General features: G+C 37.8%; 14 protein-coding genes across 36 annotated transcripts in view; 7 read left to right on the forward strand and 7 right to left on the reverse strand.

Moving 5' to 3' along the window:
• Window positions 1–49,132, forward strand: part of lrmda (leucine rich melanocyte differentiation associated) — a 294,439-nt gene extending 245,307 nt beyond the window's left edge. The window contains exons 6-7 of the mRNA XM_081351866.1: window positions 10,008–10,095; window positions 47,099–49,132. Coding sequence (XP_081207992.1) covers window positions 10,008–10,095; window positions 47,099–47,178 — 168 coding nt within the window. The 3' untranslated portion in view covers window positions 47,179–49,132. The remainder of the gene's footprint in view (window positions 1–10,007; window positions 10,096–47,098) is intronic.
• Window positions 49,133–67,841: 18,709 nt separating this feature from the next.
• On the reverse strand, window positions 67,842–247,858 carry kcnma1a (potassium large conductance calcium-activated channel, subfamily M, alpha member 1a). 4 transcript variants are annotated; one of them, XM_081351034.1, is made up of 31 exons: window positions 247,772–247,858; window positions 246,394–247,324; window positions 198,122–198,286; window positions 154,558–154,619; window positions 142,148–142,241; window positions 141,867–141,978; window positions 130,852–130,927; window positions 129,825–129,900; window positions 129,247–129,417; window positions 126,960–127,051; window positions 118,308–118,418; window positions 117,912–118,017; window positions 117,628–117,710; window positions 116,391–116,460; window positions 115,493–115,648; window positions 111,318–111,427; window positions 110,822–110,890; window positions 105,490–105,576; window positions 105,279–105,355; window positions 95,316–95,348; window positions 89,968–90,061; window positions 85,056–85,179; window positions 83,970–84,194; window positions 83,307–83,499; window positions 80,126–80,239; window positions 75,732–75,862; window positions 73,280–73,474; window positions 72,807–72,925; window positions 71,279–71,512; window positions 69,932–69,960; window positions 67,842–68,139 (listed from the first exon to the last, which is right to left on the reverse strand). In XM_081351034.1, exons 2-31 carry the CDS (start codon window positions 246,676–246,678, stop codon window positions 67,988–67,990), a joined length of 3,645 nt encoding a protein of 1,214 aa, XP_081207160.1. In that variant the 5' UTR covers window positions 246,679–247,324; window positions 247,772–247,858; the 3' UTR covers window positions 67,842–67,987. The 4 variants fall into 4 exon arrangements, with proteins under 4 accessions (XP_081207160.1, XP_081207161.1, XP_081207162.1 ...); XM_081351035.1 differs by lacking the exon at window positions 95,316–95,348; XM_081351036.1 differs by lacking the exon at window positions 69,932–69,960 and having other exon boundaries at window positions 67,974–68,139.
• A 4,186-nt stretch (window positions 247,859–252,044) lies between these two features.
• dlg5a (discs, large homolog 5a) lies at window positions 252,045–316,928 on the reverse strand. Of its 6 annotated transcripts, none has more exons than XM_081351403.1 (34): window positions 316,168–316,928; window positions 298,504–298,572; window positions 296,065–296,227; window positions 294,977–295,120; window positions 291,835–292,018; window positions 287,693–287,952; window positions 284,868–285,180; window positions 283,758–283,988; window positions 281,947–282,131; window positions 281,740–281,865; window positions 280,040–280,172; window positions 278,840–278,967; window positions 278,556–278,731; window positions 278,337–278,440; window positions 276,803–276,895; window positions 274,727–275,605; window positions 273,855–273,975; window positions 270,861–271,005; window positions 270,125–270,249; window positions 269,918–270,007; window positions 266,562–266,730; window positions 266,063–266,140; window positions 264,352–264,514; window positions 263,660–263,793; window positions 263,402–263,566; window positions 262,822–263,005; window positions 261,014–261,162; window positions 259,359–259,529; window positions 258,218–258,414; window positions 257,974–258,117; window positions 256,556–256,683; window positions 256,205–256,314; window positions 254,352–254,461; window positions 252,045–253,761 (listed from the first exon to the last, which is right to left on the reverse strand). In XM_081351403.1, the coding sequence occupies exons 1-34, from the start codon at window positions 316,463–316,465 to the stop codon at window positions 253,658–253,660; spliced, it is 5,973 nt and encodes a 1,990-aa protein (XP_081207529.1). In that variant the 5' UTR covers window positions 316,466–316,928; the 3' UTR covers window positions 252,045–253,657. The 6 variants fall into 6 exon arrangements, 5 of the variants coding, with proteins under 5 accessions (XP_081207529.1, XP_081207532.1, XP_081207531.1 ...); XM_081351406.1 differs by having other exon boundaries at window positions 296,065–296,218; window positions 316,168–316,899; XM_081351405.1 differs by lacking the exon at window positions 266,063–266,140 and having other exon boundaries at window positions 266,562–266,712.
• Window positions 316,929–322,767: 5,839 nt separating this feature from the next.
• Window positions 322,768–344,036, reverse strand: anxa11a (annexin A11a). Of its 4 annotated transcripts, none has more exons than XM_081351914.1 (16): window positions 343,837–343,904; window positions 339,294–339,337; window positions 336,975–337,245; window positions 333,953–334,026; window positions 331,471–331,671; window positions 331,284–331,371; window positions 330,251–330,345; window positions 329,510–329,623; window positions 328,982–329,072; window positions 328,741–328,820; window positions 328,479–328,535; window positions 328,294–328,387; window positions 325,683–325,778; window positions 325,144–325,202; window positions 323,492–323,614; window positions 322,768–323,385 (listed from the first exon to the last, which is right to left on the reverse strand). In XM_081351914.1, the coding sequence occupies exons 3-16, from the start codon at window positions 337,234–337,236 to the stop codon at window positions 323,326–323,328; spliced, it is 1,494 nt and encodes a 497-aa protein (XP_081208040.1). In that variant the 5' UTR covers window positions 337,237–337,245; window positions 339,294–339,337; window positions 343,837–343,904; the 3' UTR covers window positions 322,768–323,325. The 4 variants fall into 4 exon arrangements, with proteins under 4 accessions (XP_081208040.1, XP_081208038.1, XP_081208037.1 ...); XM_081351912.1 differs by having other exon boundaries at window positions 331,471–331,809; window positions 343,837–343,902; XM_081351911.1 differs by lacking the exon at window positions 339,294–339,337 and having other exon boundaries at window positions 331,471–331,809; window positions 343,837–344,036.
• Window positions 344,037–344,597: 561 nt separating this feature from the next.
• On the reverse strand, window positions 344,598–352,968 carry mocos (molybdenum cofactor sulfurase). 2 transcript variants are annotated; one of them, XM_081350553.1, is made up of 15 exons: window positions 352,764–352,968; window positions 352,347–352,436; window positions 352,157–352,223; window positions 350,811–351,461; window positions 350,650–350,726; window positions 350,371–350,570; window positions 350,080–350,196; window positions 348,123–348,518; window positions 347,847–348,009; window positions 347,114–347,198; window positions 346,806–346,930; window positions 345,612–345,708; window positions 345,263–345,404; window positions 345,074–345,178; window positions 344,598–344,953 (listed from the first exon to the last, which is right to left on the reverse strand). In XM_081350553.1, exons 1-15 carry the CDS (start codon window positions 352,891–352,893, stop codon window positions 344,837–344,839), a joined length of 2,562 nt encoding a protein of 853 aa, XP_081206679.1. In that variant the 5' UTR covers window positions 352,894–352,968; the 3' UTR covers window positions 344,598–344,836. The 2 variants fall into 2 exon arrangements, with proteins under 2 accessions (XP_081206679.1, XP_081206680.1); XM_081350554.1 differs by having other exon boundaries at window positions 344,706–344,953; window positions 345,070–345,178.
• A 5,125-nt stretch (window positions 352,969–358,093) lies between these two features.
• Window positions 358,094–372,583, forward strand: LOC308681608 (poly(rC)-binding protein 3; the record flags this gene model as incomplete). The annotated part of the gene is made up of 12 exons (XM_081350660.1): window positions 358,094–358,177; window positions 359,816–359,839; window positions 359,986–360,018; window positions 361,315–361,431; window positions 362,161–362,292; window positions 365,022–365,150; window positions 365,515–365,604; window positions 367,131–367,172; window positions 368,642–368,717; window positions 369,587–369,639; window positions 370,278–370,447; window positions 372,226–372,583. The coding sequence occupies 12 exons, from the start codon at window positions 358,094–358,096 to the stop codon at window positions 372,581–372,583; spliced, it is 1,308 nt and encodes a 435-aa protein (XP_081206786.1).
• Window positions 372,584–390,085: 17,502 nt separating this feature from the next.
• On the forward strand, window positions 390,086–411,365 carry vwc2 (von Willebrand factor C domain containing 2; the record flags this gene model as incomplete). The annotated part of the gene is made up of 3 exons (XM_081350771.1): window positions 390,086–390,754; window positions 393,446–393,575; window positions 410,389–411,365. The coding sequence occupies 3 exons, from the start codon at window positions 390,086–390,088 to the stop codon at window positions 410,538–410,540; spliced, it is 951 nt and encodes a 316-aa protein (XP_081206897.1). The 3' UTR covers window positions 410,541–411,365.
• A 19,691-nt stretch (window positions 411,366–431,056) lies between these two features.
• spmip7 (sperm microtubule inner protein 7) lies at window positions 431,057–438,272 on the forward strand (the record flags this gene model as incomplete). The annotated part of the gene is made up of 9 exons (XM_081350774.1): window positions 431,057–431,588; window positions 431,710–431,768; window positions 433,338–433,414; window positions 433,953–434,091; window positions 434,167–434,234; window positions 434,465–434,506; window positions 434,682–434,789; window positions 434,881–434,982; window positions 438,146–438,272. 9 exons carry the CDS (start codon window positions 431,057–431,059, stop codon window positions 438,270–438,272), a joined length of 1,254 nt encoding a protein of 417 aa, XP_081206900.1.
• A 9,387-nt stretch (window positions 438,273–447,659) lies between these two features.
• ikzf1 (IKAROS family zinc finger 1 (Ikaros)) lies at window positions 447,660–473,058 on the forward strand (the record flags this gene model as incomplete). Of its 3 annotated transcripts, XM_081350975.1 has the most annotated exons (9): window positions 447,660–447,969; window positions 454,426–454,479; window positions 456,645–456,764; window positions 464,675–464,950; window positions 466,018–466,050; window positions 468,817–468,984; window positions 469,134–469,259; window positions 469,673–469,798; window positions 471,498–473,058. In XM_081350975.1, the coding sequence occupies 9 exons, from the start codon at window positions 447,672–447,674 to the stop codon at window positions 472,214–472,216; spliced, it is 1,920 nt and encodes a 639-aa protein (XP_081207101.1). In that variant the 3' UTR covers window positions 472,217–473,058. The 3 variants fall into 3 exon arrangements, with proteins under 3 accessions (XP_081207101.1, XP_081207099.1, XP_081207100.1); XM_081350974.1 differs by lacking the exons at window positions 447,660–447,969; window positions 454,426–454,479 and adding an exon at window positions 455,464–455,497; XM_081350973.1 differs by lacking the exons at window positions 464,675–464,950; window positions 466,018–466,050 and having other exon boundaries at window positions 447,672–447,969.
• Window positions 473,059–474,589: 1,531 nt separating this feature from the next.
• Window positions 474,590–481,020, reverse strand: fignl1 (fidgetin-like 1). Of its 2 annotated transcripts, none has more exons than XM_081350402.1 (2): window positions 480,870–481,020; window positions 474,590–479,279 (listed from the first exon to the last, which is right to left on the reverse strand). In XM_081350402.1, exon 2 carries the CDS (start codon window positions 479,260–479,262, stop codon window positions 477,262–477,264), a length of 2,001 nt encoding a protein of 666 aa, XP_081206528.1. In that variant the 5' UTR covers window positions 479,263–479,279; window positions 480,870–481,020; the 3' UTR covers window positions 474,590–477,261. The 2 variants fall into 2 exon arrangements, with proteins under 2 accessions (XP_081206528.1, XP_081206529.1); XM_081350403.1 differs by having other exon boundaries at window positions 477,028–479,279; window positions 480,832–480,896.
• A 1,261-nt stretch (window positions 481,021–482,281) lies between these two features.
• ttl (tubulin tyrosine ligase) lies at window positions 482,282–490,269 on the forward strand. Of its 2 annotated transcripts, XR_014029118.1 has the most exons (8): window positions 482,282–482,971; window positions 483,973–484,051; window positions 484,291–484,523; window positions 484,619–484,754; window positions 484,863–485,132; window positions 486,017–486,160; window positions 486,942–487,400; window positions 489,325–490,269. XR_014029118.1 is itself a non-coding variant. In XM_081351737.1 (7 exons), the coding sequence occupies exons 1-7, from the start codon at window positions 482,803–482,805 to the stop codon at window positions 487,123–487,125; spliced, it is 1,215 nt and encodes a 404-aa protein (XP_081207863.1). In that variant the 5' UTR covers window positions 482,324–482,802; the 3' UTR covers window positions 487,126–490,269. The 2 variants fall into 2 exon arrangements, 1 of the variants encoding a protein (XP_081207863.1); XM_081351737.1 differs by having other exon boundaries at window positions 482,324–482,971; window positions 486,942–490,269.
• Window positions 490,270–490,688: 419 nt separating this feature from the next.
• On the reverse strand, window positions 490,689–531,476 carry klc1a (kinesin light chain 1a). 4 transcript variants are annotated; one of them, XM_081351733.1, is made up of 17 exons: window positions 531,090–531,476; window positions 519,693–519,969; window positions 519,515–519,580; window positions 518,198–518,362; window positions 518,015–518,093; window positions 514,949–515,174; window positions 514,014–514,101; window positions 512,343–512,444; window positions 508,530–508,703; window positions 507,512–507,611; window positions 506,322–506,374; window positions 506,118–506,185; window positions 505,878–505,986; window positions 504,841–505,002; window positions 497,174–497,304; window positions 494,415–494,478; window positions 490,689–493,108 (listed from the first exon to the last, which is right to left on the reverse strand). In XM_081351733.1, exons 2-17 carry the CDS (start codon window positions 519,966–519,968, stop codon window positions 493,043–493,045), a joined length of 1,929 nt encoding a protein of 642 aa, XP_081207859.1. In that variant the 5' UTR covers window position 519,969; window positions 531,090–531,476; the 3' UTR covers window positions 490,689–493,042. The 4 variants fall into 4 exon arrangements, with proteins under 4 accessions (XP_081207859.1, XP_081207860.1, XP_081207862.1 ...); XM_081351734.1 differs by having other exon boundaries at window positions 504,868–505,002; window positions 531,090–531,466; XM_081351736.1 differs by lacking the exon at window positions 494,415–494,478 and having other exon boundaries at window positions 504,868–505,002; window positions 531,090–531,466.
• Window positions 531,477–532,077: 601 nt separating this feature from the next.
• coa8 (cytochrome c oxidase assembly factor 8) lies at window positions 532,078–537,622 on the reverse strand. The gene is made up of 5 exons (XM_081350383.1): window positions 536,765–537,622; window positions 536,150–536,347; window positions 535,823–535,886; window positions 533,253–533,343; window positions 532,078–532,768 (listed from the first exon to the last, which is right to left on the reverse strand). Exons 1-5 carry the CDS (start codon window positions 536,903–536,905, stop codon window positions 532,663–532,665), a joined length of 600 nt encoding a protein of 199 aa, XP_081206509.1. The 5' UTR covers window positions 536,906–537,622; the 3' UTR covers window positions 532,078–532,662.
• A 463-nt stretch (window positions 537,623–538,085) lies between these two features.
• bag5 (BCL2 associated athanogene 5) lies at window positions 538,086–553,001 on the forward strand. 4 transcript variants are annotated; one of them, XM_081351687.1, is made up of 6 exons: window positions 539,099–539,197; window positions 543,120–543,260; window positions 547,311–547,584; window positions 547,668–548,096; window positions 549,101–549,324; window positions 550,362–552,738. In XM_081351687.1, exons 2-6 carry the CDS (start codon window positions 543,250–543,252, stop codon window positions 550,885–550,887), a joined length of 1,464 nt encoding a protein of 487 aa, XP_081207813.1. In that variant the 5' UTR covers window positions 539,099–539,197; window positions 543,120–543,249; the 3' UTR covers window positions 550,888–552,738. The 4 variants fall into 4 exon arrangements, with proteins under 4 accessions (XP_081207814.1, XP_081207812.1, XP_081207813.1 ...); XM_081351688.1 differs by lacking the exons at window positions 539,099–539,197; window positions 543,120–543,260 and adding an exon at window positions 538,086–538,177 and having other exon boundaries at window positions 550,362–552,999; XM_081351686.1 differs by lacking the exon at window positions 543,120–543,260 and having other exon boundaries at window positions 538,979–539,197; window positions 550,362–553,001.
• The last annotated feature ends 9,619 nt before the right edge of the window (window positions 553,002–562,620 follow it).

The raw sequence follows: 562,620 nt of genomic DNA on the forward strand, positions 1-562,620 counted from the left end.
AGATTAAAAGCAGGGCCCAGTAAAACAAAGTTGGGCTGCCTTAATCAGGGGACAGACTGCATGCCTTATAAATAATATATCAGGCCTGGATATTGAGAGGCCTGGGTGTTATTAGAGAGCATGGCCTTTTAAAGCAACAAATACAAGCCAGTGAGAGAACTATGGGTCTGTTCCAAAACCTTCTGAGCTGTCTACTGTCTACACGCATACATAGGCTAACTTTATAAGTGACAAATTCTACTCACATGTGATTTCAATAGAGCATCAGCATGTTGCTAAGCTAACTACACGTAACAGCAAACAAGGCACACATAAATGCTCTTTGAATAGGGATTCTTTTTAGTATTGAATGAATTGTTCAAATATTTATAATCAACATTTCTCTTGTCTTATCGGCCATCTTGAATAGATTTTTTCACTGAGCTGGTGTCTGAAGAATACATGCAATGCTAATTTAGATTTAGATTCTTTTGGCTAAAAGAAGCATCTTACGAGGTTTGAAAAGCCTTAAAATGCTGTCCATATAGGCACTAGGTTCACTGGGTTTTAGAAAAATGTGTGTTTAGACATCTAGACAGTGTTTAGATGTGTTTTCTTCTTTCGACTTATGAGACATATTTTTTAAGATTTTGTTGCTAATGCTACTTTCCATGCTTAAAGAATGTTGTGATAGCATGCCCAGTGCACTCTTTTCATTTCCCAATGTTTCATTTTTTCACTTTTATGCTAAGATTTTCCTAAACTCTTATGCAAATATTATTTTGGCTAACCTTCCATTGTGTTGAGACTTTTGGCATAAAACTTTCCATTATGCTAAGACTTTGTTGCTAACGCTTCATTACATTACTCAAGCTCAAGAAATATTGTGATGGCACGCTCAATGCACTCCGACCTCTTAATTTCACCATTGTTATTGTTTAAATTGATGCTCTGAGTATCATTTATGTTTTTCTTTTTGTTAGATAACACTGAGGTTATTTCAGCGAGTTATTTGGCATGCAAATGCCCCGCAGGTCAAGATGCAGCATCATTTCAATGCTAAAACATAAAACAGTTTTTTATGTTCCTCTTGCTCCATAGGAGAAGCGTCTCTCTTTAACTATGATTAGGGTGAAGTCAGGGGAGAGAAGACAAGATTTAAATTTCTCAGTGTCATTAGTTCGACATGGGGTCACAGCTGGGCCTCTCCCACCATAATTGCAAGGCTTGATTTATCTGTAAAGAAGCTAAAATATATATAAATCTCCGGGCTCATCTTTGTTGCAGGATTCCCTCTCTGATTAATGACCAGAGCAAAAAAAAAAAAAAAAAACACAAATGTGCTGTGAACAAGTATGAATTATTCATCTCGATGGTCTGTTAAATGTGTATATTTCCTTAAGAAAAGTCAAGGTGTTTCGCGGCTATCTCCCGTTTTGCTGATGATGGAGAATGCGAGGTTGACCGCGTTCTCGGAGCTCTAATAAACTTTATTTCTACCTCAGCCATCAACCGCGGGCCCCACGCATAAATATGCTTTATGTAAATCTGTCAGCACCTGGCCTGTACCGACGCTTCTGTGTAGATATTGGCCTGTCTGGAAGTTTATGACGAAGTTTAAAATCATTCATTAAACTGACCCGCTGGTAAATCCACTTACTGGAAAATTGCCCCCGCTCTCCTATTTGGTTTGTAGATGCGATCATGAGTCCATTTTTAACTTAATTAATTGGCCGTTTCTGTTGACAAGAAATTTATGCAGTAATAATTTGCTGGAAATAGATGCAGAGAGTTGGAAATGAGATATCAATCACCGCCTCGTGTTCCAGCAGCTGCGGCGCGGCTAATATGAAAGTATTTCAGCCACTGACGACCCCGCTGTTTGTGCAGTCAAGATTATATATACCCACGATCCATTGCCTGCCTGAGAGGCGCTCATGGAGGTCTATGATAACAAAGAGTTTGTGATTTATAGCTTGCTGTGAAAGCAGAACTTGATGAGATTAAACAATTCCATAGCACAAGTGTTTCTCAGACCTTCTGATTTGTAGTTGTGAGCCGATAGTAAATCAAGTTTATATATCTGAAAGCCTGCTCAGCAAAGCAGTGCAATTACTGTTTAAGACAGCTACTTTTTATTTAATTTTTATCCAGGGTTTGTCTCCTTTATTTTCACGCCTGTCAGGGAGGCGCTCACCTTCACAAGTCCTTCTCTCAGGGAGGGGAGGATGCTGGGAGAAAAAGACCTCCTGCTATCTTTCCCTCACAGCTTTTAAAACCGCACAGAAGGAAGAGCTTGGCTTGTCTTGCTCTTGCGGTCACTAATTTTATATTGTAGTGCATTCTTTAATATTACATAATATAATGTGATAGATGTTGACATGTAGGGTTTGTTTTTATTAAAGCAATAGTTCACCCAAAAAACTAAAATGCTGTCATTAATTACTCACCCACATGTTGTTCCAACCTCGTAAGACGTTTGTTCATCTGAGCGATTTCTGTCCATCCATTGACAGCTACGCAACTACCACTTTGAAGCTTCAAAAAGTCCAAAAAGAGATCATAAAACTAATCCATATGAATTGAGCGGTTTAGTCCAAATTTTCTGAAGAGACACGATCGCTTCATATGATGAACAGATTGAATTTAGGCTTCATCAATACACACGTTAGATATGGTAAACAGAAGCTCAAGCATGTTTGCTTGACGTGTGAAATCCAATGAGGTTCATTCTCGTGTTATGCAGCACGTTTGAACTTCAGCAAGAGGTTTCTCGCCTGTCAAGTAAGTTCAGTTGAGCTTCTGTTTATGTTCGCTGATCAATGTTTAAATTAGCCTGGCAAGCCAGACCTACATCAAGATGTTAGGTCTGGCAACTCACCATAGACACGGCTCAATCCGAGGGGCGGGATAAACGGCTGTCTTTCAAATTCACTCTGCACGCAATAGGACAGCGCTTCAACCAACCAGAGCGTTTCCCAACAGCGGAGCTAATGTTAGTTGATAGATTAAACTTTTGAATCTGGCCGGCAAAACTACGAACACATCTTCCTTTTTAAGAATGACTTAAGTCCCGTTCTTTGCTCTTTTCTCAAAGAAAAACTTAACTCCAAGTCCTCCAGAGTCGCGGCCAAAGCCGATTCGAAAGACCACTGTTCGCCAGAAACAGCAACTCTTCTTTGTTTTCAAGTAGCAGGGAACCGTCGCAACTCTGTCGTCATTATGTTAAGCCCGCCCCGCCTACTCTATACGCGGTGTGATTGGCCTGACCCAATTTAGGTTTTTACAGCTCCGAAAGTCAAAGGAGAGTTGCTAGACAACCCTGCCTGCAAAATACATTTTGCTGCCGCTAGGGTGCGTCTAGATTTCTAGGCTATGTTTAAATGTGAATAAAAGACTAAATTCAGTCTGTTCATCATATAAAGCAATCGAGTCTCTTAAAAATTGGACTAAACCGCTCAATTCATGTAGATTAATTTCACGATCTCTTTATGAACTTTTTGAAGCATCAAAGTGGTAGTTGCGTAGCAGTCAATGGAGGGACAGAAAGCTCTCAGATTTCATCAAATAAAATCTTAATTTTTGTTCTGAAGATGAAAGTCTTACTGGTTTGGAACGACTTGACAGAATTTTCATTTTTGGGTGAACTATCCCTTTAATAATGACAGAAAGGGTAAAAGTACACAATTTTTATTGAAAAAAACATTTAGTTAAAAACAATGTGTGTGTTTGTACAATAGCATCATCCCACTGCCCATGTAACTAATCGATTATCACCATACTGTAACATTTATTTGTTCTGCCTTATACGCTGTAGGCTGAAATAGCACTTTCAAACTAGTCGACAACCTCACCCTTTATCTCTCCTGCAAACATCAAGAGATCTCATTATTTAGACACATCTCAGGGTTTTTTTTCCTCCCATATGCCCCAAGTCAAAATTAGTTTTCACTCCCTCTGTGATCTTCTCTGACTGGGGTGCGCTGGAAGTAAAGAAAATGGCTGTCTTCACATCAGGGCTGAGTCAAAGACGCACTTCACAGAGCCGTTCTTCCAGCTTAAGCATTGCTAAGTAACCTTCACATTTCACTCATGTAAAAAGCTAATTTCCTTTAAGTTCGCATGTCACTTTCTGCAGGTCTGCTTTGTGGGTACTTTTCAAATGTCTCGGAGCGTCTAATTGCGTAGGAAACATCCCAGACAACCTGGTTTGACAGTCCTACTCACAGAATCCTCAATAATTTAACATCCCACACACTTGAAAACATCCCTGACATTAGATAAAGAACATAAAGAGCCACCGTGTGTCATACCTTTGAGAGAGACTGTCTGTGAAATGGAAAGATATAGAGAGGAGAAACACATGCATGGGCAACTATAGAGCAGTTGATAAATGCAGAATTTGAAGTAAAATGCAGAAATGATTAAATATTTTTTTCCAGCTGCTTTATCAAACTATAATTAATCATCTACTAACAATTATATTTAGTTAATAGTGAGTATGGGCTAATAACATATAGATCCATAGACAAAAGCAGCTGTCAAAAAATTTAAAGCCAAAGTGTATAATTTCTCGCCATTTCAGTTGGTCAAAATAAATAAATAAAGACATTTAATTTGATTTTAATATGAATTTTGACTATAAATGTTATTTCTGGGGAAAAAGGATTTTTTTATTTTTTTTTATGTATATTATATGTAATGTGTATATACTGTATAATGTTTTATATTTTGTTGTTTGTTTTTTGAGGGGGAAAGTGAGAAACCTTTTTTTTTTTTTTTTATCAGCCTACAAATGTCTTCCATATCTTACAGTATATGGATACAATTTTAATTGTCTCTAAGTGTCATGAATGAGAAACACCCTTCAGTTTTTAGTTTTAAGTAAAGTTAGTTCAAATTTTTTTTCCTTACATTTATGTTCCTGACAGAGTCATTCTTTATAAAGTAGCTGATTATAAAGGTTTTTTTTTTCTTTTTTTTTTAAAGAGCAGGTTGGCTCTTTTAAGTTTAACCCCTGTAAAGCCATGTAAAGTGTTGTGCCTGTTGATATGGGTGATTAACTTCCTGCTTTTTAAAGCTGAGCTATACATAGAGTCCCGTCTCCGGAGAGAATTTGGGTATATGCTTGAGGCAAAAGCTGTTTCACTTGTGATCACTGATCATATGATACATTTACGTAGCACAAGTGCATTGAAGTAGAACTGGTAAATCATTAAGTACTTGCTCAATGCAGCTCACACTGTGATCACACCACAGAAAAGACTTTTAAACCCTCCGAGGGCAGGCACCATTACATCCAGCCTTCTCTCCTTACTCATTACCTAAAAAAACAGAATTAATACAGTTTTATGCACACTACAGCCATTTAAAACACATTACTGCCACACATCTGAAAGACAATTATGAAGGTCAAAAGCATTAAAGTGCTTCTTCAGTGATTGGCACACTGTTCTCAGCGTGACATTTATACTGCGTGTAATCACAGTCCGTGCTTCAAATATAATTGACAGGTCTGACCCATATACGATTTAAGTATTTTTACACAAAGCATATCATGTTTAAATGAACTTAATGAGTAAAAATAGAAAATCAATATCAGACTGACATTTCATTGACTTAAATACACACAAAGATGTTTGTTTTCCCTCTGATCTTGGGCTCATCAGAAGAAAAGAAAAAAAAAGTCTTGCACAAAAGACAAGGAAAGTTTCATACCCACAGAAAACATTTTTTTTTCTTGTTACAGACCCAGAGAGAAAACATATCAAAAAACATTTTACTACATGTCTTTTGCAAGCACAAAAAGCTGAAATGGTGTCAAGAGAAAACAAAACAGAAAGCTTGTTTCTTCTAACAATTGCTTTAAGCTACAAAATCTCCTTGAATCCCAAGCCTCCCGTTACTGTCGAATTTCCACTCTCTTTCTCTCGCTCGCTCTTAAAGGGAAAGCAGGCCCTTCTGTTGGGCCTGATAGGTTGTAGGCTGATGCTTAGCAACAACATTCCTGTGCCTTAAGTAGCAGTAAGCCCCTGGCTGAACTCTTTGAAGTGGCTGTCAGGCCACATTTATTTCGTTTTAGCACTTTGTCTACTTGTCCAGATATATAAGGAGATAAAAAGCGCTGGTGTTTACACTGATCTTTGCCTCTGTTTCTCTCTCCCTCTTTCTGTCTCACTCTATCTCTGTATATCTCTTTTGCGGCGCTGGTAATTAGATTGTAGTCCTGATCAGGCATCGCAAACATGAGACGTGCTGCGAGTTGCGCTAGACATCAGGCTCAACTCTTGATGTTTCAGCGAAGGGTATCTCCAGCTTTGGGGGTTCGCACCAAACCAAATCAGAGCGTTAACTGCATCTTAGCCACCCGTTCACCTCTTCCCACTCTCTGGGGTGGAGATTTGTTTGGAGTTGATAATCACAAATGGCTGGATTTTTCGTCATTTATTTGTGGGGGAGAAAAAAGGACATGCGAAAAGAAGAGGGAGCATGAGTATGATGTATAATCCAGGAGACGAGTCATATTTCACAGTGACATTTTCAGCAAGCAGTCCTCCCTTTGAGTGCAGAGCCCCTGTTGGGCTGAGAGCTGCTGTGGCTTTCTCTGTTAATGCCATTATTAGAGACTTTTTTCTTTCTCCAGCTTGTAAATTTCTGCTGCATTATCATAAAGTGTAGTGATTACTCAGTGTATAAAGACAATAATGATGTGAGCAGGCAGCATATGCCAAGGGCCTGGAGAACAAGAGCTCGACGTGCTGAGATGAGATAGATGCCTATGCAAACCTGACGCTGCAGCGCCCCCATCTGACCAGTGCAGGAAAAATGCTCACGGGTGTATGTGAGTGGGTGGTGAGAAAGAGAACGAACAAAAGAAAGAACTAATCAAAGAAAGGAAGAATGAATAAGTGCTGAAGATGAACACCGTGTCGAGATTGGAAAAAGTGTCTTGGCATTTGACCTCCCAAAGATCCAGATTTCTCTGAATCAGGGCTGCCAGATTTGGTCTACGTTTAGTGAAAGAGGTCTTCTGTCGCCTCAGTGGCATAACTGCATCTGAAGATGTCTTCTAGACTCTAGATTGCATGCTCACTCTCCGTGTCAACCTCCTGCCTCTCTATTCAGACTCACAGATGAGTCGAGGAAACTTCAGAAATATGCGCAATATGTTTATTTCAGTCGCTGCTTTATATATGGCCATTTGGGTTTTTTGAACTGCTCTTAAAAATGTATCACTGTCATCAAATCAGTTAGCAATCAAAATAAATTGAATTCAAAACTAAGACAAAGACTAGTTTTCAGACACCGTTAATGTGTTGAACTACACCTGTGGGTAAATTGCCAGGTCACGAGTGTGTATTTATAATAAAAAAACACTGTGACTCCAGTTAGTTAAAAGCAATTCAGACATGGCTCAGAAATATGTTGATTAGTTAGTTTTCTTAGCCTTTGCATTGTTTGTTTGCAAATGGCACTTGCTTTGGTGTTTTATCTAATGCAATAACATTTAGACATTTTGAACTGCCCAAATACTTTTTAAGGGCCACTGTATTATCATTCATTATAGATGGGCAGATCTAAGCTCACAAGTTGCCATTTATTTGATGGATAGTGATGCATATCTTTTAAAAGCAAAACAAAGTGCTTTGTGGAAGGAGAAGCTCTTAACTGCCTGTGCGTGCTCAAAGCTCCCAGACTGAATGAATTCAAAGGGCCCGGGGTGACCCCTTGGCTTGTGATTATGTTTGTGTAAAATCTTAAGGATGCCGATCAAAGCAAGGCTCTTGTCCGCCTGCCCTTTTTTTGCCAAGAAAGGCCCAGATAACAGCTGGCATTCAAACAGAGTTTTCCTTTAACTTTTTTGTTCGCCGGGATTCCCATTATGAGCCAGGCCTTCTTTCTCATCTCGAGGATGGCTCATTGAATAAAGAGAAAGAGAGGAGTGGATGGGAGGGGAGGAAGTGGAGGGAGGGCTCTGATTAATCTTCTTCCAGGGTGGGGGTGTTTGATCAGAGGACTTGGCCCGGGAGGGGTGGGATGGTTAGGAGAGAGGGGGTATCTCTGATGTTGACAGCAGGCGACTTTTGCGCACGGCATGTGATTGACGTGCCTGGCCGCTGGGCTGGAGGGGGGGTGCTCTGTGTCCGGTGGGGCATAGCCGGCCCCTGTCTGTGGGTGGTGGTGTTAATAATGTGGCAACTGGGAAGATTAATTGTAGACAAGCTGCAGGATTACGAGCGGCTTTGTGGCCGGGACAGGGCTATTTGGTGGGGAAGGCCTCTGATCTGTCAGGTCCAGAGGAAATTAGTCAGGGAGGACTGAAGCTGACACTACAAATGCTGCTTTAGGATATTAAAGCCAAATGGCCAGAGGAGATTGAAATGGTAACAAGGAAACTGCTGACATGCTCGGAAACCCCGATGCAACTGCACCCCGCTGGATTCTTGTAATTAGGGCGATAATTAGTCATGTGATAACAACGAGAGGAAAAAAAGCTTTTATAAGTTTTAAAAAGAAAAATATTTACTCCATTTTCTGTTGCTGGGCAACGGTAAACTGCCTGCAGATAGAAGAATGTTTTAGAATGTATTATTTTGATTATCAGTTGTTATTATTTGTTAAACATGGGTTTCTATCATAATTGTTGCTATATTTACACTTTTTCTATTTCAGTCAATATAAATCAGATTTAGCTTATTATAAATAATGTAAATACTACATAGAAACACAAAAAAAGTGACAGTAAAGACATTTGCATTGTTCCAAAAAAATTCTGATGCTTCACAGTTTCCACACAAATATTGTTTCTTGAGCAGCAAGCCAGCATCTTAGAATGATTTCTGAAGGATCATGTGACGCTGAAGACTAGAGTAATGATGCTGAAAAAATACTAAAATGAAAACAGTTATTTTAAATTGTAATAAATCTGACAATATTACAGTTTATACTGTATTTTTGATCAAATTGATGCAGCCTCAGCGAGCATTAGAGACTTCTTTCAAAAATATTCAAAAACATTACCGACCCCAGACCTTTAAGCACTGTATGCATAATACGTTCTCAGCACTAAGCTGAGTGTTTCCAATGAATGGAAAAATAAAATATGCCACCTCTACTCTTTATTTGTCATTTTGGTCCTTACAATGATTAAATGCTCTGAGAATTCCTGCCTGCAGAAAAGCACAATATTTTCACAAAGGCATCAGATATCAACACATCATGATATACTGTGTTTTCGGTCCTTGAAAGAAGACAAAGGAGGTTGAAAACAACACTTTTGACCTACCAGAAGCACACAGGCGATCTGTATTCTCTGCAGCTCCTCTCATGTTCTGTCTATGCGGTGGCCTTTATGTGAATATATTTGTATTTTTAAGGTCGGCCAGTGAGAGATGAGTTTACTTAAACTCAGGTCTGGCCTTTGGAGAGCAGTAATTTCATGCCACCTGTTGGATTGTCAACACACAACAGCGCGTGTGAGTGAGTGGCAGGCTGACCCGGGCCTGACCCGTGGGGCTCTTCATGGCTAAATGGTGGCTGGGGCCCTTCCCCTGGTGGCCCCTTCTCTTAAACAGGCAGGGGACAGGTAATCAAAGCCAGGGCCCCGTCCTCACCTTTCACTCCTCTCCCTGCAAAATAATGAAAGTCGCCCTCGTCCCGCGCCCTGATAAAATAAGAAAGCCGCTCCTAACATTTCCTCTCCTCTGCGCTGATGAAATTTATGGCATTTAGACAATCAGTCATGGAGGTGAAATCTCACCCGCATTCTTTTGTTGTCTCTCACCCCGCCGTGCCTTTCCATTCTCTCTCCCTTTTGTGGCATCAGTCTGGGAAATTATTCCAGATTGCTTGTGACAAATGAGTTCTTTTCATTGAACTCAATTAGGATCATTGCAAACAGAAATCAATAACCAACATTTCTCCTGTCGGTGTTGGATAATGAATCGTCGGAGACGTTATAAATGTTCGCAGGTGTGTAAACTGAGCATGGTGAATTTATGTTTGTCCAAACTCTTTTTTTTTTTAAGGACGCCTCCAGGGATCTGAGGCCCGAATCCGCCACAACGCTGTACACCCCGCTGCCACGAGGATCCAGAGATGCCCGAAACCACAAAGGTAGTGTTATTTGGACAAAAAAAAAAGTGTGAGAATGCAGAATGCATACAAGTTTGTCTCGGATGACAGTTATCTAAACAAACGTACACTCGATTGCTAACAGAAGCTCTGCAGAAGAGATGGTTGTGATGTGTTAGACTCTATGCGAGGCTTTCATGCCAACTACATTTATCATGCTCTTTTGTCTGTGCAATGCAAAGCGCTGTTTTTATGTCACGGCCATGGCGGTGGTACTTTCATGCGAGGTCAGCTGTGTGCTTCTCAACCCCCCACCAAGGACAGATCTATTTCACAAAGGCTGACCTGCACCTCTCAAGTGATGTAGAGGAAAGCCCAGTGCTTTGTCAAAATCATGCTGCTTGAGAATAGTCCATTAAAAGGTGAACGGAGCTGACATATGAAATATTTTTTCTCCCTCTTAGATTTGGGCGAGCTGACACTCTCCATTTGTTATTTTTACGATACTGTACTGCAGCGTTAGATAACACAAGCCCTCATCTTCGTCCTTCGCCTCTTTTTATTCCTCTGCCTTTATCGTGCCATTTTTATTTATCTTGACTTATTGCCTATTCTATTTGCTTAATGCATCGGCTCTGACACTGTAACTCTTTACTAAAACTCACCTTTGGCTGTGCCATGAAAATGCTTTAATAGAATAGCCATGACACTAAAAGATGCAGTTCACCTCCAAGACACTGTCAGTGGAAATTGGGCATTGTGTTTGGATTGGTGATAATTCATGGGGTTTCTGTGTAATCGTAATGCAGTGCAAAAATTACCTGCTCATATATTGTAGTTTATTTATTTATTTATTTATTGTTTGTTTAATTGGAGCATCACCAATGCTTTTAAAGGCAGGTTAGGTGATTTGCCCCAGAAACATTTTTTGTTATGCTGGTTTAAAATCTCTTTACATCCTGATAGCAATCATAAGTTAAAGGAATAGTTCACTTCAAAATTAAAATTCTGTCATCATTTGCTCACCCTCAAGTTGTTTCAAACCTGTATGAGTTTCTTTCTTTTGCTGAACACAGAGGAATATATTTATAAGAATGTCGGTAACTAGACAGCTGATGTACCCCACTGACTTACATAGTAGCAAAAAAAAAATACAATGGAAGTCAATGGGGGACATCAACTGTTTGATTACCGACATTCGTCAAAATATCTTATTTTGTGTTCAGCAGAAGAAATTCATACAGGTTTGAAACAACTTGAGGGTGAGTAAATGATGAAAGAATATTTATTTCGAAGTGTACTAATCCTTTAAGTGGTCTAAATGTATTTATATATACAGTGCTATGCATAAGTTTAGACACCCATGCTAAAGTTGACTAAAAAGAGGAATAAAAAATCATCTTTTGGAAATTGAACTTAATGCCTTAATTTAAAAAATGAGGAAGAATCCAACCTTTAAGGACACCAATTTTCTTTGTGAATGAAAAATGTATCGTAAATAAATAAATGTTCTTCCTTAAAATACAGGGTGCATAAGTTTGGACACCCCTATGTTAAATTCCCATAGAGGCAGGCAGATTTTTATTTTTAAGGGCCAGTTACTTCATGGATCCAGGATACTATGCATCCTGATAAAGTTCCCTTGGCCTTTGGAATTAAAATAGCCCCACATCATCACATAGCCTTCACCATACCTAGAGATTGGCATGGAGTACTTTCCAAAAGATCATCTCTCAATGCAAATCAAACTAGCTATTAGGCTAACTGAAATAAAACCATGCCAATCTCTAGGTATGGTGAAGGCTATGTGATGATGTGGGGCTATTTTAATTCCAAAGGCCAAGGGAACTTTATCAGGATGCATAGTATCCTGGATCCATGAAGTAACTGGCCCTTAAAAATAAAAATCTGCCTGCCTCTATGGGAATTTAACATAGGGATGTCCAAACTTATGCACCCTGTATTTTAAGGAAGAACATTTATTTATTTACGATACATTATTCATTCACAAAGAAAATTGGTGTCCTTAAAGGTTGGATTCTTCCTCATTTTTTAAATTAAGGCATTAAGTTCAATTTCCAAAAGATGATTTTTTATTCCTCTTTTTAGTCAACTTTAGCATGGGTGTCTAAACTTATGCATAGCACTGTATATATATAATCTGGGGAAGGTGTCGTTGACTGTCAACCGCATTGATTTCGGTCCAAATGCAATGATACAATGTCTGCCTGTCAATGTATGTATTTTCATACCTCCGCGCAGACATCACACATCTTCAGTGCGTTTCATGCTATGTAGAGTTAGATAGACGTCAGTCACTGAACACCGCAAATGGAAACAGCAGCCACATTTTACAGTTCCTCCTGAACCAAAACCACGAGCATGCTGTGCTCACACCATAACTACTGTAATTTGGAAGAAATGGAAACCTGTGACGTTATATTTGGAGCGGTTCATGACTCGAATTTATGTTTTTCAGTGGCAACACTATCAACTGCGAAATGAATCTGCAGCAGTCACGTGGTACAATTAGAGCTCTTTAAGTTGTTTACGTTTATTATTATTGTAATGTTATGTGCTTTGAGACATGAGGTAGTTTAACGCTGTCTCTCGTGATGCTTTTGTTTGCTCCCTGCTGTACGCGTTCATGTGTTTTGAAGGAGGCATGGCTTTGGAGACGATCTGAAGGGAGGGTGGGATCTTATGCAAGCCTCTCCAAAAATTTAAAGGAATAGTTTACCCACAAATGACAATTCTGTCACCATTTACTCACCCTCATGAAGATGTTTTTGTCCATAAAATGAAAGCCAATGGGGTTCAAACCAACCCTGACTTTCATTGTATAGAAATGAAAAGTGCTCTGCTGATAAAATAATAACTGATTTAGTAATCATAAATTCTCATTTAATCGTAAATGATAAATTCTCATTTTTGAAAATGATGCATGAACACATAAATTGAGACACTTTTGTAAAAAGTGTATCTGTTAACATATATAATGACACCAAATATATTTTTCAATATTATAAATGCATAAAATATAACATTGTCCATCAATCTAAGATTTAGGAAAGTCTATATTCAGTAGACATACAGTATAAGCAGATGTCTGGGATAATTTTAATCCTGACTGTTCTGAATTTTTCAATATATGCAATATATACAGTACAATATTATTTTTATGCAGAAGAATGGCTGAAATTAGGACATGCTTCCATAGGTAAAAGACTAGTCCAGTCACATTTGCTATATGTTACTTGCTTCCTTGCAGTGGCCGGCAGGAATAGCGACATCTATGACAGCATGCTGTCTCAAACAGGGACCCTCTCTACCTTTTCTCAATATTTTTACAATTGATGTCACCTGCGCCAGGCCCCCAGAGCCAAGGTGCCATGGGTAATTACAGCAGACAGAAGGTCTGAGGAGGGAAGAGGGGAAACTAGCTATATGCATGGCATGGGAGGTCTTGGCTTTGGGTTACAAGACCCTTGTCTGCTGTTTTGGGGGGAAATTAGGAAGTGGACAAAGAGCGAGCAGACAGGAGAGGCTCAGAGGAGAGAAACGGAGGAGGGAAAAGCAGAAGCTAAGAAGGGAGGCTATGTGGCAGGCCCGGCGTGACACGGAGAACCATGAGTCTGGAGATGGAGGGGGGTGGAGTGTGTGGCCGCAGGAAGTAGCGCTGCTGTCAGCTCCCACCAGCTTTAAACTGGCCTGTCGCCTGAACCTAACCCAAAGTTTCTTTCAAGAGACACATGTCGTCTTAAAGGAACAGTTCACCCAAAAAATGATATACTCACCCTCTTGTCGTTCCAAACGTGTATACTGTTCTTTTTTTTTTTTAAAGGAAAATCTTCACGCAGAAGTTGACATACAATGACGGCTCAGTCAAGCTCCACAAAAGCAACGGTTAAAAGATAGTGTCAGGTAAAAAATAAATAAACAAATAAATAAAGTAAATAACAACTTAACAAGTAATAATTACACTAGTGTGATTATCCAATCACAAAGGCAGGAAATAGCATTTTCAGGAGGCTATTCAGAGACAGGAGCTCTGCGGGTTTCAGAGTGAAGAGCAACACTGTGTTCACATGAGCAGCTCATGATCAGTGTCTCAGATCGCAGTAAATGCAGCCTCACACAAACTTATTTCCACATCTGGGTCGATTATAACTTGCATTTGGGAACGCAATATGTGCCAATCTATCTTCCTAAGTTTGTAATGAGAAGTGCTCATAAACAGAAGCTTTTAGGGCTCCCTGCGATTTTTCGCCAAAATAAAAATTTAGTCTAATGTTTAAAAAAGATTTTGAATAAAGACACCTATGAATGTTTGTATTGTAATTTTGCAGTTGTACTGTAAAATACAATTATATATTTTTCCTTAAATAATCTATATTTACAGTGAAATATTACAATAGTAATGTTGCTTATTATTTTAAAGATTTGAAATTTTTTATATTATAATAACAATTATTATTATTATTATTATTATTATTTTATAGACATTGTGATATATAGTCACAAAATATGTGGCCAAAGTGTGTAGCCCTATACAAACAAGCACAGCAAACAACACAGTTTTTTTTATTATTGTAATTGCCATTTTTATCTAAAAATCATTGTGCAGCCCTATTATATACTTCTTTTTGTTTGACAAATGTAATTTTTTTGATGAATTGTTGCTTTGAATACAGATCTCCACTTCTAACCCAAACGACATAAGACAACGTTTCTCTTTCCTCCACAGGCGCAAATAAATACAAAAATAAAGTGGAGCCACTGCTCTCACCTCTGTCACATTCTAGATAGCCATTGTAATAACAATCATTATGACGGGTCGCACAACTGCCCTAGAACTTCATACATAATTGAAATGGAAAATATACAAATCCTTTTGTTCGTCTATGGACATTTTAAGGCAGCAACCACCACTTTTGAATTCCCATCATTCATCTTCACCGTGGCGAGCAAACCAGAAGCCATCGAGGGTGAAACCATACTCCTCCATCAGCCGCACACGCACCGACTTTAAACGCTCCTTTTCTGGGCCCTGCTCCAGCTGAGTTGACTGTATTTTAAATGAAACACAACTAAATCCTTGAGGCAGGCAGCCTTCAAAGAGAAAATCTTAACTGAAGACCCCCTAGGGACCATGCACTTTTTTCTTCTTCTTTTTTTTTATTTTTTTATTCGTCATTATGCCGTCGCTGATTTGCAGCCCCTAAACGGGACTGCGTATGAAGAATAAATGACTTTACAGTTGTGGTACAACTAATAAACAAACATCTGGAACCGTTCAGAGGGCGCCATTAAAACAGTACATTTCTTGCCCAAAATGTGAAAATGATGACAAATGTGCTGTCACTGGGGCTGGGAGAGGCCAGATGATGGAGCAGTGGGTGCTAAGCACTGACTTTTAGAGCTCAGCAGGACGGAGAGAGAATTACACCTGCTGTTTGTCTGCCTACCCTCCATTAACTTACATCTGGATAGCGTGCATCACTCAATTACCAAAGTCTGGATCTGCACCCGTATTGTTTAGCTAAAATGCCATGTTTAACATACAGCCCTAGACAGAGATATTTATGCCAGCGATCCTGTGTAATTGAGATAAATTTGATTGGTGTTGGTGATGTGCTGTTGCTTGTCTAGTTTTACAGCCCAATGGATATGCAATAGCCCCAAGCTTTGCCTTTGGCAGAGTTGCCTCTTAATTATGGCCTGTCGAGCAGTTGTTCCTCTCTGCCGTTTTATAAGCGTGAGTCTGCATGTGTACAAACTGCATATAACTGAATCCTGCAGGCCGAACTTGACGGTAAGTTTGTTCAGCCGTCATTCTCTTTTCCATCAGTGTGTCAATCTTTGAATATACCCTTAGTATTTGATATCGTAAAAGTGCTTGTACATGCTCAATGAGATTCTAAAGGCTCTCTGGTGATGGTTCTAGCAGTGATGTTTTTCCCTTGACGGGTTTTATTCTCAAACCAGCTCCAAGCTTTGGCCCTGTCAAGCATTATGCTGACATTGTGATGGGGATTTTGGAATCTTGACTTATTGGCTGTTTTATTAGTATTTCTTGGAGATTTGTTTATATAACCTTTTTTTTTTTTTCAGCATTGCAAAAGTATGCTCATTACAGAAATGGTCTACTGTATATCCTAAAATAATGCATGAATAGGGGAGCGCGGGGCACAACCTAACGCGGGTGTCAGGTTACAGACCAGGAGACAGAGGTAAGTGAATCAAACACAGCTTTATTTACAGATGATCAGAGTGCGAGGTGAGTATTCACTCAATTTAAGTGCAGAAGTCGTGAAGGAAACTCGTTGTGGGGTGAAAAGCAGGTAAGCACTTTCACTTTGGATAAGTTGACGTCAAGCAATCTCAGTTCAGTAATCTTTGTCTCTTCTCTTTCAGATGCAGATCGGCAATCAAACAAACTCAGTTGAAACACTGGAAACTCAAAGGAACACAGGATCTCAGGCAGCATGGACTCAGACAGGATTTCTGAAGACAGCACAACAATGACATAAAGGTGAGTGTTTCAGGTAAGTATACATTACAGCTTGAAGTCTGGATGTGTCAGAGGAAACGGAGACAACGGATTATGGTCTGTTCCTGTTGGAGGCTTGACCCAGACTGAAATCACAGGGAATGTTTTATGCGTTGACTGATGAGGTTAATGATTGGGAACAGGTGCGGGTGATTAATGATCCTGAGAGTGAGTGCAGGTGTGCTAGAGGGAATCTTGGGTAATGTAGTGCAGAAACCAACGGTAACCGTGACAGCGGGGCTAGTTGTAACACACTTGTTTTAAATACTTCCACACATGCTAGCATGACGAAACTTGGTGCATTTACTAGTTGCCATATCAACACTATATAGAGAAAAAATTGCGCCAAAATTAATTGGTTTTTGGAAGATATCCATAGACATTTTTTAAACCATAGCAAAAGTAAATTTCTTACTTAAGTTAATTTTTCATCTCTATTTTTTTGTGTTTATTTAAAATTAGACAAATCTGATATTATTTTAATCTCCAATATGTTATTTAACAGTTGAAATAGTTCTTTAATGCTTCGCTAACTAGCAGAAGACACTAGCAGGGTTTAAATCCCAGTTGTGCAGGCGGGGTATGTTGTAACACTGCGTTACAATGTGCCCCTATTAGAAATATGCTATTATATTCTATACTTTTATTAATTTTATTGAGAAAACGTGAGAAAAAGGTGAATAAAGACTGAGAGTCAGTGTTCAGAAATTACTAATTATTTCTTTGTTTTGAATTATGTTGTATAGCTGTGTTTTCCTGTGTTCGTAGTCAAAACTCAAAAATGAGTTTTGAATAATATTTAATTATCTGTCTTGTATTTTTTTTATTAGATCAGATAACATTTTAAGCTGTCATATGTCATGTTACAATGTACCCCTCACATGTTACAATGTACCCCACCTATGGGGCATGTTAATTGTCACATTTCACTTCCATTCTTTCGGGGTATATCCAGAAAAAAGTATATACTGTATTAATAAAACAAAACCACATAATTGTACTAGACATGTGGGAAATTAATGTGGGAAAAAATAAATACTCTGAACCATAAGTAGATTTACACAAACTGAGAAAGTCAAAAAGCGTTACTTTGTGCCCCGCTCTCCCCTATAGTTGCTCTGTATTTGGAGTGTAAGATACATTAATACCTTATTGGTTATTGGAATTATTACATTTAGATTACATTTCCTGTCATCTAACATGACAGGAATATTCATTATGAATGTATCCGTTATCAGCCATAACATCATAAAATCTATTTGTTAGTATCAGCCAGAATTTTAATATTTGCACATCCCTATTAATTTTGCATTATAATTGACATTTCTCACCTCTTGGATGGATTTTTCTCTCTCTAAGCTACAGAGCTTTATAAGATTGCTTTTAGGCAGCATATATATGAATCCTACCTTTTGGAACATCACTGTAAAACCCAACGAGTTATGCTAACTCATTTCAATTGAGGAAACCAATTGCCTCAATTCATTTACGTTTAGAAACCAAGAGTTATGAGTACTGTGAACTTATTTGAGTTCACTAAAAGAATATTTCCTAATTTACAATTAAACTTCACTCAAATATGTTATGTTGCTGAAACGTCACTATAATTATTAAAACCACTCAGTTCAAAAACGTTTCTACCTTCTTATATTTGCCTGCTAGCTAGCTAGCTAGCACACAGGTGACAAGAGACTATTCAGGTCTTGCTTTGGCCCATCCTCGACTTGGAAACCATTTTAAATCCCATCATAACAACATTAAACCTTTACAGATCTCCCCTTATATTAATATTGTAAAACACATAACAACATTTACTCTTCTTACAGAGTCTGAAGCAAAGCATGCTGGGAACTAGAAATATGTTTTAACTGATTCTGCTTAATGTAATCAGTTGAGTTCAGTCATTTTTCTATTAAGTGCAATGAATTTTCAGTAATATTTGAGTGAAATGAACTAACTTAATTTAATACATTTTACTGTTATGTTTTACAGTAAGGTTTGGCATAGGGAGGACACCTATGATGTCCTGAAGACCAGTTCAAATATGTTGAGGAACAAACCTGAGAGTAGTGATTTTATTTTCTACAAATCATAAATTTGTTCACCGTAGGGTTATGTGTGTGCTTTAACAAGAAGGAATTGAGTATAAAATCCTGAAGAGAATGCTGTTTATTCCCTTACATAGTCCTTGGCCAAATGTCTCACATATGTTTTCAATAGATCTGAGTGAGGGAAAACTGTCTTACAGATATTTTTGCTGCGTGACAATGTTATGATCCAAAGGGTTTTCCAGCTCTGATGAGGTGTTTAGGATCTCCGTATAATGAGTTTAGGGTGTTTTGCGGCCATCTAAAACCCCTTTATTAAACACACCTATAATTTCAGCTGCAGCTAAGTAATGAGCTCCTATAAAACTTGAATGGCCATCACGCAAGTTTATATTGACTTTCAGATTTACACCTCGGCTCTCCTCAGATCAGGTGCCAAAACATAATGGATGGAAAGTTGCGTGTTTAAAAAAAAATTGGGTAAGTATTATATCGATTCGTATTAGTCATTTGATGTAACTCCCATACATCTGCTTTGGATAACCTTGGTCTTCTACAGCCCTGATTAATTACTTGCAATGGCTTTCAATCCGTCTGTGGGAGACCACCACTTTAAATTGACTCCTACAGGCCTGTAGGTTTATATAGGAGATGCCAAGGGCTGTTTTTGGGCCTCTCTTTGTGAGGACTGCTTTTGTTTCCTTTGTCGGAGAGAGATGATATGATATGATTTCTCTCAAGAGGTTGCGGTGGGCCTCCCAGGACTGCTTTGGCACAGGAGCATGAATATCCATTAGTCTGGAGATGGAGATTAATGGAGGAAGACAGAGGAAGAGCCAGACCGTTCCAGCCATTCTTCACCGTCTATCAGAGCAAGAGAGAAAAGAACACAGAGATGGGGTCGGATTCTTCCATGAGGCAGTCAGAGTCCTGTTTATCACCGAGTCTGGAACGCACCCCCTTTCTCTCCTTTTCTTTCCTCGGAGCAGGGTAGATTAAAACACCAGGACAGACTTAACTTCCCTGACAGTTTCAACTGCTGAACTCGGGCTTGGCATCCCGAACTCTTCTGAGATGGCTTCTCTGTCTTCAGTGTCATTATCTCCATATGAGATGGCACTGCATTCGTTGAATAATTCTGTTTGTATTGGATTTGAAGATGTGTCATCAACACCATTTTTTTTTTTCTGTCTTTCTTTCTTTTTCCCCCCTCTTATACTTTGCTGTTTGATGTAGTGGAATGAGTCTCTGAAGGCGCAGCTGAAGAAAGGTTTCAACATGACGCTTTCGGGATGGCATTGTGTTTATTTTAATATCATTTAACATATTTGTTTGTACTTTGGTGCAATCATTGGAATATGAAAGCGAGAGATCTTTCTTTTTAATGATTCAAGTTAATAAGGCATGTTAATATCAAATGGTAGCTGTGCTCCTTGGGTTGCTCAAAGAAAAATGCTCTCAAATGTGTTTATAAATTAAAATGGCTTTTAAAGAAGTCCTTCCAACCCTAGTCTCAATCTCTAATCTGATTGGCTGGTTTTGCTCAACTTCTGTGAGTCAAGGCACTCTGATAATTGTATCATTCCGTCTGGAAACAAAGTTGAAACTGCAAACGCTAGGAAGAACTAATCACCGGATTTGCCAGGTTTCTCCCCCCTGCCCTCTCTCTCTCTCTCTCTCTCTCTCTCTCTCTCTCTCTCTCTCTCTCTCTCTCTCTCTCTCTCTCTCTCTCTCTCTCTCTCTCTCTCTCTCTCTCTCTCTCTCTCTCTCTCTCTCTCTCTCTCTCTCTCTCTCTGTGTGTGTGTAAAGGTACTTAAACTAGTTAACTAGATATCCATAAATAGTTAATGTATCATGGTTTTCACAAAAAAGCACAACTGTTTTCAACATTGATACAAATAAGAAATGTTTGCACATGTTTGCTTGCACATCAAATCAGCATATTAGAATGATTTCTGAAGGATCATGTGACAATGAAGACTAGAGTAATGGCTGCTGAAAAATCAGCTTTGCCATCACAGAAATAAATTAGAATTTATTAGAATAAAATAGAAAACAGTCATTTTATACTATTTCACAGTATTGCTGTTTTCTTGATCAAATAAATTAGAGACGTATTTAGAACTTTTGAATGTTAGTGTATGTTTTTTTAATCCTCAAAATTTGGCTTTAATACAGGCTCCCACCCCCCACAATCCCATGGTATTATTAAGTACCGTGTGCAACGTTGATTATATCACTGTACTATAGTATCACCACATTTATTTCCAGAGCCGATCCTGACCTCCCTGGGGCTCTAAGCAAAATTCAGTTAAGGGGCCCTCCTACCTGACCCATGAGTCATGTACAGTAAACCATTTGCCATTGCCACACAGTCACACCTGACACCCCAGTGCTCCCACTCCTTTATCTACTAATGAAGATGTAATTCCTGATATCAGAAATAGACATTGTTACTAGAAAAAGTACATTCTTAATATCAAGAAAATAGTACAAATTTAATGATTGATATCAAAAATGCATCCTGTGAATGAATAAAAGCTAAAATTGCTTGTCATAGCATGGCGCTGTGTTTTAAATGATAAAAGCAATACTTGATACTTGATGGTTATTATTTACTGAGAGATTTGCATCCATATTGACCAGTATGTCTAGCCAATCAACATTTTAAATGCAATATAGCCTATAAATCGATAGTCAATGTCAATACATTGCTTTTCCATCTTGCTTAATTGCAGAGTTGTAACTAAACTGACCTGTGGACTAGATAATCATTGTCTTGTTTTAAAAGTATGTGCGCCTATAATGAGGAGTGCCATCACGCTCATATTGTACTGGACCCCACAGATGTTTTGTTGGAAAGTGCACGTTTCATTTTGTGCACACGCATATGGACACATGTTAACGCGCAACGCGGTTATCTTTTCCGAGCTGCAGTTTATAAACAAACACCATTCCCCTTGCGTTTATCAAACGTAATAAATACTTTTTTTTGTCAGGCACAAAGTCACAGAACACAGCCCTGGAAGTGGCCGGCATTAGCAAGCAAGACACAAAGACCAAAAGATGCACTGCCCAGCTGGGTTAGCAAGACAGACAGACTAGAGATACAATAGATGCACATCAACTTAACGTTACTGTTCTTTGCTGACATCAAACTTGGAGAGGAGTCTGCCTGATTGCTGTTCCCGCAATTCACTCTGATTCGCTGATCGGCTCTGTTTATTTCAAATGATCAAGCATTTGAAAATAGGCAGTCGTGGCCTAATGGTTAAAGAGTCAGACTTCCTGAAGGTTGCAGGTTCAGTTCTCAGCACTGGCAGGAAATTACTGAGGTGGCATTGAGCAAGGCACCTGACCCCCAATCACTCCCCTGGCGCCACAGCAAAACTACTCACTACTCACTACTTCTAATGTGTGTGCCCTAACCTGGATGGGTTAAATGCAGAGGACAAATTCCGAGTATGGGTTACCATACTTGGCCTTCACATGTGACTTTCACTTTCATTTTTAGCATTGTTTAAAAGTGTGATTCAGCATCTCAGTAACTCTGATTTCTGTGTGTAAAAAATGTTTTTTTGCAACCCAGATCCTTTAGCAATAGCCCACCAGCAGCAGTTTATTTACTGCTAAAGCCGCTGTCATCACTTCAGAGACTTTAATCAGTAATGCTTTGCTTCATAAAATTACAGCACTGTGATGATCCGTCCTCCTGGATGATCTATTAATACATACACAAAAGAAACAAGTTAATTGATACCTCTGGATGGAGAATGTGTCAGCATGATGGACAAGGACATGAATTCAAGCCAGTCTGCCCAGCCCACTCGCAATAACATACTTGTGGTTCTTGGGGCTTTGGTCTGCTTCCCAGTCATGCCGGACCATCTCAGGAGACTGACAGCAAATATATCATACAAATGGATACCCCATGCCTGCGTTCTAATCAGCTTTAAAAGTGATTGCTAATGCAGTCTAAGCATTATTCATATTTGTGCGTGATTTGTTACTTGAGTTTGGGACATCTGAGATGCAGGATAGTATTTCCTGTGTGCTTCTAGTCCTGCCAAGAGTTTAGAGCAGGTTAGCGTGGCTTTCACAGTCTCGAACCACAGGACTTTATCATTGTAATTTATGAGGGAAGAGGCAAGCCATATGGTTTAGATATTTTTACGGCGGGATCGATGCGGGGTCCTCGAATTTCCCTCCTCTTGCTTAGGTATGGATGGCTGTGTTCATGTCAGGGGGTTTCTCAACCCTCTCAGATGCTGAAACACAGAGTCCTGGCAGATGTTGAGCAACTTGTCTTTCTGATGGCGAAACTGATCTGTGCACAATGAGCTCTGATTGCATTATAATGATCATGTGACGGGCCAATGGAAAAGTTTATGAAGACAAATGCTGCTTGCAGGAAGAGAAAAACACACCGAAGAGTTATAATTCAAAACCGTAGAAGATACATGCTGGAACTATTTATTATTCATTATTATTCATAGCGAGGCCTTTTTTGGCAGCATTTGCTTTTGTTAGTGCGATTCAATATACAATCAATTTACAAATGATAGCAATTAATTTGGTGACAGCTTCCATTTATTCTGTTTTAATTATGTATCATGTGTTTTTCAGGATTATTAATCATCAGGAATAGATGGAAACATGTTATGAAAGATATCTGTCCAAGCCTCTACTTAAATGTTGAAAATAATTTTTCAAAAATGCAATTCATACATACAGTAACTAATATATTACTTATATGATAAGCATGAGAATGTCAAAAATAATGTTTATATGTTAGGGGGGACATAAAGTCAAACATGTCAAGCCGATACAACGATCCTGATAACATAATAAAGAAAATGTCAATGTAATTTATTCATGTAATGGCAAAGCTGAATTTTTAGAGGCCATTAAACCTGTCACCTGTTTGACTTTTTATTAATATTTGGGGAAAATAATAATAAGAACAACTCAACTTTCATTCAACTTTGCCATCATACAGTAGAAATTAATTTCATTCTATGATTTATTTACGTTGAAAACAGTTATTTTAAATTGTAATATTTAACAAAATTACTGTTTAACTGTATATGTGATCAAATAAATGCTGCCTTGGTAAGCATAAGAGACATTCAAAAACAATTCTTACCAAACATTTGAACAGTAGTGTATATATGAAGAGTTCAGATGCAAAAGCCTCTAAGTGCCATCTGAAATTTTCTTCTAGAATGCTCATTTTTATCAAGCTTGTATGTTTAAGTTAAGTAATTTCACTTAAATGACAATTAATAGGTCATTTTCATTGCCATTTAAGTGAAATTACTGAACTTAAACATACAAGCTTGATAAAAATTATCATTCTAGAAGAAAATTTCAGATGGCACTTAGAGGCTTTTGCATCTGAACTCTTCATATGTTTTTACGTTTTACTTGGTTACACCACATGACATTTTTAGAGTCATTAAACTTTTCTTGAAAATTATACAAGAGCTCCTTTATTGCTTACACTGTGTGTCATTAAACCATTAGCATAAACAAAGAACAAAGCACAGTGATGATTTAATAAGCAATTTGAATCAATGACTGCATGGCTCACAGTAACCTGTGTCCCCCGTTCCCCTCTTCAATCCACACATATTCTTGGGATGAATTCATTGTGGTGGAAGGGACTGAACTCATCTGTCAGTTAGAGCAAGCTCCATTGGACTGTTGTCAAAACTGTGTTCTTGCTCCCTGGTGAATTTACTGATTTGTTGTCAACTGTACCTCAGCACACCATCACGAGACACCCCCGCCCACGTCTGATGTCTGAACACTGGCTATTACGGGAGGATCAGCATAGCTCAAGTTAATGACCTAGCACATCGTTTATTCCATGTGAATGCTGGGAAACGGACAGTTAGCGTTCACTGCCATGCAGCAGCCTCAATGAGGGCGTATCCTCTCTGTCAGAGATTCCAAGCACAAATTGATGAGAATTTGACATTTACTGTGGTTGATGGCTCGCTCGAAAATGGAGCAGGACTTTTGGCCGAATTTGAGCAGGCACTTGAACTTAATGTCATAATTTATCAAAGTCAGTTGAGGTCAGGTACTTTGAGCTGTGCTGTGCACTCCTTCAGCATATTTAACTTTTCAGCTCGAATAATTGTTGGGTCAGTCAAAATGGTTCTGAAAATAAACAGATAACTAGGTCAAACAAGGCTTCACATCTCAGGCAACTTTTTATATCTGTCAAAATGATTTGCCCATGAAGTCGAATGAAAGAGAGCAGGTTTCCCCATCATATTAATGTAAGCGGACACATTGTTTTACTGTCATAATTTGATTGGGTGATCATTTCTGACATGTTGTGTCGCTATAAGACTGTTGAGTTGACTGAGTCATAGAGGTCAGACACTGAAATGAATTCCAGATTGCTGTCATTTGAATGAGTACTTTGCTAATTTCCCTAGGAAATCATGCCTCTTCAATCTTGCTGCTGGTTTAACCACTCAACTTCAGGTCACCTATAGCCAATGTAAGATGTCAGGAACAAGTTCTGCTGCTGTCGTACTCGGTTTAATGAATGGACTGTTATTTAGTGCACAAAATGGATTAGCACAAAGAATTTGGCTGCTTCATGTTCTGTTGTAAACCTCACTGTAGCTTTGGCTAATGTGCTGCATTAGATAATATCTGTTTTAGATTTAGTTATTTTGTTTCTAACCAGCTCACAGTTGTGAATTTGGAAAATAACTGCAGAGAGATGTTTTTAATTTAGAGTTTGGCCTTGACATGGACAACTGAAACTTGTGCTATACCCCTTTTCTCATAAGTTTGCATAGTTCATGCAGAATCTGTACTGTATGTTACTTCAAATAAAAAATGTAATTGTACATATTATTTACAATTTAATCTCTTTTATTTAAAATGCTAAATATGCTCAATAACTTGCATATTCTGCAAGGTCTAAACTTATAATAAAACCACGGCTACATTTATTTGATCAATGTGAATGTTTACAATTTAAAATGATTTACTATATATAAAATTGTAATTTATTTTAGTGATGACAAAGTTGCATTTTCAACATCTTTACTCCAGTCGTCAGTATCACGTGATCCTTCAGAAATCATTTTAATATGTTTATTTGCTGCTCAAGAAACATTTCTTATTATAATCATTGTTGAAAACAGTTGTGCTGCTTAATATTTTTGGATGAATAGAAATAAGAAAAAAAGAAAAATTGTATTGAATTATTTAAAAAAAATGCAAAAATGTGTTCTTGCTGAATAAAAGTATTCATTTCTTACAACACAATTTAATATTTACACAATATCAATTTCCACAAGTCAGCAGTTCACATGCCTTTGGTTCTTTATATTGTGTTTCCTTCACAGGCATCTCCACTGGCTGCTTGTAGCCTTTTGTGATAGTTGTGTATGATAAACGTCTTGTAGATTCTGTAAAGGCTGTGTAAACTTCTGAACAGAAGTGTATTTGTGTGTGTCTCTTAGAGCTCAGATCTTCACAAATACTCTTAAAATACGCCTCTGCACTTGACACCATTAAGCCTCTGTTAACCAGCCTCCCCTGAGAGCAGCTTGAAATTGTACCACCTCCAGCAAACTAGTTTTCCATTCAGCATCGCCTGAGATACAAGCTTAACATGGTTTGTTCTCAGGAAGCAAGAAGCAAATAAAAGACAAAAATGGCATGAAATAAAACACATCGGAATGAACACACATGTCCTGAAGTGCAATTCCTCCCTCAGCAAGGAAGCAAGCAAAGGCGTGTTCATATCCAGTGACCCGGCTGCCCCGTTCATGTTGTGACTCAGGGCCATACTTTGTGTTCATGCCTTAAAGTAACCATAGCTTTTCCCCAAGAAAACTGGGAGTGCTACTCTCAGGATATTAAATCTAGTCTTGTAAAAGTAGCAGTCAATGGAACGCTGTCGGCTGGAGGACAAGCCGAAATATCACTTTGGTTTTCACATATACAGCCCTGTTTATCTGAATACAGCGTAATATATGGTGATGATGACCAGTGCGGAGGCTCGGCTGATATTAAGATAACCTTGGGGATGGGAAGGGGGGTCTGGAGAGCCACAAGCTCGGCTTCCAGAATCACTAACTAACAGTGACATTTGGGCAGTGCAACTGTTCAAGTCACTGCGCAAATCAGAACTGATATTTGCTGAACTTTAAGCTCTGTTCAAGGTAGGTTTTGTTCTTTGGTCTGACATGAGCACGCCACAGCTAATAGGTATTATTATGCTCCAAAATCCCTTGCAATGGGCAATCCCTTCTTTATCTAGCATGATTTTATGCCTTTACGATATGGATATAGATATATGAATGAATGAATGAATGAATGAATGAGAGAGATTATGGCGCTAGACGCATATTGGATGATATCTGACTTCATTAGTTCTGATGCCCTTAAAAGGCCATCCTGGCTTTCTTATATTTGGACAGCCATCCCCTGTCCTTCCCTTCGTCTGCCCGGACTCACTCATGCAGCCAAGCACATAATGCGCTTGGAGCCCGGTAACATGTAAGATTATAATTAGCTTTGTCAGGTCCTAGCCCCTACAACCCCCATGCAGATAATATGATAATACGTCTTCATAACCGACTGACCTTACATGCTCAATATTTCTCCCCTTATGAAGATTACATGTCAATAAAGTAATTGAGTCTCGGGCTGTGTGGCAAGTGAAGATTTAGGTTATTGGACTTTTCGGGGGCAGTGATGTATGACCGTTATTATTCCACCTGTCAGGGGATGTGCAGGGTGCTGACGACGGTCCGAGGATGTCGAGGAGAGAGAATGAAAACGGGGGGAGACGTCCTCTTCGGCATGAGTGTTATGTCGTTAATCACCCCCTCATCTTCTCCGCTCCATTCCTCCTGCATCTGCAAACTGTATGTGTCTTATTAATTAGGAAGAGGAGACTTACAGTAAAGCCATCCATTAAAAGGGTGCGAAGAGGGCCTCGACAATCGCGTCTCATCATCGCTGGCCTGCCTTCATGTATCCAAACCTCCTGAGATCATCCATTATAATTCCCCAGGATATTATTTTCTCTTTCTTCTCAAGTGTAAGGTCTCTATCTGTAGGCCCCTGTCAGACGGGAGCGCTTTTGTAATTGCGACTCAAAGCCTTGCGTTGGATTTAGCCTCTGCTGTCAGTTTAATACTATTAGAGTCATTGCAATCCCTATCATTACATTCTTGGGCTTCATTACTCATTTTTCAATTTTGGGTTTCAATTTTACTTTAGCTGGCGTGCAGTACTGTGAGGTCATTGAAATCCGCCTGAAATTCATCAGGACACTGGAAGAGTTTGGCTATTTGTTGATATTTACATCCCCTTTTTTAACAAAAAAGTACAAAAAAGTTAGATTTTAACTAACTTTATTTTTAGTTGCTCTCGAGTGTTTAACCTCTATGTAGCTACATGGTTTTATTACTTTATTGTTTTATTTACAGAAATATAAATGACAATATTTATGTCAGACGCTTCAACTGATTCATTTAAAATATGTTAATTCACATTCACATTCAATTATGGCTGATACCTATAAAATCAAGTCAGCGTCACTTACAAATTGTTTCAGAGATATATCAATACCATATCATTATTGGCTAGTATCATAGATTGTTTTTAATGGATTGGTATCAGATTATCCATTTTTCATACTGTACATTTATAATGTTCTCATGCTTAAAGTCACTTATACTGTTGTGTGTCTCAATACTTTATTATGATTGACTGGAAGGTGTGCATTAAAACCATTGAATCCACGGGTAGTTTCAGTCAGTTTAGTTCCCATTCTACATTAATGCACTGCCTTTATTGAAGCACTCGCACAAACAGATACCGTCGTGAACTGTATCTGTTTGGCCAGTGATCGGCCATTGACTTTTATTAATAAAGTAGCTTCACTATTGAAATATTTTGTGGTAGCGTCGCTGTTTTTGAAGTGATTGCCATCGGGTGGTTTTTAACCTTCACATTGCGCATTCAAATAATTTAATGCTTACTTAAGGTGCTAAATTTGGACAAAATTCTGTCTATTGTCAATAGTATAGCAATGCATGAAACATCGCTCACACAGAGGTCACTTTCAAACCAAGCAGCTTTCTGTTTTATTTAACAGAAATAAAATTGACAAATTGACAAATTTGAGTGACCAACTTGAACCTGATGCGAAATCTACATGGGGAATTTTTGGGGTAAATTTCAATCGCACAGGTTCCTAATTAAATGACCGGCTTTTGAAAGCAAAATTTCAACTAGTAATGACCTCACCTTTAGACCAAGCTGCAACCTTCCGGTCTGTCTCTTGAATCCAACACGGAAGTGACTTAAACTGCAATTCATCAACTGGCCCCTAGAGACAGGCTCCAAAAGAGAGTCAATCCCATAGAAACCCTATGTTAATATGCCCAACTTTACAGCAGAATTTTTTTTTTACAGGCTGGAACAAAAAGTGGTTTTGGTCTAAATAGCTAATTTTGCCCTTCATGACAACTGTGAAGGGGGTGATTTTTTTTTTTTATTACTCATCCATTTAAATTATATTAAGCCTTAAAGTTCTAGATAATTAAGGGCTGTCACTACTAGCGTCTGTCTGCTGTCTGTTAGCCGTCACGTCGCCTCAGCTAATCCCGCCTCTTTGCCCATTTTCAGTTATCCGGGAGTGACATGCTGCCAAGATGGCGACTGCCGGCTCCACCCACTTTGGGCTTCAGAAATGCTCTTTAGAAACCTACGGGTGACGTCACGGACAACTACGTCCATATTTTTTACAGTCTATGCTTTAGATATGGATTATCCTTCATTTGTAAAGTTTGAAACTACTATGCAACATTAGTATCCATATAACAATAACTGTAGAAATGGTATTTCGGCAGAAACTATCATATATGTTTTGTAAAGTGGACAATGACAATAACATCACATTAGCATACCATTTCATACAAAAGTGTATTTCTCAAGAATGTAGGTAGCAAATTGCAATACGAGCTGCCACGCTAAAGATCATCTGGCAGTTGGATACTCAGAAAGGGGCGGGAGGGCGGCACACAGTGTTAAAGGATATTTTACCGTGTCCGCTCGCATTAAGGTGGGAGATTGATCCTCTCCAGTCAGATGAAGCTCCGGTCTGACTGATGCCCCTCACCGTCATAGTGACACCAGGCTCCGGGACGCGAGCTGTGGGGCGAGAGGAGCGCACCCAGAAGCCACACAGAGCCCAGGCCAGCAGCGGCTTGACTCAGCCCTTGTTCTTTTCCCTTCATGCCCCCTCTCCATGCTCTCTGTCAGGATGTCATGACAAATCACTGTACAACAGCGGGCTCCGCAGCCTCAGGTACCAGACCAACAGGCCTCAGACGCCATGCTGAAATGAATATAATAATGGGCTTGGGAAAATAGCACAAGGCACTCAAACACAGGAAGAGTGAGGTTGTGTGTGTGTGTGTGTGTGTGTGTGTGTGTGTGTGTGTGTGTGTGTGTGTGTGTGTGTGTGTGTGTGTGTGTGTGTGTGTGCTCTCTGCAGGGGGAAGTGGCGAGCAGACACATGTCCCACGGTGAGGCAGGTGCAGCTCCTCTCTTCTGTGGCTGAGGTGGCAACAGGGGCTGTCAGATTGGTATTGATATGTGTCACTCCGGGGAGTGTCAGGCGCTTTATTTAAGACAGCAAGAAGGCCGTGTGTCTGTGCGGTAATTGACGGTTGGCTTCGGGAAAGATCAGGCTGTTTGTTGACCTAGCAGAGCAGCTGATGGGAGACCTAGCATGGTTTATTGCTTTCATCCAAACTGGTTCCTTTCCACTGTGCTGTAGATTTTATAAAGTGAGTTAGTTTGAGAGGCGTAGGCAGTGTAATTCCACATAGAACACAACTATAGCCCAATTTTTACCACCTTTTAAATTCTTTAGAAATAAAGATATTTGGTTTCAATGCAGTGTTATTTTAGTACCATTGAGAAACTATTATATTTGTATTAACATTTTGAATTTTTACATTTACCATTTTCATTTTAAAGTTTAAAAATGTTGTGTTTTTGCCATTTTTATTAGTTTTCTTTTTTTATATATATGTCTATAGTTTTTATAAATTTTTAGAATAACTACAACTCTAACAACTTATTTCAAAGTTTGTCAAATATTCATTTGAAAATACATTTATACATATTTTAAAAACATTCAAAAATGTTTATTTTTTGACATGTTGTTGTTAGGATAAGCTTTGTTTGTGGTTCCTCTCTTTGAGTGAAATGAGCACTGTGATATGTTGACATGTCCATTCATTTCCATGGATTGGTGGCCGTATTATGTTTGACATTAATCCCAAATGGCATTGAGCAAGGAGCCGCACTGCACTGCTTACTGATGCATGAGGTCTGTCACATCCTTCATCATTATATTTAGCATCAACACACACACACCCATGTGACCTATCTGTCCAACTGCCCGCTTAAGTTAGTAATGTACTAAACCTGCATCCTCAAGTCAGAGATTTCTGTCATCTCGCTCATAGTTGAGCTTACACTGATTCTTGAGACATGATAGGGGAGAAACAGGCGAAAGAAGTGAATAAAACAATCCTTTGGAGAAACAGAAGTTTATGTACAGAGGAAATATTTTGGATTCATCTATTAACAAACATATTCTGAGGATTTAATTTAAGCCAAACTTAATTGAGTCTGTAATTAACTGTCATACATGTTATGTCATCAGATATATAATAAATAATTAAGTAAAATACATAAATCCAGAGTAACTGCAATTAAGAATAAAAGGAGAATAAAAGGAGAATACTGGAAGAAGATGACTGCTTAAGAATTTTTATTTTTATTTGTATTTTTTTTATCTGAAATTGTTGACAAAAAAATAGTGTTAGAAATAGTGTTGGGAAACTTCTTTAAGGTAATGTTTCTAAAACTTAAATTGAAATGGTTAAAAGATTCACATTTATGTTGTTTTTGTATTTTTTCCCTTAAATTTAAATATATATTTATATATCAAGTGTTGAGTTATTTTCTGTTTTAGTAAGTGATAGTGTAATAATTCTAATGGCAGATGAAGTGTGGCTGTGGGACGGGTTCTGTCTCAAGAAACAATGTTATCTAGATTCGACCAGACAATACATTTCATGACAGAGATTTCAGTCACAACCATTTGAAATATTAAACTCGTTTTGAGTCTTGTAATGATCTCGCATACAGTCATCAGTCACATTTTGACTTTGAACAGGTTTGTTTTGATAATGACCTTATAATGTTTCTCACACTCTTTTTCTTCCTCTGGTGTTTGTGGTGGATAATTAACATTTACTGCTCACTGATTTAGACCCTCTTTAACTCGAGCCGACCTCCAATGTCAAAGCGATTAAAAAGTGCAGCGATCTTTCCGCGATGATTAATTTACCACCACATTGTTATTGAATCATGTCACTTGGATTCAATTTGAAATGAGCAACTTTCCCATCAGCCTTATTAATGGGACCATTACTGAAATCAGCAAACTTTTCACAATTTATCGAGGTCTGAATGACTTATCAGCTTTTCTTTTTAATTAGGAAGCGCTTGCTAATGATGACTAAAGTCAGTCAGCCCCAGAAAATGTTCGTTCTGTAATACTTTATTCTTATCAAATCACACTTAATGTCCTTGACACAAATGGTTATTAAATCATAATGACTAATCAGGTCACATGAAGATGCTGCAGTGGTTAATTAGTGTGTGGCATCTTTCTGTTGTGACCTCACACCCAACGAGACCTTGTCACCGCTCAATACGATCAACAGCACCACGCTGACATGTACTCGTACAAATCCGTCTTTTACAGTGGAAGTGCCAAAGCCATCCCTCGTGCTGACACAACCAGCAAGGGAAATTCAGACGCCGAATGGCTGTTAGCCGGCATGTAAGTCTCCTTATGATAGACCATGAGTTGTTCCAAGGAGATTAAGGCTTTGTAAACTGCTGGAGCACCCAACCTCAAATGACTTCCCCTTATCTCCAGAGCCCAGAGCCACTGTGTGCCTTGCGCACACTTGCTCTATGTAGAATAAATGTCATTGAAATTAATTTCACCAGACTTGAATTAGGCTGCTGCTATAATCTCTTTCTTCAGTCAAAATTTATGTCCTCCAGAATTCAATTTCCTCTTGAACTTCATAAGTTGGAGTACAAAGAATGATAGGCCCTTATCAGGTGAGCCGTTTGAGGACTTCATTAATGAATACTGCCGCTTTCAATTCATAATATTTGATTGTGGTAATCTCACGAGGGTCTTGTGCTTTTGCAGTGCTGTGTCCTCTTAAAAGTGAAAGTGTGGAGGTTAACGCCATTGAACGGACAGCCATTAAAGCTGCATAATGGCTAATGGTTATTTTGCAGGGTGAAATAGAGTACAATCAACAGCTCTGGTTATATGAAAGGCCTGTAGCGCAGAATACTATGGGAAATTCAACAAAATATCAAGATTATGTTTTGCTTGGGTGGAAAAAATCATGTGGCAAATCAAGCTGGTATTGATCAGAGCTTTTGAGGCATGAACTAGCTGCTTTCTCCTGACAGGCCCTCTAGCTAGAGCAAATCTCTCAACCTTTTCTCATTGCCAGACCTCATCCATGCTTGACTATCATGTTTACCTTTGTTGCTTTAGGTTTAGAACTGACTTAAAGAGCTGTATTCCAGGGAATTCATGAAAGCCCAAATCTGGTTTTGATAGAAAATACGCAGGTTGAACCTGTCAAGAAAACAACCAGGGCAAATTTCGCTCAAATCAAAACATAAAAAAAACAGACACATTACGAAGCCTCTTTTAGATCATTTTGTTTCAAACTAAAATATGTAAAAAAAAAAAAAATATATATATATATATATATAATTATAAAAAATCTTAATTTGTCCCAAAAATGTCCTATATATATTTATAACTGTGAAATATGACCAAGACATTTTGACAAGCATTATGAGATTCACCCAATCAGCCAATAATATTCTGAGAACTGGGTAAATATAAATCTCATTAGCATGAGACCCTCCGGCAGATCGGTGGATGTCATAGACTTGCTAAAGATAGCAAGGACAAAGAAACTCTGTTCAGACCCCCACCTTCAATGTATCAACCTAACCCTCAGTCTTAAAACTCACAGACAAATGATACAGCAGAATATACTGTATATAATATACTGTTTTACAACAGATGTTCACAGCGCTATGTGGAAATGAACAATTATGTGAAATTATGACTTATATAAGTGAAAAACAGTAATAAACAACAGCATTTAACTACATCGTTGACTATAAAACAAAGACCAATAATGTCTTATGAACTCAAATCTTGTTATTAACTGTCCAAACTCACTGATTCTCTACAATAAATCAATGAATGCAGACTTTCCAACGCTAAATAAGAAAGAAAGGACAAATCAGGAAGGTGTGTTTGTTTATCACCTTAGCTCACTCTGCCGTAAAGCTGTGGGAGCAAACAAAATGACGTTAAAAACAGTATTTGCTCGGAAAAAGTAGCTTATTACTGGAAAAGCTATTTTAAAACAGCTGAAGTACTGTGACGCTACTGAAAATGCTAGTTAGCTGGATTGCTATTTTAGTTACTCCCCGATACTGGTTATTGTTATACTCATCACTGCACATAATCCTGTGAATAGGTCATATACACAAATTAGACCATGTTTGATCACCATATAATCAACAGTTTTTTTTTACGCAAAAACACATTTATATCAGATAATAAGATGTGCCCCACATTCAGTATGATGATAAAGCATATGAAAGTTTCCAATGGCTCAACAAATTAAATGAAAGTTTATGGCAATATTCCTGTTCTAAAATTAATAGACTAGTAGTGTTCTTACAAGGCACTGTCATGGAGGAAGCATTAGTTTCATTAGGAATACTGGTTCAATTATGTGTTTTCGGCCTTGGTAGCATTTTTAGCTGCTTTCTCTTTCCCTAAGCCACCGGTCTTATTTGTATGCGGTGCAATTTTCAGTTCCCATTCCCAAGACTGAGCTCGAGTGAAAAATGGCCTGCATTTTCTTGATAGCCCATGTGGATGTGGGGTATAAATGGCTAATGAATTACAGATGAACATTGACGCAAATTAATCTTCCTGATGTCCCTGGGTTATATGGCAACCATTTAAAAGTTTAATCAATACGCTAAAGTTGAAAACATGCAGGCGCTGCAGTTGTTTGGCTGTAATAAACATCAGTGGGGAATGGGGAGGCTTGCATCCAGTGCATGCATCATAATGACAGGTATTTATGTTTAATGGACTAAATATTTTTTATTGCATGAGAACAAATGTCAGTTTAACTCGGTAAGTTATGAATTTAGCTTCCCTCGGTTGCTCCCAACAGATGATTGACATTCTCAAAGACACACTTAAGACTTCTTTTTCTCCGTCGCTTTGAGTAGAAACTCCTACACTTTTGCAGATTCAGAGCAACTTTTCCAGAGTAAAGTACAGATGCTAAAGTGTTTCTTTTATTTCAAAGCTCAGTCGTATTTTGCGAAGGAGCACATTTTCCCCCGAAGACAACAAGCCTCTGTCTTAACTTTTGATGCCTCTGATTCTTGACCCATACTTCAGTGAGACGTCTCTGTGTCTCGAGTTCTTCTCATGTCTGTGCTGATGAAAACCAGCCTCATCCTTTCAGTGCCACACATCTGCATGTGTGTCAGGAGTGGTCAGTAGTTTGTGGTTCATCGGAGGCTTTGGGCTCAAAGCCAGTCCACTTTAGCTGCATATGGCTCCATTTGAACTGCGGCCCAGTACACCATCACAACTTCAGCCTCCCTTTTGATTGAATAAGTGACATTATCCAGGGTACTAATTTAATATCCTCCAACATTCCCTTCTTTCTTTCTTTTCTCAGGACGTTGAGCGTCTCTCGCTCCGAGCGGAGGCAGGGGAACGCAGCTGCTCTTTGACAGTGCATGTGGATATTCATCTCTGCTGGTTCCTCATATTTATTATCTGTGTCTTTGACCTCTAAGTGAATGCAGTAACATGCAGAGCGTTGCCTTCAGGATGTCATTAAAGCTGTCTTCTGGCAGGCCAGCAGTAGTTTCTTATTTTGGTTAACAGACATGGCTGTAAAAATCACATAAAATACAGCTTCGACTTTATAGCAGTTGTCTCCAATAACAACTCTAAAGATCTGTGGACAAAATCAGCGAACTGTGACATTTAAAGTCATGAATTATCATCAGCAAGTGTTTAAAAGATGATAATTCAGATGCTATTTGCATGTCAAAAAGACTCTTGAGGCTTTTCTATGTTGGAGTAGGTCTGCAGTGGTGGGGAGCGATACTTTTAAAAGTAACATTAATAATCTCTCTCTTTCAGTGCTATGCTTGGCTTGCAGGAATTTTTACTTTGGAAGTACTGTACCATCTTTTTCAGTGTAAAAGTTCATTCCAGACAGTTTGCATGCAAAGCAAATATGCTTCTTGACTTTTTAATGCGGCAGAAGTGTATTTGCACAACAATTGCAATTGCCCTGAATGTTTTGACCAAAGATTGCCATAATAGTTTCCGTCTTTTTTTTTCTGTTCTCGTGTCCAACAAAGAGAAAACAAGATGCTCATTGAAGGCTGCTCCAGTGATTTCAGCGATGCACCAGTGATGACAGAGCAAGTCTACCTCTGAAGCACATATCCTGTTATTTTATCAGCTACAAATAGCAAGTACAGCTGAATTCCACTGAAGCACTTGGATGCATTATAGTGTCGATTCGACAAGTAATGCATTACCTGAAAAAACAACCTGATTACGCGTTAGCCCCAACAGCTGTAGGTCAGAGACAGTTGTTGTAAGGCCAGATAATGAGGACTCCATCACAGGATGTTGCTGCAGACTGATAAAGGGACTCAGGCAGATATATTGAGGCTCATATAATAGCAAAAGCTCATGGCTGCAGCTGCTCACAGCCATAACTCACCCTCTCGCACCCTCGCGGATGTCGGTCCAGCTTCCCTTTGGGTATTATTTCAAGCTCGTAAGATAATAAGGAAAGTTTAATTGCATTGTTAATTGATTTTTTTCCCACAACATTATTACCCTGATTGATTGCAGGGCTGATGAGAGCATGGGATACAGGGAGAGCACAGGAAAACGCTCTGAGAAAGAGGGAGCAGAGAAAAGATAACCTTGATGTTAAGAGCTACATCCTTCGGATATGTCTTTCCTTGACATATTGATGGCCCTTGAAAAGAGAGAAGCTGATTGTATGCAAATCACTTGAGCAGCCATTTGATGAATTTGTTTTTCCTTGTTTAGAGGAGCTCAACAGATTCTGGATTTTTTTTTTTTTTTTCCAGTTCTCCAAGCCTTTAAAATGTATAGTTCACCGAAAATTGAAAATTATCCCATAATTTACTCACCCTCAAGCCATCCTACTGTAGGTGTATATGACTTTCTTCTTTCAGCGAAACACATCCAAGCTTTAGAATGGGAGTGAATACTTACTTAGGCTATATTTTGAAGCCAAAAATGTGCATCCATCCATCATAAAAGTAATCCATAGGACTCCTGGGGGTTAATAAAGGCCTTATGAAACGAAGTAATGTGCTTTTATAAGAAGAAATCCATATTTATACCTTTATAAACTACAATCCCTGGCTTCTGGCAACGGCCGTACGTGAGTCTATTTCCGGGGGAAGGGTGACCTCTGACCCGATGTAGGAGTAGTGTAAGCTTATGTGAGAGTAGACGCCTCTCGCAGTTCAAACAAACTGGGCTGAGTAACAAACTCAAGCTCCTCTGACATTTATTTCGTTTTTTTAGTTTTAGACTTCTAATTCATGACCAGTTTTGTTTTGCTCTATCCTCTGCGCTTCCACATTCATCAATACGTCATGCGTATTGGTCAGGTCAGAGGTCAATCTTCCGCCGGAACTAGACTCGCAAAGGACTGTTACCGAAAGCCTGTGATTATAGATCGAATGGTTATAATATGGATATTTTTCTTATAAAAACGCATCACTTCGCTTCAGAAGGCCTTTATTAACCCTTTTATGATGGATGGATGTGCTTTTTTTGGCTTCAAAATCAAAGTTATAATTCACTCCCATTATAAAGCGATATTTTTTTTTATATAACTCCGATTTGGCTGAAAGAAGAAAGTCATATACACCTAGGATGGTTTGAGGGTGAGTAAATTATGGGACAATTTTCATTTTTGGGTGAACTAAACGTTTAAGTGTCATTTTTTGAGAGTAAAAAGTTTTACAGTTTTGTCTCCAGTCATATCAGTAAGCTACTAAAGGCTGATTTATCCTTCATGAAGTTGGTTGCCTTACGGGTGCCTCCATTTAAGAACACAATTCCTGAGTTTGTGAGTCTTTTGATTGATTGATTCACATAACTGACTCATAAGAATCAACGTGTTTTTGAGATGTGTGCACTGAACTACTGGTTTTGCTGTGCTTTCGCCTTATCAAGGTCCCTTTAAAAAGCCATAAAATGTCTTGAATTATATTTTAAGACTCAGAAGTCTTAATTCTCTATTTAAGAGGGCACAGAAAAACAGGAATCGTGATACGCCATAATGCGATTATTAAACTTCAAAAGGCAGTGATTTAATGAAAAGAAAGTAAGTGCTGCACGTTCAAAGTAAAAACAGGCTCACGGTTTCAGAGCAGTTTGCTATCAATGAATACTGCGTATTTATGCCAAGTGATTGCTTATGATCTACTTTTGATGAATTATAACAATGTTTATTTTATAGCATTTATATTGTAGTATGTTGTAGATCTCCCTGATCTGTTTGAGTGAGCAACTGGAAGTAGTAACCCAGCAAACATCCCAGCAAGCAATTTTGCGTTTAAAAGACATCTACTAGCCGTCCAAACACAAACCAGATGTCTAAAACAAGGCAAAATTTGGGTTGTCAGAGAAAATTGAATAGACGTCTAAACCATATCTAATTTTTATTATCTAATTAATAATTACTCTACTCTTGGGCTTTAGACGTCTATTCAATTTTGCATACTGGGAAAGCATGTACATTTCAAAAGTCCCATGTATAGTGTATTTCAGTCTTGTTTAAAATAATAATAAAAAAAATCCTGCATTATGCATAAAATCTTTTTTCCTGATTGTTATTGCTATTTAAGCGACACAATTTATTCATTTTACTAGTATCAACACAATATCTTTTCCTGTCTTTAAACACATTATTATAGTATCATCAAATTTCATCAAAATCAATCAACCTCTAATTTGTATGCATTGAAATATTCATACAGAAACCAATTTCAATACATATATTTCAACAGATATTAGGCAAATATTATTGTCTCTGTATTGTTCACAACTAGAATTCCATGTAGTTTTTCTGGCACTGTCAATTCAGCGGTGGCACTGCAAAGGTGCAGGAAACACTCTAGAGTAGTCCAAGTAGTAAAACAAGCTTGTATAGTGTGTGAGTTTTATTCCGTGAAATAATTCCGAGAAAACTCACTGGTGCTGGCGGTGTGATAAATGTTGGCTATTATGATTTCACCGGAGTTTTGCCAGAGGAAAAAAAGCAAAGACAGCAGATTTCCAGGACGTCAGGCGCTCTCTTCACCGCCTGTGATAGTAGGTCACGGAGAGGCTGTGGAGGACTCATGTTGTTTCTAATAAGCTTTGAGTGTGCCGGTCCTGTCTCCACCTCCATCTCTCATGAAAACAACCTCCTCTCCTCACGAAACATCCAGGTATGACAGGACGGGAACTATGCTTTCAACCTTTCCCCTGCCAGAATATGCAGCCTGGAAACATTAGCTTCCTGAAAACTTTTAATCTGTCACTGTAATGGCTGTATGTGAGTGTCTGGAATAAAGAGGAGAACAGGCCCTGACACAGTGGTTTTTTGTTATATTAGCTATCAGCTCATCAGCCGTCCCCACGGGTCCAAGCTAAACTCTGCTTTCCACTAACAGGTTATGTAAGAAATAGCTGCTTCTGCATTTTACCTTTTCTCTCGCTCCTCTTTTTTTCCTGATGTAATAAGCGGAGTGTCCAGCTGTGGAAGCTGGCTGCTGTGTGCAAAATTTGCAGAGGGCTGCACTATATCACGCTTCACCCTAGCTGCCAGTTTACGCTAAACATGCTTCCCTGGCCCTGGCAGGCCTATGTGTGTTTTCCTCTCTCTGCTCCCCAAAGAGGTTGTTTAAAGAAGTCAGTCTGCAGTCGGACAGGATGGACATCTCCCAGACCTGCTGCATTCTCTGACCGCTGCTTTAAGCCCCTGAACATGTGAGGAAGCAGTCAGGCTGCAGTATTACAGCTTCAGTCGGCACCAGACATTGAACTGAGCCACACTTTATAAATCTCGTGCTGTTCTCTACTGCTAGATTTAACGCATCAGATGCTGCACTCATACAGGGTCAGTGACAAACAATGCCTGAAAAATCGTTATCGTTTTTTTGTATTCGAGTTTATACCGTACATTATTCATGTATATTTATTAGTTTATACAGGAAACATTTTCAACCAAAATTTTCATTTAAAGCTACACTGTGTAATTTTTGAAGTTGATTCTTAAGAAAAAACAAAATGATATGTGCTCATTCATGTGTAATTACTTCTACCAACTAATCAAGTATTCTCGTAAGCGTAGAATCTGCCATTTAGAATACATACGAGTGAGTCGTTTGAATGGCGGCAGCCATGTTGCGCCTCCATCTTGAAAATACATTAGCCAAAGAGGGACATACCTGGAAATGAAAGCTTCGCCTTTTGCGTTTTTTCACGCAGTGGCACCGCGACGAATGCGAGGGGGAGATTACTCGCGACTGCCGGCAGATTTGAAATAATACGCCACCATAGGAGTTAAAAAGTCCTCGGAATGGGAGGGGCTAGTAAGTAATATTCAGTTGGTAGTCATAAACAATTTCTCCGCTAGATGGGAGAAAATTCTACACAGTGTAGCTTTAATAACTTCAAAATATGTAGTGTAAACAAAAATTTGTAAAACATTTTCCTTCCACCTAAAATACTCTTACTTAACTTTATTGAAATTACAAATTACAAAACAAATAAAATAAAATCATTTTGATCAGTTTTCTGGGTACTCAACCTGAAATAACTTTACCTTTTTTTTTAAGAAATCAAAACATTGAATATTGTTTTCATTCAAAATTTGTATTATGTATTATTTTATTATTCATATTATTATCTGAAAAAGTAAAAGTAAATAAATAAAATGTGTATGAAATAATAATAGTCATCTTCTTATAATGACAGTCCTGAGGGTCTACAGGGCCCTCTTTGTGATTTTTATTTCCTGTTTTATGGTTGTTTTCTTGTCATATTTGCTCCCTGCATGTTGTCTGCATCGAGTTTTTTTTTTTTTTTGTCAGGTTATAATGCTTTTCGATATTAATGTGATCTCTTTCACTGTCACTGAAGGACTGCTGCAGCATTTAGGATGATATCACTGCGGGTGGGGCTAGTCTTATATCCTGGTGAGGTGAAGTGTACGAGAATCTCCTCAAATCAGCGCTCTGATAGTCAGAATGAGCATACAGGGATCCAGCAGCGGTACCTCCATCCCCAGGGCAACTGCAGCAGCTGGAGTGCAAAAACCCTGTCACCCCCTCAGAACAAGTACTTGCACTGGCAGAGCTGTCCGCAGAGCGAGGAGGGGGGGGGGGGGGTGCTGACACCGGTGTAGACGTCTGATCTGATGCGAACAGACATCTCCTCACACTTCACAGTTTGGATCACCTCGACTCGTGAGGATGGCAGGGAAAATGAGCGTCGCTCGACTACAAAAGTCCAAATTTAGATTGACTGAGTTTGTGTCCGGGCCTGCGGGCTGACACGAGCGGGCCGCCACTAACTCGTTGCGGAAGGAGAGCGCGGGACTGGAGTGACACGTCAGAGAGGGCTGGTTGCCGATCGCTCGTTCGTTGTGGGGGAAGGAGAGGAGAGGAAGAGGGGAGGAGCGGCTACTTTGAAGCGACGGGTGAAGGAAAGTGTCAGATTTGGTTAGGATCCAGACTGGTGTTGGAATATGCTTGGCACTAATATGGCACCAGTATCTCTGTCCTCATCTCTGTTCACTGTCAGTACGTGCGATTCCGGGGCCCGTCTCTCTCCGGCTCTGACAGTGTCTTTTCGGATTATGTTAGTGGCGCGCTCGGAGCGCTGCCGCAGCTTGCCCATCACTCACACGCTTTGTTTGAAGCCTGCCCTTTTTTGTCATTAATGCACTTGATGTCTATTTAAAAACGGCGGCAAGCATGGTATCTGTTTTCCTGTCAGGAGATCATTGACAGCATTAATGCCACTTGTCCTTGCCTCATTTACTAAAGCGCTGACACCTAGCTGCAGTCTGCCACATCCATCAAGCGGCTCTATTTCTCTCTCTCTTTCTCTTGCCAGCATGTCAGAACGATCCTGTCTATAACACACTCAGACTGGGCTGTCTCGACACATCACCTATAGGCCTCACAGTCGACTAGCATTTTCAGCAAAGCAAAAAGATGTAAACAATACAAACGCTGCGGTCTCGTTCCTAACGCTGGCATATGGTTTGCCAGGACATGTATTGTTGATGTATGAGATAAGGGAACGGACACTCGCACGCTCAATGAGTTATGACCCGTCTCAATGCTTAGAAGGAGAAAGTGTGTGGTGTAGCCAGATTAATCTTTGCTAATTTTCCATTCATCACTGCTTGATGATGAGTTTTGTTTTGATTAAGCACCATAGCAACACCTCTAACATCCTGTCTATAGTAACATCTTCAGGGATAGAAGATCCCAGAAACCACCTTAGCAACTGTCAAGCAAGGTCCTAGCAATCATCTAACAACACAGGGGCCATCCAGACATCTTTAGCAATGCCCTAGCAACCAACCATAAATCCTTAGCAACGTCCTAAAGTTGCTTGGACGTTGCTAAGGATTTATGGTTAGTTGCTTGGGCATTGCAGTCAAACACTGTAGCGACAAGTTTGGCATGCCATTTTAGTTATGTCATTTTTACATCATTATGAATGACCATGTGTGTGTGTGTGTGTGTGTGTGTGTGTGTAAAAGTAAAACCTGAAATCACCTACATTGTGGGAACCAAATGTCCCCACGTGGAAAATGGAATAATATATATATATTTTTTTTGAAATGTAAAAATACAGAAGGTTTTGTGTGATGGGTAGGGTTAGCGTAAGGGGATAGAATATACAGTTTGTACAGTATAAAAACCATTACGTCTATGGAGAGTCCCCACAAAGATAGTGAACCAGTGTGTGTGTGTGTCATAGTGTGAATGAAGTCGAAACATTAAGAGAAGAAAGTCGTAGCAATTTCGAGATTAAAGTCAAAATTACAAACGTAGTCTAATTGACGTAACAGTCCTGCGCCAGCCGCCAGTGTAGTACCAGTTGAACAGGGGGTCGAAAACTTTCACCGTCCATCAGGTTGGCTTAGTACTACTATAACTCTTTTAGTCAATGTTTACACATTTGGGTAAATGTAGTTTGATGGCATTGCACAGGGTAAATGGTGGCGTTGCGGGTAAAACCATATTGCACTGTCATTACCATAAAGTCTGGACCAGGATTGTGGTACCTCAAGTCTTCGTCTATAGGTCTATAGGTCGCCATCTGGGTTGAGTACACTAAACAGTAACCGTACTGTCTCCCACTTCACCGTAAATCCTTTCTGGATACATTTTAAGCGCATCATTCTGTATCCAATCATTTGGCCGGATCCCGTGATTTCCTCAGATATAAAGCTGGCTACCTCCATCCAGTCTGAAAAGTGTTTTCGCCTGTAAAGTCTATTCCGGCACAGTATATTTTGTAACATCCAACGTAAAAGACAAATTGTAATGCCATGTTGGCATTCACCTGTAGAATTTCCTTTTGTTGAAAGCCCAGATAAAAGTAAGAAGCTACTATAATATTTAGATCCATGTCTGAGGCAGTTCGACTTCACAAGCGCATTTATTTACTTAAAAAATAAAAGAAGAAAAAAGAACTTCTACGGAAGACTGTATTCTCGTTGTTTTGAATTTATTCTTAAAATATTGCTTTATTCTCTTAATGTTTTCAACTTTAATCTCTAAATATTTAGACTTTATTCTCTTAATATTTAGACTGTAATCTCGTAATTTTAGATGTATTTTTATTTTTTATGTATTTTTTTTATTTTTTATGTTGCGGTTTAGGGCTTCCGTAGTTCACACAGTGTATCATATTAAAAATAGTCATCTGTGTTAAACATCTGCGTTCTTGCCTTGTAGGAGTGTTAATGCTCCTTTCAGGGCCTGTCACAGTGTCTCTCACACACACCTTCAGAGTGCCTGGACAATGTATGATGGACAATGAATGAAGCAAATGGTCATGTTATCAAACATTGGATCAGTACAGTGAGCTCACTGTTGATCTACACCGTTACAGTTTCATATATCTCTCTCATTCTCTCTCTCTCTCTCTGAAGAAAGCAATCTCTTGGCTTGTTATTGTCTAGACAATGCCCTCAGGCTAAATGTTGTCTCTCTGGTGTTCTCAGACTTTAGACGGATGCACTGTCTCCCTCGACACACCTTTCATGCCAGAAATTTGAGTGAGAAATGACAGATTCTGGAGACAGATTCTGGGTTTTATATTTGCAGCAGTGTGTGTACTTTACTGACAAACGTTTTCTGATGGATAAATGGTAACAGAGAACTGTAACATATTTTTGGTTCACAGATTCAGAATCATAATACACATGCTTTTCAAAAGTATTGATTTGTGTCTAAAACAAAAAAAATCACTTTATTGCTGATCTGCTTGTATTATGTCGGCTTGAAATGAAAATATTCATTGTTGTCTGTCTACCTATCTGTCTGCCTGTCTGTCAACGGACAGATGTATGTAAATTAAATACAGGGTTTCCGCGGGGTCTTAAAAAGTCTAAAATTCTGAACTTTAAATTTAAGGCCTTAAAAAGTCTTAAAAACGGCCAGATTTTCATCCTAGGTTTTAAATTTCATTTAGTCAGGTCTTAAAAAGTGTTTACCCTCGTTCATTTCCAGAAACGCTGGCCGCAGAAAGTTATTATAAAGTAGCAAAAAAGTATCGAGTTGTAGCCTACAAAGCGGAGCTCTAGCAGAGGTCCCCAACACGTCGCTCGCAAGCTCCAGTAGCTCGTGGCTTGATATAAGCTAGCTCGCCAGAGGCCGTTCACATATCGCGTCTTGTTTGTTCAAATGTAGGTAATGTAGTAAATGTAGATGTACGCGCACATTTTTTTACCAGGCGCAACGAGATGAAAAAAATCTAAACTTTTCAGAATGCCGCAAATGCACCGCAGGTCATGTGACTGGAACCAACCAATCACCCCTTTCCATAACAACATTGAAAGCTCAGTCAACATGAAGGATGGGGGTGCACCCAAACACTACTAATAAATATAAGCTAATGTGTTAATGTCAGTAATTTATATTTTTTGACTCATTCTTTTTATAAAAAAATATTTAAAGGCTGAAATATGAGGTTTATCTTTGTATAAAACCTTTTTCATCAAAACTCTATTTGAACTTGTACATGTTAGTTAGTAGATAACATGTTGCAAGACACTCTTTTTAAATCTGGCCATCATTTTTAATGGTATTTTAATGTTTACGTAAACAAAGTGCATATTGATGCTAATCAATTTATTATTTACTGTTTTTCGACATAAAACTTGTTGAATTGACTTCATTCTGTACAATAATTGTTTTTACAGTATAATATGCAAAAGTACAATTTTCTATTAAAAAATATCTACCTCTCCCTCTTTCTCACACACACATCAGATAATCCTAGATAGATAGATAGATAGATAGATAGATAGATAGATAGATAGATAGATAGATAGATAGATAGATAGATAGATAGATAGATAGATAGATAGATAGATAGATAGATAGATAGATAGATAGATAGATAGATAGATAGATAGATAGATAGATAGATAGATAGATAGATAGATAGATAGATAGATAGATAGCTTAGCATGTGTGTCATGGACTGCTCGGAGACGCAAAGGCTGCAGTAGTTTATTAAAGGGTAATCCAAACATGTAATCCAAAACAGGCAAAAGTTCAAAACACATGCAAACAATCCAAGGCAGGAACTGGATTGAAGGCAGGACTGCAAAAACAGGCAACAATGGTAAAAGCCGATGCGCTCTGATGCGGTATTCAAGATAATGTGGATTTAATGTGCATTTAGTGCACTATGCTTTACTTCCTGCGCGTGCACACGCTCACAAGTGGCCAAGACCGCAAGTGTGGGTATTTGGAAAGGCCCTCGGACTGGTAACCCGAAGGTTGCAGGTTCAATTCTCAATACCGGCAGGAAATGACTGAGGTGCAGTTGAGCAAGGCACCTAACCCCCAATCGCTCCCCGGGTGCCACAAAATGGCTGCCCACTGCTCCGGTGTGTGTTCACTACTCTCTGCTTCTAATGTGTGCACTAACTTGGACCGGTTAAATGCAGATTCAGAGTATAGGTTACCATACTTGGCATTCAAATGTCACTTTCATAAGAAAAGTAGGAGATGGAGAAGGATGGAGGGAAACAATGGAGACGGTTATACTGCTTTGTTTACTGTTTTGTGTCCCTCTTTCTTGGATTACTGCACAGTACATCACAACTGTGTATTGCCACTTAGGCCCCGTTTACACGTACATGGTTATTTTGAAAAACGGAGACATTTCCCTTCGTTTGCGCCCTTCGTTTACACGCAAACGGAGGATTCGCCAATGAAACCGATTCTTTCTAAAAACTCCGGCCAGAGTGGAGATTTTGAAAATCTTCGTTTGCACGTTTGCATGTAAACAGAGAAAACCGGAGTTTTAGGCAGCGACGTCACAGAATGTGACTATTTTCGGGATTCTGATTGGTTAAGGTGGGCTTGAGCTTCTCGTTACACTGCCACCTACAGGTTTGGCATGCTCTTGACAGCATATACACAGGTTCGTGTGCACGATGTTATTTTTGAAAACGAAGAGGGGTGAAATGTCCGTTTATGAAAATAGCCACCTACGTGTAAACGTAGCCTTAGTGGACTCTTCTGTCTCAACATTCATCTTGGGCATGCGCTGTTGTACACCTTCTATTTGCCTTGTTGAAGTCTGCGCGGTGTGTGTAGATGTCTGCGGACTCTCCTGATGACCAACATTGCATCGGAGTATACTTCAGGCTTAATGAAACATTTATCATGTTATGTAAGTCCTTCATAATCAGTTATCATTCAGTTAGAAGGTATATTTAAATATCAACCTGTATCAACTTGTGTGTATTTTTGTGCTAATAAAATGGAACAGTCCAAACAGGACATGAGGACATCATCTCATAGGTACACAGCAGAATTCACAGAGTTGTTTTGACATTGACGTTGTTGTTAAATGTCATTTTGACATGCTCTTCTCTCTCACTTTCAGGAGTTTTCACCAAGTGCCGTTATGTCTACTACGGGAAGCACTCAGAGGGCAATCGATTCATCCGCAATGACCAGCTTTGACTGACAGACGGGTCAGTGGATAGACACGCGAGGGGGCTTTACAAAGATATCCTGCGCATATTATTATAAATATACATGTTGCCACACACATTTTAAGCAGCCAAACACAGCCCTCTAGTGCCGTCTGCTGAGTGTGCCTTCCCTGCCACCTCCCATCGCTCTCGCTCCGTCTGAGCAGTGCCATCCAGATTGACATGATTGCCTTTAAGCAGCCCCGCTATGCCGCGGTGACAGACACACACGCGGCTGAGTGCTCGTCCTGACAGCCGCGGCTCTATGATGGATTGCCTGGTCCAACTGCTGCTCTCCCCAGGTCAAAGGTCCCACCTGAGGCTTCAGGCTGCCCACACGGAAGCCCAGGATGAGCTCCTCTCAAAGTCAAAGCTAAAGTTAAAGAGAAACATCGGGGAGAAAGTGTCTCTTTTGTTGACGGTTTACACGTTATCTGTTATTAAAAGTAAAGCTTATTACATGGTTTTGTAACCATGTCATTTTCTGTCCCTTACTGTAGGCGTAATGTCAGTTTTGAGTCATTGGATTCTTTTGTTCCCCCAAATAAGTGCAAAAATTAAAAAAAAGGCTAATGAATTTAAAGATAAACATAACATTTAATTTTGTTTAAATTTATTTGCCTTTTTTAAGCTTAAAAAATTAAAAGGCATGATTGAGGGTTTAATAACATATTTTCCTGTTTTATATATACACACACACACACACACACACACACACACACATCTTTAAAACAAGGCTTTGGATCATATATATAAATCTGTTATGTGTTAATGATCCAAAGCTCTATTGAATGTTTCCAGCATGAGTCCTATCAGAAACTCAGCTGAGGCCCTGCCAGACTCTTGACTCTGTGGCATGTGTATGTTTGCGTGTTTGTGAGGTGCATGTGCATGTCGTGTGTGTGAAGTTTGTGTGTTGCGGGGGCAGTTGTTGCAGAGCCGGAGCCTGGAGGAGCTGTGAAAGAAAGAGGTAATGAGCTTTGCTTTATTTCATTCTTTCTCTGGAGGGAGAGAGCAAAGAAAGACAGCAGCTCTGGCAGTGGAAATGGAGGAGGTGGATGTATGTATGTGTGAGGGGGGAGTCAACAACTTTCTCCAGTCTTTTTGATTGTTTCCTTGTGCAGTTTTTGGGCATATTCACGTTTTTTTTTTTTTTTTAATCAATTAAAAAAATCCATAATGGCCTTTGTTGTGTTTGGCAACAGAATTTACTAGCAGTGGGCAAATATTTGAAATATCAACTCCATTAGGTGCAGTGAGGATGATAAATGTTTTATGTTCGTCCAATTTATTTTGCTGCCTCTTGTGTCACACTCTTTCTTTCATTCTTTCTTCCTTTCTTAAATATTACATTCCACATTTCAAGCTCAGTTCTTGCGCTGAAGTTTGTATACAGTAAAACTATCCAAAGATCCTCTGCAAACAAAAGTTAAGTTTATATTTAATCAAGTGTTTACTGTGGAAATGCAAACGATTAGCGGTTACTTGTTTTAAAGATGCGATTTAAAATCAATATTATTGATGTGAGATTTGAGATTAGTTTGATTGTTGTATAGATCCTCTTTATATGTCAAACAATGTCCCTCAGTATGACATGCTATACCATCTAAAACTACTGGAACATTGTATGATTACAAAAAAATGATTATACATATTGTTTTTATGACTTCATATTGATTCAACAGACTATGTAGTATTTGTATTTTTGAAAAAATATTTTGCTCACTGCAAGACTATTTAAGTGAACTGCAAAAAAAAATAATAATAATAATTTAAACTACGCATATATATATGTAATTCTATAGTCTTACTGTGTGACATGGAAATATTGTATTGTATGTAATATAGGATGATGGAAAATGAAGCTACTTTTTATTTACCTTTTTGATTAAATATTGCTGTGTTAATCCACTGTCTTTAGCAATAAATAAATTGTCTGGGGGAAAATCTAGTGTTCTTTCAATTATTACATTTTATAATATTATATTATTATTATTTTTAAATGACTGAATCTTATTGTTGTTTCATCTTTGTTTTTCTTGTAAGCATTCATTATTAATGTCATAATTTTGCCTGGCACCATCTTGCTTAATTGCCGTGTGTTAAACAGCCTCCCAAGTATGCCATCCAAATTAGCCTGGCAAATGAGAGACGTGGTTTCAGATGTGAAAGAAAGCATGTGTACCCGGAGCAGCGCTCGGCAATGTGAAGCACACAGGGAAAGGTCAAAGATAGCCCAGTGAAATGATTTCGTGTGCACTGGCTGTGTGGGTTTGACTGAGGGTCACAGGTTGAGTGCGTCTGTGCCTTACGCACATGTCGGTCCAAGTGTGTGCGTTCTGTGTCTGAGAGGGACACGATGCAATGGGAATATTCTACTAAATGTGTGTGAGTGTGTGTGTGTTTATACAGTACATTTGTGTCTTCGGCCCTATGCTTGTGCGTCGCTCCTGTCGTACTGCTGGAGAGCATGGTCACTAGTGCGGGCGTTTCTAAATGACAAGGTTTATTTGTCGGTGTTGTGATATGTTTTGAGAAAAGTGGCACTGACAGCTGGTGGAGGCAGCAAGAAGGAGCCACAACAAGTCCCCCCTCCCCACCACCACCACCACATAAAATGTCATCTCTTCCCCGGCTGGCTCACCCAACCATCCCCATGAAAAGAACAGACATTTAAAACTTTGTGACATGTGTCAGAGACGCTGCCATTGAGCCACTGCCGCTGATGTAGCCAGAATTGACAGCACCCGAGCCGCTGGAGCTGGCTTGGGGACATACCGAGTTTGGTGAGTGTCAGTTCCCATCCTCGTCAGGGCCTCATCTCAAGCAGCTCCGCAAATATAAACAGCATTAGAAGGCGGGCGGAAGTGCAGCGGCAAGACATATGCTGACACACACACACACACGTGTTCGAGAGAGAGATGGGAAAGGCGCACGGCGGGGACTAATTAAGGTGTGAGAAGTCGAGAGCAACCTGTAGGCTCTGACCTGGGACTCCCTTCAGGCAGGGCTTCAGGAAACGCTCCTCGGTAGGAGGCCCGAGGGAAAGGAAAGGGTGGGACCTAAATCAGCATCAACTGAATGAAAAGATCATCTCAGTTTCACATGATGTTTACACAACGATCATGGTTTACAATTTTTGAAACTGTGCACGCTATTGGCAAATGCTATTATTCATAGTAATAACACAGTAATAACATAGTAATAACAGGTACATTTAGATTCTAGCTGTATCTTGATTTAAGGAATACAGTAAACCAGTTAAACAAAAACATTGTTTTCATCAATGCTGTTAGAGATGTGACGTTTGTCAACCAGTGGAAGATGGGAGGAGTGTTCTGGAAAGCTGTTTGAAAACGATCATTCTCTGATATGAATGGCTCAGAAATGACATTTAACAGCAATCACAATAGTAACGAGAAAAGAGGCAAAGACTGGGCAGCATGCGAAATATGTGTTGTATGCAGTTCCCCGAGTTTCATCAAAAAGCCCAGGGCTGTACTATAGCAGCACACCACTACTATCCAACAGTCAGCACGGATGCCCGTCAAAGCTGCGCGGGAAATCATCTGTAGTCATCAGTTATTAGGCTACTCTCTCAGAATGACTGACGTCGGTGAATGCAAATGAGAATGCGTCCAGCGCGCATATATCGGTGATTGACAGCTGTGCGCTGATAGCGTATGCCAACCGAATGAGTGAGAGGTGAGACGGGGAGCAGATCGCTCTCCAAAAGCTCACGGCTCCATCTTTTACGACAGACACGAGGAGATATTAGCCCGGGCAGACGGGAGAGGGAAAAGGGCAGGCGGGGAGAGAAAGAGCTTTATTTCCGGCGCGGTTTCAGATGAGTAGCATTTGTCATGGAAGGGGAAGATGGTGTAATTAGCTTGTCAGTCTGCTTTAGGCTGAGCTTGCCAGCGCCGGTAAGAAAGATGGACGAACTGCCACGCGAGTTGACAGGCAGTCGATAATGTGGCAATTAATGTCATAAATAATTCCTCTACCAATTATATTCGAATGGACCCTGCGCTTTAAAAAGAGAATGGTGTTCCCTTATCATTTCCTCTATCGGCAAGCGCATCACCATCATTTCCAACATAATTATTTCTCTTTAAACATCTCAAGAGAGGATGACCCGTACTTTCAAGTGTAGAAAAAAATACTTCAAAATTCGGAACACTATTAGAATTGTGTGTGTGTGTTTTGTAAATGTCATGGTCGGGTCCTAGACAAGATTACGCGCTAATGTAATTTCAAAATATGGAGGGCATTAGATAAATCAATTTGGCTTATGTTAAAGGTTGCCAAAGCCTTACTAACATGCAGCGTATTGATCCAGCACCACCTTCTACTGTGGGAAAATGTTGGTCCACCTGATCTCTGAAGTCAAAGCAAATGTTTCCCAGAATACATAAATTACTGCAAAAAAACCACACATGCCAAACATCCCCTCAAAGGGAATGATATTCAAATATTTACATCAATCATGCAATCACAATCGGTCATGTTTCCAGATGACAGGCTATTTAATATTTGTCTATATTTTGTCTTGTGCATGTTAAATGACAGATATACTGTATGCCTGATTAACAGTGGAATTCATGGAAGTCCATCAACACTATTACTGTCCAAGTGAGCGCATAATAAATGGTTATGGCTTCCACTTTCTCACTGTATCAGTGGCTTTGTGATTATTAATTGTCTGTCTGAGGCGAATCAAATGGTGGTGGGGCTGTTGTAAACGGCTTCCCATCCGTTGTTGTTAAACCACTCTTGAAATGAATGACCAAATAAAAGGAGCTCAACTCATGCAAAGCGTCAGTAATGTTGTGTAAAACCCTGTTAACTACGTCAGATGGATCTTGGGTCTGGGAAAGATGGCCGCAGCTGTAATATATATCCCGGACCGTGATGGCTCAAGGTCACATCAGCCACCTCTACATAATGCATGAACCCCCTCCTTCCTCAGTCAGTGTCCAATCACTCAGACCCAACCTTGGGATGAAAATTTTACTAAGTAAATCAGTGAACATGCTGGCATTTCTATTAACCTCCAATGTGCAACCGACAGCAAGATGAATAATGCTAAATAATAACATGTGGCTGTAAATCAGCTTTACAGCTTGAAGGAGAGCTAAAACTGCACTGTATACTATGTGCCGCTGGCCATTATTTGCAGTGCTCTAAAGCTATAGGCCTTGCTCGGGTACAGCGAATGATCGTACAAAGCTAGTCACATGCTAAATGAAGCTGTTCTGCTGTACGGAAGGATTTAATTTAATATCTCGGAGCCATATCAACAATGCCCACGCCTTTTGCAAAGTATGTCGCACTGATTTTAATATCTGCCACGGTGGGAAAAATGACTAAAATGCAATGTTATTTGTTAAAGGTGCTCTAAGCAATGTCACACGAATTTTAGGCTGAAATTTTTTTTGTCACATCCAGCAAACATCTCCTCACTATCCGCCAGCTGCCTGTCCCCTAAACACACTGTAAAAAAACGCGGTCTCTGTAGACAGCCCAGGCTCCACAGACGGCAACAAAAACAAAACGAAACATAACAAACAGTGTTCCAGCCAATCACCGACAAGAATGATTTGGGGGGTGGGGGTTGGGGGGTTAGTGCGCGTGCACATGAAGGGGGGTGTGGGGAGTGGAGGAGAGAGAAGCTTGAAGAGAGAAGTTAGCTAGAGGAGAGATGTCCACGACAACGACTAACGTTAGAATTATATTGTCTTAAATTTTGATATGGCCGACACACGACCAAAGAAACAACGTTCTGATGAACAAATAGCAAAGAAGAGGGAAAAGGAGAAGGAACGCGTCAAGTCCCGAATTGACATCGGAAAAGCCTTCGAAAGGTGGTGAGAACTCCGCCGGCAGAAGGGCTTCCAATCCGACATTCAGGTGTCTCTGTTTCAGGAAGCACGGAAGGAAGGGGGAGGGGACGGGATGAGGAGGAGGGAGGGTCGAGCTAGCCTCCGTTTTGTTTGACAATACTTCGAACGTCAACAAGAAGTGACGTCACCCGACATCGCTTAGAGCACCTTTAAATATGATGTTATCTGGTAATTCATGTTTATTTAAAGGGACAATAAGTAACTTTTTAGGTATTTTATTATCTAAAATCAATATTTTTATTCATAAATATGTCCTCAATGGTGTACAAATACCTCTGCCAATGATCTGACTTATCCTCGTAAACGAAGAATTTATTATCTTTATATACATGGGACGGGTAAGTCATAGACAGTAAAAGAAATGGACACAGCGACCCCATTGGAACTCAATTGAGACAAGTGAAGCCCGTTTTCAGCGATTTCTTAGCACTTCCTTTCCTGACGCGCAGACTCAAACCGAGCAAAGCGTTACACGGACCACGTGAGCAACCCGTCTGTCTTCTAGTAGCTGTGCCAAGAGAAATCTGAATCATTCCCTTCCGAATCTTGCAGAGACGGAGAGTGTGATTAGGAGCTGTCCATGAGCTTGGAGCAGGAGAAACTTTTGCTAAGTATTCTGATTAATTATATTGTCATTTTGCCTCCACGTCTCCCCGATTGCCCGCGAGCTTCTCCTCCCGTCCATACGGTAATCTCTCTAGTGTGCGACAGAGAGTCGCGTGGTTATGACGCAATCGTTAGCCTACTTTTACAAAAACTGCTTCTACGGGGACATAACATAAGCTACAAGGTAATGGAGCATTTTATACATTGTCGTGTTTCTTTAGAAATAAAAAATGGACAAATGGAGTCTTCAAACGCCTCAGATGTAAAGTTATTCGCTGTCAAAGTGACGCCAAAATGAATGGAAGTCAATGGGATTGCTAACGCAAGTGAAGTTCTGCTACAAGATGGCGGCACCCGGTCGACTTCAACTTCCGGTCGACTTCCTTCCCGCTTGGGGTAAGTCCACGGAGGCTTCCATGTAGTTCCGCCATCTTGAAAAACTATAATAGCAGAGAGGGACAAAAAGTACTAGGCCAACACGTTTCCACAACGTGTTTTCGTTCAGAGCCCGCGTCACGTGACTGAAACCAGCAGAAACGGAGCAGAGCAGTGAGAGGCGCTTTTGTCACTGCCCCGGCAAGTTTAAAAGGCTGCACTGCACGGTTAAGTCACAGGATAACGAGTCCTCTTCGTCGAAAAAGTCCACAATAAGACCGTAAAAGGAAACGTGATCAGAGATTACAAAAACAAGGGTTATTATAATGTCGGGATAGCTAATGCAGGAGAAAGCTTTCAAAAGAGATGCTGAAGTTTCCTGCTTTCTTCTCGACAGGTAAGTCAATGTTAAGGTCTTAATTACAGGCTTTTTATTTTTATTTTTTTATTAGCCTATATAGACAGGCGTTTCCCAGCGGGGTGACGCGGCACCCTGGGGTGCTTCTGGCAGAGCAGGGGTGCTGTGTAAAAAAAAAACAATTTTTACCATCAATCTCGGATCGTCGGAAGTCTCTAATAACAACAAATAATGCGCACAAATTTATAATAAAAATGCAAATCATAAGTTTTCGGCGTTGAATTGCGGAGGTTGCGCTTGCGTGTGATTTTATTCCCGTGCCTTATTCCCAGTGCGTCCACATAAAGCTGCCTATTTTTCATTGATGCGCTTACAGTCAAATACACACGAAAACATTGTCACAACGTCCGTCTTGCCGCGTATTCACATAAACACATCGGTTATGTCCGTGCTGCTGTCAACGCAACGCGTGCGATTAATGTTTTTCAGTTTAACACGTTAAAAATATTTAACGCAATTAAAGCAGCATTTTTTTTCAGTCATCCTTTGGCTAGCGTTACATTATATAATCACGTTCTTCTTCATGCAAATGCTTCTAACATGCAAGCGAGAAAATACAAAAGAGAATGCGCTGTCCTGTGATGCTGACACGACGCGCGCCAGACTCAACTTCTCTTTCGCTTTGAGTATCCTTATGAGAGCAGTCTTAAATAAGTTAAATAAAGTCTTAAATGAACGCTAAGAGTTGTGAGAAAATGGGACGCGTGTGGGATCCACATGATGTGACAGTGCAGCAGTGACATCAGAATCAAATAACACTTCATTCATAAAAATATGCCATTAAACAATTATTTGAAATATACTGTCTTTATGATGTTTCTACATTAATTTGGAGATTTACTGTGAAATTATTAGGCTACATAAAATACAGTAAAAACAAGCTATCTTGTGCAGTTATAACAAAATTATCCCAATAATTATCACATTATCCCAATTATTATCCCAATAATTATCCCATTCACCGTGAGCAAACATTTAGGTGAGATTTGCAATGGTAATTGAGCAATGTTTATATATGAATAAAAAGCCTTAATTGAATATGTCATTATGTAAAGTGATCTCTTCAGAAGAAAGTAATGATTTCCTAGATTTTAAATGGATGGACAAAAAAAAGAGAAAATAATAGATAAAAATATCTATATGACAGTAGGCCTATAAGTTCTTCCCTGTGGTATTGGAAATTTATACATTTATTTATTTATTTATTTATTGCTCAAGTCATACATAAATGTTTCATTCATTCATTCATTCATTCATGCATTCGTAACATGCATGAACGAAGAAAAAAAAAGGAACAGGAAGAAGAAAATCTTATGGTACCTGTCATTTATTTGTGCACATCAAAAATTAAATAAAAAAACCCAGCACATTTCAAGGTATAGTATCAAAGTAGTATCTCTAGTATTGAGTGAAGTAGAGAAGGCCCTATAAACAAGGTTGTAAGTTTTGTTTGGTCAAAACTGTAACATTCGTTTGTTCGTTGTGTCAAGTTGTAGTTTGTTTGAAATAACAAACCAGTTCACCCGAAGGAAAACTCGATGAAGTGCTATTAGAGGACATCCTGTCATAGCTTTTTGATACATAATGGCTACCGTAGATGCAACACACATTTGAAAATGCGAGGCGCTAGAGAGCACTATTCATTTGATTGCAAAATACAATTTCACCACTAGATGGGAGAAAATCCCACTTAGTGTCCCTTTAACACTTAAATAAATAACGTTTAAATATCGCATTCTGTTTTGGATTGAGTTTGCTATTAATTTGTACTTTTAACTTTTGTAAATATTATTGTATATAGTTTTGACAACGTAAGGGATGTACTGTAGGGACGAAACGCCATTTATTTTGTATATTGACTTTTTTCACTCTGTTTTTGATTTAGGGGGGTATAGGGAAGTTGAGCTGTGTCTTATGTGCTTTACTTTTCTTTCAGGTAATTTAGAGGTTAACAAAAAGTTTGTTTTGTTTGTTATTTTGGCCTTGTCTGTCCCTGAAGTTAACTCTTTCCCCGCCATTGACATCATTTTCCGGCTTTCCGTGTCTGCACTCTTATATGGTAGGGGGTGCTATTACACATCTTCTGTAGAGTAGAGAATCTCCAGGTCAAAACACAAACAAAAAAAGGAGCAGAAACAAGCGATAAAAGCATTGCTTATACATGTTGTAGTCGTTGTATATGCATAATGCATGTTCAGATATTCATATAACAAAATATTACGGGGGCCATGAAATTTTTGTGAAATTTTTTAAAAAATGCTGGTAGTGGCTGGCAACTTAAAAAAAAAAAAAATATGCTGGCGGGAAAATAAAAGTTAAAACCCCTGTTAAAAAAATAAAACTCTTATTATTTTTTATCTCACTGGTATTGAGACTCTTCCTTTTCCTGTTACAACTAAAGGTTTGATTTAACAGTTGATAAGAGTTTTCATATCATGTATATTTTCAATGAAAGACAAAATTTGTATTTCAACCTTTGTCTTAATTCCTCAGGCCTATTGGTTTACCCTTTGTTAAAGCCTTTTTTTTTTAGGCCTAAAGCTGTTATTTTATATGCTTGACTTGAAAATCAAAGCATTCATAAGACGGTGGTGGAAATATTGGCATTTTCTTACATTTTCATAGCAGGACTAGGAGGGCAGATTACTCAAAACCAGTGATGTGCATGATTTGCCCTATCCACCAGATTTTCACACAGTCTAGATTTATTTTAGGTGTGTAATGTAATGTTCATGAAATTATCTACTCAAAATAATAGTAATAATAAGAATTAACGTTGTTGATTATATTATATGAAATGAAACATATATGTTGTGAAACATATATATATATTATTTGTCATTTGGTTTAATAACCAACATACTTGCATGTATATTGGCACATATTGCCTGCTGGTGAAGGATGCAATTGTAAAGCATAACCTTTAGGATAAAGTGTTTTAGTTTTTCTTATAGATTATTTTTTCTACAAGTAATTTGTCTAAAAGACTTTGACATTTCCCAAAATTTACTTTTATATAATATCATTTCAAGTTATCTTTTGTTCCACGAAAAAAAAAAAAATGATGACAGTGTTCATTTAAAAAAAAAAAAAAAAAAAAAATCTTAAGAACAATCTTTTTTTTTTTTTTTTTTACAACATTTTTAAGTTTTTGTGGGGCAGCTAATAGTTTAGAAAAATAAGGCATTTTCAGTTGTTAAGACATATGGACATGGAGACAGCTCAAAGTCATCCCATCTGTCAACACTGTAAAGGTGAACTGACTTTAATTTTATGGTAGAGTAATTTTGATGTTCACAATACAGACTTTCATTTTATTTTTCTTTACTCATGTTTAACTACTTATGACATGATATTTCCTCACATTTATCTTCATGCATGCAGTGACAATTAATATTGTTGTAAATATCACACGTTACAGGGTGAAGCTGCAGAGAGAAATCAAGATAATGGATTTGTATCCATGCTGAAGTGTGTGTGTTTGTGTTTTCTCAATAACATATTATTAATGACACAGCGCTGGTAGGGAGAGAATTGGAAGCACACACACGGCTTACACATTTTCTCTTCAGATTGTGTTCAGGAAAGCTTGCTCTACAAGACAATTACATTACTCCCTGTGGATTTGTTTTCTCGCTGCTGTTTCACATGTAGACAGGCAGACTAATGCATGTGGAGAAAGAGCTTGATTGACCATTGCCAACAAACATTTGTTGAGAGGAGAGGCGATTTTTGATGTCATGTTAAATTAGTCATGATTTTCCTCCCAGTCTTCATGCTGAGAGAAATCTTGTAATATTAGCAAATGATAGGCCAGGCGTGTATAAATAACGGCATGGCTTTATTTATACCCATCATCAACATTAATTTGTTTTGAGCATAATAACTTCAGAGTGTAATTTCATGTGAAAACTCTTAAGCATGTGGATGTTTGGCCATGACCTGTAACATGTTGTTTTATTAGTTCCATTGACAGGTAAATCCCAAATAATGCCATTTTCATCTCATACTGAATCAATGTTAAAACATTCAATTTCAACAACAAAATAATATTTTTGTTGTTGTTGTTTTCTAGCCTTCCAATTTTGTATTGCCATATGTATACATTTGTGACAAATTAATCTATTGAAGTATTTAAAATTGATTGTCAACTAAAAATTCCGTCTATTTATACAAATGTAAATTTGTATATATATATATATATATATATATATATATATATATAGGTACATTATTTGCATTTACATGACATTCATTTTCCCCTTTTTTATTTAACAAAGATTTTTATATATTTTAAAATGGATATAAATGGGTAATGAAAAGTTCTTCAACTTTTCACCATTTAGATTGTTGTCCTGTTTTGTTCCAGTTCATTTTATATGGTCCAGTGGTGAGATGACAACAGGAATGTATTCTACAATTATTTAATTTAAAGGCAGGATAGGCGATTTGTTAGTGATTGCTTTCAGGATGTGAAGAGACTTTCAACCAGCATAAGTGGTCTAAATATATATGGATAGATCATCTGTGGAAGGCGTAGGACCATAAAATGTTCATCCAAACACTGAATTCAATCCGAATGCATACGATTGATACTGATACGATGTCTGCCTGTCAACATACGTATTTCCATACCTCCGTGCAGACATCACACATCATCAGTGCGTTTCATAGAGTTAGACACGTCAGTCACTGAACACCGCAAATGGAAACAGCAGCCACATTTTACAGTTCCTCCTGAACCAAAACCTGTGACGTTATATTTGGAGCGGTTCATGACTCAAATTTATGTGTTTCAGTGGCAACACTATCAACGGCGAAATAAATCTGCAGCAGTCAGGTGGTACAATTAGAGCTCTTTAAGTTGTTTACGTTCATTATTATTGTAATGTTATGTGCTTTGAGACATGAGGTAGTTTAACTGTGCGTTCACACCGGACGCGAACAGCGCGTCAAATTCGCGCCTGCCGCATCTAGTTACACGCTTGACCACTTTGTGTGCATTCGCGTGTCAAGAGCGAAATTGACGCGCGTAAAATCAAAAGTTTGAATCGAAATTTACGCGCGTCAGAGGCGAAAGTTTCGAAACCTGTTGGCGGCCATCTTTTTTTAGATGTTTATCGAGCATTAGCATTAGCATTAATCGAGAGAGTCACCGCTCGTATATGCTCTGGAGAGCAGAAACAGCAGCGTAGGGGACATCGTCGCTGTACTCGGGTCCACCAAACCCTCCGGAGGGTTTCAGGAGTTTAACAATTTGCTCCAGGAGGTAGGTTTGGTGGACCTAACGATGAGGACGCTGACGAGGACAGCGTAGGCCGTATAAGCCTCGGCCTCGAGTGGTGGTCGCTGCCTGACGAGCCCGCGCTGTACAGCCCGGCGCGAGGTTCACCCTCGCCCCCACCTAATCTGTCATTTATTTTTGTTTTGATAATAAATGGAGCCAGCCTCCAAAAGTGAAACCTGTCCTGTGATTTTTTTTTTTTTAGTTTTTATACACTAAATTGTGTTTGTTGTCTTTACATTAGATTAATAAAGTTTCATATAATCTAGAATAGATATGGAATAAATAGCATTCAATAAAAAATGAGTATTTCTCATATTGAAATCGAGTTTTTATGTGAAAGATTTGCTTTGTTGTGCATTTAGTCATATTACAAAATAATGTATTGAGGCCAAACATAAAATAACATTATAAACTGTCAGTTCACCACGTGATGCAGCAAGCACGCTCCTGATTGGTTAACGCGGCGCGAATTGACGCAGAAGTTCAGATTTTTCAACTCGGGCGGCAGACGCGAATTCGCGTCAAACGTGTGAATGCACAAAAAGCACTAATAAAATCATTCGCGCGTAACGCGCTTAACGCACCAGACGCTCAATTCGCGCCGTTCGCGCGAATGGCGCGAATTGAGCGTCTGGTGCGTTAAGCGCGTTACGCGCAAATGATTTTGAGGCGAACCGCGCCGCGCTAAACGCCTCATTCGCGCCGCAGGAATTTTTTACGCGCGTAACGCGTCTTTGCATTGACTTAACATTGAAATCACTCGCGCCTGACGCGCTGTTCGCGTCCGGTGTGAACGCACCATAACGCTGTCTCTCGTGATGCTTTTGTTTGCTCCCTGCTGTACGCGTTCATGTGTTTTGAAGGAGGCATGGCTTTGGAGGCGCTCTAAAGGGAGGGTGGGATCTTATGCTTATGCTTAGCTCGCTGTTGCAGCCTCTCCGAAAATTGCCTACCCTACCTTTCAAAATGTGTATGTCATTTAATGAGGTCATATTTATTTATGCTTATATTGTAAAATAAGGACCAAAATACTGTTTAAAATGGAATACTTTTGGAAAGTTGTCGTGTTATACTTTGTGCCAATGACCCATCTTTAAGAACAGACTGGTAAAATATACCACTTCAGCTGTAAATGTGTGCCTGAAGTGAAATAATTGTTTTTCGAGACTTCTTTTTCAATAATCCGGGAGATCATTGACTTTTGTGTACATGCTCAATCTCAGTCTTCTTGTCTGATAAAAAGTAAATCAAGATTAGTGAGTATAAGTGCGCTCTATTAACACTAAGCAATTAGGCAGCTCCCAAGCGAGAGAGCTTAATGCCGTGCGATTTCAGCTATCTGATCGCACACATTTGCACAGACCACCAGTCGACTCCACCAGCTCAGCATTGCAGTAACCAGCAGGGCACAGGGGGATGAATCCCAGCTGACAAAATGGATAAGTCAATTGGATGAGGCTTACACAAATCTCACCACAGGGCCAGGGAGAGACGCACGCTAAAACAAATTAAAAGAGCGAACCAAGAGCATATTTTATGCTAGCGATTTATGATGTAGAGGATCCTCCCCTCTCTCCTGTTCCCTTAATGATAAATCATCATCTTCCAGAAGAATGGATGGAGAAGGAAATCAAAATGTCAGTAAGAGAAAGCAAAAATGGCAAATGCGCCGAGCTTTTGTTGTTCCTCTTAAATTCTGTTAATCGCCTCAGGTAAAGATTAACTGCTGCTGCCAATTTAATTCAGCTTCAAATAATGCAACAAGGTCACTGTTTTCCTTTCGCTCTTTTCTCTCTCTCTCTCTCTCTCTCTCTCTCTCTCTCTCTCTCTCTCTCTCTCTCTCTCTCTCTCTCTCTCTCTCTCTCTCTCTCTCTAGTGCAGGATTGAGTTGTCATGTAGCTCTAATAGGCAGCACAGGGAATCATTAGTCCGGCTCAGCTCTCTGACTGATGGGCATTTCACTCCAATCATCTGGCCGTGCTCAGACGGCGCGGCACTATTGACACGTGTCAGAGCTGAGAGAGGATGGCTTAATCAGCCGGGACACTCTCAGCATTGATTTGACAAGCTGCCGTAATGACCTTCTTGTTTTTGTAAAGGATCACTGTTTATCTGAGCTGGCACTGATGCACTGAGCACGCTGCATCGTCATGGAAACTATTATCATGGCCAAGCTGGGGCCTTGGAGGGCTCCTAAAGATGATGTCGAATGTGACTCGAGGGGGGTCGCCGTGGACGGGGGTGTGTTGCCACGGTGATAGCTACTCCTCCTTCTGACTGCTGTCTGTCCGAGACACGCGAAGGACTCCTGGAGAGACGGCGGTTTGAGTCAATATCCGATCCGAGGGGTGACTTTGACGAATAATAGTAGGATTCTCGCTAGAAGAAAAAAAATTGTCATGTTGAAAACAAACCCCATCAAGTGTGCAACACATTGATTGTTAAGTGTTCAATATTAGAAATTTCTCACTTTCATTTACTCCACTGACAATCCACCTAGAAAATTGTTTTTGATTTTAGCACCTATTGATTTGCTAAATGGCCCATAATGGCCACTCGAATGTATTCATGTGGGAAAATGCCCACCTACGCCTGACCTCGTCGGCTTTGATTGTTGAAGCCTCAGCCCTGATGAGACGAAACTCCGACCACCTCTCTGCATTTCAATAACGTGTGAGTTATGCTTTAATTCATAATAAGCAGCCTTACGGCGGCACCCGAGATGTTCTTATGAGTATATTTGGGGAAGGATTCAGGGATGAGGACGCTGTCAGGAGGATGAGTGTAATCAGCCCGTCCGCCCTCCACCCCTCCGCCTCCTTCCCAATCTCCCCCCACAGCCCATGTGTCAGACAGTAAATATTACTGGCGTACTGACAGGCCTGGAGCCGTGACTCACCGTGTAAAATCGTTAATAAGCAGCATGATGGGGCCACTACATCCCAAGGTGAGATTGTAGGGGGCTGTTTTCATCCACAATTATCCAAAGGACAGCATGAAGTGTCCATGGCGGGATGATTTGTGAGCTGAAAACAAGAGTGCTTTGTCTCGGCAAAGAGATGAGGGCTTGGGAGCAGGCAAGGGAGATGGAGAGAGGTCAAACGGACAGGAGTGAGTTTCTGTATTACAAATCATTGGTCCTTACTGTTGGTTTGTAATGCTTAAAAAAAAGAACAGCTGTTAATGCAGTAGGCTAGTATACAACCAGCAGCCATATCACCCAGTAACCCAAGACTGGTAGCCCACTGAAGCTAAGCGGGGCTGAGCCTGGTCAATACCTGGATGGGAGACCTCCTGAGAAAACCAGGTTGCTGCTGGAAGAGGTGTTAGTGAGGCCAGCAGGGGCGCTCACCCTGTGGTCTGTGTGGGTCCTAATGCCCCAGTATAGTGATGGGGACACTATACTGTCAAAAGAGCACCGTCCTTCGGATGAGACGTAAAATCGAGGTCCTGACTCTCTGTGGTCATTAAAAATCCCATGGCACTTCTCGTAAAGAGTAGGGGTGTAATCCTGGTACCCTGGCCACATTCCCTCCAATGGCCCTTGCCAATCATGGCCTCCTAACAATCACTCTCTCTCCTCTCCACCTGTAGCTGGTGTGTGATGAGCGCACTGGCGTTGTTGTACTGTGGCTACCGTCACATCATCCAAGTGGATGCTGCACACTGGTGGTGGTTGAGGAGAGACCCCGACATGATTGTAAAGTGCTTTGGGTGTACAGTAGTACATATGAAAGCGCTATATAAATGCCTCATTCATTCATTCACAACAAACCCAGGTCAGACATTTTGGACCCACTTTATACATATGCGCAAATAGCAAAAAGTGCTGTGTGTTTGTACCCAAGTGGGAGCTCATTATTTTATTGCCATTTATTAATACATTTTAGATAAACAAAACATGAAGTGGTTAGAAGCAGTATAGATAGCAGTATAGTTTTGGTTGTGCTATGTGGCTTGTTTCTGTTTTATTGTAAGAGACTGGGAGAATAAGTCTTGCATGGTTTCGTTCAGTAAACATACTGCCAAGTTAAATGGCTGATCAATCAATTTCACTCGAATCGATCTGAATCAGTTCAGCTTGCGTGCACACACAGGGAGCCACTTTATTGTAAATCAATCATTTTGAAAACATCTCACAAAGGGGCCAGTCCATACTAACAAGCCATAAATTTAAACCTACAGGGTGCCACCCTTATCAGCCTACAAATCAGGAGCGCAGCCAACATCTGTTCTGCTTCCTCCTCTTTATTTTGGCTTGGTGGGTCGAGCTCAAATCCGTAGTTTTCAAAAGACAAGGCACGTACGATCAGACTAATGAAAGGTTTGAAAACACTCATAGTTTTTTCATAATCATAGATTGAGGGGAACACGTTTTGTAACTATAAAAGTGTGTCTTTGTAGATAGAAAATGACTTGGAATTGAAATCCTCACATTCTTATGTAGGCGATGTGTGCAGTAATTAAATTGTGAGAGGGGTTATCTGTCACTGTAAGCATTTTTTTTTTTAAATGTTAGCAGATGTTTGGGAAAAGGTGTGTTCTCTGCATCCAGTACACCCCGTTTCCTACACCACCACATATTTTCGGACTGTCCATTTGTCAAAGATGGATTGCCTAATTTCGAGTGTAAATCAAGTAATGACGCAATATACCAGTCACCTGTAGAACACAAATACATCAATTTTAATTGAGAAAATACAAAAAGAAACCATGTACAATTTATGTACAAACTTTTTGTACAAGACAGTATGTTTATCAGCAGGTTATATTTGACAGAGTCAGGTAGATCAGCTTCAGCACCATCAATTTCTTCACGTCTGGTAGTCAAATCAGTCATATTCTGCTATGAGAACCTCCTTTATCCTGTAATGAATATGCCAATAATTACATGTATATATGGATGTTTTGATTATTTATTGAAGTGGAAGAAAAGACAGCAACAAAACAGTAATCCATATGCAAGTTCAGCATGTTAAGACTTAATTCCCCTCCAAGTATTTATTCTGTTACAGTGTATTTTCTTTATACAGTTTCTAAAACTTAAAACTGTCCTTTACAGTAGAATAAAATAGCCAAAATATGACAGTTGTGTATTACATAGCACATCAGTAAGGTTGCTTTATATGTTACTTTAATTAGAACACTCTTGAATACAATGACAGGTGATCGAACTAAACATTATAGTCAGTTCTACCCAGCATCCTTCAGCCATGGCTGTCCCCTTTTTTGGACTTTTACAGTATCAATAACCAAGGTGCTAGGATTTCAGCAGCTTGTATAGGCACATATGTCATATGCCTGTTTGAATGCCACTTTTCGCTCTAGTGGGTCTTACGGCGTTCCTCCTTTGGTTTTTTCCTGCACTGCCTGGCACTGTCCTGGCATGGAGGCAAGGATGGCTTGGATGTTCTCCATGCCAGTATTAGATGCCACAATATTCATCCACTGTTGCAAACCAATGACTGACTGATGCTGGTAGACAGATACATTTCATGGCACTGTAGAAACTGAGATATGTGTACACTGTAGTATCTTCACAAGATGTACAAATAAATTGCATGATACTAAAACATTGCACATTTGTTGCAGTGGAGAAGAAAATATCAGTATCACCTCATACTACAAAAGGTAACACAAGAAAATGTAAGCCAGCTTTATTTTGTAGCTTTGTCATCAGGATTGCTACCTGAGTATGTGTGTTGAAAGAAAGAAAAAGGTCTGTAAACAAACAACCAGGTTTGACTATATGTGATTGTAATGGATTGAAATGCTGATGACAAAATGGAATGTTAAAACCTGATGGTTAATAATCCTCGAGAAGAAAGAGCTAGTTTGCTTTCTGCTTCCCTCAACGTGCATCTACACTTTTCTCATCAAATGAAACCTGCTGTCTTTACTGCGCCATCTGCCTTTGTAGTTTCATTACAGGAAAAGGACCTTACATAGAAGAAAAAAATATTTGAAAAAAATTGGACATTTAACTCCAATGGATTCCTTTTTTTTTTTTTTCAGGCTAGCAAGTATGTTGACAATCCAATTATACATACAGTTTACTCACATTAGTATTATTCTTTTTTTTATTCATTTATTAAGAAATCTACTTGCTACAAAGTGTAACACCAATGTAATCACAATTCAGAAAATCACTTCAGGACCAAGCCTAATTGTCCAATAGACAATCAATAAAGCTGAGATCCTTTTACTTGAGAAAATAAATGTGGACTAGAACGGGCAGAATTTATACACCAGATTTATATTCTTTTGCTCAATGGGTGGACATGTGCTAATGTCTCTTTTCTTACATCTACAATCATATGGCTATTAGCTCACTGCTGATCTGATCAAATTACGTTTGCACAAGTGCTTCAGCATGCTCTTCTCTTTACAGAGACCTAATTTAGGTCAAACATGGCTAATATCACTATAACTCTACCCTCATTACAGAAAGAGCAGAGCCCCTCCTCATGCACATCTCTGAGTTCATGTCTGTCTGAGGATCAACATCACTTTACCTGAAATTACAGAAAAGTGTCATCAGTCATTCAATATGGGTTATCATCTCTGTTAGCTTATGAAAATGAAAGCATATATGCTGTTTTAGTAGTAGAGCTCAAAGTCCTTCAAAGCAGCCCATGTGAGTATCAAAGAGCACTCCAGATGGAAAGCTGAAATTGTACCGTTTTGAATCGGGTTCACAGATGTTTGACGTGTCCCAGTTGATGGTATGTGATATGTTGTGTTGTCAGGGGTAAAACTGAACTGCTGTGCACTGTAGCTATTACGATATCTTTAAGATACATTTAGAAATAAAGTTCTCTGATATGTATAAAAATAAGTACAAAATGATTACGCTCATGGATAAAAAATAAGTATGTACTTATGTATAAATCTGACAGAGCACTTGAAGCAAAGTTCAAAGGTCTGTGAAGCATATGTATCAGTATAAGTTCTACTTTAAAGGTACAACTTAGTTGTGTAGCCTTGATAGAAGTGAGTGACTTTCAAATGCATTCAGTCCACAGCAAGAATCATCCACAAATTACAACTTTGACTGATAATTGAACATTATGATTGAGCTTATGCATTCGGTCTAGAGTTTAAGGCATCACAGTTGGTCACAGGGAACATCCAAGCACTTTTCAGCCCCTGTGCCAACTCTGTGTCAGGCAGTGGCTACACCCAAAGGAGGAACCAATGATGCCCACTTTTCGCAATATGTGGCATTTTCAATTGTATATTTTTATTTCAGCGTAAAAGCTCAATCATTGTTGAATTATCAGCAGGTGACAGTAGTGTTTCATTCAGTTGTATTAATAGCAGAGCCGCAGACGCAAACAAACATGTTATAAGCCTCGATGATCACAGACAGTTTCCCACATCAACAGTCATGTATGATGGAAAGACATCAACAGAAGTAGTGCATATCCTCAATGTATTGCCAATTCCGAAGAGCTACGTTGGGGACGACCATTTGCATTAGGTACAGCAAACATTTCCATCTGTATACGTGCCTAAGTCTGTAGGGATGCAAATGGGCATCCTTTCCTGAGCCAAACGTTCAGGCAGCTTTCGGCACACACCATGCATGAATACAGTCACGTTTAAACACCCGTTTCCTTGAACAAAGCCATTCGTTTAACAGCCTCAGCCTGTGACTTCAGCCCAAACTCAGAGGAGAACCGAGGGTAAGCTTTGACTCTTCTGTGAGCAGTGCTTGAGTTATTACGCGGTAGTGCAAAATGAAATGGACGACAGATACGCAACTCAATCGGCGGGGCTAATCTTTGGGTAGTGTTTGGATGAAGTGAACGACAGTGACCCTCATCCTCCATTATAGCACCCTCTGCATGGAGTCAGGTCACGGCAGAGGTGAGATATTGCAAAGAATCACAGGAAGTACTATTTGTTTTCTTCTTTTGTTTGCCTGTTAACATAATTTCAAAAAGTGCTAGGGGGCTGTACAATCCTTACTTGATTGTCATTATGTACATCACTATGTATACATATATAAAAGTATGGAAGTAACATTAAAGGTATACACATAGGAAGTCCTTTCCAGTTCTCGATCGCTTCAGACCCTTGAGTCGAACAAGGGAAGGACAATGTGTCTCCATCATCAACAGTCATCATTTCTTGATTAGCGCTCATCTTTTACAGCAGGATGACCCAAGTCCCTCTGTGATGGTAAAGGCCGGGGATTCGTTCAGCATTCATCTTCAACTTCTCGAATAGGTGGAATCAGACTGCTAGTGGATTTGTACTGATTTACTTGGTTGGCCATGTGAGTGCTCATGGGCTTGATTTGAATGTTCCTTGGGTATGCATTTTCTGCTTCATCTGTAAACCATCTCTTTTCTGTGAGACAGCCAGGCGGGAGAGAAGCAGAAGGCGAGAGAAACAGTGTTAATATCAGATCTTTAAAGCAATGTCATGCATCTCTCTTTAAAAGAAAAAGAAAAGAAAAAAAGAATACCACGCTCGATCTTTCTCTCTCTATACATGAACTTTAATTCACATTCAGAAAGACACAGGGTGAAACACACATTGTTGGATCTGGATTTCATCAGGCAGCAAAATGTACGGTATGTAAAAGCATTTACAGCCCTCAAACAAGGGTGTATTGTAGCCAAAAGGAATGACCCTATCAAGCCGTGTACCAAGTACCAGTTTTCACGTGATCTGGTCTTTGAAATTAGGTGTTTTATTCTGAAATGTTTTCTACATGGACTTAAGCCACACGCAGGGCCAGCATCTGTCCTCATCATATTCACATTCTCCTAGGCGGTGTCATTTTCCAGCACTCCAACATTTCCAACTATTCCTCCAACTTGAAATGTGCTGCACACCTTGGAGTGTCAGGCTGCGACGGGCCACGGGGGGAAGAGTGTCACGGCGAAGTCGTTTGATGTAAGTGGAGCTGTGCCTGAGGTGGTGCAAGGAGTCAGCCACCTCGCTCCGTTCCCCTGAGTTTACTACTGATGCTGGAACTTACATCGCCTCGAGACATCCTGTGGCTCCGCAAGGGTTAAAAGAGCCAATTTCAGCAGCACAGGGACTCTCATCATGGTTCCCCTCTCACACGGATATTTGAGGTGAATTTAGGCTGAGAGCGGAACGTGAAACCACTTTCGCCTGGTTTGAGTGGGGAACTTTTAACGGACCAAATCTATGTTTTTGAGGTTGTACAGTATAGTAATCTTACTTCCATTAAAAGATTATAGTTAATAGGAATATAGCAAAGCTGCAAATATGACAAAAGCCACCACTGCATCATTAACAATTTACAATATTGTGCAGACAGGTTAATCAACCAATATCTGGAGATTGCAGATTGATAATTTGTAAAACAAAATCTATATACATTTAATGATAGAAAATTAATTGAAATGAACATGTATTTCACACAATATTTATCCAAATTTCAAATCAGAAGAAATATCTACTGTCAACACTATCAATAGATAATGCATTTTTTTACAAATATTATATAAAATACATGTTTTGTGAATCTTTGCAATAAATTTGAACAAGAATTCTACATTTTACATTTAATACAATTTCAGATTTAACTAGTTATATTTACATATATTAAGCTTTTTATGTAACTATTATTAATCAGTTCATTATAGGATTTAATTGAACGGCTCTGAAAATTATTCGGATAATATTATATTATATGTATATTTTCCAAATACCATTTTTTAATTGGATGAAGTAACAAACAAATACATTTTGAGTAACTACCTGCAGAAACAATGTGCAGACACACTGACCTCTCACACAATGCAGTTTTTCTTAGAGAAAGAAAGAAAGAAAACCTAATGAGAGGTAAATGAACAAGAGGAACTGAAATAAGTCAAGGGGACTACTGAGAGAGATCACTGGAACCTATCAGATGGACGGAGGTATAGAGAGAGGATGACAGTCAACCGCATGCAATGCTGGGATGGTCCTGAGCATGACAAGAGTTAGGCAGTAGCAGCAGCCATTTGCTTTCAGTTAGAAAGCAAAGGTGAAAAGTAGGCATGATTTTCTTGGAAAGTAAAATCAAAATCCCCTCTCATAACAGTGCTCCACAAAGGACAAAGTTATGATTAAAAGATCCCACAACAGGTGCTGTATCATGCAGAATCATTAACTTGCATACCTGGGCCCATTCTATTCATCCTTGTTGCACTTTAGAAAAAAAAGTGGTCTATGTAAGTTTTACAGTGTTTAAGGCAAGTAACAGAATAACTGACATCATGTGTCTACATTTTTAGTCTGGTTAACATATTGTATATATAAAAAAAAATCATAACCATCTTTATTTTACACTAACGGGGAATGATTCTTAAAAAAAATGTAAAATGCTACTTCAAATATAAATTCAGTATTTAAGATTTACAAACTATTCAAAATACTTCTTTAAACTTCTTAATTTTTGTAGCTAGTAATAAAGAAAACAATGGATATAAAATAATCAAATGTTATCCAGATAGTACTGTAAAACTCTTTAAAAGGACAACATTTGCATCTCAAATCTCGAATATTAACTAATATAACCTACTTTTTTCTCTCACAGGGGGAATATATTACAAACTCTAAATCTTGTTGAATTACAACTTTTAGGGCACGCATCGTAACAGGCACTGAAATCAATGCAGGGTTTTACAGCATCCCATAATGCCTTGCAGCTCCTCCATTCTGGTGAGAGACAAGTCTCAACAACAGCTTCACGAAGACTGTATATGTAGATGATAAAGATTTCAAAACAGTACATTTTAAATGATCCACAATTAAATGCTCCAAAATGCCACGAGAAATACACACCATAAGGGTTTCTGCACCTGCAAGGCATGTAGGGATGGTGTGAAACTATTTATGCTATGATAATGGCTCTATACCCTACCTGGAACATTAAAATAAAATCACTAGAGCATAACTAAAAATAAGCACAGAATAAAAACATGATGATGCAATTTGCAGTTCTCACACACACAAACACACAACAATGATTGGACAAACAGAAATGCAAGACATGAATTAATGCTGTTTCCTCACACAAAATAATCCATATTAACTATACACAATTAAGCTTAATAATGAATATTAACTAAAATTTTCTAGAGGTCTGCATGGGACCTGCAAATTTCAGACCATTATTAATCATTCATATAGTTAACATTCCAAAATTAGGTTGATTGTGTCTATACAAGTGCAGCAGCGATATGCAGACTGATGCTGGCATGGTCCTGGCGATGTGGCGATGATCAAATGGTCTTAGAGCTCAGTGTGTGGTCAAGGCAAGGGCCACATGCACATTACAATGAAGCAAACTCACAAACAGAACAACAAACGCTGGGTACAAACGCACACACACACACACACGCGCGCGCACACACACACACACACACACATCCTTTTTGTACGAAGTGTGCTAAAACCACAAAAGTTAACAAGCGCACACATACACACTCTACTGGGTTAAAAAGAGAAATAAAGGCCAACTTACTTCTGTTTGTCACGGGCTTCACGGGCTTCACGTGCTTTGCTGCTGCGGTTCTGTCGGTTCGTGGCGGGGATGGAGTGAACAGACGAACTCTTCTTGCTGGATGAATGAGAGGAATGGGAGGAGTGGGACAGGCTTGCTCGGGACTGGCCCGCGTTGTGGTCGAACTGCATCAGACAGAATATCAGGTCCGTGGGCACCAGCTCAAACTCATAAGGCGGGTTTGTGATGACATATCTGTGCACATGGAAAAATGACACTTATGTTCAGGGATATCATGCAGGAGGAAATAAAGCATTTACTTCACTTTTTTTTTATTTTTATTTTTTTATGATGTTTGCCTTTTTGCACTTACAATTATATTAAACAGGTTTAAATATTAAGTGTGTATTTAAAAAAAAAACTTTATCTTTGTGTGGATAAAGAAAAAAACAGAAAGAAAGAAAGAAAGAAAGAAAGAAAGAAAGAAAGAAAGAAAGAAAGAAAGAAAGAAAGAAAGAAAGAAAGAAAGAAAGAAAGAAAGAAAGAAAGAAAGAAAGAAAGAAAGAAAGAAAGAAAGAAGACGACCATACTGTATACCCTCACGACTATCAGAAACTATCAAACTATTTGAATATATTCTATAATGTTAAGTATTCCTGTGACGGTAAAGCTGAATTTTCAGCATCATTACTCCAGTCTTCAATGTCACATGATCCTTCAGATTTCATTCTAATATAGGTGCTTATGAAACATTTCTTATTATTGTCAATGTTAAAAACAGCTGTGCTGCTTAATATTTAGTTGGAAACTGAGATACATTTTTGGAGAGATTCTTTGATGAATAGAAAACAGCATCTATCTGAATCTTTTGTAACATTAGCCGCTTTTCCACCGTCCAGCTGAACGGTTTTAAAAATAGTAAGGAACGGTTCCAGTTATATTTCCACTTGAGCTTAGTTCGGCATGACACAATTACAAACCATTCCCAGAATTCTCAGCACGATAGGCTAACCATGCAGAACCGTGCTGGTAGAATGCATTAAGTGCCATTGCCACTCAGGATTCTCAGTAGCTGAGTAAGCGTGCTATTTAAGCAGAGTAAACACAAGTTAATAAAATTAATTTCTGACCATATATCGCATCAGCTCTGTAATCAGCTCCACAGTGGAAAATGAAACCATATCCGCACTCGCTGGGCCGGATCAGCACAGGCTAAAACGGTTAAGCAATGAGAACAGTTTGGCACGATGGTGGAAAAGCGGCTATTGTAAATGTCTTTATTATCACTTTTGAACAATGGTATGTCCTTGCTGAATAAAATTATTGATTTCTTAAAAAAAAAAAAAATTGTGTATCTTATAAGCAAGCATAATCTTGTGAAGATTTGTGTCAGGTGTTCCTCTATGTTGCCAAGGTAGGGAGCTCACTAGGTGCTGGAACTGAGTTTATAGGAATAATGTAGGCTTCACTAAAGCTGGATTACATGCCTAGTGAAATAAAGGACAAAAACTACTGACACCGAGGTTAATAGGTAAAATGGACAGCTCACCTTTTTGTGCACTGGCTTGGTGCACCTAAATGTGCATCTCGCAATCTATAGATTCCAAAGCACAGCATGTTGTACGTTTTTAATGCTTTACAAAATAAGTCTCCGTAGCAACCACCATCCTGAAAAAGAACACAAAATAGTGCTTTAAGCGTTCATTCATAACATTTAAATCAACTTATGCTTATTTCAGGCATGACAAAAGCAACTTCAGCAAGTGCAAGGGCAGGTGTTGTTTGTCTCATTCTCAGCATTTGTATCCTAGTACAATGTCTACACTGCTATAATGAAATGTGTTGCATTCTTACTTGGATACAGAAATATCATGATTTAAGGCAACATTATTTTTCACCCACAGACTTTGCGTATTCAGCTCGTTCACTTTGTATTAGCGGGCAGAGGAGGCGTCGGACGGGGAACGAGCCCTGTTGGGCAAAGTGCCAAAACTTGTCAGCTCCTCTTAACCATCCACTTACCCCCAAGTCTGCGAAGGGCCCATCGTATAGGGCCAGCTGGGCGACCCGACACCTGTCCCTGTTAGCCAGCGTCTGTGGCGTGCTGTAGCCACCTCTCAGCGCGTTCTCCTCAGCCAACAGGCCCTCCAGCTCCGGAGTGGCGCCTCCCGTGACCAGCGTCCGGATCAGGGTGAGGATATTATCATTGAAGTATGTCTGCCAAGATAAAGAAGAGGATCCGGACGTGAGCACCATTAGAGTCACAACTCAAGACAGTCAGGAATTTGGAGCTGTCCTGAGCACTGTTATCTAGACCCTGATCTGTCTTTTCGCATTTCACTCCCTGGGAAGGGAAGAGACACGGGAATGCAATTACGCCAGCTGTTGTTGTTGTTGTTGTTGTTGTCGTCGTCTCCTCCCCACGCACATTCATTTTGGTAACACCAGCCACGCTTAACAGGGGAGCGTTTTGCACACGAGGACATTTTAATTATCATTATTGTTGCTAATTGTAGATTAGATACAATGAAGAATAGATAACACAACAAGTCGTGGACATTTTTCTTGTACAGTGGAGTCCAGAGGTCCGAGACCACTGGTGCATTTTTCTAACAGTTTGAGAGAATAGTTAGATTCGGAGATCTGAAGCCATTCAGCTGCGCACAATTTCAAGATCATTTGCGATTTATACGTACATTTGAGAAATGATCGCAAAAACAAATGTAGGACGGTTTCTATCTAACATTTTATAAATGAGGCCCCATATCTTTAATTAAAACCTGATGATTCATGATATCTGGCATTTGTTAACATGGCCAATGTTACAATTTGATTAGTGACCAACAAATAGTTATTATTCACATAATTTCATTTACATACTACAGTTTGGGGCAGGTAAGAGTTTTTATGTTTTTAAAAGAAGTTGACCAAAAACAGTAAAACAGTAATATTGTGGAATATTAATACAATTTTAAATAAATGTTTTCTATTTTAAAATATTTAAAAATGTCATTTATTTATAAAGAATTTGGATTCATTTAAATTTAGCTGCTGAATTTTCAGCAGCCATTACTCCAGTCTTCAGTGTCACATGATCCTTCAGAAATCATTCTAATATGGTGATTTGATGTTCAAGAAACGTTTCTAATTATCAACATATTTTTGTGGAAACCATGAGAGAATTTTTTCAATGAACAAAATTCAAAAGGCCAGCATTTATTTGAATTTTTTATCTTTTGTAGCTTTCGTGTAAATATCTTTACTGTCACTTTTGATTATTTGAATATGTCCTTGCTGAAAAAAAAGTGTTAATTCTCACTGACCCCACAATTTTAGACAGTAGTGTGTTTTACATGTTTTAAATCCTAAAACTTGGTAATGATTGCAGGTTTAAATAAGATTTTGTATCTTACACTTTCGAAGCGATCTCTGACTTGTGGACCCCACTGTATCTTGTCCATCAAATATTCTTCAGTGTCACTGATGATAAAGTTGTCGAATGATTAACGTGTAAAAAATATAAGATTCTACTAGGATCATGAGGTCGTTTGTTCGAGCACGAGAGGGCTGTGTCGCTGCGAGCTTGCGCTAGAGTGACACCTCTCTGGGCCCCTGACAGCAGCATTCAGCCCAATGATGGATGAGAGCTGTCTATTAGCAGGCTTCACCTTTGTCCACAGTGAAATGCACTTGAAGGCTGCTTTGTTCTAGCTTCACTCAAAGTGAAAGCTACTGGAATTAAGCCATCATATGGATAAGGGGATAGCAGCGGTCGTAGGTGGTGAGGGGGAAAAAGCTGCAAAGAAGAAGAGAGAACGAGGGGAAAAGGAAAAAAGGTATCTTTCCTAATCTACCCAAGATGACATTGTTAGGAGATTAGAGCTTTTGGACCCCAAAGCAGCCCACCTTGCGTGTCAAGGCATACCATTAAAGAAAACTTGAGCACTTACCTTGTTAAAAGATCTAATAAGACTCTTGAAAGTTTATTTCATGACACATTATATGAGGAGTCTTGGCAACAACTTTCCTTTTGATGTCACCGCTGCTGACAGTGCTGTCTGATCAATGTGGCATTTCATTTACCAACCTCTGCCTACTGGTAACGTCTGAGCCCTACATCTAAAGCACTGCACAGCCGGAGGATGTCTCTTTCCTATACATTATTTCAGAGGATTAGCAGTGAGACATGCCTTCATGTAATTCTATATGACATGCCATGATGGGAGAGAAATGACTGTGCACCTTTTGACAGGTTGCTTTGTTCACCAAATCACTGGCTGCTTTTGAATGCGAACGGAAAGATCATCTGACGCCTAGTAGATAGTATGAAGGATCCTTCACACAATTAAAGGATCTAAATCGACTTATTCAGCAGGGATAATTTATTTAAAGGATTTATGTATGCTAATCTGTTTAAAGGAACTCAAATCAGTAAATAGGTGTCAACGTGGCAGCTGTTTAGCCACTAACTCACCGCACTCATCAGGGAGTCCAACACGCTGACGGCGAAGGCAGTACCACAGGCAAACGGTTGGGTCAGATACAGCTCCGTATCTGGGTCGTCATCATCGTCTTGGTCCAAAAACTGAACGTTGGAGTCATTTACTGCAGTAGAGAGACAGAAGTTTTACATCTGTGCAGAAGAGACAACCAATGTCCTGCAAATGGTGAAGTGGTGTGTCTCACCAACCATTGGTAGATGGGTCCATGAATACAAATAAACAATGAGCATAAAAAAATTAAAAAATTGCATGCACGTCAGTGGGCATGCATTCTGGAGATACCTATATATTGAAATATTGATATCTGCACAATGCAGTGCCCAAAAATGGTGGAATCCAACTTGAAATGAAAATTCTGTCTTCAATTACTCACCCTCATGTCATTCCAAATGTGTATTATGAAAAATATTGCAATTTAAATCATTAATCACACTCAAAAAAAAAAAAATCGTACAACCCAACTACACTTGCCAAGTTCACGAGAGAAGTCGTGCTGTTTGATCTACAAATGGATCGTTATTTTGAATCAGATCTGGTCAATGACTTGTTTGGTTCTACTTCTCAAAACTGATCTGCACGATTTGCTCATGAATCTGATGCAATGATCTAGTCACAGCCGTTAACAGATCACAAGAGGGGAAGATTATCGGTGGATAATGACTTAAATTTATATCTGTTTCTCAGACAAAACTATTGAATGACTTCAGAAGATGTGGAATATAGTGTACAAATATTATGACCCTATCTTTATTAAGCTTCTTTATCCTTTTTGGAACTTGAAAGCCTTAATTGCAAGGAAAATTTCTCCTTTTGTGTTGCACCGGAAAAAAGAAAGTCATACGTGTTTGGAACAACGTGAGGGTTTATGAATGATGAAAGAATTGTTATTTGTTTGGGTAAACTATTACTTTAAGTGATGCACAATTGCCAAAATGCCATTGTAGAGTAAGAGAGAACTCTTGCATTAGACAAACTGTAAGAATTTAGGTCCACTTATATAAAACAACCAGCTTGGTATCTTTGGTTGGACAGCAGAAGCAGCCAGATTGCTTTAAGGCTATTGTTTATGGTCTCAGCGGCCAATGTATAGAGACAATGCTCTGAAATCCCGTACGGTTTGAACACAGCCTCACACAATCTTTGTTTCACCCCCTTTCAAAATCTATGCTTCAGAGATTAGGGCCAGCACCAAAATAAATAAATAAAAATAAACAGCTTAAAGCAAGGTTTGATCTGGATGGGTTTTTTTTTCTAATTTGATTTCTTCCCAGACTTCCTGTGAGCTAAGGAAGAGAAATGTCAGTCTTTCAGACAGGCCGCTGATGAAAAGGAGCCCGGGCCAGAGAATTGAACTGCAGGGAGATGCTATGGAAACAGCCACAAGGACAGACTCGCATGATCAAAGGCCTCTGAGAAAGAAAGAAAAAAAAATCCTTAAAAAGGCCAAAACAAGACAGTCAATTTCAACCAGAACTAAGGATAAAAATGTGTTCAAAGTGATGCCATGGGAGCAGGCCTCAGCTGCAGTGAGAGAAATCAAGACAAGCCGATGAAGGAGGCAGTGCATCAGAGTAGTGGAGGACAAAGGCGCAGCTTACCCAGTTCTGTTATCATTTGTATGTTGGTTCCACTGTTTTTTTCCTGACTGAATGAAACCAAAGGCAGTAGTTTGCCAGGCTTAGCTAATGATGATAAAACAGTGTTGAGGGGAGACAGTTATTGAAACAAGTTCAAAGGCAGAGAAAAAGAAAGCATAAAAGAGAGTATCATGTCAAGAGTGGGATTAGAAATCTAAAGGTACAGCGTCAGGATGAAGCGCTTCTGTAAGAACTCCATGGAACAGTTCAGCCGTGTTTGTTCATGATAACGGGGATGTTGTGCAAGCTTAGGTATCTACTGCACTGCAAATAGGGGAAAGATTACTATGAACCATTTAGAACAGAAAAACGTGTAATGTGTAATCACACATATTCCAACACTGATACTGCAGGCCTGATTTACCAGGAGCTCCATTGACAGTCAATGATTCGCTTGTGTAGAGAACTGAATATGTCCGGTTTGCTGGCAATCTGCTGATAAAGATGTGTTTAAAAAAGTAACTGTGAATTATGTTTAACTGAATTGTATGCTACCTTTACACACTTCAAACTGCAAAGAACTTCTAGTTAAATTATTACAGCAAAACCTCAGTATCAGTTTGATCCACTGAACCGATGATCCTTTCCCATGATGAGTTCTTTAAATGGCTGATGGTGATACCGACATCTAGATAGTGGCCGATAGCCCACATATTTATTTATACTATAACTTAATGATGACAAGAAGACATACATTTTACACAATGTATAACAACAACAACGTGTGTGTGTGTGTGTGTGTGTGTGTGTGTGTGTGTGTGTGTGTGTGTGTGTGTGTGTGTGTGTGTGTGTGTGTGTGTGTATGTGTTGCAGGCTGCTTTTATTTGATCAAAATACAGTAAAAGTAGTAATACTGTTAAATATTATTACAATTTAAAATTGTATTTTTTATATATTTCAAAATAGAATTTATTCTAAATGGAATATTCAGCATTATTACTCCAACCCTCAGTCACACGATCCTTCAGAAACCTTTGTTTTCTTTTATCCTTTAAAGAATAGAAAGTTCAAAAGAACATCATTTATTTGAAATAGAAATCTTTGTAACATTATATATGTCTTTACTGTCATTTTTGATCAGTTAAATGTGTCCATGCTAAATCAAATTATTTTAATTATTTCTTTCAACAACAACAACAACAACAACAACAAAAAAAAAAAATCAAACTAACCTCCCAACTTTTGAATGGTAGTATATGTTATCCATTGATTTTGATCCATTGATTCCCCATTGACAATTATAAATTATACCGAGTGAGTATTAATAAACATTAATTAAGTAATTAATTAACATGCACTGTCCCAATCAAAAAAAAAAAAAAAAAAAAAAAAACTACATGTACTTACTATAGGGTTAGGTTTAGAATTAAGGTGTGGTTTAAAGTTCGTTACATGTAATTTATAGTATTTACTATTGTAACTACATGTGACGTGTAACAAGGAAACTTTATTCCATTACTTCCGTTACTGACTTGTTACTCAGAGTCAGTATGTAAATGCAGTTACACTTTATTTTAAGGTGCCGTTGTTACACTGTAATTATACATTTAAGTAATGAGTAATATTAAGTTACAACATTAACTTACTATAGGGTTAAGGTTTGGTTTGATCTAAGAGTAATTGCATGTAATTTTGTTAGTTATTTATAATTATTACAATAGTAACGGCATGTAACATGACACTAAAATAAAGTGTTACCGTAAATGCTAAATGTTTAGGTCTTTTAGTGCTTTAAGAATAACTTTTAACTCCATTTTGAGTACATTTTGAGAGCACTTCAAATTTCCTGTGAGCCATGATCATCTGAGTAGCTTAGGAAAACAACATGTGAATAGTTATTTAAGAAATAACCAATTCACATCACGATAAACAAGTGGCAATTTATGTTAACTACACTTTTAGCATGTCTACAATTCTTCTATTATTAGATTGAATATCCAGCTTCTTGCTTCTTGAATTACAGAAGGACACTGTCAAGAGGCTGAAAATATCCTCTCAACACCAAGTCAAACTCTAGCTTTTAGATTAGTCAATGTCAAGTATTAGTCAATGTCTTTAAGGACACATGACATAGTGAGCCTTTATATAAGATTCTAATGATTATACTTGAGTAAAATAAAGATATTTTTTATTATTATTTGTTTCACTTCTACCAATATGAAAATGCCAGCAAACCATTAGTAAACCAGGCCCTGTGTGTCCCAGATGTAGGACTTTGTAACCCCTCAGGGAGGAGGACTTCTGGATCTAATGTATGTCTTAGCAGAACATATGTGTATGTGTGAGGAGCGTGTTTTGAATGAAGTTTTAAGTGTCTGTAAGGCCCATTCTCTTTCGCAGCCTTTCTGGTGTAACATGCTGTAATTGGGTCAGTGGAGAGTTGGAGCGGTCGGTCTCTGGTGCTTTAGTGCCCTCTGAGATCTAAAACTTTCATGAGTCCCCCGACCATGGGAATAGTGCCACCCTCATTGTTATTTATAAATGAATCCATTTTGCTACTACATGCTTTTTTTCTCTCCCTGTAAGTCTAGGTCTCTTCCAGTGCATTAAAGACACAACTGACGAGGACGCGACATTGACCCAGCCGGTGAAATATTCAGGTGTGCCATTATACACATCACAGACACATACCTCATAAGAAACACATCAGTGTAACTTGATAGGGGAGTTTAGATTCTAATCACACTTGATTTTGACATGTTAGCAGTATGACTGCAGTTGCGTCTCACCAAGTTCAGTTATGATCGGGATGTTTGATCCCGTGGTGACGGATGCCTGCCGCACTAAGCCGTGCACTGGACTGTTATCTGGAGACGACCTATCCATCCCCGGAGGTGTGAAACCTGGAAGAGAAAGAGGAATGAGACTGTCAAATTCTCTACTCTGCTTACAGTGCCCAAAAAAAAAAAAAAAAAAAAAAGTTTACAATGGTGAGATTAGATTATTGAAGATTTTCTTTGTACGATTCTAAATGTACTGAACATACATAGAGTTTGTGGTGGTAGGATACGAGTGGACTATCATGCTAGTCTAAAACAGTGAAATATAGATCATCCATTTCTAAGGGTCAGCTCAGCAATGTTTAGCATTTGCTGCCTTCCATCAACCAGCAGGTATAAATTTTATATGCTGTTCATTTTGTTACCGTAAAACTGGTGAAGTGGATCCTGAAAACCTTTTATGCGAAATGCCATGAAATACAAGCAGGAGTGACAAGAGTATGAATTCACATGACTTGACACTTTTGCATTTCCTCAAGCTGACAAGTAAACACTTTAAATCAGTAATGCTATATGCATAATGCATTGGCCCTGTTTTGACATCCATCGACTGGAGAAAAATGCAAGCGTATAGTTTTTACAGTGACAAACATAATGCAGGGAAAAGATTCAGGTCAAAGTTTTCAAAGGCCTGCAGAATTCTGTACAAGAGGTTGTCCTTTTCAATGGAGAAGTTCAATAGACTAGCTTTCTTTATAGCTCTTCTAACAAAAGAATACACAACAGAGAGAGAGACTAAGACTTTGTCTTAAATGTGCAGAGAATAATCACGTCTCCTGTTGTGTGAATTGTGAAGACATCAGATATGCAGTGACAGTCAGAGTCAACCATCTGGCATTCTGAATAACATTTACTTCAGCTTATAAATAAGAGCAATTTGGATGCTGGTACACAAGAGCGATAGTACTGTTGATTGTATTGTTTTTTTATTGTTTATTTTTCATAGATTTGTTGGATAAGTGTACAAAAATGTCACATTATAAAGCATCTCAACAATTCAATGACTGCATATACATGCACGAATATTATTATTAAATCAGAATTTGGTCATATTCTCTCATAACCAGATTAAGTAAATATTCTGATCTCTATAAAAATAAATAAGGCAGCTGGTATGTGCCTGTGTTAACCAGAATTTTGGGTCAGAATATTCAGAATGTCCACTGAAACTAAACATTAATTCATATTCGAGCAACTCCAAACAAAGATAATACTATGTGATAGTAGATAAAGACAGTTGTGAAGTCAAGCAATAGTATTGAGGAACATCTACAGTACAATATTTCCAGAAGAGATAAATATTGTGCATGTTATAGTTTCTGATTATATTTATACAGGAATATGTCAATAGAATTTAAACACATTAAAACTGTCGTATCTTTTAAAAAGTGGAATAAAAAGTAGTAAGCCAGCAAATTTTCAAGACCAAGTCTAACCACATCTCACTTGGTCTTGTGCAACTTTGTGTTTATTGTTGCACATCGATCACACTTCATAAAGTTATTCGCCCTCCACACAGACCTTAAAGTCACGCTATAAATTCTGCTTTAGATTGTTTTCAACCGTAATGCATTATGTAGCCTGGACTTTGTGTACTTTATTCAAAGACGCCTTAAGCACTGATAGCAGTGTCCTGAGCAGTAGTTTCTCCTGGCAAAAGGCTTGCTGATTTATTCAATAACACCTTCTGTGCAAGTTTAACAAGCCGCACTGAAACGGCGAGGTGGTGAGGGCAAGAATATTTACCATGATGTAAATGTATGATGTAATTTATTACACCTGTATCTCATTTTTGTTAAACATTTATATGGTTTATTTTATTTGATCAAAGAAAATTGAATTATGATGTGTAATTATGTAACAAACAATAATAATAAAACTAGATATTTGCCAAGCTGGAACTACAATCTGGGGAAAAAACATGAATAATTTGTTCTTTTTATTGCTGCAAAAGTTTACTTGGGAATAAACGGAGAACAAGAAAACTGTTCATTGCGGGATAAATTATGTTTTGTTCTATGCACTGTTTTAATTAAATAAATCTTTATTACACAACATTGCTCTGCTGTTGATCATGCCAGATGTTGAGTTAAACTAATTGAGAGAGTAGTAATGACCAAGCACTCATGGAATCTGTGCACAAACTAGAAATTAGTCTCAAATTTCTACACATAATATTTTGGCTAATTTAATTATGCGTTCAGTCACTAATAAGGTTGAAGTACTTTTAACTCCACTTTGAAATCAGAATTCCTCAAAATCAGCATAGACAATTCAAACAGATTTATTCCGGGCCTGGTAATGACGTTTTCTTCACGTGCCCAAAGAGTATGATTACCATATATTATCATCCACAGCAGAGGGATGTGCTCTTCCTCAACACTACACACCGTTCAGTGCGAGCCTTTGGGACAATATTGGACACATTTAATCTGACAGCTGTCATTTTGAAGCTTTAAATCCATCTTTCTGTGCAAAAAGTAGATACTCAATAATGGTTGAAATGTTAATTGTTGTGGGCCAGCTTGTGCGGTGTGTATAATTTACGTAATGAAGAGCAGCTGAGAGAGTGAAGCTGCTGATTTGTACAGTCTGTTTAATGATGATGAATCCTGATGGGCACAAGAGGGTTACATGTTTATCTGAATGCATAAACAATCTGTTTGAGTCAATTTGTCGGCAAACAAATCTGCTGCGGTCCAGCAATTGGAGGCAAATTTGCAATCTGCACAAAAACATTAGGGATGGGGTTTTTTTTTCAGAGCTTTGAATACAGGGGAAAAATATAATTCACGTGCTCAGAATTGCATGCATTTTCCAATAATGGATATACATATGCATGAAATGCAAATTCTTCAATGTATAACAGTCTTTAGTTTCATAGACATTTAATGTTTGCATAAAGTGTCTAAATGACTGTTTAATTGTCTTTCCTAATGCACAAACATTTGAAATGTCAGTCGTGCTTTTATTCTTAGATAATTCATGTCTCCCCTTGTTTTATTAAACCATTTGGGCATATAAGTGGACCTTGTTGTCTTTGAAAGCACACAGTAAAGTGTTGGTTTCACAGTCTAAAGCTCTTGAGAGGTATTCTCTATGTGCTGAAGTATTCTTGGCCACTCCTTACCTTGGGAATTAGCCTGCAAGACCCCAATGCTGTCATCAAACTGCATAGATTTGATGTTAAGAGATGCCAAGATGCATTCCTTGTCCTGCAGTGAAGCATCGTCGATATTGTTCTGATTGGCTGACAGGATAACGCACATGTCGCAGAGGTTGATGTTGACGGCTCTTAAATCAGCTCGACTTAATGGCGTACCCTTCAGCGGAGAGAGAGGAAAAAGAGGAAGAAAGAGAAAAACAAATTAAAGACGGCACAGAGCTCAGGGAAATTAGTTAACAAGTATTTACTTTTCTAAAGGCAGTGACATTCAGCTGATCTAACTATGCGCTGAGGGAAGAAGAGATGTAGTCTAATCTAAAGGCTAGCCTTTGCTGATGGCAGCTTTTTGGCTTCGTTTTTCATACTCAGTCAAGGCGATGCTAACAAGCACTAGAGCAGGAAGCAAAGCCTGAGATTCACACGACCCACAGGAACCTGCCGCCAGAACATCAACACTTGAAAACAAATTGTGGTGGTGCTATTCCATGCAAAGAGCTTGTAAAAGGGAACATCTGCTGCAAAATAAGGTCTTACTCCTTGAGTCACATGAATGCATAACGTTTACAGACAGCTTGTTTTCTCCAGGTGTAAAAGCTCTAGGCTCATTTACAATGCGTGTATACTCACAGGTAAGATGGAGACTTTGGGGAAGTTGTGAAGGGTTTCCCACTCTCTCCTCAGATAATCTAATGAGCCCACAAACACAATGGGCTTTAGCTCGTGGTAATGGAAGTTGCTTGCTCTCAAAGGCATCACCAAGTTTCGAAGCCCCACTAAAGCTGACGTGACATCTCCGAATATACAGACTACTACATGCCCACTTAAAACCGTCATGGAGGCCTCGCTGCGTGTCTGTGGTGAAAAAGCCAGAAACAAACAAGACAGTTACAATCTCGTCAGCAAGAATGGAATAAGAGCTCATATACTGCCACTTGATTACAGGGTAAATATATAATGCACTTGCTCAAAATGGCATATTGTAATAATGAGCATACATATGCACAATTCTAAAATGTACAATGGCTTTAGTATCATAGATATTTATTTAATGTTGACTCAGTAATTGTGTCTCTAAAAGTGCAAATATAAGAAATGTCCATAGACTGTACAACATACACACTAACAAAACATGTCACACTTCTCAAATACATTCAAAACTAGAGTGACCTTGGGTACTTTGAGGAATCATCAGTGATTTCTGTATAATTATTCCCAAATTGTGCTACATGACAAATTTATAATACTAAAAATTATACACATTTTTTTAATTGTTTATTATTTATTAATCTTATATATATTTTTTTTTATTCTTATTTCTCATATATATGACATTCATTTAGTTTTGTGTGTGTAAAAGAACATGATATTATTCTGTTTTCCCTTAAAGTAAGTAAAATAAGATTTCATAAATGCGAGATTTAATAATACTTCTGCTTTTGAAACACTGGATTCAGCATTCAATTTGAGCATGATTGATAATGAAATGAGATGTGAACAGTTTTTATGTGTTTTTTTGTTTGTTTTCAAATGGACAAAATCAGTGCTATCATAGTGCTACAAGAACATTGCATGAATATGAATGATGTAAATATGGTATTATTTCACTCTCAGATCTTAAGATTGCACTCAAAATGTGCTTAATTCTGAAACAATAGAGGTAAAATTCTTGTGACTAGGTGATTTATAACACACTGCAGTTAAAAAGATACCTACCAGAATGACCTTCTCAATTTCTTTGGATGGACACCAGTGAAACATTCCAGTAGAGTCGTATCTTTTCACATTAGCATCCATGTTCTCAATCTGCTCGTTTCCCGGAATGAGCAGAGGGTCATGTCTGAAAAGAGAGCATAAGGAGGAGAAAACGTGTAAGAAGAAAACATGTTCGCTGGCCCTATTTGCAAATGAAGGTTAGTAAAAATGCAACAGTGGGTATTTATCTTCTGGGCTTAATTGTGACATTTGTCAAAGGACAAACTTTCTGCACATCTCAATAGACGTCTATCGACAATAAGCAGTAAACAGCCTTGTGCTGACATGGCTTATCATTGTCAGATTGAATTTGTGCATTGGACTCCATCATAACTGCAGCCCTCTCCTGGCTGCCAAGACTGCGGAGTCATCAAAGTCCGCTCCGGTGACAGCACTGGAGTGGAAGAGATGGAGCCAGAGCACTTCAGTGACTGAGTGGCACCAGAATGGAACGCCAATTACCGGCTTTTACTCCGCATCACTCCTGACGTGATGCGTCCAACGGTAAAAGCTTTAACAGAGGCGCACTTTAAATATTTTAGGAATTTGCCCAATCACATTTTGCTCCCCCAAACTGAAGGCCATTAATGTTTCAGCAGCATGTCACGTCTAAACAGGCTAACCTATATCAGCGCGCCCTGCTGAAGCTGATCTGAGGGGCATGTTGACCGTGAAAGAAGTCCCAGCACTTGGGTACAGCTCGCATTCATTTTAGTGAACTCCCTTGAAAGCTTTCTAAACTCAGTAGTTGAACTATACAACTGAAAAACAGAATTCACAAACCAAGTGTGTGGCCATGTTAATTTGATGCCTGGTCTATGGATGTTTGGTATGACTAGCAACTCAAAAACATATAGTGGAGTGCTGTTTTGAGCTTGTTATGGTTGCATTCTCTGCCTCAAATACAGAATTATTGGTAGAATTCAATATAGACATGCCTGCACAGTTTAATATACTCAATACAAGAATATATAAGACCAATCACATTTTTTTTTTTAAATGTATATTATCAGATTAATAAAGTGTCTATTCTCGCTTTTGACTGAATTTCAAATCCCATTTGTTTTCTGTCAAATTCAAAAACAATGAAACTTAAAATTAATTACTGCAATATAACATTATTATTGTTGTTATTATTCAAACATTCTTTAAAACAGACAAATAAAATCTGTTGTTTGCATAAATATTCAGCCCGTTATAGCAGAAATGTATGCAGATAAAAATATAGCAAAAAAATTGCCAATAAATTTGAATTATTAAAATAACTACTAGGGATAGGCAACGTATTAAATATTCACAATATATGATTTAGATGGCAATAATAAATTCATGAAATTCTTGAGTCATTTCTTTGTGCTATGGGTGTATTTTAGTTCAGGTATATTACAATTTGTTTTCCCTCAGTGACTCTTGAATAGATACTCACGATTTCAGGGCAGTTTTTGTGAGAGACCACAGAACCCTTGTAAATGCATAAAACTGTCAACTAAAACCCACAGTGCCGCATGTTACCGGGCCTGAGATGGGCCAAAAAGGCTGCCTTTGAGGAAATGGCCTCGGGGCAGACAACAAAGCCCCATTTCTAAGACACGGCTGCAGGGGAACATGCTCTCTCAGAGTCTGTTCGACCCAGCTATTGTGATAGTATTATCCACAGTGCTAGATTAACAACCATTTACAAAGGATTTCAACAATTCATTATTTTTAATTTTTTTTAACTAGTCCTGTCTGATAATGATACTAAATAAAACGTTATTACATGAAACAGCTCAGCTTTATAAGTTTTGATGGTCTGAAGCTTAAATATAGAGCACGGCCAATAAATTACAGGATTTATCACTGTAATGAATAGCTATTTATTTATTAACACCAGGGTGTATTATTTTATCTCATGAATGTGATGTAATTTAACTGACATAATAATACCGTGCCTGTTATGCCTTGTTCTGCAACACCCTGTAATTAAAACAGCACTAAATGAGGTTTGTAAATTGCATTAGGCCCTTGTTAATCACTCTAATAATGAATGATGGGACCTCTGCCTCACCTTCCATATTTGCATAATGTCAGATAATATTCCAGAAAATTAATTTACACTTAAAATAACTGCACGGTTATGTGAAGCACAAATACTAATTTCAATATTCAACGACTGCACAGACAAAATGCAACAACAGATTTGTGGAAATTCTAGTCATATTACAAACCTCATGATTACTTTTTCCCTCTATTCCTCTCTCACCTTCCTAAGCAGGTTAATTCAGTGAAACGCGCCGCTTAGACTGTTTGATTGCTAAAATATCACATCAGAAATGTGTCAATTAGCATGCGTGCATGAGATGATATCAGACTGTGTGCAGGTGCTAATAACAGTGAAAGCATTTAGTGCTTTTACACCCTGACTGAATATTTTATTACGTGGCGCATGTTTCACCACTCACTCTACGGACCTCTGTCATTTCAATCTCCGCTCAACATACTGACTGGCGCAGTGCACCTCTGCCAAGATAGCTATATCTCACCCGCTGTCAGAGCTGCCTGCCAGTCACAAGCACAATCCAACGCGCCATGCCACTCCAGAATAAAATATGTGACGTTACTCCCTGCTGCTAGGGAACCCGACAAATGCATTGTGACTTCCCACAATTAGACGTGTTGTGTCTCCTTTGAAGTGTCCTTTTGAAGCACGATACTGTCATTGTGTAATATTTCAGACATTCTAAATCAACTTTCGCAACTAAAAACATCCAGAAATACATTTATTTCATTTAAAATAGACATTTAAGCTAAAAAATAAAAGGTCTAGAGAACTTTATAGGAAATTATCGGGTACCCTAAGCAGGACAGAAAGTTCTCCATTTAATTGGTATGTCCAGAGGAGCGTCCTAGACGTGCATTTGGGGAAAGAGAGAGCGAGAGAGAACAGAAGTTGCCCTGAGAGCCGGGCGAGCTGCTTTTCAAACAGCGTTCAGCTATTCCAGCGCATCACTTGGCAGTCACTGGCTCCCCGAATCCCTCTCCAGCAGCCTATGAAAGCAGCTCCTCGCTTTGAAAATTTTCCCTATCATGCAAACTGACAAAGGCATACTTTTCAAAAACCCACAGCCAATCTGTTGATCATTATTTATTTACGACAGCCTGGAGGCGCAGAAGCCTGTAAAAACCATACTTGATATGGTATACTCTGGCTGTTTTTCCCTTTCCTGCTTGTTGAATAAAGTATCCCTAAGGCTCCCTCAAACAATCGCTTTTCATTTTGCATAAAACGCACCTTGTAAAGGCGAGGTATTCAATGTATGTTGTAATATATTGACAAGGAGGGCACAGGTTGAGGGAGTCCACGGGTCGGTCTTTGGTAATTTTGATGTTTCGCTCCAGGGCTTTGGCTTGAAAAAGCTTACACCTAGAACAGAGGACCTGTCATCCAGTACCCAAGAGCCAGCTGAACACACAGGCACCCTAAAGCAGAGAAAACTTTGACACCGCTTTGAAGCGTTTCAAAACAGGGTAAATAACTCCCAAGAATTATTATCACTTGTAGATCAAAGAGCCGATGCATACATTACATGGCAAACGGGGACCTTCAAATCTGCTCAGAAAAACAGTTTTGTGCTGTAAGTTGAGGAATAAAAAGATCCTTCTGAGCAATCGCTGAAAGCTATTTTTTTTTTCATTCCTCTCGCAGTTTATTGTTTAAAACTGAGAGCGAAAAGAAACAATTGAACATTGATCATTTTCACTTGGAAAGCAGACTAAAGGGCGAGATCCTCTGCAGGGCTGACAGTTTACAGTATGTAAAACTCAACATAATTGCTTCTTTTGGGGAGAGATTCATGTTGGAGACCTCTGTCTGGGTTACTTTTTATACGCTACAGCGAAATGCCTTGTGGGTGGCACACAAATGGAAATAAACCAAATAAAATGAAATAAAAATGTTTAAACAAAACAATAGAATGTTAAAAAAAACTATAATTAAATTAAAAGTAAAACATTACACAAATAAAAGTAAATCTTAGACAAAAATAAATAAATACAATTAAAACTGCTGTTTCATGTAAAAGATTCATTTAAATATTACATTTTACAACTATTATTAAAGTAATAATAAGCCTGCAACATCATGCTGGCATTTTATTATATTACAACTGATTTTTCGAAATGCGAAAACAAATAATATCAAGCATGTTGGCTATCACTTTGCAGAAAGTTGCCCCTTCCTCCAGACCTTCAGCAACACTTTCTCACATGATGATGTGCAACGGAGGGCATTGTCTCTGTCTGCATTTTTTACAACCTCTGCATAAACGTCTCCTGGCCACATGGGCGGAAAGCAAGTCCTTTTATCAGTCAAAATCAATTAACAGCATTATAATTCCAGCGGACAGGATAAAAGGAAGGTAATATTTGAATTCATTTTTGATTGCGATGATACATTTCACATATGGCCTTAAGTACGAAAAACACTCCTCACAGGGGTTCCCACAATAGATGAAGAGCCCCGAGGCTAAGTAACCATGCTGGCGTCTCTGATTGGTTGGCACCGTCATTAGTGCCACCGCTGTTTAAGAACTACATGTGGACGGGACTGGGGGGAGATGACAGCTGAGACTTTAAAGCAAGAGTATTTTTCAAACAGCTTTTCATAGCTGCTTTCATGACAGAAATATTTCAGCTCTATCATTAACCGCTGACAGGCTGACAGCTCAAACGCCTCGGCCTGAAAGGCCTGCTCTCCCCTCCCCCCTCTCTCTCTCTCTTTCTCTCCCTCCACACTTTCTTTTTCCTTCTCCCACCATCCCAGCACCATCCGTCCTGTCTCTGCCTCTCTTTCCTTTTGAAGGGTGGAGGGAGCGTCTTGAAATCAATGTCTTACCTCGTCATTTTGGGTGAGCAGTTGGGTGAATTTCGCATGCCTCCGTTGCGTTGCTTCTTTTTGGGTGACAGTGTTGACGGATGCTCATCTTCGACTGCAAACACATGCAAAGAGTGTCAGACTGTGGACAGCTGGGATTGTAAAGTGTGCTGGAGATGACATACTAAAGAACACAAAAGCCAACACTCAATCAATCATTGCAAAAAACACTCAAATCTGAGAAGACCTCCAAAAATAGAAAGATAAGAGTGTTAGTATGGACAAAAGTACACTTAAAGATAGCAAGTACAGACCTGAAGGACAACCATTAAGTTTTACACCCTGTTTTCCATGAATTCTCATGAGTTCTGCTTTTCAAAGAGTTGTGCGGATCTATTTCCATCTGTATCGAAATGATCAAACTCTCTTTTACCTCTCTGTCATTGTTTGGAGGTCATGAGCTCGAACAATGACAGAAGGGAAGAAAAAAGAAAAAGAAGAGTAATTTGGTGTGTGTTTTTTAATGGGTGACTACATGGCAAAATCAATCCTCATCACTCAGAGAGCCGTGAGTGATGGCTCCGCTGTGAGTCTGTCCCCCGTACCACAAGCACTCTCAGCACTGAACAAGCACCCTGAACTGAGCCTTCTCATTCTGAAACGCCTCTCCAAGAGGACATTACTGAGGGAACTGTGAATGTCACAAGCTCTCCGCCTTATAAACACATCATGTGTGAGCTTTGAAGCTGTCTGAAGGTTGAGCTCCTTAAACTTTCGGAGATGATATGAATATACTAATCTGAAATATTTGAAAACTATAGCTTAACTTAAAGGAATAGTTCACCCTAACATGGAATGTCATCATTCATTCACCTTTATTTTCCAAACCTATATGACTTTTATTCTTCCAGGAGAAATTATGAAAAATGTCCTTGATCCTCTTTTTATACGACAATAGCGTCAAATTCTGACCCACGCATCAAAACATTTACCATATCTGAATTGAGCATGAGCACAAATGAGATTTGTGAGTGTTGGAGTAAAATTAAACATGTTAAATAAAATTGTATTTTATTTTAGAGTTGTTGTCACTGCATGAAACAAAAGCATAGCCATTTTTAAAAATTTCTCCTTTTGTGTTCAACAGAAAAAGAGACAAAACTTTTTTTGGGTGAACTGTTCCTTTAAGTAGGTGAGAAATTATTCAATATGATGCAATAAAAACTAATAAATGTTTTCAGCCCTGGAATTTTGCACCAATTTCCATGTATACCACAGTACATAATGGTTTTTTTTTTTTTTTGGAAATTATTTTATATATCTTATGCTGCACTACTATATTTATATTATACAGTATTATTCAGGGTCTTTTTTTCTGCATAGCAATGGGTATTTGTGTATGATACCAGGTACTGATCACAACATTTTGGTCTGATTTGTATTAGAGACAAACTAGTAACCGAAAACCAAACTCCAAAACACTGCAAACTTGCTACAGTATAGTGTGGCACTGTTAGAAATCCATCAGCAGCACGGCAAAATATTAGAGACAAATACGGCAAACACATATACTTGTATATCTCTGATTTCCCTTTGTCATCTAATTGTTCTAATGAAAAAAGACAAATTAAGCAAAAAGACGCTGTCTGTGTCTTCACCAAATGCCAGTGCTTGACATTTGAAATTACACTGTGGAGGGAGCAATGTGAGACGGTAATCAACTTTAAAAATATCACTACTGATAAGACAGCGGTGCAGTGGCCCTTTGTTCTTTACTATGGTTGTTGAGCGAGTGGCCTGGCTGGGCCGGACCGCTCTCTCCTGCCCTTGCTCCTCCAAATTAGGCGGCAGAGATTTACGAGCTACAGTGGTGCCCTTCAGTAAGAGGCTTAACAATGAAATAACTCCACCTGCAACACAGCCATTTCAGCAAGTCTCTGCTTGTTCCAAATTACATTACGGCACTTTTACAACCTCAATCAAAATAGGATCAGCCCACCAAAGTGTGATTGCTGTTCCATACCACGGGCACCTATAGCCCTCGCTTTTTTGTGTCGCCGATCAGAACGATTGAGCTAGACATCTGTCTCCTCTGCTTCAGAAAGACAACTGGCTGATGCAAGCTTTAACGCACAACAGAGATACAAGAGAAATAAGAAACACTACAGTCCTGAAGATTTTGTTTGTACAACTTGGGGTGTCTATGACAACGAGTTTACAATGAGGTCTAAAAGTCTGAGATCACAATTATAATCTATTTTAAACCTGGAAATAAACCCAGACTTTGGAAAAAAGAAATGAGAAAGAAAATAGAAAATAGAATAGAAACAAACGCACTAAAAAAAAAAAAAACATTTTAATTAGTGGTCTTGCATCTCACGGTATATGATGGGTAAACTAGCTATTCTGGTACTTCTATACTCCCATTGAAGGCAGTTGTGGTTACACACATTACACACACACACCCACACATTTAGTGCTGGGACAGGGGGTACATTAGCCACTAGCTGCTCTACATGCACGCGGCAGTGACTGCAGGGACCCATGCAGGAGGAAGGGGTTGTTTGCGGTAGCACTGACTAATGCGTCCTAAAGCACAACCTACAGTGCGTGGGGACGAGCGTGGAGGACAAGGTGCTGGGGCGGTAGCGGTATTTTCCGGGCAGGCTGCGGGCCCGGTTCAGTCCAGCCAGGCTGAGGCGTGACTGTGAGGGCGGTGCCGGAGGGAGCAGACTTCCTTTCCGGTTATTAACAAGAGGGACGGCAGTCGTGGAGCACCCCACAACCGGCAGCACACTGGGAAGAGTGTTGGGAACAGCCATGCTGTTGGCCAGTTCGATCGAGCGGTTTTGACAAGTCGCTCTAACTTCCTCCTTTACTGTCAAACAGTGGAAGACAAAACAATGAGAGATGACTGTGATTTCGGTCAGTGACATATACCATTAACAGGTTCCCACGAAAGAGAAAAGAAATATTTTACAGATCTTAGAGTTAGAGTTATATTCTTTGTATTCGTATTAGTTTAATATGGATTTGGAATTTTTTTATTATTATTATTATAATGTAATGACTCAATGTAAAAATGTCATGTGGTGTAAGCATCAAACAAAATGTACTAACATATTTACACCTTCAGTGTGACAATCTGAATCATTTAAAAAATAATAATTTTAAATATACTTTTCAGGATAATTTCTTTTTAAAATCAATGAAATATTAATGCAAAAATATAATTACGTTTCTGGGGAGTCGAACCACATGACATTAAACTTGTCACAAGAAAAGTTGATTATCTAATATTTTTCTAATCAAATGATTTATTATTTTAAGAGACTTATTAACAGACAGTCAGAGGCTCTGCAGGGGTCCCACAAAAATGTATTGCAAACATACTGCTATCAACTTTAAATTAAAACCAAGTGCCTTGTTAAATAATAATAACAAAATGTAAAATAGTTTTAAATAAGATTAAAAATTGCTATACAAGTCGTCTAAAAGCACATGCCATTAGTGCTTCTAAACTAAATATATTATGATTAAAACACTGCAGCATTCATAATTTATCACTGAACTGCATGAGAATCACATAAATATTTAAGTATGAAAATACAAGTTGACATGATTTTCATTGTTGAGCCATTTATTTCACCCTTTCGATTACCATTTACAGACAGATCCACAAATCTGTGTGCCATAAAGGTAACCACCGTATTTTTGAATAATTGACGATGACCCCTCAAGTTTTATAAAACACTACTTAACCACTTGCCAAGCGCTTTAGGTGAAATGTTCAATATGACATTTGCTTTTCCATTGCTAATAAACATTAATTAATTAGAAGCACTTTCTTCCCTGCCTGCTCTGCGACAAGACAGAACAAAGCATGAACATATTATTCCTGATAACCGTCAGAATGAATCAGGTCACAGTGCAGGTAGGAGATGTGCTTGCACAAGGGAACACGGCAATCTCTTTACAATCTGCCTCAATATACGGTAAAGCAGTGTTAAAACAACATATCTAAAATGTGTGAAAATCAATACTTCATACAACACACGAAAATGTCTTAGATTAAGCTGCGAAAAGGACCAAAATAACAAACAATCTGCTGTCTGACAGACGGGAGTATGCAATGTGTATAAGGGACCTGAAGTGTTCCACACAGGGAGTTATCAAGCTCACCGCCTGCCACCCGAGCCATAAGACTCCAGCCTAATGCTATCTACATAAAAGGCAAGAGGTTAACCAATATCTGGTGTAAGTGGAAAAGCAGTTTCCGCCCGCTCCCCAAACCTTGCTCAGAGCAATAAATAGATGGTTATTTCTGCCGTCAGCTGCCGCATAGATTTAAAGGCCGCCACAGATAACTCCTGGATTCATCTGGCCCCTGTCAAACACGAGTAGCATTATACAGAGAACATCCGCTGTGGCACTTTCACTGTGGATTTACAGTAATCCAGACGGCAACTGTCCCTTTATGAAATGCAAATCCTGTGACGAGCCACAAATGTGCATTCTTATCAAGGCCATTGTTAAATTATAGAAAGCACATCTGTGAGAAAATCCATTTTGAAACTTTATAGAATTTGATGGTGTCTCTAAATAAATAAATTCTCTATACATACACTTGCCATCATTTTACTTCACCTAAATTCTCCTAATTATTTTTTTATTATTATTTTGCTATTAAAATCATTTTTTGTCCTTCAGATGCAGAAATATAACACAAAACATTTAAACAATAAACACTCACTTCAGCTTATTAACTATGCAAATACATAATGAAACGATTACATATAACATTAAAACACATCGAAACGGTTACATATGAAATGAAACTTAATAGCAGTAAAGCTAAACCTCTCTCAGCATTAGTTTGGCGTCTGATTTACCTAAAACAAATTTAGCTGCATGTGAACCGAACCCCAGACTCTGGCTGTGATCCCATTTCCCTGGAGTTGTAGCGCCATCTGCTGTTGATGGCGTCACAACACAGAAACGTATCTAAGACTCCACACATGCGTGCAATACATCATAGCATTTCTAGCTCTTCAATCATCCCTCGCAAGGACACGGAGCTCTTTATGCAACATCTGGATTTCATATGGATGCCTCTATTCAGCACCTGACCTTTCTCATGCACATGTTTTAAAGTCGAGCAGCCCCTCTGATGCATTTGACCAGAACCCAGTGCTGAGAAACTGTCATCACGGCCCCCCTTACCATCAATCGCCAGTAATCTACAGAGAGCTGAGGATGGCAGCTTTTGTGCTGTAATGCTAGTTGGGGTAAAATCAAAAGCAAAGAGCCAAAGCAGGCAGGTTGCACGAACGAATGGGGGAATGAGGAAAACAGAGAAGTACACTTACGTGATCTGACATATCCGTTAAACTTATATTTGGCTGAGGGGAACGCAGAGACCAAAGTGTGGATACAAAAAGGAAAAGAGAGAGAATGAGTGTGAGATAGACAGCAGAAAGACAGTACATCACACTTACACAAGGACAGAGAGGAAGAAAAGTCAAGTTAACAGCAGTTAGAAGCAAAAAAAGGATGATGAAGATAATCATATAAGCAGGAGATGATTAAAGAAACCAAAAAAAACAAAAGAGGTGATTAGTGAAGGGACTGGACTTAAACGAAGCGATGAAAATCAAGCTGCCTGTTCAGTGTTTCCACATCACGGATCCATTTTAAGAGTCAAATGATGGATTCTCGTCCCAAGACCGATGACGAACATGCTGCCCAAATCCGAACAACCTCACAAGGATCATTATGGTATTTGGAATTTGGCTGGGGAAAAGAGAATGCTTTGATAAGTCATCATTTTATCCTTGACACTCAATTTGATGAAAACCAGTGAAACCGATCAAACAGATGTTAGCAATCTTGAGGCTTTACCAAATAGTTAAACAACAAATTACAGATGTCTCCCATCACATAATTGCTTCCGTAAAAATTAAATGCTGCCAGCTGATCATTTTTGATCAGTAATTACTATCTTGTCAACTGCAGATGAACGCCTAACTGTAGGCATAGCATTCTGGAAGAATCAAGATACTGTATGCAACAAATTTGTGACAAAGCAAACAACCTTTAAGCTATTAAAGTGAATATTAACTGATGTTATGAATGCATGATTTGCCATTTTCTTTCCGTAATGTTTTGTATTTCTAAGTGAAAAAAAGTCACCAATATTTGTGATATTAATATAATTTCATATTTAATATTACAATATTTTTTATATTACATTTTTAAATTAACTATTGTAGTATTTTAATAATATTTTTTAATTAATATCAAAATATTTCAATAATAAACTAATATTTTAATAAATATTCACAATTATTTAGCCTACTTAATTAAATATATACAGTATATATATTTTTTTTAAATGTGTGTGGGACTTGATTGGGTTCTTAAAAAGTAGCTATTATGGTATTGGTTAACATTATGCAATAGCCTGTGAAGCCTAAGCATGTTTTCACACTGTGTTTGATTGCCTGGTCCGAACCAGAGTTTGATTGCTTCCCCTCCCCCTCCCCCCAGTGGATAGTGTTCACATTATATTTTTGCATCCGAACCATGGTGCGTTTGCATCGTCAACCAGCAGCTGTTTACCCGTTGCATGGTAACGACGATGCAGGAGAAGGCTGAAAAATGCATAGCGTTACTCCCCTAACTTTTACATTTTGGCTTTTGAAATACATTTCAGAGGAAGATCAGGCCATTTTGATTAAACATTATGAGGCCAAACTATTTTTGTCTTTGGAATACAAAGTGATAAATCATTTAAAAAATAAATAAATAAATAAATAAATTGTGTCAATTTTGATTTCACGTTGACTTTAAGCTATGTCTATGTTGCATATAAAACTTGGAGTTTCAGTTTATCTTGCAGACAATCATAATGAGGGATGTGTTCAGAGGCATGTAGGATGTTCTATACTGCAGCCCCCATCGTTGCAAAGTCTCATCTTTCGTTACAAGTACTGTATCTGATGCCATAAAGGTCACATCGCAGGCCCAGGGCGGGGCGGTGACACAAGCGCTCAAGCAGGGGCCCCGCGCCGGTCCTGGCATATGTCGCTTGCGATCTGCGGGCGCAGGAAGAGTCGGCCGACTCTTTGGCTAGCATCTGTCCTACACGGCGGAGGGAATGACCGGCCCTGCTCCTGCCTGGTGGTAAGGAACTGTCAGGTTGAGTTTAATGACACACCAGCTGAGCTGGGGAAATGAAAATGCAAACATAATTTTCATGTCAGGCTGCATAAGAGCCGACGGTGCTGAGTTCCACCCTGCAAGGAGCGGACAAGATCCACTCTCTGGGCTGCGCCGTGCCGCCCCACCCAGCCACGCTCGGCACATCCTCGGCAAACTCCATAACCAATCAGAGCAGGCAGGACAAGAGGGAAAAAGGAGAGAAAAAATGCCCCGAAGACTCAAAAAAAGCAGTGACCTCTCTCCCTTCCCTCTCAGTATGCCAGCCTTGCCAGGCGATTGTTGTTTACAAAACAGGCATGTCTAAGACTGCCCTGCTGGAAACTTCCTTGTGAAGGCTCATAAGTTCAAAACAGGAATTAATACCCTTTGCAATGCTGAGCACCTTGAGAGTCTTTAAAGCTCGTGTAATGAGGGGATAAGTCTCGGCAGGTGGAGCGGAGGGACTGTAATTGTCATTGTAACTTAGAGTGGAGGCAGCTAACTCACTCGCACAGTATATTTGCTCCCTAAAGCCTGCACTTGCAGAGATAAAAAAAAAAAAAAACCTCTTCTTAATAGTGTGCAGTGCACTAGAGCTATAATGAGTGCTACATTGCTCCCTACTCCTTGTCAAAGACTCTATGGGCATTGATTGCAGCCAAAAGAGTGACAGTGTCGGCTTTTCACACATCTCATGTTCATACTAATAATTCTTTGTCTGGCTTTGGAAGAAAGGAGCATTACCATCCTGACTGATGCATGCAAAGAATCAGAACAAAAAGTGCATGAGGGCTATTTGAGAAAGCGCCCACCAGGGAACATCACTTCTGTAAAACAGAGTGCATTTACTGTCACGTGTTTCATGCATTCAGCAAAATTACTGCATCCAGGGGAGTAGTATTTATTTCAGTAATAACTGAGCTACTATAATGTGCAGGTATAAAACCACCATATCATGCTTAGAGTAGGGATGTGGTGATATTTATGCTTTCTGAACACAAGTGGTGAGTGCCAGTAGTTTTGTTTCCATTCAAGTTGTGAATGTAATTTATGAAGAAATGTAGAAAAAAAATATAACAAATAAGGTAGCACTTCCGCCCCACATGCTTAAAAGAACAAAATAATAATCTTTAGGAAAACTGGTGCAAAACAGAAATGCAAATGGAAGTTGTTGTCACAGAGGAAGCCACTGTGGCTTGCAGTGTGGAACGTGCGATCTAAACAAATGTAAATTAAAATAAAATATATAGAAAGAAATTTTAAAGAAAGAAATATATATGTATATATAAAGACATTTTCAGAACAAGGTAAATAACGATGAAGTGCTCAAAGAATTTCATCAGAAAATCATTACTGATTGAGCAAAATCAAAATCAGATGGAGGAACTCTGTGAATTCCTCATCATAGAGATGTAATGCTAGATCTGAGGCAGAACCGATGGGAGTGAGTCAAACAAAGCCGCAGCTGGCATTAGCTGTCAGCCTTGTCGAAAACGCACTCAATTCAGAAAGAAATCGGCAGCAATGAAACCAATGAAGGATGACGCTACATGAAGAGATCAGCAACTATGTAATGACCAGTAACTGGTATCCAGGGATATCACCACAGACCAAAACACAAGACACAAAGTCAACCTCATCATAGGGTTTGATGCTAATCTAAGCTGATGTGGCGAACAGTCGGAAGGCAGTTGTAGAGGAAATGCGATCGCCTGAACTGACCCCTGCTTTTATAGTAGGTCGCACCGCTGCCATTCCTAATTGACAGACGCTTTAGTATTTCACATCTGCTAAGGCTTAATGAGAAGACCCCTGTTCAGCGCTGTCCTTTACACAACTAACTGCGTCAGTCATCTGACCTCATCCAATCGGCTGAGTCACCGCCATCTCAATTGAGTTCCTGTCAGGAGATCTCTTTTTAACTTTCCCATTGAGCCTGACAGTCCCACTGTGGTATACAAGGCATTAAATAAAGCACATTGACTTTTTCTCCCCTGATTGCTGGCTAAGAGAAAATCATCGAGGAGGATCAGATCCTGTGGAAAGGGGGAGAGTTTGACGTGTTTTTTCAATTGCACCTAAATGTGGACTTTACTAAAGGAAGAGGTTTTATTTCAGCCAGTGGAAATGGTGGAGGCATTAATGGCTTGCGGTTGTAAAACATGATTGTCCAAGAATAGCAGAAAAGACATTGCCAGTTTATACTTACTCTTTATGAACAGAAGAATCTCACTTAAGATCCCTTTCAATCACAATCTAGCGTTTGGCATGTGAATTAAAGATGATTTTAATAAAAAACAGACATATATAGTTCTGACTGTTTTACATTTACTGATATCCTTCCGATTTTGCTCAATTACAAATATAATCAAAAGGGATCTTGACCAGTGAGATGGACATTTGAGTTACATTTGCTTGTTTCTAATATTTGAAATAGGAAAAGACGGCATGTGATAATTGAACACATTCAAAATTCAAAGACCAAAATATTTTGGGTACCCAGTGTTTGAACCTGTGGGGAAAAAACAGTTAGTCATTTGTTTGCATGTTTCCTAACCTGAAGAAGGGTCTTCAAAAAAAAAAAAAAAAAAAAATCACATGAACATGAAAATATTATCACAACATCATCAATGTACACAATTAGCCCATGGATTCGATTAAAAGCACATCATACAGTTCATTTAACAGATACATGTACACCTGCCATGTAAAAGTGTAAACACCAAAACAGTGACTGCAAAATGTCACCAGCACCGCACAAGTGCTCCACTAACACAGCATGCGCCAACACAGTCCTACTGCACCTACTGCAGCACTAACACAGAGAAGCCACGTCACTTCAACTACCACCAATTCACCAAACGAAAAAGAATATGTACTAGTGTACCATCCAATAAGCCACAGATACGGAAATAATGGAGGAACGAAACAGACGTAAAACACAGCATATGAAACACGGCACAGACACGCACACTCACACGCTCACAGGTCACGGACATCGAACGGCATGTGGTTTGTCGATCGAACTTACAGGCACGTAAACTGGTTGAGCAATCATGAACAGAGACAGAAGAAAGTGGGAAGGCCCTCTGAAGACTGTCCATGTTACTATGTACACTGCCTGTCATGCACGAGCAGTCGCGCTCAGAGCGCCCGCAATCAAAACAACATGCCAGTTTCATTCGCTTGTAGACGGACATCTTGGCTACAGTCATGTGTTGGATGAGAGGAGAGGAAAGCAGCAGGTTAATGGCAAGGATCAAAAGAGTTTTTCAACCAGGGAAGTCTGAAGGTAACTTTTTCAAACAGGAACAAAAAGTGCAATGCCTTAGCAGCAAGCTCTGACAGGTTTGACCCGCAAATGGACCACTGCACTCCTGCTTGAAGTACGCTTCGGATAAGCATCCGATTATGTTCCCACTGCACACGTGAAGTTCGATCCAAATTTGAAGGTTAATACCAAATTGGACTTTGAAAACATCTAATAGAGGGCTTGTTTAGGCAGGAAGCAGTCGTCTCATTGGGGTCAAGCCGTGCCCTAAGGCTGATCATGTCATAAAAGGTTAAAAGGTCAGATATGACAAGATGATCAGAGGTTGGGGCAAGGAACATTCAGGCAGAGAGGAATGGGTGAATGTGTTCAGCAGTGAAACCTCTTTGGATAACATCCTCTGTATCTAAATGAGAGGATCACGTACCTGTATCCCATCATGCAGCAGCAGGTTATCGGCATCACAACGTGCTACAGGCTCTATCGTGGGAGCTCTATTCTGTTCGACAAACTACGCTCATCACTGGACTCAATTAGGGATCGGTTGGGAGATTTATATGGTAAACATGCCGATAGGCTACTTCTCATTCCCTGATTAGAAGATGCATTCACATGCATTGCGCATTTTATTCAAACATACATTACGTGGACAGTATGTATGTGTGTATGCAATTTTTATTTATTTTTTGGTTCTCAAAGGAGCTGTGGTGAGAGACTATAGCAGCATGATTGCTGTGAATCGGACTAAAAACAGTCCCTGGTACACATTCTCCCGGTGCCACCTCGCTAACGGACCGTAATCAAGTCTGGCACCCTCAAAAGAGCAAACAATCCACAGGGAAAAGCCTGCTTTTGACTTCCATCTGAGGTTATGAGCCTGAATTAAGAGGCCAATTTCAGTTGTATGCTGGAGAGATAATACGGTAAATGACTTGGCCTTTAAAGCCATAACCTCAGGGACTGTTATTCTAATAGAACCATGCAGAATGGCTGAAATTAAGGAGAACAGGCATGCAGTGGGAGGCGACCGCAGTCGTATCTCTTGAAACGGCAGCCCGGTCGACTGTTTACGGGGCTGAAACAGATTAAGGCAATGTGGAAACATGCAGCAGCGGGGTTTCTACTTCATTTCATGCTGAAATCTATCGCTTCAGAGTTTGAGGGTTGACATTCATCGGAGCACATAGTATGTGGTTATGTTAGTCAGTGAGACATGGAGGGCGGAAGAGACACAAGACAACATGATGATGTGAGTGACTGAACACGACTACACAGAGAGCCTAATTACTGAAGCCTCTTTAACAGAACAACCCGATTTAGCAAGAATGCTCTCAGCACCCCTATCGTCTTTCCTCGCCCTACAACGTCCTATAATTCAAAGCAGACTACGTCATGTGTTAAAATACTAATGGAAAGGAATATATCTGAAGGATTTATAATATGGTCATATGCACATTATAGCCAACTTTGAGCTTATACTTACCAAAAAATGCTTAAATCTAGAGTTATATTAGATACAGTGAAGCCTTACGTTCTTAAAATACTTAAAACAAACACACCTCCATCCGTAACCGATGTAAAGCAAACAACACCCTGGCTCCTTGGGAAGACCTACATAAAGAAACCTAGGTGACAAGTGAGAAGACCCTACAGTGCACATTGGCTGATAGCAATCTTGCTAAATAGGTTCATGAGGACCTCAGTGTTCCCATTCTGTTCCGTTCTCATTTGTAGAACTACAGTGGCATCTAGTGGTCAGCATTGTGTACAGCAGCTAGATCAACACCTCCGTGAGCCTAATGTTGAGAGATGCACCTATCAGTGAGGGCAGTGAGTAAAAAACGACCCAACTACTGAAAAGAATTGAAATTCAGAATATTTCAATTCGACCGATGGTTCTTGTGTCGTGTATAGAAGCTGGGCAGGGGCCGGATGGTGGAGACAAAGGGGAGGCTGTAGGCAAGAGGGAGACCAGATTGTTTTGATTGTGTTTTGGAGACGATGCTCGTTAAGTCTAAGAATTTGAAGAACTTCCCACAGAACTCTTTCTGCTCTCTGAAAATACAGCAGCATGCGAAATTGTCTTTGACAGCGAGGGGACGGATTCAAGTGGACTCAACCGCCCCCCCTTGGCACTGGTGAGGTCCATGACTAATAGTAGCAAAATCAATCGGCTTGTTTGACTTTTTAGATTGTCATGACAGGTTACGTTGAGTTTTCGGGAGAGTCAAACAACCTCTGAAATGAATCACCGATTTCAGAATGGTACTATGAGTAAATCTTTGGGAGGAACTGTTATTGGTCAAGAACTTGTTCTTCTATCTTATTAGAGACTGCTTTTTAGGGGTTAGGACAGGTAATTTTCAGGCCCGTAAATTCTGCTATATTACTGTTTTGGGCTGAGGACAGTGGAGAGATGAGAGGTGTAGGAAGGATGCAGCAGCTAGACTGATACATGCAACATATATAGATATATATATAGAACTATTATCAGAGTGAGACAGTCAGACTGTACTCTGGGCCACAGGAAACCCGTTTTTACTCACAATATGTCACTATCAGTGAGAGGTTAAAATAAAGAGGCGGTATTCCAAGGCAGCAAGGAAGGAAATACATCAAAAAGTATGTCAATGATCATAAAGAGGGTGAAATAAAAGAACACAAACTTCCATTACAGCAATGGAAACCTCATCTCCCTTACTGTGAGGTTATTGGCCTCTTCTCGGATGAAATTTAGTTTTGGGAGAGTGCATATCATCAAAACATGATTGGGATGACAACAAAAGAGAATAAAGTAATACAAAATTTTAGCTCAAAATTTCACTGTTGTTGCAAGGGTTTGGGGTCAGTAATTTATATAATAATGTAATAATACTTTTATTTAGCAAAGAAGCATAAATGTTATAAAAAAAACATTACAGTAGAAAACTGTTATTTTAAATTGTAATAATATCTAACAATATTACTGTTTGTACTGTATTTTTTATCAAATGAATGCAACCTTGTTGAGCATAAGAGACTTTCAAAAACAAAAAATCGGTAGTGCATGTGCAGTCAAACATAGTTTATCATCTGAAACATCATATATAGTTTTAAATAATTATATTTAATGTAAACAAACAATAACTAAACAAGGATGCAGTTAAAGGCAGCAGTTTAAAAGTGCACAGTGAAAGGTCACTGGGAATGAAGCTGAATTATTCATCTTGTGGTTAACTGGTTTGGACAAATGCTTATATAGGTCATGTAATAACAATACATCATTCTAATATTAATGTTAATGTATGCTCTATGTAACATTAACATTGCTTCATTCTACCAAGCCAACATTAGCAAATGACAACAAACATTTAGGTGCTGCCACATCTACGTATATATAATTAAGAGGGTGTTTAAGGAAATGCAGTTCAATCAAATGATGTGAATGTCTGCAGGAGCTGCTCTGACAGTGGACTACACTCTGAGCTATTAATCTCTCTTCTACTTCAGTGACTTCCTGTCAGAAAGTGTTTTTGCCAGGCTGAAGCAGTGGGACATGACAGTGGCGCTTCCAAACGGCAGTTGCGTTGGGCGTTCTGGGTAAACTGGGTGGATATGATTGGTAAAATGATCCTGGGCCAAGATGTGTGTTTTCGGTGTGTCTGGCAAGGGTGGGCCAAGCTGCTCTTGCCTTTTGTTTTTCCACCTGACTGGTGTCATTACCTCCGCCTTTCTCCCACTGATGCCACCGTGAGCTGACAGCCTCTCTCTTCAGCCCTGCTAATCATGTCATTCCCTCTCTACATCTGTATCTCTCTTCACCATTAGCATACTGATGACTGGCTTTTCTCAAGACTCTCTCTCTTTCACCTTGTCATCTTTCTCCCTCTTTTTCTAGGTCTCTAATTTGAAGGTAGTCTGTTTTTGATGAAGGCACTAGTTTCTCCAGTTCATCGCTCTAATATTTTTAGCATTTTTCTTTTTAGTGATTGCAAGGCAGCAATGTGTTTTGTATATAGTTGTAGTCACGTGACAAATTTTTTCACACTTTCGAAATATGTGATTTTCTTTGCACATATACAATCGTTCAAAGATTTTTTTATGTATTGAAAGAAGTCTCTTAGGCTCAACAAGGCTTTACTTATTTAATAAAATCACTGTAAATGCAGAAATATTGTGAAATATTATATTACAATTTTAAAATGCTATTTATTCCTGTGATGCAAAGCTGAAATGTCAGCCGTTACTCCAGTTTTCAGTGTCACATGATTCTTCAGAAATCATTCTAATATGCTGATTAATTTCTCAACAAACATTTCTAATTATTATCAATTCTGAAAATATTTTTTTGAAAAATACTGAAGCGCACATCTGATTTAAACTTTACTATCCTAAATGAGAGAAGGGTAGCCATCAAATTCAAAAAGTTGAAAAAGGGCAGAAGGCTGAGTGGCTCTTTTCAAATGTAAGCACTATAGTTACAAAAATTTAAATTGTAATTTATGTACTTTACCAACATAATAATTGTAAGTTTTTTTTTATTTTATTTTTTTAAGATTTAGTTTTTGTGAATTGAATAGTATGTGAGCGGAAGAGCAGAACCAAAACCTAAAATCTGAACTTTTTGAATACTATTCTTTTGCTGCCTTGCAAGTTTTTTTTATTATTATTATTATTATTCTTTTAAGAGTGAAACTGACATGAGCCTATAATTTTATTTATAATACGTAATGAAAGCTTTCAATGTAACTTTAAAAAAAAAAAAAAAAACGGACATTTTACACAACGTAGCAGTGCCCTACAAAGTGAAAAAGAGTTGGTGGATACTTTCCGATCAGACTGGACACGACAGAAGGGAGGGATGGTCGGGTGTACTTACTTCTCTTGCAGCCACACTTTTTAATCCTTTTGGGATCTGTGATGTCATCATGACATGCTTTGCAGTAGAAAAATGCTCTAAAGAGAGACAGTAATGAATTGAACATTTTGCTTCAAATGGTGTCCTTCAAATTTCAGTTTTCATTTGTATTAAAAATCAAAAATCAAACACAAGAGTGCATGTAATTCTGATGGACTGTGGACATATTTACCTTTTCACCTCTTTGGCGTCACTGGCGATAAAGAATCCCAATGTCCCCTCTTGCATCTTAACGTGATTTCCGGGGTTGATGAGAATACTGTTCAGTCAGAAAGAGGGTCATTCTTATTACCATGAAGAAAATCAATCTTGCACATGCAAACACTCTAATCAAGAGGAATGGTACACATGTTTTTGGACAAAAAAGCTGCAGGGAAAGGGACCTATTCAAGAAATACTGCTTAGGCCACTTGGCTTCACACAAATACAGTACAGCACACAACAGCATGACTTGCCCATTTTAATTCTTTTCTCAAGATGGTCTTAGATTTAATTGTCTAGGTGATGAGACAAAAGAAAGAATTAAAATTGGGGTGTTCAATTGCAACAATCTAGGCGTTCTGGTTGACGGGCCTTCAGAAACACATAGTGCGAGGTCTATTGTCACACAGCAGTGCTATTGAATTCCTGTTTTAGTTCAGTGGAAAGCAAGAGAATGACCAGCCCACCAAGAGTTCAGGATGCATCCTGGGTCTCTGAATCTGCGATAACAGCGCAACGAAGCCAATACATGCCATGCTGTTTTCAAACAGGACAGGCTAATTTGGAAATTATGTTAAAGACATTCTGATAACATATCATTTGAAGCTTCAGCTCATGGTTATTATTTTTACTTTCGTTGTTGTTGTGTGGCCAAATCATTTTTAAAAAAAGCACTGAGGCAGAGGCTGCACTACCAATAATCACTATCTGTCACTCAAATGGACTGTAAAGTTTCTGTCATTGAATATTTTTTCCATCATGTTTAACTTTACTGACTGTTATATACAGCAGAAATGCTGTATGTAATATCATCTTGCTATAGTATTTATTATCATTATTAAAATTGCAGTTTGTTTTAACATGGAATAGATGACCTTCAGTAAACCATGTAACGCATATTTAGATTAAACCAGGACCAGATTAAACCAGGCTTTTATAAATGTGCCTTAGAAAAAAATATTACTGGTGTGCTTCTTGAGACAAAACAATGGCACTGACATATTTTAAGATAATCAGATTTGTAAAAAAAAATGTGTTTTGAAAGAAGTCTCTTATGCTCGATGCAGTTGTGTTTGATAAAAAAAAGAAATATTACTGCAATTTAAAATAACTATTTTATATTTTAATTTGTTAAAAATAAAATGTATTCCTGTTATGTCTTATCTGCAGCCATTACTCCAGTCTCACGTGATTCTTCAGAAATTATTATAATATGATAAACAGATACAGAAACTGAATAAAAAAATTATAAATTGATACATTTAATTTCTTTAAAAATGTACTTTTGCCCATTAACGTTCAAATGGTTAAAAAATAATCAATTCAAAACATGTAAAGATGGCAACTGTAAAATGAGAATTCATAGGTTTAAATTGTTCTTTTTATTGTCAAAATGACAAAGCCTTCTGGATCAAATTAAGTAAATAACATGATTTGTTTGGTTAAGGCAACCTCTGCCTCTAGGTTTGGCTCCCAGCGGTTGAACAATCCCAGGCTATTGTGAAAAATTACTAGTCACTGCCAAACCTAAGCTTGGTGGGCGAGGAAATTTTGCTGATTATGAATTCAATGTCAGCTTCCATATATTTGGGAGAGTCTGGTTTGTAACTGTAGAAGTTCAACAGTGTAGACAGAGCCACTATTGAACCACTGTATCATTCCCCATTAATTAGACAAAGACAGGATGACACAACACAGCCATCAATGGTTGCCAGTTGTTAGGAATCATCAATGAATTAAGTGGTGGCTGCAACACTTGACAACTGCCCAGCCTGACTAGAGAGTCAAGGCCAGAGAGCCCAGACGAAAGGGAAAGGTGCATGACAGACATCCCATTATTCCATAGATTCAAAAAGGTGGCCAGCATCACTGGCTCTCCAAAATCCATATACTTATTTACCATTTGATACATGTAGTCTATCAAAATCCTTTCCTCTGGGCTCGTCAAATAACCACTTCATTGCAAATGAAGGCCGAAAGAGGGGGATTTAATCCATTATAAAGCGGATGTTGGCTGGTCAGTTAATGAAAATGTCAAAGCTCACTGTATTGCTTGAAATTATTGTGCTGGGTTATTTATCACTGAGCTTTACATCTGATTAAATAGCCCCCTTAGCGAGAAGCAGCATATTTGACATGCTGTTCAGAAGATGAATACAAATGGACTCATTCACTGACATATTCACATACATTGCTCCCCAAATTTGAGATTTTCACAACATTTGACGCTAAATCAGACAGAAGCCTTATGCAATGGGTCGATCACAGACTGATTGCATGGAAATGGAGGCTTCCGCTCATATCAAACCTCATATTATGGGAAACAAAGCAAGCATCACACATCACGTGATAGAATACGGGCATGCGGTTACCAAGGCATCACAACCAAGCACATCTAAAAGAGAGCAGGTGCAGCCATCGCACAGCGACACGTAGATGCAAACTGTTGCAGTAACTTCTGTGCAGTTGGATTGTTGTATAGAACACCAAACTGACAGGAAGTGACCTCACTTCATAAACATCTACTCAGAGACGCACAGGCATTTGGGGACATGATGAAAGTCAGTTCCAGACAAACTTTGACAAACAGACCGACAATTCAGTCACACGCACTCGACAGAATCAACATATCATACGCACATACAAATACAAATCACACTCACTCCGACACACAAATACACACAAACGCAATACAGTGTTAGAGTGGTAATGACAGAAAAGGCAAATATGGTGCCATGAATAGTGTGGCCTTTAATAACCAGTCAAGTGTTTAGCGTTTAAAACTGCGTGAAGTAAAACTTGCCATATTGAGACATCAGTTCTTAATGAAAAAACACTATTTTCTGATATATAATGCACTGAGTACAGTTGTTTTCCGATTAGGGCAATTTTCTCTGTGCATTACGAAATAAGTGAGAAAAACATGAAGTACTGTTGGCATGGAGAGCACAATGCTGAAAAAGACACGGACAGAAATGATTTGCAGCTGATGAAAACTGAAAAGTAATCGAAACAGGGAAAAAAGGAATGGAAAGGAGAGGAAGTCTAGAACAAAAACCAATGATGCACGAACATGGAGTGGATAAACGTTGTGTTGATATGTGAACAGCACAGACAAAGAAACAAGTGAATCGAACAATAGCAACTACTCTCTCTGCCTGCAAAGAAGTTAGTGCATTAAGCACAAAGAGAATCACAATATAAGAGATAGCGAGAAATTTTGGCCATTTTTGAGAGGGAGGTGGTACAATATCCTTAAGATTTTCTCCCACAGTTGATCTAAAGTGTAGAGGGGTGAGATAATGAAGAGGGCATACCGCTTTCTGCTTCTGCAAACAACAAGAAAACATTATAAATCAAACATAGACTGGGAAAAAAGGAGGCGAGGTGTCAGTCATCTGTATCTGCACAGTAAGATCAGGACTCTAAAGTAGAGGGCAAAACAGTCACTTTCACCATTAAAAAAAAACAAAAAAAACACTTCGCATTGGTTAAATCATCTGTTCTACAAAGGGAACAATATGGTCTAAATCCCAAAGTGCTCTTCTAAGTTTAGACCAGCCTAGAACACCAAATTGAGAGTTTCGCTAAAGGATAATGCTGTGCCCTCTGAACGTTTTTTCATTATGTGTGGTATGGCAAAGTTATGAACCAAAGTCTAATAGCCATCCATTAGAAAGTAATCAAATAATATGAACTGCAACACACAGAATGACAATTTATTTATTTATTTTTTGTGTGTTGGCACAGATAATACTGGACACGAGTGGCACTTTTATGTGATATCGGGAAAAAATAAGGTTCTGTTTAAGATTTTCAGTAGGCGAATTAAACGACGAGAAAAAAAAACTAGTTCATACTGTAACTACTGTAATGGTGGGCGGTACGAGCAAACTTTAATATTACTGTGAGAGTCGTTTTATTATATGGTAACAGTATATTACAATATTGTTTTTCCTGCTGGAAATTCAAAAGAAAAAATATTTGTTTTTATGTCTATACTTACTTTGGGATAATCCAGAGAATTACTTTACAAAAGAAATACAATTCATCTATTTTGATTATTTTGTCTTTTTAACTTTCACCTAATTGGAAAAACTAAAAGATCAACTTATTCATAAAAATGTAACAAGTATGACATCAATGTAAAAACATATTACTTGAGTGTAACATCATAGAAATTATAAAACGAATATAAAATGTATAGTTACGACTATAAATTAAGATTGGATTACCCGCTTTTAAAGCTGTCATAAAATAGATGGACAATATTCAGTCACATACCTGTGACCGCACATCAGTTGAGTTCCATAATAAAAGCACCTTGAAATGCTGCAACTGTGTAAACTGAGTTTTGCCAAACAAATACCATTTAATAAAAACTTTCATTACAAAAATAATTTTAATTTCTTCCATACACATCCTATACTTTTTTTATACAATTCATTTATCATTCCTCCATGAAATCCTCCATGTTAATGTAAATAACGTGAAGTCTAGCCTATCCAATACAGTATATCCATCTACAGTGGAATAAATGGAAAAGCAGAATGTTTACAGACACATTTCTAGTGTCCCATAATATATTATCATACCGCCCATATACCACAAAAAAAAAAAAAAAAAAAAAAAAAAAAAAAACTGCTTGCGAGCTGCATATCATGAGTTATTAGAGAACAAACAGTACCAGATCTTCTTCTTAGTATTCAGTGTGTGTGTTTTCAGGCCATCTTGTATTCTAAACCACACTCATTAGTGCTTACTGTGTACATAAATGTATTAGTAAGAGTTACAGTGTACAGAAACATTGGAACACAGGTTGTGGATGTAGGAAGGGGTGGTGGGGTTTGGCAAAGTCGAAGTTACTGAGACAGAGTACTTCATGTTATTAGTTCCAATGGGTCACTTAACAGAATGCCACAGAAGTGCTATTGATAGAAGGCTCTTTACTCTGAGAGTAAACCCTCATCAATACAGCACGGTGAGTCTGAGCAGATGTCATGGCTCTTTGGCTTCACAGTGACTCTTACAGACAGTCAGTCAAGCTGAGGCGAACTTCCTCCAGTGACAGAACGTAACATGCTGCTGTCTCAATGAGAGCGATTTAAATTTGAAACCAGATTAGATCAGAGATTTGCAGAGAGATTTAATGATGAAAACCTGCCAGCCTTTTCTTGCAACATAATTTCTAGCAAGTTAAATAGGAGAACTGTAATGTAGGACCAATGAGGGACACAACTGCTTTGCCCCTCTTTGGTCCGTGTTTTGTGCATGGTGGAGTTGAAGACCAAAAGGGGACAAACCTGCTTTCCCTTTGCTCTGACTTGTACTCAATAGCAATCAACAGCAACTTGAGCTTCACATAGCACAGCCTGAAAAAGAGAACAGACATTTAGTGTCCAGAAGCAGCTATTTAAATGCATAAGTTTCATTAAATTAGACCTTAAAAACAATTTCAAGTTCATCTATTGCAATCAGAACAGTCTATCACCATAAAATCCCATCGGTTCAAAATCCTGCTCCATATACTGTAACAGTACATTAAATATCAAATTTGATTGTCTGTAATTGTGTCAAGCAGCAGTTTCACATTCAGCGTAGACAGGCAAATTGTTTGTTGTTGAAAATCACATCATGCGAGGACACGTGATAGTTCAGGTTTGCAGTCAATTTGGCATATTAAAATATTATATTATATTAAAAAGCAAGACTATATGAGAGCCTTTATGATACTTACTATTATGTGTTTGTAAAAAAGTGCTGTAAAGCTCCCATGCTTTAGAGCATAAGCATACTTACTCACAAATTGTAGGAAATGAAAGCCCCACAAAGGCACTGGACAGGTATTCAGTGTACATTTCATTAGCTACTCCCTCCAGATAATACTTCTGCCAGGTATCCTCCTCAATCTACAAGGCAAAAACAGTTGGATTCAGATACCAACAGTCAGGGAAGACACCATATTTCATTTGATGTGAATGGATTAATCAGCCATAACAACATTAAATACTGTACATGATCAAATTCTTTTCAGTGGACAAAAACCTCTAGAAAATAAGGTGTGACTTAAAAGGATAGTTCACCCAAATGTTTTAATTCTGACATCATTTACTTAACATGTTGTTCCAAACCCATAAAACTTTTGTTCATCTTTGAAACACAAATGAAGGTATTTTTAATTGAACCTGAGTCATTTCTGTCCCTACATTGAAAGTCGATTCACCCACAACTCTGACAGTTCAAAATGTTCATAAAGAGAGAGAAAAGAAATCCATATGAACTGAGAAGTGTTAATCTAAGTCTTTTGAAAAGACACAATTGCTTTATTCACCTTATTTTGCAACATGGAAGTAAACTCTTTTCTTTGAATGTGTGAAACCTCTGTTTCATTAGCCGCTATAAAACAGTAACTAGAAGTAGTGCAGTAAATGGTAAAACTGTCTGCACTACAAACCAGTGTGTTTTTGATTATGGCAATGCATCTAAAATAATATGATAGCAATTAAAAGTTTGCAAGATAAAGCAGCATAACAGACTTTATGTTTTTGTACAATTAAAATAACAGGAAGTGAATGACAAATGGCCACGCCCGCTCGTTCAATAAAGATAAGGTGGATATGATGAACAGATTTAATTTAGGCTTTAATTAATATAGAAACATTAATCAATGAACATATATAGAGCTCATCACATATGTTAAGTCAATCGTGTTTGCTTGACACACAACAACCAATGAGGTTTGTTCTTGAGCGTCAAGCAAGTACGGATGAGCTTCTGTTTATCATTGAGGTGCTCTATGTATGTGCATTTACCAATGTTGATCAATGTGCCTAAATTAAATGTTCATCTTATAAAGCAATTGTCTCTCTTCTCGATTCATATAGATTTGTTTAACCATCTTAACTTTTTGAAGAGTGAAAGTTGGGTAGGTACAGAAAACTCAAAGATCAAAAGCCTTAAGTGCTTGGAACAACATGAGAGCGAGCAATAACAGCCATTTCAGTTTTGGGTGAACTATTATTTTACAAATGTGTCATTCCCAAAAAATTGCAGAGGACAAAAAGCTGTTGGTTGTGAATATTACATACTACTGAACATATAATTAAGTCACTAAAAGCCGTGTTTTTTTTCATGCGCATCAAATTAAATATGGCATCAACTCAGACTAAGTGTACAGTCTCATACCAGAACACAGCATACACACGTCTTGCACTCTGAAGTTTCTCTCTTTCTCAGTGTCATCCTTTCACTTGTTTAACATTTCAATCTTTTTCAGACTTGAGAGTGAGAATAAAGGCCAGGCATATTTGCGTGTCTGAAATCCCAGCTGGTCCCTTCATCATCCTCTCATTACATGCGTCTCGGGATGTGGGGCGGGTGGGGCTGTGATAAGCAGCGGGGCTATTAGGCAAACACTCTGCCATTAGTCAGCCATCTTGCCAAGCCAACGTCTATCTGACAGACAGTCAAGAGAGATGCTTTCAAAGCCAGGCCCAACTCTCTTTCCCTCTGCCAGGCTAAGAGCACTCGCATTCCGGAGCAGGCATCTTTTAGGGCGGCACTAATGGGTAGACTTTTGTCATTTAGTCCTAAAGAGATGGCAGCCATTTACCATAGGCTCCCTGCCTGTCAGAGCTGATGCAAGTAAGTGTTACGGGCGTGTTCTCTCGCACCGACTGAACAATTATTTCCTCAAGTCCCTCCAGAGAGCCTGATCCGAATCCCCTCTGCTTATTGCTTTTTTGTTAAACCTGAAGAGACCAGATAAAGGAGTCACGCTGAACGTTCTAGCGATATGATTCTTAGTGAACGATACAACACATCAGAAATTTATACTTAGGACAACAGACATAATGCAAATGTGTTTGTGGCTGTGTGAATGTGTGCATCTCTGGGGTGTGGGTCTCATTAACACCTCCCGGTAACACCCTTCTGCTCTGCTTCCTGAATGCCCACTCAAATCAGTCATGTTGCCGTCTACACAAGCGGCCCTCTCTAACCCCACTCATTCAGCAGACAGACTGGGCCTTACACTCTCACACATTGTCTATGTTGTCTTGTTGTCTCACTGTGCCTTATGTGAAGTTGCTGACAGAAATGGACTGAAGATATTTCAGATGGGATCAAAAAAAAAAAAAAAAAAACACCTTAAGAACAACAAGAAATATTAGCTAGACATGTTTAATACCACTAGAGATGCTTTGTTATGGTTGCCAATTACATTTAAAGGACCAATCTTTATACTTAATGATTATTGAACATTAAAGTGGATAATACAATTGATGAATGAAGTAAAAAATTGTGTTTGCACTACAGAACTGAAAATAGTACTTCCCAGTGCCTCTATCAATATATCATAGGGAAGAAGTTTGTTTCAAAAATAACATCTGATATCACATGGTTTCAGTATTAGTGTATATATATTTCTATGTTTTATTAAGTGGTTTTCAAACTGGGGGTTTGTGGGAAGTGGGTTGTTGTGGGTAGAAAATAACAGGATAATTAATCTGCATATTATGACTAAATATTACAGATATTTAACAATCTTTAATAAAGTTTTAATTTTAATACAGTGACAATATAAAAGCCAACTATACTGCCATTCAAAATTTTGGGGTCTGTAAGATTTCCTTTAAATATTTTTGAAAGAAGTCTCTTATGTTCACCAAGGCTACATTTATTTGATGCAGTAAAATAGTAATACAGTGAAATAGTATTACAATTTTAAATATCTTGGGTTTTTTTTTATTCATTTTTTATATATTATAAAAAGTAATTTATTCCTGTGATGGTAAAGCTGAATTATCAGCAGCTAATCCAATCTTCAGTGTCACATGAACCGTCAGAAATCATTCTAATATGCTGATTTGGTGTTCAAGAAACATTTCTTTTTAAATATAACTTGCATACATTTTATGGAAAATAGGATCTTCATAATGTAGACAATAAGGCAGCTAATATGGTATTGGGACAGAGTCTATTTTACAAAGTCCTTTCATTGCACAGATGATGGAAATAATGGAAGCTTTCCAGCATCTCTATACATTTTATGATCTCACTGCTCGGACCCATTAAGAAATGATCAGCAACCATATTGATACACTTTCCTTTTTTGACAGTTAAAGAAAGTGTTTTGGTGTTGTCTTTTGTGAGTATGGACATGGGTCAGAGAGGTTAGAAATGTGTATTCGTACAGTGCACTCTGGCATGGGTGGTCTGGGCTGTCTCTCCTCTGGGTTTTTATGAGAAGAGTGATGTGCCCTGCAGATGTTTCCACACATGCCACATTTACACAGTCATTATAAAGTCATTCCTCATCTCTTTATGACACGAGAATGTTGCTCTCCATGTTGAAAGCCTGCGCAGTCAAGAAAAAAAATCAAAGAGAGTAAAATATAGCCCTTTGCGGATTTCAGAATACGTTTTACAATCTCTGTGAAATTCTTTAGTCTGATCGCTCACTCATGCTCTCTCTTGATCTCTCTGTTTTTCCAAAGAGCTCCATCCAAATCTGAACCACCTGATAATAACCCACCACCTCACTGCAGCCATTCAGGCCTCAGACCGTTTTATTTAGTGTTTTCTTAAAAAGAGCGATCCATACGTCTCTGAGCAGTCTGGTTCAGTTGGACGATAAATAAAGATGGCTTTGGGGTGCCGTTCATTGACTATGAAACATGCACATGGTTCGCATTTTCCAGCTCTATCGGCACGCAGGAGGACAGTAAATTCTGAAAGAGGAAAAACCACTAATTTACATCCTCACTTCCACCATGCCATTGACTCATATAAATTACCTCATTATGGCAGCTGCATTGCTGTGTTGCCGTCCCGAGTACGTCCCAAATGAGACCGCCAGGCTCAGAAGATGATTTACTCAATACTATAATGGCTCTGGTGATTGAGCTGAAGTGGGGATGGAGGCTGATTCTACTCTACGGGATTTATCAAAGCACAAGACGGGCTGACGGTACCTTGATGTATGACCTCATGGAGAAGAGATTGGCGAGCATAGTGGACAGGCCCTGTGCCAGGCAACTCTGGGCTATGAAGCCAGCCTTCAACTCGGCCAAGCAGATCGCATCATCACCCTCCTTCCAGTTCCAGCTGGGAATGTTTAGCAGATGGGCCTGAGGACACATGGGACGAGAAAAGGGGAAGTTAACAATGTCCCCAGCTGAGATGTCTAACAAGTGTAGTAATGAAAAACACCAGAAAAAAAATTAAATCAATATATTTCTTACAGTTTAGAGAGAAGTTGTAGTTTTCTGTACTAACTTGTAGCAAATAAACATGAATTTATTATACATTATATTAAGGTTTGTACAAAACACTGTCAAAACACAACGTGTTACAACAGCCCCTGGTCTCCCCAGCCTTGTTGGATTACATAAATCTGTCAAACTGATAACGCAAATCTCATAACAGTAGCATGTCACTATCATATCTCATTGCTAAAACAGCAGGTTGTCTGACAGTCCTCTAAAACAGTTGTCTACAGTTGACATTCAATTGCTCTCGAGTGAACTGTCCCATGAACAGAAAACATCCATCAAGTCATTAACATCCATCTCCTGTTCCAGCGCTCCCTGATGAATACAAAGCTGTGTTCATGTTGGTTTAATAGGGCATAAGCACTAAACATACTCTGTATTTGATTCCCTTGAACTTATAAATTTACCATTGTCATGGAAAGCAGAATCTGAGGGCCTGTTCTCATATGGAACATTTATTTGACACAAGTCACGTTTCTGATCACTTTTATAGCCTCTTTGTAACATTGTATGTACTGTAATCTTTCTGCTAAGGTCTTCAACATTTTATTGTTGATTTGACTTGACAGCAACAAAACAAAAAAAATAAACTTCCTACCTTATTGTGGTATTGCAACATTTGAGTGATTATTCTGATCTTTGGATGGTAGTTCTTGATAGATATTACTCTGTAAAAAAAAAAAGGAGAGAAGTCAACATGAAACAGCATTTTTGCAGCAAGGGAAATAAACATTTCTGCCTTAAATAGAATATTCAGGGGGAAAATAATATGCAGGACAGAACTTAATTTTATTCATCAGAAATTTGAGAAAGTATTTTGATTGGAGCGCAAATATATATCTAGGGTTATATATAATCAACCAAATGCTGTTCTTTGAACCTTCTAATTATCAAAGAATCTTGAAAAAAATGTATTGGTGCTTCCACAAAAATATCAATCATATATATATACTTTGAATCAATTTGAAACATTCTTGCTAAATAAAAGTATTATTTTTCTAAAAAAAAAAAACTCCTTTTGAACAGTAGTATATGAACAGCACTTTCGAGAAATATCATCAACATGACTTACACTCACATGAGAAAACTCTAGACATTAATCTTCTAGTAAAATCTGTTTTATTCTGCATGGAGCAGGTCACTCCCACATGTAAACAAAAACGTACTGAGTGCACCTTTAACCTCCAGGACTGTCCCAGTATTCACCATCGTTAGTCACTTTGGATTAAAAGCAAGCATCTGCTGAATGAATAAAAAACCAATTCATCTTTTATTTCCATAGAGAAGCCTGTGATATGTGGCAGAACAGTGTGACTTTACTGTGAAATCTAGTCTGGATTTCTCTCCAGTCTCATAAGAGAGGTGCAGAATTTATTTCCATATTAAGCTGCTCTATAACACATAGTTCAAAAGAGCATTCCAAGACATGCCTAAATTAATATTTCATTTTCCAAACAGGCCAGACTGTGCGCAATTCTGTGTGTTGCATGGCTAAAGAACATCTTCAGCATGAAAAGAGGAAGTGAAATATGTTTGCCCTCCCTTCACACACTCTTTCAGAGCAATATTAGTTGACTCCATCCCAAAGGAAATTCCTCCTGGCTCTTTTCATCAATGTTCAGGTATATAACATGTGCGAATCTGACCTGAGACGCCGACTATCCCATTCACACCTTTCTTTAACAGCACAGGAGGGTGAAAGACATCAGCTTTCAATACATCTGTTTTACAGGAGGATGTCTCGAGTCTAGTGAGTGTGATGCTGCTGCACAAAACAAGATGTGTTGAAATGTGTCAAGAGTTGATAGACAAATGTAACCCTTCACCGAACTGACCTCATGATATTAGAGGCATCTTCAGCATCAGGGTCTCCACAGTATTTGTTTGCAAGAATCAAGCAGGCATCAGCTGACTCGATCTGTACAAGATGGAAAAGAAAAGGTGAGATGGCAGTGTTCAGAACAGCATCAAAAATGAACACTAACAACCTCCTGCATTATTCTCTACAACATCCCTACGATTATGTGTCTGTAATAAACAAATTAATTAGATAATGTATCAGAGTATAACACCATTATTAAACCAAAATGGAAGAAATGCTATGTTTTTATGACGTTACCTTCACTCTTGCTAGATCATGTGGGTTAAGGACAGATCCTTGATAGAATTCCACCTGAGTGAAGTGACGTTTGAACAAGGCTTCCAGCTCAAGATTAGGGGAAATACTAGAGTATGGCAAAAAGAGAAAGTATGTTATTAACCAAGTGATGTAAAGCTCTGCAATTTTGAGAATGTTTTCAATTCAAAGGAACAATGTTACATGTGTGCGTAAAACTAAATAATGTAAAAAAAAAAAGATTTAGTAACTGGCTGATCTCCTTGTTATTTAAAAACAGGCAACTATACTGTATGTGATTTATTTGTTTTTTTAGTAACACACAGTCATTATATTCTTTACAGTGGGCAAAGGCTCCATCAATCTCATAAAATGTATTCCGAAGGGAATTGTACTTACTTATGAAGAAAAACTATTTCTACATTGACATCATCCCTGTCCTTGTGTAGGAAGTCTTTAAGGAAGTTGGAAACACTTTCGAGCGTGATATGACCACAGACCACAATATGCCTGTAAGGGGGAAAATTCAGCTGAAGTGCGCAACATAAAATAAAACAAACTCTGGCATATCCTAAAAAAAAGCAAAAAGTCCAGAATAATAACCAAAAATGTCTTGAAACCATTAAATGTTGTGGCTTTCAAACATTTGCTGTCTGTTATAGTCATAATAGCACATGTTGCTTTACCTCATATTTATAAACATGGTTTAAACACTAAATTAAGTGCTTTGAATTTTTCAGGGCAAACAAAATTTAATCTTACTTTTTAATGTTGGATTGTCAAATGTCCTTAATAAGCTATGTCTCTGTAGCCAAACCACCCTTGTGCTAAGACGCATGTTGACATGTACATCAGTACTAACTGACATGTATCGGAGCCCCTGTCAAAAGCGGTTAAATTGTTTTTGGATCTGTGGCTGCCTTGAACTCTAACCATGACTTCTCTGGACAGGCACCGAATGAAAAACTTGTGATACATCAGATGGAACAAACAAACAGACTCAAATGGATTGTTCCAGAGGTCACGGTCTTCTGGGGCTCATTTATTCTGCCTCTATAGTAAGATCTAGTTTCATACTCTAGAGCTGTTCCAAAACCTAGTAGAGAGTTGCCTTGACATCTACTGGCTATATAGGCAGCGCTCAAATAGCACGTCTGTGCAGTATTAGCTAAAGTTAAAGATGTTAAGCAAATATCACTCAAACAAGAGTCCTGTTAACAAGCTACTTCATATTGAGTGACTTACATTTTAGACACAACATTGTCAGTTGTCTATTTTTGTTCCACCACTCGCCATGTTGTTACTGTCATGTGACCTACCAGTGCACACTCCAGAATCTCAGCAGAAATAGTAAGTCATCAGGGTACTTTTCGCCTACCGTTTTTTCGAATACTGTGTATTCGGACATGCTATTTTTTTAGCGTTTTGTTTTTCGCATACTAAAGAAGTATTCGATTTCAGACGCAGCGACTCATTTGTTTCATTTCTGAATGAATCACTGTGTTTTGAATCAGTTTAGTCAATGATTAAGTGACTCACTTATAAATGACACTTGATTAATTTCTGAATTAATCTGAGTATGAATGAATCAGTTTAATCAATGATGCAATGATTCACTCATAAAGACTGTCACATATTTCAGTGCTGAATAAATAAGTGTGTTTCAACAAATAGATTCAGTAAATGACTCAAAGTAAGTAACTTGTCGCCACCAACTGGCACAGCGATGTAACTTGCAAAAAGAGTCACTGAGAAATCCCTCAACTGAAGGTTGTTTTCAAGCCTTTAAACTATATACCATATTACACACTAATGCACTTTAAATTACACACCAAAGTTGTTCTCAAGAGTTTTACATGTGCAATGATCTGACTCATATAAAAGATTACGGCCCATCATTACTATCCTAACAACTTAATGGCCACTTCTATTACTGTTGCAGAACAATAACCATGTTTTATTTGTCAAGCAGAGCTTCTATGCAACAGGAGGTTAAAGAGTTGAGCTGTAGCCATGGGGTTTTGCGGATCACTTCACTTCCCATGCTGGATGACTCCAATACTGCTGTGGTCAAAGTCTCAAGAGCTTTAACCGTGCATGGTAATCAATCTAAATCTGTCCAAACTAACTCTCCCTTCAGCAGACCCAATGTGTACAAAGAACAGGGGCTGCTGACCTTAATTGTAACTGGGTGTATGTGCCTGTGCTCTCTCAGGTACTGGAGAGATGTGCTTATTTGTGCTGAGATCCAGGGCAAACATTAAGCGGATCTCTGTTTGCCGGAGGGACCCGATGAGGCTTTATGAGTGCAGTGTCTGGATGCTATCACACATAATGATCTTCACAGATCTGGCCTCTTGTATTTAATGAGTGGTAGTAATTGCATGCTTGACTGTCCTGGGATGAGAAGACTCTGTTGAGTTGATGGCTTGGTCTAAAGCCAACAGTGTCTGGCAAAGGGGTGGTTTGATGAGAGACATATTATTCATGTTTTCCTATTTCCAAAAATGCCCATTTGTGAGCTTTAGCTAAATCGGAGGGTTTTATATGACAATGCTCTCACTCTTTTTACTCTAGAACAGCAGAGTCTCTGGCAGAGATACAAACACACTCTGTCTCGGCTTATGTCAGACATCTTGTCTCCATGTTTGGATGAGCCATCAGTGGTGCGTGACTGTGCTACTGATTGTGTTTCACCACAGTGGGGGAGTTTTTTGTTTGTTTGTTTGTTTTTTTCCTTTATATTTATGGTACTGCCAATGAAAGCAATACAAGAAATAAAACCAGGCAAAAGACTATTAGGTTAGACTAATGTCATTATGGGCTGTATTGGTGTTGAAATGATCAGATATAATTCTGACAGAATAATTTTACTTTTTTTAATTTAAATTCTTTATAATATTGTAATTTGATCAAAGGTTGATTCTTTTTTGTTTGTTTGTTAAAGAATAACAAGACAGCAGCAAACATAGAGGTAAATATTTAACTAGTCATGTCATCTTAACATGTGGGCATCAATGAGACCCATTGTAAAATAAAGCAGCTTTTATTAGGCTGCCGATATGACTAGTCTTCATGTGAGTGTCTTAATCTTAAATTACTGAGAGCACCTTTAAAGACTTACAATAGCACTTGTAAGTCTAGCATTTGTCTTGGCATTTGTTGCCTGATTTATGACTGTATAGCCACAATATTCTTCACAAATAGGGGAAATAATTAGTTTAAAAATAAATTAAAGTTTTTTAATCACTGATTAAAAGTAATATGAGTAATAAACATCAGAACATTTTAACAAGAAAAGAAAACTATATTTAAAATATAAAAATGTTTAAAAAAAATTAAATACTACTGGAAAAACTTCATATCTACACACTTAAGATGTCGTCAACTTAAAATACACACACTAAAACACTACACTGTGAACAACACACAGTGAAGAGAACACTTGGGTTACAACACAATGTTACGCACGATAAGGTGAAATAAAATGTTAAAATAATATGCACAAACAGAGCAATCAAATGCAGAAGGGCAGTTCCCGGCATGCACTGTGAAACATGCCAAATAAAAATGAAAAAGAATATAAGCAACAAAAATATGGAAATCGTAACCAAAATTTGAAGAAATTAAAAACAACAAGCTCGAACATCAGCCTCAGCAGCGAAACCATTAATACTGCTCTAATCCTTAAACTGATCAATCATTTCAGAGCCGAACGAAAAGCCGGTTTCCGCGCATAAACAACATTTTAGGAACAGATAGCTGTGAGGAGAACGTCACCTGATGAAAGGGGTGAATGCCTGCACTTCTCTTCAAACAAAGAGAGAACAGAGCTTGAGATGGACATGTGTAGTCCATATGGAGCCAGGGCTCCATCATCATTATGACTTGATGCAGGAGAACAATAATGAATTTAATTTGGCAACTCTTTAGCCAGTAACACCTCTTTAAACTACTGTAATTATTCAAAAACACTTCATTATGTCTTTGTTTTACTGCAATTTCCCAGCATATGCTGTAAGGCTTGGTATCGCTCAATGATAACCAGATATCTAACACTAGGGGGACCAAATGTAAAAGGTTAAGAATCGACCATTGACGCCTATGTTTCTTGATTGGTTAATTGTTACACATCACAAGAGTGGATCAGTTTTAATCTCTCTCATAAGGTTTGTAAGGTCAGAGTGTTTGCTTTGACTACCTGCTTTTTCATTAATTAAACTGGAAAAATGAATGTACAAATAAATACGAATCAATGCAATATCCCAAGTCTCCAAGAACTGAAAAGAGGTTTAAGCAGCTTTTATGGCCAGTCAATGTGGTTTGTGATGGGCAAACTTTTTGCATATGAATTCTAAGTTAAACTATATTTCTGGGACCCAGCAACTTATGTTTTCCTCTGTAGAGGACAATTGGTTTCCCAATTTCCCAAAATGGTTTCCTGAGTGTAAAGATACATTCTAGGCTTTACAGTGATACCAAATGTTTAGGGGTTTGGCCATTACAATTCAAAAAAACTTGTATGGCATTAGGAGCATTAGGACTGTTATTTCGCAGTGTCTATTTACACCAAGTACAAATAGCCTGCCTTGTTGGCAGAGGCTATTTACACAAATTAGACTAACTTTATAACATTATAATAATATATACATTACACTGAAGTGCAAATATTATCTGTCACTATATGCACTAAGTATAAATAGCATCTAACTACTATTTACACGTAGTGCAAATAACAGCTGCCATATTTTGTTATCATCAATCATAATTGGACACAGTTGGGAACACCCATTTTTGTCCATGTTAATAAAAATTGTGTAATGAATAATCAGAAAGTGAACATTATACAAACAAATAATTCTGTAACATTTTATAACATATTTGAGAACTTAAATGGATAGTTCACCCAAAATGTAAATTCTGTCATCATTTCCTCACCCTCATGTCGCTCCAAACCCATATCAGTGCTGTTCTAATATTACTTCTATATTCTATTATTAATATATTATATTTCAGTTTTAGTTTCAGTTTCAGTACATGTTATTTAAACTTGTTATCAGTTAGTTGACAATGCAACATTTCTAATTCCATCTAATATTTTTATTTTATTTTAATTAATGAAAATAATTTATTTGAAAAATAAATTTGAAAGTCACTAAAATCTAAAAATGACATTTTTAAAAAAATGTTTCTCTTCTTTTTGTGCTCCAGAGAAGAAAGACAGATTTGGAATGACGCGAGTTATGACAATTTACATTTTTGGGTGACTATCCATTTAAATGCAAAGTCTGGATCATGCATGTTTAGTTGAAGTTGACAAAAAACTGTGTCAAAGTGCTGGAAAACACTAATTTGCATTAAACACCAATTAAATTCAGATTCTGCTCATTCATATTTACACTCTTGATCATTCAAAGACAATTGAATATATTTTAATTTAATTATGCCTTGATTTATTTTCCTCAACATACTTTTTTTTTTGTCATATGTTTTTCATGCAGCATATTTTTTTCTTCTTCTGCTGGGACCCAGGAGGTTATACATAAATATAAGTTTCTGTTAAATCTCAGCCTTATAACTAGCAGGAGAATGTTCAATGCAGTAAGCTGTCCAACATCACAGACTATACATCAAATTGTCAGCTATGCATGGATAGTTCCCCTACACACCTAAGCAGAAGTCAGGAAGCCAGATGACTAAACCTCCATTGATCTCACTCGTTTTAATGCGTTGTGAGAGCCATATCAGTAATGGCATTTCTACATGCCATTTCACCCTCTTTTCAACTCTTACTCCATGCATGCTCCTGCCAACACAGACCTGGTCTGACTGCTGCGGGGCAAGCAGTGCCGGCTCCACATACTTGGTGTGGCTTCGATTCTGGAGAGAAGCTCAGAGGAGGCGCATGAGCTCAGAGTTCACTCAGGGTTTATGTCAGTTTCATCTGCTCTCTAATAGAAACCACAGAGACCCCGGCCTGATCCAACAGAACGCTGCTCTATATTACAGTCATAGATCCAGATCTGATGGCTAAACATCACCAGAACACTCTGCTGACATAAACAGCCATCACAAACCTGGCTGTGGCATGGATTCAATAGCAGAGATTACTCTTCAAACTACTGCAAGGCTCGATACGCCATGACCATGGTGTCAAGGCTCAAGACAAAAAGAAAAAGAAAAAAAATGACTAAAGAGCTATTGATTTCTAAACGGAAACATTTAAGCCAAATTACTTTTGTAGTTGACAAATTACAAAATCACTCATTAAAGATAGCTGTTCAGTGAGTGCACAGCGTCTTTAGCTTTTAACAAAAGACGTGCTGTGTTCAAAGGACTATAGTATATGGACTATGATTATGATTTTGTATACACTACTGTTAAAAAGTTTTTGGGGCGGTAAGATTTTTTTTAAATATGTTTTTGAAAGAAGTCCCTTATGCTCAACCAAGGCTACATTTATTTGATCAAAAAACAATAAAAACTGTAATATTGTGAAATAAATTATTTTATATTACAATTTAAAATAACTGTTTTCTATTTCATACATTTTAAAATGTAATTTATTCCTGTGATGGCCAAGCTGAATTTTCAGCATCATTACTCCAGTCTTCAGTGCCACATCACATTTCAGAAATTATTCTAATATGCTGATCTGGTGCTCAAGAAACACTTCTTATTTTATTTTTTTTTAACAGCATTTATTTGAAATATGTAGAAATGTTAACAATATAAATGTCTTTACTGTCACTTGCATGCTTCAGTTTAACCCCAAACTTTTGAACAGTAGTGTACATATAACTTGAAGCTGTCACTATAGTAATTTGTCCATCACAAACCACATTGATCATAAATACTGTTTAAGAATATTTCTGTTTGAAAAAAAAAAGATAAGAAAAAAAAGAATAAAAATAAAAATCACACCAACTAGTCTTTACTCCCAAAGTTTTGTCACTTCACTATGATAAACAACCATTCATACTATTGGTTCAGACATTAAAAAAACTACTACTTACAGTTCAGTTATTAACATTATCTGGTGATCTGGAAAAAAAATCGCATATGGATACACTAATGTTTGCACACTAGATAATTATTATAATTTTATTTGTCATATTTGTGACCATTTTAGTCAATCTGGAACCCAGTTATTAAGCTAACAGATAGATCTGCATATTAAATAATTATGCAGAAAAGCAAAATGGAATAAAATAGACCTGGTTTAAACCTGTTATTCCCACAAATATGATAAGAATACTTTTATTATTAATAATAATAATAATAATAATAATAATAATAACAACAACTATTTTATCCACAATAACAAAATAATCCATAATCTTTAATTCAAGCTAAACTCTACACTTAACATTAGTATAATCAGCGCATTTATATAACATTTATGCAGCTTCCAAAGCTTATTCATAAACACCTACTCATGGACCGTTTTTTTTTTTTTTTTTTTTTCTTACTTGAGGCTCTTGTACTTTTGTGAGTTTATGCAGAATTAGACTCTAAACGTATGTATTTTGCACCAGCCTGAGCTTGTCGGAAATGTGCTGACAGTTGAAATAAATATCTCGACACATTTATTTCGAGGTGTCGTGATGTGTCCGTTCATGAGCACTCAGTCCCATGCATATTTAAACAATAAGGCAAAGCCTGGTGCCTGTCTCTCTGCTCGGCCAGAGAGCTGGAGCCTACTGTAATTGCAACCAGATGCATGCATAGCCAGAGAGAAAGAAAGCGAGAGAAAGAGAGAGGCTCAGCTCTTTTGACAAGGCCTTCTCTCAACACCAGACTGCGAATCCAAACGTGGGGCCGAGGCCAAACATAACATTTCATCAATCTTGTTTCACTGACAGCGAAACGGCATCAAACAAAGGGGCTCCTAATGACTTTCTCCCGGCTTAGTATTTGCCCTCAAATTCAGATGATGAAAGCCGGACGTGACCGTGGGCCTGTTTCACGCTGCGTAATGGGTTGGGAAATAGTGCGCACGCTAGAAAGAGAGAGAGAGAGGGTTCTGGAACTTAAGACGCGGGCGTTTGGGAGAATCGCTGTGCTGATGACAGGGCCGTGTTTGAGCCAGAAAACGAGTGGGGGGAGTGGGGGGGTTAAAATATCCACATTCACATTCAGGGGTCATCTTTGAAAAGGAAAAGAAAAAACGGAACATGATAAAAGTACCAAGCGGGGCAAAAAAGCAAGCCAATTGCAATGGAGCAGCTCCAGTGCGAGAGCTGAGGCATCCAAGCATTCAGGGTGTGCGCTGACTGAAGATCAGGGCCAGAGTCATGTCACACGGAGATGAGGTTATGAGCCAGCAGTGACGCACAGCCAGAGAGGCTTTTCTCACTGCAGCATGCACAACCAAACAAACAAACAAACAAAAAAGCCAACAGACATCCATTCAACAGAGAGCATGCGAGAGATGGATCAAGCATGACGAGTAGAACTCAAAGAACAGAAAACTGAATCAAACACAAGACAATGATGACACTAAGTAAACAGCGTCTTGTATCTGAGCATCATAAAACTAGTTCTATGAGCTAATGATTTCATTTTCTATCATTTACTGTGCTCATTTATATTACAAATACGAAACAGACACCCATTCTACAGCAGCACATAACGAATGGAAAACCAACAGCAGTCACTGTAATGAAATTAAAATGCAGCAGATGTGTTACGAAAAAGAAGCCACGGACACAGAGCAAAGGCATGGACATGTGGCTTCGATGGCCAAGGTCTCCAGTCACAGTGTGACTTTCATTTGTCCTAAAAATTTTTTGTCTGCACTAACCCCCTCTCTATCTGAGAAGGGGGAGTTTGAGTCACACAACCACACCTGGTTCTGGATTTTGACTTACTTTCTGCCTCGTGTCGAGTTATAACTCCCTCCGTATTTCTTCCGATTAAGGATGAGAGCAGCAATTTCTGGCACGTAGCGAGCAAACATGGCCTACATGCATGGAACAGAAAAAGAAAAGGGCATGCAAAGAGGGGTTCTGCTGTGACCGAGGCCACAGAGGCACCTTGAATACTTACTTTCTGCCATTTACCGCACTATAGGAACCACCATATTTCTTGCGGTTTCCTATTAACTCTATGATTTCAGGGACGTAGCTGGCAAACATGGCCTAAGGAGAAGATGGGAGACAGAAGCAGAGGCTAAAAAAGAGTGCGGAGAGACCCGTCTGAGTCTGGATTTTTACCCCCAACCTCTGATGTGCAGAAATTGATAGGGACGCGTGTTTTGTCGGGGGAAAAAATGGTGTAGCTTGGTAAAATGTTAATAATTTTTCTTTAAAAGTTTTTTTTTTGTTTAACGTCCATTGTGCTTCTGAAAAGATCTGAAAGGATCTTTTTTATTGAGGGGGAAACAGAATAATGGACAAAAAGCCAACTTTGGAGACACTCCACTTTTTTTCTTTTCTTTTTTTATTGGTGCTGCCCATCTGTTTTCTCTGACAGCACAAAAAAAATATCTCGTGAAAACGAAGAGAAAGAAGAAAAAAACCTACATGCCATGTTTTGTCCAACAAACACTATTGCAGTGGCAAGTGTATTTGAATAGTCCAGCCTGATCGCCCACAGCTGCAAAGCACATTAAGACTCATTAGTGTGCTTTAAATGAGCTGGATGCGCTTTGCAAGATTGCAGCCTTGACTAAGTTCTGTTTTATCTCTACGCAGCATGTTACTAGAGATCTTAATCCCTGAGATGTCAGCCTGACCTTCCGAAGAGAGTTGTGAGCGGTTCTTCACCCCTCTCTAGGGCCCTAATGAATTATGACATCTGTCTGATCAGACCTGACGGTTTACAACATTTCCATACTGAAGTCATTAATTGAACACCTGATATAAAGCAGAGCAATGATTATTTCCAGTCCTCCTCAAAAACAAAAAGAAATAGCAGATTGCTATGGAAACTTCTGGACAGCTGGAACGTTCTGTCCAGTGATAGGAATGGAGCGCATCTGTCCTGCGTTATGTTTATATGAACTTCACATGAGAGTTATTGAATGCCTGTGGATGATCTATACCCTGGTCTAGAGTCTGTTAACCACCAAGACCCTAAGGCTGGACGGTATATATTGATTTTTGAATTTGTATAATTTCCTTAAATCATTTCTTTTTAACTTTTCAAAATGACATCCCCTTAAAAAAACATATTCACTGTAAAAAGTGAAAATGAGCTACCTTAAAGAACTATTTCTACCTGATCTGACCCATTCATTTCACAAGTGTAACCAAATGTATTCATGTTCACGCAGTAATATGATGAAACTACATCTGACATGAAAATAATTTTAAAAAAGATGCCACAATATTTTTAGGTTCCTTATAAAAAAAAAAAAAAAAAAAAAAAAAAAAGATACTATATAATAGTGAAAGTTTTATTTAAAAAAATCATTATTCATATTATTCTGGTCATGTGGAAAACGTCCTTTTTTAATTCGATTTTTACAGTATTTTAAGTCTTATGCAATAATTATTATATACATGAGAACAGGCCTATCTGAAAGGATTTGAATGACAGTATTTATTATATAATTATATATATTTTTAACTACACTTTTTTAAACTAAACTTAAATGTTAATTGCAGTTTGAAACCGTAAACTGATCAAATCTAATAAATCTACTAATCCCAGCTGCTTATCTCTCATTTATTTGCTGTTCTCCTCTTCTAAATCAGTTTAACAAAAAATTCCTGCAAAACATACACAGCTAGTTTTCATCTGTGTTATTGCTATGTATATTTTTCTGTATCACCATCCGAAGTTGCGCTGGTGTAAATGCACTCTTTGAGAGTTTGTGGCTGCTGTTGCTATGGAGACGCTCAAGCAGGACTATGGGCCATCCGCCTGCCACTGTGTTTGTTGGAATTCGGGGAGGGAAACAGAAGGATGGGATCTCCTGAAACCGCAAAACTGTTTTAAGACAATAGCAACAACATTATCGTCAAAATACATTCTTTAAAGACTATTTTAAATGTAATAAACATGAGTGGTAGTGTCATACAGCATCTACAAGAATTTACACAATACATGTACATTTCATCTTAACTTGGGCTGTAATGTTATAACAAGGTAATGGATTTTAAAGGCAGGGGTGCAAACGTTACAAAGACAGTGGACGTATACAATATGGTAAAAACAGCGTTGTAATTTGGGCCATTATGAAGACTGTGGAAAGACGACAGTTATGAGAGTCAAATCACAGGAATTGTCTTATTTTTACATGGTAGTTGGAGCAAGGCGTTTGCATGGGGTAGGGGAAGGGGTGCAGGAGGGGTGCATCGAGTGCCAACAAGAGGAAAAGTGTTTTTACCAGACCACCAAGAATGAAGAAGACCATGAACAGGCGTCCAAGAGTGGTTCTTGCATAGACGTCTCCATATCCCACAGTGGACATAGTGACCATTAATAAGTACACACATTCCCAATATGAGAGCGGTTGAGAGTTTTGAAAGTTTTCCCATGGATCCCCTGAGTTTTCCACCTGCAGTGGAGAGGAGCGCAAAGAGAGAATTACTGAGCGATCAAAACACGATCCTCTACAGCCATCTAGTGTCCATAGAGAAAATCACAAAAATTAATTGTGAGAGAAACCAAACTGAGGATTTAGTGGCAATCAGAGTCTTTACTGCCATCTAGTGGCACAGATGTCCTCTGGCACATCCTGATTAAAAAAATAAATAATAATAATAATAAAAACACGGAAAAGGAACAACAAAACACCAAACCTTTAGATGAACTACAACACAAACCATATACGGCACAAAGGGACAGACGTGACGCTCGTTTAGGAGCTTTTTCCTCCCACGAATCTGCACGTGCACTCCTTTCTTTGTCAGTTTCTCCTGGGGCATAGGGAGAGGGGGGGCGTGTGTGTGTTTTTTCACTCACCAGATGAATGAATCCTGCAGCAGTGAGCCATGTGCTTATGAAGATGGAACACAGGTTCACCAGCTTGATGGAATTACTGTGAGAGACGAGAGTTACATCAAACCTCTCAAAGTGAAACGCATCACACTGACGTACAGATCAGTCAGTCATCTACTGAGCCCAACACACACACGAGCGGGCCGCTTCCAGCCACGCCTTGCCGTAACGCTGCTCACTGGGAGTGAACACACAAGTTATCAGCAAACAAACCAGAAGACAGTGGGATTCCGAGGATGACCAGCGCATATCTAAAGAGGTCTACAGCGTGTCAGGGGGTGGACTGCATGCTAGTTCTCTCAATGGTAGTCGGCACATCATGTCGCTGTGCGTTTTGTGTAAAGACGACCCCAACTTTGTTATGTCGGCAATGGTCCTGATGCTCATGTCACCTCAAATTGCTACTCTCACTGAAAATGAAAGACTTCTGGTCACTGCAAATCGCCGTCAATGTGAACACCCCTCCTTTAGCAGCCAATAAGAGAAAATGCAGTGGTGGAAATGTAACGTCCTGTTGACAGCTGTGTCAGTTCAGTGTGATATATCGGAGCAATTTCCCCCCGAATGAAAAACGAGATAGCAGCTAAAATAAATGAAACGTCCAGAGGTTTTACAACCACTGAGTTGGGTGCTGACTGCTTTTTCCCCACTTCCTTTCTGATTCATTGACTTTTTTTTTTTTTTTTACGAAATACCACGAGATCTGTCATGTGTGTGACAGCCTGCCGGAGGAGGAATCAATCAGAGGCCTGTCTGCTTCATACTCTTGCATTCATCAGGGTGGATGGCGGCCCTGTTCTCTTACCTACAGCACACTAAAAGCGCACACAGTGTGGGATTAATGTAAAACATTCGGAGCAGACTTCTGGGTCAAGTCTGGGTAAGTGAAGGAACGGACATCGGAGACCGTACAGACTGTGTGTTGATGCCAGCGGAGAGGAGCTTTTGAAACGGACAGTGAGAGAGATGCGTGATATGTCGACGGCCTTACCTTGTTTTTAAGATATTCAAAAACTGTAAAATTTCTGAGAACTGTATCAATCTCAAGGCTCTTAGAAACCTCAGACCTACAAGAGAGGAGAAAAGCAGAAAACAATGAATAAAAACTTGTTATTGTAAAGCAATCTGTATGTTCAGAATGGAACACCAACTTATGGCATACTAGATTCTACATTTGTTTTTAAAGACCATGAATGGCTAGTAGTAGTCAAGCTCAGTTTTCTTTCTGGCTTTGATGTGTTTAAAGTTGGGGTGGAACATCTCAAAAGGGATTTTTTTTTTTTATTGTTGTTTTTATTATTCTTATTATTGTCAAAAAGCTTTAGTTTAAATTACAGCCATGCACTAAAAATCTGTATTAGTGTTACTTGCTCGTATTTTTAAACCTTACATTTTTATGTATATCCAAAAAAAAAGTTATTATACAGTAGAAAAAGTCACAATTATAAAAATTTTAGAATCTGTATGTGAATCAACATGCAGTATGCAATGATGAACATGTCAAACAGCAGTATAATGCTTCAACGGTCATTGGCATATCACACACAACTATCATCACACAAATTTCAATGTAATGTTAAAATGACTATATTTTAGTAGCTCAGTCATTTAATGAGTCACCAATAAAACAGATTTTCAGTCCATTTATTCTTCTTGAAAAGGGAAGGTCAAGCACATTGCATTGTGAGTTACAATAATCCATGAAGTGTACTCTGCATTCTGGCAAATATAGTAGTTTGTTCAGATATTTTCTGCATTAGTGTGCAAACACTGCATTCCTAGTAAGAGTAGTATGGTACTTTGCCATTCCTAACAAACAAATTTTAGACAGAATGATGTTTTACAGTAATATTAATCATTACAGTAATATATATATATATATAAATATACAGTATATATCTATATATATATATATATATATATATTATTTTTTTTATTTTCTTATTTATTTGTATTTATTAATCATTTTTAAACAATTAATTATGCATATAAACATATTAATTTATTTTAAGCAAAACTACTGACACAACATGACCATTTATTTTAAGCAAAACTACTTAAAGCAAAATTTTAAGGAAAGATATTGTTCCTCATACTTTTTAAAAACATCTGAAATATGACCTGGGCATGTCCCTGAGCTGTTTTGGTTGTTGTTATGTATTGCAATCAGTTGTTAAGCATGTATTATTTTAACAATTTATTTAGAGCTTAGAGTAGCGAAAGAAGAGCCATGGAACAATCACACATATGTACGTGTGTGTGTGTGTGTGTGTGTGTGTGTGTGTGTGTGTGTGTGTGTGTGTGTGTGTGTGTGTGTGTATCAGGAAGCAGATTAGAGAACAATAAATCACCTGCTTCAGCAGACTTCTTACATAAACATAATTTTTGTCCTGCTTTCAGCCTCAAAAACATCATCTATTCAGAAGCACATCACATCATCTTAGTTTTGTACATTCCAAATTTGTACAAAAAATTAGTCAATGTTCTTTAACCTGTTGAATCTTCCTCCTTTTTGAGCCAAAACCATGACAATGTTGAACAAAGATGATGTAGGGCAGATCTGGCGAAATCTGACGTAAACAATGGATTACATTATGTCAGCATTTCACAGATTTAACACTTTTGGACAAAAAGTGCTATTGGATGCTTTTAATGGACGATTGACTTGAACAATTTACCCAAGTGTAATGAATTGGATTCATCTCGCGATCACAGTTTCATTAGTCTTATTTAGATTCTGCATGTTTTCATTTGTATTTCTGATAGAAATTACTATATTACTGTTGCTGAAGCATTTCTATCATAAAACATAGAACAGATACTGATGCTAAACCCATGGACCTTTCAATATATAATTTGTCAACATTTGTGTGAAGTCGGGCCAGAGAGCGCGGATCAGGTCCTGACAGGATTCACGCTTTCTCTTTGTAAAAATATTTGACTTCAAGTTCGAGGTTATCTTCAGCAACAGGAAACAAAAACACTTCAATAAAACTTCTTACAGTCATTAAGTGAAAAACCAAAAACAGTCTTAAACTAAATAGAAGTTCCCCAGAAAGGATGTCTTACCCCATTTAGACAGCACATGGAGGCAGTAAAAAAAAGAGCTCTGACTGTCTCTCCTGCCATCTCCAGTCTGGCCTGGGCCCAACTTCACACGGTAACCGTTATGAAACAGCTCACCACACGACTTTTTGCGCCGTACGCTCTCTTGAATGGTTTCCGTGACCAGAGCACCCCGCGGGCCCCGAAAACAGATCATGATTCTGAGATCCTCAGAGTTGATTCTGTGATCCTACTAATTTATAAATCCAGATATGTAGAATGTGATATTTCCTCAGAACTTCTAAAATGTGCAGCCTCAGATTTACTTTACAAAAAAAAAATCTAATTTGGACTCAGAGAAAAAGAGATAGAGCGTAGAGAGTCTCATAGATCATGAACGCCAGAATGTGTCTAAAAGACTGTACTAAAAACCCTTCAAGCTTAGACTGAGACACCTGTCATTGGATGAAAATCTGATTGCAGCCACAATCTCTGACGTATTTGGTCTGATCTTTTCAATATTAAATTCCCACGCACGTATCTTGCCTTTGATCTCCTCTCTGTTTAAGCGAGGTGACTAGCTTTTGTATACACTGAACCCTTCTAGAGATTTAGATCTGTTAAAATGAAAACGGAAATGGAAAGAAAAAAACAATCCTGAATTAATCACTGGGGTTTTACTAAGTGTTACTTGAGGTTTTTTATTTGTTTATTTTTATTTTACTGATAACTGTAATGCTGTGCAGTAGGATTGTTCTGCTCGAAATTTCATAGCAATAATAGCTTTCTAAATGAAGTGGCGTAATCCTGCTGTTGAGCTCATCTATATTCACTGTACTTCAAAGGTGTCATAAAAGATGATATTTTGATATGTTAAAGGTCCCATTGCATGGATTATTGTATTATTTTAGAATGTTTCCTGGGGTGCCCTTATAATGTTAGTATGTTTTTAGATCAAAAGTTGTTATAATTTAGAAATAAAAGGCATATTTCCTAGCCTGCTTTTAGCCTCTGATTTGAACGCTCTGTTTGAAGGGGCGTGTCTGCTGTGAGACTTCAGTGTAAACGCCCACTGCTGTGATTGGCTGACATGCTTGCATATGAAATATCTCGCATTACATGTGTAACTCTCTCGAAAACTTTTACTATTACAGCTATTATACGTTTTTACTATTACAGCTATCGGGATTAACGAATCGTGAGAAGTTTTTTAAGTATTTAGATCTATTCCCATCACATAAAAGGTTGCAGTGATGAGCATTGAGCAGATGACAGTCTGTTGATCGTGTGAATGAAGATCTTATCATTGCAACGCAGTTTCTGCACTCTCACTAATGATTTCAACAATGCAAACATGAGGTAAGTACAGTAAGAGCTTCGTTCTGCAGTGTAACAGCATCATTGATTTCATAACGAGTTTTGGCAAGTGTCCAGATAAACTCGCGCTGTGTGATTGACAGCTTGGCGATTGGAAAGGGATTGTTCTTTGATTGCTTTCTGTATATATGCAAGATTATTTTCATCCTACTAAGAGAAACGACGTGAAGTTGATCGTTTAGTCACTGGCTGGATTTACTGATGCATAAATAGTATTGAACGATTTTGAGAGAAAGATTATCTGTCTGAACTTGAACAATTACACATCAGAAATTCACATAACCCACTGGTTCTTCAGAGGCTCGGATGAAGGAACTAAAAAAATACTTTTGTGTTCATTTGTACATCCAAACACTGAGCAACTGCCATGCTTCGCTCGTTTGCAAGCCATGATGTCTCTCGAGGAAAAAACAATATCATGCTCGCGCAGCTCATTTTCTCATAGGCGGGCCAAATTCTTTTTGCAGGCAAAGAAGAGAAAGGGGAGGTAACCTTTCCCCTTACATATACATATATATATATATATATATATATATATATATCAGAGTTTCCGCAAGAAAAAAATGGTGCCGGTCAAAGTGACCGGCAGAGGTTTCGTTTTCCGGACATTTCAATGATATGCCGGTCAAATATCGCCTCTTAATTAGTCAAGTTGAGGAAAACTGGAGGCAGGCTATATGTAACTTAAAGCAGCACTCAGTAGCTTTGGGATTTCTTCGCTGTATTCTCGCTTTTTGCTCGCAGGTTTCTCTCCAGAGCTCCCCCCACAGCTTCGGAATAGATATTTGACAACACTGTTGTAAAAACTCGTTGGTGATTCTCAGACACCAGAGGCTAGTAGATCAACGACATCAAAGCAGATGGGACATTCTTTAAAACGTCTTCTTCATTCGGGTTCGGACAGCGTGAGGGAGCGCAAAAATGACAGTATTTGAGCAGATTTCTTTTGCCATAAAGCAATTGTTTACATCGCGAGACCTGATCTCACGCGATACTTTGATACTTCAACCCGAAATAAGTAATATATCCATTCCAATGACTCCGAAGCTGTTCAGTTAAGGTAAAAAAAGTTACTTAGTTCACCTTTAAAAAATGACATAATCAGGCCGAATGCAACATGTTTATTAGCCTAACTTTAAAATAAAAAAATAAAAAAACGGAAGAAAAAAAACATGAACGTCCGTTTGGCGTCAATCAACGCCAATTGTTAGGGTTTCAAATTCATAGTTTAACAAACCAATCCCCCTTCTCCAAATAAAATATCTGAAGCCTATTGTTTTTACTCAAGCGAACTTCCCAGTGTCTCTCTACAACTTGCAGTGCGCATAAGCCGCGTAACCTTGTTCTCCGCAAGGCGACTTTACTGCTTCGTCTTGATCCGATTCTGCAGCGAGAACCCCCTCTCTGCAGGAACACTCGAGACCCATTTTCTACGTTTCTTCATTCGGATCTATTTGCGATCCATTCCATTCTAAACAAACAACGCAGTTTATATGCTTCGTCCTTGTTTCATTATTCATTAAGATAATAATTAGCCTAATAAATGCGCGCATAATTATCAGTGAACTTGATAAATGTTGCAGATATGTTTTGCTATCCATGCACAAACAAATGCCTTTCAACTTATGTGTGCAAAATTCAGAATAAAATGAATGTGCAGCAATTTGTACAAATAGAGAGTCTGTCTACTATACGTGTTGTAGCCATTAAATAAGCTCATTTAGTTTAATATTTGTTAAAATATTATAATGTTATTTTTTAATTTATGTTGATTATGAAAAGTGAACAGCACGAGTAAGATAGAATGCGCAATATCGAGAGACATGCGGGTCAGACACGATTTTGACCACTTAATTAAGTTTGGTTTTGTAGAAAGACTTTTTTGAAGTGAATTTCGTTTTGTATAAATTGTATCTTAATTTTAATAATTTTTTTATCAACCAATTGCCTGTATTTAATATATAGCTAAGCAGCAAATATAGCAGACGATTGGCCTAATCATGGAGGCGCCCGCGCGGTCACTTGCATTGCTCGTGAACTGGAGCGCATCTCATCGTAATTGAACGAAACTCAGCGTAGGCCTCACAGACATGAAATATATCTTAAGAAAGCTTGAAACGTCTTTTAAACAATTTAAAACGAAAAGAAATAGGCTACTCTCTGATTACTGTATGTAATCAATGATGTGAATTTCTCTCTATAGGCGCGTTCATGGAGATGGCGATCGTCAACTTCATCTTTACAGCTGTTGTTGCTGTTAATAAACTAAAAATAATAGGCCTATAATTTTATTAAAAATATATTCAATGAAATAGTAATTGTATTAAAAAAAAAATAAAAAATCCTGTTCAAGTTTTTTTTTTTCGCATTAAATTCAGGTAGGCTACTGAGTCGCTGTCCTCAGTGCCCAGAAAAGCGCTGAAACAGAGATGAAGGGCAACCCGTTTTTATTTATTTTTTGGCTTATTTTAACTGGCCCATCCAGTTTTCTGGAGGTGCACCTCAAAATCCTGGCGCCGCTAGTGCTTCAGCGGTCTGATATCAAGAAATAACAGACCGCATTCCACATTGGAATTCAACCAAGCTATGTAATAATGTTTAATAACTTTCAAACGGTAGAGCCTGTTCCTTTATAACATAGCCAAATGTCGGTGTATTTTTGCTTTATACATTTTAGGCTTATTCTCAAATTCAGATTGTGTTAGGGGGGCGGGATTATTAGGCAATTTTAATCGGACAATTTGACCGGAGAGATTTATTTTTGTCGGACATTTCATTTTTTTTTCGGTCAATGTCCGGTAATTACCGGACAACGGAAACCCTGATATATATGTGTGTGTGTGTGTGTGTGTGTATATATATTGTATGTGTATATATTCTTCCTTGTGCTTTATTTCCGAGAAATTAGAATTAGAGACTATTTTAATTAGATTTTATTTCTTTAGAAATTAGATTTCTGTTTAATCTGCTTGGCAACTATGGCTGCTTATTTGAGATGATGATTCGTCTAAATTACAGAAAAAGACCTAAGGCGGCAGCAGACAACAGAGCAAGAGACTTGATTTAACTCTACATTCAGCCACACTGGTATCTACGTTGTGCATCAGTAATTTCCCATGAACCTTAGGTGAACCTGATAGCATGTTTCTGTCTCAGCAGCTGAAAGGCCCGTGGCACAGGAACCAGAAGAGTAGGCCAGTGCTGTGCACTGAAGCAGGCTTAATGGACATGTGTAGTATGGACAGATGCTCATTCAGACCCTTTCATTCACATCTGCAGGCCCACAGACCAACAGCAATGTCACGTGTGTTACAGTCACAAACCACTGTTTCTTTTTCTCAATCAGGGAATACTGAACATGTTTAAAGGGGATAAAGGGCCGCCGGGATTATCCGTCCCTCGTTTCTCCCAGAATGCATCCGTGCAGGCATGTACTGAAGCCTGCCATGTGAGAGAGGGTTTTATATATGAAAGAGGCTTAAAGCACAAATTAGTTTCCTTCACTGATTTTTCTTCTTCTGGCCATGCGACTCTTATTCCTAACCGAGAATCTTCTAGTTCCAGGAGTGTGGCACAATACTGCTTTAAACCACCAGATGGCAGTAGTACTTAATACCCACATCATCGGGGATGGACAGGGACCACTGATGGTGAGAATCAACCACCACAAACTCCATCAGAAAACAGATAACTTTGATATACATCTACTAAATTACATTTGCAGAAATTGATTTATTAAAATGAAAAGTTGTATAGATTAGACCACTGAGAATGTTACCACTTACATATGCAACTACTGACATGGTATTAATAAATACTACTTTCTTACTTTTTAATTAATCATAATCAGACTCTTACAAAACATTTGTTTGTTTGTTTGTTTAAACCCTGGTGCAAATGTATCATACGAGCAAACAAAAACAAAGTTACGCATGATGTCCACCTCCAAAGAGAAAAACTTTTGAACTTTCTATTCATCAAATAATAGTGTATTTTATTTTATTTTTTATCACAAACTGTTTTTAACACTAATAATAATACAAAATGTTTCTTGAGCACCAAATCAGCATATTAAAATGATTTCTGAAGGATAATGTGACACTGAAGACTGCTTTGCCTACATTACATTTTAAAATATATAAAAATAGATCACCGTTATTTTTAATTGTAATAATATTTCACTATACTAGTGTTTTTACTGTATTTTCAATCAAATAAACGCAACTTTGGTGAGAATAAGAGACTTGTTTCAAAGACATACAAAAATTTTGAACGGTAATGTGTATTTAACACAATTCTAAATTGGAATGTTTCATTTTGTTAAAAATGGTTTGTAGCTCCAAGCTATATCACATGTCATTCAGGCAAACCCCCTTCAAAAGAGAAGTACGGAAAAGACTACAGTATATCACTGAAGCAGAGCATTTTAATGGCCCTGGAAATAACAATGAAATCTAGAGTGAACCTAGGAATCTCCTTCTATATACATACCCTCTATTAATATGCACAAGATCTCCTCACATAAGACACTGTGATTAATGCCTTCTCTTCCCAGACCGATACAGCTTTTGGAAGAGGACTTTAACTCACAAAACGTCTCCATTTCAGAGTCAAGTACGTGTTGTTAATTGATTGCAAAGATGAAGGAAGCTAGTGTAAGACTGGAGAAACTGGAAGAGGCTTACACTAGTGTGGTATAAGAGCCTCGTGCTAATCCATACACAACACTCGTGTTTAAAAATATTCTCCTGCACTGCTTTGAGAAGATTAATTTCTATTTCCCAGAAGAGGGTCTCTGCATACCCTTCAAATTTGGCGTTAGTCAAAACATGGCTTTAATCAAGGTCCAATTTTCAGAGCGGGAATGGTATAGCCAAGGTTCACTCATGTGCCAGGGTCTTTGACAGTCCCTACAGCAGATTTAATTATGATCCATCATAGTTTCCTTTACAGGGTGGGACCAAATTACAATAGTTCTTGGAAATGTGTGTGTGAAATGTTTTGGATTGAAATATTCAAAGCTTAAAAATACAATGCATTAAAATGCAAGCACGGTTAGTGCAATGCATATTTTTTTTCAATTAGTACAGTTCAACAAGCTTTTTTGTTTCAAAAACATTTGGCATTCATTTTCTTCCATACATTTGGCTTCAGTTTATATGTGTTACATGACACATTTACAACAGGGTTTCGACAAACAACTAGCAATGTACCAAACATTTTATAAAACGGTCTGATTATGATTTGCCCTGGTGGAAATTTAGAGCAGGATAGTTATCCTTAGTCCGGGAGTGCTTGCTCCCGAGGGCCTGACAATTCCTCAATGTTTATTATGCTGTTTGTTCTCTAAAAGCTCTATTCGCTGAGATTAATATACCTCTGATCTGCTGTATATCATCATTATGTAACATATGACCACTGTAGTTCCCTCCATTCAGAGTTTGCTGATGGTGTAGGACACGTGGCTGATGTTGCTCCAGATTTCATATGCTGGCTGTTTCACAGTCTTTCATCATGTCTGAGAATTTGTCTCTTTGGTCTTTGAGATGGCTTTATTCTGCAAGACAGGCCCATACCATGTCCCCAAAAGTACCAGGAGCACATTCATTCTGTGTTTCATATCCATACTTCACGTTTTCTAGGTATGGTGCAGAGTGTGTTTTGTCCACTGGAGGGCTCTAGCTGAGTTTAACAAGCTTTAGTTTTAAATACATTTTAAACAGTATCACATCAATGTGCATCAATGTAAATTACACATTACATTTATTCATGTGGTGGTAGAGCTGAATTTTCAGCATCATTACTCCACTCTTCAGTGTCAAATGATCCTTCAGAAATCATTCTGATGATTTGCTCCTCAAGAAACATTATTATCAATGTTGAACACAGTTAATATTTATGTGGAAACTAATAAATTTCAGAATTCTTTGAAGAATAGAAAATTCTAAAGAACAGCATTTATTTGAAAAAGAAATCATGTAACATTATAATTGTCTTTACTTTAAATTTTAAACAATTTAATGTTTCCAAAAAAGGATCCTGACTCTTTTTGAATGGCAGTGGACTGTATAAACTGCATTTAAAGTTTAGCATAATTGGGACTTGTCCAAATCTCAATTATTTATTATATATAATAAATTCATATGATCTTTCACTACTCATTCAATTGGTTTTGACAGTTTAAAAAAAGCTAAACTGAATCTAAAGTCTAGTTTCTTCTGATTAAAATTCTACATCGTGTAGATATTTTAATCATGATGCTTCTACAAGCGTCAACGCTGTTGTGTAAATAGTAGACGACAATGCCTGAAATTGTGGACGTGTGAAATGACAACTGTGAAGTTAGGAAACACACTCTGATTACAAACTTGGTCTGCCTCCAAACCATTATACTCCTAATGGTTTCGAGCTTTTAACGAGTTCAATGCTCAAACTTCCTCAGCATTTGGACTGCACGGGCAAGTCCTCAGCTGTTTACATATGCCGCTCAGCCAAACAGCTGTTATTAGGGGGATGTTGATAGCAGCTTTTATTTGATTTTCATTTAAAGGCTCGGTAGGGAGGAACACCATTAAAATTACAGATTTTTTTATGAACTTCTGCTTTTCTAATGCATTATTCAAACAGCACCATGGCAGAAGATGACAGTTCTCTAAAGCTGGCTACCGAAGTACTTAATTATTAACTACTGTTTTTTGATGTGTTTAAGGAAGGGCGGCATTCTTTTTACAGTTGTTTTGGGAAGCACCAATGACACAGGTGGCGTAACGGTTATTAACGAGTGTGTTTACATTGACAGTACATTCACTAGTCTAAAGCAGAGATGCTTTCCTAACCTCTTTGGAAACAGGATACACACACACACACACACACACACACACACACACACACACACACACACACACACACAGACACACACAGACACACACACACACACACACACACACACACACACACACACACACACACCAGTCCCTTTACACCGTAGTCATGTCTTACCTGTCACTCACCCCAACTTTGACACAAACATATTGCGATGGGAAATCATTACCATCAAACCGAGGGTGCTTACTCGCCCCACTGGCTACTCAAAAGTAAGCCTTATACAGGAACGTACACCTTCCCTTTTCCAAATCTCACCTTTTTGTAAAAGGTGGGATTTAAAAAGCTAGTCCATTCTGGCTTATGTTGGTCAGTGTGCCTCTCGCAGGTTGAGAAGCCTGGTGATGCTATTATCCCAGCATAATTAAAGCCCAAAGTCATCTCACGTTCTTAACACCCTTCTCAGCATTTCTTCACCTAAGCCACACGGTCATCTTTGCAGTTTGCCAAATTTCCAAGCCATGACATTTTGTAGCTATTCTTGGGTTTCCCACGACAGAGAGTGACAACAAACCATGGCAGCTTGGCTTAATAATCAAAAAAATCTCCTGTTCAAACATTTGCCCTGGTCTCATCATCAGTTTGGCCTTTGTCTCCTCTATCTGTAGTTTGAGCTGTTTCTGTGACTGTTGCCCTGTGGTTCAGGGACTGACAGGAGGGTCAGGAGAGGGAAAGGGGAGTGAGGAGTGTTTAAAGACTTACCCAGCCAGCTCCTGTTCAGATAAACTGACACAAACACGGGCGGTACGGTGAAGAAGTCCACCACTGAGTTCACCTCCAACCAGAACCACAGCTTATCATTGGCTGCTATGAACTGGAAGATGATGAAATGGAAAACGGGTCAATATTACATCGTTTTAAAGGGGATCATATTTTAGAATGAAAAAAGTCTGGTCAAACATTAAAAGTTATTGGTGACAAAAAAATATTACTGGGTGTGCAGAATGTGATAGAAATATGTTGAGCATGAAATATGTACTTACACGCAGGCCAAAGTAGAGTAAGAAGAACACATTGAATGCCATGTCAATTTGTAATGTGAAGTCTTTGTAGAAATTCTGACAGGATTCTATAGGACTATGGAGAAAGAAAAATTAATAAATGTTAATTCAATTTCAAACAGATTCATGATTTAATTGGCATGGAAATAAAGTCAAAATGCAAACTTAATCTGAATGGTCCTAAAAATAGTTTTGTTTTGTTTTTTAGGCAAAATGTATTTTCTTTTCTTTCTGATTATAAATACATAATCTAATTATAAAAATGCACATATAATATAAAACACACCATGTAACATTATCAAACTTGCCTTTTTGTCATACTTTTCAGGTCTATATATTTATATATACACTACTCTTATATAACCTACATAAAAGTTTGCATAAATAATACAATATTCATTTGCATGATAGTGATATAGGCTATAGTTGGTCATATCTATATACATTGGTTCTATAATAAGTACAGTGACAGTAAAATTTAAAATTTTGTTGGAGTTAAACGTGTTTTAAATCAGGATGTCTTGAAAAAACAAACATGAATAGTTTATGACTATTACAATTATTCACAGGAAAATACAACTTATTATGATATAATGTACCATGAATGCATTGCAATACCTTTTTAATACATTATATGTCATTGCATCCCAGCAAGTTAAAAACATCTCTAGAATTTTGACACACAGTCAAGACATCAGGAACGTTAAAAGACACTGATATGACTCAGGACTGTCTTAAAGCACCAGTTGCCTTTATCAGTTAGAATAAAATATATATATAAAATATACAACAGCATTTCTGATTTATTCAGTACAACTGGGATGGTTAACGCAACTGTTGAATGGTTCAATTAATTAAAAGGCTTCATTTCATAAACCAAAAGCCTTTGAGCTGAGGTTAATGTGGTGCTGCCCTTTCACTGGCATTATCTCATGTAGGAAGTAATTTAGAGACCAGCCTTGAAATTCAATAGACATAAATAATATGAAACTAAAGAAAAGACAGCCAAATTAAGGGAAAAGGGGCCCATAATGCATGTTTAACTAGCTACTTTTGGCCTTAAAGTGATAGTTCACCCAAAAATTTGCTAATTTGCTATTAATTTACTCACCCTTAGGCCATTCAAAATGTAAGTGACTTTTTTCTTCAGGAGAACAGTAAAGAAGAGTTTTGCCTGAAACCGTGGTCCTTCGTGATTCATATAATACAATATAACTCAATGGCTACTGTGACTTTAAGAGTCAAAAAAACATACAGGCAAAAAAAAAATTAATACCCATGGCTGCTGACAATACATTGAGGTCTTATGAAGCAAAACTGTCTGTGCAAGAAAATGAAAATTATTTACATGTATTAAAATAAGGGCTGTTAAAATTAAGGCATTAACACATGCGATACATTTTTTCAGTTAAGCATGTTAAATTTTTTTAAAGCAATTAACACAGCATTCGTTTTTTGAATCATCCGTTGGCTAGCATTACATTATATGACTATGCTCTTATTAATGCAAATGCTTTTAAACCATTCAAGCTCTATAAGACACAAAAGAGAACGCAGTGTGCTACTGGTGTGCGTCTGTGAATCTCCTGTCTGTGTGACACATGCACACACGACTCGTGCACACAGAAAGCCCCTTCAGGCTGAGCTTGAATGGACAAAAACACATAAAATTATGCCAAAATTACAGTTTTGTTAAGTATCCTCGCAAGTACAGTCTTAAATTAATTGAATGAAGTCTTAAATGAACGTAAAGAGTTGTGAGAAAATGGGAAACGTGTCAGATCCGTGTCATGTGCGGCAGGTCTTAAAGTGACGGCTGCCTAATAAACCCTCTGCTGTTTGTCATTAAGGATAATCAAACAACAAAAGAAAAGAGAAAATCACTCACTGCTCTTGACTGAAATAACATTTGTAGCTTTAATAAGGATTAATCTATATTTAATTTATAAACTATGCAGTGAAGACTGTGATAATAACTTTATCTAATTTCAGTAAATATCCTACCTAACCAACCTGAAAATCTTAAAGCACTGTTCACAAGGTTACATGGGTCAAAAACAAAGGAAACAATAACTTTTTGTGTACATAAATGTACATTGTTGCTCCTCTATGCCCCGCCTTTCTGAAACGCATCGATTTTTACAAAGCTAATCGTTCTGAAAAGCGCGTTGTGCTCTGATTGGTCATCATCGATCCAGTGCATTGTGATTGGCCCAAAACCATATTTGGAACTTCAGCTCCCAAAGCAATAATGACAGGTGATAATGTCGTACTACCTTATCAATTCGAGCCCAAATCTGATCCGGAAAATGCAGATGACCAAGCTGATCGATCAACTTTGCCAGCACAACTGGACCAGAACATTTCAATATGTATAAAACAGAGAGGGAGGACACATTTGTTGTATTGTTTGTCAAAAAGGTATTTACTTGTGCTTATCCTGGATACCGTAACCTACATAAAAAATTAAGATTGACTTTTCACAGATTCCCAACATTTGAGCTCCCGTGCATGTCATTATGCGACAGGAAGCTCGGTGCCAGACTGCCGTGAACACGCTCAGGAATAATTTGCCGAGGCAGTGGATTACAGATAATAATTTTGTAAATAATGTTCAGTTTCTTGCACAAACCAATCATTTCACTTCATAAGACCTCAATGTATCGTCAGGAGCCAGAGGTATTAATTGTTTTGCCAGTATGTTTTTTTTTTTACTCTTGAAGTGACAGTTGCCATTGACATTATATGAATCAACAAAGGACCACAGTTTCAGCAAAAAAAAAATCTTTACTGTTCTGGAGAAAAAAAGACTCCTACATCTTGGATGGCCTGAGAATAAATTTACAGCAACTTTTCATTATTTTGGTGAACTATCCCTTTTGGTTAACTATTATTTTGGTGAACTATCAGGAAGAGCTTTCTATCAAGTTACAATTAGCGGCGTCTCAAAATGCACAACCGTCAACACATGTACGCTGTGAAACACAAAGCGCCTGATCCTTGAGCTCACTGTCACTTCACACTCTGCAATTACAAGAGATCTCCTGCCATGTGGCATCCATGCAGAAAGTATCCCTGCTCAGAAATCTTAAGACCTGAATGTCATTCTTGACTGCCTGGGCCATAAGATGACACTTTCCCAGGACCTTATAGAGATGTGGGCTGCTCTGAGGTCAGCTGAAAGCATGCTATGCCAACTAATAATGTGGTAAACAGTGCTCAGGCGCTCCTGAGCTTCCATCTAACACTAGGTGGCCCCAGTTTCTAATCGAGTGCCTGCGGAGGACATACAGCAATGTCAATGTGCACAGAACTATGCCGCCCTGAGGGACGAACGCAGTGGGCTATTTCAGGCTAGTTACAGTATGTGTCTTCATCATCTTCTTTTACAAAGATGCTGCACTTTGGCACTCATTCAGAAAGGGAACAGAATGAATGTGTATCCTGAAAAACACCCCGTGTGTTCATGGGCCCAAACGTCCCATTATGTCAAAAACAAACCGCACCATTAATCACTATCAGGGCACACTAGAGCTTTGCTTAAACAGTACAAAATTAAGGTTGATGGCAAAAGAAAAAAGGCGACAGATTGAATGCTTGAGCCGTCGGAGTCGGTGATGGTGCGGCACACAGCAGGTCTAGGTTAATACAACAGTAACCGATTTAGGCCAAGGCATCATTTCTAAAATAAGAATGATTTAGCACCTGCAAGGGCACCGGACAGCTAAAACCTCAGTCGGGGGTCTAAAAATAGCATTTCTGTTTTAATTCCTCCCTGAGGAGCTCTCTGCGTGTGCTTCTAAAATAGGAAAACACACAAAGCACTAACCTCTTAATGAAAACAGGAGGAAGTGAAAGCTCTAAGCAAGGAAGATGAGAGACTAAAATTTGTTTAGGAGCTGCAGTTGATATTTGCAGCGATAGTCATGGCAGCGTGTTCAAACAATTCTCTGTTCAAGCAGGAGAAATGCTCAGAGGACTAGCTAATCTTCAAAGCATCACATTGATTATTTTTGAGAATTTCCATCCGGTTCTACTAAATACAAATACACGCATGGAGCAAACGGCACTGCAGAGCCTGCCTCCCACATTCATAACTCAATTCTCACAAAAAACGAATGGCAAGATAAAGAGAGGCATGCGAATTGAAACGGCATCTCTTATCTTCTTATTGATTAACCCTCCTCGAAAAGAGGTCACACTGGCCTCAGCGTTTCAAACTGCTTTACTGCCCTCTATGAGAACTCGCCTCTGGAAAACACAGACCCCATCAAGGCTTTCCTTTCAGTGATAAGACCTTATTACTGCAAAAATCTGCAGAGTCATAACTGGGCAGAGCAAAACCTCCATCCCTATGGAAAGGAATGACATTGACAATGTGGCCACATTAGCAGTGAAAGAAAGCTTGAAGAATCCGTCAGTGTTCTACTTCAGGCCAGAGAGATACAGACCTAATAAAAGGCTCAATTAAATCTGTTCATCATATAAATCGATCGAGTCTCTACAGAAAATTATGACTAAACCGATCAATTCATATGGATTAGTTTTACGAACTCTTTATGATCTTTTTGAAGTGTCAAAGTGGTAGTTGCGCAGCTGTCAACGGAGGGAAAGAAAGCTCTTAGATTTCGTCAAAAAGATCTTGTGTTCCGAAGATGAATGAAAGTCTTACGGGTTTGGAAAGACATGAAGGTGAGTAAATGACAAAATTAAAATTTTGGGGCTAACTAACCCTTTAATATTTCGTCAGCTGCTGTAATGCATTATTAGAGGTCTATATGTTTTTGAAACCTGATACTGAATTTCAAACACAGGCATGTATCACAATCTTGGAGAACATGACCTGCCAATGTCTCTCTTTCTCCTCCTCTCTTTCTATAAAGAACAAGCTGCTGGTCTGTGGGAGATTTTCAAAGCGTAGGGACGCTGCACTAGAATTAAACTGGGTGGATTATTCATCCCTGCAATGCAGTGCCAGGATATTTATTTCTGTGGCTTCTCAGTGAACAGGCCGTGTATTTCCCTGCCCTTTCGCAGCATAGTGTCCTAAAGCTTTTCCAGGTTAATACAGCTCAGCCTAGGAGCTGTATATAGAAGCATCCATTCATATAACCAAGCAAGTAATTTATTCTGACCTTATCGCATAAATAAATTCATTAAGCCATATCTCTGTCCTCCTTTATCAGTGCTGAGGATTCACTGCGCTAGAGCGCTGATCACCTAAAATGTCATAAGTGGGACACAAAATAAAAGGCATCCCTTGAAGGAGAGCTTCCCCTGTTGTTGCCCTACATATTTCTTGCTTCATTGTTCAGTCCCTAAAAAAAGCCACTGTAGTCTAGGGGGAAAAGTACAGACTGTTCCCATTAAAAATATGACAATGAAACTACAATGTTAAGAAGTGTTGTAACAAACATGATGCATTTGTACTTGATCTTCAAGTAAATGTACTATAGTATTTGGTTCCTAAGGTCTTCTGAGTGGTTGATAGGCATTTTTAGGTGGTTGCCATGCTATTTCGGGTGAATTATATGCCATTTTAATGTGGTTGCTAAGGTCTTCTGTGTGGCTAATACTGATGGAACATTTTTAGGGTTTTCTGGGTGGTTGATAGGTTGCTACTAGTGGTTTACAGGGCATTGTTATGTGGTTGCTAGAATGTTCTGGGTGGTTGATGCAGTGTTTGTAGTTGGTTGTTAGGATGCTGGATGATGTTTACTACAGCCAACTCCACTAATAATGCCAGGGCATCAGGCACATGCATTGTGCTATACAGTAGGTTTATTGCAACTGGCTTCTTTCAACACAGTCATTCAACAAAACACTCCGTCTCCACAGAAAAGTCTTTTCACTCAGCGCCTGAACAGAGGATCAGTCTGACCAAAAGAAATAGTGTCCTGAAAAGTGACTCCTTACACAAAAGAAGGATTAGAAACTCAGGGGAGGGTGGTATTGGCCACTAGAGAGAGCTGTGCATCTACAGCGTTGAGTGAAATGCCTCCATGAAAGCTTGACGTGTGCACTAAGGCGATGAAAAAATAACCCCTCCCCCTCTACTCCTGTCTGCAATTGCTGCTTTCACCCTTCATCAAATTTTGAGTTACCTTAGGGAGTAACCATCAGCTCAAAATGTCCCACTTTAAATGTCTACTGATGGCTTTTTTAACAGACGATTACGTTGTCTATCTGTGTGAGCATTTGAGAGATGCATTCGACGTGCCGTTGTTCCCTGTTTACATGTGCAAGAGGCCAAATCAAGAGAAAGACGTGTGGTTTGTTCCAGACATTTTTGAACAGTTGCGATAATTAGCAGCGTAAATGAGTCGTAATGATCCATTATCTAGACCATTAACGCTTAAGTCACGCGGTACGGCAGGTCAAATGAGAAGCTCAGAGGGCGAGAACCTGCATGTCGGTTGCACACATCTCTCGCTGGTGAGGACAGCAGCAGTGGAGGTTTCAGCTGCCAGGACTTCAGGCGGTAACTCTAGAGCCAAACGTGATGTAGATCATTAAGAGCACATCACAGCACACAACCCTGCTGTCACAACCTGATCTGGACCTGAACCGGGTGGGAAAGACACAGGCAACCAACAAAACACATGCATGCACACACACATTAACAAGTTCAAGTCTTCTATCTATACCATCTTCAACTGGGGTCTTGGGTATTAATATATACAAATATGAAGCTAAAGGGATAGTTCACTCAAAAATGAAAAAAATCATCACTTACTCACTGTCATGCCATTTTAAACCAACCTGTATGACTTTCTTTCTTCAGTGGAACATAAAATAATAATGAAAGTAATTGGGGTCCAAAATACCACTGGACTCCACTGACTTTCATGACTTCCTGACTTTCTCAAACATTCCTTTAACTTCAACCAAAGCTGAAGTTACAATGATTTCTGAAGGATCATGTGACACTGAAGACTGGAATAACGGCTGCTGAAAATTCAGCATTACAGGAATAAGTTACATTTTAAAAAATTCGAAAATAGAAAACAGTTATTTTAATTTCTAATAACATTTCTTAGTATTTCTGTTTTACAGTATATTTAATCAAATAAATGAAGCCTCGGTGAGCATAAGAAACCCTTACCTTACCTTTCCTTTGTGTATATATTGTGATGGTGTATATATTTAAATAGAATTGCAAATTGTGTAAATAAGTATATATAAAACCTTTAAATGCAACAAGCATCTTCCATCTTCAGTCTCTATCTAGAGAAAAAGCCAGATAAAGGTTGAAGACCAGAAAAACATCCTTCCAGGTAAGCACTTCTATCACTCAACTGCTCAGTCGTGGGTAAACCGCTGCACTGTTTGAGGTGTCACAGCACTGTCTGTCGCAATTTTAACAGAGCCTAAAGTGTCTATATGACTATCATTCATGCAGCACTGTTCAGCCTCCCTACAGAAATGATTAGAGAGATGTCCAATCTGATAACAACTCCAGTCCAAAAACAGATCTAGATCACTCGGTTTGGCTCTTTGATCTGGAATCCACCCACACTGCAATGCTAGTGAATTCAGGACATCGTGTGTCTGCAAAAAAAACCTGACTGAGACCACGGACAATAGATGTGACAGGACAACTTAGACTGGGCTGTCAGTCAGTTTGCCAAACTGAAGAGCCACCAATTCACAAAACAGAGCGGCAGTCCTCAACTAGGCAAGCAGCAGCATGATATAAAAAGATTCAAATATATTCATTATTTCCGCCCAATGAAAGCCAAGCAAGCAAAGCAACCGTGTGCAAGCGGTGCTCGTACACCTGAAATCCCGCCACTTGTGCATGCACAGCTCTTCGTAGAGGTTCTAAATACTAAAAATATTAATAAATTGCATATATAAATATTACGCACGCAATAAGGTGAGCCACATTAGTTCTCTGCCTTCTCACACACACAAATACATAAGCCTACCCTTTTAGAAGCACGTGTCGGGCATTCAAATCATTAGTCATCACCAGCAGTAAAAGTCGTCATCTTTTGTATTCATGTCCGGATAGTTTTATTCATTTTGATGACATTTTTGGATGTACATCAGGGTGTTTTACATGAAGACCGATGCCGCTCTAAGAGTGGGGCGGGGCAGGAGTGGTAGGCTACTCGGTAGAATGAAGGAAAGTTCATTTAGATTTAGAATAACTAATGGACTGATAACTTGATGATGTAAGATGTAAATTCAAACGAATGTAAAAAAAAACCCAAAAAAACCGAATTAAATGAAAAATTAAATCTCGTTCGCCTAAAGGCACGCACCGTCTGGACTGCCATGTCCAACTATAAAAAATAAATAAATAAAAAAGGCTTTGTAAGTATTTTAAAACGATCTATTTATATTAAAAAGTGCAGTTAAAACAATATATTTGCAACAGTAAATAATTTTAAATATTTTTTTTTTAGCATTGTATATTGTTTAGCTAACAATGAGGTCCAACAAAACTACAAGGGTTTGCAAAAATGTAAAAACAGAATCCTGCAGGAATCCTGAATTCACCTCATCTAAATCTGTCTATCGTCTGTCTCACATATGCACTCAAATGAGGAAGCTGCTGACTACTAAGCTGTAATATGAAAACATGCATTGTAAAAGACGAGCCAGATCAAGGTTTTTCTGAATGATGCATAAACACAGAGGCTTGCCCATCCCTCCGCGTCCTTTACCACCCTGATCCGTGCATTATAGGGATTAAAATCTCCCATTATGCCTCAGCATGCTGTGACCGTCAGACTAGGCACACACAGGCTGTATTGTTAGACTTTATATGCAAGACCATACACATTTACATTTATTCATTTAGCAGACGCTTTTATCCAAAGCGACTTACAAATGAGACATACACATGCTCATTTGAGTGCCTAGCTTAGATTTAAACGGCACGTGTTGGCTTTTTACATGCCGCATCATATCGATTCAGTTTCACTTATTATACAGCTACTGATGTAAATGTATGCATATTGGTCGGTACATTTGTAACTACTTTGAGCAAAGATGAAAATGAAAACTATGATACCTGGTTGCCTGGGCAACAGCTAACAGCACACCTTTCTCTAGGGAGCATAGTGGAGAAGGGTGGGTGGCAGAGATGCTCTGCTAATGTAACCATGGAAACTGGCCTGCTTAGTTTTCATTGACAAAATAATCCCACCACACTGAGTCTTTAAACTCCAACATTACAGAGGAAAGGAAACAAAACCCTGAATTATATAATGGTACCCTTAACAGTACCAATGAATGTAGAGTTCATTAATATCGTATTATTATCTATATGGGAAAATAGTACCTTAACACTATAGTCTGCCCTGCTACCAGAGCCGATCAGCCCTATACGCACACTACGCAAGTTTTGTAGGGCCCCACAAATTACTCAAGGCCCGCCTCCCCCTTGTGTCAAAGCGCGTCAATCAAAGTTTACAACATAAAGGAGAAAATTAAGCGGAACTATCCTTCTGGTCACGAAAAAGAGAGAGAAAAAAAAAACACCATGAGAGTGAATTGTGGGAACAGCAATCAGGCAGACCTATGTTCTCTCCTCTCCAAGTTTGATGTCAGCAAAGAACAGTAACGTTAAGTTGATGTGCATCTATCTCTAGTCTGTCTGTCTTGCTAACCCAGCTGGGCAGTGCATATTTTGGTCTTTGTGTCTTGCTTGCTAATGCCGGCCACTTCCAGGGCTGTGTTCTGTGACTTTGTGCCAGACAAAAAAAGTATTTATTACGTTTGATAAACGCAAGGGGAATGGTGTTTGTTTATAAACTGCAGCTCGGAAAAGATAACCACGTCAAACGTTAACATACGCCCATATGCGTGTGCACGAAATGAAATGCACACTTTCCAGCAAAACATCTGTGGGGACCAGTACAATATGAGCGTGATGGCACTCCTCATTATAGGCGCACATACTTTTAAAATAAGACAATTATTATAGTTGTATCTAAAGTCAGTTTAGTTACAACTCTGCAATAAAGCAAGATGGAAAGCAATGAATTGGCATTGACTATTGATTTATAGACTATATTGCATTTAAAATGTTGATTGGCTGGATATACTGGTCAATATGGATGCACATCCCACAGTAAAGAATAACCATCAAGTATCAAGTAATGTTTTTATCATTTAAAACACAGTGCCATGCTATGACAAGCAATTTTAGCTTTTATTCATTCACAGGATGCATTTTTGATATCAAATATTAAATTTGTACTATTTAAAATGTGAATTCTTGATATTAAGAATGTACTTTTTCTAGTAAAAATGTCTATTTCTGATATCAGGAATTACATCTTCATTAGTAGTTAAAGGAGTGGGAGCACTGGGGTGTCAGGTGTGACTGTGTGGCAATGGCAAATGGTTTACATGACTCATGGGTCAGGTAGGAGGGCCCCTTAACTGAATTTTGCTTAGAGCCCCAGGGAGGTCAGGATCGGCTCTGCCTGCTACCATCTGTGCCTTGTACTCCCTAATGATAAACTATTGGAGGTTTATGCATGGCACAGAAATCATGACCTGCAGGTGTATCAATTTTAAAACAAATTGTAGTTTTTACTGCATTCTTCAAGCTCAACAGTTCAACCTGCTTATCAACATTTTTGTAAGAAACAAAATGAAAACAATTTATTTAAAGGGCACCTATTATGCAAAATTCACTTTTACATGGTGTTTGAACATAAATGTGTGTTGGCAGTGTGTGAGCAAAACCACCCTAGAATGATAAAAATCCACCCAGTGTTTTTTTTATAATCCCCATAAATCATAAGCACTGTCTCAGAATGAGCTGTTCTCAGATTCTATGCAATGTGACGTAGAATTGCACAGGCCCCTCCCACGACGGTTGATTGACACTGCTGTTTGAGCTTAGACCCGCCCTGAGTGAGCTGGACACAGAGTTCGCCATTGTTTCGACTCTTGAGCAGCTGTGGACAAGAAATGTCTCCTAAGCAATTGAGGTGTTTTGTTGTTGGATGTCAGAATGAACATAGCAGTCTTCATTTACTCTCGTTGTTACTCGAGGATGGATCTGTACCAACTGTTCGTGATCAAGCTCACAGTCTCCGGAGCGACAGGCCTAACGTTACTGACCACGGTAGAAATTAAAGTGAGAGTGCGCACTTTATGACAGCTCATCGAGTCATTTTACGGATATAAGGTTTACCAGTTTATTAAGCACCCACTGAAAAGGTGTGTATATATTTGTTTACTGTTAGTTGTAACGAGTGTGTTGTGTACTTCGCTGTGTATGTTGATGATAATGAAAGGGAGAGAGAGAGAGAGAGTTTATGGATAAGACTTTAATGCTCACTTCTTATACTGTGTTTATTCAGCTCTTACAGTGATTCTCTGGTGTAAAACTAACGCTCATCTTTTGTGTGATGTACAATAAACTTCACTGAACTCATCAGTATATTTTGGTCATCATTCGGACAGGGTCTGCTACAGCAGGCTTGTATTAATAGTGGATAAAAGCAGATGACATGTAAATTATAACCATAATTAAACTAAATTATACATGTTCTATCTCCATACAGCATATATTCTCTGGCTCTGTGGGCATTATTGTCCGACTCCGAGTCGAAATGAACACCGCAACTGAAAGTTTCTGTTCTGATATTATCAGATGAGATTGTCCAGATTGTCCTGGCTCTGAGCGCGAGCTCGTGAGGCTCCGCCCCCTGGGCCGGCAACAGCAGTTAATTTGCATTTAAAGGGCACACACTAAAACAGCGCTTTTTTCTGAGCCCCAAAAAATGACAATTTAAACATGCTGTAAAAAATAATCTGTTGGGTATTTTGAGCTAAAACTTCACATACATACTCTGGGGACATCAGAGACTTATTTTACATCTTGTGAAAAGAGTCATAATAGGTGCCCTTTAATGTTTGGGAAATTTTAGTTTACAAATCCACATTTGTTCCCTCCTACTGTTATCTTGATTTATTAAAGCCAAAGCTAAATCTGCAAGAGTTACAGACTGTAACATTGTTTTACTATATGTTTGATTATTATGTTTGAAAAACATTTTTAAGTTTATTTAATGTTTATTGCTAGAAAGTAAAATAATCACAAAATGATATTTAACTTTCATACTTTCAAAGTATCACATTTTAGTAATAAGAATAAATTGCAGACCATACATATACTAGTATCAACTAAAAGATTTCACATTTAAAATTCATTTGGCCTCTCGAGGTGTACAAAATCATTTTATGAAGGATAACCATCCCTTTGTTCAATTTTGACTCCCATTCATGAAAAGTTCCTTTAGTGAAATGAGGCAAAGGAAATTACTTATTTCTAAGAACTCATTATTTAATATCTGTGTTTAAGGCTTTTGACTCATAAATAATTCAGGCGAGAGTTGTTAAATCAGAATAGTACTCACTCCGAAGAATCTATGAAGTATATTCCCAGAGCTCCGATGCTGAGTGCAAAGACCAACACCACCTTGAGGGGGAGAGAAAAAGAAAAGAGAGAAAGGGAAAAGATATAATTAGTGAAGGTCCACTGAGAACAGTACCACTTACAGAGAACAGATTAATCCTGGAGCTGTTCAACAATGAGCACAACTTATTTCTGCCCATTACATGTGTGGATGAGACGTAATAAACAGAAAATGTCATAAAACTTTAAGTGATCTCACCAAATCACGCTGTGTCTCAAACCTGTGTGTCCTTGTTGAATGAATAGCCTAAATTAATTTTAAAAAGTCTTACTGACTCCAAACCTTTGAACGGTATTGGATGCTTTCACACCACACAGGCTTTACAAAGGAAAAGTGTGTATAGGCTTGTGCAAATCACAGGCTTACACTTACTGTACGTACTCATAATGTCGACGCTCTGAAAACAGGGAAGCTCCTGTGCTAGCAGGAGAGGGGTGTGTGGAGCACAAAGCTCCTGAGGTCAAAACACTTGATCTTTTCTGGGCCGCTGCATGTGAGATATATAGTACACTATGACCATATCAGGTGATATCGAGACAGCTGCTATCAAATGGCTGCTTTGTTATGGTGTGTGGTGGAGTAGTACACATGCATATACACCCAGCGAAAGTGTAAGACAAGTGCGTTTACTCTCAGACTGTGTGGCAACCACAACCAAGTTGGAAAGAGCAATATGAGATAAAATCAAAGAAAGGAGAAAATCTGTCATGCACAAACTCATCACCACCCTTACAAAATAATTACATGATTTTCTGTGCACTAACAATAGCGAACTATATTATTCATACAACCATATCCATATAATACCGTAGCTGCTCTACAAAAACATTAACATTCACTAGTACCAGGGATAATGTCACTATTAGTAGAACTCATTTGTCAGTGAGGCGTTCAGACATTCTGCTGTAATCTGACTGTGGAAACAGTAGATATATGCTGAGATATAGAACGTGCCTAGTAACAATTACATATCACATTTAATGTGGCAGCAGAATACATGACCCCAGCATGTTCAATTGTGGTGCTTATATGAGGAACACAGGTTTGAGTCTTCATGCAACGTGTCCCAATTTCATCATCCCCCTCTATTCACAATAACTTCCTGTCAGTCCCACTATAACGGTCTGATAAAAAGCCACTGGTAATCCTGCAGCTCACTTGAACTTGTGATGGTGTAGCCTATGTGAGCAAAATAATTTGTGATGCTACCAATTAGGACCTGTTTGATTTAAAAAAAAAAAATACTATGCAAAAGCTATAGTTTTCTTTGAATAACATGCTTGTTATTCTTTAGAACATTCTTTAGAAACTGAACGAAATACGCGGTATACATCTGTCTGAAATATAGCATCTGAACTGCAGACCAAAGAAAAGGCAGAGTTGTGCAACACTTGTGATTCAAGAGCAGAGATGTGGAGTACCCAGTAAGTAGATTTTTGGCAGACTACCATATTAGTTTAAAATCCCTGCACAGCAAAAAAAAAAAAAAAAAAAGCAATATGATGAGATTTATACTGTTGTTTCTTATTGAGTCTACTAAATGAGGTCGCTTCTAAAGCAACTTCTTGTTTCAGATCTCTAATCCATGCTACAGTTTGCCAGTTTCCATATTGAAAATAATGAACAGTCTATCAGTGTTTACAATAAGCAATTAAGCATGAACAAAAAATTTTAAACAGTCTAGCTAAAGTGTAGCTAAAATCTTATAATAAAATGCATAGTTTCTGTGCTGGCTTCTGACTGGACAATACAGCATTCCAGCTATGCAGAAATACACAGTTTATGACTTGAAACATGTTCACTATCACTGCACATGTTCTCCTATTTGAAATTTTAGCCCTAACCCTTGCCCCTAAACCTAACCCTATCCATTACTTATCTCTAAAATCAGAGGGAAATTATAGGTGAATAACTGATGTGTGATTACCTAACCCTTGTTCTAAGCCTAAACTGGTCCCTCAAAACTGATTGGTTGATTGATTGTAATGTTGTTCCAGGATCAACAAAGATGTTGATACAGGAGCATGTTGTACTTGGTGAAATCATGTTCACCCACTGAACACCACGCATAGAATAACACTGTACCGTTTACATATTTGGCACCTCATGAAATTGCCGTAATAAATAATATTTGAATAAATAATGTGTTCTTTTACACAGTAACTGTTTTCAAAAACCAGGCATCCTAGGCCAGGCTAACAACTTAAGCTGTGACTATATTACCAATCGAACACAACCTCTTGTACCGTACTGATTAAATAAAGCACACAATCAAAGTTGTCTTGAAAAGCGTGTCAAAGAACACTCTAGGCACTCTAAAACTGGAAATGGAACAAGTCCTGTCACTGGCCGAGGTTAAGTTTCGAGGTGAATGGAAAAGTCTCTTTGTGTGGTGTAAGGTGAATGGCCCTTCTTGACCCTTAAGGGCCAAAGGGCTATTGGCCGGAGAGTGGACATCTCAAACATTAAAGACTGGAAACTGTAGCTGCCAGAAAGGGTGTTTGTGTATCCAACAGAGGAGAACTATACTGGCTTACTTCAAGAGTTCAGTGGCAGGGGTCTATTTGAGAAGTAATTCTACACACGGCCAGGTTCTGCACCAACGATTAGCTCTTTTTCAGTATTATCAGGCACAATGATTCATTGTGTGCTTGTGCACAAAATAACTGGACCAAACATGGATCATGTTACGTGTCATGTTAACATCACTCAGGCTGTTCATTATTGGGGGTTTTTCCATATAAATTTTTTTTTTATATAACGTAGTTGTTATGATTTAATGGTTATAATTTTAGCATCTAACAGTGAAATCCAAAAAAAAAAAAAAAAGCCATAACCCTCCTGTTATTTCTTATTAATATCTATCAACATATACTTTAATATAATTAAGATGACACACATTATTTAACCAAATTAAAACATTATTTAACCAAATTGATCATTGTACAATGGAAACTAATGTTAGTAATTATCCTCTATGTATAGTGTTCAGTGCTGTGTTTTGTCATAGCTGTTACTATTTGGAAAAAAGGTATTTAAAAAAAAAATCGTATTCAGAATCGATTAAATACTTTTTTTTTTTTTCGCTGGGTTTACCCTGATCCTCATGAGGTGCCAAATTAAACTGAACCAAACGTGATGCGTTTATAAAAGTTGACAACATTTTTAACTGGACACACCATCTTACAAAATGCTCAAAAAAAAAGAAAGAAAGGTATCATGTCTGTTGTTGTTGTTGTTGTTTGTTTTTTGCATGAATTCTTTTATGCACGTTTCATTTTATTTAATATATTTTACTCTTTTTCAGGATTTGTTGATGATTTTACTTCTTAGGATTCGTTGATGAATAGAAAGTTCAAACAAACAGCATTTATTTGAAATAGACAGTTTTGTAACAATGCAAAAATCTTTACTGTCACTTTTGATCAATTTAATGCATGCTTGCTGAATTACTTTTCAAAAAACGAATTTGACCCCAAACTTTTGAACTGTAGCGTATGCAACTTCTTACCGTGCAAATTAAGTAAAGCTGCCACACACAAAAAAACACTCAAAAAAACATTTCCCTGGAAGGACCTAAAAAAGCAGTTGGTGAACCATTTTGTCTCTGCGGTCCTCAACAATGCTCATACTGCTTTACACAGGGCTTCTTTTCAAGTTCATAAAGCAGTTGGCTTAGCTTAACATTATCCTGTCAAAGCAATAAACAAAACCTCTTGAAGAAGCCGGATCTCTGCATCCATTATTGATGACCAGAGGCTGATTATTTTCATGCAGCCTGTATTTGGATTGATATCCCACATTGTCTAGTTTGAAAACACCTAGATGCATTTTTAATTGGACCTCTTTGTCTGGGTGATAGTGAGTTCCAGTGAGTAGCAGCTGGAGAAAGAGAAGCTGTGCAGCTCAAGATAAGCAGAGACACTCCTCCCCCACTGCAAGAGATGCTACACACTCCAACATTATTCAGAAGAGCTGCTTTTGATCAAAGATGCTGGTGGAGCACATTAATGCCGTTTTCGTATTTCAAGGCGAATGTCCTCCATTTGACTTCATAGTTAACTTCTTCCACAAGAGGGCACAGTGTGCTTGCTCTGTGGGTGTATTCAGACTGGCCGAATCAAGGGCCTTCAGTGCTGTGCTGAGTCCTACAGTAGGTAAGACTAAATATCTTGACAATTAAAACAGGAAAAGGCCTTTAAACAGAATTCAGCTATAGCGTTGAATAAATCCATGAAAGACAAATACCACCAAACACTCACTTCCTTGTAGCTGAATAGTGGGATTTGTCACTGTGGCTGGTTACTGAAAAGCTGAGCATTTGAGCCTCCTGATGAACTGAGACGATAAGAGACAACGTCTTTAAACTGACCCAGTTATTCATCTGGAAATGTCGGTGCCAGCACTGTGCCCATCTCCCACACAAGCTCTCTGCAAACCCATTACAACAATTACGGCACTGGAGGAGCAAAGGATTCGCAAACATATACTGTACAAACCCATCAAAGAGAGAAGGATTTTGGGATATGGAGGATTTTGCTGCCATTCCCAAAAAGATGACAACAAACATAAATTTGATTGCAAATGAGTCAATGGCACATACTTTTCAACACACGTGCCAAGTCCTTAGAAATGTACTTCTTTGTATTCATTTTTCGTATTTGCTTTCATATGGTTTTAAAAAACAACCATTTTCAACAAGTTTAAAATTAATGACTCTAAAAATGTCATGTGGTGTAACCATTAGGGCTGCACGATTTGGGGAAAATGTCATATTGCGATTATTGAGGTCAATAATGCGATTGCGATAGCCATATAATAAACAAATGGTTTCATGAGTCAACTTGCTTAGTTCTCAAGAAAAATGCACACACAGATAAGTGATAATGCCAAAAATTACAAATAAATACAAAATTAAATAATGACATCTTTGCATTACTGCAAACTTGTTATTGTCTCAATAGTACAACAGTATAAAATAAATAGAACATTAAATAAGAACATTTGTATGTTCATAAAAATAAGATATTTTGAATATTCTGTACAGACAAACAGGGACATTTAAGCAGGATGTTTATTGTGATTGTCAAAACATTTGGTAACTAAACAGAATTTTGTTAAGTTCAGTGACAATATGTTACATGGTACAATGACTGGTAGACTACTGTTTTATTGTTATTGTTCTCCAGCTGTTTTATTGACCTCTTTCCGTGGCTGAAAAACACTGATTGATCGATATTATGTATGAGGCATAAACATTTCGGTATCTTTCAGCACACCTTTGTTCCTAACACATTGTTCATTCGTGTTTATTTACTATGAACTATTTACTATTAACTAGTAAAGAGTAAGAGATGTTCGGTTCATGACCACGACCTGTCACGTCCCGTTTACAAGCGCCAAAACGCCATTGTTTGAATTTCATAATAAAATTAACAGAATCTGAGAGCTGATGATTTTTTTTATATCATAAGTAACCTGCTCTGTCTAGTCTGGCGGTGTCAGTGTCCTCTTTGCTGCGCGATTTTTCTCTGTGTTAAAAAATGGATGTGTGGCGTGAGAGTGTGTGAAAAGTGTCAATTGCGTGAGTCTCACGCTGAATGAGTGAGATTTGGCAGCCCTGCTCTCTCTGCTCAGTGTCGGTTATCTTATAGTCAAAATATCGTCATATAACAGAAGTAGATTTTTTTCTGGCCACCAGTTCAGTGTCCGTCTGCTCGGCATCATCTTCACCTGTTCTCCGCACTGCCGGAAAAAGTCATGACGTGACCATACGTGCCACTGCCTAAACTGAAACTGACTGGTCTTCTTTTTATAAGCGGTGTAGAAAATGGGCAAACAGCTCTCAGAGAGAATGGGTTGTCATGTCCACACATTAGGGCTGGTCCGAATACCATTTTTTGAGCTTCGAAGCTTCGGTAGTAATGAACATCGAATATTTGAAGCTTAGGAGAGAGGGTGCTGAACATATTCTTCTCTCTAATAAAGGCAGGAATCTCTATGTGTCTGTATGTCCGTTTGCATTTTGATTATTTCGACAACCGTTCATCCAATCGACTTCACAAGGGAGTGCAGTGACGATTTTGGTGCAATATAGATAGACACGCGAGACGCGACACGTTCAGAATTAATAAACTTTTAGTAAACTACAGAACAGCGCGAGCGGAAAGCGGCACACCTCACGTGGGAATGGCTTATATGCTCCGAGAACGGACACTGCACTAGTGATATAAAACGCACACACACATGTCTGTTAACTTAAGCAATACTTTTAAGGTAGTCTAATATTTTTCTGACTAACAAATTACTGACACAGTAAAGGGTAGATTTAAATAAAGAAAAACGAAATATAAATAAAGAAAAACGAAATTAAGTTAAATTAAAAACTAGATTAATTTAGATTGATAATAACGGGTAAAAAGATAAAACATTTTGTTTCTATTATTCTATTTTCCACAATGTCAAAGCAACGCAACTTAACCCAAAACACAAGCTCAGGCATGCACTTCGGTCCATACAAACTCCGCTGTTCTGTGCTCTAGCCAGAGAACACTCCCGTTGCTGGAACACGTTTTCCGCGTGTCTCATGCAGGCAGTGTGCAAACTCCAACCTGTTAACATGGGAGCCGAAATAAAAACGGACACGCCATGCAGCCAGTGTGTCGCCGGCCTTATTCAAGCGCGAATGAGAACCGTTTCACTGGGATTCCAGGTGTGCATAAAAAAAAAACAAAAAAACGGATATTCGAATGTCAGATTTTCAAATCGAATACCAACCCACCGAACGAATATTCGGGTCCAGCCCTACCACACATGCATTTATTTATTTCATAAAATCGCAGCATATAATTGCATAGGCTTGACATCGCGATTGCGATATGATTAATCGTGCAGCATTAGTAACCATCAAGCAAAAAGCAATGACATTTTCCTCACACATTGAATGCAGCTTAATTATTATTTTTTTTTTGTCTTTTTTGCAAATATTATAAATTATAAATCATATTATACAATTTAAACAGACCTTGCTATGTCATGAGGTCAAATGATCAGATATCTGAAAGTTTTTCAAAGATGCAAACGAGCATCAAGAGAAGCAGTGCAATTAAAAACAAAAAAAGGTTTACTTTCCAAGAACTTCATTTATTTAAATAAAAGAACAATTAATAAACGATTATATCAGGAGAGTTGTACCACCCAAAAATGTCCCTCAAAAATCTAAACATTTATTTTTATTTTATTTTATTTTATTCAAGTCATTGTATGAATTGCATCTTAATGTATTCAATAAATTATTAGATCCGAAATAAATTAATTAAACATCATGTTACTTACTCAATATTATGACCTTAACAGCTAAGCATATATGTGCATACTGCTCCTCATATAACCCATTACAAGAGGGAACACAGGTGCTAAAGAATTATTGTTTTAAATATAGCATGGTGTCTGCTTTGTACCGTTTCAAATTGCATCATGAAACTGGTGTTTACAGACCGAGTAAAGGATGAATCTGGATCCAAGGCTTCTCACATGGCCCAGTACAGTCATGGCCTGAAATATGACTCACAAACACACACACACACACTTAACGGAATACATAGGTTGATCCACTTTCAGAACTAGAACTACACAATGACTCACAAATACAAATAAACACACACACACACACACACACACACACACAATTTCATGTGACAAATTCCTACACATTTTCAATCGAGTTCACATCCTTTCTCTGTGTTGGTGCAACTGAATTCTAATTAGGGCATTTTGACTTCTCTCTGCCTCTTGGCAAGCCCCTTCAAAAGTGCACTTTAACAGATCCCATGAATAATTTAGCTGACAGGTGATGTAGCCAGCCTGCAGATGAGTCTCTTCATATTAGTGGCAGATATTGAGAGAAAAACCAAAAAAGCAAGTTGTGTAGTTCAGATGAAATGGCATGCAAATGAGCCGAAGAAACACTGTTTCCCCGCTACAGCGGTGATACCAAGTGATGTACGAGATTCCCACCTTCAAAGCTTTAAAGTACAAATCTAAAAACTGCTGCAAAATCTGAATTTGCGTTCCTCATTATTCCACCATGATTATCTAATAGATACATGGTCTTTCAAAAGACATTCTTGAAAGTTCAAAGTCAGGATGACAAGTGCTTTTAAATGTGTTGGCAAAAATGGCCAGCCCTCTGAGAATAATGATACGGGTGTTGTGATGTAAGAGTGATGCAGTGTTTCACACGATAAGAGTGAAGCTTGTATTGTGGTTTGACAACATATAAGAAGTATATTAATAATATATGTGAACAAAAGGATCTCTACCCCGACAACAAAAAGCATTGAAATTATATTAGATCCATATAATTGACGATCTGATCTGAACAAATCCTTAACCCTATTAAACAACTTGTTGCATGCCAATTAGTCTTCACTTTACTTTACATTATGTGTATCGATACTGAAATATCTGAAAGGGTTCCAATACTCCTTTTCTGCATCATCGATGCAGTATCGGCGCTCTAATAAAGCCGCCTCTCAGACAGCTAGCGAGTATCACCTTGGCTTCTTTTTTGTGGCGTATTGCACTTAAATGGTCAAATAAATACAAAATGATGTCAAAATGGCAGTCTTGGTGAGTATTCAGGTAAATACATTCAGTTTTGGAACGTAAATAGTTGAAAGAAAATGTATATTGTGTAACAGTTCACTTGATCCATGCATTAGCTCTTAAAGTGACGGCAGCCTATAAACTTGTTGCTGTCTATCATGTTAATCAGAGAACAAAAGACAAAGAGAAAATCACTCACTGCTCTTAACTGAATAACTTTTGTAACTTTAACAGTGATCATTAATCTGTATTTATTTTTTACAATAAAAATTATTCAGTGTTATTTTACATTTGTTTACTTTCGTTTTTATAAAAAAACACCTGAAAAGCTTACAGCCATGTTTATTTAATTTGTCTATTTATTGTATTGTATTTATTTGTACTATCATTTGCATTACTATTTTTATTGTTCATATTTTATTACTGACTGTTTACTTGTCTTGTTTTGTAAATTCAACGTTTAAAATAAAACCTCCCTGTGCTGTGTGTAAGCTATTACAACAAAATGACCCAAATTATCAAAAGATTATGAGATAACAAATTAACCGTATGGCGGTACATATAGCAGTTTTCCCTGAGGTATCGAAAATTGTATCGAATGTCGATATTTTTTAAGTTGGAAATTCCAGTATTATGACAACACTATACACAATAGATTGTGCATCAAAAGTGATCAACAAAAAATATTTAATTTACTTTCAACTATTTGCTACAAACAATATTCCTCAATGTTGTCAATATTCAGTGACATGTTTTATTTTATTTGTTTGTTTTCATTGTTTTTTAGTTTAAGATTATTGTGAGTGTATTAATGGTATAAATGTTTTTAATGTACTAAACTTTGTTTCTAAATACTTTTCTTTTTCCATTTTCCCTTAATGTCTTGAGTTTTAATGCTTCTGAAACAAAATTATGTTAAGAAACATGTAAGTAGCTACATGCATTACATTGATGGCATTCAACTAAAAAAAAAAAAATATTTCAAATAAATGCTGCTCTTTAGAACTATTCTAAAAAGATCCTATATCTATTCATTAAAAGATCCTTAAAAAAATGCACAATTTCCACCAAAATATTAATCTTCACAAATACAAAAATGTTTCTTAAACACCAAATCAGCATACTGGAATAATTTCTGAAAGGTCATGTGACACTGAGTAAATAAGCAATGGCTGCTGAAAATTAAGCTTTGCCATCACATGATTAAATTACATTTGTAACTATATAATTACTTTAAATTATAATATTATTTTACAATATTGCTGTTTTTACTGTATTGTTGCTCAAATAAATGCAGCATAGTAACACCATAGCAACCAACTAACACTCCTGAGTACTCAAGCAAGTTAATAATCTAAAGTTGAACCAGTTAAAATGTCATCTTTGTAAGAACATACAGATCCAGAACATGATGAGCCAAAACATATTTTTCAGTTCAGTGCATTTAGAAAAATGCTAACACAACAATATGACTGTGTTTAACGGCAGGTTTCCACAGGAGACACCACAGAGCAACTGATCAACCAACTCGCTTAAAACCACATGGGAGGAACCCTGCAGGAACCTGATGAGGTCCAGTCACGTCAATCAGACAACACAAGCATCAAACTGAGGATTAATAACCTAACCACAGTCCTCACACCGTCCAATCACAACCACAGATATGTGTGCATCAATTGGCTACGAGATTAAATTGAAAATGTATATGTTAAGTTTCACTTCAATTCTCATTAACCTGGGTAAACAACCTCCTGGGGCCAATTGAAAAACAACAGCAATAAACAAAAAACCACACAATTAAATAATCAGTTTACCTCAGATCAGCACACCTGCCAGAATTCCATATTTATGAGCACATACCGAGCATCACAACACAAATATTATCATTCAGCCAGGCTGCCCACACAAACACAAGCTCCCCGATGCAATGCCAATGCTTTAATTATGTAAATAATCAAGTGGTAAGCCACTGTACACAGCTCAAGGGATAAAAAATGTCTTTAGCATGACCCATCTGATTCAAATGCAGACGCACAGTCAGGAAGCAATATCTTGAGTGAGCGCACTGTTTGCCGTGTGGACTGGTGAATAATTCACCACCTGACTCCATGGGAAATGGCACCTACTGGACACTGTCTTCCAATTACCCTCTCAGTGGGAAACACAGCATTGATTTGTGAAGACGCTGGGTTTTAGAGCAGATAGCAGATAGACATATAAACAACATAAATATATTCCTGGGGTGCCGGAGTGAAACCTACCATCGAATTGAATTAATCTGCTCACGTACAGAAAGCAAATTCAACATCGTTGTGTTTGAGAGAGGTGTGCTATTGCCGTTGAAAGAAATTAGACCTTTTTTTGCTTTTTAGATTCAGAAGTCAATTCCACAGCTAAGCCACTGCATTAATGGCACACTATGTAACGTTTGGTCCTTTGGCAGTTAAAAAACAAAACTGCATGCATTTTGCAGAAAAACATATATATTTTTTTAAACAGATGATTATCCAGAGGTTTGAGATTTAGCTGCTTTATTTACATTCAAATTTGAAAAACGTACTTAAAATGTGTTATATCACTAAAACAATTTGGGGATACAGTACATTTCAACTGAAAAACCCATATCGGTCGACCTCTAATAAATACTAATTTTGGCACTGTGCTGGGTTGTTACTTAATGTCAAACGGCAAATCTGCAAATCAAATTGCCAGACAGTTTGAATCCTTCGATTTAATTAAGCCTGGAGTTGTTCTTAAACATGTATCCCATCTGTCCCCACATAGAAAGAAACATAAGGGCCAAACCCTTATAAAGTCTTATTCAGGCAAACAGCATCATGACCTCTTGAAGCTCAGCAGAGGGGCTGCTGTCTTATCTGTCTAGTGGTGAGTTAGCACTATGGACAGGACATTGTACTGATGAGAAAGGTATTCTGAAGTCAGACCCTCCAAAGCACAGAGACACTGAGAGGACCACATCCACGTCAGCTCACTCATTTCATTCAAGTACACACGTTCGTCTCTCTTATTCTATTTCCATATCCACCACTCAGCTGCATCCTCCAGATTTAGGACCTGTGAGCAACTGTACACTGTGACAAAATGTATTATTCTGTAATGTTGCAAAATGCTACTATTATTACTAGTGTACTGAACACCACACAGCCATATTCCCATCATGCATTCATTATATGTACGCATTAAAGAGATTATTTTCCAAAGAAACCTATTAGCATAATTTTTGGCTGCGAAATGAGCCCATACATTGCTAGATTGACTTTTGATTGGTTGCTTAGGTAGCATCAGTTACGACGGGTTGAACATTATAAACCAATCAGTAAACCAATCAGTAAACACGTTGTAATGTTACGCACTGTCTGCCATCTGTTTCTTTTTCTTCATATATACAGTATATATGTATAAAATGTTTTCAATGGCCCTTTTATGAAGTTTACCTTTTATGAATTTGATTAATTTTATGTTTCTTTTCTTCATACAGTATATATAATTTCCTGTTTCAGTGGAAATTACGTCAATGCATCATACAAAGCTGCGCGTTGCAAGCCACTTTAGTGGGCCATTAAAATAATTAATCTTGCCTACTCAAAATATTTTTTTAAGAAAAATAAATTAAATGTAAGAAATGTATATTAAAATTAAGAAATGTTTAAATAATAAATGTAAATATAAAGTTAATCAAATTTATAAAAGGTAAACTTCATAAAGGGGCCATTGAAAACATTTTTCTTTCTTTTTTTTTTATCTCAGAGGTTCAAACTTAAATTGAAAAAACTAAAGTCTTGCACCATAAGGTATAACACAACACAACACATGAATCCTTTGGCACCAAATTTCATGTGACTAGTTTTTCATATTGATTTTTTTTTTCTCGGTTTCCAAAAACTACAGCCTACAGTCATCACTAACATTACATCCTGCACAGCACTCACAGCCAAAGTCAATGGCTAACACCTTCAGCAAAATCTTAGCCAATACCGCTCATTTGGCAGCTACATTTCTGAGAAACTGCAAAAACGTTGCTGTAAATAAAGCATCCATCCACTGACAGCTTTGGCCTGACAGATGCAATAAATACAAGTGGCTTCATCGATGTCCTGAAACTAGAGGTGCAAATGGCCCCTGTACAATTAACACTCCAAGTCGGGTGGGACAGACCAACTTTATCTCAGAGACAGTTGATTTATAGCGAGGACAGAAACAACAGATGAATCGACAGCAGTTCAAGGGGAACATCTGGGCATCCGACAGTGGCCCAGGTCCATGGCGCGGAGAATTCCCAGCATTTGGTTCTCACTGCACTGCTGCCCGCACTTAACATGGCCAAGATCTTTCAGGATTAATGGCCTTGTGCACATGAAAACAAGAATCGAGTCCAAATAAGCCACATGCCATTTTCCATGTGGCGTCCGGCATGTCATTTTGAGACGGCACAAATTACAGGCCAGTGATCATCATCAGATCCATAGCTCTATTGTGACATGCTTGGGATGCAGCTGATTTAGTTATCTGATCTACAGCGTCAGATTCTCCATAAGCCTCAGCACCAAAAACAATCTTCGGATCTCTGACATGCTCAATTTATTGCAAAATATGAGCTTCTAAACAGACCCTGGACCCTTATTTTTCCTTCGATAACGGTTTAAATTATTTGAACCATCCAGACAGATGAGAAACAAGCAGCCGTCAGATGTCCCAGTATTGAGCTTATCTAAAATGCGGGCTGACGGCAGATATTGAAGAGAGCACAGACAGGTTGACATGTAGGAAAATGATGTGTCAAACTGAGATGATCTCTGAAAGAGGACACCGCCGACCTGCAGTTGATAGGATGAGGCACCTTGTCACAAAGATGAAGCGCAGTGTTGTTTTGGTGACCTTGACTGACTTCAAAGCCATGGAATATTAAAGAGGTGCTTCACAAGCCCCCGTCATCAGTGAGAAAGAACGAGCGCTGATGTGATTGGTCCAGCTCAGAGGTGGGAGGATGTAAAAGTATGTGACCAGAATTCAGACTGGCTCCCTGTGGAGCAGCCAAACAGGTCACCCGCTGCCTCACAAGGACGTGAGATCAAGCATGTACATCTCCAAGAAAGATGACGCGAGCTGTGCTTTATCATTGCCAAGGCTTCTAGGGCTAATTGCTCTGGTGTATATACACATATACTGTATATATGTATATACTGTATATATTTATATATTATCTCTCACAGCAAGCCACAGCTTGATTCACAATGATGCTTGCTACAGGCAGGAAACATAAAGGTTTAAAACATGGGTCATTGACAAATATGTTCACCAAGGCTGCATTTATTTGATCAAAAATACAGTAAATACTGTAATATTATTAAATCATTATGATTATGAAATATTAAAATTATAACGTTTTATATTATAATATATTTTAAAATGTAATTTATTCCTGTGATGCAAAGCTGGATTTTCAGCATCATTACTTCAATCTTCAGTGTCACATGATTGAATGAATTAGATTGAAAATAGATTTTTTGTAACAATGTAAAAGCATTTACTGACAATTTTGATCAATTTAATGCATTATTGCTGAATGAAAGTATTCATTTCGGTAATATTTAACCCAAAAAATTGAATGTATATTTTTTAATTATTAATTGCATTTTTGAATAAATTAATACATTCGGACAGACAAACAATACAGTTTCTTTTGGAATATAGTTTGTGACACTGTAATTTAGTCATTGAAAATATCTAAAATTACTAAATTACAATTATTAAAAAAATACTATAAGTTACTAAACAGCGAGGCAAGTCTGTGTGCTATCCGTTTGGCCAATTGAATGATTAACCCACTGGGGTCGACAAACGCGCCCGCGCGTTTTGCTGGATTTTCGTCACATTTTAGCACAATAAACTTAAATTACTCCGTCATTTATGGTCATATAGAAAAAAGAAATATAAAAAAAGAATCTGTGATATTTCTACTTTTGTATGTGTCCACTTACAATCAAATCAAAACATTGTGCTTTTGTAAAATAAAGAAAACAAACAGGGTGTGCTTTCTGCCTCCCCATTGCGGTAAACTTTTTTTTCTTGAGCACGTCTATAAACTGAAACAAAACTCAGCGAATACTTGTCACACATTTATGAGCCATATACCTTTATAAACATTTAAGTGTGTACTTTTAAATGATCGGATTCAAACTGAAAACAAATATTTTCTGTTTAAGTAATTTGTATAAAACCAACAAGATGTCCAGTATCTCAAACGCTTGCTCATTATTTTTAATTTGACCACGCCCACGCGCGCAAAAAAGAGATTCACATGCAAATCTCCACATGGAACGCGAACGCGCTCATTACCTCAAAAACAAAGCACGAAAAAACTTCACAAGTCTCAGCTTTTCGTCGAGTTTGAAAGATGCGCTGTGAGCTTACATTGGATTTACCTCAGAAGAAGAAGAACACGATTTGAAGACAAGAAAGATGTAAGGTAAGAAATTCTTACATATTAGTTTGTTATTGTTATAACTGCAGCTAGATATATGGTGAATATTATAATATTTAGACCCGTGTTTACTGTTACTGTGTTTGTGGATATCTGCTCAAACGTAGATATGTATATGGTAACCATAATGTTTCATATTTTGGATTGCGATCGCGTTTGAATGTATCATATTTTGGAACGTGATCGCGTTTGAAAAGCAAAACGCACCAAACGGCTTCATGTTTTTACTATCATCTCATTTCATATCATCATAACGAATGGAAACATTTGAAGTAACATATGATAATCAATATATTTTTCTCTAGCTTATTTGTTACAGAAATCTTTTGGAAGATTTACAGGCTGCTATAGGTTATTGTTATTTTATTATTTTATGCAGCACTGCGCATAAACTATGCCTACAAGGCACAACAAACCTGGTGTTCATTATATTATATATTGTTGGAAACATTTGTGTGTGTGTGTGTGTGTATTCTGTGAATTTTAAAAAGCAATTTTAACCAGAAAAATCTAAAATGTATTCCCAAAATCGTGCAGGCCTTTCTCTTGATATCAGTATGTTCAATTTTTTTTTTTTTTCAGGGCCCAGATGCCACTGAGTCCTGCTGACTTCAACATTCACATGAGTCTCTGTACATGAACATGGTAAAGTGAATCCTCAGGATGGCTTGAAGACATTAATACATATAGACAGCCCAGGCTCATTCGAAAAACTTACCTGTGGCAACATTTTAGCAAAACACAAAATACGTTGCGTCGTGCACGTTTCGCGACAGTTTCAAAGTGAAATGTCAGCGAGTGGCGGTAAAAGCGTGTTTAGTTTTTTTCTGGAACAGATGAACGTGAATATGGCAAACGTTTTATTACGTCAGAGTTTGTACGCATCACTGCAGTTCTGAGTGGCGCTAAAATATTAAAGCAACAACATGGAACTTTTCCTCTGCGGTCGCCCTACAGGTTGGAAGCGGAATTGTCCATTACCGCTGTCGTAAAATGATTTACGGTTACTGTATATGAAGCATGCAGGTTTTTTTCATATGGGCAATGATAATATTATTAATCTTCCCCCTTTCATAATTTATACATGTTTAGTAGACTAAACATTTTAACTCAAACATTTGCGATTTGCATGTCGATTGCAATGCTCAAATCTGAACGAGAATGATAGCGATAGCATCCTAACCATCTAAAACTACCATGTTAGTGTTTACTAGCTACCAGATTGATAATTCGCTCATCTTCTAGCTGATTCATGAAGATAAATGGAGGACCAGATAGTTTCCGTAACGTAGCCAGGCAGACAACAGATTAGAAAAACTAAAGATAGTATGCAAGCAATTTACAGTTACTTACTAGTTCAACAGCATGACGGCCAAGTCAGCATCGGTCTGGTAACTCTCCTCCTCCATAAGCTAACGCCAGCGAGCAAACGCTCGACCAATATTGATCCTCGTCCTGCCTTTCAGTTTATCACTCTCCCTTTTCCTCTTCCGACTCTACTCCGACAAAACTTTGGACTTCTTACGTTTCGCTGCTGCTTCAGCCATGACGAAAACAGACGTACAGTACGAAAACAAACGCGCTGGTTGGCCACATTTGAGGAAGTGGTGGGCAAAGTGACGTATGCCGTAAAGCAGTCGAATTTTGTAGTTCTTTTTGAGCGCTGGTTACTACCCGCACCCCGAAGTTACATTGTGCCAGTAAAAGCGATACAGACCCCGTCAGGCTCTGGCAGACGTCTCATTCAACCTACTGTAAGTCGATGTACTATCACAAGGGTCTTGGAAATATATTATGAAGGTTGAAAAGTTACATGTTGTTACTTTAATGCCTCATCAAGTTTCAAAATAACGTACACCTACACTAAACCCTAAACCTACCAGATAGTGTTAACAAAAGCAAATGTGACATAAAACTTAATCGTAACCATGGCATTTTAGTTTGTTTTTGTACTTTAAGCTCTCATATATCGTGACTCGTCTTTCACGTTGATTAATCATTAGCATCCCTATATACTAACAAAGTATACTGACCCTATTTTTATGGACTTTTCTTCGAGTGTGGAGTTAGCAGACTACTTTAATTAAGGATGTCAGAAAGTGATTAATTTGTAAATGTGTGCACATCCAGGGAAAGGGCTGTTTTGCTTCTCAGCGTCGGGCTGTGTACGTATTTGTGCGTTCATGTGTGTTGAAATCAGGGAGGAAACGTGTGACATTTCCCTGCTGAGATTTGCGAGCGGCAGCAGCCATGTTTCTCTGGCCTTCTGTCACCGTGTCAGAGCTATTCCTGCCACAGCCTAGGGTAAGATCCCATAAACACACACACACACACACACACACACACACACACACACACACACACACACACACACACACACACACACACACACACACACACACACACACACACACACACACACACACACACACACACACACACACACACATACACATTAATGGACACTCTGGCCTATGCAATGCTACAGAGAATATCATCACATTAACATGTAAATATGTACACAAAATGTCACTAAAATGCAGTAAAATGCAAGTTCTCCTAAATTATTTGTCCTGGATACATACCTACAATGTTTTAATAAAAAAAAAAAAAGTCATACTGTAATCCCCAAAATTAATGTAAACACACTGATGTCTATGCAACAGCTGCAAATGTGAGCTATAAATAACCCAGAAGACGGCTCGTTTAAAGGTAAGTTGTGTATCCAACCCCAGAGAAAGTGTGTGAGTTTGTAAGATATGAGTGCTGTAGTGTATTCACTGTTGGGAGATTGAGTCACTGTGTCAACTGTCATTAGCGCTTACTGAATTATGAATCATGCATAGCGTGCTGATTCTACACTCAACATTCAGCATGAACATCCACACTCAGCATCCAGACCACTGCTCACTTACTCCACATCCAGAAGGAAGGGCAATAAAATGACTTCATGTTCCTTGTGTTCGTTCATTCTCCATGAAAACTCTTTACATAGTCTCAGAGCCAAACTCTTAGAGCTTGAGGTTCAACATGTCCCAAGATATCTGAAGTAGAGGACCACATGGAGGATCCAAGACCCGAGGACCTGTTGTGAGCAACAGTAAATGCAAACAAACTTCAACTCTCAAAAACTGCTTGCAGCCTTGCACACTCACATTTAAATAACATATTTCAAATCAGCAACAAAATCTGAGATGAACTGTCACATTCATGTTTTTTATGACGCTCAAATTATTTTTACAGCAATATATTTATATATTTACATATTTATATTACAGCAATAATTATTTTAGTTAAGGGCAAACAGTCAAAGTCTGAATTGACTTGAGATACAATTTTCTTTTTTCACATTTGTCATCCGTCACCATGACAACAAGTGGACTTTTGAAATTGGAATAATGAGTGGATTAAGCATGCTCTTTCAATCGACAAGAGAGGAATAACATGGATGGAGGATGGAATAACTCTTGGCAAGGAGGATGGTATGCATTGCAGTCAGGTACAATGGAGAAGGCTACTAACATTAGGTAAGACAAGGTTTTATTTTCACAACTTGTTTATTGACTTGTTAATAGCAATTTGCTGTCCTGACTTGTTAATAGCAATTTGCTGTCCCGATCGGGTCCAGTCGGGTCTGTGTCTTCCCGGCCAACTTTTAAATAATAGACGGGTCCGTGTCGGTTGCGGGTAGTATATTTATGGCATTTCTTGGTTCTGCACTGGTCTGGGTCTGTTCCACGTAGCACATTTACGGGTCTCTTCGGGTACAAATTTTTGGAGTCGTGAAGACCTCTAATCTGAAGACCAGCATCATACAGTCTTAAATATAAAGGTTGTTTATTGGCATTGATGGTTCCATGAAGAAGATTCGTGGACCCTTTCCACTGTTCTAAAGGTTCTTTATTATAAAAACAGGTTCTTTGGATTATTAAAATGTTGTTCACACTAACAACCAGTCAACACCGGACAGGAGCGGCACGATGCAATGCAACAAAAGACAACAGAACCCGGATTATCAGTGATGTTGTCTACACTGGATGCGGCACAACACGACGTGATTCAGCAAATTCCTGACAGTAAACTGATGCTTCATTCTATTTATGACATACGTCAAGCACTCGCGATACTTCTCATAGGAAGGACAAATTAATTTGGATCGTTCAATGGTCACATCCGGTGTAGACAAGGTGTGTAAGAATTAAATGGTTCTTTTATGGCATCGCTGTTCCTTTTGGAACCTTTATTTTTTAAGAGTGTATGACAAGAGTTTAGACACATTTACTTTAGTAAGTTTAGGAAATTAACAACAACAAAAAATTATCATTGTAATTATTAGGCATTATCATGAACTTCAACGGAGCCTTAATAATTACTGGCAGCCAGTTTTATTTGCGTATTATAATGAGTGAGTGATGTACAGAAGGATCTTCTGTTGCCCACAGCTGTTAATACTGGGTGCCAGTCATGCTGTTGTCATGGGCATTATTAGCGGAAATCATTCTTATTATGCATGAATAATAATTACATAAATCAAACCGGTCATATTTTTCTATATTGCAGCAATAAAAATGTGCCAATTAATGTGTCCATATCTTGTTTTGAAGGCTGACTCGCCTCATCTTCCATGCCATCTTATTTTCCATGCTGGTTTTTAACTGTGGCATAATCGAAGTCAGACAAACCTGTCCAAAACAGCACACTGGGAAAAATGATTTTTTTTTTTGCTGCTTGTTCAATTTACTTAACTAAAATGAGCTAAAGCAACACTATTGTTGAACATTTTATCACAACTAAATTTTATTGTGCTCATTCCACTTGTTTAACTCCAATCCATTCACTTTTGTTGCATTAACTGAAACTAAATTAGTGTAACATTTTTAGTTCGCAGCATGGAGTGAACTGGAAGAGTAAATGTAGAAATTAAGTGTTATTTTAAACATTTCTGAGCAGTTACACTGGAAAAGAAAATCTGGCGTAGAAACTATTTTCACTTACAGGTAAATTTCATAAATAATTACAAAAAAAGGAAAGTAATGCATTGAATTAAACATGAAATTCTGAAATGGAAAAAAATAAATAATACTTGTAAAATGTACCTCAATAATCTGTTTTATTTACAAGTTTGAAAAATATATTTTTTTTACAGTGCATGTAATTAATATAGTGTATTTATTCATTTATTGAACAAAGCTGTCATGGCAGTGCTGTGAGAAGGTGACAAATCTCTACAATTTAAATAAATTAATTTAGAAAAAAAAAAAAGAAAAAAATTCAGACAGAGACCTTTATGAAGTCAAGTCTGGCTATGAATGACCCGGCCAAAGGTAACTGTGCTAAATGTGCAATTAAAACTAATTGCCTGTGACCTTTAACCATTTTAATGCTGTTTAGCTCCTCAACCCCTGCAAAGCAGAAGGCGGTGTTTCTTGTCCCTCTTCATCTAGGAAATGAGAAATGATGTGTCTGAAGAGACAGAACAGTGACACCCTTCTTTACCTAATTCCAGGTTTCCTGTGTTCTCCTCCTGATTAATGACAGGTGTGCCGCACACATAAACCCCCTACAGCTGTGACTAAATATTATTTGCACACAGCACAGAGTATGGTGGATAAATACAGTTTACAGCCTGTGAATTGTGTGTGTCAGCAGTGTAGCTGAGAAAACGGGGCTAAATCATTACCACTGTTCCTTCCTCACAGCAGAAGAGTGGCAGGCAGACCAAAGCTTGGAGTTGAAATTTCATTATTAATAACCCACAGCTCGTACCACACTGCAGTTTTATTTAATTAAAGCTACACATACCTTATACGTCATTTGAGATTTTCACACAAAAGTGTAATGATTTGTTTTCAGGGATTTTAATGTTGAAGCATTAAATTTAATGTTGGGGTTAGAGGCACAAAAGTGTTACACACAATCATATTGCAAGGCCTTGCATCTACAGTTACTTCCTATTGGAAAACTAACCGAGATTGACAATTTAACGCAGGGAGCAGGGTGCTGTCTAAAGAATCAATCCAACAAAAGCCATCAGAGTGAGCAATCTCCACATCTGTCTCCAGCCTCTGTTTACTCTGAGATGCAACAGTAAAGTTATGACTGTAATCCTCCCCTAGTGCACATATGAGACAGACTTCAGCGGCTGACAACAAATCAAAACACAGATCTACCAAGTGATGAGAGATGATGGACCACTCCTCCACATGCCAACGTCAAATGGAAATATACAAACAAAAATATACTGATATTTTAAGCAGGACTTTGGCATCCAAAAACAGATAGCACTGATTAGTGATATAACTGATAGCACACGAAAAGAACAAAACAGCAAACATAGCCTTTTTGGCTTATTATTTCATTTTCATTATTTCAAGAGGTAATAGGCCTACATAGTTGCACAAATTAAATAAATAAAAGTCCACCACTATGAGGTCATGTGACACCAAGTCCACCACTATGAGGTCATGTGACACCAAAATTGTACAATAATTTAAAATATTTCAAGTGTAAGGTATACATTATAATTTAAAGCACATTGTTTAGTTTGTAGTTAGCTAATATTTATTTCCATAGCCATTCGTACGTCATCCTAAAGGATGAGATCTTTGAACAAGACAGTTTGAAGAACTGTTTTAGCATGCAACTGACTCACTCTCAAGGCCAACCAAACTGTCAGTGTATAAAGTGAGGTAAACCGACCCTGACACTTGGTAAGCATTTGTCTACCTATGTCTTCCTTTTTAAAAACAAGCAGCCAAAGCCAGAAGAATGGATGCATCTCCAGCTCATCATTGAAAGTCTGATCACACACACACACACACACACACACAATCATATCTGAACCATTCAATATAAACAGTGTTATCTTCTTCCATACATGCTTTGTGTGCAATGTGATTCAGAATATTGTTTGAATCATCATGATAGCTTTTTCTTCTCAACTTTTTTTTTAATGGCAGAGCTCTCACTTTAATATACTATGTATAATAAAGAAAAAAAGAAAGAGAAATATAAATTTTTCGCTCCAGGCACATATAGTACGCACTCTTCCTCACCCACTCCAGTAAAGCTGCCCACCTCAACTGCCAAAGGCAAACTTTTTTCACTTTCCCAGCATCAGCTAGAAAGAGGCCACATAAGAGTTTTTACTTTTCCACAGCAGTGTTTGATGTGTAATTAATTGAGTTTTGAATGCATCCATGAATTTATGCCCCTTTTTATTTTGTAGTTGCATTAGTCAGCTACCTAGTTTCTTTCAAGCAGTTTTTACTTACAGTACACTAAATTGTAAAGACAGGCCTCAGGTTAAGTACCTTCCTCAAGGGCTCAATGATAGTTGTTCCCTTCATGTAACTGAACTGGATGCTTTCTGGTTGGCAGCCCATATTCCTACCATGACGCAATCATTACCACAAATATATTTATATATTGCATGGAAACATGTTTGTAAAATGCACTGCAAATAAGCTTGTAAGAATTGTTTATACTTCAAAAGATTTCACATCATCCAACAAGCTCTCTAGCTCTTGAATTGTCCATGTGCCGGTATAGAGACAGAGCGCATTTAGGCCATGCACACCACGGTGGGGAAAACAATGCAACCCCCTACATTGATTTTCATTGCGAGAAGCTGCCTCCTTGTCATTTCTGACTTATAACAAAAAACAAAACCATGTCTAAAAGCTGCTATGTGACAAGGTGTACAGCAAACAAGCTAAAAAACCCAGAAATACGTTTTATAAGCTGTCGACTCCAAAAACGAGCACTTAAGGATCAAAAGTAGATTTTTTTATGACTAGTATTTCATATGTCAGGCTTTACAGGGTTAAAAGTTCCACTGGCAGAATCAGTCTTTGCAATCTCAAACAGATTGTCTAGTCGCAGACCAACATTTCTGTATTGTCTTGGTCCAAATATACTGGTATTACTGGCATAATGAGTTCCCTACCCCAGGTTACTCAGTAAATTCAACAACCTCTTCATAAACATATTCCAGAGTCACTGGTCTGAAGCATATATCTGCTCTAAATGATCTCAAACAGAAACTCTGGTAAAGCAATGAAAGACTTGAGTGATTTCCACTGAAACAAATCCTCTGTGGTGATCTGGTGGGGTTATAACCTGCTGAAGTGTGTTAACAGATTGAAATGCCAATCAGGCAGTGAATTAGATGCACTCCAGGGCATTCTGGGAGGTGAACTGAGCAAGTATATCTTTCAATGCTGTTTCATATTGAAGTCAATCATAATAATCCCATCTAGTGAACAATGAATCCTACTCCCCATCATATTTGTTTCATTTGAATGTAGATCTTTGCATTGCACTGAGTGACTTATGACATCATGGAAAATTTGTGGTGGTGGAAGGTGACGAGCAGCCCTGTCCAATCTCTGCTAATCTAGAAACAGAATCTTATCATAAGTAAACGGATCTTAAGCAAAGCTAGCACGTTCCAAATGCTGCTGTCTATACTGATAAGCAATTAAGTGTGTAAATGTGACACTGGTGACAACAGCATATTCTGAGCGAATCTTAGACAACAGGGTAAGAAGATCAAAGTGTGACGTCCACCTGGGATGTCGGTCCAGACACACAATCCAGAAACTTGTATCTAGACACACACATGCAGAATTCTACAAAAAGCTTGGCAGAATTTTTAAAAAAATCTTTTGACTTTTTCAATATTGCTTTCAGCAACCAAAGAGTGCTGTGTTCTCAAACCTATTTAAAACATCGTATTGAACATACAGTACAAAAAAGATTTTTAAATAAAAAGTGGTAAATAAAACAAAAATGTTTTACAAAAGAAAGACTTTGTTCAATTCAAATTAGAGCTTAGATCGGGCCCAAAAAATCAAGCCCGACCCTACCCGAGCCCGAGCCCGTTGTGTCCGAGCCCGGCCCGGCCCGACACGTTCACTGTAATTATGAGTCCGAGCCCGATTTAAACCCAACCATTTTTAATATGTGGGCCGTTATAACCAGGGGCGGTGCCAGAATTTTTTTTTATGCAGGTGGCTGCTGTGCTAGATCATTTAGGATACAGGGGGGAGCTGCGCAGTTATATATATTATATAAATACAATTAATAAATGAGCAAAACTTGGCCACTCAATATTAAATATTTTAATTATCACAATTAAAGTTTTAATTTTATTAAATTGAACAAGCACAACATTCAGCATTCAATCAAATATTCTTAAAGATTAATTATTATTAATAATGTTACTTCAACATAATATGTGTGTATGCAACAAGCAAGATGTGCATTTGTAAATTCGGTGACAGCGTGTGTTACGAGTTTCAAATGGTGTAAGTGACCGCGGTGCGCCGGCGCCTCCATGTCATGATTATATTGTCTGCTATATTGCTTTTTATGTATTAAATCCAGGCAATTGGTTGATGAAAAATGTATTAAAATTAAGATACAATTTATACTAAACGAAATTCACTTTAAAGTAAAGCTTTCTTCAAAACAAAACTTAAACTTGAAACTAAATGTGCTTATTTAATGGCTAAAACATGTAGGCTACTACAGACTCTTTTTCTACAAATTGCAGCACGTTCATTTAATTCTGAATTTTGCACATGTAAGTTGAAAGGCATTTGTTTGTTTGTGCATAGTAAAACATATCTGTAACATTTATCAAGTTCATAATTGTGCGTGCATTTATTAATTATTATCTTAATGAATAATGCGACAAGGAAGAAGCATGTAAACTGCATTGTTTGTTTATTCAGAAATAACTGAATGGATCGGAAAAGTAACAAAAGAGGACATTGAGGGCTGAGGCTGACTACTATCATAATTTATGTCATGGCAAGACTGCTTCATGTGTCTGTTCATCGTCGAAGTCCCCGTTTTTTTTGCTGTCATAGGCGAGCAGCGTGCCGCATTTAATGCACGAGTACAAAGCCAACACATGTTGTCACTCCCCACGACTAGTTTAAAATGTTTCCATACCTCCGATTTTCCTCCAAACTTGCTCAAAGTTAATTCCTGTTTTAATTTTTTTCTTTGCTTCTTCAAGCTCCATGTTGCACTTAAGCTACAGAATAGTACAGCACGCACAGCAGGTGTGATGTGTCACGCGTGCGAGACTGCGAGTGCGAGTGGACGAGACGCTGCGCATGACACGTGACGTGCTTTAACAAGGGCCCAACCCGACCCAGCCCGAGGACAGCGGTGGGTCGAGTCCGGGCTCGGGCAGAGAATCTAAGCTCTAATTCAAATGTGTGTGTAATTATTTGTGAAATTTACTAGCAATTATTTAAGTGTATGCAGAATTCTGCAGATTTTCCCTCTAATTCGGAGCAAAAAAAATGTGTAGATCTTGGTCCTTTTTTTTTTTTGGTACGCAAACAAAACTTAACGCAAACGTTCGGTCTCAGTGTGAAGGGGTTTCCACTGGGATTTTAAAATCATGAATATTTTGCTGAAAATTGGTATTGGACCTGGTACAGTATGAATATAAACTTTAGAGGTACCACACAAAAAAGCAAATATTACAAAAAAAGGACTAAGAAATGTCGTCACAAACTATGTATCTTTATGCATTCAATGCAGGAACTTGAGCCTGAAATCTTACTTCTATAAGTCTGAAAAGAACTGAAATCTTCCACCCACTGCCTCTGACTCAACCTGCCTTAATCTAGCAAAGTCTGCCGGTGAAGAGGCACCTATGTGTGTGTGAGAGTGTGTTTGGTACATTCACACTGACAACTGATATATAATCCCTTCATAGAATTTAAATGAATTAGTTTTTGCTGGTCCACTTTCTTAAAGAGAGCAGGAAGCATAAACTGAGCAGCCCAGACAGAATCTGGGGACTTTTTCAGCACTTTCTATGCATAGAATCGATTTAAACATGGTAAAATATGTTAAATAGACCTGAGAGTAGGTTAAATCAGTATGTAACTAGCTAGAGAATTTAATAAATAGATGTAAGAGAGATGTGTAGAACTTTGTGAATGACCAGCATTCCAGATTCTACAGAAATCTACAGAGCTTTCTGGGGAATTCTGCAGGCCTAGATTCTGTATGGCATTCCGACGGCCTGAAAAAAGAAGCAGACATTACAACACCAGACAATCTGTATCAGAGAATATAACAGAAAAAAGCACTATGAAAATGCTTGCAAGCAGGCTGAAATTTAAGGTTAACTCGCTACAAATAGTAACTTGAAAAAAGAGAGAGCATGGCCCGAGTCGTCACCTGAGACAAAATAAATATGAAAGGCTGACATCTAAATCTAATTTATTAAGGATAAAACAAAACAGAATGCAAGAGGACTGAGGGTAATTTTCCAGTTCTAGATGCCTGTCTATGAGCTTCCTGGCATCTTTCTGTCTCTATGGATTGATGAGTTCATGTTGAGCTCAGAACCTTCTGCGTCAGTAAGCAGTCTGTGAGTCAGCCTCATCCATTTATCATCTCATGCACTCACACTCACACAATAGTAAAGGCACTCGCTCAACACTGCACTTCTTTCCACATCACCTGTCAATCAGAGGATAAATTACATCATTGTGACATATCACAGATATTCCGGCTGAACACATGGAGCAGTAACAGTTAAGACATTAAAGTTTCTTCTTTTGGATCCTGTTCGTGATGCCAGGAATGTTGGACCAGTTCAAAGGAAGAGACTAAAGACTGAGGTGGAGACTCTCAATGTTCTTTATTGTCGATCCGTAGAGAGAACAGAGTGGAAGAAGAAAAGAAGAAGCCAAGAAAGTCTAAGTCTCTCGATCTTTATATAGTATGTGGGTGTTAGGCAAGTAGACCGTTGTTTCCAGTTCTTCGCCTCTGACAGCAAAACAGAACACAGGTCTTGCAAATTGCATTGTCTGAAAAGGGACCCTAGCCTTTTAGTAAGAAACAGAAAAATAAAATAGAGATACATCTCTCTGTCTCTATACAAAATATTACATTCCCACCTGTGTAAACATGAGCTTAAAGGGATAGCTCACTCAAAATTGAATCTTGTCATCATTTACTTGACTTCAAAGTTTTTCGGCCTCTCTTTCTTTCTTTTAAATGAATTTTCCTTAAGTCAGCATGAAATTAAAATTCTCCCTATTTTCTAACTGCAAATGCTCTGCCCCTGCATGCCCACGCTCCACTTTTGAGCGCAACACCCACATCTCAAAATCCAAACAACAAACGATGGATGGAAACTTCAGAAGTTATTAGAATTTGAATTTAGTACTTAAGTCACACTGACTACTTTCATGGTGCTTTTTGGAGCATAACAGTATAAACTAGTTGTTTGGAAAAAAGTAGAATCAACATTCTTTTCATTCATCAACATTCTTTTCGTTTTGAATTAGATCATTTAAAAGTAGACACTTAAATGTTTCTATAAATATATTGCTTGTGTCAGTGTGACAAGTATTCACTGAGATTTGTTTCATTTTAATGACACGCTCTAGAAAAAAGTTCACTGAGAAGAAAGGACAACCTGTTTGTTTTCTATATTTTACAAAAGCACAATGTTTTGCTTTGATTGTAAGTGGACACAACTAAAAGTAGACCCACAGTTTCGAATGATGTATTTCTTTTATCTGTATGACCATAATGACGGAGTATTTTAAGTCGATTTTGCTGCTATGTGAAATAAAATCCACCAAAACATTTGTCGACCCCAGAAGGTTAAAACGTATTCTGCATTCTACAAAAAAATAAATAAAAAAGAAGGTTGGTTTGGAACAACATGAGCTTGATTAATTCATGAAAGAATCTTCATTTTTAAGTCAACTTTAAATATAGAACAGAAATACTACCATGCTATGATTATCACAGAGCTAATGTCAAATTTGGGCTTGATGCCTAGAGAAATACCATCCAAAATAGCCATCACTTGAGGGTTACTTGACTTATTGAATTAATAATAATTAAAATGGCCTTTTAACCATCAAATCATGTCCGCTTCAATACAACGCCAACAGGATACTTGCACAGTAACCATATATTCATGGGTCAATTGCACTGAATCCATTGAATCTAGGGATAAATTTAATAGACAATACCAACCGGCATTACAATTCATGGCCCTGGATAACTTGGCCAAGCATAAATAGCATTTTGAATATGAAAAATCATTATTTTTCTTTAACCGAGAGACTGAGAGGCTTGTTTTAATTATCTAATAGCCATGGTTTCTTTGCACATGGAAAACCTGAAACATTGCAATTAGCTAAGTGGTCTTGAATAACCACAGAATAAACAATAAAGGGCACGCTGTCGGATTTACTTAACAGTCACTTGAAACAGAGGGGTTATAAAAGTCAAATTAAAGCTCAGCCTTGTGTCCACCTACTCTAAGATAACAGACATTTTAACAGGAAGATGAACTTTTGCACAAATAGACATCTGAAAGATGGATAGTTTATGAGAGTTACCGTCTCCATATGAGAAATTAAGCAGGACCAAACACCAAAGCCCCCATTTTGAGAGTAAACACTTATGATTGATTCCCAAAACATTAAGATAAAAACAAGGGGTTAAATGTCAGACAATCCAGTCCGTTGTCTCCTATTTGACATTAGCATGAGAGAGAGAGAGAGAGAGAGTGTGTGTATGCGCACGCGTGTGTGTGTATGCGCGCGCGTGTGTGTGTGTGTGTGTGTGTGTGTGTGTGTGTGTGTGTGTGTGTGTGTGTGTGTGTGTGATGGGGCTGCAGCTGGGTGGCCCTGAGATGCGTCTTATCTTCTGACCTTTTAAAGGATCAAATGGAAAAGTGGCTAATCTATCCCAGTATGGCTGCCACAGGCTTCAGCTCTGTTCAGAAGAGATTGGAGAGATAGTTGTCTAATGAATCAAGGGATAAATGCTGGAGCATGAGTCACTGCTTCTTAATTACGACAGTTCATAATGAGAGTGGCATGGAAATCATTAATTTGTACAAATTGAGACAAAAAAGCAATGCTAAATTTAACCAACTGAAACTAATGAAGACAACTAACAAAAGTAAGCAACACAGGAGATATCTCTTCCTATCTCTCTGCATATATCTTACAAAGATATGTACATATATGTTTATCTTTATTGTACGATTAAATAATACAATGGTAGGCCTGTCGCGATAGTCGATAAGTCGATTAATCGCACGATAAAAAAAATGAGCTCGATAATTTTTCCGTCCGCGATAATTCCATTTGCATGCTTGTTTGTTTTCCTCGTCTCTCTCTCTCTACCAAAGAGACTGGATGACCACTCTCGGTTCTTTAGCGTAGGAGGAGTGAACCCTCTTGTTGTCAGTTGCATGGTCTTTGTGTGGGGAGGCGGCGGCGCGGCACTTGTCAGTCACATGGTCTTTGTGTGGGAAAGGCGGGACTGTTTGCGGCTACTGCCGGGAGAGAGAGAAGACGCTAGTTGTGAGTTGCGACAGCGAGCCCGATCACATGAAAATGCATATCTATACCACGAATGTTATTTCTCGTGCCATTTATACGCCAAAAATAGTTTTTGCGTGCATATGATACGCTCTTTATGGCGTGTAATACGCACGCACTCCTCACCCCTAATCCTAACCAAGTATTTTCAGTGCGTAGCATACACACGCAATAAAGTGCGTCTCCGTCTTCCCGACAGTACACAATCACTTGACAAAGTAACAGGAGGACAAAGTAACAGTGCAAAATTGTGCGATATGGCTTGTTGAGGCTTTTTTTTATTTGTTTACAAAGGTCCTAACTGTCAGTTTTGCCTGTTATGGAATGTATCACCATTTAATAATGTCTAAAGCCTAATGTTTAATATTTTTTGAAGTGCAATTTTGTTTCATTTTATATATTAACAGACATTTATTTTGTTAACAGACACTAAGAGTCCATTGCTTTCATTGTTTTTGGTTGTTTTGTTCATTTTTTTGGATATTTAAAATGTTTTCCGTTTTCAATGTTTAATATTCTTTAGAAATAAAAGTTTATAGATCGTTGAAAAGGTGTACCTGCATTATTATGCCATTATAATTATATTAAATGAAAATGGTCTCAGAACGACAATATTATCGTTTATCGCGATAATTTCTTGGACAATTTATCGTCCAGCAAAATTTGTTATCGTGACAGGCCTATACAATGGATGGATGGATCGCTAGATAGAAGGATGATTTTCAGGGTTATACACTCTATAGCCTATGAGGCAGTCACATGAAGCTGCTTTTGAGCCTGTATTCCTTCCTCTCACATGAACTGCTTTGAACTGACACTGCACTCCAGAGTCGCAAACCATTCCAAATCCCATCCAGCCTGCTTTCATCCTGCAGTAATCCACAGCGGACATGCACTCTATACATACTCTACTGTCCACAGATACATTACATTATGCTTTCATGGACAAAAAGTAGTTAGCACTTCATTTGATGAAAATGAGGCTTGTGTGTTACAGTTTATACAACAGTTCTTTCAGGTTCTAAAATCTGATTGGCTGAGAACCTTTTCCAGCCATGCGATATTTACCCAGTAACAGCACTCGAACCATCTCACCGTTTGTATCACTCCGCTTGCAGCGACTGTCGTGGCGGTCAAGCAAATACACAATTTTTTAACAAAACAAGCTTCATTGACTTCCATAATATGGAGAAGAAGAAAAAAAATACTATGGAAGTCAATGGGCCCCATCAACTGTTTGGTTACTGACATTCTTCAAAATATCTTCCTTTGTGTTCAGCAGAAGAGAGAAATTCATACAGTTTTGGAACAACTTGACGGTGAGTTAATTATGTCAGAATTTTCATTTTTGGGTGAACTATCCCTTCAAGTCTTAATTCAGTTCTCTCTAAAACTTACTGCGGTTTAACCAGATTTCACTTCTATGAACATGAAAATGTAATTCCTGATTTGGTGCTGACTTTTTATGCTGACTTGTTTTGTCAAAAAAAAAATATATATATTATTTGTACTCCACTCATCTCTCATACCCGACTCCAAACGGAGGTTATTGAGGTGCAGTGCGGTGTTTTCACACTAGTCCTTTTCTGGGTTTTGTTTATAGTTACCTTTTCTCCTTTTTCACCCTTTTATAATAATAATAATAATAATAATAATAATAAGTTGTAGTATGCTGCTGATGCTAATTATAATTATAATTGAATGTAAGAATTTTACGATTAATCCAAAACAAGATAAGTGGTATTGTGGAATGAAAACAAAAATATAATAATAACATCATAAATTAAAGACCGAGCATGACCATTTTGGACCATGTGAGAGGCTCTAAATCCAGAGCGACTGCAGCACAGGGCTGGAACTGACCACACCCCATCTCTTCTGTTTTCATACACAAACAGCAATTCATCACGGAGAACAGGTCTGAGATCAATGCAGGATTGAATTGCCATCGATTGTTTTGACGAATGATGGCGATACAAATTAATTCTGAGTTTCTCGCGTCACGGTGGGAGCAGAAGACTTTGAAATGTCACCGTGTAAGGTTAGCAGTAGCAGCACAGCCTGAAGAGGTTATTTCATCCCATGTCATTCTAAACACATTTATCGAACCAGTGAATTGTAACAAACATTGGAAACAGAGGATGAGTTTTATTTGTCAAGCACTGAATCTCTTCACTGGGGAAAGCGGAATGCTTTGTGTTTGCTTGCTGTGAGTGGTGTTATGCACAAGGCGTGACTGTGCTCTCTGGAGGGGTGTTATTTCTGCGGTGGGTGTTAGGAGCTCCATTCCTCTCATCCCTCCATCTCAAATGAGATTTTTCATCCAGCCTATAAATTAGTTCTGCAGGAGAAACAAGCGAGTATTGAATTATGCTAACCTGATCCCGTCTGAGTGCTGTCTTTGAAAACCAAGAGAAATGTGTTTTCCCATCCTGGCCCTGGATAACTGCTCTCTATGTTATAAACAATTAAAAAAAACTTAATTAGCATTCATTCTCATCCTGTTTAAATTGCTGCAAGGCAGCAAAAGAATAAGATAAACTTTTATTTAAGTAAATGAAATGCTGGCACAGTCACTGTTCTGACAGCTTTGTATGATGATAATAAACACAAAATACAACATCTTTCCGGATATGTAAGAGAGGAAGACCAATCAATTCAGCATGTAAATAATAATAAAAAAACGCAAATTTTGATAATTGATGAAATGACTTCCATCCTTGACATTCACGTACAGTGGCAGTCGCATAGAACTTTCAAATTGATTGTGAAGCAGTTGTTACCCTCCGCTTCTTAACCATGGTAAAATGAATGAATAATTAATGTACACAAACAAAACAAATAACCACTAATATTTCGGTCAGAAAAACATAGTTTCTTTTTAGGGCTAATCAACGTAAAAAATTACAACAATTATTGCAGGCATTATTTCTGTAAAATGGGCGGTTTAAATTGTGTTTAAAAGAATAAGGTTGCAGTGGAAGAACATTGGTAATTCTCCCTTTGACCTTTACGTAATTTGATATAAATACACAACTCAAATACGGTCTAACTGCATAAGTTCAATTAGTTTAAAGCATCCAAAACTCACATCGGATCCCAAAAATTCTACATACACAAGATCGAAACTGAATGCATCTCCCTTATTACTCTCCGCAGAAAATGTATGAGTTCCAGTCTGTTGTTCTGACTTTTAACCTTCATAATTTCAATTTCAAACTTTAATCTGTGTAGTGTTACTTCGTTGATTTTCAACCCACATTGTATTGTTACAATGTTGGTAGTATATGTAAATAAACAATGTTTACTCGTTCTCCGTTTTACCCCGAGAAATTCACGTTTATTTATCAGCAAAAGTCATTCGGTGGATTTTTGACAGCTCCAGGGCTTTTGTGAAAACTACAGATTATACTTCTGCATTTTTGTATCCGCACCTACAGACAGTCAGATCGACAGAGGGTTATTAACTGAACTTTTATTGTAAGGATAGGTTATCACTGGAAATTGCATCGTACTATGTCTACTCTTTAAACAGCGTTATGGTAAGAATGGAACACTATGGTAACAGCTTTCTGACCTGTAAGCAATGGTGTTTTGTTTCGGTGGGATTGGGCGGGAACTGACAGGACGGCAGTTTAATTCAGTTTTTCCCTCCATTTGGCCTAAAACACTGTGTTCGTGGACATCCAGTTTTAAATGTTAACTACACACACAGAGGTTTTTCAGATTTTCCGTAACGGCATTCTCTTTATATTTACGATTCTTTGAAGCCTTTAGCCGCTGCCTACAACGCTCCGGATCCTTCACTAAACGTTTACTCTTATTCTTGCACCTGGGAACGATACAAGTCGACACCATTATGACTATAACTTTTCTTAAAAACTATTTCCCACTAAAGCAAGGTGGTATTTGACTCTGGTAAGCATATCCATAGCAGACTGGTGGGAGTTGCCTTGGATGGCAGCAGGGCCGTAGCTAGAGGATTCGTGGGCCTCCACCATCCTCCACCAATATCATCCATATAACAGAAGATGATGTTGTTGTAAAACCTTTATTTTAAAAGATAAATGTTTATATAAAAATTGCAACTAATAAAAACTAACAAAAATCAAGAAATTGTTTAATAATAAAATAATTTTTTCCCCATTAGTCTGTTATAATTCATAAATCAAAAAGTAAACATTTAGAAATTGAAAAGAATGCAGTCAAATTTAAAAAAATAAATAAAACATGTATTGTCTTATTTTTTAATATAGATAAAATGGAACTGGTAATATTATTAAATAAAGCTAATAAATGTATTCATTCAAGTGCAGTGTGTTTCGTGTTTTCTTGATGTAATAAATACATTATCAGCCGGCAGGTCAGGTGCATAATGCAATGCGTCGTGACTCGTGTACATTTTTTAACTCTATTTACAATAGTGTAAAAAGACAGGAATTTTGACCACGTAATCATTCGGACGATTGTGGTGCGCAGCGATAAAGAAAAGTAACAGTACCGGCAGGCTGCAGACGGTAGTTTTCTTATTCCCAGCGAAATAACAATACAACCTGTCTTTAAGAACGTCTTGATCGACTGGGATACAACAACTCTCCTGGCCTCCCTCTCCTTCTTATCATGGCGTTTCTGGTACCCTGATTTATGTTTTCTTTTCCCCGACAGTTTTCAGTCAGTCAGTCTCCTGTTCTTCCACCAAGTTCATCGTTAACTTGATTGGTTCTGTTCACGAGCTGGGATGGTACTTACAATTGTATTGGGTCCATCTGATGTTTGTCACTGACTGAATAATTAATAAATACTTCAGATCGGACTAAACCATTTTTAGGGAGGTAAGAAGCTTTTCTTACCTCCCTAAAAATGGTTTAGTCCGATCTGAAGTATTTATTAATTATTCAGTCAGTGACAAACATCAGATGGACCCAATACAATTGTAAGTACCATCAGATATCAGTAAGTACCATCAAATATCAGATATACCAGATATTTGGAAAAAATATTTAACCAAATTGCATGTTTTTGTGGTTTTCATTTAAATCTCAGGCATACAACTAATGTAAATATTAGAATTATTCATACAACAGTGTCACCACCTTTCACCCCACTAGCGATGGCCCTGGATGGCAGCATGAACAGTGCATCATGGGTGTTAAAGTTTTCTACCTATTTGGCAAAAGGGAAGTTTTATCAGGTAGCAGCAATTTAAAAAAAAAAACCTTTCTACTTTATAGGCAGTCAAGTTTTATTAAAAGCCTATTTCTCCAGTGGTGAAGTACCCCTTAAAGATTGAAATCTAGTCTGAAGGAGTATGAATTAATTTCTGAAGTTCAATACTTGGGGTTAGGGGTTTAAAACAAAACCTCAATATGTGAGGTATATCCTTTGTGCCACCATGTAAACACTGTAAAATTCAACCTGTTGTATTAAAGAATAATGAGGACAAAATATGAGGCTTTGTCTTAATCAGAATGTATCCGGACTACAGGTGGGAGGAAAATGTGTTTTATGTGGCAGATAATTACAGAGCAAATGCTCAATGTCACGCTTCACATGGGATTGATGGCTTTGTCATTAATGTTGTTGTTTTGACTCATTTCTTCCTGCAATGACAGCTGTTGCCCCCATTGATAAGTTTTACTGGCAGCAAAAGATTAACTCCAAATTAGAAATGCCCTCCACGGGAACTCGTAATTATGAATCCAGACGCACTCCATCTCTGCCAGTCTCCCGCTACGGAGCCGTATGGGTGTGCAGGCTGAATCTAAAACAATGCTTAAAGTCCAGCATTAGAGCCGGGTCTGTGGTCAAGGCCATGTTTGGTAAGTCTGGTGAGTATTTATGTGCAAGGGTCAGAAGCCCAGAGGTCATTAGGCGGATGATGATTGGCACAGCACATTCCTCTGTCTCTCTCTCCCACGCCACATAGTGGTGAAAGTCTGCTCCCTTCATACGTCTTCAGCCTTTCCTGCAGAGGTGGTTCACATACCCAGTTCCCAGTGGGGGGCTGGAGGCATGAGCAAAATACAGACCACATGGCCTCTCTGCACCTGTTAGGGCATCTTGAACAGACTCACAGACAATAAGGTATTTGAGGGATGGGCATTTCTGCCTGATCAAAGGTTGGAATAAATTTCCAGGAGAAGCAGGGGGTTCCATCGCTGCTCATGTTTCATTGCTGGCACATAGACACAGAACGTGTTTGGACACTTAAGTCCAAATTTTTGTGATTTTGATGCCAAAATGTATTTAATGTCATTGCATAAAAAAAAATAATAATAAATAAATAAATAAATATATATATATATATATATATATATGATCTCTATCAAGGCAGATGTCATCTAGAAATAAATGATGCAGTACATTTTCTAATTAGAGGTATCTTTGCAATTCTTTTTTGTGAATGTATGAAGTCAGTTCCCCTCAAGTTCACATTGATGACCTAGCACAAATAAAGTAAATGTCACTTGGTTTGATGATAGTTTATTGTGTCACTCAACTTGTAGATCCTGGTACATGCTGCCAGACAACCCTATGTGTAGCCAGACCAGTCTTTAGATTTCATCTGACCTCTAAAACGCCAGACATTTGCCCTTCATTGTGCTACCATACCAAGTAGCAGCTGGGGATTTAGTCACACTTCCTGTGGGTGGGGACCCGTGTCATTTCCTATGAGGCTAACGTTCTCATATCATAGTGTGCCAGAACGAACAGGAAACTTTCAGAGAACGCAAGCCCTGACCTAATCCATGCCTCCCAGAACGATCAATAAAGCTGTCCGGGTTAAAAGACAGCCACTTAAACCAATAAGAAAAGGTATGAAGCGACTCATTGGGGAGCTGTTGCTAAGCTTCAATTAACGAAATCTCATCTTCTGCCATTAAAAGACAGAAAGCTGAACTGGTCTCTGATCAGCAGCTGCCGAGCCTTTGTTATTCCGGTCCCTGTCGCCCACGCACATGCAGAGAGAGAGATAAATCACATTTACAGACCAAGCCTGCCGCTAAGTAATCCATTATGACAAAACCAAATTCTTGTTTAGGTGTCTGATGATGTTTTAGTGCAATGGATGAGAAGAGGCAGATATATGACATGCTGCATCAGCCATCTGGGAGCCCAGCGTATGGCTTAACACTTCGACGGAAGAAGAAAACTGACAAATACAAAAGAGAGGCTGCTTTTTGTGCGTATGGGGACATTCATCTAAAGTATTAAACCTGCCAGCACCACAAAGGTTATTACTAAGTGTCGCTGACTGATGTGATGGCTATATATTGACAAATGATGCATGACGTGGTGCTATTATGAGGGTAAAATGTTGTTCAAACCATACCACCGTATATACCATCGCCTGGTGTCCATCATTTACATAAGACTGCAAGTGTCAAAGATGGAAGAACGACACTCATTTAGCCAACCATAATCCAGAGCTGCCCGAGACGACACAGCTAAACTGCAGTAGCTGGATTGTGATAGATTTTGTAATTAAATGATTCCCCTCGGGAAACACCTGACATGTTAGCACCCTCAAAGTCATCAGGCGACCCTAATGAATGAGGGTATGTGCTTCAGGCTTCATTTTCACAATGTCACCCTGCATAATACATTACCTACACCTGCCCAGACTGATGCTCGTCACCCACATCTTTCTTGTCATTCTCTTATTTTCGCTGAGGATCCAAACAGCCTCCCAGTTCTGCACATCACAATCACAGAGCCAAGGTAAACTGCTGTTGCTATGGTTACCAGCCGGGCTCAGCGTCCACGGATGCTCATTGCGATTTTAAGCTGCAAAAAGAACCCTGATAGAGGGCACGAGTCCATACATCCACCCACAGAGACACACATTCACACGTTATACATACGCACACAAAGCTCATAGTACATATGGGCTCTGAAGCACAGCTGCACATAAACACAGACACCTACACATACTCACTCACTACACTCATACACTCTCACTGGTCCACAATACAACATGCACAATATCGCTGTGCAATTACTCCTGCAATTTCATCATTCAAAAATGCTCTCAAAGTTTTTATGTTTTTAGTCAAATATATCTACAGTAAACATTGAGGCTTATTGGAAATTGCATTGTGATAAAAATATGTAAAAACATTTTTTTCTATCTTCTTTTTTTCTTTAAAACATAATTTCCTATCAAAAGTGTGAAAAACATGCCCTGATTATTTTTAACTAGATTTTTACTTTTTGCTTTCAATATTTTCACTCTAATTGGCTACAATGACGATGTGGTTCAAGATGACGGTTCATCTGACTAAGGGAGATATATTTACAAAACTCAAAAACAAAAAAGCGTGCGATGAGAGAGAGAGAGAGAGAGAGAGAGAGAGAGAGAGAGAGAGAGAGAGAGAGAGAGAGAGAGAGAGAGAGAGAGAGAGAGAGAGAGAGAGAGAGAGAGAGAGAGAGAGAGAGAGAGAGAGAGAGAGAGAGAGAGAGAGAGAGAGAGGCTGATGAAAGCATTGCTCATTTGCAGAAATTGATCATATTCTCATGGGATATGTGCAGCTCTGCTGTAATAAAGGCTTTGCCTCGTAATAAATTTCCTCCATATTTGAAAGAACCCAACTAAAACTGTCACTTTCACCTGTTTTTGACAGAGAACATCTCTAGGCCATGAACATAAAAGATCTATGCAAATCAACATGTAGGTAATTAACACGGATATTAAATTTAACAATTCTGGTTGTGATTTGAATTCCACTAAACAACTTAATGAGCTATTTATTAAACACTAGTAAATAAATACAAATTGTATTTTTTACTTTGATATTTTAATGTTTCTTGTTAATTACAGGACAGGACAGGACAGGACAGGACAGGACAGGACAGGACAGGACAGGAGAGGAGAGGAGAGGAGAGGAGAGGAGAGGAGAGGAGAGGAGAGGAGAGGAGAGGAGAGGAGAGGAGAGGAGAGGAGAGGAGAGGAGAGGAGAGGAGAGGAGAGGAGAGGAGAGGAGAGGAGAGGAGAGGAGAGGAGAGGAGAGGAGAGGAGAGGATTGTGGCGAGCAGGACGAGGCCGAGGGCCATGAGAGAACAGCGTGAGGCCGGTGTCGTGATTGATGATGAGCGACACCTGCGCCCTGCACCAGTCTCGTATCTCTCATGGTGGAACTACGGAAGCATAAAAGGTGAAACGACGACAGTGAAGGACGAGAGAGAACCAGGCCTTGACTTTATTGTTGTGTCCGCCGGCATTTTGACAGTCAAAAATAGTCCATCTCCGAATGTGAATGAACTGACTCTGAATTTTAGTATTGCTTCTTATACGAGCATCCTTTTTCAAATACAAGGTCAATGTTGATTTCCACTAACGACAAAACAACAAATTATCCGTGAATTTATATGGAACAAAGCTTTAGGAGCTTTCCATCTTTACTCTCCTCTCTGTTACGTTGCATTCAGAGATCGACTATTTTTGACTGTCAAAATGCCGGCGGACACAGGCACAGTGAGTTGTTCAAAACCTTTCTTTTTAGTAAACTCTGTGTACACTAACTATGTTCTCAATGCTCGAGTTCATGTGTAGAGCCTCTGGTGATACTTCAAGCAAAGTTTAATGTTGTGTCGAGCCTTCTTAGTGCTTTAAAAATAGCGATTTTGATGCTATCATAGTCGTGCCCCTAGCACTACCATTCAAAAGGCAATTTTTTTTTATTATTATATAAAAAACTAAAATACGGTCAAACTTAAAAGTGGCGTTTCCATCCTAATCATGCTTTTAAACGAAAGTTTGCCTCAGTTAGATTAACAAAAAGACCATAGGTTGCATTTTGGCAAGAGTTACCCTTTAAGGATTAGTATAAATGGACCTGAAGCCTATCCATACAGGCAGGCCTTAGAAAGTTTTTTTTTTTTTTTTTAAAGCAGAGAAAAATTAATTGCTCATACAGAAGCTGTCAACTTCAAAATTTCATTATGAAAATATTTGTTCATGCTGGTAGTAAAATTGTATGAATATGAATTTACCCATAATATGAATTTCTACATTATTTCAAAATTATTTGTTAATGATATTGAGAATTTTCTCTAATAAATAGAGTTCATAAACCTTTGTTTGACTAGTTTATTCTGAACCTGCTCAATTAGGGTGACCACCCGTCCCGCGTAGCGCGTGCGCGCACAGCGTTTGAAGCCCAATTCACGCGTCACGCAAATTGAGACCGTGTCACGCATAATCTATGCTTGCTCAAAAAAAGTTGGTCGCTCTATATACTTGAGCCCCAAGCAGACAAACGAACATTACTTGACATTTCAGCACGCTATTGTTGTCACACAAACCCCTCAGTTGAACTGCTGACTAGGTTGTTGTTAACTTTTTCGTTGTTGTCATGACAGCGCACGCACGCGCATACCAGACACACTTGGAAGGAAGGAACTTTTAGATGCGCGCTTTCCAATTCGAAAAATTCGAGAAAGAGACTGAGTCTGAGAGGCAACGGCATCATCAATTAAAAAGAGAAGGTGTGAGTACAAGAAACAAGAATGGGGAAATGAATATTTGTGGCTGAAAGGTGTTGAGGGGGATACCGAGAGGGCTTTTTGTGACCTTTGCAAAACGTCCTTCTCAATCGGACATGGAGGGAGGGGAATACGAGGTCAATCGTTCAATTTTTTTTAAATACTTTTTTTTTGAACTGTTCCTGTGGTGTTGAGCAACTACAATTCCTGTTAATCCTATAAATTTATATTATAATTTATTAATTTATTTAAAGTAAATAAATTGTAATGAAAAATAAATAAAATTAAATAGTAAATCTTAAGTGGAAGTACATCTGTCAATTCATTGAATGTTCAAAATATTTCTTATTTTATATTTTATATATTTCAAAATATAATCTTTATTTAGAAAAAAAATACACATTGGTTGGCTTATTCATGAGCATACATCAAAAATTACACGTTTAGGAGAATAGGGCATTATTAATACTATGCAAGGTGGTATGTGCTTGAAATTTGTTAACCACTATCAGTGAGTCTGCCAGTGGGGCACTGCCGCGCCAGCAGTGTCCCACATTGTCCCTCAGAAACATACCCCTTGTCCCCCCTTGGGCTTATTAGCAGGTGGTCACCCTATGCTCAATAAGCGCCGCACCACTTCGCCCTGCCCACCACCACAAGTAAATTTTTAACCTATGGGAAACACTGTAAAGTGTCTACTTTTATTTGTGTAAACTCACAATAACCAGAAAACATTGTGCCTTGTAAATTAAAGAAAACACAGGATGTCCTTTCAGCTGTCTTGGATTCCTTAACTGGAGCATGTCACAAAAATTAACCAAAACTCTGTGTATAGGCTACTTTCCTTACAGACATGAGAAATAGAAAACTTGAAATAACTACTTTTAAACAAACCAATTCAAATCTAAAACAAATAATCTCTGCTTGGGTGATCCATATGAAATGTGCATGTCTCTCTATAGGCGCGTTACCTATACTGCAGAGATGGCTTCAACACCAGTTTATCAATAAATAATTAAAATGTCATCTTGCTATTTTTTCCCCCGACACATTCATAACTTGTGCAGGTGCTTTGCGGCAAGCTTTACGTGTGCGCTTGAGCGCGCAATAGGCTGTATAACGCCTATATAATATAACGCTCATTATGTACTCTCCTCAGTATATATTAAAGTAATTAAATTATTATAAATGTGTGATTAGTCGAATAATGGCTTAAATTAACAACTAAATAGTTGACAACAAAAATCTTTAGACGGGGGCAGCCCTATTTGATACACACATTTCAAATATGATACATCAGGCTTTTAAGGAATGTTTATTTGTACATCTCATATTTTGAACAAATATGATACTCAACAAAAGACACATGCAAACTTTTTTTCATATGTGAGGCTTTACAGGATAAAAAAAAAAAGTATAATAATAATTTAAAGAATTTAAATAAGTGTGCAGTAGATGCAGGGAGACTCTTGGCCCATGAAAGACAGTGAGTTGATTTACTGCCGTTGATTTGGGACATTATTATTATGGTAAAGTCACAGCCCTGACACAACATTCACACTCACACCCACACTATTACAGTATGCCCCAGCTTACAAACCTTCAGTGTTCTCTTAAAGGAAGGGGCATGAGAAGGACACAAAGCACAAATTCATATCATTCTAGGCAATTCATAAGTCACAATTCAGACTAAGTGCACTTTCAATGCACTTTGCCACTTAGTCTCACTCCAAACTCACACAATGGAAAAACCATGTGGAAACCATGTGGAACGACATGTGGAAGCGCTAAAACAAATGCAGCACCATCTGTAGATAAGGACATAAGGGCACAGAAAGCTCAGTTTCATGGTAGCACATGGTCGACTGAGTGGTACATACTGTATGCATTGCTACAGTGTCTCTGAGCATCAGTCTCGAGATGAATTCCAGCCAAGCTATCACTTTCCATCATTTGCCACAAGGAAATATGATCCACTGGTACATCCAACCCATTAAGCTGTTTAGACAGAACTCAATAGCTTAGATGAAGCCATGGGAATAACATTCATTCATATCTGTAGGTCCAAATAAAAGATCCAATTAATTTGTTTCACTTTGCTTTGAGCAAACACACCACCGTATTTGGCTCTACCTGCTGGGATAGAATTGCACAGAAGATTATAACTGGCTATATATTATATATATCTTTTTCCAGATTACCCTAGTTATCAATTCAGAGGATGATCAATGGGAGCGGTGTGACAATATGTCTGTACTAAACGTCATTCTGTTTGTAATGAATTTCTTGAATAAATGTCTTCATTGCAGTAGGCCTATAGATGACATGTATGATATTTGTGACTGAATCAGACATATCCTCATTGCTATGATCAGATGCTTTCTTTACTGCTGTTTTCTCCAAGCTGTCATTTTAGTTGTGTGCTATTGAGAGGAAAGCGGACTGAGAGAGCACACATGGTCTGAATAAATCACATGTCCAAACCAGTGACCAATGTCATTCATTTTGTAGCTATATTAACTACATTGTTAAGAATTAAGAGACAAAATGTCACTAATATGACCCCATCATTATTGTGAATGCTCCAAATGAAAACCCTATTTAGGAGGTGCTCTGAGTGGAGTTTTATATTTCAAATTTTTTTTTAAAGAGAGAAATGGCTGATAAAACTGGGCATTCGTGAGTCTGTTGATACAGTTAGGCACTAGTTGAGTAGGAACTTCTAATGCAACACTTGGTGACCTTCAGTGATTTAATTGATGTTGCTGTGAACGGCCCATTACAGATCAGTCTATTGAGGGCCCAGCTTCCCAATTCAGTCATGTATAGCGCTCACCCCACCTGAAAGATGAGATGCAGAACTGGGAGAAAAATTCTGAAGTCACAATAAATGAAGGACATAAAGCTACTGGTGCATGAGGTTAAAGCTTTCAGAAATGCAGACACACCAGAGTGGAAAACCACAAAGCAAAATGGATTTCATCCATAATTTGCTGAAGGTTATAAAATTAGGACTGCTCTCATTTGCATAACGTTCCCAAAGTAAATGATCTTCATTATGTGCTAAATTGACTCAATTGTTCATAGTTAATTGACCTGTCCGTGTCCAGGCACTAACAGCTGTGATGATGAGCGCCACCCACACGAGTCACAGTTCAGTATTACTGCGTCCCCAAAAGCCATTTATTGCGCGAGGCAAGTTAATGAGACCGCATTTAACAAAACATCCGTAAATCATCTGTGTATAATCTTGACCTCTAGGAGTCAGATGTATGGCTTGGTCTGACAGACACATACAAAAACAGAAAATGTCATCAGCAGTGTGCTAATTGTGTCATAGCATGTAACAAATGTTTTGTCAGGCATCAATTCCAAATAATCAGTGAGAAAACATATCCTTGGTAAAAATGAATAAATATGAGGATCCGGTGATCTGAATGTGACTGGAGGGATGTGAGGGAGCTTGTGGGCATCGAGTGAGGCTTTAGTGGGTGTCTGTGTGTGGCCGTCTCACCAGAACTCTGCCGGTAAGGGTCTGTGCAGAGATCATGACCCCCGCCCAGTCTTTGACCGAGGTCATCCAGCCCACCTCACTGGCTGGGGCCTCATCTTTATCATTCAGGATCTTCGGTGTGCCATCAGCCTGAATGTTTATCGGGTTATTCACCTTCTGTGCCTCCTGGGGAAAAAAAAAATCACAAAAGAAGAAAAGTAAGCAACAGTATAGTTTTGAGATACAAACACTGTCACTGTCTAGTGATATAAAATTAAGCACCATTGTGAATCTTTTGGTGGTTTTGATGAGATTTTAAGAAGTTATTTGATTCATCAATCAAAAAAGACTTCACAGAAGTCTAGTAAGGCATTTTAATATATATATATATATATATATATATATATATATATATATATATATATATATATATATATATATATATATATATATATATATATATATATATATATATATATATATATATATATATATATATACACACATTTTGATTTTATTAAACAATATGTAGGTGATATTGATGATTATCATTGTGTCTTGCTATTAGTTACTGGTATCTATCTACATTGCTGCATATAAATATTTTAAATAAATAAATATCATTTGTGTCTTAATTTATTGACAAACAAGATTTATTTAGCTTTATCTAGATTTTGTCAAAATTATGGTTCCTCCAGCTGAGGTAGGAAAAAAATCTGAATAAATATATCAAGATATATATTGTCAAATCACAAAAAGTTGACAAACAATTTCATTTTCCAGCTATGCCGCACAGCCTTAATACAAACCCATGGCACTTCATGATACATTTAATATTTTCAAACCAAAATAAACTCATGAAAAAAATCTGATAGAACTGAAACAGACATAAATAATATTTCAGTGTGTTACTTTTTTTATGAGGGCTAATTTAATTAGTAATGATGATTTATGCTTTTAAGCTTCAAAAAGGTAAAGCATTGATAAAGAAACAAAGAAACTTTGAAGTTCAATGTCAGAAACTGCATTCATAACACACTATTTTTGCCTGTTTCTACAGCTTGACTCATGCTATAGTTTGACAGGCTAAAACCTACATCACGTTAGACATCAAACTTGCTGTCAGGTTTCTGACAGCTGGGAGAGGCCTGAGAGGAAGCAGCGAGGAGAGGAGATTTTTGAGGCCCAGTAAAAAAGCATCTCTCAGACTGCCTGACGCATACAGCGGCTGGCGGTGTGTAGGCCGAGGCAGGGACAGATATGATTCACAGGCTCAGGGAGTCGCTGTGGGATTCTGGGGTTACATCCGCAGGGCTAGGCAACACTTCACAGTCAGGTGGGTGGATGAAAATACAGCCATCATGTGCTCAGTGGTGCAGCCTGATGCTTTAGAAGCTGCACTGGAGGAATCACTCATATTCAACTGTGGGGTTGGCAGGGAACTAACGCACTTGGGCAATGATGCATAAATAGTAATACTAATTTCTGCAAGAGCACAACAATCTTTTAACATCTCTGTCTGCTCAATGGAATCATGCTGGAACAGAATATCAGCATGATGTAAAAAGCTTTCTTTTTGGCAACAAAAACGAAGTATATTATCCAGTTTATACCAATGAAAATGGAGTAGAGATCATAAAATGGCTAGTGATGGACTGACATATCACACAAATTGATATCTGACATTGAGATAACCTCGTCCAATTGGCAAATTAGAAGAAATTTCATCTCTCTACTCTGTGAACAATTTCTGTTTTAAATTTATAAATAAATAGAATAAAATATTTGTCAATTCTGTGTAAATCTTAAAGGGATAGTTCGGCAAAAAATGATATTAAACCCATGATTTACTTACCCTCAAGCCGTTCGAGATGCATATGTCAATCATTTTTCAGACGAACACATTTTCAGTTATTTTAGAAAATGTCTTAGATCTTTTAGTGGTTATAATCTTTTTTAAGTGTCTTAGATCTTTTAGCGCTTACTACGCTATGTCATACGCCAGCATCCATCTCCCGTGAACGCGCTTCGACCGTTGCCGGAAGCCAGTTATTTTCATTTATAAAGTTATAAATATGTATATTTTTACGACAAAACCGCACGGATTACCCTCAGAAGGCCTTCGTTTATCCCCCTTGAAGCCGAATGGATTACTTTTGTGAAGGATGCATGCACATTTTTGTGACTTGAAGGAGTGGACCCCATAACTTGACATTATAACCACTAAAAGATCTAAGACATTTTCTAAAATAACTGAAAATGTGTTCGTCTGAAAAAAGATTGACATATCTCGAACGGCTTAAGGGTGAGTAAATCATGGGTTTAATATCATTTTTGGCCGAACTATCCCTTTAATGTCAGTCATCAAGTCTGACATGAACATTTTAGCTGTATATCAGCCATCCCACTTTGAGGTATTGGTATTGACATCAGTCTTGAAAAAAAAAAACTATATTTGCCATAAAACCTATATTTGACTTTAAACATGACTTTCAAACTGTTAAAAAAAAAATAAAAAAAATAAAAAAATAAAAAAATAAATAAATAAATGCTTTTTTTTTTTACTTTATATTCATATTATAAGAATCCTAGCTTGCCTCCGTTACACTCACCCCCTAAACCTCACTCCCATCTGGGTCACGGCAACAAATGTAACCGGTCCTACTTTATCCACTCAGAGCAGGATTCGCACCGGCATCTCCAGCATGGGAGGCAGGCGTGCTGAAAAGGACGCTAAAGGTCTCTAGAGTCAGTCCCTAGTGTGCCTCTTGAGGCCAGGGGAGTGACGTTTACACAACATGAAATCTTTATTAACCGACAGCAGCTTTTATATCTGGGTGGAGAGTGGATTATTTGAGTGACATGAAAAACAAAACCAACAGGAACCACTCTGGGTTGCGTTTCCCAAAGCCAACTATGGTCGCAAGTTCCGTCGTTACCAATAGAGTTCAATGGAAATTGCGATCACAGTTGGCCAACGATGCTTTTGGGAAACGCACCCCTGGTGAACAAAAGTGGCTTGATCTAAAACCTTCAGATGACATACAACACATATCTCTGTTGCTGCAAGTTACCAAAACCACACATGAAAACTTAGAACAGATGGTAGACACACGTTTGTGCAGCGCAGAGCGGATCTCTCGCACTGTATGAAGTGACAGTCAACTAGTTTTCCGGTCCTGTTCCATTCACACAGTGCAGGCTTTCCGGGAATGCAGTTGTGAGGCCTGAAAATTGAATGCAGTTGTCACTTCTGTAAATAACTGAACTTTATGTGAATGTAACCATATTGAGGACTCAAATACAGGGCTGACGACTGCATTCTACTGCTGTGTGAACGTTGCCTCAGACATGTAAAATATAAAATCAGGCTTGCACTTGTCTGTAGTAAACAAACAGTTTTGCAGGTGTTGTCTAAGATTCACTTCACAATCAGGCTCTGGGTGGTCAGAGATAAAGATGTGAACACATCCCTAGAGAAGTGCAGCACTCTGGTACTGCCACAGAGGACGCTAAGCTATGACGGAAAGATGTATGGTTCAGATGAGAGCAAAACTAATGAGAGTCTCAGGAGGAGAGAAACTGTTCCATCAACAAAAGGGAGAGCAAAACACACACGCGTTTGTGTTATAAAACTAAACTCCAGGACAAATGAAAACCACTGAGCATTAATAATCTCCTTGCTCAATGCAGTCCTAGTTAAGCACTTGTTACAGGTTCTGTTAGCAGAAAGGTCCAGGTTCTAAAGATAGCGAGGAAAAAAAGTATTTTTTGGATGTTGAGTGAGGTGGTTTATCCCAGGACAGATATATCAGCCAGTCCTCAGGCTGTAGCATCCAGTGAGGTAGTTAAGAACATGTATCAGAGACTGGCATGCAGGTATTTTGAAGAGACTGGCACTGCAGGAGATCCAGACATGACCATCTGGCTGCAGAAGTTGACCACCGGCCCAGGCATACGGAGCAAAGGTTACGCAGAGCCATCGGACAGCCCAGAAACTGACACTATAGTTAAAGCTACAGTGATTCAGAGATACAAGCGGACTTGTAAGTGTACTCAAACCTGTTTTTAGTTGTAAACGTTTCTCAGTCTATTAAAACCTGGTGTTTGAAGCCAAACAGTTTGAATATAATAATAATAATAAAAATTTAAATAAATAAATAATAATAATAATAATAATAATAATAATACATTTGTTATTATCATTATTATTCTATTGTAATATTGTATATTAATATAATAATAAAAATAATAATAATAATAATAATAATAATAATACTACACTGTAAAATAAATATAAAATAAAAAATATATATTTCATAATCAGTATTTTTTATTTTATTTTTACTTTACAGTAGTAAAATCACAATATTTGTGTCTTAAATTCACTTGCAAAAAATTATTTGGCAGAAAACTGTACTTTCTGTGTAAACAAATTAGTCTAATTTCAAATCTATTAAAATGCTGTAATCATCTGTCTACAAAAATGTTGGAAATTATACGAATGTGAAAACAAAACCTAAGTGGTGTGCATGATGCGTTCCCAAATGCACATTAAACTCACACATTCAGACATTGATTTCGCTTCACTGTGAACCAAGCCGGACCATAAACCTTATTCACAGCCGCACCATCTTTGATTTTTAATGGGAATGAAAGTGAGCCTGTGAGTGATAGACATAGGCTACATCTCTTCAGTGGGTTGTACTGTTTTTAGACTATTCTACTGACTAAACACTGCAAAAATATCTTTCCAACAATTTCAGAAGACAATCCAGACAACATGAGCTGTGGAAAATTATAAGTGATCTGGGAACTTCATGCCAGCTTTTTACAGCGGACGCAATTGAAAACACTGTAGGTTTATCCCTCACGGTCTCGCTTTCATATCAGTCATGGCGCTGCCCTGAATAAGGTCTATGAGTTACTCAAGTGCCGCGCTTCGCTTTGAAACATGCATCGCAACAGACTATACAATTATTTAATTCAATCGCAGCCTTTTGCATTAGATAATCACACAAGCCATATTGCTATTTTGATTCTGAATTGATTTACGGTATATCCCATTATGATTTGCTAATGGGGAGGCTGGTGTTTCAATGATTTGATTTGTCAAAAAACATAATCAAGTAAACTAGTCCTAAAATGTGAGCTTGTTGTTCAGCAGATCAGATTTCTCTGTCTCTACAGGAATATGTCAACAAAGGTGTGCTCTGCCTGTCCATCAAACTCCAAAATATATCCCCATCTCCTCAAGCCTCCTCTGCCACATCGCACACATGCTTGGACCTGTCACTCGGTGTAAATACTGTAGTTGGTGTGCTGTGCCCATAGCATGTACACTCAGATCAAGTTTCATTCTGATCGGATATCACCATGTGCTCAGCCTGGCCTGGAAAGCACATCTTTGAGTGTGTTAGCAAAGCCACTCAAGATCTAAATCTATTGAGTTAATGAGAGTTATGCAGGGAAACAAATATAAAATCTATGCACCTGATGACAATCATTTTAAATCAAACATGTAAGCAAATTAGAAAAAAATATATTTGGACTAAAAGTGGGCTTTATTTTGCTTTTAATTGTTTTAATTGATTAAAAATAATAACAACAACAGTAATAATAACAGACCATTTTTTAACTCCCCAGTGTATGAGTAATCTCTTACATAAAAGTAAACAAGTCGAAGTTTAACAAAAATATGTTTTGACTCAAATAAGGCTGTTTCATTTTTAGTTTGTCAGCCACGCTCGGGCAATCATGCTGCACACTTGACAAACACAGTGTCAAGAAGTAAATTTGTCAAATTTAAAGCTGATTAATTCATAGAACCTTCATCCTAACTCCACCTAAATCACAGTTCTCAAGCGCCACATGTGAGAGGGAAAGCTGTGAGCTGAGAGAGGTGTGGAGGAGTGAGCCGACTCTTCATGTGGGGAAAAGCCATGAATTATACATAAGGTCTCAAACTGATGGCTGTGCAGATTCGAGCAGACAATGTAAACAAGAAACAATTTCTACTTCATTTGAGCGCTCTGTATGACCGAGTAAGAAGAGGGGCTGTGGAACAGTGAGCCATGGAAAACTCCAGCAGCTATTTTTTCACCTGAGCTGCATAGGGCAAATCCAGCCCTTTTCACGATGCAAACTGACAGAAGGTCTTAAGCAGACCAAGACCCAGCAGTCAAAACACTGAATTTAGGGTGACCTTGTTTCCTGATCTCAACATTGTTTTTCTAACAATCTGTTCCAGGTCAGACGGGGCATTAAAGTTCAGCTAATTAAGAGTTTCCACTGCCATTTTTTGTGGCTTTATGAATTTGATCCATATATCTATATATATCTATATCTACTAACCATCTATATTAATCGATTTATCCATATATATACAGTGGCTGGACAACGAAACTGAAACACTGGCCAATATAGTGTTGGAGGGTTCACGCCTATATATGGGCAGTGTGGTGGACAATCTTCACTGATTTTTACATTCCATCAGTAAGAACAGTGTGTGAAGGTTGAAATAGTAGAGCAATAGCACAGCTGTACATAACATATTGCAATCCACACAACATAATGGGAGACATATGGGAGTTCAAAAGAGGACAAATTGTTGGTGCACGTCTGTGACCAGGACAGTAAGTCTTAGTGGTGTATCGAGAGCTATGGTATCTAGGTAATGTTGGCATAATCCTACGTAGGATGAACGACATCCAACAGGGGTAACTGCCAATCCAAGAGGAAGCTCTCTGAAATGGATGTCCAGGTACTAACCTGGATTGTATAAAAAATAAAAAGTACAAATAAAACCACAGCTGCTAAACTCGCTGGAGAATTAAATACGCACCTCGACACTGCTGTTTCCACTACAACTGTTTGACGGGAGGTCCACAGAGTCAATATTTATGGTCGGGCTGCTATAGCCAAACCTTTGGGCACTCATGCCAATGCCAAATGTCCGTTTCATTGGTGCCAACAGTGCAAATCTTGCGCTATGGACAATGTGAAACGTATTGTTCTTTAATGAATCAACCTTCACGGTCTTTCCCACATCTGTGGGAGTTACGGTCTGGGGAAGCACCAAAGACGCTTAACACCCAATACTGTTGTGTCCCTAGAGCAGACGTCAGCAACCTAAGGCACGCGTGCCAACACTGGCATGCGGAGGGTTAATCGCTGGCACGCAAGCAAATGCGAGAGAAGTGTATGTATTTCATTCAGATAAAGTAGTCTACACAGATCTACATTTTGATGTAATAAATCCTCATAGTAAAAAAAGCTTATTTTTTTAAGTTAGAGATGCACCGATTGATTAGATGCACTAAATATGATTTCAAACAAAAGTACCTAAAATGCACCATTTAAACTTGTTTTTATTATTCAGTTTGGGTAAAAGGATATGATATTTTATTAAAAAAAAATGTATACATATACATATATATACACATACATTATATATATATACATACATTATATATGTAATGTATATACATACATTATATATATATATATATATATATATATATATATATATATATATATATATATATATATATATATATTCTGTGTGTTGTAAAGTGGTTAGAAAAAAAGAAATTGTAAAGTGGTTAGAAAAAAAGAAATCGGAATCGGCTAAAATCAGTATCGGCAGGTCAAACTTAATGAAAAATCGGAAATCGGAATCGGTGCATCTAGGATTTATAAATACTATTAAATTGTCTATCTAAATCTAAAACACATTTCAAGAGAAATATTTAAATTTCTGTACTATTTCTGTGTAAGCCATTATGAAAATGTAAAATGTTTGTGTATTTATATGAGTGTGTGTGTGTGTGTGTGTGTGTGTGTGTGTGTGTGTGTGTGTGTGTGTGTGTGTGTGTGTGTGTGTGTGTGTGTGTGTGTGTGTGTGTGTGTGTGTGTGTGTGTGTGTGTGTGTGTGTGTGTGTGTTATATAAATATGCTATGTGTGTGTTGTGGCCTCTGGCCACTGTGTAGGACTTGCATCTGTCATTCCCAAGATGAACTGATGCTGTATTGGCCGCAAAGAGGAGGCCCTACACCATACTAATAAATGATTGTCGTCTAAAACCAGGTGTTTCAGTTTCATTGTCCAACCCCTGTATTTCTCCATATAAATCCATATCCATCCATCCATCCATCCATCCATCCATTCATTAATTTGTATACACTAATACATTTCTATCCATATTATCGATCTATCTGATTCACAGTACTGGTAATTGTGAAAAGGTTCTGTTCACACATGATCTCTAAACAGTAATTTACTAGTACAGACAGTATGTGTGAACAGGGCTAATATCCATCTATCAATCTATCACTATCCATCCATCCATCTTCTCTCTCCTCTCTCTTATAAACCTTCCATTAGTGCTCTCTCTCTCTCTCTCTCTCTCTCTCTCTCTCTCTCTCTCTCTCTCTCTCTATTTATATGAAAGCAAACAAAACAGATAAATATTGCAGTAAATATAGCAAACTACTGTATATGAAAATACTCTGCACATTTTGACAGCTGAAACAGGGTTGACTGTGATATGACCTCACTTGGGAGTTGCAGTAATAATGAATGGCAGAGAGCAGGTCATGTGACCAAGGCTGATCTAACAAGACTTGGCTTTACAGCAGCTGTTCCGGTGACTTCCATTTGCATCACTGGGGAAAACTGTACTCCATAGCGAGTGCTATTTTTAGCTTCACCCAAGGAGCTGGGAAAAATAACAGTGAATCCGAACATGCTCTGTTCCCCATTTGCTATTTTAATACCAGTACAATTAACCAATATCACAGTGTGACCATTTCACACTAAAACATTGTAAAAGAGATAGCAGCAAAGGAAGTAACAGGCCTACAAAAAATATATATAATTTGTTTGCTTTTCTAAATTCAGAATGATACGTTTTGAAGGTGTCTGAGAATGTGCCTCACTATTCACAAGTGCAGTATTGACATTCATTTGGCAATTTAAAAATAGTTGTTTAGCAATTATACAAAAGAAAAGGATAAATTATTTCCCTAGTAAGTCATTTATAGAGTATTAAGAGTATTATTACATCAATTCCAGATTGTCAGATCTCACCAGCAATCAGCACCTTATACAATCAAGGGTCTAAAAACCCCTGAGAGCAATCAGCACTTACGAGCAAAACCCAAAGATGCAGGCAAGACTATCATACACTGACTGACACAACCCGGTCACCCCCTGTGCTAAAAATCACTTAGTCCAAATGGAAAGCTCAACAGAGAGTGGTGAAAAGTAAAAAAAAAAAAAAGGTTTTGATAAGATATGTAGAGATCTTAAATGACAGTAACATCAAGAAGAACATAAGCTGGAGGAAAATCAGTAATTGGAGGAGGAGCTATAAAGAAACAAACAAGTCATCATCCTCTGATGGTCCTAAATTACAGCACTAACCATAATTATAATCTACTTCTAAAATCAGAGGGAAATAATAGGTTAAAACACTGCTGTTCAACCTAAAATCTTATTGGTTGTGATAAATATTGACCAACAAGAACAGTGATTTAGGACTACGTCCTCCTCGGGAAAATCACATTAAGTATGGTGCCATAGAGGATTCTCGAGAGAACAGATTAGTAGATGAATTGCAGCCACAAAAAAGAGAATTTATTAGCTATTATTTTTATGTGAACTGCTTCTTTAAGGCAGAATCTTAAAACTCCCTTCTGTCTGATTCAGGTTTAGAGCTTAAAGCAGGGATGCCATGGGCTTGATTGGAGGATTACACAGGTATGAGACAACATAATCTATGCCTCTGGTTGGACGTGCCTGCATGTGATGCCAGACTATTTATATTATTATTATTCAAGAGTATCTTATCTCATTTCACACTCACACCAGGCCAGTAAAATAACATCTAGTGCTGAAACATGAAGCCTCAGCACAGAACAAATCCCTGCTTTAACCACAAGTTATTATTATGACCAACACAACCCATCTCTTTCATTATTACACATCTCCCCTAATGGCATGAGATATAACAATTAGAAAAGAAAAAGGCAAACTTGTGTTAAAAAAAGTTATGACAGCGTTAAAAGGGAAAATTTATAATTTTAAAAATAATTTGTAATAAAATAAATAGATGTATGAAGTAGGGCAGGGCGATAAAATGATAAAGTTAATTATAGCAATATAATTTTACTTGATAAAAGAAAGAAAAGTTCAATAAGTGTTCGATATAATGTTTATGCACTATGCAAATAACGCTGTGCATGCATGTTTTAGACCGTCTCACTGGTGCCAATAGACCTTATTCAGAACAGCGCCATGACAGGTATGAAAGCGAGGCTGTGAGGGATAGACTCAGCCTCGCTTTCATTCCCATTTAAAATCAAAGATGGCACTGCTGTGAATATGGTCTATACCTATTTGCATAACTGATATGAGCTGCCATTTCTGTTGCTTATGAAAAACTTTAAACGGCAAACTTAATTTTAAGGGACCTTGTAAACAGTGGTAGTTTCTGCCAGAACCAAATTCATCACGTATTCAGGAGGGCAAAATTCTGCAACGCTTTGAACACAATTGTTTGGGAAAGCCTGCCCATTTCCATTACAGCTCAAGAACTCAGGTCGTGTCATCCTCTCATATCTCACCTAAAACACAAGCCAAACGCAGAGGATTCACTGCTTGTGCATTAGTGCTACTCTGCAGAGCATCCAGGCCGCATGTACTACTGCTCTCTACATGATTCATAACACTGTCCCATTGATACATGATTATCAGCCCCAGTGCTCTCAGATAAAGACACATTCTCTGATGAATGCTGCTGTTTCCCTAGGTCAGGACTCGGATCTCTGCTTCAATGATGTTCGCTGATGATAAACATGCACTAGTCAACATAAAAGTCTGTTGTCGTGGTCTATGTTGTGGATCCCTGCTGGAGCATCTGTGGTGGAATAATTGAGACCGGAGGGCTTCGGAAAATCTGACCTTGTTTTCCAATGCGTGTTACCTGCCAGCGGCAATGGCAGCTTGGAATATGAGCAGGGTCCGGAGAAAAAGGACAGGCAAATGACGAGAGACTCGAGATCCGTGGCTTGGGGAGGACAGGAAATACCTCTCTCAACCTTAAAAAATACCACCCTTTATGTGATGTTACTGAAGATTAATGCATAAGAGCCTAAATGGTGCAGGACAGAGAATCTGCATCTGATGGATCTATATAAAACTAAGTGAAATCACCCACAAATAACAATAATACAGTTGTAATTCACTGATGTATTACTTAAATGACTGTCCTCATTAGGAGCTAATGGTGCACTGTGGCTTTAAGAAAACACTGCCTAAAATAGAAGCAATAAAGATCTTCACAAATTCTCCCTGCAATAAACCAACAATCAGGTCATTCAATTATGTTCTTGACAGGGTGAATCTCTTTCCTCAGACACTTTAAAATGAACATTTCTGTGATGACAAAGACCATTTCAAGCCAGTGGAGTGAAACCATAACATGTAAGAATTTAAGTGAACAGACAGTTCCTCCTCTAAGGGCATTTGACACATGGTATGAACCCAAGGTCACATGTAAATATTATGAGGGTTTTTTTATACATTTTCTGAGGAAAGTGTGAGCGGTGCATGCACATTTTTTGTGACATTTAATCACATTTACAATCATTTAGCAGATGGATTTTGATCCGACTTATAAACAAGGAAATACACAATTTCAGAAGCCAACAACATTAGCAGTGCCACAAATTCCAGGAGTAAACCAGTATAGAATAAAAGCTAGAGCAGATGGGTGGCTGCATAAATGTATAGAACTGATATTTGTTAATTAATTAGTTGTTTAATTGCATTACAAGTTGATTAAGTGCATAACAAGTCTAATCACATAGAATCAGGGATTTGACAAAACAAAACCTAAAGCTTTTAAACTCTGTGTGGATATCTAAATAGGAAAACACTATCAAATAAGCTCTTGATCAAAATCTTTTCTATTTATTAACTTAAGAATTGAAGGCGAAACCTTCAAAAGAAAATCTCCCATTGAATTACATTTACTAGCACACGTCTCTGATATGTCAGTGTTCCTGCAATTTCCTCTTGATTTCTCTCTCTCTGTTCCATAACTCGTTCATTTTGGAGGGAAACTCCATTTGTCCTATTGCTGGGAGAAAAAACAACACTACTTTCAGCGAAGGGCATGGCTCCAGCAAATGTGTGTATGTGCTAGTGTTGCACGATGTATCATACTTCAAAAGTATCGCGATACTCGGAAATTAAAAACGTCACGATACCTAAATTTATCAGTATCGATACTTAAAAAAAAAAAAAAAAAAAGCCTCCCTATGGACGTTTGTGTTTTTTTCCTGACGTACGCAGCAAAGAACCTGCTGCTGTCAGTGTCATGTGACAAAACACTACAGAGATGGCTGCATGTGCGAGCATAATCGTTTATATACTGTCTATGAGCACAAGTGGTCCACGACTCGTAGAAAAAGATGACGCGAGGAGGAGTGACATATGGAAGTAAGTTGCCTACCTTGCTCTGTTGCACGGTGCACCGATACTTCAAAAGAAAACCGCAAATGAAATACGTCACGATTCCTTAATTTATTAGTAGGCTATGGCTTCTAAGAATGACCGCGTTCCAGATTTGTAAAGGCCTGACACACACTGGCTGCGTGTCGTGTCCGTTTTTATTTCGGCTCCCATGATGTTAAAGGGATAGTTCACTTTGAAAATAATTTTTGATATGTTTTAGCTTACCTCAAGGGCATCCAAGATGTAGGTGTCTTTTTTTCCGCAGTAGTTTCAATTTGGATATTTTTAGGTCAAACCGTTCTTGTCTGTCAGTCATATAATGCAGGTCGATGGTCACTGTATCAAAACACAAGCACAGAGTCCAATTTAAAACAATTCCCCATCGTCCAAATTAAACAATTCCCCATCGTAAGAACACATTGATGGCCTTAGACATGAAACGAGCGGTTTGTGTTAGAAAACGAACAGTATTTATATCTTTTTTACCTCTTGTAACACAGCACATGTCCAAATGATCTGACGGCGCGGACGGGTATAGATGTATACATAGATGTCGCCTTGGCTACGGTTTCGTTCCAATGAACTGCAGTAGCAAAGGCGACATCTATGTATACATCTATACCCGCCCGTGCCGTCAGATCATTTAGACGTGTGCTGTTTTCAAGAGATAACAACGATATAAATACTGTTCGTTTTCTCACACAAACCGCTCGTTTCGTGTCTTAGGCCGTCAGTGTACTTACGATGGGGAATTGTTTAATTTGGACGATGGGGAATTGTTTTAATTTGGACTCTGTGCTTGTGTTTTGATACAGTGTCCATCGACCTGCATTATATGACTGATAGACAAGAACGGTTTGACCTAAAAATATCCAAATTGAAACTACTGCGGAAACAAAGACACCTACATCTTGGATGCCCTTGAGGTAAGCTAAAACATATCAAAAATTAATTTCAAAGTGAACTATCCCTTTAACTGCCTGCGTGACACACGCGTCTGGGTGCAGCTCGAGATGCGCGGAAAACGCGTGCATTCTAGAAATCTATTTTTCACGCGACACGCACACGTGTTGGAAGCGTTTCCAGGCAAAATAGAATAGGAAAAGATGTTTCTATGTCATTTTGACACGAATACATATTAATCAATGACATTTTGATGTTTGAAAGATTTGACAAATACAATATAAAATGTAATTTAAAACATATGATCGATTTTCAAATATTGCACATTCAATACTGAACGAATTATTCTGTAGCCTATGTTGCAGTCAACACTGCCGACGTTGTCTTTGCTGCTATATATTTATGTTTAACATGAAGTATAGGCCTTCCACAACTCTCTCCCCACGTCAAATATATCACCAATAAGGCTTATCATACCAATATTTAACATTGTTTAATATAATCGCTGTTCATATTTTTGTTCAAAGTTCAGAATCAAGATAAAGCTCTTGTGTTTCTTATGATAAATGAGATAATGCTGCTAAATGTATATTTTTTTTTACCTTGAATGTCATTGCTCTAATTTATTTTTTATATTTTGATATTTCATATCTTGTTCAAATGTTTAATATATCTGCTGTTCATATGTTCATGTATTAGTGTGTTATATGATTAAATGTTGTCCCGGTTTTTAAAATAAAGCACAGCAATGATATTTGAGAGTGTTTCTCCCTTTTCAGGAAAAGTATCGAAAAAGTATCGAAATCACAATACTTGACTTGGTATCGGTATCGAAACAATAATTTTGGTATCGTGACAACACTAGTATGTGCTTGGTGCAATAATTGGTTCCCATTTCTCGCAGGGTGAGATTTGTGTCAGGACTGGTTAGCTCTTCTTTATATCAGAAGCCTCTGAGAGCAGCCAAATCTCCACACCATGAAACTCATATCTAGGTTTCCAGCTCCTCTATCAGGATTCAGTAAACACAGTGCTGCATGTCACATGACTTCAGACTGATCACTCACATATGTGCAGCATTCGAGCAACTACACATGACTATGGTATACACATAGGATTTATTTTTCTTCTTTTATCAGATATAGCCTAGTATGAAAAAAAAAATAACATAAATTTATGTATGTTACATGTTAGTTCTGTTGTGAACTTTTGAAGACATTTAAACATGTTTTACACAATGTCCGAACTGCATCTTAACACGCATCAGTGTTCTAATCCAAGTTTACCACAAGCACGCTTGTGCTGTCAATCTAGGCATATTGACTGAGAGCTCTTCCCACCAAACACAACAGTCTTTTCCAGCGCTGTCGATCAAGAATAGACACACAAACCCCTCAAGCACCGTAATGAGCCTTTCCTCTGATGTCAGTATTACCGCGATCTTGCCCAACCATCTTCAAGCACCTGTGATGAACCGGCAGTCAGGTCAACCTTAACAACAGCTGAAATGAGGACCTTCTAACAGCCATAGGAAGTTGACCTGGCTTCTCTATGAGAAGAGTGCAAGCATGGTGCAAAGCACTCGTCTGCTCACCATATTGGCTTCAGACGGTCCATCCTTTTCAGATCAAAGATGTTCTCTAAGAACAGTGCTTAGAACAGTTTTCTTACTGATTTTTTTTAATTGACAAAGTTTAAAGTTAAGCCTATAAATATACAAGCAGCTCAGATCCCTCTGGTGCGGATACTGTGCTGGTATAAGCTGCCAACAATAACCTATTCCAGGGCCGATTCCACAGCTTTAAATATTTCATGATAACATACGGCAACATGCAATACGCAGAGTAGCCCATCTGTCCTGCAGAGCTTCATTCATAGGCAGAATAAATGTGAATTATTTCAGGTTCAGCTAATTCATTTCTTACTAGATATTCACTATCCCCCGGTTTCACAGATAAGCCTAGTCCCAGACTAAAATGCATGTTTGAGCTGTTTTAAATAAAAGCAACTAGATTTGACATACTTTAAAATATGTCAGTGCCATATTTTTTTTTGTCTCAAGATGCACATCAGTTATGTTTTTCTACGGCACATTTATAAAAGCTACTTAAATGTCCTAATTGAACCAAGGCCTAATCCTCTATTGTGAATTGCCACTTAGAAAAAAAAACTAGTCCTCTAAAAAAAACAGCAGCAGCACTTAAAAAATAAAAAGTAAAATAAGCTAACCAAGTTCGATGTATATAGGCTAAAGCAATTGTATCTCTTCAGAAGACTTGGATTACAGTGCTCAATTCATATGGATCACCTTTATATTTTATTTCTTTTTTTTATTCATGACAGTTTTGGTTACATGGACTTTTTAATGGACCGACAAAAATGATTAGAAAATTAAAAAAATATCTACGTTTGTGTTCCAAAAAAGAACAAGAGTACATTGTACAGATGGTCAGATATTCCTGGCTTCACTGAAGCACAAAATGCTCTTTGGATCATCTCAAACTTAAGAACATGATCATCAGGTTTCACACAAATACAGCTCCACTACTACACTTATTAAAGCAAATTAGGGACAAACCAAATAAGACATTCTCAAAATCATGTACAACACAAATTTTCACTCAAATTGTTATGCCAATCATATAATTTGCAATGATTAGAAAAAAAAATCTATTAAATAAGAAAAATTCTGAAGAAGCATTTTCACTTTTGGACAACTGTATTTAATTTTAAATATTGTAGGATACTGTACATTAAATTCAGCATGAAATGGAAGTTGGTGATATTTTTTTCCCCTATTGTGATTTAATTAACTCTTGACTAAAACAATTATTTATTGAAAAGTCATATTTCAACACTGATGCAGATGCATTCACAGAATACTTAATTTATTCATCAAAAGTAATGTAATGCTACCTTGCAAAAGCCATCTATCACGTAAAAGCTGCTACATTCCTCTTAGACCTTCATCCTGCCAGTCCAATCATAACATACACAGAAGGCATTAATGTGAACATGAAAACAGTACAACTGTGGACGGCCCTCCAGAGAGTCCAGGGCCACGGTGACAGACAGACCCCTGACTACTGCACCACACCCGAGCAGATTTCATTACTGCTATGCTGATGCTGCGCTTTCTTCTCTGATGGATGAGCTAAAGGAGAGGCGAGGATTATTGAGGTGAGAGGTGGAGGACAGATATTACTGAGGGACACAGCAGAAGTCCCAAGATCATTAAAACACTAGGTAGTTCCCCAACAGGAGACAGATGAACAGTTACAATGTTTTTTTGCAACCATGCATTGTAACAGTGTACAGATATTGGCACATTTACCCAGATACTAATGCATGGACAGATTTTTATTTACAATAATTCTGCATTAATAACTTACTTTTCATGCCATAAGTTGCACACACACATTTAAGTTGCGAGGATCTCCCGTTCTTGGCTCATTTTGAGTCAGACTTGTGAACTAGAGACCTCCTCTGACCGGATCATTTGAATCAGTGAGTTGTTGACTCAAGAACAGATGCAATCGATTTGGTCTGAAATCGTTCAGTGCGATTTGTGAACATATTTAACAGGTTATCGCATCTTGGAGCAAGCAAGACAAGCAGGCATTATTCTGCTAATGGGGTAATCAGACAGCCACGGTTCTGAGGTGGCATTGCCTCCTTTCATATGAATTCTTTGACATGCTTTTTGTGGTAGCATGCCATTTTTGTCCCACAGGCAATAGTTTCAACACTAACAAGCTTGTGTGTGTGTGTGTGTGTGTGTGTGTGTGTGTGTGTGTGTGTGTGTGTGTGTGTGTGTGTGTGTGTGTGTGTGTGTGTGTGTGTGTGTGTGTTACTGCTGATTATTATATTCTACAACTCATTTTCTCCTAGGAGAAAAAGTCTAATTTCATCCTTTTAAATATCCACCAAAGATAAAAAGCTTTTCATTAAACTGACATCTAACATAACAAACAATGATTCCTTCTGCCAGAGGCCGGCTGGAAGCACAACACAAGATTCAGATAAGGAGCCTTTGAGTCAGAGGATTTCCTTATTTTAAATCACTTGGTTTTAGGCTGCAAATGTCCTCTATTCCCCCTATTACTGCTTTTGCTTTAATCCATTTTTAAACACTTTTTTATGAACTAAAACAGCATAATACATTTTGTGTTTGTTTCATAAAGGGATGGTTCGGAGTAAAATCAACCTAGGGTCCTTTGCACGATCACCATCACTACCCCACCCCCCACCCCCCAGAAGCTTTTTTTCCCTTGGTTGAACATTTTTAAAGTTAGAGCTTATTTACAGATATCAGATGAATGGCTTAGTGCAGGCACTAATGGATCCAAGGTTGTATCTCGCAAATTACCCCACTAATTACCCCATTAATAATGCCCGGAATGGTACCAAACTTCTACAGCAGTACAAATAGTTTCTGTACTCATAAAATGAGGCATTGGAAAGTTTGTAAATACATCAGGAGTTTATTTAAATAACACTATCCTGACGGCTTAGGCCTACGGCATTTAAGGAGCATATGCGACCAAAATGGTCGCAATTTCGAGCTTTGCTGTGATTTGGGAAAAGCCCGTAAAAGTCCTTTGCAAAACTCACAAGTGTAAGGGAAAAGCTAGTGAATTTAACACTCCACAGAAATGTATTTTTTCTGAAGTGTTGACAACTTAGTGTTAACTAATAATTGTTGCAAACTGGTATTCCCAACAAAATATTAGTGCATTCCTGGAACTGGGCGTCGTTACACTACATCCTTATGCATCGCTTTCTGCCAGGACTTTTACAGGCTTTTCCAAAATCATGGAAGTGACCTCGACGTCCGGGTTAGCGGTTTGGTTTGAGGTCATGGTGCAAAGGACCCTAGGTTGAAATTACTCCGAACCATCCCTTTAAAATCCCGATTTTACATATTTTCCTCTGAATATCACCCTGGACGTGTGCAGAGCATGCTGCCAGTGCGGTCAGTGCTCTGAGGTGAAGTGAGCAGTGCTCTGCGGAGTGTAAACTGGGCCAAGGGGATCGACTGAGGCATTCTGTCTTCAGAACTAACTTCATCACATTAGTTCACTTTCACGCTCTCTACATACTGTACACATGAACGACTCACTCAGGCTGTCTCCTTTGCTAATAGACTCATTTGAAGACCCTTACTATTATCGTCAATGCAATACGACTGCTCTGATTTTTAATAACAGTAGGTCTGCAGTCAGAATATATTTCATTGATATAGACTACTATTATAGTTTTTGTTAATATTTTGAATTAGAATTTATTTTTGTATTTTCTGTTTTATTTGAATTTAAGGTCAAGTTTTAGTAATACTGTTGTGTGTATTTGCTTTATAGTTGCAGTTCATTTACGTTCTTTATTTTAGTATGTTGACTAAAAATGAAAGAAAATTAGAAATGTTGCCTTGGCAACTAGCTGAAATAAAATAAGTTTAGTTTTATATATATATATATATATATTATATTATATGGAGGGCAGACTTTTTTGTATAAATAATATAGTCTATAGTGAAAGCACAATATATATAGTGCTTTTATAAAGATTCAGAAAATAGAGAATAACTGAACTGAAAGATAAGCACAGTTGAACTGCTAAGCCATGACCTAAAGGCAACTGCCAAAGTGCATTATGGGAAATCTCTCTCTCAGCTGGGAGAGTCTGGCCCTGGTACTGCTGTTTTGAGATAAGAAAACATGGATTCTCCCTCAAGTCAGCAAAACGCTCAGGCCACGCTAAAAAGAGCCTGGACAACCCTGCAATTTGGTCCTCCATTGTCTGAAAAAACAGTGAATAGAGGCTGTGTTAAAGAAAATTATGATAAGAAGTGACGACAACATTCACATGAGATGATCTGAATCAATTCCTTTATAAACCAGCCAACAGCAGAATAGACACACACTAATCTAAATAAACTTTGCTGAGCTGCTCGAGGCATAAACACATTCACCAGGGATCCTCAAATCCGCTCCTGGAGGGCCACTGCCTTGCATATTTTACTTGTGCTCATTAACGGGCCCAACTTACTACAAGCAAAATTGAAGAACAAACAGGTAACATCATTCCGAAAAGAAAAGAAAAAATCAAAACAGTTCTCCAGCAAAAACCTTCACGCTGAATGTTAAACACCTTCTAATAGCCAAGACAGGCTCACTGGAAAAACATACCTGTGGCAACATTTTTGAACAGAAAAATGATACAGAAATGAACACTAGAGGCAGTAAAACAGCAAGTTCTTTTAATCTTTTCACACGCAATTATGATTACAGGGGCAGATTATGGATTAATAAAGACTTGTTTTCACGCGGCACCTTGCACAATTATGTTATGACCTCAAAACGCTTTTTACCATAGTGCATGATTTGTAAACGAATACACATTATCTTGGAGTTTGCATCACTCAACCAGCTCCATATGTTCGGTTTTACTGATGTACTAAGTTTGCTCAGTAGTTCAGCTGGTACAGAATTGTACTTGTGACACGGAGAGCTCGGGTACAAATCCCGTGATTGATGAGTCACGATAAAAGAGCTCAAAAACAAGATAAATTTCACTTTGAAACTGTCACGAAACGTGCACGACGCAACGTATTTTGCGTTTTGTTAAAATGTTGCCACAAGTAAGTTTTTCTAATGAGCCCGGGCTGCTAATAGCAATTGGTCCATGATGATTTCATAATAAGCAAAACAGTATAGCGCTGCACAAGTATTTAAAAATTATTTTTACTCAGAGTGAAGAACAGATTTGATCAGAAAAACAGGTAACATACAGTGCAACATGCTATTATTATTATTGTATTATTCTAGTAATTGTTGTTGTGACATTATTATGCTAATTTTTTTTTTTTTTTTTTTATTATGCTAATGTAGTTTTTTTATAACATTTAAATGTCTTTTTTTTTTTTAAACATCATCAACATGGTTCAGGGTCAATGGTGTGAAAATGATTTCATTTTTTGTTATTTGTTCTCTCAGATTATACACACTATAATCACCATTTCCAATCTGACTGGCTGCCTGCTACAAAACTTCTGTGAGTCAAGCTGCACGGATGTATCACTCTGCCAGGAAACACATTCATGTTTACAAGATTTGCTCAAAGCAGTGCTTTTGAGGCAGAACTAAGCACTAGACTTGCCCTCTGGATTTTGTCAAGTTAGTTGCATCAAATCTTTGACAATAGAGTTTTGCTTAAGACTAACAACCCTGTATAGACCCACACTGCTGTGCCATTTTTTTAAAGTGTTTATTATCATGATATCAACAAATAAATAAAAAAAAAAATCTCACTCAAGATCAAAATAACTGGCTTTACATGTCAGTCATATGGGCTCTTCCTGCCCATAAGTTACATAAAATACTAACCATTATGCAAATATCACAGTGAAATCATTGTTGTCATATGTAAGTGATTATATGAGGATGTGAGCTGCCAAAAAGCAGCATTACTGTAGGTGACTGTATATCTGTATGTAATCTGTTACGCAAGCAGTTAGCCTACATCACACTGACCTATTTACACTTTTATTGTACATCTGTTCGTTTTGCCGGGTGTATTTTTAACAAGATATTCGGAGTGATTCGTCAGTGTAGTATCACTGCGCTTTACGAAACCATGCCAGCTATGTTTGTCAGTGTCACGCATTCCCAAAGCCAGAGAAGAGGAGGCCGCTCAAGTCTCTCATGTTAGAAGCCACCCACCAGCGCTGAACTTGAGACAGTTAAGCACAGCCTTTTAACATTACAGTGAGCAAATCCACATTGCTAATCCTGAGATTTATGTCTCCCATATAAAAGAGGGCCACAAACAGGGTTGCTGTAGAATGAACACATCTTCCTGCTGTAGTTAATAGCCACCATTAATTAATCAATACTCAGTAAGTGCTCTTTATCACGCTCATTTGTCAAAATAAAAGCTTGAGATGCTCTGGGGACTGATCAAAGGTGTGACCAGCAGAGACAAATCCTGATGCTGGTCATGTGACTAACACTATTCACACTGCAGAGGCTTTCCATCAGCCGTATCCTTCAGCCCCATCAGCAGCAGTTGATAAAAAGCTGCAACAACATGCTGAAAAGTTCATATGCAAGAAAACAAATAGCATGGAGAATGTTAGGTCAAGTTAGAGAAGCGGTGAGCACTGTAATTTGTTTAAGATCATCAGAAGAGGCAGCTAGGATGGCAAGATTCAGTCACTTCTGAGGATGAAATAACACTGGACAAATGTCACTATCATAAGAGCAGTCCATCGTACTTGGTTTGTCGCTTAGCAACAGAGACTGGGATGGTAGACTGTAGGTGTGTGTGCTGGAGTGTGTGGGAGACACAGAGAGAGAGAGAGAGAGAGAGAGAGAGAGAGAGAGAGAGAGAGAGAGAGAGAGAGAGAGAGAGAGAGAGAGAGAGAGAGAGAGAGAGAGAGAGAGAGAGAGAGAGAGAGAGAGAGAGAGAGAGAGAGAGAGAGAGAGAGAGAGAGAGAGAGAGAGAGAGAGAGAGAGAGAGAGAGAGAGAGAGAGAGAGAGAGAGAGAGAGAGAGAGAGAGGAGGGTGGCGTTTGAATAAGCCAGTGAAAGCACGAGAGAAAGAGAGTGAGAGAGAAACAGAAAGAGATGAGGAGAGAGAAAAGGAAGAGCCAATGAGAAAACAGTGGAGGAAATGAAGCAGCTTCTATTTAGTTTGGGTGCTCATAAAAATAATTAAAGGATAAGATATTACATAAACACCATCTGTAAACAGTGTTAACTTTCTTATGATTATAAAAAAACAGAAGCAAATATGGAAACTACAGCTGTTGCACAAGACAAATAGCATCTTGTAGCTCAAGGTAAAATGCATTTGAGTCCATTACATCTTATTTGCCTGAGCTTCTGTTCGGTTTCCCGAATAATGAAAGTGGATGGTGACTTATACTGCTAAGCTTCAAAAAGGACACAAAGTGATTATAAAAGTATCAAAAAAAGCAGTCCATGTGACTCAAGCATTACATTCCAAGTTTTCTGAAGTCATACAAGAGCTTTGTTTGAGGAACAGGCCAAAAACAGGCCAAAATTCACAACCACATGATTCCAAACAGCACTGTCTCTCATGACAACGTTTGAATGTACACTGTCTTTCAGTTGAGGTCGGTAAGATTTTTTCATGTTTAAAGAAGTCTCTTATGCTTACAGAGGTTTGATCAAAAATACAGTGAAAACAGTAATATTGTGAAATATTACTACAATTAAAATAGAAAACGTTTTCTACATTAATGTATTTTAAAAATGCAATTTATTCCGGTGATGGATTAATCCAGTCTTCAGTGTCACATGATCCTTCAGAAATCATTCTAGTATGCTGATTTGCTGCTCAAGAAACATTTGAGCACCATTGATAATTATCAATGTTAAAAACAATTGTTCTGCTTTCCATTTTTATGGAAATCATCATGCGTTTTTTCAGGATTTCTGATGAAAAACAAGTTCAAAAGAAAATCTTTTGTAACATTATAAATGCCTTTACTGTCAATTGTGATAAATTTAATGCATCCTTACTAGGGCTGTGCTCAGAATATCGATACAACGATACATTGTCATGAACTCCTGACGATGGGCGTATCGATACAGTCGTGCTTTTAAATGTAGCCAATTCAGGGTAGGGCTGGGCGGTATGGCCCAAAAAATCATATCTTGGTATTTTTTGGTTAAATGGCGATATACGATATATATCTCAGTACTTTCTACGTTTTTCTATTTGGATAAAGAAAATCTGTATTTATTTAAAAAAAAAAAAAATGTTATTTCACATCCTGCACAAGGATATCCTACAAACAATGTAAATATTGAAGGATATGGAAACAAATAATGAATGTAATGTAGGCTATGCAATATATTATGTGCAAAAAGGTGGTTAAAATCACATTACATTCTAACATTGTAACATTACAATCTAAAAACAAAAATAATGCTTTTGTTTTTAAATTGACTAAAGGCTAAACTAAAAAAATTTAAATAAAAACAAAAGCACAAATTAATTATATTAGCCGGCATTTGATTACTCCATTATAAATGGTCACTTTCATAAAATACTTGTACGTTTACAATTCCACATATGGCACATTTATTGTCTCCAACAACAAGTATTTTAGCAATATGTATATTTTAGTCAGAATTATTGCGCTACTATTCTATTGTGCCCCGTCTTTTTGGCACGCATTCACCCGCGGCGTCGCTCATTCACACAAGCTTGAATTTTAGCAGAGATTCACTTGCAGAAGGCTCGTCCTCTCCTGGCAGTGAAATGGACATATTTGTACTCTAACATTTACAGATGGAGAATATAACTGTGAAATGTAAGTTAAGCACTGAGGAAAGCACCAGATCTCAAATGCATTCAACAGCGCAAGTATTTATCTGTCAGTCAGCAACAATAGTCTATCTGTCAGAGCATCTGACAGGGCAAGCTGCTTTAAACTTTGTTAACTATCTTACCAGTTATTTTGAAGCCCTTAATATAAGCTTGTGTCATGTATAGGACAAATTGTACTATGTACTTTCACTGCAGCAGCTCACACTGCGTCCTCGGCTATTTTTCAGATGTGCTCGTATCAAACTACTGTATCGATATAAACGGTATTGCCTCATTCCATATCGTTTAAAAAATATATATATCGATATATCGTACAACTCGATATACCGCCCAGCCCTAATTCAGGGCTCGAATTTCGGCGCGGGTATTGCTGGTATTGCGCATAATTTTAATCATTTAATCAAATCAAAAAAGATTTGAGAGCCACGGTTGAAGGGATGATTATCTGTGAGTAGGCAATGATTTAAATTTTTATTTCTCACACAGACATATCATATAGCTTAAAAAGACTTGAAATAAAATGCATAAGTCAAATGGACTACTTGCTTAGAGACAGGATCTTTTGACCATGCAACCACCCATAACACTCTAGTAACCACATGGCAGTGTTTTAAATCCAAAACACAGCAGCATGGTGGCAGGTTTTGCACAGCCAAACACCACATACATTCTTCAATCTTGTTAGCTTCTTTGTATCAAACATTTATTTGATGAGTAAGCTATAAGGATCACTTCATGACTTACAACTAATTATGAAAGAATTATTTCTCACCCTTCTTGGATAAATGCTTGGTAATTTATAGGCTATCAAAAGAAAGGCAGCCATGATCTCTGAAGGGCGATTGATCTGTTTGAGTAAGCCAGACAGCAGAGACTGACAGAGGACATAAGGTGGATAAATTGGTCTGGTCTAAGCAACCAGCTTCTCTGACCTTCATTTTTAATGAGGTAAACACAAGCAGCCCTTTGGGAATTTTAGGCACGTTGGTGAGATGCAGACATCTGGCAACAACAAACCTGACACAAATTATGGTCAAAAAAGCACCCCAATCTTAGGTCAAACACAATGGTTATGGTGAAAAACTTTCTTGTCCATGATTAAAGTGCGGAAATCAAATTATATTTAAAACAACAATGATCTCTCCTTCATATCTCAATATTTGCTCTTAGGCAGAAATGAGACTAAATAGAGAACAATTAGCTACAGCCTTCTCAGATGTTTCACTTATCTCAAATAACTCAAACTCTTTTCCTTGACTGTTTTGCACGTACACAGCTTTGCACTTGTATGGTCTGTGGTAGAAACCTGCACTCCCGCGGGTCCCGACGCAACAGAGAGCGGCGCGGGACAAGATTTGATGGCCGATTGCGGGTGCGGGCAGTAAGGTACTCGTGTGTGGGTTACGGGAGAGTAAAACGATTTGCGGGAGAAAATAGAAATATCTGAAAATAAAACATCTAAAAATAAATAAATGATTATTCATATATTGCACAAAAGCAACAAGAACAACTAAAATATAATAAAAATGACTAACAGGCACAAGCATAGGTAGAGTTTCCATTTACAATATGTTTTTGCAGCGTTGTGCAATGTAGCCAATCACATGTGTTGATTTCTTGAACGCAATGGCCAACCGGATGCATTCAAGTTAGAATCCACTCACCACTCAAAATGTCTGAGTTTTTGCAAGCGGGAGTGGGACAAAACATGAATGTTGCGGGCGGGAACGAGAGAAACATGTATTGTTTGTATTTTCATTATTTCTTGAAAAGTGCTGCTAAATTAAAAAATGCAAACATTTTAAAAACATTCTGTACTCATTTACTAATCAAATTAAGGTGTATTGTATTTTTTTTACATCGTATAGAGCAATGCAGAAATAAATGTGCTCTGTAGAATGCAGAAAAGTCCAGACAATTTAAATACATTTCGCACAGGCTGAAAATATTTCTACAGTACTCAAGCAGGTCTGGATGACCTTCCATAACATTTCTGCAGCATGACCCCTCTAGTCCGACAATACAGGAGCGTGATGCCCTCTGTACTTCACCTGCCATTTAGAAGCTCTTTTTCTCCTCTAAGCTATTGCCCATCGATAACAATGACCATACACAATATAATGGGTAATAATGCTGCTGTAAGTAGCATTTATACCACTTTCTTGTGTTTCTATCCAATTGATGTTCTGGGAATGAGAGAAAATATCATCACTTTATTTTTCAGTAGATTTCCTGGGTGCCCAAATGATTATTACTCTAAATTGCTGATTGTTTACTTTTTTGTATTTTTTGCCAGATGTTGTGCACATAATCTGTGTCTAGGGACGTAGAAACATTGTGGATATTCATACTGTGTGCCAACAATTGTCTCATTTGCATCTAATTTTATTTTTCCTAAGGTATTTTGAAAGAAATTAAGTTGATTCTTAAGTGTATCATAATGCAATACAACTTTCCTCGGGCTGACACAATATTTTTAGCAAGAGGGATGAATAAAACACAACAATGTCCTACTGTAGGCTTTCACAGCGGTTTACAAGGTGCATCTTCCACTGTAGGTCTAATACCACATATCAACAAGGGCGTCTTGTGAAAATGTCAAAGGTAAGTTTAGATCAGACGTTGAAGTGAACATTGAAAGGCTATGTACAGCAAGTGATTAGCCGGGGTATTTTTACACTACTGCTCGTGGAAAAAATGCATTCATGAAAGCTGTTATAATACTGACTATCATGTACCCAAAAGACACAAAGGTGAAGAGGATAAGTAGTACAAGTTCTGGTAACAAAACATTTCCCTAGCAGCCTTAATGACTTCATTTATACATGTCTGTTATTTGTTACGATTCAATTTCTAAATATAACTGCTCATTCAAAACTCTGATTTCATTAAAACAGGATTCCCATATGTCTGTGAAGATCTCGGCAGACGACACAACACTGTGGCAGGCTAAACGGAAAGTATTCCAGTACCCGGTCACAGAGATCGGATCACTAGCAGACAATGTCCTACTATCCACTGCTCAGCCTTTCCCAGAAGCCAAAGCATATCAACAATACACTGCATTAAAAAAAAAAAAAAAAAAAGTGGGGGAAAAAGTGAGCTAAACAACCCATGCTCTTGTTGCTTAAATTTACAGAGTGGCTCAAAAAGTAATTGGACACTTAAGCCTCATTGAAGTAGAAATGTCATTTCATAAAGGGATACTAAAGGGAAACACATTCTTTAATCATTTACTCAATCTCATGCAGTCCCAGATGTACATGACTTTCCTTCTTCAGATCTTAACACAACATTTTTTAGAAAAATAATCTAACTCTGTCCATATAATGCAAGTCTACAAGACCTCAAAATTTGACTCATTCAATAAAAAAATGTAAAAAAAAAATTATTAATTCACAAATCAAACAACGGTAATCCCCGGTTGATGATTCAATGTCTTCTAAAGTGAAAAAATTATATTTTTAACTTTTTTTAACTATAAACCATCACTCTCAGCTATACATCATATACGGATTCATGAGTTAATGCTTCATGTAAACATCAGCGCATTGTGAAGAGAAATTTAAAGGGTACATAACATGCACAGTTTCACCTAATCTCATGTTAATCTTGAGTACCTATAGAGTAGTAGTGCATCCTTAATATCTCCAAAAAGTGTTTAGTTTTATTATAATTTTAAAAGAAAAAACAGCTTTCCGATTCTCTCCGGGAAAAGCCGAGGTCCTGGAGGCGGAGCTATAGAGTCAAGCGGTAGTGCTTGATTTCCAGCAAAAGACAGAAATCTGATCCAGTTGTACTTACATGACTGGGGTCTTTTATCACTGGGACCGCTCCACGTTTTAATAGCAAACGATTTGCAAATCCAGCGTCGACCTGGGCCTTGTTAATAAAACATTCGTCACTGAAATGACCAGAACACACAACCGCACTTCCTACACTCCGTTGCTGCCCCGGAAAAACAAACTGCATCCACTTTTCCTGTAACACTGGGTTCTTTGGAAAGCTGAACACGGTAAGCTTTCCCACACATCCAAATACACACTTTTTTGGAGACATTCCTGAACAAATCCTATGCAGCGCGGGCGCCGATGATTTCCTGTTGAAGCGCGTTGATGTGCGCGGTCTCGTTCTCCTCTGGGCGACGTGTGCGCGGGCGCGCTTTTCCGGGAGAAATGCTCATATAAGGAGTTCAACTCTGATCTACGTCATTAGATCCACGATCGGAAAAAAAACCAGCCGAAACTTGCACCAACCCGGAAGTAAGATTTTCGGCACAGAAATTCTCCGTTATTCGTCCAAAATATTTTTTTTAAACTTTGCCCATGTTTAGCATGAGAATCCATCTCTTTAACAGTGTAAACAACTCTGAATACATGAAACACCATTGTACCCCCCCCCCCTTTAAGTGTGTTGTGAAGCTTGTGCAAGTCGTCACACTGAAACAGAGGGCCATCACTTCTCCAAGAGCTTCAGAGCACTTTTACATCACGCTTCACAATGTGCTGACATAGTGCTTCATGATGGTCTTATGAACACATGAATGACAGACACCCAGAAATGACTGTTTTTATATAGTATATGTGTTTACCTTTGGGCTTTTCACACTAGTTAACCCTGGGTCATTCTAAACCCCTGGGTTATCTTCAAGTGTCACACTGTTCATACTTTACCCAGGGTTTACACTTAATCCTGTGTATTCATAAGCTGCTGTTTCACACTGTACATTCCTAACCCCTGGGTTAACGTTCTTATTTGTCAGTGCCATTGACTAGACAAATGCAGCACTCAACCTGTTTACATAAAAGCTCTAGCATTTCGCATCCTCGTGTTATACATTGCCAACTGTAATATCAAGTTTTTCCTCAATTGACTTTTCGGACTAACGGTAAGAATGACACCATAAGCCAAAAGCGGCGCTAACTCTTCTCAGCAGTAGGGTTTCATAACCCTGGGTAAAAAGCAGCACTAACCCTGCTCCTAAAGTTTAAGCTCCTAAAGAGTTTAGAACAGCGATAACCCATGGTGTGGTTTTATAAGGATCAACTTTGGGGGTCCAGTACACTTGCTTATGTGGACTCATACAGATGGATTATTATCTGAAGAAAGAAACTCATATACATGGTAAGTAAATGAGAGAATTTCCATTTTTGGGTGGAGTATCCCTTTAAAAAGCAAAATAGCAAAGTGGAATTTAATTCAAAGATAGCACACTGCAAGCTTTATTTTGTGCCCAGAGAGAAATGTTTAACTTTATGCAAATAAAGAGCGACTTTCGGGAGCAACAAAAAATGGGAGTGAAGTCAGTGGAGCGAAGTGATCCGTCACTACATCCTGTAGAGGAGCGGTGGCAGCAAGATGGAGGACAAGTTATTTTAGTGGTCAGCAACTTTCCTATAATTTATGATATGTCTCTATGTACATAAAGCCGTAGATATACAGCAGCGATGGCGAAGAGCACTCGCTGTTTCTCGTTCATCTTTAATATCACTGATTCCATTTATATTTAGTCTTGTTTTAGCTGCAAGAAAACTGATTTGTTGTCAACAAAATGGAATAACATCCACGAATATCATTCATAAATGTTACTAGGCAACCACTAGTGGGAACGCCCACTAGCAAGCCAACCATCAGCCACTGGCGACACAGGCAGTGTGAATGCAGCATTACTGATTTAATCCTTCAGAGTTGGATATTTTAGTGACACCACATTAAACCCAGAGATTTGGGCTGGACTCCATTACTTGTGCTGCAAAAAGGAGATCAAACCTAAAGAAAAGCGTTGTAGTCCATGGTAACAGAACGGACCAGATGGTGAGGAAATAGATATGATGATAGTGTGTGTTGACAGAGATGCACAGTGCGAGAAGAGAGGGAAGGAGGCCTGGCAGTGCCTGAGAGATCTCAGCTTCTTAATTGCTGTCAGTTAAAGGTCTATAAAGCAGGGGATGGGCTGATGTTTCACTGCGATTCATAAAACCACACCCATAACAGACCCTGCTTATAAACTGAGCTTTGAGTCCTTCACCTCAATCAGAGATACCTGCATTTCTAGATACTTATTTCAACAGTTAATCAAAAAATATTGCTTTAATTAAATAAACAGTGGGGAAAAAACAGTTAATGAAACAAACAAAGAAGCCAATTATACTGTAAGTAATACAAAAAATGGAAGTCACATTGTTATCTACTAGGTATCTACAGTAAGTATCAGTACTTTTGACTTTCCTAGTACGGACAAATAAAGTCCAGTCACTCTATCAGACTTTATTAAATTTCAATTATAGAGATTACAGATCATTCCCAGGAGTGGGTATTGACACAGATTTCATGATTTGATTTCTTATCAAAAGTAACAAAGCACAAAGCTTATTGTGATTATTGGAAGGGAGGTGTGCTACAAATAATATTTAGTGATGTTTTATTTACGCTTCAACTGAACATGATACACTAAAAGATTGTTCTTGGGATATGAGAATCAATCTTGATTAGTTAAAATGAAGACTGATTAAAATATTTTCAACACATCCCTGATAATTCCTATGAAGGATTTTGATTGTATGGTTTAGTTTTTGATAGCAAAGACAATATGGCATGGAAGTTTGTGGAGTTGATGGAGTAAACAAGGACCAAAAGACATGAATATGAGAACATACTATGTTATAGGTCAAGCCGATTATATTTTTATTGATGAAATTGCTCAATTGTTGATATCTAAATGTGATAGGTAAAGGCTGGAAGGGCATGACATTGCACTGCTAAATCACATAAAAGTAGTGCACATGCACAATTGGACCACCATAATACAACTTTAACTGATTCAAAACAATACTAACGAGGTCAGTCTTGATTCAAGTCATTACATGATCACTGTATCTCCAGCTTAGCCTCACATGGCCATCAGCCTCTAGCATCTGGTGAGAGGAACTGATGACACTGGGTCGGTTAAGTGGGTTTGGTCCTCTCAGCATGCAGTTTACCATTTTAATCTCCTCTTTCCAATATCACTGTTTAAAAAGTCTCACATGTTTAAACTGATAATAAACAGAGTACACGAGCAACTGGCTCTGTTCCAAAGCCTATAGTGAGCTGCCTAGGTAGTCAGCATTTCAAAGTAACATTGTTGTGCTCCTGTCGCGAAAGACGTTCCAACATTACGCTGCCTTCAAAGATGCCTTTCTCTGGCAAAATATAAGACAGCCTCTGTGTCTCATTTCAAAGGCTGCGTTCTCTGGAGGACGCATTTGTCGGCCGCATACGTCATAAAGGATGTTATTTTTCAGAACAGTGATCATTATAAAATTGACCGTTATTCCAAGTGAAGAGTAAATTGTTGTAATTTCTTCATGAATTTGAAATGTAACGGTGAGTTTACTGAAATGAAGCAGCCTCAATGACGTATGCAGCTGACAAATGCGACCTCCGGAGGACACAGCCTTCAAAATGAGACAGCTAGCATCACATGCATCCTTGTTAGAGAAGGCAATCCCAAAATGCATTGCGACAACCTCAATGGGAAAAAAGAACATTAAAGATGGCAGATGAAGCAATAAAAATTTACTTTACATATAATTATAATACATTTAATTTGGACAAGTATCAATAAAGAATCTTTTTGTGGAAGAATATTATAGAATATTTGTGGTTACTTGGAATTTTAAACATTATTGCATCACATTTTTAGCTTAGCAGCAAGCTTACAGTAAACTATTTAAGACAATTGTCTCTTATGTGGTTTTATTTCAGTTAGGATGCAAACAGAAACCTATGTAGGCAGAAGACAACAAGGCAGTTCACTAGGTTCAATAAAAATAAAATAAAATTAAAAATTAAAAAAGGTATCCATTCCACATAGTACTCAAACTTGTATTATTAAAAAAATGTATAAGCAAAAAAATGTATAAGCAATGTTTTGGTCAATCAACATTCTCAGGCTTACAAAAATGCAGAAGTAACAGCAAGTTTAAAAACAACTCATTAAGGGTATTTACAGCTTATAACAATGACAAAGGCCACACACAGACAATATAGAATTTAAAATGAGAAAAATAAAAAGTTCATATATCCGTTACAAATAATCAAAAAGAAAGCACAAACATAATTCTACGACACCTAAATGAACAATACTACTAAATTCAAGTAGATATAAAAATATAAGCCATAATGTCTAAGCAGTAAATCATTAAATGGATAAAAGAAAGAAAAAAAAAACTATACAACATTTCTGTCAAAAAGATACAATATACGTTTTAGCTTTTAAAAGAGAGCCATTGAGTTCCTTACATTATCAATAGTATAACATAAGTACATATAACATATAAATATAACATATACTTATCATTTACAGGTTAAAAAACAATGAGATGAAAACTTTTTGGGGTAGTTACTTAAAATAACTTCATCTGTTGTTGACTACAGTTGGGAGATTACTTGCAAATGCTCTCTTTTTTCAAGGGCTTAGCTCTGCTTCTTTTAAGAGGGAAGCAAATGGGGACCATCAATCGGCTTCTGAGCCAAGAGGGATGAAGATAGTGGGCTTTCCCAGACATCTCCCTCCATGCCATTCCTGAGTGAATTATAATTTGCTCTGAGTTAAAAGTTGATCCTCTTTTAGCAAAGCTGTCTTCTGCCAAAAAAGCCATGGCTTTTGCTAGCTAACTGCCTCTGAAATCATTCCATGTCCCTTTAAGACAAGTTGGCTCACTCATTGGCCATTTTGGCATCATCTTCAGACAAATCATCATGCTAGTGTGTCTTTAATGAGGAAAAAACTGTTGTCCAAGCTTACTATTTAATAACATGTCAGTAGTGCACATACAAAACCTGACTAAGTTTAGCAAATTAGAAAAAAAAAAAAAACAATTTTCCCCACTTTGTCTGGATAATGCACATACCCCTTCTATAGAGTGTGTGTGTGTGGGGGGGGGGTATGAGCTGAGCTAATCTGCACAAGGGCAGGGTAGTGGTTCAGACATGCTAAAAAAATCTATTTGAGATTTCCTTCCAATTGATTAACATCTAGCCCATTGAATTATACATATGGGATTCCACTTGTAGCAAGACTTGTAGTGTTTTTTTGTTGTTGTTGTTGTTGTTGTTGTTGTTGTTTTGTTTTTGATCAGGTATTGTAGCTCAGATACACATGAACAGTCACATATACACAGACTCCAGCACCCAGCAGGTCGCATTCATCGGAGTTATGAATGACAGTTTTCTATTTGTAGGATACACTTAGCACTAATCATTTTTGTCCAATTGAAATATGGTTGCTTTTAAAGAGATTAGTATTGACAGGCAGTAACCTAGAGCTTTTGTGAACCCTATATTATCGGCGCGTCGCATTCAGTGTATTTTCTTTTAGTGCATGCACAAAACTTGAGATTACTAGAAATAATTTTCACAAAATAAGCCAATTTTGACAGTATTCACATGATGACATTCAAAGGGGTATTATAGACTGAAATATCAAGTTGTTGACTCCCGAACTGCTGTCTTATACAGCATAGTGAAGTGAGTGATCTCTTCAAGTATGATTCTGGGCTGAGGAACAAAGCCAGATGCAGCAATTCATCATCCAAAGGATTTCCTGAGCACTCCTGCAATGAGCATAAAAAAATACACCATGCTTCCTGCTGTTTCTACCATGTACCAAGAAAAAACAGCTTGTTCTCTGGGAGTAATGCATCTAAAGAATCAAATGCATACCAGTATAAAGCCCATTATTTACTGGATGTCTTATGTAGTATCTAATGTATTTTCTACAAAATATTAACACACTGGTCTTAAGCCATCTCAAGAGAGACTGTACATCCTAAGCCCTATTCGCACTGTAATTGTTTATCATGGGGAAGTCTGTAACAATAAATTTGCATGGCACTTTAGTGATAAAACATTCATTCCGATGACAATTTATTAACGGGGGAGGAGTGAGTCAATCACATGATTGTCAGTTGTAAACAAAACATCTGTTATTGCTTGGACAATACATTCATATTTAATTTAATAATAAATAAAATCCTACTTATATAAATCCTTTAAATATCCCATCTAAAAATAGAATAATCTATGCTCTACAGTTTAAATGTTTTTTCTGCTTTGCATTTTATCTCTCAAAATAATGGATGTCATTTTAAAAATGAGTATTCTAATTTAGTATTCTAAAAGTATTCTATTTATTTTATGACTGAATTGAGTCATAAAACTGAATTGAATTGGCCGAATTGAGCCGGGTAACATTGTTTGGTTGACCACATTTTAGTTTGATGATGAATGGGCTGCGATTTCAAGTTAGCTATACTAGAACAAATATCTTGTGAGCGTACATTTGGGTTCTCTAAGCATGGTTGACATTAACTGCATTATATAGCCTAAGTCACTTTGGAATATAAGTCGCAGCACGTTTAAGATGATTTAAATAAATGCAAATTACGGTATTACTAATTTGTACATGCAATTACTGCTACTAAATATGAACTAGGGTTGTCACAATACCAAAATTCCAATAGTCGGAACAAATACCATTAAAATTGTACGGTTCTCGGTACAAATTTCGGTACCATAGCAAAATCTGTTTAACCATTTTATTTAACTATTTGAAAAAAATATTAAATTAAATTCAATGAGTTTATAATTTATGATGGTAGTCATTATAAGTAAATACATATAAAAATTTGAAGGCCACATGCTGATTAAAAGTAAACTGTTTATAAAAAAAGATCAAGTAAAACATAAGCAACCCTCTACGCACACCTATTACATTGATACATAGCCTAGCTAAATCTACTGTACAACAGTAGCGCAATACATTTCTGTCAATTTCTTCAAGTTAAACCAAACTTTTATTTTGACGGGTTGCTGTGAAGACCTTTGAGTTTCTGTGGGTGTATGATATGATGATAGTATTTTCTTAAATGAAACAGTAAAATTCTCATGAAGTGAATCAGACCCAGAGCGTCTCTGGAGATGAAGTTAGCTCATGCATTCAAGTCCTCATATAGTGAGGTGGAAGAGGCTGATAACACAGCGAACTTCACGCGTGCTTCAAAACGAAATAACGTTTTGAAATTTTACATACATTACAAACAGCAGCAGGTCTATTAGGCTGCATTTACACTGCAAATCCTAATGCCCAAATCTGCTAAGGGGTAATAATGGAACAACAGTTTTAAAAAGGGATTTTCACTATTATTTACAACAGAATTGCATTTTAATTTTTTTAATTAAAAAAAAAATTTTATAAGAGACAATAAAAACAACTGTGTGCAATAAAAAGCACTCCTTTCTTGGTAATAAAAAAAAAGAGAAAATAACTTGATTTTCAAAAGTCAACGAATTTGCGAATTTTTCAGTCTCTAGGAAGCGTAATTTATTTAAGCCACAAAATTAATTTAATACCATAAAATAAGCATAATAAACTATGCAAAAAAGCATTTTGAACATCTCCAGGAGGTTTTATAATTATCCAAAAATCAAACATAATTCACCCCTTACGCATGTTATCACGTCTGTCAAACTTAGGCTTGACAGTGTTGGAATATTAGAACTAAAAACATTGACATAACACACTCAAGGGCATCAAGCACTGCACTGAATACTTGCGGGTTAAGAAATAAATAATTATTACCTTAAGATCCATCTGTTTTTAAATCCACATCATTTGAATATCAAGACATGGATGTCTGTCAAACAATAACGTGCACAATACACGGTAGTATTTACGAGAAGCAGAGGTCTAGCAAGTACACGCATTTCCTGGAAAACCCACACTACCGGATGTTTTGAATGTGTCATTGCTTTCCGAAAGGAGGGTGAAGCTGGCGGCCTGATCGGCTTCAACAACGTCTGTCAGAGACGATAAATTACATAATAAAAAACCTAACGCATGTGAGTATACATTTGTTCTTCACTCACTGAAATTGAATCAGAATGATCAGGAAACTGAGTAAATAGCCTACTTCACACTCCATGCTAAAGAGAATAAACACCAATCCAATTGATATCATTCAGCGTTGATTTTGACAGATATTTTTATGCAAAAACTACACATTCTTATTCTGACATTCCTGATTTGAATATTTTCAAGAATTTTCTATTCTTGACAGATCTTTTTTTTTTTTCATAATTTTGGCAATAGATGAACTTTTAAATGAGTGATCTTGAGATGAGGCCCTTTCTCTTATGCTGATGTAATATATATTAAAAACTTAACAGGTGATTTTTATAAAAGTTTGATCACTATCTTCAGTTGTTTAAAAGATTAAGGCAAAGTTCAAAGTTTGATAAAATGTTGGTTAATATTACAATAAAAGATTATACATTTGTTACATTTAAATTACTCCTTAGCAGATTTTAATACTTTGACACAAATTAAATATATTTTGTCATGCTTGTTTAGTCACTTAAGACAAACCAGCTCTCTTAACATCAATACCTTGGCAAGACACAATTAATCGTTCACACACAGACACATTAATGTCATTAATGCAAGGCAAATATGTCAGTCAGGTAGCACTACCAATACTCTAGAAAGACTGGCATCATTGCATTGTTTTATTTTAGTATTTTAGTATCGACTTTGCACCAAAATACGTTTGGCATTGCTAATACTTTGAGGTATTTATCCTTGACTCTTTAAAATGACTTTCATTGGCGTGACCTAATGGAGTCTGAGTAAATAACATGTTTACCGCATAAAGCACATATTTTAGGTTATCTGACAAAACATTTATACAGTACAAGAAGATGGGCTGATTGTAAAAAAAGGACGTCTGATTTTGAAAGACAATAGGCCAGCACAATGGCACCCTATTTTCCACTAATTTCTCTGGCTGATGAGCACAGTTTGTCATTTAGACTGGATTACTTTGGTTTATTGTTTGCCTGTTACAATGGAAATCCAGAGACGGAAAAGAAATCGGCAGAGAGACAATCACAGTTTGCCTCAAACACAAACATCTCATCAAAGCCAGGCCGGTGGCGGGAAAGACGACTCTTAGCATCAATTACAAAGACAAGCAAAGCTTCCAGTAACACAGTTTTAAGCTTTTTTGCACACATGAAGTAAAGTGTGTGGCTTTTAAAACGTACTGGGCCATGTAATGCCTTCGAACAGGGCTTAAAAACAGCATTGCCTGTTGTTGGTGGGTTTCTACATCTTGTCATAGTAAATGAGCCCTCACCCCAGGGCATGAATGACAGAAGGGGCATAACCTCTGAGGGGGTGAAGGAAAGGGTACAAGCTCTAAGGCAGTCAACTGACTCACCACTCAACGCCTCAGTCTGCCATTTCTGCTCCAGTGAAATCACTGGATGGAACAAGGAATAAGCTGCTGTCCCATGATTCAGATTCACATGACCAGTTCCTGAGAGCCAGGCCTATTCTGCAGGTAAAATAAAGGTTTGCTTGTACATCATGCAGTGCTGGTGCTCAGGCTGTTCGTGAATGAGCTCTGCATCTGTCAGCCGGCTCTCAGCTTGTCTAATCTAGCAGGATACAGCTGACAGTGTCAGGTACATTCTGACATGGCATTATTTTGGCTAAATGTCAAGCTCCTAGAGCTGCAGGTACCTGGAAAATCATAACGGCAAGGGCAGGGTGTGCTCTGAGACAGCAATAAATCCCCCATAAAACCTTTTCCTAAATATAGAGTGTTGTTCATTTCATTGAGAGGCTATAGCTTGACTTGTGCATTTAGCTTTTTTGGTGCCTTGCTTGCAGCAACAGCCATCGAATTAGACAAATGAATCAGCGAGTACAACAGGCAGTGCATCTGAACATGGCTATTGAATCATGTCACTTACACAGCATGGCATTATTCATTTAGTTTATGAGCACAAACAAGCAGACGACTGCTACTGCTGACTGTAGAATCTGTAGTTTCGCCCTCCGCATGTATTTTTAAACAAACTGAAGTAGACAGACAGCTCATCAGAAATGGATGTGTGAGCTTGAGGGACAGCGAGCACAATCAAAAAGTGCAGCAGGTAATTAAAGAGCATGTTACATGTCTTTTGAGTCAGTGTAACTGCTACGCCACTCCTATCTTGGGTTACTGGGTTAAAAAAATGTTCTGTTCTCGTGCTGTAATTCGAGAGAGGCTGGTTAATTTCTCCAGTGACCTGGGAAACTATGACCCTGACCCTATTTGAAGAGGTCAAAGGTCGGAGCAGGGGTCCCACAGCTCAGGCCTAACTCAATGCCTTCTATTTGTGGAGAGTGGACCTTTGTTTCCATAAAGGGAAACAGGTTATACAGTAATAACAAAGAATAAAATGTTGCCCACTATGGAGTAGGACTCTCATAAGTAACAACACTTCAGTACCAAGTCGATACTACATAAATAAAAAAGGATACCACTCTTTCTAAAATATTGGTAGTTATTATCACAGACTATACAGTCTTAACAATTGTAAAATAACAATTTCTGATCAAAATGTCTAGCCTGAGGGGATTTGAATGTCAAGAGAATCCAAACAAAACAAGTGGAAAGTATATCATCTGTAAACATAGCCTTAACGTAACCTGAAGGCCTTTGAAATACCATTGTATGAATTTAATATGTAATAATAATATTAATCAATTATATTTATTTTTTAAATATTAAATATTAATAACATTAATGTTTATTTTTTGAGGATTTGGGAGAGGCCGGGTTGGAAAAGGCTGCTACTGCTGGAGGCAAAAAAGAAGTTATATAGAGAGAGAGAGCAAAAGAGAGAGAGAGAGCGGGGCCAAGCTGGGTTTTTTTGAGCCTGTGCCAGTTCTCATCTCTCTGCAGTTGTATTGCTTTGAGACAATGCTCAGCAAAGCAGCTGTGTGGCTTTAGCCCCCTCTACCCCACCAACCAAACCGGAATTAGCAAATCAAATGACGTCCTTGTAAAATATAATGCAAAATCATCCTCCATGTCTAGGGTGCATTCAAGGACATTCAAGGGTAGATATGCCAGATATGATTCACAGTTCTTTAATACTAAATCAAGGAAGCTGTTTAATCAGCATTTGTCTTAAAAAATAGGCTATTGCAGCAAAAATCTGAAGAGAAAACAGCAGCTCTCTGAAACATGGTAAAACCCTTAACGTATGCCAGAAGCCATTATCATCCCTGCACTGTGAGTACAGCAAGCACAGTCATCACTCTTCACGTACCCAACGGGTTGCACTGAGGACATTCACACTGTTTTAGGCCATCCCAACATTTTCTTATCCACAATTTATTTTAAAGCATGGCTTTATTTAGCTTTCAGTCAATAGTTCACATTCAAGAAAGGCACCAGAACTGATCTTTAATTTTAAATTATTTGAGTATTAATGTTAACTATGAGGGAAGGTAGAAATATACACAGTTGAAAAGATGTATGATTTACACAAGTATTTATGCAGGGCAACCGTTTCACAACGAAGAAAAATAGCAATCAATTAGTGGTCTCCACCAGCTATAATTAACAACCAAAACATAAACAGCTGTGCATGTGCACAAATGAAAGCAGCCACATGTGTAAATGTCTAAAAATTGCAGACCATAACTGGGAGAGTGTAAAAGCAGACAAACAAGTCTTCCAAATCCAAGCTGTATAGGGGCGTAGTCATTTACTGCCCATTCATATCAAATGTATTTCAACATGATGTACTTGCACAGATGACAAGGTCGCAGCTGCTTTCATTCAGAGCAAACAGATGTTAGCTTTCAATAAAACAATTGCCACTATTTTCACTCTCTTGATTACGACGAGCTCAGATGTTTTGCGTTAAAGTCATCCCAAACATTTTTGTACACCTTCCATCAAAGCAGATGTATTTGAGCATTAAACGGTCCAGTGTCTGGATGGGTGCAGCTGAAACTCTTCCACTGAGCTCTCCATGGTGCTGACGGCCTGTTTCTGAGCAGAATCACTGAGGCTGGAAACACTTGTGTTTTATACATCTCATCCAAACCGTGGAAGAGACTTCACACTCACGCAGATTCGCAGAGCTAGAGTGAAGAAAATTATTCTTGCACTTAAGATGTGCAGGACTGCCTGAATGTTAACAAGATTGCTGGTGTGGACCCAGCAGCCTATTAAGCAGCCAAATTTCCAAGTGTGCTGAACGTGATTCATGAGGGATATAGAGCTCTTCAACAAGGGAAAATTGTGCTTGTGCTATCAGTTGGTCTCACAACCTCTAAAAAAAAGGGCCAATGTTTATGGGGATCAAGTATGTTGTGCCTGTGTCTGTTATATGATCTTTAGATAGTAGATAGGAGTTAAATATTTAATGAATGTTGCATAGCTTGAAGAATTAGAACATTTGCTATAAGGGATTATATTAACGAAAGAGTATCATGTTTTTGTTTTTTTTACATCTCTAAAACAATGACTGGCTTTACATGCAAATAATCACATTCAAACAACTAAAAAAAATTGTAAACATGTTGAAATCCTGTTTTCTCCCTTTTTGACATCAAAACATTAAGAGACATGCATACGCGCACACATTGATTAAACCATCAGAGCACTGTTTAAGACATGTAAAGCGAGAACAGGCTGATGGGAGGAAATCGTTGTGCCAATCGATTTTGCTCACAGTTTGTGATCACTGTTTACATGACCTTACATGCTGTCAGGTTATTAAGCATAATTAGTGCAAGACTGTGCATGTTTCTAAAAACACTTTTAGAAAGCAATAAACCATGAATAAATACCACTTTCGACAACACCTTGATCTGATCTCACACCCACTGAAGAACAAAATGCGTAAAATAATTATTTCTAATCAAAACTATTAAAAACATCCAGTACCATCAACTCAATTTCACCTGTAAGCAGATAAATTCTAAATATTTTTTAGAAAAAAAGAAGTAAAACACAAGAGTGCAAAAAGTACACCTACTTTATTTATAACATAAAGCTGTACTTTTACATTATACATAAAGTAACTAATGTAATGAGACAAGATGGGCAGAAACATGCCCAACATCAACTTGAATAAAACTACACCAGTTTAAATCACTTTCTTCCAAGACCTACAACAATGAACTCAAGTTTCAGTGTGTACAACATATGTAGGCTACATGATGTTGACATGCCATGTCATGTGCAGAACACATGACGGCTTATTTTACAAACACTCGTCTCACTTTTCACGAGCCGTATTCCTTCCACTATTACTTTTTAAACAAATGAAACCCCCTTAGAGCCCAGTGGAAAAAAATCGAAATAAATGCTTTTACACGTCCTTAGGATCGGGTAAAAAATGTGGTTTCATTTAAAAAGCTTTCAACAGTGCAAGCTGAGAAACAGCCATTGAGAGATGCAAATTGTAACATTTCTTCAATTAAACCAGCCTGACATTTGTGGAATAACCTTTGCAGGCACATCAAAAGCACTATCTCATCCCACCAATGTGCTGTAGTGCATGCTAAGAGCCAAGCAGGTTATTAAAATTGTCGCCTGCCATCAGAAGCACAACCTGTTATTAGCTTGCGAGAACACGGGAGAGATGGAGCCAAATCACAGAGCAGCGCAAGGTTTCGGTAGCACAGCCCACATCCCTGAAGGTCACAGGAACGTCCTCTACCCTTCGCTTCTCCTCTCCCCTGCTCACTGCTTCCAATCAAAGCACCAATTTTGATGTTACGCTCATTGAGATGCGGGCGAATCAGAGCTCGGGAGCTGGCAGCAGGGGCCGCGTTTAGATAGGCATCCAGTTAACTCTCTAAATGAAGGGCTCGGACTGCCCCATCAGTTATGCATCAATTTTCATCTCACAACGGTAAGTACCAAAGATGTTTGAGAGGAAAGTGTTACCAAAAGTAGAGCCTACTCTCAAGGCTCAAGAGCTCCTTCGTCTCATGCAAACACAACCTTGATTATGAGAGGTCTTGTGATTACTTCATGAGGACCAACAATTCACATTGATGAATCGCTATTAATGATAGTCATTAATTGTGACTCTTAAACAGCTTTCATAAAGCTATCCTCCACTGAACTCCAAACTGACTATATGAACTGTTAATATAAACTAGTTCCTATAAGCCAGGGGTTAGTGGAGCTAAGAGCACATGGTGGCTTTGACTGCAGACAGATTACACACACACACACACACACGAGGCTCTTTAAAGACAACAGCAGCTGAACCAGTCAGCAGCGGCTTTCTCTGTGAGCTCCAGCAATGGTCATCCTACTATCTTTTCCCATGTGCTAACGGTTTTGACCAGCCAGCAAGATCTGGTGTTGCCATTAGTGGAGAATGTCTCTCTTGAAACAAACACTGGTGGCCAAATGTCTGAGGCCACAAAAATCTGGGGTTCAAATTTTTTGATAAATGGAAAGAAACATTTAAAACAAAGGAACATTGAGAGTGAGATATCAAACGAAACAGAAATGTTTATGATTCCGCACTATTTCTAAGTAGCAGAATTGTAACAATGACCTTTCAACAAAACACATAAGCAAGACACAAAATACTAAGACATTCTGATAATATAATATAATAAGAAAAAAAAGTTCACCAATGGTCTTTCAAATCCCACTGTATTTAATTGAGCTTTGTCTTTTTTTGTAAAATTGTATGCATTTATTAACGTAACATTTAGTAATTAGTACAATATTAGAAGTACCTGGCAGAGGCTCAGTGCAAAAGTGGGCGAATCCTTATTGTTTTACTTGGATTGGTTGCCATGTCTTGACCACATCAGTGGAAACTGGTCGGTCTTTGCCCTGGGTTTGTAGAGCACGCCAGTATCACGTCAGGCCAGTATCAACAACACATGACAGTAATGTCAGGCCTCTATGGCCGGTATGCTAGAAGGAACTCAGAGGCCTAGCACATAAATATCACTCCCATACTAAATCATCTCTGTTCCCAGCAATGAAACACTAACTTTGAATACAGATTAACTGATCTGTAATTTCTTTGTAGCCACACACTGTAAAGCCTGGAACACAGCAAGCCGCCGGCCGGCCGTCGGGCAGTTTATGTGCGTCGGCCGACTGAGTTTCCTCAGTGTGTTCCGCACCGTCGGCTGAAATTGGTCCTTGTTGGCTTTTTTTTCGGCCGATATGACACGGCGTCGGGCCATCGGTGAAAGAGGGAACTCTGATTGGCTGTTCAGCTTAGTGAACAAATCAGTGCACGAGAATAATAGCAAAACAGGGAGCAAAGTCAAAACGGTATAGATAGATGGCTGTTCTAATGTTACGTCATCTTACCTGAGCGTTCCTTGGCGAATATTTCAATATTAACACGAGAGGAGTGGAATACGGTTTGTGTATCTGCAGCCGGCAGCGTCGGTTTCCCTTTTTGAATGATGAATATAGACGAATATATCTGCAGAAATAGACAGTTGCATTCTAGCTGACAGTCGGCAGTAGTTCTCTCGGTGTGTTTTGTGCAGCTTTTTACCCCAACGCGAGGCAACAACACAGTCGGCTTTCATCAGCGCTAGTTCGTCGGCTTCGGCTTGGTGTGTTCCAGGCTTAACACAAGCCAATTTTGACGACGTGTCTTTGTCTGCGGTTATTAAAGTACTATGTAAGAATATCACATATCAGGGGATAAAATTTAACTGTTCAACACACAAATACTGTAGTAAATAGACATGTTTGACGGTACAACTGTCAGTTTCAATTTCTTCATACATCATTATCGCTCACTTCAACTATGATCCATCCTAGTGGCTGCAGCAACAAATGGATGCAAATCTGACGTTTTTATACTGCAACATGATGGCATGAGAAGCCATCTCCCCAGTTTTATTATGCATACTCGTTTGTCATATTGACAACAGCAAACGGTCAACGTGACATCCTAAGGAGATATGCAATTTAAAACATTTCCAAATATCAATTCAAGACGCGTAAAAACACAAACTATCAGTTGGGATCAATAGCAAATCAATTTCACACCATTCTTATTGAGCTGTTTCAAGATGGAATTTGTTGCAAACCTTTAAAAAAAAAAAAAAAAGCCAGAGGAAAAAAATAACTATACTCGAAAAAGCTTAATTAAAAGCAGAATTACTACTGAAAAGTAACACCCAAGTGTCCTTTGACTTCCACAACATGCTCTTCCACTGCACTCATTTGCATATTAAAAACCTAAGAACCAAAGTATCAACCGACAATTAAAATAATTTGACGTTTCTCTGGTAATAGAGCTATAGGCGCATGTACCGAGCACAGAACTCACAGGGTACATTGTGTTAGAGTGTTAGTGAGAGGGACAGCTGATCTTTGGGTGTGTGTTGTCCGCCTGTTAGCCCAAAGGCAGCTGGTGTGTTGCCAAGCACGAGGGGTTACACAGGCGCACAACAAACCCACTTACTAGGCATCTCAGTAATTCTGAGTGCTTTAATGAAAATACAAAGTTCAGCCTTAGGTCTATACAAATATCGTTGTATTGTGGTCTCATAACACATGCACACAAAACACACGCCTCATTTGAGACGTAACCCTCCGGTGGGTCAGAGAACGTAGTGAGCTTTAAATGGGAAACGGCAGTCAAGGAGCAATCGGACTAAATCACTGGATGGAAAAGCAAAGGCTCATTTCAAGGAGCAATAGCTTTTGGTAAACACCTTCCCGTTATTTGCCAGTAAAACAAGACTGGAGAATAAATAAAGCAATTTAGAGCAGAAATACAAAACAATATTAAATAAACATGGAATATAAATCAATATCAAACTCCGCTTCTGTAACGATGTTGCAACCTTGAGCAAAATGTAAATAGAAACTTTTGAAACATATTAAAAAAAGTGTCCTTTTAAGGCTAGTCTCTGCCTTAAGCAAAATCATTAAAGGTGCAGTAGATACGTAAGAATTTTTGTGTTGCTAATGGCAGGTAGCCTCGGCTGATTGATAGATGTAATCACAACTACAGCAATATGTGAACAAGGAGCATTTTTCTCCACTGACAGGCAATATAAAATAGCCATGTATTCTAATGTGTCTTGGAAACCTTTCCCTGTTCCCTCCCTCTGACATCACAGCTCTTGCACCGGAGGGACAGTTGCCAGTGAAAGGCTTGGGACTGTGCACGATCTTGCGGTGCCATCAACCAATCAGTGTCACAATTTTCCCGTGGCTCTAGAGTGATTAGTCACGGCTCAAATGATTGGCTCAAAAAGGTGAGCACAGAACTGAGTGCCCTTAAGCAAAGATGGCAACATGCAACTACCCAGCTTGATTCATCAAACGGACAAATAAATGTGTGCAAACTGAATTGCATTCTGGGAATGTAATTGACGGTTTTTGTTTTGTTATTGCCCCCCTTAGGGGAAACTAGTTTTGTAGCAGAAGGTAAAACATATAGACAATACATAATACACAAACAATATACTGTACAATGCACATCACACAAATCATAGTTCACATCAAAGTAATCTACCTATGAAGAGTTCATTAAACCAACAGTCACCGAATTTTTTTTTTTAAATAAAATAACTTAAATCTTTTTGTTCTTCCACCTGGACCTTTAAAACGACGATTGAAATTCTTTATATTATGGCTGATTTATATTTCTTAACATTGAATGGGCCTTATTTAAAACCTGTCTTTGATAAATGTCAAGGCTGTATTTGACTTACTCCTATTGCTTTTCCTGCCACATTAACAGGGCTATTCAACCTATTCCTATTTGTCAATGTGGGATTGCCAAACCATGCAGCGATACAAAAAGAAAACACTGATTCAATAAAAGACTTATAAAATAAAGTCATCATCTTAAAGCATATATTAAATGTTTTATCTTCCTTTAAAAAAAAAAACTATTTCACAGTAAATTAAATTATAAGATGGCTTTTTTTCATCTACTGGTAAATACAACTTGATAGTGGCAATCATATTATGCCCTTGTGAATACCTATCATTTCCAACATGACTTCAACACCAATAAACCTCCTTGGCTCAAATAAAAAGATGGCAATTTTGTTTCTTTCGGACAGTAGTGTTGCTACTGCTACCTGTGCAAGAAATAAAATTCCCACAAAATCTAAAAGTCAGCATCTTTATTACAATTCCCCCCTTAATAAGGACACAAATTGTTCCCTTAAAGACTCAATAGGTATTGTACTTTAAAGTGCATGCGTTTTAACTGGAGCCTCAGGCAAGGTGCCACAGAGGACAGAGAGACAGAGAGAGAGAGAGAGAGAGAGAGAGAGAGAGAGAGAGAGAGAGAGAGAGAGAGAGAGAGAGAGAGAGAGAGAGAGAGAGAGAGAGAGAGAGAGAGAGAGAGAGAGAGAGAGAGAGAGAGAGAGAGAGAGAGAGAGAGAGAGAGAGAGAGAGAGAGAGAGAGAGAGAGATCACATTAAGTCACCATTCCTTCCGTATGGCAACTGCACCTTAGGGGCAGTTATCACCTAGTGAACAATGGAAAGACACTTCGAATAACCAAACCTGATACAGTCTGATACAAAACCAGGAAGTGCAGATAAACAACTCTAAGATGATGTGCTTTGGAGTCTTTTTTTTCCAGGTGCATTACTGTATGGTGCGTCTATATGACTGATAATATAATGGCATGCTTTCAGTCTCACCCACTTGCTCAACATGGCCGGCCTATACTGTGCATCCCATTACTGACACCATGCCTGGAAGACCTGCCGTCCACCGTCAGCTGCACGGGGATAACGTTTCAGCCTCTTAATGCTACTAATAAGCACGTTCCCCTTGCAACAGAGTGTCAATACCCATCCACAAAGTCACCCTCCAGACTCTCCTTCTACAAGGAAACACAATTATCCCCAGCGCCATTTTCATGTCTTTTTGGAAACGGGATATGGTGAGATATCACTTGGCAAAACATGCTCATTCCCAATGGCACACAAGTTGTCATCAACCACTGAACTGATTAGGGAAACACTGACGCTGCGAAATAACCGGTTTTACTTATACATCATATCCCAGAGACGACAACAAGGCTTAATCAAGGCTTCCCAACAGCTAGTGATATAAACACAGGCCTGATTGTGTTTTAACAACCTCCATCCGAAGAGGATGAGCTACAGTGTCAGTTTCAGATAGGCTCTGCTTTGCTGGAACGCTTGTACATGTAGGTAATTAAATGATAATGAAGACTGGTGACTTCACAGACACCATTAACCCTTTTCACTTAAATAAATAAAAAGTTCAACACAGTCTCATCCGAACGAGAAGGAACACGTAATTATTTCATAATGTCAACCATTTAAAAACAAAAACACCCCACAGCCAAGGTTGTTGACAAACTAACAGGGCGACAAACCATCTAATCTGTATTTTAAGTCATTCCCAGACAGATATCTTAGTCAGTAGGTACTAATAGGGATTAAACCGTATTGGGTGCTTGAATCCATGCAGGCCTCATGTGGTTAATTATAACTCACTGGATATTGTCTCCTCAAATCCCACTTGAAGCAGCCAAAATGAAGCTTTGGGTAACCAGTCCGTTTTTATGTCTCCAGAGAAGCAAATAACACTTTTCCATTTACATTGGACTGAAGCCAATCCGTCAAAGATGGACACGCAGAAGATAAGCCACACTTTTGTTGCAATCACACACACAGAGTCCATTTTGAGTGCCTAATGGAAGCCATCACATTACTACTAAATTGAATGGATGTGAAGAATAAAAAATAAAAACTATACTTCATACTGCACAATTGCAAGCAACAGGTCTGGATTGTTTTCCTACGAAAATCAAACACTAAAATGTGTTTGTAGCTGAGGATGGCTGTTTAGTGAAAGATAATCTGTGTCCCTACATGACCGTGTGCTACATTATAAACGTGCTGGCTTGCTTTTAATTGTATTGGCCATAATGAATCAAATAGCATATATTTTTAAAACCACTAAGAAAAGTAGTCTAACAAATACACCTACACGTTCATATATGGCTTTCAAGGCAGTGTATGAATAAATGCTGTCTAATATTAACTTCATTTTGCCTTCATCTTGAGTCTCAACGTCTTGTTTACAGAGTGAATCTAGTAACAGTTCAAATGGATTACCAGGTTACTGATTGCAATCACATCTGCATAAATCACTAATTCTTGATTCAGATCAAAACTTGTTTATGCTTTGAATCTTCATCATTTTTATCCATCAACACATGAAGCAAAAGTATAAAACAAAATTCTACATCATTCAAAACAAAACCATGACCCAAAACACGATTGCTCCATTTTTACTGAAAGCTTATACATCTAAATAATGTGATTTGCGAAGGAAAATATGAGGCCTACTGTATACGAAAGACTCAAGTTTGCTGACAAAATTACATGAATTCAATTTCACCACGGTCTTTTATACAATAAATACTGAGATGTTTGGGCTTTGTGCATCATTCTGAGTAGTTTATTCAGAATGACTGCTGCTTGCTGCAATATTGTCATGCAGATCCAGTGTATTCCCAACAATGAATCACTTCTATCAAGGCCAATCCACTGCCATAAATGTCATTTAGTTATAAAGATACGCAGAGAATATGATCATTTAATTCCAGCTAATGGTGCTTTTCATGGAGAGGGAAAGGGGCTTGAGATGCATTACCTTGCTTTTGATGTTGCAATGGCAGCAGACAGTCCACAGGTACTTGAGGGTCCTCCACAGGAGGATGATGAAGAGACCCCCGAAGAACGTCACCATGGATGAGGCGAGGAAAGCCCACCACATGCGCTGACCATTGTTGTCACAGGGTACGTCTGGTGAGAATGGAATGATCACGTCCATCTTCGATATAGAGACAGAAGAGTCCGGATTTTTATTAAAATTGTAATTATTACTCATTCTAGAGCTGCTGCTGCCATGGGATCCGTTGCCATCTGCCACTAGCATTGAGAAGAAGCTTTGGACAGCTCCTGCCAGCGCCCCCAACCCCAGCCATCAGCCATATTGCTTCAAATATCCCTCTCCTTTCTTCTCTCTGTTTTTCTATCCACGTCTGCTCAGTGTAAATAATATTTTTGTGTGAGAAATACAGCAGCTTGGAGAGCGTGAGGAGAAATCGCGCGTCCGTTCCCCTCAGCGCGAGACATTTAAATCCGCATTAATGACGACTTCGTATTTTCATTTTGAAGGGTTTTCCTCGTCTTTTTCCATATCTTCTAAATAAAATGGAGTCTAAACCCAATATTCGTGTAGTCTCTGCTGTTATCAGTGAGAAAGCAGTGGATTCTTTAGAGAAAAACGGACAAGCGACTGTCTCTTCAGGCGGCTCGTGTACGTCCAAGCTCTCTGTTGTCCATCCAGTGACAGGGTCGCCTCAGTGGTGTCTAATCGATATTTCGCTCATAAACGACAACTTAATCAATGTCTCCAAAGCTACCCAGCTGGGAATCAAGCTGCTCTTTGTAGTCTTGCGAGGCTAGGTGGAAGAACCCGTTCAAACATCGGCGTTTCGGCGACTATTCCGCTCTCAATGACACGTCGATGTCCCCATTCACTTTCCTCAGCTGATCCAGGCAGTCCGTCAGACTCAGATCTGATCCACAGATTGTTGGGGAGATTTACAGGTAGGAGGGCGGAGCCAGCCCGTTATAATAAAGATGATAGGAAATATTTTTTTTTATTAAACGTACAACAACAGGTAACATTAGCAAAAATCTTCATAACTATAACTAAGAAGGAAACAATTAGGAAAATAAATACCACACACAGATTAATATAAAACATTTAGGCTAATATTTTACACCAGGCATACTTTTTCCATTCTTGATTTGTTTAAGAGGCTGTATTAAAGAGATGTGCTTACAAAAAGCCTTATAAGATGGATATTATCACACTTTGCAATCGTGCTGGGTAATGAATATCAGCAGGGCTGTCTGTATCACATAACACTCTTGCTAGTGTGAAATCACTTAACTATATAACACTTCTATAAACATTATAGTTTATAATAGTGAGTGAATATATATTTAATTTAACGTACCATCAGATAAAACGTCCCATTTATTTGTATATTTTTCTTCGCATCAAAGATGTGCGTGTTTCCAACGCGCTGTCTGCAAACCGGTCTGGAATCCCATATGAGTGGAGCGGAGCAAGAGATTCCGCTCCTAGGCTCAAATCGTTCTGTAATCACTTCGCTTAACATCCATTACGTGTTTTACATTAGCCGCTCCGACAAACTAGTGAGGGAAACCAACAATGTAAACATACTTTTGGAGCAACTGAACCTAGCGTTGGGACTTCCCAAAACTATACAATTCAGCGTACATTTGCAAAATGATTAATGGTAAAATTATATGGATTCATATTTTAGAGCTGCGGGGACGTATTTCCCGGGAAATTGCATAGGCTACTTTCATGCATGCTCGTTTATAATTACGCTATTCTGACTTTTTTCTCAGAATTCAGAATCGTGAGATAAATAAAGTCCAAATTGTGGGATATAAAATCGTAACTGCAAAGAAAGAAAAAAAAAAGGAGAGAAGCATAAACTCGAGTTAGCTATAAAGATATAGGCTACATGCAATTGTGAAAAAAAAAAAGTATAATTAACTTTTTTATTTTCAGTGGCAGAAACAAGCTTCCGTATGTTACGTTTGTAAATAAAGAAAAAAGTCTGGTTTTATGTTTTGACCGCCATGGGTCAACATACTGAGCTTTGACTTAACAATCAAAATCATAACTTTTAATATGAATTAATGCGTTTCTTGTCATATTTACAATAATAAGTGATGTCTTTAACAGTCATTGTTATAATTCCTTTGTTTTGTCTGAAAAAATATATGCAGTTTTTCCAGAATTTCTTGTGGGCTAGATCTTTAAATGAATTTATCTCGCTTTATTTGAGCATATAGCAAGATGGTCTCTGGTGTTTGTGAGAGGCATTTCAATCCTATAAGTTCAACAGCAGTGTGTCTTGTGGATTCAGGTGTCACATGATACGTCATTACACATCAGCCTGTTTATCCTTGTCTTTGTCTCAGTAATTTGGTAGTGGTTTCATCGTTGAGGTCTAAGCTGTTTCCTCAAAGGTCAAGGATAAGAGATAAGCTTAGTAAATTATTGGGAACCTGTAAAAATAGCTTGCCTTGTTTCAAGGTATAAATATTGATGGTAAAGTTTTACAAATAAATATTGGGTTTTGTTGTTGTTATTATAAGACATGTGACAAGCTAGACTTGCCTTTACTTCACAGGCTATGAAATGAGACCCTAAAACAAGTCATTTTCAGAATATAAACAAACATTACCGGAATGAGGTGTGAAGGAGATTTACTGACATCTATGATTTTTATGTTTGAGATTTACTGTCTGGGAGATGCTATTACTTGACCAAAATAGCAGCTGAAACATAATCTTCGTAAATAGTTGTCAGCTGGTGTACTGTATGCTGGTATATAGTCATATCACTTTTCCAAAATATTCTACATTTTTTAAATGGTTAAGTTTTAGGTTCAATGTCATCTTTTGTTGTTACACTTTTCAGATTGTCTGTTAAATACCATGACTTTACCCTATAGTGAGTATCGGTCCAGATGTACAATGAAGAGCTTTCCAACAAATATTGAGACATTAATTTGTTTTTAAAAAGACATGATGTATCAGTGGATAATGTTAACATGTCAATGTTATTGAGTTTTCATACAGTATCTGTTACTTCTCCTCCTACTGGACAACAGTGAAAGTGCAAGTTTAGTGTAAAAACAGCTTGGTGATTTGATATTTGTGCCTGCAGAAACATGGAAATGGTTTCTCAATAGCTTCCAGTTCCAGGGTTACCACATAACATCAAGACTGTTACGACACCCAACCTTGAGTATCACTAAATAGACAACACCCCCACCCCTGGGTGACATGGGGGGGGGAATAAATCATGTTACTAATGCCATCGAATAATTTCTTTCATTTTTCTCTGTTTGTGTGCATTCCATCCTTCTGTTCAGAGTTGAAACTCTACATTGTGTAGTGTGTTGGTGTCTTTTTAGAGGTTTTCCATCTCACAGCCCTCTGTCCTGGTAGGCCACCAGTTGGTAGGGCCTGGATCTTGCAGACCTGGCTTCAGTGGTGTTATTTATGGAGGGCAATAGGATCCACGATTGGTCGTCTTCCTGGAAAACGTGCCCAGCTGTCAGCTTAGAGGCCTAAAGAACCGGTTCCTGCAAGAGCCGCGTCAAAGAACGGCATCGCTGACAGATGCAAAGCTTAGTTGAGCAGGAGTATTATTCAGAAGGTGGAGGAAGAGGGTACACTTTCAGAAATGTAGCGTTCGCATGGTTGACCACATCGATCAGTTCTAGCACTAGTTCTCAAGTTCAGAAGAGAGGTCAGCAGCTGTCTGGAAACAGATACCCCAGCAGGAGACTCGACCCTTTCTAAAAGAAGAGGAAGGGGACTCGAAGGACGTGTTGCTTTCGGGGTGAAGCCGAAAAGGCATTCTTAGGGCTTCCCGTGGCCGAGCGTGTTTTCGGGAGGGAGCTGAGGACAAGTAGTCATCACGATCCAAATGAGGACACATGCTCGGGGGAGGAGCTTCAGTTCTCATGACTGAACTGCAATAATCAGCGCTGGCATGGCCGAGGGCATCTTCAGAGCTACACACCAACGCTACACGAATCTCTTGCTAAGGAAATGTGCTGTGGGACAGACCGTGACCTCTCTGTCAGGGGGATGTTTGCTAGGGCTTACCTGATGACTCTTCTTTCTTGTTTAAACGCCAGCTGAAAACAAAGAGGAATGTGTCTAGAAGCGCATTATTATTCAATGCCTCTTTAAAGCAGCCTTTTATGATAAAAAAAGTCTTTGGATACAGTTTTTCTCAAGCTTGTTTCACAAACAATTAATGTGCAAGTGGCAGCCTTTGCTGCAAATATGTAAATACGTGAATTAATGCAATGCATATGCTTCATTATAGTAAGCCCTTCAGATGTGAAGTTTTGAAATATTGGATCCTAATGGACAATTAAGACCAAACGATTTAAATAGGTAAAATGACAAAGAACAGTTCACACATACACACATACAAAAACAGGAAGTTATATATTTTTGAAATATTCTGCACCATTTTACAGTAAGGTTCATATTGTCAATATTAATGCATTATGAACTTTAAGAATTTATGAAGATAACAATGTTGATTTCATAAACATACATTTGTTTATTATACATTAATGCTAACTTTCTTGAAATGTTAAAAATGTGTATGTGGAAATCTATCTATCTTCCATCTATCTATCATCCATCCATTCATCTATCTATCAATCATCCATCCATCCATCTATCATTCATTCAAACATTTATCAATCATCCATCCATCCGTCTATATCTATATCATCTATACATCTGTTTACATATATGTCCATATCTGTCTCCTATGTCATCTATCTGTTTATCTACATCGGTCCACATTTCCATCTGTATCTGCGTCTGTCTGTCTAACATTCATCCATCCATCTACCATGTATCCATCTATCAATCATTCATCCATCCATCCATATCTATATCATCTATCTACCTATCATTCGTTCAAACATTTATCAATCAATCAATCATCCATCCATCAATCATCCATCCATCCGTCTATATCTATATCATCTATACATCTGTTTACATATATGTCTCCTATGTCATCTATCTGTTTATCTACATCGGTCCGCATTTCCATCTGTATCTGCGTCTGTCTGTTTGTCTATCATTCATCCATCCATCTACCATGTATCCATCTATCAATCATTCATCCATCCATCCATCCATATATATCATCTATACATCTTTTTACATATATGTCCATATCTGTCTCCTATGTCTATCATCTATCTGTTTATCTACATCAGTCTACATTTCCATCTGCATCTGGCATGTGTCTATCTTTCTGTCTGTCTCTCTATACTAGAATCAAGAGAACTTCAGAAAGACATGCATTTTACAGTACTGTACCCAAAAATCCCATCACATCATACAGAATCAGGTTTAACAGCAACTCTTCCACCCCGAACTGCAGCTGACAGCTGTACAGACGCAGGTATTGTTTGAGAGCTCACCTTAGTTCCAGTAATTAACACCACATCTTCCCCATGGTTAGACGCAGTGCATCAGCTTCAAGGAGGAGCAACAAATAAGACAGCTCCACACTCAATTACAGCACACGTCAATCTGCCGGCGCTGTATAACACCCTTAATATGATGGAGATCTCAGCCCGCAGTCAGATGAACGCGTCTTTCAATCAAACACACACCATCTTCATTCATTTAATCACATTGTGCGGTACAGAAAACAACTTTTATTCTCGCATTGATGACGTTTTCATACAAATCACATTCTTTTAGAATAAAATAAATCCTGATGGAAACAGTACCTGTGTTCTAATCGTCCTAAATACTCGGTGGTGACGAATCCCTCGTGTAAAACCATACGCTAGCTATTCAGAAAAATAGTTAGACGTTAGATTCACTTTGACAAAATGCCTAATTTCAACCCAATGGACTGATATCTTGCTTCGAAAAAGAAAACTGTGCAATAAGAAATCCCTTTTTATGCGGCGTTTCTCTTTTTCTTTGAAAAAGGCAGTTAATGAAATGTATGGAACAGGAGTGATACACATGAATATTATTTTACAGTAAAAATTATAGTACCTATTTCCATTCTACTGGAAACCTACGAACAGTCATTTGTTTAGGGTTCAGAACATTGGAAGTGCAAAACAGAAAAACAAAGAAAGTACATGTTTTTGGCACAACATTAATGGGGCTACTGGTCTGCGTGAGACAACATGCCTCTTGAATAAAAATAAAACAAATTAAATAGCAATGAAAAGCCACTAACATTTAAACAGATTTAAGAAAACAATTTCAGGTTTACCCTGCAACCTTTCTTTCTGTGATGCTTTTTTTTAGTGTGTAGTACATATAAAAGTGACTGACAAACATACGCAAACAGAAACGTGTGCATTCGCTCTCTCGCACGCACGCGAACATGCTAATATTTGCTAAGACGTGACCGCTCCGTCACACTCCCCTAGGCCTATAGCCTAGTAAAAATACAGTAAATATATTTCTATATATTTCGATGAAATTGCATACATACGCATACGTGTACAAGTGTTACGTGGGATATTCTCTTTAAATATAAGCTCTGCTATGAGAATGCTCCGAGATCTCATAGTACACAGTGGTCTGTCTAGCCCTGGAGTGCAATCTGAGAAGTTTTACTGTTTAAATACCAGGCTTTCACCTCATGCCATTGTCATACGCTCAGTAGATCTCCAAAGGCACTTCCATTTGGCCCGTAGAAACCGCTTAGTTGCTGTCTTGTCTCAGCTTGATAGATAAGCACTACGATTCAAAGCAACGCTCACTCACATCTACACAACAAACTTGGCCACAAATGACTCTTAAAGCACTAGACGAGGATTCAGTCCTTGAGCTGATATGTGGGACGTGGGAGGGTGTCGCGCATACGTTTTGGTACAGGGCTGCGTATGGGCGGCCGGGGGGTGGGGGGGATATTCACTGACTGATTGCTCTGTAAACGAGTGTCTTAAATGCAGCATTGCTAAAACTTTACATGTACGTCAGGAAGACCAATGGAAACGAACAAATACTTCAGTGCTATCATCCTGCTCGCTCGCGCGCGCACACACACACACACACACACACACACACACACACACACACACACACACACACACACACACACACACACACACACACACACAACATATATACAAATAAGAGTTACAATTAATAACATAATAAAAATTAATATTGACACAAAAAAAAAAAAAAATCACTATTTCAACATGACGCTCGTAACGTTAGTGTACCTTTGAGTGTGTAGTGTATAAAGTCTAGTGTTTGTAAGTGTCAGAGCCCTACGGAGAGCCCAGCGGCGTCCACAGAACTTTGCTCTGTTCCTGATCCACAATAGTCACGATCTGAGTGCAAATGTAAGGGAAGGTGCCTCCTTGAACGATACCTGCCAGGAAACATACAAAAACAGTGATTCATTCAGTTTTTTTTTTTTCAATACTAGTCAAATATTTGGACTTACCTAATCATTAGCTATTATTATTATTACCCACATTATAAAAATAAAAAAAAACTCAACTGGAGTATGGGACCCCATCCCTAAAATAAAAAGGTGATGTAAAACCCATTTTATACTTATGAGAAAGATACTGAGTAATATTATAAAGACAACATGTTTCTGAAATTAATTAACTGGCCTTTGTATTGTCCTGTAAGTTCACAGTGCAACTGAAAATAACAAAATTCTATTTGTTTTTCACAAAACTACACTGCAATTTTTTTTAAGTCCCTTATGATTACCAATGCAATTTTTTTCGTGATCAAAAGAACAGTAAAATAACTTTTCTATTTGAATATTTTTTAAAATGTAATTTATTCCCTGTTATGTGTCATGTGATCCTTCAGAAATCATTCTAAGATGCTGATTTTCTGCTTAAGAAACATTTCTTCTTCTATTATTATTATTATTATTAGCACAGTTGTGCTGCTTTATTTTTTGTGGAAAGTACTATTTGGTTAATGTAAAAACAAACAAACCTGTGAAAAATTTGCTATACTCCTGCTCTATCTTCTGTGCAACCTCAAACTGCTCCTTGGAATGTTTTTGAGAGACTTTATCCCGCAGATAAACCGGATCTTTTTGCTCTCTACACGGGGAAACAGAAACAGTCATTCACACTTCACACATAATGACATTACAAGATTAAACTGGCACAATGACATTGTTCTTTTGAGACAAACGTGGTTTAAGCAGCAACATTTTGAACAGGTGATTGTACATAATAATAAAAACACGTGTAAAATGAAGACATCAGCTGTTTATCACTAAGACTCCCTTGAGAAGAAGATTCCTGCAGGGCAAAACAACTAAACACCGAACATGTACACACACTGCTGTGACAGGTGTCGTCTCGTCTGTGTGTGTTAGGGATGGGCAATAAAGGTAAAGTAAAATAAAACAAAATAAAATAGTTTTCTAGTTTAAAAAAAAAGTCTATTTTTTTTTTTTTGGTATTATTATTATTATTATTAATTTTATTTTATTTTTATATATAAGGGAAGAACAAAACCCTAAGGTTAAGGTATTTATCTGACAAAATTATTTGGCAAAAAAGGCAAACTAAGTTTTATTTTACTATGCAAAAAAAGTATATAGAAAAACAAAGTTCACAGGAGGAGCACACATTCAATACAACATAATTTCATTGGTTCTCTCTTTTTTTTTTTTTTTTGCATATGTTCATAATTTCTTTGTACGACAGCCTGGTCAAGAAAACAATTTGGCATGTTTCATTAAGTTATCACAGATACCCGGTAAAACAATTGACTCCAAACACAACTACGCAATATGCTTACAAAATCTTAAAAAAGAAAAAAAGAAAAAAAAAAATTTATATATACATACATAAATACATGCATACATTTCTGAAGTCTCTGTGTGGCATTTTTTACATTTGAAAAGTTTTAGCATGGGGGAATTTCATTAAAAAACACAATATTTAATTGTTCCTTCATTTTATACTGGCACAGAATCATGGCAAATATATCATGAATATGTGTGAGTTTTCATAGAAAGCAAGAGCCTCTTAAGTCATTGTACATGACGTGATGTCACGATCTTGAGTATTAATAATTAACTCGGGATGCCTTTATATTAAGTAGGTGCTAGTCATCAGGTCAAAGACTGCATTAATCCCCATAGTGATCGAGTGCAGGCTTGCTTTTCTAATCCTTCTGGGAAATCACCAATTTAAAAAGCCTCTGTTGGGACGACTTTGCACTATTAGTGCTCTGACAACTTTGCACAGAAAAGACCTTAAGGCACAGTTATGCAGCACTATCAGGAGAATAAAGCAGGGATTTATTGCTCTTTTAAGTCTCACACCCCTAGAGAGCTATCAGTACAGTATGCTGTGAACCCGTGATATGCATATTAAGGGTCTAGAGTCGGCTTTAATTTTGCCTGTCTGATAAACCGGGCCCGGGATCTCACAAAGCGGTCTTCAGAGGACAACCTTGAGCATAAGCAAAAGAGAGAGACACAGACAGAAAGAGTGAAGCGGCTACCTACACTGTCATATATCTTGTCCTATTTCTGTGTAACATTATGGTAAAAATGAGCCAAGATATTCATCCATTTAACAGCAGTTCTTCCAAGTCAAATGCAGCCTACACAGTAAAACTGCTTCTCATTTCCCAAATGTCTCTGGGGCCCTGAGGGAGAGAGCGCAAAGGAAACTTCTTGGTGTAAAAATGTGCCAGGAGGGCCTTAAACAGAGACTGTGTGTGTGTTTTTGGAAGGGTCTGCAAGGACACCCAAGAGCTCAGCTGGCTCTTTAACTCGCTGAAATATTCGAGAAGTACGTGTGAAGAGGGATGTGGACACTTACTTTATCTGCTTTGCGTTTTTGTAGCGAATGAAAATGACGATTGGGTAAATGTGAACGCTGTGAAGCCGTTCGATAGCGTGAGGTGCAATGTCAAGCAAACAGTGACAGTCCTACGAGAGAGAACGACATAGCACAGAACAGGTCTGAGTCATGTTACACACATACAGCATGAGCGACTGCAAACAGAAACAAGCTTACAGTCACTGACAGCAATCCTGCAAGAACAACCAAGTAACATGAACCTCATCTCTTGATGTTAATCTACTTATTTATCAGATTGTGGTGGTATTATTTCAATTTAACATTACAAACAAATTGACTGAGATGTAGTCAGCAGAAACGTGGACAAACCTTTTCTGTGAACTCCTTGATCGAGGCAACGGTAGTCACATCAAAATGGCCACTCCTCCGCTTGTAGTCGATGAAAAGAAAGTCTTTCACCCCGCGCTCGATGGCCTGCTGAGAAGCCTTCATCACCTCTGGATGAGCAGAACAAACAAAGGTCAGCTCACTCATATTCAACAGCATGATTAAGGCTGAACCAATGACATTTATCCATTACTGACACTGACAGTACACTCCATTAATACGACCAGTTTTCATGATACCAAAACTATTAATTAAATAGTAATACCAGTGAAATTTTCTGTATCTAGGTATCAATGTAAAATGTAAACAACTGAACATACTCCTTTATATAGTTACAATATTACAAATTTAACCAAAAAAAAAAGGATTTTACTCTCAAAGGGATAGTTCACCCAAAAATTAAAGTTCTGTCATTAATTACACTGATGTCGTTCCAAACCTGTAAAACTTTCGTTCATCTCCGGAACAAGTGAAGATCTTATTGATGAAATCTGAGAGCTTTCTGTCCCTCCGTAGACATCTACGCAACTACCACTTTGATGCTTAAAAAAAGTTCATAAAGAGATTGTAAAACTAATCCATATCTATTGAGCGGTTTAGTCCTAATTTTCTGAAGAGACACGATCACTTTATATGATGAACAGATTGAATTTAGGCTTTTATCCACATATAAACATGCATCAACTCACATCAGTTGTGGTAAACAGAAGCTCGAGCATGTTCGCTTGAAGTGCGAGAACCAATGAGGTTCATTCTCGTGTTACGCAGCACGTTTGAGCATCCGCAAGAGGTTTGTTCTCGTGTCAAGCAAGTTCGGTTGAGCTTCTGATTATATGTTTGCTGGAAGTTGTGTGGATTGTCAATGGAGGGACAGAAAGCTCTCAGATTTCATAAAACACTTCATTTGTGTTCCGAAAATGAACAAAAGACTTGCAGGTTTGGAACGACATGAAGGTGAATAATTTGTTTTTGGGTGAACTATTCCTTTAAGTATTTTTCAATTAAGTGAACATTAACTATTCAATTAAAACGATTTGACATAGTACAGGTACTTTTTCCACAATTATTTTTAGAGCATTTGACACTAGTGCTGTTGTTTATAAATGACAACGCAGAGAAATACAGAGTCATCTCATTTACCTTTTTTTTATGCTTAAGGAAATTGGAAAATTTGCTTGGAGAGTTGATGTACAGTTTATCTTTAAAGTTATAACAAACAGTAGAAAACATTTGGTCTACTAAAATTCCTGAAACAGCTCAAGTTCTTTTCTCTCATTCTCTGAAAATGTTATGAGGATATGTGTATTTTAAGATTTTATAGCAATTATTAAAGTATTATATAATTACAAAGATCATTTTAACAGCATTCACATTGAAGTTAAAAACTAATCGACATGTACCAAGCACACATCTGCTGAATTTCCCTGGAGATTCCTTGACCAGCATGTCTTTAACTGGATCCACCAGCGGGCCGAGGATCAGCACTGGTCTGGGAGACATGCAGTCAATCTTCTGCACTCTCTGATAGGCCAGGCTCACACAGTCTGAGCACACACCCCAAAAAAAACAATACAGAATCAACATCAGTCTCATCAAAATGCTCAGTTCAGCTGCATTGCATTATGGGATACTGGAGAGTCTCACCCTCTAAGAATGGAATAGAGTCTGTGCTGATCGCGTCCAAGGCTACCACGTCTTTCCCATCTTTGGAGCTGCTGCGTTTGTGCTTCTGTTTCCTGCGGAAGAAGGATCTGCGCGCGGCTGCGGAGAGGGTCTTACTGGAGCCCGTCTCGTCCTTCAGTTCAGTCATACTGTGTCTGCGGTAGAACTCCTGATCCATCCTGCACCAGAACATAAGTTCAGGCTACACAACTGCCTTTCTGCAGTCCTCTGTACGTTTGGATTCAGTTGCATTACGTTGCTTTTAACTAGAGGTTGAATTAAATCAATACAAAGTTTATAAACATCTAGAGAGCTAGTAAGTGTACATAAAACATTATAATAACAGCGAATTATATGTATTCAAAATGGCTGATATTAAACACTAGCAATTTCTACCAATATTATAAAATATAAAATGATATAATTATAGCATTAAAAAATATAAAATAATATATTTAAAAACAATGTAATCAGCCAAGTGTGAATGGTTAATATCTTAAAATAAATAATCTTAAAATGGCCAAATAATGGCCAATTGGCATATACAGTACATAACACTTTACTTAAAGCCTTTATGTATAATGCATTATAAAAGTATTTTTAAAGCTTTAAGTATGCACCTTATAATGCATTGTTTTGTCTCATGAATAATTGTAACCACCGTTACGTTATGCCTTTGGAAAGTATAATGCATTAAAACCATAAAACATGACAAACAACAAATTTCAGATGTAACAAGGAATCTGCAAATATTATAATGCATTTGAACTTTGATTACAACTATTTATGTACAGATTTAATGCTTTATGACATACATTATGAATACCTCAATAATGCATTATACATAAAGACTTTAAGAGTTATCAAAATAACTTATTGCTATTTTAATATACTTAATGTCATTTATTCCTGTGATGGTAAAGCTGAATTCTCAGCATCATTACTCCAGTCTACAGTGTGACATGAACAACTTCTGAACAATCTAACTTTTAACTTCTTGATTCAACAAAACAAAAGACTGTGATGCTTTTTGACTTTGTTAGACATTTAAATTAGACTAACCGTGACTGATTCATCCTTTATAAGACACCATCATTTGATTGAGTCTAAGGATGGGACTCACATATATTTGCTAGGGATCTGCCCTCTTTGAATTTTTTGTGCATTTTCATCAAGCTGCCAGGCCATCCAGGTGCCAAAGTTGCCATTTGGTAGTGTGTCATCCACATAGAGGATGTCATCTTTCTTAAAAGAGAGGTCGAGCTCAGTCTCAGCCACTCGGTCATAAAGTGCTCTACAAGAGAGAGAGAGGAAATGAATAATTCAACAAGTGACAGCATTATACGTGAGGCAAAGACTGCGGTGCGGCATCTGCAAGAATGAGGTAATACGAGACAAATGAAAAGGGTGCGGGAGACAAAGAATAATAAGGGAAGGAAAGAACGAATGAAAAATTCAGGAAGAGGCCCGGACAGAACCGATCCTTCATTCCTGGGAGTAGCACGAAGCGGCTTTTAGCAGCCACTCATAACTCCTCGTTCCTTCTCATTCATGACATGCGGATTGACAAAGATTATTTACTGCGGGTGACATCATGGGAGCACATGCAGAAAAAGCGCCTGCAACAGCTGCGGGCCACAGAATTTCATTTGCAAAGACAAACACGGCTATTTCTGAACATCCCTCTTCCATTATTCTTTTTCCACCGCGCAGACACAATGCATCACTGTCTCGAACTGTCTAATTACCACGGCTACTATTATAGAACACAAATTATTGAGATTTGGTGATATAATCTTCACCGCCAGATACAATATCTCACCCTCCATCTTAAACATAATTAAAGAGATTAAAAGACACATATCTATATTTAGAGCAGCATGCACAAGGCTCAAACACTGGCATTTGGTTATAGGGAAATGGTAAGTGGCCATGTATGGTGATGTGTCAATGGCAGATGCGCAGACTGTTGTGTGAGACCTTAGTGTTTCCCATTAATTACCTAGACTCTTGCATCCCACCATAGTCTAATCTGTGCCGCCACAGTTTCACAATGAACCGAATATATTTTAAAAATTCTCACAACATAAAATATCTCCAACACTGTTTTGCACCATTGCTTTGGCAAAGTATCTGTAAAACGAACTAAAATTGCAAAAGATTGTGATTTAATTAATGAAATATAGTCTGTGTTTCAAAGCGAATTGCGCACTAATCCTATTGATCACGCGATCAGCTCCTAATCCGGTGTTTCTGCGATTCAGAACGGCTCAGTTCACAATGTAGTGAACTCCAATGAACGCAGCAAACCTCTCCGCATGTTTTGTGAGTTCACCGTACATTTGGGAACATAGAGGGCACCAGTTATGCATTGTTTTCACATTAGCACAGTTTCCAACACTTGGAAGATGATTACAGCATTTCACTAGATTTGTAATAATGAGACACTTTTGTAAACCTGTTTTCACAAAAACAGTAGCTTTCTGCCAAAATAACAGCTCAACTGCAGTTTCCGTCAAAATAAAAGCTCAAGGGTTTATCTCTTGCAAGTGTAGAAATTAGGACACAAGTATTGTAATTTTTGGCTTCTTAAAACACCAGTCTGAATGTAATATAGACACTAATATAGACACTATATCACAACTAAAAAGAAGGTTGAGTGAGTCCCCTTTAAACTTCAGTTCAATTAACTGACTATTTTCTTTGTTCAATTTGCACAATGAAAATGGGTTGGAGCTCTTATTTTTGAAGTGATATATTGAACTTTTTTTTTATTACCTGATATAGAATCCATCTCCAGGAGTGTCTTTCACCTGTTTGAACTCATCCAGACGATTCTGGACTCTGAAAGTCACTGTTTCCACAGGCTTCAGCATTTCCAGGTACGCCTCCTCCACCGTCTTATTCTTCATATTAACTGAGCCATACTGGATGAACAAAGAACGATAGAAAGGGTGAAATCGCATTTCGTTTAAATATCTGATTTCACGTCAAAAATATAACTGTACACTGTCAACTTCTTGAAGTTTTAGAACTTCTCTGGCCACTGTGCCTGAATTATAATGTACAAAATTATTTTAACATGGGTAAAAAAACAAAACAAAAAAACAAAAAAATACATGCATGCATAAATCTTAAGGTTTCCAGATCGATTTCCATTCCAGAACTAATATAAACATATAGAGAAACAAGATGTTGCTGACAGAGGTCTGAATATGTCCATGCCAAGAATGGGATATTACCAATTTCACACAATATATGAGAAAGCAAAGAAGTGGTCAATAAAAACAATAGTTAGGAATGCATCATATTGACATCTGAATTAGAGGAAAACAATACAGTCAGTGGATGAGGCTGGAATGCACCCTATAGCAAATAAAATGACATTACACAAACTCAAAATATTTTCATTTCATTCTATAACATAAAATACAAAAGTAATACCCCACTCATGCTTTTTACAAGCTTTTATGTATCTTGAAAAAGGTGGTTGCTAAAACGTGGGTAAATGGGACTACAGAGGCTGTCAGGAACATTTAAACATCACACCAAAACTCATCTACCCACTTGTCTGCTTTTAAGGCAGTGACAGACCAAACCTCAGCTCGCGTGGTGTGCATTTAGGACAAAACATTGTGCTTGAACACCCAGCAAAGACTACAGCCAATGACCAACTAGCAAATTATGTTTTGTACGTGCGTGAGAGGAATAACTGTCTACATCAGCAGGTGGCACTAGTCTATGTTCGTCAGTAAAAACGAAATAGTGGATATACAAATCGTAAAAGTGCTTGCTTACCATTTTAAATGTGAATCAGGTTGATCACTTTCTAGGCCATGTCGTTATGAAAATATTCACATATCGAAAACCTCAGGTAAGATGACAAAATTAGAACAGCCTTCTCTGTGTGCCCTCTGACTTCATGGTTTGCTTGCTTTCATCACTGAACTGAACAGCCAATCGGAGTTCTCTCTCTCACCAACTGATGCCGATTCAATATGCTCAATCAGCCAAAAAGCCGCCAACGGGGTCCAACTTGTGCTGACGGTAACGAACACACTGCAAAAACTGAATTGACAGACGCTCAACAGCGGCCTAACACTGATGTTGGTCTATCACAGCCTTGTTGCGTTTATACTCTCGCGCTTGCAAAATATTCAAACTTTCCAACTTGTAAAATTTAAATAAAGACTAAAAGTGTTGTCAGAAGCATAAAAGTTATCATGATAAACATCTTCATAATCAAACTTTTGTTGGTCAAAGAGCTTATTTTCCAAAAGCCAATGGAAAAATCTTATTGGCTTTTTGTTGAGGGTGAAATATATTATCACTGCAGCACTACATGGAGTAAAGAGTAATGATACATGTTCAGCTTTGGTTAAAAGTCTAACTGCACCAGTGCCTCTTGACTCTTGACTGTAACAGCAGCCAACAGGGCTGTTGCTAAAAGTGTATTAGTCCATTCGCAAAGCATCTATCACCCCCCCAAAAATTGTTTTTGTCTTACAAAGAACTGCTGTCTCACCCTTTCTGTTCACAGTAGTCCCCAAAAAGCTTTACACAGACAGAGAAGTTGCTCCATTTACCTCGAGCAGCATGTCCCCAGGCACGAGCCCATCTGCTCCTCTGGCAGGACTGTCCTCCTCCAGCCTCTCCACAAAGATCCCCTGCAGGTTTCCTCCGCACAACTGAACGCCCAGCTCCACCTGAGTCTTCCTCACCGTCACCAAGCGAGGCTCTGGAACCTTCTTGGAACTCTCTGAAGAAATTCTAAACATTCAAGAGAGATACAGAATCAGACTGGTGTTCATGTTGTGTAACCCTGGAGGCTCCAAAAGTGATTTGCTCCCTTTTAAGAAAAGATTTACCTAATATGTTGATTTTTTATTATCAATGTTGAAAACAGTTGTGCTGCGTAATATTTTTGTGGAAACAATGATCAATTTTTTGATTTATGATTTAACCATGATTTATTTTTCTGGATATTTTGATGAATAGAAAGTTAAAAAGAAAAGCATTTATTTGAAACTTGATAATAATTATAAAATGTCTTTACTGTCACTTTTAATAAAGTAAATGAAAAGTAATCTTAAAAACCCCAAATATTTGAAGGATATTGTATGTAGGCAGTTGACAGCAAGATCTGTGTATGTATTTGTGCAGTACCTGATGAAGCTGTTGGGGCTGGTGGTGGGTGTCGTCTGTTTGGAGGATGGGGTGAGCGTGCCTTCATCCTGTTCACTCAGGGTGTCTATGGTGGAGTGGTTATCTGGGGTGGCAGCTCCACTGCCCTGGGGGGTGGACTGAGTGCTCACTGGCTCCAAGCGGGAACTATAGAACAACATGGCCAAGAATAAACCAAACCTGCTTTTGCGATGAAATCTGCATTCACCTGAGCAAAAATGAATGGGAAAAGGGCTGTACCTGGAGCGAGAGTGGTTGCCGAGCTGATACATGTGTGGGTTGTACTGGGCCATGATTGTGATGGTGTCACACTGCTGGCCAATGATGAGCCGTGCTTGCTGCTCAGTGGCGTTACGCAGATTTATCCCATTATACTGAGGGAAAGAAACCAAAATGAATGTGAGCTACACAATGCATATTAGTATTTGACATGACATGCAGCTTTACTGATCACAAAAGAAGAAGAAAAAGAACATTGTTTTTTACTAATATTTTCATCATTTAGCTGAGCAGCAAAATAAGTCAAATTAAAATAAATAAAAATACATACAACAAGATAAAATTGCATAGAATAAAATAAGAATAAAAGTAATTAAATTTCTTAAAATAAAACTGCACAAAATTGCAAAGATAAAATGACAAAAAAGAAAATAAAAAGTGCATAACATTGCATAAAATAAAACAGCATACAATAAAATAGCAAATATGCATTATATTCCATGGTGTGATGGTCCTCAATATGACATGTGAAATTCTCTAATTGGGCTGTATTTAAATAAAAATAGTCATGAATTTACATTTTCCATAAAAATGTAAAAAGACAAAAAAAAAAATTGAAAAGCCTTTAATCATTGGCAAACTTATCAATTTCTTTATTCTTTTCTCTTAAAGCCCATCTGGGTTATGGATGTCAAGTATTGATGTATACTAACCTCCAGTAGCTGGTCTCCATACTCCAGCCCAGCCTGGTGTGCGATGCTGCCCCCGGTCACCTTGGAGACAAAGATTCCACCATTCTCTCCACTCACGATGGAGATGCCGAGAGGCTCCGCCCCTTTGTGCACGATGACATTCCGTGGCTCCTCCAAGTACGGCCTGCCAGAGCGATAAAAGTGTGTGAATTTCAAGATCAGAGATAATCAAGAGCGGAGACAGAATCTGGTCTGCAGACAGAGGAGAACCATGCAGGTGGATGTAGAGCAAGAGACATTTACTGAAGGGGCAGTTTGGAGGAGTAACTGCCACACAGGCACAAAGACAGGATAGAAAGCGGAGGGAGTGTGCATACAGGACTTCAATAAAAGATCCAGAAGGTTGTACATTGATTCTTCTAACCTAAATATTTAAATATGCCTGTACAAAAGACTGATTAACAGTAAAAACATGCGCTAATGTTACAGCTCCTAGACCAGACAAAATATCAACGCTTCCCTGGCAAGTATGCAACATTTCAAAAGAGATCTCTGTATCCCTGAGTAAAGAAATTATTGAAGCTGTTGTAAGTATGGCAGCCTTCTTGCTATCATCATAGACAAGTTTGATTTGTCAGACATAATAATAATTCCTTACTGCAGCTTTAAACCACCTTTAGCGTTAGTGATTGATTGAGAAAATCTGGATCTTTTCGGGACGAGAGCAGCCAAACTGACATGCAAATCATAAATGTCTCTCCAATCCAGAACGGTAAGCACTTAAGACATTTACTCAAAAAAAAAAAAAAAAAAAGAGCTAAATCTGCTGTGTACAGATTTAACATTCATGAGGAATCTCTTGCTGAGCAGGTTAATCAAGAAAGTAAATTAGAAGCAGCAGGTAAAATTACCCAATAACACCAATTAAACTCCACTTCAAGGAAAATGTTGACAGATTCTTAAACTTGATCCTCTCTCCATGTAGTCGTATTAACGGGATATTTAAAATGAAAATTCTTTCATCATTTACTCACCCTTATGTCATTCGAAACATGATTGACTTTCGTTCATCTTTGAAACACAAAAGAAAAATATTTTTAGGGATGAACCAGCATCGGTATCATGCCAGATTCTGCGCTTCGTAATCGTAAAAGTAATCAATATCAATTTTTGATCATTTAAAAAAAATCTAATTGTATATTTTTTTATTCACATGTATGTGCGTTGATCAAAGACTTGGATTTAAACGCTTAATTTATCTGGATTTATTTTTATGACCCTTCTGAAGTGTTCAAGTTTTGGATGCGTGCACTTTCAATAGAGGTGCATAAATCTCTAAAAAAAAAAAAAAAAAAAAAAAAAAAAAAAATTTATTTGTGTTTCAAAGATTAATGAAAGTTCGGTTTGGTGAGTAAATGACAGAATTATCATTTATGGGATGACAACTAACCATTTAAAATGACTAAATAGGGACTCTCAAAACTACACATTTTCTAAATCAGCCTTTGGGTTGCTTGAGCAACTAGTTGACTAATTGGTCAGAGTCAACTCATTTTACTTCTGTAATTTGGCATTTCCATGTGGTAAATCGAATTATCGTAGCAGCACTAACACAAAGCCTGGGTTGTATACCAACACAACACAGAGAAGCAAGGATTTCTACAGCCAACCACTTGGAACAAACAAGTACGTTTGTCAGGCATTCCCTGTGCGTAACTGGCAGGGAACAAACCTCAAGCTTCTGAGAGATGAGAACCTAGGCCTAGCAGCCAGAGGGATTCTCAGAAAGGATCTGTTACGGTACAGAGATCTGAAAGATTCAGAGGAGCAAAGAAGAGAGGAGACAAACAGATTGTGAAAGAGAGAGAGACACACACAAGGGACTCTGGAGGAAGACAAATATTTAGAAAAGAATTATAATAAATGCATAAGAACAACTGGAATGAGTGACCTAGTTAACAAATCTCTGCTAAAAGTCGATCAGAATTTTATACGATGGAGCAGATTAAAATAAGTTATCATGCAGTGAGCGACGGTGATATGAACGGCTCATCCTTCAACATACATTATTCTATACTGATGCACAGACCAATTATTCGAGTCAGATAAAGGGATTCTGAGCTTGGCGGGCTGCTGTACGTGGATAAGAGCGAGCTGTTGCTTGGCAACCTGATGAAGGGTCTGGGGGGGGGGGTGCGCAGCAGGAAGGGACTGAGGCAGCAGGAGTGTACCTGTCTTTTCTCCGCTCTCCTGTGGGTACAGGGCTGACGGAGATCCTGGGCAGGGTGGTGATGGAGCTCTGAGACTGGCTGGAGGCGAACGAGGACGTCTCGAGGTTGAGAGGAGACAGGGGTGGGGTGATGAGACTGGGACTGCTGCATTCTGAATGAGACAGGGACCCTGATGAGCAACATGGATGAACAACAGTCAGCCTGTGTTCTAGAGAGACAACAGCTTGTTTTTACAGCTTTTTGACACCTTTGAACAACAATCAATATAAATCTTTATATTTATGAATTTGCCATAATATATCTATGTTATGTATTAGATTCAAAATGATGATTGCAGTTAAACCAGAACATAAATTAAGTTAATGTACCAATATAACAATACACAGTAATAAACAGAACTTACTCACAGACACTAGTTTCAAAACGTTTTGGTGTCTTTTTTTAATAAATACAGTAAATGTATAATGTTATAATATATGCTATTCCTTTTGATCTTTCTATTCATCAAAAATTCTTACATTTGTTATCATGATTCCCAAAAAAACATTACACAGCACAACCATACTCAACACTGATAATAATAAGTAATGTTTCTTGAGCACATTAGAATGATTTGTGACACTGAAGACTGAAAATGCTAAAAATGCAGCTTTGTGTCACAAAAACTTAACTGAGACACATAAATTGCATTTTAAAATACATTTAAATAGAAAAAAGTTCTTTGAAATTTGTATATTTGATCATATAAATGCAGCCTTAAAGGAACACTCCACCGTTTTTTGAAATAGGGCTTATTCACCTTCTTTCTTACATTTAGATAGGTGGGCAAATGCATTTTTGTCTCAGTGCATGCATTGTTTTAGTTTGACAGGGTCGGCGCTAGCTTAGCTTAGCATAATGAATAGAATCTTTTGTTGCCAGCTAGCATGTCCTGAGTAAAAGTGATATAAAAAAAACAAACATCTAATTACTTCTTGTGGCCTGCGTATTCACAACAAGAACAAATAGCGATGCAGATTAACACTAGGCGATTTCCTAGGCAGATATTGACTTATATATTAAGGACTATATTAGGGGGAAGCACAGGCGAAGCACTGCTACTTGGGCGTGATATCTCTGCGCCCAAGTAGCAGTGCTTCGCCTGTGCTTCCCCCTAATATAGTCCCAAGTCAATATCTGCATAAGAAATCGCCTAGTGTTAATCTGCATCGCTATTTGTACTTGTGAATACACAGGCCTCAATAAGTAATTAGGTGGGTTTTTTTTTATATCACTTTTACTCAGGACATGCTAGCTGGCAACAAAGGATTCCATTCATTATGCTAAGCTAAGCTAGCACCAACCCTGTCAAACTAAAACAATGCATGCACTGAGACAAAAATGCATTTGCCCACCTATCTAAATGTAGGAAAGAAGGTGAATAAGCCCTATTTCAAAAAATGGTGGAGTGTTCCTTTAATGTGAGCATAAATGTTTGTTTCTTTTTCATCAAAAAAACCCTGACCCTACTGTGGTGGCAAACAAAATTCTATCACTGAATAAGAGACAAACATCTCCCATTGTCTGTGATGAGGTTTATTTTCTTGCAAGAAAAGGCCAGCAGTCATGCAGTCACACAGAGTCGCTGCAGAGTGTGACAGTGAGGGGAGGGCATCCTTTCGCCTTTATAGTCTTGACTCCCAGAATGTTATCTTTCTAGGCCAATGATGGTATTTTCAACCATACGTGGAACATTCTTAGACTTGTTCATCATATTGTATCCTTGACAGGAGGCCCTCCTGTCACCTACCAACACTCTTTACCATTCCAATACAATGCCGTATTAGAATAAGGGTGTTTTTCCTTTTACTGTCATATGATGGTACACACATCTTAAAGATAAAATTTCTTCCACACTACGAAGACATGTAACAAGAAAAGATTGTGAAATTATTTGAATGGTACACTATTTAAAGCTTAATGGCCAAATAAAATAAATAAATAAATAAATAAATAAATAAATAAATAAATAAATAATAAAAATCACAAAAATATTTTGTAGTCTGAACCCGGCATCAAACTTTGTGTATGATTCCTCATTAAACAAAGAAAATGTTATATATGCACTATGTTAAGTGTAGACTCTTTGCCTCGGGTTATTTATTCAGGCTTCCAATATTTCAGTGTACACAAATGTCAGGCTTGTTTGTGCAAAGTCTTCTCTACTTGACATGTTTTATTTAATTGAGCTTAGTCTGACATTTTAATTACCTTTCCTGTACCATATTGCTGCTAGTGGTTGTTATTTACAGTTTTACCAACTGCAGTGCGGAAGAAAAACACTGGATTAAAAAGCTAAATTCATTTATTTAAGAAATATTTCTGAAATAATTAAAGGGATATTTCACCGCTGGAAAGATGAATGTGTATTTAAATTGGGTCATTTATGTAGTAGAAATGTGAAATTATTTTAGAAGTTGGGGCCTTCTAGACTGAGAAAAGCCAGAAAATGTATTTTTGGCTCATGTGGATGAAAGACAACTCCCAGAATGCACTTGCTTCGCTGCCCTAAGAGGCCACTCCTAAGCCACGCCTACCAGTTACAGAGGGCAGTATTGGAAGAAATCATACAACAAGGCTACTAGTTGACTCGAAACTGAAAAGACGCCGTTTTATCGTAAGATCCCACCCCGTATGGGCGGTAGAGATGCGCGGATGGGCTATTATTTCATCCGCAACTGCATCACAAAACTCATCATCCATCCGCCATCCATCCGCACCAAAATTTTTGGCCAATTTTCAAAACCGCACCCGCCCGCCATCCGCTGATTGGTGTATACATATATTTTTCATTTGATTGGTTCAACCGCCCGCCACTCGCCCAAATTTAATTAAAATATTATTTTTCGTCACGTCATCCGCCCGATCCGCGGTTTTTCCGCGGAGTCCACGGCTGTAACTGCCAACCGCGCATCTCTAATGGGTGGGTTGAAAACATGCAGAACTAGCTCTTACTACTGGCTGTAGTCTCTAGCCTCTGGCCAAAAAAGCCTCCGATGACGCAAAATGACGAGTTTTGCGTCACCGGAGGTTTTTTTCCAGGCACACAATATACAGAAATCTCTCGTCTCAGGGGGACATGAGGGAGGGAAGCACGGCCATTCGAAAATACTACCGGTTTCTACTGCTAATCGGTGAAGTATCCCTTTAAACTTGCACAAAGAGGCCAGCTGACAATTTACCAAACTACATGAAATATGTATCGCTGCATAAAGCCTAAAGTTTATCCTGTGCAGTATGTAGAAAGAGGTACACTAGTACTGCAGTCAGAACGTAAGATGAATTGAAAGATGCTGGATTCATGGGAGGAGGCTCACCTCTGTCTGAGCCCAGTATGGAGCGAGGATAACGCGGTGTGGAGGGAATCTTTATCCTTTCAGTGCGATACTGCAAGTTGTTTGATGAACCTTCAGGAAACAAAAGAGAGAAGATGAGGAGAACAAACTAAACACACACTACTTAAAATCAATGGTTTAGTGTGTGAGGGGAATAGATGACATGTATTATTAAAGACACAGACTGACCGAGTCTAGCGCTGGATGGCAGGGAGTTGGTGCCGTGTGAGGCCCGGCTGCTACGGGACGACTCAGAGTAGTCTGCGGTGCGTTTCTGGCTCAGGTCCAGACTTAGATGTCCTTGATGCTGAGGACTAAGATGGAGAGAAGAAAACTGAGCAGGCCAGATCAGCAAACACTGGTTTTGGAGAAAGGGAACAATTATTCTCCTGAGAAATAAAATAATTGTCCTGTTTTTGACCTACAACAGCTCATTTGTTCTTAGTATGACAATGAAAAGTTTGCATTTTCATGCAATTCATGCATTTAGAATCCTGTATTGAGATGGGTCACTGTGATTTTGTCAAACAAGACATGTTCCTGGATCAACAACTTTTGTTGATCCTGGACCAACATTCTTGTCCAAAAACAAAAGTCTTAACTCTATCCCTAACCCTAAACATAACATAAACCTAAAATCAGAGAGAAATGATAGGTGAATTAGAAAGGTGTAGAAGCCCATAACCCTGGTTGTAAGCTTAAACTTGACATTAACTGTAAACCAATCGTTCAAATCTGATTGGTTGACTGGAATGTTGTTCCAGGATCAACAAGGGTGTTGTTCCAGTAACATTTTCCATTTGTTGAAATCACGTTCACTCTGTGACTCTGACCGAGTTTTCATATTTCATGGAGGTAGTCTTCAGTAGAAGTACAGTATATATGTGTGTGTGTGTGTTGGTTGTCTCAGTGGGAACTGTGGTACCTGGGGTGTGTGTGCTGCTGATTGATCTGGCTGGTGACGGAAGGGCAGTTGTTAGTTTGTACTCTGTGACTGCGCACCATGTAAACAGGGTTCTTCATAACGGCTGTTACCGCAGGGCAGGGGGCCAGTCCTCGATGTGCTGAGTCTGAAGTATAAACACAACCAAATAACCAATATTTTATGTTAAAATAATTGTGGCTACTGCTCTCCTCACACAGTTGAGTCAAGAGTGAAATGTGTTTACCCTTCAGAAAATGTTGAGCGTCCCCCACCGGTCAAGCACTGACTTATATTTGAGCAATATTATGTTCTATTCATTTTCTATCTAGGTAGCCATTTTTGACACTCTATTACCAAAATTTGGGACATGTAGAGCTTTATTTGCTTTAAATTATAGAATAATAGAATAATGAACATTAAATCAAAATTAAAATTAAATTTAACTAAGGTAATAGGAATTCGTTTTTTCAAACTTAGCCTAAATTATGCCGTATAGAATAGCTAATTTTGGACCAAATGTTGGTTTGTACTTCATAAATTTATATTTCTCTTAAATTAAAGAAAAAATATTGTTGGATTATTTTCACTTTCAATAACTTGTGTATCAGGATTGAAAGCAGTGTTGACTATATTAAGGCGTTTGATGTGCTAAACCATAACATACTTTTACCTAAATGATCATATTTACATTTTTCAGTTAATACAATTAAATGGATTGAGTCTTATTTTACAACAAGGAAATTGAAACATACATTTCCCAAAGAGACTTTTCCACAGGTGTTCCTCAGGGGTCTACCCTGGGGCCACTACTTTTTAGTTTGTACTTGAATGATCTAACACATGCCAGTCCAGATGTACATACTCAAATGTAGGCAGATGACACTTTGATTTATATGCATGCCAAAATGAAAGAACAGGTGGCACGTACATTATCTTTTGCAATGTCAAAACATTTCTGACTGGCTTACTCAGTGCTGCTTAATAGTAAAAGTTCAGAAAACTGCATGCATTTTAAAATTAAAAAGAAGGAAAAGGTCCAACCAGATATCGTAGTTAATGGCGAAAAATTACAAATTGTACCATATTTGAAATATCTGGAGTTATTTTAGACTCTCACCTGACATTCGAAAAGCACAAGTTTTATCTTAGAAATAACAAATTTATATATAGCGGTAATCAACTTTCAATAGAAGCTGCTGAAGTGTTTTTGCATTCTACTTGTATTCTTTTTTCTTTTCTTTTTTCTTATTGCATTACATCATGGTCACAAGCAGGAAAATCCACTCTCAGATTACACATAGCAAGTTTATATAAATGTGCTTTAAAAATATTTGACAATAAACAAAATAGATATAATCACTGTTATATAACCAAAAAGTAAAATATTCTACTTTTAATAATTGTGTTATATTTCACATTTGTTGTTTAATTTGTTAATAACCTTGTACCACCATCTTTGAAAGAATTTGTCTCTTTGTGTGCTGAGCTCACAAGACAAACATGAGCTTCTTCAAGAGGTGATTGCAAAGAGCACTTTAGAGCTTCTGACTTTGGTTGTTCAGCTTTTTCTCTAAGAGCTGTTAATAACTGGAACAAGATACCAACTAACATCAGACTGTTTTATTCTAGCACATTTGAAGTTACACTTGAAAATATGATTATTGATGAGTCTTTGTTTTAGCCAAGTCATGCGATTCACTTTTTCCTTCCCAGGGACTGCAGATGAAATTTAGCTCTGTAGCTAATTCTGGGGCAGTTATTGACTGTTCATTGTCCCTATTAAGTGTGTGTGTGTGTGTGTGTGTGTGTGTGTGTGTGTGTGTGTGTGTGTGTGTGTGTGTGTGTGTGTGTGTGCGTGTGCGTGTGCGTGTGTGTATATATAAACAGTACAGCTAAACCAATTTGTGTAAAACTTTACTTGTCTTCCTGTCATGCATCTTCAGTGTCCAAATTTAAGGAATCTTACATTTTTTAAATATAAGGTATATCATGTGTTAACAAAGATGTGACAGCCCCTTTATTTTACTTACAGATACTTTTTATCATAGGTTATGTTGGATAATAGATAAATCAAAAATATGTGTAGTTTTTAGACAATATGTACAATATGTAAAGTTCCCATAAGAAAAAACATGGAATTATGCCATTAACTAAATGCGGCACCAAGTGTAGCCATTACACATTAATGTAATATGCCTCGCTTTGGCTTTTGCTTGTGTTCAGAATTGAGTTCCACCTATAAGTAAAGGCAGCTGCTCTTGGAGACAGATGAGCAAACGGCAGGGAAGCTCAGAAGGCAGCCACTCTGGCCAAAGCTTGAACATTCAAATCAAGTAAAAATAGACCTCATTATCACACAAACCCCATGTGAACTGTATAGTCACATGACACAGGCATCAAGCAGCACCCATAGTGGGTTGTCCTGTTTCTACAAAAATCTACAGTTATACAGTAATATATATCATATATTAAAATCTATATTTTAGTTAGTGTAAAATACTAGATTATATTACTATAATTAGCAAATTCATATTATAAACGCATTACGTCTTTACATGAAAAAATAAAATGTAAATACTGTATGTAAATGCATTAAATGAGACCTAATTGACACATTGCAGGGCTCAAACATAAGGATGGCCTTATGCTGTGACAAAAGATCAGAAAAAAGATAAATGCATAAAATTGTTGAGACCTGCATTTTCATACTAAGCGACGACATGAACACTCAGAGAAGAAATAGGCTTTGTTCAACAAGCCCGTTCATACATATTCAGCATGATTATCATAAATGAGCAATTCAATTACTCAGTACCGACTTCACCATAAAATTAAGTAAAACATTCATTTTGTAGGACGCCTTGATCAGAATAAAGATGAACTGCGCTCCACAGAGCAACTGTAGATGGAGAGCATGTAGAAAGTGTTGTTAAAGAGATACATTGAAATGCACCATGGGTGGCTTGGGTTGTGATTAGGGCAGGTGTAACTCACTGGGAGGCAGGGTTCCATTATAAGCTGTTGGCACGAAACCCACACTGTGTCTATGAGGTCGGTTAGGAGAGGAACGCAGTATTTCCCTCTGCTCCAGAGAGTCACCATCATTTGAATAACTCTGCCAAACACCCACACACACACACAATATTAGATAATGCAGTATACAGTTCTATAGAAAGTTATAAATGTTTCTACATATTATAGAATATCCTAATAAATGGCTGGTTGGCTAATAAAATATACTCAACATTTTTCATTCTTTACATCATATTCAAAATATTGACGTGTTTGCTACTATAATCACTATATGGATATTTTTCTTACAAAAACCCTTCGCTTCACTTCAGAAGGCATTTATTAACCCACTGGAGTCGTATGGATTACTTCTGGATGGATGTGCTTTTTAGAGCTTCAAAAACGTGTGCACTATTCAATGCCATTACAAAGCTTAAAAGAGCCAGGATATTAATATTTAATATAACTCTGATTGTGTTTGGCTGAAAGAAGAAAGTCATATACACCTAGGATGGTGAGTAAATTATGGGATAGTTTTAGTTTTTGGGTGAAATATTCCTTTAATATTACTTCTACATTTCTGACTCAATACATATCATGTATTAAAATATCTATTTTAGTTAGTGGAAAATACTAGATTATATTACTATAATTAGCCAATTATAAAACATTCATATTAATAAAGAACGCTAAGCTAGTCTTCTGCACATCATCATCATCGTGTGTCAGCACTTCTAATGTTCTCTTCCCCGCTCTCTTTCTTCCTGGTGCAGTGGGAGATCAATCTCAGGCTGCGAGGCTAATTAAAACTGGGACGGCTGGCTGTGTCAAGCCCAGCGGATCTATAAATTCACCTGGAAGCTCTGGAGAGCAATGGTCTGAGGAGTCATCCTGCGCCTGAGGGCCGGGGCCGATTTGGGCCTTGGACGCTTCACTTCTGGTTCCTCGGGCCGCATCCGACCAATGTCCTCCTCGCAGGACTTCCTGGAGCTCAAGACCTTGCCCTCGCGCCCCACCTCGGTGAAGTACAGGTTACCGTTGCGGTCCTCCTGCTTGGGTTCGGAGATAGAGATTGTGGTGATGGTGGACTCTGAGGTGGAGCTTCCCTGATGTTTGTGCTTGAACTTGAAGGAGTCGCTTCGTGTGGGTGGAGTTGGAGGTGTTGGGGCGGAGTCTGCTTTCAAAGGTTGAGGCGAATGGTAGTCCGTCTTCGAGGGTGTATCTTGCCTTTTGAAGGCATCGGCTTCAAAGATGGACTTCCTTTGCTTGGGTGACCTGTAGATGGAGAGTTGCGCCGGGCTGTCAGTTGACATGGAAACACCCACCACCATTTTAGGCCAAGTGCCGCCACTGTGTTTCTTCTCTAGGGTGGTTTCCAGGGTAACGCATTCGGGGCCGACTGACTCGGAGCGGGTATAGCAGACCTCCTGAAAGGCACTGCCGCTGTAGCGGGCCAGTCCCAGCTCTGAAGCGGGTCGGAGTGTGTTAGGGTGCAAGGTGGCGATTGGGAAGACCTTCCTTTCGGAATAACCACTCTCCTCTGCGTCTGTCCTGGTCTTTCTTCTCTCGCCTCCCGCGTCCCCACTATAAATGTCCGTCTGAGTGGAACTGTTGTGTTTGAGGTTTCTGCTGTTTCGTGAATGAACATCTGACAGGTGGATTCTGCCGTTAGATTTTTCAGCCTCCCTCAGGCTCTCAAAGATGTTCTGCCCCGATGTGCTCCGAGGAAAGAACTGTTAATGGACAGGTTCAGCATGACTGGCATAGTTAAAACACCACAACATCAATAATACAAACATTCAGAGGTACAGTACATAACCTGCAGTTACTGTGGCTTATTTCATAAAAGGCTGGTTTTAGAGGATACACGAGTATTTCTGGATTTCTGGCCTCAAGAAAAAGGATTGATTTAGCGATGTACATTGCTATGGTATCTTGCACTACATACCTAACCTGATCCAGAACAAGTTTTCATTCTGAATAAGAGATTGCAAACCAAAACTGGACCAATCGGATGCAAGCAAGATGACAAATGACATATAGATGATGAAATAAAGTCTCTCCCAATTCACTCTCAACTTTTAAAATTCCTAAACTTACATTTTCATTTAAAATCTTTGTGAACCTATATGAAATATTAATTAAATCAATTTAGTCGATTCACTTGTATTAATTTAGTCTGATCTTTTCTGCTCCCTTCTCAAACTTTAGGCCTGCCTTGTAGGAAATGCATTTAAACTCATGATATTTTTCAGAACAGTCTCTTAATCTTCAGCAGAGAAGTGAATTGTGCCGACTCTCTCGAATCAAACTGACGCTCTTCATGCGTCCCGTGATTGGCTCTCACACTTTCAGGTGCACATGCTCAAGATTTGTTAGGTTTTCTCAACTCTAAACCAACTCTGAAACTCAAGAGTTTGTTCAGCTAGCTTTGTTTAACAGGCCACAGGTCTGTTAGAGTTATTTCATCCAATAACAAATTTACTCATTGCCAAGCTCCACCCCAATTCATGTTCTTCATGTTTATTTGGGAATCCACAGAATTTGTTTAAAGTTATAAAATGATGTGTTTATGCTTTCAGGGAACCTTGTGTAACTATGTTTGAGAAATTATAGGTCAATATAAAAAAAAGTATATTTTTAGAATTTTCTTTTGTAAAATTCAGTTCAAAACTATTTAAATGCTATCTTAACGGTTAGTATTAGTCAGTAACTTGGCATTACGCAGGGGCTTAGCAAAGGCAGTAATGAGAACAACTACAAACTAGCCTAATTTCCAAACCTGACTTCCTCAGTAACGCTTCAAAGTTGGTATTCTAACTTAGACACAGCTGTCTCAAATACGACTTGGAATAAATGTCACGGCAGCATCTTGGCATTTGGTAATGAGAGCGGCGTACACGCTCAGACAGCAGTGAGAGAACAATCACCTTCATGAGGGAGAGAGCGAGCGAGTCCCTGCCGCCCCTCAGCAGAGCCTCACATTCACTCAGAGATTTGTTATCCAGAGCGATCCCATTTATCTAGGGAAGAAGAAATTTAGGTCAGCGCTTCACCAAAGAAAAGTGCCAGCAGACTTTTCAATCCTTCTATTTTCAAACTCAGAAATGACTTCGGAAACTTAAGAACAGAGACAATTGATGCCTGGTGAATGAAAGGATGGTGAACTTTTAAGATCTCCAGTTCAGATAAATCCTTCCATCTTTTTAAACGTAAAGGGATTGTTCACTCAGAAATAAAAATTCTGTCATTTTTTACTAACCATCAAGTCCTTCCAAACCTAAATGTGCACTATATTTCAAAGTACCGAACTTGTTATTTATCAAAAAATAGCTCTCAAATCAAATATGGTGCTATTAGACATCAGGTTTGATGTCGGCAACACAAAAGAACCAATCGCGTCCAATTTCAAAAGGCATTTAATGTGATTTTGTAGTACATACAAATAATGTAGTCCATTTGAGCACTTAACATAGGTGTTATTAGTGGACTTTTTTTTAGTCTATCAGTGTTATTGCTAAACTATTAAAATATATTTTGTTAATTAAAATAAAGATTAAATAAAATATAAATACAGAAAATCTAAACAAAGAAAATTTTGAAATGTTGCCTTGAACTAAAACTGTATTTTTTTATTTATTTTTTTACAAAATTACAACCTTATAGAAATATTTTTAAAACAAAACCTAATAAATGTCAAAAGCACATAAAATGAATAAAATCATATTGTAAATTGAAAACATAAAAATAAAAAGCTAATTGAGAATATGAATAAAACCTAACACTGAAAAAAACCTTCCTCAAATTAAGCTATCGTATGACTATGGCAAACTTTTATGATACCTCTGTTGGTGTTTTTGTGTCATTTTGAAGTTCAAAAGTCCCCGTTTACTTTAATTATATGGAAAAAGGCAGCCAGTACATTCATCAAAGTTTCTCTTTTTGTGCTTATGTTTCCTAAATGGCAAACCATGCAGGTTTACAACAATAAGATTGCGAGTAAACAATGACACAGTTTTCTTTTTTGAGTGAACTATTCCTTTCATGGTTAAGATCCAGCAAATGTAGTAACACTATTGATTGAGCCGCCTGACATGGCCGATACTGGAGCCAAAAGGTTACAGATATCAACTACCTATTATCTAGCATGCGAGTTAAAGTAACACCTGATCTGTTCTCAGGATTAACATCTGTGTTACTTATCACCAGAGTGGCAGCTATTGCTTAGCACATCACCTGTCTTATATTCAGTCACCTCCATTTAGGGAGTGGAGTGGATTTGATTGGCAGTTCGTCAAATGAGCCCCCATGCATTTAAGATAAGTAACTGGATTAAAAATGTGCTTCAGTTAGGAGATTGTGATGAGAGCTAAGGTCAGACTTTTATAAGAGCAAAACGTATCCTTGACATCAGAGATCTTCCTTCAATTTGAGAAAGGATCGCATGACTGCTTGATGACTTACGGCAATGAGGCGGTCTCCGATGGTAAGAGATCCCTCTCTGGCAGCTGGACTGCCCGGTGCGATAGCAGCCACGTACACGCCACCCTCAAGAGTGATACCAGCGTCTGGGAGGGTGCAGACCAAAATTAAAGGACATTAATAAGAAAATAAAGGAAATTAGCCATAGAAACGGTCAAATGAGTTGGGGAAGATGTGGGAAGTTACAGAAGTAAGTGATACCTTTGTGTCCGATGAGATTAATGTGGACAGGAGTAACCAGTCTTCCTCCTAAAGATTTTCTCCTGCGAACGACCATATTGATTAGCCCGCCTCCGTTAAGTACGGCTTTGATGACCTGCTTCCTGTCTTTGTGAGTCAGGTCCACATCATTTATCTTCAGCAGCCAATCATTCACCCTATTGAGAGAGAGGCACAGCCGGTCAGGACAAAACTATAAGCAGGGAAATGACTGTAGAATCATTCCAGAGGGCATTATCTGAAAAACACTCAATATCTGAATTCACCTCAATCTTCCATCCGCGATACTTCCTTTGTCCACCCTGGTCACAAATATCCCACAATCCCCTGGTAAATATGGATCATTCACCCCCTCTGCAATATCAAACCCCATTGCCTTCAAATCCATGTCGTCCTGTTGGGAGGATATTGATGGAGAGACAGATGAGACCTCTCCACATGGAGAAAAAATTTACTAAAATGAAGGTAAAGTGATGTGAATGAGCATCCTGGAACAACAATTAAAAAAAAAAAAAAAAAAACTGAAACAAAACAATTATAGTATGTTATACCTTTCTGACAAATACATTTCCTTTGCAGTCATTTATATTTGCTGGGTTAGTATTTTTAATGAATCATTCACACAAATTTGTGAACATACTTGAAAAAAAGGCTTTTCTAGGAATCAGCAGTTTCAATTGCTTCAGAAAATTCTTATATTAGAATAGAAATGCATGTTATTTAGGTAGCAATGTTTCGAAACAACACCAATGTCTGTGGTGACATCCTAAACTGTAAAGTGACTGTACGATTTAAACAAGTTTTGACAGATTTATGAGACATCATACGGAGGGAGGTAAGAAGAAAAGATTAAAGACAGTCAGTTTTCTTCAGTTCCCTACCACCCAAAAACTCTGTGAGTCGCGTGAATGGCCTATTTCAATAATCAAAAAGGCTAAGACTTTGCAAGTATGAACCAGTTCAACAGATTCATTGAAAATAATCAATGACAAAGTATGCTTCTCTCAAAAATATAACATTTGTAGCTTTGTTCTAAATGAGAGTAATATATAGCTAAAAACACTTTAAGTCTAAAACTACAAAAATGTGTATTCCCAACAGAAATTTTGGCTGCACTTTATATTATAATAGATGCACTTATAATGTACTGCCAAATAAATCATTAGTATCACACAGTAATATAAATCACACAGTAATATAACCTAGCTCCATGGGTTAAGGTAAGGTTCAGTGTTCGCTCCTAGTTATTACCCAGTTATTGTAATTACTGGTAATTAATTGGCAAGTACAGAATATGTACATGCAAAACAGGCCTGTACAATAAAGTCCTACTGAAATTGTCTGTCTTTTTCCAGGCCTGGAAAACATATTCCCAGATATGTTCCCTAACTATAATCTACCTTTAAGATCACAATATTTTCCTTCATCCCTTTTAGCTGAAGTGCTTTGGATTCCTGCATTCTTACCCGATCCTTCTCAAACTCCACCACCTCAGTCTCCCACTCTAATGAGTCTGTGTCTATGGCTGAATCATGGGAGCTGTGAGCCATTAGATGGCAAAAACGCGCCTCCTTTTCCAACTGGCTCTCCATCTTCTCCCTTTGTTGGTAGAGAGCACAAAACAAGACAGCCTATTTTCTCTCTCATCTCTCCAAACAGTCATCTAATTCATCTCACACCCACAAAAACCAACACAAAATAGAATGTCAAATGTCAACGGTCTTTGTGAAGATCATCACTTTGTTTAAAAAGCTGCTGATGCAAGACTGGGAAAGCCTCTGTCCTACGGGCCAGTTGGATAATACGGCTTGGCATCAGGACATCTTTTGGCACAGTTTGTGCAATCTAGAAACACCTTTGCTAAATGGAGATGTTATAAAAGCAGCATCAAGGTCACACCTCAAAACTGGGTAGAACAAAACAGGATCAAGTAGTTGGGGAATACTATGATTCATAGACTCAGAGGGAGGAAAGCCTGGAGGGCATCAGTGACGTAAGAAAAGAAAAGTCTAGTGCAAGAGGGTGGGGGTGCTCTGGAGTTTTAATGGCGATGGAATAACCACTAGGGGGCGTTTGAAGCAAGAATTTGATATGACGCATACTGCGTCCCAATTCGCATACTACCCGTCCTAAATAGTATTCGAAATTGGAAATGTCCCAAATCGTAGTATGTTGAAATGAGTATTCCAAAGACACCCGGATGGTCTATCTTTTTTTCAGTTAGAATCTGATGTGCAGATCCGTGCACACTCTAATGGCTAATATTGCCCACAACCCATCGTGCGTTGGAAGAGGATTCGATTAATACTACAAACACGAATAAAGCGTTAAAAAACTAAAAACTTGACGGATGTGCGAGCCCGAAGGTTAAGTAGAGAGGTTTAGATAAAGGGGTTTGAGTGATTAATCAGTATCTAACCTGACAAAAAGATATTTATTTAATGTTACCCACATATATTTCATCTGCAACAGCATTGTGAACTTTTGTAATGTATCATTATGCAAATTGCAAACACATGAGTAGAGTCTCCGCATGAAAAACCCACGACTGGCAGATCAACATGCTACCATTTCTCTCCGAAACGGCAGGAAATTAAATTGAATGTGGAGGATTTTAACTGTGTCAAGATGATAGACAGGGCAGTTTAAACGGTGACAGGATGTGTGTAACTAAGCGACGGAGCGGTCCGTTAAAGACGCAGTTATGGCGAAGTAGTATGTCCGAAAGCTTGCGTTCTATTCTTCTACACACTCAAAAGTATGTACTTTTTCTTCACAAAAACAGTACATACTTTCAGGGTATAGTATAAATAGGTGAATTGGGACACAGCGTGAGCCTTGTAACCAATTAACAGACCCTTAATTAATTCCACCAGGACCATGAATCATTTGCCATCAATTAATATGATTGGCCATTATAAGTGTGAAACGATCTGCTGCTTGTCAGTTCACATGCACAAAAAAAAAAAACCAGATAGTCATTATTTTACCTATCAATTATTTATTTATTTAATGTTATTTTGCATTATGATGTTATTTATTTATGTTATTTATTAATTTATGCATTCATATTTACAAGAGGTTGGGTGTAAATGTAATCAAATGCCTCACATTATCGGTATATTATCTGTCAAAAACTGACAGAGATTGGCAGAAAAGTGTTTACTTGAGCTCTTTAAGTTCCCTTGCCGCATCGTTCCGCTGTTTCCTCATGTCGTCAAGATTACGCAGGGCATCAGCCAGATCGCTGACGGCACGGTCTCTCTCTCTGCGCAGGTTATCACACAACGTCCTGCCAAAACACAACAAACACGCGCTCAAGCATCAGCACCAACAGTTGCTTATTTTAGATAAACTCAATGTCAAACGCTACCGTATGCTCTCTCTCTCAGCAACAATCTTGTCTCTTTCCTGAAAGGCCCAATCTCTACGACACTTGGCCACCTCCGCCTCCTGCACGGCCTCCTTCAGCTCCTGAGACATGGCCTCACACTGCTTCCTCAACACATCAATCTCCTTATTGGCACGCTCCATGTCCAGCGTAGCAGAGTCTTGTTTCTGTAGCAAAAACATCCATGATGAATATTACTGCAAGATAATTTCATCCCCCAAATTAAGACATCTGTAAAGTCATATTAGTGAAATGAGTTATATAAGCTTCACCAAGGAGGTGAGAATAGCAACTTTGAGCCTTACAGCTGTTCTAGAGAAGCTAGAGAGACCTCTAGTGGACTTTAGCAGCACTGCTGCTTCAGCTTCAAGCTGACTGAATAAATCAGCTTTGGGGGTTTTCTACTGGAATAATCCAATGGCTCAGAGCTTATGAGATTTTTATAAGCTTTGTGGTTTGAAGTGTTTGTTTGTGTGTGAATACTGGTGTGAAAAATCAAGACAGGCAGGAACAAAGGTGAGGATGTCCCTTAGACATTTCTGCTCGTAGAACAGCAGATGACTTCAGTGACAGCGGTTAAATATCTCAAATTAAAACCTGAATCTTAATGGTAAAATACAATATAAAATATCACACTTGTTTTTGAGTCATGGTGCAGCAGAAACACAAGTTAATCTGAATCTAATACATAATCTGTTAAAATGTGTTGTTCAAATAGTTAAGGGTGATGATACTACCGTTCAAGAGTTTGGGGTTGGTAACATATTAATGCGTTGGAAAGAAGTCTCTTATGCTCACCGAGTCTGCCTTTATTCAATCAAAAATACAGTAAAACAGTAAATTGTCAAATATTACTACAATTTAAAATTTCTATTATAATATATTTTAAAATGTAATTTATTCTTGTGTTGCCAAAGCTGACTTTTCAGCATCATCACTCCAGTCTTCAGGGTCACATGATCCTTTTAATCCCTTTAATTTGGTATTTAAGAAACATTTATTATAATTATTAATGCTGAAAACAGTTGTGCTGCTTAATATTTTTTGGAAACCGTGATACCAAACTTTTGAATGGTAGTAGTGTATCATATTTATAGATTTCAACCATAGAATTTTTTCATAGAAGTAAACAGTCAAACAGAAACACTTCATTGCAAATGTTGAATCTGAAGATTAGAGAGAGAGAGAAGAGAGAGATAAAGCAGAGAGAGAGGGTGCCTAAGGCCGTGTGTGTATGTGTGTGTATGTGTGTGTGTGTGTGTGTATGTATGTGTGTGTGTGTGTGTGTGTGTGTGTGTGTGTGTGTGTGTGTGTGTGTGTGTGTGTGTGTGTGTGTGTGTGTGTGTGTGTGTGTGTGTGTGTGTGTGTGTGTGTGTGTGTGTGTGTGTGTGTGTGTGTGTGTGTGTGTATATATATATGACAGTTGAGATTCAAATTCAAGAACATTCCGTCAAATTAAGTCTATTGGATTTTTTTGCCCGCTGTGTTGAACATCGTAGGTCCGATTGCTTATAAAAGTAAGAGCACACCTCTCCTCAATAAGCCGGTCGATTTGACACCTCATTCATGGGTGTATAACAAACGATGCGGGAGTTACGGAAGCACCACTAAAAATAAATGACTTCACTATAAACATTTCCATGATTAATTTTACTTCCATTTATCATAGTCTTTTTGGGCCTTGAAAATTCCCTACATCTTCCAGGTTTTCCATAGAAGACTGGATGTAGCTTCAGAATATAAAATAAATGTTTTTAATAAATGTCATTAATGTGACCATATGTTGTAAGCACCTGTCTGGCCTGATAGTATTCCCGTAGTAACTGGTCTCTCTGGATGATGGCTTCTGTTCTCTCTTTCCTGGCCACATCTCTTTCCTCCCGCACAGTCTCGATGTCTTTACAGGCCTGACTCAGCTCTTTCTGGGCCTCCGCTTTGTCCTTCACCTCATGGCAGTATTTTTCCAGCAGCTCGTTTCTCTCACAGATGGCACGGTCTCGATCCACCAGCGATGAATTTAGCTCCTACAAAAAGACACCAACGTCAGCGACAGTTATACGCTATTGATTTAAAGTGCTTTTTCAAAACGACATGTTATATTCACTGGCCGCCTAGCACAAACTTGGGAACAGAAAGGTGATTTACAGAACAGAGAGCATATTATAACAAGGCCCAGTCCAACTTAATCTTGAATACTGTATACAGGGATACAGTGACTGCTGAACGTAAAGATTGTGTGTGCATTTTGGGATATTGCATTAAAAAAAAACACTGAATGGAAAAGCCAATATGCGCATAAATTCAAAATATGTTCACAAAAAACAAATATGCTCAGTGGAGGCGGATGTTTTTTTTTTTTTTTATCCAATAAGAGGACGAGCATAAACTATGATAGCAACATTTAGCAAATAAATCCCTCAATGCACATCTAATAATTAACGTGACTTTGCCTCAACAGTGGATGTGATTGGATAACTGGACTAACCAGCAGACCAGTTTCATTGCACGGCTTCTCAAATACTGGTTTGATCATTTTGAAATGCCTGAGCCAAAGTCTGTCATCAGAATGATTTGGGATAATGGCCTCCCAGAAGCGTCTCACACGATTGCATTCCCAAACATCAGGCATCCGACGCAAGATAACATGACAGTGTTTATTGCATTTCATCTGCACGCTCTGAGAAGCAAGTCATTTATAATGTAGGAAAAAAGAGCCACAGTGGCTTACCCCCATTGCAGCAACTTCCATTTTTATTACAGATATTTTGCACTAATTTCCTAGGAAGTGACAATTTTATTCTCTTGAACACATGGGATGGAAAAGCTGCTTTAGTCGCAAATGTTTTATGATAGTCGCAGCTTTGAATGGAAACATAGCTAATATGTTGTCTGACATTAGTTACCTGTCGGAGAGCTTCCAGCTCCTCACTGGCCACCACCCTCTCAGAGGAGGTGTTTTTGAGCCGGGCCTCTGCCGCTTCCAGCTCCGTCTGCAGCTTGTCCACCTCTTTAATGACCTGGTCCCTCTCGCTCATGATCAGTCTGTATTCATTAAACACAGAATCCCGCTCCTCCTTGTACTTCTCTCCATCCTTCACCGCCTTCAGCTGGAAGTTCTTGTAGCGTGTCACCTCCGACTGAAGTCTCTCCATCTCTCTCTGCAGCTCCTTGTTCTGTGCTGAGGCCTTATTCAGCTCCTGCTGCATGGAGTCAAATCTGATGGGGTTCAAATTAAACATGTCAATTAATTAGGAATTATTTTGATCAATGAATGACTTTATTATTATAATGCTTAAGTACCACTTTTATAAGCGGGGCATGTTAATTGATGAACTGAATTGAAAGATTGGTCATTGACTGTATTGACCGATCAGAAGTCAGGACCATAATTATACGATTTATGTGAAGGATATAAACAATGTATGCATCCTGTATAAAATGTATGACAATATATACTACCCAGACAACAACAACAACAATAAAAAAAATAAAAAAAAGAGTCACTGTTTGTATTAAAATAGGCAAATGGTTAAGTGATTATATGATTGGATCAGTATTGCAGTGATTATGTTTCTAGCATGTTATATGTTTGCCAACAGTTCTTCTAACCCTAAAATAGAAGTAAATGTTGTGATGTTATTTTCATCAAGAGGTGCATCACGTTTTGGTCAAGATCTTGTACTGGCAATGCAAGAGTCCAGCACTCTGTAAAGTCTCCTCCAGCACATCCCAAAGACTTTCAATGAAGTTAAGGGTTTGATTCAAGAGGTGCCAATTCATGTGTGAACATTTTTCTTCATGCTCCCTCCCAACCATTCTTTTACAATTTGCGCCCGATAAATCTTGTCATTGTCATCCTGGAATATGGCCATAATGTGTCTCCCTACATGGTTGTTTAAGAAATGAAAAGCTACACACTCCATCAATTAGGATTAGAAGAACTGTTGGCAAACATATAACATGCTAGAAACATAATAATCAATGCAATAATGATCCAATCATAGACTCTTAAGCATTTGCCTATTTAAATCCAAACAGTCACTTTCTGGGGGGCCGGGCAGAGTATTTTATGTAATGCCTGACATTCACAACTTCTACTCATCCCTCAATCCTTGTGTAAAGTTATTAAGTATTTAGGAAAATCTGATTATGCTCTCAGCTGTTTAACATATTTTACCACAATTCGATACATTCAGTAGCTTGGTTAAAACAAGACCATTCTCAGTAGTAACGGAGTTAAGGCCCGTTCACACCAAGGACGATAACTATAAAGATAACGATAAAGATATAATTCTAAAAATCGTTCTCCATATTAAAGAATAACAGAGTTCACACCACAACTATAACGATAAAGATATGAGGAACGATATAATTGGGATCACTTTCAGAACGATTTCTTTTCAGCTGTCAAACGATAAAACACTGACAGTCAATCAGAATCCATTCTAATTTAAAGGTCTCGCGCATTTAAAATGGGGCGCGCGCGCGCGTGCTTAGAATAAAAAGACCGTTATCGTTCGTTGGTGTGGACGCATATATAGTTATCTTTGTCGTTATCTTTATAGTTATCGTGCTTGGTGTGAACGGGCCTTTATGGTCTGGCAAAGCTGCATTAATAACTCATTTCCAAAGGGGCGTCACCAACGGACGTCGCTCAAATGCCTCTGGGCGCAATTGGATAGACCTAAAACCAATCAGAGCGATCGTCATCATGTAAAGCCATATGCTGCGTCCCAATTCGCCTAAGTTACACTACGCCATAAAAGTATGTACTCTTTTTGAGAAGAAAAGGTATTTACTTTTGAATGTGTAGCAAAAAAGTAGGCAAGCTTTGGGACATACTACTTCGTCATATTTATCGGACGGATCTGTCGCGTGCATCCTGTCACGTAAACTGCCCTGTCAATCATCTTGTCACAGTTAAAATCCTCTATTAAATCTAATTTCATTTCCTACCGTTTCAGAGAGAAATGTAGTAGCACGTTCATCTGCCAGTGGGTCTTTCATGGAGACTGTCCTCATGTGTTTGCAATTTGAATATAATAATGCATTTAAAAGTTGGTGTGCTTCACCAACGGACGTCGGAGTGGATGTCGCTCAAATGCCTCTGGATAGGCTAGACCTAAAACCAATCAGAGCGATCGTCATGTGTAAAGCCCGCCTCAACGTTTCTGATTGGTGCCGCGATTTCGACGGATTAGAAATGGGCTTGAATGAGCTCTTTGCCAGACTACTTGTAGAGCAAATCTAAATTTGCCAGAAGTTGTCTGGGTTTTCCCAGGCTATACATTCAGCACTTTTTGTCTCAAACTCAATACAAAAAAAAAAAATGCTGCAGATTGTGTTTTATGTGACTGCACTGTCTGAAGAAGTTAGAAAGCGGTTGATGTATGACCTTTAAATATAAACAATCTATATGTCTTGTATAAACTGTGTGCTGATATACTTTGTGTTATGTAATGACTGCCAATCAAAACTTCTACACATCCCTAAATCCTTGTGTGGGAATTTGTTTAATAATCAGGCAAAAATCGGTTTAACATATTTTACCATATTTCAATTCATTCCGCGCTTCTTGCCTCAGACTCAGAGCAGAAAATGCCGCAGATTATGTTTGACATGGCATGACTGTAGTTCAAAAGTTGTTGATGTATAATCTTTAAATTTACTCGTAGAGTGTTACACAACACTTAAAGCAGACATTGAAGGCGACTGATGCTGCTCGTACCGTCTCATAGATGAAGACCACTGCTGTTGGTACTGGATGGCTGTGTCGCGCTGTTTAAGCAGAGCGTCAGTTTGTTTTTGCAAGCGCCGGTTCTCCTCCTCCACCTGCTCCAGTCGACTCAGATCAGTGTTGTGACTGGCCACCTTCTCACTGTATCTTTTGCTCAAGACGTCGTATTCCTTCTTCACCCCCTCCAGCTTGTCCATCGCTGTGTCGTAGAGCTTGTTCAAAACCTCTGATGACCCGTTCTCCCTGATTACCTGCATCAAAAAAAGGCTTTCATGAACCTGATTTACTGTGTGGTGTCAAAAGAAAAAAAACAATAAAAAAACATAAAAATACAAAAATTGTAAAATGAGATTAAAAACAAAAGGTTGAGCCTTTTGACACTACTTATTTGTACTTAGGGTATGTGTTCTTGACTACATTGGCCAGTCCAAAAGATATTGTATTGATATTGATATGCAGGCATCTGAAATCCAACTGATTGTCTGACGTCTGAACATTATATATTGCCTATTTTACAATGGTTTTGAATGTGGCTCATCATATCACATTTCAGAGTCTGGACTATCAATGTTATAAATTTGCTTTTATCATCACTTGAATTAAACTTTTACAATGCAAACACCAGAGGGCGATCATGAGTCTATAAAACATCTACTGTACTCGCATGCAAAATGCTGTCACTGTTTTTTATACACAAAAAGGCAACTCTGCATTCAGTATTAAACAAACAGCATTAAGTTCACTTGTTCTGCAAAACGCTGACCTATTAGAACACTATATGTCCTAATGACATAATCGAAGGCAATTCCCTGTCCGGGCAATAAACCCCCACATAGGTAGGGCCTGACCAAACCACAGTGGGATTGCATATGCAGAGTGATTGGCATCTTTATCTAACTCTCCTCTAGGCCATGTAATCAGTGCTTAGAGTATTGACTAACTACAAAAGCCTCTGTCCTTCTCCATCCGTCAGGCAGCACTTGCCCTTCCAGGCTGACCTTTTCAAGCAGGCGGAGTGTGTTTTGTGCAGCCTGTGGGCAGCGTAAGCACTGCTGACGGGTCAAAAACACGCTTCAATCTGTACGCTACAGAACAGATCCTTTGGCATGCCTGATGTAACCACTTTGTGACAATTAAGACCGCTCCAGACTAGGGATGCAACGATTATAGATTTTGTTGGTACGATTATAGTCTGAGGAATAATCACGGTTTCACGGTTATCACGATTATTTTGCATTCATTAATTTCACAACACTATTAGTTTATAAAATCACACGAAAACTCCTTATATTTTAAAGTGTTATTTATTGCTGCTCAGCAACCAAATAATACACCACAAAATAATAATACAAACAAACAAGTCCATTTCTCTCTTTGGAATTAAAGAAAAGTGAAAAAAAAAAGATTTTTGACTTACTTTAACACTGAAAATAAATAACAATAAAAATAAAAATAGCCTTTTGAACTAGTTCATAGTTCTTTTTTTCCATGCTTTTTTTTTTCATTTTTCAAAATGATTGCCACAGCCCATATTGAACCACAGACAGACAATTATTTTATCAGTTTTAACACTGAAGCTATGCGTCAGATGTTTGTTTCCCATCCTCACCGACCTTGTCATAAAACTGGTTTAAATACGACGACTCCTTGCTGCTTTTTGTTTTGATTTAACGTAAGTGATGAGTCGTTCATGAACGATCCATTCATTGCGCCTGTCACGTGACAAATGAACGAAAGACTCTGAAGTTAAAGTAATTATTGATGTTTCCTGTAAACGATTTTTGACGGCATTATAATGATTTCTTAATTCAGAATATGATAAAGATTGCAGAGGTGGATATGTTCTGGGAATTTTGCAGTTAATAGTATAACATTTAAAGCCCCTTAAATGAACGAAATGACTCGAAAAAAGATTTGTTCATTTTGATGAACGAGATCGAACAAGAGAATCAGTAGTGGCTGGTGTTGCCAGATTGGGTGTTTTTTCCCGCTACATATTAAGGCCGGTTTATGGTGTGTTTTAGCTGTGTTTTCGCCTGGAAGGCTCTTTAGAAATCTGGCACTCTATTGAAGGAAGTTTAACTGAGAGGGCGGCGTTCACAGACCAGAATGGACGAGTTCACAGTAACGTTCATCAGGCAGTAATACAGTACGTTCAGTTCACGTTCGCCCAAAATATGAACTAGTTCCGTGCTCCGTGTCTCATAAGCTCTTATAATGTTTTCATTTTGCGCAAGATGCAACATTTCCGTTCCGTGAAACACAAACGCGGTGTTGTGGAGCCTTTACGATTAATTAACCGTGACGAATTAAAGCGCGGTTAATAGTGAAATCGGTTAATCGTTGCATCCCTACTCCAGACACACAAGCAGGAGATATCCTAATGCTCTAAACTTTTCCATTTGTGTTTGTGGGATTAATCCGGAAAGGAAGCCTGATAAATCAATCCGACAGGAAAAGGTTGATTCCTTCTTGGCAGCAGCAGAGAGCAGACAGTGTGTTGACACGGTGGCATCTGATTGAATAATCTCCTGTCCTCTGGCTTCCTATTTATGTCAAGGTCAGATTTGGTTGCACTACCATGGGATGCCCAGCCTCCGGATTTACAATACAAACGCTGCAGTTCATGATGCAACAGACGCACTAATCCCACAACAGTCAGCGCTGCGGGGGAACGACAAATTCTGCTATTTAATTAACCGTCCCTGGAGTTCTCCGAAAAACTCGGGGATCGATTTTGGCAGACTAATGTCACTTTCTGGCTGACGGCAGTACCATTAGGCCTGTTTCACACTGCAAGCGTAAGAAGCGCATATGTATTTTGGTGCCCATATTAACAGGTTACATTCACACTGTGTGCATTAGCAGGACGCTGCTGCTGCGAAGAAGAAGCGGTTATGAAAACAGGGCTTTTTCCAGCTTATAGCACGCTGAAGTAGCAGACAACATGGAGAAAATTCACTATAATTCACCACTCAAAAGTTTGGGGTCAGTAAGATTTATTTATTATTTATAATAAATACTATTATTCCTCAAGGACACATTAAATTGACAGCAATGACACAGAAAAGACAATTATAATCTTACAAAACATTTCTACTTCAAAATAAATGCTGAACAGTTGAGCTTTCTATTCATAGAAGAATCCTGAAAAACGAATCACGGTTTTCACAAAAATATTGCAGCACTACCTTTTTTAATGCTAATAAGAAATGTTTCTTGAGCACCAAATGAGCATATTAGAATGATTTCTGAAGGATCATGTGACCCTGAAGACTGGGGTAATGGCTGCTGAACATTCAGGAACAAACATTGTCTGTGTCTATTCAGTCTATTCATCTGACTGAACCCAGACAATTTAATAAGTTAACAGCTACACTTTGGATTTAGGGTTTTATTCTAAAATAATTTGGATATAATTTGGATTTAAACACGATCCCCTTCTTCATTGATTTATTAGATTCTTCCCCTTCATTAAATTTCTCAATTATAAAGTCTGTACTAACTCACAAAGGCACATATGATAACAAAATCGCTTGATTTTCTTTATGGAGCCACAGCAGAATGCAGTGTTGGGGATAAGGCATTACAAGTAACACGAGTCACGTAATTAGATTACTTTTTTCAAGTAACTAGTAAAGTAACGCATTACTTTTAAATTTACAACAAAATATTTTTTTTTACTTTTTTTAAATAAGTAGCGCATGTTTTGTTTTCCCATTTATTGACTGACACCTCATCTGTCCCCATGTTAAGAGAAATCGGGAGTAACTGTTTTTTTTACTCGGATTGTGCGCAGTGTAAACAGGATGGTTATCGCAGTTCTTGACTAATGGGAGCATCCAGTTACTCATCTCACTTACACAAATTCAGATTTAGTATTCCACAAAATTAATAAAAATAGTGAAATGCAAACTCAGAATTTTACACAAACATGTAATAATTAAAGGTAGGGTAGGCAATTTGTTATATATTACTATTATATATTATATTATTACTTTTTTAGGGAGTAAAAACAATTTAAAAGTAACTTTCCCAAACACAAGTCAGTGTGTTTCTGTTACAGCATTTTCATTTACACACATGTATGAAACACATCTTAGTTGTCCCTGGAGTGTGTGTAAAGTCAGTACCTGTTGTTGCTGTAGTCTCATGTCGGCCACCTCTCTCTGGTCCTCAGAGTGAAGTCTCCTGAGCTCCTCACAGCTCTGTTTCAGATGGTTGTGTTCCCGAACCAGCTTGCCGTTCTCTCTTTTCATAACCTCCATCTCCTCCTTTAACTGAGACTGCTCGCTTAAGAGACGGCTGTGCTGTATGCTGATATACAAACACAAACAAACAAACAAACGAGGTACGTTACATATTTTGCAACTCCATTTACCACATGAGAAACTGCATCACCCTAGGATCACACTGCATCACCCAGTCTAGGTAGTTACAACCAAAACTCTTGTAAAAACAATCAGAAATGCACTGATCTAGAATAGTAACTCCACAGTATAATAGCATAGACAGTAAAAGAAATGGACACAGCGACCCCATAGACTTCAGCGGAGAAAAGTGAAGCAAATTAGCTCTCACTTCCTGATGGCTGAGCGTACTGCGCAGACTCAAACTGAGCTTGATGACGTAGATGTGACCTGAGCAACCTGTCTTCCAGTTGTAAGTCTTCTAGTAGCTGTGCCAAGAGAAATCTGAATCATTCCCTTCCGAATCTTGCAGAGACGGAGAGCGTGAGTAGGAGCTGTCCATGAGCTAGGAGCAGGAGCAACTTTATGACTCTCTATGGGCTTCTCCCTTGACTTTATGCTTCCACGTCCCCCCGATTGACTGCGAGCTTCACCTCCTGTCTATACGGTAATTTCCAGAGTCGCGTGGTTATGATGCAATCGTTAGCCTATTTTTACAAAAACTGCTTCTAAGGGGCCATAATGTAAGATACAAGGTAATGGAGCCTTTTATACATTTTCGTGTTTCTTTAGAAATAAACAATGGACAAACAGTCTTTAAACGCCTCAGATGCAAAGTTATTCGCTGTCAAAGTGACGCCAAAATGAATGGGAGACAATGGAATGCTAACAGCAGGTGATGGCTTGTTAGCCAATGGCGGCCCCCGGGGATGGTACGCTTTCCGGGTGCTGGTTTACCCCCCTGTATATTAGTAACTAGAAACTGAAATGGGGTTCAGGGGTTGTTTTCTTCTTCTTCTTCTTGTTTTTTTTTTTTTGTTTTTTTTTACGGTGGATCGCAAACAATGAAATGCCAGTGGTTTGCGTGCAAAGGTGCATTATCGCCACCAACTGGGCTGGAGTGTCTATTATTCAAGCTCTCAACGGAAGAATCTACGGGTGTGAGACGTTTGGAAAAATAGATCCACAGTTTTACAACGAATGGTAAAACACCTGTTGGAAAGCATCTTTTGCAGCGATTTTTGTGTGAGCATATCAGTGGACACCCCTGATCACTCGGTGAGTTTCACGTCTTTGTAAACGAAAGTTTAATGTGTTTTAGGAAGGAGTGTTCGAGTGCACCTATACACCCAGTCTACTGGTGGGGGGGAAAGCGAAAGAAACCTAAAATTCTCGGGACAGCAGCATTTGACCAAAATTTTATCTTAACCATTCTATTTAATCAGAAACGATCTGTAAACAGGGCTTTGAAATACCGAACTTGTCCTTTAAAGAGAACGCAATTCCATAATGCATAGCAACAAACTCCATCCAAGATGGCCAGCAAATGAAAAAAAAAAAATCATATATGAATATAATTCGACACTTAAAAATATCCATTCAATCCATTCTAAATTGAATTAAAATTAACTATTTTACACAATATTTGTGTTTTGTATTTTATGCTTTTTTAGAGTACAAGTAAAATAAAACATTTAATAGAATTTAAGCCTCTTGATGCAGTACACTGCAGTTCTAGGAGACCTTGTTTTCTGACAAATTCTTAGATAGCATCACTCGTACCAATCAAAGAGAATGCAATCCCATAATGCATTGCAACAAACTCATCCAGGATGGCTGACAAACCGAAAAAAAAAAAAAATGTAATTATGCATATAATTCAATAGTGAAAAATATAAATTATCTATTTTAAATCTAATTAAAATGATCTATTTTACCCAATATTACAGTTTTCATTATGCATTTTATTCTTAAAAGTACAAAACAAAACAATTTCAGTATTTTGGCGCAGTACACTGCAGTTCTGATATACCTTGTTTTTGACCAAAATCAATTATGAGTTGTGTCTTGGTGTGAGGATGACATGACAGAGAATGGCTGTGTGTGAGTGCGTGCTGTAATCACACACTGTTGAGGGAATGGGGAATATGGGATTAATCCCTAGTCAACTCAATCTTCATCTCTATGTGCCCAGCAAAGATGGGGACAGGAGGGCATGTGTCCTTACATTATAATCAGATTACAGCCGCTGCACATCTGTGTATGGAGGGACGGTATTATGTTGGTGTGTGGATGACCTCACACTGGCAAACAAGGGTGAGTCAGAGACAACGGAGCAGAACAAACTTCCTTGTGTACACGCTTACATATTGCCAACTGGTTTAGATAACGAGGCTACATTAAAACAATGTCACTTAATATAATGATGACATATGACAGAGCAGTTTTAAAATATCCTGTGGCTGTGCTTTCTCTATAAGACCTTTTATAGATAAGACACTGACGGGATAGTTCATACAAAAATGAAAATTCTGTCATCATTTACTCACTATCCAAACCCATCATAAATTTTGTTCTTCTGCTGAACACAAAATAAGCTATTTTATATTTATATTTTTGCTTTGCTTTTTTGTCCAATGTTGTTTTGGACCCCATTGATGTTGATAGCATGGAACAAAAACAGTTAAATATTCATCAAAAAATATGACATGAGGGTGAATAAATGGTGAAAAAAAGATAAATTACAAAATCTTTTTTTTATTCAATTTAAAAAAAATCTTTTTTTGTTATTTTTTAGAATGATATGTGGATGACTAAAAGTCGTGATTTTTTTGGGGTGAACTTCATGTAGATATAATATACATTATAGGTTTATAAATATAAAACTGCTCCAAAACTGGGATTACGCACATCAATATTGCAACATGATTTGAGCTGCAGAACAAAGTGCTTTAAACATTTAATAAAGCCATAATTAACCTGAAGATGATGCAAGCGCTAATTAAAAACTGTGCTACACATGCAGCAGATGGCTCTTAGCCTCGACTCTCTGTGTTTAAGAGGGACGTGTGGAGCCTGTACTCACTGGTAGTAGTCTGCTTCCTTCACGGCCTCCTCGCATCTCTTCAGAGTCTTGGTGTGCTGGTTCTGCAAGGACTGTAGGTCTGCCATGGCCTTCATGCACTGCGTTTTCAGACGCTCGTAGTCATGACCAAGTTTGGAATTTGGCCTTTTAGAGACAAGAGTAATACATCAGCACTGTGTCCCTCAGTCTGCAAGGGCGGCCCAATGTTAATTGGGATAAGAGAGATACACTACTTCTCAAAAGTTTGGAATAACTAGAATTTTTTTTTCAAGTTTTTGGTAAGTCTCTTATGCTCACCAATGCTGTGTTTATTTGAAAAATAAAATACAGTAAAAACTGTTTAATGAACAGCATTTATTTGAAATGGACATCTTTTGTAACATTATAAGGGCCAGATTTACTAACAGCTTGCGCCAGCGCAAACCTTATTTTGGCGTTAAAAAAAACTAAAGGGCTTGGAAAGGGTTATTTTTGCGGCTGACCTTATTGCATATGCATTCGTTGGAGTTTCCCTTTCAGATGCAAAATTTATAAAATTAAATTTATTTACTAAGGTTTGCGCTAGTCAATTTATTGATATTTGCGCCATTATTTACCACCAAAAAAAAAGCATGTCAAACCAGATGCTAATTTGCGCTGCTCTTGCTAGATTGCGTTGGTCATTATGGAAATTATCCGGCTGTGTCTGTGTTCTTTAATTTGCACTTCGTCAGTAAATCATGCGCGACTACACTTCAGCTATAAATTACAATTTAAAAAAATCAAATAGAAAACAGTTCTTTTAAACGGTCATAATATTTCATAACGTTACTGCTTTTACTGTATTTTTTACTAAATAAATGCAGCCTTGTCGAGTATAAGAGTGTATAAAAGAAGGTTCATGCTCGAAAAGCTTTCACATTTAAATCAAAATGAAACCCCTTTACATTCCAACATGTAGGTGGTTTTATACTACACAAGGCTGGATGGATGCAACGTTACGAAGGTGTCAGTATATAGTGCAAAACTACACTCATATCGGTTATTCAGGAAGACAAAAAAAGAATCAGTGAAACATTTAAGGTTCTGTTTTCCACCAAGGTTTGTACCTGCAGTCATCGAAGGTGGTGCCAGGGGAGGCGAGAGCCAAGCGCTTGCGAAGTTCATCCCGTTCCCTGGTGACCTGTCTCAGCTGGAACAGGATGGTGTCCAGGTTCTCGCTGGCCGGCCGGGTGTCACTGAGCGCAGGTGGAGGTGATGAGGCTTTGGTACCTGCAACAGTGAGCACGTCACCGGAGCACAGACAAGCTCACCCAGCACTAATGCAGGGCTACGGTCAACAGAGTCCCCCAAAAAACTAAGACCATAATGGAGGAATCCAACTTGGAGAATGAGTATTTTCTGAGTATTTTCTCTTTAAAACTGCAGTGTACCAAAGACAGTCTCAAAAACAAGGTTTGAAACCGCCCGTCACAAACATGTAACCAATCCCGTTAACATGCGAGGAGGGGCTTTTCCTCCGTGAGCACAAGAACACACATAAAACGGGAAAGGAAAAATCAGGTACATTTAGCAACATAGCGGTTGAATTATGTGTAATTAGGTGAGTTTCTAAGGTTTCTAAGGATACTAATGTTTAGAAGGCAGCTGTCTGACTCTGAGATGGAAAACAGGAACATGGTTTGTGTAACATTAATAACACATTATTAGCTGTTCGATAACATAGTCAAGCCAAAGACTAATCTTATCAATTAGCCTATGTGTCTGACGTTGTAGAGAGTGATACATAATACGCACTACCATTCTGATCCATTGACTTGTAGACGACCCTGTATAATTCGCTCTTCCTCTTCTTCTTCTGAATCAGTTTCTGGTTCAAACCTCTATGGCTGAATAAAACCAATATTTGCACTTGCCATTGTGTAGCGTTTACTAGAGTTAACCAAGTGGATGTGCAGCTTGTTAGGTTTTAGACAGTATTATTTTAGTATTACATATACATATACTATTATAGTACTCATTAATATTTTGAATTAGCTTTTATTTTTATATTTTAAGTTTTCATTTTAAAATTCAGGTGACGTTTATGGCATTTTGTTATGTTAGTCATTTTTATTAGTTTTTTTATATTTAGCTTCATTTTTAGGTAAAAGTTTAAGTTTATAAATCTAATATTTATATTTGTTAAGCTTTATTTAAAGGAACGAAAATAGTTAGTTTTAGTCAATAACAACAACACTGTTTTTAGAGCAGAGCTACTATGACTAAAATAGAAAGAAATACAGGCTTAAAATGAAATCTGACCTTTAAAGCTTGGTTGTACTAAAAAAACTGCAGAGCAAAAAAAAAAAAAGCTGCATAAATAAGCGTAAGCAAAAAAATGTGAACATGCTTGAGGTCACAATGGCTGACATTCTGAGCACTTTATGTAAATGATGATCTTTCGGGATGAGCAGCAACTAAAATTCCACTATAATCTTTTGGTCTTGGACAATCTGCTACAGATATTCAGAGAATGAATTCCGCTGTATGTAGTAACAAAGAGGATAATCTACATTAAAGATAGAACCAAAGCAGAGAACATAGTATTTGTCAAGATGTCATTTCATTGGCTTTCTATGGATTTATTAGAGGAGGTTAACATGAGATATCTGGATAAACACCAGAAAGCTGTTTTCCAGGCCTAGAAATCATCATTTTAAAATTCCCAGATACTTCTGAAAGCTTGTGGGAATCTTTAATATGGTGATAATGGTTAAATTCACAGTGTAAATTTGTATATAGCAGCTGATTTCAAGTCCAATTTATACCAAGATGAGAAAACATGCATGACAAGATTTTAAAACAAAATAATGCATCTTTATAAATGTCTCTATACAAGTAAAATATCATGTGAAATCATATTCTTAAATAAATAAATAAATAAATAAATAAATAAATAAATAAATAAATAAATAAATAAATAAATAAATAAATAAATAAATAAATAAATAAATATAAATATATATAATATATATAAAAAAAATCAAACTGAAACAATGAACGATTGCTGCATATATATATATATATATATATATATATATATATATATATATATATATATATATATATATATATATATATATATATATATATATATATGCAGCAATCGTTCATTGTTTCAGTTTGATTTTTTTTTAATTAAACATTTATTCGCATCTGACTGTGAACAGGCCTTTTGTTGACCTTGTCGTCTCAAACCCACATTGCTCCCCAGCAGACCCAAACAGGCAGAGGGCATTATGGGTATCTCTGGCACAAGAAAACAGCCGAGTCATTTGGACGACAGTCAGCCTCAGAGCACATTCTCCACTGGCACCAAACCAGGAGAACAGGGCTCGGCCTTCAGACAGATCCGCCATGCCCTCCAACACGCATTATCACTGTTCATCTGAGTCTGCAGTCTGATTTGAGTGACTTTACAAATGCATCATACACACACACATCGAGCAAAGCACGGTGACAATGTGTGCAAGGTGTCAAGTGTGGGAGACGAAACTCTGACATACCGACACTGCTGAGGGAACTGCTGCTCTCAGAGTCTGATGGCATTGTGGACAGGACGCTGTAGGTGGACCCTGCGAAGGACAGAAAACACCATTAATAACTCAATGCTGACTGTTACAGCTCTTTAATCAACAAAATGCTCAATGCTGGCAGAAAGACAGCACTTCAGAAAATACAGAATACTTAATATGCCACTCTCTACAGCATCACACCTGAACATTTACTAGATGTCATTTTGAATGATTTTTATTATCAGTTTTCACACTTTAAACCGGTTCATTCTCAAGGTGACCAACACACAGCCTAACAGTTTTAGCAGACTTTGTTTTAGCCCAAAACAAAGAAGAAATTAAACATGCAAAAACAATCATCATTAATATAAATGTAACATGTTTAGATGATATTATTATTGTTGTGATTTAACCCATAAACACAAAGTGTACCGCCGGCTCATATCGAGGAAAAAGGCACATCATTATTTAATGCAGAATCTCACGATTTAAAAAAAGAACCCAAACCCAAATCAGCAGTTTCTCAGCATGAGAATGTCCAAACGTATTTTTTGTTTTTCAAAAAAAAAAAAAAAATTGCAGTTATGAGTATTTTCTTTTGTGTATGTCACTCAGAAACTCTAAAAATGCCTTCAGGTCTTAAAATGTTAAAAGTATTGTTATTTATATTATTTGTTATTACATAATAAAAATAATAATAATAATAATAATAATAATAATAATAATATCTAAATGTTATAAATATGTTGTAATTACTTTTCTATTGTTGTTAATAATACTACTACAAATAATAAATAAATAAATAATAATAATAATAATAATAATATTGTATTTATATAATATTATATTATAAATAAATTACAGTATATTATACATTTTATATAATTATACATTAATTTTGTTTTATTTTTATTTTATTAACATTGTTTTTCTTAAAAAATCATAAAATAAAAAAATCATCATGATAAATATTATAAATATATTATCATTATTATTATAGTAAATCAGATATTCAGAATTAAAATATCTATTATGAATGTTTTTGCTATGTAAAAGTGATTTTAGAGTGTAAAAAAGGCATTTTAAAAACTATTCTGTAAATAATGACACTTAAAAATTATCAGTATTGTTTGTAAACAACATCAATGTCTGACAAAAAATCCCAGCAAACTCTGAGGCTTGAAATGATCATACAAAACAAACAGAAAGACATTAAAACACACTGTAAAACGAAACCCTTTATAACTACCGACCTTACAGGAAAACATGAGTATTCCAGAGTGTGTTGCTGCAAGAACACCTGAGTGTGTAAGCAAATATGAACAATAATGAAATGGATAATTGAATCTTTCAGATTGTTTGCAGCTCCTCCACTGCAGGGCTCCTCCTCTCAATGAGCAGAGCGTGTGGTGACAAGGACACGGTTCATTATCACAGGCCTGACTCTACAGTCCACACACACACACACACACTCTATCACCCAAATCCAGCCCGGAGAAGATCTCAGTCTCTCGCCTCTTCCTTCACTCTCATCACATCATCCGAGACACAATTCTGCTTTTGAAGAGCAACTTCAGCAGACTTCAATGCCTCCCGCAGCCTGAAATAACTTCAGGGTAGCAATGATTTGAGAGCAAGTGCAAGTTGCAAGGTTTTTTTGGTGGGGTGAAAGGCAGATGGAATAAATAGATATTGTATAACGTCTGAAAGCAGACCGAGTCCTGCGAGTCCTGGAAGTAGGCTTCAGAAATAGACACCCTGGTTTTAATGCACTCCAAACAAAAGGTACTTTACAGTGAGAGGATGGATGGAGATACACTTACATGAACACATGGAGCTGTGCTAACTTAATGCATCAATGATTCAATAGCTATAGAGAACGGACATCACTAAAAAGGCCTAAGGGAAAGTCTGGCACATAAACTGGCCTATTTTCAATCAATGCAAATTAGTAAGCGGCAAATTCTTTGATGGCTACAACAAGCTAATCAACAAAGTCATGCTGACTTTGTTGTTTAGCTTATAATAATACAATCATAATATTGTATTTTGTAGTGAATACTGTCATGCAATTTACCGCAAGTTGGAGGTTAGTTTGTCAACATTAAAAATACGTGTAGCATTCGATTGAAAGGAAAGCAGCTTCAGAGGTGGAGCAAGTTGTTACATTTGGATTAAATTATGTTTTTCAAGTCATAGGAACATGCAATAAGATACTAAAAACTGAATGTCTGACCACATAAATAGCACATAAAAATTTGAAAAAGACAATAGTCAAGCCAAAGACTAATCATATAAATTAGCCTATGTGTCTGCCGTTGTAGAGAGTCATTCTGATACACTGACTTGTAGACGACCCTGTATAATTCGCTCTTCCTCTTCTTCTTCTGAATCAGTTTCTGGTTCAAACCTATATGGCTGAATAAAACCAATATGTCCACTTGCCATTGTGTAGCGTTTACTACAGTTGGCCGAGTGGATGTGCAGCTTGTTAGGTTTTAGACAGTATTATTGCAGTATTATTTATACACTATTTTGCGTGTTAAAGCGATATAATCCGCGAAAAATAACTTGTTACTGGCGAGCTGTTTTTGAGGCGTCTTTACTGTACGTGTGCACGCAGAGAAAAACTTCTCTGAGAGCGTGCGAGCACTGAACCGTTTAAAATCGCTTGAATGTTTAAACTGATAAGACTCTTGCTCGTCGGTCATTATGGAAATGATCCGGCTGCGTCTGTGATCTTTAATTTGCTCGTCGTCAGTAGATCAAGCGCAGATCTTTCCACTCCTATCGGCTCTGATTTGGAATTGCGCTCTCACGCTAATTTGCCCTGTTTAGGTAATCTGGCCCATACTCTTTATTCTTACATTATTCGAAACAAATTATTATAATTGTTGGAAATAATTACAGCCGTAATTATTGGAAATTATTATAATAGTTTAAATCTGAACAGACACATTTGGCAAAGTTCATGTTTAACAGATTTCAAAACAATAGCAGTAGCCCTTTCCCCGTCCTCGTGCATTATGTAGGTCAGAGATGGCATGCTTTGCCCTGGGCATCCTTTGTGTTTGTTTGTTTGTTTCCCGCTCTGCACACACTTGGTCCAACAGTTGTTTCAGGCAAGTAGACGATCAACCCCCCCCCCAACAACCCCCCAGCAACCATCACAAATACGGCATGACATGCGCTGCTATGATAAACTCAGCTGAATTTTAAATCCTGCTATATGGCAAAAAAGATCCACAGGCAGAGATTGAACATGCTCTGAGTGTCTTCCTGAAAAATGAACCAAAAGCTGAAGGCTGAAGCTTAATAATGGATGAACGCAAGAGCATTCTTCCAAAAAAACATTTATCCTTTCGCTTTGACAGCCTAGCGGAAATCTGTTTGTGTGAAGTTGATCTTGAGTCACAAGATCTTGTTACACCATGATGATAATCTTTTCAAACATTGTCTCATAGGCTACATTTTACACAGCAGCAGAATACGGTTGTCTTTTTTAGAGTGCCAAATATGGTTACGTTCACTTCACACACAGTTCAGTTAAAAACCAGAGTGACTACCACATTTCATAACCTCCCGCAAACCTTTACGCATACAAAAAGCTGATTCATTAACATTTGAAGGATGAACTTACAATTCAGTGTATAGGCCTAAATCATCATTTTGTTAATTTGTTTGGTTTTATGGAGGTTGCTTTTATTGATATTTACTTTTTTTTTTTGATACATATATAAAAATAAATACATGTATATAATATTGTGATTGGTGCTCACCCTGTACCAATTAAATATAGCTATAAAAAATACAATTATTAATAATAGCATTATCGCATTTTAACAAAAAAATTAATAAAGTGTGATCATATTTTTTATTTTAAAATATAATAGTGAGATATAATAGTGCTCTAGTGAGTGTACAATTATTTTATAGTACACTTAAATACAATGCTAATAAGTATATATTCTTATACGAATTTTCAACATTTAAACCTAAAATAAGCAACTTTTACTTTGGCGGGATACCAAGTAGTAAGTACACGCACTGCCGGTTGAAGCGCGTCAATGAATGTCACAGCTTTGCGTTTTGCTCTGAAACCGGCAGATTTATTATGCATTCAGTTCAAATGGAAATCTGATACAGTATTACATTTAGTCAATCTAAAACAGTGATTGGGCTTTAACAGCTGTCAACCATGTATACGCAAATGAAATGAGAAGTCTTAACTTATTTACCCAGTGCATTTTTTATTTTGGTCGAGTATGCGCACCCCTGTATTATTTATATATAGAGTTAGGGTTAGAGTTCAGATTAATGAAAGAGTAATAAGTAATTTTCATTGCCATTTAAGTGAAATTACTGAACTTTAATATACAAGCTTGATAAAAATGATCATTCTAGAAGAAATTTCCAGATGGCACTTAGAGGCTTTTGCATCTGAACTCTTCATATATATATATAGATATAGATATATATATATATATATATATATATATAGATATATATGCAAAGAATACAAAGAGTACATTTCTAAGAACTGTTAAACTAGGTTTTTACACGATTGTTTATGTGTTATTGACCCAAATACAGCTGTCAGCCTCAAACACTGCCTGTGTAAACTACGTCTTAGGAGTTTAGAAATCATTTCTGAAGAAAATGGGCAAAAACTGACACCACTAGGGTGTTGTAGAAATGATGTGCAACAGCGACCTGCCACTACAAAACTGCATTAACTCAAGTCTGAGTGGTCTGTCCCATTCACGATACTGGGCCGGCAAAGAGGGCGTCAGAATGAGCCTGGTAAATGATTCTGTTTACCCACATTTCAGCGGTCTAAATCAGATGACTTTGGCTGTGCTCCTGCTTCTGCTGCAGAAGCTGCTGTTGTCTGATGAAATCTGGAGTCGCCCCAGCACAAGCTGAGAGACAGAGAGCAATGTGCCCCAGGAAAGGAGAAGACACATCACATCACACAGCCTTTGTTCAGTCACTTTTACATGGCGCCGCATGGCAAGGCTGTGGTACTGAGGGCAAAGTTCAGAGGAAGCAGCCAATCAAGGCTCAGAGTCCGTCATGTGACATGGTGACAGTGTATACAGTCGGTCTGCTGGTAATGTGCAGTGAGGAGAGAGACATCAGCAGACAAAAATCTGGACTCTCACGTATCAGGTGATGTCTCACACACACAGATAAAGGGACATTCCCACTTTTGAAAAATCTGAGGTGATCAGAGCGGTAACCCAACACTCATTCAATACAGTGACTGAAAAACCCTGCGACATCTCGTGAACACATAAAGCACTGAAACCGAGGAACCAAAAATCGAATTTTACCACTACAAGTGCTGCATCTGATATTACTTGGCATTTGGTGGGGCTTTTAATCCAAAGCACACTACCAGCAGGAAAAGAGCCCCTGGAGAAAGTTCAGCACTCGTCTCAATGGCAGCACAGTAATAGAGCAAGATTGTGATCTCAGTAACTCTAGTTCTCCGTCACGCCTACTAGAAGCACCAGTCTCAGTGTAACGTTAAGAATCTGGGCTGCCAACACCATTACGCATCTCATCACTTCACATGTCAGTCCAACCACAGGCAACCTTTGTGGGTTGTGGACAAATTCGGCTTCTCTCGGCACATCTTATAGAGATTTGTCATCTGATGGCAAAGCAAACTTTAGAGCAATTTATTTGTTCCTAAGTGTTACCCTTTTTACTTAAAATCATCTGTAGGAAATAAAGCCATACGCACTACAGTTCAACAGTTTGGGGCGGGTACAATTTTTAAATGTTTTTGAAAATGTCTCTTATGTTATCAAAGACTGCATTTATTTAAAATAGAGGACAATTTGTATATTATTATTTAAATATTATTTAAGTTTATCAATTTTAGCTGTTTTCTATTTGAATATATTTTAAAACGTAATTTATTCCAAAGAGGGCAAAGCTGAATTTTCAGCATAATTTACGTCTTTACGTCTTCAGAAATCATTCTAATATGCTGATTTGATGCTCAAGTAACATTTCTAATTATTATCAATGTTGAAAACAGTTGTGCTGCTTAAAGCGATAGTTCACCCAAAACTGAAAATTCTGCCATCATTTATTCAGCTTCATGTCATTCCAAACCCGTAAGACTTTCGTTCATCTTCGGAACACAAATGAAGATCTATCTGATGAAATCTGAGAAACAGAAGCTCAACCATACTTGCTTGATGCGCGAGAATTAACCTCATTGGTTCTTGCAGAAGCTCAAACGTGCTGCGTAACGATAATGAGCTTCATTGGTTCTCGCACGTCAAGCGAACATGCTTGAGCTTCTGTTTACCACAACTGATGTGTGTGAGTTGATGAATATGTATTTGTGAATAAAAGCCTAAATTCAATCTGTTCATCAAATAAAACCGATCAATTCTATGGATTAGTTTTATGATCTCTTTATGAACTTTTTGAAGCTTCAAAGTGGTAGTTGCGTAGCTGTCAATGGAGGGACAGTAAGCTCTCAGATTTCATTAAACATAAAAATAAACTGACCCCAAACTTTTGAAGAGAAGTGTATAATTGACTAGTTTATGGGTTTTCTTAAGGACTAGTCAACTAGTTAATATTAAGGAAGCCCTGTATCATTATGTTAAATCAGCGTCAAAGTAATCTGTACAGTATGTATACATTTAAATGTATAGCACACAAAATCAAAGAACGTCTAGCCAAGACCATTGGTTGGATTCCCAGAGAACGCAAGTCCTGATGAAATGTATTTGAATGCAATGCAAGATTCTTTGGATAAAAGTGTCTAGCAATAAATGTAACTAGAAATATAAACTAAATATCTAAATCTATCTTTTTTTAAATATCACAGTCCAGAAACCAGAGACATGCAGATTATAACAGGACCTGTGCTCACAGCAGGTGATCTTAAGTTTTAAGTCTTAAATTCATTATTGAAGATGGTGAATGTGTTGCAAAAGCATTGCTCTGATGACTGTAGCGGCAGTGCGCTAAAAGGGATGAATTTAGAAACACACCTTATGTGTGCGTGTGAGAGTGAAGATTACTGTGCTGACAGTCTAATAGAACACTAAAATCCTCTCAGGCAGCCATCAAAGAAAAGTACCAAAAACATACTAAAATTAGAAAAGAAAAACTATCGCTGCATCTTAAGTTCGGATTCTTACTTTCTTTTTTATCTTAACATTCAAAGTCTAAAAAGTCCTTAAAAAAAATCACATCTGATTGTGTTGCAGTGACAGGTACATAATGCAGGCTTCCTCTAATATAGCATCTCCCTACGGGACACATGGCCCGTTTTCAGATACCCACTGTAGTGCTGCTTCCTAGAACAAGCTCCATGTGCCAGTCTGATCACTACTGCTCAGACTAACCGGCATCAAGTCCTCCTGCGGGAAGATTGTACGTACATGATTTTTTTTTTCCATTCTTTTACACTTACTGATACAAAGAAAACCTTTTAGTGCTTGAAGTACAAAATATATTCATTATGTGTGCAAATTGTGTTGCATTTATTTTATTATTCTTGTGCAGTCACACGGAAAATGACTGGAAAGGAAACGGTAAACACAAAATCCTCAAAGCAGCTAAACTGAGACAGCAGTACACAAAATATGCAAAGAATACTGGGGGAAAAAAAGTATCATGATTTCTGCAAAACATTAAGCAGCACAACTGTTTTCAACATTGAGAATAATAAGAAATGCTTCTTGAGCAGCAAATCAGCTTATTAGAATGATTTCTGAAGGATCATGTGACCATGAAGAGTGGAGAAATGATGCTAAAAATTCAGCTTTGCCATAACAGGAATAAATTACATTTTAAATTGTAATAAAATAGAAAACAGTTATTTTAACTTGTAATGATATTTCACAATGTTACAGTTTTTACTGTATTTTTTATCAAATAAATGCAGCGTAGGTGAGCATAAGAGATTTCTGAAAAAATATTCCAAAATGTCTGATAAGACTTGAAGGCAAGATTAGACTATCACATGTCTGTATATTTCCATTACCTCACAACTATCATCTAGACCGTGGCACTTCCGCAGTTCCTTTGCAATTACGCAGCTTGGGAACACTTGAAAATGGTAATGAGGTCTTTCTTGATAGCTCTGCCTATCATGGAGAAAAAACTTGAAGATCTAAGTGAAACTAGGAGGCTTGTGTCCTTTTAAAGCCACATAGACTAGCACACATCTATGTGGTGATGACAGTATCATTTTGTCTCCTTTAATTCCAGCGTTAGCAATCATTCATGCTTTCTGCTGCCATTAAACGATCAAGCGCTGCTAGTGAGTGTTCACACCACAAATTGAGCTGAGATCAATACCGTTTGAGCCAATGTGAAAATGTGTGTGAGGGCATCATTATCAGGAGGGATATTGGATTTATCAAATAGCTTTGTGCCATGTTTAGTGATGACATGTTAAGCTGAAGACAGACAGACAGAAAGAAATCTGTCTAGATCCAAAAATAAAATGAGAGCTGCAATATTGACTAAAAGCAGTGCAGTCTCAAATGCGTTCGGTCTAGTGAGGTGGATAAAAGCCGAAGCTGACATGAAGAATATAAAAGACAGAGGCTATCCTGTCCTTGAGTGTGACGTTAAGAGGCAGGGATCCTAAAAAAAACTTCTTAGATCTGAAGTGATGGCCTTGAATCAGAGTGGCATCAGTATTAATATTTCATGGCATGAGCTGTGCTTCACAAAGTCATGAGTAGTGCACGTCTACAGACTACACGCAACACTTCATTCACAAAACCACTTCTGTTCTGAGGGTTCTTTTACACTTTGTTCGACTGCCTGGTCCGAACCAGAGTTCGATTGCTCCCCCCGCTGGATTGTGCTCACATTATGTTTTTGGGTCCGAACCACAGTGCGTTGGCATCAAAGCAGCAGCCGTTTACCCGTTGCATGCATGGTAACGACGACGCAGGACAAGGAGGCAAAATGCAAAGCGTTGCTCATCTCACTTTTAGATTTTGTTTTTTTAATCTTTGTTTTTAAAGCGTCAGCACGTATCTGCCGCGAATGATACTGCAAATGCTCTAAAGCACATGGCAGTCAACAATAGCAGTTCACTTCCGCGATTTAGTAGCCTACGATTGTGTTCATATTAGTACGAATGTGTTCATGATTGTGATTCATTGATACTCTGTGTTAACTGTGTTAAAGGTCCCGTATTATGCCCCTTTTCACAAGATGTAAAATAAGTCTCTGATGTCCCCAGAGTGTGTATGTGAAGTTTCAGCTCAAAATACCCAACAGATCATTTTTTACAGCATGTTTAAATTGTCATTTTTTGGGGCTCAGAAAAACGCGCTGTTTTAGTGCGTCCCCTTTAAATGCAAATGAGCTGCTGCTGGACGACACAGGGGGCGGAGCTTCATGAGCTTGCGCATAGTCTCTCAGGACAATTTCATCTCACGGAATGAATATAATATCAGAAACTCTCAGTAACGTGTTCATTTCGAGTCGGACAATAATGCCTACAGAGTCAGAGTGCTGTAAAGAGATGGAACAGGTATAGTTTAGTAGTTTAATTACGGTTATTATAACATATTTGTCATCTGCTTGTATGTACATCCATTATTTATTAATAGCCTACAAGTCTGCTGTTTCGTACCAGGTCCGAATGATGATCAAACATATACTGATGAGTTTAATAAAGTTTATTGTACATCACACAAAAGATGAAGCGTCAGTTTTACTTCAGAAAATCACCGTATAAGAGCTGAGTAAACACAGTAAGTTATAAGAAGTGCGCAAGTACATAAACGAATGTCGGTAGAGTTGAGGGAGCATTCCTGTGGGCGGAGGTTAGTCAAATAACGGTTCTAGTGACGTCATTAAAGAAGGAAGTAGAGGGATGTAGTCCAAACGGGATTTCATTTATTAGCATGGTGTATGTTATAGCGAGTCTGTCATTATACTGTTTTGTTGTTGTGTTTTTCATTAAGAATAATAATGAACCCACCATTTAAGCTATTTGACACCCCCGAATAGTATAGTATTTATAGTAACACGACAGTTTTAAGTGTCATTGTTTGTCTGGAGCCGCTGGCGACTAACAAACAACTCTTGCTGGCCTACTCTTGTGTACTGTATCCTAATTTTTGTTGTTCCTTGTTGTTTGTTCGTCCTCTTCTCTTTACTTTCGTAAAGCATTATTTTGCTTTGCTTCAGCTATGATAAAGAGACATCCACTCTTGCATTGCGTGTTTGTGCATTTTGGGGTCGGAGCAATAAAGGGAGGGCCGATGTAAAAGGGAGGGCCCTTTTACATCATCAAAATGTTGATCTTGTGACACATAAGAGGTCAAAAATAGCAGAACTCAAAACTGCCTTGTTAGTCCAAACACAGCTTTTATTGAAACAAAGCTCAGAAAACAACCCATTTTGGATTTTGTTATAATGTCATATTGAAGATAATGATAAAATTATTCAACACCTACTTTTACATCATTGCCTCTTTAGCCCCGCCCACAGATTCACACGTCATGTCGTAGTCAAAATTCATTCATTCATTCCTTTCACATGAACTATAACTGTGGTAACTTCAAGTACTTTATTTGCCACAACCAAGACTTATAAAGCATAGGCCTATGTAATAAGCATAAATGTTTCACATTGTTGGCAAATTTAAGTACCGAGATTTTTTTCAACACTGGAAATTTTCAAAACAATTCCATATGTGTAATGGCGGGGACGTTGAAAAATATTTGAATCTGCAAAACTGTTACCCAATCATAGCAGTAGGCGTTTATTTCCAAGTTTTGAATGTGGCATTCCCATCAAAACAGGAAAGAGAAGGTCAAAAACAGGATAGAAAATAGCCTATTACTTCTCAATTAGGATGTTTTTTGATAACACAAGTGGAGCTCAGTTCACGACCCATTTAAGAACTCTTTTTTATATACTGTCACTCTGTAACTTTCCCTGTCCCCTGCACTGATCAACTGGGATCCAAGTGGACAGCCCCCATGGTCAGTAAACAGTGCAAGCTGCTGACGGTGCAGTTTGGGGCCGTTCATTTAAAACAAAAGGCCTGTTGTTTCTGTACTGGCCCTACATTTGACTGCATGAGGGAGTTGTCCGCTAGCCCGCTGTGGACAAGCCCTTACCCAAGTGAAACAACTGCACTGCTGCTCATTTGAAATGGATGGCACCATAAAGCCGCAGTGTCTCCTCCTATCCGAGGCGGCCTATAGGTCACAGCAATAACTTCAGATCGGAAACTATAACATCACAAATCTCTGGAATTATGCAAGTCAAACTAAATGATCAGCGATGCGTTTACAGTAATCAATGCGTTTCGGCTCATGGAAATGTGCAAGTCTGCACTAAGGCTATTTGAAAATCATCTACAGCACATAAATCTCACCCTCCCTGTCCTGTTATAGAGATTGATCGGCAACATTGATCTTTTGTCTCCCTATGTTGGTTGATTTATGAGGCTGCGTACAGGAGAGTCCTTAGACATGCCGTTAGCAGTTCCTTTAGCCTGCGTGCTGAACAGTTGGAGCTGCCGCTACAATACTATCCTCTGAACCGATACAGCCCCTCCTCCACGACTCTGAGCCCGTCTGTGTGTGTGTGTGTGTGTGTGTGTAGAGGAAGACCTGGCAATGAAAAGAGATGAAGCCCAACAGCGGCAGCTTGGAAGAATGACTTCAGAGCAGGTTGATATCAGCACAACTCATCACACATGCATACGGCAGAGTCATTCCAGGCTGTTTGGAGCCTGCAGGGGGACAAGGCTCATCTTTAGCTCTTACTAACACGGCTAAACGTAATAATCACAAGAACTGAATCACTGCACTAAAGAAAATTATGCTTTCGCAATACCTTTCAGCTCAAATCAGCATAAGCCCCACACAGGATACAGAGCATCTTCAGAGGAAGGAAACTAATCTGGAGATGAATAACCACAACTGGAAACAGGAAATATATACAGCTCCATGCTTATGGATTTCTTATACACGTGTGTGTGTGTGTGTGTGTGTGTGTGTGTGTGTGTGTGTGTGTGTGTGTGTGTGTGTGTGTGTGTGTGTGTGTGTGTGTGTGTATGTACACAAAAGCACAGAGTCAGGTGGTACTGTGCCAGCATGCACAAAGGGGGTGTGTGTGTGTGTGTGTGTGTGTGTGTGTGTGTGTGTGTGTGTGTGTGTGTGTGTGTGTGTGTGTGTGTGTGTTAAACTGACAGTAATGCTCCACAGCAGAGGCGAGTGGGTCGCAGATCTGTTGTGATAAGGTCGTGGGCAAAATGCAAATAATAAAATACAATTAATAAATCATAATATTTCGAATATATTTAATAGAAGGGTGAAAACACTTCCCCGACATTTTGTTGTTAATGTCAAAAGGTTGAGCATTCAGTTAATTTGTGTTTTACACAAATTCCTGTCTGTGTCACCTGATATAAGCTAAATTAATCAGATTCCATTGTTTAAAAAAAAAATAATAATCTTAAAAAATTAAGTGGATTTACATTACATTTAATCATTTAGCAGACGGTTTTATCCAAAACTACTTACAAATGAGGAGAACAATAGAAGAATAGAATTTTAGAACAACAGAATTTTTATTTTCATTTTTTATTAATGGCGATACATTACAAAAGAACAGATATAGTACCTATATATACCTATATACGAGTGTTAGATGACAGCAATATGTAAAAAAAGAAGAAATAAGCATGCACAATTAAATATCCAACATCTGATCAAAAATACAGGAAAAACTGTAATATTGTGAAATATTATTTATATTAAATATTAAAATAACCCGTTTTTGAATACATTTTTAAATGTAATTAATTTATGTGATGGGAAGCTGCATTTTCAGCGTCATTACTCCAGTCTTCAGTCACACGATCCTTCAGAAATCAATCTGATATGCTGATTTGCTGCTCAAGAAACAATTCATATTATTTTCAATGTTGAAAACGATTAATATTTCTGAGGAATCTGTGGATTTTATTTTCCTCTGGATTTTTTAATATAAAGAAAGTTCAAAAGAACAGCGCTTATTTGCCATTGAAATCTTTTGGAACGAGCCTATGTTAATACTGTCACTTTTGATCAATTGAACGCATTCTTGCTGAATAAAATAAAACTATTCATTTATTTCAAAAAATAAATCTAGTGCATCCCTAAAAGCAACGTGGACAGGCTCTCATCCTCAAATCCATGAACAAAACTACACAAAATACTAGAAAACACTCAGACTCAAGTCTACATTTAATATACAGGTTCACATGCAACGTCAATAAACATGGTTCATTTCAAGTGTTCAATGACCAGTCTAAGGGTGCAGAGAGCATGAAATCCTCAAAATTCCATTAAGCCAACAGTAATAGTATGTGAAGCACTCAACAGTACAGTTACTCAGAAGGAAAAATTAACTATATGATGATTTTACCCTATCTACACCTTTAGTGGGATGTTCTATCTATCCAAAAGACCCCATAGTGGAGATTAGGGTGGTCACGGTACCAAAATTTCAGCTGTCGGTGCAAATGCCAGTAAGATTTCACGGTTCTCTGTACCAATTTTGGTTCAGTACCAGAGCAAGAACTGGTGAATTAATTACTTTAAAAAATGTTGTCCCGTTTTGTCTCATCCGTTGGTTTATCAATCTCAATCATCGCAGTTTCTGATTCAATAATGCATTTAAATACGGTTGTCAATCCAGAAACTTTAGCAGCATGAAAAACTACATTTATATTCAGATTGTGAATGGGTAATAAACAGAAAGCAATAGAAGAGCAAATATGATTGTGATTGGCTACTGCTCAAGGCTTGTAAAAACACGCTGTAAATACAAAAATTTGACACTCGGAGTGCGCTCAAACAAACACGAACTAGAGCATTTAAAAGCAGCGTCTATCGGTGAGTACCAAATATAATCCGGTGCTACCAGGACTGCAGAACTGCTGGTACGGTACCGTCAACTTTTATAGTACCGACTGCCTGGTACTGGTACATTTGAAAACCTTAGTGGAGGTTCATGACCCCACACTCATCCTCAAGGACACGATGTACCAATAAAGATGTCAGTAAGCTCACATATCTTCAACTGTATCATTATAAAATCAATCATTTCAAACCATTAAGACTCCATCCATTCTTACAGGTCTACGAACACAGCACATGTATGTTCAAATCGATTTGCCATGGTTCCCTGGCAAGTGTGTTTCCATGGAAACAAGTCAGCCCATAGCCTATTCCATAGACGTGCGTCAGGGAAGTATTCGGTTTGAACCAAATTCAAATGGAAATTATATGATCCATGTCATGAGCAGTGAAACAGAAGAACATATCCATGGGCTAAAAATCTTTATTTCAGTTACCCATGATGCCTCTCTCTGATCACTGGTAATAGCTTGAAGACGTAGAGCATTGACTGAGAACCCCATGTGTGATCTTTGCATTCAGGGTCAATCGATATGATAGTACTTTCATCCTCATCTGTAACCACATTTCTGCACCCTGGTGGTCTGCTGCCTTCATATGGTCAATACCAACAGTTTATCATTGATCCAACACTAAAACCATCATGCAACACCTTTGTTATGTCATAAAACAATTGCACCATTGCTCTGAAACATCCGCTGCAAAATTCTGAATTCAAGATGTGACCTCTTCAGATACAACAGAAAGAACACCACATCATTTATGCAAATGCAAAGATGCATCTTAAAAATTAGAGGTCGACCGATAGTGGATTTTACCGATAACGATAGCTAGGTTGGGCCATACTTGCCGATAACCGATTAATCAACCGATAGTTTTTAAAATTGATACTGGATAAAAACAAACATAGCACTCCAAGTAAAACAGTGCTGAACTTTATTATAAACCTAATAAAACTGTATTGAACCATGAAAACATGCTAAATGAAATAAATATATAATATGAATAAATATTGAAGTCAATAAAAGACATTCATTCAAACTGAAACAAAAAGTAATACTCTAAATAACGAATAAAACCAGTTACATTCAAAATGTAACTGTTTAACTGTTCTTTTTCAAGCCAACTTAATGAATAAAAAAGTAAAAAAATTTGATCAGTATAATATTTGAGCAATACAATTGCACCTTGATCATTCATGTTAGTTTGATAGTGCATTAACTATGGATAACAAATACATTTTTGTCAGTGTTTTAACCGCTTGAGGTACTACTAAAAACCTTAATTTAAAAATGTATTAGTACATGTTAATTAACAAATAATGAACAATCCTTATACAGACGTTATTAACCTTAGTTAATGTTAGGCTACATATGGAATTTTATTGTAAGTGTTATAATTTCATATAAACCCAAACAGTCATGCTTAAATATCTACAAGAGCATTGAAATGACATACATATTAAATGTATAGTCTCACACTTTTGCTTGTATTTTATAAACACTTGATGATTATCTAATCAAAATAACAAAATATGTATTAAAGTGATGATGAAAAAATAACTGAAATCGAATGCTTTTCTGATTTGTTTATATGTTTCTTTCGGCTGTATGAACATATCAGTTTGATATCTTACGCCTCTAGCTTTAAATATGCAACTTCTCTGCATATTCAATGCATAAAAGTGACCAGCTGGATATAAACTAATGCAAATAGAGGTAACAATTGGGACATTAAACATTCGGGTCGGACTTACGTTTATTTTTGTCAGTGTTTTAACCGCTTGAGGTAGGCTACTACTAATGTTAGCGTCCTCTCAGCCTTGAAGGCAAACAAACATACTGTTGTGCTGTTCTTTCTCTACTAATGCAGCATTTAGTCAACAAATGAATCACTTTATAATAATATGACAAAATGTACTGTATACATAGGCTACCTTTTAGCTCTCGGTGCTTTAAACGCGCGTCTGATGTCAGAGCTCTCCACGCAGCGTGTGCTCTCAGTGCAGTGCAGCACGCAGAATCACGTGTCGAAATAAACAACACGAGGCATCAGCGATAGTTTTTATTACACCTCTAGAGGCCGCTCTTGTACTGCATGATGCCAGCAGAGCCTTCTCAGCTCTCCCTTACTGTGTAATGAATGACAGCGCGCGCTTCTCAGCTGCTCCAGCAGCGGACGCAACCAGGAAAAACTATCGGTATGTATTTTTGCCGATAACGATAGTTCCACCAATCAACTATCGGTGCCGATTAATCGGCAAAACCGATGAATCGGTCGACCTCTATTAAAAATAAAGGTTCCAAATGAAGGTCTTCAAACCAATGCCATAGAAGAACCATTTTGGGTTCAGCAAAAAAACCTTCAGTAAGTAGTTCTTAAAAGAACCCTATTTTTCTTAGTGTAAAGAACTTTTTAATTATGAAGAAGGTTCCATGGCATGGATGTTAACGGTTCTTCGAGGAACCATAAATGCCAAACAAAAACATGAATGTGGCATGCAAATGAACAGATAGTTTCCACGGAAATAAGTTCAATCCATTTATGTATATCCAAAAAGCAAAAAAAAATCCTGTCAACTGCTTCTATATCTCATAGTCATCTAAAATAAGTCAAGTCAAGTCAAGTCAAGTGTATTTGTATAGCGCTTTTCACAATACAGATTGTATCAAAGCAGCTTCACAGTATTAAATTAAAGTAATACAACAAGGTTTGTTTCTGATGGAATTTATTGATTGATAAAATTAAAATTAAATATCCCCAAAATATCCCCAACTGAGCAAGCCAAAGGCAACAGTGGCAAGGAACCAAAAAACTCCATCAGGTGACCTAATGGAGAAAAAAAAAAAAACCTTGGGAGAACCCAGGCTCAGTCGGGGGCCAGTTCTCCTCTGGCGTTTATGAATTAGAGACCGGATTTAAAATAAGTCAAACATCAGTTTTACACATGTGCTCTGATCCACATCATGAATCAAGCATGACATGCTCACCTCCCAAACTGCTATTTGTCTTGCCAGTGTGACATTGACTGGTCACTTCCAGTGATTTACTATTGATCCAAAGAAAAAAATAACTGCAACATCATTTCATCATGTCAACTCATCAAGTTGACATCCACGTCACAATAAATCAAAAACCTGACTTCATCATGAGAGGACATGTTGTAACACAAATTCTACAGCAATCAGATCACTCACTAATGTCTACTGAAAATACTCCAATTGTATACAACTCAACTTCTGCAAGGACTTTCACATCCACCAAGAAACGAAGACCACCAGACATATGTGTTGTAACTTGCTTGATTCACAATGTGCATCAGATCAGATCACACTTTGAGTGTCCACCTCCCAATCTGCTATCCTTCCAGCCAGAGTGCAAATCCAGAACTTTACTATTGAACCAAAGCTTAAAAAGAACTGAAACCACTGTGCAACACCAATTCATACTTGCTTTAAAACATCTAGGCTACTGCACAATAACAAAGACCATGACCTCATCATCTATGCAATCCAAAGACATGTTATATGTTGCATGCACATTCAGATTCTACAGGAGCCAGACAACATAGTGTCAATTGAAAATACTCCAATTGGATGTACAACTTATCGACAACTTCTGCCAAGACTTTCACGTCCTTCTAGAAGTCAGGCAGACCACCACACATCAGTGATGTGAATGTGATGCACATCCCGAATCAAGCACGCCAGTCTGCAGTGCATCTTACCAGAGTGATCTGCTGGTCCTCCACCGTTGGCGAAGAGGACAGAGTACAGGTGAGGGTATGTCTTCTCCAGGGCCACACAGAGCTCCAGGAAATGGTCGCTTTGCTTGTTCATGAGCATCTTCAGGAGCTGCTCCACTTTCTCGGCGCTGGAGGAGCAGTTTTGGTCCAGCTCGAAGGTTTCCTGTTCGCTGAGGCTTCCCGATTTACTCAGCAACTCTATCAGCCGGTCCGCATCCGTGATGGACTCCAGTAAGTTCTGGTGGTACTGGTGGAGTAACTCTTTGTGCTTGGGCTCCATTGCAGTTCCTACAGTTCTCTAGCTAACTAGCTAGCTCCGTGCTATCGCCGTAGACCCGATTCCCCTCACACAAACCCGATGGATGCAGCAGCAACTTCTTCCTATCCGCTCACTTGTAGGATTTGAGCCACGGCGCCATGAGATGTGATGGCTTAATCAAGCGGGGTTTCATTACAAACAGCAGAAAGGCACAGAAGCCATGTTTGTTGCCTGAGGCTGTTGACTGCACTAAACAGCGAGACATTTCTCCCGGATCACTTACGCGAGGCAACTTCGTCTATTTTCCCCTGCGCTTCCGTGGAGAGCATGTTCATCCGCGTTTATGGTTTCTTCTTGGGCATTTATTTGGCGCTGTGCGGACTCAAGTGTGAGCAAAAGTAGCGCAACTCTTCTAGCGTTCCCTACTCAAACTGTACGCTCCGCCATGTCTCGGTATCTCAGCAGCTGCTGCCTGCTGTCTATCAACTTCTCGTGCAATGTCCATATTTGGTAAAGTGGGCGGGGATTTGTCCGAGACACACCTGGTTTTCTCCAATGGGCGTGCACTACTGTTCAAAATTTCGGGCAAAGAGGGCTACACAGTTATGAAGATAATGCATCATGACATAACAAGTGCAAGGGGATTTTACGCTGGAACATGTGCTGTACAACGCTGCCTGTTTGCATATGATTTTTATTAAATGTGACTGTGCTACTTTGTGATTTTATTATAGTCACAATATTTAAATACATAAATAAATAGGCTACTTCTAAAACAAGGCAACTGGGTGCTACAGCCATTGGTGCTCATTGGATAGCTTACATGAGAGGTAAATATCACATGAAGCAACAAAAATATTCCAAGGCACTCACGTGGTTAAGCATAAAAAGACTTTAATGAACTTGACAACATAAATATGTTTTAATGACTTATCCCAGACAAGTTAATTAAAGGCTTTTTACACTTAACCACTTGGACGCCTTGGAATATTTTGTTGTTTCATTTAATATTTATATAAATAAATACATTTAAAAATGTGAATTTGGTGTTTTGGAAAATGGTAGCTGATCTAAAAAGGTTGTCATGCCTCAAAGCAATATGAATAGCACTGTAACAATATTCAGATATTGTCTGTCATTTCTGGACATTAGGCAAACAAGTTTTATAGAAAAATGTACACTTTATTTTGTGTCTTTCTTACATGTTTACATAAACCACTACTATTCTTAATAATAATAATAATAACCACAACGTAGTTCATGTTCTTCATTACAGAAGTAGGCTACTGTATGTAAAGGCCTACTGTAAAATAAAGTGTGACCAACATTGCAAAGGGAAAATCCTTACTCAGTATTTTTCTCTGTCCAGTGCAAAAATGTAAAAAGACTTAAATCAAGAGATAATACCTGAGAAGCAAAATGACTCAAGATATTAATAGGCTGTCTTGTTTTCTGGAAGAAAAAAAAAAGGAATCAGAATTAAGAGTTTATGCTTTAAAACAAGAAAAATATCTGTAAGACAAATAAAGTCAACAAAACAAGAAAGCAAGTTTATTTTTCTTATTCCACTGAAAGACTTTTTTAATTCTCAATTAATTTTGATATTATAATTTTTTTATAGAAAATAATACTTAATATCTTTAAGTAAGTAAGTTCAATTATCTTGATTTAAAAAATCAAGTATCTTGATTTTTTTTTTTAAATCTGTAATGGAAAACAAGACAAAAATGCAGTAAATTATACATTTTCTGAGATTTATATTTCATGAACAAACCCCAAAATCTACGTTCTTGATTTTATTTTCTCAGTTCTGGATAGCATGTGAAAAATGATTTCCGTAATTTATTTTCTGTTCTGTCAATGTTTATTTAATATCAGCCATATGAGAAGCATAACATTTCTGATTTATGGCTTTGTGGAACATCCATCCACTCTTGATGCTCAAAGTTCACATTACCGTGCTGAAAGCCAGCAACAGTGGGAGCTGAAAGAGTGTTTACACATCTTCATTAGATGACTTACATCATTAGCAAGCAGCTCAGACCGCTTTATGGATAAAGAACTAAGGTTACGTGGAGTTCACATGCCTTTAAGAGTTGCAGCTGGGTTTTTGCATAATGAAAAGAAGATTAGTAAGTACCCGGTCAATTATCAGTTAGCTTATACCTCAAACATGCAACGAGAGATAAACGTGGGATTAAAATGGATTGAGTCATTTTATTGGACTACCAAGATAAAAAGAAAAGGATGTTTGTCTGACACATGCAAACATGATGAACTAATGAACTATCAGTTCTCACGGCACCTCTGTAGCCTACTTAAGCAATTGATTTTATTTCTGCAAAGGTTATGCAGGGCCAAACAGAGTGTGCCGTAACGTTTGGAGAAATCTGTAATCTTTTAAAGTCGGCACGAAATGGAAGTTGCAATAGTCTTTTCTTCTTTATTGTGACGTATATCCATGTGGGAAAAAAAGGACGGGACTTGATTTTGTGCATCGGGAGTTGATTGGATGAGTGACAGGTTGTCCCACCCTTGAGCCAGTAAACACGTAATCAGAGAAGAGATGTCATTGCACGAGGGAACGGAAGTTATTTTGGTTAAAGATTACAGGGTCGGGGCCGATAATGGGCAGCACTCTGACATATAGGTGCATTCATGCCATACGGTAACGATTCTGAACTGTAAAAAGCCTTCACGTGCTTGAAGAACTTGTAATTACAACTTGTAAACTTGTAATTTTCGGAGAGCTACGACTTGTACCACTGTACGACCTGACCATTGCAGACCGATCAGTGTATGACATCAAATTACAGCGAGAGCGATTCGAAATACGTAGTTTTAGGCTATTTAGGCTACGATAATTACGACATGGCGTGAACACACCATTTAGCAAAACTGCACCTCCAGCAAATCAAATTCGATTTCCTGGCTCAAGGTCCAGTTCCTTTCTTTCAGTCTGATCCCTACTGTTATCCAAACAAGTAATAAAAACTCATTGAGTGTTTTAGCGCAATTTTCTGACGTCATGGGATCACAACACTAAGAGATAGTCAATCTTTTTATGTGTTTTTTTTTTTTTTTTTTTTTTTGTGCGTTCCCGAGATTAGACCTTCCTTAACATAATGCCGAAAATCCGAAGTCTCTAGGTGGTCTGGTTGAGGAGGAGATAGAAGTGCAAGATTGGTGTGCACAGACAGAACAGAAATCATGAGTTAACAATTGCAATTTTGTCCGTTGGAAAATTGCGCTAAAAATATAGGGTACATGGGGATAAAGGCGCACCGGGGTAAAAAAAGGCGCATTTGATTTAATTTTTCCTCTAAACCACTAGATGGCACAAAAACTTGCCGCAGCACTTTCCAAAACATCCGCTTTTCAAGATGCACGTGGAAATTTGGCTGATCCTTGACGCGAACGCGGGCATGCAGCGCAGTTGATTCTGAGCTAATTTGATCCAATATTTGATGTTTTTAAAATGTTGTAGATTTAAGTAGCAAACGAGAATCGCTAAAATTATTCAATATATTTTGAAACAAAGGTCTTCTTAATGATTTTCAGTTTTGTTCAAGGTAATTAAAGCAACAGTTTTTCTATAACGGAAGAATATGTAAAAGTATGGTATTTGGGGTAAAAGGCGTCCCTGCTGTTGGGGTGAAAGACACAATAATTAACATGATAATAAACAACTGGCTGATGTTTCCATTTGTTGACATGGCATGGTTAGATTCAAATGGTAAATATCATAGATTAAGTTGGGTGTCCACCTTAGAGATTATGACCATATTTATAATGAAACCATCATATTTAAAATATGATACTAATCATTGCATATTACGGGATCTCACTCAATGCTTTCAGAATCTTCACTTTTTAAAATAATTTTGTTTCTGCACATTTTTCTTAAGGAAACTTTTTTCCTAACTGTTTTTTTTTTTTTTGTGTACAAAAAAAAAACATTTATAGCCTAATAAATGGTGCAATATTACATCAAAAACAACAATTGTCCATTTTGATTTTATGGGGACGTTAAATGCAGCTGACAGAACTATCAGGACTAAGAACCACAGCAAAGCATGGTATGTTACTCCCATCTAAACCTTGTGACACTGCAAATTGGTTGTTCTAAATTGAAGCTATTTACACAGCACTCCCACGTGAAGTAGAAATGAGTGTTGTCAAGGTTCTGACGCCACTATAATCAACAACAGCCAATTAGAGAACACATGTCTGTATGCACACTTCTCCAGAACCGGGAATGATGTTAAAGGATTGATACAGAACATCAGCTCTTTGTTTGCATTCCGAACAATTAAAGAAAAACTCATATACCGACACATAAAACAGTTGTTGTGATAGATTGATGTTGTAAAGACTAAAATTACTATGATGGAGTTATTTATAGTTAATTCTATCCAGGCTTGTGAGTATTTCCTGTAAATAGCATGTCGAGGGAAAACAATAAGAGATTAAGGTCTCAAAGAGAGAGAGAGAGAGAGAGAGAGAGAGAGAGAGAGAGAGAGAGAGAGAGAGAGAGAGAGAGAGAGAGAGAGAGAGAGAGAGAGAGAGAGAGAGAGAGAGAGAGAGAGAGAGAGAGAGAGAGAGAGAGAGAGAGAGAGAGAGAGAGAGAGAGAGAGAGAGAGAGAGAGAGAGAGAGAGAGAGAGAGAGAGATTAATGTGTATGAACAGATGTTTGGTTTTATCTTATCTTTTAGTGTTTAGATATAAGTTGATTGCTCTTAGTAAAGCCTCGTTTTGTTACTTGTAAACCCTGAATAATCAGGACAAAAGGTTTTAATTTGAATGGATTTTCATTTAATTTATAACCTAAATGCTGAAAGACTGCAGTTTTAGGCAAGTTCAAAAAATAAATGAATAAAATAATAATTTTTTGCTTAAAAAAAGGATAAAAGTGAAAGAAATCACACGATTATTTTCATGTTTTTAATAATACCATGCATTTATGAATGTGATTTTTCCACCCTCATCGTTGTATTTGAAATGGACAGGGCAAGTCTGCCCTCTACTGGTGTAAATAAGAATATAACTCCATATAACTCCTACAAATATATGAATGGCAGCTTTGGCTGTCACTGTCTCACCGCTGCAATATTTATTCTTAGATATTTAATTGCTTATATCCATTCATGCAAGATATTTGCTTTCAAACCTTTAGATTTATGAGCAAACATTATTAATCAATGGAAATGGACGTATATTATTGTACAATACATAATAAGAGTCCACTTTCCACAAAATCGTTCATGGATTGGGAATGATTTAAAAATGTCCCCGCCATCTTGCGTTCTCGATGAACTTGTCTAACTAAATAACGCTCATGTAACTTGCCGTCCTCAGCAGTTTACCCTTGATATGAAGAAATGAACAGGCTGTTGGACGGCATTACATTTGAGCTGATTTGGAAGCAGTGACACTTGAGACTCGGGAGGGGGTAGTGAGCTACAAATGATGCATGTATCCTATGATTCACACACAGTGAGCTAACCTTAGCTATTCAAATATTTGTTAAACATGGTTAATTACAAGTGACATAAATAGTAACAGGATACACGAAATATTCAGCTTTCTTGGCTACTTCTTTTTCTTCATTAAAGGGATAGTTCACCCCAAAATGAAAATTCTGTCATCATTTACTCACCAAGTTGTTCCAAACCTGTATGAATTTCTCTCTTCTGCTGAACATAAAATAACATATTTTGAAGACTATGGAAATGATGGACCCCATTGACTTCCATAGTAAGGACAAAAAACAAACAAACAAAAAAAAAAAACACTATGGAAGTCAATGGGGCCCATCTACTGTTTGTTACCAACATTCTTCAAAATATCTTCTTGTGTTCAGCAGAAGAAAGAAATTCATACAGGTTTGGAACAACTTGAGGATGAGTAAATGATGACAGAATTTACTCTCTCTCTCACACACACACACACACACACACACACACACACACACACACACACACACAGGCAGAGGTCTAATTATGATTACAATCGCTTTTGTCTAGGTAATGTCACTTTTTAAATATGAATTTTCCTATCTTTATTCTGTTTATTGTAATGGCTGTCATGCCTCATCTAGTAGGATTAATTATATGAGCGCATATATTAATATTTATCAGGGTGTTTTGAGGTCACAGTTGAATTAGCTTCAGGAGTCAGCACTGATAGTACCAAGGGGGCTGTTGAAGAAATACCAAGTTAATTTGAGTTGAACGCTTGAGTTATAATCTCTTTCAGGCAGGATTTACTTAGCATTTCATGTGTTTTGGCTCTGTACAGAATCAGCAACTGAGAAACACAAAGACAGCACCATCATCTCTTTTTTTTTTGACTCAATAGCAAGGTAGTTGGCAATCACAATGGCTACAACAACAACAAAAAAAGTTTATAGTTAAAAAAACCCAACAGATTTAATTATGCATAAGATGCAGTAAATATAAATTTCTTTACTATAAAATGCTCAAATAATTATGCCGAACATGATGACGAAAACTAACATTTATGGCACATTTTACCCAGTATATTATGTATTACTTAAAATACATAAATGTGTAAAAAAAATATTTTGGCATTCAGATGTGTGCACAATTATTAATCCAGAATTTTCTTGCGATCAACTTGCAAACGAAGCATACATGGAGGAAACATATGCATCCAAAACACATGCAATCTTTCTGATATAAACAATAATTCGCTAAGCCACCGCTTGCAGTATAGAAGGCACATAAAGATATAACACACAAGTGCCTTTGCATTGAGTACAGTAAAACATGCAAGTATGTAATAGAGTAAGGCGTAAGATGTGTATAAAATGTGGCGTGGCTTCATGTCCTCTGAGTGTCGCTGATCATCTGTAGCGTCTAATCGCTTCCACCACAGAGCTTCAGCAGTAGTTTCTTATAATCCCCTGAAGTGTCGCCCTATAAATGCACATTAGTTTGATTACAAATATTATTATGGATCTGTCAAATTCAATTCTCAAAAAATATAAAGCATAGTTTGAGGGGTGGTTACACAGGCACTCACAGATATGGCTGTGTATAGAGATTTCCCATAATTCTTTGCGTATTCCTGACGAATGTCCAGCATGTCCACCTCAGAGCGGCTCACCATGATGCGAGTCAAAGTGCGATCCTTGGTTCCTGCTCCCTGTGCAATCAAAACAGCAACTTTTTTTTTAGTTTTTGAGCGTGCTCTGATCTGAAACCCTCTCGAAACTCTTAGGCCACTTCCACCTTTAATCAAATCAGAATCCATGTACCGCCTAGTTATATAACCAGTGTTCCCCCACAAATTATTTCAGCATTGAGCAAACCTTATAATTACATTACGGTTAATATTAATAATATTACTGTCGTTATAATTATAATGACATTATATATTACGTTAAAATGTTCAATTACAATTCAAATACAAATATATATATATATATATATTTTTATATATATATATATATATATATATATGTGTGTGTAAAAAAAAATATATATAATTACAAACTGTAATTAATCATTGTAATTAAATGAAAAAAAAAAAAAATATATATATATATATATATATATATATATATATATATGTATATATATATATATATATATATATATATATATATATTTTTTTTTTTTTTTTTTTTTATCAAACTTTCCAAGCCTGGAAATGAGTTGAAAGTTGAGAACATTGTTCAACACTTAACTCGCATCTTGCATTTCCAAATTATCCAAAGAATGGGCTATTCAATTGAGTTTTTATATTAAAACTGACATTAACATTTTTAAATTAAATTTAAAATAATTAGCAAATAAATGCATAAATACATTTTTTTATAAATATAATAGTATACAAATGTAAACTAAATATAATATTATATATATATATATATATATATATATATATATATATATATATATATATATATATATATATATATATATATATATATATATATACTTTTTTATTTATGTTTAATTAAAAAATAAAAAGTAACAATTCAAAAAGAATGTATTCTAATCTAGAAAACTTTTTTATTTTTTATAAATAAATCACCCTATAAATACATTAATATTAAAAATATTTTTCAACTATAAATAAAAGATTCTTTTGGCATACGAACTAGGGGAACTCTGTGTACTTTAACTCCTTCCTCGCCAATGTTTTTTTTTAAAGTTGCCAGCTACCGCCAGTATTTTTGATCATTTTCACAAAATGTTCATGGCCCCCAGATTATTTTGTTATGTGAATATCTGAACTTGCAATATATCAAAATGAAGAACAGAGCCTCTGCTTCACTTAAATGTGGGTAAAAGCAACATTTTGAACAAAAAGCTGAGAAAAATCACGTTTTTGTCAAAGACTACAACGTGCATAACCAATGATTTTATCTTGTGTTTCTGCTTTTTTTTTTTTTCCTGTGTTTTGATTTGGAGATTTTGTATCAGAATATGTGTTATAGCATATAACAATGAAAACACTGATTGCTGGAAAATTCTGTCAATGGCGGGGAAGCATTGTTTTATAAATGCTGGAAAATTCCGTCAATGGCGAGGAAAGAGTTAACATAGTTTGACTTCAAACTAAATGACTTCTAAACTATGGCTTTGTTGTAATTAATCATGATTAGTCTTCCCTTTTACACTAACACTAGACAATACAGCTAAACCACAGAGAAGAATGAGTCTCACCTTCATGGCCTTGTAGAGTCTCTCAGCAAAGTAGGCCGGTGTGTTCTTGATGCATTTCACTGCATACAGAAAAACAAATTTAGGCTCACCATATGCAAATCACTCTGCAGCTAATAATACAAGTACAACACAGCAAGCAAGAGAATCTTGAAACTTAAATGGAAAAATAAAACAAAATGAAGACAGACCAGGCATTCATCTGAAAGTGAAAGTCATTTAAAAGAGAAAACCTGACTGTTCAGAACAGCAAACTGAAAAGACACACTAAACACACCTCGTTATGAACATGTCACAGACTGAAAGGAAGTCATGCACTATGACACAGCAAGCACATATGTCAGCTACTTTATGTGTTATGGCACACTTATGGTTTATGAATCACGTTGTGTGATTAAAAACATATTACCACATATTTACCCTATAACAGCTTTACTCTTAAACGGGCCAGCAGGATGGAGAGCAAGTTAAAAAATACAATTATGAGGGTTTAATGAGAGGATTTCCTCAAACGATTATAGATGGCAGATCAGAAAGCTCACCGACAGCCAGCATGCCACTCTCCAGGTCTCCAGACATCTCCCTATCGATACTCTTCTCAATGTCTCTGCCACACATGTGCTGGTACTCATTAAACACTGTCAACAGAAACACACATAATGCCTTAATACAATTAATATTTCTGCAAACACAGAGATCACAAACAAACGTCGTTAATGAGCATGGGAGAGTGCAGTAATGAACTTTAAAACACAATCAATACTTTTATAATTACAAAGCAACACCAACACATTGTTCATTAAACTGTGCCCTCTGGATGAATGGAATACTAGCTTACCATTTAATAAATATCGTGCAATATACACAAAAAATACAAAAATGTGGGATTTTTTGTTTTGTTTTGAAAATAATTCTAACGGTCTAATCCTGAAAAAAAAAGTTTAAACTGTTTAAAAAAAAGAAACAAAAAAACATTGATAATACGACAATTCACCATGACGTCACAACAGTAATAGACGTTCTTCCGGGTGGCAAAAGCCGAAGCGTTCCTATGACAACGCTAGTAAATTGCTTGGAAAGGAGGCCCACCGTCGACAGTAAAAATGTAATTAAAAAAAAAATATATATAATGCATTTTTTTATCATAATAACAACTGTGTTTAATGATATAAGTAAAAAATATAATAAATATGTAATATAGTAGGCCTACACATAATTAGCAAAATACTCTCTATAGCTCTTTTTTCTAGCCAAAATAACGTATATCATGGTCATTAAATGGCTTTCCTGAGGTAAATGTTACGTGACAATTGTTCTCCAGCTGTTATATCGACCTTTGCGCGGTTCAAAAACACTGATTGGTCGATATTATGTATGAGGAATATACATTTAGGTAAGTTGCGTGAGAAAATGGATGTTGTGAGAGCGTGTGAAAAGTGACAATTGTATGAGGCGCCACGTAGGATTTAAATCAAACTTCGCTTATCAATACATACATAACACAATACTATTATAAATTACTCGCATATACATTTATTGGATGTTCAAAATACATATATGAAATACTCGTGCACACTAATATGAAATCCATACCAATACATATGTTAATGAATGCTTGTGAATAACTTGCATATAGGCTACATAAACTTGACGCACGCGTACACCTATAAATACTTATAAACTTCCATGCATATACACCTATAAACACTCGTCTCGCACATACATATACACTCGCAGCACGCAGACACACCTATAAACACTCGCACATACAAACTCGATGCGCATACACATCCATAAAACACTCACGCATACAAATTAAAACGTGGATGCATGCTTTAGTTGTGTAGGCTATGTATGCGAGTATTTATAGGTGTATGCATGCGTCAAGTTTATATGCAATATTCACAAGTGTATGCATTCATTACTAACATTGGTATGAATTTCATATTAGTGTGCACGTGTATTTCATATGTATTTTGAACATCCAATAGTATAGCCTACATGTATATGCGGGTAATTTATAGGTGTATATGCACGTGTGTTATATTGATAATCGAAGTTTGATTTAAATCCTACTATACGTGGCGCCTCATACAATTGCGTGAGTCTCAAGGTCAGTCGCTATAACCTCCTCACCCACAGGAAATCGATAAAACCCTACACCTTTTGCTGTATATCTGGCAGCGCAACCCCAAACACAACACGTTTTCATCATCGTTTCAACTTTGATCAACAACAATGTTTTTAACTATGTAACTGTTGCAGTCGCCGGCTGGATCTCTTCAGTTAGTCAGTGGAAGCCGCTCGCGTTCTGCCACCCGGAAGTAACTCGGCGCCTATTGTTTACAAACATTCTGAAAAGGCCTAGTCATATTAGAATGCTTTCTGGAGATTCATGTGACATTGATGCTGAAAAATTCAGCTTTGCAATCACAGAAATAAATAAAAAAAAAACTTTTTAAAAATGTATCAAAATAGAAAACAGTTTCTTTGAATTGTAAGAATATTTTACAATATTACTGTTTTTGACTGTACTTTAGATCAAATAAACAGAAGAGACTCCGTTCAAAAACAAAATGTCAAAAATGATATGTTAATTAGATACATGTATGTCCAGTATTGCACATCTTATGTAATTAGACAATAGACAACTATCCACTGTCGTACGGAAAAACAGGGAATGGCATAGTAAGTCGGTTGATTTAGAGGCACATTCAAGTGTTTCCTCTGGAAAACATGTCTAGTCATGAGTCATATTTCTCATGATGACAACTACAGCCTTGGCAAGAGTTGGTTGACTGCAAGGCCTGTTCTAAAACTGAAACTGTGGCTGCCCATGTGGCAGAATTTGGAAGTTCTTCACACTTTTAAGGCCCAGATATACTTCAAGCAAAATTGAAGAACTAATGTTCTTAAGCCGGATTTGAGCTAAAGCAGCAGGAATGTATAATACATCATAATTCAATATGTAACAGTACAGTAATCTTGACAAACAGGTTTGGAGATTTTGGTCTTTCCCTATTCAAGTAGAGATGAGCAGTTCCAATTACCTAGAAAGAAAGCAGTCTGTGGTTGGCACAGAGTGAACAGCCCTACCTAAAAAGGAACTTGATAAAAGAACAATACTATTCCAGTCAAAGGGTCATGACGTACCTGCTCTGAGGTGAGCTTTGCTCCGAGCACACAGGATGGCATTGAACTTGGACTCATCTGTGCCGAGTTTATTTTCCCCTGCTTGATACAGGGTCTGCAGCAGAACACAAATAAAGTATAGTAGGCACTCTTCAAAGATTGAGAAATGCATATTTATATATATTTTTTAATATTTCAATAATTACCTGAGCATCCTGTTTGGCTAATGATATGTCCACATTCTCACTCTCGTCACGATTACCCTTTAAGATAATAACAGGAAGAAACAATGATTTGATATTGTCATGTGTCTTTGATGTTGCAATTCAAAATATGAAGTTTTCATTATTAAAATCACGTGCACTAACTTGGATGGGTTAATTGCAGAGGGCTAATTCTGAGTATGGGTTACCATACTTGGCCCTCACGTGTCACGTGTTATAAAACAAAAGCACAGCATCTGTGTACCTGCGCAAGAGAGACCAGAAGTCTGCGGAAGTGTCCAGATGTGTCACTACTTATGGCATCCTCCAGTGTTTTCTTATTCTCTAAAACAGGAACATTGAGTGTTATCTATCACAACTCACCACGCTTAACTGTCAAGCTTTAAATTAAAATGCGTATGACATGTACCACATCCTTGATTGGGAAGTAATCAAATCTGTAATTGCAGAGGGAAGGAATTAAGTGATATGAGTCAAGTGCGTACCAGCTTTGAAGAGTTGATTGATTTCTCGGATCTCTGCATTAGAGCGAGAGGCCAAGATTTCAATCAGACAGGCTTCATCTGTCCCGGCTCCCTGTGAAACAATCAGCAGATTACTTTTGTATTAATGGCAAAACATCTAATCAAATCTTTTTTTATCCGTGCACCGTAAAGGAACAGTTCACTTTAAATGTAAGCTGTTGTAGATGCGTGTTCATTCTTTAGAAATTCTGCTTTTGTGTTTGGTAAACTGTTCCTTTAAGGGCCAGAGAACATTGTTACATATTAACCTATGGTTCAATGGCTAAATGAATGATTATGACTTTTATGCTCACCAAGGCTGCAGTTATATGAACAAAAACACAGTAAAAACAGTAATATTGTGAAATATTATTACAACTTAAAATAACTGTTTTCTATTTTAATATATTACAAAATGTAATTGATTCCTGTGATGCAAAGCTGTATTTTCATGAATTCAGAAATCATTCTTTTTTTCCTGAATTCTGATAATAAAGTACTTTCACAAACCTTGATTGCCTCTTTGAGCTCACTTGCATCAAGCTGAGCTGGAGTCTTCAACATGGCCAGCACCACTCTCTCAAAGTTCCCTGAAAGCTCAGACTTCAGGTCCTTGACCAAGTCCTGTAAACAATGGGTTACATGAATGCACAATGTTGCTTATCTTAAAGACCACATAACAAAATATGGGCTTTGTTGTTAGTTTGTTAGCCATTTAGTTATTTTCTGCATTAAGGCTTTGATGATATATATATGATAGTGTAGACAAAATGATCTTTCAGTCTTCGTCCTTTGGGAAAATGGACTAAAAATACTGATGTCTCATCTTGTACTCAGGATCGTTTACAAATATTTGTCCAATCAAATGCTCTCTAGAAAGAGAACAGTCCCTCCCACTAATACCACCTGCCTCTTATTCTATAATAGCAAGTAGCAACTCATGATTCACAGCTTAAAATAAACCATGTGAAATAAATCAAAGCTCTAGATCAGGGTTTCTCAGACTCGGTCCTGGAGGGCCACTGTCCTGCACAGTTTAGCTCCAACCCTGATCAAACCTACCTGAGCAAGCTAATCAATGTCTTCAGGATCACTAGAAACTCACAGCTAGGTGTGTTTGATCAGGGTTGGAGCTAAACTGTGCAGGACAGTGGCCCTCCAGGACCGAGTTTGAGAAACCCTGCTCTAGAGGGACTGCCGCTCCATTTGCTGAACAGCAAATATCGAAAAATCTCCAATGCGCTACATTACCTTTCCATAGGCAGTCTTGTATGACACCAAGAGAGGTACACGCTGCTTGTTGGAGCGACTTCCAAGCAAATTAATGATGGCTTGTTCATCAGTGCCTGTTGAAACATGTGCTTGTGTATTAGCAGCATATAATAAACAGATGAGTCATATTCAGGAAAAGCTCCTATTGTACTCCATGTCATTGTAAAATAAAGCTCTCAGTATTTGAACATCCGCCATCTATATCACAAAGCGGTCAAACTTAAGATTAATAATAGATAGACATTTAAAAAAAAGAACAGAACACCCCCGAGGGAAATTAAGTGACGCTGCCTCCCAAAAGAGTGAAGGCCTCGATTATTCTTCAAGCGAAATTAAAGAAAAACATTTCAGACAAAATCAGGCCAAAATGAAGTTTGTTAACAGTTTGTTTCAGGCTTTTGAAACAGGAAAGTACGTTCCGGCTGGTAAACATTAGTAAACTGGTTTATTACTCTATTACATAATAGGTAGGTTTGCTCTGCAGCTCCGCCTTCTTTGACTTGGAAATCTTCCTCATTTCTTCCGTTCAGTCGAAGTCAGACACAAGCAAAAACATGAAGGTACTGGAGAGCTGCTTTAAAGTAGAAAGTGAAGTTGTAATTCTAATTGAAAGCGACAATGGCACTATTTTTTTTTTTTCATGTTTAATACTGTATAGCTGCTTGCTTTAAAGAAATCTATTGTATAAAATGCTATATAAATAAACACTGTGACTTGACCGGAGGGGCGAATTGCAGAGCCTGTGCAAACATATCCATGTTGCCATGATCAGATGCCGTCTTAACTTCTGTTTTCTCACCATTTTGTAGTGTATTTATTTTGTTATTGAGAGGAAAGCGTGCTGCACATTTTTACATATTTGTCTCAGAAGCATGGGCAGCGTCGGCATGTTCTCTAACATTCCCAATTCTCAGGTATTTCAAACTTCTTTTCATCCGCAAGCGAAAAGCGAGAACTTCGCAGAGAATATAAAGGCCTTAAGCAGAAAAAATGAACATGAAAAATAACCCACCGAAGCCCTTCATGGCTTTCCTGAGGACTTCCGCGTCTTTAAGCGGATCAGCTCCAGGGAAGTCTTGGATGGTCCCTCGGAATCCACGCTACAAATAAAACAACAGGGAAGTTAGAACAGGAATATATAATGCAATACATTCCACACAAAAAATAATGAATTATTTAATTGAGCTAATTTACTGTACATTGATAGCTGGAACAGCAGGTGCACCTCCTCCATAACCTCCACCGTACGCGGGCATGGACGGGTTGGGTGAGGGTGCTTTAGGATAGCTAGGCACGGAAGGATTGGGTCCTGGGGCATTTGGGTAGCCCGGCATCTGCTGACCAGGGGCTGGCCCACCAGGGTATCCCATTCCTGGACCTTGGGGCATACCTCCTCCTGGCTGAGGGTACAGGCCATAGGGCTGGTTAGGGGAGGGGGCTGGTGGGCCCCCAGGTTGGGGGGCAGGATAGCCACCAGGCACTTGAGAGAACATGGATGGATTTGGGCTAAATCCACTATTGGCTGCAAATTGATTGGCCTGTGATGGAAACATTTGAGGGGGGCGAAAAAAGCACAAAGCAAAAAGCAAGCATGACAGTTAGGACAGTAGAGCAGAAGTTTCAGGAAATTAAACATATACAGCCTTGAAATGACAATACTGACGGACAAAGAGATGATTAAGGCCAGGACAGGGAGATAAGGAGGATGTTGAACAAGTGTGGATTCATGGAAAGGTTTGTTTACATAGGGTGGCTTTCCTCTGAAACGTTTCTGTTGACTTAAGGCACTTGCATCATATTGCACATGGTTGTCACAGAGACACTGTTTTGCAACATTTACATGATGGATGAACTTCCACATTCACAAATGTTCCCTTGCTGTAACCCTTAAATGCAGAAGTACTGCAGAGGAGTAAAGAAACCAGTTATTTTAGTCTAGCAGTGTGTGTGTGTGTGTGTGTGTGTGTGTGTGTGTGTGTGTGTGTGTGTGTGTGTGTGTGTGTGTGTGTGTGTGTGTGTGTGTGTGTGTGTGTGTGTGTGTGTGTGTGTGTGTGTGTGTGTGTTTTAATGGCTGACACTAACACCAAAATCTAGAAAGCATGGTACCCGATTGCCAGAATATTTGTTTCTTCAACTTTTAGCCATTTTTACGTCCCAGAGGTTGAACTACACCCGAGGGTAGCATACATTTTAAGACACAAAATAAAGCTTGTATATTTAAGTTAAGTAATTTCACTTAAATGACAATTAATAGGTAATTTGCATTGTCATTTAAGTGAAATTACTGAACTTAAATATACAAGCTTCATAAAAATGATCATTCTAGAAGAAAATTTCAGATGTCACTTAGAGGCTTTTGCATCTGAACTCATCATATATATATATATATATATTTTTTTTTTTAAACTCTACTTGCAGATAAAATAATAGTATTAAATAAAAGGCCACTAAAATGTACTTAAAAAGGACACTTTCTAAACACAAGTAAAATTATAAGCTTTACTTTAAAGTACATATTAAATCATTGTTTTATTATTCTTGTCACTCTTTAAAAATGTACACTTTTTCTGTTGTGGTGACTAACATACATGTAAAGTACTTGATTATCAATTTACTGTTGTGTGTTGTTCGATGTTGCATTTAATGTTTTAAATATACTGCATCATTACAAATGTGCAATTACAAATATAGTTAAATACATACAATTTTCAACATAAATTATATTGAAGTATATTTTAGTTTACCATAAAGGCTTGTCAGTATATTCAGCAGTGCAATAAATAAATAAATACACTAAAATTCTAAAGTTTGGGGTCAGTAAGAAGTCTCTTATGCTCACCAAGGCTGCATTTATTTGATCAAAAATACAGTAAAAACTGTAATATTGGGAAATATAATTCCAATTTAAATGAATATTTTCTATTTGAATATATTTTGAAGTGTGATTTATTCCTGTAATCAAAGCTGAATTTAATATAAATTTACACAATAATGTCTTTTCATTTAATTGCAATTTACATGAAAATAAGTGTCCCAAAACATTATATTCAGTTTGTACTTAAGTATATTCTTTTTAAGTATATTATTTCTGTAAAATGTACTCTTTTTGAAAAGTATGCATAGTGTACTTCCTTTTCACAAAGGTTAACTTCAAATACATTTCAGTAACCCTCCCCGCCAGAGAAAGAAAATCAAACAATTTAAATTCTTAATGATATTACTTAATTACATGGCTCTTTTTCTGACTCGTGCTTTCAGGTTTTGTCTTGGTATCTTAAGTAATTAGACAATGTCTATGCTTTTGTGTACATCACAGTTTTGGGTGAATTATTGCCCTCCCTCACTGCAATAGTTAAATGGATCCACACTTGTTCACATTTCCTCTGTTGAGTAAATTTGATTACGGAGAAAACTGTAAAGAAGCTTGTGCATCAGTAAATTGAATAGGGTCAAATTTGTTGGTCAAAGCACATTTGGATGACAGATAAATTATAAAAGATCAATGTCATGGTCACAAGAGCACAGTTTTGTAAAAAGCTGATTAAGAAAGGATTTGATGCAATTTCAGCCAAGGCTGTGGATTTCATGCTGACTGGAATCAAATTACCTGCATCTGTTGAGAATGGAGACCAATGTCATTTCTGAGTATGCATTACATCATCGTTTCATTGTAGAACTTACCATTCCTTGGATATTTGATGCATTGAATCCGGCATTCGGCAAATTATCCAGGCCAATAGGAGCACCCCAACCTCCTGCAAATGCATGCATTTAAAAAAGCAAGAACATAAACAAAACCCTAAAACCCCACACAAATTATGACTGAACAATATAAATGCACTTCACAGTTAACTTAACATGACATCAGAACTGACCACATTAATTATAATTAAAACATGAATAGAATAGAATAGAATAGAATGAGGCATTTATATAGCGCTTTCATATGTACTACTGTACACCCAAAGCGCTTTACAATCATATCAGGGGTCTCTCCTCAACCACCACCAGTGTGTAGCATCCACTTGGATGATGCGACGGCAGCCACAGAACAACGGCGCCAGTGCGCTCACCACACACCAGCTATAGGTGGAGAGAGGAGAGAGAGTGATGGAGCCAATTCAATGTAAGGGGATTATTAGGAGGCCATGATTGGTAAGGGCCAATGTGTGGAATGTGGCCAGGACACCGGGGTTACACCCCTACTCTTTACGAGAAATGCCATGGGATTTTTAATGACCACAGAGAGTCAGGACCTCGGTTTTACGTCTCATCCGAAGGACGGTGCTCTTTGACAGTATAGTGTCCCCGTCACTACACTGGGGCGTTAGGACCCACACAGACCACAGGGTGAGCACCCCCTGCTGGCCTCACTAACACCTCTTCCAGCAGCAACCTGGTTTTTTTTCTCAGGAGGTCTCCCATCCAGGTACTAACCAGGCTCAGCCCTGCTTAGCTTCAGTGGGCAACCAGTCTTGGGCTACAGGGTGATATGGCTGCTGGCATGTTCCTGATCTTATTGTGCATGGTTCTCTGGTGCATGTTATTCCAAATCGAAAAATCAAAAAACTTGGTCTGTCTTTTAAATTACTTTTCTTTCCGACTGATGTCTCAGATCTTTCTTACCTTTCAAAGCACCTCCAATCCTCCAATCACCTGACTCCATTCTGCAATTTAATGTCTCTTAAACTTTCCAGCCTATTTTTCACAATCCCAAAAATTCATGTCGTGCATCTCGCTCATTGACTATCCTGTCTCACATGTCAGATTACAGAAATAAAATGGGCTGTGAACATCACTTCATGCTGACTTCAAAATACAGTGTGTATAGGGGAAATCTGGATACATTGTGTATCCCATGTCAGGCTAATAATAATCTAGACATCAACTTTTGATCATTATTCTGTGCAGTACCCTGAGGGCCCCGCATCACCCCATCTTGTAACTATATTTTAAAAAATATGTTTTTTAGTTCTGAACCTGTTTTGATGTGATATGACAGAGCAGCAGGTTTTGTTATGGTAATAAGATGGTAACACTGTACTGACACATAATTAAGCTATTTCTACTGGGGGTTTCTACATCTAGGCTACTTTCAAATATAAAATTGAACTCTTATAACTTGTATTTTTGGTTAGTTGACATGGAATAATGGACTTTTTATGATTAATTGAGTAAATTACTATACGAATAACTTTTAAAATTAATTTGCCAAACTACAACACCATTTAAAATGATCGAGTAAAGGCAAAAATAAATAAATACACTACAAGTCAAAAGTTTGGGGTCAGTAAGACTTTTTTAAGAAGCCTCTTATGCTCACCAGGGGTGCATTTATTTGATCAATTAAATGCAGCCTTGCTGAATTATATACACACACACACACACACACACACACACACACACACACACACACACACACACACACACACACACACACACACACATATATATATATACATACATATATTAATTCAGCAAGGCTGCATTGAATTGATCAAAAGTAACAGTAAACACTTGTGGTTATATATATATAACCACAGAATCTAATTCTGGGAACAAAACTGCAGTCATTTTTCCAAAGTTTTTTTTAGTATGACCAGCCAGATATAACACCAGATACAACAAAATAGCAAAAACTAGCAATCTGTTTCACTTTTAATTTGATATGCAATGCATGTGACTTTCATCAAATATGAATACATTCATGTTTGCCAGCGCTTTCATCTTTCATCTTATAGCAAACAATGTGACATTCATAAAGTAGTAAATAATGAACGAATCATCTGTTTGCAATGCACTACATGAATGTGTGCAATACCTCTAGCGTTTATGTTCTCTCATGTGCCTAGGAGTTAAGCACCACAGCGAGACCATGATAGAGCAGAGGCAAAATGTACACACTGACAGCCACTGTCAGTTTCTGTATGAGAAAGTGTCAAGGCATCGTGTTGATGCTTAGAACTACTACTGCAGCTGATGGAGATACACCAGATATTGGCTACCCTGTCTGAACAGATCAGATTTCATCTGACAGTGCTAAAGATCAGATCTGAAAATAAAATCAGATTTGTGAGCCTTAGAGTTCAGAATATTCCGATGAATAAAATACTACTGGTAAACAAAACATAGGAAGGTCAAAATTGCTAGCATGTATACACACCAAACAAAGCATATTTTGGTATGGAAAAATAGCTAAACCAACCATATTCTGGAAAATGTGTGAGACACGAGCCAACAAGTCAAGGGTTTCCTCCCAAAAGAACATGTTGTGAAGCATTCAAATGTGTTCATTCAATAATATAATCCATGTGGCCTCTGGCACAAAAACCACCCATAGATCTCTGGGTCTCTCAAAAGAAGAGCCTCTAATAGAATGCACATCAGTACAAGACAATGCTAAAAGCCAGCTAGCATTTTTGACAAACTATGTAACTCAATATATATATTTTTTTAGCTCCACCTAAAAATTCCACATTATAATGTCAACATAACTGTTCAATGAGAGCACCACTAAACAAAGTTGGTTTGTCCACTGACTTTATGACTAAAGTGTCCATAAAAACTTCATAATTCAACATTTCAAACACAAACCACATTGAGTATGATGCAAGGAAATGCATTGTCTACACTGCACATATGGAAATCATCTATTCAGATAACATTCAGATGAGTGCAGTTTCCTGGTTTTACTTTGGCTCACCTGAGGGTGGAGGAGCAAACTGTCCTGGCTGGCCGGGATAGGCACCTGGCTGGCCGGGATAGGCACCTGGCTGGCCGGGATAGGCACCTGGCTGTGACGGGTAAGCACCAGGTTGGGGAGGGTATCCACCTGCCTGCGGGGGGTACATCCCAGGTTGAGGGGGGTAGCCCCCTGCAGCAGGAGGGTACGCCCCTGGTTGAGGTGGGTATCCACCGGCCTGAGGAGGATAGCCCGTCTGGGGAGGATAGCCTGGATAGCTCATTGTCCTGTCCTGAAATTGAAAAAAAGATGGGTTTCTTTTACCAAAATTGCGTGAAAATGAAATCTTCATAAGCTTGGATTGGAGATCATAATAATATTAATAAAAAAAGGTGCATAAATTTCTTAAAATGCATCTGAGGCTCCATGCATCATTCCAAAGTCAATGGGTAAATGCCTGAAATAAGCAGTTAGCACAAGCATGTTTCATTCGATGGCATAAAATACATCAGTAATACCTCATTCTTGATTTAAGCTTTTATGCTTCTTGAAAAAGGTGGTTAATATGTGCCTAAAGGAGACTACAGACGCTGTCAGGGACATTTTCAGTGTGATGTTTAAAGGGATAGTTCAATCAAGAATGAAAATTCTGTTATTATTTACTCACCCTCATGTCATTCCTAACCCATAAGACTTTAGTTCATCTTCGGAACACAAATGAAGATATTTTTGATCAAATCTGAGAGCTTTCTGTCCCTCCATTGACAGCTACGCAACTACCATTTTGACTCTTTAATTTTTAAATGTGAATAAAAGCCAAAATCTGTTCATCATATAAAGCAATCAAATCTCTTCAGAAAATTTGGACTAAACCGCTTAATTCATATGGATTAGTTTTACAATCTCTTTATTAACTTTACGTAGCTGTCAACGGATAGACAGAAATCTCTCAGATTTCATTTGAGTTCTGAATATGAACGAAAATCTTATGGGTTTGGAACGACATGAGGGTGAGTAACTGATGGGTTAACTTTTGGGTGAACTATCCCTTTAAAACATCACGCTGAAAACTAATATATTTGCTAATCTGTTTTTACAGCTTGTTCTCGCAAACTATTTTAACTCAAACTTTCAAACTTGTAGATTTTAAATCAAGACTGAAAAAGTTGTCAGAAGCTTAGTGGTAGAAGTGTTGAAGCTTAGTGTTGAAGCTGTGCGTAGTTTGTTTATTGTATTTAGGTTTCAACATTCATAAAATGCTGTTAAGGTTATCTTGATACACAAAACTTGTAAGAATCATAAACTACTGCTGGTCATAGAGCTCATTTTCTGCAACAATCCAACAGTCAATGGGAAAATCCTTTAGGTAGGCTTTTTTATCGGGGAAAATAGTGATGTCAAAGTTCAGATTAGCCTACAAAAATACGTCATCACTGCAGAGCTCCATTTAAGGGGATACATAAGCTTCAACCATTAGGCCCCATTATCCAGACATCATGCTGTATCTGCTCCTGTGCTGCTTGTCAACAAGCCCTCTGATACCCCTTTTCCACCAAGGCAGTGCTGGTGCCGGTTCGGAGCCGGTGCCTACTCGCAAACCAGTTCTTTGCGTTTCGACAGCCAAAGAACTGGTTCTTGGCCAGGAAAATTGGTTCCAAAGCGGCACCAACTCTTTGCTGGACTAGAACCGTTCTTTTACCACGTCATGCGGGGGCTGGGGGCGGGGTTATTGTCGAACTTCTTCTTGAACGTAACCTCCGTCTATAGTAATCCAGACGTGCAGCACAAAACGTCTAAACGTCTTCTTCTGACCCCAGTATAGGATCGCAAAGCCAGGAGAAACATTTGCAGAAAGACGATGTAGTCCGCCATTGTAATTGTTATGCTTGAAGTTGGCGCAAGCGTTTCTGGGAAAGCTAAGACGTATGGCAACGTACACAGTGACGTAACGACGTTGTTCGCTGGGCTCTCTAGTCAGTGGGAAAACAAACAGGTTCTGAGAAGGTTCGCAAGTTGAACCAGCACCAGTTCCGAACCAGTTCTTTTTTGGTGGAAAAGGGGTAAGAGAGCACAGACTGCTGTACATCTGTAGCTGTAAATCATGATCTGCTTTATATGGTTACTAATGCATAAAAAGCTTTTGATAAATCATATTGTCCAATTTAAATCAAAATTTTGGCCAGATTAGTGATATTTGCTGGCGTTGATTCAGTTTTAATAAAGCAGCCTATGTCATTGGCTCATTTTTTAAATAGTTTTGCAAGCATGTTCTATCATAGAACAACATCACTCATTTCCTTTTAGGTCAGTTTGATGACAATAATCAAAACTGACACCTACTGTGTTTAACACCTGACTTGAGAAGTTAAGCTTGAGATGTTGGTCTGCAAAACAGAGCAAAACAGTGTGCCAACAACTAGCATAAAAATTGCAACACCTGTCAACAAAAAAACTATTTATTTAGCTAAAGTTTGTTTCACTTTTTTTTTTTTACATAAACTTATTTATTTGTAAAATAAAAACTAAAATATTAAAATTGCAGTCTAATTCACTCTTTTTTTTTCTTCCTCTGACATGACTGCTCAGACTTCTCAACATTTCCTTTGAAATGCACCAAAACATAAACCCTAAGTGGAAAATAGTGGCTATGCTCTCAAATTCAAGCCCTCAATATTTATTTTATACCAAACATTAACAGTAGTCAGTGCGTCTCAACGAGAAGTTCCAGTGTGGTCCAAACCATGGAAACACATTACATAAACTACAGCTGAAGCTCTGCCCTGCTGCTATAGAAAACTACAGTCATGTTCAGGAAGTAAAACTCTCATTCATATTTTCCAAAGGGAAAATGATTTTAAGTGATAACGTATTAACCTTTCAACACTAACGTATCAAGAGCTCTGAGGTTGTTAAATGACGGTACAGTACATGCTTCTGTAGAAGCCACAAGTCAGTGTTTTTAAACGCAACTTTAAAAACATTTAATTTTTTACTATCTAAAATAATAGATCTTCAGCAGAGGCAAATACCATTGATTAAAAACCTTGTAGCTCATAGAAGGTCTGTCTTTAAAGGTTTCTAAGTTAATGTACAAAATCAATTTCCATATGAAGAAAGTTTTTACTCCCGGAACCCAACTGTTGAATTCTACAGACCTAAATCTGGTTAGACACCATATTGAATTTAACACTGATGTAAACAAGGCTGTAAGGGATAGACTTAGAGTCTTTACAATGGCACAAACTGTAGAAAGATCCTAGATTATGTAAATTTCATAACCCACAACTTTTAAAGCTAGTTTTTGTCCACTGAAATTTTTCTTCTGAAAGATTTTTCGTCGGCTGGACAATGTTGGTAAGGTATGTTGTTAAACAACAGTAGGATCTATTGAAAACAGTGTACTTCTATCCTTCACAGCCTCATTTTCATTCCTGTCAAAAAATAAACATGGCACTAGCCTGACTAAGGTCTATAGTAAGCAGTATCATGCTCTTTTGCCTATGCTAAGTAACTAACTATTGAGGCAGTGAAGAAAGGCAATGCTGTCTGCGGCAGAGAAAATACAGTACACTTACAGTGCATGGGGCGCAAATTATATGGATAACATGATAGGAGCGGATAAGATATGAAAAATGGGCTTTTATAATATTGCTCATTGACCCTTGGCACATTGCCTTCAACTTAGAGAGATGTCCATACTTTGTAAACTTACAAATAGGCCAGTATAATATTTAGCCTATATATGTTCATGCTCTATTTGTGGTCATGGAAACTAATACTGATGTATTTGAAAGTTATACACTTTTCATACAGTCTTATCACCTTTACTCGGTGTGGGAGCGGTTTGTCATAGCACCTCAACATCTGCCATAAAACACATTAGAAGTTGTGTAGAAGGAAGGGGCAAACAGACTTGAGATGAGCCATGCTGATAAAAAGCACCACACCTCAACATATGATGCAATCCACACGGTTAAGATTTTCAAACTTATGGATCACAATGGGCCTCATTTGTCAATCTAACATGGAAACGAGTGCAGAAATCATCTTATGACACATTATGTCATCTTATGAAACATTCGTATGCCAACAATCCCATTGTTGTTAATAAATGTGGCAGCTGATTCCAACAATTCCAAGCCAAATTTAGTATGCTGAATGCAAGTTCACTTCACCCTAACTCAAAAACTTGCGTACACAAGTTTACAAGATTGTAGCCAGCAATCATGTATATATTGATAAATGGCAAGTTTTGCGTGGAAACGACCGCACGTTCGTTCATACGTTCGTTTCATAAATGAGGGGCACTATGTTGATTTCAGTCTGGCCTTTACAATCACACATTGTTTAGGGCAGAAAAAAAAAGTGTTTTTGTTTGGCCTAATTTTTAAGAATGTTAATGACATGCTTTAGAACAGGGGTCACCAACTGGCGGACCCCGGTCCGAATCCGGACCGCAAAATGCGTCCATACGGACCGCGAAGCCTTTTGACATAATGAAATAAATAAATACCGCTATTTTCTAATAAAAACACATTTATATCAGGCACATCAAAGTCAGCTCAGTAGAGCCGTTTGGGTCCAACAGCGCAACGGGTTGCTATGGTTGCCATAGATGGTTGCTACTACAGTTACTATGCTCACTGTTGCTACGTTCAGACGCGCAGTCATTGCGTGCAATGAAGAGAGCAGAGAGCGCGCAGACAGATGAAACTTTCAGCGAGTGAAAAACGCAGAGAGATAAAACTTTCAGTGAGTGAAAAACAATGGCATTTTCAAAAATTAGTAAAGTTGACGCTGAAAACCGAGTTTTCCGGTGGGAAAATACGCATTTATTCTTCCTGCATCGAGCTGTAACTGTTACAAGGCCTGTGTGTCTCATTTGCTCCGAGTCTGTCGCGGTTGTTCAAAGTGGAAACATTAAATGTCATTACGAAGCTAAACATAGACACTTATTAGAATAAACTTATCTTCAGCAGTCCGAGGTAAGGGCGCAGAAAATAAATGAGCTCAAAGCCCAGTATGAGCGATCTACACGGGTCGTCCTCTCTCACTCATTCGCCGCCCAACATCGAGCATATGAGTGTTCACTGAGAATACAGTGAATTTTAAACAATTTTATTTAAATTTCATAAGAGGTTATTTACATTTTTATGGACTGTACAAAATAAGAGATAAAGGGTTTCTTGCACTTTTTAATTTTTCCAACACTGGTGGCACTATTTTTTGCATATGTGTTTCTGAATGATATTGCTGATTATCAACATTAGATACATTGATTTAGTTAAGTAGAGACAATACAAGGAGGTTTGCGTTGATTGTGATTGTTAATCTCAGTTCAGCCGAAAAAAGCACTTTAGTTTTCCTTTTAAGTTGTTAATGTTAAAATTAATGTATGTTTAGTGCACATTTAGAGATGAAGGCATTTTGCACAGTTTCCTTAATCATATTTTTTGTCAGACATTGTTACTGGTTGAATTCAGATATTTTGTACCAAATCAACTTAAAGGACATAACAGAACAGCATTAAAATTAGATCAGTTTTGTGAAGGATTACTTATGGCTGCTTATACATATGAAAAGACATATGTTTATCCATAACATTATATTTTGTTCAATAAAAAAAAAGTAATCTACACTCATTTCTTTAGTCTGGTAAAACCCATCAATTCATATTTTTAGATATATAATTGTCCGGACCTCGGCTGGTGAGGAGGGTTCATTTACTGGACCTCAAGCGATTTTAGTTGAAGACCCCTGCTTTAGAATGTCAAAACACCGCTATCTATAGCACAATACCAACTCTTTTTGACTAAGAGTTTTACTTTCTCTACAGCAGGGGTCTTCAACACGGCAAGATTCCACCAATTATTTTAGTGAAATAAAGAAAATATGTGTTGAAAATATATTACATAAAATTAAAACAAAAAATACAAGTAAATGACTCTGTACATCTGATTAATTTAATGACTCTGCAAAGTAAACATCATAAAGTATGTAAATAAATTAATATGGTACTATTTACTTTTTAAAACGCATGCTTAAAATGCAACACTTAAGGTTCTTTATTAGCATATGTTTCCACGAAGAACCGTTAACATCCATGGAACATTTCCATGCCAAAAAAAGGTTATTTATAGTAGAAAAAGGATGTTTAGATTATTGAAATGTTCTTAAAACTAAGAAAATTATTAGTTAATTGATAGATTTTAATATCTCTCTTATATATATATATATATATATATATATATATATATATATATATATATATATATATATATATATAAGAACAGCTTATAGCCAACTTCACAATACACCAACAAAGACACAGTAACAACATCTGAACACTATTTTGTGCCCTAATTATTTAAGACGAGACATATTTCCATTGAGGCCTACATTACAAGTGGCACTGTTAAGGTTTGCTCAGTCAACAACAAAATATGTGATTACCCAGATATCCAAACTTACATTTTGATCTATCCCACAAAACAGTGACAGTTCGAGTAACTGTATTTAATCGCAACTGTATTTAAGACAAAATGTTCTGTCACATTAAAACATGTTTTCGCTCCATGAAACATTACACTACAAAATTTACTGGATTTTGCTGGAGAATCCTGCATTAGCTGGAACCTCAAATATGCGAAGCAAAGATAAAAGACATAAGATTATTTATACTCAACATTATGGGCGGATCTCTGAAAATGTTCGCTGGAAGAAGGCTTACAAGACGCTTAAAATAACGCAGTGGTATGCAGGAATTACAGAACAGAACCCACATAAACGTTTACATAACAGCTCACTTAATATCGTTAGAACTATTTTAATAGTATAAACGTTAAGCAGACCGCATTATGGTGTAAAAGAGTATGTTACTTACAGTTTAACAGAAGGCCGTCACTTCCTAGGTACAGAGTACCTCTGTGCTCGAGCGTGAGACACGCAGCGTAATATTTAATGAGGTGGGTGGGACTCATACTTTCCATGACTGTATCACACCAAACAATCTTTAACTAAATACAAAACATATGACTCTTTCGTTCACCATGACTCACGTTGTTTGTTAATAAAGGAATGACTTTTGTAATCTTTCCATAAGCCTGTTAAATATGGCATGCATAACCTATTGCAGAATACAGTTTAAAAGATTAGTTGCATAAAATGCGTTATCACTTTAAGATCTGAGTTCATAGTATAGGGTTCCTGTAGGTTGTGTTTTTTTCTTTGCTGTAATTTTTAAATATTAATATGTGACAAAAGACGGTGTTAAGATGTCACACAAGACGAGTGGGTCTAGGTCTAAATATGGAAGCCTGCCAAAGCAGGATCACGCCCTAAAGTCAGCCACGCCTACCTGTGCGTGCGTGTGACGTCCATGGTGTGTTTACCATGGTGTTTATTTTGTGTTTAAAAATGATCTTAAACTCGCAACCTACTTTTTCACATTTCTTAATTTAAATTGACACATTTCTTAAATCTCTTGGGTTAATTAAAAACAAGAAAAGTGACAGATTCTTGAAATATTATGTTTTTTTATATTATTAGATTAATTTGAACTAATCTAAGATTAATTTATTGTCATTTCTTGTCACCGATCTGTATAGGTTACTAATAATAACAACTTATTTTGCAACCATATTTAGATAAAAAACAAAACTCTTTTAATGTCTCATGATTTCAGTACAATACAGTCCCTCTTGCAGCTGAACATGTCACACAAATGTGATTTATTTCTTATATTAAATATGCTTAATGTATAAAGTCTGTTATAGTATATAGTTATATATCAATACAAATACACCACATAAAGTGCATTTAAATTTCATTAAAATGCAGCTCTTATCACAGTTTAAAAATCAAACTAAAATTACAAAAAACTGTTAAAGTTTCTCAGTAGATTCTGATATCCGTGGAATAACATGGTCCCCTATGGATAAGATGGAGATCGCAGTGGAGTTCCTTGCTGATTGGTGAGCCAAGTAAACACCAAAAGTCACCTTAGAACAAGAGCAGAGGAGAAAAGAGAAGTAATGTGATTTTCATATATTAGACATGTCATTTCTTGTAAAAGCAATCAAAAGCAGAAAATAAGAATGAGAAGTTTTGTTTTTACAGACTTTTCCACTTCTGCATTCAGAAAGAGACCTAAGGGGTTCCTGGGTCCTAGTGGCAGATTTTTGATCAACTCCAATCATCTGACAACGGCCACATCTCCCCATCACCTTAAACAATGCATAAAGAAGAGACCTGAACATCTGTTTGATTTCTTGCCAATTATGTGTCCATTAATATATATTTTTACCAACCTGAAACTGGGTGCCTCCTACTGTCAAGTGAGACCAGTCGTCTTCTGCAAACGGCTCCTGTCCTGAGATGACCAGATTCGCCCTGAAACGCGGAATGAGCTGCTCCATGTCGCTCCACGTTCCTTCATTCTCACTATCGTGCCTTTAACATGCCAAAGACAACAAAAACATCCTGAAATAATGAAGAAATTTACTTCATATATGCAGAGCACTACTGGCTAACGATTTAAACAGACAGACTGGCTATTTAAAAGTCAGCTATTAGCCATATAATAGACAATAACATTTGGGTAGCCTCAAATTGTCTGGTCATTTGTCGCTGTTCTAAGTGAATTGGACATTACTATACCTGTTGGCAATGTGCTCTTGTAGAAAAGACACACTGGCTTTGTTAATAAGCAGAAACTGTGCCTCATTCACCAGAGAGAGAGCAGTGGGACAACAGGCTGGATAGGGAGACATCAGGAAAAAAGTGACACAATTGTTGACAAGAGTAACTACAGAGTACAGAGATATATAATCAGATTTTTCATAGACTTTGTTACAATAGCTTGTAAAACAGAGCAGAGTTTGAGACATTGTTGAGGTCTCTTCTGAAACTAATTTCTAGGTTCTTATCTCTGAAGAAAAGTCAGAAAAGCAAGTCTCAGTTTTCTCTATTTAATCTAACTGATTTGCAAGAAACAATCAAGATCGATTTTTTTCTGCTTTCTAATGGGAAGAAATGTAAAAGAAATAACTATAAATTGCTTTCTGACTTCCATGATTTAAAAATGCTGAATTCTGAATGCAAGCACAAGTAATAGATCTGAAAGTGAATGCCGTTTACTGTAACGCTGTCTTTTCATAATATACTGAATCTAATGCCGGGAACACACTACACAATTTTTACTACACGGAAGTCATCGGATCTCTGTTCTTCTCACACTACATGACTGTGCTGTTGTGTGCACATTGCACGGCGGATCGGCAACGGGTTCACACATTACATTACTCTAGAACAGTCAGTTTAACCTTCATCAATACCACTAACACTTAGTTTACCTATACACATGTACACAGACACACATGCATACAACACACATACTCAGATTAAGCTGTAACACCTGGGCTTAATGCAATAATGGACTATGTGCAATATTGACTCACACCCACCCCATGGGTAAGACGTGTCTAATGGGGCTCATGCAAAAATAGAGTCTGGGCACCAATGACCTCTGTGCAGTGGCTTTTTGTGTTTTATTTGTTGTATATTTCTAGAGCATTTATTTATTTATTAATATTAAGGGTTAAATGTATTTTAATGTAAAATAAAATTTCACACTGCAGGACACGACATCTGCGCTTCTCTCAGATCGCGGCTTTGATCATACATAAACTGCATGAGAGTGAAAATCAGGCCTAAAATCGTGTGCAGCCGGCATAAATATTCATACAGATAATATTCCTTTGAGGGATTAAATTTAAACTACAATATTAAGGATTTCAGGATTTTGTAGCATAAAAAAAACAAACAAATCCAAATGCAAATGTTGTATTTTACATTTCCCTCGTCCAAATTTCATATCACGCAGGAATTCCGGTCTCTGCCTTATAAGACGGCAAGGTTTTCCCAGAAACTCAGTAAGCCAGGCTGAAACTTCCTCCCCACAATCCACTGTCTGAACCCTACACCAAAGACAGATTCATATTAAGCTACAACAAGATTCATAATAAGCTGCAGAATTAAGCTAAAATATGAAACAGTTTATACATTTTAAACTCAACAAATGTCTAAATGCATACTGTAATGATATAAAATAATAGGGCTTAATGACATTTTTTCGGTGGGCATGTGTTTTATCTTCATACCTGTCACCGCAAACTTTGCTTTGGGACGTTCTTAGCTCTGAATTCTCTAGACTGGTCTCCAAGGGTACAGCGACCGCTTCCATGCCTGAGACGAGAGAGAATGCATTAGTTTAGCTTATCATTGAACACATTAAAATACATTACTAAAGAATATATTATTAATGATTTGGGTATGTAGTAACATTTAAACTAATAATTTGATACAATGCATATATTGTGTACTGTACATACTGTTCTTATATTTAAGAAATACCTGCATGTAATCAGAGCTGTAAGTAATTTCTGTAATTACATCTATTATTAAACTGTTGACTCTTCCCTTACCCCTTAACCCACCCTTAAACCTATCCATACCACTAAACCTGTCCATAACATCCGCGCGGGTATAGCAGAATCTTGCAATACAACATTGTGGTTAAAAACATCTAATTTAAAGTGTGACCATAATTTAAACTTTGACCTTAAAATGACAGACATGACATTACAGAATAAAAACTAAATATAAATAAAAATTAAAATATGGTTTTATAGTGTCTTTTGGCACATACAAAGAAATAACATGGTACCATCTGGTATTATCATTGCACTATGGCACTTTCATAGTACTTGAAAAGGCACTGTAAAAGGTGTAATTTATTCCCATTATCTCATGAGATGCTGGTAGTTATTGTTTTTTAAAACGCTGTAGTGATGTTCTTTGTATTACATTACTAGGGAAATGCAAGTGTCTGACCTGAGACCTGCAGCTGCAGTGTGTTGGAGGCCAGACAGATGATAGGTCGGATGAGACACAGTTTTGGCTCCCGTTTCTGGCTCAGACAAACCCCATTCTCATTCACAACCATCCACAAACGGTCATACAACAAACCCTGTGGTCCCAGTGGCCACTCTGTCACCTGTTAGGTCAATCACAACAACTGAGTACTTGCCATGAAAACTGATTTCATAACATTACCATGCTTTTCACTGTCAACATAGAAAGATAAAATAAAAAAACATATTTCTGTACCTCAAATGATGCACATGATTTGACAGGGTAGATGAAGAGGTTGGTTAGAGTGTGGCTAATGCCATTGTTCTTTCCCTCTTTTGACACAGTGCCTTCAGATGGTGTTGTTATTCTCTCAGGTGAAGGGGTGATAACTTGCTCAATCTCATGCCCTAGTTGACCATTAGTTATTGATGACAGGTGATCAGATGCTGATGACTCCATCGGTGCGGCTGTCTTCAACCTGGTTATTCTCTTTTGGTCCAGGATTAGTGGTTTGTTCACAAAACAATTGACAACAAACCGAAGAAAGTTCTGACAGTCCTCAAAACTGGACATATATCCAAAAGACACGCGGATGGATCCTGTGGGATGTCCGTCAACCAGATCAATGTTGTCGCCACAGACATGACCGGCCTTGAAAAGAACCATTCATTAACAATTACTTCAAACATATTATTATCATCATCCATCCATCCATCCATCCATCTATCTATCTGTATATCTATCCATCTCTCTGTCTGTCTGTCTGTCTGTCTGTCTGTCTATCTATCTATCTATCTATCTATCTATCTATCTATCTATCTATCTATGTCTGTCCTCGTCAATCCGTCTATCAATCTATCAATCTATCTATCTATCTATCTATCTATCTATGTCTGTCCTCTTCAATCCGTCTATCAATCAATCTATCTATCTATGCATCTATCTATGTCTGTCTGTCCTCTTCAATCTGTCTGTCTGTCTATCTATCTATCTATCTATCTATCTATCTATCTATCTATCTATCTATCTATCTATCTATCTATCTATCTATCTATCTATCTATCTATCTATCTATCCATCCATTCATCCATCCATCCATCCATTCATCCATCTGTCTGTCTATCTATCTGTTGGGTTCCATCTATCTATCCATCCATCCATCCATCCATCCATCCATCCATCCATCCATCCATCCATCTATCTATCCATCTATGTCTGTCCTCTTCAATCCGTCTATCAGTCAATCTATCTATCTATCTATCTATCTATCTATCTATCTATCTATCTATCTATCTATCTATCTATCTATCTATCTATCTATCTATCTATCTATCTATCTATCTATCTATCTCTAAGTCTATCCATCTATGTCTGTCTGTCTGTCCTCTTCAATCCGTCTATCTATCTATCTATCTATCTATCTATCTATCTATCTATCTATCTATCTATCTATCTATCTATCTATCTATCTATCCTTCTGTCCATCTATCCATTCATCCATCCATCCATCGGTCTATCTATCTGTTGGGTTCCATCTATCTATCTATCTATCTATCTATCTATCTATCTATCATTCTGTCCATCCATCCATCCATCCATCGGTCTATCTGTCTGTTAGGTTCTATCTATCTATCTCTGTCTGTCTGTCCTCTTCAATCCGTCTATCTATCTATCTATCTATCTATCTATCTATCTATCTATCTATCTATCTATCTATCTATCTATCTATCTATCTATCTATCTATCCTTCTGTCCATCTATCCATTCATCCATCCATCCATCGGTCTATCTATCTGTTGGGTTCCATCTATCTATCTATCTATCTATCTATCTATCTATCTATCATTCTGTCCATCCATCCATCCATCCATCGGTCTATCTGTCTGTTAGGTTCTATCTATCTATCTATCTATCTATCTATCTATCTATCTATCTATCTATCTATCTATCTATCTATCTATCTATCTATCATCTATCTATCTATCTATCTATCTATCTATCTATTTATCTATCTATCTATCTATCTATATCCATCTGTCCATCCATCCATCTATCCATCTATATTTGTCCATCCATCCATCCATCCATCCATCCATCTATCTATATTCGTCCATCCATCCATCCATCCATCCATCCATCCATCCATCTGTCTGTCTGTAAGATCTAATTGCCAAGCAAACATCAAAGTTTGTATTGGCAGACGTCCACTTACTTGTAAATTACTCTTCACATTTTGGTTGCTGATAGCCAGATAATGTTGGCAGGCTCCTGTGTTGCAGAAACAGCCAGTACGAATATGAATGTTGAAGAGACTGGCCATTTTGTCCACCTGGCAAAAAACAAAAACAAGCAAACATACAAAAAACAATAAGCAAAGACAAAGTCAATCTTTTCTAATTCTTATGGTTTAGATTTTTTTCATTATCTGCACAATTTGTATACCTTTATTTACAGGTTAATCCCGTAACACAACCCAAAAAACATTTGGCGATTCCTGACTGACCTGAGAATACCCTACTGTTTGTCCGTGACAGTCCAGTAGACTAAAGTTGAGAATTGCACCCTGTTCAGCAATATTCTGAAAGTCGCTATCACAGTGGATCTGTGCCACAGGTTTCCCATTGCTATGACACAGGCACGAGAGGATAATATAGGTGTAGCGAGCCAAACCAAATGTGTGAAGCTGAATGTTCATCATACTCCCTGAAAACCAAAAACATCCACTTTTAATGTAGGTCATCAGAATGAGAATCCTAAACCTGTAAACCATAAACTTATGAACCTGTAAGTTTCCGAAGCGTTTCAAAACCATGATGGAGAGAAATAATGTCAAGGAAGGAGATTGTGCCATCCTCAAACCTAATAAACACATTAAACAAATATTGTCAGCTACAGTATCATCAACTACGCTGCTTGCCAACAATCAGAGGTCAAATATCTCACCTGCTGACTTCATTTGGCTTTGGTACAAAATAGTTCTCTTCTACCAGATACGCTGCTGCTGTCCCTCCTCCAAAGTAACTTTTTCTCAAGACCTTAGCAGCCTCATTCCTCACCAGCAAGGCTCCGAGTCCAGTCGGGAAGCCGAACATTTTGTAGAAAGATATTGGCACAAAATCAGCGGGATACTGGCTTAGATCCAGAGGAGAGCAGCCTACAAAACAGGCAGCGTCGAGGAGAACAAACCATCGACCACGGTGCTCACACGCTGGATAGAGCCGTTGAGACTGAATTCCTTTCACGTAGCTGAGGGGATATTTTCTGCCTGAGAAGTTACTCTGGGCAGGATAACAGAAAAGATGAGGTGTAGAACACTCCTCCTCTCCATTTGTCTGAGTCTGGGGATTTTTCGCTCTTGCTTCCACTTGGTGAGGTAGAACAGGAATTGTGCCAACTCCCTGGAGTGCGGTCACACCGCGGATGCCCACCACAGAGGTGTGGTTGTCAGTGAGGAAGCAGAACTCACTTCCAGGCTCTTCTTTTGACACGGCCTTCCAGGGGAAAGTGTCCGCCACTAATTTGAGTGCCGCAGTACATCCTGAAGTGAAAATCACCGAGTACTCTTCAGGACATGTATTAAAATGTTCCAGTATCCTGCAGGCATTCAAAACAAAGAGCTATCACATATACATACTATATATATATATACATATATACACATATATAAAATGTTATCAAGATCTTAATAAAAGTATTAGCTGCTATAATACTTCTAAATATTACTAACGCTCAATTTGTCTCAATTCAGGCCAATTTCCCCTGTATGCATTTCCAATCCTATTTTTGTATTAGGTTTCCTTTTTATTCACCCTGTTTATATTTTGTTTACTTCATGCAGTGTTATTTTAGTATTATTTATATACTATTAATGCTATTTATTAATATTTGGAATTATATTTATTTTTTTCATTTATACTTTAATATTAGGTTAAGTCTTAGTATGTGCTTTTGTCATTTGTATTAGTTTTTTATTTTTAAATATTTCTATTTATCTTTAATTATAATTTAATTATCATTTTTATTTTAGTTTTAGCAATTATATATTATATATATGCACATTATTTTTTATATATACACACACACACACACACACTTTTCTCTTTCTCTCTTTTTGGGATATGCTCTAATGTTCTTTTTGAAAGAAAAATGAAAACAAACATTATTGTATTATATTGCTTTTGTATATGTTTTTAATAATAATAATAGTAATAATAATAATACATTTAAATGGTAAGTTAGTCTTCTATGTTATGACTGATGAAAATTTCAGAGGGTGCAAAAGGTCTTACCTGTATCTGATACTTTCCACAGTGTCGTGTGTTAGCCTACTGCTGGGATTATGACTGTGAGGATTGCCTGAGAAAGAAAAGAATCGATCAACAGCAAATTATTATTTTGATAATGATGTTATGTAATATTGAGTTGTAAATTCAACAATGCATTGTGCATATGATTGTTCATCAGTGTAAAGGAACTCACCATAAACATTCCTAGATATGTCCTCATAAAATTCTTTAATCTGAGATTCAGGAAATAGCGTGGTCCCTGCATGATCAAGGTATGTAACACCTTAAAAAAAAGAAGAAGAACATTTCAGCGTCCACTACTCAGCCTCTAGGTGCAATTCACAATCAGACCAACGGAGGGCGCTGCATTCTAACAGTCTAAAGACAACAACTAAAGGGAAAGTAAACAGTGCAGCACAGGCCCACGCTCTCAACAGCTGAACAAACTTAGTTATAGCTATAATGCAAAAATCGGTTATTTACTACTCAAACCTTATTGACATTGGTACATTTATAAACAGTGAGAGTAGGTAACAGCATCGCATGCCGTTACTGACATGTTACAGAAATGGGAAGGAGGTTTTAAGTACTTTTTATTATTATTATTTACCTTTAATCCGTTTAAATTCCCGATCTATCAGCTCTTGTTGATCAACGCCGTAACCATAATAGTGCCAGAAACTCTTAAAACTCTCAAATGTACACAAATCCTGGAAGTCCTGCATAGGCTGAGTTTCCATTTCCGTAAAGTCAGGAATACACAAGAGCTCCCTCTTTCGCGCACTTATGTATCACTCACCACACCATGTCCAATTGATAGAGGCGAGACCAAAGTCCAGCTGCATGTGACTGTTGACTTTTCTGCAGGACAAACAGTGGAGTTTCCTTTCTGAAGCATGTCTGATGGACTCACGTGCAGAGGGAACTTAACTCATCAGATATTAAGAAAAGAATCCCGATCACCAAGCAGACCTACAATTAACTGTAGCCTACAACATATTATTTGACACACTACAGTTCAAAATACTGGGGTCAGTAAGATTTTTAGTCAAAGAAATTAATACTTATATCAAATACGTCATTAGTAGGCTACTTCATCAAGGAATACTGAAACAAAATGTTAATGTTGCAAAAAAAAAAAAAAATTAAGCAGCACTATTTTCACCGTTGATAAGAAATTTTTCTTAAGCATCAAATCAGCATATTCAAGTGATTTCTGAAGTCTCATCATGTGACACTGAAGACTGGAGAAATGATGCTGAAAATTCAGCTTTACAATCTCCATTTCTCAAAATTCCTTGGTTTGTACTTCTTTCAAAAACATAAAAAACAACAACAACAACAACAACAACAACAAAAATTCTTACCAACCAAATTTGGATCAAAAACTACATTTCCCTTTTATGAACCATGGTCTCTGCATGTTTTTTTTTTATCATTATTATTACCATGGTAAATCTTGTGATCTGTTGTAACATAAATTTATTGTTATTTTTCTGTTTTTAGGCTTAAATTTTGGGATTTATGGATAGAGTGCAAAGGTATTGTAATTTTAGTACAACTTCAACTTATTTCAGTTAATGCAACATTTCTAATTTTGTTTAGTTGAAGTTTTATATCAGCTTTATTTAAATGAACAAAAATGTTTGTTAATAGTTTTAGTTTTGGTTTTACTTTTAGTTAAAGGGGACATGACATGACATGCCTCGATCTTTTGATATATAAGAGGTCTTTTTACCTGCATGTTTCATAGCTTAAAACGTCCTCCTTATAAAGAAAGCATTTATTTAATCAAGCACCAAAAATGGCTCGTTTTGATATTGCAGGATCTGTGATGTCACACAGGCAAATACATTTGCATATAACTGCCTCCAGAGCAAGACACACACACACACACACATCATGCATTGGCCCTGCCAATAGCATTCAGTTGCTTATTGGCTGATATTTGCCTACACTGGATTTAAAGCAAATAGAACCCATTATAATCACTGCCGCTGTCTACACTGGATACAGTATACAGTTGGAAACCACAGTGGATGGTTTAATTTAAGGGTGTCCCGGTTCGCGTCAGAGGATTATATGTTTGTTCGGAGCATTTTGTTTTGTAAACGAGGAGAGTTCGCTAAGAAACTTTAGTTGAAAGATGAAGCAGCCAACTGGATTGGATCTGACAGCAGCTTCATCAGAAACTGCAAGTAAATGATTTTATAATGCTTTGTCTGTAAATGACGGTTTTATATGGATGTTTTCAAAACACTTACTCGCGTGCAATAGCGAGTGGACGTTGATACTGTTTCCCATGTAATGACGTCAGCCAATCATAACAGTGGCCATTTACTGACAAGCCTCTAAGGAGCCACTTCGTTTAAAAACGTATATTTTCAGACAGATGGTCAGAATGAAGGATGAAAATGTATTTTTGTGCAAAAAAAAACCTTATTAACATTATATAATAAAGTCAAGGAACATATTAACATACTTAAAAAAAAAAAACAATGTCCTAATTCCTTTAATGATAACAACACTGTCATGTAACAGTTTTAGAACTTGATTTTACACTATTTATCAACACATATGCAGAGAGGGAATGGAGATCCACAGAGACCATTGTTCATTTCCATCCCAGACAGCAGGCAGTGATTAAATATGCCACTTCTGCTCCACTAATTCATTCACTTTGAAATTCTGCTGGCGAGCAGAGTGCATCTTTTTCTGTTAAAGGCCCACATTGTTTTCACAGGACTTTGGCCTCATTAGCAGGAGTAGATGCTTGGTGTGGGGGATGGGAATCCGGCCACAGAGACCTTGTGTCTTTCTGTCCATAATGATGTGACACAGTCAATTTGGAGATCCTTATGTTGATTGGGGGTGTCGGCTAAGCATTTTGGGCATATTCTTCTTTCTCTGTGTCCTTCAAATCTCATTGTCCATGCATATTGTCTTACCAAAATGGACAATGTATTTCAAGATGAGTCTCTTGGGACACACAATTAGACATTTCTGTCTTTTTCCTGTGAATATATTCCCTGACGAGGTCAGCTGTCTGTATTGCAGCTGTACCAAAGTATGGGAAACCTGTTGCCTTCCGTTCTTCTTGGGATTCCTTAATACTACCGGGACCATCCATTCTCGGGATGAAGGTGCTGTGGCATCAACTACGTAAGTATTAAGTACTGAAAGAGTCTCTGGGCTCACGTAGCCTGGTCTAAAGGCTTATCAGAGGCTAAGCCAGAGGGGGGAAAAAACAGTAAAGCTAGTCTCAGTCGACCAGAGGTACGGGCACAAGGCCATCTGTCCATTCTCTGAATACAACTGACAACAAAGGAGGGCAACTCCGAACTAAGGGAATCATACACACTCTGGATCCGCAAACGTTAACTCATCCTGGATTGACAGGGTAAGAAGAGCTGGTGAAGAGTGTAACTGGCATCTTCGCGCCGTCTCAACCTCCATCACTTTCAGGTCAGTTTGCTAACTTCAACCCAAAGCTGCTCATCACGCGCAGGGACTTCCAAAAGAAACAAATAGGCGTGTTAATGCTTTTCTGGCAACAACAGTGTTCTTGTACATCTTTGACTAAGGGAAAACTGTTGTTTACCTATATCTTTCATATACTTAATATATTTTGTCTATTTATACATATTATACGATATTCTATAGCCTAACGCTGAGTTGTTTTTCATATAATATAATATAACACTAATTATAAATGATTTTAATGTTAATAAATACAATCATAATTTTTCCAAAACATTTGGGCTGTAATATTACATATTATTGTTGTTGAATGGACATATTCATCGATAGATTTAGTTAAAGATGAGGGTTTTTTTTATACAATTTAGTGTCTGTTTACACTAAACTTTTTAATTTGTTTTAATCGTTAATTTACATAACAATGGGAGTTTGGGGGCCTGAAAATGCGAACTTTCGAAAAACGGGTTTCAAAGTGCAATTTTTTTTTAAATCAACAACGTTATCGTTTTCGTGTTTTTGTCGTTTTTGTGTAGCAATGTAAACAGGGATCGTTGTCATCTGTACGCAAAAACTCAAATGAAAAACGTGTCCGTTTTAGTACATTGTTGTCTTGTAAACGTTAGTTTGACGTTAAACGCGATGTACTGAATTTACGTTATTGTTTAATATAACATAAAACACTGTTCACAAACAACAAAGGCTTAGCCATTGGAATTACGTATTTAAAACAGACTGATCTTTTTTGAACACTAATCTGAGTCACCAATTTCCCAACATTTTTTTTGTACATCAACATTTCAATGCCAGTGACATAAATTATTTTAATTCCTGATTCATAAACACATTTGACATGTGAAAAACAGCGTGCGTGATATCTATGTTCGGGCTTATTAGTGCTATGCTATATGATGGCAGAATGTTTTCAGATGCCTGTTGACAAGCTTTGGAAAGACAGAAATGGGTCAAATGGGACTTAGCATTAGCCAAACAAATCCGGGCCTAGAGGATTAGACAGGATGGTAGCATGTTTTATGCATTTACCTGATGAAACCGCACAGAACTATTAGCCACACAAAAGAACCAGCTTTTTAAAAATGTATTATTAAATTCAGACACCTTATTATTTATATTAAGCATGCTGAATCTATAACTCATTTAGTCTTGTTCATGACTGGGAATTGAATTCTCAGTCTTTGAGAATACTTACATAACCATAATTTAACAAATAACCCTTTTATTGGTTTTGATATTTCACAGAAGTAAAAAACAGTAATACTGTGAAATAATAGTTTTTTATTTTAGTATACTTTAAAATGTAATTTATTTCTGTGATGCAAAGCTGAATTTTCGTCAGGCATTATTACCCAGTCTTCGGTGTCACATGATTTTTTCAGAAATCATTCTAAAACTCTGATTTGATGCTCAGTTATTATCAATAAGAACCAGTTGCGCTGCTTAATATTTTTTTGGAACCTGTGATACTTTTTCAGTATTCATCAATGAATAAAAAGTTAAAAAGAACAGCATTTATTCAAAATGGAAATCATTTCTAACACTATAAATCTTTACATATAACATTTCTTTCTCTTTTAATCTATTCAGCTGTTCACATCTCTTTAGCAAGTTCCTCTGCTGCTGGAGTGTCATGGAAAGAGGAACCACGTTCCATTTAACAGCTTATGTAAGTCTGAAAACATTTCAAAAGCAGTAGTTTTCAAAGAGGGCTAACAAACGAAAGCATCGGGACTCAGTTGGAATAATAGATCTGATAAATAAAGAAAATGCATTCAATTATTTGTCATATAGCTGCAGGGCCTCATTAGAGGAATATAAGGAATGAATAAGGCCTCATTAAAGTGAAATTTAAAACAATCCACTAACACTTCCTCTGATCTAATGCTGACTCATTTTTTAGTTTCACCCATGAATGTTCTCTGTGATCTCATATGGCTTAGAATCGATTTAGATGTAGATGGTAAAATGCTCTGTTATAAAGTGCTCTGAGATGTGCGGAATTTGGGAACAGGCGACATTGTGTTCCCTCACTGATGAATTAATGGGCCTTGTTAGACATGGTCACACAAATGTCACTTGATCCACAGGCCTAGAAAGACACAAGTGGCTCTTTTGAGTCTTATCAAACACGGTCACGCCACTTCTATTAAAGCAGAACCATTAGAGACGTTAGAGGCAGGTCCTTGCCCATCCGAGTCCAAAAGGAAAATAACACCCAACTTAATGTCAGAGCACAACAACTGGTACCTACAGCTAAACAAATCGAACACACGACTGAATAGACATTTACAGCTGAGATGGTTAATGGGAGAGAATTATGAGTTTTCAAGGCTGAAATGTTTGCACACTGAAATTCATTTCATATCTGCTCTGACTGAATGGGTAAATTTGTCTGTTTGTGTGCACAGAGACAGTCTGTTTGAAGCATCTAGACCCAAGAGAAGAATGAATATGAATGAGAAGGAGGGAGGAGTATCGGAGGGGGGGCTAAATGTCACCCTCACCATCCGCCTGCTAATGCATGGAAAGGTAAGACACATCTCCAATCCTCACAGAGCTGTACTTGTTTGCTTTCAGCCTTGTGTTTTGCAAGCGCATCCAGTCAAGCAATAAATACAGTACCTGAGAAAGATTTAGAATTGTATAGGTGACATTTCAGATTACAGATCGTCTATATAATTGATTCTAAAATGTTATTTTAGACGACATATTCTGAAATAGTGTGGGCAGCATAAAGTGGCATTTACACAATCATCTTTTCTTATGAAAAGAAATTAAGTCACAATATTCCTGCTTATGAACATCTCTGCTTATCTTCATTGCCTGTTAAAGGTTTGGAATAATTGCTATTTTTGAATGCTTTTGAAAGAAGTCTTCAAAAATTCAGCAAAACAGTAATATGACAATTTAAAATAACTTTATTCTATTTTAGTGATGGCAAAGCTGAACTGTCAGTAGTGCTCAAGAAATGTTTCTTATTATTATCAATGTTAAAAAAACAGTTTTTGCTGCTTACTATTTTGATATTCCTTAATTCCATTCAAAAGTTCGGGTTATACTTTTTTTTTTTAAAGAAATTAATATTTTTATTCAGCAAGGACGCTGTCACGATCTGCTGTTTTTTCTGTTTGAGTTTCAAGGGCTTTTAGTTTGCTATCGTCATTTCCTGTGTTTCCTTAATGTTTCTTCTGTTGTCATGGTTGCTCATTCAATGATTACACACACCTGTTTCAGCAGAGATTCAGTATAAACTTAAAAATGCTGCCGTCTGAGGATGTATTCCAAGGTAGGAAGGCATCAAGGCACAGATAACTTCATCTGATGATGTCATTTCTAGTGAGAAATTACTGTAGTAATGCAATATTTGTTTAATTTTCACCAAAGCTCGCTCTATTTTGCTGTAGATCATTAAACCGTTTCGTAAGGTACCTTTGTGCGCAAATGCCATAGCACACTGTTACGTTTACTCTTCGTGTTCTCTAATCTAATCTGGTTTAATCCTTTGTTTTATTTAATAAAGTTACGCTGCATTTAGATCTGCTGCCCGTAATCTCGTCTTCTTCCTCAGCCCAGTCGTGACACGAATTAAACTGATCAAAAGTGACAGTAAAGACATTTATAATGTTACGAAATACTGCTACAAAAGATACTATTCTTTTGAACTTTCAAAGAATCCTGAGAAAATGATCAGTTTCCACAAAAAAATATTAAGCAACTGTTTTCATCATTGATAATAATAAGAAATGTTTCTTGAGCGACACATTTCTGAAAGATCATGTGACACTGAAGACTGGAGTAATGATGCTAAAAATTCAGCTTTATTAAGAGCAGGCGCGCTCAACTCGCAAAAATTCAGCTTTGCCATCATAGGAATAAATCACATTTTAAAATATATTCAAATAGAAAACAGTAATTATAGTTTACAATATTACTGTTTTTACTGTATTTTTTATCAGTATATGCATCCTTGGTGAGCATAATAAACTTATTTCAAAAACATTAAAAAAAACTTATTTTTTCCAAACTTTTGATAGTATATATAGTGTAGAATATGAAAACCCTTTAAGAAGACAGATGACACACCATTATGCAGTAGTTCTACAGTTTACCATGCAATCATTTAGATTAACCATGTTTTTTATTTGTTTGTTTCGTGTGTGTTTCTAGGAAGTTGGAAGTATCATTGGAAAGGTAAACAATTTACAGTCTCAAAGAACGGTTCTTATTGTGTTTAATATGGCTTACACTCTAATCTTAATATACACATTCTGACATAATTAATTTGTTTAATATTCAGATAGTCTTTTAAAATGATTTTTCCCTTGTTTGGTTTTTAGAAAGGAGAGACTGTCAAAAAAATGAGAGAGGAGGTAAGTGCTTCATTGATCTTCATGATTAAATAAGACTGATCTTTTTTAATTTATTCTTGAATATCAAAACCTAATTTTATATTTTGCATATTAAAGTGCTGCATAAAGACAGTGCTGGGTAGTAACTTGTTACATATAATCTGGATTACACAATCAGATTCCAAAAATTACTATTATTACTATACACTATAATTATTTAGTACTTATAATTAGATTATAATACTCGTAATCAGACTACAGTTACTTTTTACTGATTACATAATTACGTATTATTAACACAATGGCAGTGATTACATAATTAAATATTCACACAATGGCAGTAAATCATTCATAATATTGATTCTCCATTCATAATTTATCTTCTTCTCATGTTTTAAATGGTCCTTTCTAAAAAAGAACATACATTCAGAAAGTCTTCTAGTTGTGTGTAATTGCACAGAGAGACCAGCCACTAGTCAGGTATAATTACACGGAAAATTGAGAGGCCACAAAGCATATCGACATTGCATATCAAATCAACTCCTGACAAACACATTAATTATCATTTTAATTATTACTCAGCAAGTCATTTAACCATGTATTGCCATATCTTTGGAATGCATTTTTCTTTCAAACACATTGTTAATATAATTTTGATTATTTTAAAATTAATTATTTTACATTTTTATGATTTATTTAACTTAGCTTTTCATTAAATTCAGGAACCCCCTGCAGTTCCTTCACAAACCCCAGTCTGGGAAACCCTGACTAATGTAATGTTTAATGCAATTCATGTTGTTGATAAAGAATGGATTATATTTTCTTTCTCTTCTCTTCGTTTTTATATCAATATGGCACATATTATCCTATTCAATTCACTGTGATAAATGAGTTAGGTCAAAAGTAATGTAAAAGTAATCCAAAAGTAGTCAGATTACATTACCTAAAATGTGTAACGTAATAGATTACGTTACTAACTACTATTTTGTCATGTAATTTTGAATCAGTAACGAACTACAATTTGTTAGTAATCTACCCAGCACTGCCTATGGACTATTGCTTTGAAATGACATGCAGTTCACACTATTAATGCTGAATAGCTGTATAAAGATTAAAAGTAACTCATTTGGGTGGCCACATGTATTTCAAAAATTAGACGGCAGAAAAATGGGATAATTTTCAGTTTGAGCAAACTCATCTTATTATCTGCATGATATGGTATTTAACTGGGAGAGGGTGCAATTGTCAGCCCAGAGGCCAGATTGATCAATTAAATGTGATGCAGCACAAAAACTCTGCTTTTCTCTGTGGATTCAGAGTGGAGCCCGGATTAATATATCAGACGGTTCCAGTCCAGAGCGCATTGTCACCATCACTGGACCGTCTGAGGTCATCTTCAAAGCCTTCGCCATGATTGCAGAGAAGTTTGAGGAGGTAGGCGGATTTTTTCCAGAAGTAATGAGCCAATAATGCCATGGGTGATTTTATTCATTTAAGATTTTAGTATAGTGTAAAAATATCTATGTGGGCTTATTCCTAGCTACTATTTGCTATACTTTCCCATTCATTTTACAGAGGTGGTTGTACAACTGTTACAGTTAAATGATTACTGTAGATGTGAATGATATAGAAGTATTATGCAATTGAATCACAATTGTGTCAGATATTTAGATACTAACTTTAATAGTGTGATTTCCATAGTAATATGCCTGCAATGACCTGAATTATGAGTCAGTCACTTGCTTTATTTTCTCCATGTTGCACAGCACAACCAATTGTGTTCTGTAACACTATTACACAGGCTTTTAATTAAATGAATTAAAAGTAAATTAGGTCCCAGCCAAGGGGAACACTAATTACTGTAATACTGACTTACAACTATTTACGCTTTTGTCCCACAATGCAGCTTGATATGGTTATTTTTTACATTGCTACAGCACAGCAAATGCATCGATCTCATCTAAATGCAGCATTTTATTGTAAAAAAACGAATCTAGTAAAATCCTGTCAATACTTGGCTGTGTGTAGAGCTTTCATTTCAAACACTGTCAGCACCTATCCCTGAAAATTGTCTTATAAACTTGTTTTTATTAAAAAAAGGACACAATGACTTGACAGGAGCTGAACTGAGCTGATTTCTGATATATATATGATCTCTTTCAGGATATCCTGGCATCCATGATAAACAGCACCGTGACAAGCAGGCCTCCTGTGACACTGCGCCTCGTCTTCCCTGCCAGTCAGTGCGGTTCACTCATTGGCAAAGGAGGCTCGAAGATCAAAGAGATCCGAGAGGTAGAAATTCTAGCTAGAAGTTGAATTGTTTGCAAAGGCACAGGGTTTGTAATGCAGGTCACAGCGGCTCCCAGATGATGCACCGAATGATCCGTTAAACAATTAGTTTCCGTTGCCTCAGCGGCAGGCAGAAACACTTAACATCAGCATGATTGATTGTCCTCATCAAGACAGAACTTTTTATTCCTGAGCACAGGGGGCCGCTCGGCTCAGGCTTCCGCTAAATCCACGTTATGAGACGGCTGCACCCCTGAGCTGTAATTACCTAAACTCTTGAACTCCCTCACTTTTCCTCAAACTTATCTATTCATGGCTTTCGTTGATGGAAAACAAAGCGATCCATCTCACAAGCCCAACCATTTGTTGTCATTTAGCTGCTGAAATTGACATGAGGACAGTGGCTTTTGCTTGAAGGCTTTGTTTTTTTATTCGGCTGGTGGATCACATTGAATAAATATAGCTGTCCTCACTGCTGAGGGCTGTAAGGGGTGAACTGGCTGCTTTTATTCCCAGTTGCTATGAATGTCTAGGACAGGACGGCCCACCAAGGCCTAAATAGACTCACATTTATATACAGTATCCAAATAGCTTGACCTAAATAACTGGCCAGACGATAACAATGTCAGTCATGAGAATAGCTGTAATACCAAAAGGGACTGTAAAGCACACTTTTTTTGCAAGTGGCTTTGGAAAGCAATCAAAATTTGCAAACCTCCTCAATGCCGAGAACTTACATTATGAAAAATTATAATTGATCATTAGTAGTCCTATTGCAATTGTTTTAATATGTGCAATATGGACACTGTAGTTTAAAATGCTACTCACCAAACAAAATGAGAAATTCACTCAACCATATTCTCTCATCCATATCAACATCCCTATTACAAAAATATCTATATCACAACTCTCTGGAACAATCTAATGTGATTGGTTAATCGCATCATGATATTTTCTTAAAGTGTCTATGAAAATGCTGTATATTATCGACACTACTTTCTCTGGTATAACACTGCGGACTGTTTGAATATGCCTAGTATATAGTAGGCGTGTGTGGTAAAACAGTGTGTGGAATTAGTAATATACAGTATGTCATAAATCGTTCACAATTTTCACGGGCAAAAATCACGTAATTTCAATATAAATCCTTACGATTGTGAATTTCGCATGCAGGTGAAAATTTTCACCTGCATTTTTTTGGGATGGGTCCAAGTCGTTCACATGGATTCACTGCGTTTACCAAAAGAAAGCTTCTTGGTTATAAAGTGACTTCAATTGACCTTTTTTGGCCACAAAATTTAGTAGAAATTAGGGTTGCACAACTACTGATTTCTGCTAGTCGATTTCTTATCAAAACAATACTCGAGTTACTCGACTACTCGTCGTTTATGCTACTGTATATGAAAAGACATGAAATAGCTAGATCTTATCAATAAACATTTATTAATTCATAGCCTAATGCAACAATTACATAAGTAAACTCTCAAAACATTATAATTATGACATTTCATTTTTAAATTTTATCGCATATCGCGTCTTTTCCGCGCTCAAGGTCGTTATTTCAAATAGGCGCGCGGCGAGCGCGCTCATAATGAAAGCAACGGACGTGGTGCGCTAGTTTGTCCAGGCGTGTTTTTCCTTCTCATCTCCAGAAATATATCTAGTAGTAAAGCTAATACAAGGGCTAGAAATAAATTAATCCTTTGCTGAATGATACTTCTTCGTCGTCATCATGTAGAGCGCAGTTTGGTTGCATAGCAATGACAGACGCCACGGGAGCGCTTGTAGGAGACAGCGGCACGGCCGCCGCGCTTTCCACACGTTTTTAGAAGCAATATGTGAACGGCCTCTTGCAGAGTTGGCCAAATTACAATATTTTTGTCATCCTTGATGAAATTTTTCCACACATCTGACGCGTGGTGTCTGTTGGTGACGTTCGCCATTTTTAATTCATTTATGTTTAATGGACGCTCGAGTAGTCGATTGTTTCCGACAGCGTCGACTAGTGGTTGAAGTAGTCGATCTATCGACTACTCGACTAGTCTATGCAAGCCCTGAAATGTACAATGTCACATGACAGTTACAATATACACTGTAAAAAAAGATTTTTCGAAGTTGTAAATAAAACGGACTATTGGAGTACATTTTACTAGAAAATACTATTTCAGTATTTCTACTTCATAGGTTATGTGTTACTTGCCATTTCTTTGTTATTATTTGTGAAATTTATTATATATGGAACATACTGTTCACTGAAGAAACTGTCGCAAAGTTCATTCCTCTTTAAATGTAGTAATGCAGTTTTGGATGCACAGCATCTCTCGTTTCATACAAACGCAACTGGTGCCATCTTGTAGTTGTGTCCAAATGACTTACTGTCCAACATTCCACACTTTCTTTTTCCGGTTAATTCATGCATTCTCCAGGTATCTAAAGTGCACCTTTTCTTTTTGGAATTTTCAGTGTGAACACACAACTCCCACTATTTATAATACAAAACCCAATGGAGTAGTCAAAATAACCACAAAAGATTTTCATTAGTAATGTTACTTTAATATCATTGCAGTGCTAGTTTTGTTGCTAGGCTGATTGTTTTATACATCGCACTGACATTTTTCTTATCAGAAGCTTAAAGATAACATATTGGAAGATTATAAATAATTATAACTTATTCCAATGGTGACCCAGATCCTGACCAGCATGTGTTGACCAGAAGTGTTGCTGTGTGTCAGAGCACAGGTGCCCAGGTCCAGGTCGCAGGAGACCTACTGCCTGACTCGACTGAGAGAGCCGTGACCATCTCAGGAACCCCCCACGCCATCACACAGTGTGTGAAACACATCTGCACCATCATGCTGGAGGTTTGTGAGCGTGCACGTGAAAGTGCATCCATCTTTTAATTGAAAATCTGTGCTATTATGCAAGATTTGCCTTGTGCCTAAATGTTATTTCAGAGGTGGGGGAATCTTTTCCAGGACTTTTTCACCTTCACACTTCATTTGCATTCGCTTTGAGCGCATGCACTAGCCTACATGTTAAATGTCCCTGCTTGCTTCATTAGTTCCCAGAATCCAACCTTGGATGCCTTTGTTTTGCAGGCTTTTCCCTGGCCCGTATTAACTTTGGGCTTTGAACAGTGAAATCCAGTGAGGCTTAACAGAGTTCTAGAAACATACTGACTAAACGCCTTTGCTTTCGTCCTGACTGTTTATCTCCCTTATTTAGTCGCCACCTAAAGGAGCCACCATTCCATACCGACCTAAACCCTCCGTGGGTGGCAGCCACACAGTGTTGTCGCAAACACATGCTGCGCCGGTGAGTTCTCCATCCATCAGAAACCAAAGAATCGAAACAACACTTCACATGCAGTAATGTTTCATAGTTCCCAGCAGTGCCAGTGGGACACTCTGAGTGTGGATATTTACACTAATTATTTTGCGACATCAGCTGGCAGAATAAATCTAACCCACAAGATGCAATCAGTAATACAGTCACCAATGGGGCCATTGGACCTTTCCAAGTGCTCTTGAACATGCAGATCAGACTGACTTTTAATCTCTAATTCAGATCTGTAGGTGTTTGAATTGGTAAGCTTGTGACTAATCTTTGTAAACACAGCTATATATAGCTGGACTAAACAATTCATTCATCAGTATTCTATTCTATTCAGATCTTGTGAAAAATACTAATTAATACTAACTCTGACCCTTTATTTTTGACATCTCCTCTTGGTATGTCATCCAAAGGGCTTCTGTTGTTCATTTGAGTGATCATGACATTTAGTTTGAGGTGAGGATTGCAAAGGCTAGTTGTCTGTATAATGAAAAATCATGTCAGCTACAAGCTCCATTTGTCTGGAGGATTAAAATGCTAAGAAGCAGTTAAGTTCTGTATTTTTTTAATTTATTTTTTTGCTATGTCTGGTGACAGCATGGGATGTTCATGTGATGCCCCCTTGTGGTTACATTAGGAAGAATTTAACATAGTTTAGTCATAATTCCACCTGGCACTCTTAAATATGTTAATGACATAAAAGTCTCACATGGACAGACTTTGACTTGTGGTGTAAAGTCTGGTCCACTTTGCAGCTTATTCTGGCCAAGAGCTGCCCACTGGAAAATGAACAAAGCAACCAACCACTGTTTGTTTTACGCATTATTTAGGGGTGAATTTATGTGAAATTTAGTCATTACAACTATTAAAAGGCATCTAAAAAAGTGAAAATATGGATCAGCAGTCTCCCCAAATGGTTATACAGAAACCTGTGTAGACTTGATGATCAAAACTTACTGATTATTTTACACAGCAAAACAGGTTTGCTTGTGGATAACTAATATACATACTACTAAGTGTCTCAAGATTTGAAGCCACTAACCTGGCAAACCATGGAAAATCCAATAATTAGTTATTTTAAGTGCTCAATATATCAACCTGTGAAACTTTTTAAGGCCAATTCACACTGTGCCAACTAACACAGACAATCACAAGATTACAGTACTTCTCAGGCATTTCACAACCCAACAAATGCCGATTCAACATGTTCAGTCGGCAAAAATGAGCGCCAACAGACGGCGACAGGGATAACGCACTGATCCAACAAAACCCGACAAAGTGTCTGTCGCATCTGTCGGTGCAGTGTGAACTGGTCTTTAAACACTATTTTATTTGAATTCTGATTTACACTTTTGATTTTCACAAAGGTTTTCTAGGTTTTTATTGAATTATGCATCACATAGACAGCAAGCGGTCCATGGGCATAGCATGTCAACTGTGACTAATGACCAAGGAGCAAATTGGCTGTTATTATTTGCACTAACCTAAATGTGTTATCTGTTTCACAGGCATTTGCTATTCCAGGACAGTTTGCCATTCCACCCCAAGACGTGAGTGTTAGTCCCACTGTCTGATCAGTATCATTCACAGCACTCTTCACAACATCACTGCAATGCCCGAGCCACATCCCACCCCTGACACAACCACATTTCTACCACTGCATTCCTCACACACACCTAAGTGCCAATATCCCGGTCCCTCTGGAGCCTCCACTACCTTCCTTCGAGCGAGGATATCAGAGGCATAAGGAACGAAGATGCTCTCTGTCTATGACCTTTTCTTTAATATCTTATCTAGCATCACTAAAATCGGTTACTCGGAAATCGGTTTCATATCCTTGGTTAAGACATAAGTAAACAATATGTGTTTAATGAAACACACTCACATATGAATTCTGTAATTACAATGGTTGCAAATCAGCACTGTATTGATAAAACCCTAAACAGTTACTATTTCCTAACTAGTTAGGGTTTGTTTTAAATCCCTAGAAGTAATCTTCTGCAATCAATTCAGGTCAAACTATTCACCATGCAAACTCAAGTTGCAATTGTGAGATATAAAGTCACAATGCGATACATAGTCAAATTGTGACATACAGTAAAGGTACAATTAAGAGACTTAAAGTCAATGCGAGATATACAATAAAGTTGCAGTTAATTAAAAAAAGTTGCAATTGTAAGATAGTCACATTGCGAGATATAATCACATTGTGAATTATAAAGATGCAATTGCAAGATTTCAAATCAATGCAAGATAAACAGTAAAGTTGCAGGTATGAAAAACAGTCACAATTGTAAGATAAAATTTCATATTGTGAGATATAATCACACTGTGATATAAAGTAGCAAGCAATTGTGAGGTATAAAGTCAATGTGAGATATACAGTAAAGTTGCAGGTATTTTTACTGAGGCACAAACCATAAAATACAGACTTCCAGATCATTGAGACTTTGTTTAGAAGATCATTTCAGGTGTGTTATATATTTTTAGTTTTGTAAAAATTATAATTTTTTATACATTTGATATTAATTTGACTTGTTTGGCAATAAAAATATAACCAACGGCGGTAACGTAATCATAATATTTGCATAACCAATTGTGATCGGTCTTCTTTTCTTTCATCTATTTGCAATCTGATTTGTGATTGGTCCTGAATGTATGTAACACATGTAACACTACCTCTAAACTGCAAAGCCGGTGTCACATTGTCTGTTGATTCTCACAGACAGCTGGCAGAAAAGCAGACGCGTGTCATGACGACTGCAGAGCCTAAACGTACCTCACACTTTAACACAATCCTTTTCCTACCTTGCAAACACTTGAATTCCCTTCAGGAAATGCAAATCAGGTTTTTCGATCACATTATTTGGAGGGGTGGACGGTAAGTCCAGAGGGGGACCTGATAACTAATCCAATTTTGAGACTTGATATGGGTGCTGTTCTGTCTGTAGATGTGAGTGTCCTCTGAAATAATTCCATTTTGATTGGCTAGTTCTAACCTCCCTTCCTGCCCCCGCAGTTGACCAAGCTTCACCAGTTGGCTATGCAGCATATCCCCCTTACCTCCCTTGGGCAGAGCAACCCCACCTTCCCTGGTACGTACCCAAAGCTCCCCAGGGAAGTCTGTCTCTCCCTTTGTCTGTCTCTCTGCCTGTCTTTCTCTCGATCTGTCTCTTTCCCTCTCCGCTCTTTCGTCTGTCATGTCTGACCACCGCATGTTCTACTTTTCCACTCTGAAGAAAATGAGGGCGAAGCCATTTTGTGGTAAGGCAAAAAAATATCATAACACTTCCAGCACAATGCCGCACATGCCGTGCCATGATACGACCACTAACCAGTCCTGATAGCTCTAGTTAGTCTGTGTTCGGACGCCAGCCGTCGATGGCTGCTTTGAGCTGTCAAAGGAATCTACGACAGCATCATGACGGCTATGTGATGCATATGTGTCACCCCTCTTTCTCCTTATATGTGAACTCATCATGAACATTTAACATTCTTCCCCCCTCATGTCACTCCATACCTCCACAATACCCCTGACCTGTTCAAACCGCCAGCATTTTCCTAAGCAAACCTGAAGCCCACTCTCACAGCAGCCCACATTTATCATGACAAACAGAGTCCACACATTGCAAGTGCCAGCCCATAATTACTACTATGGAAATAGGGAGTTGAAGAGAAACAGCCTCTCCATAGACGTTTCCGGTAATGTGCGCTTTCTGGAAAAGCTTTTATGGGTGTTTTTGAATCCCAGGCCAGCATGAATTTATCAGAAATTCATTCATGACTCATGTACATAAGCAGCATTAATGCTTTTATACATTGTGTAATTTTAATGTGATATTTTTCGATTGTATTTGAGCAGTCTCAGTGGCAGTGTAGCAATGTTAAAATAAAAATTTTCTAAATCAATTTTTTTGTCAGCCATTAGGTTGTCTTTTGCTTACCTTCCCATTTCCCTGCATAGGTCTGGAGGCCTCCTTTGCAACCAGTTCTCATGAGCTGAGCATACCCAACGATGTAAGTTATGTGATCTAGATTTAGGATCAAATAATACACTTAGCTTGAGGCATAATGTTTGTTGCAGTTCATGTTGCAGTTATCAATTGTTTGAATATCATTGCATTATCTAAAATATATGTGCAAATTATTAATATATAAATTATAAGATTTAATAATACAATTTTAAAGATTTAATAATGTTTTTGAAAGAAGTCTCTTATGCTCACCATGGCTGCATTTATTTGATTAAAAAAAATAATAATCATCATTTTAGTGTACTAAAATATTTCTCTTTACACCTTTTTTGGTGTTTTGCTTGAAAAGTCTGCTTGCCTTGTATATCTTACTTTAAAATGCAAGCCACTTGGTTTGATATTTTGTTTTTATTGGAAAAACATTCATTCGGTTGTAAGTGAATCTTAGGTTTTCAAATGGGGCCATTAAAATAAAAATGTATGCTTTACTATCATGCTGTCCCATGACACATTGTTACACTGATTAAAGTATCTGTTATTGTAGAATTTATTTAGTAAAATGCAAGGCATGCCATTTAGTACAGAAAAACAACTTCCATGTCCTAGAGGTTCACTATCAGCTTCCAGTCTTTTAATGTCCAGATGTTGTTTGCCCCTCACCCGTCTGTCTCTGTCTCTCAGCTCATAGGCTGCATCATTGGCAGACAGGGCAGTAAGATCAATGAGATTCGCCAGATGTCTGGTGCCCAGATCAAAATTGCCGGAGCCACAGACGGTTCGGCAGTGCGCCACGTCACCATAACAGGCTCTCCAGCCAACATCAGCGTGGCTCAGTACCTCATCAGTGCAAGGTGAGACCTTTTCCTCTCACAATTTGAACGGATAGCTCAGTCAAAATGAAATTCTGTTATCATTTACTCACCCTCATTTCATTCCAAATCCGTAAGCTGTTTTTTTTTCTTCTTCTGTGGAACACAAAAGAATTATTGAAGAATCTTCACTTTTCCATACTGTGACAGTTCAGAATGATTATGTCTAACAAACACAAAAAAAGACACACAAAAAAAACCCCAACTCATTATATAATTTTTTCTGAAGGAAATGAATACTTTTCAGCTAGGATGCATTACATTGACCAAAAGTGGCAGTAAATACATTTATAATGTTACAAAGCTTTCTAGTTCTTTTGAACTTTCTATGCATTAAAGAATCCTGAAAAAAGTATCATGGTTTCCATCACAATATTAAGCAGCACAACTGTTTTTAACATTGATAATAATAAGAAGAAATGTTTCTTGAGCAGCAAATCAGCAGAGAATGATTTCTGAAAGATCATGTGACACTGAAGCCTGGAGTAATGGCTGCTGAAAATTCAGCTTTAGAAATGTCAGGACCTCACTGTGCCTTATAAATTGTCCAAATGAGATGTATAGATCAAAAACTCCAATTAGGGACACTTCAAAAAAAGCCCAAACACTCTAACAATGAAGGGGAACCACCAATTGCAAAATAAAAGGACTGCTTTAATGAAGAAGTGACAAACGTTTCGGTCACATGTGACCTTTCCCAATGCCTATAGTTAACTAGGACTGAAACATTTGCCACTTTTTTCATTACAGCAGTGGTTTTATCTTGCAATTGGTGGTTCTCTTTCATTGTTAGAGCCTTTGGGCTATTTTGAAGTGTTTAACTAATTGAAAATTCAGCTTTGCCATCACAGGAATGAAACACATTTTATTTAATTATTTCATAGTATTACTGTTTTTACTGTATCTTTGATTAAATAAATGCAGCCTTGGTGAGTATACGAGACTTCCTTCAAAAATATTTGTAAAAATTTTTTACAGTAGTGTCTATTCCAAAACTTCTGAAGCCATTAGACAGCTCTGTGTGAAGTAAAACGTTATTCAATTAAACCCTTATTAAATCATTGTATTTAAAATCAAATAGCGTGGCTTTGAACGCATCACATCAGTTGTTTCTAATTAGTTTCATGACCTAATGCAGTAATGTCAAATGTAACGTCTGCCATCATATTTAATTTGAGAGCTACAGTGGAGGAGAAGAATAACAACTTAAATTTTGGCATTTTCCTCACATAAACTATATGATTCAGAAGACTTATAGGAATACACAGGAATATAGAGTACAGTATATCCTTTCATTGTGAATCTTGACAACCCAAGTCCCCATTCGCTTCATTATATGGTCAAAATAAGAGCAGCCAGTACATTCTACAACATTTCTCCTTTTGTGTTTGACAGAAGAAAGTAAGTCATGAGGGTGAGTAAACACAATGACAAAACGTACATTGGATGAACTATTCTTTTCCCGCAATCTATTTTACATAATGGTGTAATATGTAGGTTGTAGACAGCAGTCATGTGGTCTGTTTCATCTCACCCATTTGGCACTCCTTTATTAATTCTCATCCAGGCATGTTAAACCCTTATTATTATTCCTTCTTGTAACACATAACATTCCCTAAATTGATTATTCTTTTCTCTATTTCTCTCACCCCCGTCCCATGTCACTCTCTCCTCTTGTGTGCACCCGTAACCCCTCAATTAACCACACACTTGTCCTCACGTCCCTCCTTGTTTGCGTGGATCTGAATGTGTGTTTGCAGTTTAGAGATGGCTAAACTGAGCATCCAGGCTGCATCGTCCTCCTCTTCCAGCACACCTATCGACCTCAGCCTGGGCTTCTCCCAGTCCAGCTCCTCCGCCTCCACACCCTCTTCCATGGCCATGCTGGCTGCTCCCTCCTCTATTAATGTCCACTCCCCCTCGTCCATGTCCTCCCTCCCCAGTGCCCACTACGCATTGCCTGTTTCCAGCCTGTTTGGCATGAAAAGCGTCCCCCTGCTGGCAGTGCACGCGGCCGCCTCCGCAGGCCTCCCGGCCGGCCTCACCCCCTACACCGCAAAGATCCCAACCTCATCCGGCATCAAAAAATCTGATCGGCAGAAGTTTGCCCCATACTGAGCGGCTATGGTCTATTATCTCACCATTTATGTTGTATCTGTTTGTTATTCGTTCATTAATATTAAGTAGATTGAGAGTGTCTCTCACTGCCCCCTCTTTTTTTTTACATTTTCAAATATCTTTAATCTGTAATGTTGATGTTTGAGCAAAAGGTCTGCAAAGTCACTCCAAAAGGAGTTATTCTCCATATCAGTGCACACTGTTTTGGAACTACCTGAAAAGCCTTGATTGTAGTTTTGAACGTTCCTCCAGGAACAAACACATCTAAATATTCCTCATTTAAATAATTCCCACCCAAGCCATAGGCCTGGTTGAGTTGCGTTAGTAGTGTGTTGAAACTCGTGGTTATGGTAAGGGGCGTGACATTTCCTGAAACACACTCAAAGTGGTTGACCAATCGCAACACACGGGTTCAGTCAACCAATCAGAGCACATCGTGCTTTTCGGAAGGAGGGGCTTCATAGAGACAGGAACTAAACAGAGCGTTACTGATAGACTGGGAAATAAGGTGCTGCAACAATGTGAAATATTTGAAAAATAATGACTTTTTTGAACATTCAAGCATGAAAACAGAATCTAGTAGACCCCAAAAACAAAATCAAGACTTTGTAAAAGGGCATAATATAGCCTCTTTAATGTCTCTGTGCAATATTTCACAAACTAGGAATGGTGAGTGCATGACAAGATGAATCGCTCCTCATTTTGTCTTCCATTTTGTTTGCCTTTTCATTCTGAAGTTTTTGAGATATCCATCTCGCTCCATATAATTTATCTGACACTGCTCCTGTTGTTTATTTTTTTATTACATTTTTTTTAAGAAAAGCCAAAGCCAACAAGAACTTGATTTATTGGTACTATGCAGCTCACGGTGTTGTGCGTGTGTTTCTTAGATAAATATGTCTTAAAGCGATCTGAAATGTGCTGATTAGAATGGCTGTCATCATTGTTATTGTATCGCAATGGAATATACAAAGTAATTTAAAAGAGGGTGTGATGCTCTGCCTCTCATACTGATGATGTTATTCTGACTGTAACCTACTATAACATTGTCAAAACATACATCAATATACTTTTTTGTAAAAACCCTTTTTATTAACACTGCAGAGAAAATTACAGTAAAACAAAGGCACAGCAGGGCGTCAGAGGGGGGACAATGGGTCCTTTTAATACCATGGACCCCCTGATATGATTGAATTAATATATTTAGCAGCTCTATATTTTCATGTATTAAAACCTATTTATACTGTGTGGGAAAAAATGTGATATATTGTTTTCAAAATTAAATAATTGGTTTTTATATTCCCACTAAATTAATGACAAAACAAACTATTTAAAATAATATCAGGAAAATATTCACATGGAAAAGGTTCAACGGCGATTAACTACTTAGATGTGTAAACATGAGGAACAGTTTAATTTAAGTTACTGATAGTGATTTTCACAATGAATATTGTTGCAAAGCAGTTTTATAAGTATAATAAGGGCCATTTAAAATATTTAACATCTTAATTATAACATGTACACGCTGACAGTAACTGTTCAAACATTTGGGGTCAGTATGTCTTTTTTTTAAAGAAATTAATACTTTTATTCAGCAAGGATGCATTAAATTGATCAAAAGTGACACTAAAGACTTTATAATATTACAAAAGATTTCCATTTCAGATAAATGCTGTCATCAAAGAATCCTGATTAAAAAAGTGTAAAGGTTTCCACAAAAGTATTAAGCAGCACAACATATTTTACAACATAATAAAATAGAAAAGTAATTTTAAATTGTAATATTTCACAGTATCACTGCTTTTACTGTATTTTTGATCAAATGAATGCCGCCTGGATAAGCATGAGACTTCTTTCAAAAACGTAAGAAAAAAAAAAACCCAGAAACATTTGAACGGTAGTGTATGTATTTTATATCTTTTTGTTTGTTTTTTTCTCTCTCATTTTCTTTGAACCCCCATAGCACTCCCTTGCAACTCCCTGGTCCCAGGACACCAGTTTGAAAAGCCCTAGTAAAACCTATACTTTGTGTTAAATGTAAAGCAATATCTACTAAAAGGTGTTATTTTGCTCTAAGCTAAGATAAACAATGAAACTGTGACAGCAGATCTGTATGCTTCTTATGCCCAGCAGGGCTAATTATCAGATGTACAACTGTTTTTAACCATAATTTGATCTGTTGTTCTGTATGATTGTGTGTTTTCTTCCTAGGCTGTCCTCAGTGATAGCAAGTCTGAGGCTGTAGTGCAACATTAACAGCTAAACATTAATCTCTGATTGGATTACCCTAAAGACATAGTGGACTCTTATGGACTCAGACACTACTCAAGAAATCCTGGCTACATGATGTAAATTGTTTTCTAACTTGAAAACTATGTATTAAACAGATGCGCTGTAACTCTAGTTTCAACCATTCAATGTGACATGTATTTGTGTTTGATTTTAGATTGCTTGAAATTCTGTTCACATTTTACTGTTAAAGTATGACAAATCAATGTGCTTTTGACATTTGACTTTAATTAAACAACAGCTTTTTAATAGTACTCACACTGTTTTGGTTTAATTTTATATCCAAAGATGACTTTTCTTCAAAGAAAATGCCTTGGCATTGCATTTATAAAACTTTTAATGAAATTATACTTTTTTAATTCCCTATTTCCTTGCATTTCAGTGCCTGACCTGTTGTGATTGAAGTTAAAAGGTAAAAGAAAATAGTTTTCATGGTGCTGATGCATATCTGCTGCCGTGAGTCTTTCAATAATACATGCAGTGCTTAAAACAGGGTTATTCTGGTAAAAGTACGCTGGTCTCTAAGAACCTGGAAGTACGTTCCCTCATGGGGAAAGCTGTTTTCATGCCCTGTATGTGATTCATGTTTGTCTTTTGGAGAGCTTATTTTGTCCAGCTTATCAACCATTTGTTTCTGGCGGATGTTTGCTTTTTTGTAAATGTCATCAGCACTCACTGGTTTACTGGAGAACAGACACTGTGACAGGCTGAATGCTATTCATCTCAGTCAGTCTCAGAACATATCATGCCTATAGAAACCGGTGATAATGCTTGAACCAACAATGCATCAAAAACACTGCATGTTTTCTCATGTCATGATCTATTACATGACATATGTTTTACCTTTGTCTTGAATGTTTCACGACAGACTTCTTTCTAGGGTTCTTTGACACAGTTTCCTCCCATAGAAGAAAAGCCTCTATGAATATTAAAGCTAAGGTAGGCAATGTTTTTATAAACACTTTATACTGTTAGGTTGAAACTGTCTTGATAGCAATCAATAATAGAAGTGTTCTCAGGACCAAAACATGTTTGTCTAAATGATAGGATGTTCTACCTGTCAACGTATGTATTTCCATATCTCGCGCAGACATCATACTAGGGTTGCGCGAAATGCTCCATTTTCATATCGTCCTATCGTCAGCCTGTGAGATCGGCGATACACGATATTATCGTGAGGGGGGCGGGGCTTACTTATTTGATTATTAACTTGCTTATTTACTCATCAATTTGCTTGTTTTATTACTTCGTTTTAAATGAGAATCTTTTTCTATTTTGCTAGCAAAGGTGGAGTGTTTATTAATAGGCTAAATCAGGTTATTTCCTGGTATAGTGAGGTAAAAAAAAAAAAAAAGATCCTAATCATTCTTGTATCTGACCATTCTTGTATATTTCAACATGTCAGCGGGAAATTTACGGACACACATTATACTCTCATGCCGTTACAGATGCAGCATTTTGACTGTAGGCTGCTTCTGCACGAGATCATGAAAACACGTTTTAATTTATTGGGTCAAGAAAGAGTCGGAGTCTGCGATATGTCCTCCTCTGTCTGGATGCACTTCACTTATGCGCACCGCACTTCAATAAGCCCAAATAACGCGGGTTTTAAATGCCGGGAGAAATCAGAGGCAAAAATCTAAAAGTCGATCGGTACTTACTTATGACTTGACTCTGATAAAGGAAAATGGGTTAATCCGTTTACATGACCACATGCATTGTCAGTTTATTCAGCATAATCGAGTTAATAACGTGCATGTAAACGCGCTCATTCCCTGAAAACGAAAGCAGAAACAGACTGCGCTTTCACTGCATTAACGGCGCGTTCTCTCAGAGACGACGGTGGATATAACGGTAGGCTACAGCATCTTAATTTACTGGCTTAATATTTCTCTTGTGGACTTACATTATTGACAGTGAAAAAAATAGAAGAATATTTCTTGTTAAACAAATTTGAAGTTGCTTGTGATTTTCACAGGCAGAGTTCAACAGATGCTTCGTGTAACTTTATTAGGCCTAGGCGGCCTATATAATTTTATTGATATTATTATTATAATTAATATTTTGTAATTGTACTGTTTTTACTGTCATTAAATATTTTGTTAATGTGCTATGGAAACAAAATACTGACGAACAACGATGCCGCGTCTTCATCTTGGCTCTATAAGAATGATGCGTCTGTTAAAACAAGCACTCTTGGCAATTTGTGAATGGATCACCTTGCAATTAAATTTCGTTGTGGGATGTAGTTTTTTTTAGTCTGTTTTAAAAATATTTTCTTTGAGGAGTCCTCATACGCGCGCGTCGGTGACGTCGCATGTGTGGTTATGTGATGTCGCAAGTGTGGTTATTGTTATGAATTTAGGCAAGGCAAATATAATTGTACTATACTAGCTTCATAATAATAATAATGATTTAATACATTAATAGGAAAACGAGCCAATTATCGTATTGATATCGTCAAAGGCATCTGCCATCGGCGATATCTCTGTCTATCGTCGATACACGATACTATCGTCTATCGGCACAACCCTACATCATACGCCATCAGCGGGTTCCACAGGGCTCCATGCACAGTTGTAGGCTGCATCCGAAAACGCATACTTCCCTACAAAAGATGTATGTATTGTGACAAAAGTAGTATGTCCATAAAAAAGTAGGCAAAAAGTAGTCAAATTACCTACTACTTCCAGTGAGATTCTGAAGTGTGCTTACGACAGACACTTTGCTATCCCATGAAGCCACGGGAGAGGAATTATGAATGGCAGTGAAGCGACGCAACTGACGCTGGTAGGTCACGTGATAATGACAACATGGCGTATGTAGTATGTATGAATTACATTCATATTACACATATTCAAACTATATAGAACATACTTATTTAGCAGTCGTGAAGTAATTACTTTTTCAAAATAAGTACATACTCAAGAGAGTATGTGATTTCGGACACAGCCAATGACAAACAGCAACCACCTTTTACAGTTCCTCCTGAACCAAAACAATGAGCTTATGCAGCGTTCACGCCATGTCGTAACCGTAATAAAAGTCTGCATGAACCGGAAGTTGCAAACGACTTTTCTCCAGTGTTGTGACGTATTTCCCAGTGAAAAGGAGTATTGAACAGAGGGCAGGGTTTTACTCTAGCGCTCCTCCTCTCCATCTCTCGCTCATAACAGACTAACGGTTTGAGGGGAGTGGTTAAGCATTTCCCAAACCAAGCCGTCAAATCTACGTCATCAGAGAAGGTCCTCCAATGCAGAGGGGAGGGGCATTTTCAGATTTTGATTAAAGATTACGAAGCCAAAAATTTTTTTTGTGTGGATTGACTTGCATGGATGAATTGTTCACCACAAAACGATCAATTTAGGCAAACAAAGTAAATATGGTCAATTTTGATTTCATGTGGACTTTAAGAGATGGCAAACCGTGGTGTTGTACTTTGAGCTGTATACTTGCTTGGATTTATGCATTTCAATGGCGACACTATCAACGGCGAAATGAATCTGCAGCAGTCACGTTGTACAGGTCAGTGCTCTTTAAGTTGTGTACATTCATTATTATTGTAATGTTAAGTGCTTTGACACATGATGTAGTTTAACGCCGTCTCACGTGACGCTTTGCTGTGTGGCTTTGGAGACGCTCTGGGATCTTATGCTTTCGATGCTAGCTTGCTATTGCTAGCCTCTCCAAAATTGCCTACTCCAACTTTAATAGTTTGTCTGAACTTTTTTACTCTTTAGCAGAAATGTCTCCAGAGAGTCAGTTGGTTCTAGACAACAAACTTTGTCAGGCAAAAATCAGAATGAACTTTTTGTCACCCTTGTTTTAGATACTACCTTTTCAAAGGTTCTGCTGGGACAGGTTTCCCTGCAGGTTGCTCAATCATGCATGTGGTCTGAGTGAACCATTAGCACGCTGTCACTCACTGCACGTAGAGCCCTTGTCCTGTTCTCAGGGAGCAGAGGCCCCATTCAACATTAATAAAATAACTTCCGCTTTTAGAAAAACACTCTCACACTAAGACGTTTTGCCGAGCCGTAAGAATTTGACCTTAACCCTGTCCGCTTGAAGATCTGAATCACGTCTGAATGCTAAATACAGGTTTGGAGTGGATCAATTCTTAATGGGCATGGAAATGTGGTGTCAGAAGTGGACCTCCTCTCCTCTGTATGGAAGGGGTCGTGGTGCCAACAGCGTGTGCTCTGTTGTGAAATGTAATGTTGTGGATATCTATCCCTGCCTCTTTGTTAATGTTGAATTAATGATTTTCGCCTCTCACCCCATCAAAAGTAGATGGTGGAAATGGCTTCGACCGACCCTGAATAATCAATTATATTAATGCAGGCCTGTGCTGAATATGAAGAGCATTTCTTTAAAAGGACGTAATCATCTGGCCTCAAGCACCACTGTCGTTCTGTGTTTATGTGTGCGTGTTTCAAAATTGTCCCCAGAAGTTGGCTAAATCTGACAGTGTCCTTTTGGGGACATCTGGGGACGTTCTCATTTGGAAAAACAATTCATATATAAAATGGTGGTGTTGTTTTATTGAAAGAATGTAAAAAGATTTCTATGAGAAATCTGTTTAGGGTTTGGGTTAGTTTGTGGTCATTATTATTAACTTTATTCAAAAGCACAGATATCTATGGTATGTTCTAATTTGGATAACGAATAAACGTGTGTTTAATATAGTTTAGGGGAAAATGTGTCCTGAAATTAGATACAGTAGCGTTTAAGAGTTGGGGGTCCGACTCAGAAATCCCTTATGCTAAGGTTGATTTTATTTGATAAAAAATACAATAAAAAACTTTAAAATAATATTACAATTTAAAATAACTGTTTTATATTTGAATGTACTTTATAATGTAATTTATTCCTGTGATGGCAAATCTGAATTTTCAGCATCATTACTCCAGTCTTCAGTCACATGATCCATGATCCTTTGCTGAATAAAAGTCTAAACATCTAGGCTAACAACTTAACATAACAACTTAAAATCTTACTGTCTCCAAACTTTTTGAATGGTAAAGAAAATCTGACAAGCTTATTTAAAAAAATAAATAAATAATAAAGTAAAAGTAATAAAATATTGTCAATAATGTCTAAAAATTTACATTTATGGGTTAGTCTGCAGTCATTATAATCAGATTTATGCAAAACCAACAGTATCAGCATGTTGAGAACTGACTATTTGAAAGTCATGCTTTAAATCAAACAAAGCTTTCAATGTACTGATATCAACAGGTTTGTATAGGGTAGAGTTATGGTTACGGTTTAACAAATATTATCTCATTCATATAAAACTAGTCGTGTGTGTGTTTACTGGTTTGACCTACATTAGGTTTTAGGACACGAACCCTAAATTATAAGGACACGCCGATGTCCTCATAATTCAAATCGCTAAATAAAAATATGATTTTTTTTTTAATTAAAATTGTAAACATGTAGAAAGTTTTCTGTGCTGGGTTTAGGGGTAGATAGGGTTAGGGGGTAGAAAATGTCAGCTAAGTATAAAAACCATTAAGCCTAAGGAATATCCTCACCACGAGGTGTGTGTGACCTGGTAAACCCTACATTATAATGTCCCTACAAAGATGGCAATATCCAAAATCCTTGTCCTCGTGGGGACATTTTTTGGTCCCAATGAGGATAACAGCTTATAAATCATACTAAGTGATGTTTTTTTGAAAATGTACAAATGCAGAAAGTTTTCTATGATGGGTAGGGTTAGTGTAAGGGGATATAATATACAGTTTGTACAGTATAAAAATCATTGTCTGTGGATAGTACCCATAAAATGTGTCCCGTGTGTGTGTTCTGATTTCACTGTTCATAACTGAAGAGATCCCATTACAGTGCAACAGCAAGCAAATAAAATCAATACAAATCATGGCAGAAAAGTTCGATCCTCGTGCATTTTCATCAGTTTTATACCTGCAGTTTTATACCTTATATACAGTATATCTTTGTCCTCAAAATCTCGAGATGAATGCCAACACGGCAATCTGGAACACAGACACGTCGCTCATCGCACATCTCACATCTCACGAACTATCTAAGAATGGATAGTCTCTGTCAAAACATCGTGAACAAAAGATTAATCACACAGTGAAATATTGTGAGTCTAGTAAGAGAATGTGCCACCTGGTGGTCGGAAAGGTGACGCGCTATTTTCATTAAACTCCTCACCCTGTGACGCAAGACTGCCGGTTTATGTTTTTTTTTTTTTTTTTCACTGGCGCTGAAGAAGAGTCCACTCCTTTCTTTCAGTTCTCAGACTAGAGCTGAGGAGACATTAACAGCCCTGTCGTCCTCGAGAGTGGCAACATTTAAATTGTCTTATTTCCTGAGCGCAGTTGTGAGGTGATGTGGAGTGTGCAGAGACTGATGAACGAGCCTCGATATAAACTGTGTGAGAACTATCTACACAACACACCAACAACACCGACGGAAAGATGCAGGTATGGACGTCTAGTCAGGTTTAATGTATCTAAATGGCATTATAAAGTTACAGTTAAACGTTTAAAATGAGTCAAAATAGTGTGTTGCATGACAGATACTTAAATGTGCCCAAAATGAACAGAACTGATATTTACGGTCGAAGAATTAAGTATGACATGGATAAAATAGAGCACTCGCTATGTTTGGTCTCCGTAAATGTTTTTCTTTACGTTACGTTACGTCAATTAACTTATGTGGGTGGTATGAATATTACAGCTAATAGCGTCGGTGTTACAGCGCAGACACAGATTTAGTGTGTTCTTTATGTCGCATCATTATCTACGCCTCTTTCTCTCATTCTCAGCCTCGTGTGAACTCCAAATGATTGCCTCAGTTACACTTTGTATCGTTAAACGTGAAGCTGAAGATGTGATTTTCGAGGGGATATGAATAATGCTTTGAAGAGCACCTGTGCATTGCATCAACAGGCTCCAGCCCACAGGGACTGAAATTCAAATAAATGCATGGCTTTTTATTATGCATTATGCAAGTTAATTTAAAAATTTAAATTGAGTATATGTGACATTTTATGAGTTGCTGTATAACTTGTTTGATATCATATTTCCACTAATCTTTTTCCTCTTCAGATATTTTTTTCTTGGTTAAAGGGTTATTTCACCCAAAAATGAAAATTCTGTCATTAATTACTCGCCCTCTTCATGTCGTTCCAAACCCGTAAGACTTTTGTTCTTCGGAAGCTTTCTGTCCCTCCATTGACAGCTACGCACCACTTTGACGCTTCAAAAAGTTCATAAAGAGATTGTGAAACTGATCCATATGAATTGAGCGGTTTAGTCCAAATTTTCTGAAACGACTCGATCGCTTAATATGATGAACAGATTGAATTTAGGCTTTTATTCACATATAAATGAACAAACCTCTTGCGGAAGCTCAAACATGCTGTGTAACACAACAATGAACCATATTGGTTCTTGCGGAAGCTCAAACGTGCTGTGTAACATGACAATGAACATTATTGGTTCTTGCGGAAGCTCAAACGTGCTGCGTAACACGATAATGAACATCATTGGTTATTGCGGAAGCTCAAACGTGCTGCGTAACACGACAATGAACCTTATTGGTTCTTGCGGAAGCTCAAACGTGCTGTGTAACACGATAATGAACATCATTGGTTCTTGCGGAAGCTCAGACGTGCTGTGTAACACGACAATGAACCATATTGGTTCTTGCGGAAGCTCAAACGTGCTGTGTAACACGACAATGAACCATATTGGTTCTTGCGGAAGCTCAAACGTGCTGTGTAACACGACAATGAACCATATTGGTTCTTGCGGAAGCTCAAATGTGCTGTGTAACACAACAATGAACCATATTGGTTCTTGCGGAAGCTCAAATGTGCTGCGTAACACGACAATGAACATCTTTGGTTCTTGCGGAAGCTCAAATGTGTTGCGTAACACAATAATGAACATCTTTGGTTCTTGCGGAAGCTCAACTGTGCTGTGTAACACGACAATGAACTATATTGGTTCTTGCGGAAGCTCAAATGTGTTGTGTAACACGACAATGAACATCTTTGGTTCTTGCGGAAGCTCAAATGTGTTGTGTAACACGACAATGAACATCTTTGGTTCTTGCGGAAGCTCAAACGTGCTGCGTAACACGACAATGAACCTTATTGGTTCTTGCGGAAGCTCAAACGTGCTGTGTAACACGATAATGAACATCATTGGTTCTTGCGGAAGCTCAGACGTGCTGTGTAACACGACAATGAACCATATTGGTTCTTGCGGAAGCTCAAACGTGCTGTGTAACACGACAATGAACATCTTTGGTTCTTGCGGAAGCTCAACTGTGCTGCGTAACACGACAATGAACTATATTGGTTCTTGCGGAAGCTCAAATGTGTTGTGTAACACGACAATGAACATCTTTGGTTCTTGCGGAAGCTCAAATGTGTTGTGTAACACGACAATGAACATCTTTGGTTCTTGCGGAAGCTCAAACGTGCTGCGTAACACGACAATGAACCTTATTGGTTCTTGCGGAAGCTCAAACGTGCTGTGTAACACGATAATGAACATCATTGGTTCTTGCGGAAGCTCAGACGTGCTGTGTAACACGACAATGAACCATATTGGTTCTTGCGGAAGCTCAAACGTGCTGCGTAACACGACAATGAACCATATTGGTTCTTGCAGAAGCTCAAACGTACTGTGTAACATGACAATGAACCATATTGGTTCTTGCGGAAGCTCAAACGTGCTGTGTAACACGACAATGAACATCTTTGGTTCTTGCGGAAGCTCAAACGTGCTGTGTAACACGACAATGAACCATATTGGTTCTTGCGGAAGCTCAAACGTGCTGTGTAACACGATAATGAACATCATTGGTTCTTGCGGAAGCTCAGACGTGCTGTGTAACACGACAATGAACCATATTGGTTCTTGCGGAAGCTCAAACGTGCTGTGTAACACGACAATGAACCATATTGGTTCTTGCGGAAGCTCAAACGTGCTGTGTAACACGACAATGAACATCTTTGGTTCTTGCGGAAGCTCAAACGTGCTGTGTAACACGACAATGAACCATATTGGTTCTTGCGGAAGCTCAAACGTGCTGTGTAACACGATAATGAACATTATTGGTTCTTGCGGAAGCTCAAACGTGCTGTGTAACACGACAATGAACCATATTGGTTCTTGCGGAAGCTCAAACGTGCTGTGTAACACGACAATGAACATCTTTGGTTCTTGCGGAAGCTCAAACGTGCTGTGTAACACGATAATGAACATCATTGGTTCTTGCGGAAGCTCAAACGTGCTGTGTAACACGATAATGAACATTATTGGTTCTTGCGGAAGCTCAAACGTGCTGTGTAACACGACAATGAACCATATTGGTTCTTGCGGAAGCTCAAACGTGCTGTGTAACACGACAATGAACATCTTTGGTTCTTGCGGAAGCTCAAACGTGCTGTGTAACACGACAATGAACCATATTGGTTCTTGCGGAAGCTCAAACGTGCTGCGTAACACGACAATGAACCATATTGGTTCTTGCGGAAGCTCAAATGTGCTGCGTAACACGACAATGAACATCTTTGGTTCTTGCGGAAGCTCAAACGTGCTGTGTAACACGACAATGAACCATATTGGTTCTTGCGGAAGCTCAAACGTGCTGTGTAACACGACAATGAACCATATTGGTTCTTGCGGAAGCTCAAACGTGCTGTGTAACACGACAATGAACCATATTGGTTCTTGCGGAAGCTCAAATGTGCTGCGTAACACGACAATGAACATCTTTGGTTCTTGCGGAAGCTCAAACGTGCTGTGTAACACGACAATGAACCATATTGGTTCTTGCGGAAGCTCAAACGTGCTGTGTAACACGACAATGAACCATATTGGTTCTTGCGGAAGCTCAAACGTGCTGTGTAACACGACAATGAACCATATTGGTTCTTGCGGAAGCTCAAATGTGCTGCGTAACACGACAATGAACATCTTTGGTTCTTGCGGAAGCTCAAATGTGTTGCGTAACACAATAATGAACATCTTTGGTTCTTGCGGAAGCTCAACTGTGCTGTGTAACACGACAATGAACCATATTGGTTCTTGCGGAAGCTCAAATGTGTTGTGTAACACGACAATGAACATCTTTGGTTCTTGCGGAAGCTCAAATATGCTGCGTAACACGACAATGCACATCTTTGGTTCTTGCGGAAGCTCAAACGTGTTGTGTAACATGACAATGAACATTATTGGTTCTTGCGGAAGCTCAAACGTGCTGCGTAACACGACAATGAACCATATTGGTTCTTGCGGAAGCTCAAACGTGCTGTGTAACACGACAATGAACCATATTGGTTCTTGCGGAAGCTCAAACGTGCTGTGTAACACGACAATGAACCATATTGGTTCTTGCGGAAGCTCAAACGTGCTGCGTAACACGACAATGAACCATATTGGTTCTTGCGGAAGCTCAAACGTGCTGTGTAACACGACAATGAACCATATTGGTTCTTGCGGAAGCTCAAACGTGCTGCGTAACACGACAATGAACCATATTGGTTCTTGCGGAAGCTCAAACGTGCTGCGTAACACGACAATGAACCATATTGGTTCTTGCGGAAGCTCAAACGTGCTGCGTAACACGACAATGAACCATATTGGTTCTTGCGGAAGCTCAAACGTGCTGTGTAACACGACAATGAACCATATTGGTTCTTGCGGAAGCTCAAACGTGCTGCGTAACACGACAATGAACCATATTGGTTCTTGCGGAAGCTCAAACGTGCTGTGTAACACGACAATGAACCATATTGGTTCTTGCGGAAGCTCAAACGTGCTGCGTAACACGACAATGAACCATATTGGTTCTTGCGGAAGCTCAAACGTGCTGCGTAACACGACAATGAACATCTTTGGTTCTTGCGGAAGCTCAAACGTGTTGCGTAACACAATAATGAACATCATTGGTTCTTGCGGAAGCTCAAACATGCTGCGTAACACGAGAATGAACCTCATTGGTTCTTGCAGAAGCTCAAAGGTGCTGCGTAACACGAGAATGAACCTCATTGGTTCTCGCACATCAAGTGAACATGCTTGAGCTTCCGTTTACAACAAATGATGTGAGTTGATGAATGTTTATATGTGGATAAATGCCTACAGTAAATTAAATCCGTTTATCATAAAAAGTGATTGTGTCTCTTCAGAAAATTTTGGACTAAACTGCTCAATACATATGGATTAGTTTTACGATCTCTTATGCACTTGAGTAGGGATGGGACAGTATGAAAATTTAATATCACGATAGTGACCAAAATTATCGCGATTATCAATATTATCACGGTTTTGTTAAAACGAGATGAAAGTGTTCAAAAAGAGTTGATGATCACACTGACGACATTTCAACAAGTTTTATATTTGAAAATCAACAAACAACAAATAAAACAAGCAGCTCTATGCACTTTTTAAAGCATTTCCTTCCTTAATGACGGTCGTCAATAGCAACGCATTATAACACCGCGCACATCCATTGTAACGGCCACCTAGTGCTAAGTAGTGTTCATGACATGAATGTGGATGTGCCTTTAAGATAACTTCTTCTATGGCGTACGTTATTGTATGCATGCTGTTTGTATGTGAGCACGCACGCACAGTGAGAGTGAGATTGATCACGCAAAGAGGAAGATGACTGCTCTTACTGCAGACCGTTGTTTTATTATAATGTGTTTACTTCCACTTTGATTTGTAGCGTTTTAGAGTGTTTTCTTTTCCCTTTTAACATTCGCTCTTCGACATGTATGTGAAGAGTGTGCTTAACTGAGAGAAAACATCTATAAAAGTCTCGTGGAACTTCCAGTTCATTTGCACTGTCATGTATTCTTCATCTGGGCAGACTTCAAACTCTCTGACAGACGTTACAACATGCATCACAACGGACGCGCTCTCTCGTAATTCAAATACAACTTGCCGTCTTGCGTCTCCGTTTTTAATTGTATTGAAAATTAATAAATCAGAGTTGATTTATTGTTTACAGAGTTTGATAATATTGTTGTGATCATCTTGTCTGAACGATTGTTTTGTACGCTGTACATATAAAAAGGTAAGAAAACATTAATCTCAATTCAATGTCCCCGTTATGTGGTAAAAAAATCGGTGTAATAAGTGTATAATGAATATAAATTATTATCCCTTAAATGTCACTTTTAATAGTCTAGTTTGAACTTGTTCGTTCGTCTTTGGCTAAGCCACTTGCTGGCAACTTTTCTTTGCGGAAGCCTCACGTTTATTGATATAAAATAGTTCAACTTAAAACAACATTTCATGCCCAATTATTTCCCAGACGTAGTTTTGGTATTGAGGTCAAAGTTAACTTGCCTTGCGTTCGCTATACAACAGTCGGTGATTGTCACACAAGACGACTCGGCAGATCTGAAGTTATTGCAGCGACTTTTTCTTGTGCATGTTCTGCTGACAGGGTGACTATCCTCGATTAAGTTTCCCTCAGGACTTTTGTTAAAGCCAAAATATGACCACACCTCAGAATTGGTTCTTTTAAAAGGCTGAAAAATCTCCCGAGCACGGTCACTGCCTTCCGCAATTCCTTCTTGAATAAAAAAAAAAAAACGCTGCGCCTGCGTCAGACTGTTGCTGGCTGAACAGCTAGGATCTAAAATCGCGATAATCAAACACGGTTTTAATGATAATTAAATTTTAAACGATATTACTTACCGTCAGTACATTTTATCGTGAAACCGGTAATCGTCCCATCCCTACACTTGAGTACTAGTTGCGTGGCTGTCAATGGAGGGACAGAAATCACCCAGATTACATAAAAAAAAAACCTTTTTTTTTCATTTGTGTTCAGAAGATGAAAGAAAGTCTTACGGGTTTGGAAAGACATCAGGGTGAGTAATTAATGACATAATTTTCATTTTTGGGTGAACTGTAGCTTTAAACTATTTGTTTTTAAACTTTTTTTTTTTTTAAACTTGCTTCAGAGGGGAATACAAGTTTTTATGACAATCAGTTTTTTAAAAACTCAGAGCTTGGGTGTTTTCTCTTCATGAGTGGGTTTATCTCGCTTGTGAGTGGGAAGCATGATATGCAAAACCCGGAGTGGAGCTGGAGCCGAGTGATTATTACTAACCATTGTAACGGCTCTAATGCACTTACATACACAGTTCCTTTCAGGCTTTCAGTCTGTAAATTGCTTTGTTTTGCGTATTGGCTTCTTGTGAAACTATTTTAGTTGGCACACTTGGCAGAGAAGAAATATACAAATTAACTGGCCAGTTTTTGTCTGAAACATAAGTTGATTGGTATTAATTACTTTGTTGAAGTGTATAATTGGAGAACTGCTGTATAAACACAATGGAAATTTAGCATCAGATTAATTTCTGTGGTCCAATCTGTTATTTAAAATGAATGGAATTAAAATTCATCTTATGGTTACTAAATTTATGCATGTTATAGATCTTATTGTCAAGAGTTCATCTATGTATTTGTTGCTTTTTTCCCCAAATGTTTTAACCTCATAATGTTTATGTCATAACTGTATCTTCCAGTGAAAACTTCCACTGTATCTTTCTCTCTAGTGATGAATGCAGGATTTATCTAGTCATTTAGTCTATTTAAACTCCACCCCTGCAAGCTTGTGTTCATCTGCCTCCATTTTTGACCAATGGATGGAATTCCCACCCTAAATTTTTTTTCAATCCTTTACACTTAGATGTACGCCACAGTCCTGAAGAAAAGATCTGTCGATACTTCCGTTTCATTGCAACTTTAATAATAACACAGCTGTGATTCCCTGCAGCCTTGTACCTACAGCATAATCACAGCCATGCTGATATTTAGCACAACAGCAATCTTGCTCATGTGATAATGCTGAAATATTTTGTTCACCGAGGCCTTTTCCTCCCTTCTAAAATCTATTCCTCGATTAACCTCTTCGTGTCGTTTAACAGATTCAATTGAAGTGAATTGATTGCGCTTAGCTGGACGGAGAATAGGGGAGTTATTGAAGTGCCTGTGACTCAAGTTCCCTTGAGGCAATTTACTTTCGTGTCCATCACCCCCGTGAAAATTGATGCGTGGAGGTGCGATTGGAAGATTGCTGTCGCTATGTGTGATTACACCCGAGCCAGTCAGTCTTCACACGTTTCCAGCATAGGAAAGTTGTTTAGCTCTTCAAAAAAAAAAAAAAAAAAAAAAGAAGAAACAATTTAAGTCATTATATTAATTTAGGTTATTTCCCATTTAAGCGCAGTAAGGCAATATTCTGTTCGTTGTAAAATAACACAGTTTGCTCAATAAAATGATGGCAACAAATTACATGTAGTATATTTAGCATTCATTAAGTGTCAATCAAATCAGCTCCTTAAACATGAATAATTCTGCAAATCAACTGAGTGAAAGAAACGTTGAGAAACTGCTTATTAATAGTAACAATTTGTAATTGTAACTATAACATTTACACTGTGCTTGCTTATATTATGTACAAGTGACTGAGAGCCAAGTGTTTGGTGTCTATTGACTACATCACATGGACCCTCACCACATAAACTCATGTAATAAAAAGCATTAATTTAATACTCACTGACCTCAATACTTGTTTTGTGAAAGGTGTACAAGGTTAACAATCTACTAATTGTTCATTGTGGAACAAATCCATTCTGGCAACATGTTACTAAACATGACAATAAACTCAACAACAACAGAAATTAAAACGGTCACACAATGCAATCATATTTGTTCATACTCCAGTGCATACTAGGAGGACAGCAAATGGTCTGAACTACAAAACTATTGCAGGAAACTAGATTGTGAGCAAAGGGAACATTTACTTAGGCAATGCTGATAAAGATGGATTATTATTCACATTATTTGGGATTTTGTGAATGATTATACTTAGTAGTTGTTAGTGAACAACTTTTCATGAAATCCACAGAAGCATCCATTTCACAGCCTGAACGATTAACTCGACTGAACAATCAGTGTTGGGTGTTTAAACGAGTGGGGTATATCACAGTTTCTAGTGTTACACTCCTTAAGAGAATTGATTTTGGGAAGCTGTTTAGTGTTTGATGTAGCCAACTTCTCTGACTGATATTACATTACCCCTGTCCATGGTGCTGAAACATGTAGTTTGTTTCTTTTACAGATGTGACAACGCTTCTGCTGTAATACATGCAATTTAAGGATTGTAATGTGAGTCCAGGTGCAGCCCCGTAATTTTATGCTGGTGGAGAGGAGTGAGATGCTTCACTCGGCTGCCATGACAACAGGACTTATCTTTGTTACTTGGCTCTTGTATACAAGCGCACGAGGCAATCCCATTGTGTCGGTGCCGGAGGGTGGGGAGAAAGAGCGTTTGGAGCGCGTTCTGACCCAGGCCAAGGAGGGTGCGCTGAGCCCCAGTGCAAGGCAGCGTTTGGAGGAGTTGAGTAATCTTGAATTGGAGGGGATCAAGGGCGTGAACAGATCCAGTGCTATCAGGGCCCGACCCAACTCGAGCCCCTTGAGACGAGGGTCCAAACTGCAGGGTAAGACCCTCGAAGCCTGGAGTGAGCAAGAATCACTCAAGCAAACTGAAGAGGCTCCTACGGAAGAGGCCAACGTCTCCCTCGATGCAACCGATGAGTACGCGTATCCCGATTACAGGGGTAAGGGCTGCATGGATGAGACAGGGTTTGTGTTCGCCATCGGGGAGAAATTCACCCCGGGACCCTCCACCTGCCCCTGCTTGTGTACAGATGAAGGTCCTCTGTGCGCCCAACCAGAGTGTCCAAAACTTCATCCACGTTGCCTGCGTGTTGACACCAGCCAGTGCTGCCCGCAGTGCAAAGAGAAGAAAAACTACTGTGAGTTTCGAGGAAAGGTCTACTCATCTCTGGAGGAGTTTAAGGTGAGAGCAACACATTAAATGATTCATTATCCATTCCAGATCCCATCTTTTATCTGTATTCAACAGTGTCAGGAATGCTAAAGTAACCTTTATTTAATGGCAGATTATGTGAAGACTTTGAGTTTAGATCTTCACCCTTGTGAATCTGTTCATTATTGAGTGGAATCGAATTTCTGTGGTCCGGTGAAGTTTTCTGTCCAATTAAAGAAATCTAATGTGTGCTCATCATGTCTTGATTATGAATTGATTCCAGCAGGCCAAAAATTTGATTTCGAAATTGCACTTTTTTAATCCATCACTCTTTCTCAGCCTGAGCCTTTCCCCCGGGAAGAGGCTCGCAATAAGATAAAATGCAGTTTTTTCCTGCATTTCATGCTGTGAATGTGTGAAGAGTTCAATTATTATGCGAAACTAATGGTGACTTATCTTGCTTAGGTGGTGTTATGTAAGAGAAGACAGGTCTTTTTTCCTGTAAGGCCCTATTATGATGCTCTCTAATTTTGCCTTCGGTGGAAAACGCTTGTCATCAGCTTCAGAGTTAGCAGCAGGTGCACGAATGATTCTTTTTGAACTGCATGTGTCTCACAAAGCCATTAGCTGCTTCTACAGCTTATGCTCTTGATTTAATTTGCATTGGTTCCTCCTCCTGTGTCATTGGAGTCCTTATCCAAAGCACCTGAGCTTTATGGTAAGCAGTGAGATTTATTAATGCAGAAGTCAGCATAAGTGCTTTTCACAAAGAGTGGTAATGATGACCAAGCACTGAATTTATTGGTTCTGCTCAACTGTACCTAATGCATATGCAGACTGCAAAGGTTACAATTAAACCCTCTGCAGAATAAAATGAGTCCAGTATCATATCTGTTTAGTCCCACAATGTGGGCTTCTCAGTGGGAGCTGCTTTTCAATTTTAGAATTGTGAAATTTTATTTTCCACCACAATTGGACGTGACACATTGTCTTCTGTTTGATTTGTTAAAGATTGTCTCAGGAGATACATTGTGGATCTGGATCTTTTGGATCTGGATCAGTAAGGTTCTTTTCACAGAAAATGCTAATGCCAGAAAAGTCATTTGTACTTTATGCTTGGTAGCAGAGAAGAAGCAGTGAGCAAAACTGATCGGTTTGTTCATATATATACAGAATGTGATTTCTGGGACATCTGTAGAGTCACATGAATGCTTCAGAAATCCACTGTGTGACGAGACTCTGAATTTATAACATGAATACAGTTCGGTTTAGGTTCATAAAATGCACATGGACACTTTTGGTGTCTTGCATTTTTAAAAAACAAAACTGTTTTTGAACTCGCTAGATTATATTTGTCTTTCAACAATGTCCAAAAGTTTATATACATGAACCACAGCAGAATTGTGTAATTTCTCTTGAAGCATTTTCCCTGAAGCATAATTTTCACTACATCTGAAATCACTATTCAGTGATAGAAATGACATTTTAAACATTTATGGATAAAATGGTAGACTCTTTTTCTTACTAAGGCTAATTTCATTATCTCTATTTATGCATTTGCATAAAAAGCAAGCTATCAAAAATAATTACTTACTTATTTTTGCAAACTTTGTCCATATCATTTTCACTTAAGTTGTATTTTGTCGAATTATAATCGTCATACAACTTTATGTAAATTATTAGCACTTTACAATATAGTCCAATTAGTTACCATTAGTTAATGAGCAATACATTTGTTACTTTTTATAAAGTTTTGTTTACATTAGTAAATAACAATACAACTGTTCATGTTAGCTCAGGTCCATTAAATAATATTATACTATCGGTCTGTTAACGGTTTGAATCTGATTGGTTGACGAACTTTCTAAGGTGTGTAATTATTTTCTGGGAAAAGCAATAAATATAGTAAACAATAAGTTAAAAACAACAAATCCGCTTCGCTTTGTTTCCGCATTACCACCTCGGGTGTGCATTATTTTCTTATAATTCAATGGCCCGTCGTCAATTATTCCTTGCTTAACAGATGCAACTTTTAGTAAGGTTTTAGTAAATGTTGAAATTGACATTAGTTAAGATGATTTAGAAGTATTTGTAATTGTTAGCTCATATTAACTAATGGAACCTTGTTGTAAAGTGTTACCAAACATTTAAAAATAGAAATGGTTCATATTTTACACTTTTTTTTTAGATGATTGCAGTTTTAATTTATTGAAAGTCTGTCTACATAATAAAATCTATTTATTAAAGGCATTTGAAAAATAGCAAATGTAAATTAAGACATGGTCAAAAAGTTTCCAAGACAGAGTTTTAATGTGACCTTTTTAAAAAGTTTTAATAAAAAATTAACCCTTGGGACATAAAAGTGCCTGTAGCTGAAGAATCACTCAAATAAAGGAGACAGGTATTGATATTCATTCATAATGAATGGGCTCGAGGGTAAGACATGACTCAGAGTTCCCCATGGACATAAATATGGAAAGAAAGGAAGGGAGATGAGCGATGCCAGAGGTATTGCCAGAAGGAAGTCGGTAAGCATTGTTAATATACTTCAAGATTGGCAGAAATGAAGCATGCTCATCAATTAAATTGAACACTCATTAGTTCCCTCAAAGAAGCACTCTCTTGTTTTTCTTGCTCAAATGATTGAACCTCCTATCAATCCTAAAAGTATTATAAATGCTGCAACATAGAGTTTTTGTTTCTTGTCTGGTATGTTTTTAGGTGTCTCCGTGCGAGAAGTGCCGTTGTGAGGCCAGTGGAGAGGTTCTTTGTTCTGTGTCCGCTTGCCCACAGACAGAGTGTGTTGATCCAGAATATGAGCCTGAGCAGTGCTGCCCGGTGTGTAAGAGCGGTAAGTAGTCGTGTTCTTCCAGCCTTTCTCTCTTTCTCTGATTCTCCTCCTCACAGCTTTCAAAATGCAATCCCCTGAACTGCAGAACCCCTGCTGTGTCCCCCAAGAGCGAGCGAGTTATGTTAGAATCGCATCTGTAAAATGACCACTGAGACTCCTGTCCACTACATCCAATTACCACACCACGAAGAAAATTTGCAGAAAGCATGCACAGAGAAGCAGATCTCACCACCTCTTGTATGCCTTACGTGCGGATCCATCTCATTGTTCTATAACAGCCAGTTTACCATCAGTGAGATGATGCAAACCCAAAGATATTATATTTGTCTGCAGGCCTTTGTTTAAGATAGTTGCAGAGATGCATTATTCAGACAGCAATAGCACTAATGAACCTGCAAAGTTGCTCTGCTTGTTTCCAGGAGGTGAGGTGATTAGCACAGGCAGGTGTTTCGGTTGCAGTCTGCTTTCTCCAGCCCTAGGGCGCAGATGATTAAACTTTTACGCATGTTTTTTTCCCTCCATTTGGCTGGAAACACAGAAGTATAAGGTACATAAATGTACTTTCTCGTCAAAGCGCCCGCCGCGGAGAAGGAAGAATTTTCAAAGACACTCTACATGAAAAGCACCCTTTGCATGGCGGCCTTTTTTTTTTTTTTTTTCTGTTACAAAACCTAGTGAGCTGTCTACAGAAGCAGCATTTTAAGAGATACTGGGCTCGCTCCCGACAAGAAGGCTGTTCCACAAGGAATCTGAGATACCTTCTTATGGCCGAATTCTTAGGCAGTTTATTATGTGTTGCAGAGAAGGCAATGCAGTGACTGGATCCAAAATCGCATACTTCCCTTCTATTTAGTCGGCAAAAAACAGAATGTGACTAGAGTAGTACCTCAGAATTCACAAAGCTAGGGGGTGAGCTATCCCATGAGGCCACAGGAGAGGATTTGTAAATGGCAGTGAAGCGACGCAACTGACGCTGGTAGGTCACATGAGAAGGACAACATGACGAATGCAGTATGTCCGGATTACATTCACTCTACACACATTCATACTATACAAAACATACTTTTTTAGTGGTCGCAAAGTAATTACTTATTCAAAATAAGTACATAATCAAGAGAGTATGCGATTTCGGACACAGCTGCTTTGACGAACTTGGCAACAAAAACAATCCAAGATGGTGGACAAGGTAAAGAAATGTTGATTATCAATAAACCTTTTCAAAATGTTTATTTAATACTGAAAAAGTATTGATAAAACTCTTTACAGTAAGATATCATTCATTAACATTACTTAATGTATTGAGTATCATAATCAAGATTAAGATCAAACATACAGTAATTACAGTAATATTGTGAAATATTTTTACAATTTAAAATAACCGTTTTCTATTTGAATAGGCCTATATTTTAAAATGTAATTTATTCCTGTGATGGCAAAGCTGAATTTTCATCATCATCTTTACTCCAGTATTCAGCAGAAATCATTATAGCTAATATGCTGATATGGTGCTCAAGAATTTTTTTTTTATTATTATCAATGGTGAAAACAGTTGTGTTGGTTAATATTATTGTGGAATAGAAAAGTGCAAAAGCATTTATTTGAATAGTCTTTATTGTTACTTTTTTGCATTCCTCGTTGAATAAAAGTACTATTTACTTGAAAATTTTTTTAAATGGTAGTGTACAGTAATGATCTGTTCATTCATGTCCATTCATAATACATGAGCTAATGCTAATTTATGCATTTTGAAATGTAAAGACGTATTAGAAGTTAGAAATTAACATTAACCTTTATTAAGACATACTGTAAAAGTATTGTTCATCAATACTTAATGATACCTAATGCTTTAGCTAATGTTAAAAAATGTATCCTTTTTATAAAGTACAGGTAAAATATAGTTACATGTTAGCGTCAAACTATTGAAATCAATTGAAAGTCGATTGAGGAACCCCATTTGTGTGGTCTGTTATATGACAGTTTAGACACTGTCTTGAAAGGCTGCTGCCTATGTAGGCGGTAGACAGAGATGCGACTCACTAGGATTCTGAACAGACCTTTTGTCTGCCTTGTGCGTGCTGTTGTTCTCTTTTTGGCCAGAGGAGTGTTTTTCAGGAGGGGGGAGGAAAGAAAAGCTGTGACCTCAGGTTAGTGTGTGAGCCTTCTGTGATTGGAACACATTACAATGTCTTGGGAGAAGTTTTCTGATTCAGTGTGGGTTATATAGAGCTGTCTGAGATGCTTTTAGACAGCATGTCCAAGACTGTTGCTTCTTGTGTACGCCTGGATCCTGATCTAATATGGCACCGGCAGCCACGCTGCCTCCTTCAGCAGAAAAGAAATGATGACTTGGTAAATGGATCTCTGACTCTGCAGCTAAAAACTCAGCATAGTGTGGACAATGGGGGAGGGGTGATGTGGGCCAATTATTTTAAAGAGCACACATGTTTAAATGAATCATCTTGGCATTTGCTGAGATGCTTCCCAGACTCCCTGATCAAATGTCTCAGTTGGTGTTTGGGTGTGAGATGGAATCCAGGAAACAAAAGCGGGCCAATTTCATCAAGTCGTGCCGTTGTGAATTCAAACAGCTTTACAAATGTATGTGCACACTCAAGCAGTCAAGCTGTATGATTTTATGATGGATTGGAAACATTTTTGTTCAACGCACAAGATTACAGCCGCCTAGTGATTTCACAGCGCGGCATAATACTGTGACGCGGCTCAGCTCCGTCACGCTTGCCAGGTAGTCTGCAATTTGATTTCATCTTGGAATTGTTGCGTTAGATAAAATCAGTCTAATACTCTGTTTGTGCTTCCTGTGGTTCTTGTGCATATCTTGTGGGGGTGGATCACAGAGTTGCGAGTGTGATCACGATTTCAACCGAGGGGGACAACCTGTAGGCAGAAACCTGCACCGGGGCCCCGTATACCCCAGCTATGGCACCTCTTATTTGCTACAAATGTGTGAGGTACAAAGACTCCCAACGCAGATGCAGTGCAAGAAGCAGATGCTCTGACCCCATGAGATTTGCACTCTTCAAAAGTAAGACTTCAAAGCGTCGTGCAGTGACACCGTAGGATGGGTGCCGGCTGTGATTCTAACTTTGCTTCTGATGGGGATAATAATCACATACACAAACTTAACGATGAGAGAACATCAAGGAGGTCCGTTGATGTTCTCAGTGACTGACACTGGAGCCCCCCAGAAGTATGTGATTAAAAAAAAAAAATCTGTCTATAGAACCGACCAGTTTAGCCGGAATAGCCATGACTGATCACTCTGGAGCCAAAATTACATTATGGCAATGATGATTGGCTTATGGTTGCACAAGAACACCAGGGTCGTGCGACATTTGGAATTCCTCAATTTGAATTCAATTGGTGTAGAAAACAGGTTGCATAATTGCAATTTGTTTGTAAAAATGTAGAATACAAATTAATTCATATGAAAATGAAAGATTGTTATGACCAGCTTTGAATAATAACTTGTCAAAGCCTTGAGTTTAAAAAAAAAATCTAATTTTAAGGATTACAGGCAAAATGGAGGGAGGGGAGGCAGATGGATGGATGGATGTTCAAAAGTTTCAGGTCAGTAAGAATTCTTAAATACTTTTATTCAGCAAGGATGCATTAAATTGATCAAAATTGACAGTTAAGACATTTATAATGTTAAAAAAGATTTCTATTAGAAATAAAGACTGTTTTTTTTTTTTTACTTTTTGTTAATCAGAGAATCCTGAAAGAAAATGTATCACTGTTTCCACAAAACGAATTTAAGCAACTGTTTTCAAAATTGAAAATAAAAAAATAAATGCACCAAACCAGCATATAATGATTTCTAAAGGATCACGTGACACTTAAGACTGGAGAAATTGACGAAAATTCAGCTTTGACATCACAGGAATAAATTACACTGATCAAAATTATAAACGCAACACTTTTGTTTTTGCCCACATTTTTCATGAGCTGAACTCTAAAGATCTAAGACTTTTTCTATGTACACAAAAGGCCTATTTCTCTCAAATATTGTTCACAAATCTGTGTTAGTGAGCACTTCTCCTTTGCCGAAATAATCCATCCACCTCACAGGTGTGGCATATCAAGATGCTGATTAGACAGCATGATTATTGCACAGGTGTGCCTTAGGCTGGCCACAATAAAAGGCCACTCTAAAATGTGCAGTTTTACTGTATTGCAAACCGATTGTTGCTGCAGCTGTCTGGGTGGCTGGTATCAGACGATCTTGGAGGTGAAGATGCTAGATGTGGAGGTCCTGGGCTGGTGTGGTTAGACGTGGTCTGTGGTTGTGAGGCCGGTTGGATGTACTGCCAAATTCTCTGAAACGCCTTTGGACACGGCTTATGGTAGAGAAATGAACATTCAATTCAAGGGCAACAGCTCTGGTGGACATTCCAGTCTGCATGAATTAATGTGTTTGGGATGCTCTGGATCGGCGTATACGACAGCGTGTTCCAGGTCCTGCCAATATCCCGCAACTTTGCACAGCCATTGAAGAGGAGTGGACCAACATTCCACAGGCCACAATCAACAACTTTTTTATATATAGACATATTTGAGCTTGGTCAACATAAGTCACCACAAGTTTGAGAGAGAGAGAGAGAGAGAGAGAGAGAGAGAGAGAGAGAGAGAGAGAGAGAGAGAGAGAGAGAGAGAGAGATTGATTCTATCTCTATATCTATCCTGAAAATTGACACAGTCCCAAAACCTTCACTAGCAACTATCCTAAACTGTGACGTCAAAGGCAACAGATGGATATAAATATAGTTCACACTTTTAAGAGTCAGGCACAGTAATGTACTGAAATATTAGTGCTATAAGTTTCTTTCAACAGAATGCACAGCTAATTTTCAAATGGCTTTAGCAGCAGTTAATGTATCTATAAGAAGGGGCTAAAGGAGCCGTGCTAACCAGCTAAAACTCCTCACCCTCCCCCCTCCCCCCTCGATCGATACAGAAACTTTCCAACTTTCTGTGCAAGTGACTTGTCCAATAAATCAGAAGGAGAATGATTATTTAATTGGTACCATTAAGAGTCAATTACCATCTGATTGACTACGCCTTTGTATGAAAGACCGGCCCTTTGAGAAAAATGTGGTGTCTAAGGGATGAAATGATAATAGCTGAAGAAGAAATGGGGGCTGTCGTCTTCATTTTGGTTGGCAGACTTGACACTGAATGGGAAAGCAGTGAGGAGAATCGATTTCTAAATGGGTTGCAAGCATTTCTCTCATAATCATAATCTTGTGCTCGGTTCACGCTTACCACGCCATACCCAGCAAGGGCTACAAAAGCCTCCCCCCTCCAACTGTTTTAGCTCAGGTCACAGAAACCACACTATTCAAAGGACGTAAATGCTTGTAATTTGTTCGGTCATTAGAACGCCTCATCACTGAGCTGATTCATCCGTGGCCACCATCAGCAGCTTGCAGAAAATGCGGTAAACACAGTGCAAGGCCACCTAAACCTCCAAGACAGTGGAGCTCATTTCATCCTATTAGCCACAGTTTCATTAATTTTAAGTGGTTGTTAACACATGAAAAGCACAAAGGGTCTGTAAAGCAGTCATGAGTGCTGATATCTCAATGTGTTGCTCATGAAGAGCAGAGGCAAGCACCTCTTTCTTAGCTGCTGAATGAAGTATTATGTTCCTGTGCAGCGCACTGCCTGGGTCTGTTGTTGGAAGAGTATGCTGGGAGACACTTGAGGAAGTGCCATGGGGGGAGATGAAAGTGAACGCTATTGCTAATATCCACCCCAGGCAGTTGTTCATGAATATCAAAGAACATCTGCGAGCAGCAGCAATGTTGGGACTCAAAAAGAAAGGGGGGAAAAAAACATTCGGATTCAGTCACAGCACTCTGCGTTCTTTTCATTCACTGAGAGACTGTCAGTAAATAAGAAACTTGGCATTGAGTGATTTTTCTGAGTGCTTTTTGCTGCTTTAAGATTCAGAGAGAAAGCTGCACCAATATCTCAAACTCCTAAAGTTACAAGACCCTCTTTTAGGAAAGAATAACTGTGCTATCATCAAGAATACTCGTCATAATTATCCCCATCTGATCGTGAAAAGACCAAGGCTGTATCCGAAATCACCCCCCATACCCTTAAATAGGGCACTATTCGAGAGGACAGCCATTTGTAGTGGTGTCCGAAGCCATAGTGGACATTATTGAGTGCACTCATTTAATCCCACAATGCACAGCAATAACGAATGTACAACCGTTGTACCCTTAACGGCTAGAGAATACCCATAATGCACTGTGACCGCCGCGTCTAATGAATTACCGTATTTTGCCAGAAGATGGCACCCGCAGCTGAATCATCCATTCATTAATTTTCCAAACCGCTGGTCCAATGTGGCTACAGCGTAATGTCATACAGGTATAAATTCCTTTTTTACTTGAGTATTAAATTATTTAATTAAGGTTTAAACCTGCTAGTTTCCATTACAAAGTTCAAGAAACATCTTTTCATCTTACTACTGGTGCTGTTAGTTTGCCAAGTTTAAAATGATTATTAAACAGCAAGGACAAACTCAGTGTATGAATTCACTCACTTGTTTTCATTCACTCATTCAAGTGGACTATAGTAGTGGAGTAATTTAGGGAATAGTGAATGAGGGTATAGGGGGAGATTTTGAACACAGCCCCTGTTGCTTTCATTTATCTCTTTAAATTTGAATATAAGATTGGATTTATATCTGTTTTGCGGAGACACATTTATATGGACAAGTGTAAATGGAACCGATTTAACAAATTAAATATCCGATCAGTGAAAACACATGAAGTGATCAGTTGTAAACAGACCCAAAGAGAGAAAGTTTTTGAAAAGTGGATGACCAAAGACCATAAACAATTATGTAAAATATTTAAAACATTTTATTTAATGAACACCTACTGGTATACGGATATAGCCAGCAGAAAGAATCAGCAAAGAGATCAGTGAATGAATCTAAACAAATCTTTTTAAGAAACAGACTCAAAAGAGTGATTGCTGTGGTGAATCAAAATTCCTACTAATAGCTTGCATGTGTTACAAAAAGGAATAGATGCTTTTAATTTCCTCTGAAGCCCTTTCCTTTTTGTCGACCTCCTCTCATGTGGGCCATCGCCTTGGCAACATGCAGGGAAACAAGCCCTCTTCTTGAAGGGCTCTGACACTCGGGTCACTGCTAATCTGAGGAGGTTGCAATAAACATTTTGAGCATGAGCCGAAAGCCCTGAAAATCTACGGTGCTGGGAGCAGAAAGGGATCACTTGCATTTTCAAGAAGAAAAAAAATTGGAGAGGGAGAAATATTCATGGCGGCTTAAGAGGAGGCCCCAGAAATCACTTTCAGGCCTCAGCTCGTCTTAAATACTTCTTTTTTCTTCCTCTGCAGAAATGTTCACCCGGATTTGTTGCGCTGATGGTTTTATCCGTTTGTAATGGGGCTTGATTCTCTGTGATACTGAAGGAGAGAAGTAGAGGACAGTGAATTTATATGCACAGCACCTCCAGCTCTCTTTACATTCTCCTGAAACACTATTTTTCCAGTCTTTTATGCCCAGGAGATGCCCGAAAGTAGGAGAACAGGATTTGAAAAGCAAAGTATGGATAGGAGTATGTTTTTAACAGATGTCTGAGGCAATATAACCAAAATCTTAATTCGCAAAATGAGAAATTTGATTTCACAGTAACAATATAAATCTCAATATTAATAACAAATTTATTTTTGTTATTAAAATAAGAACAAAGAAGCAAATTACAAACAATAGAACACATACAATATAACAAAGATACAAATTAAAATATAGCTTATTTCAATATAACTTGTTCAAGCGGTTTATGACCTTTAAGCTTAATTATAAGATATTACATATGCCCTGAATGTGCTCTTTACAGGACACCCTGGTTGTGACATGTGACATGTATGGTGTCACAGAAATTCACTAAAATATAATGTCCACTACAGTGGACAAAAGTCTATTCCTGGGTCCCAGGAGGATATAGCAAGCATGTAATGTTTCAGTTGTGTGGCTATAATGAGAGCACAACATTGGAGATTAAACAGAAAGTCAAGGTAGAGAGTAATCAGGAGGTAAACAAGGTAAAACAGAGCAGGTATGTATATTAAAAGGCACTATGCAAGATTTGTACCTTAATATAACAGCTTCAAAGTCATTTCGATGTTAAACGAACTCGTAGTATGGCGAATCATCCCGATAGCAAAACCAGCAATGCAGGTTTGAGAGGTGGCGCCCCGCCAAATCTCCCCGCCAGAATCATGACTTGCTTTATAGCACGACGTCACATACATCAACAACATATGAAGCAGCCTCTATGGAAGACACTAGCACGCATTTCAGACGTGAATCATGGCAGAGTCGACGAAGAAAGCGCGGTCGGAAGAGTCAAGGAAAAGAAAACGAGGATCTCTATTCCATCCTACTGAACAGTTACCGGTATACAGGGGGGAGGGGATCAGGCCGTGAATGCAGAGATGGCTCTGCGTGAGTGGTATTTATGACAGTAACGTTAAATACAAGTACTCCACAGCAACTCTAGGGGTCGCTGTTTGACAAAAACGGAAACTGCATAGTATGCCTTTAATAAGGAACAATGGAAACTAATAAGCACAGGGAACTCAGGCAAACTCGAAGAGGGAAAATTGAACCAAAACACAATGAAACTAAACAGACATGGAACTACACGTTACAGTAAACACCGAATACTCTCGAGTAGGGACATTCTAGATTCGCCATGCTGTTATCATGGGAACGACTGACAAATCAGGTCCTCGCTCGAAATCGGGTAGGACCCAGCATCAGTTTTGTCTCTTCACTGCCATTTACAAATCCTCTCTCGTGGCCTCATGGGATAGTAAAGTGTCCATTGTATGCACACTTCAGAATCTCGCTGGAAGTAGTAGGTCATCCGGGTACTTTTTGTCTACTTTTTTAGGAGTATGTGAATTCGGACATTCTTCTTTTGTCACGTACTGTTTTTCGCCTATTATATAGTATAGGGAAGTATGTGATTTTGTATGCAGCAATATGTGTGAAACACCACATGATTACAGAGCTGTAAGATGCCCCCAGTGGCTGATTTCTTTCAAATCTCTCACAGACCTCTAGGGCCATGAGGCAAACATGCCCAGCGAGTTTTGTTCCGAACGGTCTCCGTTAACCTTGTCTAACAGGTGATCATACTTCATTGGCCGATGGTGGCCGTTTTTTTTTTTTTTTTTAGATACTCAAATGTCCAAAGACACTGCATGCCAATTTTCAAGTCAATCTGATGGACTTTTTTTTTTTTTTTTTTTACACATTTTATAGCGCCTCCAACTGTCCAGTGTCTTTTTTCATACATAGGTGTACCGAGTTTGGTGAAATTTTCTCATTGTGTTCAAGAATTAAAGCTGTTTTAGTAAAAGTGGCCACGCCCACATCAAAAATGTTGGCGTCCCGTCGCAAAGGTGAATGGAAATTTCGACATTATTTTTGGTAATTATAACTCCAGAGATGCTTTCTGCAGTGGTTTGGTTCTAATCGGGGGGAAAAACTAGGACTAGTTCGCAAAAGTAGATTTTTTAAATACTCCAAAATATCCGAAATGTTTAAATCTCTACAACTTACTGTACTTACTACTTATTACTTATGGTCTGCCTGATCACTTTTAGGGCAGAATGTTGATCTACAATAGGCTTTCTGTGCTACGCCTACAGTAGGTTTATTTAACATGTAGTAAGAAATACTACAGAAATTAAATAATCAAATGTAATAATAAACACGGCATAGACTTCACTCTGTGAATGAAATAGAAATCGATTCTTTAGTGCTGGTTTTATCTTTGTCTTATTTTGTTTGATTAACATTAATGACACAGACAGCACAGGTTTATTAGGCTGCTGACACTTTAAGACCAAATGCATGGATCTAATTTACTGACACACATTAGATTTTTTTCCTCAACTGTCTAGTCAATAACAATAATAAATGATAGAGCAAAATCTCTAAAAATAGATTTATATATTTTATCGTCGCAGAGATATATTTCCATACTGCCCAGCTCTAATGTAAAGACATCTTTCTCATTCATGAAAATTTCAGGTCTATGTGGAATAGCGTGTGACTTGACTTGATTTATTATGAGAATGTTGAATTTGTTCATTAATGTTTCAGTAAAGTCCATCCACAGACACTTCCAGAATAAAATTTAACCTTCTCCATCCATTCCAGTCATCATTTCCACAAAAGTAAGTAAATTTAGTGGGATTTATAATGCATACATACTAAAGAACTGCATTAGAGGGCTTTCTTTTTACTTATTCTCAGAGCAGTGTGAGCTATGATCCCGGCTCTTTCAGAGAGCATCAGCTCTAATGAGCTTTAAAAGATCATGTAATTTTCAGGATCCAAGCTTTTCTTTCCTCCTCCTTTGCTTTTTATCTCAATTACCACTGTACCATGGGGAATGCAATTCATCTCTGAATGGACCAAAGTCTTTAATGGTGCTCTTTCTTGAATTTAGCCTCTACAGCGGCGCTTTGATAGGCGGCGGGGATAAGGGTCTGCTCAGCGTGATTAAACACTCCTTTCCGCTGCCAAAATGCAGCAAGCAGACTTCTCCTCCGCCGATTTATTTGCTCCTGCGTGCACTGAACTCGTTTATCTTCCTCCCTATCCTCTTCTTCCTCTTTTTCAGCATTGTCTACCCCCTCTCTTTGTAACAATGATAACATATAATGTGACAATACATAATCATGTTCGTTTATGTAACAGTTAAACATAAATGGCAGCAATATCAACGGACATACAGTATAGAGGCATAGGGTGATCTGAGCTATAAACGTTCACGATGAATCCGCTGCTTTTACTTCCACAGTCTTGACATTTGGAGGTAGGAATCTGAAGTGTTTGCTCTGAAATTATTATAAATATAGCTTGGATGATGTCTTGACAGCACCAGCCAAATATTCAAGATGATTGATGTGCCGTGTTTTATTTATGTAGTCTTCCATCTTCTATGATAATGTCTTTTAGAGGATGAATACCAATTCATCCTTGTTTGGCGAATGTAAAAAAAGGGGGAATTGGAAGCTGCGCCTCGGTAGCATTTCTCCTTAATGGAATCTTTTCTTTTTTTATTAATTATGTTGGCTTGAAAATGTTGTTTTTTTTTCAACATTTTTTAACCTGAGACTAAAAACATTTAAAATGTAACCTCAGTTTTCAAGCTCCATCCAACAAATTCGGCACAGTCGTGCATCCTGTTCTGGATTTATTTACACAAATAAACACAAAACCAAAATCCAGGATAACAGGTAACAAAGATATGAAGCAGAGACAGATAATAATGACAATGATCCAACAGTTAACAAAACAAGAGACAATGCTTACAAAAACATACACACACGAACGGACCACAGTTAGCCAACCGTGACACATATTTTTTGCAGCTGCTGCCTAGGTATTTATCTATTATGTTTAGTTCCCAGCAGAATAGCCATGCACAAAATCGATTCAATGATTTTCTAGTGGCATTCATTAAATAGTAGGGCTGGGCATTGACACAAATTTCATGCTTCGATTTTGTTTCACAAGTTGCGATTTTATTCTACTTCGATTTAATGGCAATTAATTGGGGTCTATCAGGTATAATACATGTCAAATTTTCTCAAGGAAAAAAATCTCTCAACTAATGCTGCAAACTATACAGGAAACTCCATTTGGTACATCACTATAATATTAAAGGTTAAAATGAACCTTTTTTGAAAATATTTTTTTTAAATAATTTTTTTGGCTGCTTATATGGATACATTTTTAATGACATAATTATGTTTCTACTCAGGTTTTTTTAAATAGCTTATAAACATTTAAATGGTGGATATCATAAAAACAACGGATTTATTTAAACAATAAATATTGATGAACAGTGAAAATACTATGAATATGCAAAATTGTGCATATATTTAGCAAAAGGCTCCTCTCTAGAGTTCATTTTTCTAGCTGACTATCAAGTTTTGGACTTTGAATGGCTTTTCTGAGGTAAATTTAACATTACGTGACATTAATTGAGAAGATTAAATGTGATGATACGGATTTCGGTCAGTTGTACTGTATGTCAGTTGTACATACCTTCTGATGTTCATTCATGTCTATTTTGTGCTGTAACTAGTAGTAATGTGAAAGAGATGATCGGTTCATGTGCGCTCCACACTGACTCTTTGCTTGAACTGAGGCACTACAGCGATCTGTCACACCACATTAAAGAGCTCCAAAACAGTATTTATTGTTTAAATTTCGTAACAAAATTGACAGAATTTAAAGTTTGACACTTTGTTTCATATCAGAAGTAACAAAGCTTATTGAGATTTATTGGGAGGCGCACTATTCCTTCATAAACTGAAAACAGCGAAGACTGAAAAGACAAATCTTAGGATTTCAGAATCGATATCGGTTCTTCAAAATGAGAATCGATTAAAATTAAGAAATCAATATTTTTTTAACCAGCCCGACTAAATATAGGGAGTAGTGAATGAGTGGGTGATTTCATACATATCCAATTTTACATGCCAATTTATTTGGTTTGTATTCTGTTTTACGTAGAAATAACACTTTTATTGAGAAATATATTATTTATAATTTGCATTCAGCACAGAATGCAATATTTTCATATGCTGCACTGTATAAAATGATCATAATTTTAACTGTAAAAGACTTAAAATTCTACAGTAAAATTCTGTTAATTGGTTAACAGTAAGTTACCTTACTATATGTACACAGTAAAAAAAACCTATAATAAATCTAACGTGGCTTTTTGTGTAATTTTACAGTAAAATACTAAATGGTTTTCATTGAAATAATTGTTACTTCATAGTTTTGTAATCAATTATGTACATTACGATTTTATGTTACAGCTTATGTTAAATTATTGTTTAGTGCTTTTAGTGTTTTATTTTGAGTTTGTGTGCATGACACTATGTACCTGCTGTATATTATTTACTGTACCTCAGGTGCAATGAACTTTGATTCATCATATGGCTTTCTCTTTACCATCTGTGCTTTTTAGGGTTGCAAGTATATCATAACGGTACAACAGATTTTAGTACTTTAGTAGGTTTTATATATTAACATTACATTCATTCATGAAATATATGTTTCTACTGTCCCTTTTTTACCATAAATGTCATGGATTTGTTTTTACAGTGTAGTATGGAGTTGAAGCAGTTGCACACAATGTTTCACACATCCTCTCTTATGGCAAATGAATGCAAAGCTTGCTGCCTATCGAGTACTGTGTAAAATGCCCTTAATTCCTGCTAGATCTTTCAAGCTGTGTTCACCAAACTCAACACAATACTTCATGCTGTTCTGACTTAGTAGGCTTTATTTTTTTCCAAACTAATCAGGCTTTATTGTCCTGTAGTGAAAAAACACCAAATCCATTCAAGCTTTGAACTGTTTTAAAATTTAAAGCAATGTTTTGTCTAGACAATGACCAAGTTTGCCGTGGCAAATTTTCTTTTTCCAGTTAACGTATGCCTCAGAATGTGACAAGCCATAGTATTTGTCTTGATGAGTCATTTTAGACCTACATGGTCCAGTGCATGATGTGGCATAGCAGTGCCAATCTATCTTCCACTGAAAGCTGGCCATAGTTGGATGTGGGTGTTTTTTTTTTTTTGTGTTTGTTTTTTGCCTTCACAGTAAAGATAAGACAGTTAAGACCAGACATGAACATGGAAGGAGTTGTTTATATGTCGTGCACATGCATAACCCATTGTATCATGGCTCTGAATACTGTAGCAGGATGTTTACATACAGTACCTATTTATCTATTTTCTATTTTCCAATTTCTATTTGTCAGTGTTGGTTTCATCAGTTTCAACAGCTATTTCCAGAGACCAGCTTTACTATTAAAGCAGTATAGCTGGATTCAGTTTTAAACTCATAGGTTTGAATAATTTTTTACATTTTGTGAGAGCACTTGCATAAAAATATTTTAAAATGTATGCCGTGGAAGGAAGAGCTTTATATATTAGCACACTAAAGGTTCGAGTCTGCACTTGGGGTTTGATAAATGTTTATGGTGCACCATAAGCTCAGCAATTACCTCCTCTCTGAAGTTATGACACAGTCATGTTTAATGGAAGGCCGGATATTGAACTGTGCTCTCTAGTGTGAACATCTTTAGAGGTACCATTCTCATTTGAAACCTCTAACACCATTGTGATGAGGACTGATTGTCATCTGTGGGTTCAAGATTAAATGCATAGACGAAATGCCGCTGCCTAGATCAAGTGAGTTGATTGACTGCAACTAAAATGGTCACAAATATGACCAAAAAAAATCTAGTTGCAATTGGGAAAGAGTGACAATTGGTAAAGCTTTATGTGCATCCATATTCAGTTTCATCAGATATCTTGTGCTCGCTGGTGTTGAATGCTAATGAAAAAAGAATCTCATGAACTGGTTGTTTGTAACAAGTCATTTAAAAAGATATAAAAAAGTTCATGAACTGAAACTCATTTTTCATGTCTGATACAAAATGAAGCAAGAATCGTTAACTGGAAGCTGTGCCTAGATAGCATTTTTCTGTAATGGTATTTACTTTTTCTTTTTTCTTTTCTTTTTTTTAAATGAATCAGATATCATCTTGTGCACAGGCGCGCAGATGGCACTGGGGACGGGGGGGACATGACCCCCCCAGATTCATAGTGACCCGATCCGTCCCCCGCCCTCACTATCCCAAACGCGACAAAAATCGGTAAAACAGGGGATTAATCAGTGTTTTCGCTATACATTATGTGTAGGCTATACACTATACATAAACGTGTTTTTGCAAAACAAATTTAAATCCGATCTTCAATTCCCGCGCTTGGCACGCTATAGGCCTATACATATTTAATGGAGTGCGCGTCACCGAAAGTAACCAATATGAGCTGCATTTTATTGATCATCAGCTAAAAATTCTAAATTATAGACCGCAATAAGAGAGAGCAGTAACAGCCCTGGTAAGATCATTTCATTTCTTTACTTATAATGATGATGATTGTGTGTTAAGCGTCTGTGACTTACTTTCACTTTGATTTGTGATAGTTTGCACGTTTGAGTTCAGCCTCTCGTCTGCGGCGATGCTGTTCCAGTAGCATCGCCATATCTGGCTATAACATTACATATAGCCTATAACACGCTCTCACACGTTTATTTTTTATCATTTTTGGGAGGAGTAAAATTTACATATACGGTTTCAACAACCAGATGCATTTACACTTGTCCAGTTTCGTCTGGGATGCGGACCAGACCTCCTCCTGAAGTGGTTTGAGCGCTCGGATTCAAATCTGTCTCGAATGCGTTTCGGAGGGCATTTACACCTGGTCTTTTCACGATCGGATAGCTACCGATCACAGAAAACGCATGAAGTGGCCAGGTGTAAACAGCCCCTATTTCTAAACTGAGCCGGTGATTTTCTGAACTGAAAAAAAATTACTGTATAAATGTCATATAAAGGCGATGAAGAGACACAAAAAAATCACCTCGTTTTTTCAAAAACCAAACAATTAGTATTATTATTATTTGCACATAGGTTCTTTGCTTTTTTTGTTCATAATGATAGACTTTGTATGCTGAGATAAGCAAATGTTTAAAAAAAACATACTTTGCTGAAGACATGAAGTTTTTGGTGGGTGATTGGCATACTAGTCAAATAACAGTCTGATCATGCATTGCTAGTGGTGATCAGGTAGGCTTTTGTTTACCTTTGGTCATTGTTGTTTATCCATGATTTTAAATAACAATCCCCCAATGGCTTTTTAATGCAAATCATTAGCCCAGATTATGCAAAGTTACTACTTGAGCACTAGTTAAAGCCCATATTACGCAAATAACGAATTAAGTTTAAATCATTTGCTGACAGCTTGGTCCCCCCCAGTTAAAAAATTCTATCTGCGCCCCTGCTTGTGCATGCCAATTTTAAATGCCTCTAAAAAAATGACTCGCATTAACTGGTTGTTTGTAATAAGTCATTTAAAAAGATTCATGAAACAGCCCCAAAACATGCTCATAAGTTATTGGTTTGAATAAGATTCAGTAAGTGAATCATTTAGAGCTGTTACTGAGCTGTAACTGACTCACTCACTGAACTGTGAGTCATTTTTAATGTCCGATTCAAAATGAACCAAGAATTGTTACTGTTATATATATATATACTCGTATATAATATATCCAGTAAGTATAGGTTCGTAAGACATACATTAGTCTGTTTACTGACTAACTGATCACATGATAATGTGTAATTGAAAGCGGATATCCAGTTATACACCTGAATCAAGTGTACGTCAAACACTTGTTGCGAATATTATCATAATCGCTTGAGTTACAGCAATAAAATGTTAAAATTATTTACTAAATACAACTACAATAACACCTGATTTTATATAACTTTAAGTCAGCTTAGTCTATACACAAAAGCTATAGCAATGTGAGCTGAAACACTTCAGGACAACCATCTTTATTAAGCAATTTTGTAATTTGTCAACTCAAAAGTCATTTGGCTGTTAAATATTTCATTTGCTTCTTCATTTCTTTTTATGGCCTGGCGCCCTGTACATGCAGGGCAAGAACTGACTTCTGTCGTACTATTGTGTTTTGATTGACTGCTAACTCATAAAACTTACATGAGATCAGCTGACATAATTTCATTTTGATCCCTGACAGTTACTGCCACTCAAAGCCAGGCGTTGCAGTTCTGTTGGCTGTTTTCAACAGGCTTTCTCTCGGTTTGACACAGCCTCTCCCATCTGTGCACAGGGCCAAACTGCTACGCGGACACGGCGGTGATCCCGGCCGGCCGAGAGGTTAAGATTGACGAATGCACCATCTGCTACTGCACGTACGAGGAGGGCACCTGGCGTATCGAGCGGCAAGCCACCTGCAGCAAGAACGAGTGCCAGCCGAGCTAAGGCGGCGACGGGGGGCTCGAGACCCTCAGCCTTCACCCGGACAGCTGTGGATCTGGATCACCCGTCCCAGCTGTGGTCTGTACGGGCTCAGCACGCCAGCCCTGAGCCTCACACGCAGCCAAGACACCAGCACCGCGTGGCGTAACATCAATCACGGTCATTTGTGACCGTTCATGACTATGAACTCAGAGTGTCCCGTAGCATGCAGCGGATAGGCCAATTAACCTGAGAGTGCGAAGCGCTACATTCCCCTCGCTACGACGGAGCCTCTGAGTTGGCATAGCGTCATGACGAGTGATGAGATTCATACATTAGAGTTACATGTATAGTCTTAGGAGGCATGGAGTTGAATTCAACTATATTAATACTTCAAGTTTGTATTGAGATTTATAACCCATATAAAGGATATTTATTTATGTATGTGCTGGTTCTACGATTATGATTGGATTCAAGTATCTGATTTACAGTGAAATGATATTTTTTATAGCCACTGTATTTTGATATGCCGTGACGTTTAATACCGGATCATCTTATTAGAATGTATAACGCACCTACAGCTGTCAATGTGTCTGGAGGAACGTTTTGACTAGATGATGCCGCTGTCAGGATGCCGCTGACACATAACATCTAACACTATGTCAGGGTAGTCAACAGAGCAGAATGGATTCAATGTCCATTTGAGGAAATCAAAAAAGGAAAGAAAGCTGCTTGCATATATTTGCATTTATGTTAAGTCTCTATCGTGCTCTTATCTGAGGTCCGTTTTGCTAAGACGTGTTTCTATGTGTACGTGTTTTCATGTTCCAAATAAATCATTACACTGTGCAAGCTTGTTTGTGACTAGACGCTGACGTGAAGTCAACTGAGGTTAGTTACCATATTTAAAGGCAGGGCCATGCTTGAAATGTCAAGTAAAAACATGAAAAATGGCACAGATTTCACAAGGAATATTGAACCAGAAGGAGTCTCCAAGTCAAGTGGTGATTCCAATAAGTTTTTAATTTAGCTGTCAATGAAGACCTCCTGTGTTGGCATTTTGCTTTTAAACCACTAAATCCAAGGTTTTCTGTTCCTGTAGTTTGTGAACTAAACTTTAGGGTAAGGGGGCGTTCACACGACAGCGTTTTCGACTAAAAACCGAAAACCTTTTATGCATTTTGGCCGGTCATTTACACAACGGCATTTTTGGGGGCCTGAAAACGAAAACATTTGAAAACGGGTTTCAAAGTGCAAGTTTTTGAAAATGATACCGTCTCGGTGTAACCTGCAATAATAAATAAATAATAAAGCGTTTTAATCGTTTTCTTGGATCAGTGTGAACGGGAATTATTTTGACAGCGTTGTCGTCTGTAAAAAGCTTCAGCTTCTTAATATTGACACTGATTCAAGTCAAAATCAAATTCTTATTTTTTAACAGAATATTGCAGTATTTATTATAGATAATTTATCCATGCACATGTAAATTTTTTAAATTCGTGTGCCCTTATAATCTTCAATCAAAAAAAGTTCCCCTCCCTCTTGCATTGACATCTCTTCTCTTCGCTGATGACGTGTTTATTGGCGTGAGGAACAACCTGACACAAGAGCAAACTACAATGATCCAATCAATTCCAAAAGAACAAAATTAAGTCACTCGCCACATTTTTTCTAGTTCGTGAAGTAGTTTTACTCAGATATACATGACAATAGAGAAGAAAAGACTATTGCAAACTCCATTTCATGCCGACTTTAATATAAACCATGATATCAAATTTGAGACTGGAAGATATGAAACTGCAGCTGTAATATACATTCCTCATGATCTTATCCCTTTAAAATGACTTTTGCTGATGTGACCTAGATTGATTCTGTCATATAATATATTTTTAAAGCCAGATCAGTTGGTTCATTTTTAGGTTACATGACAAAATATGTTTTACAGTGAGAGCAGAAGTGTAAAAAATCCTGAGAATCATACCCAGCTCTGATTTGCTTATTTTAATCAAACTCCCACCCTGAGGAAACTGTCCTGTTGAACTTCATCACGCTGAAGAAAGAGCAGAAGCTGAGCAATACTGCTGTTTATGTCAGGAAATGGTAAGGAGTATCAACTGCACTACAGTATTTCTCATTTTTGAGACCATAAAGGAGATGCAAACATTAACATATTTTGGAAATATTGGATTTTTATAAATCTGCTCGAATGTCATTTGATGAGGATAATGATTACAGCTGATGAAGTTAGTTAATGTATATGAAATAATCATATCTTTCTTTCCATTTCAGGTCTTGGGGCCGCTAATACTGACAAAATGAGTGGAAACATCCAAATGTGAGACGTCCAAAATGTGCGGTTCTGGGCTACTCCAGGACCCCAGGACTGAGAAACACTGGTCTAGATGATTCAGTCAGCTCAAACACCTCCCACTGATAGAGATGTGAGGTACATGCAAGAGGCTTCATGCCTGAACAATAAGCAACAGTGCCTTGTTACGTAAATAGTGCCACTGCTCATATGAATTCAGTCAGTGGGATTAAAATAAGGATATTTTCCTACATATTTTAGCTACTTAGATATGTTTGAGTTTATTTAGTATTATAGTTTGTATGAATATTTTGACTTAGCTTTTGTTTTTACATTTTCATTTTATTTTAAATTTTAGTACTTTAGTTACTTATTTAGTACTTTAACATTTTTAGTTTGTTGCAAAAGTAATATTTCATTAAATTCATTTTTCTAAGTTTAAGTTTATTTTATTTTAGCTTTATTTCAATTACTGGACCTATTATTTTAATTACCAAAATAGTTTGTTTTATTTTCAATTCACCATGAAATCAAAATGACAATTCTTATTGCAGTATTTAATATAAATGATTTATCCGTGCACTTCTTTTCTTTTTTTATATTCATGTGCCCTTAATCAAAATAACTTCCCCTCCCCTCTTGCAGAGACATCTCTTTTCTTCTCTGATGATGCGTTTACTGGGACGAGGGCGGTACAACCTGTCACTCACATGAGATCGACCAATAGCAAACCACAACCATCCAATCAAATATAATTGGAAAAGTCCGGCCCTACATTTTTTCTAGTTCGAGAAGCCGTTTCACTCGGATATACAAGTCACAATAGCGAAGGAAGGACTATTGCAACTTCCATTTCATGACAACTTTAACAATAACAATACCTTTTTAGGCACTAAAATGGCATTTCATCATTAGTATGCACCAAATTAGTTTTTTTTAATTTGATTAACCGTTAGATTAAGGTCAATAAGTCAAAAAAAGTGCACAAATATCTCAAGTTTTCTGTAGCAGTTCACAATGTCACAATGACTACCGTGATTTGGTTTAAACAAAACAAATCAGTGTTAAAAATGTTGATCATTAATTTAATGTGAGAGGATCAAAGTGAAGTTGACAAATCCATGTGACAGGATAATATGCCCCAACATCAGGTGTGATATCAAAGAAGCACACACTGAATCTTGCATCAAAGTAATTCAGTCAGATCCCTCCTGCCATATGGCAGCTCTTAAATGCAGTTCGATTTGATGTCAAGGGCTCTGCCGCTAACTGAAAGCTACAAAGAGCATAACACGGGTTAGCGGAGTAGATTAAACAGTACTAGATTTGATTCTGTTGCCACTTCAGTGTGTTTAAGTTCTCAGCAAACAAACAGCCAGTCTATCTTCAGGATTTTCTGCAGCTGACTCATTTAGGCATAGTAACGGCAATTAGTTTTTAGGATTAAAGATGAGGGTTTACATAGAGAGGTTTATATTTCCCTCATGATGTTTTATCAGCAGTTAATAATGTGTCCAATCAATTAAATGAGCATAAAATTACACAACATAATTACAGGCAGATTATGAATAATGGAGCAGAATTATTAAAGTCTTAAAAGCAAATGTTACTGGGTTATACAATAACTCATGTTCATTGAAGATTTTTTTTATATGTTTGTTTATTAGGTCCCCTTCACGCCTACCCAGATAACAGAAATGTTCTGAAAACGTTCTGCTAAAGTTCCCATTAAGCTAAGAAAACGTCATTTCTGAATGTTCACAACGTCCGGTTAAAAAGAGTTTTTTTTATACAAATGTTTAGGGAACGTTCCATTTTATTATTTTGAGGGTTCTCTAAACATTCAAAAACAGTTACATTTAAATAAATAAATAAATTAGATGACATCTAACTAAAGGGTTTTCAGAACCATGTATAAATAATGTTTTTGTGCAAATGTTTTGAGAACATTTTTGGGGGGGGGGACTGTACTAAAGCATAAAAATACCATAATATGTTTGCAGATATTTAGGAAACATGCTGAGTTCACATGCTTGTTTCTCTGAAAAACAATGCTACAGCCAGTTATTCTACTTTGAAATGTGCGTTCTGTGTCAGAATATCTCTTTTTGTTTTGGTCTGTGTGATTTATTGCTGCCAATTGCCAATTTACCCAATAGTATTACGACACCCGGGTTGCCAGTTGGCGTGAAACACAGTGTATTTCAGCCAATCAAGCCAGCAAACGAACTGGGTCAGAGATTGCAGATTCCACCCGACCTAAAAGCCTCGGCATCCATCTAAAAGCTCATGACCAGGGGTGTTTAATAGTCAATTAAAACGCAGATAAATCAACTCATCAACTTACAGTTTAAGGCTCGTCATCTTTCATTGTAAATTGCGCTCATTCCTATTCCGCGGCCTCAATCTGGCAACCCGCGTGAACGTCGAGTCTGAGGAGAAGGGGACAGGAGAAACAACTCTCTCCAGTGTTTTGAATTTGGACTACAAATTTATCCGATAGCTGTCAATATTACATACTGCTCCTTTAAAAACCGAGTAACTTTGAATGAATGCTCTTTCAAAGTTACTGGAATAATGTTTGTTCAGAAGAGAACCTTTCCAGAATGTTAGCCAATGTTCTTCAGTCCCTGTCAGCTGGGTACATGCTCTCTGTCTTCAAACCAGGGTTGCCAGACAGTATCCCTCCTGTAGCAAAACGTGCCTTCAGGCAAGACTGGGGGATTATGGGAAAATGAAGCCAGATGAGTGCACATACATGACAGAAGAGCTGATCACCCCCCGGCATCTCTCTGTGCTTCAATCTATCTCTTTCTTCAACTCTGATCACCTCCAGTGTCTCTTTTCTCCTCTTGACGTCTCAGCTGTGGGGCTCAATGGATTTGGAATCATGGATTTCTTCATGCATCCTTTTTGTAAAGTCGGACACCCTGCGGTGCATACACAATTGTCATTAAAGTGTCTCTTTCCCACAGTATCGCTAACCCCTCTCCAGGCTTACTCTTCAGATGAGAACAGCTTTCTTTTTGAATTTCCCAGTTCAGTTCTTTAGCTTTGACCTTAAAACATGCTCTAAACATGGGCCAAAAGATCTGGATCCTCCTCTGTTTAATGTTTCCCATGATTATTTTTTAAAGTGCCTTTTTTTTCCAGATTTCGACTCTTATTTGGTTTTTCGTGCTAGTTGAGCTCAATTATTAAAACTAACTCTAATGACTACACAGTTGAGGGTAGCCTGAATTAGTTTGGCCCTTTGAAATGGAATTCCCAAAGTGTCTTAATACCAGCAACTCCGTCTGTCTTCAAAGGGAACTTTTAATGAGGGAATCTGTTACACAAACTAAAACCGATTATGCCGCGCTGCATCTAAATTCTCCTCTAATATATGACCCTCCCTTGGTCATTCAAATGATAGTAAATGCTTCGTCCTTAACAAGCAATGACATTCATTTGTGGCTTGTAGCTAGATTACTTCATACATGGCTAATACCCCATTAAACATGTCTGTCAATCTGTGATGATTTCCTCTGGACCAAGTTGCATTCCCACAGGCTGAAATCTGAAGGAGTTTCTGACACAAACCGCTGTGCAAATGATTAATTGAGTGATTTCGTCTGTAATTGTGTTTGTGTAAGGTATAAAATGAACAATAAGCATTTGGCTGTGTTCCATTAGCAACATGTCCACATTGCTTCGAACCAGATAGAGAGAAAATTTCTCACTCTGATCGTGCCCTTCTTACGGCCTCTACACACACCACTGCAAATGACACAATTAAATGATAGCAGCGTGTCCAAAATAAATATAGCACCCAATTTATTAAGCAATAACATCCAAAAATGAGCAGAATAATGTTGCAGTTCAAGAAATAATGTCTTACCTGGAATAAGAGAAATCAGTGAATTTTTAAGAAATATCACAAGCAAGAGTGTTGTTTTGACTGTGATTTTAGACTTAATATTACGTGTCTCAGAGCTACACATAAATAAATATGATTTATAAAAAAAACACAACAGCTGTTCGAACAATAAAAATGGTTTCTGAGCAGTTTTTAGAAAGCAGAATGGAACAAATCTAATATTTATATTATTTATACATTAGTATTAATGTTTAATATCATTATTATTTGTTTGTTTGTTTATATTTTTACACCATTTTTTCTCTAAAGCCCCTAAGAAGACCATTTGTATAAGGTTGGCTTTATACAAATGCACTGCGTCCGAAATCGCGTACTGAGTAGATACTTTGAATTTGAATTTACTTTGTGACCGATGAATATAGTTTGAATGAAATTTGGACGTACTACATCCGCCATGTTGTTACAGTCCCGTGACCCACCAGCGTCAGTTGCGTCACTTCATTGGCATTCATAAATCCTTTCCCGTGGCCTCATGGGATAGCAGTGTCTATCGAATGCGCACTTCAGAACTAATTTTTGGCATACTGTTTTTCACGTACTATTTAGGGAAGTATTCGATTTCGGACACAGTGACTGTCTTTACCTTGATGCCTTTTTTTTTTGTTTAACTTTTGAATTTAATAGTAAATTCGGTAACACTTTAGTTTAGGGTCCAATTGTCACTATCAATAGTTGCTTATTAGCATGCAAATTACTAGAATATTAGCTGTTTATTAGTACTTATAAAGCACAAATTAATGCCTTATGCATGACCATTTTCTGCATCCCTTAATCTTACCCAATACCTAAACTTAACAATTACCTTACAAACTATTAATAAGCAGTAATTAGGAGTTTATTGAGGCAAAAATCATGATTAATAATTCGTCAATAGTGAGAACTGTACCCTAATCTAAAGCATGACTGTAAATTCACCAGAATTCTGAAGACATTTCTAGTTCAGTGGTCAATATTCTCCATGAATTCAAATGGGAAGTCAATTCCAGTTCTGTGTATTTTGACCATGGTAACCATGTGAGGTATTGTATAACATTCTGTCATACTACTCAGACAACACCACACGATTGAGGCTGCGACCTGCTGGTCTGTCCTGACACATGAGGTATTATTACATTTAGCAAGAATTACAAAAATATTGTGCCAGGACAGCTACAGATGGAAACAGGCGGAAGAAAACAGGGATGTACTGGACTGGAAAGTCATCAGTGAAATTGATAAGCCTGATTTCAAGAGAGAATCAGATATTCTCTGGTCCAGTACGCCAGCTGTGTGTCTGTGCTCGTCATCAGACTGTTGTCTGCGCAGCGCAGGCGCCAGATGGAAACGCTGCATTAAAAAGGTGTGAGACGAGGCGGTATGTCTCCAAAAACACCTCCATCAGCCTCTGCTTCACAGCTCACGTCTGAAGAAATCGTGCAAGAGAAGACACGCCAGTCCCTCGGTTAAAAGAAGAGTGAGGAAACAGATGAATATTGGCTATCTGTTGTTGTAAGTTGTGCCAACCACCTGTTGCGTCTCTGTGTGAGTGTGTTATTGATTGACTCGTGTGTAGTTGGAAGGGAAGCGAGTGATTGGGGGAGAAGGCTAATCCTGCTCATCCTCTTTTTCGCTGGAGTTAGTGTGCTGGGGGAAATGCCTCGTCTCCTCTCTTCACTGCTGTGACCTGAATACAGAGCGCGTCTTGGTTCAGCCTGGAAGAGCATTGTTTTGATACGGATGTCTGCATAACTAGATGTCAAGCTGTCTGAGCGTGAGGTCATGTTAACATAAAGAAAACCACTCTGTTCTCTTTGCTTCAAGGAATGTTAAAATCCAGGTATTTGGGTGTCTTTCTTCATCCCTGGGATTTTTCGCAATTGGCAAATTCTTGCTAACAGGGAGACTGTAAGGTTATCTGATGCAAGCTACTGAAAAGAAGCGATTCTGTTCTCATTGTGAACTTAGGGAATTAACTCACCCCAAAAAAATAATTCAGTCACTCTGTCCTTCCAAACTCATATGATTTTCTTTCATTCGTCAAAAAGTTTCAACGCTTGCAACTTGGAACCTATTTTAAGGTTTGCGTTCTCGAGCCACCAGGCACTGTTGTTATGAAAATGAGAATGCCGGAGCGCATTGAGGGTTTTCTGTTAGAACAGTATCATGTAAGCAGAAGTTAATATCTAATGATCTTTGCAACGGAAGTGAATCAATCAAAACTAACTTTAGCTGGACAATAACTTTATTCTAGAGCTGCTGTAAAGCCAAAACAATCTCTGTCAATTTAATTTCCTATTATCACGGTAAAGCTGCTATAGAATAACAATCTATATTATTAAAAGGGATATATAAATGAAGGTGACTTGATTTCAGTGGAGAAATTCTTCTTTTCCATCCTAATACAAATAATGAGGACTTATCTTTCTCAGCGCTTCACTCTTGATACGACATTCTAACAACAGGGCGCTCAAGTAAAAAGTTCAACGACTCTAGACCTTGTGCATTTTTCTGTTCCACTGCCCTGCGTCTCGCATTTTTACCTGCAAAAACACATTTTTACACTCCACTGTGCTGCTTTTCCATTGTTTTTCACTGTAAAAGTGTGTTAGGCTTCTTTTGCAGCGTCTCACGTATGCCACAGTATTATAAAAACATGGAGCTGCTCAAGTTAAAAGAAGTTCATCTTTTCAAATGTTTTCATTCCACTGACCTGTGCCTGCCATTTCTCAACCTCAAAAGCGCGTTCTGTGTGAATGGTCCCTAATGCTTTCAAGGTTCAAAAAGCATGATTGCTTTTTTCAAGTATTGTAAAAGCAGTTCATGACTGACTTGTGTGCTTCTGTATATTCCAAGCCTTCTGAAGCAGCTTTGAGTGAGGAAAACTGAAAAATCATTATTCACTAAATAAATGTAATAATATTTTTTTAATAAATCATTCAGATTGGTTTTGTAAGCTGAATCAACCAATTCATTGAAAAGATAAAAAAAAATAATAATAATGTATTCACTAATTGGGCATTGCTAAATCCCAATCTCATTGCAACTGAGTTCGACAACAGGACCAGTACGATTAATGAACAAATCATTTAAGGTGCGGTCACATATGCGTTTGGAAATTTCACATGAGAGCAAAAGACTTCATAGTAAGTCAATATTCACTAATTATCTGTAACGGACTGCTCCAAGACTTAGGTTGAAGATCCAAATGCAGCTTTATTAGGTAGTGATGGGGAATTTCTAAACACTACTTCATGGACCTTTACGAATATTTTGTTTCAGAGCATTTTTCAAAAAATTTGTTTCTCGAAATTTCAATGATTTACCGCTGGGGGAGATCTCTGTAAACCCATGAATCATGCGGATTCACCCAGATCGCCCAGAAGTGTCTATGGGTTTTGCCTCATCTCTAATCAGCTTTATACATTTGTACACGTTTTAATTAGACATTAGTATAATTAAAAGAAGTTAATAGTCTCTTATTGGCACGTTTACCTGAGCAATCCATTGAACAAACAAAACAAGCCCTGAAAATTGATATAAAAGCACAGATTAGACACTTGATATTTAATCTTATTAGATGATTAGTTAATTGCATTTGACAGATTTTACTTTCAATAAAACATTTCCAATGTGTAGGTGAATGCTTGTAAAAGGGGGTCATCAGCGTGTGGCGTTTCACACGCTTCGAAACATTTTGCGAAGCAATGAGTTCAGTTGATTTGAAGCTCTGGACAAGCCAGAATCATAATCCGGTCAAAGGGTCACACACATGGGCAGAAAATACAGGGAAAAGGGGAAGACTAATCCAGAATACAAAAAAAAGATAAAAAGAAAATCCAGAATACAGGGAGAGGAAACCAAGACACAGGAAACCAGGATAATGCTCAGAAATGCAGTGTAACAACATACACGACTTTGCAAAGAATGACTGAAAAACACAGGGCTTATAAAGGCAGAGATAACAAGATAATGAGACAAAGCTGAAAGTAATGAAGCATAATGAGTCTAAGCAAAGGGTTCTGGGAAATGCAGTTCATGATGAGATTGGATTGGACTAGGGAGGAGTGCCCTCTGGTGGAGAACAAGGGCACTCCTGCTTGTGGATGTAGACTTGTTAATGAACCAGTCCAGATCATAAATGAAACATTCAGAATTATTTTGTGAAATGAATCAACTGATTTATTGAAAAAGATATCTTAAAATGTCTCATTTTGTGTTGAGAATGAGTCATACAGGTTTGGGAAACTATGAAGGTAATAGAATGATAATATCATATTCATTTTTGGATGAACTATCACTATATTTTCTCTATAACATGACCAAATCAAATCTGTCTAAAAAGGCAGCTTTTTACCTAAGAGGACACAAGCAGCAGTTAAGGCCCAATGTTGGCCAATTTTTAACCGCGACCCGATTAAATGTCGAGACAATTGACAGCAATTAAGGTGCTTAGAGAACGGCATTTACTCAGTCGTCTCTTTCTGTTGCAGTTGGTTTCTTCGACCCAGGTAATTTCGAACCAGTCTTCGGGAATGAAAACAGGTTGGCTGTGCAATTGTGTGCCGGTCTAATAATGTAATCTCGTAAGTCACCAGGGACAGGCTCATTTTTTCAAAGCAAAAGAGAAAGTCCATTACCCTCTGTGTTGCCTACCTTATGGTGCCTTTTATTTCTTAATTGAAACTCTTGGCTGTGTTATAGCGGACAGAAACAAGGCTGTAGAGGAGGGGAGAGACAGCAGACAGCCAGATCCAGAAGCCCTCTCTTCTTTGCCACCTTCGGCAATGACGGGTCTAAAAATATCTACAAGCTTCAATGAGCATGATCTTTCCAGTGAGGACACTATCACCATCCCCACTCATCTCACAGCTGCAAGGGAACTAATAAACAGTGGCACCAATGCAAACAGTCAAATTATTTGCAAATTGTCAAACTGTGGTATGACGGATCCATCATTGCTGTGTAAATACAACAATAACTTGATGACCTCACTGCCTGTTAGAGAGCTCAAACAGTTATTAGATTGAGGGTTAAGATGCACCATGTTACAGCAACTGAATGTCAATTGGTATCAGTTCCACAGAGCCAGTAATACAGGGAACATTCTGTGAAATGGGTATTTTTCATATTTATGCCTTCAGAAAGGTAATGTAATCAGAAATGTTAAAGTAATGGACAATCAATCTATCCATCCATCCATCCATCCATCCATCCATCCATCCATCCATCCATCTATCTATCTATTTATCTATCCATCCATCCATCCATCCATCTACACATACTGTACATCAAAATGTGTATATTACTATTTTTTATATATGTTTGGTTAAATAATTTTGATAAACACTGGTATCAGTTATTACAAGTTTTTACAATCTCTAGGACACATTTATCTAGGACACATTTCTCAATACTTAGGTCACTTTTTTAAAACTATTCACACAGTTCTCCTATCCAATTGTCATCTCGGCACAGCAGTTCATTTCACATTCAAAATGCACTAAAACTACCAAAACATTTCATCTCAAATCAACTCATTTTCCAAAAAGTTTTCACCCAACAAGCACGCTTTCCCACTCATTAAACAATGACCTAAATACAGACAACATGTTGCATGATGCATAAGACAATGGATAACATTTAATTTCTATACAAAACAATGAAAGACAAATAATGTTTCTGTTTAGAATTCAATCAGGCAGTATATTTTCATGGTCCATGCTTACAATACATTACTGTACGGAATGATTCCTGTCCCCTTTTGTATATACAGTAATAGCATCATTTAATTACTTAGTATTCATTTTTTTTAGATTTAGAAAATATTCCAATACGGTATTAATGCAGAAGTATAGCAAATTGTTGTCTTATTCCGTTTTGTATTTTGTTAGGTTTTCAACGTTTAACAGTTTTGAAAAGAGTGTGGTAGGTACACAGACCTGTAGGTACATCGAGTTTTGGTGAAGGTTGTTTCTGAGTGAGAAAAGATGATCACAGTTTATCACACTTGTTTAGCCCACACAGACTGCTGTTGTGCTCACTGCGTGAAGAGGTTTTTAAAAAAGTATTGAGAAATCCTAGCAATTACAAAAAACTGCAATTGTTAACTTAATGTTTACAAATATGGATACATATGTTTTAGTATAGAACGACCCATAAACTTTTAGCCTGTTGTATTGAATCCAAGCACAAATGGGAATAGGCTATAATTTTAGTTCATTTTCACTGATACCCTATTAGTGCTTATGTTGCATTTATTCCTCCTTGTTTTATTGTTTTGCCCAGTTTATTTATTCATACGTTTGTTGCTGCTATGCATTTTAAGCGCTCTATAGCTGAACTTCTCTCTGGCGATTAATCAAATCTAATGTTCTTCAATGTGTAAGCGCAGTGACGATGTTTAACAACACATCAGTTTGATTTTTTCCATCACGACAGAGCTGACTAATTCACAAATCAGATTAATGTCTATTATGCATTCGCCTCAAGGTGGGAACATCATTTGGCTGTAATCTCCAAGAGACCCTTCAGCTTCCTGACAGGCTACTGCTATTGTCTGATTTCTTGCCCGTACAAAACACTTCCAGTAAAAGGGCCTGTGAATATGAACCCCCACGTTTCATTCAGTGCCTCTAAGCCCTTTTGTTTTCTATTTCCTATTCCCACGTTCTTTTGTGACAGCTTCTCAGCTGTTGTTTCGGCTCCTTTTAAATTGTTGTTTCTGATTATGCGTGTGTGACAAGCCCAAACATTCTATCTCAAAAATCTCAATTGGCCCTGACTGATTTTCATTTGAGCTGTCTATTCCCAACACAGCATTGATTTTTTAGTAAACACTGCCATCAACATATGTTGATTATGAACTTCTCTATACTGAGGGAAATGACGGCTCACAGATATCTGTCCGCTCTCTGATTCCCTCATGAAAAATATAGAGCGGCAGATTTGTTACTTCATTGGGCTAATTGAGGGTGACAGGCAAAGAGCAAGGAAGAGGGAGGGTGATAAAGCAGCACACAGAAGCTGCCAAAGGCCACACTGGCAGGACAAGCTCACCCCAGGTGCTCATGGGGGTTTCAAAGGATGACTAGTGTTTGCATGAGCAGTAATGCTGCTAAGGCCAGCAGGGCATGGGAAGACGGGAGACCGGAGAGAAAGAAAGGCCAATGATCACTCAGACTTACGAGCTTTGGCGAGGCCACTGCTTGGGGCCGAAACCCACGGCAATGTGACATAAACAAGGCTAAACATTTGCTTTCATTAACTGAGCGTGCATTTGGAATGGCATGCACTCAGTTACTAAACAAATCAGACTGTTTCAATGAACACTTATGGGGATATTAAAGGGATAGCGTGGTCAAAAAAGAAAATTCAGAAAATGTTTTCTATGGAACTTTTTTTTCAGTGGAACACAAAAGGTGAGTTTTTGCAGAATCACCATGCAGATATTTTCCATAAAATGACAATTCATAGTGACAATGAGCTCAGATCTGGAACAACTTGAGGGTAAGTAAGTAATGATAGAACTATCCCTTTAAGACATAAAACTGAGAATCGTGAAGCATTAGAAGTATTTTCACTCTTAGAATAAAAGTTCATATAGAACCTTAAAGGGTTCTGTCAGGCAATTCATATATTGAAACTTTTAGGGCAATGGTTCTTAACCAGGGGGTGGGGCCCAGGGGCCTTAGCAAACTTCAAATTATGGGTACTTCACTGCTGGTAAAATGAGCTTTCAATAAAACTCGGCTGCCTGTACAGTAAAAAGCCGGGGGGAAATTTAAATCAGTGCTACCTGACTAGAGAAAAATGTCTGCTGTCTTCCCATTAGCCAAATAGGTAGGAAAACTTCAACACCCATAATGCAATGGGCATGTTGCTGTCTAATGCCTCTCCCACCATTCTGCTTTGGATAGGCTTACCAGAGTCAAATACCATTTAGTAGGAAATACTTCTTAGCAAACTTTTAGGTATAATGACGTCAACTTTTTGATGTTGACGTATTGTAAAGAGTAAACGTTTAGCGGAAGTATCGTTGTTACTTTCTGTTTCCATTGAAGGATCCATTGTGTTGTAGGCAGTGGCTCTGTGAAAAACCTCTGTGTTTTTAGTCAACATTGCAAACTGGATGACCACGAACAAAGGCCAAGTGGAGGGGGGAAATGAAAGAAACTGCCATTTTCACGAACGCAAAGTTGGCAAAACGTCATCCGGCAGACATTTGCTGACAAATAAATGTGAATTTCTGAATTTACACATTGTTCATAGTATACCGACCGGCGAAAATCATCAAAGTTACAACTAGAAGTAGCCTACCACATTTCAGCTTAGTTAGGAGGGTCTTCGAACATTGTCTCGGACAAATGGAAGTAAAAAAATAGATTACATCTAAATTAATTAATTAAGAATTAAACAGTTTATAAACATCATTTATCGGTACAAAAATAACTAATTAAAGCCGAACTCGGCAACTCTAGCGAACTCTAGTCACTTCTTCGCTGATTTTCCCTTTTGTTGTCGCATGTTTTCCCCACGAGCTCCCCCTACAGCTGTGGTGGGGCGTATATTTCACAACACAGTCGTAAAAAACTCACTTGCGGCAGCCTCCTCCCCCTCTCTACCGCTGCTCATGTGCGTTTGTTTTGATCGGAGCAAGCCAACTGTATCGCGTGGAGCTATGTCTATCGAGGTGGGTAATCTGGTAATACATCATACATGCGTGTGTGTTTATGTCGAATTGCCGTAAAGCAATTTGTGTTTCGCGCTCGTTCTCGTTCTCGCTTTCGCTTCTCACGAGACTTCCAATTTCTATCTTGCCGGGACGGTAGTGAACAAGTTGCAAGGTTGGTTTTCCGCCTGGGAACGCTGGGGGGAGCGGGGAAAGTCACCAATATCACCAGAACAGGTTGTTTAACCATCCAAATGATTTCTAGACAGTTTTATTAAGTTAAAAAAGCTACCAAGTTCTCCTTTAAACATAATGCAATATGTTTTATGTTTAATACGTATAATGCAATAATTTAAGACATTTTTCTTTACATTGAACCTTTTTTGTCTTAAAGTGTTCTTTAAAGTTGAGTCAAGAACCTTATGGGTTTTGTAGAGCCCCATTTTTTTAAAGTGTTACAGGAAAGCTTTTGTCGGCATACTGCTGCGAGACATATTACACGGCTCTGTGGAATACTTGATTCTGATTGGTCAATCGCGTCATCCAACGGTATGTTATTCCCAGATAACAACCGCTGAAAACAGATAACGCACACTCATCCGGGTTACTGAAGTCAGCAGCGCTATAAGCTTATTGCTATAGGAGCGGTTTTTCTTCGTGGAAGTTTTGCATTTGGTGAGCTAATAAAATATTAAAACTCTGTCAAATCAACATTTTGTGTACAGTTATTTAATTATGCCATCCAGAATCGCTCGCTCTTGTTTCATACAAACGCAGCTGCTGCCATTTTGTTTTTTACACTGTTGGATTATAAAATAGGCTACTAACAGGTATGATTTTAAAACAGTTTAATCTGAAATCAATGTCTTATCCATAATTATTTATATGGTGAAATGCTGTGTAACAAGTGGTATGACTAGCATATCTCTTAAATGTCCGTCTAGTTTGAACTTGCCGCGCTACGCGGAAGCTTTGCGTTTAAAGACCTAATAAAATATTTAAACTCAGATCAATATTTCGTCTCTAATGATTTACTTATGTGTCAAGTAGCCGTGTAATAAGCGGGATAATGTACATCCAGCCAGTTGTTCTCTCAGAATAAACCCCTTCAGATGAGTTTATTCTGAGAGAAAAAACGACAGGATGTACATACAGTATGTTATGTATACGAAGTTTTGTTATAAATAAATATATAATTGTTGTATCCATATTTAAACTCTGTAATAATTTAATGTACCAGACAGTAAAAGGCTCTTTAAGGCCTTTAAAGAGGGTACCTTATTAGAGAGGTAATGAACAAGCATCTCTGAGCATTCATTGCTGTCTCTCCCTCTTTCTTTTTCTATTTTTCATTGTCACACTTGCACTCACAGTCTCACACTTTCTTTTTCACAGTCCCAGCCGCCATTGAAGGTCTGCATCCATCCTGGACCCATTGTCTAATTAACGAGACAGCCAAAATGGTCCCTGACCCTGGCCAAAAGGAAAATAAACACACATAGACCAGACAATAAATATCATCAAATAAATAAAAAATATATGAAGTTGTGTCTGAAAGTTTAAAAAGTTTTAAAACCCTTGATGTTTGAAGGCTGTCACACAATGAAAATCATACAATGAAAGTCAAGGTCCAATTTTGTTCTTTAAAATGTCTTCTTTTATGTTCCACAGAAGACAGACAATCATATTGGTTTGGAACAACATGAGGGTGAGTAAATGATGACAGAACTTACATTTTTGAGTGAACTACACCTTTAGGAGTAGGACTCGGAAAGTGATATAAGAGACATGAAAGTAGTGTCTGTATTTTGCCATTGTGACCCTTACATACAACAATAAGTATACTTCAAAATATATTTTATTACGTAAACTTCTGTAAAGTTGAAGTATACTTTAGTAAGTATACTAATATCAACGTTCTAGTATACTTATACTATAAGTGTACTATTTCAATATTTATTGGTAATAATTTTTATATTTTTTTCTACTACAGTAACACTACAATAACCTGACAAGAGATATAACCAGTTTAGACATTAAGGATCACAAGCTGACTAGCTGAAAACGTTATACCCACAACCATAATACAACCATAATGACCCTTCACAGTAGATAATGCTTTACAATAATCTCTGTTAGAGACCTACATATGGCAATTTATCTGCTCAATAAAATTCCTTACTCACCTATTGAGCAATAAAATTGTCAATAGGCATTGTCTTTTTGCCAACAGATTTTCCTCTGTTCAGCGTTTATTTTATACAGGTGATTCCCCGTATTTGAGATTTAGCTGCTCCATGTCAATTGTTCTCACTTAGTGTGACAACTAACCTATACCACATCCATACACGCGTCAAAGTAGCCGGAGCAACTTTTCTTTATTTACGGATATGACGAGACACGTATTTACGCAATTTCCTCCAAAGACCATCCTGACAGATCGAAAAGATAAACACTTATAATAGGCTTACCATAGTGAATCAGCGAAAGACAAACCATGTTTTGGAAGAAGGATTGATGATGTGTCGACTCATTTTAATTTTGTGTAACATAGTGTACCTTTAAAATAAGTATTTTAAAAGCATAGTTGAAAAAAAAAACATATTTTTTGTAGCAGTCCTATTGAAATATTTGACTGCTCAGAGGCATAATTGACAAATCAGAATCAAGTATCATAGAGAACAGTGAAATTAAGCAAATTAGGCCAAAACAGAGTGAAGGACTGCACAGAGTGTGATGGGTGTGCATTGAAAGCTCTAAAAGCAATTATAATTTTTGGAAAGAAACATAACCCAGGTTTATACAATGTAGGCTTGACTAACAAACTCCACAGCAGCTGTTCACACAGCTCTCACTCTCTCTCTTTCCCTCCCTTTCCATCGCTTTATTTTACCCTTTATTGTCCCTTCTCCCATGTCATATTCTTAAATATACTGCATTTCTTTTTCTAGAAGAATGAGGCTTACCCAAATTAGCCACTCTGGTGCACGGCTGGGCACCATGGGATGGGTGTGCGGCTATTTAAATAATGTCAGGGCCTGCAGTGGGAAGGAGGGAGCAGACTAGCAGACTAATAACTAGATTTCAGCAACATGGCACACTCTGTCTTTCTCTCTTCCTTTCTCTCTCTCTCTCTGAAGAAGAAAATTATTTCTTGGACTAAAAATACCCATATCCCTGCCAAAAATACTTTCATCTCCAAGCACCAAAGACTTTCTAATTCATTAAGAGCTCCCCCACTGAATGAACCCCAAGCGAAAAAGAGAACAAATAAATTAAGGATTGAGCATTAATTAGGAAAAGAAATAGCCTCGCTGACGTTAACACAAAGCATGTCACATGTTTTCACCATATTATTTGGGAGGGGGCGTCTATATTGCACATTGGTTTACTCTTGTTTTGCCCGGGGCGGCGCTCTTACAGATCATGTTTCACCCAAATGCCTGAGGAGCCTTTTACCAATGGTGTTGCAAAAATGTCATCACACTGTTTTTGTCAGGGATAATATGGCCAATTAGTGTGAACACAGACCCGGGAAGACGAAAACAACACAATTCGCAGGTCGTATTTTGGATGGGGTTCTTTCAGGAGTAGGCTACAATAGCAGCCCTCTATGGCATTTCTAGGCCTGGAGTGAAGCATTAATTCTTAATTGTTTACAGAGGAATTTGTTTATGTCTCTGCAAACACCACTGCAGTCGGCGGCGCATTACTGAATGAAAATGCAAATGGAAGCATAAATAACATAAATGACTGTTAAATGACTGTCAAATGGCCTCAATTAATTTAATTAGACCTTAGAAACCTTTTGATCTGTTTTCACATCTTAATGAGCACCGTCTTCAAAACGCTGAGCGTGAGTTTCTAGTCTTACTGGTCACTATAGTTAGCTGGTTATAGTTTGATCATGCACATATGATTTTCTTCTTGGAGAATTTCAGTGCAAGTCATAAAAACAGCAATGCTTTTTGAAAAACGAAAGGCTTTTTTATAAATAAAAAAAGAGAGGGAGAGAAAAAAATAATGTATAGGATAATGATTAATATTCAGCCTTGAAGCTTTTGCATTGAGTCGAGCAGACCTACAGTCTGTTTTCAACAGTAAAGAACATAAAGCCTGAGATACAGTATCCATTTATTTGATTTTTTTAAACAAAGCAAGCACTATAGAAGGGTGTAAATTATTAAAAGGAAAGTCTGAATTTGAACCCCCCACTGAAAACATTGCTGACTTAAAGTTTTTGGATGTTATTCTCTCTCTCTTGAACAAGAGCTTAGATATTTTCTGACAAAATTAAACGGGAGGGCAGGGGTGTTATACATGCGGAGCACCATTGTGAAATAATTCTAATTGGACTATTTTTAACCTGCCGTTTCCAGCATATACAGCTTCCTGAATATTTGTTTGGTGTTTATGTTAACGAAGGCCCGAGATTAACATCGGCTATCAGCGCTTATCACCGTCATCAGTGCCATGTTGTGACACCCAGATATGCAAGGGCATTCTCATCAAGAGCACAAGCACACACGGCCATATTAATGACAGAGCTGTTTTTCTAAACCAGTATAAAGAAGAATATTGCATTTGACCATTTATATCAAGCCAACCATCTACTAATCTTTGGCCACTGAGGCAGACTATATGAGATGCATTTTGCTTCAGTGAACATGCAGAAAAGCCAACTATGCACTAAAGAATATTTCTTGGTATACTAATTGTAGTCCAAAGCTATTTTAGACTTTTTTTTTTTTATTAATCATAGCCATAAAGCACTGACTCTGTTGCTTATGCATACTGCATGATCCCTCACTAACAGTGCATAACAAACATTTATGATGGTGAAAATAATACATTCTTTATGCATTCATTATACAGTATACATATACACATTGTGTTTGTACCTACATATGTCCTGTGCATTTGGTAGAATTGACAATAGAGTTGACAATGATATATATTTATATTATATATTCATTATGGGACAAGACCATTTTAAGCCCCATTGTACCGTATATAACATAAGATATTGGTATGTTACATAAGTGTGTTTGTGCTCTTTTTTCTATCCTTGTGGGGACCATTTGTTCCTATAATTATAGTATTGGGGGACACTGTGGTTCTTACAATATAGACGATAGCTGCACATAAATATTAATTAATAACTTATTTCACGTGTGAAACTGACAAAAGGTGTTGGGTTATGGTTAGGGTGTAATAATTATATTTGGCTTCATATAAGACCTAATACCATCATCATGTGAGACAACATCATAGCCCAAATTGTCTGATCTAGGTCTCCCCCTAGTGACCATTGAATGTTATAACGGTTAGTTATTTTGCATTCAACATCCTACATGCATTAAAATCATTACTACTTAAACCGTTAATCATCATTCTCATTCAAATTTAGCTCTCCAAAATAGACGACGATCTGTAATTCTTCTCAATAATGAGTTTTAGCTTCATTGTGAGTCTATTGAGTCCCAGCGTGTCAGTTTACAGACACATGCCAGTAATTTGACCTCCCGCTGACTGCAGTGACACAGGAGGCAATCTAATGACAAACTAATGACAGTCAGTCTCCTGGCAACAGCGAATGGTGATGATTACACCTGCGGCTTCCATCTGCATAATTCCACCACATCTAGAAGAGAGATGCTGCGTTTATGGAAATATATTCTATTTATTGGTTAATTGTTTGCTTTTATAAATCATTAATGGAGGTGGAACGAGAACCTTATCGTGTGATACTTCTCAAGACACCCTGTGAGAGTTCACATGCAGTGAGCAGGTGGCGGTGCAGAAGGATGAATCTGCCCTGTGAGAAGGGTCCAGAGGGAAGGTATGACTTTGAGAGCATGGTCGAGACAGACAGACGTGCGTTCTCCAAATTCAATCCTGGAGCCCAGACACCAGATGAAAACTCTTCTCTGGTGCCACTGCGTGACTATCTGACTCTAATAGATCCGTGCTCCGGTCAACTGAGTGCAGGGGCACAGGTGCGTCTGGAAGCAAAGAGCAGAACACCATTCATCGAAACCGTTTACACCCCGTCTGATCTGTGGGTTCCGGCAGGAGCACGAGACAGGCCTCAGACTCCTCCAACCAGACCTTCTGCTCTGATATATGACAAGTCTGAGCACAAGAGGTGGAACTCCAGGATGAAACCAGAGGCAGCATTGAAGGCAAACCTTGGAGGTAACTGCAACCTGTTACAGGCCTGCGTGTTTGGAATGACTGCAACAGTGTGTAACAAAAAGCAATTTAAGTTTCAGACTCTTACATATTTATTAACGTATTCTGTCTGCTTTGTCATCAGGTTGGACAAGTGCACAGAGTACTGAACACCCCTCTCAGGACAGCCATGAAATAAATGCGGTCAGTAATGCTCAATTATTCATCCCTGCTACTGTAATATTACTCTTGTATGCGGTTTGTTCGAAGCTTTGTCGCTTTTACAGCACTGAACATTAACTATTCATGTGAAATGTGCCTTAAAGAAATAGTTCACCCAAAAATGAACATTCTGTTATCATTAACTCACCCTCATGTTGCTCTTTTAACTCTCTGTCTCCCTTGGAACATAAAAAGAGAAATTTTGAAGAATTGTACTGGTCGCTCTTTTACAAGCAGTTGTTACAATTAATGGGGACTAAGCTTTTTCAATCTTCAAAAATGACACAAAAGCACCATGAAAGTATCAAAAATTATATACAAGTCGTGTATAGTCTGAGAATATAAATCATAATTTACTTTACAACTAGCTTTAATTTCTGACCTCTCATTGACCCTATTTACATCTGATGCGTTTTGGTCATTGGATCACAAGTAGACGAGGCGGGCGTCCACTTTCAACCACTTCTGTCCAGATTTCTTCGATTGGAAGTTTTTTTCAGATCTTTCGTTCTGATGGACAAAATAAGCTCGCACAATTTACATATGAACGCGACCGGAGAAGACGAAAAAACACTCGGAGAGCAACGACTTTCGTTTCTGGTCTGAAAGCGGTGAAATCAGGAATGGTGAGAGAACATTTTGCTTGGTACGTTTAATTTCGTCTTTAAAGCAAACTTGGGTCTCCGACAAAGTTTAAATCTCATCTGAATAACGTGCTTCCCGCAATGTTTACGCATTAGGCCAGTAGGGGCAGAGTAGATGCCGGTGTTGTGCCGAATTTCGACCCCCTGCCAAATTATTACCCCCATCGTTGAAGTCAGTACCTGATGGCCTAATCCTAACCCCACCCCTAATCCTAACCCCTCCCCTACAACTAATCCTAAACCTACCAATACTAGGGGGGTAATAATTTGGCGGGGGGGCAAAATTCGGCACAACACTGGTATTTCACGAGTTCACACTTACAAATAAGTTAGATAGAATAAATTGTAAGCAAATTTGGCGTGCTGTTTGTGCACACTTTTTGAAATTTGTGAAGAATTCCGGGTTGCCGAATTGTCGGGATAATTCCGGTTCGCGTGGCTGCGCGGAAGCAATACAAATTCTGTATTATAAATTTTAAGGCCAGACAAGTAGTTTGTTGAGGGTTGGTTTGTAGGGAAGGACTACACGCCTGCGTACATATATATTCAAACGCGCATACCTATAGACTGAACTCGTAATACGCATGTGCACGCCATCAGCATTCTCACAGGTTTGTGTTTTTGAAGTTTGCGCTGAGAGAACTTAAGAGTTTTCGGTTAAAACGGTGTCGTGTTAGCGGCCCCTAAGTTAATAACTAATGATCGTTGCGACGGAAGTGAATCAATCAAAACTAACTTTAGCTGGACAATAACTTTATTCTAGAGCTGCTATAAAGCCAAAACAATCTCTGTTACTTGTTAATCTACATTGTTAAAAGCACTATGTAAATGAAGATGACTTGACTTGACTTTTAGACCATGATATTTGCTAATAATATGCCATTGTCTGTTTACTATCCCTTCCTAGGGTCCAGGACCATCTGTTCTTTTTGATAGCAGAGCAACGGCAGCTCGACAATACATCTACACTTCTGCAGCCCAAAGGTCTGAATATGTTTGCTCTAAAAGCTCCCTTAACAGCAGAATTACAACAATTTGTCTTCCAAGACTCTCTACTTTTGGACCATTTGGTGTTTTCTGTACCATTTGCCTGTTTACACGTTTGACAGGCACTTTTATCCAAAACTTAGTGCACTCAAGCTATACATTTGTCAATTTTTCAAACTGGAGGATGCAATGGTCTTTTCTTGAGATTTTTTTTGTCCATCAGGGATTGATTGATGGTTGTGGTTTGCTATTGCCGTGATGTCATGTGATTGACAGGTTGTCCCGCTCTCTTGCCAGTAAACACGTCATCAGAGAAGAGAAGTCATTGCAAGGGGGAGGGGAAGTTATTTTGATGAAAGATTACGGGACCACATAAATTAAAATAATAATGTTGTGTACTAATAAATCCTTTATAATAACTATCACAATATTTGATTTCATGGTGACTTCAAACACCCATATGGTAGATGCTAATATTGCAGCTGAGTGTTCATATGTCTTATGCATGTGACTGTGTGGATATGCTCTGTAATAGAGGTTATGAGAATGTAGACTGGGACTCAAAGTTACCTCCTCGCCACAAACCACCCACAACTACACTGGAAAAAATGGCTGACCCCATGAGTCAACGATTGGTGCTGAAGCGATACCACAGCAGACCTGAGCCGTGGCAGGTGAGTCTGCTGCACTGGAAGTGAGGTTATTCTGCTGAACATCTGAGACATTCAGAGAGATTTCTTTGCTTTCAGGCTATTGGATCCCGTTGGAACAAACATCAGTTGCGTGCCACATTTAACACAAGGAAACCCATCAGCTTGTAAGTGATTTAAATACCCCTGTAATGCATTAGGCAGACACTTTTATCCAAAGCGAGTTACGCTTTATTCAAGATACACTGTTATCAGTTTCCCTGGGAATCAAACCCATGACCTTGACATTTTTAATACCATGCTCTACTGTTTGAGCTACAGGGTTCTGAGTTTATACTGGATAGTGCACTGTGTATAATAAATTGAGTTGTTTCTGACAATTGTTTTCAATTAACAGCTCCAGTCCATTTCCAAAATCAGGCCATGTACCTTTATATTGGTAAGCAGATGCAGAGATCTTTAGTAAAGTTATGATCATTTCTATACACAAATGTTTGTTATAAACTACTCAAAACAAATCACTTGCATACCGTTCAGTGTATTGCTGTTTAGTTATTTTCCAGTACATTTATTAAGCCTTTGAGAGATATTTGTGATCTCTCTGTACTGTACAGCGGTACGGTAGGCTCTGAGAACATGGACAGTGTGGACGTCCCAGAAGAAGACTTCGTCCCTCTGACTGTTCTGCGGACCACAGTGCCTCCTCACACCCCTGCCAGCTAGTAATAGTCTGATCTGTGTAGTTGTGTGTACATCATAAGTTAACCATTCTACAGAGCTCTTTATAAGGAAGATGTTTTGTTTTCTCTGTAGCCGAACTACTATACCTGGTTACACTGGAAAAGCCAAGTTTGACAGACCACAGACCTCAGCTGACAGTCTGCCTTCTTTACCCTATACTCCACAAACAGCAGGGTAAGTCATCACAACATTTCAGATTAAGATAGTTTGCTTTGTCTGCGATGGACTGGCCATCTATCCTGGATGTTTCCCTGACTATGACCGAAGACTTTGGGATCAACTCCATAATCCCGCAACCCGAAATAGGACAAGCGGTTTGGAAAATGAATAAATGGATATTTTGCTTTGTGATGTTATTGCCAAATAATAATCAATAAATCACACAATCACTTCTATCCTTCTTCATTTATAAAACTCTCATTAAACATAATGCAACAAATCTCATTCCCATTAATATAATGCAAAAAAATTGCTTAATAATAAAAAAGTTGTTTTAATGCATTTATCTACAAGAGTTACTTTGCATCAGCATTATTATAATAAACTGAAACCAAAACTGCAATTAAACCATTTAAAAAAAAACATTTTTGATGCTTGAAATAAAATATTAATTTAAAGGCAGCATTTCTTATTTTCATTTATTTTAACTTCACTGTAAATATATATATATATATATATTTATATATAAAATCAGGTTATGACAACGTGTTTTTACATCACTTTAACTCATCAAAATAAGTTAAGCAATTTTCAACTTTTTTTTGACAAGTTATAGCCTACAAGATTCAACTCATTTTTAAGTCAGTTTAATTTAATGAATGAAATTACGTAAACATCCAAGTCGATTGTACTTAAAAATTTAAGGCAGCAATTATTTTTAGTGTTGATACTGAAATAAACTAAAACTGAAATAAAAATGAATAAAAACTATATAGACATAAAAAAACTTACACTAGCATTGACAAAAACAAACTAAAATTAAAATGTGAAAATAAAAATAATAATAAAACTATTATAGTATCTAAATGTCACTAAAATAACACTGCTCTGTATTAGAACCTAATGACAATCACCATTGACAATAATGGGAATTACAAAAAAGTCAATAGTAACATATAGTAACTGCAGAATTTGCTATGTTTGCAATGTAAATATTGGCAAACTGACAAAAATCTTAAAGGTCCTAAAAATAGTATGCCTAATCAATTTCTTTATGCAAAAAAAAAAAAAAAAAAAAAAATCCTTTTGAGACATTGAACCTTTAAGACCTTTACACAGAGAAATGCAATACAGACCTTTTTATTATTATTATAGCCAACATAAAACCTCACTGTACCACTTTTATCTCAGTAGGTGGCAGCAGTGCTTTGTATTCAGAACGTTCTTTTGTAAGTCAACTTTTGTGGTCAAAACCACTAACACACTCAAATTCCCTGAAATTAGTTAATGATTTATCATTTTATAAATCAATACAAATATAAATAATCGAATACTCTAATGCAAATCTTGCATAATTATCTGGTCAGAATACCAAGTAAATGTATTCACATTTGCTTAAAACGTAATAATGGTAAAGTTATGATCTAAAGGTGAATGAATGCTAATAAAATCAAGCCTAGTCTGTGTCATTGCACATTCTAATAGTGCGGTAGTAAACATGCCCTGTAACAGTAAGCACATCACAGGATCACTCTGAAGAGGCGTTTCCCACAAACCATTGCAGTCATTTATCTTCTGATCTCTGTCTCTGTTTCTGTTTCTGCCTTAGTATGTGTCCTGTCAAACTTATTTTTTCAATCTCCTGCATGTTCCCCTTCTGTTTGAGGCTGTGCTCTGTGTCTGCCCTAGTTTTACGCTCTTCAACGCTCTGCAGCATGTGGCTACGGCTGGAGGTGTGTGAAGCATCATTTAGCAGACCCCAACATGACGTGTCAAGCTGAACAAAGTTCAGGTCATTTTATAAAGCAGATAAGATAAGTACAGAGATGTGGAAGAATATACTTTGTCATATACTTAAGTCATGAAGCATTGTTATTTTCTGTGGGTTTGTGAAGAGTCAAATCAGACAGACACTACCAGGAACACTCTTCCACCCTCTGTCTGCACAGTAAAACGTCCTCGGCTTTCAGAATGAGTAGGAATCAGGCATCAGCAGCTCGAGTAAAGAGGAAGAAGGAGGAGGAGGTGTTTGAGAGAAGCACTGGAGGAAAACCAAACTCCTCACCCAAGGACCGGGTGGTTTTTTTTGAAAACGTGTTTCCTAGCTGGGCCTCAGAAGAGCTGGTTTACCGTCTTTTTGGAACAGACCTCTCCAGATGGCCCTATCCAAAGCTGAGCTGCTCTTGTTGCCGGTGGTAATCGTGGTTTTTACTCAACCCAGATCCATTTTCCTGGAGTCACCGGTGTTCTGAAATCTGTTTCCTTTGCCGATAAAACAGACCTCCCATGTCTTTTCCTTACAGCAGAAAGTCAGCACCTTTACAACTTCCTCTAACTCTCTCCTACTCCTTATTTGGAGATAATTCAAGTGTCTCCAAACTGTTTTTATTCCTCTGCCGTTTTCGCCATAAGACAGGCTCTGACATAGTTTGCTCTCTGGAAAATCGGACACATTCGAATAGCTTCATCATACTCCCTTTTTTAAAGCATTAGTAAATAAATACAGTAGTTGACACACAAGATGTCTATGAACTTTTTCCATTAACATCAAGATTTTAGGTTAAAATGTATAAGGGAAAGTGTATATTTTAGGTCATGTGACTGGTCACCAGATCTTTTACATTTTTCACACTTTTTAACCTTTTTTCGTTCATTAGTTCACGTGAAATAGTCCTGTGGTGTGACAAATTATTAATAAATAAATATGTTACAGTGAGGTAACTAATTGTTTATAATACATTTTATCAATTCAATTATAATAACTAATTATAATGAATTAAAATCAATTATTTAATGTCTTTTTTAACTACCCACCAATAATTTTTGATTAACTGAATATTCCAGGTTCAATGCAAGTTAAGCATGTTCAGCAATATTTGTAGCATGTTGATTACCACAAAAAGTTCATTTATTTCTTTTTAACCTTTTAATTAAAAAAAGAAAATCGAGGTTGGTGCAGAAATGTTGGGCTTATAATTTTATAAAAAGCACAAACATGAATTCTGTTCTGCATTTTCACTCTAAAACCAGCATGTCGTGAGGCTATATGACTAAAACGGGATATTTTAACATTTACAGATTCAAATTTAATCAAGATTATGCCACAAGTGCTGTTGACTGAACTTAACATGTATTGAACCCAGAATATTCCTTTAATGTGATCCTCTTCCGTTTCTAGAAGCCGTCCTGGTACCTGGAGCTCCCCACACTACGGACACAAGGCCCCTCTATCAGGAATGATCACCACTGTCCCACCGGGAAACCCTTACTTTCATCCCAAAGCCCCGGTACTTTCCGTGAAATAACTCGAAAAGTACGACATGTTCCTTAAAGAGAAGAATAAATTATGAAGAAGTGTGGGAAATGAGAGCCTCCCTTTTCATGAAATCCAATCTGTGTTTGTGAATAGATCTATAATGATGCTATGTCAATGACTGATTCTCTGAGCTCTGAATAATGAGATGTTTTATTAGCATAATTTCCCTTGATTTAGATGAGTGCTTCTGAAAATGTGGAGGATGTGGTGCCATTGTCTTAAACATTCAGTGTGGGTGTGTGTGGCTTACGTATTTGACTATATGTGTGTCCATGCGGATAAATGAGTGCATCATTTTCTCACAGATCCTCTTCTGCATTCTTTTATTGCCTTGGTACATTCAAAAAGCACTTACAAACAGCTTGTGGAAAGAGCTACTTTGTGGTTACGCAGCAATGTCAATGCAAATAAAACTTTGCCTGATCTGATCTTAAAAGAAAACAAAAGACATGCATTTCTGAAATGCTCTAGTTTTGCACCCCAAGAACTGTGGTTTGGAGAATAAAAGAAAGAATACCAGTGCAGCTTCACCTGCTAACAGGAAATAGGAACATGCTGGTTTCCTGTTTCCCCCTTTGTCGTCTTTGCACTTCTATGTTGAAAACAGTCCGCTCTGGAAGCTGCTCAGTCGAATCCACCAGTTGAAAACATAGTAAGAATCAACATGTATTTATGACTGAAAAGGTGCTAAAAACCAAACAAATGAATTTATAAAAGTCGGTACACAGGAGCAGAGGAAATTGTTAGATGTCATTGTAACTTTGCACTATGTTGAACATCATATCTGTTTTGGGGCAGTGGGAAAACCTTCTCTGTTTTCAGTTAGTTTGACAGCTGAGCCATGGTGGGAATAAAACCCTCACTGCGGTATTTCCAGAGATGGAGATGTGGTTAACAGATAACTAACGTCCATCTTGGGGCCAATGAAAGGGATCGGACTTGTCTTTTGTTTCAGGGTCTGAAGCGCTTTCTCTAAGGTGACCTTCAGCCCATCGCTATGAGCCCGCTAGACAAAGTAAAGACCTTTCCAACATGCGACAGACTCAGCACGATAGATGCAAATTGTTGAAACAGTCTCTTATGTTTCTGAGATGTTCCTAGTTCTCTTTTGATATAGAGATCTACATCTACAAATAGGCACAAGTAATGTCTGAGAGTTATAAAGGTGCTGTCACAAGAAATTTCAGGTCCATTGTCTATTGGCAATAGTGTTGCGCTGTATGAAGCGCAGAGGCTCAAGCAGCATAGCAACCTTTTCTGTTGGTCAGCATAGTTATTCTGTGTGACCAACTTGAACCTGTTGCGAAATCTTTAACCCTCTCGCAAAATACCAGATTGTGTGGATTCATATTGAAATGGCTGAATTTCACCCACAAAACCCACGGAACAATGATAAATGCGACTACACCTCAACTGTTCTAAACTGTAATTTATCAGATCCAGACAGGATGTTAATCAAAAGTCATTGATCAATTGCATATGAGCCCAGCATTTACACATTACTATTTTAATGTTAATAACTTTCATTATTTTTCATAATTTCATTACAACTAAAAGTGTTAACATGTCCAAATTTTTTTTTAATTAATATGATTGACTTTGAATCATTAAATCTATAACTCTAGTGTCATTTAATTCATTATATACAGTGGGAGGATTTGTATTGTTTTAAAGGAACACTCCATCGTTTTTTGAAATAGGGCTTATTCACCTTCTTTCCTACATTTAGATAGGTGGGCAAATGCATTTTTGTCTCAGTGCATGCATTGTTTTAGTTTGACAGAGTCGGGGCTAGCTTAGCTTAGCATAATGAATGGAATCCTTTGTTGCCAGCTAGCATGTCCTGAGTAAAAGTGATATAAAAAAAATAAAAAAAAACCTAATTACTTCTTGTGGCCTGCATATTCACAACAAGTACAAATAGCGATGCAGATTAACACTAGGCGATTTCCTATGCAGATATTGACTTGGGACTATATTGGGGGAAGCACAGGCGAAGTACTGCTACCTGGGCTCAGAGATATCACGCCCAAGTAGCAGTGCTTCGCCTGTGCTTCCCCCTAATATAGTCCTTAATATATAAGTCAATATTTGCCTAGGAAATCGCCTAGTGTTAATCTGCATCGCTATTTGTACTCGTTGTGAATACACAGGCCACAAGAAGTAATTAGGTGTTTTTTTATTTTTTATATCACTTTTACTCAGGACATGCTAGCTGGCAACAAAGGATTCCATTTATTATGCTAAGCTAAGCTAGCATCGACCCTGTCAAACTAAAACAATGCATGCACTGAGACAAAAATGCATTTGCCCACCTATCTAAATGTAGGAAAGAAGGTGAATATGCCCTATTTCAAAAAACGGTGGAGTGTTCCTTTAAGATTGATACAGAAGTAACAGAGGAAGAATAGATTCAGGAGGTTTGGAATAAGATGCACCATTTACATTTAGTCATTTAGCAAACGCTTTAATCCAATGTGACTTATAAATGATGAGAGCAATAGAAGCAGTTTATTGAACAAACTTTATTAAGCTATACATGCTATTGAAGGGATAGTTCACCAAAAAATGAAAATTCTCACCCTCAAATTGTTCCAAACCTGTATGAATTTCTTTCTTCTGCTGAACACAAAAGAAGATATTTTGAAGACTAACCAAACAGTTGATGGGACCCTGTTGACTTCCATAGCACTTTGGTGAACTTGTGTATTTTTTTTAAATGTGCTATAGAAATAAATACAGATTGATTGATAGTATTTTTTCCATACTATTGAAGTAAGTAGGGTCACCCATATTTGGTTACCCATATTCTTAGTAGAAGAAAAAAATTCATACAGGTTTGGAACAACTTGAGGGTGAGTAAATGATGACAGAAATTTATTTTTTGTGTGAACTATCGCTTTAATGTGATTACCAATCTCTACCAACATGTAATCCATAATTTGAACTACCTAAATAAGTCTAGGTTCTAATTTATCATTTAGGTATGATAGTACATGTCAAGAGAGCATTACAATTTTCTAGTCTGGATAGAACAAGAGCTTGGACATGGAGTTGTGTAGCATGCTCCAAAAGGAAGGGCCTGATCTTCCTAATGTTGTATAAGGCAAATCTGCAGGACCGGGCAGTTTTAGCAATGTGGTCTGTGAAGTTTAACTGATCATCAATCACAACTCCAAGGCTCCTGGCATCCTGGAAGGAGTTATGATTGATGAGCCTAGCTGAATGGAGAAGTTGCGATGAAGTGTTGGGTTGGCTGAAACCACAAGCAGTTCTGTCTTTGCAGGGTTGAGTTAAAGTGATGGTCCTTCATCCAGTAAGAAATGTCTGTCAGGTAGGCTGAGATGCGAGTAGCTACCGCCGGATTATCCGCCTGGAATGTGTCATCAGCCTAGCAGTGATAGGAAAAGCCATGTTTCTGAATGACAGATCCTAGTGATGGAGAAGAGAAGTGGTCCAAGCACTGAGTCCTGAGGCACCCCAGTAACTAGACTTAAACACCTCACCCCTCCAAGACACCCTGACTGTAGGACCTACATGAGAGGTAAGACTTGAACCACTGGAGTGTGGTTCCTGAGATGCCCAGTGTCATGAGGGTTGACAGCGGATCTTGTGGTTAACTGTGTCAAAAAAGCATCAGACAGATGCAGCAAGATGAGTACCACTGATGAATTAAGTAAAATGAAGACGAGGGGCATTTAAAAAAAAAACTGAAACTGAAAGTAACACAAAAGTGTTAGCAAGCATGAGATAAGCACCCATGCCAGTTTTGCTTGCATCTACAAATCTTTGAGCTTTTTTATTAATTGTCGTGACTCTACCTCTTCAAGTGCAATGCTGTATCAGATAAGCTATCGAGCAAGTTTACTACATCAGAAAATCCATACATATGGAGCTTATTATGTGATGCTAATGTCCAAATGTATTCATTTACAAATCATGCACTACAGAAAAAGTATTCTGAGGTCATAACATAGCATTGTGAAAGAACCACACAAAAATAAGTATTTATTAATTGATAATCCCCTGTAATTATAATTTGTGTGAAAAGGCACGAGTCATTTGTGTTTTGTTGTCAATGAATTGTATGTAGGTATGTTTTCAGAATGTTATGCAGAAATGTAGAGTTATGTTTTTTTTCAATGAGTCTACATCAATCATGTTTTGTAATAACTGGATTCAGAATTCAGTAACCTAAGATACTAAAGCCACTGCAGCTGCTGTTTTCAGTCAACTTGAGAGATCCCCAAATCACTAGATTTTGGCTAGTTGCCTTTGACGTTTAAGCGTACTCAGCAATGCCTCCTCTGATTTTTAACCTCTGATTTTGAAGTATTAGCATCTATTTTTCTTTAGCCAAGCTCACTGCACCGTTCAAAAAGCGCCCCCAAAATTTAGAGGATGATCGTTTAACTATACTTTTCTCCACTCTTCTCAGTTCCTTGAGCTTAGTCTTTTTCTTGTCTACATCGTATCATTGGCTCAATTTTCAAGATGGGGTCACAAACATAATGACTGATTCAGCGACAGTCCTTTAGGGTCTTCACCATACTCGCTCGGCCGAGAGATTAATTTCCCTCCCGCCGCTTAGCTTTTTTTTTTTTTTTTTGTCATTTCCACATAAAGAGGCTAAATGTCAAGCATGCCTGACTCCCTCCAGTGACATATCCATTCCCGCAGATAATTACCATAAGGAAATTGATGCTTTAGTGTGCAGAGGGGAATTTAATTTACTCTGACATCCCCTGCATAATACATTCCCAAAGAAAGTGAGATTTTTCAGCCCCAGATTAAGAATTTAAATACAGCAGACTATTAAAGTGATTACCAATCTCGAACATCTCTGACTTATTTAGGTAGTTAAACCAATTATGGATTACATGTTGTTAAAGCTATAAATTAGGGGATGTGAAAGCTGCTCAAAGATCCATAAAATAAGCAACAAGAGGATGTCTCTGTTGTTTCCTCGTTGGTTTACTTTGCTACTGGATAACTTAAGATAATATGTTTAATAGCTCTTGTTTCTCCAAGGTGAAATCGGTGAATGTTCATCCTATTAATTCCAAGAAATGTATGCCTGCAATTTAAAATCACTTTAGAAAACAAGAGGTGCGTCCCAATTTGCATACTTATGCATTATTCTATGCTGTGTTGTGGTATAAATAGTGTGTTCACACTGAAAACTCCAAAAAGAAAAAGTGCACTTTAAATACTTAAATATTAATCAGAAAAAGTGTGGAATGTTGGATGCTTCATGCACTCAACTGTTGCAGCTTTCTTTACGTGGCCAAATCAGACTCTGATGCTGGATGACAAAAATAACCATATAAAATTCATACACAGACTGCTGAGAACATAGTGCATAGTATAAGTGCATATCTTCAGAAAATGGAAACTATTATCACACAGCTCAATATATAAAGTAAGATCTACAATATATTATATCCAACTTTATCCACATACATACACACTGAAAAAAAATGGTGTAGAAACGTAATTATTTGTAAAAAGTTACTAGCAATAGAAAAGAAAAGTAGAAAGACTGATAGTATGTATTCCAATAATGTGTTTTATCTACAACTTTGAAATTATTATTTTTTACAAAAGTGATATACTGTATCTAGTATACTGTATATTTGTCCCAAAATGTATCGACCAGCTCTCTATGTAAAGTTGGTTAAGTATCCAACTTCATCCGCATACCTACATAGAGTACACGTGTAAAGCAATTTATACTAGGCTAGCAAGTCTCAATATACTTAATATCGTCACAAAATGACAAAATTACATAAGGCATAGATTACATAAGGCATAGATATTAATATATTAAGAACATTAACATTGTCATTTTCTGTAATGCTGCTTTGAAACCATATATTGTGAAAAAAGCTATATAAATACATTTGACTTGACATTAGGCTATTATTTATTTAACAAATAAATAAAAACTTTCCAAAAATACGAAAATCTTTTTACTCTATGGCATTACTATTGTAGTGTCATATATGCATATAGTAAACTTTAGACATTCTATTACTGACTATTAGAAACTTTGCAACTACATGTCAACTAACTCTCATTAGAGTAGACTGTCTGCTTGATATCTGCTAAGACTTTATTTTATATTATAAAAATGTTTTAATATTATATTTTATATGCTTCCCAACAGACATTCTACTGACTATATGTAACTTTGCAAGTATGTCAACTTGTACTTAAAATTCCTTATAAAATATTTGGATTCTCATAGAATAGAATGCTAATTGTGATAGTACTCTATGGATTATAGAACAATTATATATGAAACAATAGTGGATTTAACATCAAAATTTAACATCTAATGATACAATTTATGTTTCAAATGTAACCTTCTCCCTTTAAAAACTTTCAATTCAATAATAATTTATGCAAATGTATATTACTTATTTGAAAGAATTAAAAGAGCAGTTTCATGTCTATCCTTGTATTGTTCAACTGGTCGAGCTTGGTATGGGATTTAGAATGTAATTAGTAATAAGTAATCTAATACTTTTTGCAGGGAGTAATTAATACAGTAATCTAATTACACTGTTGAAGATGTAATTAGCTAATAATTTATTACCTTTTTTTTTAGAGTAACTTACCCAACACTGAATAGCGGAAAGAAAAATGAATGAATTGAAAATGTCAACTTCACTAAAGAATGTTTAACACAAAACAGTCCAAAAGTTTATTGACTGAAGAAAATACATTCATTAGCATAACCCCCCAAAAGTCTACACAAGCTCACAGCCATAGCAGTTTTTGAGAGTCATCGTGCACCTCCATGGCTCTGCAAGCCTCTTCTCCGCTCTGGTGTGACTGGAGCAAGAACACAGTTTGCTGAGTCACCCTACACCAAAAGCATTCCCTCAACGTCCTCTCTGGAGATTAGACTGTCCCTTTGCAATGTCACAGACAGTTTTTACTCCGTTTATTATAATATCAGAAGAAGAAAACTTTCTGGCTCTCCAGAGGGTCACTAACTTAAACAACAGGTTGTCCTGAAAAAAACAAGCCACCATAATCCAGGGTTCCCGTTTCACCCCACACCCAACAGCCTGAAAAAGTCCTCCTGGAGACTGGAGATAAGAGTGGCCTCCTGACTCAACATGACTCAGCACCAGCAGCTCCTGAGATATGGCTACCTGGAACGGTCAAACTTTTGGATCACTGGGGGGAAAAAAACTAATTTATAACGCCAATACCACAGCCATGAGGCAATGTACCGGAAACGTCATTTAAAATATAATGACAAAACATGGGAATTAAATCACCCTATTTGTTTAAGCCAAAATTGCTTTCCAACTCATTATTTATTGACTATTTCTATAAATATTAATGCAAAAATTATATCTCTTTGGATGATTGGTAGCAGTATTGTTAGTACATCCATTCTGATGATATATTTTAATAAAGTAATATTGAACAGGTCTGTACTGTCACAATCTTATGTCAAAAGAATGAACATTTTAATTGTAAAAAAAAAAAAAGTTTACTACATGCAAAAAAGACCTCATTCAGAGGTAATTTAAAAGTACAACCAAACTCTATGCACTAGAAGAATAGACTTGGGCCCAGTTTCACAAACAAGGTTTAGAGTAAGCCAGGATTAGGCCTTAGTTAAATTAGGGCATTTCAGTCTTCTTAGAAAAAAAAAATCATTGGTGTGCATCTTGAGACAAAACCATGGCACTGACATATTTTAAGAGTATTGCACAGTACTTTCAGTTAAAACAACTCAAACATGCATTTTAGCCTGGGACTATCTTAAGCCTTGTCTGTGAAACCAGGATTTGTTCTGCAGAATGCTGCTGCTTCTCTGAACATGAAGTACCCTTCAGCCTTCATAACTAACAGGACAGGATGTGCAGCTTTCATATCAAGCAACGTCCATTTTATAGCATAAGGTGTTATCTAAAATCTAATTAAAATCCCAGAAGATACAAATCAGTCAAGTGTGATTTGACAGTTTCATACACTCTTAGAAGAAATGGTAGAATAAATAAATAAATAAATAATTTATTAATAAATAAAAAAATGGTTCTGTTAGGCACTTCATGAATAGAATATTTTAGGAGTTCATCAGTTGTGAATCAATTTTTTTTACATTTTTCAATTTTACGAATTAAGCAGCTTGTAAACATTTATCACTAGAAAAAACTGAAATCCAGTTAAACATTAAAAGTGTAATGTAATCACTTAAGACATTTCTCATTTTTGGCATAATCAAGTCAGAATCATGACAGAAACTATACAGAAACTTTTCTTATTAGAGTTTAGTTAAAAAAAAAAAAAAATTTTAGCTTGAATTGTATGCATGTGGATGCAGAGTTTACATTGGAAGTAGTTCTCACCCTTTAACTCCACCCTCTAAACCCCCATAGAAAATATGCACCATACCTCTTGGATGACGAAGATGATTTTAGACTTTTCATTTAATTTTCTAATGAATGTTTTGTTCACACTTTAGTTTAGGGTCCAATTCTCACTATTGACTAACTATTTACTATAAGACTTTTGCCTCAACATTCCCAATTACTGCTTTTTAATAGTCAGTAAGGCAGTTGTTAAGTTTAGGTATTGGGTAGGATTAAGGGATGCTGAATATTGTCATGCATAACACAAGGCATTAATATGTGCTTTATAAGTAGCCTACTTAAAAGCCAATATCCTAGTATATAAGCAACTAGTGAGAATTGGACCCTAAACTAAAGTGTTACCCTTTTTTAATCAAATTTATGGCTCTTAACAGCAATATTTAACATGCAGTAATGACAACAAAAGAATCAAGCATGCTAGTTCTGCTTCTCAATCTGATTGGTCAAGTGGCATTTGAAGAGTGCTCATTTTTAGTATAACAGTTCTGGGACTTTTCACTGTTTGTCTCATTCACAGCATTCCAGACCAGAGTATGTGTGTGGTGTGGAGCTGAAGTGGAACGGGGAATGGTTTTCCTGGAGTTGGCAGAGGACTGTGATCGCCCATGGCCATAAATGTTTTCACCACGGCTTAGATTGGACCACAGACACAAGTTGTGCTCATATTTAGTACGACAGCACTCATTATCAAGTTGTTTCTTAAATAATTGTAAAATATTTTAAATCAATCTGGGGCCCCTTGTAAATTTGATGAGGCCCTCTAGTGGGCTCCGGCCCTTTCCCTAAAGCAATTAGGCTAATTAATGAAACGCTTTTCCGTTTCTCTTTTAAAGAGACATTATTTCACTTCTCATTAAAGAAAAGTATTCTTCCGACATCACTAAAACAGGTGACACGAGATTAAGAGACCCCGTCCTTCTGAGAGAGAGAAATAAATAAATAAGAAATGATCAGTCCACTGTCCTAACCCGCCTCATCCCATCTCATGCATGGCTGCCAGTGATGGTCTACTGGGTGTCAGCTTTTATTGGCACGATACAAAGCGAAGTGCCAAGCTCCGCTGCCTCGATTCCCCGAGCAGACTCGGCCTCTGGAATAAAAGCTTGCAAAATGTCTCGCACGAGCACAGAGACATAGCAATGCTGGGCTGGAAGGAGGAAGTGCAGTGGAGAGGGGAGGGACCGCGCGCAGAGTTCCAGACTGCTGCCGCGGCGCTGAGAACTTGTGCGCATGGAGCGGCGGGGGACAGCTGGAAGAGCTTCATACTGCAAACTCAAGGAATAGCAGGTAAATAACCCGCACGGGCCTTTCCAAGTGACACATGTCAAAGAGTTGATTAAAATGTACAATTTAAGTAAGGGAGAGAGAGAAGAACAGGCGTAATGGAAGTTTTTGTCCTGAACTCTGTAGCAGGTGCAAGAGCTTCATATCCTCTTGACATGGCGCAAGGCGTGTTCGCCGCGCGCGTACGCGTAATTACATTACTTTAGCGCGAGGGCTTCTTCATCAGAAGTTTGAACTATAGATGATATGTTTGACTTTTCTTTCTCTTTTCTTTTTCATCTTTTTTTTCTCTCTCAGTTTTCCATATGGAAAAAAGTTTCCCGATGTCCCAAACGTGGAACTGAGTGGAATTTTTATCCAGTAATTTAATTGCTAATAAAACTTAAATATACGAAATACATTACTTAATAGTGTGTGTTGTTAATATTTCGTTTAAATACAACTTTAAACGTTACTTTCATTATCTTACGATACGCACCTGTTGCTCACTATGAAAATTCCACACTATTTTTAGCAATATGGAGTTTTGAGAACACATTTTTTTCTGAAAACTAAAAAAGCTGTTTTATAACACCCCCCCTTTTATCAATAATATGTCTGAGGAAATGTCTGAAATCGAAAAGTTAGTTTTGTCCCTCCAACTAAGAATGTATTATTCAGAAATGTTTTTTTGTTTGTTTGTTTTCTTCATTATGTTAGAACAGAATCTTTTCATCAATTTCACTTTCATTTTTACACGATTTTCTTAATCACTTAATTAAATTCAAGGTAGTTGAAACGGTAAAATGTGATCAGAAAGTGATCACAGCAAGTTTGCTTTTACTTAATTATCTTTATTTTAAAAGATACATAGGCTACTTTTTGTGAGCAGTTTTTATAACTATTATTATTTTCAGTGATAGTCAGGCGAAAATGACTTACACGAATTCTTTGGTCATTTCTATCTCCGTTGATGCATGTGTCTCTCGAGTTTCTCTTTTCTACCCTTGTTTGGTTTCGTGTCCACTCGTTAGTGCTCACGGAACGAGTCATATGTGCAGCACAAGAGAAACTATTGATCGATCGTGTAAAAATAGACCGCGCGCGAGAGACAAAAACACACTTCTCACATTATTAGAGAGAATTGATTCACCTAACTTTCTTACTTTGAAACTAATACACGCAAATGTATTGACAACGTTTATTTTACGAATATACGAATAATTAAAAACAATTATCAAATCTGTAATATAGGCCTTCATTTGTAGGCAAGAAAATAATGAAATCAATAACCGCTTTTTTATATTTCAGTACAGTTTTTAACTTATTGCTGCGATTAAAACAACTTTGGTCTATCTTTTAAAGAAAAAAAAAGAGAATGGTTTTCACATCCGTGCACTTAAAATAACGGTTTCACAGTTATGTTTGTAACTTTTGCGCATCTCAAGAGCATATGCCTCCATATATGACAGCATCTATTGCACTTTGTTTCAGGCATGTTTTAATATAAAATCTATTGTACATGTTAATGTGGCACATTAAAATGTGCGCAGAGAAATTGAGAAATGAAATGATGAAGTGAATAAAACGAGTGTTCTCAATGGCAGTGAAGTGAAGTGTGGCCAATGTAATTGAGGCTTCTAAAGTGAGCTTCTTTTATTTCTGTGAAAGCCTCAGAATGCAGTTCCTGCATATCATCTTTGAAAGATAGCAATCACTCTATCTTACGCCCTCAAATGTGATGAAATCCTCACTGATGCAAGGAGGGCCAGTCAATGGATATCCCATTTGACAAAAGTTAGAGAAAGCTAAAGTTTATTTCTTTAACCAATACGTAAAAAAATGTTTAGGTTACTATGCAAAAGAGCCATATTTGTAATTCCTGAAGGCACGTTTTATTAATGTTTATTTTATCATAAATAAATATATATATCTAAGATAAACCTAATATTTTTATTAAGAATTTTTTTTTAATAATGTTTGTAACAGGAGAAAAAAAGGAACATGAAGATGAAGATGCTTGCTCACGGAAAATGAATATGAAATTCAATTAGTGTCACCTGTGTGATCCAGAATATATTAAACATTCTTCAGGTGTCCACAAGGAATACTATTACATTTGTCTCATGTTAGAATATTCATTTGAACTGACCACAATTAAATGAATAAATGAATGAATAATAGATTGCATTAGGCCTATTATTGTTTGTTGTCGCAGAAAGCAGCAAAAGACTACATTTGTGTTAACATCAACATATTTATTTGAACGAGGCATCGGTGTTGTCACAAATTGCATCATATATAGAATGGGGAAAAAACTATTTCTGCTATGACTTAAATCTGTATTGCTCCCACTGAAAGCAGGAAAAATTCCCAGAAATATTTTGCATCCTTTTATACTATTGCTGTTTTATGCAAAGGTAAAAATCCCAGCATTTACCCTCTGCAACTCTTCTTGACTCATTACATTTAGATGTCCTTTATGTAATCATCCCTGAGTGAAATGATGAAACTGCAGTTGATGCAAGTAGTTCTATAGTTAAGTCATACTCACCTTTGAATGGCTCTAAACGCTGCTTTGGCATTTTGTCTGTTTAACGGTTTTGCAGTGCCGAGTCTCCACCCATCTCTTCAACTTTTTTTTCACACATAGATCTGTTTCCCTACACTTTACACTCCCTTTCTTTTAACACACACACGCACACAGACACACTAATGGTGTTTTAAAACCCACAGAGCTCTTCCTGTCGCTATGATAATATGCTTGACTATGCTAATCTCCTGTCTTGACTGTGACCAGTGTCCTACACGCACACTGAGGTTTGACAACACAAGCTAAAAAAACTGCAGAAAAAAAGAGGTAGCTGAATGTGTGAATTGAGATAACATTTAGGAGACTACCAATTTCATGTTTACTACCTGTATTTATATAAAGTCATCAGGAGAGTGCAGGGAACTGATATGATAACTAGTCCAGAGTGGCTTAAGTGGGAGAATGAAGCAAGCATTTACCTCTGGTATAAATAACCATACATGAAGCTCAACAGTGAGGAGTATTTTTACTCTTTCTTCCTCCTCTTTGTCTACACCATCACTATTTCCCCTCACACATCTGCTCAGAAAGGGGGCGCAGGGGAATACCATACCGCCACCCACCCCATGCGCTCTACTCTTCCACTCCATGTATATCAGTTATGAAAAAAACAGTGCATCAGCCTTCAAGATGATAGATGGTTAGTTTGTGGTATGAGGAATGCGTCACATATGATGCATTTTATTGCACCTAACCCAAACCCAAACCTGACCTGACAAACCTCAATCAACATCTTTTAAAAAGTAGCTACTTTAACCACTATACTTATGAAAAAGAAACAATAAAATAATTGCAAAACAAAACTATTGAGGTGGAAGATAGGGAAGGTTAAGGGTAGAGTCAACAGTGTGATTATACTGTAGATGTAATTACAGAAATGAATACAGCCACAATTACATGCATGCATTTATATAAAAACGTGTGTAAGTGCACTGTATCAAATTATACATTTAAATGTTAGTAGTCTACATAATATTAATGACACTTAATATAAATGGGACCAATAATTTTCAAAAATCCCCCCCAAAAAATACAATAAATGCAAATATTTTTCTCAGGACACTTCGAATTGAAAAAAAAAATAATTAAAAAAAGACATTTCTTCAGAATGAAACACTGGATTTTTTTTATTTATAAAAATATTCACCCATGTGTCAAACTTTCAGCTACATTTTTTTTTTTAATTGCAAATGGTCCATCTTAGGATGGCAACTTATACAAACATAAATGCACCATTTCTCAGGTCCTGTCTCAGATTTTCATTTATAATTGAGAATATGTTCACACTTGGCATGTTTGGTTCGAAAACGAATCCTGATGTGATTGCTAGTGCGGTTCATTTGAATAGGCCTAAGTGTGAACGCTGCCATCCGAACACTGGTGCGCACCAAACAAACGGACCGAGACCGCTGAAAAGAGTCTCGGTCCGCTCCCAAACCAACTCAACACGGACCAAAAACATGTAAACGAAATAAAAACAGGATATGATATCACAAGATGCAACCCTAAAAAAAAAACTGAATGTTCACGCATAGCCTACCTGTTTTTTCTCGCCATAGTCACGATGTTGCCCATCACAGTTCGGTACCTAGGCGTCAGAACCGCGTCTCCTCGCAGCAGATTTTCATTTGTATGTGTGACGGAGGGATTCCGCTGTTTTGACTCCTTTACACATTTTATAAGCTCTTTTCGAGTTCTCAGCAGGTCAAAATACCATCATACGAGGGCGTTCAGCCCAGAGCACCGCATTGTTTTGGATGTTCTTTAAGTTCCGTCGCAATAGCCTACGCCATAAAAGCCGACCAATCAGGTTGTAAACATCCCTATGCCTTTAGGTTCGATATCTTCAGGTTAGATGTTAAAATGCCAATGTGACCGCTAAGCGGACCAGGACTGAATGTTTTTTTTTTTTTTTTTTTTGGTCCAGACCAAATTAACCGAACTACCCTGAGTGTTGCAGGGCCACTGAAACAGGTTCTCATCAAGTTTTTGCCTGCATTTACCCAACCCATGTTGCTTTTGATGGTGGCTTTTTGATGCCTCCTGGTAAAAATCAAAGCCAGACCACTGGCAAAGAAGCCAAATGCCTTCCTTCTATCCAGATCGGGCTTCTGTCGCGCAGTGGCCAATTCTGTGAAGTGCTGAAAAGATTGTTGATGTCCCATTTAGACTGTCAAAGAGGTCTGTGAAGATCCATGAGTCTCCTTGGTCTTCATAACAGCTGATCTGATCTGCAGTTTGCATGTAAAATGTCACAGAGTCAGTAATATGATTTACTAGTGATATTGCGCAATCAAAAATTATATTGTATATTTTTAAATATGCATTCAAATGTATTTTACAACACAACTAATGAGAATCAATCAATGCAGAGTGATTAAATGAATTTTAGCCAGCTAGTTATCCTGCCAATTAGCTCACTAATGTTACAGAATATATTCAGATGCAGATGTAGGCCTATGTTAGATGCACAGAAAACTTATTTGAGAATACAGAATTTCAGTCTTTTTAATTTATATATACACACACGAAATAAAGATTTGAATTAAAGAAAGCATTCACAGAAAACATATTTCTCTTCAGAATTGAAACGATTAGCTTGTCACGTCCACCTGCAATCCTTTACGCACCGTTGGTCTTTAGCATTCTCCATTTCACACACACAATGACACCCAGGCACTGGCCCATATGTATCTCACACCAGGCGAAACAAGCCCTCACCAGGGTTTTGGGGCGTGCGAGCTGGTCGTGAGTCTTCCGAGAAGTGCAATCCCCAGGAAGACTGGGACATTGCGACAGACGGTGGGCCGCTGTTTTTCCCACTATTTGTTCCAAGTGCGTGGAGCCATCTGTCAGTAAAAACAGGAAGGCCTACGTCCCCCTTCTCCCAGGAGCTCTCTTCAGCTTGCTTGGCTATTTTCAGGAACTTCACTGCTCCCTGTGTGGTTGGCGGGGCCGGGCGCGGGGCCCTAGCGGGAGCGTCTTGAAGTGGCAGTGAGGCCGAGGCTGTTGTGCCCATCTGCTGTGGGCCCAAGTGGCCGCTACATTATTAATGGGGCCACGAGCGCTGGTGACTTCTCAGAAATGCAGGCCTGGCCTGAGGAAGTGCTCACCACCGACTCCTTCTGAGGAGTCAAAATAACAAAAAACACTCCTTTTGCACCCCCCCCCCCACACACACACACACACACATTTTCTTCTCGTCCTACTCTCTCAGTGAGTTATTTCCACCTAACCTTTCCCTTGTTTCTTTATCTGTTCAATTCTTGTCTCCAATGAACCTACTTTTTTAATTCGGTATCGTCTTCCTTCTGTCATCTTACTCATTGCACATCTCGTCTGCGTTCTACATCTGTGTGTGTGTGTTAAAGAGAAGCGGAGAGATGCAGAAAGAGTTGGGCTGCCGGGCTCACCCATGCATGCTCAGTAAATTAGTGTGAACACGGCCGCCAATCAGCTGGCAATGCCAAACACCCGCATCCTCCATGACCCCGGGCCATCTAATTTTCTGCTTAATTTTGCGGCAGTCAGTTTGCATTTTTGGATGATTATGTGGTAGGAAATTAACAATAAATAACAAATGTGGTCTGAAAGCCTGTTCGTTTCGAGGCTCCCCACCTCATCCTCGGCCTTGTAGTCCACCAAACATATTCTCTTAGTTCACCCCGTCTGTCAGAGCGGTAATGAAAATGTCTGTAGTTCTTTGTAATGTAATGTGGAAGACAGTGGTGTGTGCGGCTGGAACGGGGCTGTTCTTGCCAGGGTGATGGAGATACACAAAGAAAGGCCATTCTCCTTTAATCACCAACCACTTCTCTTATACAGGGTTATTTTTGAGGCAGCGAGCACTGATGATACACTTTCTCTCTCACTTTTGCTCCTGTTAGAATACCTGCACAGGATGGAGACTGAGGAGGCACAGGAAATGTCCCAGATAACAGGTAAGAGCCGCCTCTCATATGTTCAAAGCCACAGTGAGGTCTGGACGATCAAAACAATCAAGCAAAGATAACCGTATTTTGACTGTTCAACAACAGGCCATGTGTGAAGGTCTGTCACATCAGATATGTGTAAAGGCTTCAGCTCACAAAAATGTCTGACTAACTCTTGTCATATGATCACTCTGAACTCTTACCATTTTAAACGAACAAAATAAAAGTTTATAACTTATTAGGGTTAGTTCCCCTCAAAATTTTAATTCTGTCTTCATACTCAGCCTTGTGTCATTCCAAACGTATGACTTTATGACTTCTGTGGAACAAAAAAGAAGATGAAAAATGTCTTTTTTTTTCTTTTTCTTTTTTTGTCCGTACAATGAAAGTCAATGGGGTCCAAAACTTGTATGGACAAAAATATCTTCATTCTGTAGAAGAAAAAAGTCGTACAGGTTTGGAATGATGTGAACGATATCCATCTCTCACCTGAAAGCTCTGTGTTCCAGTTAAATACCAAATCAAGTACATCCAAATGGCCCTATTACTGATATACATCTATACTGACAAACAGATTCAATTTTAAATTGTACATTCAGAAAGATTTAAACTTGTGACCTCTCGCACTTGATGGTGCGAGCCTCCGGCAGAGAGTTAACGCAAAAACTTTTCCAGGAAAACAGATAAATGGAAAAAGGGAACACACTTTGAATGCAGTAACCGGGTCAGAATTTGTGCTCTGTCGACATTTTCATATCTAAATAAAGTAATGAAACTTACACAAGACTCATTATAGTGAGCTCCAAACTTGCTACATTAGTGAGAACATATTTTCACGAGTTTGTTTGCCCATATAATTTTTAAGCTATTGAGGTTTGGCTTGCTATTTGGCTTGCTGTCTGCAGTGGAGGGGCTCGAGGAAGCAGCTTCAACTCGAGCTTAGATATACCCCCCTCCAGGACTACTAAATTATGTTGGTGGAGTTGGGGAGGTGGAGGGAAGCCGAAACAGCTGATGCCGGAGCAAGGTGAGCTGCTGCTTATATGCTCCAGCACTTGAAACATTAGATGGGTTCACTCCTCCTGAAATTACATTTAGGAACTTCACTAATGCTTCTGAGTGTCAACGATGGGGTACAATACAACCTTGAGCAACCACAATACAAACCTTTTTCTTTAAGGGGAAGTGTTTCAATTCTGTCTACACTATAGTGTCAACAAACGGATTTCCAAAATTAATAGTTGTGTTCAACTTCGGCTGGATTTAACGGATCGGAGAGATTTGCTGCTTGTTCCTGAAGTGACGATCGTAGTTTTTACATATATTGGAAGTAGATTATCTGCAATATTCGGCAAATAGACAGATGTTTCAGATGTTTTCGTGTAGCTTCAAAAACACTCGGTGAACATTCGGTGAATCCGGCCAATCGTGAAACAGCCGTTTCATCATTAGAAGCTATGCAGAATGAGCCAGCCTGCTCTCAAATTGCTGTTGTACTATTAAGCCTGCCCGTTCTCATCCTAGGGCATCATATATTGCCGCTTTTGACATTTCGTCTACATCGAACGCACATGGCACCCTTTAGCGTCAATATAAGATGCAGATAGAAATGGGCCAGAAGGCGCCTCCTAGCGGTCTAACCCTAACCCTACACCAGACCTAAACCTACCCATAACCGAACAAAGCTCTGTGCGTCTCATATTGACGCTAAAAGGTGCCATGTGCGTTCGTTGTAGACGAAATGTCAAAAGTGTCAGTATATGACGCCCAAGGATGAGAATGCATTGTATTAAGCATACGTCAAAGTAACGTGGAATCAGCACCATCTCTAGTTGGACAAAATTTCCAACGAGCACTGTTTTAAGACAGTGTTCAGACACCGCTCGATCTGCTCAGCGCCTCATGAAGTCGAACACACCGAATGACTGTTTTTCAAACAGGTTTTCTGAACACTCAAACCACCTGTCATTGGTCAGTCAAACAAATAGCCCTTCCCCCAACACCAATGCCACTGGTTGAGCCACTGGTGGGGAATCAGTCTACAAATGGCTTACTTATCCCTTAATAACCTGAAAAATGACATGCATCAATTTTAAATTCATCTCCACTAAGATAAACTAACCAAAAGGGATGGGCCTGAGTCTATATTGGTAACTTCTCTACTCTCTGCTCAGGAAGGGACAGCCCGACTGCTATCGAGGGGGGAGAGGACCAAGATGAGGCCATGCCTGTTCCTGAGGACTTGTCAGCCAGCACTGGCCTCCAACACAACAACCGCACAGACAAACCACTGGGTGAGTCAGACCAGCCTAAGCTGGGACACAACCACAAAACTACCTCATTTACACATGCAATGCTCAGTCTGATATAGCTCCCACTGCAGCCCACTATTAAGGTCAACCCAAGAGAGAAAACTTTAAAAGGCAGCATGAAAACGCATGAAACTAATTGTTCACGTAACGGCTCTCGTTCTTCCTGCAAGATCACAAAGCGAGTGCACCAGATTGTTCGAGGGTACGCAGGGTCCGAAGCTTTCAATTTAGCTCATGATGCGCATCTTCAGCTTTTGTAATGAGATCTCTTTCTTTTTTTCTGTTGCCACACATAGAAAAGAAAAATAAACATCAAACTGAAAAGGAAAATCTGTGTGAACTTTAAGTAACAAATGGATTATTTTCCTTATGTCATAGTTACTGGTTCCTGAAACCGTGGGACATTTAAACAGCAGATTGCTAATTTAATACACTGAAACAGTTTACTCACTGAGCCTACACATTACATGCTCAGTTGTGCCATGAACTCTTAAACCCACACTTATTAGGAAATTTTTCTCTACTGTTTTTACACTTCTGTTCTTCCTTTTGTACTTCTCTGGTTTTATTCTTGAAATTCTGTATTACGTTTCTTGTTTTTTCCTCATTTTTAAGTCCTTTTGGATAAAAGCATCTGATAAAGGCAGATGATTAAATGTAAATTGTAAAACTATTAAACAATTAGTTTTCTAAGGACAAAAACTAAAAGGTAAGTTTGAGGTCAGTATGATTTTGAGATGTTTTTGAAAAAAGTCTCTTATGCTTATCAAGGTGCAACAGTAATTTTGTGAAATATTTATATATACAATATATACAATTTAAAATAGTTATTCTCTATTTTATTATATTTTAAAATATACTTTATTCCTGTAATGGCAAAGTTTAATTTCAGTTTCACATGATCCTTCAAATATGTTGATCTATTCAAATATGCTGATTTGGTGCTGATTTTATTTTATTTATTTTTTCTTTGTTGATAAAAGTTGTGCTGTGGAATGTTTGTGGAAACCATGATACATTTTTAGAAAAATGAATAAAAAGTTCAAAAGAACAGCATTTATTTGACATAGAAATCTTTTGTAATAATTCAAAAGTTTTTTGTTACTTTGATCAATTTATTCTGTCCTTGCTAAATAAAAATATTAATTCCTTTTAAAAAAATGGTAGCATATAAATTAAATATAAATGAAATTGTCATGTTTGAAGGATAGGTGTTCACAGAAAGTGTAAGTAAGTCATTATATCAATAAATATAGTGTTAGCGGTGTAAACAGAAAATGGGTTAACTAGAAAGAGGCGAAAATGGGTGGGAATGAATTTGGCTAACCAGAAGTTAACAGATGGCCTGTTTAATATCTTAATGTATTTTAGTTTGGAATTTTCCCCTCCAAAAGTTCCAGATTAACTTGGACTTAATGTGTGACACGCTCACTTTGAAGCTACTGAAAGTGAAAAACAGAGTGAGAGAGAGAGAGAGAGAGAGAGAGAGAGAGAGAGAGAGAGAGAGAGAGAGAGAGAGAGAGAGAGAGAGAAAGAAAAAAAGATGTGAGAGGAAACTGAAATAGGATGTGCAAGAGTTTCCTAAGAAGAACTTGCCAGAACTCAGTTTCAACACTCACTCAGGGAGATAAAATGTTCAGGAGCAACACCAGATATATAGGCGCAGTATCGCAACAAATGTGAGTGTACGCTCTCTTACACACAACTCTGCACCTGCACTTTTGCCATGCTTTCACTTCAACTGCCACGATATTCACACACTTCCACACACCCACCCGCATTCAAATGCAAGTCCAAAAGCGATGCTTTACTCTCAGCAAAATAGCACTTTCATATCTCCATCATGTGTTACATATATAAAAAGAACAGTCAAAGTTACAACTATAAAGTAATAAGAGACAATAGATGACGATGGAGGCTGTAGTGGTTCTTAACTGTTGAAGACACACAACCTCTTGTTAGTCATCTGTTTGAATAGTTAGGATGACATTATGAACACTAATAAGAGTATTAAATGACATTTAACTCAACAAAATGCCACTTGCTTTTCACACACAATTCTCAACTTTATATTATAGAAATTTTCTTATTGAGATGTGAGTGCATTTAAAGAATGCAAAGGAGGAATAAGGCATTTAGGACAAATAGAAAAAAATTCATGGATTGTTTGAGAGAAACAGGGAACTAAACTTCAAACGCTCTGAACTCTTGCATCAGCAAAGGTTTGCGTGAATGTATGTGTGCATGTGCGTGCATCTGTCTCTCTGCATGTTGTCCCTGAAGATATAATCAGCCAGTGAGTGAGAGGATGTGAAGGCAGTATCTTCACTGTGCATCATTGCTTTTCTGATTAAGTGAGTATATGTGCAGACTGTGCAGTATACGCTGCTCAATCAGATGAGTGACAAGCGTCATATCAGGAAATCAAAACATAGAGGTGATTCTCATGGAGTGCTGTGTCTTTGCTTTCTACCACACTGAAAGACCTACAAACTCCTCTACAGTTCTGAAAACATTTGCGTATTGAAATTTAAAATCTGCGAGCAGCAAATTGAGCCCAACAACATTTTCCATACAAGCGGAATGTTTAGTTCAGTAGGAAGTCTCCCTTGAAAAAAAAGGAGTGTGCTTAATTGTACTGAATGTGCACTTGTGTACTTCAAATCGTAAAAGTACTCGCAGATAAAAAATTATTTGGTTCAATTTTATTTTGATGGTCCACTTTAGACATTCTACAAACTATAAGTAACTTTGCACCACATGTCAACTAACATTAGAGTATGAGTATCCTGTTAGGTTAGGGTTAGGTGTTATGGTTCAGGTAAGTAGAATAAGTTGACATGTAATTACATATAGTTAGTAGAATGTTTAAAGTGGACCATCGAAATAAAGTGTTACCTTTAGTTTTAATAAAATAAAAGATCACTTGAGTATACTTAAAGGGAGTACACTTTTATGATTACACTTTGTAATAAGTAAAAAGTTTACTTTAAAGTGCATTTTAAATCATTATGTTTAAATAATGTTTTGATGTGTTGACTAACATACTAAGCACATGTAAAGTGTTTTTTACATTTAAAGTTAATATATTTCAAATGTACTAAATTGCAACTTCGCTATTGTGGAAATGTGTGCAAATATATTTAAAAACATGTCAAACCATTTTCAATAGAAATTTCCATAATTGCTTGTGGGTACGTGCGGCAGTACAACTTAACCATAATTTAAAATGCAATAAAAGTACTTACAAGATTACATATAAAGATGTACTTAAGTGTTAATTAAGGGGGTCAAAAAGCACTTTAAAGTTTAGCTAATTGCATTTGATATAAATTTAAATTGTATTAAATTTTCATTTAATTGTAGTTAAATTTCAGAAAACATTACATTCAGTTTGCCCTATAAGTTCTGTAATAAATTCTTTCTTTCTTATTTTGCAAGGGGAATTGCTGTTCACAACCTATTTTACCCCTGTAATGTGACGTATTTCCAAGTGGAACGAGATATTCAATGAGCCAAATGGGCAGGAATTTGGACTGTCAAGTGTAGTTTGCTAAAACAATGCATAGCTATTTGGCTTTTAGTTAACCTTCTCAAATAGCTAGATTTCAGCAGAAAAGGAAGTCGTTTTAGACAATACATTTTTTTGGGATTAAAGGTGCAGTAAACCATTTCTGAGAAACACTGTTAATATTTGAAATCAACCCAAACAAACACACTCCTCCCTTCATTGCTCCGCCCCTAAATTGCACGAACACGCAATGCAAGGGTGGATGTCTCTTTATCATAGCTGCAGCGAAGAAAAATAACGCTTCGCAAAAAATAAAGTGAACATGACGAACGAACGACAAGGAAGAACCAAAAAGAATGGACAGTAGGCCTACACTAGAGGTTCTAAAAGCAAGAATTGGTTGTTAGTCGCCAGCAGCACAGCGCAGCGGCTCCAGACAAACAGTAACACTCAAAACTGTCCTGTTAGCTAACAGCAAAACCAATGTTAGATAAGTATGGAGCAGAAACAACGCAACCCCAGCGTCCATTTCATGCCTTCCCGCTGAGATCTCTCCAGCGCTGGAAAGCTTCTCTAATATTAACACGGATCCTAAAGCTCTTGCCTGATCATAACCCTTCTTTTTCCAGTGATATTCCTCTGACCTTTTCTCATTTGTATTGTCTCTCAGCCATCTCTCTTTCTACAGTCTTTCCTCTTGCTCACTCTCTCTCCTCCCCCATCGTGAGTGGACACGCCCACAACTGCTGATTGGCTACAAGTGAGTTGTGGTGCTCGGCCCGATCCACTTTCAACAGCGCTTCTCAGAAATCTGCACCTTTAAAAATGATTTAATTCCATTAAATCATGAGCACCAATAAATCATTAACTAGACCCAGAACAATCAATCCATTTTGATTTCATGTTGACTTTAAGTTATGTCTTTTTGATAGCATATGTGCGGTTTGGCTTGACTATTTAGTATTTATTAGCACTGCATGGCAAAATTGCGGTCCAGTGAAGTGCAGTAAGGCCTTCATGGTGCAGGGCCGATTTTATCATGTAATTCCTCTTTTTAAACGTATGAATGTGATGGCCTGGCCTTAAACCTGCAGCCATATCAGAGGCAAACATTTCACTAGCAAGTTCCTAAAAATGTAAACGAAAGCGTTTTTTTTTTAATCATGTCTCATACACATGCATGCACAAACATACTCTCACCCACTCATATGTGGAGCCGTGGTTAACGTACATGTAGCTCTGCTGCACCGCATAAGATACATGGTTATTTTCAGCGCCTCGACTGGAGCATAAACGAAAAATTAATTGTTCTAACCCATGCAGCGTTACATTCATTTATAGTTCCCTAGATGAATACGTCCCTTTGCTTAAGTGCAATGTTGTGATAATTTTGTAATCGATGCGGTAGAGGCTCACAAGTTCAAACCCCAAAAATGACACTCCCTTATCACTAACATGATCCTCAAGGCACTGAACCCCAGACCACTGCACCAAGACTGAGTTTCTCTGGAAATCTAGTTTTAATCCCATTTCAAATTAGCCATTGATGTTTGTGAGGTTTGCCTGATGTGTCGTTCTGTTCTATGTAGAGCTCTTTTGTTTGTCCTTGTCTGTGGCTTTTGACACTTGCTTCCCAAAATGGGTAAATTAGGATGTGTGACAAACGTTATACAAAGTAAAAGCTCCTCTTCCCATCCCCAGTTTAGTCACAACTTCCCCAAAAAGATCCATGAGAGACTGTATCATGACAACAGGCCTAGTTCCCTCTGCCAAACTCAGGTCACATCACACTGGTTAAATCATCATATCATATAAGCAGAAAAGCTGTCAGTGGATCTGCGTGTGTGAGAGGAAGAAATACATCCTTTTATGGGTGCTAATGGGAGATTGCTTTCCTGTATTGACTGTGTTATTAACTGCTGTAATTCATTCTCACATTGACACTGAAATCCATATAAACCATCCTTAAAGTAAACATAAAATGCGGTTCACAACCTGTTTTACTTAATAGGACATACTCTGAGTAAAACAGTATATTCAGAAGGAAAAAAATATCAATGCAGTCCTGACTAATTAAAAAGTAGGAGGGATTCATAATGTAGTCTTAGAGTTTTGACCAAAATTTACGAAGAAAAACATGTTTTACGTGAAGCATCGTCCACCAATGAATAGTGCATATTAAGAACAGGAATGTGCAATAAAAAGGAAAACTGTTTGCTTGACTGACATCATTATGTGAAGTTATTCATTCAGGACCTTCTCTGAAATTAAAGATGCATGCAGTTCTTTTGGTTTCAATAACCAAATAACTTTGAATTCTTGACGATTATACTGGAAACTGAATCGCTTGCTGTAAAACTCAAGGCAATTATTTCAGAGTTATTTTTTTAATTGTGTCCGTGCGAACCGACAGAGAGTAACCTAAACACAGTCGGTCGTTCTGTCCGTCGGTACTCTCCAGTTCAGTCACGTGCTTCAGTTGCTGATCCCTGTAGTCTGAACACACACACACACACACACAAAAAAAAGAAAAACTGTTTCACTTGTTGTGCTTAACAATTCCCTGTCTGTGCTTCCCTTTCTGTCACTTCTCCATAACTCTTGTCCTTTTTTTCGGTTGGGCCGGCTCGGGTGCTGAAGCTTCCCCTTTTCCCTCGGATTCCCATATTTCATTATTTCTGCTTGTTCCTCTTGAGTCTGTGCAAACAGAGGCTGAGGCATGGGGAAATCAGCCTGGCACCACAGCATGTTAACCACAGGGCATTTACTCTGAACTCAAACTGCCTGAAAACCCTCCAAATGTTTACTTCATTAGGCTGAACGGGCATCTGAACAATCGTCTAGTTTATGACTGGACATTCCATAGATAGGATATTCTGAATATTGTTTTATCCTTATTTGATTGTGCGCTCTTCTTTTGCATGCTTCTGTAAGCTTGTATGTGTGTATGTGTTTACCACGGTTTGCTGGTCTGGTTTACACCGCTGAGAGTCCTCAGTTTCACAGTGCTTCCTGTGTCTCTGTTTCCTGTTTATCAGTCATTTGTTTCAAAGAAGTGTGATGGTGAATGAGATGGTGAGATGGTTTTTGAGAAGGCAGCCTGATAGAAGAACCCTCGTTTATTCATAAAGAGGAATATTATTCTCTCAAATACTCGTTTTTTTCTTCTTTCCCTTTAGGACTTAAGGAAGTTGGGAGCTTTCACCCATTATGTAAACATATGTCTTATGTACATTGTCAGTTTATTTGTGATATACTGTATATCATCGATTTTGAATGTTGGGGAAGCTACTTTGAAATTGCAAAAGCTTCAAGTTACTCAGAATTTCAAGGACTAAAGCTATTGTTTGGTTACAAGCTACTAACAATACAGTTCGAAAGTTTGGGGTCAGTAAGAAAAAAAAATACATGACAGATTAAATTGATCTAAACTGAGATTAAAAACATTTGTAATGTTACAAAACATTTCTATTTCAAATAAATGCTGTTCTTTTGAACTTTATGTTCATCAGAGATCAGGGATTTCATAAATATATGAAATCATCATATTAGAATGATTACTGAAGGATCACTGAAGACTGGAGTAATGATGCTGAAATTTCAGCTTTATCATCACAGGAATATATTGCATTTTAAAATATATTCAAATAGAAAACAGCTATTTTAAATTGTAATGATATTTCACAATATAACTGATTATACTGCATTTTTGATCAAATAAATCAGCCGTGGTGAGCAGAAGAGACTTCTTTCAAAAACTTTTTTTTATTATTTTTTTTTTATCTTACAGATCCCAAACTTTTAATAAACAGTAGTGTACATTAAAGCTCTTTCAAGAGGACAGTTCCTGTTCATTTACTTTTTTAAGTAATTATATGACTCGGTAAAGAAACATCAATCATTAGAACAATCTGATTCAATCAATCGAGTCAGACTTCATAAAGCTTCACATGAAAGAAAAAAACACATTTGCAAAAGCATGTTGGATTGTTGTCTGTTTGCTCAACTGCAAAGCTGCGTGTGCTTTTCTTTTAAGCAGCAATGTAGCAGCTGAAAATGTTACGTAAGATAGTCACTATTTTAGTTAGTTACCTCTCAATTCTGGTAATATCTACTGAAGAAAATATTCAATAAATGCAGTTAATGTTCTCTAATGTCAAGTGGATATTTCAGAAAAGTGTTTAATGCAATAAAAGCTGATGTTTTTGCACGTACACACACAACAGCTGATAATCAGAAAATAGATAAGAAACTAGTTGCTTTGCAGGTGCACTTTTTGTTGTAGAACTTGGTAAAAGATGGCGGTGTTAGTTACCGAGTCAGAGAAAATAACCACCCAGCCTGCCACTTTACTTAACAGGCCCACTACCCTCTTTTCCAGCCTGTAATATAAAAGTTGAGGCTCGGAGTGACGAGGAAAACGGGCTGACCTGTGAGATGAATGGAGAGGCGGAGGAATGTGCAGCCGAGGACTTGCGCGTGCTCGATGGCTCGGGGGCCAAACTGAACGGCTCCCACGCAGGCCCTGACAGCAAACCGGCCGCCTACCCCACGGCCGGGGGCATCCGCCTCCCCAACGGGAAGCTGAAGTGCGATATCTGTGGGATAGTTTGCATTGGGCCCAATGTGTTGATGGTGCACAAGCGAAGTCACACTGGTAAGCACAACTGCCATCTACTCTTCCCTCCTTATACTATCACTCACAGCTGACAGGGTGCAGGGCTGGGTAGGTTGAGAGCAGGATAGAGACAGACGCTGGATGTGTTTTAAATGTAACCATCCTTTTGTTTATCAGAAGCCAGAGCAAAGCAAACTAGCTGTGTTTTAGATTTGTACTGCTTGACTTGAATGGATGCAAGTTGATGTAAATGACTAATAAAGATGGAACACTTCGATATGCTGTTTGCGATGTGTTTTTAGAACGTTAGGACAGCATTTTTTGGCTAATGTCTGCATTAAAGGGATAGTTTATGCAAAGAAGAAAATTCTGTCATCATTTACTCACCCTCATGTTGTTCCAAACCTGTGTGACTTTCTTTCGGACGCACTTTATATCAATTGACTCCATGTCTAATTAATCATTAGATGCATTGGACTTATTAAGTGCTGTCAAATCGATTAATCGTGATTAATCGCATCTAACATAAAAGTTTTTGTTTATATAATATGTGTATATGAAGAGTTCAGATGCAAAAGCCTCAAAGTGCCATCTGAAATTTTCTTCTAGAATTATCATTTTTATCAAGCTCGTATATTTAAGTTCAGTAATTTCACTTAAATGCCAATGAAAATGACCAATTAACTGTCATTTAAGTGAAATTACTGAACTTTAAAAAAAAAATGCTTTTGCATCTGAACTCTGAAAAAAACAAAAACCTTTATGTTAAATTTATGTCGATTTGACAGCAATTGTACATGCATGTTTTTTTTTTCCATTGGGTCTATATTACATCTGTGATTAATTTCTGCAGTTACATTTATAATTATACCATTAACCCATTATTAAACCTAACCATACCACTAAACCTGTCCCTAAATTTAACCAACCTCAACTGCAGAAAAAGTGTTTTGCAATACAACACAATTAAATGCATAGTAGACAACTGATATAAAGTGGTCCTTTCTTTCTTCTGCGGGACACCAGTTTTGGTTGCCATTGACTTCCATTGTATGGAAAAAATAAAATGAGACATTTCTCAAAATATCTTCTTTTATGTTCTGCAGAAGAAAGAAAGTCAGATATGGAACGACATAAGGGTGAGTAAATGATGACAGAATTTTCATTTTTGGCTTAACTATCCTTTTAAAGACTCACCTGTAACCTAATTAATATGATGATGATGATGATGATGATGATCAATGATGAGATGTGTGTGTATGTACCCAATAACAAAAATGTGACATTTTGTTTAGTTTTCTTTATGACAATCCAAGAACTAACCAAGAAGAAGCCTCTCTCAAATGACAATTATTTCAGCATTAGCTCTTTTCTCCCTTTCTCAAATTGATATTCCACTGCAATGCAGCCAAACCAGTGGGTGAGAACATTTTTCAAAAAAGCACTTAACTTCCTCACTTGACAAACTAATGAAACTCAAAATGGAAGAAAGGAACAGTTGGCTAATGTAAATTCAGAAAAGAACGTATAATAAAAGATATAATGAAGTGCTTCCTATTTAAATCAAAATATTCGCAGGAGGCACCGATCTCCTGAAATGCCTTTTTAATGAGTTTCTTTTTCCGTCTTTTTGCTGCTTCACTGGTGACTCTTATTTTATAGGGCTTTTGAAGAGAGCGCAGTATTAATAGCGTTCTCGGAGAATGCCACAACATTCGGAGGAGCTGGATATTGGTTTATTCCAGGGGCGCTGATCAGGAAGACTGGCTCTCAAACACAAAGTGTTTCCTTCACTTTATTTAAATGAGCTCTGCATTTGCATTGTGATGGGCCGCTCTTATTTTAGAGCTGAAGAAGAGGAAAAAATGAGATTTTCAGATCAAATTGACCCAGGCAGTGGAGCATTACGAAACTGGCAGGCAGCGTCTGAAAGCCTCTTGTTCGATCAGGGCGCGAGCCAGGCAGCGCGCGCGGAGCGGAGAGCGGCGCTCACGTGCGAGATTCCGCTGGCGTGTTTGATTGAGCTTTGGCGCGAGGCGTTGCGTTGTTGAAGATGTAACAGCGCGCTGGAGCCGTGTAGGACAGTGACCCCGCATTCACTGAGTAATAGCGCTACAGCAGCGGAGCTTTGCTTTCAGAGGGACGATATAGCATCTCAGACACTCACCATTTACATGGCCATTTGTCGCTGGCATTCTATGTTTAAATCAAATACAGTTTGATAGAACTATACACGCGTTTATGTCACTGCTATACATGTTAAAGCACGCCGAGCCTCTTATTTTCATTTACTTTATCACACAAATGTATAAAGAGGCCACGAAACGTTTTGTTGTTGCTGCGATAATGCCTACTTTTAAACAACGGATTATAATTTTTTTCGTGGATGTATGAGGTCAGGTTCAAGTCACATTTCAAGTCAATTCATCTATATATCTATATAATCTACTTCTAACTATATAGGCTATACCGCTTTATACAATACAGATTCTGTCAAAGTAACAAACAGGAAAATAACAGTGTTAATGTTGCAGATTTCATTATGAAACAAATGTAATTTCAGCTGGGCCTAAAAAGACAGTAGTGTCATTATTCAATGCTACGTTTCGATGTTTCTCAATGTTTCGATGCTACAAAGTTAGCGCCATTATTCAAAGTTTAATTGTCTTGTAAGAGTTTCAGAGAGGTGTCCCATTAATGTTTAAAAAAACTAAAGAATTTACTTTTTTATCTTCATTTCAAAAAGTACATCTGTTTTATAATTTACAACCTTGCTTGAAAAGTGTCCTTCTAGTTTAATATTGATACTCATCACAATGACACATACATTTTTATGGCTTAAAGGTATAGCGGAGGATTTTTTACTTCCGGGTGGATCACCTATACTATTGGTCCTCCTAATTGTCAATCATTCTGGTGAATCAATCAAACTTTTCAAAAAGCGGAGAGGGCGGGTCTTATCTAAAATTCGGAAAGATCCTCCACTATACCTTTAAGCGTCCAAGTAGGCTACATTTTGGAACCACTAGAAAGGAGAATATGCTGAATAAAATGTCGTTTCTTTATAGGGTTAGTTCAACCAAAAATGAAAATTATGTCATCATTTCGTATTAAACCTGTAAGAGTTTCGTTCATCTTCTGAACACAAATGAAGATATTTTTGATGAAATTAGAGAGTTTTCTGTCCCTCCGTTGACGGCTACACAACTACCACTTTGACGCTTCAAAAAGTTCATAAAGAGATCGTAAAACTAATCCATATGAATTGAGCGGTTTCCAGATGTTCTGAAGAGACACAATCGTTTTATGATTAACAGATTGAATTTAGGCTTTTATCCACATAAACATTCATCAAGTCACATCAGTTGTCGTAAACAGAAGCTCAAGCATGTTCGCTTGACGTGCGAGAACCAGTGAGGTTCATTCTCGTGTTGCGCAGCACGTTTGAGCTTCCGCAAGAACCAATGAGGTTTGTTCTCGTGCATCAAGCAGGCTCAATTAAGCTTCTGATTATGTTCGCTGATCTATGTTTATTTGTGAATAAAAGCCTAAATTCAATCTGTTCATCATATAAATCGATCACATCTCTTCAGAAAATTTTGGACTAAACCGCTAAATTCATATGGATTAGTTTTACAATCTCTTTATGAACTTTTTGAAGCGTCAAAGTGGTAGTTGTGTAGCCATCAACGGAGGGACAGAAAACTCTCTAATTTCATCAAAAAGATCTTCATTTGTGTTCCGAAGATGAACGAAAGTCTTACAGGTTTGGAACAACATGAGGGGTAATTTTTGGGTGAACTATTCCTTAAATCAGCATGCAGTAGACCTTATGTAGTCATTTTACATGAAAATGTCCTAATTCCAAGAGCACATGAGTTATGCATTATCTTTCTTTCTCCTAGGAGAGAGGCCATTCCAGTGCAACCAGTGTGGTGCTTCTTTCACTCAGAAGGGTAACCTGCTCCGACACATCAAACTGCACTCGGGCGAGAAACCTTTCAAATGTCACCTGTGCAACTATGCTTGCCGCCGCAGAGACGCCCTCACCGGACACCTGCGCACGCACTCGGGTAACTCATGCTTTAGTCTGACGTGATGTAAAGAAAAAGACATGTCTCAGTTGTTATTGTGTGATCCTATATTTCAGTTAAAACCACAATGACTAAATTGTATAGTGTGAATGATCAGATTTCATTTTTTTTTTTTTTTTTACTGACAGTTGGAAAACCTCATAAGTGTGCATACTGCGGGCGCAGTTACAAACAGCGGAGCTCACTGGAGGAACATAAGGAGAGATGTCACAACTACCTGCAGTGCATGGGCCTTCAGAATAGCATTTATACAGGTATGTGAATGGCAGCATTCCAGCTCTTTGCAAAGTGTTTTCTGGAAATGTGGCTGATCCAAGACAGTGGCTTAAATGTGGTTTATTGTCACCATAATGAAAAGTACAACCCATGATTGCTTTAGTTTTTGAGGACGTAAACTTCTGGTTGTTCTTTATGGTGACACTGGCCAAATACTGCCATTCAGATGTTTGGAGCCATAATTGAACAATTGAATACATATATGCCCGTAAAGTCTCAAGGCGTAAGAAAAAGTGTCACAAGAAAAAACAAACAACCATAAAAATCATGATGTGTGCCTCAGAGATACTGGTAAATGCTTTTTATAGTTAGCACCATGTCAGAGGATGAGCTCAGGTTAGATACGGGCATTTGAATCTTATGCGTGGTTTCTTTGTCTTGCTTCCCATAGTGAAGGAAGAGAACAGCCAGAATGAGCAGAGGGAGGACATGCCTGCATCTGAGAGAGCCTTGGTGCTAGACAGGATAGCTAACAATGTAGCTAAGCGTAAGAGCTCTATGCCCCAGAGGTTTGTGGGTAAGAGTTGAAGTTTGCTTTCATTATACAGCTTATATCGCAGAAGTTGTTAGATCATCGTAAAAATGCATTTATGTCTCTGACTAAAAGAAATTGCAGAGACGTACAATGATGGGCAGCTCCCTCATTTCATTCTCTTTGATGAGCTGACTTTTAAAAAGCAGGAAAAAAGAAACACTATAAAAGCATGCAACATGAATTTGACTGTTGCTTGTTTATTTTAAGCTTCGATTTCATTTGCTGTTATAGCAATAGCTCATGAAGCACTATTAGAATAATGTGGTTTGTTACTAAGCCCATTTCTCATCTTTTCGTGTTGGTGTTTTACTGAAGAGTATTGTAAAAAAAACAATATATATATATATATATATATATATATATATATATATATATATATATATATATATATATATATGAGGCAGAACACTGGAAGAACACTCTGGAGAACTTCTAGGCAACCTGCTGAAGGTGTCTTAAAAATAAATTACTTTACTGGCATCTATAGTTTCATAAACAGCCTTTAACATCCATGGCGCTTAATAGTGGAAAAATGTTCTTTAGATGTAAAAAAAAAAAAAAAGGGGGAACACTTTAGTTTAGGGTCCAATTCTCACTATTAACTAGTTGCTTTTTAGCATGCATACTACTAGGAGATTGGCTGTTTATTAGTACTTATAGAGCATATATATTAATGCCTTATGACCGTATTCTGCATCCCTTAATCTTACCCAATACCTAAACTTAACAACTACTTACTAACTATTAATAAGCAGTAATTAGAAGTTTATTGAAGCAAAAGTCATAGTTAATAGTTAGTTAATAGTGAGAATTGGACTCCAATCTGAAGTGTGACCATAAAAGGTTCTTCACACTACAGCCCTGTTTACACCTGGGATTAAGATGCGTTTTGGTTGATGGGATCACAAGTGGACGACGCTAAATACAGGTGTAAACGGGGTCTAAAACGTTTTGAGCTTGTCCACCTTCGACCACTTCCAAAGGTAGTTGAAAACACATTTGACCGGATTGCGTTTAAAAATGGTTCTTTTAAGAACTGTTCACTGAAAGGTTCTTTCAGGAACCCAAAATGGTTCTTCTAAGGCATTGTTGCAGAAACCCCCTTTTGGAAATTGTATTTTTTAAGAGAACACTGCTAAATATATTTTTAAGTACATGCACCCTTAAAAATAAAGGTTCATTATTGGCATCAATGATTTCATGAAAAACCTTTAACATCCATGCAATCTTTCCATTGCAGGTTCTTGTTGTGAAAAATGTTCTTCAGATTATTAAAATGTTGTTTGCACTTAGAAACTCAAAGTTATTTGAGGAACCTAAAATGGATCTTCAATGGCATTGTTGCGGAAATCTCTTTTTGGAGCCTTTAATTTTAAGACTCTCTCTCAAAAAGTTTATGAACCATTATGATGGTTTTTTTTTTTTTTAGTTCTTGCAGAAGCTCCATTCGGTTCCTCTAAGAACTGTTCATTTTGAAAGGTACCTAGAAGTTCTCCAAAGTGTCTTTGATTTCCACAGTCATAATAGTTAATAGTGTAAAGACAAGTAAAATGTCAGAATTTGTGCCTACCAGTAATGGTGCAAAAAGACCGGTCCGTTGATGCAAATAAATAAATCAGTCTTTATTTTCCATTTCTCAGAACAGAGTTAAAACCTTTACTCATTTGTCTTTCTCCAACAGGAGAGAATCGCTTGTCGGAGCTGTCGTTCGAGGGCGGCTCAGGTGAGCTCATGCAGCCTCATGTGATCGATCAAGCCATCAACAGTGCGATTAGCTATCTGGGAGCGGAGTCCTTGCGGCCTCTGGTTCAGACCTCCCCTGGCTCCTCTGACATGGTGGTCAGCCCTATTTACAACCTCCACAAGACACAATCAGCTGAAGGCAACGGCGTGTCTGCTAAAGACAGCGCCGCGGAGCACCTCCTTCTGCTGTCCAAGTCCAAATCAGCCTCGGTCGAGAAGGACGGCTCCCCCAGCCCCAGCGGCCAGGACTCCACTGACACCGAGAGCAACGAGGAGCGGGCGGCCGGGGGAGGCGGGGGAGCGGCCGCAGGGGGTCTCATCTACCTGACCAATCACATGGCTCCAAGTATGCGTAACGGAGGTCTGCCCGTGGTGAAAGAAGAGCAGCAGAGGCATTTCGAGGCCTTGCGGGCAGCAGGTATGGAGCTGAGTATGGCAACTTCGGAGGGGTTTAAGGTTCTGAGTGGAGAGGGAGAAGAATTGAGGGCATATCGCTGCATCCATTGCAGAGTTTTGTTCCTGGACCACGTCATGTACACCATCCACATGGGTTGCCATGGCTTCCGAGACCCCTTCGAGTGCAACCTGTGTGGTTACCGCAGTCAGGACCGCTACGAGTTCTCATCGCACATCACGCGCGGAGAGCACCGCTTCTGAGTTAACACACAGAGACGTTCCACATACACTTGACTACACGTTCACATGAGCATACTACATACACACACACACACACACACACACACACACACACACACACGAAAAAAAATTCTACATTTCAGAATTTTTTAGACACTGTCCAAACACTGGATTTTTTAAAAAAGGTTTCATGTAACATTGATTTGGACATATGTACATACAGTTAGCCTATATATTTCACTGTCTTGTCTATTTTTCTACAATGGTGTGATTTGTATGTAAACCTGTGAGTACAAAAAAAATAGAAAGAACTGTAACTGAAAATAGAAATTAAGTGTTAAAAAAAGAGCAACATTTATAAATCTTCCCAAATAAAATGTACGTTTTTAACTGCCCTAAAGTTACTTAGACAAAGAATAATACTACTAATAAAATAATGCGTACAATTGTGATACATTTAAAATATTATTTGCAATAGAAGTGATGTACATTCATCTTCTGTATTTCTCACTTCCCTGTGTTCCAACTGTTATGAAAACACTGCATTTTTTTCATTTAATTTTAAATATATTATATTTTTTATATTAAGCAGTCTGAACAAGTTCATATCATTTTATAATTTATTACAATGCAACTGTTTCACAATTTTTCCATTTTATGTAATATGACCCCCCTATTGAAATGTTCCCCTGTATATTGAACCAAATGGCAGTATGTATTGAACTTGTTTTATTTCACAGCTGATTTCTGCTTGTTTTATATTCTATTTAAAACTTTGGCAGTATTTTACTCGTACATATTTACATCAACATACTAGAATATATATGCTTGCAAAAAAATTAATAAAAGATATTTTACATTTGTTCGTCCTCTGATAATGTGTCATGTTTTGTAAAGCAAATTTTGTTTAAAGGGATAGTTCACCCAAAAATGAAAATGCTGTCATCATTTACTCACCCTCAAGTTGTTCCAAACCTGTATGAGTTTCTTTCTTCTGCTGAACACAAAAGAAGATATTTTGAAGAATGTTGGTAATTGTTGGACCCCATTGACTTCCATAGTATGGGGAAAAAATACTATTGAAGTCAATGGGTCCATCAAATGTTTGGTTACCGACATTCTTCAAAATATCTTCTTTTTTGTTCAGCAGAAGAAAGAGACTCAACTTGAAGGTGAGTTAATGATGACAGAATTTTCATTTTCGGATGAACTGTCCCTTTATCGTTATAATTAATTTGCTAATGCAGATTGAGTATGTAACAAAAAAATTTATTCATGAAGTTATGTTTATACTTAATAAAAATGTTAAAATAATTAGTACAGAACTCAATTAGAATGGATGTGGCATCCAAGCATCACACTTCTAGATAATCACTTATTATCTAAATAATTAAGCTGAATGAACATCAAGCCAAAGATGTCTGTCACCTTTCAGATAAATTGCTTGGAAGAAATTTACACTAGAATATGAGAATAAAACCAAATACTTAACAAATAATATACTCTGAGAACAAAATGTAGACTATTGGGTCTTTTCTAAACTGGGATTCTTTTCCTCTTCCTATAAATTAAGTATAATAGATCATTTAATGTGTATGGCATTTTCAGAACTCTGGAATTAGAAAAGGAATCACTACTTCTCAGGTGTTAACAATTGAAATGATCTTTCTGAACTATTTGTAGTCAGGCTATAATTTGTAAGAGTGCACAATGGCCAAGGGGAGATGGAGTAAACCGAACAAGAGCAGATCTGTCAAGAGAGCATGAGTGACCCGACCCAAGAACTCACCAGCTCTTCGTAACGACATGCGTGTCCAGATGGCTGCTGTGTGATTGGGTAGAAACGAGAAGCAGCTGTGGCCAACACAGAGCCCCCCACGCTTCACTGGGACCTAACCGTGGAGAGAGTACATTTGCATGAGAGGGATAATCTGGCCAGCTCCCCCCTCACACACACACCACCCCATCCCCAACAGCCTCTATCCCAAATCTCACTTCTCTTTTCCGCTTCAACTCAAGATAGTACAGCACAAATAGACCCCACCCATTCAGAGAAACATTAAAGTTGTCCGCCAAACGAGAGACCAATATACGAGTCAGGCCGATTAACAGGAAAGTAATCTGCCCCCCAAGTTATCTGTTGTTATCTGAGTAGATGCAATAAATAAAATGCATGTTTATTGCATTTCAGACCTTTTATGTACAAAAACATCAGCCAATGAACCACCACTTCAAAATGTCCTGTCAGCACCAAAGGCTATTTTTATGGTATAATATAATAAATGAACCCTGTAATGTTCGCGTGTCAGTCAAAAATGACCAATTTTTTTAGTTTTTTAATTATTGTACTATAGGCATATTTTAGCTTGATAATATTTTTTATTCAATATTTTTAGGGGGTTTTATGGTACCAAATTATGTTTATGCAGTAATTATAATCCATTTATTCACTTTTTGAACATGGAATGAAAATTGAACCTGAAAATGACATTTCCAACTTAAACAGTCATAAATCTTTAATGCTTTGGAGCACCGACCTAAGTTAGGTCTGTTTTCAAAGATGACACTTGGCAGATAATTGCTGAAGTGAAAAAAAGTATTTAAAAAAAGTGAATTTGAAAAATTTCATAAACATTTACATTTATTGCTATGAAAAAAGCACAAAAATACAATTTTCATATGAAATGTATATTTTCCAAAACACGCTTTCCTCTAAAACCGTGAGAAAATCAAAGCCATGAATCTAAACAAGCTGTGTTCCAAATTTGAAGTTGATATCTCAAAAAATCAGCTTTCAGTAAGAATTTGTTTGTGCGCAGTTCCAAACGTTTCCAATAGATAAAAAGCGTCTCCCATTCATTTCCAATGCGGTAAACAATTTTACGCAAACAAAACAAGTGTGACTATTTTTCTCAGGACCATTTAACCTTTTTGAATCATGTCCATGATTTTTTTTTTTGAGTGTTTACACAACAAGCAGCAAAAACCTTTACCAAGTTTCGTACCATTCCGATGAAATTAAAAAAAATTCTAAACAGCACCAGAGGGTTAATAAAGTCAACTTTTAAAAAGTTAATAAAAAGAAATCCTATTTTCTCAAATGTTCCTGTGATAAAAACTCTTTCTGCTGACATCGCACTAAATACATTCCACCACTATGAAGGATTAAAACTGATTGTATAAATAAACTATGTAGTCAGCTTAAGACAAACTAGAAAAAAATAAAAATAATACAAACGTTAATGTGTAGTAGATACTGTGCTGAGAAAGGTTGTGGAGGAATTCGGTGTGCCTGTCCTCCTATAGTCCAGCTGTGGGCTATCCCTGTGGTTCTGACAGCCTTCCACCGCTCCTCAGGGATGGACTCACTACTTGCACTGCTGGCTAATTTTACAAAGTTTCAACACTCCGGCCAAACACACAACCCTAAAATATTCATTAACCCGCTTGACAAAAAGATGAAAAATAAATGACACCCTTTTTTCATGGGCTTCCAGTTTTTCTAAGATTGTTTCATGAAAATTGCATGACTGATTCATTTCATGTGCGCACAATCTATAATCGGATGCAGATGAAGACAAGCCAAGAGTAAGAGTTTAGAATTGAATTAGACTGTTAAATCCCACTCGTCTTCTGAGGTGTATTAACAGTTCAGCCTGACTTCCTGTGAGAATGGTTTTGCAGTTGCAAGAAAGACGCAACCAAATCAATCAGCCATCTATATTCAATTTTTCCAGACTGCAGTCATCAGGTTTTACGTAACACAGACCTTGTTTCACTGCCAATGAGAACGTAATGCTAATGCAGAGGCATAAAAACAGCAAACAAAAAGAACGTTTCAGGGAAGCTAGTCTCAATCAAATAAAGTGACAGAATTCAAAAAGTACAACTAAAAATCCAAAAGCAAATTAATTCAAAGCTGCATCCTTCCGAGCTTTGCAAACAAATGATTTATATTTTGTAACCTGACCCAAACCATTCATTCATTGCTTTGTAATTTGGCCTGGGTGAGTTTCCTCACCACTGCACCAGCAACTTTTATTCCTCATGCCATCTGTGGCCACTCAATTAGAGCTCCACAATGCTCCTCTCCATCCATCAACAGTAAACGCATCAAGCCACAGTTGTTATCTGCTTATTTTCTATAATGCATCATTTTTTGTGAGGCGCATGGCTGGTGTCCGGGCTGGAACTGATTTATGAAATCTTGACAGACAGACAGATAGATAAACTGAAAACAGATCAGATGAACACAGTCCTCTACAGACATGATGTTTAACTAGGGGGCGAAAAAACAAACCCAACAAACTTTCCTCCAGGAGGAGGATGAAGAGTCCACCTTTAAAACCCCTTCCAAGGCACAAAGCCATTCCTCTGGTTTACCAGATGTGGTCCGAGACCGCACTGGCTTAGCAACAGGAAGAGCACTGCAAGAGTTGATCTGTGGGTACTTCTTATCATGAGACCAGAATGCCTACAGTGTTGCCCAACTTCCCCTCTAAATCCATTCACCAAGACAGAACACAATGGGAGAGTTGGCCCTAAGGTGTCTAACACTCTGTCTCTACAGAAGCGAGAGCAGGTAAACATGGAGAGCCGTTGAATTCATTCTGCACACATTGAAGGAAGGGCTGGCTGAACATTGTACTAGCTGACAGTTCCCCTTTGGATAAGTGCATGCATTCAGAGGGAAACGCATTCAAGACCCCATGTTCCTTTTTAGTGCAAACTTGGCACATTTCCTCTCTATTACAGGGAAAACAGCTCCACTAAATGATGAAACTATTTTCAGGAAGACACAACTGCGGTATGCTAATTCTGAGGCAATGAATACAGTAAAAAGTTCAGTTTTATTTAATCATGAGTGCTGTTTTGAGTCATATCCATTCTGAAACTGCAACAAAACTGACATTTCTGCAGTCACAATAACAGCTCTCTGAAAAAAACATGTTCATGAAAAAGATGAAAAAGATCCAAGACAAATCAACCATTTATTTCAATAAATGAACCCAACACCATAGTCATACTAACATAAAACTCAGTTAGTATAATCACAACACATGCGCTCAGCGACCACAGCCAAAAGTCTTGTTCCAATCTTCATATAGCTCCAGATCTTTAGAAGAGACACTGGGCCGCACTGTTTTGAGAGCCTCCTGGAAGTCGCTGTAGAGTATTGGCCGAACCTGTTCTGCCGTGATGGTAGCAATGTCACTAAGGCAAATGCTTCGGATGGGGCCAAGGGCTGCTTCGCGACATAGCTGCGTCATATCCGCCCCCGAATACCCCTCTGTTCCCTGCACCACTTTCTCCATCTCATCTGCTATTAGCTGACTTTTCTCACGGGACATGAGGTTGGCCACTATCTGCCGTCGAGCCTCAGCCTCTGGGAGAGGGATGTAGAGTCGCTTAGCCAGGCGACGACGGGCTGCTTCGTCAATCTCTTGAGGCCGGTTGGTGGCACCAACCACAAGGATACGATCTTCTGCTGAGGTGGTAGCTCCATCCAACTGGACAAGAAACTCCGTTTTAATTCGACGGGATGAGTCGTGCTCTCCGTCTGTGCGCTGAGAAAGAAGGGAATCAATCTCATCGATGAAAATGACTGCAGGTTGGTGGCACCGAGCGATGGCAAAGAGCACCCGTACCATCTTCTCGCCCTCCCCGACCCACTTTGAGGTGAGCGACGAGGCGCTGATGCTGAAGAAAGTGGCTCCGGATTGGCACGCTATACACTTCCCGATGAGTGTTTTACCGGTGCCTGGAGGACCAAAGAGAAGGATGCCTTTAGGTGGACCTCTAAGACCGGTGAAGATATCAGGCCTCAACATTGGCCACACTACAATCTCTTTGATTGTGGCTTTAGCAAACTCCAAGCCGGCAATATCATCCCAAGCTACCGGGGGGCCGTGGTCCATGATCTCACTCATGATAAGTTCAATGATCTTGGGCTCAAAGTTCTTTAAACGCTCATCAACAGGTTCCGTGTCTTGTGGTTTGTTGTCCTTCGAGTAACTCTCTTCTTCTTGCCTCGGCATGGGAGAGACGAATTTGGAGGATGCCCCACGAGGCCGTTGTGCCCCAAGGCATTTCTTGGAGACTGAAGCAACGTTGGCCCCGGAGCCTCGCTGGCCCTGATGGGAATGTTTTTTTTGCTGGTCAACGATAAACTGCTCTCGTGCTGATCTAAAATTAGCGCTGACACCCTCTTCTCCTCTCCGTCCCCTCCCTCGCGGTTCCTGCTCGCCTTGTGATGGGAATGAACTTCTGTTGCTTTCACTTCCTGAGCTGTAGAAGTTCTTCCTCTTGGATGGGTTTGTGGAAGAAAAGAACACTGGCTGATTATGCACATTGGACCCACTTGTGCAACCCACACTGGACTGAGACACACTAGCATTGCCAGTGGAACTGAAATAGTTATGGCCAAACATAGGCGATCCCATTGGAGCTTTTGGAACATTTTGTGCCAGGGTCAAACGCGGAAGGGCTCCTTCAAGTCCTCTGGCACACTCCGCAGCACCGCTAAGTGGGTTAATGATCCCCCTTCCCATCTCAGCTCTGGGTGGAGGCGCAGAGGGCCAGTGAACCGGAGGCTCTCGTCTAAATCCAAGAGGACCAGAGAGAGCACCGCCTTTCTCCCCACCCCCACCGACCTCACCACCAACAGTAATGTTAACATCTGCCGGATCTACTGAGAGAGCGCCTTCTTTTGACCCAGCCTGCATCATCCTTTGCACGCATGGCAGATTGAACACATTCTCGGACGTTAGGGATGACTCCCATTTGTCGCTATAGTTCTTTTGATTGCGGGCCAAGTGCAGGGCACTCTCTGCATAGTTGTTTAGCCCGGTGCGTGGGTCGTCTGAGTCCAGGGTTGAGGCGTACCGCTCTGAGTAGGTCCTGAGCAGGCTGGCAGCTCCGGCCGGAGAGAGCTCAGCACTCGCCCATGCATACTGAATGGACAGGATGTGTGCCCGATAAGCATCCGCCGTCTGTTCAGGTGTACAAGAGCCAGACGAAATGTCAAAGGACCTCCTCTGCCACTCGTCCAGGTGTGCTCTGCTCATGCCTGGCCTGCTCCAGTCTGCGTAAGAAGTGGGCACAGGATCAATTAATAATGTATAAAAGTAGAGAAGTACCACACAACAATAGGGCTATTGAAGGGTGATGATGATGATGATAATACAGGGGAGATAATGATTTTGCAGGCAATATAAAAAGTTAAGCAACATTGTGAATTTCAATATAACTTGAATCCACTTTTTTATGTGCAAATTAGGTTTCCTAAAGCTTGACTTTCCAGTATGAGAGATTTAAGACAAAAGCATTTTAATAGTGTCTCTAATTTAAACTCCAGTTACAAAAACAGTGTTACAATCAGTTTGCTTCCTTATAATTAACTTCTGAGATCCAATCAAATTGTGTGTTTCAGTGAATCGAGTCAAAACGCCCTGTCACAGTTTTTATGTATTAAAAAAACTACATAGTAAATGCCCATGTTTATGATTAGGTATAATTGCACTGGTGCATATAATTAAAAATAGCACTCTTCCCTGTGTTCATTTAAGAAATGAACAGTGTGCAAATTAAACAAGCCTTGATCAATTTAAACAGTATTATACGTTTAATCCCTTTCAGACAAAATACATAAATATTGCTATCAAATATTGTCAAAAGGCAGAAAAGTATTGAGATTTTTTTTTTGCTGTATTTCTCAGGCCTACTGTCTTGGTGAATGAGAAGATCATTTATAAAATATAAATTACGAGAGTAACCAATAAATTGCACAGGAATTGAATATAACGGTCTCGAATGAAAAAAATAAATATACATAATTGCCTTAAATCCAAGATAAAGTTACATGTTTAATTCCAGTGTAAGTTTTTTTGTTCCTCTCGTTTTCGTGCATTCAATTTGTAGAGAGAGACCGCATAGGAAGCGCAGTACTAGTCAAAAATGTGTACATACTTGACTAAATGTTTCTGATGATTTGAGAAAATTTCCAATAAAACAAGTTTCTGCTTTAAATGTTTGAAATTAGTTTTGTAGACAACTATGAAATACCCATGTATAAAAGTTGTAATTCTTTCCAAACAAATTTTTTTGGGATGAGTTAGACCAGATAATGAAGAAACAATCAGTCAAGAGTAGAACATAGATGTGAACAACTTCATTTGTGTATAAAACCGCATGAAGTTGGTTAAGAGAATGGAGGAGCAGAGCTCAAATATAAGCTAGATTTTATATGTTGATCTGTACACAATCCATAAAGCCTACTTTTGTGTTATTTCATTGTTTTGACGACTTATTATTTTAAAACGTGAATTGTGTTAAGAACAAAGAATGAGATGTGTGACCAAATTTCTGATGGTACTTTTGCTATTTCACTTCAAGCATACCTATAACAATGTTACAGTAGCCTATGTGACAGAAACGTGATAGTCGAAATCCACATTATCCATATACTGTAATGATCGTAAATAACGATCTTACTAATAATGTCTCAAGGGGTATCAACACATATATGGAATATGTGTAGGACGTTCAGATAGAGAGGACAATATAGCTTTATCTAAAAACAGACTGTGAGCTGACAAGCTGGAACACAAATCACAAATACAGCTTCAAACACTCACGTGTGCATTTATTTTGGGTGAGGAAAGTTGTAACCTACCTCTGGGTTAAACGTTTTTCTTGTGTGAATGCTGTAAGGTTTAGCAACACCTGAAAGTCTAAACAACGATACGGAACAAAACAACAACCATAACTTTGACTACGTCTCGCGCCTCCTATATTTTTCTGAGCCGATGTGCGGCGCGCGCTCCAGCAACTTCCGGCTGCTCAGTAATAAGATCGCGCGCGCCATCGCCTGGAGAAAGACACGCATTATTTACAGCCTGTACTAAATGTTCGCGTTTTTCTTTCTATTATATTTTTATTCCTTATATTGATCTATCTAATGTCATTTGTAAAGCCTAACACTGACCAAAAGACAGGTAATGTAGAAAAATTATGTTTCTTGCTCACACAGACTTAATAAAACTAGACATTTCAACTGAACCCATGCCATGGTCGTTGTAACATTCCACTTGGTTGACTTTATTTAAATATATTTATTCAAAAAATTGTAAAAAATGATGCACAAACAAACCCTTAGAGAACCAAATCTTAATGAACAATTTCATGATTGTGTCATCATACCTTAGTGAGGGTTTAACCACAGCTGACCACGTGCAATACCTTTTTATTGGCAAATATATTTTTTAATGAAATTCAGATGTAGTCATATGAGTATGTTGACTTCAGATCTTCCCAGGAAAAGGATCCACAAGAAATTATAAATATGTAGGCCTATTTACATGAACTGACGAGTACTGTATGGCAGAAGCAATTGAACATGTATCCATTTACTTATCCATTTAGGCCTATCAGTCAGTGCCTGAAGTGTGCATTCACTTTGAGAATTTGAAATTTAGTTCTAGCCTTTATTAGGCAGTATTTTATGTAATGTATTCTTATATTGCAGCATGTTTTTTGTGTGTTTTTGTGCTGTAGTAGTAACTGACATTTTAACATAACTGGTAGCGATTCTGCTTATTTTTTTATGGAAGGCCATTCCTGCCATAAAAGGGGGAAAAAAATCACGTTTTGATAAATCATAATTCTAACATTAAAGTCATAATTATGAGATAAAAAGTCGAAATTATGTAATAGAAAATCAGAATTATGACAATGAATAAAAATATATATAATTATTTCGACTTTTAAGCTCATAACTATGCCTTAGTAACTCATCATTTCGACACTTTTGACACTTTTGATGTCATAGTTGATTTTTTTGTGATAATTATGAATTACCAAAACTTTTTTTTCTTACGTGGTCGAAATGGCCTTCCATAATTTTTGATCTGAAAATCATGAAAATTGTTTGAATGAAAGCCAAACCAGTATAAACGTAGTATGTTGCTAATTATTTGTTGCTATCACAGACTGTACTGACTTTATCAATCGTGCGGTTGAAAATCAGCTCAGCTGTGATGTTAGTCCCAAATGTAACATAAAACTACAATACCCACAAATCTGTGCGGCGTGCGTGCGTTCACTCCGCTCCCAGCGGTACGTCACATCATGAATGTGCTGGGATAAAAGGCTTCAACTGGGGATTTAAACTGATGTCTACAGTCTAGACGAGTTCACAGAAAGCGATGAATTAAATGCATAGCTATATATAGTCGACCGCTATTCTTGGACTCTGTACTTGTAGCGTATTGCTGGATTTTGTTTTGTAATATTTTCTGTTCATAGACAATCATGAAGCTAGCGTAGATTGTTAGCTGCGAGAATTCAGAAGCCAAATCCTACAAGAGTCACACCCTAATATTCAATATCCTCGCGCCGGCCACGCGACTGCGGGTAACGTTACAGATGCCCGACGCTGCTTTTCGTTCGGGAGTATAGCTAGACCATTTCTCATAAAGATATTGTTTTTATTTGTGCCAAACAACTCAGAAGGGAGGTCATGTATGTCCGGTTTCAGTCTACTTTGTTGGGAGACAGATAACGTTAGTCGGCTAGCTAGTGTGTGATCGTCAGCAGAAGACAGGAATATGAGTTCACCAATGTACACGTTTGTTTTGAGAGATGACAACAGTACTGTGTATGCTGAGGTCGCCAGGATCCTCAGCTCTACTGGAAAATGGAAACGACTGAAGAAGGACAATCCTCGGTTTAATTTAATGCTGGGAGAGAGAAATCGGCTGCCTTTTGGACGACTGGGTAAATGATTTAAAGAGCTGCGTATTTGACATGCATTTCCAACTCAACATGCAATAATTAAATGATTGTTTCATAATTGTTCCCATGCTGTTTATATATTTCTAAGTTAAGTTAAGAGTTAACTTAATTCAAGCAAACTCAAGGCAAGTTAATTAATCTCATCTAACCCGTGCTCATTTTCAGCTTTTTGGAGACTATGGACAGCACAAGCTGTTAAATGTATGATAATGCATGATACAACAGCAATGACCACACAGATTCAGCTTTATAATGCATCCCAGTGGATCTGTATCACTGTAACTGTGTAGTAATAACATGTAATAACACTGACATTAACTTTTTTCAACATAAGTTTTAATATCAGTATTTTATTAAATATGTATAAATTAATTAATAAGTGCATGTGTTTTTGTAAGCATATATATATATATAAAAGATCATTACTAATATTAGTATTAATATGTGTATTCTGCAAGTATGCATTTGACCAAAAGTAACAGTAAAGACATTTATAAAATTTCTGTTTCAAATGAATGTTGTTCTTTTGAAATAGCTGCAAAAAAAAAAAAAAGATCAATTTATAATAATTGAGCACCAATAATAATTTAGCGCCAAATCAGCATATTAGAGTGATTTCTGAAGGATCATGTGACACCGAAGACTGGAATAATGATGCTGAAAATTCAGCTTTGTCATCACGGGAATAAATCACATTTTAAAACATATTAAAATAAAATTAAAAAAACAGTTAACTGTAACTGTAACAGTAGGCTAAGTAACATAATGGTTTTACTATTTTTGAGCAAATAAATAGTGAGCATAAGAGCCATAAAAAAAAAAAAAAAAAAAAAAAATTCCAAACATTTAGGGGTAGTGTGTACATAACTGTTGGTGGTGAACTACAAACATGTTGATTAAAGTATTTTTAGCTGCAGGAGAGTGCCGTCACCGCTCAATATTTCGACATTTCAGTGTCCGATACCCTGCTTTGTCCTCTACAGGTCATGAACCAGGACTGATGCAGCTGGTGAATTATTTCAGAGGAGCCGATAAACTCTGCCGCAAAGCATCACTGGTCAAGTAGGCTGTTTATTTATTCATACCGGATGAATGAAGTTTCCTTCCTCCATTCAAATGTACAACAGTAATTGATGTTAATGAGAGCTTTGAAGTGATGTTAGGAGAGATACTGTTCAGCTAATGCTTACTTAAGTAATGTCTTCAAAGCACACTTTCCTTTTTTAATCATGCTATTGATTTATAAGCTCTGCAGATCTTCAGTTGTGAATTATATTTATGCAAGCATGTCTGTTGTTTAGGATTATCAAGACCAGTCCAGAGTTAAAGGACTCCTGTAACTGGTTCCCCGAGTCTTACATCATATACCCAACCAACCTCAACACCCCAGTGGCCCCGGCCACCAATGGCATCAGCCACATGAAGAGCAACCCAAAGACAGATGAGCGAGAGGTCTTTTTAGCTTCATATAACTCCAGAAAAGAAAGCGGAGAGGGAACGGTGTGGATCGCCAAATCATCGGCAGGTGCAAAAGGTACGGATTTCTATCTGTCCAAAATGGTAAGCTGAAAGAGAGATGCCAGAATGCAATCTTAGTACATGATTTGATAGTATGATAATGTTGTTCAGGTGCAGGTATATTGATATCTCATGATGCAAACCAGTTGCTTGAGTTCATCGATAATCAAGGCCAAGTGCATGTCATTCAGAAGTATCTGGAAAAACCACTGCTGCTGGAGCCAGGACATCGCAAATTTGATATAAGGTAAGACGAGCTATTTAACCCTTTGTGCTGAATGTTTTAATGCGATTATGTTCCATCCTAATTAAGTCAAAGTACTTTTAAAGTCGATGGATATTCTCTCGTCTGTAGGAGTTGGGTGCTTGTAGACCATCAGTACAATATCTACTTGTACCGTGAGGGTGTGTTGAGGACATCTTCTGAGCCCTATAACAGCTCAGATCTGCAGGACATGACCAGTCACCTGACGAATCACTGCATCCAGAAAGAGCATTCGCAGAACTACGGCCGCTATGAGGAGGGCAACGAGATGTTCTTTGATGAGTTCAGACAGTACCTGTTGACCACACACAATCTCGCCATGGAAACATCTGTTTTACCTCAGATCAAGCATATTATCAGGTGCTCCTATACTGAACATGTTCAGTCAAATTCACCTATAATGATTGCAGGTTATCTGTGCCTGCAAATGAGTTGGTTAAGAAAAAGGCATAACTTATTTCTCAAAGAATTGATTCTTGTCAGAGATGTTCAGTGGGGGTCCAAAAGTTTGACTCTACTAATAAAAGTATTTATATTTATATGTCTTTTCCCCATACAAATCAGTGTTATTTTAGTATTATTATTTATAAACTACTATAGTATTTACTGTTATTTTGAATTGGCTTTTTTTTTATATTTTCTGTTTTAATTAAAAAAAAAAATTTGTTTCGTCATTTTATTATTATTTTTTTGTGTCAGTTTTAGTTATAGTAATTTTAGTACTTCAACTTATTTTCAGTTATTTGCTAAAGAAGTTTTGAATGTAAATTTATATTGTATTTCAGCTTTATATCAATTAACAAGTTATTTTTAATAATTTTAGTTTTAGTTAACACTGTTGCAATTGTCTTACAAATGAACAAATAAGTGAAGTTAATAATTAATAATTTAATAAATAATAAATAATTAAAAAACAATTAGATGCATTTTGGCAGCACTCAAGCTGACATGGAGTTCACAAGTTTGTCAAAAAATCTGACCTCTCATAGAAAAAGATAATGATCTACAATCTTAATATTTGTTTAAAATTTTAAAAGTAGTGCAGTCAAATCGATTAATCGGATCTAAAGTTGTGATTAAAGTTGTAATAGATGTGATTAATCGATTTAACAGCACTTTTAAAAACTCTTATTTTCAAAAGATTTTTTAATGCAAAAAATAACTTTTTAACTTGGATGTTTGCACCCCAATATATTTGCATTAGTGTATGTGTCTAACTGAAATCCTGTGGCTTGTCTCAACAGGAGCTGTCTCACATGCATCGAGCCAGCCATCAGCACAAAGCATCTGTCCTACCAGAGCTTCCAGCTCTTTGGCTTTGACTTCATGCTGGACGAGAGCTTTAAAGTCTGGCTAATTGAGATAAATGGGGCGCCTGCCTGTGCACAGTGAGTACACACTTCTCTTTTGTTATGTCCACAATGTTTTGTTTTAGTATCTTCCAACTGTCTGAAATATTTGAAAAGCAATCATGATTTTGTCTCTCATTTTCACATTTGTTGTGTTAATGCATACAGTATCCCATATATAGTATGTCACCACAAGGAGTTTTGGGAGGAAAAAAACTTTAGGCATCCTAGCTAAATGTATAATGGTGAATTTTACACTGAGGTAAAAGTTGTTAGAAGAAGTGTGAGTTGCAACATGATGACATCTACCATCTATTAAACATTTAGGGTCAGACTGTTGTTCTGACAAATCATTTTAAACCATGCAATGTTGCAGTTCCCCATCTGGCAAGCAACTCAGTTTTATTTTATTTCCCAAGTAACATTTTTATTTGTTTCTGTGTGTGTCTGTACTGTTTGTTTGTGTGTTCGTATGAAAGCGAGAGCAAGAGAAAGAGAGCTGGCCATAGCTAATAAAGTGTAATTTCATGGGGGAAAACATGGAAATATTTTATAATTTTTATCCTGTTGTTTGTTATTTTTATTTGCTTGCTTGATGTCTTTGTAGTTTTTGCGCATAATTGCACACCTTAGAACGTTCCTCAACCAATCAAAATCAAGCATTTAACAAAATGTGTGTGCTTTGTGCATGATGTGCTTGATGTTAATTGCATCATATAAGTCACTCCATTAAATGGACCATGGTTGCACTCGCTAAAACTTTTTGTTGTTATGAAGTTGAAATGTTTAAAATTGATATTAAAGTTTCTCTCTCTTGTAGGAAACTCTACGCTGAGCTATGTCAAGGCATCGTGGATGTGGCCATCTCTACAGTGTTCTCTCTAAACGCAGATGCTCTCTCATCCTCGCCTCCGTTCTCCACATCTCCATCTCTTTCCTCCAACTCCTGCTCCTCACCCAAGATCAGAGCGCCCCATCAGTTCGGCCCATTCATCAAACTATAAATTGCTGTTGCAGGATGCTGTTGTTGCCATGCAAACCCCGTCCCTATAGTCCTACCCGAAAACATCATCAACCAATCTGAGAGGCGTAAGGGTCTACATCTGATCTTGGGGTTGAACATACAAGGGTTTTCTGAAGGATCTCTGTCTGAAGAGGACAGAATGTACATGGGGTCACCTCTGTAACTCTTCCCGTTTCCATCCATCATTTCTAAAGCAAACACAGAAGAGTCCACAGAAATACAGAGAGCATGAGTTTCCAAAGTAAAGACTGGAAGGTGAGTAGAATCCTGCACATGCCAGTGTAGCATTACCCAGAAAAGAGTGATTTGTTTCTAAAGCCAAGCATGTACACTTATAATCAAGACTTTGTTTGTCCAGGAATTTAACACTTGTACGTCATTTAAAGACTTGATTTTGCGAGCACACTTTTGAAGGAGGAGTGGCAACCAAAGAGAAGGGTTCAGCTCCTCTATGGCTGCATCCGAAATCACATACTTCCCTACTATATAGTAGGCAAAAAACAGCATGTGAAAATAGTAGTATGTCCGAATTCACAGCACTCATAAAAGAGTTGACAAAAAGTACCCGGATGACCTACTACTTTACGGCGAGATTCTGAAGTGTGCATACGATGGAAACTTTACTATCCCATGAGGCCACGGGAGAGGATTTGTGAATGGCAGTGAAGCGACGCTAGTAGGTCACATGAAAATGACAACACATTCATACTATATAGAACATATTTTTTTAGCAGTCATGAAGTAATTACTTATTCAAAATGAGTACCTACTCAAGAGAGTATGCGATTTCGGAAGCAGCCAATGCCCAAGATCTGTTGCGTCAACGAGACTCCTCAGGACTTTCCCAGGCACCTTGATGTAATGGAGGATGGATTTGAGACTTTAGTGCCTTACATATTCACATTCTCTCAACACCCACTTCCACAAGCTAATATGGCCTTTTGTACATCTGTATGTGTCCCATCAACTGTATTATCTATTAGACTCTTGTGTGCGTTTTGTGCTGTTCGCTTCAGTGGTTTTTAAACCACAAAAGAATCTTTTTCAGATTCAGATATTTATGATTTGCAGTGTAGTGTACATGGTTGTGATGTGAAGATAGTATTTGGTAGAAGTAGCAGAAGATAATCTGTTTGCATACTTATTGTCATGTTACTGTTTTGTCTAGTGAGACCAGATTTAGTCTTCCCACTGATTCTGTTATTGTTTGTAGAGACACATGTTAGGTTCATAATTACTTCGTGACAGGCAATCAAGAACATCTGGGAATTGGGAAGCACTGCCTTCTGCTTGTTTTGTCATGAGCATTCACGACTCAGTAGATAAATAATAATAGTTATTTGCAATAGTTATTTCTTTCATTCCAACATTCAGCATTTTCTGAATGAGTAAACCTTCGGTGGACTGAGATGTTGCATGTCAAAGCATGTTAAAAGCAAGGCTCTTTATACATACATAGAGAAAAATAGTTGAGTTTTTACTTTTTACATAAAAACATGTCCTAGATATGGATATATGACTTCCTGTATGATGTAAATGATTTGCTCAGCCGAAGAAAAATTAAAGCTTTGGAAGATTTTTCTCCATCTAATGCAAGTGAATGGTGCTCAGCTTAGACCATTTTTGACTGTCCAAAATCCATATTTAGGCCTCCACATGCGTTCGAAAGTATATATTTTTTTATTTTTCTCTGAAAATGACATCATTTTGCTAGAGAAGAATCTTATTCGTCGTCTGGGGTTCTGTGGACGCCTTTGAAGATGCCTAAATATGATTTTTGGAACGTCAAAAATGCTCTGCGTTGAGCACCGTTCACTTGCATTAGATGAAGAAAAATCCTGTAATGTTTTCTTCCAAAACTATAATTTCTCTTCAGCTGAGGAAAGAAAGTCATATACATCTTGGATGGCCTTGGGGTGAGTAAATAATAAGGAAATGTTCATTTTTGGTTGAACCATTCCTTTGAGATGAATGCATAATTTCTACTCTTGTTTTATATTTCTGTACACTGCTGAAATGGTTTATGCATAGCAGAGCACGGAGTTTTCTTTGGATTTTTTTTAGCACACAATACGGGCCGCTTGGCAATCGGGTTGTGTGCAGCGATAGTCATTTAATGTATTTTCTTGAACCTAATCTGCACAGGTTTATGACCTCTTTCATCTCACTGTGCATGCAGATATGACTGAGTGTTCCTGTGATCGGTGTGGTTCATTAACAGCAGGCTCTGAGGGATTGATCTGTACTCTGTCATGATGTAGATGACACAGGCAAGTTGATGAAGAGGAAAGCAGCAATTTAGGGTTTGAATGTGTGATTCTGATATCAGTATTTATGTTGTTTGGCAGAAGAGGAAGGACTTGAAAAGGAGTTTAAACAGTATTGCATCTCTTTGAATTTAAAAGGAAAAGTATTGAAGGACATCAATCCTATTACTAAGAGCAGTTATCTAAGTTTTATTACGCATCTTTGCATTGCTTGTCTTATTTGTAGTGCGTCTAATTTTTACATAAAGACTTTGCTGTACCGTTTTTTTTATGATGTTATTTTTTTAAGAAAACTGAAGGCAGTTGTATGTAGCCTGAATGAGGGAAAACATCATCTAGCCAAAGATCAGTGTGATGAAATATCTTCACAGCTGTTCAGAATATGACAGTCGAATGAACATTACTGGTTTGATTTAAGTTGTGAAATGTGGGAATGCTGTTGTAATTGTTTTCCTCCTGTACCTGAGGAAAGATCAATGCAATGTATGTTATTATTAGTCTAGTTTGCTGTATTTGTTACTGTTGTTTAGACCGATTGAAAATAACAAAATATACTTTTACTACGTTGGATTAGTAAAAGCCTGAAAAGTATTTAAGTTGTTCAAATAAAAGCATCCATCATGTGCAATAAATGTGTTTCCTATATACTATTAGCATTTAGTCTTTAAAAGGAAGTACATATTGTGAACTTTACTAATGCAATATTTATCTATTATCCTCATTTTCATAAAGCCTGTTTATTCCTGACTATTATACCTTTACAGCTCTAAAGTAGTTTCCCATCCAAGTACCTGTAGCTGTCTGTCACGTGCGATATGTTAATAGTACAATATTTAATAAAATTATTTTCTCTTCTCTGTTGTGTTCCAGGTAAGATGGTCCCACTTTATATTAAGTGTCTTTAACTACTATGTACTAAAATTTGAATTAATAATTTGATACAAAACACTTGTGTACATGCTTTTACATTGTACTTGCATTAAAAAATACCTGCAAGTAATTAAGTTTAGCAAGTCAGCGAACACAGTAAGTACATTGTACCTACCAATTTTTTTTATGCAAGTACATAGTAGTTAAAGACACCTAAAAATGTGCCTTGTAAGATTATAAAGATGTATATGTATATCTATATCAATGTATATCTATTACAATGTATATCTATATCAGCCACACTAATCCCCATAAAGAAGGTAATACATAGACTGACAGGAAAAGGTTATAAAAACCACTCGACTCGCCAACAGGGGGAACTAAAACCCACACAATCGTCCAGTAGTAGAGTACATATGTTGTCTTTATTCAAGTATATGTACACCATACGATATTATAAGTAACACCACAAACACGGCAGTAAATGCAGTTTAGCCAGCACAGCGGCAGCCTGAGAAAGTGGAAGATACACGAGTCCAGTGCGAAATTCAGGATACACACAGAAACATACACGTACAATAAAATACAAAACACGAATGAACACAAGTGGTAGAAGACAGAGACGGACAGTAGAAATGCAACAACAATAACCACAAAAATAAATATGTCAGGGTTATACAGGTCTCAGCAGTCCCTGCTACTACACACAGGGTTTGTCCTAAATTTTAGAATATTTTTGATGCTATATTGCCTTTAGTTAAATTCAAATGGAGCCTTTGAGTCCTATCTTATCAAATTGTAAAGACTATGCAATTGCATATGGATTTTAGCATTAAAAACCTCTGACTTCAGGGAGTGAGTGTCACGTCGATAACCCCGTTCTCAAAAAATTGAGCATAAACTGATCAACAGTCAAAAAAACAATCACATATAAACAGTCTGAAAATGAAATTCAAACATGTGAAGGGCACATTTAGTCCCACAAGTGTGTAGCAAAGCTCAAATTAGTGATATAACACTGGATACTCTATGTATAAAAATACAAATGATATATTTATTAATTTAGAGTAAAGACAACTAAAACACACAAGCCGAGTGGATATTCCAGCTTTTGTCAGTAAAACATTGGATGTGAGATCAAATCCACCCAACACACAGCAGCTACCCTATTGCACATTGTCACAATGCAGAGAATTAACATGCGCTTTACAGACAAAACACACTTATCCACACACACAAGATGAATTAATTACCGCATCAGGCAGTAATATAATATATTACACCAATAGAAAGGTTATAATGAAAGAGTTACATGAATACAGAGAACAAAAAAAGTAGAAACAAAGTCAAGGCGGCCAGTTGAGCAGTGCACTATATTAACACAAATCCTTGACATGATACACTGATATATATTGGGCTTTTATTTGACCACAGTATTAAAAAGTAGGCTATGTATTTAGTAAAATCTTGACTGACATTTGACCTTAAAGAGTTCTGTTCTGACGTCATACACAAAATCAATAACTTCCACATTCATTAGTACCTGCCCGAGGCACTCACAAGGCACGCTTGCTTTCAAACAGGTACTGTAGTTAAACATCTGGGGACAGAATTCATATTCCAGTGCATTTTTATCTGGAGTAGCAGTACTTGTAACTCCATGTGAGATAACATACTGTTGATTTTACCTCACAAATAACAGAAAGACAAAGGCTTCCTGCTGTTATTGTTCATGAAAACCTTCAATATTCAGTTTACAGACCTCATTAGCAAATATTATGATGGTGTAAGAACTGAAGTATAACCAGTCAAAGCATTTAAATCAACCGAAAGCATCTATAAACCAAATGCGATAGATAAAACAGAGGTAAACAACTCAATTTAGTTTCGTAACATTTAATGGCTTGATAAGTGTAACATAATCCTATGAGATCATTCAAAGTGCAGTGTTTCTTTGCATACTGAATCTGTTCTTTCAGTCCTGAGATTTAATCCACATTCTTATGAAACCATGGCAGCGTAAACCATCTAAAATCTTTTTCTTTTTACTATGAGGGAGGATTTTTCCTTTTCCTTGTGTTATAAAACCCAATAGAAAAATAAGGCCCGTCCCTCCAACTTCTTAAAAGCAATAAAAAAATGTGCATCATTGAACCATCACTCATGTAAACATAGACCTTCATTAACACGGTGCAGTTCTCACTTTATCAAGGGAATAAGTCTGATTGTATCAGTTCTATACAGAAGCATCATGGTCCTCTGGTGTAACTCAAGGTATAAACAACATTAATCTCATCAATGGCAGAATATTAAGTTGCAAAGAGGGAAAATGGGACAATTTTGTCTATAAACAGTCAAATATGCACACCTATGTTACTCAAGTCACTATAATCATCAATAAAAACTGTCCTATAGTTGTGTATCAACGTACATCTCGAAATAAAACAAAGAAAAATCCAATGAAAGCAGCAAAAAAAAGTCTTTAGAGTGTCTAGTCTCAACCAGAGTCCCAATAGCATTTTTTTCCCCACAAATGTTCATCTTTGCAGAACAATCTCAAATTTGTTGTGCACTTTGGTTCTGGTTGAGCTTTTTAACATAATTTCTACAGCTAACTTGCCAGAAATTAAATACATATACAAAGACTCGAGAGCAAAAGCAACCTCCGGAGAAGTCAGTCCTGTCTAAACACAGCTCACGTCAGCCCGATGATGAGACCTCTTAGTACCTCTCTTCATTGGGACATCCAACAGCAGACCGTCAATGCGCCAGGTCAGTGTGACTGGAACTCAGGTCCCGCGTCTTCCTTAGACGATTATTTCGTTCCTGTAAGATACAATGAACTGAGTTCAGGAGATCCTGGAGGAAGCGAACAAAAGGCCGCTCAGGGTGAGTCTATTTTACATTATATATAATTAAATCCCATTATCAATTCACACATTAAAATTTTATTAGTTGACATTTTTCCAGGACACATTGTTGGGGGCATAAAGACCCACAATCATGTTAAAAAAGAAAAGAAAGAGCTGTTTTAACTGTTTAGCTTATAAAAGTGTAACATCTTGCAGTCTGGGTGAAAGATGATTTATTATCTATAATTTATTTATGTAAAACGGCCAGCTTGTAAAATGTTCAAACAAACAAACTTTTTTCTTTATTAAAAATCACTGGAAAAAAAATAGCTGAATTCAGTGTCATTTTAAAGGAAAGATTCTCTAAAATGAACAACCATCATTATTGCATCTCCCAATGGGGCAGTTGAATGGCATGGTTCTCTCATGACAGTAAATGATGACATACTGTCACGAGAGAAACATGCCATTCTGAATGTAGTATGTCTGGATTCCATTCACAATATACCAGCTATAAAGTTTATTCCTCATCAAATGTACTAACTTAGTGTACAATATCTGACACACCTGAGGTTTAGTTGACAACTCTAACAATGATTTGCTACTTGCTAATGCTAGCTGCCGGTGACAGGCATAGAGGTGACAGGTGGTATTAGGGGGAGGGTCATTAACATTCTAGAAAGCATTTGATTGGACAAAAAGCTGGACACGCCCTTGAATACAAATTGAGACATTATTTTACTGATGCATTTTAAACTATCTTCCAAAACATAAAACTTTTAAGAGTATGTTAGCATATAGATGGCTGAAAAGCTAACCTGGACCCAAAAAAATGATCATGTGAAATACTACTGTTAAGGTGTCTATCTCTTTAGATATTATAAATACATTGAACAATGCATTAGCCGAACGTCAGGATTGTTTCCTAACAAAAAAGTGTTTATTTTATAACCCAAGACCATCAGTGGTTATAGGGGATTTTAGCAAACACAATCAGATGTGTTAGTCTGTGACCGCTGAGATCTCACACATACAGTTAATTAATGTGTGTTAATATGGTAATGAAAGAGCTGTGGGTGTGTTGATAATAGATGCTCCCAAAAAACAGTGTCCAAGAGTATGAGACTGAAAGACAGTAAAGTGCAAGACAGATGGGCCAGAAAAAAATTAAATAAATAAATAAATAAATAAATAAATAAAGAGAGCAGAAGGAATTGAGAGAAACTGAGGAGAAATATGTCAGGAGAGAGAAAGAGCAGAAAAGAAAGATGTCGTCTTACTTTGAGTTCTCCCACAGGAATATCCGGCTGGTTGAGGACCCCAAGAGAGCTGGCCCTCTTCATGCTGCATCCGAGAGAGCCACATGCAAGCACGTCAGTTAGGTCAAAGGGCAGGTGTGAGGGGTCACGGAGGGATGGGAATGTGTGGGTTAAAACATGTAAAAGCAATCACTCAATGATGTTAATTTATTACTATGTGGACTTAGATAAAAACACCACAGTGGAAAGACATGCAATGACATACTGGCCATGTACACGCTGCAGCTAAACTCAGTTGTCAATTAGTTTTCTGTTTTGTAGCCTACACACGGTGTTCAGTAATTTACAGGAGTGACAACCGCATTCTACAACCGAATTAATAAAGAATCTGGTGTATAGTACAGGTCAGAGCTCTTTTAAGTTGTTTATGTTCATTACTATTGTAATATTATTTGCTTTGAGACATATGTAGCTTATCGTGTCTCATCTCGTGACGCTTAATGTGTTTTGAAGGCGGCGTGGCTTTGGAGAGGCTCTGAAGGGATGATGTCTCATGCCTTTAAGGCTAACTTGCTATTGCCAGCTGCTCCGTGAATTACCTGCCCTACCTTTAATCAAAAATAGTGTATACCAAATACTCGAGATGCCAGAATGTTGCTGTGGTTATCACGTCAATCATCACAATTTTGGGAGCGAGTCTGTTCCATACACACACAAAACGTTAATTTTGGGAATTCATGCCAGTATTTAATTGTCACTCCTATAACTTTACAGTGTGTACGTGGCCACTGTGTTACATTAGTCATCTGTTTTTACCCTTCTCTCATTACTCACAGAATTTTTTATTTTATTTTTAAATGTAATTACTGCTGAGTTATTTCAGTTATTATTATAAGTCTGTATTTTCTCACCCTCATGTTTTTTCAAGCCTGTACGCTTCTATTTTTATATTCAAATGTATAAATGGTGAATAAAAGCGTTACACCAAGTTTGACATTGATACCGACACGTAATTGGTTTTCGCATAATATGTAACGTTATCTGAATACGACACACCCGTTTGAATTTGAAGGACAGAAAATTATATTTTTGAGCGTTGCAAAAATGACAAAGACTTTGTCAAATTTCAGTTATTTTTTCACACAAAACTGTTGTATGAATTTAAAATACTTGCAACGAGTCATTTGGACCACTTTTGGATTTATTTTTTGTTGGTGTTAAAATCAGTCAGGTTTGGAAAGATATGAGGGTGAGTATATGACAAAATGTTCATTCCAGGGTAAACTATTTTTTTTAAGACCGAAAAGGGTGATTTCTATAACAAACAGTGCACAAAATTATATACACTAAACAAACAGACACCAAAAATGAGCTGCAACGGACCCTTTTCACACTTCTGGATTTCTCAGAAGCAGAAGTCGAACTTCTATAGTAATGAATGGAAATACAAGAAAATGATAGCATTCAAATTGCGGTCACTCCCTCTGCCTCACACAGCACTATTTACTATTTTTGTAATTTAATGCTAAAAGTAGGCTATAGTGTTATAAATGTATATAAAAAAAAAAAAAAAAAAAAATTAATATATATTTTAAAATCACAGTCTGTGAAAAGGGTCCATTGTACAACAGTAAAAAGAAGTATAGTTAGCCAAGGAGTTGGTAGACAGAGAGGAGATGAAGAAAGGTTAAAAAAAATTGGATAACACAGCAAGTGGACCCAAAAGACAGAAAATGGAGGAAACAGGCATGCAGCAGACAGCAAATTTGCATGGAAATGTTTATTCAATTAAACAAATGTACAACACAGCACAGAGTAATAAAAGTCCTCAACTTAAAAAAAAAAAAAAAAAAAGATCCAAGCAGGCACAAAAAGGCATCAAGAAAATCACCAGGCAAAAAAGGCATAAAAGATGAACAAAGTAATCATAACACACGCAAGAAAATAGTTAAAATGCAAAGAATAAATAAAAACAAATGGCATTTTACAGGGTAAGGAGAGAAAGTTAGTCACATCTGGCAAATCAGATGCTACAGGAACCCCAGTGAGCCGTCCTGAACACACTCATCAATGTCATCCGTCCGTCACGTTAGATGTCAATATGTCATTCAGGGTTAAGCTGGTTTATTCATGTGCAAATAATACAGCCCAGTTAATAAAGCAAGCAAATCCCTTCATCCACTTAAAACTGGGCAGTGAAAGAGAAAGACTTGTATACTGGCAGAGGACTTTCCTTCATTATAATGTTATCACAGTGTGCAAAATCACCTGCCTTCCTCACATTAAAGAGAATTTTATAAAACCAGTCCATAAACCCTCTTAAAAGGCTTTCTTTTTTGGTGTCATCCAGTGTTTAGAGTAATTCAGATAGGGACATTCACTTCAATTCACTTCATGCTCTCCATATTTACAGTCTATGACTCCCAATGACATTTAAATTATCTTTAGAATGTCTAGTGGCATCATTTCAGACAGAGATACGGATTGTAAATCTGTCCCAGTGGGATCCTAAACTGCTCAATCCTCCTCCTCAAGATCTACTTCACTGCAGAGTTTTGTTGAAACTCTATTTGAATCATTTTAACAATGTCTTCCCAAAAGTGTGATTGAGCATTCTCCTGTCCCAGTTTTCAAACCATATAGCCATTCCAGTTGCTATTCAAGTGCATGGTCATGATGTACTGTTCGCCTACCCATTGTTGAGTCCGTAGTGGGAAGGTTTTGGATTTTGGAAAGGGGAGGTTTGGTCTGAAAATAGGGATGGAAGTGGTGATAGTTACCCAGGATTTTTGGGTTCGTTTTCTCGTAAGCCTCCTCCTTTGAGCTTGCGGACCAGTTTCTCACTGCTGCGTCGGATAGAGGCCCGCAGTTTACTAAAGGAACCGCTGCGCTTCAACGAGCCCGAGCCGTCCTGCCAACAGAGACGCTGCAGCGTTAAAACCACAGACGTATTTACATACTGCACATTAGTGAAAGAGGGCACTGACACAAGCTCATCCTCAAACACACTCAAGCACGACGATCACTTACCTGGATCTGGAAATATAGTCCTCAGTTATGTGGTTTAAAATGGATAGTTCAGCCGAAATAGAAAATTCTGTTATAAATTACTCACCCTCATGCCATTCCAAGTCATTTAGTTATATGACAAACAATATAAAGCAATCATGTCCATTCATATGTTTACCGTTATGTCTTTATAAACTTTTTAAAACTTTGAGCGTACAATGGATGGACAAAAATTATGAGAATATTAAAAACATCCTCATTTATGTCCTAAAGATGAACAAATGTCTTTTTCAGTTTGGACTGATATAAGGGTGAGCAAATTTCACGACAATTTTCATTTTTGGGTGAACTAACCTTATAAAGTAACTTACAAAAATATCACCATATTTGAATTATATAACCTTTCATTGCAAATAAGATTATATTTGCTGGTCAGGACAAATTCAAAAGCCAAACACATTTAACATGTCGTTCCAAAACCATAAGACTTTCATTCATTATATTAACAGATTTCTCTCCCTTCATTAACAGCCAAAGCAAGTACCAATTTGATGCTTCAAAACGTTCATAAAAAGATCGTAAAACTAATCCATATGAATTGAGCGGTTTCGTCCTAATTTTCTGAAGAGACTCGATTGCTTTATATGATGAACAAATTTGTTTTAGGTATTTAGGAAACTCAAGCATGTTCGCTTGACGTACAAGAACCAATGAGGTTCATTCTCGTTACGCAGCACGTTTGAGTTTCCGCAAGAACCAATGAGGTTCATTCTCGTTACGCAGCACGTTTGAGTTTCCGCAAGAACCAATGAGGTTCATTCTCGTTACGCAGCACGTTTGAGTTTCCGCAAGAACCAATGAGGTTCGTTCTCACGCATCAAGCAGGTTCGGTTGAGCTTCTGTTTATGTCCACTGATCTATGTTTTAAGTGTGAATAAAAGCCTAAATTCAATCTGTTCATCATATAAAGCGATCGAGTCTCTTCAGACAATTTGGACTAAACCGCTCAATTCACATGGATTCGTTTTATGATCTCTTTATGAACTTTTTGAAGTGTCAGAGTGGTAGTTACGTGTCAATGGTCTTCAAGATATTAAAAATATCTTCAATTGTGTTCTGAAAATGAAAGTCTTGCGGGTTTGGAACGACATGAGGTCATTTTGGGTGAACTAACTCTTTAAACTAAACTTTCCATTTCTAAATCTCTTAATTTTGGCTTAAACATGACCACAGTTATTTTTTTGTTATTTTCATCTTTAGAAAGAAAAGAGTATATTGTATAAATAATTATCACGCTCTACTCCCAAAACATATTTACTTCTATTTCTTAATGACTCTCCATTACTTTTTCCAGTTATTCATGAGTGCTGGATAAGAATGATTAAACATTATGAAATAATAATTATAGAACTGTATACAGACTGCACTCACAAAACAGCAATTTCTAGCTAATGAAACATTGCTGAGCATTACTAGTAAGATCACTATAGAAATTAAAAAAATTCCTTTAAGTTCCCAGGTTTGAAATCTTCGCATGAACTTATGAACCCTGTAATATTCTGTAGGTCCCGATACAGTTCGTCCTCCGATCTTTACCACAGTCTGCTCTGCTGCAGTCTCTTCTGCTGCGACCCCTCACCTTTGACCCCCTGAACCTGGCTATTCATCCAGGGGCTTGGAAAAGCGACGAGGGGGTGATGGAGGTGGAAGGGGGAGGAGGAGAGGTTTGAAGAAGATGCAACACTGAGCCAGAAAAATCATGACCATCACCTCCATTTAAAAGACAAGCAGTTACAGCAATCAGCTCACACACACACCAACATCAGGTTTAAACATTTCACCGGAAAAACACACAAATGCTTTCAAAAACAGATAAAGAGAAGGAGAACACAAGCAGAGGCTGTGGTCAGCAAAGTCAGTTTTATTTAGTTATGAAAGACACAAGATGCAGCAACACACCAGAGAACATGTTAGTAGAAGAAAGAAAACAAGAGCATCAGATTCTACACACATGCTTCTATTCGTCCCATCTAATCCTTCTCATCTACCCATCTCCCTTTTCTAGTGTTCTACTATATACAATGGTCTCTGAATAATGAACAATATGAAATGGTTTGAAAAAGTGTGTGGAAAACAAGATTTGCTGGTCTATACAAATGCTGAACAACACAACCATGCCACATTAATGCACTGTACAAGAAGTGTGAGAGAGAGATAGCATTACAGGGCTCGCTTTCGGACACAGCAGATCAAAGTTCAAATGGCTCCCAGCACTACAAGACATTGAGGGGAACCAATGAGAAACAAGAGAACCGAGTGTCACAGGCCTTGCAGCTTAAATCAATGTTAGTGTCAATACGAGAGAAGCTCTATTTACAGCATTTCTGGCATAATGGGGATTAGAACGTACAATTTTGACTCATCCCTCTGTTTATTCATTTATTTGAATATATTATTTTGTTATATAATTTTAAGGAAATAAGAGGGGTCTTTAAGATTTCATTTTGCTTTTTATTTTGCACTGCCCTGAATAAGCTATTCCACATAAGAAATGTTTCCATATATTTCACAAGACAAAATAATAGCTAAATAAAAAGTAAAAAAAAAAATAATATATTATAAATTACATATATAAATATGGTTTCAAAAGTATGACCACGTCCAAAGTTCTACACAGTTATACTGAATCAAATTGAATTTATTTTAAACTTTCAGGAAGCTTGACAAATTACTGTCATTATAAGTATGATCTTTTTATTAAAATTTGAGGAATGAGATTAAGTTTTTTAATATTAACATTATGCCAAAAATGCTTTTGTGTATAACTTATTAATGAACACAGAATATTGTTTTTATGGAGGATGTATGTCAAATGTACAGCATAGACATTAATTAGAGTTGGTTTTAATTTGTCAAATCAATTAATCGAACAAAAGTTTGTTTATATATACACACATATTATATAAACAAACTTGTATGTAATAGGCCAGCCCTATATTAAATATGATTTCTACTCTAAGGTCTCTTTACACAGCTCTTTCATACAGACTTTTAAAAGAGTGCAAGTCATGGACTATTTTTGACAGATATGGTCACTATGAACAAAAATTCCCTTTGTGTTCAATGGAGAAAATAACAGCAAATAGATTCAGAGGGTGAGTAAATAATGACAGAATTTTCCTTCTTGAGTGAACTACTGCTTAAACACCAAAGCAGTTGTATTAAGACGAAAATTCCAATCAGTGTTAAAAAGGGAAAGGAAAATGGAGGATAGTCCCTTGGACTATTTGAGCAGGAAACCGAGTCTTTACTAAGAGAGAGATTTATACAGCAGGAGACTCTGAGATGGAGCTCTAAAGGAAGTTAATTAGAGACACAGACATAGTGGCAGCTTACATTCCAGATGAACAGACAAACAGTTAAAGAGATTGACGGACAAGAAGAGACCTCTCTACAGACATATTACAGACTGACAGATTATTATAGCGCTGCAAGATAGAAGAGAGACTTAGTTCAGCTTTGACAAGAAGGAAAGGCCAAGGAACTTGGCCAGGTCGGGTCTGCTTTAGCCCACTTATGCCCACAGGAGGAGGAGGAGGAGAAGGAAAGGTGCCGTTCGGAGAGAGGAGACGAAAAACATCAAAGCTGGAGAGGGGGGGTGAGGAGGGCATCCATCATGCAGAAGGTAAGTTCAACAACCACAACAAGGCACCTGGAGTTACACCTGCCAACCACACGAGAAAGAAAGAGAGAGAGAGAGCAATGCAAGAGGAGGAAGAATAAGTACACAAGGAGAAGAGAGAGGTTATAGAGAAAGAGGAACAGAGACAAAATGTTATATTATTAGGGAGACTAAAATTGAAAGTGCAGACAATGAAAAGAGACAGATGAAAAAGCAAGAGATATAGAAAGTGAAACACAAAATGTTAAATGGCAGTAAGGCCTGAAACATACTGTACACAAGCAAATGCTCAAATTGTGCCAGTGTAACCCCTCCGGTTCTACTCGTCCCAGTTCTACTCGCTGCCCTCCGTTACACTGACCCCCCTAAAGCACACTCACATTCGGGTCACGGCACCAATGTAACCCCTCGGGTTCTACTTGCACCGCTCCGAGCAGGATTCAAATTGGCATTTCCTGCATGGTAGGCAGGAGCGCTAACAAGGACGCTAAAGACCGCAGCATCTAGCATCAGTTGCTAGTGCGCCTCTTGAGGCCAGGGGAGTGAGGTTAACTTGCACTCGCTGGCCTCCATTACGCCAGTACACACTTCTCTTCTCTCTGCATTCTCAGAGATGCCACAAGGTGCGCTATAGCATTAGAGCAAACTTTTTCTCTTTCAGGTCAGCTGCTGTTCATGGTGAAGTAACATTTTGAGTAGAATCTTTGTGAGGAGAGTTTAATATGAGCGAATATTTCTCAAAAAACGACAAGGAATGTCCAAAATTTAGCAGTTCGAACATAGTTCTCCAGGAATTAGTCTTAAAGGGGTCCTGTTGTGATCACATACAGGTTCATAATTTGTTTATGGGGTCTTCCAGAAACACGTTTACATCATAGTCAAAAAACACCTTTGCAAGCACGACTTGGGCTGGAATGATAAAAACAGCGGCTCTTGGACATGACGACAACACACTACTGATGCAACTCAACCAGGCCTCGTCCTTTTTTTTTTTTGTATGCCTTGGGTGGGAATTATGTAAATGAGGATTATTGTGATATATATGTTCCCGTAGGAAAACTCAAAGCTACAATCAAGGGCATTTCAGGGAGTTCAGAAACAGTGCCAGTATAGCCAGTCTTTTTTTTTTTACTTCTGGTGATTGCATTTAAATTTTCAAAAATCATAAAAGTTTTGTTCATTTATGAAGATTGTCTTGATGGACAATGTGTAAGAATCATACACTTTGGTTTCGCCACAGAGCATATTTTTAGCAATAATCCAAAAGCCAATGGAAAAATATCCTATTGGCTTTTTGTCGAGGGAACAAGGGTGATGCTAATTTCTGATTCGAACAAAGTTTACAAGGTACCAGGTTGATGAATACGCTTTTGAGGATCAAATCATCAGTGTATTTGCCAGGTTTTTGGCACTGGTCTATATTCAAATGTCATTACAATCACAAAAACATGACCTGCATTTGCAATTTTCTGCATATGTGTTAAGTCAAGAGGGAACATGTAAATGGATTGCGGTAATAATATACTCCTCAGAAGAACAACAGCAACTCACAGGGGCATAAACAAAAGCAAATGAAATCTGGAACAAAACAAAGAACACAAATATTGTGCCACTGTGATCACACATGGGATCATGTGCTTGTTTTGTGTAAAATGGCTGACTGAAATAAATTCAGCATAGTCTTGTTTAAAGGCCAAAGCCACAGGCACTTTTCCATGACTCTATTCCTACAACCCTGAGCAAGGTCTAAAAATGGCACACTATCAACCCTGAGGTCCTATTGATTTGTGCAAGCTTATACATTCTGGACCTCAGATTTGACTGGGAGACGGCTATGAATAGATGAGGACAATAACACAAAATGGACTAGCAAGAGGTAGAAAGCAAGAGGATACTTTAAGTGTGCAAACAAATACACATTCACAAATAGGATTAGAGCATGCATTCAATGAGACAAATCAGAAAAACACAACAGGAGTACAGAACACACAGCCCACGCCAACATGTACGTGAATGTAAGACCTTGCTGATTTTATGCTACGTGAGTGCCTGTATGTGTAAGAAAAACAAATGCATGTTTGAGAAAGATTTACAATATAACAATATAAAGTACTGAGCCGTGTGAGCGAGAGAAAGAGACAAGGACATATAAGCAAGAAAGACAGGGAAGGGAAATTCAGGTGAATGAGATCACAGCCAAACCAGCTTGATGAATCTGATAGGAGCCTCCCACAATCTGAATTGGGGGGTGGGTTCTCGCCATGGGGGATGCTGATTGGTTGTCTTGGAGCTATGGTTACTGTTGCTACGGCAGCATAAAAGTTGTGACTCAGAATTGCAGAGAGACTACAGCAGAGGTGTGATGATCAAAACAGCAGCTACGAAACATCTGCCTTACAGAAGAGAAGCATTCATATTCATCTAATGCTAAGCTACAGAGAGGAAGTTAATGAACGAATGATTTCTGTTTAGATTAATGATGATTTGGATCATTCATTAAACTTGTGGAACATTTTTAAACAATTCATTGTGTCTGGCACGCAAGAAATTCTGTTAATTCAAGGATTGAGTGTGTTTAAAAGACAAGCTGTGATTTAAACTGCAAATGCATGAGATTTATTTCAATAATGCAACCCACCTGCTTAGCAATTTTTTTAGAAACCGCAGGTATATCAATAATTAAAGTTTTTACTCTTGTTTAAAGACATATTTTTCTTTTATATACATATATTTTATAAAATACAATAAAAGACGAAAATGATTAACTTGCATAAATGAAACGGTATCAAACATTAATACTCTTGAATATATCAAATGTGTATGAATACACTACCACTTAAATGTCTTGACAACTCTTATAAAAATAATAATAATTATAATTAGAGTAATATTAATACTCGAATATATTACATTTAATACTATTATTAAAATAATTGTATAAAATTGAATCATAATCATTATTATTGCTATTATTATATAAAATAACATTATTATAATTAAAATCTAAATGCATCTACAACTTCAAGCATTTCAGTATGACTAAATCAACATTATTTTTAAATTTTTTTTTATAAATCATACAGAAATTCAGTCAAGCGAGTCCAAACGTTTGACTGGTAGTGTATTATGTATAAAGAATGTGTACTAAATATAAACTACGTAAAAAAACTACCTCTGCAGTCAATGAATATAATTTGAGTTAATTCATGGTTGAAAGGGTTAATAGGGTTTCAAGTCAGGCCACTATAAAGCACTACAGGCAAATAAATTTGACACTCAATCAGCATGAGGAATATGATTACAACGATGTATGGAGTCAGAAAGTATAAAGAGTAACTCCAATCCAACACTATTGGAGCCCCAGAACAGGCCTGCAAACTCCACACGCTGCTCTTTGAGAGCCGTAATGCTGAACTGACTGAGGTTACTTTCATACTTTTGATTCTGAACTCAATACAAGCCACTGTAATAATATAATTAGCTTTATCTGATTTCAGGTTTGATCTGCTTCCAGTGATTCATGTTCCTGTCTAAAACAAAGTTTGATCAATGCACTGGCACACATCCAAATGCATTTTTCTTCATGTGATTAATTCTGGATGTGAGGTGGGGTGGATGCATGTGGGAATTATTGTGTCTTGTCAGGTCAGAATTACATCACTATCCTCTCACTGAATATTTATGCCTGCCAGGACTCAGAGACCTGTGAGATATTGTAGTGTGTGTGTGGGCCTGGGCGGTGTGTACTGTACTTACCCCGTTCCACTCCACGCTCATACTCACTTCCTCTCCTCCGTCAGGGCCGCTTTCGTACTTCACCGTGTCAGAGGTCAGGCTCTCACGGCTCCGCTGCTTCTCTCGTACTTCAGGGTCTCCCAGCACCTCGGCCACACGCTGCTTATGTGCCGTGTCCAGACCCTGCAGGAAGACAGACAACACAAAATAAACAAATATGGTCTGATCAAACCAATCATATTTTTATCAGCTTTGACCTACAACCTATCTGCCCATTTACAGAAATTTATAGTGACTTTGTATTCTAGAAAAACTTATAATATGGTTGTTTTTGGAATGTATAAACATTCTTAATTATAATTATCTTATATATTTCGCACATTTTGTTTTTATTTACTTATTTAGATATTTTATAATAAATTATGAAAAAATATATATATATATAAAAAAAATTAATTATATTTTATTTTATATACACATATATATGTATGTATGTATGTATATATATGTATGTATATATATGTATGTACGTACAGTATATATATATATATGTACGTATATATGTATGTACGTATGTATGTATGTATGTATGTATGCACGCACGCACGCACGCATATATATACATATACATATATATATATATACACACACACACATATAATTTTAAAATATAACATTATATATTAAATAATATTAAATAAAATACTTTATATACACACCCACACACAATATATTATATATTAATATAACAGATTTGATACGCACTTGCACTGTGATTCATCTCAAATCTGACGACACATACACATTTATAATATGGTTTGTTGAAAATATCCGCGTAAAACAGACAGGCAGAGTTAGGTTAATGTATGTTTCAGTCGATGGATACGCATTGTGGCTTTTCACAAACTTTGTTCAATGCGAGTGCCGTATGCTCTAATATGACCACGCTAAACCTTTATAAGACCTTAATAAAAACCTACTGAACCCTAAGTGGCAGCTGGCCCATTTGTATTTCACCAACAGACCACACACACACACACACACACACACACACACACCTGTTTTCTGGAGCGCAAAGCCGCCTCCTCCAGGGTCTCTGCAGCCTCAAACTTGCCCTGTCTCTTGTAGAGAGCGCCAAGATTCTTCAGTGTGGTCGTCACAGTGGGGCTGCAGGCGGCAGAAGTCAGACAGGAAAACATTTCATTGTGATGCTGCAGAAGTAAGACTGTAAAATCTTGATGCTAAGCAAATTGTGTATACTTGTATCAATGCATGCAGCAGATGAGGGGATATCTGACCTGTCTACTTTACAGGCCTTGTACCAGCCACCATACTCTCCAAACGGAGAGCCATCCTTCTGCTTGCCCTGAAACACAGAAAGCGTTTAGAAACAAGCTCTCAAAAACACTGAAAGTACCATCTGGACAGTGCTGATATTAAACATTAAAACACACTGTAGTATAAACATTACTCTCGTCCTGTGACCCTTGACCTGTTCTCACCTTGCTCTGTTCTTCTCTCTCCTCTGCATGCATCCAGATGGGTTTATTTTCATCTGCAGGGGGAAACAAAGGACATAGAAACAACATCACTTTAAGCCCAAACACACAGACACACACACACATGCCTAGCTATTAAGTTCAATATAATGAGTGATGGTGTTTCTAGTGCCTGAGGTGACTAGTGTGCTCACTGACAGAAACAGTGGGAGCTTTTAGCTTACAAATGAGCTCTTGGTTAGAGCTTCACAATTAATCAACATGTCTTCCTGCCAATGTGTGTGTGTGTGTGTGTGTGTGTGTGTGTGTGTGTGTGTGTGTGTGTGTGTGTGTGTGTGTGTGTGAGAAAGAGCACGTAAGAGAAGGAAAGAAGATGCATAAACCACCAAGACTAGTCTTACAAGTTAGTCATCAAATTTTTTTCTTTAAGACTGCTTATAACTTTTTACATAAAAAGTCAGTTACATAAAAACGTAGATTGGCCTAATTTGATACCAAAAAGTAAGGCTAACTGCCCCTTGACTAACTGCTAGTGGGTCATACTAGTTCTTTAGACACTGTCTTAACATGATGGCTGTTTATGCAACTGGCCCCAGAACTAGAGTAACAAAAAGGAGTTTGAAAGTGTGTGTGCATAAGTGACTCCAAACATGTGCAACTATTAGGACTGGAGGTTGTAAATATTATCGTGATATTTTTAAGACACTGACATTAATCAATAAATCTCACAGCAAAACAAATACCAATATTTACATACATTTCTAATTAAAATATTTGAATACATACTACTGTTCATAAGTTTGAGGTTCAGTAAGAAATTATGCATTAAATTGATCAAAAGTGACAGTAAAAAACATTTATAATCTTACAAAATATTTGTCAAATAAATCTGCCAATTATTGCCATTTTCACAAAGAGGATTCATTTTATATCACCAGCAAAATCATAACAAATATATAATGAATAAATAACATATCCTTCAGCCCTAAGGAGCATGTTAAGCTTCACTTTGATTTCTGCAAAACTCCAGTGTGGTAAGCTGTGTCGCTGCGGCTGACTGTATAAAACATGCTTAGAAAGTTTGTGAGGTTTATTTTTAAGTAGAATAGTGTCGAGCACATTTTAATATTCCATAGAGAACAATGCAAAAAGATATTCAAAAAAATGCTTGGGTCAGGAAAAAGCACACATACCATCTACAGAGCCAAATTCTCTCTCATGGGCTCTGGTCAGGATCTCCTTATATAGAGTCTCGGCCTGCTTAAATTTTCCCTGTTTCAGGTAGCATGAAGCCTGAGAAAGAGAGAGAAATGGGTCAGTAACAGGGATATACTTATTTGTATCAATTTTCTAGATTACATTTGACCAAGTATATTTACTGACTTGTGCTTGATTGAAGCTGGATCAATAATTGTCTGATAAATATCAATGGCTGATACACAGTACATCTTATCATAGCTGCCATAAACCCTAAACAACGTCTGCTAAATGCCCTAAAGGCACATTGTGATGGAAAAAATATATTTCAATCTTTTTGCGCTAACTCGCTAAAGTTTTGCAATCCCCTGAGAAACTTTGCGTTTTCGCAAAACTTTCGCATTCCCAAGAGAAATTTTGTGTTCCCTCTCAAAACTAGGGCTACCCCCTAATAGTCAACTAAAGGCTAGTCGACCAACATTTATATTAGTCGGTTAGTCGCAAGAAAAAAAAAACTTCACAGGAAGTGGCAAAGTAATGGCAAAGAAAACGCAAAAGCACTGACATAATTTTTCCTCCCATCTCATATTTTTTTCCTTCACCATGTCCCTTTGGGGGCTCCGTAGCTTAAAGATGTTTCAGTCTGAGCACGACTATTTACTGTAAAAGCTTCTTCCATTACACTGAAAGCAGAATGAGCCATATCTCATGTGTATAATTTGCTGAGACGACAGAAATCCTGCAGTATAAACACTCCAGACACTACACCATATGGATACATTTCTTGTTAATGTTAATTAAAAAGAATGACCAGACAGAAGATCATTTCAAAATGAATCAGTGTTATTCTAATGGGATATTCGATTGCAAAGTTAATCCATTATTTATCTATGACAAATGTTATCTGGACGTTTTGTTTATCTCTAAACATGCTCAGAAATGCATAACTCCACAAATGGAGGTCTGTTTGCTAGTTAAATGAATGGGGAGTGTAAATTGTGAGTGTGTTTGTACCAGGTTGTTTTTGGTCTTGGCCACATTGGGGTCGTCAGGGCCCAGTTTGGTCTGGTAGATCTCCAGGGCTCTCTGGTAGTAGTACTCCACCTCTTCATACTTGCCTTGGTTCTGACACAGCAAGGCCAGATTATTCAGCTGCTTAGCAACATCAGGGTGGTCCTTCCCCAGCACCTGACACACAAACACAAACATAGCCCATGTTATTCAGCTGCCTTATCTGTGTCACTCTGATTGTAGTAGTATACAACCACCTACAGAGAGGGGATGACCTGGTTATTCATCCTAATGCTTACTATGGTGGCTGTGGGAACGGTCCCAATTACCAGTTAAAATAGCCCCTCTTAAGAGCCGTTTACACAGAACACATTAGGGGATTTCACACCGGGTAGTTCTAGGAACTTAAGTTCTAGGAACTAGCCACCAGGGTGGTTCCCCAAAAACTAATGGTTCCCTTAGGAGCGTTTTCCTGGTTTCATTCACACCGCCAATAGGAACTCTGAAGTGACTTAAGCCGCGGTTGTTGTTGTTGTGGCTTTTATTTTGACGGTGCGGCTAACCATTATTTTGACGGCACTGAGAATATATGAGCCTGAGCATATAGTGCTCGCATTCTCCGCGTTCATTAGTTTATGATTGGTCTAACAGTCCTGTCTAATACGTTATTAGATAGACAGTACATGAAAAGGTATTAGCTTATGCCATGTGGTTGATGTCTAGTGTTGCTAGCTGAACAGAAATACAATAATGTTTCGCTTGGTCACCTCAAAGTTGCGTTAGATTTTCTCCTTAGCGTAAAGGTTAAGAGACCCATCTATCACTGTTTTCAACTTCAAAAATTGCAAGTTCTAGAAATGCATTTTTTAAAGTTTAACTTCTTTTAACTGGAGTGCTTTTAGAATGCAGTGTCAGACACGAGATTCTGCAAAAGATGTGAGACACGAGCGCAATGGTCAAACACATTTACAAAGAAAAACAATGGAAATGCAGGGCAGTGAAATGCAAAAACATATTCTGTGTGAACAGACCCTTTTTAAAGCTTGCAAATTTTTTTCCACTTCCACTTTTTCCCCAATGCTCTGTGTCTCACGTTTTTGCATTCCACTGTGCTCCTTTTACATTGTTATTCTATGCGAGCATGATGGATGTGTTTGAACGTCGGCACGACAACAGATTTTCGACCGTAAATTAACGCCTCGCTCTATTTCTGATGTGCTTCAAGCACTCACGCAACTTTTGACACAAAGGACAAATGAGTTTGCAACGTTTGCTTTGTCGCCTCTAGACAGCCCTCAGATTCACCAGTACAATTGTGGGTAATTAAGAGAAACCACAGTGTCAAAATATTAACTTCAGACAGTGTGGAGCTGAACAAGTTAAGACGCCACTTAGAGACTTCACATCACGAAGACAAAGAGAAGCCAGTTAGAGTTGAGAAGTTGTAGTACTGTATTAATTATAATGTTTCAAATAAATACAAGCAAGGTCATGTCTGAGAGTGTCTTAATATGGGGGCTTGAAAATATTTTTCTCTACAAAAAAAAGGGGGCCCGGCAGAAAAAGTTTAGGAACCAGAGATTTGCATATTGCATGCAAATGACCTGAACCAGTCTGAAAAACAACACTTTTTTTTGTGTGTGTGTGTGTGTGTGTGTGATTTGAGCAAAAGCAGCATTTATGATACTAATGTCATTAGATTTTACTGCTGATTTGGGACTTATTGGGGCAGTTGTGACCTAAGAATCGGACTTGTTACCCAAAGGTCGCGGGTTCAAGACTCAATACCATCAGGAAACGACTGAGGTGACATTGAGCAAGGCACCTAACCCCCAATTGCTCACCAGGCACCACAACAAAAAAGAAAGCCCAATGCTATGGGTGTGTGTGTACACAGTTTGCAGTGTGTGTGTGTTTTCACTACTCACTGCTCCTAAAGTGTGTTCACTATCTTGGATGGGTTAAATGCAGAGGACAAATTCCAAATATGGGTTACCATACTTGGCCTTCACTTCACTTTCACCTGATTTGAAATATGTTTGAAATTAAATTATTCCTGATTTAATTCTAAGCTGTCTCCATCTCTGTTTATAAAACACATGCCTTAAGGAGGATTTTATTTATTAATTATAATAAGCATCTCTGCTGATCTCTCTACCTCTCTGTTGTTGTTCGGCTCATGTTGAGAGATATTGACTGTTCACAGTGAAGGGCTCTGTGACCAATGTGATTCAATGTTTTTTGAAGTTGAAAGAAAACCTTTGCCAACTGGTTCACTGCTTGTTCCCTCGAGATTTTCCTATGGGGTTTTATAATGGGGTTTTTCAATTTATGAGTAAAATAAAGACTGTGGTAAACATAACTCAACAATACTTTGAAGTTTTGTTCTACAACATACACTCCACACACTCACATCACATCCCAATCTGTCTCATCTAGTTACTTATTAAAAACGTACATTTTCAAAAATGAACTTAACTGATTCAAAATTCACGCTTTCACTATGGGTTTGTGTAATTTTGGGTTTGTTGTAGACCAAAACGACAAAGTATTGTCAAGTTATGTTTACCACAGGCTTTATTTTACACACAAATTGAAACCCCCATAGGAAAAATAGGCTGCATTCATTAGATCAAAAATACAGTAAAAACAGTAATATTGTGAAATGTTATAACAAGTATTTTGCAGATGAATTTGCAGCAACATTACTCCAGTCTTCAGTGTCACATGATCCTTCAGAAATCATTCTAATATGCTGATTTGCTGCTCAAGAAACATTTCTTATTATCATCAGTGTTGAAAACAGTTGCACTGCTTTTTTGTGGAAACCATGATACATTTTTTTCAGGATTCTTTGATGAATAGAAAGTTCAAAAGAAAAGCATTTATTAGGAATGGAATTCTTTTATTATAAATGTTTACTGTCACTTTTGATCAATTTAATGCATCCTTGCTGATTAAAAGCATTTGTTTCTTTGAACGGCAGTGTAAGATTTTGGTCATGCCGCAATAGAAAGGAAAATATGAAATGTCTGCAGAAGTTAAGCGATGAGATTTTGAATTCAGCAGGTTGTCTAAGCTATTTCTCTCAGCTCTGCATGTGTGAGACGCAGCACTCTGAGTAAGACTCTCAAGACTTGCAGTAAGAGCTTTATCACACAGGCTTAGAAGAACTCTCTCCATAAAGAGATCAAAATAAATCTGTGACGCAGCGGGAGGGAATGGGAATAGAGTGTCTAAGAAGCACAACATTTTCATCAGTACCGAAGGTGTGCGGCTGCTGCAGGTGTTATTTTTGGATAAGGGGAAAAGAAAAAAGTGTGCACAAAGAGCTATGGAAAAGCAATACCACAATAAAACTCGTAGAAAATAGTAAGTCCTAAATGATGAACTGAAATCGCAAATTCTTTTTAATAGGCAAGATAAAAAACGTATTAATGTCCTGATGTATTGTAAGATCTCTAAAAAAAAGAGGCATGAGTGTGAAATGACTTGAAAAGGTTTAGCCTTTAAAAAAAAAAGGAGGAATGTTGAAGTAGCAGTAGAATAGTATTAAACCCCATGAAAAGAAATAGGGTTTCAGAAGATGTCTCAAAAATGTTTCAAGAGTCTTTTCACATCTCTCCCGAGAGCTTCCAAGAATGGATGCTTTATTTTTAAGTCTTTGAAACACACAGTGATAAATTGAGGAGAGAGAGAGAGAGAGAGAAAGGTGAATGTGAGTTATGTTTTGAGATGCAAAACCGGTAGGGAAAGATTCAAGATTACATTCATTACGAAGTCATACAAGATTCATTCATTTGACCTCTGACCCACCTTCTCTCTGATTTCCAGTGCTCTTTTACACAGAGGTTCTGCTTCCTTGTACTTCCCTCGTTTGCCATAAAGAACGGCCAGGTTGTTCAGAGTGGCAGCCACCTGCATACACAGGAAAACAAACACATATATTTACATACACAGATACATTTCGAAATCGTTCAACGATTCAACCAATCAATGATTCTGAATTGGTGCAATCATTTATATACAATTAGTCATGTCATCTTACGAAAAATGATTACTTGCTTGAAATCAGGTCAAATTTTCCAAGTGTGGGTAGACTAACACGCATACACCCTGTGCATTGTGACAGATGAGTTCTGATCAACCTTTGATTAAGATACTTCAGTGCATACATGTGTGACAGACGGCAAGAGTGACAAGAAAAAGAAAAAGGGCAAATTTATATTTTTGGCCTTGTGACGATATTAGATATTTGTATTATATTCAAATCTCTAGATTTACATATTTATTGTGAAATTGTTTTTAAAAAGTGTTGCTTTTTTATCAGAGGAACCCTTACTTAATAAAACAGCCATTGTAACCAAATACTAGATTCAAACTGTTTAATAAAAGCACTAAAACAAAGTAAAAAATAAATTAAATATCCAGGGCATGTTTTTTCATCAATGTTTATAGTTTATATAATCAAAATATTGCATATGAGATATATATATATATATATATATATATATATATATATATATTAGGGCTGTCAAACGATTAATCGCTATTAATCGCATCCAAAATAAAAGTTTGTGTTTACATAATTTATGTCTGTGTACGGAGTATAATTATTTTCTATATATAAATACACACACATGCATATATATATATTTAAGAAAATGTGTTATTTATATATAAAATATTTATATATAATATAAATTATATATAATATAAATATATATACACAGTATATACATGCAAATATTTCTTAAATATATACATGCATGTGTGTGTATTTATATATAGAAAATAATTATACACCGTACACACACATGTATTATGTAAAAACAAACTTTTATTTTGGATGCGATTAATCGCGATTAATCGTTTGACAGCCCTAATATATATATATATATATATATATGCAGACATTTTTGAGTGATGATGCAAACAAATAATAAATCCAGGTGTTTTATCTTTTTTTATTATAAATCTTTCTTAACTGAAATTAATTAACAGAAATGAACTAAATCAGTCAATTCTAATAGCAAGTTTAAATCATAGATGGCAGATATTTAAGTAATAAAATATCATTCTTAACACACTTGCAAGTTGTGAGACGAGGAAGGATTGTGAAACCAGTTGGAAAAGTGCATTAAAATCATTATGATATTCACATTGTTTAATTTCATATCGCCCAGAAAATCATCACAAATATATTGTGAATATTCAGTATATCATCCAGTTTTAGGAGACAGCCAGGTAGAAGATAAAGAATGAAACAGAAGACAGATCTATAAGAGGTGTTAAAGCATCTAACCTCTGCAGAGAATTGTGGGACGCTGGTCCTGATGAGAGGGCAAGACGTGAGCTTCACATGACAAACTCAAACTTCAGCAGTCTGTGCCGCTTATTTCAATACACACACACAATATAGTGGCACACAGCACAGACAGACCGTAATGTGGAGAGCAGACAGATGAGGACAGGACCGGTTCTTACCGCAGGGTGGTCTTTGCCTAGGGTCTTCTCTCTGATGGCCAATGCATCGTTAAGGAGGTTTGCTGCCTCTTTGTATTTATTCTGGTCCCTGGAGAGCAGAAAACAATTTCACATCAATCTATTGCGACTCGTTGTGCAACAAAGGACTGTTGCAAAGGTCTTTCTCACAAAAAGCTGTTTCCATGGCAACAGGGTGATGGCACAATAGCCTAATATCCCAACGGCTTGCGAGCCGGATATTACCATCGTTTACAACAAAAGCTATGGAGAAGGAGGTTCTCAGGCCGTTTGTTTAAAGCACTTGTTGATACCATACTGCGGTTTAAGATTAACATTAAAATGAGAGATTCACTAGGCAATTTTTCCACTTAAAGCACTGCTGCAAGAAGTATTTTAACATGAAACAAAACAAAACATGAATCACTTCTGAATGACACTTACACTAATGTTCAAAGGTGGGGTTTTTTTTACGTCTTATACTCACCAAGGCTCAATTTATTTGATTGAAAACACAGTAAAAACAGTAATATTGTGAAACATTACAATTTAAAATGTTTTCTATTTTAATATATTTTAAAATGTATTTATTTGTGTGATGCAAATAAACTGCTCAAGGAACATTTCTTATTATTAGCAATGTTAAAAACAGTTGTGCTGCTTAATATTTTTGTGGAAACCATGATGTATTTTTTCATGATTCTTTGATAAATACAAAATTCAAAAGCAGCAATTATTTGAAATAGATTAAATTAACGCATCCTTCCTGAATAAAAGTATGAATTTTTCAAAAAGAAAATACTGAGCCCAAACTTTGGAAAGGTAGTGTACACATAAATGAGCAGGACTTATGACCAACATGCTTAAAATTGTACATTAAAGTCTTTTGAGCAGACAGTAAACCAATACATATTTCAGAGCTAAAGTTCTCTGCTGACCTGTAAACGAGGGCGAGAATGTTCAGCATGGTGGCTACATCGGGATGATCGTGTCCAGATGTTTTCTCTAGATCCTCCAGAGCCTGTTTGCAGAGAGGAACGGCCACCTCGTACCTGCCCTGTGAGGCGTACTGGATCACCAGGTTGTGGAGGGTTCGGAGACGAGCGGGGATCTCGTAACCGCCCTGCTGCGCTGCTGCCACTGCACTGCTGTGAGGAGGCTGGACTGGGGAAAACAAAATCTTTATAAATATCTGCTGTCTATGGCTATGTTTCAATACCTAGTGAGCTGCCTACCTAGACAGCATTTGTAAGCATAACAGACCCAAAACTAATGGTGTGCCTCACAGTAGGTGGCAATATTAAAATGCTCACTGCCATTCACAAATCTTCTCCTGTGGCCTCATGGGATATTAAAGTGTCTATCAAATTCACACTCGAGAATCTTGGCAGAAGAAGTATGTCATCCAGGGACTTTTCGCCTACTGTTTTATTCGGACATACTACTCTTTTGCAGTACTGTTTTTCAAATACTATATAAAGTAGGGAAGTATTCGATTTCAGATGCAGTGATTGCATTATGGTATTTCCTTATGCACAAAGACCAAAACACTCAGTGAAAATGTAAAGCGGTAACACTATTTTACAGTGTCCTTGTTAAATATGTACTTACTGTACTAATAACGATAAATTGTGCATAATTACATGCAACTAACCCTAAACCAAACCCAAATCCTAAAACGAACCCTATAGTAAGTACATATTGTTAATTAATTTTACTTGGTACTTAAATGTATGATAACACTGCAACAAGTACACCTTCAAATAAAGTGTAACCAAAATAGGTATGATTAAAATCTCACAAAAAAAAAAATAAAGGTCGCACTTAATATTAGGTGTCTTTAACTACAATGTACTTGCATCAAAAACAAATAATTGTAGGTAAAATATACTTATTGTCTTCGTGTTGTATTGCAACACACTTCTGCTGCTATTAAGGTGAGATACGGGTAAGATTAGAGAGAGGTTTAGTGGTATGGTTATATTGAATTTGAATATTTGAAGGATCCGCCAGTATTTCTGCTGTAGTTATGACAAAGCAGCTTGTTTTCAAACTATATTATTAACAGAAACTGGGAATGCTAATATTAAAATTAACCTTGATTCAGTTTAAAAAACTGTACATTGTACAATAAAAGCAATAGTTACTGAGCGGGAAAAAAGAAATGTGAATTCAGTTTAAATCTTGATTTTGTATATTTTTTGCATTTTAGAGTTAGATCATTGTAATATGTTAATAATAATAATTTTAAACTAATTAAAATGTATTTTTTTTATTTATTTTAAATAATACAATGAAATGAATCATTTATTTTTTTAAATTTTTATTAATAATTTAAATACTTCATACTAAAGTCATCTTGAGCCTCACCTTAAATTTACTAGACTATTGGAATCAGCATTGGATCTCATAAGTGGTCCTTAACCGATCAGTCACTTTTATGATTTAATATCAGAAGTTGCCAATGTAAATGGAAACAGACAGTTCACTAGGTTTTTCCTGGAACAAAGCCTATATGTTTGAGTTAAGATGGTCAATTATCAGAAGTCAACATGTGGCTTTCCCCTAAAAGTAGAAAAACATGAACCGAGACCCCAGAAAGCACTTCTTCCTAAGACTGTCACATTTAGGCACAAGATCTAAGAGAGCATGTTTTCTGATTAGAAACATGCCTCAGACTTAAAAGACCAAAACAAACTTTAAATTAGCCAACTCAAATAAACTAAGAATTAAATCAAAAACATGGCAGAGCAAAATGACAATGAAAGGATTACATCCCTACTACTTCAGGAATGAGGAGAAGAGATTAATGTGATCTTTCTTAGAGCAGATTAATGTCTGTCTCTTTGAAAAACCCTGCTGGATATCACTTGCTGTAGGGATGCATCACTGACGGTCAAACAGCCGTTCGGCATTCATGTGTCAGAATGAGGGCTAATCTGAGCACGGCAGTGTCAACCTGCGACATATGAGGCTTTAAACTCCTGTGAGCTGTTGCGCTCTCTGACACATGTCCCGGGCTGCCCTTTGATCCTCTTCCACAGTCAATGAAGCAATTATCATGCAGGACAACAGAGAAAGTGGAAGGGTGGAAAGAAAATGCAAGACGGGAAACCGTTCAGCAGAAAATACGGGAAGGAAGAACTGTGTTTCTTTTCTCTTCCCCCAACAATACACTGCTCCTTTTAAGTCTGCTCACTTTTTACATTTTTATTTAGCTAAAAAATACATTAGTGGTAAAAAAGTTTGATTCAGAAAGAGTAAGCAGAGCACGATTTTAATATTTTTGAGCTTGAAAGCAAATTATATGAAATTTTTGTATCATTATTTTCATATTCTGGTAGTACCATGGTAAAGTGATGGTATCAGATGGTAATACCACCCTACGGTAAAGTACATTGGGGTACAAAATACTGAGACCACAATGAAAATCTTGGAATTTAAACCTGGGAATAAATTGAAAATGTGTTTATACAAATATAAAAGATACAAAGATATATTAAGTATATATTACCGTTCAAATGTTTGAGGTCAGTAAAAAAACAATTAGACCTTTTATTAAGCAAAAGGAAATTAAATTAAATTATTAATATTATTCAGTAAAATAAATTAAAATAGAAAAGTTATTTAAAACTAATATTTCATATTATGTTGTTGTTTATTACAGTAAAAAAAAAAGTCTTACCAACCCCAAGCTTTCGAACGGTAGTGTAAATATTTATTTAAATGTATTTTAAATATATTGATTATATTTACTTATAAATATATTTATAATTATAATTTCTAGATCACATAAAATGTTATCAGATCTGTGACATAAAAAAAAAAAAATCCTAAAGAGTCCAAATTAGAAGTATTTCTACTAATGGCTTCTGACATTTACACCACAACTGTATACAATAAGCCTGAATTGTTCCCCCATTCTTATATCATGGTGTTTCTTCTCTGTGCCCTGTGTTTTGCCAGGTCAGAGGTCCAAAGCTGAGAGCTACTGGGGTACTTACTGCCAGGACCCGGTTCATCCTGCTCATCTGGGAAAAGATCATCCAGTGTCTCCCTACTGGAATCAGAGTCCTTATCATCCTGATGAGAGTGAGATGCAAAGAGGTGGAGAGAAGTCCAGAATGAGACCAAAGAAAGAATGACACTGAGATAAAGGCTCTGTGGTAAATAAGATCAAGTCTTACAGATGGGCTGAGGTCCTGGTCGTATTTCTTGAGTTGGTTCATGAACTCCAGATGTTTCTTCTCCTCCTCCAGCTGGGCCACGCTCTGCTCGCTCTTCTGCAGCCGCTGCTGGGTCCCTGCCAGCTCATCCCTCAGCCACTGGTTCTCCTGACACAGCCTCCGCACCTGGAGAACAGGAAAAAAATATGCTTTAGGGCATTTTCACTCTACAGCTTTTAAACTAATTTGTTGGAGCGAATAGCACCATTGACAGCAGCCCTGTTTCAGGGAGTATTTTCTCCTTTATTTTCCCCATAGTCATTGAACTATTTTTTTTACATTTTATGATATTTCTTTAGCCTGGCAAGCCAGACCTACATCAAGATGTTAGGTCTGGCAACTCACCATTGGCACGGCTCAATCCGAGGGGCGGGATAAATGGTTGTTCTCAAAATCCCTCTGCACGCAATAGGATAGCGCTACAACCAATCAGAGCAACGAAGACGGCTAGTTGGTATATTAAACTTTTGCCGTATCCAGTTGGCAAAACTACGAACACATCTTCCTTTTTTAAAAATTACTTAAGTGCTGTTCTTTGCTCTTTTCTCAAAGAAAAGCTTAACTCCAAGTTCTCCAGAGTCGCGGCCAAAGCCGATTCGAAAGACCGCTGTTCGCCAGCAGCAGCCGCCATTCTTTGTTTTCAAGTAGCAGGGAACCGTCGCAACTCTGTCGTCATTATGTTAAGCCCGCCCCGCCTACTCTATACGCAATGTGATTTGCCTGACCTGAGTTTGGTTTTTCCAGCTCGAAAGTCAACGGAGAGTTGCTAGACTACCCTGGCTGCAAAATAAATTCTGCTGCCGCTAGGGAGCGTCTAGATCTCTAGGCTAATATTTCTTAGTAATTGTGTGTAATTTAGCTATTAAAATTCAATTCAACAATTAAACCATTTTTCAAAAATTGGATTAAAATCACATTGGCTTGTTGATGTTTGCTTCATGAACCTGACCATGTGCACTCCACTGATTTGTTCTTTAGATATACACAAGTGCCATTATGTGTGTGGGGCAAAACCATGAGTCAAAATGTAAAGTGAACCATGCTTCCAATTTTTTGCCATCTTCTCTTCCTGAATGGCTATCCTACTGAAGTGGTAAACTGTTGTTAGTATAAACAAACTACAATTTGGAGCAAAATAATACAATGTAAAATATATCAAATGGGAGTAGGGGGATGGAATTAAATTTAAGATTTGGACTTTGCAATCAAATCAAGTCTGTATACCTATCCGCCAATGAACCTGAGAGCAGAGTTAAATTTTTTATGTGGTGTATGTACCTGTGCTCGAAGCTTCTGTTTCTCAGCCTCCACTGCACTCAGGTGCCCTGACAGAGCCATCATCACCTGCGCCGATCGATAAAAAAAAGAAAGAGAGAAGCCATGGTGTTACAATGGTTACAAGCAAATTAATTTTATCGCCATTTTATCCCACTTTGGAAGCATTTCCACACTGCACCTGTGCCTCACTAAGGCCCAGCTCCAGCATTTCCATGGAGCGTTGAATCATGGCTGTCTTCTCCTCAACAGCACGACCCTCCTGGCTCTGTTTGAGGCAGCGCAAGGTCCCCATCAGCCCCTCCAGGATGGCCTGATGTTCTGCACGGAGCGCCTCCAGCCCCTGCATGACTTCTCGTGTCCGACATAGCAGCTCGTCCTGGGTCAGCTTATCGTCGGGGTCCCCCTGCCCCTCCGTCTCCTTCACACACACCACGCTCGACATGTCCTCACGCATCCTACACAGAGATACACAATACAATATGAGAACAGGAGCCTGGAAAGATTTCCTGTTAAGGGCAGGGACAAGAGCCTGGGACATTTTACGTTGCTGTCAGGGCTTGACAATAAGGACTGCCTGATGGCCCGGGGTCTCCGCAAACGTTGCTCGGGACAGTTGACGGTATTGTCACTTGCCAGATCGGGCCAGTGCTGCATCACGATAGTTTATAATTTGCGCGTGTTTTTAAAGGAATAGTTCACCCAAAAATGAAAATTCTGTCATAATTTACTCTCCCTCAAGTTGTTCCAAACCTGTATAACTTTCTTTCTCTATATTTTAAAGAAAGTTGGTAACCAAACGACTGATGGACCCCATTGACTTCCATAGTAGGAAAAAAAAATACTATGGATGTCAATGGGGACCAGCAACTGTTTAGTTACCAACCTTCTTTAAAATATCTTCTTTTGTGTTTAGCAGAAGAAAGGAAATCATACAGGTTTGGAACAACTTGAGGGAGAGTAAATGATGACAAAATTTTCATTTTTGGGTGAACTATCCCTTTAAGTCTTGCCAGTTTAAATATTCAACAGCGCACACAAAACTTCTCACACTATTGAATTGCGCTCTCTCTTTAACATCTTCTTGCGCTTGAACGGACATATTCACACAAAATCAGGTTAAAAAAATGCCGGTCTCGGCGAGTATCCTACATAGTCTGTTATATCTTAAGTGAATATAAATAGTTGAGAAATAAAACGCATATGTGACAGTATATTGGATCCCTGCAGCTCTTTAAGTGACAGCAGCCTAATATTACTTATGATTACTCATTTTCTCTAACTGAAAATTACTGTTAAACTTACCTGAAAACACAAAAGCAGTGTTTATATGATTTGTTTGTTCTATTGTATTTGTGCTATTGATTATAATTTGATTATTTGTTCTCACTTCATTACTGATACTCGTCTTTAAAGTCCCCATGAACCGGAAGTTGCAAACGACTTTTCTCCAGTGTTGTGACGTATTTCTGTTGTGATGGAATATTGAACAGAGGGCAGGGTTTTACTTTAGTGCTCTTCCTCTCCATCTCTACTCATAGCAGACTAACGGTTTGAGGGGAGTGGTTAAGTGTTTTCAACCCAAGCCATCAAACTAACGTCATCAGAAAAGGAACGCCATTCGAGACCGGAAGTAACTTTTCAGATTTTGATTAAAGATTACCACGGCAAACAATTTTTTTCTGTGTATTAACTTGCACTGATTAATTGTTCACCACAAGACTAGTAATATGCGCTAACAAAGTAAATATGGTCAATTTGATTTCATGTCGACTTTAACAATATTTGAAATTTATAAGGAGTTAGGCTAGTTGTTTTTTGGTGTCACAACCTTATCATGGTTAAGGGTAAAAAAAACTAAACCAAAAACTAGGCCTATTTTATTTATTTATGACTTTTTTTGGTGGGGCCAGTGAAAATTTTGGCAGGGCTCAAGACTCAATCAGGCCACTAGAAAAAATCCTTAGCGCTGAGTCTGATTATGCTTATTTGCCACAGTCGGCCGATGGTGGAGAAAATGCTGTATTACTGTTACTACATATAAAGCTCTTTATGATTATGTGATGTTAGCCACTTGACAAAATAGCATTGTCTCTGAGGCACGGTACAAACATGTTATTCTTGGTAAGAAAATGACAGATTCAAACAATAAGACTAACCGTGTTGAGCTATATAACAATGATTAGTTTTCTGTTGATAAAGGTATCCAAACAGTTGCTCACCTGTCTAATGAAACATAATTTATCAAAGCGTTTTTGGTGTTTCCATGGTTTCTATGGAAGTAAAAAGGATGATCAAGGGTAGGTTTTAATCAAAAAATCTTACATATTGTGCCTTTAAGATGAGTGTGTAAAATTTAAACGAAAAGACACAGAAGGCAATTAAATGAGAGGTCGTCTCTTGCTTGTTCTTGTGTCTTGAAACCCAAAACAAATAATTCAAGTCACTGTAAATTTGAAGTGGTGAAAATATTCCACAAATGTTCCAACATCTCTAGGCAGAAGAATGAATTCCCTACCAACTCCCATAAAACACCATGGGAACTGGTTTTTAATCTAGATTCACTGAGGCAAACTTCCATGTCTTCAACAGCTTATGTAACAGGACTAGGAACCTATAGAATGGCTTGGGTGTAGTAAATCAGCTTAGACCATTGCAAAGCTTTAAACAATGACTGTTTCACTTAACAGTATTCGAGTTAAGGCAATGGACATCAGCGAGAGCAAGATGTTAGCTCAGATTTAACCAAATTAGTTGAGATGGACTACACAGATAAATAGGCAAAACAAGCTGCCACAATGTTATGGTGCTCTAGATGGTTAACAGGGCATTACTATGCAGTTTCTATGGTATTCCAAGACATTTTTAGCATATTGCTGAGTGGCAACTAAACTGTTTTACTGACCCAACCCATGTTTCTATGATATTCTCTAGATATGTCTCAGATCCTTTCTTCAATGTAATGTTCTTTTATGGGATTTTTTTCTTATTTTAAAGCAGACAGTATTCTTCCCTTAAACCCTGATCTGCATTAACCCCAAAGTATAGGCTACTTCAGCTTTGATGTGAACGCTTAGCATATGTGTGCAGCCTTTAAAAGTGTCTTAGATTTGATGCTCAAACACAGGCTCAACACATGCGCACTAGAAAATGTTGACCTTGCTCAGTGTCTGCGCTATTTCTTTCCAGAAGTTATGACCAATAAAAATGGTCATTGCAGACATGTGCAAGTGATTTGAGCGTAAAAAAAAAAAGCTCCACTAGTGCGCACATGGCGAATGCATTCATGGTCAATAGAGTATACTTTGAAAGGCTTGCGCTGTGTGGAAAGTGGAAAATAAAGTTTACCCTGGACACATCAAGCCGACGGTCTGCCGTTGGCCCATGTCAGGCCATCATTGACCACACTTTTGGTGTCTGCCTAGTTTTTGCTGCGCTCGTGACCATTGGCACTAATCGGACAACACGTCGGCAGCTTTTCAGCTGATTTCGCATTTTGAGACCGCCGATGAGAGATATCAGATTGGCTGCACAGCTTAGCGAAAAAGTGAACAAAAAGAAATACAGAAGTGAGGAAAACAAAAATAAATCACAGTCAATAGGGCACACACAGTTGCTTTGTTTACGGTTTGTATATTCGTAGCAGAGAATGTCTAATAAGGGGAGAACTTCCACCCTCAGTAAACTTCCGGCTTCTGAACTGGTTGCAGTTCCACTCTGGCTCCATATGAGGGCGCTCACAGGACGAGTGCAGAATGAATGGAGGTCTATGGAGATATACCCCTCAAAATCCACTTTTCTCAGGATATAATTTTTTGTCTAGTAATTTGAATGTTGTATTCGAAAGGAGGTGGAAAGAAATTACACATTGCAGGGTGTTAGATTTTTTAGAGTCACTTATATGCTTTAAAAAGTCTTTTAAAATGTCAATGACGTCATACACATCGTACGACCAGAGATACTGCTTTACGGCAACCCTTCAGTCACTTTGGGTGCTTTCTCTCTCTGCATCTTCTTTTCTCTCAAGGCATCGGCAACACAGCTGACACGGGTAAATACACGTGCTAGAAGAGTTTGTTTTGTTGTTTTAAAAGACCACGCCGAAAATACACACACACACACGATGCCATCAAGCGGTGTCTCTGGTCGTAATCAGTCCTTCACTGACCAATCAGCATTCATTAGCAGAATGCTAAAGTGTTATGGGCAACAACAAATCAACCTGTAAGAAATCGAAAGGACATAAGTACTCGTTCATTCAACTTCCGAACTATAACCCATGTTGAACTTGCAAAACCTACAATCAAATCTGAGGTTTATCAACGGCAATCGGGTGAAAGAGACAAATTTAGCCGTCTAGCTCCATAGACTCCCATTCATTTTGCACTCATGGGCGATCACCCCCAGTGGAACTCTGGTGGAACTACAACCAAAATTCGGTACAATAGGACTTAATAGGGAGTGGCCAGGCTCTCCGTAGACGGGCTCTGTTCGTAGTCTTAACTCTTTCTGTTTCCCTTTTTGAATTACAAATACAGACTACTGCCACCTGTTGGTATGGAGCGTTCTTTAATGGGTTTGTTCGAAACACTAATCTTAAGTACGAGCCTTAGCAAACACTACGAACACGAAATTCAAAAATAAAATGAAAGACACAAAGTAAGTTCACTCAGAAGTGCAATGACAACACAAAGCTTCTCCAAGAATTTGAGAGGCTCCTCACTCTTCCCAGCCTGCCACAGGGACACAAAGCAGCTGTCTTTGCTGTTGCCAAGACACAACTCACCTGGTAAGGCAGATCACAGTTGCTAGGAGTAGGTGAGGCACGATAGCGTAAGAGCACTTGGAGTCGTGAAAACCAAAAGAGCAAGAAAAGAGAACCTGAGATTGTTGCCCTTTCAAACGCAATAAGTCCAGACTACAGTGAAGATGTTGGGAAAACCCATTCATTAGGAATAAACACGTCTCCTCAGATTTCTTTTCTCTCATGAAAACAACAGTACAGTCTCCTCCCTGCAACGCTGATGTAAAGAGGAGGAGGGTCTACGTGCTGATTCTGAGCTTCAGGCCTGTGCTGTGTTCCTGTGGGAGGGGAATTAGGAAGTGAGACAGCAGAGATTCATGTGACCCATAACGTAGCTCGTCGTCTGGCATATGACAACCATTGGGCAGGAAAAACCAGTGCATGATGGGAATCAAAGTACTGAGGAATCTGATGCACAGAAAAATCTCACAGTTCTTTTCCAATGGGGACCAACGACCAAGACTCTCATCCAACCTAAAAGCAGCTGATATAACAATATTAGATATTAAATATTTCATTACTAATATTGACATACATAATTACATTTGGGTATTACGAATATATCATCGAGTGCAAGGTATTTTATTTAGTAGCATAGGAATGCAGCGATATTCATATTCTGTCTGTTACCAATAAACCGGGTTTTTTTTGTATTATAATAAATTGCAGATTTTAAACTATTTTCTCTGAATAAATTAAGAATAAAACACTAAAAACTAAAATCTATTATTCTAAACTCTACAAGTGTACTGTATTTATATGTATGAACAAATGACATTTATATGGAGACTTTCTAAATTTCAGGATGTTAATTAAGTTATTAGTAAAAATTACAATTGTTATTATGCAAATGTAATCTAAATATAAAAATTAGGGAAATGAGACTTTCAGAATCAACAGATGCTGATTAAAAACACACACACACACACACACACACACACACACACACACACACACACACACACACACACACACACACACACACACACACACACACACACACACACACACACACACACACACACACACACACACACACACACACACACACACACACAAAAAAACCACCAATACTGGCAGATAACTGATATAGTACCAAATGGTATGCATCCCTACTTTTCAAAAAAAAAAAAAAAAACCTTTCAACTAATTTAACCAACTTTTGCCTATGTACAATATATGTTAGTGCAGGTTAATTTAAAGGGATAGTTCACCCCAAAAAATTTATTTTGTCATTTACTCCCCCTCAAGTCTATATGAGTGTCTTTCTTCTGTTGAACACAAAAGAAGATATTTTGAAGAATGTTGTAAACCAGACAGTTTTTCATTTTTGGGTGAACTATCCCTTTAACTTAACATGAAAACTGACTCATTGTATTACCGTTTAGTGTTTACATGCAAAGAAACCTAGACACTCCTTGTTTTCATCCAATTCTCCATGATCAGCATGATTTGTGTTTTCAGATGCATTAAAGAACCAAAAGGTAGCAGAAAGACAGAGGAAGGGCAAAGGAAAGGTAATCAAATACACGACAGAGACGGAGATGCAAATTTCATGCTGCTGTTTGAAGTGCAAATGTGTGTTTCGGTGCTTTGTGCTGCATAGGGTTATGCAATCCCTGTTCTGCAAAGCACACAAAATACACCAAATAGCCTACACATAAATCATAAGGTAACAGATAATCTAATCAGCTTTCAGTAATACTAACGGCACATAAAGGACACAAAGAAGATCGGCAAAGCTGATAAGACAGAAGTTCCTCTTTTATTTCCAAAAAATCAAGGGAAGTATAAAAACATCTGCAGCTACTCTGACTTTAGGGAAAGGGTTTTTATTTTAATTATTACAACACCAGGGCAAGATGTCATAATAGACACAAGCAGAGGGAGAATTTCCAGATTTCCAAATACAAAAGTGCAGTGAGAACAAATCCTAACAGTATGAGGAGGACTGATAAATGAAAAACGCTGCAGGCCAGCACACCTCCTACTCATTTACAAAAGATAACGATCAGTCCCTTATTACTCAATGTGGAGATTGAGGCAGAGAACGCTAAAGATGCAGTAATAAAAGAGGAAGCTGAGGTTTGAACGCAGAGAGCTGGAGAGATTGAGCAGGTTGGGCGAGAGGCTCATTACTCAGAGCTGTTAAGCCGATAGAAACGACTATAGAATGACTCACAACCCTGTCCATCGGGCCAAAACTCTCCTGTGACCTGGAGGAAGGGGGAGGGGGACTGAAACTAACGCCTGAAACTATAATAACATCCATGCTGTCGAGTCACAGGAAGAGATATTGCTGACATTACAGGAAGGCCACACACCAAGGGAGAAAAAAACAGGACAGAGATTAAAGGAATAGCTAGTTCACCCCAAAATTATTTACTCATCAAAATCCCCTATTTGACGTTTCTTCTTTCGTAAAACACAAAACAACAATTATACTGTATATAGAAAGTAGCAATCATAATTATTCTTGAAATAAAAAGGAATATCCTAGTCATTACATCACTATAATTGACCCATAAACGCATACCTCGGGTCTTTAGTGACTCGGGACATTATTTACTACACTCCTCCTTATTTATTTTTTAAAGTTAGACATCAACCTTTTTAGTATTCCTCAATCAATTCATTATGAACAATATATTAAAAAAATAAATAAATAATAATAATAATTAGACATCAAACTTTAGTATTCCTCAATCAATTCATTATGAACAATATATAAAAATAATAATAATAATTAGACATCAAACTTTTTAGTATTCCTCAATCAATTCATTATGAACAATATATAATAATAATAATAATAATTATTATTATTATTTGACATCAAACTTTTTTAGTATTCATCAATCAATTCCTTATGAACAATATCTATATAAAAAAATAATTATAATTATAAAGAATGTCTGTTTTCCCATACATTTTTTTTTGTAAAAGTTGTATTGGGTCGCTAACAACCTGAGGTGTGTAAGAACAGTGCAAGTATATTTTTCTGCACAACAATAATTTAATCTTTGATAACTGAGTAAGTGCAACTCGCCTTTATTCCACAAGGTGGCAATGTCTTATACGCAATGATGAAGTGACGTTCCACTCATAGTTACTGCAGGCAGAAAACAAAAGGATAGGAAGTATCATCAGCAAGACTTGAAATGCTGAGCGAGTTACTGCAGAGCAAGTAATGAAAACAATCAAATATTAATGTCACTGTCACTTGATGTGGATCTGGTAAAGAAGCTGTCAGAGATCAAAATATTGATTTTGAAGATGCTGAAAACGATAGTTTAGAGAATATGTTTGAGATCGCTAATATGAGCAAGATGCTGAACGTACTTAAAAATGAGCTCTGACGAGGACAGTGACAAAACGGCTGCTCAAACTGAACAAAATTATGCTTTTCTGTTCTTCTGTAATTGTTACTCTAAAATTAGGAGAGTTTTATATTATCACAACAGCTAGAGATACATCCATGTTAGATATAGATTTGTGTTGCTAAAGACCCGAATATGTAATAATGATTGCCAAAACATTCATGCATTTACAATAAATGAGAACTGCATGGGGCTGTCAAAAAAATAAATGGTAACACTTTACAATAAGGTCTCATTTGTTAAGTAAGGGATAATATATAGCGAGGCGGTTGTTATAGCGAATAACAACCCCGACAGGCTGAACTGAATCTTGAATCAGCCTGTCGGGGTTGTTATTCGCTATAACGACCTCCTCTCTATACATTATCCCGCTTATTACATGGCTACCTACAAAATAAATAAATATTTGACACGAATTATTGATTTAAAAAGGAGTTTATTGATTTAAAAACGATTGTATTGCTTCCGCCAAAGAAAATAGTCCATTCCGCGTCCACAGCAACGCGCTGTTTTTCATGGCAACGGTCTGTTATACTTCGCAGCGGTCTGTTATCAAGAAATAACAGACCGCATTCTACATTGGAATTCAGCCAAGCCATGTAATAACATTAGTTAACTATATTAGCTACCAATTAACTACAATTCTAAAGCATTTATTTATCTTAATGTTAATTTTATGACCAAGTCTCAATCTACAGATGACATTGTTTGCGAGAGGTAACATTAACACTGAGGCTGGTGTGTGGTGTGTGTGTCCTTGCTCGCCTTGGGCTAGAGACTCAGAGTCAGACCACCATGAGAAACTGCAGTGTGGTGCTTCATTTTAATGAACTCGGCAAAAGAGTGTGATTGCCCTGACACTTCAGTCCAACCCACTCAGCTTCAGACATCACTACCTCTGAATTCTCCAACGCTATGTGTGAAGGTTAGAGCACCATCTTACACTAAAACTTTGCCTTTTCTCTGTGATATTTAGGGGAATCATCCTGATGTCTGTTTCTTTCTGTTTTTAGTATCAGCTGTGCATAAAGAAGAAGAGAAACAGTGTTAGTAGAAACAATCAATCAAAAAACCCTTGTTGTGATGTTAGTTTTATTAGAAAACCTACTATATCAGGTCTGATATGCGTCCAAAACCAATCCCATATAACAAGACACTGACATATTTCCATCACACAAATCTCACATCCCAGTTCAATTCAGATGAACGCGTTCAGAATAATCAAACGGAGGCACTTTGCTGCAGCACAAGTGTATGAGTGGCCATAAATTGTGCTTGTGTTCCTGTGCGGAGCCAAATTTATAACTGTCCCATTGATTCCCCAGAGGAGAACCAGCCACCTTCTCATTGAGAAGCCACTGCAGTGGAGCCCGAGCTCACAGCTGGCCACACATTCAAACCGCTCAGAGACTGCATCTCCTTCACTAAAATACAAAAGCTTTCACTGAGCAAAGACGGACTGTATGTCAACCGAGCAGAGCAAGCCATCTGCATACCAACTAAAAAAGAGCCACGTCACGCAGCAAGATCAAGCACCTTGCGCTCAGTTGATTAGTAATCATCATGAAATTGGTTCTTTTTTTCGCAAATATTTGGGTTACACGTCAACATATCAACTAGTGAGACAGGGATTATGTGTTTAATTAAATGAAATACAAATAAACAATTAAAAGTAATTTCTTGCAACATACAAGTACTATTCATCACTCAACTGGTCTAACAAGCTCCTGTATAAAGTCTCCATCTGAGACCAGCAGAACCAGTTCAATAATACATTTATTAGAGAATTAGGCCGTTCTTAAATGGATAGTTATAGATAGATAATTATTTCATTAATTACTCACTCTCATGTCTTTCCAAACCCATAAGACTTTCGTTCATCTTCGGAACACAAATGAAGATATTTCTGATGAAATCTGAGAGCTTTCTGTCTATTTGTTGACGGCTACGCAACTACCACTTTGACGATTCAAAAAGTTCATAAAGAGATCGTAAAACTAATCCATATTAATTGAGCGGTTCAGTCAAAATTTTCTGAAGAGACTCAATCGATTTAGGCTATGAACAGATTGAATTTAGCCTTTATATGTGAATAGAGAAGAACTAGAGAGGCGAGTCATAATCAACAAAATAAACTCAAATGGTCACATCTATTGGAGCGCATCTCATGCGTAGCTGATATATATAATGTCACATGATCCTTCAGAAATCATTCTAATATGCTGGTTTGGAGCTCAATTATTATTGGTACTCAATTGTAAATAATGGTTATTAATGGTCAAGTTGATCTGTCAGCAGTTGTGCTGCTTAATATTTTTGTGTAAACTATGATGATTAACGATTCTTTGAATAGAAAGTTAAAACAAATGCCAATTTTGATCAATTTAATGCATTTTTGCAGAATAAAAATATTACTTCCTTTAAAAATATTACTTCCTCCAACTCTAAACTGTTGAATACACTGAGTAGTGTATCACAGCAAAAACAGCATTTTCAACAATGATAATAAAAATAAATGTTTCTTAAGTCGCAAATCAGCATATCAGAATGATTTCTGAAGGATCATGTGACACTGAAGACTGGAGTAATGATGCTGAAAATTCAGCTTTACCATCACAGGAATAATTTACATTTTACAATAAATTAAAATAGAAAACAGTTCTTTTAAATTGTAATATTTCTCAATATAGTGTTTTTTATGCAGCCTTGGTGAAGAACTTCGGAGAAACTTCTTTAAAAACATTAAAAATCTATATAACCTATTACTGTAGAAATGCGTTAGCACAGGCTGTGAAACAATCTAAAGTCTGCTTAGTGGTGCAGTGATTATTAACTCATTTAACACAATCTTCTTTATGGATTAGGGCAGTGGTCCTCAATCCTGAAAGACACCCAGCACTGAAACTTATGATATTAATAAGCTATATTCAATAAGGGAGATTTCCAAAATGTGGAGTGCAGGATTTAGTACCACAGCCACGCAGAGACTGAACAGATTTCATGGACAGTTCTCTGGAGCAGTGACTAACATTGAATTAACACTGATCTACTGCTGGTTTGATACTGATCTAACACTGATCTTCTGGATGGTTTAGGGCTGTATCATAGACAGATATCTGGTGCAGTGACTAACACTCACTCTCTGCTGCATATCATGGCCTGGCTGGGCTTACACACTCTGTGACTTAATATCACACATCTGACTTTCAATATCATACCTCTGAGCATCCATCCAGACGATTTACCAGGTCTAATAAAAGTGATAACGTTCTCGAAGTCGTTTAAAGGCGATGTAAACACTCATTTGACAGGTAGACTGACACTCCCAGCCAGCCTCGGACGCGAGATGAGCGCGTGAGTTACTGCTAGCTCGTTAGCATAATAAACATCTTACCGTTCAGCGGAACATCCAGATCACACACAACTGTAACAGGGTTTGTTCCTCTGTGTCCAACCACAAAACTCAAGTCAATATAACACTCCGCAGCCGGAATGAGAGGGTTTGGGGGCTGGAATAGGGCAGTCGGACCAGTTGTGTGTGTCCTCTCCAGTCTTCCGGAGCTCGATGGGGGAAGTTCCTGCCACTAGCAGTCCGATTCCTCCAGCACGAGCTCAAATCACAGAGTGGCGCAGAAACTAGAGATTATTAATCACACAGTCATAATGTGTGTCGCGGTGTTTGCGAAAACAGTCGGATCTCAGCTCAGACGCATCTGTCTGGAGCGGCACTGGGTGAAAATGGCGTTGTGTTTCTCCCGGCAGGTTTACTCCTCCTCATTATGATGTCATCCGAAGATAAAAGGAATTTGGGATTATCGAAAATGTTGATATCAGCTGTTAATTTTACTTTTTATTTCGTTTATTTTCATTAGTAGTCCTATTTGTCTACTACTATTTTGTTTCCGTATATACAAAAGTTCGTCTTGGTTATTTAAGCAATATTAGTAATAAGAATCGTCAGATAAACAATTTATTATTAGCTAACTTATGTGGCTAATGATATACATTTAGTTGCCTAGTGCGAAATTTAGTCGCAAATACGAGTGATTTATTACTCGCAATGTAGTGAGTTGAGAGAGTGATATCGCTACTACTACAAAAAAATAATAATAAAAATTTCAGAATAAGCCAATTCATCAAGCTTTGCGCGTAAATAAACAAAGTACAGAGAGAAAACTGGTCTGCAATAGCCTACCACATGAGTGGAGCGGAGTGAGATTAATTTCTTCGCCTATGCTCAAAGCATTTGATATCACTCTGCTTCTGCTTACAATCCTGGTTTTACATTTCCATACACCAGATCACCCCGAGAAATCATTTTCATTTATTATTTTCTGAATTATTAGTCTAAGCCTACCTCGATATGACAGTTCATGATTTGTATGGTTCGTGTTATATATTTATTATTTGACTATGATTCATTCGAAATAATTTATTTTACAGGTACATTACAAAGTGCATTCAATTTAAATGCAATATGTTAATGCAACATTTTCCAAAGCCACGTTTGATACCAAAGACAGGCCTTTAACCTATCAGTGTTTTAGCTTTAAAAATAAATGTCTTTTAGTTGTAAAAGGTCAAATTTATAATTAAGGGATAGTTCACCCATAATTGAAAATTCACCATCCAGTTGTTCCAAATTTGCATTTCACAGAATATCTTCTTTGATGTTCCACAGAAGAAAGAAAGTCATACAGTTTTGGAATGATATCAGGGCGAGTAAGAATTTTCACATTAGATAAGGCTGCTGTAGATTTGGCTTTGCGTGCATCTCTCCTCTCAACATGTAACTATTAATGTAATACTATTTTGGTTTTGAACTTGGCGAGAAGATTCAGATTAAAAACCCACACCACAGTTCCAGGTTTTGGTGCAATGTTTGGTCTAAACTTTCACTGTTTTCACTTCCATATAGAGACAACACCATAGAGAGCAGTGATTAATTTACAGTCTTTATTTATATTTCATGAAGTTTTTCCTTTCTCTTGTCCAGTCAGTGTCCTCCATGTGTTGTGTAGAGCTACTCTTGCCATCAGAAGTGTAATGGTGAAGTTCCGTCTGTACCATTCCCTGAAACACAAAAGGGTTGGAATTAATCCTGTTGTAATAGTCAGAACTTTTTTTTCTAAATGGAACAGTTTAGACAAAACACCAAAAAGGGTCTTTTTAGTTGTTGTTGATTATCATATTTGATACATCAGGCTTTTATGGCTCATATAGTATAATATAGGAGAATATGGAGCTCACACTTGAGGAGAAAGAAAACAACACCTCCGTTTTATTCAGAGGCCCAAATAATTTGCGATTTGTTGCAGTTGCTGATATTTATATGGCCAAAAAGTAAGATGAAATTCTGATAGCTTATAAATATAATTTGTCACTCTATTTCTCCCAATAATGTGTTAAGAAGTCGATATTTAAATGCAATGCAATAATGCTGAAGGCAGACATTTTTAGAAAACGTAAGCCTTTTCCTTGCTTAAAAAGACGAGAGAATACATGTAGAGGATTGTGTAGCGCAGCTTTTAAAATGATAAAAGTATTTGAATCTCACCTGTTATAACTGGAATGCCTTGTGATGTTTTTGTCCAAGAAGTGTTTGTAGAATACTGCCATTTCCTCACTGCTTAAAGTCCTTTTCCTTCCTGGAACGGTGATAAATGACACAGTATACACAAGCACATTTCAATTAGCAGTGCCAAAACCAACACAGGTTCTCCTACGTTCAGACTGTGAATCCAAATCTGATCTCTGCATATCCGACTGAAATCCAATCAGATTTAGCAAGTGTGAATGGCAAAAAAATGTCTGTTTCAGTCTGACTGCTCTGATCGGACTTTGTATGGTTTATGTGACTTTCTCATGCCACGTAAACCGTAAATGTCAGATGTTGTTCTAAGAAACAAGGTTGTGTTGTTGCAAAGTGCTGGATGAGCAAAAATTGACAATATAACAGAGACATGTTTTGGAACCAGCGGAGACGACAGCGTGGCATAAAGCCGCTCACACCAGTCTCCTACGTTTCTGCCACTGGCTCAGATGATGTAGTAGTCCAGCGCGATGCTACACGTTTTCAAGTTGTAAATAAGACATCATCTGTATTGCAAATTACTCCATGCTGTGTTTGTTGTTTTTGGCGTATGCCAACAAACACAATGTCATTGTCATAGAAACCAATGCAGATATTTCAGATTCTGAACAGTTGCGATACACAAAGTGGACGTCAATAATTTTAGATCAGATTCCAATAGTATACACAAATAATCAGATTTAGACTGACAGTGTGAATTAAATTAAGTATATTGAATGTCAGGGGTGCAAACCTCAGTTCCTGGAGGGTCACAGCCCTGCAGAAGCTGTCTCATTTCGAAGGCTGTGTCCTCCAGAGGTCGCATTTGTAATGCTGCATACGTCATTGAGGCTGCTTCATTTCAGTAAACTGACCACTACATTCCAAAGTCATTATGAAATAAAAATTTCATGAGAAATAAAGGTACATTATATTATAATAGTTACTATTCTGAAATATGACATCCTTTATGACGTATGCGGCCGACAAATGTGAGCTTAGCTTCAACCCTAATTAAACACCTGATCCAGCCAATCAAGTTCAGGCTTATTTGAATTCTCAGTACTCATAAAAGAGTAGGAAAAAAGTCTCCGGATGACCTACTACTTCCAGTGAGATTCTGAAGTGTGCATACAAGACCCTTTACTAGAAGGGAGTGGATTTGTGAATGGCAGTGAAGGTCACGTGATAATGACAACATGTCAAATGTAGTATGTCTGGATAACACTCATACTATACAGAACGTTCTCTTTTAGCGGTCGTAAAGTAGTATCTTATTTAAAACAAGTACCTACTCAAGAGAGTATGTGATTTCAGACGCAGCCTAGGGCAGCATACGAAATTTCATACTTCCCTACTATAAAGTAGACCAAAAACAGTATGTGAAGTAAAAAGTGAAGGCCAAGTATGACATCCATTCCCGGATTTTGTCCTCTTTAACCTGTCAGAGTTAGTGCACACACACTGGGAGCAGTGAGTAGTGAACACACACATACACTGCAAACTGTGGACACGCACCCGAAGCAGTGGTCAGCCATTCACTGCGGCGCCTGTGGAGCGATTGGGGGTTAGGTGCCTTGCTCAAGGGCACCTCAGTCATTTCCTGCCGGTATTGAGAATCGAACCCGCAATCATCAGGTTACAAGACTCTCTAACCATTAGGCCACAACTGGCCACAACTAGACATACTACTACTACTACTAAAAGAGTAGTATATCCAAATTCATAATACTCATAAAAGAGTGGACATGAAAGTACCCAGACGGCTTGCTACAGATTCTGAAGTGCGCATATGATGGACACTTTACTATCCCATAAGGCCACAGGAGAGGATTTATGAATGGCAGTGAAGTGATGCAACCAGAGATGTCTTATCATTGGGAGATATGAGGGTCAAAGGGTCTACCATTGGATAAAGCGTAACACCTAACTTGGATCACGTGTGCCTTGACTTCGAATACATTGAATTTCGACAGTCAACCACTGTTTGCGGATACCATAGAAATAAATGAGAAGTGCGTAAACTGAATCATAGCTGTCACACAATTCTCGGTGACTTCTCTTATAAAACAGCATTTTTTTTGTGTGTAAACTAAAAATATATCCATCTAAAAATTAGCAAACAGCTTGAAGATTAGTCGATTCATTAAATAAGCTATTTGCTCACAAAAGCAGTTAATTCAGCGTTGTGAAGCCTCTCCTCCATTGACATCCATTCAAAAAGAAACAAATGGCCTCTTGTCTTCCCTGATCACTGCAGCATTAGCAGCAGGCGTTACGCCTTTTTCAGCTATAAGGTTGCAGGCTTGCCTTCAAGTGGCTTTGAAGGAACTGACGCTGGTAGGTCTCATGATAATGGCAGCATGGCGAAAGCAGTATGTCCAGATTACATTCATACAATATAGAAACAAACTTTTTTTTAGAGGTCAAGATTTCACACACAGCCTACATGTGTGTGTGCTGGAGTAGGGTTGGAACTAAACTCTACAAGGCTGTGGGCCTCCAGGAACTGAGTTTTGCACCCCTGCTGTAGTGTCTGTATTTAGACAGCTCACCATCATCATCTCTTTCTGACAACCCTTTTGCCGTCAATTGTAATTGAATGTATTCTTCTTTTTCCTGTTGTAAAAAAAAATAAAAAAGGGGTCAATATGAAGTAGTCAAAAAAGTCCACTCTAGTCTCTATGATATTCTATAACAATAGAAATAGTAAAGATACACTGCAAGAATTGTTTGGAACACAAAACTGCCCCTTAAGGTAAAGGGAGAACTTGATGGAGGATCTCAATAGTTGCAGTAACTACTCCACAAACATATTAAATGTGTTGCCTGCTACAAACTGAGGGGTTTTAAAGCTTTCATCATACATCTGTGGTTCACACCTTGCTGAATGAGAAGTTCTGGTTGGTCCAGAACTCGTGGTTCCAGTCCTCGGTCTCCTGTCTCAGATGCCTCAACTTCCTTTCCAGTGGCGTCTCATTCTCTGGGATGTGATATATGATCGGCCTCAGGTTTGACAGTCTATCTGGTGGACCGATCCAGTCATATTTTGATGTTGCTGTTGGACTGAATCCAGACCTCTACATAAAAAAAAAAAACAGTCATCTAGATAAGAACAAGGGAGCATGATAGGAAACTTCCAAAAACAACAAAAAAGAAACAAACATTAATCTAATCAGTCTAAGTAATCTGGGTAAAACTAGGCAACATCAGACAACTAAATCCACAGTTATAACTTAACTTACTTTTTTTAACTTTCTCATCAGGTTAAAAAAAGAAGAAAAAAGAGGTATGTACAAATGGTATGTACAAAAATTAGCATTTTTGAAATATCAATAATTATGTACAATTTAAAAGTTTTTTAAAAACTAAAAGCAAAAGTATTGACAATTATATTTATCTATGTTGATACGTGCAACGAGAGCATTTAAATGTTAGATGTGCAGATGAACTGTTGCAATGCTGTTAATTTGACATAAAGGTAGTAAACGACAAACCTCTGGTCGTTTGACATGTTTTGGTGGTTGGCTTGTGCTTTGTCGATGACCTCGACAGGGACTCCTTAATGACACAGGAGCATGTGTGTAACACAGACGCAGAGACTTAGATATTATACAATTAAATGTTTTTACATTCATCTTTGATTAAATTAATGAATCGACCTTGACAAATAAAAATCATAATAAGTGCGATTTCTCCGCTTGCTTCCGTAACAGCACGCATCTATCAGTAAGTTACATTTTAACATGGTGGATGATTTTAAAATAAAAGTCCTTTACATTACTCATGCTTCAGCGCTTCGTACAAGAGAAGATATATTCTTGTTTTCCGAAGTAAAATGACAACCGTAGCATATCACATTTTGGAGAGAGTGCACTGTGTTTTATTTGAATTATATTTTCAACAAAAATCAAGTATTTTGGAAAGCTCTGGCGCACTCTACTTCCGCTAATTCTGATTTTATCAAACTGGACGACCAAAACATCCCATGAGTTACGACACAACAGCATATGGGCCTGGTTTCACAAACAGGGTTTTAAATTAAGCCAGGATTAGGTTTTAGGTCAATTAGGGCATTTAAGTAGCTTTTATAAATGTTCCTTGAAAAGAAACATTACTGGTGTGCATCTTGAGACAAAACAATGACAGTGAAATGTTTTAAGATATGTCAGTGCAAGTTGCTTTCAGTTAAAGCAACACCAAGGCTGCGTACGAAATGGCGTACTATGTGAGTAGGTACTACATTTAAATTATAGCGTACTTCGCGACCGTTTAAAAAAAAGTACGTTCTATATAGTATGAATACGGGTAGTATGAATGGAGTCCGGATGTACTACAAGGAACTTTTCCTTTGCGGTCGCCCTACAGGTTGGGAGCGGAATTGTCCATTACCACTGTCGTAAATAATTTACCGCCCATTCTACTGTCGCACGCGCATGCGCACGCGCGCTGTTTATCCAGCGCCGGCTGCGATATTTTTTTTCCCAGGATGGTAGGGGAATACTCATGAATATTCATTAGGGTAGTCATCCCTGATTGGTCTTAACTCCAGTGAGGGGTAGGTTTAGGGCGGGGTTAGGGATAGGTCATCAGACCCCCAGTGGCGGGTAGGTCATCAGACCAATCAGGGATGACTTCCCTTATGAATATTCATGAGTCTTCCCCTACCATCCTGGAAAAAAAAAAATCGCGTACTGGCTTTGTCGAGTACGCTCCACCTATCTTGCCGTAAAGCAAGTCAAATTTGTAGTTTTCTTATGTCTCATTAGAACTACAGAAACGCGACCCGATCTGGCAATCTTACATAGCGGATATATTAGATAAAGGACCGCAAAACGGTGGCATAAGTGCCTTTCACCCTGTCACGACTTGATGAACCACTGAAACGATTTTGGAAACATTATTTGAAGGTAAAAAATCCTACTTAGTATTGCTTTAAAACAGTTTTAGTCTGGGAATAGGTTTACTGTAAGCCTAGTCTGTGAAACCAAGGATAATGTAAATGTTTGCACTTTAAGTTAGTTTAAGGTCTTAATTGTGATTCCTAAAGTGGGTTAATTTTATAAACGAATACTGCGAATTTTGGGAATTGTGTTCAATTGAACAGTGTCATTTCAATTGTGTTGAATTAAAAAAAAAGTCATTTAAAATCATTGAAAATGTTTAAAAAATATAGACAACATGCGCTTTTTGTGATGTCGCTAATGAATCTGCATCACAAAGTTTTTGTGACAAAAAATAAATTAAATAATACTTAACATTCAGCACTTTCACAGTCACTATATGCTGTTCTTTTTCACTTTTTCTATTCATCACAGAATCTTGCAAAAAATGTATCACTGTTTCCACAAACATATTAACTTTATATATATTAAATATTAACTAGGCACAACTTTTTTTCTATATTGACAATAAATATTAAAATACATTCAAATAGAAAACAATTCGTTTAAATTGTAATAATATTTCACAATATTATTATTTTAGCCTTGGTGAGCATAAAATATTTCTTTAATAAGCATTTAAAAACCTTTGGACGGTAGTGTGTATGTATATAATTGTATTAGATGATATTCCCCTTAAAACAATTTTAAATGCACGTTAAGCACTGCACTCCTATATCAATCACACCCACTTCAGCTCTTGCGGTCTCTACTAATGAGTTAATGAGATGAATCAGGAGTTTTAGATGAGGGAGACATACAAAATGTGCAGTGCTGGGGTTGCTTCATGCCAGGTTCACGCCACGCCAAAGATTCCAAACATTTATATTAGTTTTGGGCACGTGTAATGAATTTAAACTCCTCGTAACTCTCGCTTGGCCAGCTGGTGTGTGTCATTAGACATGTATGCCCGGTGGTTGTACATGAAAAGTGCGTCGTTTAATCTGTAAACACAGGCACATCAATGGCTGTCAGATGGTTATGCAGGTAGGATGGACAGCCCGTTGAACATCATGTTTAATAAGAAATGTATTAATATAACTGTCTTTTTATTTTTTTACACATCTCACCTCCACTGCCGTGAGCTCTTAATGAGAGCTGACCAGTGTCTTTGTGTGCTTTAAATGGACGTAATAGCAGCCAGCTAAACGGGCGGATTATTTCAAGTGGTTTATGCCGTTTTAAATCGTTTTACGCAGCACAGCTACTACGTTTACAGCAGATTCCTTGACGTTATTGTGCATGAAAGATGAAACCACTTTGTGTTTCGGAAGGGAGTTCACATTTGACTTCCAGGCTTAAATGGTTTTATCAAAAATACAACGGGGGGTGAGTCCGTACATTCCGCGCTGTATCAATATTCATGCTTCAGTTATTGGCAAGATGGTTTTATTTAATGATCGGGGTAAAGTGGTCAATTTGAAGATATCGCAGTATTAGGGATCCCTCCTGATGCGAGAAATGGTCTCCCCAGTATTGTGTTCGTGAGTGAACGAATCTGAATTTTTTGAACGAATCTTTTAAGTGAACGAATCATTCTCGTTACCAGCCATACACTGCCACAGACGAAAGGGTATTTTTCTCCTTTTCAGCTTGGCTACTGCTCTCCTGCCTTGAGATAGTGGCTGCATCTAAATCACTTACCCTACAAGCCAATATAGAAGGTGATAAACAGTAGTATGTGACAAAAGTAGAGTGCAAATTCACAGTATATGGATGACCTACTATTTGAGATTCTGAAGTGCACATGAGATGGACACTTTACTATCCCATGAGGCCATGGGAGAGGATTTGTGTATCGGTGTGTTCGACTTGAAACAGCGCTGGTCAGGCCGATACTTTAATATCCCATGAGGCAACGGGAGGGGATTTATGAATGGAGGTGAAGTGACTGGTAGGTCACATAATAATGACAACATGGCAGATGTAGTACATCCGGATAACATTCATAGTATTTAGAACATACTTTTTTTTTTTTTTTATGGACATGAAGTAGGTTCAAGTTAAAATGTAGTACCTACTTATACAGTATGCAATTTCGGATGCACCACTAGGCTGCGTTTAACTCCACTGTTGTTAGGCATAAGGCTTGTTCGACTTGAACCGGCGCTGCACAGACCGATCGGTGAATGACATCAAGGTACCGCGAGAGCGATTAGAGAGCTGACATGTCCGTATGCTTTTCAATCACTCTCGCGATACTTTGATGTCATAAACCGATCGGTCTGTGCAGCGCCGGTTCAAGTCGAACAAGCCTGTACACTTGCTAGTTAAGCCAAGGGGGTAATCCAGCACCCGGAAAGCGTACCTTCCCTGGGGGCCGCCATTGGTTAGCAAGCCATCACCTGAAGCGATCGAGACGCTTTGGCTTCACTTTTCAGGGCTTGTGCGGCACGCTTGAGACAGACCCTCGACCCCTAGTTTTAATTTTTTTTACAGAGGTAGCGAAAGGTCTTCTCAACATGTACACTTCAGGCTATTCATATGCTCTCTCTCTCTCTCTCTCTCTCTCTCTCTCTCTCTCTCTCTCTCTCTCTCTCTCTCTCTCTCTCTCTCTCTCTCTCTCTCTCTCTCTCTCTCTCTCTCTCTCTCTCTCTCTCTCTCTCTCTCTCTCTCTATATATATATCTATATCTATATATATATATATATATATATATATATATATATATATAAAAAAATATTTATTTTTTACAGCCCAAGCATACATACAGGCCTATAGAATGGTGTGTAAAATAAATTCATAAAGAAAAAACTGTAAATAATAAATCCGGATTCCACGTGGTCAATGGCTTAGAGTTTTCCATTAAAACATATTTCAAGGGATCTGCCAGTAGTGGGCACTTGTGCAACGTAAGCAATGACGTACATCCGAGTGAATGAGACTGAGGGAAGTTAGTGAGGGAAGGGCATAAAAATGGACCTATACTCAGCCCTAATGGCAGTGAAGCTACGCAACTGATGCTGCTACTCTATTCTTACTATTTGTCATATTTTGACATAATAGAAATGTCTTCCATATCTATATATCTATTTATTACCATTCTGCTCTTACGACTCATTCACACTAAGGATGATAACTATAAAGTTATAATGATTGTTCTAATTCTGTGAGAATAGGGAAATCCAGAGCATTATATCAATGATGCCTCGAGAATGATATTGTTGGAATCACTTTCAGAACAATAAAAACTTTGACAGCCAATAAAAACCAATATCCAAACATTATTAGAACTTTGTTGGTGTGGATGGTAAAATAAGTATCATTATAATTATCTTTCTAGCTATTGGGCCTTGACTATCACATATTTCCCTTTATGCGTTGTATGCTATTCTGAATTAAGCCATTGTTTTAGTCTGAATGAGATTTGGAGTGACTTTGAGCAAGATAAGACCTGAATAAACAAACCGAACAAACATTTGTTTACTAACTAAATTATGAACGTATAAAGAATGACTATTTACATTACACAATTTAGATGCATGTAATTATTAAAATCAAGGCTAATACCTTTTTGTTTTTTCTATAGCTTAATGAAAGTCATGCTGAGAAAGCAAGTTGAGAAAATGGAGGGGAAATGATACACCTGCTTTGTTGTAATTTGTGGGGGAAACACTATGATAGTTTCTTAATAGATTTGTAGACAAGCAAATTATAAAAAAAACCCCGACTAATTTCGGTCAAGATCGACTCAAAGTGAACGATTCAATGGCTCATACCACGCAAAATGACACATGTGTCGCCTCCTACCGGCGTAACGATGTAACTGCGTAAAGCGTAACTGAATGAGTCTTTTAGTGAACTGATCCAAAAGAGTCACTGAGAGGAATCAAAATCCCCACCACTAGCGCTCATATAGTGAGGGGAGGGGCAGGAATGCAGTCCATACCGACGTGATGGTGCTGCTCTAATGCCAGTCTCTACCAGTGTCACTGCAACTCTACGAACCAGAAATTACTGGAGTGTTGCACCGCGCAAAACAGTTCCGTAGCGTAGCTGATGGAAACGGACCCCGTTAGACATGTGCGCGAACGTTTTCGGCGCGTTGAAAAGGTGAGAAATATGCTGCGCATCTCAGGAGGTGGTGAGACTTGCTCGGATTGTGTCGGAAAGGGTTGGCTTGTGCTCAGAAGCAATAAAAATGTCCTTCTGTGATGGTTTGAGTCATGTAAATTCAGGCACCGCGTTGTCTTTTGGTGAGGCATCTACAGGCTTGTTATATTCTCATTCTGCCTTATTGTATAGTTCATGGATGTAGTAGCCACATATTCAGTACTGGGGGAACACATGTAGTAATTTAAGAATCAGCCATTGCAAAACCCATCTTTGGGTGACGTGTTAGTTCCCTGTTTAATCTATTAATCTACAGCTATAAGACACTCTTCATGATGGCATATCATGATGATGAGACGTGTATTGCATTCAGTCTTCATGAACATTAGATATTTTTAGTTGATACTGCTGGTAAGATCATCATAGCTGCTGTGGACAGTTCCAGAATCTCGACTCCCTCCCTGTAGTGTTGATGCTGAAGTTTGAAGACACCCTGCTATTAGTCTCAGTAGCATAGCAGAAAACAAGACTGTCTTATTAATACACTGTTAAAAAAAAAAAAAAAAAAAAACGTGTTGAAGTACTGGACTGGTACATTTTTGTCAGGACATTATTACAGACATTTCATTTAACCCTAAAATGCAATACAATGCATAATTCAAAATACCTGTAAATCACCTGTGAAAAATCAATACCTAAAATTGCTTCATATTAAGAAACTACATTGGTTGGGCCCTATTATTATAGCCTTTTCTTAGTTTAGTTTGTTTATTGTTTATGCTAATGTTTACTGCATCATTTTAGTGTTGTGTGTTACCCTGATGGTTGTCTTTTTTTCTTCTTTTTTCTTTTTTAGGTCAATTTCTAGCAACAGCTGCCAGTACAGTAACATTAACAGTATATTTTTACAGTGTACTTAAAGTGCCCATATTATGCTATTTTAAAGGTTTCTAATTTGTTTTGGAGATCTCCTGCAATGGGTTTACATGAATCCAAGGTAAAAAGAAGGAAAAAAAAAAGATTTTTTTTTTCATAATATACATTGCACATCACTTTTTTTTAACTAGTCTGAACGATTCTTTCGAAGATTCAGTCTCTCTAAATCCCTCCTTTCCGAGAGTTTACTCTGCTCTGATTGGTCAGACGGCCCAGTCTGCTGTGATTGGTCTACAGAAACTATATGGCCATTACTATACTTGAATTTCAGCTCCGGAGCTTCCTCAGCGCTTGAATACACAGTGATGCGAACAGTAACATTGGCATCCGTTTTTTTTGTTGTTGTTTTTTTTATCAATTCCAGTGCGAGTCCTCATCCTTTTGAAGTGCATGCAAAGTAGATTTGCTCTCGCTGTGCCGAAAATAGCATTGTCTTGACATGTCGACAACACAAACAAAACTCTTCCAGGCTTCAGCTACAACTACAATATTTGAGGGAAAGGGGGCAGTAAGTGAAGATCATAAGCTGGCATTATACAAATATTTGTTACATTGTTACTTAGATATGTAACAGGAAGTGAGATTAGAATTGCTGACGACAGCCATTTCAGTTACTGCAGTTCAGAATCGATTCTATCTTATAGGAGACAATAACTTTATTTATTGTGTAATTTGATCATTAAAACTTTGCATTCACAAACGGCTATGTTGCACACTGCATTAAAGCATTAAGCCTGCATTGAACAGAGAACAACTTTAGTTTAGTCTAGTTTAGTCCTCCATCAATTTTAGAAGGGCTGAATTGTGAATAATCACAATTTTATTTATTTTATTTTTATGCATAATGACATTGGCAAAAGAATATGTCCTATTTGATCTGTATCAAATCTGTATCTGTATTGTTGTTTAAAAGAGACTTTTTAGGTGTTAAAAGGTTTGTTTTGGCGTCAATTAAGTGGTTCTTGAGTCGGAGCGACAAAAGCTGTGGACAAAAGTTGAGGAAAGGCTTTTGGCCATGTGAATTTGAGCAATAGAAAATAATTAATTGACTCTGATGTGGCAGAATTCCATGAGTAGTGAAGGAAGCAGTGATGTATTTAGCAGTACCCTACTACCCACTGATAAGCTCTGGCATGGATGGCATGTTGGCTCTTTCGCCCCACCCAAATTTCATAGTCCATGGTGTTTATATTTACTTGAGAGAGGTTGCAACCCTATAATAAGAGGTCCTCTGAGGCTTAAATGATTGTATATCGGAGTATGAGAGAAGGAGGGAGACGGGATGCTGGGAAGCAGGTGGAGCATCTGGACAGATGAGGGTTCTGACTCATCCTTATCTGACCTGACCCTGTCCTCCTACACTCCCAGAATGACGTCAAATGAACGCTGTACTGCTGCAAAATTGGGGAATTAAAAATTCAACAAGCTTGGTGAACAATTTGTAAGTTCTCTTGAACTTCTTGGGAGTGTTCAAGGAGTATTTATTTTACATTTTTGAATACAATGCAGAAATATCAAGCTGCTCGTGTTAGATTGTAGCAAATGATGTGTTTTGGACAGAGACTTAAGTGTAGGGTTTATGTTTTGCTTTTAGGCTAGAAATATATATATGGCCACTCACTGTAATACTTTTTCATTTGAGGTTTCTTCTTCGCAACAGTCTCTCTGTTCACCTGGTTATATAAAAGGACAAAGCACCCAAGGCATGCTTTTTTTCTTCTTTTTTTTGGAGGAAAAAGCTATCAAGAAGTAGTATAAGATCTCTGATCCTGAGGTATACAAGGACTGCATTGAGTCTCACTACACCGTTGTAAAGTAATATTCTGGATTAAATGCAGTATATCACCAGCATCTGTGGCACACTCTCAATTACCACAGAAAATCATTTTGATTCATGCCTCAGCTGTAATGTGTGTGCAGCAGTCCACATTTCTTTCTTTTTCCCCATTTTTTTATAGTTCAGTATAGATCAATATCATATTTTAAATCCTTGTGCAATCTCCATGTTTATCAAATGTATTTCATGAACACTATACGGTCTGGGTGCTAATGGACGCTGTCTCTTTAAGTCCTGTTATTATGACCTCTCTGTGACATCACACATACTTCCCTAGGGAACAGCAGCACCAGTCGTCTGCCAATAAAATCTTTTCTTGGACTTTGAATCTGTAGAGGTAAGACAGCGCTGAATGGGCTGTGTGAAGGGCGTCTGCACTTAAGGACACTTCATTTCTCTAAACATCTTCTGCAGTTCGGTTGGTTGGTGCTGTTGGATTGATGCACTTATATAACAGCTGCTAGACAGATTTTGCCATCTTTTTTGTGGTAATGAGTAGGACCACAACTTCTTTAATCGTTATGCGCTCTATCGCACATGTAAATATTTGCTCTCCACCCCACATGTAAATATTTGCTCACCAGCATCAACATAATGCCACGACACCGGCAGGTAGGAAGTATGTTTTCTGAGACCTTTCCAGTAAGTTGGGTTGTCACAACCGGACTATTGCTGTCAAAATCAAATGAATGGATTCATTGCCGAAATTCAGACTTGATTGAATTCAAGAATTCACACGGAGTGAATGCTCGAGTTTCAGTTTTTTTCATTGGATGGACAGATTAAGCCAGGTACATGTTCTGAATTTCAGAAACTGAAATCTTTCATTGCTATCCTCGAAAGTTTGTTTTTAATTTCTACATGTTTGTTCACAAACGTTGTCCCTACAAATGGAGGTTTGTTTTTGTGATGTGTCATGCATTTAGGCAGCTGTTTCGTGTTGTGGCATGCCGTGTGCCTATTGGGACTGTTTGTTTATGATGGGTGTAGTTGGAAACATCTGGCTGAGTCAGCCTTAGTCATCACAGCTGTACAACACATACAACCTGCACTCATTACAGACGCACAAAACCTCTCTCCTGCAGTTTTCTTAGTAAAAGTTTACCTGAGTTAGGATTAACCCTTTTTGTTTTTCCCACAATCATACATGGTTCTGAATTTGATAAAAGTGGCTCATATCTTACTTTGATTTCTCATACAGACAGAAAAATGACCTGCTTGTTAAAGTAATTTAGGGGGAAAAATTGTTGGTCACCATATGTTTTCCTGATGTAATTTGGGGATATTTTATAATGATTTAATGCAATGAAATTCATACATTTCAAATTATTTTTGAGGCTACTGTAAAAGGATTGTTGAGGCACAATATGTCTGTGATTTTATTTGTGTAATTATCTATGTACATTTGTATGTACAATACCATTCAAAAGTTTGGGGTAATAATATTTTTTAATAATAATATTTTTTTTATATTAATACTTCTGTTCAGAATTTTCAATGCAGCATGCATTCAATTGAGTGGAAGTGACAGTAAAGATTTATAAAGTTACATTTTCTGTTTTGAATAAATGCTGTTCTTATGAAGTTTCCTTACAGTAAAGAATGTATCATGCAAAATGTATCATGTATCACAAAAAAATTGAGCAGCAAATCAGCATGTTAAAATGATTTATGAAGGATCATGTGACACTGAAGACTGGAGTAATGATGCTGAAAATTTAGCTTTGCATCACAGGAATAAAATTTTAAAATATATTTAAATAGAAAAGTTATTTTAAATTGTAATAACATTTCACAATATTACGTGTTATAATAAATATAATAAATAATAAATGAGAGACTTCTTTCAAAAACATGGCCCCAAACTTTTGAACATTTATGTATGTTTTAGGGAAAGTGTGTATTTTAGGTGCTGTCACCATTTATTTAAAAAATAAGTTTTAATCATGTTATTGCTTTCAATAGTTCATTTAAATGGTCATGCAGTGTAAAATTTTTGGAATTTTTCACAATAGTTCACACTCACAGTCTTTTAATTATTATGAGTTCATAAAACATGCATGCATAATAAAATAATTAGTAAAAAATACTATTTTAAGTATTTTTGGATTTTTCCTGTAAAGTATTTAATGTCAGCTACCTATAAAAATACTCTCTTTAACTTTTTATTCCATTTTATCCACTGTATCATCCTCACTTCTCAACATCATACTTTGGTTATTTCCATATCCTTTGGTTATTTGACCAGCTCTCACCTATCTGTTTCTTTTTCAGCCTGTTTGGGAAACCCTTTGATGGTGGGAAGAGGACAATGGATCATGGCAGTCAGCAGCCACAGACTCAGCAGATGCCAGGAGCCTTCCCAGGTTATTCCGGACCCCGGGGCCCGTACCCTGGGCAGCACCCAGCCCTGTTACGGCTGGATGAGTTGCAGAGGGAGATCGCCAACCTGGGCCCACAGGTGTGCTCTTACAGCGGCCTGCAGAGCGACAGAGAGTACAAACGACTGGAGCGAGAGCTGACCCGATTACTGCTGGAGGTGGATAAGGTCAGGACAGGGCATCACTGCATCAGAAGAATCTGAAAAGTAAAGTATAATAATGACTAATCATGTTTTATTTACCCACCCAGGTGGAGACGGAGGGCCGGCCGGAGCTTCAGCAGGCCCGGAAGCGTGCGGCGGGAGAGGTCGAGGGTTTGCTTCGATACCTAGAGGGTAATGCTACGCATCCATCTCGGCTGGCCATTGAGGAGCTGACCCAGGAGGCGCAGAACATGCTGAACGAAGGGGTTGTGGGGCCGTTCCGGCAGGGCCAGGCTCAAGATGCCTTTGAGATTAGTGAGGAGCTGGTGGAGGCTGTGCAGGACGTGGCCATGCGGCTGGCTCAGGTCAAGACGGGTGGGAGCGTACCGCTCAGGAAGGCCCGTTACAAGGCGCTGACAAGGGTCTGTGCCGTACAGGAAATACTGGAGGGTCGCATACGCACTCATACGCTGGCGCTGCCGCTGTCCGACGACACGCACGAGGCCGTGCAGCGCATTAATCAAGTTATGGCGCAGGTGAGTGGTATTGCAAAAGATTAATATCATGAGGAATCACAAATCTGCTTATTAACTAGCAAACAGCTGTTATTCTTTTTGCACATGAAGGGATGTTTCTTAAAGATACAGCTGGAAAAAAAAACTATTTTAAATTTAAGGGTTAGAGAGAGGGTAGAAATGGTCATGAAAATCCCTAATTCTGTTTTTGACCTCAAGTAGAAAGTAAAATGAAATATGCACTACAGCTTATAAGTTTATAGTTGGTAAGATTTATTGTATTTATTTATTTTTTCAGCTAGGACACTAAATTGGTCAAAATCTCTACATGTTTTACATTTATTTCTATTTTTTGACACTACTGTTCAACAGTTTAGGATCAGAATTATAATTTTTTTAAATCATACTTTTTTCAGTAAAATAAAAGATATATTAAATATACACTTCAGTTCAAAAGATTAGGGTCAGTAAAAAAACTTTCAGCTAGGACATTCAATTGATTAAAAAAAAAATCTTTTGAAAAAGATTCTTTAAAAAAAATTTCTTTAAAGAAATTTATACTTTTATTCAGCAAGGACGCATTAAATTGATCCAAAGTGACGAAGAGTTTAACAATGATACAAAAGATTTCTATTTCAAATAAATGCTGTTCTTTTGAATTTTCTATTCATCAAAGAATCCTGGAAAAAAATGTATCACAGATTCTACTGAAATATTAAGCAGCAACTGTTTTCAACAATGATGATGATAATAGAAGAAATATTTCTTGAGCAGCAAATCATCATATTAGAATGATATCTGAAGGATCATGTGACACTGAAAACAGGAATAAATTATATTTAAAAAATATTAAAATAGAAAACAGTTAATTATATTTCACAATATTACTTTTGTTGCTATTTAAACTGTTGAACAGTAGTATATATGATCTCTTTAATACTTTTTGAAAGATTGTTCTGATTTTAGCCAGGAGACAATGTTAACAGTAAAGTAAAGAGAACCTGAAATGATTTGATCTCATGTAGGTGAGTGGTGCCCGGTGTCAGGAAGTGGCTCTGCTGATGGGTCTGAGTGGGCGTGATAGCTGTACCCACCTAGCAAGGATCCTCACAGAGCTGTTGGTTGAACTGGACGCCCTGGATGTTTCTAGTAACGCTGCTGTGAGAAACTACAGAAAACAAGTGGTGGAGGAGATCAATGGTCTGCTAAAACATCTTGACCTGGAGGGAGAAGGATACGACACGCGCAGGTAACACCAAATGGATACATGAACGTGTCTCATTTTGAAGGCTGTGCCCTCCGGAGGTCGCATTTGTTGGCCGCATTCATATCATCATCATATATTTCATTTCAGAAAAGTAGTCATAAGTAGACTGTTTCTGTTTTTCTTGTAAATTCTTTCTTACTTTGGAATGTAATGGTTACTTCTCTAAAATAAGGCAGCCTTAATGATGTATGCAACCAACAAATGAGACCTATGGAGGGCATAACCTTTGAAATTAATCACGACAAATATGTAACACCAGTGAAATGCCATTTTATGTTTACTTACGCAACCATTCAGTGAAGCTACTCATTTAAAGATGAAATTTTAATGGGATAGTTCTCTCCAAAAATCATTATTAACTCTACCTTGCATCATTCCAAAATATATACATACATTACATACACTGCAAGCAGCATTTATTTGATCCCAAACACAGTAAAAACAGTAATATTGTGAAATACTATTACAATTTCAAATGACAGTTTTCCATTTTAATATATTTTGAAATGTGATGGCAAAGCTTAATTTTCAGCATCATTACTGCAGTCTTCAGTGTCACATGATCCTTCAGAAATCTAAGATGCTAAAGATAAAATGTTCAGTATATATAAAACAGTTGCTTCTTTGTGGAAACTGATGCAGTTTTTTCATGATTCTTTGATGAATAGAAATTTCAAATGAACAGCATTTACTTGAAATAGATTTTTTGTCATTGTCATCACTTTTAATCGATTTGATGAATCTCTGCTAAATGTAAGTATTATATTGAGCTCTATAATGATATAATAATTTAGTAATATAGTATATTGAGTTATGTTATAATTATATAATATTGTAGTATATATATAAAAATACTTATAAATATATGAGGGGTATATAAAACCTGACCCTCGTCTAAAAATATAACTGCATACAGTTTTGGAATGACAAGCAATTAATGACAGAAATGTATTTAAGGATTATTAGTTACTTTTTCTATATTGACTCTATTAATAAACTTTAACCCATTGCACCTCCAGGTATGATCTAGCGCAGAACGACTCGATTCGTGAAATTGAGGCGATTAGGGGGCGTGTCTCAGTGCTGCGGGAGGAGGTGCTCCGTCATGGTGCCACAGGTCAGGGGGCGGAGCTGCAAGGTCTCCTTACGCACCTGGATCAGGTGGACACGGGCCGAAATCCCTGCATCCGGGAGGCACGGCGAAGGGCTGTGCTGGAAGTTCAAGCACTCATCACATTCCTAGACCTCTGGGAAGCCCTAGGACGTCGTAACCCTGGAGCAGATGAGCCGCCCCCTCATGCGGCCGTGTGGCGTGTCTTAGCCAGCCTGGGCCAACTCCAGGCTCAGGTGTTGGGCTTTGACGGCAAGAGGGCTGACAAGAGCTACATGGTATTGGAAGAGCTACTGACCAAACAACTTCTGGCTCTTGATGCTGTGGACCCTCAAGGGGACGAGGGGACCAAAACTGCCCGTAAGCAAGCTGTTAAACATGCCCAGAATATCCTTAGTTACTTGGATATGAAGACAGATGAGTGGGAGTACTGAGAGGCCGATAAAAGAGACTGCAGTATTGCCGAGATTTCCCTGAATAAGGAGCCGCGAGAAAAGGCAAAAGCTTTTTTGCCTCGTGTGCGACATCAGGACAAGACACGGCCATGCCGAGGATACAGGCCATGGGCGGAATTTTTAATTTGTATATAAAAGACTTTGTGTTTCGCCGTGGGCAGCGAGACTGTTACCCATGATGCTCTGCACCTGCTGCTTTTGTTGGTCCATTACTGGTCCCTGAAAACAGCCTTTTTTTCTGGCAGAAGGAAACCCGGTTTCTGCTGCCATGAAGCATTTATTTTCATGACAATAATCCATGATCTCTTTAGTTGAATCTGTGCTGTTGATTGGTGTGGTGTGGTGCTAAACCCTGTTCTGCTGCCAAAATCTGCTTCCCGCTTTACCACATGCCTGTGTGGAACAAATTTCAGTCTTTATCACGGTGTGAGCACATCAGCTCTTCATTCCTATCCAGTTAGAGCCATGTAGGAGCACATGATCCCCTGCTACGACCACAACAGGTTGTGCGGTGGGTCGTTTTCCCATTAATCACACATAATGTAAAGGCAGCCCAAGCTTAGCGTCATAGGTTTGATGATCTCTTCTCTAAATTGCACTTTCAGAGCCTAAGCTCATCTCGCTAGAATTATTAGCTGCAAATAAACAAGAACTGACTATATGTGGGAACAATTGTTTTTACATTTTGTCTTTTACATGCATATATCCCACTGAGAAAACTGTATCTTAAAATATATAGTAAACAGTGGTTTGTGATTAGTTTAAAGATAAAGTGTGGAATTTTATTTTAACATGAAATTACACACTTCACCTTTTAAAGAAGACTTTTTGACATCAAAGAAGAATTTGAGTGAACGAGTGAGAGAAACGGCTAAAAAAATCTTTAACCCTTCTTGCAGTTTTGCCACATTTCAGTGGTCGGAGGCCAAAATTGCAATGAGGTATTGTCCTTGGAGACGTTTCTTTTTGGTATTGATATGGAGGATAAAAATAGAAACTAGTTCACAAGTTTCTTGTCTTCATTGCTTTTTTTTTTTTTTTGCTTTTAGGCAACAAGTGCCTGTCCAAGCCACCAGGGAATAGAGCGGAGACTGAAAGAGTGTGTCTGTGATTGTTTAAAAAAAAGGAAGTGGTGCATGCTATTTTGGTAGTGAGACTGATCAAAGTGGACAGGGGCGTTCTAGGACATTTTCATTGGAGCAGCATAGAAAGACAGCAAGCTATCAAACAAGCACTGAAAAACTGTGGCTACATTTACACAGTTAAATGTGACCCAAATCTGATTTTTCTTTTCCTGTCATGTATGACACATCTGGGTTTTTTGGGGGGGATGACAGTATGAACAGCAAAAATCACATTTAATATTACTTTACACATTTAATATTACTCATTTATTATTTTAACCATTTTAAATGTATGGTTCACTTTCATATGTGGGAATAAATTAGTTTAAGTGATTCCACCATGTGACTTGTGAATTCATAAAAAGACAATTTTTTTGATTATTTTACCCTCAAACACATTTATGAATTACACTATATAAAGTATTACACAGAAAGGTGCAAAAGTATAAAACTTAATTGTTGTGGCATTTTGAACTCTAACAATTATTGGTCAGCACTGTGGGTTTTTCATTGGCCAGTGTGAAAACAGTTATCTCTAGAGAGCAGAGTAGCCAATGGTTGATAAAGGATAATGCAATAAAGTGCAACAGTTGGGTTCTGGAAAAATCCCTTTATTTTTCTTCCTTTATTTTTGAATAACTTCTTTGAGCTACTTGGTTGTTGGTATATGCTTTTGTTTTTAAATGGCGTTTAATGGCAGAATTCCTGGTGTAAAAAAAAAAAACTACATTACCCATGATTCTGGCGAGACATCTCCATTCTCTACCAATCAGAGAATTGCGACTATAGTGAATCATGACTAAAGAACTCTTTAGCACTCTACCAGTACCATGAAGCACTGGCGAATCCCCCTCCCCCCCTCATTGGAAAAATAATTGGGAAAGAAGTACTTCCGGAACCAAGGCCGCTGAAAACTGTTGCAGTCAATTGAGACGACACTGAAATTAAACAAGCATTTGTTTACACATTAATTATTTGATTCAATTCTAAAATATTTGAAAACGGAAATTATATGTTGACAAGGCTGTTTGTAGACTCGTGGAAGTAACATAAGGGATGGCTTCAAGCAGGGCGTAATCAGTACACATACAGCACATCGATCCATCACTAGAAAGTGACCAAGTTAAATGTTAGAATTTCATTTAATAATAAAAATATATCATATAATATTTTATTATGGAAGTTGTGGTTGTTGAAGAACAGGGTCAGCATGCACACAGTAGTGGTGTTTTGAAACAAATCGGTTTAGTGAGCAATTTAATGACTCATTCCTAAAGATCATGTTCATTCTTGAAAAGTCACTTTTTAATTTTTGAATGAATTTGTGTTTTTGAACTTATAATTTGAGCATTGCGTGTTTAGAGCAGTGTTTGATATGGACCACATTTAAAAGGTCATGTAAACAGCTTCACAAAAAAAAAAAAAAACAGATGAAAAATTAATTGGGCACTTTAGCTTGTAGTGTGAAGCAGTCTGTTTAAATCCTTCTGAGTCTGTTGAATGTAGGATTAGCTTGTCTGTGGGGAAAAACCACAGAAGTATCCAGTTTTTCCGTTTAAAATCTGACCACAGAGGCCAGGTTATGGCCTAAAACAAATACAAATAATATACGTCATCTGTATCATGCTGGGCACTTGAGCCTCTCTCTGCTCATTTAAGCTGTCTGTGCTGTTAGCAGGTTACAATGGCTTGTTTTGACCTTGAACTGTGACCGTCCTTTGGTGTTTATTTCGGTCGTGTCCCACTTGCTGTGTGGTCACTACCCTCTGTCCTGCTCCACATAAGGGAACGTCCAATTAAAAGGACCATCAGCAGTCATGAAGCAACACCACAGTTATCAACAAAGAAATCAGGTTGTGCTTGGATTAAACCCAGACACTCTTATTTAAGGGCATTCTTCTTGAAAAAATGACAATAAAGACGCAGGGGCCAGAAGTGAGTGTTGCTGGAAAGGATAGGTCGTGGTCAGAAGAGATTAATCCAGACTCTGTCATCAGACAGCCGTTGTCTGGCAGAGTCCCCTGTGGTGGGCAGCACTGGCAGTTCAGCTGAGGAAGATCCTATATCCGTCAAGGTGAAATACACGCTCCAACGGCACTTTAAAGCAACCTTGCACTAGGCGTTGGCGTTGTTTTGTTCACCTCTTCTAAACCCACATAGAGATGGCAAAGATGTGAGCTATTATTGGCAATGTCAGTTCTGCGCAACCAGACTTTTTTGTTTGTTTGTTTGTTTTACCAGCATGCATTGGCCACATACACACTGCAGGTAAATATGGTTGACGCTCCTCATTAAATCCATGTGGTATAACTAGTTGTTAATGCAGTAGTGTTGCCTAATATACAGGAAAAATCACAGTTATGCAAATCTTATACCCGTCTGTCTACCGTAGTTACATCCGAGTTTCTCTGCCTTGAGATCTCCAGAGATTTCTATAACCTTTTAGCTGTAAGTGGCTGTTCATCCTTGTTTTCAAAAGAGTTCGATGGAGAACAAGATGGGACATAATGCAAGGGTCTGGAGATTTATTTATTTTAAAGCTACTGAAGTCATTATGCAACGGAAGTAGCGAGGGATCTTTTCTTGCGTTGTGACGCACATCCGACTGAAACGGATTGTTTCGAAAAAGAAAAAAAAATTGGATTTGGTTCTATCCGTTGGTTGTTATTTGGATGGAGGCGGATCTGAATGCGAGCTTGCAGTTGATTTTAAGAAAGGGATGAAATGCTGTGTTCACGACACGTCGTAATTTCGGGATGTGGCTTTCTGTTTTGAGCTGTTTACTTCCTCGGACTGGGAATTATGCATTTCTATGGCAACACTTTTGTCAATTCCCTAAATGAATCTGCCCGTAATTTCGGGATGACAACATGTGACTTTCTATTCTGAGCTGTTCACTTCTTCAGACTGGGAATTATGCGTTTCTATTAGGGCTGCACGATATTGAAGAAAAATACGATATTCAATAATGCGATATATACGATAATGCTTAAAGTGTGTAAAATAAACTTAAATTATCTTTAAAATTATATAACCTACATGTATTTCACATTCTTTTTGTGACAAGAAAACATCCCTATAACTTCTGAAAGTGAACAGCAGTGTTTTACTGTAGCATAAGTGTTATGTTAACATCAGTGTAAACCACGGGGTTTAGGGTTTCAGGTTATCCTACATTAGGTTTATTTAACAACAGAAACTGAATAATCAAATGTAAAAATAAAACACTGCTTAGTTTTCACTCTATGAATTAAATATACTGATTCTTATTAAAGCTACAAAAGTTATTCAGCCAAGAGCAGTGAGTGATTTTCTCTTTGTCTTTTGTTCATGATCCCAGTTATTGCAAGCTGTTGCGATATGCATATCGCGATATATACATTTGCGATATTTCGATAATTTCGATATATTGTGCAGCCCTAGGCAATCTGAATCTGCAGCAGTCAGGTGGTACAGCGGTCACGTGGTACAAGTAGGAGCTCTCCAGAAATTCCCAGTTTACAAATTATTAACGGCTCTACTTGGACGGAAGTTGAAATCACCTAATTACAGTAATTATGACATGGCGTGAATGTGTAAGAAAAGTCCATTAAAAAAAAAATTCACAGGTATTTTACCCATATTTTGAATTACACATTGCATTGTCTTGTGTTTTAGGGTTAAAAGAAATCAATTTAACCGATAATAATCCGACAGAAAATTACCAGTACTGTTTCTGTTTTCTACTAAAGTATATAGTGCCCACATCTGGAGCTTTAGGTCCGTTCATAGAGTTTGATGGGGAGTTTGAGGGGTATCAATCCAAGTTCTCTTTCTTAAAATGTTGTTAGGATTTTCATACTTGACATGCATTGTAAATCTAATCTATAGCATTGTGGTCTGCGTTCCACATTCCATGCCAGAGCTTCATCTCTACACAGACGATTGGTCTGTCAGATCTGAGTCATACTGATGTCTGCTAAACTATCTCCATGGTTATGGTCACAAATCAAATCCATTCCGATTGTTGAATGCCACTCATCAGCCGTTTATGGCAGTCATCTAGAACTATTACAGTTCTTTTGTATGTGGTGAATTAATATTACCTTGATTGTATTACAGGATGAGCTTTAAAACAGATATTTGACATGAAGACCAAGTTCATTTGTTACAGGGCTCTATTCCTGCTTTAATGTAATGAGCGAGCCTTGCACCTGTCTTTGAATATTTAGTTTACAGCTGTTAGAGTCTTTATTAGTAGTGACATGGCTGATGTGAGATGACAGGCGTCAAAATTGCTGTTGGGTGTAAAACACCATGCTGTGTGAAGTCTTTTGGGATGCCATACTCGAGTTCATCACACAAGCTTTGAACAACACCCATTACATTGAAAACCCATTACAGTATCTGAAAAAAAAAAAAAAAAAAACTAAAAAAGAGAATGTAATGAAGAATGTCCATCTTTTTTTATACCAAAGTTGATTCTTTCCAGTTTTTAATCACTGACACTATACAAACCAGAAAAGGTAAAACTTCTCATTCTCGCTTTTGGTTTTCCTTATCTGACTATATGTCTGGAAGAATGTGTTTTTGTGGTGAACTGTGAGATTGTTTAAATGTGTCATGCTATTTATCTAATGTTCGACGCATTGTGTATATTGTCTGGTTTATGCTTGTTTAAAAAAAACACATCAAGTTCAAACTGCTGTGTGAATGCTTTGGTCAGCGGGGTTGTTTGGTTTTTACATGTCTACAATGCTAAATAAAAGATGGTGATCTGGAAATAACCTATGTTTGTGGAAAGGTATTAATTATGGCCTGGGATCTTTCAAACTGTTTCCATGGCAACCTCTCTCTGTGCTCACAAAATAGGTGTTTAGAAACAGAATCGTGTTTTCCTGAAACACAGAGCATTGGAAATATCCCTGCACATTTAGTTGGCTAAATAAATCTGCCTAAACTGATATAGTTATTAACATTCCTGGCTGTGTTGGTCATATGTAAGATGACATGAATCAACAATCTGTCAAAAGACTTCAGCAGCTGGAAAGTGCTTTATGCAAATCTGAGAAGATATATTGAGCAATATAATTCAGATATAAGCAGAGATGTGATGCTTATTTTAAAATGTATTGCAAATTAAATTAGCAAATAAATGTAATTGGTAATCTAATGTAAATATTGCAACATGATGTTAATGCATAGCACTACTTACACTAATGCAAATAAAGAGAAAAGCAATACAAATTATGTTAAAAAAGTGCATTTGTATGAAATGTAGACATATGTACACATATACAGAGCATGAATTTGATGTAAATAGGCCTACATATCATTAACATATGCAGTTCATAGGGGACAATGTATTATTGTTACAGCATGAAATAATGATTAAACCTATAACATTTTACATTGATAACATTTAAACATAATTTATGTCACAAATTCTGACTTTATGATAAGAATTGCTGGATATAAACTTGCTATTCTGAGGAAAAAAGACAGAATAACGAGTTTTTAACTCACAATTCAGATTTTTCATCTGAGAATGGATATCTACAGAGAGAGTGTTGAGATATAAACTCAATTACTTTTTTTTCCCTTTTATTCCGTGGCTTATAGACTGCTTCTGTCACCAGTTAGGCTCCGCCCACACACAAAAAAACCGTCAGTGCTGTTTGCAAACACCCAAATGGTCTATTAAAAACTTTGGTCTAACTTATGGTCTATTCTTTTTTCTTTTTACTTACTGACCCCTACTGTATATTTTGTATGTAACTTTAAAGGGATAAACTAACCTTTTTTATTCTGACTAGACTACATAACATTGTTCCATATATTCACTTAGCCTCAAATTAATAGTTTTTTTGCCAGGGGTATTGATCTGGCAGAAATGCATCTGTCTGATTCTGATTCCACCAACATCACTGCAGCGTATGAGGGACAGTCAACACACGCTCATGACCCCATGACTGCAAGGACATCAATGCCCTTGAGGGAAGAAAATACAGTACACAAACACAGCCACTGGTCCTTAGACTGCATTGAAAATCAACGTTTATTTTCAATTAAACAAGAAAAGTTTTATTTATTTTTTAAAGAAAAGCTAAGCAACATAAGATGCTTGAACTACATTTGAAGACATTCGGGCTGTGAAACGATTCAAATCCAAAATAAAAGTTTGTGTTTACATAATATATGTGTGTTTACTGTGCATAATTATTTTGTATATATAAATATACACATGCATATATTTAAGAAATAGTTGCTTTTATATATATATATATGTATATACAGTATATATATATATATATATATGTATATACAGTATATATATATATTTTTTTTTTTGTATTATAAATATAAATATTTTATATATAAATAAAAAATTCTTAAATATATACATCCATGTGTGTGTATAATATTTATATATACAAAATAATTATGCACAGTACACACACATATATTATGTAAACACAAACGTTTATTTTGGATGCGATTAATCGCGATTAATCGTTTCACAGCCCGAATTTTTTTTATATACATATGTTGTGTCTCATGCTCACCAAGACTGCATTTGTTATCAAAAATAAAAACTAATATTGTAAAAAATATACTGTATATATTTATACAACTTAAAATAATAATTTTCTATTGTAATATATTTTGTGATGGTAAAGCTGAATTTGTATCATCATTACTCCAGTCTTGTGTCACATGATCCTTCAGAAATCATTCTAATATGCTGATTTGCAGCTAAAGAAACATTTCTTATTATCCAAGAAGAAAACAATTGTGCTGCTTAATATTTTGATGGAACGTGATTTTTTTTGTTACATTCTTTGATGGATAAAAAGTTTTTAAATATTATAAATATCTTTACGGTCACTTTTGATAAATATAAAGCATCCTGATTAATGCATAGCTTATAATATGTTCATGTGTTTGTGCATAAAATGATAATTTTTAATAGAGGCCTGTCTCCGTTTTATTTTACCTATATCAATGGCATGATTACAGTAGGCCTATAAAATAAATGCTGAGGAAATGAACAGTGACCACCAGATGGCATCATGTGACTAAGAATATTAATTCTGTCTACACGTCAGTTTCTGGGGTCAGATGCTAAATGGTTAAATAGTTTAGTTCACTGCTTGCAATGAAAGGTGATCATTTAAAGTACACCAACGACACTGGGCTTTAAATCCACTGACCAACTGGCTCAGAAGAGATGGAAAAATAAATAAGATTATTAGACAGACACTAACACTGTGATGTTCAGTACAGAAATTGTAGTGTATTATCGGTACTGTATGTAGCAGTGCTCCTCTTCCCTATCATCTGTCTCTGTGGATCTATATTCATTTTAAAAGTTGAGTAGTTAAGAATTTCATTGATCTAACATACATGACTTAAAACCTTCAGCTGTTCATCAGGTGTGTTGACTGGCCCAGTTTAACCGTTCCAGGTAATGTATGCTTGTGCCCAACCCCCACTCAGTAAGCCGTTACATCTGATCTTTCCTGCATTTTCCCTGTAATCTGTGTGACCGTCACATGTGAGGGGCCATTATAGGTTATGTAACTATTCCCATTTGACTCAGATCACACTTACGCATACATGCATGTTTGACCTGATTAGTTGTTACGCCTGGCTTCTCACTTTCCTCTCTTATAAAGCTCATTCTAATAACAACTTAACATACATGTTGTGTAACATTCAACTGAACAAAATCAATTTTTCAGTTCCATAACTCAAACTCAAATCTAGTTCATGATTCTACAGTCTCTTATCTATAGCTATTATTCTACAGATTCCTTCCACACATCTGTCTTTCGATCAATCGTTCTCTGTCTATCAATTGTTCTATTTCTATCCATCCATCCTTCCATCCTCCCATCTGTCTATCGATCAATTTTTCTATTTCTATCCATCCATCCATCTATCTATCTATCGATCGACAGATAGATAGATAGAGAGATAGATAGATAGATAGAGAGATAGATAGATAGATAGATAGACAGATAGAGAGATAGATAGATAGATAGATAGATAGATAGATAGATAGATAGATAGATAGATAGATAGATAGATAGATAGATAGATAGATAGATAGATAGATAGATAGATAGATAGATAGATAGATAGATAGATAGATAGATAGATAGATAGATAGATAGATAGATCCCCCCTGATGTGGGGTCTTGGGTTCTATTGAGGTCTAATGGGGGCTGACGTTGTCAAATATATATATATAAAATAACTGTCAGACTGATGGTAAAACCTTCAGACTTTAAACCCTACAAACAGACATTATTGGTCAAGGTGGCAACACAATATGGGCAATAATCACTATACCTAATAATTTGTAAAAAATAAAAAGCAAAACATGTCACAGACTCTGCAGGGTGTATGCAAATTTAGAAGCATAGATGAAAGTTTGGTTGTCTACCCACATCAAATCACGTTCTTAGCTGTTTGTGGAACTGGGATTTGTCAAGGGTTTCCCAAAAATAAATATTTTCAAAAGATTTCTTATACACAGACTAGATGTAAGTAAAATTATGTCTCTGTGGAATGCAGTGGCAAATATAGGTTATGAAAAGCTAAACAACTGACAATCACCGTGTTTGGAACAGACAGCTTCAATGCTGCAAAAGCTCTCTGTGAGAAACCCCTGCTAACCCAAGGTCAGTGTACGACCAAGATAAGTCTGTCCCGAAATTTAGCAGTTTTTCAATGACTAATGATTTTGTATCACAATTATTTAAAAAAATAGCCTACATTAAAGGAAGTGTTGCAGTCCAATAAAACATTTATTTGCATGTATTTAAGACACATCTGTTTTATGTGATCTCAATCTGCCATTGAATTGGAACATTGGATGAAATCAGCAGCCAAACAACAGCTGGATATTACCCACAGGTCTTTGAGTGCATTCACGCATTCAACACATTGTAAAAAGACAAAACGCAAGATAAAACTATTCATGGTGAGCCATGGGGCGTATTAATGTTCATTAAAAATTCAAAACTCAATGTTTTTGTAAAGGAAATTATGTTATGTAATTATGAATTATGTGTTACACAAGTTTGGTCAGCAATCAATTTATACTGATTGCATTTTATGCTGCAAAGCAGTACAGCTGTGGTCACATTTGCAAAATTTCAGTGAAATAACATTGACAAAAAGGTCAATTTTCCAATGTCAACTGCGTAGCGATGTAATGTATGAATAGCTCACACAGAAGTTTTCTGTTGATCAATGCGGCGATTCTGAGTGACCAACATTGACCTTGATTTTTGAACATTGACTGATTATTTGGAAAAATGTTTTCCACTTGTTTATGATGTAAATAATACTGTTTCCAGGTCTAAGCCTCCACTCGTTTCTAGTGAGAATATTTAACAACCGTTTATGAGCACTGTTCACTAATGATTCATAAAAGCTGAATAATTGTTTGACCAACTGAGTTTTCGGTATAGAGATAAAGGTTAGGATTATGATTTTTCAGTAGTATTACAGCACACTGTGAGTGCATTGTTAATGCCAATTGTTGATGGTTTTTTTTGCATTGATTTATTACATCGAACACATTGTGTTTCCATGCATTTTGTTGAGATGCCTTAATGGTTGATTGTTCATGTTGCTTATGTATTGCGCAGCTATTTGTTTTTCTGTATTCATTGTTTTTAAGCCTATTAGCTAAGTGCATGTGAGTGTATGTATTAAAATGTATCTATAATATGCAAACAAATCTTATCTTGTATTTGGTTCAGTTTTTCAGTTTGTTTATTATAATAGAAGTTAATGATAAGTACCAAAAAATAAAAAAGGTCACACTTCAGTTTAGGGTCAGATTCTCACTATTAACTATTATAATTTTTAATTACTATTAAATATATTTCTTTTCTCAATAAACTCCTAATTACTGCTTATTAATAGTTAGTAAGGTAGTTAAGTTTAGGTATTGGGTAGGATTAAGGGATAGAGATCATGCAGAATAAGGCATTAATATGTGCTTTACAAGTATAAACAGTCAATATTCTAGTAATATGCATGCTAATAAGCAACTTTAATAGAATAGAATTGGACCCTAAACTAAAGTGTTACCAATTAAATTATATATACAACTTCAAATTCAGTTCCTAGAGGCAAAGTGAAGTTCCAAAGTGAAGAACCCCAAAAGATTCCTCCAGGATTTTTTTCATTTTTGCAGTGTATATTTCTATTGGCTTATTTCCCTCATTTGTCCATTAGGGAGCAGCCTCTTCTAAGGCTTCACAGTTAGCACAAGCACATCTTGAAACCATGATGGCTTTTTCCAGTGTGTAATGAACGTAGGGCAGGGGGAGTACACGCAAAACTGAATACAGAGTGGAATGTGGCGCACCTTATAATGTTCAATTCAGCTCAGCATAGAAAATATGATTAGAGTAAACACCCCTACACAGAAGACTAGCAAACAGGCACAGGCCAAAGTGTGATCCAGGGAAAACCTGCTCAACAAACAGAAGTCTGTCCCACACAGTTAGTCATCAGCAAGAGAGATGCAAATAACAAACCACAAGACCATAAAAACATATTCAGATCAACAGTTTGTAGTGTT

The sequence above is a fragment of the Scardinius erythrophthalmus genome (genome assembly GCF_964197995.2).
Source record: "Scardinius erythrophthalmus genome assembly, chromosome: 21".
Taxonomy (NCBI): domain Eukaryota; kingdom Metazoa; phylum Chordata; class Actinopteri; order Cypriniformes; family Leuciscidae; genus Scardinius; species Scardinius erythrophthalmus.

Coding starts and splice junctions, on each gene's coding strand:
- kcnma1a (XM_081351034.1), bottom strand. CDS start 246,678: ATGCTAGTGGCAGATGGCAACGGATCCCATGGCAGCAGCAGCTCTAGA. Junction 127,052..129,246: donor TCTTCATTCTTGGTGGTCTG/GTAAAAACACTT, acceptor TCTTCTCCTTAG/GCCATGTTTGCCAGCTACGT. Junction 68,140..69,931: donor GATGAATAGAATGGGCCCAG/GTATGCAAGTTA, acceptor GCTGTCTCACAG/AAAAGAGATGGTTTACAGAT.
- dlg5a (XM_081351403.1), bottom strand. CDS start 316,465: ATGGAGCCCAAGCACAAAGAGTTACTCCACCAGTACCACCAGAACTTA. Junction 283,989..284,867: donor AGCTGGAAGCTCTCCGACAG/GTAACTAATGTC, acceptor GTCTTTTTGTAG/GAGCTAAATTCATCGCTGGT. Junction 263,567..263,659: donor GGCAACCACTCTCGCTCCAG/GTACAGCCCTTT, acceptor GTTGTTCTATAG/TTCCCGCTTGGAGCCAGTGA.
- anxa11a (XM_081351911.1), bottom strand. CDS start 337,236: ATGAGCTATCCAGGCTATCCTCCCCAGACGGGCTATCCTCCTCAGGCC. Junction 329,624..330,250: donor ACAAGACTGCCTATGGAAAG/GTAATGTAGCGC, acceptor CATTGTTTACAG/GACTTGGTCAAGGACCTGAA. Junction 323,386..323,491: donor CTCTATACACAGCCATATCT/GTGAGTGCCTGT, acceptor GTGCATTTATAG/GGCGACACTTCAGGGGATTA.
- mocos (XM_081350553.1), bottom strand. CDS start 352,893: ATGGAAACTCAGCCTATGCAGGACTTCCAGGATTTGTGTACATTTGAG. Junction 350,571..350,649: donor AACGCTTCGGAAACTTACAG/GTTCATAAGTTT, acceptor TTTGGTTTTCAG/GGAGTATGATGAACATTCAG. Junction 348,010..348,122: donor AATCATGTGCATCATTTGAG/GTACAGAAATAT, acceptor TTGACCTAACAG/GTGACAGAGTGGCCACTGGG.
- fignl1 (XM_081350402.1), bottom strand. CDS start 479,262: ATGAGCAGAGCACACCTGGACGAGTGGCAGAGGAGGTCCTTTGACATT.
- ttl (XM_081351737.1), top strand. CDS start 482,803: ATGAGTTCACCAATGTACACGTTTGTTTTGAGAGATGACAACAGTACT. Junction 484,524..484,618: donor ATCATCGGCAGGTGCAAAAG/GTACGGATTTCT, acceptor AATGTTGTTCAG/GTGCAGGTATATTGATATCT. Junction 486,161..486,941: donor GGGGCGCCTGCCTGTGCACA/GTGAGTACACAC, acceptor TCTCTCTTGTAG/GAAACTCTACGCTGAGCTAT.
- klc1a (XM_081351733.1), bottom strand. CDS start 519,968: ATGCGTGAGGACATGTCGAGCGTGGTGTGTGTGAAGGAGACGGAGGGG. Junction 519,581..519,692: donor TGGGCCTTAGTGAGGCACAG/GTGCAGTGTGGA, acceptor CGATCGGCGCAG/GTGATGATGGCTCTGTCAGG. Junction 518,363..519,514: donor AACAGAAGCTTCGAGCACAG/GTACATACACCA, acceptor CCTGTTCTCCAG/GTGCGGAGGCTGTGTCAGGA.
- coa8 (XM_081350383.1), bottom strand. CDS start 536,905: ATGAATGTAAAAACATTTAATTGTATAATATCTAAGTCTCTGCGTCTG. Junction 535,887..536,149: donor AGAACTTCTCATTCAGCAAG/GTGTGAACCACA, acceptor TTTTTACAACAG/GAAAAAGAAGAATACATTCA. Junction 533,344..535,822: donor GTCAGAAAGAGATGATGATG/GTGAGCTGTCTA, acceptor TCACCGTTCCAG/GAAGGAAAAGGACTTTAAGC.
- bag5 (XM_081351685.1), top strand. CDS start 542,232: ATGTGCGCGAACGTTTTCGGCGCGTTGAAAAG. Junction 542,264..547,310: donor GTTTTCGGCGCGTTGAAAAG/GTGAGAAATATG, acceptor TTTCTTTTTCAG/CCTGTTTGGGAAACCCTTTG. Junction 549,325..550,361: donor GAAGGATACGACACGCGCAG/GTAACACCAAAT, acceptor TTGCACCTCCAG/GTATGATCTAGCGCAGAACG.